The sequence below is a fragment of the Acinonyx jubatus genome, chromosome X, assembly GCF_027475565.1.
Source record: "Acinonyx jubatus isolate Ajub_Pintada_27869175 chromosome X, VMU_Ajub_asm_v1.0, whole genome shotgun sequence".
Lineage (NCBI taxonomy): Eukaryota > Metazoa > Chordata > Mammalia > Carnivora > Felidae > Acinonyx > Acinonyx jubatus.
The window spans coordinates 45,575,269-46,151,984 of NC_069389.1; the positions used below are offsets into that span (position 1 = coordinate 45,575,269).

General features: G+C 39.2%; 5 protein-coding genes, 2 long non-coding RNA genes, 1 other non-coding gene and 2 pseudogenes across 16 annotated transcripts; 5 read left to right on the top strand and 5 right to left on the bottom strand.

Moving 5' to 3' along the window:
- Window positions 1-2,013: 2,013 nt before the first annotated feature.
- Window positions 2,014-96,151, bottom strand: PHF8 (PHD finger protein 8). Of its 4 annotated transcripts, none has more exons than XM_015083414.3 (22): window positions 96,010-96,151; window positions 94,767-94,956; window positions 74,909-74,994; window positions 74,425-74,533; window positions 68,779-68,939; window positions 67,789-67,930; window positions 66,184-66,370; window positions 63,526-63,688; window positions 55,872-55,959; window positions 55,398-55,504; window positions 54,012-54,103; window positions 51,454-51,543; window positions 49,302-49,604; window positions 48,438-48,541; window positions 43,697-43,875; window positions 43,320-43,405; window positions 42,491-42,624; window positions 41,576-41,889; window positions 16,555-16,650; window positions 10,284-10,393; window positions 5,572-5,908; window positions 2,014-4,639 (listed from the first exon to the last, which is right to left on the bottom strand). In XM_015083414.3, the coding sequence occupies exons 2-22, from the start codon at window positions 94,862-94,864 to the stop codon at window positions 4,551-4,553; spliced, it is 3,075 nt and encodes a 1,024-aa protein (XP_014938900.2). In that variant the 5' UTR covers window positions 94,865-94,956; window positions 96,010-96,151; the 3' UTR covers window positions 2,014-4,550. The 4 variants fall into 4 exon arrangements, with proteins under 4 accessions (XP_014938900.2, XP_014938899.2, XP_014938901.2 ...); XM_015083413.3 differs by having other exon boundaries at window positions 95,888-96,030; XM_015083415.3 differs by lacking the exon at window positions 49,302-49,604 and having other exon boundaries at window positions 95,888-96,030.
- A 2,534-nt stretch (window positions 96,152-98,685) lies between these two features.
- Window positions 98,686-98,794, top strand: LOC113597435 (U6 spliceosomal RNA). Its single transcript, XR_003418204.1, has one exon. It is a non-coding gene; the product is annotated as a U6 spliceosomal RNA (small nuclear RNA).
- Window positions 98,795-130,666: 31,872 nt separating this feature from the next.
- Window positions 130,667-246,023, bottom strand: FAM120C (family with sequence similarity 120C). 2 transcript variants are annotated; one of them, XM_027053535.2, is made up of 16 exons: window positions 244,992-246,023; window positions 212,519-212,765; window positions 211,106-211,188; window positions 203,005-203,133; window positions 192,263-192,365; window positions 191,620-191,696; window positions 190,908-191,188; window positions 189,704-189,977; window positions 188,884-189,055; window positions 172,981-173,230; window positions 143,137-143,251; window positions 141,087-141,296; window positions 139,725-139,926; window positions 137,458-137,596; window positions 137,195-137,252; window positions 130,667-135,529 (listed from the first exon to the last, which is right to left on the bottom strand). In XM_027053535.2, exons 1-16 carry the CDS (start codon window positions 245,670-245,672, stop codon window positions 135,275-135,277), a joined length of 3,276 nt encoding a protein of 1,091 aa, XP_026909336.2. In that variant the 5' UTR covers window positions 245,673-246,023; the 3' UTR covers window positions 130,667-135,274. The 2 variants fall into 2 exon arrangements, 1 of the variants encoding a protein (XP_026909336.2); XR_008290119.1 differs by lacking the exons at window positions 130,667-135,529; window positions 137,195-137,252; window positions 137,458-137,596; ... (9 more) ...; window positions 203,005-203,133; window positions 211,106-211,188 and adding an exon at window positions 232,154-237,010 and having other exon boundaries at window positions 212,628-212,765.
- On the bottom strand, window positions 151,767-157,210 carry LOC113597432 (beta-galactoside alpha-2,6-sialyltransferase 1-like; annotated as a pseudogene).
- On the top strand, window positions 245,580-249,880 carry LOC128311600 (uncharacterized). The gene is made up of 2 exons (XR_008290121.1): window positions 245,580-245,713; window positions 249,699-249,880. It is a non-coding gene; the product is annotated as an uncharacterized LOC128311600 (long non-coding RNA).
- A 4,568-nt stretch (window positions 249,881-254,448) lies between these two features.
- WNK3 (WNK lysine deficient protein kinase 3) lies at window positions 254,449-430,454 on the bottom strand. Of its 4 annotated transcripts, none has more exons than XM_053202356.1 (23): window positions 430,363-430,454; window positions 405,968-406,623; window positions 386,655-386,827; window positions 385,668-385,888; window positions 384,590-384,747; window positions 381,318-381,406; window positions 377,179-377,398; window positions 369,780-370,074; window positions 368,753-368,946; window positions 368,506-368,655; window positions 326,790-326,854; window positions 311,239-311,386; window positions 293,399-293,515; window positions 292,000-292,155; window positions 291,867-291,918; window positions 290,493-290,627; window positions 289,196-290,139; window positions 284,067-284,157; window positions 283,394-283,524; window positions 282,234-282,856; window positions 279,110-279,321; window positions 262,728-262,930; window positions 254,449-258,931 (listed from the first exon to the last, which is right to left on the bottom strand). In XM_053202356.1, the coding sequence occupies exons 2-23, from the start codon at window positions 406,502-406,504 to the stop codon at window positions 258,602-258,604; spliced, it is 5,244 nt and encodes a 1,747-aa protein (XP_053058331.1). In that variant the 5' UTR covers window positions 406,505-406,623; window positions 430,363-430,454; the 3' UTR covers window positions 254,449-258,601. The 4 variants fall into 4 exon arrangements, with proteins under 4 accessions (XP_053058331.1, XP_053058333.1, XP_053058330.1 ...); XM_053202358.1 differs by lacking the exon at window positions 430,363-430,454 and adding an exon at window positions 430,233-430,308; XM_053202355.1 differs by lacking the exon at window positions 430,363-430,454 and adding an exon at window positions 429,645-429,902.
- Window positions 430,455-438,417: 7,963 nt separating this feature from the next.
- LOC128311507 (uncharacterized) lies at window positions 438,418-441,371 on the top strand. The gene is made up of 2 exons (XR_008289954.1): window positions 438,418-438,597; window positions 441,175-441,371. It is a non-coding gene; the product is annotated as an uncharacterized LOC128311507 (long non-coding RNA).
- Window positions 441,372-517,753: 76,382 nt separating this feature from the next.
- On the top strand, window positions 517,754-518,414 carry LOC106969669 (peptidyl-prolyl cis-trans isomerase A-like; annotated as a pseudogene).
- A 4,845-nt stretch (window positions 518,415-523,259) lies between these two features.
- On the top strand, window positions 523,260-534,357 carry TSR2 (TSR2 ribosome maturation factor). Its single transcript, XM_027053544.2, has 5 exons — window positions 523,260-523,415; window positions 523,578-523,668; window positions 526,411-526,502; window positions 527,055-527,225; window positions 527,446-534,357. The coding sequence occupies exons 1-5, from the start codon at window positions 523,332-523,334 to the stop codon at window positions 527,578-527,580; spliced, it is 573 nt and encodes a 190-aa protein (XP_026909345.1). The 5' UTR covers window positions 523,260-523,331; the 3' UTR covers window positions 527,581-534,357.
- Window positions 528,448-570,186, bottom strand: FGD1 (FYVE, RhoGEF and PH domain containing 1). 2 transcript variants are annotated; one of them, XM_027053542.2, is made up of 18 exons: window positions 569,105-570,184; window positions 551,937-552,110; window positions 551,451-551,628; window positions 550,886-551,324; window positions 549,501-549,590; window positions 548,657-548,805; window positions 547,208-547,364; window positions 546,964-547,102; window positions 537,743-537,801; window positions 537,460-537,606; window positions 537,012-537,104; window positions 536,769-536,848; window positions 532,582-532,612; window positions 531,974-532,075; window positions 531,479-531,604; window positions 531,140-531,301; window positions 529,919-530,062; window positions 528,448-529,374 (listed from the first exon to the last, which is right to left on the bottom strand). In XM_027053542.2, the coding sequence occupies exons 1-18, from the start codon at window positions 569,409-569,411 to the stop codon at window positions 529,069-529,071; spliced, it is 2,883 nt and encodes a 960-aa protein (XP_026909343.1). In that variant the 5' UTR covers window positions 569,412-570,184; the 3' UTR covers window positions 528,448-529,068. The 2 variants fall into 2 exon arrangements, with proteins under 2 accessions (XP_026909343.1, XP_026909344.1); XM_027053543.2 differs by lacking the exon at window positions 529,919-530,062 and having other exon boundaries at window positions 569,105-570,186.
- Window positions 570,187-576,716: the final 6,530 nt, after the last annotated feature.

Genomic DNA, 576,716 nt, shown 5'->3' on the forward strand with positions numbered 1-576,716 from the left:
CATCTCTGGTGCCCTTCTGATCTACTCAGTTTAGTGGAGGGCAAGTGCCATTTCAGTCAACTTGACATGAACAGGGTCCTGATGGAAAGGGAAGGGCCTGTGTACCTGAGGCAGGGAACACAACATGAACAAGCAGAATTGGGGATCTGTACTCAGGACAGGTCAGGTCTAAGAAGATTCGGCTTGGGAATCAACAGCATCCAGAAAGTTTGGGGGTGACCATACTTCTAGAGGGCTTCATAGTTGAAATAATTCCATCTAGACAATGTAGAAACTGAGATCCAGACAAGCAATCTCCCCCAAATTATTTGGTCATTGAGAAGGCAGGTTCTTAGTGACAAGTCCTGTGTACTTTTCCACTCCATAGAGGAAAAACTGAAGTTGGGTGCTTGTTTTTCTCCTAATTTTTCGACAGGATCCTCTCATCTTCTGGCACCTCCTGTCTGGATGAGAGGTAAGGTAACCAAGACTCTAGCTTATCCTTAAGCTGATGACAAAGAGAACCCAACCCACCATTCCTGAAAAGGCTCTGAAATCCCTCCCCTCTTTCCTATTGCATTTCTACCACAAGACACAGTTCCCCATGCCCCAGACAAGAACCTTTCCTCCCTAGATCCTAATACCAACATTCAGATTGAAAGAGCTAGAGGAGGCTATCCAGCCAGTAGACGCCAAACACAGAGTCACCCCAGACGCACAGTAGCAGAATCTCTAGGACGAAGAAATTCTCTGGGGCACCTGGGTGGCTCAGTTGGTTAAGCATCCAACTTCAGCTTAGGTTATGATTCCTCGACTCATGGGTTCGAGCCCCGCATCAGGTTGTGTGCTGTCAGCTCAGAACCTAGAGCCTGCTTCAAATTCTGTGTCTCCATTTCTCTCTGCCCCTCCCCTGCTTGCAGTCTGTCTCTGTCTCTCTCTCTCAAAAATAAACATTAAAAAGAAAGAAATTCTCATTGGGTCCAAAGTCCTTTTACAATGACTCTCAGACAGGAAGCAGCCTGCCCTGGGTCACAGAGTCAGGGTGGTCGTAGATTTGGAACTGATGCTCCTGACATTATCCCTTGGGCTCTCTTCAAGACACAATTCCCAATGCTGCATTTTGCACACAACAGGTGCTCAATAAACATCTGTTGGGTCATTGATGTGCAAAAGATTTTCTAACATGGTGAGGGGAAAGAACATGAGTTTTGGAGTTAGGCAGATCCTGCTGTGGAAGACCACTGGCAAATTTCAATCTCCTTCACTGTAAACAGGACTAACAACTATCTCCCAACGTTGTCAGTGAGCATTAAATGAGATATCCTAAGTAAAACCCCTAGCCCAATGCCTGGCACAGAAAAGGCACTTAATAAATTGTAGTGGTTATCAGTGAGAGGTGGTACTGTGATAAGAACACAGACTATGGAACCAGGCTGGCCCCACAACTTAAGATGTTTGATGCTAGAAGGTTTCTTCGCCTCTGTTTTCTGATCAGTAGGATGAGGACATCAGTGAGGATTAAATGAATCAATATACATAGAACACTAAGAGAAGTGTCTAGCACAAGGAAATGATCATGATGTGTTAGCTCTAATAATTCTATCTTATCCCTTGCACTGGACCTAAACACAGTATTCAAGTTCAGCCTGGAGGAGCATGTCAGATAAAGAGTGAGGGAAGAAAAACAAAACACCAAAATTCCATATTCAAAGACAATACAGGTGTAACCACTAAGAACAGCCCATGGAAGATATGGAAAGCCTTCCCAACAAACTTGTCAGGCCACTTTGAATTGTTGCCTCTTTCTTTTCTGCTCACTGTACTTCTGGTTATGTTTCTAATGTGTCAATTGTGTCTCTCATGAAAGCTGGGATTCTGTCCCCTCCCCACCTCAGGTGTAAGGTTGGGCACCAAGGAAGTGCTGAGTTCACAAAAGGGAGAGAAAGAGAAAATGTAAAGAGAAGGTGACACTCCTGGACCCACCGCACCACCCACCACCACCACTACCACCACAAAAGAATGCCAAGCAAAGCATTTGCCAAGATAAATCACTTTTATCTATATAGGAAAGGGAGGATCTAAAAAAAATATAAATTACATTAGTAACACAACATAAGAAAAAAACAGGGGAAAAAACAACAGAGAAGTCTGTATGATGCTATTCTAACCTGTTTATAAAAAGGCCCTGCATCAGAAATTCACAATCCTACCCACTTCTAAAAATATATTTAGACATGTACAGAAGCGGTGGGCTTGTTTTTAAATTGTTTGCTTTTCTGTAAAAATATATTAAAGGTGAATAGAAATCCTCTCTCCCTGCCCCCTATCCAACCTCCAGCTCTGTGCTAGGGACTGGATACCAGAGGTTAACTCTCACCATGTTCTACACCTTAGTTACTACCACTCCAACCCCTCCCCAACTCACTTCACTTAGAACCTGAAACATTTAAAAAAAAAAAAGAAAAGAAAAAGCACACTAGTCTCTTTGGAAAAGCATAACTCTGAGGGTAAACTTGCTTTTCATTTAAAACACAAAACAACATACAGGAGACTCTGAGAGCCCAACTAAACTAAATGGAAACCCAGTCAAATGGAAGTTGGGTTTCAGCTCCACAGAAACTTCTAACAAAGAAACAGAGGGGAAAGAGGCCTGGAACCAGGGGGATTTGCTAGCAATTAGCTGCCTTTGAAATATCAAGGGGGGAGGGTGTGAATGGGCAGAAGGGCTGGGGTCCTGGTCTTTGTTACAGCAGTCAGGCAGGGCCTAGTCAGGCAGTTGCCTACACAGGGACACAAACTGTTCCTCCTTCCCTCCCCTCACTACCCTCTGCTGCCTTGAAATCCCCAAGAAGAGCAAAGCTGGGTGGAAATAGAGGGGAGGGGAGTGGGGACCTCACGTTCTGGGGGGGGGGGGGAGGTAGCCAGGCTTTTTGCCTTTGGTGTGACTAGATGGAGGACTGCATGGCCCCTGGAGTCCCCAAAATTAAAAAAAGGAATGGGGTTAAGGGGCCCCTGATTCCAAATGAGGAGAGTAGATGTGGGGCTGTAGAGAAAAGAAAGAAAGTGGAGACACAAAAACAACAAGGGCAGCCTCACATACTCCCATAGCCTGCAATGGTAGCTATTAAATTGCCCAGAAGCACTGGGCAAACTGGGGTGAGGTCAAAGTGGGGAGTAGAGGACAAGGATGCACTCCACTTGGGCAGTACCAAAATGGAGGGAGTGGGGCATTATCCATCCAGTCCAGGTTGCCAGAGAGGCGGGACAAACTGAGGTGGAGGGAGACAGTGGAGGAGGAGGGGTTGGGCACTGTCTGGACAATAGAGACATCCACAAAGGGAAGACAGGGAGGGGAGGATCAGATGATCTGCTCCTTTACAGATGGGCATCTCCTCTCCCAGGTTCAGGCTCTCGAATAGCCCATCTGTACTCTGCTTGAGCATTGACCTGATGTCTGGGAGCACAAAGGCCCAGAAGCGAAGATGTGAGTTCTGAGGTGTTCTTTAGACCAAGACTTAGGTGGGGAAAGGAGGGAGGCTCCTGATGGAGAACCCAGAGGTGAGCTGTCCTGTCACATCCTTTCCAGAAGGTCCAGGCTGTGCTCTGTGGTACAGGTGAAGAGAGCAGGCTGTACATAGGGCCAGAGTTATCTGCTTCAGTGGTAGGAACTTTCAGACTGTTGGAAGATCACCTGTTGGGGCCCAGCTATAGCCACATGGATAATGTTCTGCAGGACCTCAAAATCCAGGCAAATCCCTGAAGCTCACCCTGGGACAGGGGACCTCATTGGTAGCCACCCAAAAGTAGCTTCCTCCAATGGGCTACAAAGTCATGGTCAAAGGCTTGGGTGTTGGTCCTCTCCCCACCTTTAGACATGACAGAAATCTCTCTTCTTCCCAAAGATGAATGAAGTCAGCCCACAGCCTTTCTAGTCCACCTCTGGAAATGGCCCCTACTGGGGCAATAAGAAGACTCCAGGCCCTCTTCTTTATTTTCATGATGCATTTGGCAAGAGGGGAAAGAGGCTAGACCCTTCTCCCAGGAACGAATCTGGAATGGGATATGTCCACTTGGCTGGGGGGCAGAAGGGGAAGAACATATGGGCAAAGGTGGACAGGCTTCTGCAGACAGGGCTGGAGTTGTGGGAAGTGTTGAGCACTGGGAACTCCATAATCAGGGAAATAGCAAGGGGCCCAGGCTCACTTTGTTTCTCTTCATCCTGCCTCCTAGCTCTAAGTGGGGATGCGAGTATAGGGCAGATAAGGCTGGTAAAAAAGAAACAGGCTGAAGCAGCAGAAGAAGGTTCTGGTCAGCCAGAAACCTCTCCCATTTACCTGCTAGTCAGAGGTATGGAGAAGGAAGGCAGGATGCTCTAGTGGAAGTAGAAAAGGGAGTTAGGGGAGTTGGTGAAGGGGCCCTTTGGGGAGTCCGTGCCTTTGGTCAGTTCCAAGAAAGCAGGACAATGCGCCTCAGCACCTTGTCCGGGGCAGATAGGATCCAGGAGTGCCCCGAGAGTTGACGATGGAGAAGGCAATGGGCGTGAAGGGGAGAGGGGCAGGACACTAGGGGGCTCACAGAAGTAGTTTGCCATTTCTGTGGATTTTCAGGATACGGCCAAGTCTCTGCTTTGCTGTGGCCAGGCCCTTTTTAGGACGCTTTCCTGTGGGGAAAAGAGAGGTAAGTAAAGGCTATGGCAAGGGCTTCAGCAACAACTCCAGCACCATCTATATTTGTTCTACCCCCCTCCTCTGTTCCTTTGCCCACAGAGTGTCCCCATTCTTCTACTGGCTCCAGGCACATCTTGGGCAAGAGGCCCTTCTTAACTACTTCCATCATGCCTTGGCGCTTCCTCCTATGACCTCCTGCAGCAGCTATCTACTCCCTGATTAGCCTGTCTGATTCCTTTTCCTCATTGATTTATTTGGTCCCAATCATTTTCCTTCCTAAATTCTGCAGGGATGTGGTAATGCCTCCCTGTCCTCTTATCCTGACCATGGAGACTGGACAAGTGCCTGGTTAGTGATTATAGCTCAGTGTCCTGGAAGGTGGCATTCCCACGGCCTTGTTTCATTAGCAACCCTCATCTTCATCATCCAATGCCACACTGACTTCACCACCCTTGAGCTGCATACTCTAGGGACTGGGCTTTGAAGGCCAAAGTGAGGAAAAAGAGAGCTTGAGTCATGCCCCCCATTGCCTCTTCCTCTCTCTCCCCACATCAAATCACTTCCCATGTCCACTGTGACCTCCTCCATATTTGATCAATTTATCTTCTCCCTCTTCATTCCCTCTGCTATAGCCCCAGCTTCTCTTCACTGCAGCCTGAAACCTGTGTATATGTCTCCTCCCTAGACTTCTCACCCACTGCCCACCCTCCACTCTGGTCATCAGAAGGCTCTTTCTAAACCCACATCTGAAATGCCCCTGTTTAACATCAGTTAACGTCCCTTCATTGCCTAAGAGATCAAATACAAGCGCCTTAGGTTGACCATCAGTATCCCTCCCAGGTATTCTCATCTACCAGGGTACTTAGGGTTTGGAGCTGGTGACCCTAAGATCCTACTCAGTTCTGCAACCATATGGCAGCTGTACCTTGTCCTGCTTGATTGCTCTGGGAGCCAACTGAAGGGCGCCGCTGGGTCAAGAAGACGCCAGGGGCCATGGGTGTGGTGCTGCGGTTTGCCTGGGCCATACCAAAGGCATTGGGACGAGCAGTATATTCGTGGTCAGCAAGACTTCCTGAGAGGGCCTCTTGTTTAGGCTCAGGAGGAGGCAAGGGCGAGGAGGAGGTGAGAAGCTGGGGTGCAGTCGCCAGAGTTGGGGCTGGCGCTGCCATGCTGAGATTGGACTCTTGAGGTTGAGGCTGTTCTACCTCCTTCAACAAAGGCTTCTTCTTGATGTATTTCTTCTTCTGGGCCTTCTGCAGCTCCTGAAATATAAGCCAAGTGGGAGGGGAAAATTCAGGAGTGGAGAAGAGAGAATTGCCCAAAAAGGAAACTAGACACTGGTAGATGTGGTTCTACAACTCTCCCCACCCCAAGTCTAGTCTGGATGTTATGTATACAAAACACAGAGACCTCCCATCACCTGAGGTCATCTCTTTGGTACCATCCACCCTTAAGTTATCACTGCCACTAACCAGTACAGTGGTAACAGAAGGGTAAATGAGTTCAGAGACTTGGGTTTTGGTCCTAGCATTGCCATTTATGAGGTGGACTATGGATACTTCTAATAAGAATAGCTACATTTATGTCGGCACCTAAGGCCCTTTATATAGTTGACCCTTGAACAACGTAAGGGTTAGGGTAGTACTAACCTCCCATGCAGGCGAAAATCCATTTTGACTCCCCAAAAACTTAACTACTAATAGCCTACTGTTGACTGGAAGCCTTACTGATAACATAAATAGTCGATTAACATATATTTTGTATGTTATACATATTATATACTGTATCTTTTGTTTTTTAATATAATTTATTGTCAAATTGGTTTCCATACAACACCCAGTGCTCATCCTAACAAGTGCCCTCCTCAATGCCCATCACCCACCTTCCCCTCTCCCCTATCCACCCTCAGTTTGTTCTCTGTATGTAAGAGTCTCTTATGGTTTGCCTCCCTCCCTCTCTGTTTGTAACTTTTTTTCCCTTTCCCCTCCCCCATGGTCTTCTGTTAAGTTTCTCAAGATCCACATAGGAGTGAAAACATATGCTCTCTGTCTTTCTCTGACTGACTTACAATAAAGGCAGAGAAAAGAAAATATCAGGAAAATCCTAAGGAAGAGAAAATACATTTACAGTACTACACTAAAAAAAAAAAAAAAATCTACGTATAAGTGGACCTGTGCAGTTCAAACCTGTGTTGTGCAAGGGCCAACAGTCTGCTTAACTTCATTTAATCCTCAGAGTAGCCCTGAGAAGGAAAACCCCTCAGTTTATAGAAGAGAAAACTGAGGTGCAGGGATATTAAGTAGTTTGAGCCCAAAGCCTCACAGGTGAAGAACTGCTAGGTCCAGGATTCAGCCAGGTCTATCTGAATACCCACCCTGTACACTTCTCAAAAAGGAACTCTGAGAGTGAAAGAGGAGTAGCTTTGGAATAAAATAAAATTTTTAAAAAAACAAAGAAAAACAAAAACCAAAAAAACCCCAAACAAACAAACAAAAACTGGGGCTCAAATATAGGCTTGTGCTCTCTGAGTGGGATGACCTCATCAAGTTACTAACCTTTGTGAATCTCAATCGCCTCATCTGTAAAATGGGCCAAATAAATGTTTTTCAGGGTTGTCAGAGAGATTAAATAAAATAATGATGTAAAAACACTTAGCACATAGTAGGTACTCAGCAAGTGGTGAACTATTGCTCTATCTTCATATCTTACAAGGTTTCTCTTATTTTTGCTGGTCTTTTAATAGAGGACTTGGCAATCCTCCAGGCCACTAGGTCTTAAAACCTCAATTCTGGATGGGAGAGATGAATAAGAAGTTATGGCACTTCTCCCAACATCTTGAATTTCATCCATCCATTGCTCTATGGAGCTACTATCCACTGTGTAGTGGGTACCTGTAGAGTGGGCATCTGGAGCCCTGAGAACCTGGAAAGGTGGTGCTAAGAGCATGTGAACGACTTCACCTTCTGAAATGCTACACAGCCTCACAGACCAACTCAGTGATTACATTTCTTTGCCTTGGCAGCACGGGCCTACTCCTGCCAGGCTGTGGCTACAATAGGAATTTCTGGGGGATAAGAATAATAATATTAGTAATACAGGCCAGGTACTGTTCTACAATTTAACTCATTTAATACTCAGAAGAAGTATGAGAAGAAAGAATTAAAATCACATTTTGAGAAGAAACTGTGGCACAGAGAGATTAAGTCATTTTCCCAAGGTTATAGGACCAATATGTGACCAAGCTGGGATTCAGACCTAAGCCACTGGGCTTCAGAATCACTTTTCTCAGCCATACTGCTATTCCACCCATACCAGAAACTGCATTTCTGCCCCCATGTCTCTCATCTGAATCCAGAGATTATCTATTCACACCTAGATCAAATAGCTGAAATTTTTCTACCTTTGCTGCCAATCTCCTCATGTAATTCATCCAGATGAATTACAGAAGACTAGAGTGTTTTATGACAGAATCACTTACACTTGCCAATTTCCTTGCTCAGAAGCCTGTTAGCAGGTCTTCACCCAAGTTCAAACTTCCCAGTCTGACATTCATGGTCTTCTACAGTCTGGCCATTCATCCCTATCCAACCCATAATGATTACACTGAGAAGCTAACACGTCTATAGTACTTACTCTGTGACAAGTGCCATGCTCTGAGCTTTTCCATATATTACCTCATCTAATCCTCAAAGTTTATGAGGAAACTGAGGCATAGAGAAATTAAGTAACTTGCTAAAGTGATAGAGTGAAGATTCAAAGTCAGGCAGGCTAGTTCTACAATCCATTTTTTAATCTGAATTTATCTTACCCTATTCCCTATGAAGCCTCCAATCCAGGAAAGATCTACTCATTTATTTATTCATCCATCCATTCATTCACCCAACACTGACTAAACACATGTTTAGTATAGTGGGGATACCAAATTAAATTAGATATATCCCCACCCTTCAGGCACTTACAGTTTAATAAGGAACACAGAAAAGCACACTTATGACTGTTAAGAGAGAATGCTACAGAAGCACAGAAGACTAACTGTAATAAATTGGTGGTAGGTGGTATGAAGGTGTGTTAGGTAAGGCATCCGAAAGGGATAATTCCCAGTGGACAGAGGAACAACCTGTGCAAAGGCAGAGGCATGAGACACTGTGATACACGCTAAGTGAACTTCAAGTATCATGGTACAGTAGTATAGCTGGTGTGAAGGGCATGTATGAGGGGCTGGTAGGAGGTTAGGGAGGAGAGGTGACCAGAGAACAAATTAAGAGGGCCTTGTGTGCTTTGCTAAGCATTTCCCTTCTCCTGGAATGCCTTTCTGTTCCTTCCAAAAGCTCAGCCTGCAAAACGCCTCCCAGATTCAAATCCTCTTCTTTCAAGTCATCCCTCATCAACCGAAACAGAAGTGAGCTCCTTAGAAGGCACTAAAAATAGTTTTCACAGCTTTAATTAATGTATCTGTTTATTTAAAGCAGTAGAACACTCCCCTCCCCCACTTTTTTTCCAGATTACATCTAACATGGCACTAGGATATATATAACAGAGGGAAGTTCTGGTCAGAGATGGCCTACCTGCCCTGCTTGGTCTCTGCTAACTCCCAACAACAGCCTCTGAGACATTTCTAAGCAACTCGAGCACTCCATATAACAGCATATTTAAAACATCGTTCTATTAAATTTTATTGAGATAGGGTATGATTATTAAATTCTATAAACATTTAACTATTTTATTGAAATAGCAAGTAACATGAAATTTGAAGTTAGAGGATATGAGTTTGAATCTTGTCTCCTCTATTTACTGGCTGTATTATCCTGGACTAGTCACTTAAAGAGAGCCTCATTTTCTTCACCTGTAAAATGATGAAAATATCACCTATTGAACAGGGCTACTGGGCAGATTACATGAGACGTTGTACATGGAAGCCCCTAACATAAAAGCAGATACCCAACAAATGCTCTAAGCAATAGTGTGTGGCATGAAGAGTCAAGAAGATGTTGATAAGGAGAGAACCAGAAAATTCAACTCCAACTGTTCCCAGGGTTGCTGAGCGCAGTATACACATTAGAGAACTTTGTAAACTGTAACCTGCTAGGAGGTCAATTTAATTCTAGTGAAGTGACCCTTTAGGACAAAAACTAGTGGGTGAAGTTTTCTTGGGCAGCAGGGGCTGAAGATTAAGGCAATAATATTTGGCACAGAGGACAAGGAAAGCCTCTCCCCCAAAATCAAAATCCAATACTGGTTGGGTGGCAGAGAACTTGAGTACACTCAGCTAGTAACCTCCTCGGGGTTCCATCTGATGGCAAATGCTCTCATTCAAGGACAGCCCTGGTCCTTCCCACCTAACAGGTTTTTACACACCTAGAAAGGCAAGTGAATCAACAAGAGCTTTTCTCTGGCCCCCTATTTCCTTTCATCCTAAATCATGTCAACTGTGTGATCTGTGGAAGTAGCTTGTCATCGAGTTGGGCTGTGAAGGATATAGGAGGAGCCTAGGATAACGCCATATATAAAGATCAAAGGCTACCCACCCACTCCCCGATGAGACAACAGTGGGAACCTATCAGCCTGAAGGTCTCAGTTTTAAGGCTCTAAGGAAACTGGGGTCAGTAGCAAGGCCACTGCCTAGATGTCAGCACCTACCTGCTGGGCTAGTTTTGCAGCTGCTGCAGCCAAGCCCGTCTCAATGGAAGCTACCCGGGTCCCCTCACGGACAGGACGGTCCTGCTTTGGTAGAGTTGGGGTCACACGGGCTGCAGAGGAAACAGGATGAAAACATTTATCTGAATGTCAACCATATTCCCTACCTCTGAGCCTCCCCAAAAGTGGTCTCACTGGTCCCCCTGCTTATAGCTTTTTAGAAAGTTAGATTTTGTTTCCCATCAGGGAAGAAGCTAATTTACAAATGCTCAAAGAACACAATGCACACACTGATTACAGGGTAAAAGTTAACTTCCCTGAATTGGCATTTAAGGTTGTCCATGGTCTGCTCCTGGCCTACTTACCTCCTCAACCTTATTTCTACATCCATATTCTCAGCTTCTCTAAACAGAATGGCTTATTATACCTCCAGAATAAGTACAGCTCATCCTCTCTCCCTGTGCCTTCATCCTCACCATCCATACTGCCTAGAGTACCCTCTTCCCTTTGTCCCCCACTTCAAAACCTGCCTATCCTTCAAAGGCAAGCTGAAATCAACTTTCTATACAAAACCTCTAGGACCTCTCTGGCTCACACCGACTTCTCCCTCTCCTGAACTTACAATACATACAAGTCACTCAATATATATTATGTACCATCTTGTCTCATTCCCTAACATTGATGTGCTGCTGTGTGTGTTATGTGGTCAACCAAACAGGCTATGAATTCCTGAAGAAGACTGTCTTCTTGTATAACCTTTTTATAGTGCCATAAGAATCTTGAAATCAAAAAATACTTATCCCACATTTTACATAGGAAGTATACTTCAGGATAACCAAATGGCCCCAGATGATGAAGGCGAACTCTTCTTTATAGAAGAATGCCAGCTAATAAATGGAATGACAGAATTAGAAAATCACAGGTTTGCAAGGCCTAATAAAACAATTGATTCTAGGGCACTGGATATTCACACAGTACCTAAGTATTACCTCACATACTACTTGTAGTCTCAAGAAGGAAAAAAACTAGCTTTATGACAGTAAGATCCTATCACCCCCTTAACTAAGCATATTTTTTTATTAAAAAAATCTTTTTTAATGTTTATTTATTTTGAGGGAGAGAGAGAGACAGAATATGAGCAGGGGAGGGTCAGAGAGAGAGGGAGACACAGAATCCGAAGAGGGCTCCAGGCTCCAACCTGTCAGCACAGCGCCTGATGCGGGGCTCGAACCCACAAACTGCAAGATCATGACCTGAGCTGAAGATGGACACTTAACTGACTGAGCCACCCAGGCGCCCCCCCCCCCTTAGGTAAGCATTAACCTGATTGTTACTAATAGTGAGACAGCTGACTTCATGTGCCTCCTGATACAGTGCAATATGAAATTCACAGCATCACCTGGGAAGTAGTTTTGCCAAAGACCTAAAATCAAGTAAGTGGTTCATATTACTTCCAGTTTTTAGGAAATGAAGAGATAAGACAACAAGTTAAATGACAACATGAGAAAACAATCAGACATTCTACAAGATAACTGGCCTGTTTCATTAAAAAGACAATGTCACAAGGAAACAAACAAATCTAGAAGGTGGGATGTGTTACAATTACACTAGCTTTTACAATAATCAACAGCATAAAACAAAAAAGGGGGAATGCTCTAGGTTAAGAAAGACTCAAAAGGTATGACAGCCAAATACTTTGTGAACTGTTAGATCCTGATTTAAACAAATCCACTGTAAAAATACCTTTTTTGGTTAGACAATTGAGGAAAATTGATTATGGACTTAGTATTAGATCATGGATAGGAATTATCACATTATTAATTTTGTTATGTATGATAATAGGATTATGGTTATATGAGAAAATGTATTTTTTTAGAGATGCTTATTAAAGTACATTGGAAGTGAGGAATGACACAATATTTAGGATCTGCTTCAAAGCACTGACAATTTTGATAAAAAGAAAATAGATGAATCAAACATAGCAAAATCTTGGTAACTGTTGATTCTTAGTGGTGGGTGTATGGGAATTTATTGTACTATTCTATTTTTAATTAAAGAAAAAAGTCAGTGTCAAAGGAAAAAAAAGAGGTGGTGGTGGCTATTGACCTAGATTTAAAGATTCCTTGGTTAGCTATTATTATTATAAAAAAAGACTTTCCGTATAAGCAGTATGCAGATTACAGAATAAGCAATTCAAAAGGCTGAAGTCCTCTCTTTATAAAGGTAACATTTGTTTAAAAATGATGTGAAGCAAATGTAGCAAAAATGTTAATGTGCAATTTTGGTTATAGATTCTTGGATATATTTTATATTGTTCTCTATAGTTTTGTTATGTGTGGTGGTTTTAAAACAAGGCCTCAAATTCTTTGACATTGTTCTATTGATAGGTGAGGTCTTATGTTTCCTCCCATTGAATTTCAGCAGGCTTATTTGTAGCCTATAGAATGTGGTGAAGGTAACACTGCCTGACTTCCCAGGCTAAGTCAGAAAAGGCAATTTCAGTTTCTGCATTGCTTGCTAGAACACACACTTTGAGCCCTGAGCAGGCATGGAAGAAGTTCGATTGCCTTGAGGCCACCAGGCAATGAGGAAGCTAGTCACATGGAGAGGCCACATGTTGGCACTATGCTTGGCAGTTCTAGTCCTTGAGTCTTCCCAGCCTAGGCACCAGATATGAAAGTTAGTGACACCTCAGATGATTCAAACTCTTGGCCATCAAGAAACCCCCTCAGCTTTCTAATTTTCCCAGATAAGGCCCCATACTATATGGAGTAGAGACAAGCTACCCTTACTGTACCCTTTCCAAATGCCTGACCTGTATAATACATGAGAAAGTTCTTGTTTTAAGCTGGAAAAAAAAAACCCTCCTTCAGTGAACCTGGATTTTGAGGAAAAAATACTATAAAAGACATTTTGTGGGGCACAGTGGAGAAAATTTAATGATGGACTGGGTATTAGACGATCTTAAGGAATTATTAACTGTTAAGTACAACAAAGGTAGTATGGTTACGTAGGAGGGTGTCCTTAGGCGATACTGAAGTATTAAGGGGTAAAATATCATGTTATGGCTGCACACTACTTTGAAGTGGCTCAGCAAAAGCTAGAAGATAAATGAATAAAGCAAATACAGCAAAATATACTGAGAATATAGGTGTTTGTGTACTATCTTTCTACATTTATGTATGTTTGAAATCTGTCATCATAAAAAATTTTAAATGACTGAGACTAAGAGATTATAACAATCCAATGAAATGTTTAGTCCTTGAAAACATCCTGATTTGAATACACAAATTATAAGATACTTTTGGTACAACGGGGGGGGGGGGGGGATATTTGAATAAGCATTTGGTATTAAATGACATTAGAAAATAAATGTTATTTGACTTAGGTGTCATAAAATGGTACCATGGCTATAGAAGAAAATGTCATTTTCATAGCAAAGCACACTGAACTATTTGGTATGTCATGATGGATGGCAATAGCAAGAATGACAAAGTTAAGGACTTCCAAAAACACACTCCTGAATTAAGACAATGAAAAACTGGTAAAAATTGTCAGAAAAAAACTTTTTCAGAACTCTGGATAATTAGCTAAAGGCTTACAGCAACCCTCTAGTGAATTCTAGTAGGGAAGTAAAGACTGTGAAACGGGTGAGAAGGATACTTTTTATTGTATATCCACATGTACTTTTTGCCCTCCTGGAGTTTATACAATTATTATTATATTTTAATGTTTATTTATTTATTTTTGAGAGAGCACACAAGTGGGGAAGGGGCAAGGTGTGGGGGAGACAGATGATCTGAAGCAGGCTCTGTGCTGATAGAAGAGAGCCCGATGCAGGGCTTGAACTCATGAACCGTTGAGATCATGACCTGAGCCGAAGTCAGACACTTAACTGACTGAGCCACCCAAATGCCTGCCCTTTTGGGCGTCGTCGGAGATCCATCGTCGGTAAATAATCAGAGACACCAACACATATACAGATGTTCACCTCAAATATTACTAATTGTGAAAATGTGGCAATAGGCTAAATGCCTCACGTTAAAGAGAAGTTAGGTAAACAAGGTATATCCACAGAATAGAATATTTTGTAGCCATTAAAATACTTATAAAGAATGGCGTAAGGACATGCGTATGAAATAGTATTGATTTAAAAGGCCAGGTATATTTACTGGTTTTCAACTTTTACAGTCAACCGCTAGTTACTATAGAGTATTTATCACAAGAAAATGTAAATGCTAACAACCTTGACAATGTAAACAAAAATGTGTAGTTCATGAGAAGTGGGAAGCAGGAAGGAGTACTAATGTCTGTATCTTAGAAAGTGGATAATCAAGACAGACTGACAGAAGCTGAGAGACAGAGAAATAGAGACTAAGTTGGTACATCAAGAAATGGTGGTATAAATAAACCCTATTATCTTGAATTTTGGAGGTAACAACCAGAAAAAAAAAAACTATGAGGTTGCTTCTCAGGCACAGGATTGGAAGTGGGGAAAGCAGGGGCAAAGACTACTGCATTTCATCCTAAACTCCTCTGTACTATTTGCTACCAAATATACACATTAATTTGATTAAAAGGCAAAAAAAAGCTTAAAGCAGGATATAAGCTTGTCTCTACACAGTGTAATTTTAACCATAAAAAGAAATACATAGGAAAAACAGACTTGAAAGAAACGTGTCAAAACACTAACACAGTGGTTGCTTCCGGGTAACTGGATCATGGGTGGTTTCTTCTTTACACTTTCCTCTATTTTCCATATTTTCCCACTTTTCTATTTTGCTAATCAGCCAGAAACTATATGAAAAAATACAATCAGAAAATAGGACTTAAAAAAGAAAAAAGTAACATTTGCTGACTGGCTCACTAAGAGAACACTTCCTAGGATTACTCTGCCACCCTTGTCCCCCAACCCCAAGCCAACAGCAGAAAGGCCAAATAAGGATGGGTGGGGCCAACAGGATCTTTATTTCCTGGGGAACCATGGGTAACTGAGATGCCAGCACCCTCTGTGAAAGACTGCTGCAGTAATGGCTTTCAATTTGCTCTCATCTCCCTGTAGCATAGGATTCTGCAGCTGTCTCTCTCTCTCTCCTCTCTCTTGAGATGTAATGTATTTCTCCAACCCTGGAATTGAGGCTTGACTATGTACCTTGCTTTGGCCAGTGGGACAATTGAAAACATGACACAGGCTGAGGCTTGAAAAGTGCTGGTAAGCTGGGGCTTTCCTTCTCTTACTACTGGACATGCTTCTGCTATCCTGTGGAAAAGCTCAGGCTGGCTCCCTGGTAGACCAGGAGAGACCACAGGGAGAGAGGCCCTAGCCACCCCAAATTAGGTCAAGACCCCTGAGGAAGATCTTTTTAGACCATCCAGCCCCAGCCAAGCCAGTCCAGATTAGGACAATAGCTTAGCCAACCTACAGAATCATGAGAAATGATCAGCCATTATTGTTCTGAGCTGCTAAGTTTTGGGTAGTTTAATAAGCAGCAAAAGCTAACTGACACAACCTCCACTGTGAAAACCACCGAACCAATGAGATGAATAAAATTACCCTCTAAATTCCATGTTCAACTCAATGACCATTCTTTTTTCCTTCCTCAGAGCTGGCCTCTCAGCCAGTATAGGTGACAGTCTAAGGAGTCTTGGGCCTTGTGGAGTTAGGCAGTCAGCAGAATTTCCTTCATTTGACAACATTATTTATTACCAAAGGTCTGGGATGACAGTAGCAGAATGTTCTCAGAAGTCTGAGACTGCTTGTTGGAATATGCTCAAGATCTTTTTTTGGAAGTTTATTTATTTATAATGAAAGAGAAAGTGTGCACAAGAGCATGAGTGGGGGAGGGGCAGAGAGAGGGAGAGAGAGAGAATCCCAAGCAGGCTCTGCACTGTCAGCACAGAACCCTATGTGGGTCTGGAAATCACAAACCTCGAGATTGTGACCTGTGCCAAAGTCAAAGTTGAATGCTTAACCAACTGAGCCACCCAGGTGTCCCTCAAGGTATTCTTTTCACTTCAAGCCATATAATATCAGAAGCAACATGGTTCGTTACCTCTGGCTATGCTGAGCTGAGTGCATGAAATGTGTCTTATCGATCATTTTTACTCCAGCCCCTAACATGGTACCTGGCACACAGGTGGTAATCAACAAATGTTTACTGAATAAACAAATGAATGACTGAATCATGTCTCCTTATGTTAAATATCCCAACTACCCCCAGCCTATTTTCCCCAAACCATACCTACAGAGTTTAAGGACAGAATACTGGATCACCTTTAGGACTCCATGGAGCATCATCTGAATTTTTCTTTTTCTTGGGTCGAGATTTCAAAGCAGGGTCATCATCATCAGACTCCAGGGAAGGATAAACTGCAGTGAAAGGGAAAAGCAGGGTAAACTGAGATTTCGTCCAGAAGGGTAAAGACAGATGGATACCTACATTTCAGCTCCTCCCACTCCTACCAGTAGCCCCTTTACTTAATTCATATACAAAGGCAGGAACCCCTGAATGTGCCACATATTTTTCATGTCTTTCTACCTTTGTACTTTTGCTGCAAATGTCCTTCTCCAAGCATCACCTAATTCTGATTCACTCTCAACATCCATTTAGTGAGCAACCTCATGAGTTACTTTACTGACCCTGCAAAATTCAGCTCCAGATTCACTACCTAAAGAAGCCTTCCTTGTTCTCCCAGTCTGATTGAAATGCTTCCTCAACTCTCCAGAGCATCCTGGGTATACCTCTACTGGAGTTACTTGTTATACAGCATTTAAGAATTGATAAGTAAATAGGTCACCCCTGATTTACCCTGAGGACAGGGATATGTATTATTTGATTTCAAACCAAGGGAGCCTAACAATGCAGAGTGGGCAATCAATAAGTGTTGGCTGAAATGGAAAAAGAAATGCTATGCACATTATTTACAGAAAGGGAATAAAAAGACCATCTGGGCTGAGTGGCAACTGAACTGGCAACAAGATTACTGGAAATGAATTATCTGAATGACAAAACACACATATACAAGTATCTCATCCTATACACATACATACAAACATCCAGTTTTATCATACTCTCCTCAAAAACCACATGTGACACCTATAGGATTTAATGGGAAAATGGTCTAGATAGATCCTACTGAAGTCAACTCTGTTACTACTGCTGCTAAACCTAAAAGAGAAGCAAAGTGAGAGTGAAACTTCTTCCTAATGATCCTACTCCCACTTCTTCTAATGACCAGCTTCAAATTTCTCTGGAATTCTACTTCATCAGAGGAATCCAGTCTTGTACTTCCTTCTAGTGGGACCTCTTTTTTTTGTAACTACATGAGATCATGGATGTTAACTAAGTATACTGTGGTAATTATTTCACAATATATGTAAGCCAAGTCTGAATACTGTATATGGTATACTTTATACAATTCTGTATGTCAATTATTTCTTAATAAAACTTAAAAAAAAGAAAAAAACGATTTTTTAAAAAATTGTGTGAAAGAGAAAATTAAATTCATTTAAGACTTAATGACAAAAATATATTTTCTAGTTCCTAAAAAAGGAAAGCTGATATAATACACACATTAATAAAATGAAAAGACATGATCATCTCAGTTGATGCAGGAAAAGAATGTGACAAAACCCAACACCCATTCAAGATAAAAAACACTCAGATAAAAGGGCACTTCCTCAATACAGTAACAGACATTTATGAAAACCCACAACTGCTCTCTCCCCGGTATCTCACCGCTGCGTCAGTGCAGTTAGGCATCAGCAAATTAATGAGAGGAGAGAGGAGGCCCCTGCTCTTGGGCACCCGCAGGAACTTACTCCAGCTCCAGACACACCGTAAACACTTTCATCTAACAGAAGATAAGCTGTGAAGTCGGATTTCTGAACCACAAGACACTTGTGTAAAAACTGCATTCCATGCCAGGCCTGAAATGTTCCAAAGCTCAGTTCGCTATCAGCATCCCAGGTGGTGCAATTAATAAAGAGCTAGCGTGAGGCCACTGGCACAAACAAGGCAGCTACTTAGAACCTGAACTTTCTATTTGTTCCATTCCTTGGGTAGATAACGCCTGTTAATTACTCTGGAGGTTTTGTTAGAACATTCTATCTGGTCTCACTGGATCAAGCTCTCCTCTCCAGATCGCCCTATATGGGGAACAGAAAATAATCCTCGTTTCAATGTATTTTCTTTTAGAAATTATTTTGGCGAGGAGAGAGGGAAGATGGCGGCGTAGGAGGACGCTGGGCTCACCGCGCGTCCTGCTGATCACATAGATTCCACCTACACCTGCCTAAATAACCCAGAAAACCGCCAGAGAATTAGCAGAATGGAGTCTCCGGAGCCAAGCGCAGACGAGAGGCCCACGGAAGAGGGGCCCCTCCTGAAGTGGATCACCTAAGGAGAAGCGAGCTAAGCCTGCCCCTCCTGCCCCCGTGCACCTTGCCTACCCACCCCAGCTAATACGCCAGATCCCAGCATCACAAGCCTGGCAGTGTGCAAGTAGCCCAGACGGGCCACGCCACCCCACAGTGAATCCCGCCCCTAGGAGAGGGGAAGAGAAGGCACACACCAGTCTGACTGTGGCCCCAGCAGTGGGCTGGAGGCAGACATCACGTCGGGCTGCGGCCCTGCCCACCAACTCCAGTTATACACCACAGCACAGGGGAAGTGCCCTGCAGGTCCTCACCACTCCAGGGACTATCCAAAATGACCAAGCGGAAGAATTCCCCTCAGAAGAATCTCCAGGAAATAACAACAGCTAATGAACTGATCAAAAAGGATTTAAATAATATAACAGAAAGTGAATTTAGAATAATAGTCATAAAATTAATTGCTGGGCTTGAAAACAGTATAGAGGACAGCAGAGAATCTCTTGCTACAGAGATCAAGGGACTAAGGAACAGTCACGAGGAGCTGAAAAGCACTTTAAACGAAATGCAAAACAAAATGGAAACGACGACAGCTCGGATTGAAGAGGCAGAGGAGAGAATAGGTGAACTAGAAGATAAAGTTATGGAAAAAAGAGGAAGCTGAGAGAAAGAGAGATAAAAAAATCCAGGAGTATGAGGGGAAAATTAGAGAACTAAGTGATACACTAAAAAGAAATAATATACGCATAATTGGTATCCCAGAGGAGGAAGAGAGAGGGAAAGGTGCTGAAGGGGTATTGAAGAAATTATAGCTGAGAACTTCCCTGAACTGGGGAAGGAAAAAGGTATTGAAATCCAAGAGGCACAGAGAACTCCCTTCAGACGTAACTTGAATCGATCTTCTGCACGACATATCATAGTAAAACTGGCAAAATACAAGGATAAAGAGAAAATTCTGAAAGCAGCAAGGGGTAAACGTGCCCTCACATATAAAGGGAGACCTATAAGACTCGTGACTGATCTCTCTTTTGAAACTTGGCAAGCCAGAAAGAATTGGCACGAGATCTTCAGTGTGCTAAACAGAAAAAATATGCAGCCGAGAATCCTTTATCCAGCAAGTCTGTCATTTAGAATAGAAGGAGAGATAAAGGTCTTCCCAAACAAACAAAAACTGAAGGAATTTGTCACCGCTAAACCAGCCCTACAAGAGATCCTAAGGGGGACCCTGTGAGACAAAGTACCAGAGACATCACTACAAGCATAAAACATACAGACATCACAATGACTCTAAACCCGTATCTTTCTATAATAACACTGAATGTAAACGGATTAAATGCGCCAACCAAAAGACAAAGGGTATCAGAATGGATAAAAAAACAAGACCCATCTATTTGCTGTCTACAAGAGACTCATTTTAGACCTGAGGACACCTTTAGATTGAGAGTGAGGGGATGGAGAACTATTTATCATGCTACTGGAAGCCAAAAGAAAGCTGGAGTAGCCATACTTATATCAGACAAACTAGACTTTAAATTAAAGGCTGTAACAAGAGATGAAGAAGGGCATTATATAATAATCACAGGCTCTATCCATCAGGAAGAGCTAACAATTATAAATGTCTATGCGCCAAATACCAGAGCCCCAAATATATAAAACAATTACTCATAAACATAAGCAACCTTATTGATAAGAATGTGGTAATTGCAGGGGACTTTAACACCCCACTTACAGAAATGGATAGATCATCTAGACACATGGTCAATAAAGAAACGAGGGCCCTGAATGATACATTGGATCAGATGGACTTGACAGATATATTTAGAACTCTGCATCCCAAAGCAACAGAATATACTTTCTTCTCGAGTGCACATGGAACATTCTCCAAGATAGATCATATACTGGGTCACAAAACAGCCCTTCATAAGTTTACAAGAATTGAAATTATACCATGCATACTTTCAGACCACAATGCTATGAAGCTTGAAATCAACCACAGGAAAAAGTCTGGAAAACCTCCAAAAGCATGGAGGTTAAAGAACAGCCTACTAACGAATGAGTGGGTCAACCAGGCAATTAGAGAAGAAATTAAAAAATATATGGAAACAAATGAAAATGAAAATACAACAATCCAAACGCTTTGGGACGCAGTGAAGGCAGTCCTGAGAGGAAAATACATTGCAATCCAGGCCTATCTCAACAAACAAGAAAAATCCCAAATACAAAATCTAACAGCACACCTAAAGGAAATAGAAGCAGAACAGCAAAGGCAGCCTAAACCCAGCAGAAGAAGAGAAATAATAAAGATCAGAGCAGAAATAAACAATATAGAATCTAAAAAAACTGTAGAGCAGATCAATGAAACCAAGAGTTGGTTTTTTGAAAAAATAAACAAAATTGACAAACCTCGAGCCAGGCTTCTCAAAAAGAAAAGGGAGATGACCCAAATAGATAAAATCATGAAGGAAAATGGAATTATTACAACCAATCCCTCAGAGATACAAACAATTATCAGGGAATACTATGAAAACTTATATGCCAACAAACTGGACAACCTGGAAGAAATGGACAAATTCCTAAACACCCACACTCTTCCAAAACTCAATCAGGAGGAAAGAGAAAGCTTGAACAGACCCATAACCAGCGAAGAAATTGAATCGGTTATCAAAAATCTCCCAACAAATAAGAGTCCAGGACCAGATGGCTTCCCAGGGGAGTTCTACCAGACGTTAAAAGCAGAGATAATACCTATCCTTCTCAAGCTATTCCAAGAAATAGAAAGGGAAGGAAAACTTCCAGACTCATTCTATGAAGCCAGTATTACTTTGATTCCTAAACCAGCCAGAGACCCAGTAAAAAAAGAGAACTACAGGCCAATATCCCTGATGAATATGGATGCAAAAATTCTCAATAAGATACTAGCAAATCGAATTCAACGGCATATAAAAAGAGTTATTCACCATGACCAAGTGGGATTCATTCCTGGGATGCAGGGCTGGTTCAACATTTGCAAATCAATCAACGTGATACATCACATTAACAAAAAAAAAAGAGAAGAACCATATGATCCTGTCAATCGATGCAAAAAAGGCCTTTGACAAAATCCAGCACCCTTTCTTAATAAAAACCCTTGAGAAACTCAGGATAGAAGGAACAAACTTAAAGATCATAAAAGCCATTTATGAAAAGCCCACAGCTAACATCATCCTCAATGGGGAAAAACTGAGAGCTTTTTCCCTGAGATCAGGAACACGACAGTGATGCCCACTCTCACCGCTGTTGTTTAACATAGTGTTCGAAGTGCTAGCATCAGCAATCAGACAACAAAAGGAAATCAAACGCATGAAAATTGGCAAAGATGAAGTCAAGCTTTCGCTTTTTGCAGATGACATGATATTATACATGGAAAATCCGATAGACTCCACCAAAAGTCTGCTAGAACTGATACATGAACTCAGCAAAGTTGCAGGATACAAAATCAATGTACAGAAATCAGTTGCATTCTTATACACTAACAATGAAGCAACAGAAAGACAAATAAAGAAACTGATCCCATTCACAATTGCACCAAGAAGCATAAAATACCAGGAATAAATCTAACCAAAGATGTAAAAGATCTGTATGCTGAAAACTATAGAAAACTTACGAAGGTAATTGAAGAAGATTTAAAGAAATGGAAAGACATTCCCTGCTCATGGATTGGAGGAATAAATATTGTCAAAATGTCAATACTACCCAAAGCTATCTACACATTCAATGCAATCCCAATCAAAATTGCACCAGCATTCTTCTCGAAACTAGAACAAGCAATCCTAAAATTCATATGGAACCACAAAAGGCCCCGAATAGCCAAAGGAATTTTGAAGAAGACCAAAGCAGGAGGCATCACAATCCCAGACTTTAGCCTCCACTACAAAGCTGTAATCCTCAAGACAGCATGGTATTGGCACAAAAACAGACACATAGACCAATGGAATAGAATAGAAACCCCAGAACTAGACCCACAAACGTATGGCCAACTCATCTTTGACAAAGCAGGAAAGAGCATCCAATGGAAAAAAGACAGCCTCTTTAACAAATGGTGCTGGGAGAACTGGACAGCAACATGCAGAAGGTTGAAACTAGACCACTTTCTCACACCATTCACAAAAATAAACTCAAAATGGATAAAGGACCTGAATGTGAGACAGGAAACCATCAAAACCTTAGAGGAGAAAGCAGGAAAAGACCTCTCTGACCTCAGCCGTAGCAATCTCTACTCGACACATCCCCAAAGGCAAGGGAATTAAAAGCAAAAGTGAATTACTGGGACCTTATGAAGATAAAAAGCTTCTGCACAGAAAAGGAAACAACCAACAAAACTAAAAGGCAACCAACGGAATGGGAAAAGATATTTGCAAATGACATATCGGAAAAAGGGCTAGTATCCAAAATCTATAAAGAGCTCACCAAACTCCACACCCGAAAAACAAAGAACCCAGTGAAGAAATGGGCACAAAACATGAATAGACACTACTCTAAGGAAGACATCCGGATGGCCAACAGGCACATGAAAAGATGTTCAACGTCGCTCCTTATCAGAGAAATACAAATCAAAACCACACTCAGATATCACCTCACGCCAGTCAGAGTGGCCAAAATGAACAAATCAGGAGACTACAGATGCTGGAGAGGATGTGGAGAAACGGGAACCTTCTTGCACTGTTGGTGGGAATGCAAATTGGTGCAGCCGCTCTGGAAAGCAGTGTGGAGGTTCCTCAAAAAATTAAAAATAGACCTACCCTATGACCCAGCAATAGCACTGCTAGGAATTTATCCAAGGGATACAGGAGTACTGATGCATAGGGGCACTTGTACCCCAATGTTTATAGCAGCACTCTCAACAATAGCCAAATTATGGAAAGAGCCTAAATGTCCATCAAGTAATGAATGGATAAAGAAATTGTGGTTTATATACACAATGGAATACTACGTGGCAATGAGAAAAAATGAAATATGGCCTTTTGTAGCAACGTGGATGGACCTGGAGAGTGTGATGCTAAGTGAAATAAGCCATACAGAGAAAGACAGATACCATATGGTTTCACTCTTATGTGGATCCTGAGAAACTTAACAGAAACCCATGGGGGAGGGGAAGGAAAAAAAAAAAGAAGAGGTTAGAGTGGGAGAGAGCCAAAGCATAAGAGACTGTTAAAAACTGAGAACAAACTGAGGGTTGATGGGGGGTGGGAGGGAGGGGAGGGTGGGTGATGGGTATTGAGGAGGGCACCTTTTGGGATGAGCACTGGGTGTTGTATGGAAACCAATTTGACAATAAATTTCATATATTAAAAAAAAAAAAAGAAAACCCACAACTAACATCAGACTCAAAAGTGAAAGGCTAAAACTTTTCCCTGAAGATGAAGAATGAGACAATTATGCCCACTTTCACCACTATTATTCAACATTGTACTAGAAGTTCTATCCAGAACAATTAGGCAAGAAAAAGAAACAAAAGGCATCAAATTGGAAACGAAGAAATAAAACTCTATTTGCAGATGACTTTATGCTATGTACAGAAAAATCTTAAAGAATCTTCAAAAATCTATTAGAGCTAATAATAGAAATCAGTAAAGTTTAAGGATCATGAGAGCTAATAACAGAAATCAGTAAAGTTTAAGGATTATGAGATCAATGTAAAAATCAGTTGTGTTTCTAGAACAACAATATGTAAAGAAAATTAAGAGAACAATTCCATGTACAATAGCATCAAAAAGAATAAAGCAAATAAGAATAAATTTTAATCAAGGAGGTATGAGACTTATATACTGAAAACTATAAAACATTACTGAAAGAAATTAAAGAAGACCTAAATAAATGGAAAACCAGCCCATGTTCATAGATTGGAGTTCTTAATATTGTTAAGATGGCAATAATATCCAAAGCATTCTACAAATTCAATGCAATTCCTATCAAAATACTGATGGCATTTTTTTGCAGAAATGGAAAAGTTGATCCTAAAATTCCAATGGAATTGCAAGGTACCTGGAATTGCCAAAACAATCTTGAAAAAGAATAGAATGATGGAATAAAATTGAGAGTCCAGAAAGAAACCCCAACATCTATAGTCAATTGAATTTGTGACAAGGGTTCCAAGAACATTCTATGGGGACAAGACAGTCTCTTTAAAAGTGAGTGTTATACAAAGAAACATAGTAAAAAACTCATTGATAAATGAAAATCACATATTAAAAATTATTCAAATAATCCAAATGAGGGAAGGAAATGAGAAAGAAAAACAAAAAGAGAAAACAAATATAAATGACACAATAAAATCGTAAGCCTTCATCTGAACATATCATTAGTTACATTAAACATAAATGGTCTAAAAATAGATAATCAATAAGGATTTTTAAAAACACCATAGAACTCAAGTAAATGGTTACAAAAAACTCACTTTAAATGAAATCATATAGGTAAGAAATAAAAGAATAGAACAGTAACTTAAATTTCCCCTGAAAAATACCTACCATTGTGTGCATTTTTAATTTGTTGAAATGCCATTGTTTCTTAGTTTATTCAGTACTACATCTGAAATCTGTATGTTTCTGTGTGTAAATCTAACCCATTATTTCTGACTGTGCTAACATTTACCACCCATGACTTCTCCTTTCCCCAAAGGATGGCATCAAGGCCCCCTATAGGAATATTAGCATACCTGTCTCCTGATGGATTTGTGGAGACATTCTCTGGGCTACATGTTCCACAGTAAGATTTCATGATTAATATTCTTGCCACCAGACTGCACCAGTATGGTCCTGCTATATCCCTGTAAGCACTGAAGTCAGAATTCTAAATTACACTAAGTGATTATGTGGTTGCATCCATTTGCATTTTTCTGCAGATAAGTGAGGTGTACAGCGGTTTCCTGACCTCCAATGAATGAGTCAGTTCAATCTTAGAAGCTTATTTTCCTTTCTTTTTTTCAAACAGTGAATACAGGTTTCCTCTTGGTTCAGTTTAGAGAAATGAGGCCTCATCTTATTCTAAATTATTTCAGTGAATAGCAGTGAGAACAGATTCAAGTTTTTTTTTCTCTTAATTCTGTATGGATGTGAATCAAATATCACTTGGGAACCAAAGATAAAGGATACAGGCTGAGTTCTGGGTCATGGTAAAAATAAATGAATCAATGAATAAATGAATGAATACATAAATAAAAAGGAAGAAAGGAAGAAAATGATATAACATACCATTAATTAAAGAAAGCTGGATTAACTATATTATCAGACAAAGTAACTTCAGATCAAGAAAAATTACCTGGAACATAAAGGGAACTAACATAATGACAAGAGGTTGAACTCAATAAGAAGGCATAACAATCTTAAATGTAGATGCACCTAACAGCAGAGCTTCCAAGTACATGAAGTAGAAACTTATGGAACTAAAAAGGGATATAGACAAATCCTTAATTATAATTGGGAGACTTCAACACTTCTCTCTCAGTAATTGATACAAGTACACAGAAAATCAGCAAAGATATAGAACATTATCATCAATCAGCTTGACCTAATTGAAACTTTTAGAACACTCAACCCAACAATAGTTGAATATACATTATTATCAAGTTCACAGTGCAAAATTATCAACATAGACTAAATCCTGAGTAATAAAAAAAATCATAGTAAATATTAAATAAAACCAAAAGTAGGTCTTTTGAAAAGATCCATTAACTGATAAAATGCCAGCAAGAATGACAAAGGAAAAAGGACAAGACACAAATTACTAATATCAAGAATAAAAAGGGAGATACTAAAGACATCACAGACATTAAAAGGATACTAGGAGAATACTACAAACAATTCTGTTTGTAGTATTAATACTATTACTACTAGTAATAATACCTACTAAGGAAAATAAAACCATAGTTAAAACTTGAAAAAGAAGTCTCTAGGCACAGATGGTTTCATTTATAAATTCAACTAAACACTTGAAAAAAGAAAAAAAAAACCACTAATTCTACACAACCAGTTCCACAAAATAGAAGAGAAGGGAATATTTCCCAGCTCATTGTTTGAGGCCAGCATTGCCCTTATACCAAAACTGAAGTCAGAGAGTAAAAAAAAACTTACAGACCAGTATCAATCATAAACATAGACACAAAAATCCTCAGTGAAATTCTAGTAATTGAATCGGGTAATATATAAAAAGATTAATATACCATGATCAAGTAAGGTCTATACTGTAATTTTAAGTCTGGTTCAATATTTGAAAATCAATCAATGTAACCTACCATATTAATAGACAAAAGAAGAAAAACCACATGATCATATCCATTGACAGAACAAAAACACTGTGCAAAATTCAATACCCACTCATAAATAAACTCTCAGAAAAACAGGAATAGAAATGAACTTCCTTAACCTGACAACCTATGGCTAATATTATAATAGTGAAAAGACTGAGTGTTTTCCCCCTTACATTGGAAACAAGGTAAGGTTGTTCACTCACCATACAGTGCTTCAAGTTCTAGCCAAAACAAAAAGGCAAGAAGAAATAAAAGACTTACAGATTAGAACGAAATGAATTAAGACTGTCTATATTTGCACATGACATAATCATCTATACAAAAAATCCCAAGAATATATTTTTGAAACTCCTAGAATAAATTAATATACCAATATTGCAGGATACAAGGTCAATACACCAAAATCATATTTATGCATACTAGCATTTAACAATTGGAAACCAAAAGTTAAAAAAGGTACCATTCATAATATCTCCAAAAATACAGAACTTTGGGATAAATCTAACAAAACATGTACAGGATCTGTATGTAAAATCTATAAAACACCGATGAAAGATATTTTAAAAAGATTAAATACAGAGGAATATACCATATACATAGATTAGAAGATTCAATATATCTAAGATGCCAATTGTCTCACAGTCATTGTAGAAATAGTTTGGTGATTTCTCAAAGACTTAAACATAGAATTAGCATATGACCTAGCAATTCTACTCCTAGGTATATGCTCAGGACAAATGAAAACATAACATATCCACACAGAAACATAGACGCAAATGTCTATAGCAGCATTATTCATAATAGCCAAAAGATGGAAATAACCCAAATGCCCATTAGCAGATGAACAGATAAACAAATTGTGGCATATCCATACAATGAAATACTGTTCATCCATAAAAAGGAACAAAATACTGATATATTCTACAACTTAGATGAACCTTGAAAACATTATGCTAAACAAAATAAGCCAGACACAAAAGGTCAAATATTACATTATTACTTTATATGAAATATCTATAATGGGCAAGAAAGAAATCAGACAGAAAGCAGATTAGTGATTACCAGGAGATGAGTGTTACCAGCAGGGTAACAATCATTTAATGGATATGGGGAGTTTTTCTGAGGTGATGAAAATGTTTTGGAAACAGAGAGAGGCACTGGTTTCATAACACTGTAAATGCACTAAATGCCACTGAATTGTACAATTTAAAATGGTTAAATTACATGTTTTGTGAATTTTACCTCAATGAAAAATAAAGATGCTAATTTTCACCAAACTGATCTATACATTTAAATACAATTCCAATCAAAATTCCAGAAGAAATGTTTGTGGCTTCAGATAAACTAATTCTAAAATTTACATGGAAGGGCAAAACTGAACTCATAGTAGGGCTATAGTAATCAAGACAATAAAGTACTGGCAAAGGCACAGATACATAGATCAGTGCAAAAGAATGAAACAATTCAGAAACAGACCCACACAAATTTGGCCATTTGACGTTTTACAAAGGTGTAAACGCAAGTCAATGGTGAAAAGTCTATTAAACAAATGGTGGTGTTGTGACAACTGGACATCCATATGCCAAAAAAGGGGCGGGAACCTCAACCTAAACATGCCTTATGTAAAACTTCAGTCAGAATAGATCATGGATAGAAATGTAAAACCATAACATTTTTAGATGAAAAGAGACAACTGTTATGACCTGAGTTTACATAAAGAATTGCTAAAGGAGACATCAAAAGCATAATCATTAAAAGATAAAATTGAATGGCACCTGGGTGGTTCAGTTGGTTGAGTGTCCGACTCTTGATTTCAGCTTAGGTCATGATCCCAGGGTTGTGGGATCGAGTCCCATGTCAGGCTCCATGCTTAGCATGGAGCCTGCCTAAGATTTTCTCTCTCTCTCTCTCTCTCTCTCTCTCTCTCTCTCTCTCTCTCCCCCTCCCTCCGCCCCTCTCCTTCACTTGTAGTCTCTAAAAAATAAATAAATAAAATTGAGACACTGGACTTTTCTAGAAAATGTAAGTGCTTACTTTAAGAAAGAAAGTGTTAAGAATGAAAGACAAGCTATAGACTAGGAGAAAATATATCTGATAAGAGACTTGAACTCAGACTATAAAGAAATTTCAAAGCTCAACACTTAAGAAATAAAAAGCACAACTAAAAAAAGGAGCAAATGTTGGAAGATGGAGGAGTAGGAGGATCCTGATCTTGCTTGTCCTACAGACTTACCAAGGTAACAGCCACATCAGTGCAACTGACACTGAAAATGACCAAAGGCTGGTAGAACAGACATTACACAGTTAATTGTAAACAGGAGGCCACATCAAAAGGGTAGGAGGGATGGAGATGAGACTAATCACAAACAGAAGGGACACTACAAGCACAAAGAAGTGAGAAGATCAGACCCCACCCCAGGCACAGAGGACCCACACTGGAAAGACGAGTTTCTGTAACATTTGGCTTTGAAAAAGAAGTGGGGCTTCACTTTGAGAGTTTTTACACTCAGCAGGGCTTACCTCCAGGTACTTTAAAAACCAGTGGGCTTAGATCCTGGGAAGAGCTATATTATATTCTAGAGAATTGGGGGGCAATAGAAAACTGGGACCCAGCCCTTCAAGGGCCAGTAAAACAAATAACTTGGCCAAGATACAGCACGGAAGCAGCAGTTTGAAAAGCACCTGGGATATACTGAAGATTTATTTACTAATCTCAGAACTTGCACTAGAGGAGCAGGAATTTTTAGGAGACCTCTCCAAGAACAAAACTGTTGGTAGGCATCATTTCTCTTTCCCTGTCCCCAGTGTGGATAGCAGGTCACTTGTGGGAACCAGTGTAAACACTGTCTACCTATCTTGCTAGCACCATGTGCCCTTCCCCCTTCCTCTCCTGCCAATCGGTCCATCCAACCTACCCCACTGAAGAGAGAGGTCTCCCTCCAAAGCTACTCTTGTCCCAATATGCTCTGCAAGGAACCCCAGCAGAGAAAAGCACCAGTCCAAAGTGACTACTGTCTGGGAGAGAAGGGAAGATAACCATACACACCAGTATGCCCTCAGTCCCAGTGCCCGAACCTTATAACTGGCAGCACAGAGATAGTGCCCTGCCCATCAGTCCTAGACTGGGGGCAGGCATCTTGTCCAACTGTCAGCTCCACCGATCAATGAAAGCCTCTGGGAGTACAATATAGAGACTGCCCTGTAGGTCAATGTGACTACAGCCCCAGGAGATGAGCTGAGGGCAGGCAAGTGTGTAACTACTGACACCACCCAACTTATAAGCCCATGGCAAACCCAGACAGGCCCTTTAACAGCACAGGGACCAAATCCTGCCCTGTGTGCCCAAAGTAGGCAGAGTAGGTCATTACAACCAAGTGGACTGAAGGTATATGTGGCTCAGTTACAATAGTAGAGGCACACCCACCCACAAAAGAGACACCTCTAACTTGTCTGGTTCTGGTGAACAGGGGACATTGTGCTAAAGGGCACCACAGGACCACTTCTTCATAAGGTCACTACTTTCAAGATCAGGAATTGTAGCCTAATTTCCTAATAGACAGAAACAAAGACAGAGTCAGACAAAATGAGGAGACAGAGGAATATGTATGAAATCAAAGAACAGGACAAAACCACAACAAAACAGCTAAATTAAATGAAGTAATATGCCTGTTAAGAGAATTCAAAGTAATGGTCATAAAAATACTCACTGGACTTGAGAAAAGAATGAAGGATCTCAGTGAGACCTTTAACAAAGAGCCAGAAAATATAAAAAAGACCCAGTCAGGTGCCAATAACTCAATAACTGAAATAAAAATATACTAGAAGGAATCAATAGCAGATTAGAGGAGGAAGAATAATGGATCAGCAATCTGGAAGACGGTAATGGAAAGCAACCAAGCTGGGCAGCAAAAAGAAAAAAAATGAGAATTGGTTAAGGAACTCAGTAACATTATCAAGTACAATAACATTCACATTATAAGGATCACAGAATCAGAAGAAAAGAGAGAGAGAAGGGAGCAGAAAATTTACTTGAAGAAATAATAGCTGAAAACTTTCCTAATCTGAGGTAGGAAACAGATATCCTGATCCTGGAAGCACAGAGAGTACCCAACAAAATTATCCCAAGGAGGACCACAGCAAAACACATGATAATTAAAATGGCAAAAAGCAGTGATAAAGAGAGAATTTTAAAAGTAGCAAGAGAAAATGAAACCATTACATACAAGAGAAACCCTGTAAGGTTATCAGCTAATTTCTCTGCAGAAACTTGTCAGGCCAGAAGGGAGTGGCATCATATATTCAAAGTGCTGAAAGGAAAAAACCTGCAACCAAGAATATGCAAACCCACCAAGGACATCATTCAGAACAGAAAGACAGATAAAGAATTTCCCAGACAAAAGAAAAAAGTTAAAGGAGTTCATCACCAATAAACCAGCCCTGCAAGAAATGTTAAAGGGAATTATTTGAGTGGAAAGAGAAGGCCTTAATCACAAGTAAGAAAATAATGGGAAAAAATTTCACAGGTAAATGCAAACACATAATAAAAGTAGTACATAAATCACTTATCAAATCAGTATGAAGGTTAAAGCACAAAGACAGTAAAATCAATTATATCTATAAAATCAGTCAAGAGGGGCGCCTGGGTGGCTCAGTCGGTTAAGCGGCCGACTTCAGCTCAGGTCATGATCTCGCAGTCCGTGAGTTCGAGCCCCGCGTCGGGCTCTGTGCTGACAGCTCAGAGCCTGAAGCCTGTTTCGGATTCTGTGTCTCCCTCTCTCTGACCCTCCCCCGTTCATGCTCTGTCTCTGTCTCAAAAATAAATAAACGTTAAAAAAAATTTTTAAAAAAATCAGTCAAGGGATTCACAAAAGAAAAGGATGTAAAGTATGATGTTATATACATAAAACATGGGGAGTGGTAAAAATTTAATGTTTTAAGTGGGTACCAACTTAAGCGACCATCAACTTAATATAGACTGCTATAGGCATAAGATGTTATTATGAACCTAATGATAACCACAAATCAAAAACTTGTAATACATACACAAAAAATAAAGAGAAAGGAATCTAAGCATATCACGCAAAAATGCAATTAAACTACAAGGGAAGAGAGCAAAAGAACTACAGAAATAACTGAAAAACAAATAACAATGGCAATAAGTACATACCCTCCAATAATTACTTTAAATGTAAATGGACTAAATGATCCAATCAAAAGACACAGGGTGGTTGAATGGAGAAAAGACCAAGACCCATCTATAAGAGGCTCACTTCAGACCTAAGATATATGCAGACTGAAAGTGAAAGGATGGAAAAACATTTACCATGCAAATGGAAGCAAAAAGAAACCTGGGTAGCAATACTGATGTCAAACAAAATAGACTTCATTTTTATAAGTTTACTTATTTATTTTGAGAGTGAGAGAGTGCAAGAGTATGAGCAGGGGAGGGGCAGAGAGAGAGGGAGAGAGGATCCCAAGCAGGCTCCGTGATGTCAGTGCAGAGCCCGATGCAGGGCTTGATCCCATGAACTATGAGATCATGACCTGAGCTGAGATCAAGAGTTGGACACTTAACTGACTGAGCCACTCAAGCACCCCTGATATCAAACAAAATAAACTTTAAAACAAAGACTGCAACAAGAGACAAGGAAGGACTAATGATAAAGTGAACAATCCAACAAAAGGATAGAACAATTGTAAATATTTAGGCGCCCAACATGGAATCACCTAAATACATAAAACAACTATTAACAAAGTAAGGATCTGCAGTAAGGATCAATGCAAGGATCATTCAGAAAGAAAATCAACAAGGAAACAATGGCTTTGAATGACACATTGGACCAGATGGCCCTAATAGATATATTCAGAATATTTCAACTAAAAAGAGAATACTCATTCTTTTTAAGTGCACATGGAGCCGTCTTCAGAATAGAACACCTGTAAAGCCATGAAACAAGTCTCAATAAATTTAAAAAGACTGAAATCGTATGATGTATCTTTTCTGACTACAACAGTATGAAACTAGAAGTCAACCACAAGACTAACTCTGGAAAAAGCACAAATACATGGAGGCTAAATAACATGCTACTCAACAGTGAATGGATCAACCAAGAAATCAAAGAGGAAATTTTAAAAACACATGGAAACAAATGAAAATGAAAACACAATTGTCCAAAATAACTGGAATGCAGCAAAAGGTGTTCTAAAAGGGAAGATTACAGCAATACAGGCCTACTTAAACAAACAAGAAAAATCTCAAATATACATCCTAACCCTACACCTGAAGGAGATAGAAAAAGAACAAAGCTAAGCTGAGTAGAAGGAAAGACATAATAATGAGTAGAGCAGAAATAAATAAAATGGAGACCAAACAATAGAACACATCAATGAAACAAAGAACTGGTTCTTTGAAAATATAAACAAAATGGATAAACCTTTAGCCAGACTCATCAAGAAAAAGAGAGAACTCAAAATCAGAATGAAGGAGGAGAAATAACAACCACACCACAGGAATACAAAAGATTATAAGAGAATACTCTAAACACTTATATGCCAACAAATTGGACAACTGAGAAAAAATGGATAAATTCCTAGAAACATATAACCTTACACAACCGAATCATGAAGAAATACAAAAATATGAACTGACCAATTACTAGCAATGAAATTGAATCAACAATCAAAAAACTTGCAGCAAACAGAACTCCAAGACCTTCACAGGTGAATTCTAGGCTTCACAGGTGAATTTTACCAAACACTTACAGAAGTATTAATACCCACCTATTCTTCTCAAATTATTCCAAAAAAAAAAAAAAAAAACAAAAAAACAGAAGAGGAAGGAAAGCTTCCAAATTCATCCTGCAAGGCCACCATCACTCTGATACCAAAACCAGATAAACACACTAAAAAAAGAAAACTACAGGCCAGTATCTCTGATGAACACAGATGCAAAAATCCTCAACAAAATAGTAGCAAACTAAATCCAACAATACATTTAAAAAATTATTCACCACGCTCAAGTGGGATTTATTCCCAAAATGCAAGGGTGGTTCAATATTCACAAATCAATCAATGTGATACATCATATCAATAAGAGAAAGATTAAAAACCATTTCAATAGATGTAGAAAAAGCACTTGACCAGGTACAACATCTATTCATGATATAAATTCTTAACAAAGTAGGTTTAGAGGGAACATATACTTCAACATAATAAAGGTCATATACGAAAAACCCACAGAGAACATCCTACTTGATGGAGAAAACTGAGAGCTTTTCCCCTAAGATCAGGAACAAGACAAGGATGTCTACTCTCACCACTTTTGTTCAACATAGTACTGGAAGTCCTAGCCACAGCAGTCAGACAAGAAAAAGAAATAAAGGGTATCCAAATTGGTCAGGAAAAGTAAAACTCTCACTATTTGCAGATGACATAATAAAACCCTAAAGATATCACCAAAAATTCACTAGAACTGATAAATAAATTCAGTAAAGTTGTAGGATACAAAATTATATATAGAAACCTGTTGCATTTCTATATACTAAAAATGAAGTAGCAGAAAGAAAAACTAAGGAAATAATTCCAGTTACAACTCCACCAAAAATAACAAAATACCTAGGAATGAACTTATTTAAGAAAGTGAAAGACCTGTACTTTGAAAAACTATAAAATGCTGATGAGAGAAACTGAAGAGAACACAAACAAATAGAAAGATATTCTATGCTCATGGATTGGAAGAACAAATATTGTTAAAATGTCCATACCACCCAAAGCAATCTACAGATTTAATGCAATCCCTTTCAAAATGCCAACATTTTTTCACAGCACTAGAACAAATAACACTAAAATTTGTATCGACCCACAAAAGACCCTGAATAGTCAAAGCAATCTTAAGAAAGAAGAACAAAGCTGGAAGTTATCACAATCCCAAATTTCAAAATATGCTACAAAGCTGCAGTAGTAATCAAAACAGTATGGTACCGGCACAAAAACAGACACATGGATCAATCAAACAGAATAGAGAGGCCAGAAATAAGCCCATACCTATATGGTCAATTAATCCACAACAAAGGAGGCAAGAAGATACAATGGAGAAAAGACAGTCTCTTCATTAAATGGTGACAGGAAAACAGGACAGCTACATGCAAAATAATGAAACTGGACCACTTTCTTAGACCATACATAAAAATATACTCAAAATGGATTAAGGACCTAAATGTGTGACCTGAAATCATAAAACTCCTAGAAAGTAAACATATGCAATAATCTTGACAATGGACATAGAAACATTTTTCTAGCTATGTGTCCTTGGGCAAGGGAAACAAAAGCAAAATTAAAGTATTTGGACTACACCAAAACACAATGCTTTTGCAGAGCAAAGGAAGCCATCCACAAAACAAAAAGGCAGCCTACGGAATAGGAGAAAATATTTGCAAATGATATATTCAATAAGGGATTAATATCCAAAAAATACAAAAACTTAAACAACTCAACACCAAAAAAAGCAAATAAATACTCTGATTTAAACATGGGCAGAGAACCTGAACAGACGTTTTTCCAAAGACAACCTACAGATGGCCAACACATGGAAAAAATGCTCAACATCAACAATCATCCTGGAAATGCAAATCAAAACCACAATGAGATATCACTTTATATCTGTCAGAATGGCTAAAAATCAAAGACAAGAAATAACAACCATTGGGCAGGATGTGGAGAAAACAGAACTCTTGTGTACTGTTGGTGGGAATGCATATTGATGTGGCCACTGTGGAAAACAATATGAAGGTTCCTCAAAAAAATTAAAAATAGAATTACCATATGATCCAGTAATGTCACAATGTCACTACTGGGTATTTACGCAAAGAAAATAAAAACACTAATTTGAAAAGATATATGCACCTCTATGTTTATTGCAGCATTATTTATAATAGCCATGATATAGAAGCAACTCAACCACAGATAAGCCCATCCACAGATCAATGAATAAAGAAAATGTGGTATTACACACACACACACACACACACACACACACACTGAACTATTACTCAGCCATAGAATTCTAAGAATGAGATCCTGCCATTTACAACAGTGTGGAGGAACCTACAGAGTATAATGCTAAGTGAAATAAGTCAGAGAAAGACAAATACAACATGATTTCACTCATATGTGGAATTTAAGAAACAAAATGAAGGAACAAACAGAAAAGGAGACAAACAAAAAACTAGAATCTTTATAGAGAACAAACTGGTGGTTGCCAGGGCAGGTGGTTATGGGGAATGGGTGAAATAGATAAAGGGGATTAAGAGAACACCTATCTTGATGAGCAGTGAGTCACATACAGAACTGCTGAATCTTTATATTATATACCTGGAATTAATATAACACTCTATGTTAATTATACCTCTAAAAAAATATAGGCAAGTAATTCAAAGCGTCTATTTAAAGACATCTCAAAAGAGAGATGCATGAATGGTCAATAGATACATCATTAGACATTAGAAAACCCATTAAATGACATATCACTATACACTTATTAGGATGGCTAAAATAAATACAATGACAATACCAAGTGCTGAAAAGTATGTGGAGCAATTGGAACTCTCATACATTATTGGCAGGAATGTAAAGTGGCACAACCACTCTGGGAAACACCTTGGCCATTTCTTATCCACTGCCCATACAGTCCAGGAATCCCATTCTAAGGCATTTACCCTAGAGAAATGAAGACTCATGTTCACACAAAAGCCTGCACATGAATGTTCACAGCAGCTCATCCAAAGTATAAACAACCCAAATGTCCTTCAACGGGTGAATGGATAAAGAAACTGTGGTTTACAATGGACGAGAGCAGTAAAAAGGAAACATCTATTGATACAAAAAACATCTATACTGAATAATAGATGCTAATCTGAAAATATTATATACTGTGTAACTCCACTTACATGACACTCTGGCAAAGGCCAAAACCACAGGGATGGAGATGAAATCGGTGGTTGCTAGGCGTTAGGGTAGAGGGAGAGCACGGTTACCAAGGGACAACATAAGGGAGTGTGAGGAGGTTCTGTATGCTCATTATGGTGGTGGTTACAAGAATCTAAACATGTTATAGCAGCAAAGCCAATTTTACTTCATGCTGATTTGAAAAATAAAATTTAAAAAACCCTTTATCAAAAGGGAAAAGAGATTGAAAAGAAAGGAACAGAGCTTTCAACTTGAGGTGTTGTGCAAAGAGCATTAAGAAAAAGGACTAAAATAAAACCAGAAATTAATAGTAAACAAACAAGATGATTAGTAGTCAAATGAACTAAATAAACAAACTACTGTTAAACACCATGATCAAGTACAGCCAATCCCAAGAAGGAAATGTCAACTCAAAATCAGTAATTCTATTAACATATATTACAATTAACAAATTAACAGAGAAAAACTATGCACTTATAATCAAAAGATGCCAAAAAAACCATTTGCCAAAACCTAATTGTTTGATTAAAACAAACAAACAAAAACCTCTCAAACTAGAGATCGATACTCCCCCCTGAACTTCATGAACACCGCCTATCAGAGACCTACAGAGAGCCCTATGTATCAAGTGGAGAAATACTGGCAGCATTACCTTTAAAGTCAGAAACAATACAAGGATGCCCCCTATCACTGTTACTATTCAACAGTGTGATAAAACTAGAAAAATCTAGAGCTATCGAACACTAGAAAGAAAAGGGATATTATGAGCTAAATTGTGTCCTGCCCCCCCAATTTCATATGTTGAATTCCTAACCCCTAGTACCTCAGAATATGTCTATATTTGGAGATAAGGCTTTCAAAGAGATAATTCAGTTAAAATGAGGCCACTAGGGTGGGCCCTGATCCAATATGTGTCCTTTTAAGAAGAGATTAGGATATACATAGAGACATCAGGGGCCTATGTTCACAAAGGGAAGATCAGGTGAGGAAGCAGTAAGAGGGAGATCATCTGCAAGCCAAGGAGAGGCCTCAGGGGAACCTAACACTGCTAGTACTTTGATTTTGGACTTCCAGCCTCCAGAACCATGAGAAAATAAATGTCTGTTGTTTAAGCCATATAGTCTGTGGCATTTTGTTATAGCAGCTCTAGCAGACTAAGATAGGGGACACAGATTATCTACCTCAAGAGCCCAAGACCATTAACTGAAACAACTAATAAGAGCATAGTAAGGTAATCCAATACAGGATCAAAATAGAAAAATCAATTATTTTCCTGCATACTAGCAACAGCCAAATGGAAAATGTAATAGATGAAAAGATGCCACTTTCAATAGGAACCAAACTTTAAAACACCTAGTAAATAAACTGAACAGATATACAAGAAAACCCACATGAATAGAGAGATAGACCATGTTTGAAGACAGAAGGACGAGATGGCCTGTTTTGTGACTGCTCATGTCCAAATGACGTCAAAGTCATCCAGAAATTACACTGGTTCCAAAGCAATTTTCTTTGGCATGTTATTTTTAACCAATCAGGGATGAATTTTCTCACAATTACAGAGAAAGCCCTAGCAATATATGAATACCTACAGACAGAAGCTGAAAATCCTGCAATAGTGCCTCCCACTAGAGGAAGAGAAAATGGTGCCTTTGTTTCCTACAAAATGAAGCTCCGGTGGGAGGAGGATAGCTAAGAAAGCAGATGAGGAAGTTGTGAAGACATTTGCCCTATGTTTAAAAAAGACAAAAAGACTGCTGAAGACTAGGCCCTGAATCAGATTTTAATTTGATGAAGCTGGTATCTATCTTAAGCAAATGCCCTCAAGAACCCACATCTGGAAGGAAAAAGCCTGAGCCCAGGGTTTAAGGCTACAAAGAAACCACTGATTCTGATGCTGGGTGCAAATGCCAATGCCTTGCTAACTGGGCAAGGATTATTATTAGGACTGTCATTATTTGGGTGTTTTGCCGTCAAAGCCACAGAGACTTTGAGGGGTGTGCTCTTAACCCTCTTTTTCTTGTAAGCCCTATTATTTTTAGTGTACACATTTTCAGGACAAGAAGTTTTTCAAGAATACATACATCCCATTAGAGCAGAAAGGCCTCTCTGATGGAAGATGTCAGTCTCCATAAATTTATCTACAAATGCATGAAATCCTAATTTAAAAAATCCTAATATAATTTTCCATGTAATTTGACAAGCCGATTCTAAATCCATCTGGAATAGAAAAAACTCAATAATGGCCTGGAAATTCAGGAAAAATAAGAACAAGTAGATCAGTATCTCCTTATTAAACTGCCTTTCTCGTGTTGCTGGGTAAAGCAGGGAACAAAAGGAAGTAGTTAGGCCAGGGGCAGATGTCTTAGCTGTAGGCTGATTCGACTGTCTGCTGAAGGTATGGTGGGTGGCCAGGGGAACTTGGAAGGCCCCTAAGACCAATCACAGCTCCACTCAGAGATGATGGGCTTGCTGAGCATTTGTGCTCTCTTTGGGTCCAAAGCAAGTTCTGCAGAGGGGATCTGTCCTACCAGACACAAGGCCCATTGTAACTAACCTATGTGGTATTACAAAAGGAATGGACAAATTTTATAGAACAGAAAATATTAATAATATCTAACACTTATCATGTGCTGGGCAATGTTCTGAGTGCTTTATGTAGATTAATTCATTTAATCCTCACAACAATCTATGAGGTAGGTACTATTAGAGAAGCACAGAGAGGTTAACTAGTTTGTCCAATGTCATATAGCTATTAAAGGTCAGAACTGGAAATAGAGTAGAAAAACAAATCCACATACACATGGGAATTTAGTTTATGACAAAAGCGGAACTTCAAACCAGGGGGATAATGATGAACCAGTCAATAAATGGTGTCAGAGCAAATAACTATCCATATGGGAAAAAATTACATTTACATTCTTACCTCCCACAATTCATAAAACTTAATTCCAGAGAAAGAGATACAATTTTGACTTCTACACACGCTTTAGGTAAAAATATAAGAAAGTTTTCTTATACGAGACATAAAATACAAAAAAAAAATCGATAAAGATGACTATGTAAAAACTGAAATCTTCGACATGCTAAAAGATACCATAAATAAAATACAAGCAACAGACTAAAAGAAAACATTTTGCAACATTTCCAGAATATAAATAAAAAAAAAACACTCTAGGGGTGGCCTGGGTGGCTCAGTTGGTTGAGCGCCCGACTTCGGCCCAGGTCATGATCCCACGCTTCATGGGTTCGAGCCCCACAATGGGCTCTGTGCTGACAGCTCAGAGCCTGAAGCTTGCTTCAGATTCTGTGCCTCCCTCTCTCTCTGCCCCCCACCCCCCGCACTCTGTCTCCCAAAATAAATAAACATTAAAAAAAATTATTTTAAAAAAACACTCTAACAAATCTAGAATATATAAAGAACTCCTACATAGCAATAAAAAAATCAACATCCTAATAGAAAAATGGGGGAAAGAATGAATCAATTCACAGAAAATAAATTTAAAAAGAGCCAATAAGCATATAAAACAAACTGAAACACAATTTCTTTTGCTATCAGATTTGCAAAAAATTAAGAAGACTGATGATATCCACAGCTGGTAAGGCTGTGGGGAAACATGTATGTCTCATACACTGCTCATATACTGGCCCTTTTGGAGGGGAAATTTGGCACTATTAACATTTATTTTATACATACCTTTCAATCCAGCAGGTCTAGCTACCCTATAGAAATGTTAGCTGGCACATGCACACCAAGAGTTATTTACAAGCATTTTCAATGCAGCATTGTTAGTCAAACTAAAAAATCAGAAACAACCTAAATGTTAATCAGAAGGCAATGGTTAAACAGATGGTGGCACATCTATGCTATAGGCTACTATGCAACAGGTAGATCTCAATGTTATTGATCAAGCAGATAGATCTCCATGTGATATCAGTGATATCGAAAGATATCCAAGCAAGTTGTAGAACCATGTATACTACACAAAACCCTATCTATTTATGTCCACATGTGGTTGTAAGTGCAAGAAAATGAAAGGTATACATCAACTAATAGCACAGGTTACCTTCAAGTAACCTTCCTCAGAGGAGGAAGAGTATTAGTCAAAGGGGTCTTTTGCTTTCTCAGTCTTGTTTGAATTTTGACCAATGAGAATTTAAAAAAACCAACATTAAAACCCACATTAAAGTCAACTGCACTATATAAAAAAAGTGCTTTATATACTGTAGTACTTAATAAATCTTAACTTAAAAAAAGGTCATCTCTTAAATGTAAAAAGCCCGCTGAAAGGTCATTATATACCTTTGCAAGGGATGAACCAAACAGAGAAGTGGAAGTGATGGAGGTAAAACAGGCAAGAAGGGAAAAAAGAATTACCAGCAAAGGAGGTTAGACAATTTTAAAAATGGATGATAGCTAATTATAATGGCTACCATTTTTTGATGGTCTTCCATGAGCAAGACAATGTGCCAGGTGCTCTGGAAAAACACCATCTCTAATTCTTGAATCAACCTGTAGGTATTTCCATTTTACAGATTAAGAAAACATGGCTCAAAGAAGGCAAGCATCAGGCTTAAGGCAAGGTCTTTGCTCACTACTGTCCCAGGTTATCCTGGATTGGGACTGGGTTTGAGACTGGGACTAGGGGGAGCGCTTCTGGCCTGGACCCTTACTATACTCTGCATCCTTGAAGCATGCTCCCAAGCTGTCCTGTTCATCCAGACTGGCATTCTCTTCCTCCTCCTCGCTCTCGGTTCTCCAGTATGCTGGACGCTTGATGGGCCGCTTCCCTGGGGTGCGCTGGGAAGCAGGACTGCTAGACACTGTGCCCAGCCCACTGCTGGAGCTCCCACTGCTTCGGTCCTGGCCCCCAGTCCACCAGGCCTGCAGGCTGGAGGTAGCTGGTGAGGACGATGAGGACTGCAGGTTGGCCATGCACAGCATGCCTTGGATGGCCTCCTGAGTGCTGGGAGAGGCAGGGGCCTCGCTGCAAGGGACAGGAGAAATGCTGAGGGAGTTTCTGTAGTTGTCAGAGGAAAATAGTCATCAGAACAGTCAGGGAGAAGGGACAATAGTGGGGCTTAGGGTGGGAGGAAGGAGAGAACAATTCCAGATGAGAAACCAGAAATCAAGCCAATGGACCAAGACAGTATATCAAAGACTGTCTTCACATCAAGGCCAGTCCTTCTTGCCTCAAGTCTTTCCGCAGACAGCAGGACGGTGGCAAAAAGAGGGGTGCACCTCCCTCACTGTTCGCCCATGCTGAATTCTTTCATTTTTTAAACAAGGCCCAGAAAAGGCCCAGTTTTCCTTCCATGCCCCTTCCAGTCCCTCTTCCAAGTCCCAAAAAACCCCAAATTGATCCCTTTTGAAGTCTATATATACATCCACTTTCTGTCAGATCTTAAGTTCCCCAGGACAGATTTCATGTCTGTTTTAGTCTCTCAGCCTGAATGCCTTTGCTAATTCTTTGTCCCTTTAAATATCTTGATAAATATCTGCTGATTGGCTGATCTAGTCTTTTGGGTGGGGGTGGGAGGGTGTGGCGTCTGATCGCCTGGAAAGGGGAGATCAAAGACAGTACTCACGTGAGGGCAGCATAGTCAGGTCCCCCCACCTGCCTGCTGGCCTTGAGCAGATCAAGAATTCCACCAGCACCACTCCCATTCCCAAGCTTGCCTTCGACCCCTTCTACCATGTCCTCATCTGTTGTATAGTCCTCCTGTTGGGGAAAGAGGATATCACCTCAGCTGCTGAGGGTTGGTCTAGTTAGGCCCCAATACAGTGTTGACATTTTCACTCCGGATACTAGTAGCTTCTAAGCACCAAGTATTTTAATCTTCACAGCATCTTGGTGAGGTAGGTATTGTTAACTCCCATTTTACAGATAAGGAAGCTAAGGCTCAGTAAATAATTTGTGTAACGTCATAATCAGATATTCCAAATCAGATACTCTTTCTGCTACATTGCAGTGCCTTTTCTTCTATCCGGCATTAAAGGATTTTTTTAATGTTTGTTTGTTTGTTTGGAAACACAGAAAGTGTGAGTGGGGGAGGGGCAGAGAGAGATGGAGAGGGAGAAATCCCAAGCAGGCTCCATGCTGTCAGTGCAGAGCCTGACGTAGGGCTCTATCTCACAAACGGTGAGATCATGACCTGAGCCAAAATCAAGAGTTGGAAGCCTAACCGAGTGAGCCAGCTAGGCACTCCACTGCATTAAAGGATTTTTAAAATATGTCAACTAAATTATGATCTCCCAGTTATATGCTTAGCTGTACTTAGCACACAATCTTTCACTTAATAAATATTTTAGGAATTGAATGCATAGGGTATCTTTTTACCTCCAACTAGAATGACAATCTGTCTTCTGTCTCTGTAACCAGAATGGCAGAAGACTAGACACAGAGCAGGCTCCTACCTCAATGTCAAACTCAACTTCTCCTGGTTCCCGAACTCGGTTGGGGTCAGAGCAAGGCTTTGCACGGGGCAACTTTCGAGGAAATTCTAGAAAATAATGAAATGCATTTATCATGAAGCTAAGATAAGCATCTGAGCCAAACACCCGGGGGAAAAGTAAGACTATAATTTTCCTAAAAGTAATGACCACAGAAAACTAATTGAGGGAGGTTTGGACTGGTTTATATATAAATCTCTAGAGCAGAGAATACATGGAGGCCTAAAGAGCTTGTAAATCAGAATGTCAAAAAGCTCAGGCCTAAGGCCTCTGGTCTATCAAGGGTACCAGAAACAAATGTGAAATGGGCAGGGAAGGAACAAGAAAGAATAGGTACCCACTTGGTCTTATTATCAAGGTTGCCTTCTCCTTTCCCAATCTCTCGTCAATTTGCAGTTCATCATCTGAATCCAAGTCAAATTCATCCTCCATCACCTGTTCCACCACCAGCCTAGCCTTATCTGCTTTCTTTGTGAGCTTGGCTCGCCGAGACTTAGATAAGCTCTTTACCCTCTTGGCACTAAAAAGGAAGAGAAGGAGAGCATAAAAAGTCACATTCAATATCCTTAAGAAGGCAAGCCCCACCCCCCAAACTGGTCTACAGATTCAATGCAATCTCTATTAAAATCCAGCTAATTTCTTTTGCATAAATTAATAAGCTGATACTAAAATGTATATAGGCATACAAAGGACTTAACATGGGCAAATGAATTTTGAAAAAGAACAAAGTTGGAGGACTTTTACTACTTGGTTTCAAAATTTACTATAAAACAACAATAATCAAGGTAGTGTGATATGAGCATAAGGACAGACATATACAACAGTGGAACAGAGCTGTGAGTCTAAAACTAACCCTTAAATTTATGGTCAGTTACATTCTGCCAAAGGTGCCAAGGCAATTCAGTGGGAGAAGGGATGGTCTTTTCAACAAATGGTGCTAAGATAACTGGGTATCACATGCAAATAAATGAATGTGGATTCTTACCTCACATCATATACAAAAATTAACTCAAAATGGATCCTGGAGATAAATGTAAAGCTAAAACTATAAAACTTCTAGAAATAAATACAGGAAAATATCTTTATGACCTGGGATTAGGTAAAAATCAACACATTTGTGCTTCAAAAGATACCATTAAGAAAGTGAAAAGATAAGCCATAGACTGGGAGGAAATATTTACAAGTCATTTATTTGGGAAAGGATTTGTATCCAGAATATTTAAATAACTTTTAGAACTCAATAATAAGACAAGCAAGCCAATTTAATAATGAGCAAAAGATCTGAATAGACATTTCTCTAAAGATGATATACAAATGCCCAATAATCACACAAAAAGATGCTTAGTATCAGTAGTTATTGGGAAAATGCAAATCAAAACCACAATGAGATACCACTTAATATCCATTAGAATGGCTATAATAAAAAAGACAGACAATAACAATGTTAGCCAAGTATACTTCTGGTGGGAACATAAAGTAGTACACACACTTCAGAATAAATTTTGGCAGTTTCTTAAAGAGTTAAACATAACGTTACCATATGACCCAAAATTTTACTAAGTGAGAAATGAAAACATATGCCCATACAAAAACTTGTACACAAATGCTCATCACACCATTATTCATAATGGTCAAAAAGTGGAATCACTCCAAATGACTGTCAGCTAGTTAATGGATAAACAAAATATGGTATATCCATAGAATGGTATACTATTCAGCAGTAGAAAGGAACCAATTAATGATACATACTACATCATGGATGAACCTCAAAAACAAGTGAAAGAAGCCAGACATAGAAGACCACATATTATATTTTTCCATTTATATGAAATGTCTAGAAAAGACAAATCTACAGAGACAGAAAGTAGATTAGTGGTTGCTTGGGCTTGGAGAAGAGAACCAAAGGACTAAGTATGAGTGAGCATGAGGCATCTTTTCGGGGTGATAGAAATGTTCTAAAATTGAACTGTGGTGATAGTTGCACATTCTTTAAATTTACTAAAAGTCATTTAATTGTATACTTAAAGCAGGTATGGTATATAAATTATACCTCAAAAAAAGCTATTAAAAATACATAAAGGGGCACCTGGGTGGCTCAGTCAGTTGAGCATAGGACTTTATTTCGACTCAGGTCGTGATCTCATGCTTTGTGAGTTCGAGCCGTACACTTGGGTCTGTGCTGACGGTGCAGACCCTGCTTGGGATGCTCTCTCTCCCTCTCTCTCTGCCCCTCCCCTGCTTACACTTGCGCTCTGTCTCTCTCAAAACAAACAAACTTTATATGTATATATACACATACTTCCTATATACATATATGTATATATATATACTTCCTATATATGTGTATATATAGATGTATGCATATATATATATATATATATATATATATATATAGGAAATGGAAAAAATTAAAAATTTAAAAATGGCTTAAACAATCCTGTTACATATGGCAAACAATATTAACCAGTAAAAACTGTTGAAATAAACCATATAGTTAAAGAGAAACCAGTTTTTGGTAAATCAGTAAACTTGATACATTCAGCAGCCATTTGGTGAACTGGCTTTCTTTCAGTAAATTGGCTGACATTAAATTGACCTGTTTCCTACTCCACAGGGTTTTAGGAGGATTAAATGAGCTAATGAAGAGCCCAACACAAGGCAAGTGCCCAATGGTAGTTAATCTTATAATTACGTTCTCTGGGCCTCAGTTTCCATATTAATAAAATGGGGATAACAACACTTCAAGGTTGTTGTGAGGACTAAATAATGTACTAAACAGCTAAAATAAAATCTGATGCAAAGCAGAAGCTCAATAAATGGCAGCTATTTATACCCTGGATCTTTTATTAACTTTTAATTGTGAAAAATGTGTAACATATACAAAAATATAAAAGTATAAAAAACTCTCATGTACCTTACATTCAGCTAAGTTTCAGCAATTATCAATAACCAGTCTTGTTTCGTCTATAACTCGGATTATTCTGGAGAAAAGCCCAGCCATAATATCATATTGTCTGTAAATATTTCTGTACCTTGTCTCTTTAGGTTGACTTAACAGCAGTCTCTGGCAGCTGCAGGAGGTGACAGAAGCAACATAAAAAGAGACTGGTGGGGAAGGGGAAAATGTCTCATTGTATTCTCAACAGCCATTATAGGTTGGATCCTTAGGATTCTCAATTTTTTACTACCCAGGAGATCGACCATGGACAAAGACAATGCTCAACAGTCTATTATTATTTAGTAACTAGATTCTCAAACCCTAAGAACAGCTCTGCTGCTTTCAGAATCTGCCCTGCTCTCACATTCCCTTTTCACTGATTTCTCAGCTAAGTGGGATCTGAAGGCCTTTTCCTACAAAAAGGCTATGAAGGTATCCTTGATGCTTGTATTCCTCTACTGTTCATACTTTACTTGGCTCTTGACTCTTCCCGTCTGGTGTTCTGAGTGTCCAGACGATCACTCTTACGGTCTTCTTCTGCCTCTGCCTATGTGTTTCAGGGTTTCTGATGATCTACTTAGCTTCTGGCTATACCCACACCATCATCACTATCACCACCACCATCACCTTTAATCTTCATCATTTTATTTATAAGAGCTACCATTTATTAAGCATTTACTATGTGTCAGGCCCTGTGATAGGCACTTTACATACATAATCTCATTTAGTCCTCCAACAACCTGAGGGGAAGCTTTACCTATAGAAGAGATATAATGAGGACACTAAGGTGCAGGGTTAATTAACTTGTTAAAATCACACAGTGAATTTGTGTCAGAGCTGGGATTCAAACTTGGACCTGCCTGATTCCCAAGCCCGTGCTTTTTGCTGTGAATGCTTTTATTTTATTCTTTTAGAAAATGCTCTGTTAAAAATTATTTTAGGAAAAGTAATACATGCTCATTGTACACAATTCAAATGCTACTGAAGTAAAAATTTACTCTCCTGGCTCCCTTCTCCTACTTTCCAGAGAGAACTAGTATTACAAGTTTGATGTGACAAGTATAAAATATACGATGAATATACTTATTTGCATGAATGTGTACAATTATCTCTAGAAGAAAATCATTGACACTGGTTGTCCACAGGGAAGGGAACTGGGGAACAGGGAGGGGCAGGAACAAAATTTTTCACTAAGTATTCTTCTGTACTTTTTCAATTTTAAACTGCATAAATTAAATTTTAAACCTCTTCAAAAAAAGTTAAATTAAAAATGAAGGAAGGGGCACTGGGTGATTCAGTCGGTTGAGTATCCGACTTCAGCTCAGGTAATGATCTCATGGTTTGTAAGTTCAAGCCCCACATTGGGCTTGTTTGTGTCAGCACGGAGCCCACTTCAGATCCTCTGTCCTCCTCTCAAAAATAAACAAACACTTAATAAAAATAAAGAAATATGTATGCCACTTTTCTACACAAGCATACACACACACACACACACGTGTACACACACACCATTTTTAAAAATTAAAATGGAACTATTACTATATATTATTTTGTAACCTGATTTTTTTCGCTTAAGAATATATCTTGGATATTTTCCCATGTCAATAGATATTTAACTCTTTTTTAATTCAATTCTTTTTAATAGCTACATGCTATTCCACTCTATAGATGTGCCATAATTCATTTAACCAATGCTTACTGATGAACATGTTCCTAATTACTACTACAAACAATGATGCGGTGAACACTGAACATTTCTCTTTACGTACCTGTGCAAATATTTCTGCAAAATTCCTAAAAATCTAATTGCAAAAGGTATATAAAAAAATGAATGTTCTTAACCAGTATGCTATACTTCCTTATTCCTGCCAGTGGTTCTGACCCACTGACTTGCTGAAATTTTTAGAACTTGTATACAAGATTTTTCTCAAACTGCCAATTAGATTCCAGGCCTCTCCCCTAACACAACCATAGTTCTCTGAACTAAGCAATGATATCTCATAATATCTGGGTCCTTCCCCAAGTACAGTAAGCCCCCCCCCCCCACCCATGTTCCAGCCCCAGGTCCTAATTCCATGCCTTGTCTCAGTGACATGTTGCAACTGACAGCCCCAGTATCTCTGTGTTCCTTCTTCCCACCTCACCTGCCATTAGACATCAACAGGGCCAGCGGGCCCTCATTCCCATCAAGGTCCAAGTCTGGCGAGTCATCATCTGAGTCATTCAGGCAGGTACCAGTGATGTTGAACTGCAGAAGGAGGAGGCTCAGTTGTCACCTGTCTGGGACTCCCATGTGAATCACGATGACCAGTTCCTTCCGGTTTCACTGGTTGAGTTCACTGTTAAAATCACCTGAACCAAGGCCTTCTGCTACACTGTCTCCCACCCCCACCCCAAATGATTCCAGGAACAGGAGGTTGACAATGAATGGCTACCCCAGGGGAAACCTATCAATCTTGTAAACCGTGTTCTCTAAAAAGAGGGGAGAGGATCTTCACATGCCCATGGAGAACACCACAATCTTGAAGCAAGGTAGAGCCCCAGAGAAGGGCTTTTCTTAAGGACCTGTTCAAGACTCCAACATGACACTCATATACCATGTTCTTAAATGTCATTCCCAACCAGCATTTCAAGATTCAGCTCAAGTGTCATTTTTTGAGAGAAGAGCTCCTGATCATAGCTTATGCCCACATAAAATCATCCACCCCTCTGTGTCTCAGGGTCCCCCACACACCCCTGATTATGGCATCCACAATACCTCATTGCACTCATTCGTTTTTATGCCTGCCGTTCTCACTAGCCTGTCAGCCTCTTGAAGGTTACATTCACAGCACCTATCACAGTGCCCAGCACAGACAAGGTCTCAATAAATGCCTGTTATATGAGTGGGACTGGTAGCCAAACACCAGGGGTCCTAAGGGAGGTGGGAAGAGAGGACAATCCTTTTGATACCCTGCTCTTCCAAGGGACCCAAAAGGGCTGGGCTGAACCCATGGGCCAGCACCCACCTTTGCTTTCTGGGAAGAGCCTGTCTTCAGTGCCTGATGATTGTATGTATCCATGAGATTATAGCTCAATTGGCCAGCAGGCCCCAAGGCTGAGCTCTCCTTGCCCTTTCGCTCTGCCTTCTTGAAGAGTTCCTTGGGCTTCAGGCCTTTCTTCTTTGAACCACTTTTGGAGGGCAGTGACAGCCTGGACATGGATACTGAAGTGGAATGGACTGGCCTGGTTAAGGGAATGGAGCCAGCTGGGAAGATCCTCTGCAGCCCAAAGATATTGCTCGTCTTCCCAACGTTCTGTTGGAAGATATCCTACAAGAGTGTTAGTACACGAGGGGGTTAGAGCTTACTCAAGAGTTCTCTCTATGCTAAGAGCAGAGGACTGTTCATGGCACCGGCACTACTGCCATGGAAGTGGCTTACGGATGCTCCACATCTAGATGCACACCCTAGTTTTTTTCACAATGTGTCATCAAGAATTTACGGGGTGGCATATCTTTACCCAGCCATTGACAAGTAAGGAGAAGACGAGCAGAGAAAAAGCCCAGCACTACTGTCAAAATTGGAGAGAAAAGACTCCAAATGCAGCTGGCATGAGACAGAAAATACTTGAGTACTAAACTATGGTTCCAATTCTAAGGACTGCAGGATTTGAGAGGAGAGAGGTTCTAGTCCTGATTCTGCTACTAGCTAGCTCTGTGACCACAGGTAAGTGATCTGAACACTCTGAGGCTGTTTGCTTGGCTGTAAAATTAAAGGATCAGACTGGAAAGGTGGTTTTAAAAGATGATCTGTGGCTCCTTTGAACTTCTTGGGAGGAGCCCTGAAGACTGGAAGTAGGTAGAAGGCAAACAAGAGGAACATGTGTAATTCTAAGCCTCTTGTTTTTATCTTATTCACTGCAGCTATGCTTTGATTCAGCTTCCATGTAGGATCTCATTTGAAAAAAAAAGGTTCCACTGCTTTAAAACATTTGAAAGCCAATGGACCAGACATGATCCATCTCTAAGTCCTTTTCTAACAAGCTCAAAATTTTGTATATACAAAATTGGTTTAAGTGCAAAGAGCTGGAGAAAAGGTAGGCCTTGTAACTAAACTCTGAAGGACTGTGACAGATGGGAATGCAGGAAAATGGGGTAGGAGGTGGACAGTGTAAGCTATGGTGTAGGCAGTGAAACATGCTGTAAGCGGTGAGGCTAGAAAGCCCAACTTCCCAGTAGCTCACGCTGACCACCCTTTAGCATGGATTTGAGTGCCTATATCCTGAGTGCTAAATGGAAAGTTGACAGCTTCTGAGCTAAAGGAAAGTTTAAACTTCCCTAAGTCCAATTCTCCTCTGGTGCCTCTGCTACTTCACCAGCCCACACTGAGTTCTCTCTTTGCTGCAAAGTCTATTAATAACAATGGCTCACATTTATTGAGTACTTACTCTGCCAGGCACTGTTCGAGGGGCTCTACATACATTAGCTCTTAATCCTAACAAAACTCTGAAAAGGTGGTGTTATTCTCCCTTTACAGATAAGGATACTAAGGCTCTGAAAGGCTTGCAAGTGACAGAGCAGGAACCAGAACCCAAGTTTCTCTGAGTCTCTTACCATCTACACCTTACTGCCTTGTGGTATAAGCACCTGTTGAAACATGGCTTTGTAATCATGTTTAACATGGAAGAGCTGTCATTTTGTAGAATGCAGAGACTGAGTCAAAATATTAGTAACAACAACTACTACTATGAACTCCACCATCCACTACTACTGTGACCCACCATCAGAATTTATTGAATACCTATTATGTGCCAAGTACTATACTTAGTGCTCAACATATATTACCTTATGTAACCCTTTTAACAAACTCCTGAGTAGGTATAATTATCCCCACTTTAGAAACAAGGAAACTGAGGCTCACGCAGTAAACTTCGCCCAGAGTCCTCTACAGGATTCCAAGTTCTTTGTGGGAAGACACTGAATTACGTATTCTAAGCACCTAGCCTAATGTGAGAGACACTCAAGGCACATAATTATTATTTAAATGAATGAATAAACAGAATCTTTGGTGGGGTTTTTCCAACCCTTCCCCTGAGCTCTCAAGCCAACTGAAGAAGCCTGACCTGCCACTTGAGCCTTGAGCCCTTCCCAAACGCCTCCCCTGCTCCCCTGCTTCTTACTTCCACCAGGCGGATCTCCCTAGCCAGATCTTTAATGAGCTGTACGGTCCGTACTGTCTCCGGAATCTCATCCTCGTGGTCTGGCAGAGCCTGTCAAACAAAAGGCATAAGGAATAGACCCACACATAAACAGACAACTGATTTTTGACAAAGGTACCAAGGTAATTCAATGGATAAGGGTAGTTACTCTAACAAATGGTACTGGACCAATTGGATACCCATATGCAAAAAAAAGAACCTCAATCCACATCTTGCACCACACACTCACACACAGGCACACAAACTCAAATTGGATCATAGACTGAAATGTAAAATCTAAAACTATAACCCCTTTAGAAGAAAACAGAGGAGAAAATCTTTGTGACCTTGGGTTAAACGAAGATTTCTGAGGACACAAAAAGCATGAACCATAAAAGAAAAACAACTGATAAATTGGACTTCATAAAAAATAAAATCTTCTCTTCCGAAACCACTATTAAGACAAACCAGAGACTGTGAGGCAGTATTTGCAAAACCTGTATCTGATAAAGGGCAGTGTCAAGAGGTGTGAGGAACTCAATGGTGGGCTTGGGCCATAGCCCTCAAAAAGTCCAGAATCCCTGGGGAGAACGTGGCCTCTTTACTTGTGAGGACAGAGCTCAGTGCTGAGCAGCTACAGGCCCATGGCTAGCTCAACAGCAACCAAGGCTAAGACCTCTTGGTTGTCTCTCTTTTAATTTGTTTGTAATCTTTTTGAATCCTCAAGATTTACATCTTTATGTAGACAGATCTCCCAAGTTTCTCCCTTGTGATTTCTTCTACCAGTTTTCACTTCACTTCTGTATCCAGAGGACTGATAAAAACTCCTCAGCATTACCTTCTTACTTCCCATGGTTTGAATCTTCTTTTTTCCTTGACTCTTTTAATCCATCTTTATTTTGGTGGTTGGGCAGGGGTGGGGTCCGAGAACCCATATGATCCAGCTGGATAAATTTAATAGCTCCCTCCACCCAGCCCAAGGGCTCTGGAAAGGTCAGGGAGTGAGTACCTCCCATGGAAGTCATCTTCACTTCACAAAAGACTTATTCCATAAGAATGGGCTCCTCAGATCTGTGTCCTACTCTCCTCCAGCTCCCTTTGGCTGTGCTATTTGGGGCCAACCTGGCTCAGGGCCTGAGTGCTTAAGACTCTTCCCGCCCTCCCTCCCTTTTGTTATTCCTGGGACAGAGTCACTCCAAAGTTCACCTCGTGGAGGGGGGAAGGGGAAGGTCTGAAATGAAACCCAAGGCAGCCACACCTGAGGGATGTGGAGAAACAGAACAGTAGGCTAAGGCCCAGGTGTAGGTGAGTCCAGGGACGAAGAGAAGGCCCAAGACATGAAGTCCAAGGATATCTGAGGGGAAGGTTGGCAACAGGAAATGGAGACATTGTACAAGTTAAGCCTATAATGGCTGAAGATCTCCATATGCAGGGGGAAAAGTCTATAAAGAATATCAAAAGCATGAGAATACTGATATTTCTCTTTCTTTGTATTTCTTAAAATTGTTTTTTTAAGTCAACATTTTGAGTAGGTAATCCATTTACAGATTTCAAAAATCAAATAATATAAAGAGATATACTGAAAAGTCTCAACATACATTTGTCCATGCCATCAGTCCCATTAGCCCGCACCCACAGGTAACCACTTTTCTTCTACATCCCTCCAGATTGTGTCTTCAGGCAAATACAAGCACATATAAATGTAATTCTTGTCCCCCCTCCCCACTTTTAACACATAAAGAAGCACATTATATACATGATTCTACATCTTTACTTGACAAATTCTGGAGATCTTTCCAGATCAGTACAGAGAAAACTTCCTTATTCTCTTTTATAGCTGTTTAGTATTCAATTGGATAGATGGACATTGGTGTATTTCTACAAAGCCATTTTGGCAGTATGCAGTAAGAGCCTTACGTTTTTTTCATATACTTTGAGCCAAAAATTGCTCTTCTTGGAATCTATCCTGAAGCAACAATCAAGAGATGAGGGAAAAAGGCTGATGCAAACAGATAGTCACTGCATGATTTTTCAATAACTACCCCCCCAATAAAGCAACAATAAACAAGCAGTTAGGTAAGGATGGTATATCCCTGCAAAAGAATATCATGTAACTATTAAATGTTCGTGGAGAACTTTGAGGACACAGGAAATTAACATAAGCTAACAAATTCAGATACAAAATTGTATGTATAGTGATAGCAATCATATTTCTTAAATGCATATAAAAAAGACCAGAAGAAAATACACCCACAGATTAATGTTAATTCCCTCTGAGTGCTAAAATTACAGGTGATGTTTTTCCTTCCTTACACTCTTCTGTATTTTTTCTAATTCTCTAGAGTAAGCCTGTATCACTTTTTATAATCAGAAAGAAAGGTTTAAAAATGTAATCCAAAAAGTCCTAACCCAGTCCTCCATTCTAACCCCAGAAGGCCACAAGCCTCCCTGGTCTCATCCACCACCCCAAAGCATCTACCCAAAGCCAGTCTCTGTGGAGGCCACAACTATAAAGGAGGTAGAGAAATAAGTATATTTACTTCTTTCTTTGTCCAGGCTCTAAAGGCCAAGTTCAGAGCTTTGCCACCATGGACCAGGTAGGATGCTGGGTGCCTCCTATTCTCTCGCAAACCTAAAGGGCGAAGGAGGAAGGCAGAGGGTCAATAAAGCCATGTGGGGAAGCAAAGGAACTGTTTCTTTTTTCAGGCAATCAGAGAAAATACTCAGGGTTCTAGGCATGACTCCAGATCTCAGTTCTTACAATAGTGTTCATTTAATGAGTACCTACTACATGCTGGGCGTTTAACATCTACTATCTAATTTAATCTTTATACCCACCTACTACCCAAGCATCATTATCTTCACTTTACTATCCAGGAAACTGAGGCTCAGAGAAGCAAAGAGACTTAACCAAGGGCACATACCTAGTAACTGCCAAAGCTAAGACTGAAGCCATGTCTATCTGAATCTGAGGCCTATGTTCCTTCTACCACACTGGAAGTGTGCTCTGCCTCTTGGGTTTCAAAATGCAAACACTCAGGAGAACCATGATTGCAACCTCCACAGACATGAAGGGCCATTAATAAATGCCCTTATCCCTGAGTCACTCCAAGAGGAGGTTATGACAAATAGCCAGCTTTACGGTCAATACAGAATTTTCTACTGAACTGAGCTATTCAGAACAGGTAACAAGTGGCTAATCACTGAGCCTCTGATTGAACACTTAAGTGCAGTCTGTCTAGGTGGCAGATTAAGGGCCTGAAGTAGTAGGTAGAAGACTGTATTCATTGGCCTTTGAGATTCTTTGTAAATCTAAAATACTGATTGCTCATGGCCAAGTTACCTTGAAGAATCTCAGGTCTGAGCAAGGTTGCTGCTCCATTTCAAAGCAGAAAAGAAGAAACCCAGCAGTTTGGCTTACCACCTGGTCTGATACCAACACAATGATGCCAGCATGGTCAGGACTGGCCTTGTCCTCATCTCATGGGAAGCACATTCAGGAAACTCTGAGACTGTCCAGTTTGAGTTTCTTACTTTAATTAGCAGGGGATAGGGATAATTTCACTGTAATTCAATTTTCTCAGCCACCTTTGCTAAATAAAGTTAAAATACATGCTTTACCATACATTATACTTAATAAAAAAAAAGTCAATCTCAAAAGATCACACACTATATGATTCCATGTTTACAGCATTCTTGACAAAATTATAGAGATGGGAAACATATCAGTGGTTTCCAGAAAGTATGGATAGTGCAAGGGGAAAGAATGGGTGAGACTATAAAGAAGTAACACTAGGGAGTTCTCTGTGGTGATGGAACGAACACACACACACACACACACACACACACACACACACATACACACACACACACACTTACACTTGGGGAAGCAGGGCAAAAGGGACAGCTGGGAAAGGGATCCATACCTCGAAAGATGTCCAGGATGTGCTTTCCCACGTACCAACAGATGGTCTCAAAGTTAGGAAACTTGAAGAGGTCTGCTGTGCTCAGCCGCTTCTCAATCTCATAGGCTCTAGAGGAAGCAGGCACAATAATAGCAATGATAATAAGGATCCTGTTACTGAGTACCTACTGTGTATCAGGTATTGTTCTGAATGTTTTGTATCCATTATCTCTAATCCTCACAACTACCCTGTAAGATCCAACTTTGTGGGTTAGGAAACTTGAGCTCAAATGTTATGTGACTTACCCAAAGTCACAAAACTACTAAGTAAGGAAGGGGTATTCATTCTCACACTGATCATTATCAGGAACCAGTATCTATTCCATTCTCATCATCTTGCCTCCTTCTATGCTGCACTTCTCACTATAGGGGAGAACTCAAGGACTCTAGCAGGTGGGAATGGCCAACTCAGGATCACAATAGCTTCAGTACTCACTTGAGCTGCATTTCGATGTTAAGGCTGTGTAAGAAGTTCCCTCCAAAGGCAAGGCAGTCCACGGGAGTCAGCACAGCATGGATCCATCCTGCAGTGTAACATGGCAAAATCATAGCTGGCAGAGGACCTTACTTCCTCTGGACATCACTGCCCACTCAGCTCAAACATAACTCCTTAGAGCAGCCAGCCAGCAGTGACTCAGAAAGTTCTAGTTCCTCCACTCTTCCAACACCCATTCTGCCACCATTATAACCCTAAACTGGACCACCTTTTGGGGTTAATAAACTCTTTCGACTTTCCTCCTCTCAACCTCAAGTCTCTTTGATGCCTCACCCATCTTCTCTCCCATATCTTAGAAGGGCATTACCTCCTTGCCAAGTCTATCCCTTCTAACTCTACTCCAGGTAAAACAAAGAGCTTTTGTGTTGAAGAAACCTGGGTTCAAAGTCTGCCATCTTCTAGCTAAATATCTATTTCACAAGGTGGTTGTGTACAGTGTGCACCTAGATGGAACTCAATTATTCTCCTTGCCCTTAACCCTACACTGCCTTCTGGGAAGTTCTAATTCTACTCTTAAATATCTCTCATATTCATCTTCCTTTCCCGGTCCATCCATCCTATCAAAGCCTTGGTTCAGATCCCTTATTACCTGTCACCTAGGCTATTTGCAACAGCCTCTAAACTGGCTCCTCTACACCAGCGGTTCTCATGGTATGGTCCAGGGAATCCTGAAGCTCCCTGATACTCCTTCAGAGCATATGCAAGGTCAAAACTATGCTCATAATACTAAGATGTTGTCTTTTTCACCCTCATTCCCTCACAGGTGTAGAGTGGAGTTTTCCAGAGGGTAAGTGACATGACATCACAACACCGAGAAGCAGATTTAAGTATCAGTCATTTTCTATTAATCTAAACATCAAAAAGATTTTTAAAAAGGTAGATGTCACTCTTCTCACTGCATTTTTGGTTTGAAAATAGCTATTTTTCATAAAAATTATTAATCATGCTAACATGTAATGAGTTTATTTCTCAATGAATTAATAAACAAATATTTTTAAATTTTCTCAGTTTTAATTTATAATATGGTAAATATTGATGACTATAATCCACATAAATAGAAGCCCTTTGGGGTTCTCAGTAATACTAAAGAGTATAAAGGGGTCCTAAGTGCAAAGTGTTTGTAAACCACTGCTCTGTGCTAATCTCAATCTCTGAAGTCCATCCTCCACATCTCAACCCTAAGTGATATATCTAAAATACAAATCTGCTCATGTCATCCCCTGCTCAAAACTCTTCAATAAAATGTACATCCACAGGAGAATAGATAAATTGCCATATACTAATACAATAGAATATTGAAAAGTAAGTTGAGTGAACAACTACATGTATCAGCATGAATCTCATAATCATAATGTCCACAGGAAAAAGTTGGGAAGAACTGTCTAATATGATTCCATCTACATAACATCCAAAAACATGTAAAACAATACTAGATATTGGTTTGGTGAGCTATACCTATACAATAAAGGAATAGAAATAATCACCAACTTCAGAACAATGGCTAGCTCAGAGAGGGAAAAATGGGAATGAAGTGAGGAGAGGTATACAGGGGGCTTCAAATATAATTGCAACGTTTTATGTTTTTAGTTGGGTTACAAACACATAAATGTTTATTACATTATTCTTTATATCTTTTGCTACATAAACAAATAAACTTACTGTGATCCCCCAGCCACCTCTTGGGTAAGTTCAGTCCGCCTACCTTCTCAGCTTCACCTGTTTCCAGCCTTTGATCTTTAGGCTCCAGTATCCATAAACTACTTCACATAGCCTTGCTTTGCTTATGCCTTTCCCTATGTCTGAGAGGCCTTTTCTGCCTTTCTCCTCTTGGTCACTCCTACATTTATCTGCCAGGTGTTACTCTTCTGAGAATATTTTCACAAACCTCCAGCTAGACTAAGTGTTCTTTTCCATGCTCCCAAAACTTCTGGTGAATGCCTCCATTGTGGCTATTAGAACATTATACTGAAATGAGCCTGGGTGGCTCAGTCGGTTAAGCATCCAACTCTTGATTTTGGCTCAGGTCATGATCTCACGGTTTATGAGACTGAGCCCTGTGTTGGGCTCCATGCTGTCAGAGTAGAGTCTGCTTGGGATCCTTTCTCTCTCCCTCTCTCTGCCCTTCCCCTGCTCATGCTTTCTCTCTCTCTCAAAATAAATAAACTTAAAAAAAAATCTAGAACATTATACTGAAATGATCTATCAATCTTTTGTCCCTAGCACCTAGACCAATGCAGGGGCATTCAGTAGACCTGCAATGCTTATGGAACTAAGTAGATTACACCCAGTTTGTGTGACTTTATACCAATAAGCAATTAATCCAACTCAAATCTCTGGTAGACAAATTCAATTCATCAAATAGTTATTAAGTGCCCAGCATAGAAAAGGTATTATGTGAGACCCTATTAGGCAAAGGATTCAAAGATGAATAAATGGATGAATAAGTGCCTGGGCTCAGAAACCTATAAAAGAGAAAAGCAGATGGGTATGAGGGGAGGTAATTTTGCCTCACAATCTGTGAAACATTCTATAAAACCAATGTAATCAAATCAATATGATATTGACATATGAATAGACAAATCTGTGCAACAAAAAATCCAGAATTATACAATACATAACATTAGACAAAGATATTAGAGCTGTATGACAATTTTAAAGCAGTGATCATAAGAATGTTTCAATGAACAATTATAAACATGCTTGAAACAAAAAAAAACAGAAAGAGAAAATATAAGAAACAAATGTAAATTTCAGAACTGAAAAATACTATATCTGAAATAATGAACACAGATGGACTCAACAGAAGAATAAAAACAATGAAGAAATAGAAAGTACTCAATATTAACAAAAGAGGAAATAGACTGAAAAAAATAAACTCGGGGATCTGTGGACTACAGCAAAATATATACAGCATTCAGATAATCAGAGACCCAAAGAAAAGAAGTGAGAGTGTGGGGATGAAAAATCATTCAAAGAAATAACAACTAAAAATTTCTTCACTAATATGACAGAAACATAGACCTACACATTCAGGAAGCTCAGTCAACACAAACAGTATAAACCCAAAGAAATACATGCCAAGACACATTATAGTCAAACTGCTGAAAACTAAAGAAAAAAGAAATTACAAGTAGCAAGAAATGACACATGTAAGGGAAAAAACAATTTGAATGAGAGCCGAAATTTCATCAGAAGCTATGGAGGCAAGAAGGAAGCAGCACAACATTCTTCCAAGTGCTGAAAGAACTATCAATCCAGCAAAAATATCCATTAGGAATAAAAGGGAAATCAAGACATTTACAGATGAAGGAGAACTAAGAAAATCTACTGACAGCAGGCCTACCCTAAAACTCTAAACAGAGAAGAAATGATAAAAGAAGAATCTTGAAACACCAGGAAGGAAGAAAGAACAACCAAAGAGTAAAAATACAGGCAAACAGGTACGCCTGGGTGGTTCAGTCGGTTAAGCGTCCGACTTCGGCTCAGGTCAGGATCTCGTGGTTCGTGGGTTTGAGCCCTGCATTGAGTTCTTTGTGCTGACAGCTCAGAGCCTGGAGCCTGCTTCAAATTCTGTGTCTCCCTCTCTCTCTGCCCCTCCCCTGCTTGCTCTCTCTTTCTCTGTCTCTCAAAAATAAATAAACATTAAAAAAAAATACAGGTAAATACAATAGACTTTCCTTCTCTTGGGTGTTAGAAGTTATGTTTGACAGTGAAACAAAAATTGAAACACTGTATGATATGGTTCTCAATGTATGAAGAAATATTTAAGACAAATACATTATAAATGGGAAGGGTAAAGGGATGTGAATAGAGGTAAGGTTTCAACCTTCCCCTCAAACTGGTAAAATGTTAATTAAAATGTCAATACCAGACTGTGATATGATGTATATATCTATTATACATATAAATTAAACAAGAGCAACTACTAAAAACCTATACAAACCACAGGCTAAAAATTCATATGGAAATACAAGGGCCCTGAATAGCCATAATAATCTTGAAAAAGAAAAACAAAGTTGGAAGACTGACACTTTCTGATTTTAAAACTTACTAGAAATATATGGTAATTGAAATAGTGTGATACTGTTATAAGGACAGACCTATAGACCAATGGAATAGAATTCAAAGTGCAAAAATAAACAAATACATCTGTGGTTAATTGATTTTCGACAAAGGTGTCAAGACAATTCATTAGGGAAAGAATGGTCTTTTCAAATGGTTCTGGGACAAATGAACAGCCACATGAAAAAGAATGATATTGGACCCTTACCTCACATCATATATAGAAGTTGACTTGAAATGGATAAAAGACCTAAATGTAATAATTAAAACTATAAAGCTCTTAGAACACAGGTGTAAATCTTCATGACCTTAAACTATGAATTAGGCAATGGTCTCTTAGATACGACACCGAAAACACAAGCAAATAAAGAATAAAGTAGATAAACTGGACTTTTGTTCTTTCTAGGACACTATAATGAAACTGAAAAGACAACCCCCAGAGAGAAAATATTTTTAAATTACATATCAGATAAGGTACAATATCCAAAATATGTATTAAAAAAAACTCTTACAACACAACAAAAAGACAAATTACCTAATCAAAAATTGGGCAAAAGTTCCGAATAGATTCTATTCCATAAAAAGATACACAAATGTCTAATAAGCACATGAAAAAATGTTTGACATCAACAATCATTAGGGAAATACAAATTAAAATCTCAGTGAGGGGTGCCTGGGTGGCTCTGTCGGTTAAGCATCCGACTTTGGCTCAGGTCATGATCTTACAGTTTGTGGGTTCAAGCCCTGCATCGGGGTCTGTGCTGACAGCTGAGTCTGGACCCTGCTTCAGATTCTGTGTCTCCCTGTCTCTCTGCCCCTCCCCTGCTCACGCTCTGTCTCACTTTCTCAAAAATAAACATTAAAAAAATAAAAAATAAAATAAAATCTCAATGAGATACCACTTCACATGCACTAGGATGGCTATAATCGCAAAGACAGACAAGAACAAGTGTTGAGGAGGATGTGGAAAAATTGAGACCCTTATAAACTGCTAGTGGGAATGTAAAATGGTGTTAGGTACTTTAGAGAACAGTTTGGTAATTCCTCAAGAAGTTAAAACAGAGCTAACATATGACTCAGCAATTCCTTTCTTAGGTATGCACCCAAGAGAACTGAAAATATACATTAACACAAAACTTTGCACATGATCATTCATAGCAGCATTATTCATTATAGTCAAAAAGTGGGGGCGCCTGGGTAGCTCAGTCAGTTAAGCGTCCAACTCTTGGTTTCGGCTCAGGTCATTATCTTATAGTTTGTGGGAGTGAGCCCCACATCGGGTCCTGTGCTGAAAGCATGGAGCGTGCTTGGGATTTATCTTTCCCTCTCTCTCTGACTCTCCCCAGCTTGCACTCTCTCTTGCTCTCTCTCAAAAAATAAACATAAATTAAAAAAAAAAACACTTAAAACAACACAAACGCCTATAAGATGATGAAAGGATAAACAATATGTGGTATATCCATGCAGTAGAATATTGTTCAGCCATTTAAAGACCAAGTACTGACAAATGCTATAACTTGGATGAACCCTGAAAATATTTTGCAGAGTAAAAAAGCCAGACACAAAGGACCACATATTGAACAGTTCCATTTGTATGAAATAGAAGAGGCAAATCCATATACAAAGAATGGACAAAAGTGGGTTGACAGGGGTGAGAGGAGGAGTGGAAGGAATGGGGAGTAACTGTTAATGAGTACAGGATTTCTTTTTGAAGTGATGAAAATTTTCTGGTATTACATACTGGTGATGGCTGCACGACATTGTGGATATATTTTTTAAACTTAACTGCACTCTTTAACATGGTAAGTTTTATGGTGTGTGTTATACACCAATTTTTTTGAAAAGTACACTTAACTAAATGAAAATGAAAACTGAACATATCAAAATATATGACACAGCTAAATCAGTGCTGAAGGGGAAACTTACAGCACCAAATGCTTACATTACAAAAGAAGTAAAGTCTGAAATCAATAATCTAAGCTCTTGTCTCAAGACTGGAAGGAGCAAAATAAACCCACAGCAAGCAGAAGGAAGGAAAAACAAAGATAAAAGCAGAAATCAATGAAGCTGAAAACATAAACAGAAAAAAATCAATTGAGACAGAAAGTGTTTCTTTAAAAAGTCTGAAAAATTGACAAACCTCCATCAGATTGACACAGAATAAGAAAGGCCCAAAAAACTAATACCAGGAATGAAACCAAGGATATCAGGGTGCCTGGGTGGCTCCGTCAGTTGAGCATCTTACTCTTGGTTTCAGCTCAGGTCATGATTTCACAGTAGTGGGATCAAGCCCCAAGGTGGACTCTGTGCTGGCAGCTCAGAGCCTGCTTGGGATATTCTCTCTCTCTCTCTCTCTCTCTCTCTCTCTCCCCTCTCCCTGTTCTCTCTCCAAAATGAATAAATAAACATAAAAAAATTAAAAAAAAAAGAAACAGAGGATATCACTAGAGACTTGGAAGACATCAAAAGGATAATAAGAAAATACAATCAACAACTCTGCATACATAAATTTGGCAACTTAGATAAAATGGACCAATTCCTTGAAAAGCACAAACTACCATAGCTCACCCAATATGAAACAGATAATTTGAATAACCTACTAAAGTTTAAGGAAATTGAATGTTAATTAAAAACTTCCCCACAAAAGAAATCTCCAGGTCCATGTGACTGCACTAGAGAATTCTACCAAAGGTTTGAGAAAACTTAACATTAATTCTGAAATCAAAGAATGAAGTTTAAGAAATCAAGGAAGGAGCACCTGAAGTGGCTCAGTCGGTTATGCGTCTGACTTTGGCTCAGGTCTTAATCTCACAGTTCGTGAGTTTGAGCCCTGTGTCAGGCTCTGTGCTGACAGCTCAGAGCCTGGAGCCTGCTTTGGATTCTGTGTCTCCCTCTCTTTCTGCCCCTCCCCTGCTTGCATTCTGTCTCTCTCAAAAAGAAATAAACATTAAAAAACTAAAAGAAAAGAAATCAAGGAGGATCTAAATAAATGGAAAGACATACTGGGTTCATCAAAGACTCAACATGGTAAAGATGTCAACTTCCCCAAATTGAGACAACTGGGGGCACTTTTTCAAAACATACACTCAGATCCCACCCCAGACCTAAAAATCCATAATGCTAGGGGTAAAGCCTAGGCATGTATTGTTTGGGGGGTGGGGGAAGCCCCACCCCCACCCCAGGTAATTCTGATTTATAGACTGCAATGCCAGCCTCCCAGTCACTATTCCTAGAGCCATAGGGCTGAGAGACCTATTCTCTACCTGTCCACCAAGTTGGCATAGCCCAGTGCAAGAGGTCCATCAACCTCTTCCTGTACCTTCCCACCTGCAATCTCCCCAAGTAACTATGCTGCCTACTAGCCATCACATGCATTTTCTTAAGGTCCAATTCTGAGTCATCAGCTGATATGAGAAGGGTTTTCCCACATAATCGGATCAATATATTATAGGAAGGATCTACCTCTGGTACCACAACCTCCCTTTCTCTTCCAGCCCTCCTGAAACCCTCCCAGAGGGGGCCCAGGGAAGACCTGTAGGAATGAAAAGTGTCTGTCCTTGCTTCACGGAACATTTATAGCACTTGTCCACCTGGTCCCCAAAAAACATCTCATTCTGGTTAGAGGAGCTGCTCCAGCACTCAAAGAGAGTCAGATTGGCATTTGTTGGGCGGATCAGGTAGAAGATCTTCTCACCCTGAAACAAAACAGGTTTAGGTGCCAAAAATATCAACAATTTCCATAAAAATCCTCCAGAGGGTCTCCAAAAGGATATTTTCTCTCCCATGCTCCAAGACCACATAATATGACAGATTCTCCCCCAAACCCATCCAGTAATCATTTTTATGTGGATTTGGAAAACTTCAAAAGCTCCTTTTGTACTTTGTGCTTTTGAGCCTCTGTAAGATTGACAAAAAATGATTTGGAAAGGGCATTCCAAACAAAATTGTTCAACTTAGGACAAATATACACCAAAAGCTTCTACTTTAGATACAAAGTCAAATGAAAAATGGCCTCTATAGATGAGTAGATCAATATTACTAGCCGTAGGAGAATTTAAGGCCACATTACTGATGAGAAAATTGAATTTGCCTTTAAATGCCATTTACAGAGAGTGTTCCTTCTCACACCTGCAATCAAAGCTAATAAAAGTTTAAAAGTTCAGTAATTGCCCAAGGACTTCTAAAAGATTATATGTTAGGCGATTATCTGTTGGAAAAACATTTTATTTCCTAATTATGTTTTGCCTAGACAATCACCAGATTATTTGGTTGAAAAGAAATAAAAGCCCACCAGCACAAAAATATCCTCAACCTACAGCTGATTAGTTTAACCAATATTTCCTGATAATAAATTTCAATGTAGAAGAGCAATAACACTAGAAATTATCTATTGCACAATTGGAGAAATTTCATTCAGATCTGTAGATTAGGTAACAGTATCCTATCAATATTGATTTTCTGATTTTGATAACTATACTGCAGTTATATACGAGAATGCCCTTATTTTCAAGAAATATGCACTGAATTATAAGATAAAGGGACACATGTCTGCAACTACTCTCAAATGTTTCAGAAAATATATATATATATATATATAACTATTTTATCATGTTTGCTTTATAGAATGAATATAATAAAATGTAACATTTGGGGAATCTAAGTGAAGGGCACACAGGCATTCTTCCTACCATTTTTGCAATTTTTCTATAAAAAAGGAATTATTGGGGCACCTGGGTGGGTCAGTCGGTTAAGCATCCGACGACTTCGGCTCAGGTCATGATCTTGCGGTCTGTGAGTTCGAGCCCCGCGTCAGGCTCTGTGCTGACCGCTCAGAGCCTGGAGCCTGTTTCAGATTCTGTGTCTCCCTCTCTCTCTGACCCTCCCCCGTTCATGCTCTGTCTCTCTCTGTCTCAAAAATAAATAAACGTTAAAAAAAATTAAAAAAAAAAAAAAGGAATTATTTTAAAATGAAAAAGTTAAATCTAACATTTGCATAGCAGTGATTTACATGCTCCAATTTCATGATAAACCAGTGGAAACAACTAGTTTAGGATTTGTGATCATTTGGACAAGAGCCATATCCAAGTCTTCTGCTCTTTCCTTGGCATTTCTGATAAGAAAAATAAATAGTATGATGGTGGAAAAGAATCAAAATTACTTAAGAAATTTGTTTTCCAGGGGCGCCTGGGTGGCTCAGTCAGTTAAGCATCTGACTTCAGCTCAGGTCATGAACTCACGGTTCATGAGTTTAAGCCCTGGGTTGGGCTCCGTGCTGACAGCCTGGAGCCTACTTCGGATACTGTGTCTCCCTCTCTCTCTGTTCGTCTCCCACTTGCTCTCTTGTCTGTCTCTGTCTCTGTCTCTCTCTCTCCCAAAAATAAATAAAGATTAAAAAAAAATTGTTTTCCAGACTTTAAAAATCCTTCATAGTCACTGATAATCAATACGCTAATTACAAAATTGAAACAATCACTAAAAGGGAAACTACCCATAGGAAGGCTAACATTAAAAAAAAAAACCTGTCATGGGCACCTGGGTGGCTCAATTGGTTAAGTGTCCAACTCTTAGTTTCAGCTCAGGTCACGATCTCACGGTTCGTGAGATCAAGCCCCACATCAGGCTCTGTGCTGACAGTGCAAAGCCTGCTTGGGATTCTCTATCTCTCTGACCCTCCCCTACTTGCTGCACATGGTCTCTCTCTCAAAATAAATAAATACACATTAAAAAAAAAACTTGTTATATATATGCTCTATCTTGGTGGTGGCAGTCATGCAACTACATACAATGTCAAAACTCATCAAACTATACATTTAGAACAGATTCATTTTATGGTGTATAAATTATACCTCAATAAGGACGGGGGATGGGAAGTTTCTCATGTTACCAAGAATCTGAAGTAAATATGAACATTTCCATACATAGTCATAGGAGTATAGATTGGTTCAATTAACAGCCAGAAAACCTTAGGCATCTGCTGTTATTCAAAAAAATGTTAAGCATCAAAACTGTAGAGACAGTTTATATGGCATATCCACTTAGTGCCCAACCCTGATAGAGTAGTTATATGGAAATGTCACCCAAACAGAATCTGGGAGGCAGGTAGACCTCAGCAGCCTCTTCTGTGCTGCCACGTGAAACAAAGAGGGCGGCCCAAGGCCAGGCTGCCTCTAGAGGCCACATTCATTCCTACCTTGAGCACATGGTACCAGACCGAGGTGCCACCAAAGTCAATGTGAAAGTCTGTATAGCTATCCCGCACACTCATGAGGCAGTACTTTTGCACATTGGGCCTCTCAAATATACACTCCTCTGGCCACAAGTTCTCCACCCACGAGAGCTTCCGAACAATCTTGGGAGTCTCCACAAGGTTAGAAAGCCTAGCAAGGAAGGGGTGGAGAACAGACGTCAGCTGATTGGGAATTAAAGATTAAAGCCTGAATAAAATGCTCCCCATCCCAGTGAGAGTCAAATAAGAGAAAGAAGTCCTTTCCACAGGATCCCCAAGGGCACATAGGATACTTATTTCTAGAAGTCTGGTCAGCATCCTCATTCCACTCAGCTCTAGAAGTCCCAAGTCCCAGCTCCACAGCATTCCCCAGTCAAAGGAGGTCATTTCCTCCACAAAATGCTCATAATTCCCTTCACCCAGGTCCACTCACTTGGCACGGAGTCAATAACAGTTATTGTACTGTCCCCATGTCTTAATGTCTTCTTTATGAGGAACCATTAGAGAAACCTTTCAAGGGCTCAGTTTCAGGTAGTGTTTCTCCCCAGCATCTGGTTGTTTTTATCTTACCTAAAACCACAAACCTTATGATATTGCACTCCTTCCTTGTCCTTACTTTCAGGAAATTGACTGAAAACGCTACAGTCCTTCTCTAACAACTATCCAGACACTCATACACGCATTTTGTGTGCAGATTACCCACCAGATGCATCCTATTTCTCCACTTTTATTTTCCTTTTGTGCCAGTTTTGTCTGTTCTTTCCTCTCTGTATCTCTGTAAGCTACCTCAAATAGCCTTTCAAGATGAAGTGAGATACAAACAAACACAGCTTTAAAAAAAAAACCCTCAGGTTGTTAACTCTGATGTTAATACCAACAGCAAGGATTTTAATATTGTATAGTTATTTAAAATGTTGCCATTGATGGAAACTGGTTGAAGAATACACAGGACACTCTGTACAGATTTTTGCAACTTCCTGTAAATCTATAATTATGTCAAAATTAAAAGTTAAAAAAGTACATAATCAGACAATAAGTTTTCTAAGTGCAAAAAGATATGTTACAATTTGGGAAATTTCCCGCATTTCTGAGCACAGAGAAGACTACATGTATCTACTGAGTGCATGAGTCCAGATAGAATCATTTAAAGGTTATAAAAAGCTCTTTTTTCTTTTATATCTAAGTAACCTTACCCTTAGAGAAACTACTTGGGGGTAATTCAGTAAATCTATTTCCAGGGACAGAGGACCTATACTGGGAATTAAATAGTGACCGTACCACAATCTAAATACCAAAAAAAAAAAAAAAAGTCTAAGAAAGCTGTCCTGGGTCTTGGAGACAAAAATTAATTAAAATAGCTAGTGTATAATCTATCCAATGTTAGAAACTGTAGAAGAGAAATACAATTTGGTTGTTATAATGGGAACAGCTACCCTAGAAAGTATAAACCAGCTCATCATCCCAAAGGAAGAAACTACCAAGAGGAAGGGAAAAAGGAACACTTATACTCAGTATATCACAAGTTCCAGGGACTTTGTTAGGTTTTTTACTTACCCCTGCTCCTCCTACCTGGTATCAGAGAATTCCAAACTAATGACATTGAGGACTTTCTCCCTCTTCCCACTATAATAGTATTTCACAAAATCACCAAGCTTCATCTTGCAGTCAGCCTGGCGGGTCACATCAATAACATCAATCTCTTTGTCAGAACCTAGAATAAAAAGATAGATTCTGCACCAAGTGGTCTAAGGGACCGGGGAAGCCTCCCTCCCCCCTTCACCTGTACCTAGAATGGACTGACACTCAAAACTTCTCACCACACACACTGTATTTGTATGTATGTATGTATGTAGGAATCCCTCACGCTCTCCTTACACCAATGTGCTGGGTCCAGGCCTATTAGAGTAACACAACTGCCTGACATACAGTCTCACTCATGATACAATCCACATGCCTGGGCCTATTCCCTCACTTCTCTTCCTAGCCCCGAAATTTAATGCCCAGAAGACAAATGGCACATGAGGGCAAAAATCAGAGGCTTTCTTATCTCAAAAGAAGGGAGACTCCTGGGGCGCCTGGGTGGCTCAGTCGGTTAAGGGTCTGACTTCAGCTCAGGTCACAATCTCGCAGTCAGTGAGTTCGAGCCCCGCGTCGGGCTCTGGGCTGATGGCTCGGAGCCTGGAGCCTGCTTCCGATTCTGTGTCTCCCTCTCTCTCTGCCCCTCCCCATTCATGCTCTGTCTCTCTCTGTCTCAAAAATAAATAAAAAGGTTTAAAAAAATTTAAAAAAAAAAAAAGAAGGGAGACTCCCATGATCCCTGGAATTCCCCTGGTAAAAAAAAAAAGTGGGGCTCAGCCTGGGGGCTCGGGGCCTATTAAGGAGGAAAAGAAAACCAAGATTTTGGTTCTAGTTTTGCCAAAGACTGACTCCGGGCAAAGCACTTTACCTCATATTCCCAAGATGGCTAGAAAAGAAATACAAAGGTAGACTGGAAGCAAAGGGTCACTGGTCTTGATGGGAGTGAATGATGTCACAGTTAGGATAGTTCATCTTTCTTACCAACATAGTGTTCCACGTCCCTCACAGTGAATGATGGTGAAGGCAGCGTCATCCCCAATCCATCCTTCTTCAAGACTAGGATGGGCACACTGAAGCTATTCTCCTCCAAGAATTCCACAGTCAGCTGACTTCCAGTGGGCTTCAGAATCACTTCATCTGAGCTGTGGGCCACATGAGAGAAAGCCTGAGCCCCAGAGGCACTGACACTAAAGGCTTCACTTGATGCTGCCATTCACCCAAGGGGTGGGGCCTTCCTGAGCAGACCTTAATGTGGACTGTAAACTAATGACATATACCTCATGTGCCAGGGAAGAAATGACTTATCCAAGGTAAGAAACCAGGTCACTGGCAGAGGTGGGGAGCTAACCCAAGGATATCTTGTTAATAGCATACTCTTCTCTGAATGGCAAAAGAAGAAATCAGTCAATAACCTGCCCAGAAAGAAAAGATGTATCTGCAATTTTAGTTAATTTACTCTAACCCAGAGCAGGGACACCCATTTAAAACACTGGCAAATAAAAAAAGACTGATTTGCAAATGACATATCCAATAAAGGGTTAGTATCCAAAATACATAAAGAACTTACACACTCAACACACACACAAAAAAATGCAAGTAATCCAATTTAAAAATGGGCAGAAGACATGAACAGACACTTCTCCAAAGAGGGCATACACACGGCCAATAGACACATGAAAAGATGTTCAACGTCACTCATCACCAGGGAAATGCAAATCCAAACTACAATGAGATATCACCTCATACCCGTCAGAATGGCTGAAATCAAAAACACAAGAAACAACAAGTGTTGGCGAGGATGTGGGCAAACTGGAACCCTCATGTACTGTTGGCGGGAATGCAAAGTGGTGCAGCCACTGTGAAAAACGGTATGGAGGTTCCTCAAAAAAATAAAAACAGAACTACCATATGATCTAGTAATCACACTACTGGGTACTTACCCAAAGAATATGAAAACACTAATTTGAAAGGATAATATGTACCCCTATTTTATTGCAGCATTATTTACAATAGTCAAATTATGGAAGCAACCTAAATGTCCATCAATTGATGAATGGATAAAGAAGATGTGTGTGTGTGTGTGTATACACACACACACACATACATATATATAATATATATATATACATATATATAATATAATATATAATATATACACATACATACATATAATGGCATATATATACATTGGAATATTATTCAGCCATAAAAAAGAATGAAATCTTACCATTTGCAACAACATGGACAGAGCTACAGAGTATAATGCTAAGTGAAGTAAGTTAGTCAGAAAAAGACAAATACCAGATGATTTTACTTATATGTGGACTTTAAGAAACCAAACAAAGGAAAAATAAAGAGACAAATCAAAAAACAGATTCTTAACTACAGAGAATAAACATGGTTATCAGAGGGGAAGTAAGTGGGGGGAATGGGGGAAATAGGTGAAGGGGGTTTAAGAGCACACTTATCTTGAAGACCACTGAGTAATGTATACAATTGGTGAATCACTATACTGTACACCTGAAACTAACAGAACACTGTATGTTAACTATACTGGAATTAACATAAATAAAAAATAAAAAATAAAAGACCGATTAAAAAAACAATTTTTACAACCAATTTCTCAACACATGTATGTAATTAACTAGAAAACAGGAGTTTTTATTTTTTTAAATCATGTTGGAGGAAGATGGACTATTTGACCAAGTTGTGTTGGCACAAGCAATTGGAAAAATATTAAGCTCAATGTCTATCTTTCTCTTTACATAATTCTAGATAGATCAACATTTAAATTGAAAAAAAAAATGAAGCCATCTGTATGTCTTCTTTGGAAAAATGTTCATGTCTTCTGTCCATTTCTTAACTGGATTATTTATTTTGGGGGTGTTGAGTTTGATAAGTTCTTTATAGATTTTGGATGCTAATCCTTTATCAGATACATCATTTGCAAATATCTTCTCCCATTCCACAGGCTGCCTTTTAGTTTTGTTCATTTTTCCAAAGAAGACATATAGGTGGCTAATAGACACATGAAAAGATGCTCAATATAACTCATCATCAGGGAGATACAAATCAAAACCAAATGAGATACCACCTCACACCTGTCAGAATGGCTAAATAGAAACAGGAAACAACAGATGTTGGTGAGGATTTAGAGAAAGGGGAACCGTCTTACACTGTTGGGGGGAATGCAAACTGGTGCAGCTACTCTGGAAAACAGTATGGAGGTTCCTTAAAAAAATAAAAAATAGAACTACCCTATGACCCAGCAATTGCACTACTAGCTATTTACCCAAAATACACAAAAATATTGATTCGAAGGGGTATATGCACCCCGATGTTTATAGCAGCATTATCACCAATAGCCAAACTATGGAAAAAGCTCAAAAGTCTATCGACTGATGAATCAATAAAGAGGATGTGGTGTATATATACAATATACAAATATTACTCGGCCATCAAAAAAAAAATGAAATCTTGGGGTGCCTAGGTGGCTCAGTCAGTTAAGCATCCTACTCTTGATTTTGGCTCAGGTCATGATCTCACAGATCTCAAGATTGAGCACCACATTGGACTCTGTGTTGACAGTGCAGAGCCTGCTTGAGATTCTCTCTCTCTCTCTCTCTCTCTCTCTCTCTCTCTCAATCTCTCTCTCTCTCTCCCTTCCTCCCTCCTTCTCTTCTTCCTCCTCCCCTGCTCACACGCATGAGTGATCTCTTTCTTTCTCAAAATATATAAAATTAAAAAAAAAAAAGAAGGGGCGCCTGGGTGGCTCAGTCGGTTGAGGGCCAAACTTCAGCTCAGGTCATGATCTCACAGTTCATGGGTTCCAGCCCCACATCAGGCTCTGTGCTGACCACTTACTCAGAGTCTGGAGCCTGCTTTGGATTCTGTGTCTCCTTCTCTCTCTGCCCCTCCCCCGCTCATGCTTTGTCTGTTTCTCAAAAATAAATAAATGTAAAAACAAAAATTAAAAAAAAAAGGAATGAAATCTTGTCATTTGCAATGATGCAGATGAAGCTAGAGTGTATTATGCTAAGCAAAGTAGTCAGAGAAAGATAAATAACATATGATTCCATTTATATGTGGAATTTAAGAAACTAAACAGATGAACATATGGAAAGGAAGGGGGAAAAAAAGAGAGGGAAGCAATCCATAAGAGACCCTTAACTATAGAAAACTGAGGGTTGAAGGAGAGAGGTGCATGTGGGATGTGGGTGGGGGGTGGGGTAAATGGGTGATGGATATTAAGGAGGGGCACTTGTGATGAGCACTGAGTGTTATATATAAGTGATAAATCACTAAATTTTAACCTTAACCTTAAACCAATTTTACCATATGTTAACTAACTAGAATTTAAATAAAAACTTGAAAAAATGAAGCCATATAGTAGAAAAAATATGGGAGAGACAAGGCCCACTAGTCATTAAAAATAGCAATAAATAAATTTAACTACATAAAAATTAAAATTTCCTACAAGGAAATATAGGGGTGAATATACCTTTTTGAATTCATGTTTTCATGTTCTTTGGGTAAATACCCAGTAGTAGAATTACTGGATCATAAAAAATTTCCATCTTTAATTATTTGAGGAACCTCCATACTGTTTTCCACAATGGCTACACGAGTTTGCATTCCCACCAACAGCGTACAAGGGTTCCTTTTTCTCTACATCCTCTGTAACACCTGTCATTTCTTGTCTTTCTTATTCTCACCATTCTGACAGTTATAAGGTGATAATCTCATTATTTAATGTAGCCTTATTTACAATATCTAATATACAGAAGCAACCCAAATGTCCCTGCATAGATGGATACAAAAGATGTGGTATATATATATATGATGGAATATTACTGAATGGATACAGAAGATGTGGTATATATATACAATGGAATATTTCTTGGCCATAAAAAGAATCAGATCTTGCCATCTGCAACAACATGGATGGTCCTAGAGAGTATAATACTAAGTGAAATAAGTCAGATATAAAAAGACAAATATCATATGATTTTACTCATATGTGGATCATGAGAACTAAGTAATGGATAGAATTGCTAAATCATTATATTATATAGCTGAAACTAATATAATACTGTATGTTAATTATACTTCATCAAATAAATGCTTAAATAAAATTTTCTGTAAGAAAATCTATTATAAATCAGTAAAAAATGGGCAGTAACCCAATAGAAAAATTGTCAAATAAGCAGAAAATAAACAGAGAAATAAAGATGACTTACAAAGGCACAAAAATATGTGCCTTCTTCATAACTAGATGCAAGTGGAAACATTTCATATTTTATCTTATCGGAAAGGCAAAGAGTTTGATAATAAACAGTGTTGGCCAGGATATAGGGAAACAGCCATCCTCACACACTATCTAGTGGGAATAAGAAATGGTACAGTCACTTTGGAAACAAGTTGGCAACATTTAAAAACATTTTTAAAGCAGATAATCATTAGTCTTACAATTTCACTTTTAGTTAGTAAATCTACACATATACTTAATCCACATATGCAAAAAAGTACAAAGACATTCACTGCATCATTTTTTTCTAACAGCAAAATACTAGAATCAATTTAAGTGTACATCAATAGAGGATTGGTTAAATAAATAAATAAATATCCATACAATGGAATACTAAACATCCATGAAAAAGAATGAAAACCACCAGTATGTGCTGGTATGGACTGAGCTCCAAGATATATAATTTAGGTTTAAAAAAAAGCAAGATGAAGAACACTGAGTGTATTTATGCTTTTTTTAGAAAAGTAGGTTACACACACACACACACACACACACACATTTATATAAGTAAAACCTATTTCTGGAAGAATGTACAAGAAACTTGTTGACTAAAGAAGGGATCTGAGGGGTCTGGGACAGAAAGGAGACTCACTGCCTCTGAACAAACAAATCAAAAGATATTAAGGTGAAGAAACACATAATTCTAAGTAACATTTCAATTACAAGAAAGCTGAAAATGGTTGCATGAATTAAAAACCAAGCAAAAGTGAGTGCTTTATTCATTACTTTTTCTAATTCATTATTTTTGTGTAAAGAACTTCTTTTTAATAAGCTCATTTTAATATTTTTAAAAGGTAAAAATAAACCACCTGGCTGGCTCAGTCAGTAGAGCATGTGACTCTTAATCTCAGGGTTGTGAGTTCAAGCCCCAAGTTGGGCACAGAGTTTAATTTTAAAATAAAAATTAAACAATTTTAAAAAACACATTAAAAGGGAGAAAACTTTTTTTATTTGAAAGAAATACGTGACCGAACATATTTTTTTTTATTTTTAAAAAGAGTTTCCTCTTGTCTACAATGAGAATTAAACTTTTTGATCTTTAGACTCCTAGTTGAAGCATTCCTTGGGTGCATGCAAATATCCTCTAACAGGTGAAAACTGCCTCCCAATCTAACAAAAGTTTTTACAAGTGGACCTTAATGTACTCCGCATGTAGGATGAAACTCTAACAATGTTTCTTAGAAAAATGACTAAAACAGAAGATTCCTCCCAGAGGGAACATTCCTAAATGGGGGAGGCATCTAATGAGACAGCCAGTGGCAAAGTTGGGAAGAAACGAATCCTAGCCTCCCAGAGCCCTGGCATTCACCAACCCTCACCTGTCAAAGGTCCTACTCCGGAGCTCTCTAATGAATGTAGGACTTCCGGTCTTCACTGGCTTCCCCTTGTGTGTATCATGCCCTTTCGAAGATACACGGCGTTTTTTCACTAAGCCAGAGAAAGACACAAGACTGAGTCAGAATGGCCATGAGCTATGTAGGGTTCCAAGAGCAAAGGCCTCAGCAGATCCTGCTTCTCTTCCAGTCTAACAACCCCTTGGAGCACCTGAAGTCAACGAGGCCCTCACATACTCAGGAAAAGTTCCTGGTGAGGTTGGTGCTTCCTCTGGGAATTCCCTAGGAAGAGAGGGAGGTAAAGCTCTGCAATTCTGCCCTCTCACTGGGGCAGCTGCTAACCTGCTGGGCCTACACAGGCTTTTGCTATTTCCCAAGCGCTCAGACAAAGGCAATCTTCCTTTTAAGCTTCCTTCGTTTTGTCTCACCTCTGGACCACTTTCTCTTGAAAACTCCAAGATGTACTTACTAATGGAGGGCCCATGTAAGACTTCACAGTTGGGGCAGTGGTAGAGGTCAATGTCAGCAGCTTTCTCTTCTTCAACGCCAACACAACTAGAAAAGAGAAAAACAGCCAACGTTTATGGGAATTTTATTTTTCGTAAGGTCTAGAACTGTGCTGTCCAGTATACATAGCTATTTACATTTAAATTAATTCAATAAAATTTTAAATGCTGTCCCTGCATCATCTAGCTACATTTCAAATGCTCAGTAGCCACATGTGGCTAGAGGTTACCGTACTTGGCAGATTATCAAACACTTTCACCAATGCAAAAAGTTATATTGGACCACACTGGTCTACAACAATTATGACAGAGCTAAAAATGTACAGACAGCAAAGCTTCATTAAGACTCAGAATGGGGGTGCGCCTGGGTGGCTCAGTCGGTTAAGCATCCAACATCAGCTCAGGTCATGATCTCACGGTTCGTGAGTCTGAGCTCCACATCGGGTTCTGTGCTGACAGCTCAGAGACTGGAGCCTGCTCCAGATTCTGTATCTCCTCTCTCTGCCCCTCTTCAGCTCACACTGTCTCTCTCTCAAAAATAAATAAACATTTAAAACATTTAAAAAAAAGACTTAGAATGGTAAAAGCTAGAAGAGATTCTAAAACAGTGCTGTTCAACAGAAATATAATGTGAGCCAGATATATAAGTTTAAATGTTCTAATAATCACATTAAAAAGGTAAAAAGAGGGGTGCCTGGGTGGCTCAGTCAGTTGAGTGTCCCAACTCTTAATTTTGGCTCAGGTCATGATCCCAGAGTCATGGGATGAAGCCCCATGTCGGGCTCCACACTGAATATGGAGCCTGCTTACGATTCTATCTCTCTCCCTCCTTCTGCCCTTCTCCCCTGCTTGTGCACACTCACTCTCTCTAAAATTAAAAAAAAAGTAAAAAGAAACAGGTGAAATTAATTTTAAAATTTAATTTAACCAATATATCTAAAATATTCTGACTTCAACATATAATCAAAACTTTAAACTTTACTGAACTATTTTACTTGATTAAATGAAAAGGACTGAAAAGAGTATAGTCAACAGTGGTTCTGAGTGAAGGATTACAGGTCATTTTTCTCTTATTTGTATTTTCTAATGCTCTACAATGAACATATGTTACTTATTTCATAATGTAATGTATAAAAAAGTTCATTTAATTTTGAAAATTTGAGTTTAAGTTTATGTGAGATGTTCATCTCACAAAAGTAAATCCTTCCTCACCAAAGTCATTAGCAGCCCTCCTAATAACTTCTGGCTAAGATTAAACTCCTAAAATCCTTGGTCAGCCACACACAGCAGGGAGCATAAAAATAGGGCAGAACTCCAACTTTTTCCTCCAAGATCATGCTCACAAACTGACTTCTTGGGATCAGGACCCCACCCCTGTCCCAACTGCTAACTGCTAATCCTGTGTCTGTAAATCTGCTGCATATCAATAAATTGGGGATATCACCATCAACTTGGTGGAGTTTTTCTAAGGGCTCAGATAATGTATTTAAAGTACTTGGCACACACTCTGGAAAACAGTATGGAGGTTCCTCAAAAAATTAAAACCAGAGGGGCGGCTGGGTGGTTCAGTTGGTAAAGTGTCCGACTTGAGCTCAGGTCATGATCTCATGGCTCATGAGTTCAGGTCCCCCGTCGGACTCTGTGCTAATAGCTCAGAGCCTGGAGCCTGCTTTGGATTCTGTGTCTCCTTCCCTCTCTGCCCTTCTCCCACTCATGTTCTGTCTCTGTCTCTCAAAAATGAATACACATTGAAAAAAATTTTTTTATTAAAAATAGAACTACCCTATGACCCAGTAATTGCACTACTAGGAATTTATCCAAAAGATACAAACATGCTGATAGAAAGGGTGCATGCACCCCAATGGCTATAGCCGCATTATCAACAATACCCAAACTATGGAAAGAGCCCAAATGTCCATCAACTGATGAATGGATTAAGAAGATGTGGTATATATATACAATGAACTACTACTCAATGATCAAAAAGAATAAAATCTTGCCACTAAGTGAAATAGCCAGAGAAAGACAGATATATGATTTCACTCATATGTGGAATTTGAGAAGCTTAACAGGTGAACATAGGGGAAGGGAAGGAAAAATAATGAGGGAAGCAAACCATAAGAGACTCTTAAATACAGAGAACTGAGGGTTGATGGGGGTAGAGGGGTGGGGGTATGGGTTAAATGGATAATGGGCATTAAGGAGGGCACTTGTTGGGATGAGCACATATTACACATATGTGATGAATCACTGGGTTTTACTCCTGAAGCCAAGACTACGCTGTATCTTAACTAACTTGAGAATAAAAAATAATAAATAAATAAAATAATAAAGTGCTTAGCACAGTGAGCACAGAGAAGCACATCTCACCCTTCACCTGCCTAAACTTTCTTTAAATATATTCCCCAGACCTTGTAGCATTAACTCACTTTGTCAGACCACATGCTTTCTCTGTCTCACACCCGTTAGCCTTGGACACTGCTCAAGAAGGAACCACTAGTCATCCCTCTCTCCTGAACTTTCATCCCATATAGCTATGTACTTTCTCCACCCCCAAACATCCACTGGTCATCAACATTCCTAACTTTTCTCTTGTATCCCCAAGCAACCCCATTTCTTGGTAAACAAACCCATCTAATTCATAACCCCTTCAACAAACCCCTTCTTCACCTTCCTGGCTTACTGACCACAGCTTCTCCTAGGAGAAGCCATCTTCTCTATACAAGTGCCAGTCAGTGTGATCCACAGACTAATGCTCATATGTGAACTGTTCACCACAGGTCTGTAATAAGTACAAAAAGTCAGCATGAGCATCCACAAACTTTTATGACAATTTGGCTGAGTAATTTTATGTCTGTTGAATCTAACAATAAGAAATTGGGGCTTATATTTTGTACAGCTTTTTTGGTTCATCCATTTTTCTAGTAATTCATTTTTTATTGTACCAAATAATTGTGTCCATTATTGTTTGGAAATTTTAAAAAACAGACAAACCCGGTCCTTCGCCACAGAACATCTAAGAAGCACTGTGCTAGAACCCCAATCAGGCAGAAGTTATGCATTCTACCAGACCCTTATGTAACTCAGGGCTGTGTTGGAAGCAGACATTCCCCTCACTCTCCAGTGAGAGATCATCTCTCCTCTACCCCTGTGTATGATCTCTTACTCCTTTTTAAAAAAATGTTTGAGAGAGAGAGCATGAGCGAGTGGGGGAGGAGCAGAGAAGGAGAGAGAGGATCCCAAGCAGGCTCCGCACTGTCAGCACAGAGCCTGATGAGGGGCTCAAACCCATGAACCATGAGATCATGACCTGAGCTGAAATCAAGAGTCAGATGCTTAACCAGCTGAGCCACCCAGGTGCCCCAGATCTCTTACTCCTTTGAGCTTCATATCATCTAGACATGCCTCTTTCCACTCCTCTTCACTGTCAGCTCCTCAGCTCCCCAATATACCCCTTTCACTCATTTAAGAACCTGTTCACAGATTCTTCTCCATCCCAAGTCCTGCCAACATCCCACATGATGTTAGTACTGATGCAGAGGCCCAACACACTGGCCTCTTAGCTCTTTGACCTCCTTATCTTCAGAGGCTGGTGTCTCCACTTCCCTTTCAGCTATCAAATCTCATGGTCATCATCCAGCCCTTGTCAATACTTGCAATAGCTCCACATCTAGAATATGAAATTCATACAGCGTACTTGTGACCACAAATATAATCATCCAGCTCTTATTCATTACACTTGTTCTTTGCTCTCAAAATCCCTTGAGCCTACTTTTCACCTCTTCATCTATTCTTAACTTCACCCTTCTTCCCCATCTAGCTTAGATTCCAGCATTCCTCCCTTCAGCCATCCTCCAACAGATATCCTCAACTCCCTTGCCCCACTGCCTTTCCATCACTCCCACGTGCACATTCCAACCCTGGCTCAATCCAACTATGTTAACACTGGACCTTTGGACATGGCTGGAGAAAAATCACCCACTGGATCAGCACCACAATAAATTCACACTGTCCAAAATATCTGAGTCACAGCATAGTCAACACAATATTGAATGAAAAGAACAAAGTTGGAAGACTGATGCTACCTGATTTCAGGACTCACTATAAAGCTACAGTAATCAAGACAGTGTGGTATAGATGAAAGATAGACAAACAGATCAATAAAACAGAATGGAGAGCCCAGAAGTAGACCTACATAAGTATGGTCAACTAATCTTTGACAAAGAGCAAAGGTAGTACAATGGGGCAAAAAGATAGTCTTTTCAACAAATGGTACTGAAACTGGACATCCACATGCAAGTGAATGAATCTTGACACAGAACTTGTACACTTCACAAAAATGGAACTCAAAATGGATCACAGACCTAAATGTAAAATGCAAAAGTACAACACTCCTAGAATATAACACAGGATAAAAATCTAAATGAGCTTGGGCATAGCAATAATTATTTTTAGATGTAATACCAAAGGCATGATCCATGAAAAAAGGAATTGATAAAATAGACTTCATTAAAATTAAAAATATGATCTTTGAAAGATACTGTCAAGAGAAAAACAAGACAAGCCAAAGACTGGGAGTAAACAACTGCATAAATACATATTTGATAAAGGATGCTATCTAAAATATACAAAGAACTCTTAAAAATTAGCAATAAAACAAACCTGATTTAAAAATGGGCAAAAGATCTCTACAGAAACCTCACCGAAGAATATATGCAGATGGAAAATAAGCATATAAAAAGGTGCTCCACATCATATGTTAGGAAAATTAAAACTATGAGATACCACTATACATCATCTATCAGAATAGCCAAAATTCAGAACACTGACAACACTAAATGCTAATGAGGAGGTAGAGCAAAAGGAACTCTCATTCACTGCTGGTGGGAATACAAAATGGTACAGCCATTTTGGAAGACAGTTTGGCAATTTCTTAAAAAACTGAACATACTCTTAACATACAATCCATCAATCATGCTCCTTGGCATTTACTCAAAGGAACTGAACAAAAACCTACACATGGATGTTTATAGCATCTTTTTTCATAAATGCCAAAATTTGGAAGCAATTATGATGTCCTTCAATAGGTGAATGGATAAACTGTGGTATATCCAAACAATGAAATGTTTATTCAGCACTAAAAAGAAAGGAGCTATCAAGCCAGGAAAAGGCATGGAGGAAACCTGAACACATATTATGAAGTGAAAGAAGCCAATCTGAAAAGGCTATGCATTACAGATTCCAACTATATGACATTATGGGAAGGGCAAAACCATGGGGACAGTAAAAACTGATTGCCAGAGGTTATCGGGGAGAGAGAGAAAAATCGGTAGAGCACAGAGAATTTTTAAAGGCAGTGAAACTATTCTGCATGATACTAAAATGCTATAATGGTGAATGCATGTCATTATACATTTGTCCAAACCCAGAGAATGTACAACACCAACAGTAAACACTGTTGTAAACTATGGACTTTGGGTGATAATCATGTGTCAGTGTAGGTTTGTCAATGGTAATGTACCACTCTGGTGAGGAATGCTGATAATGGGAGAGGCTACACATGTGGGGGCAGGAGGAATATGGGAAATATCTGTATCTTCCTCTCAATTTGACTGTGAACTTTAAACTACTCTAAAAAATAAAGTCTATTGAAAAAATATCTGGGTCATGTTTCCTCAGAATCCTCCTATATTTCCCTGCTCAATTCTCTCTCCCATCATTCACAGTGGTTATATCAAATCCATGGTCCCATTACCTCCCTCCTCTTTCAGAAAATGACCCTGCCTACTTCTTAGACAAGATGAAGTAATCAGATGGGAACTATCTCAACTTTCCACACCAAATCTACCTCCTTCTGTACCCATCCTTTCCTCTGGTTACAATGAAAGAAATATCCTTCAATCTTTTCAAAGTTGGCTTTTCCACCCAGGTTCCCATCTTTTTTTAATCTTCTCAATCAATTATCCCTTCTTTCTTCAGTATCTTCAACCTCTTCCTCCCTCCCTTCCGTCTCCTTCACAATAGCATTTAAACAATTAAAAAAGATAAGACCCTCCCTCCTGTCTGCCCCTCTGCCACTTCACAGCCAAATATCTTCTTTATATGCAGGTTGATACTGACTTATTTGAATAGTTATCAGTTAGTAATGGCACAAAACTCAAAAGGTACAAAACTGTATACACTAAAAAGTCTACCTACTTCTTGCCACCTGGTATTATCCAGAGATGTTCTATCAGAGCCAAACTTTATAAGAGGAATTTTCTAGAGTTGTTATGTATACTTTCTTACCCTGCTGCAGTCTGATTTTAGTCCCCACCTTCTTTAAAACAGAGCTCATCAATGTTCTGACTTCCTTATTGATACATGCAATAAGTACTCCTCTCCTTTATCTCACTTGATCTCTTAGCAGTATTAGCACACAGTGCTGACCCTCTGCTCTCTCCCCACTTGACAAGTTCTCTACCCTTGACTTCTATAACACTCCATTTGCCTGATGTCCATTTTTCAGTTAACATTATTGAGGGGAGCCTGGATGGCTCAGTCAGTTAAACGTCCAACTTCAGCTCAGGTCATGACCTCGCAGTTTGTGAGTTCAAGCCCTGCCTCGGGCTCTGTGCTGATAGCTCAGAGCCTGAAGCCTGCTTCAGATTGTCTCCCTTCCTCTGCCCCTCCCCCACTCATACTCTGTCTCTCTCAAAAATAAATACACATTAAAAATTTTTTAAAACCCATTACTGAGCATCTTCCAGGCCCTGGTCCAACTGCTAGGGAGGTAAGGACATAGAGCAAAGCATACAGAAATCCCTGCCCTCCTGGAGCTGATACCATTGTAGTGGCAGAAGCAAACAAGAAACAAAATAAATCCAGGGTGCCTGGGTGGCTCAGTCGGTTAAGCGTCCGACTTTGGCTCAGGTCATGATCTCATGGTTTGTGGGTTCGAGCCCCACGTCGGGCTCTGTGCTGACAGCTCAGAGCCTGGAGCCTGCTTCAGATTCTGTGTCTCTCCATCGCTTGGCCCCTCCCCTGCTCACGCTTTGTGTCTCTCTCTCAATAATAAATAAACGTAAAAAAAAATTTTTTTAAAGAAACAAAATAAATCCACGTAATCAGTGAGATACATTGTATAATAGTGAGAAGAACCAAGTAGAAAAATAAAGCAGGAAGGGGAATATATGTGCATGTGTGTACACACACACACACACACACACAGTGGGGTAAGGGGATAGCAATGGTATTGAAATTTTAGTTAAGGAAGCCAATAGGTACTGAAATCTTACATACGAACTCACTGACAAAATGACTTTTGAATAAGGACCTGAAGGGAGTAAGGAAGCAAGCCATATGGATATGAGGGAAGAGCATCCCAAGTAGAGAGAATAGCAAGTACAAAAGCTCTGTGGTAGTAGTGTGCCCAGATTACTGAAGCAACAGAGGAGGACAGTATTCTGGAATAGAGAGAGTAAGGGGGACAGTAATAGGTCAGAAAGGTAATGGGCTCACATAGTAGGGTCTCATAGGCCATCGTAAAGGATGTTGGCTTTTCCTGAGTGAAGAACTGGGTGAAATCCATAGGAGAATTGTAAGCAGGGATGTGATGTGATCTTAATTATGTCTCTGGCTGCTCCTTCTGTCTCCCAATGCACCCTTTTTGTCCTGTCCACTCCTTAAATGTTGATGCTTCCTAGGCCTTCTTCTCTCCTCATTTTCCCTTGTCGATCTCACTCCCAGGGCTCAATGTGCCCCTTATGCACCTATGACGGCAAGCTAGATCTCTCTGCTGAGTTTCAGACCCCTCCCTAGAAATGCTTCCTGGTTCTTCTACTGGATAGACTCTTTACATGTTTCAAATTTCACATGTCCAAATTCAATTTCTCCCTCGGCCTGCCCCCCCCAACATACTCCCTCTCTTGGCAAGTGGCACCATAACCTCAGACTGCCTGAGTTTATATCCTAGCTGTAACTGCCACTTATTAGTATGGGAACTTGAGCATGTTACCTCTGTGCCTCAGTTTCCTCATCCCTAAGGTGGGGATAAAAATTGTATGTACATCACAAAGTTGTTATCAAAAATAAATGAGTTAATCCATAGAAGGTGTTTACAACACTGCTTCATACACAGAAAGTGCTCTGTATCATTCAAGCTATCATGTCCTAGCAATTCTGTCTCTTGATTAGCTATCAGTTGTGCCCTTCTGTCATCCTTATTGCCCCTGCCCTAATCCAGGCCCCTGTTATCTCCAGCTAGGATTACTGTCCTGCCCTCCAACTGGGCTCCTGGCCTCTACTCTGTCTTCACCCAACTGGCCCTCCACACTACAGTCAAAGGGACCACTTTTAAAAACACCAATTTGAGGGGCGCCTGGGGTGGCTCAGTAGGTTAAGCATCTGACTCTTGATTTCAGCTCAGGTCATGATCTCACGGTTCGTGAGTTCAAGCCCCGCTGATAGCGCAGAGCCTGCTTGGGATTCTCTCTCCCTTTCTCTCTGCCCCTCCCCCTGCTTGTGCGTGTGTGCGTATGTGTGTGAGCACATGCACCTGTGCTCTCTCTCAAAATAAATAAATAAATAAATAAATAATCTTTTTAAAAACCCACCCATTTGATCTTGTCAACCCTTGCTCAAAACCCCTCACAGCCTTCCTATTTTTCTTACGTTTAAAGTATAAACTTACCATGGTCTACAAGCCTTGCCTCTCTGGCCTCAACTCTGGCTTCTCACGTGCAGCGTCAGCTACATAATTTATAAGGCCTGGTGCAAATGAAAATCAGGAGCCTCTTGTTCATAACACAGAGGAAAAAAAATCTATTTTCCTTTCTTCCACAGTCTCTCAACTTGTCATAGGCCTTTTTATTTGTTATTTATTGTCATGCTCCCTGGGCATGAGGATACTCAAAGGGGAAGTACAGGCCACACCCTGTGACTCAGTGCACAGGATGCATGCACTCAACGCTGACTCTCTTGCACCTGCATCCAGACCTGGTGCCCCAGGCAACCAACTGAGAACCTGTTCAGGGAGTAGGGAGGCAGTAGGAGGTAGGACCACATGTGAGCTAAAGCTCTAAGTCCCTAAGAAACAATCCATTGTCCCACTGGATTTCACATGCAAAACATAAATTTCACATACAAACAGGTAAAATTATTAAGAATTTCAAAACAACCACAAAACATTAAACCTCAAGCATGGTGTCCCCTTCCAAATATGAGGCTCTGTGTGACTGGTCACACACCCATGACGTCAGCCCTGCTCTGAAAAGCCAGCTGGGTCTGACTTTGCCTCAGGTCACGATATCACGAGTTGTGAGTTCGAGCCTGGAGCCATGTCAGGCTCTGTGCTGACAGCTCAGAGCCTGGAACCTGCTTTTGATTCTGTGTCTCCCTCTCTCTCTGCCCCTCCCCCCTCTCAAAAATAAACAAACATGAAAAAAAAATTGAAAAGCCAGCTGGACTCTCAATGCCATGCTCTTTCAGTTCTATGGGTCTCATCACACATGGCTCCCTGTGCCTAAAACATTCCTGCTCTTCCTCTTCCCTGCTGCCATGGCACTCCCCCCGAAACACTATCCCTATTTTGGCACTCGTCACGTGGACTTACAACTGCTCATTCACTTGCTACCTGCCCCACTACATTTGACAGCATCGATCTCATTCACCAGAAGTCCTCACCTTATCCATCTCCCAGTCTTGTTTTATTTATTCTTCAACTCAATTCAACAAACATTCATTGGGCTAGATAATTCCTCACATCAGGAAGACAGACGGATGAAAATCAGACTTGTGGCTGCACTGTCTCAATAATTATCACTGAGACCAAGGGTCCTAGATGCTAATTTGCTTCCTTAGTGAAGAGGCAAATTATCACAGCACCAGGTCTCAAGATTAAGATGAATTATCCCCAACATGTACCACAGAGCCTGGTACATGGTAGACACTCAACCAATATTTGTTAATAAAGTAAATGCATAAACTTAATAAATATTGATTGAGAACAGCCACTGCCCTCATGGAGTAGACATTCTAGAGGGAGAGATGGACAAGTGGTGCCAGGGATTTCATAAGTGGTAAAAAGTAAATAGATCAGGTTAAGGGGATGAGGAGAAAACAACCAAATTTGAAGCCTGCATAAAAGGAACTGAGGAGAAAACTGAGCTATGAGTTATATGTATATTATCACATTTATTCTCCACAACTAAGCAGGGCATTCTGTACAGTATTCACAGGCAGTATAGCACAGAGGTAAAAGTACAGCCTTGGGAGCCAAACTGCCTGGGTTTGAATCACCTCTGCCACTTACTGGATGTGTGAACTTAGAGAAGAAAGCAACCTGACTAGGGACAATAGGACCTGAAGTAGTGGGTGTCAACAGAGACTAAGAGACCTGGACTTCCACTCCTACCTGTCAGTAACTAAGGGGTACCCTCTTCCCCTGCCACTAAAATTGCAGTGTCTAAAGAGGCCTGCAAGGGGCACCTGGGTGGCTCAGTCGGTTAAGTGTCCGACTTCAGCTTAGGTCACGATCTCGCGGTCTGTGAGTTTGAGCCCCACGTTGGGCTCTGGGATGGCTCAGAGCCTGGAGCCTGCTTCGGGTTCTGTGTCTCCCTCTCTCTCTGCCCCTCCCCTGTTCATGCTCTCTCTGTCTCAAAAATAAATAAACGTTAAAAAAAAAATTAAAAAAAAAGAGGTCTGCAAAAACAGAAGATGTAATAATACCCGAATCTCCTAACATCATACCCAAAATATCCAGGATATAATGAAAATAATCACTTATTATATCAAGAACAAGGAAAATCACAACTTGAATGAGCAAAGGAAATCAATAATCTCAACACTGAGATGACACAGATGTTGGAATTACCTGACAAGGATTTTTAAAGGAGTAATCATAAAAATGCTTCAAGGAACAATTACAAACATGCCTGAAACAGATGAATAGACAGAAAACGTCAGCAAAAAATAAAGAACTTCCGCAAAGTAGAAGATACAGAAAAGAATCAATGGCACTTTTAGAATGGAACGCTACGATAAGTTTAATGAAAATTCATTGGATGGGCTCAACAGCAAAATGGAGACAAGAGGAAAAAAACAGTAAACCTGAAGACAGAATAGAAATTATCCAATTTTGAACAGAAAGAAAATAGACTGAACTATGAACAACTCTACACCAATAAATTGGACAATCTACAAGAAATGGATAAATTCTTAAAAATATCCAATCTACCAAGACTGAATTGGGAAAAAATAGAAGTCTGAACAAATTACTAGTAAGGAGACTGAATCAACAATAACAAAATTCCCAGTTAAGAAAAGCCCAGGACTAGAGGGCTTCACTAGTGAGTTGTACCCAAATATTTAAAGAAGAATTAATTTCAATTCTTCTCAAACTCTCCAAAAATATCAAAGAAGAGGGAAGACTCTCAAACTCATTTTATGAGGCCAGCATTATCCTGATACCAAAACCAGACGAAGACACTAAAAGATACTACAAGAAAAGAAAACTACAGGCTAATATCCCTAATGAATATAGATGCAAAAATCTCAATAAAACACTAGCAAAATGAATTCAGCAATATATTAAAATAAGCATTTACCATGATCAAGTGGGATTTATCCTTAGGATGCAAGAATGTTTCAGTATAAGCAAATCAATAAAAGTGATACATCACATTAATAGAATGGAAGAAAAAAACCATGTGATCATCTCAAAAAGCACAGAAAAAGTATCTGATAAAATTCAACATTTGTTCATGATAAAAACTCTCAAAAAATGGGTTATAGAAGAAAACGTGCCAAAAATGGGTTATAGAAGAAAACGTGCCTTAACATAATAAAGGCCATATATGTCAAGCCCACAGTTGACATCATATTCAATGGTGAAAGGTTTAAAACTTTTCCTCTAAGATCGGGAACAAGACAAGGGTGCCCATTGTCACCACTCCTATTCAACACAGTACTAGAAATCCCAGCCAGGGCAATCAGGCAAGAAAAAGAAATAAAAGGCATAAAAATTACAAAGGAAGATGTAAAATTGTCTCTCTCTGCAGATGACATAATATAGAAAATTGTAAAGACTCCACCAAGAAACTCAGATCTAATTAATGAATTAGGTAAAGTTGCAGGATACAAAATTAATATACAAAAATCAGTAGCATTTCTACATACTAAAACAAATTATCTAAAAAGAAACAAAAAAATCAGCCCACTTACAATAGCATCAAAAACTATAAAGTACTTAGGAATAAAAATAACCAAGAAGGTGAAAAATCTCTACACTGAGAACTATATCAATGAAAGAAACTGAAGACACAAATAAATGGAAAGATAACCTGTGTTCATAGACTGGAAAAATATCATTAAAAAAGTCCATACAAGGAATCCTTGTACACTGCTGGTGGGATTTTAAATTGGTACAGCCACTGTGGAAAAAAATGGAGGTTCTTCAAAAATTTAAATGAACTCCCATATGATGTAACAATTCCACTTCTAGGTAAATATCAAAGGAAAACAAAATCACTATGTTGCAGAAATATTTGCACCCCCATGTTCAGTGCATCATGATTTACAATAACCAAGTCATGGAACAAACCTAAGTGTCTACCAAAAGATGAATGGACAAAGAAAATGTCACACACACACACACACACACACACACACACACACACACACTGGAACACTATTTCATTAAGCCATAAAAAAAGGAAATCCTACGATTTGCAACAACATGGTCAAACCCTGAGGGCATTACATTATATAAGTCAGTCAGAAAAAGATAACATATGCTTGTATGTGGAATCTAAACAAAACAAAATAAACCACAAACTCATAGTAAAAGAGATAAGATTTGTGGTTACCAGAAGCAGGGGGGACTGGGGATGAGTGAATTGGAGAAAGTTGTCAAAAGGTACAAACTTCCAGTTATAAGATAACTAAGTACTAGGGATATAATGTACAATATGATGACTATAGTTAACACTGCTGTATTGTAAATCTTATTAAAGTTGCTTAGAGAGTAAATCCTAAAAGTTCTCATCACAAGAGAAAAAAACCTCTTTCCTTTCTTCTGGGAGGTATTTATATGGAGTGATGGATATTAACTAAACTTACCGTGGTAATCATTTCACAATATATATGTCAAGTAATTATACTCTACACCTTAAAAATCATATAGTACTGTATGTCAATTATACCTCAATAAAATTGAAAGAAAAATAGATTAAAAAATTATGAACAGAGCTTAAACAACCTATTAAGACCAAAACCAAAGACAGGGGTGCCAGAGTGGCTCAGTCAGTTACATGTCCTGACTTCAGCTCAGGTCAAGTTCTCGTGGTCTGGAGTTTGAGCCCCGTGTCAGGCTCTGTGCTGACAGCTCAGAGCCTGGAGCCTGCTTCAGATTCTGTGTCTCCCACGCTCTCTGCCCCTCCCCCACTCATGCTGTTTCTCTCTCTCCAAAATGAATAAATGCTTTAAAAAATTTTAAATAAAAAAAGACAACTAAAACCAAAGACAATCTGAAATATTTCTACACTGAAAAACAGCATAATCAAATTCCTGAACACAAAAGACAAAGGAAAAATCTTTAAAGCAGTGATAAAGAAATGGCACATTACCTAAAGGAGAACACCAATTCAAATGACCAAGGATCTCTCATCAGAAACAATGGAGGCCACAGGGGAAGTAGCACAATAGTTTTCAAGTGCTGAAGGAAAAGAACTAAAAACCCAGGATCTAATATCTAATGAAAAGACCTTCGGGAATCCAAGAGAAATCAAGACATTCTCATATGAAGGAAAACTAAGCGTATTTGTTGCCAGTAGAACTATCCTAGAAAAATGGCTAAATGAAGCTCTCTAAAAAGAAAGGAAATGGGGCACCTGGGTGGCTCAGTTGGTTAAACCTCCAACTTAGGCTCAGGTCATGATCTCATGGTTTGGGAGTTCCAGCCCCATTTCAGGCTCTGTGCTGACAGCTCAGAACCTGAGCCTGCTTCAGATTCTGTGTCTCCCTCTCTCTGCCCCTTCCCTGCTCTCACTCTCTCTCTCTCTCTCTCTCTCTCTCTCTCTCTCTCTCAAAAATAAACATTAAAAAAGTAAAAAATTTAAAAAGAAAGGAAATGATAAAAGGAATCTTTGGGAAGATCAGGAAGACAGAACAAGGGAAGGAGTAAATACCTGGGTAACTACAATATGCTTTCCTTCTCCTCTTGAGTTTTCTAAATCATGTTTGACAGTTGAAACAAAAATTATAACACTGTCTGATGTATTTCTCAAATGTATATAGACAAAATAATTTAAGATAATTATGTTATAAACAGGGTAGCATAAAGGAATTTAAAGGGAAGTAAGGTTTCTTCTACTCTTCACTCAAACTGGTAAAATGTCAATACTGGTTGATGGTAATAAGTTATGTAAGTATTATGTTAATACTTAGAGCAAGCATTAAAAAAGCTATACAAAGCTATATATATCTATATTCAAAAACACAATGTATAAGCCAAAGTGGAATTCTAGAAAAGGTATAAGTAACCCACAGGGGGGTAGGATAAAGAAAACAAAGAACAGAGGAAACAAACAGAAAATAAAACAAAACAAAAATGACAGACTTAAGCCCTAAGCTATCAATAACTACATTAAGCAGAAATGGTCTAAATATACCAAAAGGAGATAAATATAATACCGAACTATATGCTGTCTACAAGAAACTCACCTTATATACAATGATAGAAGCTGAAAGTAAAGGGATGAAAAGGATATACCGTGCAAGTTTAATCCAAAGAAAGTGGAGTGGCTACATTGATATGACATAAAGTAGACTTGCATGTAAAAAAATTATCAGAGACAGAGAAGCACATCACATAATGATAAAAGGTCAATCCACTGAGATGTAGCAATCCTAAATGCATATGTATCAAACAACAAAGCTGCAAAATGTGAAGCAATAAATGATAGAACTGAAAGGAAACAGGCAAATCAACACTTGTAGCTGGACACTTCAATATGTCCTTCTCAACAACTGACTGAACTAGTTAGAAAATCAGCCAAGGACAGAGAAGAATTCAGGAAACACCATCAACCAACAGAAGTAAAGCAACATTTATATAAAAAAGTAACTCGGGGCGCCTGGGTGGCTCAGTCGGTTAAGCGGCCGACTTCAGCTCAGGTCATGATCTCGCGGTCTGTGAGTTCGAGCCCCGCGTCGGGCTCTGGGCTGACAGCTCAGAGCCTGGACCCTGTTTCAGATTCTGTGTCTCCCTCTCTCTGACCCTCCCCCATTCATGCTCTGTCTCTCTCTGTCTCAAAAATAAATAAACGTTAAAAAAAAGTTTTAAAAATAAAAATTTTTTAAAAAATAAAAAAATAACTCAACCCAACAATAGCAGGATTATTTTCATGTGACCATGGAACATTTATCAAGACAGACCATATCCTTGGCCATAAAACAAACCTCAATATATTTAAAGAAATTGCAATCATACAGAGTATATTCTCTGACCACCATGGAACCAATAAGAAATTAGTAGCTGAATGGTAACAGGAAAATCTACAAACACTTGGAAACTAAACAACACACTGCTATGCAATTCTTAGGTCAAACATGAAGTCTCTAAGGAAATTAAAAATTACATTGAACTACATGAAAAGGAAAACATACCAAAATTTGTGGGACATAGCTAAATTGATAATACTAAATGCTTACATTAGAAAACAGGTAAAGACTTAAATCAATAACCTAAGCTCCCACCTCAAGAAATTAGGTAAAAAAATAAACCCAAAACAGGAGGAAGGAAATAATAAAGGCAGAAATCCAGATTGAAAACAGAAAGACAATAGAGAAAGTCAATGAAACAAAAAGTTTATTCTTTGAAAAGATCGATAAAACTGACAAACGTCTATCAAGTTTGAGAAATAAAGAGAATTTTTCAGTATCAGGGATGAAATATCATCACAGAGCCAGCCTACAGATATCAAAAGGGTAATAATATTTTGAACAATTCTACACACTTAAATTTGACAACCTGGATGAAATGTATCAATTCCTTGGAAAGCATAAACTACCACAATACATCTGGTATTAAATAGATAACTTTCATTGTCCTAAAACTATTAAATAAATTTAATCCATAATTTTAAAAACAAAAAAAGATTAAAGATAATTAAGCAAAGTATTTAGTATAGTGACAGGCACATTAGCTAGTACTCAATAAACAAAGGCCATTATCATTTTATTTAAATCATTACAACCACTCCTGGGGAAACTGAAGCTTCACAGAGTTGAAATCCTTTGCTAAAGAGTCAGAATTCGAACCCAATTCTGAAGCCAGTGCCATTTCCTCTAGAGTTTTGAGTCCACACCTCAGCCACGCCCCTCCCCTTGGAGATGTGCCAACCAGCACTTCCTTTATAGATAGGAAAACTGCAAAGCGGTGAGGTTTTGCCAAAGCCCCAGAAGTCAATAAATGCTCACAAACTAATTCTTCACCAGTGTACAATTATTCTCAAAAATTAGGGTGCATCAGAATCTTTCGTTTTGTTAAATAGAGATTGCTGGGTCCCAGCCCAAGAATTCACATTTTTAAAAAATTCCCAGTTAATGAACCATACTTTGAGAACAAAATGTTAGCACACCCATCCCCCAAACCAGAAGCTGTCACACTCCACAGATAGGGAAGGAATTGAGACAGAATAATGCTCTAAATCAATGGTTCTGAGGGTGGCCCCCCACTCACCTACTAAATCAGAAACCCTGCAAATGGGGCCTACCTATCTTGTCTTTTAATAGGTCTTTCAAGTGATTCTGATGCATGCTAAAGTTTGAGAACCATTGTTCTACAAATCAAAGTGATTTGCAAAAACCCAGCCCTTCACAGGAGAAAAAAAGTTAATACCAACTTTTTTCCACTTTTGAGAACTTGGACTCTGGAACCAGATAATTCTAAGTTCAAATCCAGACTTAGAAAGTAATTCCATGAATTCTAGATTCTCAGCAGCAAAATGGAATAGTCATCTTCCAGGAAGTAACTTGGCATTATTAATCCCTAACTGGACTTGAAGCAGTCTAGCCTATGGAAATCATCAGAGATGTGAACAGATTTATATCACCTATAAGGCATCTGTGGGCTTAAATGTTGTGAGCAACCATGAAAAGTCCACAATATTTAATTTTCAATTGTGCTTAAGTACAATCTTATATGGAGCACTGTGAGCCTGGTGTGTGTGCATGTGCACACAATGCATGGGTTAAGCAAGAGCAGCCCACCAGGACCTGATTCTTAGATGACTTCCTTGTTTTCTGCTAGCCCATAGAGAGAGGAATGAGAAGAGATAAAAACGTGGTCTCTTTCATAGAAAAAAAATAAGGCAATTAACCTGTGTCAGGGTCTTCGTAGAAACCCATGATTCACCACAGAAATGTAATTAAGGAGGAGCCTATCCCTTATTTGTAATTTTGCAATTACATTTGTAAATTTGCAATTCATAATGGCCTCAGTGGTGTTCTTTATAAATGTCAACAAGAACACTGTGCAACAATGTGCACCATATTTCTCTTTTTGTTTTGACCAGCAACTTGTATCAAAATGAAAAACATTTCCAGAACTCCCAAAGTTTCCCTCATAACATAATATTATAAAAAAGTAGAAATGATGTTAAGTATCCAACCACAGAAGAAATGACCAAGTAATTGATGACACATAGATATATGGTGGGATATCAGAAATGAGATTTACATGAGTATTTGACAACCTGGTAAAATACTCACAGAATATTAAATAGGAATAAAAGTCAGGCTACAAATGGTATTTATAATACAATCCCATGTTATAAAAATATAGGTTTATATCCTAAGTCAAAAGACAGGAGATAATGCAACAAAACATTTAACAGTGGATTATGCTGGACAGCAGATTCATAGATGATTTTTATTTCCTTATTATTTTTGTCTTTTCTACAATGAGCATGTCTCACACATATAATCAGGAAAAAACTTAAAACATTATTTAAAAAAGAAATACCTAACTTTTAATTGGGTGTGGATTGAAATAATTTATTCAAAGTCCCTGTCATGGGGCCTGGCATATAGTAAGCACTCAGAAAGCATTTGTTCCAGTTTTCTGTTCCTAGACTACGGAGTTAGAGTCTCTATACTGTGGGCAGTTCACTTTCCAGGTTTGAATCTACACACTTCTCACATAATCCAAAGCAAAGGCCACAGGCAATAGCTTATTTTAAGAAGGCCCATTCATTCATTCATTCATTCAAAAATTCACTCAGTATATCTATTACATGTTCAGCACTAAACTAGGTTCTGGGGATACTAAAAATGAAAAGATGACATCTCTGCCCTCAAATAACTCTGGCTAATGAGTGACACAGGTTTATTAACAACTATGATATGATGAAATAATTACTTTCAATAAGGATGTACACAAAGTACAATGGGAACCAGGAGGAAGGAGGCCTTTTACAGAGGAGGTATGCCATGACCTATAAAAGGGAGGACATTAGTAGGAATTGCATGCACAAAGAAAAAGAGGGATAAAGGAGTATAAAATTTTCCCAGAACTATAAGTAGTTCAGTCTTGCTGGGACATAAAGAACCAGGAGGAGTGGCGGGAAATGAGACTGAACAAGTAGATCACAAAAGGTCTTGTCTGTCACACAAAGGAGACTGAATTTTATTCTGTAGGGGAACCACCAAAAGAATTTTAAACAGAGGAGTGACTTGATCAGCACTAGCAAAGATACCAGGAATCCTGAAAATCATCTTAATCCCGCTTATTTCCAGAGGAAAGAAAAAGGCCCCACCCTCTAGGTCTGTCCTCTCTTAAGTGAAATCACATGAAGCAGTAAAAAGACCTCTGCACCTGGCACACAATAAATAATAAAGATCAGCTGAACATGAATTTGAAGGCGCTGCAAGGGGCCATCCCTGCTGAGAGCAGAATTTTAGCATAGCAGTACCAGCACCTTCAGTTTGGCTGGGACAATAGGAGCTCATTCAGAAGGGACTACTGACAACTGAAAATTGTAGAATCTAACATACTGTACTCCAGTGCAAAAATTCCTCTCATGGTTTTCTTTCCATAACTGGGCCTTAAGTCCCAACAATGAGAGAACATCAGTTTCTTCCCACACACTAACTTCTCTGGAATCCTGGGTGACAGATGCTTCTGTGCACACATGGTTAACTGGAGGAAATTCATTAGTGGTTTCGCTCCTGCTGTTTTACCCAATACCTCTTCTGCTTAATTCAATTTAGTTGGATGGTTCTGCAGATAAATACTGAAGAAATAAAGTACTATTGCATTTCTGCCTCCACCTGCTGAATGCATGCAAAACGCTTTAAATCATCAGGACAGATGTATTAGATATATTTTATAGGCGAAGACCATGAGGTTCAGAGAGGCAAAGCAACTTGCCAAAGGACACTCTGATAGTAAGTTGAAAGGCACAATTGAAATCCATGTTTGTTTCAATTATTTCAAAAATACAGCACTGTCTCCCAAGAAGCCAGAATCTGAGGCAAAACACAATTGCCAGCATACAAAAATGATACATTCTTTGTGGCTGGAAAGAGAACACTTCCTAAAATAAAAAAGGGGGCAAAGAAGAAACACACATGGGATAGAAAAAAAGAGGAGACACCAGAGGTCATTGTGAGCTACGCCCTGGTCTTGAAAGGAAGGATGAAAAAACATGGGTCTGGGAGGTGGGTTGGAGCTAATTCTTGGCCAGAGAAGGGGGAAAAGTTTCTGAGCAGGAACCTAAAACAGGACTGAGAAAGGAGCGTGCAAGTGAGCACCTGTCCAGTCTGGACTGCCCTCCTTACCTGCCATGAAACCAGTCCTGGCACATGTCACACTCGATCATGAAGCGGGTCACATCGTAAGGCAGCCGGCAGAGGCAATACACTGGTACCGAGGCCATCTTCGCCCGGCCTTGGAGCGCTCTGCGGCGGGCCAGGTTCGTAGCGTCAAGAGAAGCAGGAGGCAGCAGCGCGCGTCCTTTCTGGACGATAGCTGGGCACAAACAACACTTTTTACCGAGTGAATCAGGTCCCCCAGGGTACCAACCCTCAGTTCACAAATGGGCAGTTAGTGCTGCCGGGATGCAACACAGCTGGTGTGGCTGTAGGGGGCAATCGGAGAAAAGTCCACCGGCCACCAGAATGTTTTTAACAAATAAAGGAAGGCATTTGGCCGTCGAGGTTTCTCCCCCGCCCCCCAGCTCCATCGGCCCCCTGAGTCAGTGATAACTTCTTTCCGGGTTTCAGGGAAATATCTGACGCCTTTTCAGGAAGCTTCTTTAATCCCTTACTGAACCCTCTCCTTGCTAGCAACCTTGCTTCCCAGGGCTCTCTTTATTATGACGCAAACCAGAGCCAAAATAAATAGGCTGGGGTACCTTAGAAAAAGCCCTTTCTCTCACTCCCCAAATAGGGGCAACTAGAGAGAGATGAGGGATCCCTGGAAGTCGCCTCAGATTACTTGAGAATCACCTCGATGCCTTCAGGAACAAGGCAGACAAGACTAGGCGCCCAACTCAAACCACAGTTCTGGGGTCGTGCTGAGAGTTGAAATGGTCTTCTTCACTTTCAAAATCATTCCATCCCCAACCAGTCAGTAGTCTCATCACCCCAACAAATTAAATAAATCTCAATTCTAGAAAAGATCAGATCGTCCTCTACTTCGAAGACGACAGGGCTCCGAGTTGCACTCCCAAAACTAAAAAGGATCTCCTCTAAACCCCTGAAACTCACTAGAATTTCTTCACACTCCCGCAACTAAGCAAGGATCTCACCCGCCCCCCCCCCTCCGGCTCGGGAACGGACAGGCATCTCCTCACAGCCCCCTCAGAGTGACGAGGACTCCCCTGTCCCCCCAAACTGACAGAGAGCTCATCACAGATCTCAAGACTGACAGGAATATTCTTGCAGCCCCCGAAACTTACGAGATCTCTTCACGCCGCCCAAAATGACAGGAACCTCCTCACGCCCCAAACCTGACAAGAATGGCTTTTGCCCTGAGCCCTACAGGGACCTCCTCATCTGCAAAGCTACAGGGATCGCTCACACTAGCGGAGTTCTGTTCCACCGACGCGCCAGCTGCCGGGCTTGCTCCGAAGCGCCTCAGCACCTAGCTCAGCGGAGGATCGGCAAGCAGTTCCGGCCCCACCGGCGGCGCGCGCCGAATTCTGGGATCGTCACGGCAACGCTGCGAATCTTGCTAGCCTTCCCCCAGAACCACCCGCTGGGTTTGCGCGGCCCTGGGCGCCCGGCGGTGCTTCAGGGCGGCTTTCTCCACGGTTTTGCCCCGGGCCCGGTCGTTAGGGCCTACTGGAGCCCGCAGCTCGGGCCTAGTCCGGCGGCCGCCCGAGGAGCGGGCAAACGGCGTCGTCCCTGAGCCGGCTGGAGATCGCTGCGAGCAAAGCAAGAGAAATGAGAATAACCGGCGGCCAGGTCGGAGGAAAAACTGCCGGAAAAGTCGCCGGGAGAAACCCGGTGACGATGGTAGGCAATTCGAAGTAGTCAATAAAGTTTATTCAAAACAAGGAGGAAGTTGAAGCGGAGAGGGGAGGAGAAATATGGGGTAAACAGCTACCATGTTGAGAGTGGCGGCGCCGCCGCGGGGAGGCTACCAGACCGCCATCTTATGAGGGCTGGGCACGCGAGGTAACCGCGGCAGAGGCGGGGAAGGGAGGCCAGCGGCTCCCGCGTGACGCCAGCAGAGGCGGGGCGCCACCTTGAGAAAGGGTGACGGGATTCGGCTACCTTTGGACCCGCTCTTTTCTTCTAGGTACCCAATCAAGGCTGAGGACCTTAAGCCACCATCTTAGGCGAGGCAGTCGCTTGGCTCCATTTTGAGTGGGGCCAGAGCCTTCCAAGCCTTCCTCCTCCTCCTCCGGGCCAACAGGGAGTTAAGCACCCTCCTTCCTCCTCCCCCCCGCCCCCCTCCCCTCCCCCTCCCCCTCCCCTCACACACCCACCCCCCTCCATCCCCCCCCCCCCACACACACACAATCACTGTCCCTCCACCCCTCCTCTCCTACTTCCTCCTCCTCCTCCGCAGCCTTCTCGTCCTATGAGAGGAGGTGAACTCAGTGACTGCAAACTGCAAAGCTAATGGATCGCGGCGGGGGCGGGCTTCGGCCAGGATAGAGATGGAGTACTCACAGTAGCTCCCGTTTGCCGAGCACATTCTGTGGCTGGTCTCTTTTGCACGGTCTCCGAATCGTTTATTCTTCACCCTGCAAGGAAAGCTCTGTTCAAGTGAAGACATGGGTTTAGGGAAGCCAAGTGGCTTCAGTTTCAGAGCTGGGAAGTTGAACTTTGCACCCTCTACTACCCCCTCTCCCCGCCCCGAGTTGTGTCTTGTCGGTCCCTCAGTCAGTCCCTTAGTCCTAGTCCCTCCGTAAAGCTTTTGTGTACTTCCCAGCTCCCTCTGAACTCTCTCTTCTTTGACCCCACTATTTCAGTTCAGTTTGGTTCAGATACTGTGCCATGATTTTTATGCACAAGTCCCAGTGTTTTCTGACTAGCCTGAGGGTGGGTGGGAGAAGAGGTTGAATGAATGGAACTCCACAGACATAGAAGGTGGCGCTGGTGTTCTCTGACATTCTAGAATATTCTCTAGGAATCCTCTTACTATTTCATTTTTTAAAGGGCACCACCACTTTAAACAAGAAAATGTGTGTATGCACATCAATTTCCTAAGTGATGGTGGCTTAGGCCATGGGGATACCATGATGAAGAGGGACTCAAGTGGGGAAATTGCCAGCCAGTGCAAGAGACAAACATGCAAACGAACAATTGGGATTGCAAGGTCCAGTAAGCATATATCTACCTCTTGCAAAGTGCAAAATAAAGTCATGAAAGTGCCTCAGAAGCAACTTGGTGCTGTCAAGGAAGGTTTCAGGGAGACCTGAAGGCTATATAAGAGTTTACTGAAGGATCAACATGTAAAAATGCATGGAGGCACACAGAAAAACATTTACAAAAAGAAGCTAAATGTTATATTTTATCCTGTAAACAATAACAAACCACTAAAGGTTTTTGAGTAAAAGCAACTCAAAAGTCACATTTGCATCTGAGCCAGGGGAAAATTCAGGATTAGTGGGACCTGAAGCTTATACAGTTTGTGAGGTAGGTCTTTAAGAAAAGAATAGAGGGGTGCCTGGGTGGCGTGTCGGTTGGGCGTCCGACTTTGGCTCAGATCATGATCTCACCATTTGTGAGTTTGAGCCCTGCATAGGGCTCTATGCTGACATCTCAGAGCCTGGAACCTGCTTCGGATTCTGTGTCTCATTCTGTCTCTCCTCTCCCCCATTTGTGCTCAGTCTCTCTCTGTCTCTCAAAGATAAATAAATGTAAAAAAAATTTTTTTAAGAAAAGAATATGGGCTTGTGAATACAAAATTAGGCTCAAAGGTAGAGTATTTCTAGAAGCTATTCCTACACCTGGGTAATAACTATAAAGAAGAGATACAAACCATATATGAATGTCTCACTAAAATGAAACTAAATGTATCCCCCTTCAATCAACTTCCACTCAGCTGGATCTCAAAAATGTCTGAAGCAGCTCCAACACCACCTAATACAAGAGAAAATGTGACTAGGGAAACTAGTGGAAGGGGACAGTGGTTTTAATGAATTGTGTTTTAAATATATTATGCAAACTTTATAAAAACATATGACCATGTGACCATATGACAGGTGACATGCCCTGCAGCTAAAGCTTTCTTAGCTTGGGGGGGGGCTGATTTTGGCCACACATATAATAAAATTGGAAAGACACAGATAAGATTAACATGGCCCCTGCACAAAGATGACATACAGTGTTGTGAAGCCTTACATAATAAAAAGAAAAAAAAGGGAAGACAGGAGGGAGGAGGCTGTTGCATTAGTAATGAAACAAAGATGAGGTCTGAATCAGGATAGCTGCAACATAGGTAGAAAAGGATTAAATAAGTGGGATATTTTGGATGTTGAATAGGCAAGGCTTGGGAACTCATGGAAAATAGGTGAATGAGTGAAGGGAGTGTGAGTTCATTTCTGGGTTGGGTGTCAAGAGTGGATGATGGTGCCATTGACTGAACTGGAGTGCACGGAAGGAAAAGCAGGTTTGGTGGGGAAGAAGAGACTAAGTTCAGTTTGGAGCACATTGAGTTAAAGTGTGTTTGGAACATTAATTCACTCACCCAGAAATTCTTTCTTGGGCATCTAGTATGCTCCAGGCACCATATTAGGTGCTGAGGATGTAGTGGTAACCCAGGTAAGATCCTGACCTTCATGGAGCTGCCATTCTACTGGGGGGATCAGTCAATAATCAAACAAATACAGTTTCATTCATGTATTTATATTTACCAGGCAGTGTTCTAAGCATTGGGGACTCAGGGCAAACAAAACAGACAAGTTCCCTGCCTTCCTGTGATTCACATTCCAGCTAGGGAAACAAGCAACAAAATGAGTCAAATAAAGAAGAATCTCGGTGAGTGCTATGAGTTGCAGTGAGTGCTATGAGAAAAATAAAACAAGTTATGAGATAGAGAAAGATCTGGATAGAAGTTAGTCTGTTTTAAATAGTCAAGGCCTCTTGTAGAAGGTGGTGTTTAATCTGAGACCTGAATAATATGAAGTAACCAGGGGCAGGGCAGAAAGAATAAAACGTGCAAAAGTCCTGGGGCACCTGGGTGGCTCAGTTGGTTAAGCGTCCAACTTTGGCTCAGGTCATGATCTCGTGGTTCGTGAGCTTGAGCTCCGCATCAGGCTCTCTGCTGACAGCCTGCTTTGGATTCTGTGTCTCCCTCTCTCTCTGCCCCTCCCCCACTCACACTGTCTCTCTCTCTCTCCTTCAAAAATAAATAAACATTAAACAAAAATTGTTTTAAAAAGTGCAAAAGTCCTAATGTGGTGGGGTAGGGGGCAGTTCAGGGCATTCCGTCAAAAACACTTCCTAAATATTTATTATGGACTGGACTGGATATAGGTGGTGATTGGGGTAGGGTCTCCAGTCATAAATAAAAGAGACCCTGTGTTTACCCTTAAGGAGTATACAGTCTAATGAGGGAGTCAGGTTTCAATGAACAACACAAGGCTGAAAAAAGTCAAACCCTAAGTGCTGCCTACAGGTATCAGCAACATGTGTGGGAACAAAGAGCTATAATGAATTCAAACATTTTCATTTGGTATGTTGCAAAAACCTTCACAGGAGGTGGCATTTGACCCATGTATAGTAGTACTCATCCCTGAAAGTTCTTCCCTAGTGTGCTTGGGAGGTGGGATGGAGATGCTAAAGATAATGGGAAAGGCAAAGCTGATGGAGGTGAATCTGACACACATTTTGCTGACAAAGGAGCTCTTGGCACTGCTATGGATAGGAGGAAGCTGGCTGCTGCCCTAGAGATGTGTGCTCTGGTTATGTCCATCATAGCATCAGTGCAAGATGTGAACTGGCTACCATAGAAGGAGGCTGCTCTGGAAACTTTCCTCCCCTACCCCCACCTCCACTTAATGGTTATAAACATTTCCTTTTAATTACAGAAACAATAGTAAATGAATTCCCATTGTAAACATGCAAACAGGCTGAAGATACCACCACTCAATCTCTGTTTACTTCCTTAAGGGGAACCTCAATGGCCTCTTTTCCAATTCATCTCTCTGCATATAATATGTACATATGAGATGAAAAGTGATGAGGGCTAAAGTGGACTATAAAGTAAATGAGAAAGAAGGAGGGAAGTGGGAAAAAAATTGCATGAGGAAGAACAGGTTTGCTCCAAAACAGATTGGGAAGTACAAGGACAGTGAAAACAAAAGAAAAATAATAACACATAACATTATCTGAGGATTTACTATGTGTTAAGCACTATTCTAGGCTCTTTACATGCATGCATTAACTCAGTCCTTAAAGCAACATTATGAGGGAAGTACTAGTACTATCCCCATATTAAGTGTAAGGAGTACAGGCATACCTTGAAAATATTGCAGGTTAAGTTCCAGAACACTGCAATAAAGTGAATATCACAACTGAAATTTTTGGTTTCCCAGTGCATATAAAAGTTATGTTTACACTATATTATAGTCTATTACGTTTGCAATAGCATTATGTATAAAAAAAACAACAGAGATACCTCAATTTAAAAATACTTTAGGGATGCCTCGGTGGCTCAGCTGGTTAAGCGTCCGACTTCAGCTCAGGTCATGATCTCACAGTCCATGAGTTCGTGTCGGGCTCTGTGCTGACAGCTGGGAGCCTGGAGCCTGCTTTGGATTCTGGGTCTCCGTCTCTCTCTGCCCCTCCCCTGCTCATGCTCTGTCTCTCTCTGTCTCAAAAATAAATAAAAACATTTAAAAAAATTTAAAAATAAATAAAAATACTTTATTGTTGGTGCCTCTGACTGGCTCAATTGGTAGATCATGAGACTCTTGATCTTGGGGTCATGAGTTCAAGCCCCACATTGGGCGTAGAGCTGAATTAAAAAAATTACTTTGTTGCTAAAAATTGCTAACAATCATCTGAGCTTTCAACAAATTATAATATTTTTGATGGTGGAAAGTTTTGCTTCAATGTTGATGGCTGCTGGCTGATCAGGGTGGTAGATGCTGAAGGCTGGGGTGGTGGTAGCAATATCTTAAAATAAGGCAACAATGAAGTTTGTCACATTGACTCTTCCTTTCAGGAATGATTTCTCTGTAGTATATGGTGCCATTCAATAGCATTTTACTCACAGTAAAACTTCTTTCAAAAGTGGAGTCAATCCCAGGGCACCTGGGTTGTTCTGTCCAACTCTTGGTTTCAGCTCAGGTCATGATCATGGTTCATGAGTTCAAGCCCCACGTCAGGCTTTGTGCTGACAGCGTGGAGCCTGTTTGGGATTCTCTCTCTCTTTCACTCTCTCTCTTTCTCTCCCGCTTTCTCTCTCTCTCTCCCCCTTTCTCCCCCCCACCCCTCCCACACTCTAAATAAATAAATGAAGTGGAGTCAATCCCTCAAACCCTGCCATTGCATATCAACTATGTTTATGTAATATTCTAAACTCTTTGTTGTCATTGCAACAATCTTCACAGTATCTTCACCAGGAGTAGATTCCATCTCAGGAAACTACTTTCTTTGCTCATCCATAAGAGGGAACTCCTCACCCGTTAATTTTATCATGAGATCACAGCAATTCAGTCACATCTTCAGGCTCCACTCCCAATTCTAATTCTCTTGCTGTTTCTACCACATCTGTAAGTACTTCCTCTGCTGAAGTCTTAAACACCTCAAAATCAAAAGTCATCCATGATGTTTGTTTTTAAATAGTGTGCATTTTATTTAAAACCAACCAAGCACTAATAAAAATATATCACTGCAGCTGTGATTCCACATCAAACCTTAACAGTAAGAACTAGGCATTTAATTCATTCTTCACATCATGTGCTGGGCCTGGCAGAGGACACCCACCTCCACTAGAGCCTTAGAGGAAGAATGAGACCCCTGGTGGACGGGGCTCAGGTAGCAGGCACCCTGCCCGTCTCTGAGCTTGTGAAGGGAAGGGGCCATGGTGTGTAGCTCTGGTTGCCTGCTCTGCACTCCTCCTGGGCCACTGAAGTGGACCCTGATCAGCAACTCCTTAGTGGCAGTGAATGGAGGGGAAGGGGTGGAGAACCATCTGAAGCTGTGCAGACCAGATGAGTCCTCCTTTCTCCTTCAGTGTCTCTAAAATCCCCACAGAGGATTTGATGGCCATTGCAGGGTTCTACTTGCAGGCACAAGCCTATGAAGCAGTCACCTTTTCTTTGGCTATAGAGGAATCAAGATTCTGAGAGGGAAAATTCTTTTCTTGGAATCAACTTCTTCTAAACTCTTGTTAATGTTGATATGTTGACTTCTTCCCATGAATCATGAATGTTCTTTTTTTTTAACATTTATTTTTGAGAGGGGGGACAGAGGACCCAAAGCAGGCACTGTGCTGACAGCAGTGAGCCTGATGCAGGGCTTAGAGTCACAAACTGCAGTATCAGTGAAGTCAGACACTGAGCTGAAGTCAGACACTTAACCAACTGAGCCACCCAGGTGCCCCCATGAATGTTCTTAATGGCATTTAGAATAGTGAATCCTTTCTGGAAGGTTTTTTAATTTTTTTTAATGTTTATTTATTTTTGAGAGAGAGACAGACACAGAGAGCATGAGTGGGGAGGGACAAAAAGGGAAACACAAAATCAGAAGCAGGCTCCAGGCTCTGAGCTGTCATCACAGAGCCCAATGCAGGGCCCAAACCCACGAACAGTGAGACTATGAGCTGAGTCAAAGTCCGACACTCAACCGACTGAGCCACCCAGGTGCCCCTGGAAGGTTTTTTATTTACTTTTCCCAGATCTATCAAAGGAATCACACTTACAGTTATACTGTTAGGAAATGTATTTCTTAATGATATGAAAGTTGAAATTAGTCCTTGATTCATGGGCTACAGAATGGATGTTGTGTAGCAAGCATGAAAACAACATTAATCTTGTACATCTCTATCAGAAATCTTGGGTGACCAGGTGCATTGTCAGTGAGCAGTCATATTTGGAAAGAAATCTTTTTTCTGAGCAGTAGGTTTCCATAGTGGGCTTAAAATATTCAGTAAACCATGCATACAGATGTATTGTCATGCAGACTTTGTTCCATTTATAGAGCACAGACAGAGTAGATTTAGCATAATTACTTTTTTTTTAAGTAAAACCTATGCCCAATGTGGGGCTAAAACTCATGAACCTGAGATCAAGAGTCACATGCTTTACCAAATGCACCAGCCAGGCACCCCATTAAGGGCCCTAGGATTTTAAGAATGGTAGATGAGCATTGGCTTCAGCTTAAAGTCACCAGCTGCATTTGCCCCTAGCAAGAGTCAGTTTGTCCTTTGAAGCTTTGAAGCCAGGTATTGATTTCTCCTCTCTAGCTATGAAAGTCCTAGAGGGCATCTTCTTCCACTAGAAGGCCATTTTGTCTACATTGTGAATCTGTTGTTTAGTGTAGCCTCCTTCATGAACTATCTTAGCTATATCTTCTGGATAACTTGCTGCAGCTTCTACATCAGCACCTGCTGCTTCACCTTGCACTTTTATGTTATTGAGATGTCTTCTTTCCTTAAACATCATGAACCAATATCTGCTAGCTTCCAACTTTTCTTCTGCAGCTTTCTCACCTTTCTTAGCCTTCACACAATTGAGGAGAGGTAAGGCCTTGCTCTGGATTAGGCTTTGGCTTAAGGGAATGTTGTAGCTGGTTTGATCTTCTATCCAGACCACTAAACTTCCTCCATATCAGCAATAAGGCTGTTTTGCTTTCTTATCATTTGTGTGTCCACTGGAGTAGTGTTATGCCCAGAATTCGTGATCCCCAAAGACCACCAGGGAGCCGAGTCTGATGCAAAAGCAAAAGAGCCTTTATTCGAGCTAGCTCAAGCTCAATCCCCTACCTGCACCAACGCAGCGGTGAGATACCGGGGAGAGAGAGTTTCAAAAGCACAAAGGTTTTATTGGGGTCTAGGGGCAGTTGGTGAGGTAATGGCTGTGGCCTCGGCCGATTGGCTGGGGAAGGGTCGGAGTCCTGTTACGCAGGTCGCTGGGCGTGTTTTGATCGGGAAGTTTGAACGGGTGAGTGGGAGGTTACTCAAGGGGAGGAGGCGTGGTCAAGGAGGAGGACACAGAACAAGATGGAGTCGGCCGGTGTAGGTCCGCCCTTCCAGTAGCACTTATAATTTACTTCAAAAACTTTTCCTTTGCATTTACAACTTGACTGTTTGGTGCTAGAGGCCTAGCTTTTGGCCTCTCTCAGCTTTTAACCTGTCTTCCTCACTACACTGAATCCTTTTTAGTCTTTGATTTGAAGTGAAAGACATGTAACTCTTCTTTTCACTTGAACACCTAGAGGACATTGTAGGTTATTAACTAACCTAATATCAGTATTGTTGTGTCTCAGGGGATAGGAAGGTATGTGCAAGAGTGAGAGAGATGGGGAATGGCTAGAGGGTGGAGCAAATAGAGCACACAATATTTATCAATTAAATTTTCTGTCTTATATGGGCACAGTTCATGGTGCCCCAAAACACTAACAACAGTAACATCAAAGATCACTAATAAGAAATCACCATAACAAATATAATAATAATGAAAAGTTTGAAGTATTGTAAAAATTACCAAAATATGACACAGAGACACAAAGTGAGTAAATGATGTTGGAAAAAAAGGTGCAAATAGATTTGCTTGATGCAGGTTGCTACAAACTTTCAATTTGTGAAAAAAAAGGAAAAAACAAGTAAACAAAACAAAACCCTACTATCTGCAAAACACAATAAGAAGAAGTATGCCTGCACCGAGACTTTAAATCACTTGCTCAAGGTCATATAGCTGGTATGTATCCAAGCTGGGGTTCCTGGTAGTACAAGTCCAGAGCCTAGCTTCTTCACCACTCCATTATTCCACTAGTATAGATTTTTTTTTTACATTTTATTTATTTTTTTTGAGAGAGACAGAGCACAAGTGGGGGAGGGACAGAGAGAGAGAGAGAGACACAGAATCTGAAACAGGCTCTGAGCTGTCAGCACAGAGCCCGACACGGGGCTCAAACTCACAAACCGTGAGATCATGACCTGAGCCGAGGTCAGACACTCAACCGACTGAGCCAGTCAGGTGCCCCTCCACTAGTATAGATTTAACAGCAACTGGTGTTTCTAAATTAGAATCAATGTAAGGGGGGAAGGTAATCAACCATTCTTTGCATATTGAATCACAGAAGCAAAAATAGGGTTTACACTCACTTGGAATAAAAACTAGCAGGATGGTCCCTCTGGTGCCAAACTGGGTAGCTAAGAATACCAACCCATTTCTCCAGGGCTTACTTTAAGAATGTGCCTATTAAAAAAAAAAAAAAAAGAATGTGCTACCTGTGGGGAACTCTGCTCCCAGAAAGGGCTTCAGGCTTGGTTTAATGCTCTACTGTCACCCTCTTGACATTCTTCACATAAGACAAAGGATAAGAACCATATGATATTTCAATAGATGCAAATAAAGCATTTGACAAAGTACAACATCCATTAACATTAAAAACCCTCAACAAAGCAGGTTTAGAGGGAACAAATTCAGTAAAGTTGTAAGATACAAAATCAATGTACATAAACATATTGGATTTCTACACACCAATAATGAAGAAGCAGAAAGAGAAATTAAGAAAACAATTCCATTTACAATTGCACCAATAATAATAATAACCAAAGACGTGCAAGACCTGTATTCTGAAAAGGATAGAACACTGATGAAAGAAATTGAAGATGACACAAATGGAAAGACATTCCGTGATCATAGATTGGAAGAACAAACATTGTTAACATGTCTATACCAACCAAAGCAATCTACACATATAATGCAATCAAAATACCAATAGCCTTTTTCAGAGAACTAGAACAAACCTAAAAATTTGCAGGGAACCACTAGAGACCCTGAATAGCCAAAGCAATCTTGAAAAAGAAAAGCAAAGCTGGAGGCATCGTATTTCTGGACTCCAAGTTATATTAAAAGCTATAGTAATCAAAACAGTATGGCACTGGCACAAAAATAACACAGAGATCAATGGAACAGAATAGAAAACCCAGAAATGAACCCACACCTATATGGTCAATTAATCTTCAACAAAGCAGGAAAGAATATCCAAAGGGGAAAAGAATGTCTCTTCAACAAAAGGTGTTGGGAAAACTGGACCACTTTCTTACACCATACACAAAAATAAATTCAAAATGGATTAAAGACCTGTTTGTGAGACCTGAAACCAGAAAAATCATAGAAGAGAACACAGGCAGTAACTTCTTCGATATTGGCTGTAGCAAATTCTTCCTAGATATGTCCCTCCAGGTAAGGGAAATAAAAGCAAAATAAACTATTGGGACTACCTCAAAACAAAAAACTTCTGCACAGTGAAGGAAACAATTAACAAAAGTAAAAAGCAACCTACAGAATGGGAGAACATATTTGCCAATGACATATCTGATAAAGGGTTAGTATCCAAAATATATAAAGAATTTATAAAACTCAACACTCCAAAAATGAATAATTAAGAAATAGGCAAAAGACATGAATATCTATTTTTCCAAACAAGATATACAGATGGCCAACAGAGACATGAAAGGATGATCAACATCACTCACCATCAGGGAAATGCAAATGAAAACTACAAGATAAAACTTCATACCTGTCAGAATAGCTGTCAGAATCAGCAACACAAGAAACAAGTGTTGGCCAAATGTGGAGAAAGAGTAACTCTCTTGCACTGTTAGTGGGAATGCAAACTGGTGCAGCCACTCTGAAAACAGTATGGAGGTTCCTCAAAATGTTAAAAATAGAACTACCCTACAATTCAGCAATTGCACTATTAGGTATTTACTCAAAGATTACAAAAATATGAATCTGAAGGGATAGATGAACCCTGATGTTTATAGCAGCATTCTCTACAGTACCCAAAGTAGGGAAATAGCCAAAATGTCTATTGACTGAAAATGGGTATATATATATATATATATATATATATATATATATATATATATATGTAAATGGGTATACACACACACAACACACACACATACACTAGATTATTACTCAGCCACAAAAATGAATGAAATCTTGCCTTTTGCAATGACATGGATGCAGCTGGAGAGTATTATACTAAGTGAAATAAGTAAGTTAGAGAAAGACAAATACCATATGATTTCACTCATATGTGGAATTTAAGAAACAAAACAAACGAGCAAAGAGTAAAAAAAAGAGAGAGAGAGCAAACCAAGAAACAGACTCTTAACTATAGAAAATAAACTGATGGTTACCAGAAGGGAGGTGGGTAGAGGGATGGCTGAAGTAGGTGATGGGGATTAAGGAGTGCACTTGTTGTGATGAGCACCAGTGATGCACGGAATTGTTGAACACCTGAAACTAATATTACATTGTATGTTAACTAACTGTAATTTAAATTAAAACTTTAAAAAAAGAATTTTTTTCTGTCTTGCTTTTCTGCAAATTCAATTATTTTTTTAACTTTTATTATTATTTTTTTAATTTACATCCAAATTAGTTATCATATAGTGCAACAATGATTTCAGGAGTAGATTCCTTAGTGCCCCTTACCCATTTAGCCCATGCCCCCTCCCACAACCCCTCCCGTAACCCTCAGTTTGTTCTCCATATTTATGAGTCTCTTCTGTTTTGTCCCCCTCCCTGTTTTTATATTATTTTTGTTTCCCTTCCCTTATGTTCATCTGTTTTGTCTCTTAAAGTCCTCATATGAGTGAAGTCATATGATTTTTGTCTTCCTCTGGCTGACTCATTTCACTTAGCATAATACCCTCCAGTTCCATCCATGTAGTTGCAAATGGCAAGATTTCATTCTTTTTGATTGCTGAGTAATACTCCATTGTATAAATATACCACATCTTCTTTATCCATTCATCCATTGATGGACATTTGGGCCCTTTCCATACTTTGACTATTATTGATAGTGCTGCTATAAACATGGGGGTGCATGTGTCCCTTCGAAACAGCACACCTGTATCCTGTGGATAAATGCCTAGTAGTGCAATTGCTGGGTCATAGGGTAGTTCTATTTTTAGTTTTTTGAGGAACCTCCATACTATTTTCCAGAGTGGCTGCACCAGTTTGCATTCCCACCAACAATGCAAAAGAGATCCTCTTTCTCCGTATCCTCACCAACATCTGTTGTTGCTTGAGTTGTTAATGTTAGCCATTCTGACACGTGTGAGGTGGTATCTCATTGTGGTTTTGATTTGTATTTCCCTGATGATGAGTGATGTTGAGCATTTTTTCATGTGTCAGTTGGACATCTAGATGTCTTCTTTGGAGAAGGCTTTTCTGTCATTTGCCCATTTCTTCACTGGATTATTTGGTCATTCATGTCTTTTTCCCATTTCTTCACTGGATTATTTGGTTTTTTTTGGGTGTTGAGTTTGATAAGTTCTTTATAGATTTTGGATACTACCCTTTATCTGATATGTCGTTTGCAAATATCTTCTCCCATTCTGTCGGTTGCCTTTTAGTTTTGCTGATTGTTTCCTTTGCTGTGCAGGAGCTTTTTATTTTGATGAGGTCCCAGTAGTTCATTTTTGCTTTTGTTTCCATTGCCTCTGGAGACGTGTTGAGTAAGAAGTTGCTGCAGCCAAGATGAAAGAGGGTTTTGCCTGCTTTCTCCTCGAGGATTTTGATGGCTTCCTGTCTTACATTGAGGTCTTTCATCCATTTTGAGTTTATTTTTGTGTATGGTGTAAGAAAGTGGTCCAGGTTCATTCTTTTGCATGTCGCTGTCCACTTTTCCCAGCACCACTTGCTGAAGAGACTGTCTTTACTCCATTGGATAGTCTTTCCTGCTTTGTCAAGGATTAGTTGGCCATACGTTTGTGGGTCCGTTTCTGGGTTCTCTATTCTCTATTCATTGATCTGAGTGTCTGTTCTTGTGCCAGTATCATACTGTCTTGGTGATTACAGTTTGTAATACAGCTTGAAGTCCTGGATTGTGATGCCTCCTGCTTTGGTTTTCTTTTTCAAGATTGCATTGGCTATTTGGGGTCTTTTCTGGTTCCATACAAATTTTAGGATTATTTGTTCTAGCTCTGTGAAGGATGTAGGTGTTATTTTGATAGGGATTGCATTGAATATGTAGATTGCTTTGGATAGTATCAACATTTTAACAATATTTGTTCTTCGTATCCAGGAGCATGGAATCTTTTTCCATTTTTTTGTGTCTTCTTTAATTTCTTTTGTAAGCTTTCTATAGTTTTCAGTGTATAGATTTTTCACCTCTTTGGTTAGATTTATTCCTAGGTATTTTATGGTTTTTGGTGCTACTGTAAATGGGATCAATTCCTTGATTTCTCTTTCTGTGGCTTCATTGTTGGTGTATAGGAATGCAACCGATTTCTGTGCATTGATTTTATATCCTGCAACTTTGCTGAATTCGTGAATCAATTCTAGCAGTTTTTTGGTGGAATCTTTTGGGTTTTCCGTATAGAGTATCATGTCATCTGTGAAGAGTGAAAGTTTGACCTCCTGCTGGCCAATTTGGATGCCTTTTATTTCTTTGTGTTGTCGGATTGCAGAGGCTAAGACTTCCAATACTATGTTGATTAACAGTGGTAAGAGTGGACATCCCTGTCTCGTTCCTGACCTTAGGGGGAAAGCTGTCAGTTTTTCCCCATTGAGGATGATATTAGCGTTGGGTTGTTCATATATGGCTTTTATGATCTCGAGGTATGCTCCTTCTCTCCCTACTTTCTTGAGGGTTTTTATCAAGAAAGGATGCTGTATTTTGTCAAATGCTTTCTCTGCATCTCTTGAGAGGATCATATGGTTCTTGTCCTTTCTTTGATTGATGTGATGAATCACGTTAATTGTTTTGCAGATATTGAACCAGCCCTGCATCCCAGGTATAAATCCCAGTTGGTCAGGGTGAATAATTTTTTTAATGTATTGTTGGATCTGGTTGGCTAATATCTTGTTGAGTATTTTTGCATCCATGTTCATCAGGGAATTGGTCTATAGTTCTCCTTTTTAGTGGGGTCTATGTCTGGTTTTGGAATCAAGGTAATGCTGGCTTCATAGAAAGAGTTTGGAGGTTTTCCTTCCATTTCTATTTTTTGGAACAGTTTCAAGAGAATAGGTGTTAACTCTTCTTTAAATGTTTGGTAGAATTCCCCTGGAAAGCCATCTGGCCCTGGACTCTTGTTTTTTGGGAGATTTTTCCTGGAAAGCCATTTGGCCTTGGACTTTTGTTTTTTGGGAGATTGATTATTAATTTGATTTCCTTACTGGTTATGGGTCTGTTCAAATTTTCTATTTCTTCCTCTTTCAGTTTTGGTAGTGCATATGTTTCTAGGAATTTTTCCATTTCTTCCAGATTGCCCATTTTATTGGCATATAATTGCTCATAATATTCTCTTATTATTGTTTTTATTTCTGCTATGTTGGTTGTGATCTCTCCTCTTTTCTTCTTGATTTTATTTATTTGGGTCCTTTCCTTTTTCTTTTTGATCAAACTGGCTAGTGGTTTATCAATTATGTTAATTCTTTCAAAGAACCAGCTTCTGGTTTCATTCATCTGTTCTACTGTTGTTTTTTGTTTCAATAGCATTAATTTCTGCTCTAATCTTATGAATTAATTATTTTCTGCCTTGCTTTTCTGCAAATTCAATTATTTAGTCATCAAAATTTATATTTTTAGGAACTTCATTTTCTTTTAAAAATTTTTTTTAATTTTAAGATAGTTTACACACAATGTTACATTAGTTTCAGGTGTACAACATAGTGATTCAGCTTCTCCATACATTATGCTATGCTTACCACCAGTGGATCTACCATCTGTTGCCATACAACACTATTACAGAATCATTGGCTATATTCACTATGCTGTGCCTTTATTACCATGACTTATTCATTCTATAACTGGAAGCCTGTACCTTCCATTCCTCTATACCCATTTTGCCTATCCCTTCATCTGCCTCCCCTCTGGAAACCATCAATTTGTTCCCTGTAGTTATATGTTTGATTATGTTTTTTGTTGTTGTTGTTTATTCATTCATTTTGTTTTTTAGAATTAGAAATTTTATTTTCAACCAATATGATGGAAAGCACCATCATTCACAATATTGCAAATAGTATTTGATAACTTTTCATTTTGAAAGGGGGCTTTGTGTTGGTGCAACTGTTACTGGGACTTTTTTGTAGGCTGTGACAGCATTGGGATGGATTTCTGATAAGTTATTTCAAAATACAAATGTTAATGCACCTAGAGCTGATGATTCTTGTGGAACAATTTTTCTAAAAAATGATCTCTTCATACAAAGCACTTTTGTGTTAGTCTGAATCTAATTTTAAATACAAATTTGTACAATGGCATTTGATGTTTCCTTTGACATTTCCTGTAACTTGTGGAGGTCTGCTATAGACTGAAAGCTTACGTCAGAGTAATATGTTCAAATCCTAACCCCCAGTGTGATAGTATTAGGAGGTGGTGTCTTTAATAAGTGATTAGGTCTTGAGGGAAGAGCCCTCATGAATAAGATTAGTGTTCTTATAAAAGAGACCCCAAAGAGCTCCTTCACCCCTTCCACTACACAGCAATAAGATGGCCATCAAATGAACCAGAAAGTGGGCTCTCACCAGACACTGAATCTGCCAAACCCTTGATCTTGGAATTCCTAGCCTCCAGAAATAAAGTTTTGCTATAGCAGCCTAAACAGACTAAGACAGAGTCATACAAATGGAAAATGGTTTGACAATTTATTTATAATTCAAAATGCCTGTTTATGTATTCTACCACTGTATCTTCAATTACAACGAAAATACTTTAAAAGTGTTAATAATTGTCATTAATAATTGGCTCATCGGAAGCTTTCATCAAATGTGTCTAATGTGATGATCTTTAAATTTCCTTTCCATTTTTATGCCTGTGGTTATTTGCTTTGCAATGTTGCAGCAGTTTTCAAAAGCAGAGATTCTAAACTCTTCAAAGAATTCTAACCGCCCCCCCCCCCGATGTACTTTACTGCAATATGAATGGGTACACTTTTATTTTGTAATAATTTACTGAACAAGTTTACAGCCCGGGCACCAGCAGTTCCTGTCCCAGTGCTCAAACCAGAGTTAATATCTGTGCAGATGCTGCAGCGACAGGCTCTGCTGACAGAAGGGCAAGATTGCCTCCCACCATGGGTCCCATCACTGCCTCTATGCAGAAGCCATCCTCAGGCATATGGCCCCTCCACCACCACTGCTTCTGCTGCTGCTGCCACCATTGTCAATGGCCCAATGTCTCCCCTCTGGGCTGGTGCCCCAGACTGCCCTAGATGTGCTTGTGCATGGCAGGCAGTGTGACCAACTGCTCAGCATGCACACAACCTACCAGGCCCCACGTGCTATGCACATTGCCATCCACTGTATCTCTACTGCTCATGTGTACAGTCCATTGTCACATTGTACTACAATTACAAGACACTAGTTCAAAGATAAAATAATTAAGAATGTCAAGACAGGGGCACCTGGGTGACTCAGTCAGTTAAGCGTCCAACTCTTGATTTCGGCTCAGGTCATGATCTCATGGTTTGTGAATTTGAGCCCAATGTCAGGCGACATTCTGAGTGCAGACCCTGCTTGGGATTTTCTCTCTCTCCCTCTCCCAGTCCCTCCCCCACTTGTGCTTGCTCTCTCTTTCTCAAAATAAATAAATAAACTTAAAAAATATGGAACCACCCTTGCAACCTAGGAATAAATCAAGGTGATTGTGGTAAATGATTTTTTAATGTATTGATGGATTTGGCTTGTTAGTTTTTTGTTGAGGATTTTTGCATCTACGTTCATCAGAAATACTGGCCTATAGTTCTCTTTTCTATTGGTGTCTTTATCTGGTTTTGGTATCAGGTAATGCTGGCCTCAAAGAATGAATTTGGAAGTTTTCCTTCCTTTTCTATTTTTTTAGGGGGAAATAGTTTAAGAAGAATAGGTATTAACTCTTCTTTAAGTGGTTGGTAGAATTCACCTTTGAAGGCATCTGGTCCTGGGATTTTATTTGTTTAGAGCATTTTAAAATTACTAATTAAATTTCTTTGCTGGTTATAGATCTGTTCAAGTTTTCTATTCTTGTTCCAGTTTTGGTGATATATATGCTTTTAGGAAGTTGTCCATTTCTTCTAGGTTGTCCAATATGTTGGCATATAGTTTTTCATAATATTCTCTTATAATTGTTTGTATATCTGTGCTGTTGGTTGTTATTTTTCCTCTCTCATTTGTGATTTTATTTGATTCCCTTCTATTTTTTTCTTGATAAATCTGGCTAGAGGTTTATTAATTTTATTGATATTTTCAAAGAACCAGCTCCTGGTTTCATTGATCAGTTCTATTGTTTTTTACTTTCTACATCATTTATTTCTGATTTGATCTTTATTATTGCCTTACTTCTCCTGGTTTTAGGGTTTGTTTCTTGTACTATTTCTAGCTCATTTAGGTGTAAGGTTAGGTTGTTTATTTGGGATTTTTTGTACTTCCTGAGGTAGGCCTATATTGCTCTAAACTTCTGTCTTAGAACCTCCTTCCTGGATTCCAAAGGTTTTAGACCGTTGTGTTTTCTTTTTCATTTGTTTCCATGTTTTAAAATTTCCTCTTTGATTTCCTAGTTGAGTGATTCATTGTGTAGTAGCATGTTATTTAACCTCCATTATTTGTGGTCTTTCCAGATTTTTTCTTGTGGTTGACTTCTAATTTCATAGCATTGTGGTCGAAAAAGATGCATGGTATGACTTTGATCTTATTGAATTTGTTAAGGCTTGTTTTGTGGGCTAATATGTAATCTATTCTGTTGAATGTTCCATAGGTACTAGAAAAGAATGTGTATTCTGCTGTTTTAGGATGGAATGTGCTGAATACATCTGTTAAATCCATCTGTTCCTCTGTGTCATTCAAAGCTACTGTTTCCTTGTTGATTTTCTGTTGAGATGATCTATCCATTGATGTAAGTGGGAATATTAAGGTCCCTTAGTATTATTGTATTATTATTGATGAGTTCCTTTATGTTTGTTCTTAGCTGTTTTATGTATTTGGGCACATCTATGTTGGTTGCATAAATATTTATAATTGTTATATCTTCTTGTTGGATTGTCCCCTTTATTTTTTTAAAATAATTTTTTAATGTTTAGTCATTTTTGAGGGGGGAGGGGCAGAGAGAGAGGGAGACAGAGAATCTGAAGCAGGCTCTGCACTGTCAGCACAAAGCCTGACCTGGGGCTCGAACCTATGAACCATGAGATCATGACCTGAGCTGAAGTTGGACACTCAACAGACTGAGCCATCCAGGTGCCCCTGACCCCTTTATCTTTATGTGTGTCCTTCTTTGTCTCTTGTTATAGTCTTTGGTTTAAAGTCTATTTTGTCCCATATAAATATTGCTACCCCAGCTTTCTTTTGATGTTTGCATGATAGATTTTTCTCCATCCCTTCACTTTCAATCTGTAGATGTCTTTAGGTCTAAACTAAATCTTTTGAAGGCACATATAGATGGGCCTTGTTTTTTTTTAATTATTTTATTTTATTTTTAAATGTTTATGTATTTTAAAAATTATTTTATGTGTTTTTATGTGTTTGTGTTTTTTAAATTATTTTATTTTATTTTATTTTTAAATGTTTATGTATTTATTTTGAGAGAGAGTGAGAGAGAGTGTGCACACTCACACTAGCAGGGGAGGGGCAGAGAGGAGAGAGAGAATTCCAAGCAGGCTCCATACTGTCAGTGCAGAGCCTGATGTGGGGCTCAGTCTCATGACTGTGAGATCATGACCTGAGCTGAAATCAAGAGTTGGACACTTAACCTACTGAGCCACCAAGGTGCCCCTTTATTTTATTTTTTTTAATGTTTATTTGTTTTGAGAGAAAGAGAGAGTGTGCCAGTGAGGGAGGAGCAGAGAACGGGAGACAGAGAATCCCAGGCAGGCTCTGAACTGTCAGTGCAAAGTCTAGTGCAGGGCTCGAATGCATGAACCATGAGATCATGACCTGAGCTGAAATCAAGAGTCAGATGCTTAACCAAGCCACCCAGATGCCCCAGGTCTTGTTTTTTAAAATCCATTCTGTCCCCTGTGTCTTTTGATTAGAATATTTAGCCCATTTACATTCACTGTAATTATTGACAGATATGTATTTATTGTCATTTTATTATTTGTTTTGTGATTGTTTCTGAAGATTTTCTCTGATCCTTTCTTGTATTTCTCTCTTTCATGGTTTGCTGATTTTATTTATATATTTGGATTTATTTATCTTTATTCTTTGCATATTTATTAGTGGTTTTTGACATGTGGTTCGCATTAGGTTTGTATATAGCCTCTTCTGTGTATACCAGTCTGTATTAAGTTGATGATCATTTAGGTTTGAACCCATTATTACTCCTCTCCTCTGCATGTTTTATATCTCACATCCTTTTATTTTGTGAATTTCTGGGCTAATTTTTTATAGGATTATTAATTTTTACTGCTTTTGTTTCCTACTTTGAAGTGTCACTTTTGGTATCTCTTTTCCGCTCAAAGAGCCCCCTTTATTATTTTTTGCAGGACTGGTTTTTTGGTCATGAACTCCTTTAGTTTTTATTTGTCTGGGAAACTCTTTATCTCTCCTTCTATTCTGAATAATAGCATTGCTGCATAGAGTATTCTTGGCTGCAGATTTTTCCCATTCAGCACCTTGTACCTATCATGCCACGCCCTTCTGACTTGCAAAATTTCTGCTGAAAAATCCCCTGCTAGCCTTATGGGATTTTCCTTATATGTAATGGTCTTCTTTTGTCTTGCTGCTTTTAATTTTTTTTCTTTATAACTATATTTTACAAATTTAATTACAATATGTCTTGGTATGGATCTGCTTTCATTGACTTTGATGGGGGTTCTCTCTGTGCCTCCTGGATCTGGATGTCTGTTTCCTTCCCCAGATTAGGGAAATTTTCAGCTATTATTTCCTCAAATAAATTTTCTGCCCCTCTTTCTCTCTCTTCTCTGGGGATTCCTAGAATACAAATGTTATTACATTTGATAGAGTCACTGAGTTCCTTAAGTCTATTCTCATGCTGCGCAATGTATTTTTCTCTTTTGTTCAACTTGGTTTCCATTATTCTGTCTTCAGCATCAGTAATTCGTTCCTCTGCTTCTTCCATCCTGCTGTTCATTCCATCTAGCATGCTTCTCATTTGGTTTATTGAGCCCTCTACCACTGCTATTTTATTCCTTATCTCTGTGTTAAGGGTCTTACTGATGTCTTCTACTCTTTTCTCAAGTCCACTGAGTCCTCGTGACCATTACTTTAAATTCTCTATCAGGCATGTTACTTATACCTGTTTGACTTAGATCTCTGACCTTGGCTTTGTCCTGTTCTTTCATTTGGGATAAATTTTTCTGTCTTTTCATTTTGTTTAAGTCTATGTGCCTGTTTCTGTGTGTTAGGAAAGTCATCTACATCTCTTGTTCTTCAGAGTAATGGCCTTATGAATAAGAGGCTCTGTAGTGCCCTGCCCTGTGGTGTACCCTGTTCCCCAGGACCTGGCACTTCCAGGAGCATCTCCAATCTATGCTGCATGTACTCTGCTCTTGTGTCCTAGTCACTTTATCCTTCAGACAAGTCCTCTGCAGAAGTTCTGTTTGCCTGTTGTGGGCAGTGTTTGGTCCCTGGCCTGAATGTTGTGCCTTTTAACCAGGTGTACTTTGGTCTATTTGTGAAATGAGACTTGTTGCCACCACTGTAGGAACTGAGGCTCCAGTAGACTCCTATGTTAGAAGACATGGTGTGAGCAAGGGTTGGGCCTGTCTTCTCATGGAGGAGGCCCACCATGCTGGGACTGAGGCAAGTGTGCCTGAGAAGGGCAGTTCCACTGGAGTGTGGGGTGGTGGGGCTTAGTGTAAGCAAGTTAGGTAGTAAGTGTTAGCACTGCAATGGTTCCTGAAGCGGCTCTGTGCTTATACTGAGGGGTAAGGGAGGGGAATGGTGCTGGCCAGTTCCTTTGTTCCTGAAAGGATCTCTTCATAAATGCTGTCTGTATGGGATGTGATCTGAGGTTAACAGATAACCTCCCCACTATGTGCCCCAGGTGCTCTTCAGATCTCTTTCCATGCTGTATGTCTACAGATTGTTTGCCTGCCTTCTACCAACAAGCAGGGCAATGCCCTCCAGGCTGTATTCCAGCCAAGACTGCTGACATTTAAAACTCCAGGCTTTAAGCCCCACTGGTTGCCAGAACTCATGAAATTAGGCCCCTCTTGCTTTCCAGGCCAATTGCTATGGGGGTTCGTTTTCCCTGTGTGCTCCTACATGTCTCTCACCCTTCTCTGCAATGTATCTCACACTTCTCCATGACCATGGCTCCCTCCCCAACCTGGTAGCCACAATTTGTTACTCTCCCAAACTGGGTCTCCACATGTCCTACCTTCTTTGATATGACCTCTTCTCTCCCTTTAGTTGTGGAGTTTGTTCTGCCAGTCGTCAGGTTAATTTCTGGTGTACTTAGGATGATTTGATAGTTTTGTAGTTGTAAATGGGACAAGTAGAGCCTAGGGTCCTCCTACTCTGCTGCCATCTTCCAACTACATTCCTATTATGTTTTATAAGTAAAATATTTTTTAGTGTTTATTTATTTTTCAGAGATATATATAGAGAGACAGAGTATGAGCAGGGAAGGGACAGAGAGAGAGGGAGGCACAGAATCTGAAGCAGGCTCCAGGCTCTGAGGTCTCAGCACAGAGCCCGACGTGGGGCTCGAAGTCACAAACCCTTCATGCCCTGAGCTGAAGTCAGCCACTTAACTAAAATATTTTTTAATGTTTATTTATTTTTGAGAGAGAGAGAGAGAGAGACAGAGACAGAGTGTGAGATGGGGAGGGACATAGTGAGAGGGAGACACAGAATATGAAGCAAGCTCCAGGCTCTGAGCTGTCAACACAGAACCCGATGCAGGGCTCAAACTCATGGACTGCATGATCTGAGCCGAAGTTGGATGCTCAACCAACTAAGCTACCCAGGCACCCCTGTAAGTAAAATATTTTTAAAGGAACAAACTTTTAGTATCTTTAATTGCACTTCCCACCTCTCCCCGGATTTTTAAACAAGGAGCCCTCCATTTTCATTTTGCATTGAGCCCCACAAACCATGTAGCAGCCTGGTTGAATGGTAATTATAAGGTGAATTGAGGGTATTGTAGCCATTCAAACAGTCTTACTGCTCTAACCAAACTCCTTTCCACTGGGGGTTGTGGTGGCAGTGGGTAGAGACAGAATAACAATACAAATACATGGAGGTTAGTGTGGATATTTATCATTTTCACATGAATAGGATCATACTGTCCATATTATTTGGCCAGTTGCTTTCTTCACTTGGCGATATATCTTGGAAATCTTTCTACCAAAACCAAAATCAACCTTGTTTTCTTTCTGGAATTCTTACTCAGGGAATTCCATAACTCAGCTGGGTCTTGATTTATTTCTCTACTCCTCTGATGGATATTTTAAGTGGTTTCATTTTTCACTAATACAGAGCTGCAGCAAACATACCAGTAGGGGCCTCCTGTGCTCAGGCATGTTTCTTTAGGTGGCCACTCAAAAGTAGGTTGCTGGGACGTGGGGTATGGGTATTTTCAATTTTAATACATACTGTCATGTTGCATTATGCCAATTTTCATTCTCATCAGGAGTATATCTTCATATTTCCTAAGACTCTGACCTTTAAATTGTTTACCAATCCAATGGATGAAAAAAATGGTAACTCATGTTTGTTTGTTAAATTTTTTTTTAACGTTTATTTATTTTTGAGACAGGGAGAGACAGAGCATGAACAGGGGAGGGTCAGAGAGAGGGAGGCACAGAATATGAAGCAGGCTCCAGGCTCTGAGCCGTCAGCACAGAACCTAACGCGGGGCTAGAACTCACGGACCGCAAGATCGTGACCTGAGCCGAAGTCGGCCGCCTAACCGACTGAGCCACCCAGGCGCCCCTGTTTGTTTTAAATTCTTATTATCTCATCACTAATGAAGTTGAACATCTTTTCATATGTTTATTGGCCCATCCTTTGTGAATTGTTTATAAGCTTTGTTTAGTTTTTCTTACAGGGTTGTCCTTTTTCTATATATATTGAGTTGTAGGAGTCATTTCTAGTTCTGGATATTAACCCGTTGTCTATTATGCATGTTGCTGATATTCTCCCATAGTATGTAACATGTTTATGGTTTATGTTATCATACAGAAGTTTTAAGTGTTTGTATAGTGATTTGATATATTTATATCAACCTTTCTCTTCTATGGCTTTTCTGTTGTGTTTATTGTTAGAAGGCCTTTCTTATCCAAGGCAACAGCCATCTTCTCTTTTTCTCATTCTGTTATAGTGCTTTCCATTTAGGTCTTTAATCTACCTTAAACTCATTTCCTTCTCAAAACCTTTGCACTTTTGCTGTCTAGAACTCTCTTCCCCCAGATCTTCCTATGGCTGACACCTTCAGCACTTCATTCAAATATTGCTTCTTCCAAAAGGCCTTCCCTGACTACCTTAACTAAACTGACCACCCACTCTCCATTAAGGTGTTCTATAGTTCATTACCTTGATTTATTTTCTTTATAGGTCACCTCTCTCTGAAGTTATCTGATTTGTTTATTTGTTGTATCTCCTTAGATTGTAAACTTGATGAGAGTAGGGATTTTTGTCTTGTTCCCAGCTTCTAGAATACTTTTAGAGTTTATTCTAGTGAATTTGATATGCTATAGGGATAACTAAAATTTTTTCCCAAAAAGATAGCTGATTGTTTCAACACTAAAAGTCCCCTTTTAAAAGGAGTATTATTTCAGTCATCCTGTTTTTATACTCCTACTAAATACTGAGTGAGTCAAGAATAGTTATGATTATTAGTCCAGTGGTTCTCAACCCCGGTGGTATATTAGAATCACACTTAAATATTTTTTAAAATTTAGGTATAGAGTGTGTATTAGTTTTCTAGGGCTACCATAACAAAGTATCACAAACTGGGTATCTTAAACAGAAATTTATTGTGTCACAGTTCTAGAGGTGAGAAGTCCAGAATTAAGGTATTGGCAGGCCATGCTTTCTCTGAAAGCCCTAGCAGAGCATCTTTCCTGTCTTTCTAGCTTCTGGTGGTTGCAATCCTTGACATTCCTTGGCTTGTAGATGTATCAAACTGCCTCCATCATCACATAGTGTTCTCCCTGTGTGTCTGAATTTCCCTTCTTATACAGACACCAATCATTGGATTAAGAACCACCCTACTACAGTAGGACCTCATTTTAACATGATTACATCCACAAAGACTGTATTTCCAAATAAGGTTACAATCACAGGTTCTGGGTGGATGTGAATCTTGGGGGCATACTATTCAACCCATTACAGAGTGTCACATTTTAAAAATATGCTTCATTAAGTCTAGAGTGGAGGTCCAATATCTTTAATTTTTAAAAGCTTCACAGACTTGACAAATGTCAGTGTTCACCTGGAAAGGCAAACATGAGAGATCAACTAGAACGTTTCTTAAAAAAATAAAAAAGGAAGTGCTAGAAAACTAGTTCTGTAAGATATTAAAAATACTAAAAAATAAAATGATTAATACAGTTTAGCACAATAAATGAATTAGATCAATGGAACAAACAGATTCCATAAGTAGACCCAAATATCTAAAGGAATTTAGTTTATGATAAATGTGACAATTGAAGTCAGTGGGGAAAAAAAGGGCTTATTCCATAAATGGTGTTCAGATAACTGGTTATTTGGTGTTGGGGTGAGGGAGGGAGTATCCTTACTTATTCCTTGTACCAAAATACAATTTTAGATGGGTAAGAAGTGGAAAAGGAAAAAAAGTCAAAACATAATTCCAGAAGAAAAGATGAATGTACTTATATGTACTTAGGAATAGGGAATGCCCTTTTAAAGCAGAATCCCAAACGCAGGTGCTAATAAAGGAAAATACTGATGAATTTGTGTGCATAAAGGTTAAAAGCTTTGTGAGACAAAAAAAATACCATAAACAAATTCAAAAGATCAAAAAGGGAGAAGTTGTTTGCAACACATATGACACAGGGCTAGTTTCTTTACAATGAATTCAGAAAAAAATATGAAAAAGGCAAAACCCAATAGTAAAATGAGCTAATGAATAAGAAAATAATTTATAGAGAAAGACATACACATCAGTGAAGATTCGAAAAGGTCTTCAAGGGTGCCTGGGTGGCTTAGTCAGTTAAGTGTCCAACTTTGGCTCAGGTCACGACCTCGCAGTTTGTGAGTTCAAGCCCCACACTGGGCTCTGTGCTGACAGCTCAGAGCCTGGAGCCTGCTTCATATCCTGCGTCTCCCCCTCTCTCTGCCCCTCCCATGCTCATGCTCTGTCTCTCTCTCTCTCTCAATAATAAAAAAATGTTAAAAAATTTTTTTAAAAGATGTTCAATCTCATCCATCAGATATATAGGAAATATATTTATGTATTATATAAGATATATAAATAAAACACAATAAAACTCCATCTTCACCTATCATATTGAAGTGTTTAAAGTTTGATTATATGCAGAGCAAGAGAAGATATGAGGAAATAGATATACACTGCTGGTGAGACCATAAATTGGTGCAACTTTTTGCAGGTACGATTTGGCAATATTTATCAAAATAGAACATGCACATATTCTTTGAATGTGGTGGACTTTGCTAGAGCATTCCCAGTAATCATTCCCCACTTTTTCCTTCTTACCAATGCATAGGTTTTTATTTGTGTATCTATTCTTCCCACTCATAGTCCATGTATTTTGGGGTAAACTGATTCTACTAGTTATTCTGGCCACAGACATTATTAGTTCAGGGGAAGGTTTGTGACATAAGCAAGCCAATTAGGGTGCATCTTGGGAGTCCTGTTCACTTGAAAGGCTGGATCAGAAGTTTTTGCCAAACTTAAAAGTTGAGACTCAGCCTCCATTGCCACTGATAGCCATCTCATGGTTGGCCTTGCCTACAGCAAAGGTTCTCAGCCTTTAGTGTGCATCAGAATCACCTAGTTTGTTACAACACAGATTGTTGATCTCTACCCCCAGAGTTTCAAATTCTGTAGATCTGAGGTAGGGACCAAGAATTTCCTTTTGTAAGAAGTTTCTAGATGCTGCTGATGCTGCTGGTCCAGCGACTGCACTTAAAAATCCACTTGCATAAAGGAGAACTGCAGAACATAGAGACTGAAAGAAACTGGGTAGCTCTGTTTCACCCTACTGCTGAGTTGTGTTTTTTTTTTTTTAGTTGTAACCAAAAGCATCCTAATCAATATACCTCGTAATCTTGCCACTAAAAATTTACCCTATGGATATCCTTGCTGAAGTTAACCAAAATATATGTTCATAGATGATCATTGCAACATTGCTTGTAATAGCTAACTGGAAGCAATCAAAGCACATATTAATAGGGAACTAATCTATCTGATAGAATCATCCATCTAATGGAATACTATATGGTATTAAAAATTATGAAAATATATGCTCATAAAGAAATATCTCTAAGATATATTAAATAAAAAAATCATGATGACTAAGAGTAATTTATACTTTTTAAACAAAAGAATAAACATTTATTTGCAGGTATATGATTAATTACTTCCTGGAAAGTTAATTCTGATTAAGAATGGCTATATTTGAGGAGAGGGGTTGTGATTGAGGTGGTGCTAGAGGTTTTTCAGTCTTCACTTTGCACGTTTGTATTGTTTTAATTAACTTGAGGTAAATTTTCCTTTTTTGGAAAAGGAAATGCCATTTGGAGTTATCTGGGCAGAGCACAGGTCAATTTTAGTTTCTATGTAATTCTGTATTGAAAAAACAACTAAAAAATGTTATATTCTTCTTTAAAAGATTAAATCATGAAAAGATAAATGGAAAATTGAAGACTTCTTAGGTATTCAGCCAGGCTTGAGTGCCACTAACATGGTGCATAGGTTATAAACTGGGGAGGACCTATACCTATCCAAATTGAGACTCAACTAGAGAGTTGTTTATTGTACCCTAATATGCTTATGAATCACCTAGGGATCTTGTTAAAATGCAGATTCTAATTTTTTTAACACATTTATTTTTGAGACAGAGAGAGAGCACGAGCCGGGGGGTGGGCAGAGAGAGTGGGAGACAGAGAATCTGAAGCAGGCTCCAGGCTCTGAGCTGTCAGCACAGAGCCTGACACAGGGCTCAAACTCACAAACTGTGAGATCATGACCCAAGCTGAAGTTGAATGCTCAACCGACTTAAGCCACCCAGGTGCCTCTAAAATGCAGATTCTAATTGAGTAGATCTAAGGTGGGGTCCAATATTCTGCAGTTCTTTTTTTTTTTTTAATTGTTAAATGTTTATTTTTGAGAGAGAGAGAAAGAGTGTGAGCGAAGGAGGGGCAGAGAGACAGGGAGACATGGAATCTGAAGCAGGCTGCAGACCTGAGCTCTCAGTGCAGAGCTGGATGTGGGGCTCTAACTCACAAACTGTGAGATCATGACCTGAGCCAAAGTTGGATGCTTAACTGACTGAACTACCCAGGTGCCCCCCCCCTTAAAAAAATGTTCGCTTATTTTTGAGTGAGAGAGAGAGTGACCGTGAGTGCAGGAGGGGCTGAGAAAGAGAGGGAGACACAGAATCCAAAACAAGCTCCAGGCTCTGAGCTATCAGCACAGAGCCCGATGCCCAACACAGGGCTTGAACTCATGAATGGCAAGATCGTAACTTGAGCTGAAGTTGGACACTTAACTGACTGAGCCACCGAGTTCCCCCTATTCTGCAGTTCTAGTAGGTCCCAAGTGGCGTTAATATTGCTGGACCACTGATCAAACTTTGATAGCAAGAAAAAAAGAAGTGAAGAGGAAGAAGAAATAGGAAGTGTGGGAGGGGGCGATTAAGATGGAAAGGAAGGGACAGATATAAGATACTACAGTAGAATGGACATATTGGATGAGGAGAGTTTGGGATCATGTTTTTGGCCTGGATGACATTAACCAGAGATAGAGGAATCAAGCTGGAGATAGGAGGAGGTATAGGAAACAATGGAGGAGTGGTAGCAAGACTTCACATTTAAACATATTGAGTTATACTTTTTCTGGGAGAGTATTATATGGACTTGTTCATCAGACCATTTGAACACTGCATCTCCTCAGCAGAGTTCAGTTACAGGTAGATTTGGAAGTCAGCTATTTAAAGGTAAGAGTTGAGGCCATGGGATGGGATAAATCTCACCAAGGAGAAAGAATAGTGAGAAGATGGCTGAGAACAGAAACTCTGAGAAATGCTGATCTTTTTTAAAAAAAAAAATTTTTATGTTTATTTATTTTTGGAAGAGAGAGAGAATGAGTACAAGTGGGATTAGGCAGAAAGAGACTGAAACACAGAATCCAAAGCAGGTTCCAGGCTCTGAGGTGTTAGCACAGAGCCCAGTGCGGGGATCAAACACACGAATTGTGAGATCATGATCTGAGCCAAAGTCAGCCACTTAACTGACTGAGCCACCCAGGTGCCTCTGAGAATTGCTGATCTTAAGACAGGCTAAGGAAGGAAATGAAGTAGAGAGGCAGTACAGCAGTACAGAAGACTAAATATTCTGAAGGGCCCTCCTACTACCAGAACAATTTGATCCTGCATAAAACATAATTTTTATTGTATTGCTGGATATGTGAGTTAGCAACTGCTGCATAATAAACCATCCCAAAACTAAGGGGCTTGAAACCAAACCATTTATGCATTGGCTATATAGCTCTGCTGTTTGGGACCAGGCTTGGCTGATATTGGCTGGGCTCATGTGCCTGTGGCCTTTTGGTGGGTTGGCTGGAGGTTGACAGGTCTAGGGTGGTCTTGTCTGGTATAGCTGGACAACTGGGTCTCACCCTCCAGAAGGCTAGCCCAGGCTTGTTCACATGGTAGTTCCAGGGGTTCAAGAGAGTGAGCAGAAGCATGCAAGCCTTCTTGAGGCCTAGGCTTGGAACTGGCACAATTATCACTTCTGCAACAGTCTGTTGACTGAAACAAAATACTAATCCAGATTTGAAGGGTGGAGAAACAGATGCCATCTGTTAATGGGAGGAGCTGTAGAAGGTGTAGATACAAGAAGTTGTGAACAATTGTGGCTATTTTTGCAATCAATTTATCATGCTGGACTTACTAGAAGTAAAAGGAGTCTTTAAAGAACAAGCAAACAAACAAATCTATGACAACAAAGTTAACAAACCCCAGTAATCTGGCTGGGGAGAGCAGGGCACTTGAGGAAACTTCCAAAAATGGAACAGAGGTATATCCTTGGAAAACTGAGGAATTATTACTGGATTAAACAAGGAAAGGGTGCTAGGTATCCAAGAATCTAGCCTTTTTTCTCAGAAAATTATAGAAATACTTTAAATTGACAATGAATAGTCTTGGTCTTTCTGGTCCTAGACTAGTATGCATATGTGTCAACTTTTAGGAGTTTGAGCTTGGACTCAAAACCAGTATGTCTTCTAAATGTACTGTTTTCACATCCACTGGCTTGTTTTATTCTCACAACTATCTGTAAGGGAGGCAAGGCAGGTATTATTCCCACTTAATACTACTTTTTAAAATATTTTTTTCCACAAAATAATATCTTTTTCATTATCTTATAAAGGTGAACATTTGTAAACCTTAGGTCCCAGCAGGAGCCATGTGCAAAAGTATTCACAGCAACATTAATGGAAACCCATATTTCCACTGGACAGAGAATAACTAGATAAATTGTGGTGTATCCATAAAGTGGAATACTATATAGAAGTGAAAAAAAATACACTACAACTAATGCAACAACACATTTGAGTCAGAGAAATCAAGTTGAGTGAGCAAAGGAAGTTGTAGAAGACTACATAATAATTACATGTTTATTTTTTTAAGTTTATTTATTGAGGGACAGAGAGAGAGAATGCGAGTGGGGAAGTGGCAGGGAGAGAGAGAGAGAATCCCAAGCAGGCTCTGCACTGGCAGTGCAGAGCCCGATGTGGGGCTCAAACTCACGGACCTCAAGATTATGACCTGAGCCGGAACCAAGAGTCAGACAACCGACTGAGCCACCCAGGCGCCCCTACATTTTAATAAAATTAAAAAGCAAGTAAAACCTAACAATATGTTGTTCAGAGATAATTACTTATGCAATAAACATATTTAAAAAGAAAAAGGGAGCACCTGGGTGGCTCAGTTGGTGAAGCATATGACTCTTGGTTTTGGCTCAGCTCATGATCTTGAGGTTTCCTAAGTTCGAGCTCCACGTTGCTCTCTGCACTGGCAGTGCAGGGTCTGCTTGGGATTCTCTCTCTCTCTCTTCCTCTCTCCCTGCCCCTCTCCCACTCATGCTGTCTCTGTCTCTCTGGAAAGAAAGAAACTTAGAAAAAAACAAGGGAATGAAAACAAAACTTGAGATACCAGTTACCTTTGGGGGAAGATAGGGAGATGGAATATTCCTTAGGTTGGGCAGTGGGCTCGAGTGTTCATTTTATTATCTAATCTCATAATGTATGTTACATATAGCCTTTTGTATTTATCAAATATTACATGATTTTTTTCAAAGTAGTCACAAAAGAAAGAGAGAGATGTTAAGGGAAGCCAGAGAGTTTTAGAAAATAGGTTCGGTTCCAGTGTCAATTACTATGGAAGTTCTCAATAAGATGAGGCCTGTATGAACACCCTGGGCTTGGTGACTGGGAGCACAATGGTCACCTCTGGAAGCAGCCACATTCAAATGGGAAGGACTGGCACCCAATTACAGGCTAGGAAGGAATGTGTTATGAGGAAGTCAGGAATTGGAAGCATAAAGTCTTCATCTATTACCATCTCCCGGCAAACCCACAATGATAGCTAACATTTATCAAGGCTATATTATATGCCAGGCACTTTACATATGCTATGTCACTTAATCCTCACAACCACTCCCACAAGGTGGGCTAGGGGAGCAAAGCTCAAATGCTTGTGTTACCAACAGATTATATTCACTACAGCCGCATGCAGAGAATCCCTAGGACATGAATGGGAACGAATGCTTCACTAGTTCATTCCAAATTTTAGATATAATGACTCAAGTGGTTAGATAATGGCAACCAGCCAAAATGTGATGAATCAGTTCTGCCCAGAAATGGGTCATTTGTCTCTGTGGTGCTTTTATTGCAACTCACCAAACTTACCTCTCCCTTGTTCCAGGCACATAGAATTGTACTTTTCCACTTCTATGAAAGTAGGTGAAAACATGTGACTTGCTTTGGGCATTGAAAAGAGAGAAGAGATGTGTGCCACCTTAAGCTCTAAGAGTCAGTATGCGTTTTGGTCACATGGTCACAGGGGAAGCCCTGACCCAGTAATGGGACTTGTGAGTCTGAGTTCCCAAGTGGCTATAGATGAAGAGTTCCCCTGCCAATGCATGCTGGAAATATATGAGCAAGAAGTATACCTCTGTTATGTTATTGAGATTTTGGGGTTATTGCAGAAAAACCTAGCTTATCCTGACTGATACACTCCCCTTTTCTAGAGTTAGAGATTATTAATGTAGAAGGACCGAATAATGAAATGAGAATGTATACATATGTGTAAAACAAACTGCCCAGACCTCTCTCAGGCATAGGTCACTTTCTGTAATCTGTTCCTAATAAATGACCACAGAATTCTCATATTTCTCACACACAAAAGACTAGTTGTAGAAGATGTAAATAGAGGGCAACATTCTAGGCTCACATTATTCCTAATACTTGTGATTTTAGAAGATACATTTTGTCACTTCTCCCTCCAATCCATGAAAAAGCACAACTGGCCCTGCTCAGATCATATACCCATCCCACTGGGGAAGGGGAAGCCACGTGACTGACCATCAACCCACCTCTACCCCAAGACAGGGAGGAGCACTACCCCAAAGGGAAGACCTGGGTTTAACTGCCAGAAAGAAGGAATGCTGGGCAGGCTGAAACAAAGTTATCTACTTAGTCAAAACAAACTTAGATTTAGAACCCTGGTTTTATTGCTCATTAGCTGTGTGTGAACAAACCTGGACACCATTGAATCTGCCCACATATGAAGTGGGGATAGTACTTTGCAGACTGGTTTGAGGACTATAAATAATGTACAAGAGTCTAGTACTACACCTGGTACCCAATAGGTCCTCAATAAATGGTAACTTAAATTTTTTTTTATTATTTTGAGAGAGAGAGAGAGAGAGAGACAGAATGCGAGTGGGGGAGGGGCAGAGAGAGAGGGAAGCACAGAATCTGAAGCAGGCTCCAGGCTCTGAGCTGTCAGCACAGAGACTGATGTGGGGCTCAAACCCATGAACCATGAGGTCATGACCTTAGCTGAAGTTGGGCACTTAACTGAGCCACCCAGGTGCCCCAATAAATGGTAACTTTTAAAAGCCAAATGGTAAAGATTTCTTTTAATTTTTTGAGTCCCAACACCCAAAGATCAAAGGCTAGGAAAAGGAATCTGTAGCCATAATGAATCCAATATGAAACAAAGTATGTTACAAATAATAGAGTTTTCATTTAAGGGTAACGTGTTTACAAGTTTCAGTAAGCCTTTAATGCTCACCTTTAGACTCAGCTATTTCCTTTTGTAATCTGTACACACAAGGCACAGAGCAGTGAGGGAGGCCAAGCCCAGCTAGTGTCACTCTGTGGAAGCAGTAAGGTAACAAGAATGCCCACGAGTCCTGGCTTCAGACTGCTCCAAGCATCCCTCTATTGCTCAAAGGTGACTCAGAGCTCAGGGTTTTTTTTTAGCCTCACAACACATTTAAATGAATACCATTCAGTGCTGAACCTTCATACTCAAACTTTTTTTTGTGTTTTTGCCATCAACATATCCTGCCTTAGAAATCTACAATCTGCTTTATACCTGGGAATATGTTCAAAGGTGTTTTAGCTGCCCTTGGTTTAGTCATCAAACATTTACTAAGTGCATGCTGGGTGGTTGGTGCCAAGAAGACAGAGATGGTCAAGTTTAATCAAGGGGCATAGATGTGCCCCTTCGTCTGTCTTCAGGTGAGACAGATATAGGGACTGGGTGTGATGAATCTGTACAGGGATCCCTAATCAGGGATCAGGAAAAGAATCACAAGGATATGAGCTGAATCTTGGGGGGGTAAAGTTGAGAATGCACCAGAGACGAGGGGAGACAGGCATTCTAGGCAATGGTACAAGCAAATGAGAAGAAATGGATATTAATAGCTGCACAGGATGCACTTTAATGTTGCTGAAGTGGGTTGGGTGTTGTAGGAAATGAGGCTAGAGAAGTGGTCAGGGGCAAGATCATGAAGGGACCATGGAGGTGGGGGTACAGCATGTTAGAAGGACAGATTACTCTGGAAGCTGTACACATGGTGGATCAAATCGGTGGTTCTTCGTCTCTTGAGTCATAGCCTTCTTTAAGAACCCGAAAAAAAAGTATAGGCCCTCTCACCGGGGAAAGGCACATACACTTAAACACAAAATGTTGCTTAAAAATTGCCTGGTTAGGAGTAAGGCCGGGGAGCAGATGTAACAATTCAGGTGAGACATGAAGAAGCCTGAACTGAATCACAGCAACTGGGACAAAAGAGAGACAGATAGATGTGAGAAACAGAACAATGGTTGAGTGTTACCAACAGATCTTGTCATGAGTTGGCTTTTAGAAATGAGGCTAGGATAACTCCCAGGTTGGTTTGTGATTTAGACAATTGAGTAGAAGGTAGCATCACTCATGGAGAGGAGCAGGCTTCAGAAGAGAGGATGTGTTCAGTTTGGGAAAAGTCAAAAGTGCCTTTAGAACATCCAAATAAAGAAGTTCAGGGGCGCTTGGGTGGCGCAGTCGGTTAAGCGTCCAACTTCAGCCAGGTCACGATCTCGCGGTCCGTGAGTTCGAGCCCCGCGTCAGGCTCTGGGCTGATGGCTCAGAGCCTGGAGCCTGTTTCTGATTCTGTGTCTCCCTCTCTCTCTGCCCCTCCTCCGTTCATGCTCTGTCTCTCTCTGTCCCAAAAATAAATAAACGTAGAAAAAAAAAAAGTTCAGCTGGAAGCTATATATGCCCTTCCTTTTGTGATTCTTATACTGGCTCCATTGCGTGCTCTCTTTAATTACAAGTAGGCTCCCAACTCTCTGTGTAACACTTCTGAATTGAGACAAGCATATCCCCCACTTGCAGAAAGGGATCCAGATGGGGGAAGAAAGTAAACTGCACACACCCAAAATTATTTCAGTTTTTTTACTAAAAGAATAGACTTTTATTAAGCACTGTAAGTTTCTTTCCATCAGCATTAACAGAACAACAGACCAATTTCCATCACAGAAGAACTCCTGAGACATTTTCATTCCTTTCTGAAACACTTCCAGAAACTCCTGCAGGTTCCCCTAAGAAGCATCCATTCAAACTTACATTAATAAACTATGGAGCTTTTGTGGTGAGGTGGGCCAAAATGGCAGGGAATTTGGAATCTGGGAATGGGAAAGAGAAATACATATTATCCATCCACTAAATACACTGTCAAGAGCACAGGAGAAGAGATATTAACACAGGAAAAAACAATGGAAGAATTTACTTTTGTCAATAACATCATTTATCAGGGAGCACTAAAAATCATTGACTCCTTGCAGTTAAAGTTTCTTTAACCTAGTATGTTATTCTAAAAATAGAAGAGAATAGAATAAAATAAAAGGAGGGGAGGTGTCTTCTGGGAAGTAACTAAAATGAAGTCATCAGATTTGGCAGGGTTATGAAAGATTAATAAAATCTGAAATATTTAATTTGCTTCATTTACATGAAGATTCACTAGTCATTAGTTACTACCAACACGGACAAAAGAGCATCTAAAAAGTACAAGGGCAATGTCAAAAGCTGAAATGGGCACCCTAGCACAGGGGGTATTTTACTTTGCTTTTAACTTGGAAAAGATGATTTTGTAAAAAAAAAAAAAAATGAATGTATCTTCTTAGAACATCAAAATGACCTCTGACAATATTGAGGGTAATTAGCAGTAATAAGGGAATAAGTGCACTGAGCTCTACCTGCCCCAGCAGACTACTGCAGTAAGCCAAGGGAAAGAAAGTGGAAAGTCAAATTAAAGATGCCAAAGTCACAAGAGGGAGAATAATAGAGAGTGACATACAATGGAACAGTGAAAACTTACCCCCTGCCCTCAAACCCCAAGCATATTTAGGAAATATGCATTAGGAAGTGAACAAGTAACAATGATTAAACCTTAGTAGAATTACACTAGCTACTTTAAACTGTGGTCTACTTGTGTTGTCATTTCAAAGGAAGTGGGGGTCTTAGAGACTGAAAGGGTAGCACTGACATGCCCATACAAGCCTCCTAAGGTTCCAATGGACTGGATCACTATAACCAAACAGTTACTTCCACATTCTTCCTACCCTACGTAAGCATTCCTCCCCCCACCCCCCCCCCACCCCCACCTTAACCACCCTCCCTAATGCCTTGTCTGGCTGTTTTTCTTAGTGATCAAAAAAAGTTCATGTGACTTGGCCAATGATGCCAGAAAATCAAGATGGAGACAAAAATCAAATGTCACTGGCCAAACCAAGTGCCATTTTTGGGCTTTAAAGTCTACCTGAAGTCCTCCTGGCTCAGAATGAAAATGATGCAAGTGAGCAAAAGTTTGTCAGGCCTGGTTCAGGCCAGACTGGCCACTGAATAAGGGTGGGAATTTTAGGCTGACCCCAAGACAGGCCAGCAGAAATCAAGATGCCAAGTCCTTGGGAGTCAGTGGCTATATACAACCAGGGTTGCTTTTGCTTGTGGCCCTACAAGGTCAAGGGGTTGTTTCTGGGGGTTCCTATATGACTTTGTTCAAGAGAGGCACACACATCATAGTCAGAAATGGAGCCTCAAGTAAAGGATGACAGTCTCTTCAAATGGTACTAGCAGCAAAGATCAGACCCACCTTCCCCAATTTGTCCTCAGGTAAGAAAAAGTTCATCTTCCAGTACTGAACCTTAGCCTTTCTGGCTTCAAAACTGTAGATTTTGGTAGATAAATTAAAATACAGGAATATGGCCCTTTATGGTTCTTTATTATGACCTTCCAAACCCAAAATGCTGAATCCAAATAAAAATCAAGGTTGGAAGTGAGCCACTTATTTCACCCTTGGCCAGGTTAGGAGAAAGCAGAGGGGTGTGAAAGGGAGAAAAGCAAGCCTTTTGGCAAACTGGAATCACCCCTGTCAAAGCAGCAATTTTACTTCTCACAGTGAATGCCTACAAAATAAATTTTCTTAAGGCTGTGAGAGTTAACAATACTGTCACTTGATTGTGTTGAATAGATTCAAGATGCATAGAAATGGCAACTGAAGAAAATACCTTTCCATATAACTCCAAGTACTTCCTATTAGAAAATGGTGTCTATATATTTAATTTAACTCAGCTCAGTAATTCTGGTTATTTTTAGAGATTCAAAGGATCCCTCCCTCTTTGGCTCCAGAAAGAAATTTCCAAGCTGTCTAAGTTCAGTACCGAATCCTTCTCTTGCTGGACATAGAAATCCTAACCTTCAAGATTTTTGTGACAGTCTGAGCAGGCCCAAGAGAAGGGGGGGGGGACCAAATTAAAGGAGCAAATTCCAAAGAGGAGGCTTTTGTACACTTTGTTTCTGGTTATATCTTGCTAGGTGTTCACTTTTGTCATCTTGCTTTGGTTTATGTAAGAAGTGTCTGGGCAGGGGGAGAGACATTCTAAGGGCTCCCTCCCCCTACAAGTTGTAGGTTCTCTTAAACTGGGCTAGACTAGGATTAAACAGTCTGAGACTGTTTTCAATCTCTCATGATGCGCTCATTGTAAGTGGGCAGTAAGCAAACAGACTTTTGGTTGTCTGGAAAATAATCGCCAAGGACTTACTGTGGGTTAAGGTGCATGGGGTTTTTCAAAAAGAGAGAAATCCTGCTAGTCAGTTGAATTCCTGTAGACATTACTTCTTGGGCAAGAGTATCACAAAGCCCAAAAGGAGATGTGTGAGGCTGAAAGCCTCAATTCCTGAATGAAGACACAATGCTAATCTGTTGTAAGCCATGTTCCCATCCCTCATACTTAAGCTGCTGAGGAGGGAAACTGGAAATGCAAGGTTGCCTCAAGAGTATCTCTGGCAGGGAAGAACAGCTTTTTTGTCCTGGGCAGATTCTGGCCTCATCAGGGGCTGGGAACCTTTACAGAGTACCCCCAAAGGCCTGGGCCAGAGTCCTCTGAAGTCTTCCTTGCAAAGCAAATGAAAAGATCCAGTAGTCAAAATGTCAATGAACAAATAAAACAATCTAGGCATGTAAAACCAAATTGTCGATTTCCTCACACTTCCCTACCCCATCTTTCCAATGCTAGTTCTCTCTCCTTCAGGGATTCATGGCAATTAATTCTAGCCTGAGGTCGGTTTGACCCAGAAGCTCCAGATGAGATTTCCTGCAAATTAACTGCAAGCCCTGGTAATCACCTCCCATCCCCCTTCTCTCTCTGAACTAGGCTGCTCTAGCAGAAGGAAATGCCCAAATATTCCCCACCCCCTTCCAACCTTCTTGTTCACTATATGGGATGTGAGGACTCCGTTCAAGATTAAACTTGTGACAACCCAACTGTTTGTTGTTCTGAACGGGCAATCTCTGGAAAGTATTTTTTTGTCTGCTTTAGAGAAGCCCATCTTCTCATAACCGATGGGCTGTGACTCAGTAAGGATTTTAAAGTGTGGTCTTTTGAAACCCACCACTCCATAGCAGTGGAAGCATTTCTGGGAAATTCAGCAAATCTTCTGGGACATCACCATGTATGTAGGTACGTGTGCACGCACACACATACACACACACACACACACATATATTTATATATATAAAATATGTATAGATAAATAGATCTGTCTCTTTATATAAAGGGTATGTGTATGCATATAGATACACACATTCATATATACATACACCCACACGCCCATACCCAAACACACACACGCACACACACGCACACACCATCTTTTGAGTTCCTTTTCGTACTCAGTTTCATTACATTGATTCCCACCCTTTCAGGGTGTGGGCAGCAGGGAGTGGGTGAACTGCACCACATCTTCTATTTTACAAACAATGCATTAGTTCAGAGGCAGGAAAAATCTGCCCGTACTTTTCTGACTCACTTGAATCCCCCAGTACAAAGGCCATTGGTAGTTTTTTTTTTTAAAGTGTATAAAATAAAAAATAAAATAAAATAAAATAAAATAACCAATACTATTTCACTTCCCTGAAAACATTTACCTATCTGATTGTCAGGCCAGAGTTAGAGGCGGTTGTATAAAATCCTGGGTTAGGTGAATGGGGGGAAAGAACGAGAGGAAGGCAGACACTGATTATATACCAAGGTCTCACGAATTCATAGAGAAAAAAGCAAGGTAGGAAGCCACAGACAGCAGTCCCTGCCATCCCACAAGTTTTGTAAAGAGTAACATGATGAAGACTCAGAAAACCAAAGCTGGAGCTTTTCTATAGGGCCTTACATGATGACACCAGATTTCTGACAGACACTGCCTTACTACACTCCCAGGGGAGGCAAAGAGACTACTGGCATTACATATTCTACTTAAGAATAGGACCTAGTCCTGTTGCCATTCATCTTTTACCAGAGCTTTCCCAGAAGCAGACCACGAAGTCTGGAGGTCAGAAAAAGACAGGGAAAGGGAAAAGATGAATACAATAGGATGTCCCAACAAAATCTTGGATAAATCTAGGGTAAGCATTTATGTCTTCCTCTAACTTGGGCCTACAATCAGAAAGGTAAAGGTTTTCCTCTCTTCCTGATCTGCTGAAGCCATCTTCTGCTCATTATTCCTCCTTCTGTTGTGCCACAGTTCCTAGCTTTTGCTCTCGTAAGCAGCTCTTCTCCCCATTCTTCACGGGGAAGTAGCGGTTACCATTAGTACACACGTTGCTGTCTCTGGATAAGGCACACTGTGATGGAGCTGGAAGATGATGATCACTCTTCTCTTCCTTGATCAATGTGCCATTGTTTCCATTTACCTGTGAGTGGGACCGACCCTGATGAGGCTCTAGGGATTTGGAAACTCCATCTGAAGTGCTCTGTCAAAAACAGATATATTCAGTTGAAATGGTAATCCCAGACTGACAGTTCCCAAGCATGTTCGTAAGCTAGCTTGCAGAAGCTGCTTCAGTTCTTCAAAAACATCAGAAAGCCCAAAGCCTGTAAACACCTAGTAAAGTGTGCTCTGATAACTGTCCTGAGAACTTAGGGTGACCACAGATGGATTTGACTGAAACTCAGTGGCTGAGACAACAACATAACGACATAGACATCATTTATAAAGGTTTACAATGTATTTTTCTAATACTAGTCAGAACCCTAAATGGTAGATATTATGCACCATTTACAGATGAGGGAGCTGAGGCTCAGAAAGATTAAAGTACATTGCTCAAGGACACTCAGATAGAATGAAGTAGGGGGCACCAGGGTGGCTCAGTTGGTTAAGTGTCCAACCCTTGATTTGGACTCAGGTCATGATCTCATGGTTCGTGAGATGGACAGCACCACTGTCCAGGGATGATGCTTTAGCTAAAAACAAAGTCAACATGAGAACTTCCTTGGACAGGCTACCTCTGGAGTAGATAACAGTATCCCCAGTAATCTTAGCAATGAGAAACTTATGATCATCCACAATCCCTTCTTTTCCCTTAGTTTCTTCATGTGTAAAAAAAATAATAATAACAGTACCTATTTTTTACATCCCTATAAGGATTCAATGAGACACTCCATGTAAAGCACTTAGAATGTGATGTGCCTGGCACACTATAAGAACTCAATAAATGCTAGCTAATATTATTGTTTTGATTCCATGTCCCCAAGCAAACTTCTGATATCATGGCTTCCCTTACAGCTTACACTTACATGAAGAAAGCTCTGGTAGAAATGGTTAAGAGCATATGCATTAGAGTCAGCCAGACCTAAGTCTGAGTCTTGTCTCTAACAATTAGAGTTGTTATACTGTAGTAGAATCAGGACAATCAGGACAGGGCAGGATTTTGGAATCGTCAGCTCAGGCTGGAATGGCAACTTGGATGTTGACTTGATGGATAATTTTGGGCAAGATGTTTCATCCCTCTGAGCCTCAGTTTCCTCTGTTTAAAATGGAGAATCCTGTGGTGCCTGGGTTGCTCAGCTGGTTAACTGTCCAACTCTTGATATGGGCTCAGGTCATGATATTTGGGGAGAGGGGTATGTCTAATGAACATCAGTGGAAACTGTTATAGTTCACGGTGTACATTAGAGGACAGTTTAAGACCATTTTGAGCCATCAGGAATAAGCAAAATGGCAACAACTCCTTCTTTCTCATATTCAGCAAAGGCCAAAGTCCAATTTTCTAAGCATCTCTGGTAGGAAGCCCTCAGAAAACCCTGAGAAGCTGGCAATCCCACTGTTAACTTCACTTTGGCCCCTTTTCTGGCTGCATGTAGCACATACTATGCTAGGTACAGGTGTTCAGGACACAGTACCTGGTTTCTATCCTGTGGCTTCACTCAGGGAGAAAGATGACACTCTGCAGCACTGTGGGAACACTGTGGGCAGTTAACACTCACTAACTCACAGCTAGAGAGCGAGGGAATGAAATCAAATGCTGGGAGTAGCTAGGAAAACTCACAGTTTTCTTGCCTGATCTGATCATTTGCAAGTTAGCTGAAAAGACAAGATGTATCAAACAGAAGGTAGATAATCTCAGAACGGTGCTTACTTGTTTATTTCCTTTTTTGTGTCCTTTGGATCCTCTACCAGTCTGTTCTTTTCCATGCCTGTAGAAAGTGAGGGGAAAAGTGATCCTGAGGAATATATAAAGCCCACATTTTCACTTAATTAATCACCTCCTCTAGGAAGTTTGACCCTCTTATGGAAAGTTAGTCAATGCCTCTTACCTTAATGGAAGTATTCAATAGGTGGACATTTTCCCAATAGCACCTTGATTAACACTAGCTCATACCAACCTATTGGAATACATACCCTTTTCCTGGCCCACCAACCGAGACCACTTGCATGCCAAAAGAGCCTCGGCCCCTGGAGGACCTGCTGCCAGCCCACTGGCCCACAACCATCCCAGCAATCTCCAGTTTTCCTCCTTGAGGAGGGATTGGATGGAGACCTGGAGAGATAGGAAGAAGGAAGTAATGAATGCTAAGTGCAAGGTAGGATAAGAAGTGGAAACAAAGATCCTACAGCCCACCTACTCTGCTTATTTCCATTTCTCTATGATAAACACTCTGTCATAACAACAAAGGTTCATGGTGGAAACAAATTTAGGGACAGGGGGTTGAAGCTCTGTACACATCCACTTTATTTTTTTTAAATGTTTGTTTGTTTGTTTGTTTATAGAGCAAGTGCGTGCACAAATGGGGAAGGGGCAGAGAGAAAGGGAGAGACAGAATCCCAAGCAGGCTCTGCACTGTCAGCGCAGAGTCCAATGCAGGGCTTGAGCTCATGAACTGTGAGATCATGGCCTGAGCTGAAATCAAGAGTAGGATGCTTAACAGGTTGAGCCACCCAGGTGCCCTGTGTATATATCTACTTTAGCAAGTGGGGTATGGACAATTCATTTTTTTGCTACAGGGCCTGGCACATAGTAGCTATTCAATAGTTGCTGAAAGAATGAATGTCCTAAAATCTAGTTATTAGAAAATTATAAGCCAAATGCCACTTCTATTTTCCTTTCTTTTTTCTTTGCATTAAAGTTTAGTTGACACATAATGTTACATTAGTTTCAGGTGTACAACCTAGTGCTTCGACAACTCTGTAGTTATGCTGTGCTCACCACAGTACAGCTACCATCTGTCACCATTCAATGCTATTACAATACCATTGACCTTATTCCCTATGCCGTGCCTTTCATTCCTGTAACTTACTCATTCCATAACTCATTCCACTCTCCTTCACCCATTTTGCCCATCCCCTCAACGTTCCTCCCGTAAGGCAACCATAAGTTCCTTCTCTGTTTATGGGTCTGGATTCTGCTTTTTGTTTATTCATTTGGACCAAAACCACTTTTCTTTTTAAGCTTTTATTCAAATTTCAGTTAGTTAATATTAAAGTGGGCCTAAACCATTTTTGATTCAAATATGTATCACTACACAATGGAGGATCAGCCAAACCAGCAAACTGAACTGAAAATAATGAAACTAAACTGAAAGTAATCTATAATTAATAAGCAAGAATAGCAACAGTTGAAAACCAGAACCAAATCAAGACAAGATAGCATATCTCTTTAAAACAGGAAATTCCAACTCAGTCTGTATGAGCTCACAAGCACAGTAGAGCTTTGTAATTTGGCATAAAAGGAAGCCTTCATAGAATCCACAGTTCTAGTAAACCTTTAATTTTAGTTTATGGGAAAAAAGCAAATGTTAATAACCCTCTACTCATTTAGCCAGTTGTCAGTAAAGAGCCCTTCATTCATATAACAGTGTCTAAGGTACCAGGGTACTAGCCAGTTCTAAGAGGGCTAGAAAGACTTGCCTTTGGGGATCTTACTGTGGCCTTTGAGGAGGCAGAAGGCTCTTCATGAACCACCAGTAACTGGAGACTAGGCATCACTGGGAGCTGGGACAATGGCAAGGATCTCCTGAGAACTTAGCCTTAATTAAAGCTGTCTTCTGAGACACAATAAAATCAACATGCAAAGAATGGGAACAAAGATCTGTAAAGTCAGCTTCAAGGAATGGACTGAATGGCTGGCTCCCTGGTTTGTAAAACTTGATCATTACCTGACTGAACAGAGCAAACATCCACATTGCTCGTCCAAGTAGAGCCTTGAACTAAATATGCATACTGAATTTTATGACCCTAGATAAACTTCCAGCTTTATTTTTTTTAAGTAGGTTTCACGCCCAGGGTGGAGCCCAACACAGGGCTTGAACTCACGACCCTGAGATCAAGACCTGAGCTAAGAATCAGACACTTAACAGATTGAGCCCCCCAAGAACCTCCCCAGCTTTATTATTTTTAAAATGATGAACAGTGGACAACAAATACCTTGAACCATAGCAATGACATTCCCACCTGATCACAGAACCTTGATACTTCATGTCAAAATGTCCCTATTAAAAAATCCTGTTTCACCAAGGTTGTTTGAGTTATTAGGATCAGTATCTTTGTTTCAGGCACAGTATTGGGCCTGATATATATGAAACTGCTGATTCTGTGACTGGTACTAACTACCAGATGGGTTATTATGAAATAGATTGAGGATGACAAATACATCACTCATAGGTACTGACCTGTGAATCCCCGGCTCCTTCCTTGAGGGGGAGGTGGCATTGAGCCCATGGCTCGGGAATAAAGTGAAACAGGGTAGAGAGGGGGCACCATGGGAGGCACAAAAGTAGGTGACGGAAGTAGAGCGGAAGGTGGTGGATGGTTCATGTTGACTCCTTCAAGGATACTCTGTCTCATCTTTTCCACTTTGGTTGCCAGATCAGCCTTCAAATGAAGAACAGAATTAATAACAGCAGCTGCCATTTTTTTTAACGTCTTTGTTTCAGGCACAGTATTGGGCACTCTAGGGACAGTCTCACAAATCTATTCCCATTAAGAGAACTGAGGCCTGGAGTTAAATGGCTCAAGGAGTCATACTCAGGGAAACCTGTCTGGCACCAAAGACTCACTTTTTGCATGACACCAAACTACCACACTAGCTCTGACCGAGGCCTTGTGAGGCACATTGACTAGGTCAAGGGAGACAAATATAACAATAAGTATTTACTGATGGTCTGTCACATGACCAGAAATAGGTTAGGTTATTTTTTAAGGTGGATAGAACAGAGTTAGGTGAAAGAATAAAACCTGACATGCACAAAGTTTTTTAACCTTCTCCCCCATACCCAAGATCAGAGACCATGACCTCTGTCCAGGAGAAGCCCATGCCTCTAGTCCAGAGATCAGCAAACCTGTTCTGAAAAGGGCCAGATAGGATTTGTAGGCCGTATATTCTCTGTCACAACTATACAACTCTGCTGTTGTGGTGGGAAAGCAGTCATAAGCAATATGTAAATGAATGGATGTGGCTGTGTTCCAATAAAACCTTATTGGAATAAAAATTTCAAGGTTTTCAGTTTTGAGGTATTTTGCCACCCCCTGCTCTAGTCCCTCAGCTCATTCCCCCCAAGTGGATAAAGGAGTAAGTAAGGGTTCCTTTCCCTGTCTTTCCTAAGGTTTCATTGTAAAGAATCACCTGCTTCTACTCTGTCATCTACTTTACTATTCTCTTCTAGTTCCAAACATAGTTCCTTTACAAAGGTTATCACCATTTGCAGAAGTGACTTACAGTTTTTGCAAATAAGGGAAATGAAATCCTAAGAATTGCAGGAAAGCCCTATTCCATGGGAAGGAAATACTCAGATAAGAAAACAATAGGAAAATTTGGTGTTCATAAAAAACACTTTCCAACGTATGGTTTTATAACATGGACATATCAGACTCTGGGCCTTTGGGATTATCCTTGACCCAGTTAAGTTAATGTCACACATTCCCCTACTTCTGCTACCTCCCTCTCCAATGTCTCTGTTCCTTTCCACCCTCTGCCCATTCATCCCCACAGTGGATCAGAGATGGCTCTTAGCAGCTGCCCGACATAAAGGTACCTGGCCATCACAGAGCTCAACCAGGGATACTCGCTCTCGGCCTGCTTTAATCAACTTGCTCTGGAACAGCTTGCCATCAAAGTAAATCCAGGGGCAGCAGTGCTCCCACGGGACTGGCTGGCCACAGGCATCATTGGCAAACAGAGCTGTGTCGACCCCACTCATGAAGAGGGCAGCAAGCTGGATCCCTCGGGCATCCAGTTTCTCAATCTGAAACCACCACAGAGTAAAAACTACTATTAAAAACTTTTACTGGTTACATCTACTCTTGTTCCTGTTATTCTGATTATTCAAATTAAACTTGAGTGTAGTGCCTCTTAATATAGACATTTGAGTGCACAAGCAGCTTCTATCCATGTCACTCCCTGACACAGTTTGAAAGATACTCATTACAGTTTGAAAGATACTCATTACAAAAAAAAAAGACATCAGCTTTAAAACTTCAAAAAGGCACCAACCATTTTGTTTTTACCTGTCAAGTTAGAAAAAATTTAAAAATCCAAAGAGAAAAAGAACACCCAGTGCTGATAAGGATGAAATAAATGGGCACATTCATATAAAGCTGATGAAAAATGTACATTACAATTAAGCAGTATGTGAATAACCCTGAAAAATATTCACATTTCTTGACTCAGTAATTCTACTTTCATGAATCTATTCTAAGGAAGTAGAGCTATGAATAAAACTCTATGCATAAAGATTTTAATTGTAATGTTACATCTAATAGGGGAAAACTAGAAACCAAATGGCCAACATTATAATAATTAGCTGATACATGCATATAATAAATTTCTTAAACTTTTTTAAGACATAGAAAATATGTGCTATGTTAAGTTTAAAAACACAATATATAATCACATACACAATACCTCAACTGTGTAGAAAATGTTTATATTTATTATCTCAAGTTGGCATGGTAGATGGCTTCAACAGGTAAAGGAGAAATACTTGCAAGTCCCCTCCTACATGTGATCTGGAGACAGTAACTGCCCTAGGGCCAAGCAATATTATACTTACTGTAAGGAGGAACCAACACTGTTTTTCTTAGACTGTTTTTGTCTTTCCCTTAGTTAACCTCACTTAAAGGAAGATTCTGTTAGCTTTATTGGGCTAGATCTTTTCCACGTTTATCCTAGGGCCTCAAAAAACCATGGCCACTGAAGTCAGGAGAGGGGTGTTCTGCATTAATAGCTAGTATTATTGGATTCTGTGTACTTAAGATATGCAAGACACTGTTCTAGGTGTTTTGCATGGATTATTTACTTTATTTAATATCCCTACAAGTAAGGAAACTGAAGCAAGAGAGGTTAAGCAACCTGCCTCAGATCACACAGCTAGGATGCAATGAAGCCGAGATTCAAACCCAAGGCAGACTGGCTTCAGAGCCTACCTTTTAAACCACTGTATTCTGGGGCCCCTGGGTGGCTCAGTTGGATAAACGTCCGACTTCGGCTCAGGTCATGATCTCACAGTTTGTGGTTCGAGCCCCGTGTCGGGCTCTGTGCTGATAGCTCAGAGCCTGGAGCCTGCTTCGGAATCTGTGTCTCCCTCTCTCTCTGCCCCTCCCCTGCTCGAGCTCTGTCTCTGTCTCAAAAATAAATAAACTTGAAAAAAAATTAAGCTACTATGTTCTACTGCATTCAGTTAGATGGTGGATTTGCTTTCTTCCTTATGTTCTTCTAGACTTCTCTCTAACATCCAATAAATATTACTAAAAAGGCAGGCATTTACTCAGAGACAAACTCAGGACACAAGGAAGAATCCCCTGTAGTGTATCTTGCAAGTGTCAGAAACCTTACCATAGTTTGTGGCCACAACTTATTTGTAATGTATAATATCCATCTTTTCTGTCCATTCTCACCTATCAGTATGGGAGCAGTGGTGCAGGTACCTCTTGGTTTTATTAATAAACATACATGATTGGCTGAAGTAAATCAAACATTTGTCTGTAGAACTTACTCTTCTCCTGAGCACCAGGGGAAAAAAAAGACCAAAAGGAAAGCATTGAGCTCATAAAAGAAAGATTTTAAGTTAGGTTAAATCAAATCACCTTGAGTTCTTGAAGTTGATCTGGCTCATAAAGCTGGGTAGATACTGCCTGTGCAAGGAAAGTGTCTAGCTCATGGCGATGCAGGATTCGGCCACCAGGCCACTGAACCATGTATCTAGAAAATAAAAGCATAATTATTAAGGTAAAAAAGCTCATTTATTCCTTTCACAAACACTTATTAAGCTAAGAACCTATCACAGGCCAGGTTTTGACAATTTCAGTAGAATAAAGTTAAAGCATCTTCGCCTTTGGTTATTGCGGTCTAGGTGGTAGAGGAGACAGGCATGTGCCTCAACAATGACAGGAGAGTGTGATAAGTACCAAGATAGAAGAATGTACAGGGTGCTATAAGTGCACAGGAGAGGGCTAGGCTAAAGGAGTGAGGGAGGGTATCCTGAAAAAATAGCAGGAGCTGGGTTTCAAAGGGCCTGAAGAAATTAGTAAAAAAAAAAAAAAAAAAAAAAAGCGGGGAAGGATGTTCTAGTTGAGGGAACAGTATACGTGAAGGCATAGAGGTGTGGAGTTCAGTATGATATAGTAGGTTCCATAACTCAAAAAGATATCTGCACCCCCATGTTCACTACAGCAGCATTTACAATAGTTAAGACATGGAAACTACCTAAGTGTCCACTGATGGATGAGTGGATAAAGCAGTTGTGGTATATATACAAATACAACGAATATTATTCAACCATAAAAAATGAGGAAGTCCTATCATTTGCAGTAATATGGAGGAACGTGGAGACATCATGCTAAGTGAAATAAGTCAGACAGAGAACGACAAATACTGCGTGATCTCACTTATAAGTAGAATCTTAAAAAAACAACTCATAGAAAAAGAGATCAGAGTTGTAGTTACCAGAGGTGGGAGGGTGGCAGAAGGGGAGGGGGAATTGGAGGAAGGTAGTCAAGAGGTATAAACTTCCAGTTATAAGATAAATGAGTACTGGAGATAATGTACATGACTGTAGTTAGCACTGCTATGTGGTCTATAGAAAAGTTAAGAGAGTAGATTCTAAGAATTCTCATCATAAGGAGAAAGTTTTTCTTTTTCTTTATACCTGTATGAAATGATGGATGTTAACTAAACATTGTGGCAATCATTTCACAATACATGTAAATGAAACCATCATGCTGTATGCCTTAAACTTATACAGTGATGTATATCAATTTTTCTCAATAAAACTAAAAAAAAGGTCAGATTATTAAGTGTCTCAAAAACAGTATTAAGGAATTTGGACTTTCATTCTGAAAATATAAGAAGATACTTAGGGATTATCAGCAGGACAGTGATATTGACTGGCTCATAGGGTAAGAGAGAAGAGGCATGTATGCCAGTTGGGAGGCAACTGCAGCAATCTGTGCCTGAAGAGGTATGAACAAAGGCACTGGCTCAGGGGTTGGAGAGGGCCAGGGGACAAAGACAAGAGCTACTGAGTAGATATATCCATAGGAATTGGTCATGCATGTTATGGGAAGGGGGTAAAGAAAAAGGAAGAGCCTAAGATTCCTAGAATTCTGACTTGAGCAGATGGCTAGATGATAGGGCCATTCCTCAAGATAAGAAATCCATTAATTAAAATAAATAAGTACTCATTGATGAGTATTTGACTTGAATTTCATGAACTGAATATGTCTTACCATTCTAGGCACCAAGATGCAGAAAGAGGAAGAAAGATGAAAAAAATACATCAGTACAAAGTCTATGTCCTTAGCTCCCTGAAAGACCCACAAGACAATGATCATTCATAATTATTGGAGCTGTGTGAGACTTCAGAAAGCTGGCCCTTAAAGCAAGGGATGGTCTTTTCTGAGTGGCACGTGGAATGAATCTGTAGGGACTCTGATCCAGTTACTACTACCAGGAGGCTGTATGATGCCCTGGAAAGAACCTGGCTTTGAATCTCTAACCTGCTGTTTCCTCACCTGGAAAGATCACAACAGCACAGGCAGCCCTACTGCCATTACTCTTTCTTCAAGCCCAGCTGTCATTTCTCTCAACTCCAGGATGTTTCTGGGCCTGCAGAACATGCCAACAAGCCCTGTTGCTTCTTTACAAACTAAGTTCTAGGGGTGCCTGGGTGGCTCAGGTCGTGATCTCAGGCTCATGAGTTCAAGCCCCACATTGGGCTCTCTGCTGTCTGTGGGCAGAGCCCGCTTCAGATCATCTGTCCTGCACTGACCACCCCCCCTTTCGCCTCTTGTGTGCATGTGCACTCTCTCCCTCAAAAAACAAAAACAAAAACAAAAACAAAAAACACTTAAAACAAACAAACAAACAAACAAAGTTCTAAATGACTGACCTTTCCAGGAGGTATCTTTCTGGGCCACACAGAAAGAACAGTTTATACCCTCCTCCCTGCCCACACATTCTCCATGTGGAAAATTTATTCATACTTTATAATCTATTTTATACTTTTTGATGCTGTATTATAAAATGCACAATTCAGAGTTTATATCTTCTATCCATATAAAATATTTTCCTTTGCCCTCAATGTTTTTTTGCCTTGGGGACTATATTATTTATTAATAATGCTTCTTTCTTGTGATTTATACTTCCTTGATTGATTTACCTTTGCCCATTCTTTTATTTTTAATCTTTCCATCTTATTTTGTTGGCAAAATATGAAGCAAAAATAAACAAAAATGAACTGAAATGCAATTATAGTAGAAGAATTTAGCATACTACCATTAAGCTATGACATGTAAAATGTGCCTTAGATACATTTAAAATCACAGAAGACTTGAAAAATACAATAAATAAGGTTCAAATGCTTGACTGAAAACATATTCAAGAACCCATGTGAGTTCCAATGAGATCTAGGACCTTGTTTGGCCTCATCTATTGTCTTGTTTCTTATTAATATTTATTATAAACTATCTAGCATAGTACATGGCCTAGAGTACATATCAGTAAATATTTATTAGGGGACTGACTGAATGCATCAACCAGGTCATGGAAAAAATCCCCCAAACCAAGAAAAAAACTCAACAAAAATCTTCCAAAGCTGAATTGTACCAGTCACATCCTGATTACTATGAGAGAAAAACTGACTTAAAGGAGCTCCTAAAGGAGTCAAGTGTGGAAGACAGGCAGGATCACTGAAAGACTAATAAAATGAGAAGGATGTGACTTTACAAGTTGAATAGGTTGTTTTGGGTGCTCTAAGGAAACAGTGACTAAATTCACCTGGGAGATTCAGAGAAGGCCTCACAGAGGGGAGAACATTTAATTTCCTAGGGATGTGAGATTTTTGGTTGGTTTGGATTATACTCATTAATGTTAACTTGCAATTTTTCATGTTTCTCTAACCTTAGTGTGGTGCATGGCAGAATGGATGCTCAAAAAATGTTTGCTGAACAAATGAGGCTATGGCAGGATATTCCAAAGGAAATGCTAGCTCCATCTTTTGGCCAACACTGTTATTCAACCAGCCTCGAATGAATTACGTGAAAGAGAGGACAGTGTCCAAAGAGTCAGAGGCTCATTAATGAGATAGCAGGAAATAGTAATTATTAAATCAACCAATATTTAGTAATGCTCATCATGTGTTATTTTTTAAATTATATGATTCCATTGGGGATTAATTTTGTACAACCACAGGAGTACTAATTTCCCATGGAAGTTCCTCAATCTCAATTACAAGACAGCTTTATTACTATTAGTAGTATTTACATTATTATATATACTACACACAAGCATTATATATATACATATATATGTATATATGTATACATATATATATATATATATATTACAGTATATGCAGCAAACTATAAGTTACTCATAGGAACAACATTTACTAAATGCCTCTTGTATTCTAGACACCCTGACATAAACTTTATATACATAGAACACGGTAGCAAAGAATACAGACTTGGGAGCCTGACATACTGGGTTCCAATCTAGGTCCTACTACTTTTCTTTTTTTTTTTTTTAATGTTTATGTATTTATTGAGAGAAAGAGAGAGAGAATGAGTGGGGAAGGGGCAAAGAGAGGGAGATAGAGAATTCCAAGTAGACTTCCCACGGCCAGTGTAGAGGCCAATGTAAGGCTTGATCTCGTGAACCATGAGATCATGACCTGAGCTGAAACCAAGAGTTGGACACTCAACAGACTGAGCCACCCAGGTGCCCCTCTACTATTTTTCTATGTGACTCTGGGCAAACACTTTAGTGTCTAGGGGCTTTAGTTCCCTCCCTCATCTCTAAAATGGGGCTAATTTTACCTACCTCTCAAAAGGTTATAATAGGTAAAAGAGAAAATGCATGTAAAAACACCTAACCTAGTGCCTGTCATAGTAGCACTCTTGGTTACCATTGTAACTGAGACAATTATGGTCGAATTCTTCTTTTACTATTTGGTGAAGCCCCCATATCATATATTAAATTCTCATATGTACAAAGATCTGTTTCTACTTATTTATTCTATATTTATTTCTCATGCCAGTACAATGCTAGTCTACGTTTTAAATATGTTTTTTTTTGTTGAGTTTAATTTTCTTTTTTTTTTTAATATATGAAATTTATTGTCAAATTGGTTTCCATACAACACCCAGTGCTCATCCCAAAAGATGCCCTCTTCAATACCCATCACCCACCCTGCCCTCCTTCCCACCCCCCATCAACCCTCAGTTTGTTCTCAGTTTTTAAGAGTCTCTTATGCTTTGGCTCTCTCCCACTCTAACTTAAATATGTTTTAAAATATGGTAGTCTCTGCTTTTATCCACTTCTTTTAATTTTAAAATAAAATTTATGATTTCATTCTTACTTCAAAAGCTCAAGTTCATTATCATTAAGAAAATGTAAAAAATGCAACAGAAAAGTATAAAGAAAACAAAAGATAAAAACTGAAGTGATTTTTACTCTTACCATTCAGATATTACCACTGTTATGTTTGTTATGATTTTGGCTTTTTTCTTCCTAACCTCTCAAATCTCAATTTTCTCTATTACATTATATATGTATTATATATTGTATATAATGTATATATCTAATAATATACCTAATAATAGTATAGTACAGTATAATATATTAGTATATACATCTAATAATATATCTAATAATATCACTAATTGTATATATTATTTATATAATATATATACTTTTATATATTATAAATATATAATATATATACTTTTTTCACTCATTATACTATGAGAATGCCTCATTCATTAAATACTTTTCAAAAACATTTTTGTTTCATTTTCTTAAATTTTTTTTTTCATTTGAGTATAGTTGACACAATGTTACATTAGTTTCAGGTATACAACTCAGTGACTTAAGTTTATACATTACGTTCTGCTCACAAGTGTAGCTAACATCTGCCATCATACAAAGCTATGTTTTAATGTTTATTTGAGAGAGAGAGAGAGAGAGAGAGAGAGAGAGAGAGAGAGAGAGAGAATCTGAAGCAGGCTCCAGGCTCTGAGTTGTCAGCACAGAACTCATGAACTGTGAGATCATGACCTGAGCTGAAGTTGGACGCTTAACTGACTGACCCACCCAGGTGCTCCAACACTACTCAATTTTTTTTAACGTTTATTTACTTTTGAGAGACAGAGTGTGAGCAGGGGGTCGGGCAGAAAGAGAGGGAGACACAGAATCTGAAGCAAGCTCCAGGCTCTGAGCTGTCAGCACAGAGCCCAACACGGGGCTTGAACTCACAAACTGTGAGATCATGACCTGAGCTGAAGTCGGATCCTTAAACAACTGAGCCACCCAGGCGCCCCGACAGTACTCAATTTTTAAAATAAATACTTTATTTTGCAAAAATTTTACATATACAGAAACTTATTCTAATTTTTTTCTTGAGGTATAATTTACATACCATAAAATTCATCCATTGTTAAGTATAGAATTTAATATTTAGTACATTTACAGAGTTGTGCAACTATCATCACAATTGAGTTTTAGAATATTTTCATTGCCCCAGAACGATCCCTTGTGCTCACATGTAGTCACTCCTCATTCCCACCCTGAAGGCAACCACTTATCTACTTCTATCTCCATAGATTTGCCTTGCTGGACATTTCATACAAATGGAATTTCGTGGTCTTTTGTAATTTGCTTCTTTCCTTAGCATAGTTTTTATTTTAATTCAACTTTTAAGATTGATATTGTTGTAGATTCACATGCAGTTGTAAGGAGTAAAACAGAGGGATCCCTCGAACATTTTACCTAGTTCTCCTAATGGTATTATCTTGCAAAATATAATACAACATCACAGCCAGGATACTGACACTGACCCAGTCAAGATAAAAAACAGTTCCATCACCACAAGGATCCCTCATATTGTCTTTTATAACCACACTCACCCTCTTCCCAATCCATGTTCCTAACTCCTGGAAGTCACTAATCTGTTCTCCATTTCCATAATTCTGTCATTTCAACAATGTCACATAGCATGTAATATTTTGGGACTGGCTTTTTTAACTTAGCATAATTCCCTTAAGATTCATCCAACTTATTGTGTGTTATCTAAAGTTTGTTGCTTTTTATTGGTCAGTAGAATTCCATGGTATGTATGTGCAATACTTGAACAATTCATCTGTTGAAAGACATCGGGGTTGTTTCTAATTTGGGAGTATTAAGAATAAAGATGCTATAAACATTAATGTACAGGTTTCTGTGGGTATATAAAATTTCATTTCTTTGCGATAAATGCCCAAGAGTGCAATTTCTGGGTTGTATAGTTATTTTTAAAGAAACTGACGAATTGGGGATGTCTGGGCGGCTCAGTCAATTAAGCATCTGACTCTTGATCTCAGCTCAGGTCTTGATCTCAGGGTTTTGAGTTCAAGCCCTGCATTGGACCTTCTTAAAAAAAACCTGACAAATTGTTTTCCAAAGTGGATGTAGCATTTTACATTTCCAAAACCACCATTTGAATGATCCAGTTTCTCCACATACCCCCAGCATGTGGTATTATCATTACTTCTTATATTAGCCATTCTGATAGCTGTGTAATGATATCTCACTGTGGTTTTAATTTGCATTTCCCTAATGGCTAATGATACTGAACATATTTTCATGTGTTTATTTTATTTGCTATGGTATATCCTCTTTGGAGAAATGTCTATTCATGTATTTTGCCCACATTCTAATTTCATCCTCTTCACATGGGCTTTCTTTCAACTGATAAAAGTATTTTTTTAAATGCCATTTATTGAAAAATTTTACATAATCTTTGGGTAATTCAGAATTAGATTAGGCATGTTTCAGAAGCTTCTGAGATTGAGGTCTCCAAACCAATGTGAATAGCTTATGTGATTGGTGGAAGGATTGGGGAACCTCATGATATAGGATGCATAGATGGCTACCGATGAAGACAGAATCCCTTATGGACAGGGACTTTCCTGTAGCACTCAGTCATCATTTTTAAGTTATCTGTCACAAATATTAAACATCTCACCAGACCAACAATAATATCCCTATCGTATTTGCAATTTATTAGTTTCCGTATAGAGAGAACATGGAATTAAAAGTTCTGTAGACCTAGAATCACACTTAATCTGATCCCTCATATTAATAATAATTAAAAGCTAGCATTTCAGTGTCCACACGAATGCCTATCTCTTGCTGATGGAATGCCACCTTCCTCTCACTCACTGTTTGTGATTCAAAGATTGCAGTGAGTGCATCAATCAGAGCATAAAACAAGCCGGAGAGGTGCCTGGCTGGCTCAGTCAGTAGAGCACGCAACTCTTGATCTCAGGGTTGTGAGTTTAAGCCCCATATTGAGTGTAGAGATTACTTTTTATAAAAAGCAAGCCAGGAATTCATGGTCCCAGAGAGGTGGAAGAGATTCGCTCCACATAGCAGTAAGTGGCCCAAGTGCTCCACCAGTTCCCAAGCAGAATCAGGCAGGAGCTGCATGCAGGGAGGAGGTAGAGGAGAGGCATGTTCTTCACCCTCTACTACCTCAGATGTTTTCCCGGGTGTTCCAGGCAGGGGAGTTGTTGTCTCCCAATAGGATGGTTAATTCCTTGAGGACAGGACCCCCTCTCTGGCCTCCCTCAAAGCAATTTCCTCCCCAGGTATGAGCACAGAGCAGATCCTTAGTGAAGGAAGGACGGAAGGAAGGAAACCACAATGTACAGAGCACCTGCTATGTGCCAGGTACAGAACCAGGAAAACTGTTTCATGTAACCCTCACGACAGTCCTGAGGTAGGCTCATCACCTCTGTTTTACAGATGTGGAAACAGTCTCAGGAGAATATGCCCATGGTGCCACAGCTAGTAAACAGGATCATCGATTTGAAAACCCAGGGCTTCTCCCTTCAGAGCTCTTTCTACTGCTTATATAAGCCAAGGATTTGGCAGCAAGTGAGCACTCCAGCTCCCAGACGGCTGGTCTAGAGCTCACGTTTAAGAGGCCCTTAAGCACATGAGGCCAGGAGTCCAGAATCCTGGGTCTAGGAGCCCTGGCTCTACAGCATTACTTTTTTTTAAATTTATTTTATTTTATTTTATTTTATTTTATTTTATTTTATTTTATTTATTTTTTAATATATGAAATTTATTGTCAAATTGGTTTCCATACAACACCCAGTGCTCATCCCAAAAGATGCCCTCCTCAATACCCATCATCCACCCTCCCCTCTCTCCCACCCCCCATCACCCCTCAGTTTGTTCTCAGTTTTTAAGAGTCTCTTATGCTTTGGCTCTCTCCCACTCTAACCTCTTTTTTTTTTTCCTTCCTCTCCCCCATGGGTTCCTGTTAAGTTTCTCAGGATCCACATAACAGTGAACACATATGGTATCTGTCTTTCTCTGTATGGCTTATTTCACTTAGCATCACACTCTCCAGTTCCATCTACGTTGCTACAAAGGGCCGTATTTCTTTCTTTCTCATTGCCACGTAGTACTCCATTGTCTATAGCATTACTTTGTGACCACGAGTGAGTCCTTTACGTTCTTTGCACTGGGGGCCAGACCAGTCCAATGTGGTGCTCCACTCAGGGAGGGGGTAGCAAAACTACCCGGAAGCATGTTTGCAGACCATGGTAGTAAGAATTGTCTGGAGACTGACGTTGCTCCCTTGCTGGAGGGGTGCAGGGCATGGTGGTCTAATAAGGAGTTATGATCTCTAAGGGTCTGAGTTCTGAGAGTGATTTTAAATTCTGAGGAACCACATCCCCACTCCAGAGGGACATTCCACAACAGGCCCATGAAGGTCAAAGAAACTGTCGGGTCAGGATACTTTTAAAGTAGAAAACACCTGAAAGTAATTAGAGAAAGGGGAAAAAAACTACTACTTTAAAGGGGAAAAACAAGATGGCAGTCAGGAGGGCATGGGATGGGCATTAACAAGGAAGCAGTGGACATGGTGTGCAAACCCAGCTGCAGGGTAGGGTCAGGCTAGGCTGAGCCTGGACAAATCAGGCTTTTGGCATCTGTCTTGCCTAGTGTCTGCCATGGGGCTGCACTTGCTGCCTCACACAGGGGTAGTGGTTTCCTCAAAAAATAATCTGAGCCTTTAAGTTCAGGCAGACCTTAGAGAATAAATACAGGCAATAAAGACAGAAAGAAAATCATAATTCAAGTGACTCAAAATCTGCCTGACATGTTTCTCCTCTTCCTCTAAAATCTCCTCCACAGCCCCAGCTCTGTGATACCCTCTCCGACCCACAGACACAGCAAGTATGTGGCCCCTCCCAAGTGTGCAGGCAGACAGAATGGCAAGTCAGCCTTTCCATACATCCCCCATACACTGAGCAGACCGAATCCCCCTGTCTCTCTCCCACTGAACTGTGAGGAACTGGAGGATTGAGACTGTGCCTTTGTGTCCTTCTAATCTCTATATGGAAATGGCTGTGGGTTCATCAACATCCTTTGCCTATAAGCACCCAGGCTAAGAACACACCAAACCTGCTAGAGTGATAGGCACACCACCTCTCCCAGGGACATGGACCTTGGGGGCAACTTTGTTCTGGAGGAATCAAGCATGTTTCCTATGTCCCAGGCCACTTGCTGGCCCCCCAGAGCCACCCTATACCAGGGCACAATCATAATTTGGGAGAATTTCTCTAACACATGAAATCAATGTCTAGTTACAGATTTCAAGCAATAGAGAGAGCTGGTTTGTGAGAATAGCACCATTCCAGTGCTATTGGGATGCCCTGGTGGGAAAAGTGGATCTTGCATTCACCAGTGTGTGGAAAAGAATGCTAGATATGTGTACATGTGTGTGGTAGGAGGATTTGGGCTCACACGCCTCTGCAGCTACATGGCAGGCTGGACCTGGCTTCTTGCCACTGGGCTCCTGCATCCTGGGGCTTTTGCTGACAAAAGTCCCATAGTGCAGGCTGGGATCATTCAGGAATGTGGTCTGCCCAGGCTTGGTGGAGAAAAGCAAGGGGACCTGACCAGGGAACTAATGCTCAGTAGCAAATTGTCCAGAAGCCAGGCACTGTAGCTTTCCCAAGCAGGTTAATGTCCTCGTCTGTGCCCTGGTTGAGGTACTTCACCAAATTCTTCTCAAAGAGGAGCAGGTGGTAGGTGCTCATTGTGCAGATGCTGCCAAAAAACTTCTGGTAGTAGTAGCACAGGTCGGTCTGTGCTTGGACAGGAAGAACTCGTAAATAACCACCTGGTCACACAATATCATGATGATGATGATGCCAAGCATCCCAGAGGATGGGGGATTTGGCTGAATCTCTGCTGGGGAGACTTCTGAATGACGTCCCACAGCTCCCAAAGCATCTCGGGCTAGAGGTTGTAAAAGGGCTGATCAGGATGCAGCTTGCCAACAGCTCTTACAGTTCCCAAAGAAGCTGTAGTTAGGGCTCTGGTACCACTGTGGTATATCTGAATGGTAAACAGATGGGTCTCACACAATTCGGATTCCCTCACTGTATAAACTGTCTGTGAGGAAGTGCCTTCAGTGGTGACCAACTGAGAGTTCATCAGGCAAATGGTGGTTTTCGTGCCCACATCTTGTTGGAAATGGGCTGTGGGCACCCCACTAAACCCCAGGACTGCATCATGATCTCTATTTCTTGGCCCATCTGGGAGGACTTCAGAGATCCTGCTGATGAGACAACAGCATACCTGCCCCACAGCCCAGCCTTGGTCCCAATGTTCTCCTTGGGCAGAAAACCCTCCCATCCGGAGAGGCTAAAGGGAAAATCTGTGGCCTCTACTATGGATACATTCACATGGTCCCAGAGGTGGCAGCGCAGGGCCTCTGCACTGAACTTGGCCCCCCTGCCTTGGCCTCTTATAAGATACTTTGTACTTCTTAAGGTTCAGATAATTTCTCCAGATTTTCTGAAGACTGGTGATAAGGTTTTTGGAAGAGCTGTTCTTGTTCCACACTTGGAAGGAGGCCTCTGGCTTGGCCTTAGCTGGGTCCTGGGGACTGCTGAGAGCCTGGTTGCTGCTTGAAGTCACAGACTGTTTCTCCAGACTTCTCAACATCTGGAATCCTTTGGTTTGCAATTTAAGGGAATCATAGTTACTCTCTTTCTTCTCCTGCCACACACAGATGACCACAAATAGGAGAAAGGCCAGCACACAGCAGCTGAACTATTTCTTCAAGTTGGCGTGAATCATAATGAGAGGCGTTCAAGGCAGCCACTCTGTTCTGAGCAGGAAAACAAGACTGCTTTTCGCTAATCCCCCTGGGGTTGCAGGCATTCAAGTCCTCAGGAACTGGCACTATTCTACATAGGAGGAATGTTTGCCTTATCGGACCTGGAGGCCAAGGCTCATTTTTCTCAGCATGATCAAAAAATATCTTTAAGTTTCCAGGGTCAAGGTCAGTGCCTGTAGCTCAGCTTCATGTGCCAAATAAGCAAACATTGTCTTCTTACAAAGAAGGTGCTCCATAGCCCAGGAGTAGGGGCCTACATCCAGCCTGGGATCAAAGCCTTCATGGATGAGGAAGCCCTCAGTGCTGGGACACAGGCCTGGCACCAGGGCTTGGGCATGCTCAAGGAGGCCAGTTCATTTCAGCTAGGCTCCATGACTTTACTGTTTCTCCCTGGGCTGTTCACTGTGGAACGCTGTACAAGCTACTCTACCCCGCTTGCTGAGCGCTCGACCACCCAGGCTGCAGCTGCTCCCTGTTATTAGCACCAGGTGGCTTCCTGAGCCGGCCCTATCTCCCAACTCCCCTCCCGCAGGTGCTGGCCAACTCCGTGCCCTGTGGCCACAGGGGAGCCTAGCAACTGGAAGCCTGGTGCCTGGCACTGAGTCCTGGCAGGAGGGTCTACTGGGGAGGAGTGGGGGATTGGGGCTGAGGGGTGGACGGGACAGTGAAGGAAGGTAGAAGAGAGCCTCAACTGGCAAAAGTTTTTAGTTCTAAGGAGGTCCAATTCATTAATTTTTCCTTCTATGAACTGTGCTTTTGGTTATAAGTCTAAAAAGTCTGCCTAACTCTAGTTCCTGAAGACTTTGTATTTTTTCTAAAACTTATATAATTTTATGTTTATATTTTAAGTCTATGATCTATTTTGAGTTAATTTTTGTATAAGGTGTGAGGTTTAGATCAAGGAGGTTTTGCTTTTGTTTTGTTTTTGGCTTACGGTGTCCCATTGCTCCACTACCATTTGTTGAAAGGCTATCCTTTGTCAACTGAATTGTTTCTGCTCCTCTGTCAACAACCAGTTGACTGTTTTTGTGTGGCTCTGTTTCTGGGTTCTTTATTTTCTTCCATTAACCAATGTGTTTATACCTTAGCAAATACCGCCACTGTCTTGATTACTTTAGCTATATACTAGGCCTCAATATTGGGTAGAGTGATTCCTACACTTTTTTCTTCTTTATCAAGATTGTTTTAGCTACTGTAAGACCTGTGCCTTTCAATATAAATTTTAGAATAAGTTCATCTATGTCCACAAAAAAAAATCTTGCATTAAAAAAAAATCTTTCTTCCTACAGAAATTACATTAAACCTATAGGTCAATGTGAGGAGAAACGACAGCTTTACTATGGTAAGTCTTCCAGTCCATGAACTTTCCTTCTTTGATTTCTTTCACTACCATATAGCATAATGATTTTACATGCTCTGGCATGTATCAGTAATTTGTTGGATTTTACTGCTGAGTGATATTTCACTGATGGATATACCTCTAGTTTATCCATCTACCAGTTGACGGATATTTGAGTTATTTCCACTTTTTAACTATTATGAATAATGCTTCTATGAACATTCATGTCCAAGTCTTTGTGTGGATATATGTTTTTGATGCTTTTGGGTAGGTATGTAGCAGTGAAATAAATGAGTCTTAATGATACATTTATGTTTAACCTTTTAAGAAAATGCCAAACTAATCTCCAAAGTAACTAACCATTTTAGTTCCCACCAGCAATTTAGGAGGGAATTCCAATTTCTCCACAGCTTGACCTACATATGTTATTGTCTACCTTTTTTCAATCATTCTTAGTGGAGTGATATTTCATCGTGGTTTAAATTTGCATTTCCCTAATGATTACTCAACTTGAAAATCTTTTCATGTGCTTATGTTCCAATCTTATATCTTCTATGGCAAAATGTCTATTCACATCTTTTAGTCATTTTTAGAGAGTGATTTTTTTTAAGTAGGTTCCACACCCAATGTGGGCTTGAACCCACGACCCTGAGATCAAGAGTTGCATGTTTGGGACACCTGGGTGGCTCAGTCAGTTGAACATCTGGCTCTTGATCTTGGCTGGGGTTGTGACCTCATGGTTCATGGGATCAAGCCTCTCATTGGGCTCTGTGCTGACAGCACAGGGCCTGCTTGAGATGATCTCTCTCCCTCTCTCCCTGCCCCTCCCCTACTCACTCTCTCTCTCAAAATAAATAAATATTAAAAAAAAAAAGAGTTGGATGTTCTACCAACTGAACCAGCCAGGTGTCCCTCTTTCACTCATTTTTAAATTGGTTGTTGGTTTTGTTACAAGTTGCAAGAGTTCTTTATACATTCTGGATACAAGTCCTTTATCAGATATATGATTTATAAATATTTCCTGTGGCTTGTCTTTCAGTTTCTTAATGGTGGCTTTTGAAGTGCAAATTTGGTATTTTGATGAAATCCATTTTTTTAAGTGCATTGTGCTTTAGCTGTTGTATCTATAAAATCTTCACCTAACCCCAATTCATAAAAATTTTCTCATGTTTCCTTTTGTAAGTTTTATAATTTTAAACATTACATTTTTATCTATTATCCATTTTGAGTAATTTTTGTGTATAAAGGATTTAAATTCATCATTTTTATCAGGTCAGGCCAAATTGGTTGACAGTGTTGCTCAAGTCTTCCATATTTTTGCTGATTTTCTGTCTAGCTGTTCTGGCCATTACTGAGAGTAGGGTATTGAATACTTCAACTGTTACTGTTGAAGTATATTTTGTTCTTAAGTTTTATCGTTTTATGCTTCATGCACTTTGTTAGGAGTACATATGTTTATAATTTGTTAGGGCATTGTTAGGAGTACATATGTCTATAATTGGCATATCTTCACAATGAATTGACCCTTTAACACTACAAAACATTCTTTTTTATGTAATAACATTACTTGTCTTAAAGTCTATTTTGTCTGATATTATTATAGCCATTACAATTCTCATATGGCTACTGTTTGCATTGTAGATTTTTTCTATTATTTTCTTTTGGATCTATTTGAGTCTTTGAATCTAAAGCATATCTCTGGTACACAATTCATGCTTTTTACCCAATCTGACAATCTCTGCCTTTTGATTGTTCAATTCATTTACATTTGATGTAGTTATGTTTAGATGTTTCATACCTTTTTTATTTTTTGCTTTTTCCTCTTTTACTCTTCTATTGTGTTAAACAGATGTTCTCCAATGTAGCATTTTAATTTTTTTAACTATATTTTTGGTAATTTTCATAGTGGTTGCTCTGTGGATTGCAATGTACATCTTAATCGACACACTACTTCAAATTAATACTAAATAATTCCAGTAGAATGTAGAGAGATTGCTCCAATATATTTCTCTTCTTTCCTCCCTCCATTGTAATATTGTCACATATATTATACCTTCATTCTAACACCAACACACAATTTCATAATTTTTGCTTTACGCAGTGGTCTTTTAAATCAGTTAAGTGAGGGGTGCCTAGCTGGCTCAGTCCATGGAGCATGTGATTCTTAATCTTGGGGTTGTGAGTTCAAGCCCCATGTTGGGTACAGCAATTAGTTAAAAGTAAAATCTTAAAAAAAAATAAATCAGTTAAAGGAAGAAATGAGAAAAAACATACTTATGCCACTTTTTATATTACCTATGTAATTACCTTTACAGGTGGTCATTAATTTATCTATTTGGTGTCATTTCCTTTCAATCTGAAGGACATCTTTCATTTTTTAATTTTTTTATGATATATATTTATGTATTGCTCTAAATTTTAATTCCAGCATAGTTAATATACAGTGTTAAATTATGTTTCAGGTGGTGGCACCTGGGTGGCTCAGTCAGTTAAGTATCAGACTTTGGCTCAGGTGGTGATCTCACAGTTCGTGGGTTACAGCCCTGCACTGGGCTCTGTGATGACAGCTCAGAGCCTGAAGCCTGCTTTGTATTCTCTGTCTCCCTCTCTCTCAAAAATAAGTAAACATAAAAAAAATTACAAAAAGAAGTTAGTTTCAGGTGTACAATATAGTGATTTAACAATTCTATTTACTATTTGCTATCACTGCTCATCAAGATAAGTGTACTCTTAATCCCCTTCACCTTTTTCACCCACCCCCCCACCCACCTCCCCTCTGGTAACCATCTGTTCTAAGAGTCTGTTTGGGGGTATGTTTCTTTTTATTTGTTTCTCAAATTCTACATGAGTGAAATCACATGGTATTTGTCTTTCTCTGACGGACATCTTTTGTTTGGCATTATGCTCTCTAGCTCCATCCATGTCATTGTATTTTTGATTTGCATTTTCCTAATGATCCGTGATGGTGGGCATCTTTTATGTGCTTTCTGCTTAATTGCATATCTTCTTTGGAGAAATGTCTGTTCAAATCTTCTGCTCATTTAAAAAATTAAAGTATTTTTCTTTTATTGTTTAGCTGTAAGAATTCTTTATATATTCTGGATAATATATCCTTATTGGATATATGATTTGCAAATATTCTGTGGATGGTATTTTCACTTTCTTCACAGCATTGTCTCCAGAACACCAGCTTGAAGTTTTGATCTAGTCCAGTTAATCTTTTTGGCACTTACACTTTTGGCATCATATCTAAGAAACCATTGCCTAACCTGAGGTCATGAATATTTATACCTGTTATCTTTAAGGGTTTTACAATTTGAGCTCTTATATTTAGGTCTGTGATAATACATTTTGAGTTAATTTTTACATATGATGTGAGGTAGAGATCCTAATTCATAATTTTGCATGTGGATATCCAGTATCACAGAACTCTTTGCTGAAAAGCCTATCTCTCCCCATTGAATTGTCCTGGTACTGTTGTCAAAATTAAATCTACCACAAGTGGAAAAGTTTATTTCTGGACATTCAACTGTACTCCATTAATTTTTATGTCTATCCTTATGCCAGTAAACCACTGTCTTGACTACTGTAGTTTTGTAATAAATTTTGAAATAGGGAAGCGTGAATCTACAACTTTGTTCTTTTTTTCAAAATTGTTTTGGTTACTGTGAGTTCCTTGAATTTACATTTTTTTAGTGTCAACTTGTTAATTTCTGCAAAGAAGAGATCTGGGATTTTGGATTATGTTGAATATGTAGACCAATTTGGGGAGTATTGTCATCTTAAGAATCTTTTGTCTTCATAAACATGAATGAGGGATATCTTTCCACTTATTTAATTCTTCTTTAACTGTAGTTTTCAGTGTATAATTCTTGTACTTCTTTTGTTAAATTTATACCTAAGCACTTTATTCCTTTTGATGTTATTATAAAAGGAGTTGTTTTCTTTTATATTTTGAATATTGATTAGTAGTGTATTAGTATATAATTAATATTTTTATATTGATCTTATATCCTGTGACTTTGCTGAACTCATTTATTAGTTCTTTCTTTGCACTTTTCAAAAGTTGTGGTAAAATACACATAACACAAAAGTTACCATCTTAAGCATGTGTAAGCATACAGTTTGGTAGTATTAAATACATTCAAATTGTTGTATAACCATCACCATCGTTCATCCCCATAACTCTTTTCATCTCGTAAAACTGAAATGCTATACCTGGTAAACAATAACTCCCTCATTATCCACCCCCCACCCCTGGCAGCTACCATTTTATTTTTTGTCTTTATGATTTTGAATACCTAAGTACCTCATACAGTGGAATCATACAATATTTATCTTTTTGTGACTGGCTTATTTCACTTAGGATAATGTCCTCAAGGTTCACCTGTGTGGTAGCATATTCCAAGATATCCTTCTTTTTGAAGGTTGAGTAATATTTCATTGTATGTATATATCATAATTTGCATATCCATTCATCAGGTGATGGACACTTGGGTTGCTTCCACCTTTGAGCATTGTGAATAATGCTATGAACATGGGGGAGCAGGGAGGTCCCTGCTTTAAATTCTTTTGGGTATATACCCAGAAGTGAAATTGCTGTATCATATGGCATTTATATTTTTATTTTGTTGAGGAACTGTCATATTGTTTTCCAAAGTGGCTATACCATTTTATATTCCTACAAACAATGCACGAGGATTCCAATTTCTCCACATCCTTGGCAATACCTGTTATTTTCTGGATTTTTTTTGACAGTAACTATCCTAATGGGCATGGGTTAGTATCTCATTGTAGTTTTGCTTTACATTTCCCAAATGATTAGTGATGTTGAGCATCTTTTCATGTACTTATTTGCCATTTGTACACCTCTGGGGAAAAAATGTCTATTCAAATCCTTTGACCATTTTGGAATCAAGTTGTTTTTCTCCTGTTGAGTTTTAGAACTTTTCTATATAGTCTGGATGTTAATCACTTATCAGATACATGATTTGCAAATATTTTTTTCCATTCTGTGGGTTGCCTTTTTACTATGTAAACAGTGTATTTTGACACATACATTTAAAAATTTTTCATGAAGTCCAATTTATTTATTTTTTTCTTTTGTTTTATCTTTGGTGTCCTACCCATGAAATCCTTGCCAAATCCAATGTTGTGAAGCTTTTGTCCTATTTTCTTCTAAGAGTTTCATTGTTTTGGGTCTTATGTTTAGGTTCTTGATCCACTTTGAGTTAATTCGTGTATGTGGTGTTAGGTGAGTGTCCAACTTCAGTCTTTTGCTTGTGGATATCCAGTTTTCCTGGCATCATTTATTGAAAAGTCTGTCCTGTCCTCATTGAATGATCTTGGCACCCTTGTCAAAAATCATTTGACCATATATATGTGAGAATTTATTTCTAGGTTCTCTATTCTATTCCATTGGTCTATACATCTATCTTTATGCCAATACCATAATGTTTTGATTACTGTAGTTTTGTAGCAAGTTTTGAAATTAGGAAGTGTGAGTCCTTCAGTTTTTTCTTTTTCAAGATTGTTTTGGCTATTTGGGGTCCTTCGAGATTCCATATGAATTTTAGGATGGGTTTTTCTATTTCTGCCAAAAATGTCATTGGGATTTTGGAAGGGATTGCATTCAATCTATAGATAATTTTGGGTAGTATCGACATTTTAACTATATTAAGTCTTCCCACCCATGTACACGAGATGTGCTTCCATTTATTTATGTCTTCTTCAATTTCTTTAGCAACACTTTGTATTCATTGTACAAGTCTTTCACCAACCTGTTGAAGTTAATCCCTAAGTATTTTCTTCTTTTTGATGTTATTATAAATGGAATTGGTTTTGTAATTTCCTTTTCAGACTGTTCAATGTTCATGTAATAGAAAAGCAACTGGGACGCCTGGGTGGCTCAGCCAGTTAAGTGTCCGACTTTGGCTCAGGTCATGATCTCATGGTCCAGTGCTGACAGTTCTGAGCCTGGAGCCTGCTTTGGATTCTGTGTCTCCCTCTCTCTCTGCCCCTTTCCTGCTCACACTCTATCTCTCTCTCTCACTCTCCAAAATAAATAAACATTTTAAAAAAAGGAAAAGCAACTGATTTTTGTGTGTTGACTTTGTATCCCTGATACTTTGCTGAATTCATTTATTAGTTCTAATAGCAATTTTGTGGAGTGTTTAGGCCTTTATACATACAAGATCATATATTGTACATCCTTGTTATCTTCTGTATAGTTGTATCCTCTTTTGAAAGTTGAGTATTGAAATCTCTTATTATTACTGTTGAATTGTCTGTTTTTCCCTTCATTTCTATTAATTCTCACTTCATATATTTTTGGGCCCTTTTGTTAAGTGCATATATTTATAATTGTTATAGCTCCCTGATGAACTGACCATTTTATGATTATAAAATGTTCTTCTTTTTCCAGTAACACTTTATTGTCTTAATATGTATTTTGTCTGGTGTTATTACAGCCACTCCAGCAATCTTATGGTTGTTGTTTGTATGTATATATTTTCCCATCCTTTTACTTTCCATCTATTTGTATGTTTGAATCTAAAGCTTGTTTCCTGTGGACAGCATATAGCTGGCTTTTGTTTCTTATTTAATCTGATAATCTCTGCCTTTTGATTGGATTTTAATCCAATTGTATTTAATTCACTCAAATTTAATGTTATTAACTTAATGTTTAGATTTGTATTTGCCATTTTGCTTTGTATATGTCTCATGTGTTATTTGATACTTTATTCCTTCTTTATTGTCTTCTTTCTTTTAAGTGGATATTTTCTAGTGTAAAATTTTAATTTAATAATTTTTAAATTACATTTTTGAGTTCTTTTCTCTAGGGCTTCTAATATACATCTTAACAGTATCTGCTTCAGACATACAATAACTTCATTCCAGTATAATTATCAAAACTTTAATTTTATAATCTAGGTCCATTCCCTCCCCTCTTTTTTTGTGGTATTATTGCTCTACATGTTACATCTATACAAACTCAAGAATACACTGTCATAATTATTACTTTATATAATCTTATTTCTTTTAAAAGAGTTGAAAGAAGAGGGGTATCTGGGTGGCTCAGTTGGTTAAGCATCCGACTTCAGCTCAGGTCATGATCTCACAGTTTGAGTCCCAAGTCCAGCTCTGCACTAATAGCTCAGAGCCTGGAGCCTGCTTCAGGATCTGTGTCTCCCTCTCTCTCTGCCCCTCCCCCACTGTGTTTACTCTCTCTCAAAAATAAACACTAAAAATAAATAAATAAATAAATAAATAAATAAATAAATAAATAAATGTAAATAAAAGCATTGAAAGAAGAAAGGAGTACATATTTATAGTTTTGCCGTATTAACCTAATTATTTCTAGTTCTCTTGTGGATTTACCATCTGGTGTCATTTTTTACTCCAATGCATCTTTGTTTCCATACACTTTCTTTTTGCTGATATCATCAAATATATTTCTGTTATAGGCTCAACAATACAATTATATACATATTGTTTGATGCAATTACTTTAAGATTATTTATTTACTTTGAGAGACAGAGAAAGAGCAAGCTGGGGAGGGGCAGAGAGAGGGAGAGAGAGAACCCTAAACAGGCTCTGCATTGTCAGTGCAGAGCCCAATATGGGGCTCGAACTCACAAGTCACGAGATCATGATCTGAGTGTAAATCCAGAGTTGGACGCTTAACCAACTGAGCCATCCAGGTGCCCCTGATGCAATTACTTATTTTTTAAATGTTTATTTATTTTTGAGAGAGAGACAGAGTGTGAGTTGGGGAAGGGCAGAAAGAGAGAGGGAGACACAGAATCTGAAGCAGGCTCTGAGCTGTCAGCACAGAGCCTGATGTGGGGCTCAAACTCATGAGCTGTGAGATCATGACCTGAGCTGAAGTTGGATGCTTAACTGACTGAGCCACCCAAGTGCCCCTACTTTTTAAATAAGAGGAAAAAAAAAGAACAATGAAATTATTCTGTCTTTTGTATTTACCTACATAATTATCTTCATCAGTATTGTTTTTTTAAATATCTGAATACTGCCTGTTGTTATTTGCTTTCAGCCTGTAGAGCTTCTTTTAGTATATCCTATAAGGGAAGTCTGCTAGCAACACATTCTCTCAGTTTATTTTTGAATGTTTTTATTTCAGTTTCATGTTTGAAACATAGTTTTACTGGATATAAAGTTGACAGCTGAGGGTTTTATATTTAAGCACTTTGAATTATGTTGTCTCACTGCTTTCTGGTCTCCATTGTTTCTGACAATGGTTGTTTGTGGTTCCTTTGCCTGTGATTGGTCATTTTTTCCTTACAGTATTCAAGATGCTCTTGTTGTCTTTGATTTTCACCATTTTGATTATGATCTAGTGTGGTTCTTTTTTGGGTTCATCTCAGATGTATAAAATAATGTTTTTGTCAAATTTGGAGAATTTTCAGCCATTTTTTTCAAATATTTTTATTTCCCCCTCCTACTAGTACTCCCATTATGTGAATGTTGGTGCATTTAATGGTGTCACTCATTTCTCTGAGGCTCTGTTCAGTTTGCTTCATTCTTTTATCTCTATGTTCTTCAGACCACATAATCTGTATTAATCTGTTTTCAACTTGGCTGCTTCTTTCTTCTGCCAACTCAAGTGTACTGTTAATCCTCTTTAGTAAACTTTTCATTTTGGCTTATTTTACTTTTCAACTTCAGAATATCCATATGGTTCTTTTTGATACTTACTCTTTATTGATATTCTCTATCTGAGGAGACACTGTCATCATGTCTTGTTTTAATTCTTTTTTTTTAAACGTTTATTTATTATTGAGAGACACAGCGTGAACGGGGCGGGGGCCGGGGGGGGCGCAGAGAGAGAGGGAGACACAGAATTGGAAGCAGGCTCCAGGCTCTGAGCTGTCAGCACAGAGCCTGATGTGGGGCTTGAATCCACAAACCGCAAGATCATTACCTGAGCCAAAGTCGGACGCTTAACCAGGCACGTGATTGTTTTCATTCTTTATGCATGGTTTCACTTAGTTCTTTGAACATTTAAAAAAAATTTTTAATAAAATTTTTGTTGGAAATTGGATATTTTAGATAATAAATTGTAACAATGCTAGATACTGACCCTACCCTTCAGCCCAGGGTTTGATGTTTGCCTGGTTGTTCTCTTGTTTTTATTTTTTTAGTGACTTGACTGCATTAATTCTGTGAGTTCTATTTCTGAAATATGTAGGATGCAGCCTCTGATGTCTCTACTGAGAGTTTTCCCCTTGTTTTTCTTTTAGCTTGGCAACCTAGATGTTACTCCTGGGTCAGCTTAAGCCACTAATTGGTCAAAGGTTATGCTTAAGTCTTCTTAGCCAGTTAGATTTTTACCTTTTACTGTTGAATATATGTGTGTGGAATAAGGCTGCTATCATAGTTCAGGAAATTTACACATTTTTGCCCCACATTCAGTGAGGGATAATTAGTTTGGAGGTTCCTTCTTAGGGTATTGCTGAGAAAGCATAGCTTTGGGTATTCACAATCTTCCAGTCTGGAATGATGAGTTTTATTTTAGTTTTAAATCTGGCTTCCTAGGAGTTGCCTCTGGGTCAGAGAAGCTTATTGTTCAGCTGATGCTTGGTCAGAGGTGGTATTTCTATTGCTTGTGCCAGTGAGGCATCTGTCCTGTATTGATGGTCTCTGGGTGGTTTGGGGAATGCTCTGAAGTCTGTCCCATGTCCTGTTCTGGTTCCTCCTGAGTGGGTGCCATCTAGGATATGCACACACCTTTCCTGATCTCCAGAGTTTACTGTAATCCTAGGAGGGTTCTTCTTGTCTTTCTCCAAGAGGGAAAAAAACCCTCTTAGGGTTTCTTTCTCTTGTTTTCTCTATAAAACTTCTGGATGCCCTGGTGTTCTGCTCATATCATGGAACTACCAGCCTCCTCTAAACTACTCATCATCAAGATACCTATGTTCTTGACATGCTGTTAGGCATGGAATTTTCCATGCTCTGCTCCAAATAAAAACAGTCCCTTTGGGTAGGTGTGGAGCTCCTCATTCTTATGCCTAGATTCTTCTGGCTACCCTGAGTGGGGGGTTGGTGGGTGATCCTCTTTACCATGCCTACCTGGACATAGGGCTGGAGTTGATGAGAAATGGTAATATTATCTTTCCCAGGCGAAACCATAACCCAAGAAGAAGAGCTGGGAGGAGAAGGAGCCCTTTTCTTCTTGGCTATATATGCCTAAGGGTTAAATGATTAAAAAAAATAGTTTTCACAAGTTGTAATTTTGCCGGAAAGAGGGTTTGTCTACCTCCTTACTCTGTCCTTCTGGAAGTCCCACCATTTGTGTTCCTTTTTTATTTTTCCTTGAGATAAAATACACATAATATTTACCACTTTAATAATTTTTCAGTGTACATTTGCAGTGGCATTAAGCACATTAAGGACATTTACACCATTACCACCATCCATATGCATAACTTTTTATTCTTCCCAACTTGAAACTCATATCCACTAAACACACCCTATTCCCCCAACTGCAGACCCCTGGAAATCACCATTTTACTTTCTATTTCTGAATCTGACTACTCTAAGTACCTCATATAAGTTGAATCACACCATATTTGTTTTTATTGACTGGTTTAGTTCACTTAAGTATAATGTCTTCAAGGTTCAGCCATGTTGTAGCATGTGTCAGAATTTCCTTCTTAAGGCTGAATAATATTCCATTTTATGTATATATGACATTTTATCAATGCATCCATCAGTGTAAATGGGTTGCTTCTACCTTTTGATTATTGTTAATCTTCTTCTGATTCCTTTGTGATACATTGTTTTTCTCATGCTTCTTTCAAGACTGTGTTTGTCTTTTAACAGTGTCTAAGTGTGGATCTTTTTTTTTTTAATGTTTATTTATTTTTGAGACAGAGACAGAGACAGAGCATGAACGGGGTAGGGTCAGAGAGAGAGGGAGACACAGAATCCGAAGCAGGCTCCAGGCTCTGAGCTGTCAGCACAGAGCCCGACGCGGGGCTCGAACTCACGGACCGTGAGGTCATGACCTGAGCTGAAGTCGGACGCTTAACTGACGGAGCCACCCAGGCGCCCCTAAGTGTGGATCATTGAGTTGACATTTGGAGTTTTTGAACTTGGATGTGTAGGTTTATGTTTTTCATCAAATTTGGGAGGTTTTCAATTCTTATTTCCTCACATATTTTTTTAACCATCCCCCTTTCTCTTGGGTCACCTATTAGGCATATGTTGCTATGTCTGATATCCTATAGGTCTCTTTTCATTTTTACATTCTGTTCTTCAGATTGGGTAATCTCTATTTATCTGCCTTCGAATTCACTGATCTTTTTCTTCTCTCAGTTCAAAACTGCTATTCAGCCCTTTCCTTCAAGTTAATTTTTCATTTCAACTATTGTATTTTTCAGTTCCAGAATATCTATTTGGTTTCTTTTTGAATTTCTATCTCTTCATTGCTATTCTCAATTTGATAGTCACTGTTATCAACATTTTTTATTTATATAAATTCAAATTCAAGTTAGTTAACATACCGTGTAGTACTGGTTTCAGGAGTAGAACCCTTTAATTCTTTAAATATGGTTTTCTTTAGTTCTTTGAATGTATTTATTATAGGTGATTAAAAGTCCTTACTTACTATGTCCTACAGCCATATTCCCTTCAAGACCATTTCTATTGAGTGCTTTTTGCTTGTGTATTAGCCACACATTATTATTTCTTTGCAAATCTTACAATTTTTTTGGACAGTGGACGGTTTCAATAATATATTGTAGCAACTCTCTCCAAGAATTGTTGTTGCTGGTGCTTTGTTTGTTTAGTGACATGTCTAGACTAATTTTGGAGAGCCTGTCCCTCCTTCAGTGGGTGGCTTGATATCCCTGCTTAGATTTTTGTTTTTATTTTTAACTCTTTATTTCATTTTTAAGCCTAATTTTCTAGGCATCTCTCTTGGATCAGCATAGCTTATTGATCAGCCAACGATTAGTCAAAGGTTGTGCAGAAACATCTTGAGCCAATAAAGCTTCCATTTTTGCCAAGGGGATCTAAGTGTAGATTGCGGCATGCATTAAAATTTTAGGCAGTTATAAGTTGCGCTTTGATTTTTACCTTGTGCAAGTCTCATGTTCAGCCTAGGAGGCATATATAATTGGGACTTTCTCCCAGTTTCTTTTGAGTGTGTATATAAGCCCTATGCATGTACATCTTAGATCTCCAGGAATATAAAGCAGTTTATCAAAGCCCTTTATGATTGTCTTGTTGCCCACATCTCCCAAATTTTTAGCATGGTGTATGGCAGTCACTGGAAACAGAGGTGCTGGCCTTCCCTGATATTGCTATTGTTTTTGATACTGCCCTGGACTTGAAGCTTCTTTATTTATTTTTCATTAAAAAAATTCCTTTCTTGTCTCAAGATCAGTTAAATCATTGCTTAGTTTTTATTCTATGTTTTATCTTTTTTCCTTTACATTTATCGCTATAATAAATCCATCTGGAATTTAGTAGAGGCGAGGCCCTAACTTGATGTTTTCTCTCCAAATACCAATACAATTTTCTCAACAATTATTTAAAACTTCATCTATTCCTCATTGATTTGTGAAGCTTCCTTTACCATATTTTAAGTTATCATGTTAAGTTATCACGTGTCTAGGATCTTAATCTGCTCTAAAACAATAACCTGTCAATTTTTATGCCAGTAACAATTCATTTTAGTGTAAGCTTCTAAAACATTTTTCTTTGTTTGAGCCAAGATTGCTCTTGTTTTTCAATCCCAAGCTATTCTTATCCATTTGCTTTTCCGAATAAACTTCGGAATTATTCTGTCAAGCGAACAAAAACAAGTCTTTACTCTTTACATATCAGGATGGCACTTGGTTAACTCCAATGCCCTATTAGAGCTGATAACAAACACACTGCTTCCTAATAGAATTAAATTATTTCTCAGAAAAGATTCCTCAATGTTACACAAGGTCTAGAAGGATGACCTTGTCAAATTTCAGGTTCTACTTCTGTTCTATTTCTCAGCTAAACTGAGAAGTTTAGATTTTATGTTAATCTTTAAGATTATTTTCCTGCCATTTTGTCTTTTAAAGAGCATAGGAATCGGGAGTTGGAGAGACTTGGGTTCCAACTCTTGCACTACCCATTACTAGCTATGTAACCTTTGCACAAGTCACTTCTCTTTGAGCCTTTGTTCCCTCAACTATAAATGGAGGTAAATAATATTTAGTTTTTAGCACTATTATGAAGATTAGTAGCACTGAACAGAAAGGGCTGACTTAGCACACTGCCAGGTACATAACATGTAATATTATAGAACCTGTTCTTGATGATTTTATGAACACTGATTATTGCCTTGTGCTTTACTAATGATCTTATATGGGTTACTGATTTATACAGGGCAGTTTCCCCCTACACTAAATGGGTTCTTAGGTCTTTTTAAAAGTAATCTTTATATCTTTTCCTCTGCTTTTAGGCAGCTTTTAAGCTATTACTTTTCATTACTGTCATTGAGGCTGGTTCTAAGAATAGGTCCTACTCCTTGTCTCATGTCCCTTATAATTTGCCACTTCTGATCTGCCGTACACTAGGAAATCAGATAGCCAAATTGTCAGAAATGTGTATATATTAAGAATAAGTAGGTTGAGCAGGAAGCTAGGGGGTTCTTTTCAGGGAAAGCATATGGAACCTTTTAGACCATTACAGCCTTGTCTTGTGATAGCTATTATAGCTATTCATAAGCCATTGTTATTTTCATGTCCCTGGAGGTGTTCCCAAAAAAACCTAGAGAATCAAATACATGGAAAAATGAGCTAGTACTGTACTTCTGAGAATAAAAGTAAACAAAACATGTAATTCCAGAGTTAATATGGACAATGCAGGGCTGTGGCCCAAGAACATTTTAGAAGTTAGGAGGAATGAATCCTGTCATTATTCCTATTGGTAAGACTTACATCACCAATTTTAATCTCAAGGCAGTTAGAAAATTAACAAATATGAAGCATCTATTATGTGATAGGGCCTCCACATTTATTACCTCAATCCTCAAATAGCTTTGAGAAATAAGGATTATTATACCCATTTATGTTGAGGGAATGGATATTCTAAAGGTTAAAGTGACTTATCCAAACTGAAAAGCTGCAGAGCCAGAATTCAAACTAAAGTCTGTCCAATTTCAAAGCTCAATGCTTTATAATCCTCTGATGCCTTGTAGAGACTGACTTCTCTGTACATAAATTTACTTCCTATATATCAGCAAATAAACAATCAGAAAGTGTAACAGAAAACAGAATTGTCATCCATAATCACAACAATATATATCAAGTACAGAACTTTAAAACACAGAAGACCTCTATGGAAACAAATTAACTCTACTAAGACATAAAGGAAGAGACCTAAATAAAGGGATGGGTAAACTATGATCTTTGGATGGGAACCCTTAACATGATAAAGATGTCAACTGTCCCCAAATTAATCTATAAATTGAATTTATTGACAAAAATATACACCAAAAAACCCAACCAGATAGTGTGGAAACTGGACTAATTCTAAATTACATGTATTAGAATAAAGATCACGTGATTCAGAAATAATTAGTACATGTCTGAAACAAGAAAGCACAGAGTAGAGATTTGTCCTATCTGATATTAAGGCAAATTAAAAACCTATCATAATTGAAACAATGTGATCCTGGCCAGAGTTCAAATAGACAATGGAAAAAAATGAGTTCAGGAATGGACTAATGCATATATAGAAACATGGTACACAAGAAAGGTGGTAATATACATCAGTGGGGAAAGAAAAGATCATTTAATAAATGGAGTTGGGAAAACTAGCTTATTATGTAAAGAAAATAAAATCAGATCCTTGCCTACAGCATATATAGAATAGATACCTACTATAATTAAAGACCTGACATGGAAGGCAACGTTATAAAACTATTAAAAATGTAGAAAAGTATTGGGGTGCCTGGGTGGCTCAGTTGGTTAACCATCTGACTTCAGCTTAGGTCTGATCTCACTGTTCGTGAGTTTGAGTTTTGCATTGGGCTCTGTGCTGACAGCTCAGAGCCTGGAGCCTGCCTTCAGATTCTTGTCTCCCTCTCTCTCTGACCCTCCCCCACTCACACTCTGTGTCTCTTTCAAAAATAAACAAACATTAAAAAATGTAGAAAACTATCTTTATGACCCAGGGGTAGGGAAGAATTTATTAAATAAGATCCCAAAAGCATACACCACAAGGGTACAATTTGAAAAGTGTTTGACAAAACCAAAATTAAATATTTCTTGGTGAGGGATGAAGTACATGATATCTGCAATTTACTTGAAAATGCACTGAAAATGCTGGATAAATGGATGACTAGAGAAGGACAGATGGCCGCTTATATAGGATAAAGCAAGTTTAGTAAAATATTAATTATAGAATCTGAGTGGTGGGCTTATGAGTGTTCATCACACTATTCTTCCAACTGTTCTGTGTGTGTGAAGTTATAGCAATAAAAATATTGGTGAAAAGGAAATACTTTTGTTCAACAAAGACATTGTATATAGTTTTGAAAAACTGTGACTGGAAAATATATTTGATATACACACAGATATAGAAATGATATTTGCTATATATGTATATGTATACACACACACATTTGACAAGAAACTTCTGTAATTGGCAAGAAAAAGACAAGTAACCTAAAAGAAAATTTGCAAGGTAAATAAATAGGCACTTCAGAGAATGAGAAAACAAGTAGTTAATCTGTATAAAATAGAAGCTCACCTCATCTGTATTCAAATAAATGCAAATTAAAATCAAAGATACTACTTGAAGCCCACTGGACTAGCAAAAGTTAAGAAGTTATATGATATCAGTACTGGCAATACTATGAAGAATAGAAGCCCTTATGTGTTGTTCACAGGACTAGATTAGTATGAATACGATCTAGAGCAACATGGCAATATTGGGTGAAAAACCTATATGCATATTTTATAGGATCCAGGAATTCTACTCCTGAGTATATACTTCAGATAAACTGGTACAGGAACATAAAGAAACAAAGACTTCTATGAAGAGATTTCCTGTAGCACTGTTTATAATACCCAAGAACTAGAAATCAATAAATAAAATACTGTGACATTACTATATGAAGGAACATAATCCAGCAGTTATGAGGAATGAACCATGTAGGAGTATGGATGGATATCAAAAATAACACTGAGTAGAAAAAAAAGAAATAGAATGATATGTACAGCACAATATCTTTCATGTTGAAAAAAAAGGAAAAAAAATCGGGGCACCTGGGTGGCTCAGTCGGTTAAGTGCCCAACTTTTGATTTCAGCTCAGGTTATGATCTCCTGGTTTGTGAGTTCGAGCACCGCATCGGGCTTTGCACTGACAACACGGAACCTCCCTGGGATTCTGTCTCCCTCTCTCTCTGCCCCTCCCCTGCTTGCTCTCTCTCTCTCTCTCTCTCTCAAAATAAATAAAAATAAAAAATAAACTTTTAACAAAAAGAAAAAATCTACATATACAAACAACACTATAGACTATGCATGGATACACATATGTCTAAATAAATACATGGCAAATGGCATGGAAGGACACACACCAAATACCCAAGAGTGGGTGAATGTGGGAAGAGAAGAGAAGTGAATAAGATCATGAATAAAGACTGAAGGAGACAAAAGCCAAATATAAAACCAAATATAAAAGTTCATGCAGGTCATGAATGAACTGATGATGACAGAGGATCATGAACTGAAGAAACTATCATGGCAATCAATTTCAGCGTTTCTGAATTCTAAGCTGAACTTCAAACGATAACCTCCCCATCCCCAAACACCATAAAAACACATGCTTAAAGAAAATGTGACAAAAGTAAAAGAGAACTAAACCGGTCACTTCCCTGTCCCATGGCTTACCGGAGTACGCAGCACATGAGCAGCAGATGGGTTGGGACATTAGCTGGATTGAGCATACTGGGGGTATCTGACTTCATACAGGCCAGGAAGGCCCGCATCCTTCTGTTCTTGTCCTCCACTGCTTTGCCGAGCCAGAGCTTCTTGAGATTTGGGCAAGTCCATTCCCGAAACGTCAGTGCAGACACCAGCTCGGGGGTTTGAGGTGACTTCCCTTTATAGGCAGACCACTCTTTGAGGATCACTGAAGGAACTAGAAAACAGAAATTGAGGAAAAACAGGCTCTAGCAAATTCCTGAGCATTTCTGTAAAATTTCTGGCCGCAAGTGACAGGATCTGTCCCATTTCAACATCTTTTTATTTTTTGTCATTAGAATTTTTATTGTTATCAGTAGGAACAGCACTTAATAGATGTTTGATATGTGTTAGGTACTTTACATATGAATGTAAATGTCATTTACTTCTCAAAACTCAGAACTCTAATCCCGAGAGAGAAGTATTGTAATTACATTATCATAAAACACAGTGCTCTTTTTTCATTGAAAAAATAAAGGCTCAAAGTCACACAGTTAATTATGTTGAAACCCATTTAAGTAAATGTACTAGGCTAGGCAAGGAAAGAAGTCCAAGGAGGAATTACATAAATATCTGGCTTCATAACAGATTGTGGGATACTCTAAAGGACTTTAAAGAATTTCAAAAAATTCTCAAAAAAATATCTTTTAGATTTTTGAAGGTTTAACAGACAAGGAAAACATGACTTCTGTCTACTTCTAGTATACTTCAGGCTCTTAAGCTATGGCCTGTTTTACTGAAGACATCCAGCATTTACTCAATTACCCAAGCTAGAAACCTGGAAGTCATCCCAGAGTCCACACTATCCTTTACCTGCTTCACATCTGGATATTGCCAAGGTCCTGCTGATTCTATTACCTTATCATCCTTTTTTATCTGTCCCCTTGTCTTCATCACAACAAATAGTACAGAGGTTCAGATCTCATCATCTTTCACCTGACAACAATTCTGGAGACTTGTCCCTGCCTTCATTCTGTCTAGTCTACCTCATACGCATGCTCCACCACCATGAGAGTGCTCTTCTTAAAAAACTTAATTTGAAATATAGATTCACAGGGAGTTGCAAAGATAGTAGAGAGAGGTCCTATGTACCCTTTACCCAGTTTCCCCCAAAGATTGTATCTAAAACAATTATAATATCAAAGCTAAGAAGCTGACACTGGTATAATTGTGTGGATAGTTCTAGGTCACATGTAGTTTTGTGCAACCACCACTGCAATCAAGATGCAGAAGTATTCAGGGCGCCTGAGTGGCTCAGTAGGTTAAGATACAGAACTATTCAATTACCACAAAGATCTCCCTTATGCTACCCCTTTTATGGTCACACCCAACACCCTCCAGCACCATCTCTAATCCCTGGCAACTACTAATCTGTTCTCCATCCCTACAATTTTGTCAATTTGAGAATGTTAAATAAATGGACTCCTATAGTATGCAGCCTTTTGAGATTGGCATTTGCACTTGGCATAATGCTTTTGGGATCCATCCATGTTGTTGCATGTATCAATACGTTTTTTGTTTTTTGTTTTTTTACCAAGTAGTATTTCATGGTATGGATGTACCACAGTTTCACCATTCACCTTTTGAAGGACATCTGGGTTCTTCCAGTTTGTGGCTATTATGAATGAAGCTGCTATGAATATTTGTGTATAAGTTCCTGCATGAAAATAAATCTTCCTTTCTCTGAGATAAATGCCCAAAAGTATAAGTGCTAGGTTGCATTGTAAGTCTATTTTAAGTTTTGAAAGGAAATGGCCAAATTACTTTCTAGAGTGGTGGTACCATCTTATATTCCTACCAACAGTTTATGGGTGATCCAGTTTCTCCACATCCAATCCAAATGAATAAAATTATTAATTTTAGCCATTGTGATAAGTATGTAGTTATATATAATGGTGGCTTTAATTTGCAATTCTTTTTTAAAAATTTTATTAGTGTTTATTTATTTTTGAGAGAGAGACAGAGACAGAACGTGAGTGGGGGAAGGGCAGACAGAAAGAGAGAGAGGGAGATGCAGAATCCGAAGCAGGCTCCAGGCTCTGAGCTGTCAGCAGCATAGATCCCAACGTAGGACTTGAACCCACAAGCCGTGAGATCATAACCTGAGCCAAAGTCAGATGCTTAAACCACGGAGCCACCCAGGCACCCCCTTAATTTGTAATTCTTTAATGGCTAATGATGTTGAACATCCTTTCATGTCTTTATTTGCCATGTATATCTTCTTCAGTGAAATGTCAGCATTCTTTTGCTGATCTTCTAATTGGACAATTTTCATAATGCTCAATTGGGCAGTTTTCATAATGCTCAGTTTTGAGAGTTCTTTGTATATTTTAGATAGTAGTCTAGATATGTGGTATTTGTTCACTTACTGATGTCCAATTGATCTAGTACCATTTGTTAAAATGAAGTACTTCTGCAGCTTTGTCAAAAATCAGTTGGCTGTACTTGTATGGGACTATTTCTGGGTTCCCTATTCTGTTCCACTAATCTATGTGTCTATACCACTACCAACACCACACAGTCTTAATTATTGTAGCTACATGGTAAGTTTTGTAATCAAGGTAGAGTGATTCCTCCCAACTTATTTCCTTTCAAAAAATGTTTTAGATATTCTAATTCCTAAGTCTTTCCATATAAATGTTAAGCATCCAACTCTTGATGTCGGCTCAGGTCATGATCTCACAGTTTGTAGGTTTGAGCCCCACACTGGGCTCTGTGTGGACAGTGCTGAGCCTGCTTGGGATTCTCTCTCTCTCCCTCTGTCTGCCTCTCCCCTGCTTGCACTGTCCCTCTCTCAAAATAAATAAACTTAAAAAAATAATCTTCTATATATCTACAGAGAATCCTGCTGGGATTTGGATAGGAATTGTGTTAAACCTGTATATCAATTTGGGGAGAATTGACATTTTTACTATGTTGAATCTTCCAATTCAAGGAGATCTATGTCTCTCCATTTATGTAGGTCTTCACCAATTTCGTTCATCAGCATTTTATAATTTTCAGCATACAGATCTTGAACATCTTTTGTTAAATTTATACCTAAGTACTCCATTTGTTGGAGGAGTTATAAATGGTATTGTATTTATTTCAGTGCCCCATATTGATTGTTAGTGTATAGAAATAGAATTCATTTTAGTATGTTTATTGTATATCCTACAACCTTGATGAATTCACTCATTAGTTCTAGCAGTTTTGTTGTCAATTGGGATTTTCTACATAAGCTATGTCATCTACAATTAGGGACAGTTTTATTTTTTCCTTTCTGATCTGTATGCCTTCTATTTCGTTTTCTTGCCTTCTTGTGCTGGCTAGAACTTCCAGTACTATGCTGAAGAGCTGCAGTAGGGCATAACTAGACTTGCTCCTAATTTTAGGAGAAAAACATTTAATCTTTCACCATTAAGTGTAATGTTGGCTGAAGGGTTTTTGTAGATGTTTTTTTATCAAGTTATAGGCATTCACCTCTACTCCTAGTTTTTTGGGGAGTTTTTTTTTCATGAATGGTTGTTGAATTTTGTTAAATATTTTTCTGCATCCATTGAGATGACCATATTATTTTTCTTCTTTATCCTGTTTGTATGGTGGATTACATAGACTGATTTTTCAAATATTGAACTAGTTTTGCAAAATAGAACATACCCTACCAAATTACTATGGTGTGTAATTCTTTTTATATATTGCTGAATTCTATTGACTAATACCTTGTTAAGAACTTTTACATCTATATTGACAAAGGATATTGATGTGAAGTATTATTTTTATGTACTGTCTTTATCTGATTGTAGTATCATGGTAATACTGGCTTTGTAGAATGATTTGGGAAGTGTTCTCTCCTATTTTCTGAAAAAGATGGTGTAGAATTGATGGTAATTCTTTTTAATTTAATTTAAATATTTATTGTCCACAATAAGTGCCTGATTGTGCAAAGCACTGCTGGAAATAAAAAGATTTATGAGACAGTCTCTATCTACTCTTTTTTAAAAAAAATAATTATCAAGGGGTGCCTGGATGGCTCAGTTGGTACAGCATCCAACTCTCGATATTGGGGTCATGAGTTCAATCCCCATGTTGGCTGTAGAAATTACATTAACAAAATTAGGGGTGCCTGGGTGGCTCAATAGGTTGAGAGTCTGATTTCGGCTCAGGTCATGATCTCACAGTTCATGAGTTCAAGCCTGTCGTTGGGCTCTGCACTGACAGCTCACAGCCTGGAGCTTGCTTCAGATTCTGTGTTTCCCTCTCTCTGCCCTTCCCATGCTCATGCTCTGTCTGTCTGTCTCTCTCTCTCAAAAATAAATAAAAATTAAAAAATAATATAAAATTTTATTATTGAAATATAATTGACATACAATGTTCTATTAGTTTCAAGTATACAACATAGTGATTTGACAGTTAAGTATTTGTTAAAAATATGGTAGAATTCTCTAGTGAAACTAATTCAGTCAGATTTCTTTTTTGGGAAATTTTAAATTAAATTTTATTAATATTTACAGGGCTATTCAAATTATCTATTTCATATCAGGTGTGTTTTGGTAGTTTGTAATTTTGAGAATTGATCCATTTTGTTTAAGTTGTCAAATTTATGTGTAGAGTTGTTTACAGTATTCCCATATAATCCTTTTGATGTCTGTAGGCACTGTGGTGTTATCTCCTGCCTCATTCTTGATATTAGTAATTTGTGTATTCTCTATTTTCCTTATTGTGGTCTTGCTAGAATTTCATCAATTTCATTGTTTTTTTCAAAGAATCAAGTTTTTGTTTCACTGATTTTTCTGTTATTTTTCTGTTTCCAATTCCACTGACCTTTGCTCTTTATTATTTCTTCATTTTAGTTTGCTGTAGGTTTAGCTTTCTCCTCTTCTTGTTTCTTGAGGTGAAAATTCAGAGGACAGATTAGAAATTTATCCCTTTTTCTAATTTGAGCATTTAGGACTATAAATTTCCTTTTCAGAAATTTAGCTCCATACCACAGATTTTAATATGCTGTATTTTTATTTTCATTTAGTTCCACGTCTTTCCTTCTTTCCCTTAAGACTGGCTATTTGGGAGCACCTGGGTGGCTCAGTTGGTTAAGTGTCCGACTTCAGCTCAGGTCATGGCCTCACGGTTTGTGAGTTCGAGCCCTGCATTGGGCTTTCCTTGGAGCCTGGAGCCTGCTTCGGATTCTGTGTCTCCCTCTCTCTCTGCCCCTCCCCCGCTTGTGCACGCTCTCTCTCTCTCTCTCTCTCTCAAGAATAAATAAAACACTAAAAAAAGATTTTAAAAAAAGTTTTGCTATTTGACCCAAGGTTTGGATAAAAGTGCTTTGTTATCTTCCAAGTATTTCTAGATTTTCCTGTTATCTTTCTGTTGTTGATTTCTAATTTGATTTCATAGTGGTCTGAGAATATACCCTGTATAGTTTTAATTCTTTAAAATTTATTCAGGTTTGTTTTATGGCCCAGGATATGATCCATCTTGGTATATATTCTGTGGGCATGGAAAAGAACATGCATTTTGCTCTTGCTGCATGTTATATTAAGAATCAATTGATGGTTGTTGAGTTCTATATTACTGATGATTTTCTGTCTAGTTGTTCTATTCATTATTGAAAGGGGAGTTGAAGTCTCTAATTATAATTGGGGATTTGCCTTTTTTTCATTTAAGTTTTCTCAGTTGTTGCATCACATATTTTGTGGCTCTGTTTGGTGATACACATTTAGGATTGCTAGTCTTCTTGGTATATTGACCCTCTTACCAGTATATCATGTGCCTCTCTTTCCCTGGCAATTTGCTTTGCTCTGAAGTCCATTTTATGTGGTATTAATACAGCCCTTCCTGATTTCTTTTCATTAATGTTTTCATGATATATAATTTTCCATCCTTCTACTTTCAACATACCTCTATCATTTATATTTGAAGTGAATTTTTTTGTAGACAACATATAATTGGGTAATGATTTTTATCCAATGGGTCAATGTCTGTATTTTAATTTGTGTAATTAGAACACTTAAATTTAATGTAATTATTGATATGTTAGAGCTTAAGTCTATCATTTGTTTTGTTTGTTCTCTCCATTTTCCTATCTCTGCTTTCTTTTTCTCCCTTTTCTATAGGTTACATGTCCTTATTTTAGAATTTCATGTTGATTTATCTATAGTGTTTTTGAGTGTTTCTCTGTGTACAGCTTTTCCAGTGCATTTTCTAGGCACTGCATTATTTACACCTAACTCACCAAAGTCTACTGGTGTTGACATTTTACTGGTTCAAGTGAAGTATAAAAACCTGACCTGTTATGTCCCTTTAACCTTCCCCACTTACAATTGTCTTAAATATTTTCTCTACAGACATTGAGAACCACATTAAGCAGTGATAGTCTTGCTTTAACTGTGAAAACTCAAGAAAAGCAAAGACGACTGTATTTATCTACATTTTTGTTCTTTCCATTGTATTTCCTTCCTGATGTTACAAGAATCCTTCTATTTCTAACTGTCTATTTTAATTCCAGTTACTTAACATACAGTGTTATTTTAGTTTCAGGTGTACAATATAATGATTCAACACTTCCATACATCACCCTGTGCTCATCACAAGTGCACTCTTTAATTTCCATCCCCATCTCCCCAACTTCCTCCCCTCTGGTAACCATGAGTTTATTTATCCCCTGTAGTGAAAAGTCTGTTTCTTGCTTGGACTATGTCTCTCTTTCAATTTTTTCCCTTGTTTGTTTTGTTCTTTAAATTCCACATGAGTGAAACCATATGGTATTTGTCGTTCTCTGACTTATTTTGCTTAGCATTATACTCTTTAGCTTCATTGGTATCATTGCAAATGGCAATATTTCATTACTTTTTAGGGCTGAATAATATTCCAATATATAATCCAATGCAATATTAAACACACACACACACACACACACACACACACACACAAACATACACACCACATCTTCATCCATTCACTGATTGTTGGACACTTGGGCTGCTTCCATAAAATGGCTATAATAAATAATGCTGCTATAAACAAAAGGGTACATGTATCCCTTTGAATTAGTGTTTCTGTATCATTTGGGTAAATGTCCATTAATGAGATTGCTGGATTGTAAAGGAGTTCTAGTCTTAAATTTCTGAGGAACCTCCTCCACACTGCCTGCCACAGTGGCTGCATGAGTTTGCATTCCCATCAATGGTGCAAGAGGGTTCATCTTTCTCCACATTCTTGACAATACCTATTGTTTCCTGTGTTGTTGATTTTGGCCATTCTGACAGGTGTGAAGTAACATCTCATTGTAATTTTGATTTGCATTCCCCTGATGAGCATCTTTTCATGTGTCTATTGGCCATGTGGATGTCTTCTTTGGAGAAATGTCTGTTCATGTCTTCTGCCCATTTAATAACTGGGTTATTTGTTTTTTGGGTGTTGAGTTTTGTAAGTTCTTCATATACTTTAGATACTAGCCCTTTATGAAATATATCATTTGCAAATATCTTCTCCCATTCTGGAGGTTGCCTTTTAGTTTTCTTGATTGTTTCCTTTGCTGTGCAGAAGCTTTTTATGTAGATGTAATCCTAATAGTTTTTGTTTTTGTTTCCCTTGCCTCGGGTGACATATCTAGAAAAAAGTTGCTACGACTAGTGTGAAAGAAGTTACTGCATGTGTACTCTTCTAAGATTTTTATGATTTTGGGTCTCACATTTAGGTCTTTAATCTATTTCGAACTTATTTTTGTGTATAAGTAAGTGGTCCAGTTTCATTCTTTTGAATGGTGCTGCCCAATTTTCCCAGTAGCATTTGTTGAAGAGACTTTTTCCACTGTATATTGTTTCTGCTTTGGTGAAGATTAATTGACCATATAATTGTGGGTTTATTTCTGAATTTTGTATTCTATTCCATTGATCTATGTGTCTATTTTTGTGTCAGTACTATGCTTTTTGATTTACTACAGCTTTGTAATATAACTTGAAGTTTGGAATTGTGATGCCTCCAGCTTTGCTTTTCTTATTGAAGGTTGCTTTGGCTATTCAGGGTCTTTGGTGGTTCCATACAGATTTTAGGATTGTTTATTCTAGCTATGTGAAAAATGCTGTTGGTATTTTGATAGGGATTGCATTAAATGTGTAGATTGCTTTAGGTAGTAAAGACATTTTAACAATATTTGTTCCTCTAATCCAGGAGCATGGAATGTCTTTCCATTTCTGTATGACATTTTCAATTTCTTCCATCAGTATTTTATAGTTTTCAGAGGACAGTTCTTTCACCTCTTTGGTTAGGCTTATTCCTAACCAAATCTTATTATTTTGGGTACAATTGTAAATAAGATTATTTTCTTAATTTCTCTTTTTGCTGCTTCATTATTGGTGTATAGAAATGCAACAGATTTCTGTACATTGATTTTGATTCCTGTGATTTTACTGAATTTCTTTATCAGTTCTAGCAGTTTTTGGTGGAGCCTTTAGGGTTTTCTATATATAGTATCACGTCCTCTGCAAACAGTGAGAGTTTTACATCTTCCTTACTGATGTGGATTCTTTTTATTTCTTTTTGTTGTCTGATTGCTGTGGCTAGACCATCCAGTACTATGTTGAATAAAAGTGGTAAGAGTGGACATCCTTTGTCTTGTTGCTGACCTTAGAGGAAAAGCTCTTAGTTCTTCCCCATTAAGGATGATGTTAACTGTAGGTTTTTCATAGATGGCCTTTATCATGTTCAGGTATGTTTTCTCTAACTCTATTTTGTTGAGGGTTTTTATCATAAATGGATCCTGTACCCTGTCAAATGCTTTCTCTGCATCTATTTAAATGATCATATGGTTATCCTTTTAATGATGTATCACATTGATTGATTTGTGAATATTAAACCACTCCTTGCAACACAGATATAAATCCCATTGATCATGGTGAATGATTTCTTTGAATGTGTTGTTGGATTTGGTATGCTAGTATTTGTTGAGGATTTTTATGTCTATATTCATAAGAGATATTGGCCTGTAGTTCTCTTTTCTAGTGGTGTCTTTAACTGGTTTTGGTATCAGGGTAATACTGGGCTCATAGAATGTATTTGAAAGTTTCCTTTTCTATTTTCTGGAATAGTTCAAAAAGTATAGGCATTAACTATTCTCTTTCTTTCTTTCTTTCTTACTTGCTTGCTTGCTTTCTTTCTCTCATAGTGAGCACATGAGTGGGGCAGGGGCAAAGGGAGAGGAAGAGGGAGAATCCCAGCACAGAGCCCAATGTGGGGCTTGATCTGACAACTGTGAGATCATGACCTGAGCTGAAATCAAGAGTCAGACACTTAATGGACTGAGCCACCCAGGTGCTCCTAACTATTCTTTAAATGTTTGGTAGAATTTGCCTGTGAACCCATATGGTCCTGGACTTTTGTTTGTTGGGGGAATTTTTGATTACTGACTCAATTTTCTTTCTGGTTATCGATCTATTCAAATTTTCTATTTCTTCCTGTTTTTGTTTTGGTAGTTTATATGTTTCTGAGAATTTATCCATTTCTTCTAGTTGTCCAATTTGTTGGCATATAGTTTTTCATAATATTCTCTCATAATTGTTCATATTTCTGTGTTTTTGGTTGTTATTTCTCCTCTCTCGTTTGTAATTTTATTTATTTAAGACCTTTCTCTTTTTTCTGGGTAAGTCTGGCTAGAGGTTTATCAATTTTATTGATCTTTTCAAAGAACCAGCTCCTGGCTTCACTCACCTGCTCTAGTATTATTTTTCTGGTTTCTATATCATTTACTACTGCTCTAATCTTTATTATTTCTTTCTTTCTGGAGTTTTAGGTTTTGTTTGTTCTTCTTTTTCTAGATCCTTTAGGTGTAAGGTTAGGTTGTTTATCTGATATTTTTCTTGTTTCTTGATGTAGGCCTGTATTGCTATAAACTTCCCTCTTAAGTACCACTTTTGCTGCATCCCGAACTTTTGGATTATCGTGCTTTCATTTTCACTTGTTTCCATGTACTTTTTAAATTCTTCTTTTATCTCCTGGCTGACCTATTCATTGTTTAGTAGCATGTTATTTAACCTCCATGTATTTGTGGTCTTTCCAGATGTTTTCTTGTGGTTGACTTCTACTTTCATAGCATTGTGGTCAGAAAGTACGCAAAGTATGACTTTGATCTTGAATTTTTTGAGATTTTATTGTGGCCTAATATGTGATCTATTATGGAGAATGTTCCTTGCATACTTGAAAAGAAAGTGTATTCTGCTATTTTAGTATGGAATGTTTTGAATGGATCTTTTAATTTCATCTGTTCTAGTGTGATTCAAAATCATTGTTTCCTTGGTGATGTTCTGTTTAGATCATTTCTCCACTGGCATAATTGGGGTGTTAAAGTCCCATACTATCATTGTATTATTCCGAATTAGTTCCTTTATGTATTTAGGTGCTCCTGTCTTTGGTTGCACAAATATTTACAATTGTTATATCTTTTTGTTGGATTGTCCTCTTTATTATTATATAGTGTCTTCCTTTTTCCCTTGTTACAGTCTTTCTTTTAAAGTCTGTTTTGTCCGGTAGAAGTATTGTTACCCTGGCTTTGTTTTGACATCTATTTGCATGATAGATGTTTCTCCACCCTCTCTCACTTTCTATGTGTGGGTGTCTTTAGGTCTAAAATGGGTTTCTTTGAGGGTTGCCTGGGTGGCTCAGTCGGTTAAGCATCCAACTTCGGCTCAGGTCATGATCCCCCAGTCTGTGGGTTTGAGCCCCACGTCGGGCTCTGTGCTGATAGCTCAGAGCCTGGAGCCTGCTTCAGATTCTTTGTCTCCCTCTCTCTACCCCTCCCCCACTTGTGCTCTGTCTCTGTCTCTCAAAAATGAATAAATGTAAAAAAATTTTTAAATGGGTCTCTTGTAGGCAGCATATAGATGGGTTTTGTTTTTTATCCACTCTGCTAACCTATGTTTTTTTCTTTTCAAGTTTTTATTTAAATACTAGTTAAAATATATGGTAAAATTGGTTTCAGGTGTAGAATTTAGTGATTCATGACTTATATATAACATCCAGTGCTCATCACAACAACTGCTCTCCTTAACACCCATCACCCATTTAGCCCACTCTCCCACCCACCTCCCTACCACCCTATGTCTTTTGATTGGAGCATTTAATCCATTTACATTCAAAGTAATTATTGATAGGTATGTATTTATTGCCATTTTATTACGTTTTCTGGTTGTTTCTGAAGATGTTCTCTGATCCTTTCCTGTCTTTGTCTCTTTCACGTTTTGCTGATTTAGTGCTGTATTTGGATTTCTTTCTCTTTATTCTTTGTATATTTATTAGTGGTTTTTCATATATGGTTACCATTAGGTTTGTATATAACCTCTTCTGCATATAGCAGTCTATATTAAGTTGATGGTCATTTATGTTTGAACCATTTTCTCCCTCCTCACTTTTATGTATATGTTATTATATTGCATATCATTTTTTTGAGTTCCTTATTTTTTACAGAAAAATTCATTTTTACTGCTTTTGTGTTTCCTACCTCTATACTGTCACTTTTGGTATCTTCTTTTTACTCATAATATGCCTTTTCATATTTCTTGCAGAGTTGGTTTAGTGGTCACAAACTCCTTTAGTTTTGTGTGTCTGTAAAACTCTATTTCTCCTTGTATTCTGAATGAAAACCTTGCCGGATAGAGTATTCTTGGCTACTGATTTTTCCCAGTCAGCACTTTGAATATATCATGCCACTTCCTTTTGGCTTTCTAAATTTTTATTGAAAAATTATGGGTTTTCCCTTGTAAGTTAATGACTTCTTTGGTCTTGCTATTTTTAGATTTTTTATCACTATATTTTATAAATTTAATTACAATATGTCTTGGTATTGGTGTGGTTTTCTTGATTTTGTTGGAGGTTCTCTATGCCTCCTCAATCTGAATATCTCTTTCCGCAGATTAGGGAAGTTTTCAGCTATTATTCAAATAAATTTTCTGACCACCTTTCTCTTTCTTCTTCTTCTAAGACTCCTATAATACAAATGTTAGTACATTTAATGGAGTCAATGAGTTCCCCAAGTCTATTCTCATTTTGCATAATTCTTTTCTCTCTCCTTTGTTCAGCTTGATTACTTTCCATTACTCTGTCTTCTAGGTTACTAATTTGTTCCTCTGCTTCTCCCATCCTGCTGTTCATTCCATCAAGTGTGTTTCTCATCTCATTTATTGTGCCCTTTATCGTTGTTATGTCATTCCTTATCTCTGTGTGAAGTGTCACACTCATGTCTTCCACTCTTTTCTCAAGTCCAGTGAGTAACCTTATGATCATTGCTTTAATTTCTTTATCTGGCATGTTACTTATATCTGTTTTGCTTAGATCTATGGCTGTGGACTTATCATTTCTTTCATTTGGGATAAATTTGTTTCTTCATTTTGTCTGCCTCTCTGTATCAATTTCTCTGTGTTAAGAAAGGCAGTTGCGTCTTCTGTTCTTGAAAATAGTGAATTTATGAAGATTCAGTCCTGGAGTGCCCTGTGGTGGAGGTCCCCTGTTCACAGAATCTGGTACTTTAGGACAGTATCCTAGGTATGTTGCTTATGCCCTGCTGTTGTGTCTGAGTCACTTTTCCTTTCCATGTAGTCGTCTGCACTGACTCTCTGCCTGTTGTGGGCTGTACTTGCTCCCTGTGGTGTTAGTGGGACCCAAGCAGGCCAGCCTGGAGTGGGGGGGGGGGCATGCCCACCAGAGAATGGGAGCAGGGAGACAGTATTAGCAAAATGTGTGCTGGGTCAGATTTCTTTAAGTGCTGCAGTGGCTAGGGGTTGTGCCCTGGGCAACCACACATACAATAGCAGCCAGGAGTGCATGGTGGACATGGTGCAATATGGTGCCTATGGACGCTTGGCTGGGCAGACACACAAAGGTGACTGGGGGCACGTGGCTTAGGAACACACAAGTGTGCCTGGGGCCACGCAGCTAAGCACTGCATGGCAGACATGCCTGGTGCTCGGTGGCAGCTGTGCACCTGGTGGCTGGGTGGGGCACCTACTCAGCTTTAATAAAATCTGCCCTGAGCCCAGGGCTGAGGCCAGCAGGCCTGGAGTGGGCAAGTCCTTGCACTGCTAGTGGGTTAGGTACCAAATGTCTGTGCAGTCCTGCCTCCAGCAGGTGTCTCTGTGCTTATGCTGGGAGGTAGGGGAGGAAAGTGGCACCTGCCAGCTCCCTCATTTCTGAAGTCTCCCAACATGCTCAGAAATAAATATGAACATATCTGTCTCCTATTTGCCTCTAGAGCTGTGTAAACTGCTGTTTTTATGTTGCCTCTCCACCCAGCCTGCTGTTTCCTTAAGGGCAGCAACCCGACTGTCACTCACCCTCTCAGTTGGCTCAGTGTTGACTCAGGAGACTTGTAGTACTTTTTTAAAGTTTATTTATTTATTTTGAGAGAGAGAGAGAGCGAGAGCAGGGGAGGGGCAGAGAGAGAGGGAGAGAGAGAATCCCAAGCAGGCTCCGCACTGTCAGTGAAGAGCCCAATGCAGGGCTCAAACTCAGGAACTGCAAGATCATGACCTGAGCTGAAATCAAGAATTGGAGGCTCAATGGACTGAGCCACCCAGGTGCCCCAGTAAACAGATTTTTGAAGCTCCAGCTTCCAAGTCCCATAGATTTTACAAACTCACGGAATTCTGCTCCTCTGTTTCTTAAAGCCAAAAGCAATGGGGATTATTTTTTTCCTGTGGAAATTCCCTGGTGTGAAGGTCCTCTGTCCTCTCTGTGCATGCAGCTCCCTCCCTTCGGTGGGCAGCCTCACTCCACCTTTCTGACCTTCCTAATCTTTCAAATGCAGCTTCTTCTCTATATTTAGTTGTGGAGTTTGTTCTGCTGGTCTTTAGATCACTCTCCAATTTATTAACTTGGATGCGGATGGTATCTAGTTGAAACGTGGGATGGAGTGAGCTCTGGGTCCTCCTATTCTGCCATGTTCCCAAGCTCCTCCCAATATTTCTCCTTTTATCATTGCCTTTTTGTACAGATGGATACCGTTAGCCATCCTTTTACAGTAGCGCTACTTGTGAAAAATTATCCTAGTTTTCCTTCATCTGAGAATGTGTTGATGTCCCCTACATTCCTGGAGGATGTTTTTGTTTGATATAGAATTCTGAACTGACATTTCTTTTCTTTCAGCCCTAGAAAGTGTTGTGCTACTTTCTCCTGGAATTTGGGTTCTGATGAGAGATCAGCTGTCATATTATTTTGCCCCTATAGGTAAAGCAGTCTGCTTTCAATAATTTTTGTCTTTAGCTTTCAAAGGTTTCACCATGATAGATCTTAGCAAGGATTTCTTTGGGTTTATACTGTGGATAATTCACTCAGCTTCCTGACTCTGTGGGCTGATTCTATTTTTCCCAAATTTGATAATATTTCAGCCATTATTTATTTGAATCCTCCTGCAGCCCCACCCTCTTTCTTCTGTCTTTCGGGAACTCTGATGATACAAATATTAGACCTTTTGTTCTAGTTTTACTGGTCGCTGTTCATTTTTTTTCAGTGTATTTTCTATTATTCAGATTGGGTAATTTCTATTGTTCTATCTCCAAATTCACTATTTCTTCTATTGTCTCCAATTTGCTGTTTAACTCAACTATTAAGTATTTTGTTATTGTATTTTTTAGTTCTTAATTTCCATTTCTTCTTTATATCTCCTATTTCTTTGCTAAGACTTTCTGATTTTAATTTGTATCAAACATATTCAGAATTGTTTGTCAAAGCATTTTTACAATGGCTGCTTTGAAATCCCTGCTAGGTAACTGAAACATCTGTGTTATCTCAATGTAGGCATCTATTGATTTTCTTTCTTTGGTTATTTTGAGATTGAAGTTTGAAATCTTTCTGTTTCTTAGTATGAAGAGGGATTTTCCATTGAAACCTGGACATTTGGGGTATTATATTAAAAGACTCTGGGTCTTATTTTAATTTTGTGTTTTAGCAGGTCTTTTCTGACATCACTCTGTTGAGTGAAGGGGGATGCTTTCTCATCACTGCCAAGTGGGAGTGAAAGTCCTGGCTCCACATTCAGCTCCTCCTCTTGCTTGTTGCAGTCTGACAAGAGTAGACGTCTAGGCTCTTCATCCAGTCTTTGCTACTAGGGGTGATGGTTGGCTGCAGTTTTTCTGTGGTGTTTGGCTAGAGCAGATTAGTTATTACCTAAAAATTTTCTGTTTGCTAGGTTGTTTCTTTTGGGTCCTTTGACTAGAGAGAGAAGGCATTTCTTGGGGCTTTTACTGGTCTGTACCTGTTGGTGTTTCTGGGCTGCCAGCTGGTCCCACACCTAGTCTAAGATATATGCAGCAATAAGAAAACCCAGGGAACTCACCACTGCATTATTCCTTGGATCCCGAAGTCCTTAGCCAGTCTGACTTCTTCTCTTTACCTTCTAGAATGTCTTGTACTTGTTATATATATAATATCCTGGGCTTTTAGGTGTATTTAGCAGGAGGAATAAGGACAGTATATGTACTCTATCTTCCCAGAAGCAGAAATCTAGAGGGTTCTTTTGAACACACTAATTTGACCATGTCACTCTGCAGCTTAAAACACCTCAATGGCTCCAACTCTACAGGATCAAATCCAAAACAAAACCTTACTGAGGAGGAGAAACCATGTCAGATACACCTCTACATTCCCAAAGTCCAGCATGGTTTTAATAAGTAGTAGCTACTCTGAATGCTTAATGATTAAAGAACTGAGGCTTAAGTTAATGCATTTGCCATACTAATATGTATTCTGGCGAATTATGCATTTTCTCAAAGACTGCTCCATTGTCACAGGTATGATGTGCTTGCACAGATGTTTTTGTTCCACACCAAACTTTGAGAGAACTGTTGAAGTTAAAACAATACTTACCTTCCACAGGTAGCCGCCGCCGTATAGCTAGGCGTTCCATTTTCCGTTGTGTTTCTGCCAGACTGAAAAGGACCCCATATACGTACTGACGAGCTGACCGGAACAGGAGAGCAGCTGGAGGCAGCTCCATGTTACACTCATCTTCAATACATACGGGGATCTTAATCTCACCCTAATAAGAAAATGGTCCAGGGGAAAGAACATAATGAGTTACCTCAAGGTTTGGAATTGAGCTGAGAAGAATCAGTCATGAACTACAGCCTCTATAGCCTAGCTACTAAATTTGCTACTTGTATTTAACAGAGTTTCAGACTAAAAGGCCTAGATAACCATAGCCAGCATAAAAGCTACGGTTTTTAGAGTCTGTGCTATGACTGACTATAGCTGAATAAATGGGTTAAGTCCATCTTGGACATTTTGTTGGGGGATGGACTTGTATAGTAAGACTGGAGGAAGGGAACAAAGCTCTGAAGAAATAGAGGAAGAGGTAAAGAACAAGGGCATAAAGCCTCTTCTTAGATTGTGCCCAGCCCTAGACCAACATGGTGCATTATCTTCTTTCTGCGGTGTTTGGCTAGAGCAGATTATATTATTTTACAATTATAGTTATCTTCTTGAGGCCTCATTTATTGGAAAGTCCCATCTACTGCTGGTCTCACCTCATCTGGGGCCCGTAATGTAAAGAGGAGCCCCAGCATATTTGGTCTCCTTTTATCTCCCTTCAGATACCAATTAGAATGTTCTCTGGTAACTTATGGCTCTAGGAAGTGTGAAGTACAGTGGTAAAAGCAGGGAGGTAGGTGCTGATGTGCTTTATTACCTTAGTGAGAACATGGTAGATATATGGATACATAAGACCCCTTCGATGTCTGTGTTCAGCAACCCGCAAGACTTCTGGAGCTACTGGAGGTAAGGGTGGAATGGTGATGTCCATGTGGTTCCTTGTAGACATAGACAGCAGGGATGGGATGTGGGGCTCGCCATCACCCAGGCTGGCATCTGAAACTCCAGCATCGATGGGCTGTACCCAGGACCCTCTGTCACCATTTGGATCATCCCATCCAGGCTGCTGCTGAAGTGTTTCCATGATACGACTAAAAATTTAGGAAGACCGTGTAGAAGAAAGGAGGTTGATAAAGATATTCCAATTCAAGATGTCTGTCTGATCCCAAGGAATCTTACAAACCCTCTGGAAGTCAAGACACTGGGTTAGTATTGGACCTGATACCTTTCAGCTACACCTTGTAAGATGCCATGCCTTGAGTCAGCTTACGTTCTAAGAAACTAATTACAACTGAAATCTCAGAGCAGCTCTATTTTCCCCAGAATAATCTGCTTGGAGAAATAATCTAAGAACAAATAAGCTAGTACAAAACACCACTGTTTTAATCCTCAGAACCCTGTCTTAATATAACTGCCTACTCAACTATTCTAATACTTCAACTCTATAAATTCTTTTCACTTATTTTTTACATTTGATCTACAGCCCTCAAAAATTGAGAAATGACAGCCATGAAATGTAGCACACTCATACCTAGGGCTTCCCTAACCAGCTGCTATGCTTCCTTTTACTTCAGTCGCTTGGGTATCTGAAAATTACCACCTGTACAGAGTCAAAATGAGTATGAAGTAGCCAAGCATAGAGTTTTTCTACTTCACTTAAGAAGAAACAGCCACAGGGGCGCCTGGGTGGCTCAGTCAGTTAAGTGTCTAACTTCGGCTCAGGTCATGATCTCATGGTTTGAGAGTTTGAGCCCTGCATTGGGCTCTGTGATGAAAGCTCAGAGCCTGGAGCCTGCTTTGGATTCTGTGTCTCCCTTTCTCTCTGCCCTCTGCTGCTCACGCTCTGTCTCTCTGTCTCTGTCTCTCTCAAAAAATAAATAAACATTAAAAAAAAGAGCAAAGAGCCACAGAGAAAATCAAGGAACATATACTCCTCCACACTCCAACCCAGGTTACCAGCAAAAAGAGAAATACAGATGCTTCAGAAGTCTGTTCCCTTGGGTACCTATTCAGACACTTACTCAGAGCTGGCTCCATTTGGTTCATCACCATCAGAGGAAGAGGAGTGAGAAGAGTCTGGTCCCAAAGGAGGTGAAGCTTTGGAAGTCAGGTAATTGGGAAACTGGGATGCAGAGGAGTCATAAGAGACAGCCCAATTGGCAAAGGGGCTGTCCTGCAGCATGGGATCCTCAGAAAAAGGATGGGATTCCCCCAAAGCATGGGAAGAGAAGAGAAGAGAGGAGTTGGGCCCCGTTGGGAATGGTGGTGGATATTTCATTTTCTGGGGCACATGGTGAGAAAACTAAAGAATAAAACAGATAGAAAAGCTATTTAACATTTGAACTGGCTCCAAAATAGCTCCCTCAGAAGTTGTGACACAGTGGATAATGCCAGAAGCGGGAATTATTGGGATACAAAGAAACTACTGAGAATAATAAGAAATTATTCTAACAGTGATATATGGACAGAATACTCCAGAGGCAGGACAATGGCCCAACCATGTCTCCTAGAACCATTCTCTGACATTAGCTAATCTACCTTCACATCATCCTATTGGTTAGTGATTTGGATGTTTTCTTTGCATAGTCTGTTGAGAACATGACATAGGTATATACAGCCTTGATATTCTGATAACACTGAATTACCTTAACTCTTTAACTCAGAGTATAAAAATCAGGAAGCAACCTGAGTCTAATGATAACAAATGGTCTTGGGCCTCTTGAAAGATATTACCATTGGCTTTCCAGCAGAGATAGTGCCCATCTGATTTCGTGGAAGGGGAGGATTTCCAAGCCGATTATTCCGAAAACCTGAAGCCAAGAGAAAGGGCCATACTTTAATCAATCCTAATAATTCTACTATATTATATTCCGCTAACCCCATATTGCTTGAAAAATTATTATTAATAAGTTATAATTTATTGAACAGCAGCTATGTGCCATGCCAAGAAACTTAAAGAAATTATTTCATCTAAAAAACCCCCCATAAAATAGGTATCATGAGCTGTATTTCATACATGCAAATGTGACTAGTTAAGATCACACAGCTATTAAGCAGCAGAGGTAGAATTCAAACTCAGGCTGAAACCAAAGACAGGGCTATTTTATATACACCAGGCCATACTGGAGGTTAGTGCCGGAAGAAGCCCAAGCTAAGGAAATAGCATTAGACCCCATCTGCAAATTTGAGAAATCAGTGTCCTGCCTCATGTCACCACTCTTATTACATGGAAGTCAAGAGGAGAGTGCCCACCAAACAAGAATGACTTCTATAAGAGTGTAATACAAACAAGTCATTCCACTCTGGCCCTGGAATTCCCAGGAGGGACTCAGTTTCCCCTTTGGATACAGCAGCTAGCATCAGATAGAAGCCTTACCTAGAAAGGAGGAGGGACCCACTGGCAGTGAAGAGAGTTTGGTTGTGACTGAATAGTACTCAACTGCTTTCTTGAATCTCTCTATTTTATCTTCTGTCCTAGACTGGATGTTAGAACATTAGATGTTCAGGAAAAGAAAGAACATGAGAGTGTCATTTTCATGCAATTTATAATCAGAAAGTCAAAACAGTAGCAGAAATAAATGTTTTAAGAAACCCAAGAGAGCAGGGGTGCCTGGGTGGCTCAGTCAGTTAAGCGTCGATTCTTGATATCTTGATTTCACAGTTGTAGGATGGAGCCCTGTGTTGGGGTTGCTCAGCATGGAGCCTGCTTGGGATTCTCTCTCTCTCTCTCTCTCTCTCTCTCTCTCTTGCCCCTCCCCTGCTCATTCTCTTTCAAAAATAAATAAATGAACATTAAAAAATAAGAGAAAACCAAGAGAGCAATTTTTCATGTTGCAGAAAAGATTAGGTAGGGAGAGAGCATTATAGAATGCAAAATCCGCGGGGTGCCTGGGTGGCTCAATCAGTTGAATGTCTGACTTCAACTCAGGTCATGATCTTGTGGTTGGTGAGTTCAAGCCCCACATGGAGCTCTGTGCTGACAGCTCAGAGCCTGAAGCCTGCTTCGGATTCTGTGTCTCCATCTCTCTCTGCCCCTCCCCCACTCTGCGTTCTGTTTCTCTCTCTCAAAAAATGAACATTAAAAAAAATTTTAAAAAAGAATGCAACATCTCGAATACTTAAAAAAATTAAGCTTAAAAACAAATACATTTTGTGCTATTCTAAAATGGTCACATGACCATTAGAAAAAAATAGGTGAGGATGGGGAAAAAATTACATAGTACTGCCACCCAAAGACATTTTGCTCTGTTTTCTTCCAGTATTTTATTTTATTTTGATTATTTTTATTTCATTTTATTTTAAAGATTTTTTTTTATAATTTAAATTTTAGTTAGTTAACACACAGTACAATATTGGTTTCAGGAATAGAATTCAGTGATTTCTCAATTACATACAACACCCAGTACGCATTGCAACAAGTGTTGTCCTTAGTAACCATCACCCATATAGCCCATCTCCTACCCACCTCCCTCTGTCAACCCATAGTTTGTTCTCTATCATTAAGAGTCTCTTGTGGTTTGCTTCCCTCTCTTCTCTTTTTTTCCTCCCCTTCTCATATGTTCATCTGTTTTGTTTCTTAAATTCGACATATGAGTGAAATCATACGGTATTTGTCTTTCTTTGATTGACTTATTTCACTTAGCATAACACATTCTAGCTCCATTCATGTGTTTGTAAATGGCAAGACTTCATTCTTTTTGATGGCTGAGTAATATTATCAGTCGATGGAAATTTAGGCTCTCTCCATAGTTTGGCTATTGTTGATAAGGCTTCTTCCAGTATTTTAAAATAAACTTTTTGTTAACATATTATTGGTCTATTTTAATACACAATTTTCTATACTTGATAATATACGATTTCATATTGTTCTTTATAATTTTGAATGACTGTATATTTTATCATTATAAATGTGTCATAAATTATGTAACTACTTCCCTAATACCTGACATTTAGGTTATTTCTCACATTTGGCTTTTTTTTTTTTTAATTAAAAAAAAAAATTTTTTTTTTAACGTTTATTTATTTTTGAGACAGAGAGAGACAGAGCATGAACGGGGGAGGGTCAGAGAGAGAGGGAGACACAGAATCTGAAACAGGCTCCAGGCTCTGAGCTGTCAGCACAGAGCCCGACGTGGGGCTTGAACTCACGGACCGTGAGATCATGACCTGAGCCGAAGTCAGACGCTTAACCGACGGAGCCACCCAGGCGCCCCTCTCACATTTGGCTTTTATAAGTTATGCAGCAAAGAACATACATGTACAGATCAATTTTTTCTGGATTTCTGATTATGTCCTTCGGAAAATGTCCCCAAAGTAGAATTATTGTTCAAAAGGTATGAACACTAATGTAAAAAGCACTTAAACATATACAAAAACCACAATGTGTCATCACTATATATCCACCAGAATGGTTAAAATTAAAGATTATAAACACCAAGCACTGGCAAAGATATGGAATAACTTGAATTCCAGTACATTGCTGGTGGGAGTGTATATTGGTACAGTCTGGAAAACAGTTTGGCAATATCTTATTAAGTTAAACATATATTTACCATATGGCACAGCTATCCTACTCCCAAGTATTTACCCAGGAGAAATGAGTACATATGTCCACCAAATGATATGAACAAGAATGCTAACAACAGCTTTATTTATAAAAGCCCCAAACTCAGGGTGCCTGGGTGGTTCAGTTGGCTAAGCTTCTAACTCTTGATTTTGGCTCAGGTCATGATCTTATGGTTTGTGAGTTCGAGTCCTGCATAGGGCTCTGTGCTGGCAGTGTGGAGCCTGCTTGGGATTCTCTCTCTCTCCCTCTTTCTCTCTCTGCCTCTCCCTTGCTTGTGTTCTCTCTCTCTCTCAAAATTAATAATAATAAACAAAAGTATTTTTTAAAAAAGATCCCCAAACTCAATTAACTCAAATGTATACCAACAGAAGAATGGATAAATGGATATATTCATACAATGGAAACCTATACACTGACAAAAAGAACAAAGTACTGATACATGCAACAGTATAGATAAATCTCAAACACTTTATGCTGAGTGAAAGAAGAGAGACAAAAAGGAGAATATATAAAGTTCAAGTAGAAGCAAAACTAATCTATGGCAATAGAAGTAAACATACTATTTATCTCTGAAGGGTTGAGGCTGACTGAGAAGGAGCTTTTCTGTTTTTTAATTTTTTTTAACGTTTATTTATTTTTTGAGACAGAGAGAGACAGAGCATGAACGGGGAGGGTCAGAGAGAGGGAGACACAGAATCTGAAACAGGCTCCAGGCTCCGAGCTGTCAGCATAGAGCCCGACACGGGGCTCAAACTCACGGACCACGAGATCATGACCTGAGCTGAGGTCGGCCGCTTAAGCGACTGAGCCACCCAGGCGCCCCTGTTTTTTAATTTTTAACGTTTATTTATTGAGAGAGAGAGAGAGAGAGAGAGAGAGAGAGAGCGCAAGCAGGGGAGGGACAGAGAGAGAGAGGGAGACACGGAATCCGAAGCAGGCTCCAGGCTCTGAGGTGTCAGCACAGAGCCTGACACGGGGCTCAAACCCACAGACTGCAAGATCATGACCTGAGGTGAAGTTGGACGCTTAACCTACTGAGCCACCCAGGTGTCCCGAACTTTTCTTTATCAAACCTTTTCCAACAAAATTTTAAAGTCCTCTTGAATTTAATTTTGTGACCTTCATGTTTCATCAAATGGAATATAAACTATTAAAGCCATTTCTAACTTATCATTATAAATAATTCTTTGATAAGCATATTTTTACATAAGTTTCTTGGGTTATTTCACAGGGCATATTCTTTTCTTTTTATTTTTTATCTTATTCGTTATTATTTTTTAAAATATAATTTATTGTCAAATTGGCTAACATACAGTGTGTACAGTGCGTGCTTGATTTTCAGGGTAGACTCCCATGGTTCATCGCTTACATACAACACCCAGTGCTCATCTCAACAAGTGCCCTCCTCAATGCTCATAGGGCATATTCTTAGAAGTGGAATTACTAGGTCGAAGGATATGGTCATTTTCATAGACTCTTGACACATGATACTAAATCTCTTTCCAAAACAGATGTCTCACGTTATACTCTCATCATCAATGCATGAGATTGCCCAAGTCACCACATAGCTCCAGGGTTTTACATTCTCTACAGAAAAATCATCTCCTAATTGCAACAAACATTTCTTATAGAAATACATAGAGAATATATATTAAAACATACAATCCAAAAAAGGAAAATTGAAAACATTTATAATCTTCTCTCTCAGAATTTGTAATTGTTAACATTCTAGGATCTATATAGCATTCCAGATCTCTTTACTTGCATGTATGTAGGCACACAAACACAGAAATCAAGATCTTTAGGGGAGCCTGGGTGGCTCAGTCAGTTGAGTGTCTGACTCTTGGTTTTGGCTCAGGTCATGATCCTGGGATCAAGCCCAGTGTTGGGCTTTGCAGTGAGCGTGGAGCCTGCTTAAGATTCTCTGTCTCTCTCTCTGTGTCTCTCTCCCTCCCTCCCTCTGCTCTTCTCCCACTTGCTTGTACTCTCTCTCTCTCTCTCTCTCTCTCTCTCTCTCTCTCAAAATATCTATCTATCTATCTATCTATCTATCTATCTATCTATCTATCTCCAGGTCCTCCAGCCTTGCTTAGAAATAAAATCGTTTGGCTTTCTCAAAAAACTGTAGACTTAGTACAATTGTTTGAAAAAGGGTTCCAAATCTAAACAATATCTGCAAATTACTGACTTATAGAATGAAATATATTTGGTTGAATAGTGTTCTGCTTTATCAAGGTTCCATTAGTTATGTATTCACTATTATTTCCATATTATATTTAATTACACACATAACAATCTCCTAAAAAGATACAAGCCATACACAGTCTTCCTTAATATCTATAGCTCTATACTCACTTCCCTCCCCAGAAGTGACCAGTGTTATCAGTTTGGTATATGTCCTATCATAACTTTTGCTGTGTTTATACAGACACATGTATGTACACCAATATGGTTTTGTTTTTTTCATACATACAGAATCATATTATACTGTCTTTCAACTCACTTTCTGCATTTAACTTGCAAACTATTCAACATCAATGAGTATAGATCTTATGACCTAATCCCCTGAAGTACCAAATTACATATACTTCCCTCAGTGTACCACTGCTCTGTGCCCTGACAAACATTTATTCTTTCTTGAAAGGGCACCACTTCTATGAAAACTCTCTTTCTATGACACATTTATTGTGGTTTGTTATACTTATTTATTTGCTTCTGCTCCCATTTAACCTAAAGTTCTGTGAGAACAGAGAATGGTTTATTTACATTTATATCTTAGTGCCTAGCATGGGACCTTGCCTGTGGAAGTTCATTCAGTATTTACTACATGATCATATTTAATAAAGTCTTATCCTTTTCTTTTATAGATCCCCAGAGGCCATAGGTAGCAGAGTAGAATCCCATCCCTTTGATGCTATTACCTAGCAGTTTCTGTATGTTTGTTTAGAAGAGCTCTCATAATTCTACAATTGCTAAAAATGATTATATGAAATTTTATGAAAATTATATAACAATAATGAAAATCGGTTTAAGACATAATGTTAAGTGAAAAAAGCAGACACTTTTTACACTGAGATGACTACCACATCAAAACATACATACAAAAGGAATGTTTATAGGAAACACTATAAAACATTTAGGGTGGAATTAATAGCAAAACCTCTAAAAATTTTTTGTTCTTATTGTTTAGTGAAAAAGTGGATCCTTGAATAGTCATTATCCAGGTTCCAAACATTATGAAGCTATAAAGGGAAGTAAAAGTTATCACATTAAAAATATTCACCACTCAACTGAAAACTTATAAAATTTTTCCTCTGTCAACATACAATGGAATATTATTTGGTTTTAAAAAGGAAAAAAATTCTGGAACATGCTACAACATGGATGAACCTTGAGGACATTATGCTAAGTAAAATAAGTCAGTCACAAAAAGACAAATACTGTATAATTCCATTTAGATGAAGTACCTAAAGTGGTCAAAATCATAGAGAAAAAAAGTAGAATTGTGGTTGCCAAGGGCTGGAGGGGAGGGGAAAATGAGAAGTTATCATTTAATGGGTATAGAGTTTTGGGGCGACTGGGTGGCTCAGTCGGTTAAGTGTCTGACCTTGACTCGGGTCATGATCTCACAGTTTGTGAGTTGGAGCCCCACACCGGGCTCTCTGCTGTCAGTGAAGATCCTGATTTAGATCCTCTGTCCCCCACTCTCTCTGCCCCTCCCCTGCTGGTTCTCTCTCTCAAAATAAATAAATAAACTTAAAAAAATTATGGCCATTATTTCTTTAAAAAATGGGTAAAGAGTTTCAGTTTTACATGATGAGAAGAGTTATGGAGATGGATGATAGTGATGGTTATACAACATTATGAATGTATTTAATACAAATGGCCTGTACACTTAAAATTATTAAGATGGTAGATTTCATGTTATGTATATTTTACCACAATAAAAAAAGGAATTTTAATTTATTCTCCATCTAAACAGTATCCCCTACTTAATACTAGCCTCTCTCCCTACCCCACTATGTCAATTTCTTTCTTTGTGGGTCAGTCTCTTCCTAATTGTCTGATGCCAGCAGCTGAAAGTACAATGCAAATCAACAAAGTGAATGAACAAAATCTGTCATAAAGGTCAGGATTTCCTTAAGTCAAAGAAAATGATGGAGGACTGCACACATCATGCTAGAAGTCATGGACAAATAAGTATCACTACAGTTAGTGTTCAATAATGGTGGAAGAACGAATTATGAAAGATGATGGCAGGAAAGGCACTTGAAAAAACAATGATTTGAATATCAAAAGAAACTAGACCCTTAGGGAAAATAAATCCCAAGTATATTTTTTAATGAAAACCAGCCCTTTTTATATTATGCTAGAAAGTTAGATGCAAAGTAATGGATGCTAGATTGTGCTATCATGTAATTGGTTAGGAAAATTTATGCTCCCCAAAATGAAGCAATGATTTCATGCTTTGTCCACCTAAAAAAAATCTACAGGGAGATTTCCATTCTGGATAAGATAGAGTAAGCACACTCTACCGTATTTCCACTGAAGGTAGTTATAAAACCTAGGAGCAGCTATTTGAAGACTCTGAAAAGTAAACACTAGCAGGGGGATTGGGGAAGAAGACCAGAATTCAAAGTACACATCACTGGCAAATTCTACCAAATAATTAAAGAAGAAAAACCAGGGGTGCCTGGGTGGCTCAGTTGGTTAAGCATCCTACTTCAAGTGAAGTTCAAGCTCCACATCAGGCTCTGTGCTGGCAGCTCAGGGCCTGGAGACTGCTTCAGATTCTCTGTCTCTCTCTCACTGCCCGTTCCCCATTTGTGCGTTTTCTCTCTCTCTCTCTCTCTCTCTCTCTCTCTCTCTCCCTCCCTCTCTCAGAAATAATAAATGAATAAACTTAAAAAAAAGAAAAAACAATTCTACACAATCTCTTCCAAAAAAAAAAAAAAAAGAACACTTGCTAACTCATTTTGAGTCCAGTAGTACCCTGATATCAAAACCAGAGAAAGACAGCACAAAAAACTACAGGCCAATATTCCTCATGAAAATAAATGTAAAACTTTTCATTGAAATACTACTAATTCAGATCCAATAATATAAAAAAAATATAATATACCTTGACCACATCCTGGGAATGCAAGGATGGTTCAATATTCAAAAAGCTCATGATCTTATCAGCAGATGCAAAAAATTACATTTGACAAAATATACCATCCTTTAATGATAAAAACTCTCAGTAAACTAGAAAGAGAAGAGAACTTCCTGATAATGTGCATCTACAAAACCTACAGCTAATATAATACTTAATGCTGACTGTTTTTCCCAAAGATCGGGAATAAGATATATCCTCTATTATCACTACAATTCAACATCATTTGGAAATCCTAGACAGTGTATTAAGTCAAGAAAAAAAGACACAGACTACAAAAGAAATAGAACTGTCCTTATTTAGAGACAATATGATCACCTACACAGAAAATACCAAAAAACTACCAAAAAAATTCCTCGTGAGTTTAGAAAGGTTGCAGAATACAGGGTTAACACCCAAAAATCAATCATATTTCTATATGCTAGCAATGAACAAAATAATATCCTTTATAATAGGTGCCTCAAATATAAAATAAATAAATATTTTAAAAAATGTATGGGACTTGTATACTGAAAGGTATAAAATGTTGATAAATCAAAGATGAACTAAATAAAAGGAGAGAGATATCATATTACTGGATTTCAAAACTCACAAATTCATCTATATGGTTGACCTTTGAACAACACAGATTTGAGCTGGGTGAGTCCACTTATATGTGAATTTTTTTTTATTTTAGAGAGAGAGAGCACAAGTGGGGGTGAGGGGCAGAGGAAGAGAGAGAATCTTAAGCAGCCTCCATGCTCAGTGCAGAGTCCATGTGGGTCAACCCCATGACCCTGGGATTATGGCTTGACCTGAAATCAAGAGTCAGATGCTCAACCGACTGAGCCACCCAGGTGCCCTTATATGTGAATATTTTTGATAAATACAATACAGTATTTTAAATGTATTTTCTCTTCCTTATAATTTTCTTAACATTTTCTTTTCTCTATCTTACTTTATTATAAGAATATAGTATATAATACATATAACATACAAAATATGTGTTAATCAACTGTTTATGTTATCAGTAATGCATCCAGTCAAAAGCAGGCTATTAGTAGTTAAGTTTATGGGGAATCAAAAGTTATACATGGATTTTTTACTGCATGGGGGGGGGGTCAGTACCCTTAACCCACATGTTGTTAAAGGGTCAACTGTATATTTAATATAAGGAATTCCCATTAAAATCCCAGCAGTATTATTGTTTGTAGATATAGAAAAGATTATTCTAAAATTAATTTGGGCAGACAAAAGGAACTAGAATAGACAAAATAATTTTGAAAAACAATAAAATTGGAAGGATCACTACCTAATTTTGTCTTACACAAAGCTACAGTATTCAAGACAGAGTGCTATTTGCAAAAAGATAGACACATGGGTCAAGTGAACAGAACAGAGTCTAGAAATAGACCCACACAAATAGCAATTCAATGGAGAAAAGCCAGTCTTTTCAACAAACTGTATTGAAACAACTGGATATCCATATGCAAAAACAAACCAAAACACCTCACCTTTTATACAAAAATGAATTGTAAATAATGATTTGTTCTAAATGTAAAATTTTAAACTATATAATTTTTATAAGAAAAAAGGATAATATTGTCATGCCTGAAGTTAGGCCATGAATTTTTAGACATGATACCAAAAGCATGATCCATAAAAGATAAAAATTAAAAACTTTTGCTTTGCAAAAGACACTGTTAAAGGGAGGTAAAGATAAACTACAGACTAGGATAAAATATTTGCAAACCAGATATCTGACAAAGGACTTTAAGCAAGAATATATAAAGAACTCGCAGAAATCAACAGTGAGTAAATAAACAACTCAAGTAAAAATGGGCAAAAGACTGTTCATGAACAGACTATTCACCAAAGAAGACATATGGATGGCAACTAAGCACAAGAAAAAAATTTTATCATTAGTCATTTGAGGAATGCAAATTAAAATTATGAAGAGCTGCCACTACACACCTATTAGAATGCTTATAAAAAATACTGATTAGTAACAAGTGCTAGTGAGGAATGGAACAGCCACACTGGAAAATGGTTTGGCGGGGTCTTATAAAGCGAAAGTTAAACATACACTTACCATATGACCCAGAAATCCCACTCCTTGGTATTTACACCAGGGAGATAAAACTTATGTTCATTAGAGAAAAATCTGTACATAAATGTTTATAGCAACTGTATTCGAACTACCAAAAATTGGAAACAACTCAAATATCTTTTAGAGGTGAATGAATAAATACACTGTGGCATACCCATACAATGTATACCACTTAGCAATAAAAAGCAAGAATTATTGATAGATGCAACATGAAACAATGTAGAAGAATCTCAAGGCATTATGTTGAATGAAAAATACTATTCTCAAAGGATTAAATACTATGTGATTCCATTAATATGTTATCCTCTAAAAGATATAACTGTAGTGACAAACAATAGACTGGTAGTTGCCAGGAGTTAGGGATAAGTTTGGGTGTGATTACAAAGTGACAGCATGAGAGATTTTTGGGGGTGGCTCAACTGTTCTGATCCTAATTGTGATGGTGGTTACATAAATCATGTGCTAAAAATTCAGAGAACTATATACACACACATATAAAAGTCAGTTTTACTTTATGTTAATTTTTAAAAGTTTATTTATTTTTTGAGACGGAGTGTGCACAAACACAAATGGGGGAGGGGCAGAGAGAGAGGGAGAGAGAGAATCCCAAGCAGACTCCGCACTGTCAGCACAGAGCCTGATGTGGAGCTCGAACTCATGAACAATGAGATCATGACCTGAGCCAAAATCAAGAGTTGAACACTTAACTGACTGAGCCACACAGGTGCCCACTTTATGTTAACTTTAAAAATAAACTGAAAAACCCATTGTGCAAGTCTAAATTAAATTATTGAAAACAAAACTGACTTATTTTCCTAACTTTTAGCTTCATTTCACAAGACAAATTCCCCACTAGAGTCTTTTTCTCACTATTAACAATGAAATACTGATTTTTGTTTTATGTGGACCTACTTTAAGTAGTCTTTTTCATGACCCATTAACCTCAACTAAGCAAGACCTTCTTTATATCAAGGTATACATTGAAACACAAAAAGGGTAGAAGCACATATTCTAGAGTGATAACTATATCAAGTTGTTTCTGGGTAATGAGATTTTAAGTGTTTTTATTTTCTAGATTTTCCAGAGTAAGCTTTTTTATCTTGATAGTGGGGAAAAAGGCAAAGAACTCTTTCATTCCAGACCTAGTAATGTTTTCAAAGGAAACTTTGGGGTTCCAGTCTGTAAGCATGGAGAAAACAAGCAGCTAGGTGGAGAGAAGGTAGGTAGCACAGAAAAAAAAATCAAATCTGCTGGTGGTACTAGTGAAGGTAAGAAAACCGGCAACTCTCAGGAAGAAGTCTAGCTCACCTGAGACTGTTTGAAAACATCCTTCCCAACCACATCCAGATTTGAAGGGTCTTTAATGGAGCTAACATACTCAGAAACAGCCTTGATCACCACATCACAGGGAGGAAGAACCAGCTGATGAGCTCGGACCTAGAAGAGATAAGATAAGCAAGGTACACTGAGGTTGATGATGATCACTAAGAGAAAGAGTGATGTAGGGGTAAGCCAGAAAATTCAAATTCAGTAAATCCACTTAGAGATAGTTAAAATCTTTTCCTTAAAAATAGTTTCCTCCAGGGGCGCCTGGGTGGCTCAGTCAGTTGAACGGCCGACTCTTGGTTTCAACTCAGGTCATGATCTCACGGTTCATGAGTTTGAGCCCCACGTGGGGCTCTGCGCTGGCAGTGCAGAGCCTGCTTGGGATTCTCTGTCTCCCCCTCTCTCCGCTCCTCTCTCTCTCCCTCAAAAATAAGTAAATAAACATTAAAAAATAGTTTTCCTCACAATTCTCAACATAGAACACTTGGGGGAAAAAACCCAAAAAAGTATAAAGAAAGATAACGTCATATCATTTATAATCCTACTACAGAGATAACCACTAGTTGAGGACACTGCCATAATCAGTTTTCTTTCATAATACCATTTGGCAGCTTTCAGTTTTTTAAATAATTTTTAACGTTTATTTATTTTTGAGAGAAAGAGAGAGAGAGAGAGAGCACACATGAATGGAAAAGGGCAGAGAGACAGGGAGACACAGAATCCAAATCAGGCTCCAGGCTCTGAGCTGTCAGCACAGAGCTTGAGGCGGGGCTCAAATGCGTGAATGGTTAGATCACAGTCAGATGTGGTCAGGAGCCGAAGTCAGACACTTAATGGACTGAGCCACCCAGGCGCCCCTGGCTGCTTCGAATTCTTTGCAAGTATAGGTAAGGTTTTAATTTGTGGGCCATATTTGGATCCCGATTTGAACTAACTACAAAAAAAAGCCTTTTTGAAACGATCAAGATGATCCTAAAATGGACTGGATGTTAACTTATCATTAATTTTGTTAAAAGTAATAATGGCATTGTGCTTATGTATGAAAATGTTTGAGATGCATATAGAAGAATTTGGGAGTAAAATGACTTGAGGTCCAGAATTTATTTAAAACAATTTTTTTCAACGTTTTTATTTATTTTTGGGACAGAGAGAGACAGAGCATGAACGGGGGAGGGGCAGAGAGAGAGGGAGACACAGAATCGGAAACAGGCTCCAGGCTCTGAGCCATCAGCCCAGAGCCCGATGCGGGGCTCGAACTCACGGACCGCGAGATCGTGACCTGGCTGAAGTCGGACGCTTAACCGACTGCGCCACCCAGGCGCCCCCAGAATTTATGTTAAACTACATTAGCAACAGCAATGATAATAATAATAATAAAACTCCAGCAAGTGTGGCTACATCTTCATAACTGTAGGAGCTAGAAGATGTTCAATAGTGACTCACTATATTATTATTTTATCTACATTTGTGATGCTTGAAAAAATTTAAATACAGGTTTTCTTTAATGCTATGATAAAATGTAGGTATGATTTTTGTTCACGTTCTAATTATTTAATTATAAGCTTCCTAAACTGGTAATTAGTCAAAGGGTATAAACTTTTTTTTTATTGTCAAGTTAGCTCGCATGCAGTGTAGTCTTGGCTTCAGGAGTAGATTCCCATGATTCATCACTTAACATACAACATCCAGTGCTCATCCCAACAAGTGCCGTCCTCAATGCCCATCTCCCATACTCCACCCCCTAAATCCCTACCCCCAGCAACCCTCAGTTTGTTCTCTGTATTTAAGAGACTTTTATGGTTTGCCTCCCTCTGTTTGTAACTTATTTTTCCTTCCCTTCCCCTACGGTCATCTGTTAAATTTCTCAAATTCCACAATATGATATCTTTCTCTGACTGACTTATTTCGCTTAGCATAATACCCTCCAGTTCCATCCACGTTGTTGCAAATTGCCAGATTTCATTCTTTTCACTGCCAAGTAGTATTCCATTGTGTATATATACCACATCTTCTTTATCCATTCATCAGTTGATGGACATTTGGGCTCTTTCCATAATTTGGCTATTGTCAATAGTGCTGCTATAAACATTGAGGTGCATGTGCCCCTTCGAATCAGCACTCCTGTATCCTTTGGATAAATTCCTAGTAGTGCTATTGCTCAGTTGTAGGGTAATTCTATTTTTAATTTTTTGAGAAACCTCCACACTGTTTTCCAGAGCAGCTGCACCAGTTTGCATTCCCATCAACAATGCAAGAGGGTTCCCTTTTCTCCACATCCTTTTCAATATCTGTTGCTTCCTGAGTTGTTAATTTTAGCCACTCTGACCTGTGTGAGGTGGTATCTCAATGTGGTTTTGATTTGTATTTCTCTGATGATGAGTGATGTTGAGCATCTTTTCATGTGTCTGTTGGCCATCCAGATGTCTTCTTTGGAAAAGTGTCTATTCACACCTTCTACCCATTTCTTCACTGGATTATTTGTTTTTTGGGTGTTGAGTTTGGTAAGTACTTTATAGATTTTGGATAATGACCCTTATCTGATATGTCATTTGCAAATATCTTCTCCCATTCTGTTGGCTGCCTTTTAGTTTTGTTGATTGTCTCCTTTGCTGTGCAGAACCATTTTACCTTGATGAGGTCCCACTATTCATTTTTACTTTTGTTTCCCTTGCCTTCGGACACATGTTACTATAGTGATTCACTACATTATTATTTTATCTACTTTTGTGATGCTTGAAAAAATTTTAAATACAGGTTTTCTTTAATGTGATAAAATGTAGGTATGATTTGTTGTTCACATTCCAATTATTAAATTACAAGTTTCCTAAAATGGTAGTTACTCAGTCAAAGGGTATAAACTTTTTAAAGGCTTTTTATATAAAATTGTTTGGGCAAAAAGCTGTACCATTCATTCCTTCAACAAATATTTACTTCCTACTGTGTACTAACTAGGCACTGTCATAGGCACCAAGAACACAGCAGTGAATAAGATAAATATTGCTGCCCTTATGGAAGATTAAATTCTAGGGTAAGTGTGTCAGAATATCTTACAGAATAAATAAGTAAAATGCATACTATGTTATATACATATAACTTACCTACAGGTAAGTTACCATATAACTTACCTACAGGTAAGTGCTGGAGAAAATATAAGCAGAAGATGGGCATGGGAATGCAAGTGTGTCTGTGTGTGTGTGTGTGTGTGTGTGTGTGCACGCGCGTACAACCATGCAATGTTAAATAAGATGGTCAGGAAAGGCCTCACTGAGAAAATGCCATTTGAGAAAACCTGTAACGGTGAGGACATAGTTATGTGGGAGGAAAAAGAATTCCAAGTGGAGAAAATAATAAATACAAAGGTTCTACAAGCAAAAGAAAAGAGAAGATGACATCAGAGCTGTAACAGAGGCCAGTCAGTACAAGACTTTGTAGGCCATGGTAAAGATTGAGTGAGTGACGTGGACAGCCACTGGAGGATTTTGAATTAGAGAAGTGACTGATCTGAATAAGGTTTTAAAAGGATCACTCTGGCTGTTATATTGAGAATAGATTTGGGAGAGGGGAGAGTGCAAACAGAAAACCAACAGTTAATAAGCTGTTATAATAATCCAGGCAAGAAATAATGGTGAATTGACCAGGGTAGTAGCAATGAAAATGGTGAGAAGTGGACATATATAGAAGGGAGAACTGATGGTATTTGCTTACAGAGGAAATGCAGGGTGTAAGAAAGAGAGAAAGAAATCTGAGATGACTCTATGGTTTTTAGCCTGAGCAACTAGAAGGATGAGATTGTCATTAATGAAAATGTGGAAGGTTCTCGGAGGAACAGATTTAGGGGAAAGATCATGAGTTTCCACTTGGATATATGACCCTGAGGTGTTTAGTAGGCTGTTAGATATTACGATTTGGAGTTCAAGAGGCATGTTAAAACTAGAGACATAGAGGGGTGCCCGGGTGGCTCAGTTGGTTAAGCATCTGACTCTTGATTTCGATTCAGGTCATGATTTCAGGGTTGTGCGATGGAGACCTGCATCATCCTGAATCCATGCTCAGCATGGAACCTACTTAGGATTCTCTCTCCCTCTCCTTCTGCCTCTCTCCCACTCATGCACGTGCTCTCCCTCCATCTCTCTCTCAAAAAAAATTTAAAAAACTAGAGACATATATTTAAGAGTCATCAATGGACAGATGATACTTAAAGTCATGATATTGTATGAGATCAACCATTAAGGCAGAAAGTATAGGTAGAACTAAGAGAAGGGACCAAGGATAGAATTCTGGGTCACTCCAAAGATAAGAAAAGAAGAAAAAGAAGTAGCAAAGGAAACAGGAGCAGCCAGTGAAATAGGAAGGAAACTAGAAGAGAGTGGTGTCCTTAAAGCTAAGTGAAGAACACGTTCTAAGGAAGAGGAAGCGAGCAAATGGGTCAAATGCTGCTGATTGGTCAAATATGATGAACACTGAAAGCTGGCCATTAGATTATTAACATCGAGGTTTATTAACACCTTGAGCTCATCAAGAGCCATTTCTGCAAAGCAGATTGAGAGAGAGTAGGGAAAAGGAATAATAAACACCTCAAGTATAGACGACTCTATAGGAGGCTTTGCGATAAGGGAAGAAGAAATATGGGCTAGAGGAGAAGAAGAAATATGGAATAGTAGCTTGAGTGGAGGAAGTAAGGTCAAGAGCAGAATTTGCTTTATTTTTTAAGATGGATGCATGCTTATATATGGGACGGGAAAAATTCAATGAAGACAGAAAAATTGATGCAGGAGAAAGAGGGAAGACTTGCAAAAGGGATGACCTTAAGTTAGTAAGAGGGGATGCGATTTGGCATGTATGTAGAGAGGTTGGCCTTAGATGGGAACAAGGACAGGTCATCCACGGTTAACACAAGGCAGGCAGAACAAGTGGGCACACAGATGCACGTGGGTGAGAAGATGAAAGGGTAGGAGCTGGTGGAAATTCTGTTCCAAATGCTTACATTTTGTCAGTGAAATACGTAGCCAGATCATGAGCTGAGGGAGCAAGGAGGAGGGAGTATTAGAGGCATTAGGAGAGAGGAAAAGGTATGAACGAGCAGAGTGAAAGAACTAGAGAAAAGTAATATATTCAGCAACTTAAACTACCACCAGAAGTGTATAAGAGTATTACTCTCAACATAGCCTCAAAAGGAGTAGGTACACTAATTTTTCAATATTTGCCAAACTATTAGGTTAAAAAAATAATTTCATTTGCATGACTGATCACTAGTGAGATTTGACATCTATCTAGTCATAGTACTGGCCACTGTATTTCTTCTTTTGTGAGTTGTCTGCTTCAGTCTTTTGCTCATTATTTCATTTACTGGGGTATTAGTATTTGACTTCATAGATCTGTATGAATCCTGAAAATATTAAAGGTATTCTCTTCAACAAATGATGTTGAGAAAACTGGACAATTACATGAAAAAAAATGAAAATAGTCCACTTTTTTACACCATACACAAAAATAAATTCAAAATGGATTAAAGGCTTAAATGTGAGACCTGAAGCCCTAAAAATCCTTGAAGAGAGCATAAGCAGTAATTTCTCTGACATCAGCCATACCAACATTTTTCTAGACATGTCTCATGAGGCAAGGGAAATAAAAGCAAAAATAAATTATTGGGACTACATCAAAATAAAAAGCCTCTGCACAGAAAAGGAAATAATCCACAAAACTAAAAGATAACCTACTGAATAGGAGAAGATATCTGCAAATGACACATATGAAAAAGGGTTAGTATCCAAATATATAAAGAACTTTAACTCAACACCCCAAAAAACAAATAATCCAATTAAAAAGTAGGCAAAAGACATGAACAGATATTTCTCCAAAGAAGACATACACATTGCCAACAGACACATGAAAACATGTTCAACATCACTTATCATCAGGGAATTGCAAATCAAAACTAACAATGAGATATCACCTCACACCTGTCAGGATGGCTAAAATCGAAAACACAAGAAACAACAAGTGTTAGCGAGGATGTGGAGAAAAAGGAACATTCATGAACTGTTCGTGGGAATGCAAAGTGGTGCAGCCACTGTGGAAAACAGTATGGAGTTTCCTCAGAAAGTTAAAAATAGAACAACCTCATAATCCAGTAATTGCACTACTGGGTATTTACACAAATACAAAAACACTAATTCAAAGGGATACATGCACCCCCATGTTTATGGCAGCATTATTTACAATAGTCAAGATATGGAAGTGGCCTGGGGCACCTGGGTGTCTTGGTTGAGCATCTCACTTCAGCTCAGATCATGATCTCGTGGTTCATGGGTTCAAGCCCCATGTTGGGCTCTGTGCTGGGAGCCTGGAGCCTGCTTCAGATTCTGTGTCTCCCTCTCTCTGCCCCTCCCCACTCACGCTTTGTTTCTCTCTCTCTTCCAAAAATAAATAAACATTAAAAATTTTTTTAATAAAAAAAAAGATATGGAAGTAGCCCAAGGGTCCACTGACAGATGAATGGATAAAGAAGAAATAGCATAAGAGGAGTTAAGATGGCAGCCAAATAGGGGGACCCTGGGCTTTCCTCCTCCCTCAAACAGAGCTGTACTGAGGTTACATTACTTGGAATACCCAGGAAATCGATCTGTGGACTGACCGAAGGAACTCCACAGTTGGAGGGAGACAGCATGGCAGGTGTGAAGTATGTGGAAGTGAACTGGGGAAGAGGAAAATTGTGGTGCTGCAGAGGGGAGGAAACCCTTTCCATGGAGAGACAAAAGGGAGAGAAAGACACATGGGTTGAGAAGGTGTAGGATCAAGTTACAACAAGAGGAAAACCTCTCTGGATCATGGTCTTGGGGGCGAGAAGTACTGAGTGTCCCAGTTTTTTCTTAAACAGCATTTGGAGCTCAAACTCCGGTTTTGGAAGTGCGTGACTTTCTCTGGAGCGGAGCTATGGCACACATTCCTGGGGAGGAGGGAGCTAGCTCTGGAGTGCATAGCCTAGTGTAGGAATCTCTGGGGCACACTGGGAGAGAACAGTCCCCTTCCTGGAGTACTTTTGGAAAAGGGTTTATTGCCTCCCCAAGGACAAAACACCATGCAGGTGCCAGCAAAAGGCCTTTTTCATCATCATGGGACAGAGGCACACCCAGAGGGAATACAACCTTTGCTGGTTTTAGCAGTGCTACACCATAGATTCTACACACTGTGCAGGTGTGGGATTTTTTCTCAGGGAGAGAGGAAGGAAGGAAAAATAAGATACAGAGAAGGTAGCAAACCATAAGAGACTCTTAAATACAGAAAACAAACTGAGGGTTGCTGGAGGGGAGGTGGGGGGTGGGATGGGCTAAATGGGTGGTGAGCATTAAGGAGGGCACTCGTTGGGATGAGCACTGGGTGTCATATGTAAGTTATGCATCACTGGGTTCTACTCCTGAAACCAATACTACACTGTGTGTTAACTAACTTGAATTTAAATAAATAAATTTTAAAAAAGAAGAATTAGTGTGTGTGTGTGTGTGTGTGTGCGTGCGTGTGTGTGTGTGTATACATGTTATTCACCCATAAAAAGAACAAAATCTTGCCATTTGCAACAACATGGGTGGATCTAGAGAATATAATGCTAAGTGAAATAATTCAGTCAGACAAAGACAAACAGCATATAATTTCACTCATGTGTGGAATTTGAAAAAGAAAACAAATGATCAAAGGGGAAAAAAAGATAGAGATAAGCCAAGAAACAGATTCGTAACTATATAGAGGACAAACTCTGTAAGTGGGTGGTGGTGGGGTTGATAAGTGAAATAAGTGATGGGGTTTAAGGAATGCACTTGTTGTGAAGAGTACTGGGTGATGAATGGAATTGTTGAATCATTATATGGTATACCTGAGAATAATCTAACACTGTATTATTAACTACACTGGAATTAAGATAAAAAGTTAATAAAAAAAGATTTTAAGGATTTGATCATAATTATAATTTTTTGTAAGTATTTGAAATATTTTAAGCCTAATGAAAGGCAATTATTCTATCAAAACTCCGATGAAAAAAACCTAATGTCCCCTAGGCATGAATGTATAGGTAAGAAAGGGGGCACTTTACCTTAAGTGATGCAAGGGGATGTTCTGGTCCCAAGAGGCTCCAGTGAAAAGCAGCCAGGTCCTCATCTGGGAGAATGTGGTTACCTATAAAGTACATTTGTCATTTACTGACAGTACAAATGTATTCATAGAACTTCCAGGCTATGAAAGGGCCTCTGGGTAAGAAAATAATAAAATAATTCACATAGTTGTAGATTTTCAATGTAATGTCTATAGTAGCTATGTTTTGATTACCCACTATGTATCTCATGCATTATATGTATCATCCTTATAATAACCATGCCAGTAGTATTATTATCCCTATTTTACAGATAAGGTAACTGAGGTTCAGACAAGTTTGGTGACTTAGCACAAAGTAGCATTAAGTTTGGTGACTTAATAAATGCCCACACCAGGATAAGAAGAGGACTTCAAAGCACATGCTATTATCTATTACCTAATCATTCTACTTTTTATAATAGCAGCCACAATTACTGACTGCCTAGTAAGTGCTGGGTGTTTTATATATCTCATTTCACTTAATATTGTCAGTAACACAATGAAATATACTATTCTATTTCACAGATAAGGAAATTGAAACCAGGCAGGTGTAACTTCAGTAATTTGCCATAGGCCTAATTCTAAAAATTGTGATGGCTCTGTTATATGAACCAAACTCAAATCCACTGGGATCATAAGCAGAGGTTACACCTGAGACAACATATTAACCATCATGCTGTCAGTACATGGAAAACCAACTCAAAACATAATCACCTGTCTGTAATTTACTTTTAAATGCATTTTTGAAAGATAAATTGATGGATGACTAGACTGGACTGATATATATGATAAAGCAAATATAGGAAAATGTTAATCGCAGGAATACTGGTGGCAGATATAGGATTTTCACTACCAAATTCTTTCAATTTTGATGTATGTTTGGAAATTTTCATAATAAAATGTTAGCACAACAGAAAAAGAAAAACATATACAGCAGTTTATGTTCTTGATCTAAATTGAGACACAGATTCAGAGGGGAAAGGTGCTAGAGCCAAAAAAAAAAAAAAAGTAAATTGAGGTAGAGGGAAAGAAATGCTCATGCTCTGAATGGGGAACCAAAGCTATCTAAGACTAATAAAACATTTGGCCTAAGACAGTGCTCTGCATAAAATAATAATGGAATATAACAAAAAAGTTTTTAGAAAAATTGAAATATTTTCTGGAATATCCTATATTAAATTCATAAGACAAAGATGCTGAGTTTCTAGTAAGAAGCCCAAAAGACTGCTGGGTTTTCCCCAGCATAGTGTTTTGTCAGGCGGACTTTAAAAAAGATAAATTCAATAGTGACAGGCTAAATTGCTCTGGTCTTCGTGTCTTAGCATTGGAAGAGGAAACTTTACCAATCACTGGAGTCTTTTCTTTGGATACCTACCTAGCAGTGCAGCAAATATAGGAAAATTCATCCGTTTCAGGCCCAGCTGCTTGGCTACTTCCTGCATCAGGAACTGATTGGTAGTGAGATTCTTCCCATTCCAGCTCAGCTTCAGAGCATGGGAACTGTAGTAAGAGGGAATATTGTAGAGGGCATACTCGGAATCATGGGCAAGAAGGCCATGGAAGCCATTTTCCCTGAAAAAAGCCACCACTTCCAAATGGTGGTCTTCAAGGCTCTGAAAGACCTAGGAGGGAAGGAGAGAAGAACATATCATGCAACAGAAACCGATATATTTGGTTAGAAGTCCAGGTTAGCAACTATATTTTATAGTTTGTTGAAATTTAAGATCACAAATGGTTGAACACAATACTCTTCAAAAAAAGTCTTTCTCATCTTTGAACTTGATTATTCTTACTATAAACAAAGACATCACCATGCATGTATCCATTTAAATGCCCAGTCCTTTCATGAAACTGTCGTGTGAGGCTCTTCAAAAGAATACTGAAATTAGGGAGCCTGGGTGGCTCCGTAGGTTAAGTGTTTGACTCTTGGTTTTGGCACAGGTCATGGTCTGACAGGTTCATGAGTTCGAGCCCTACATCGGGCTCTGTGCTGACAGTGTGGAGCCTGCTTGGGATTCTCTGTCTCCCTCTCTCTCTCTGCCCCACCAGCACGTGCTCTCTCTCTCTCTCTCTCAAAATAAATAAATTGAAAAAAAAGAATACTGAAATTAACATGGTATATATTACTTAAGTTTTCACCTTAAACAATAACAGAAGATATCTTTGTTAGAAATAAAACTATTATGTATTGCTCAGCACCTTTGAAATGCCACATATACTTTACATACATTATCTCATTGTCAGAACAACCATGGTTGTTCTGAGCAAGGTAGATATGGATAAAAAAAACTTACATGTGGAAATAGATACAGAGAGGTTAAATAACATATAGTAAGAATCTGATTCTAAGTTCATCTAACTCCTTTTAAAAAAATTTCTTGCTTGCTTTTTTTTAGAACCACCTTAAACCACAGAGCACCCAAACAGGGCATTTCCAGCAGGTAGAGGTCAGAATCTTCACCCCATTTTAGAAATGAGAAAACTAAAACTATGAGAGGTTCTCTCCCCTCAAAGCTGCATAATGAATAAGTGTACACAGGATTCAAACCCGAGCTGTTCTGACTCGAGAATACATACTTTCCGTTGTACCAGGCTTCTTCCTGGAAAGCACTATTTTTTATATAATAGACTGTTAAGTGGTCTTCCTGTGCATGCCTCTATCACTGCACTTAGAGCATACTGAAATAATCTGCATACTGGTTCTACCACACTAACTTCCTTGACTGCAGAGACTTTATTTATCTCTTGATTTTGGGCTCCAAGATAATGCTTGGAGCATGATATGAATAAAAGTAGCTAACAGATACTGAACACGTACTATGTGCTAAGCAATGTTGCAAGTACTCTGCACACATTAATTCATTTAATAATCTTATAAGGCTATAACTGTTGTTATCATTCCCATTTTTACATTGCTATTCCTAAGGCCACATAGCTGGAAGGAACAAAGCTTGGATTTTGGCTTTAGAGCCTGTGGACCTATATATTTTTGTTGAACTCAACGGACCTAGTTTTTTTTTTCATTTAAATTATAAAAGAATGGTAGTTTTCTGGAGTCTGACAGGAATTTTAGTGCATTAAGTTTCTCCCAGGATATGGAGAGTCTAGTCACAGTAGATAGTTATGTCACACATTAAGTCCACAGGGGGAGGGACACTGATAAGCAGATAGCAAAGTAATTTCTGCATATGTTTGATATCCAAACAAAGGAACCAAAAATCCTTACTTTGTACTGCCATATTTACACCTAGAGTTATGATAAACTCCAATTGGGTCAGGATAGGAGTACAGTTTTATGCTGTCCCCCTGGTGATAGTTTTTTTCAGCATATCTCTTATACAAGTCACTTATTGAGCATTTGTCTCTACTGGGCATAAGTGTGAAACCTTCCCTCTCATCATCACAATCAGACAATGTGAGCGTTATAAGCCCCATCTTACAGATGAGGAAACTGAGGCTCAGAGAAAGGAGATGCCATGCTCAGGGCCACAGAGCATTCCAAATGTCCATCAACAGAGGTGTCTGAGTGGCTCAGGTTGAGTGTCCAACTCTTGATTCCGTCTCAGGTCATGATCTCACAGTTCGTGGGTTTGAGTCTCACGTCTGGCTCTGTGCTGACAGCTCAGAGCCTGCGTGGGATTCTCTGTCTCGGTCTCTCTCTCAAAAATAAAGAAACATTAAAAAACAAAAACAAATGTCCATCATCAGAAAAATGGTTAAGCAAAATGTGATATATCCACACAAGGGAATATTATTTAGCTATAAAAAGGAATGAAGTACTGATTCATTCTACAACATAAATGAACCTTAAGACCACTATAGAGTGCAAGAAGCCAGACACAAAGGCCAGATATTATATGATTCCTTTTTATATTAATATTCCATAACAGGAAAATCCATAGAGATGGAAAAACAGATTAGTGGTTGCCAGGGACCGGGGAAAAGGGAAATGAAGAATGAGTGCTAGAGGGTACTGGGTTCACTTTTGGGGTGATAAAAATGTTCTGGAATTAGTGGTCACAGTTGTACACAACTGTGAATACAACTGAATTGTACATAAAAAATTGTAAATTTTATGCCATTATGTGAATTATTTCCCAATTTTTTTATCCCAATTAAAAAAAATGGAACTAGAATTCAAATTCAGCTCTGGGATCCTGGGAAGATGGCAGCGTAGGAGGACGCTGGGCTCACTGTTCGTCCTGCTGATCACTTAGATTCCACCTACACCTGCCTAAATAACCCAGAAAACTGCCAGAAGACTAGCAGAATGGAGTCTCTGGAGCCAAGCCCAGACGAGAGGCCCACGGAAGAGGGTAGGAAGGGCGGCGAGGGGGTGCACGCTACACGGGCTGGTGGGAGGGAACCGGTGCAGAGGGGCGTCCCACCGGCCAGAGCCCCCGAGTCTGGCTTGCAAAAGCAGAGGGGCTGGACGGAGTGTGTTCTGACAGCAAGCGGGACTTGACATCTGGAAGGTTATGAGCTAACAGCTCTGCTCGGAGAACGGGAGGGTTGGAGGACAACGGGAGGGAGAGTTGTTGAGCCCTGGACGACAGAGCTCAGCTTGGCGGGGAACAAAGGCGCTCGCCTGTGCCATCTCCCTCGGCCATCCCCCAGCCAAAATGCCAAAGGGAACCAGTTCCTGCCAGGGAACTTGCTTGCACCGTGCAAACACCCAACGCTGTGCTTCTGCGGATCCATCCCTCCGGTGGGTCTGACTCCCTCCCGGTGCCACAGGGCCCCTCCTGAAGCGGATCTCTGAAGGAAAAGCAAGCTGAGGCTGCCCCTTCTGCCCCTGTGCACCTGGCCAATCCACCCCAGCTAATACGCCAGATCCCCAGCACCACAAGCCTGTCAGTGTGCAAGTAGCTCAGATGGGCCATGCCACTCCACAGTGAATCCCGCCCCTAGGAGAGGGGAAGAGAAGGCACACACCAGTCTGACTGTGGCCCCAGCGGTGGGCTGGGGGGAGACATCGGGTCGGACGGCGGCCCCGCCCACCAACGCAAGTTATTCAAGACAGCACAGGGGAAGTGCCCCGCAGTCCCGGACCACTCCAGGGACTATCCAAAATGACGAAACAGAAGAATTCCACTCAGAAAAACGTCCAGGAAATAACAACAGCTAACGAACTGATCAAAAAGGATTTAAACAATATAACAAAAAGTGAATATAGAATAATAGTCATAAAATTAATTGCTGGGCTTGAAAACAGTATAAAGGACAGCAGAGAATCTCTTGCTACAGAGATCAAGGGACTAAGGAACAGCCAGGAGGAGCTAAAAAATGCTATAAATGAGCTGCAAAATAAAATGGAGACAACTACGGCTCGGATTGAAGAGGCAGAGGAGAGAATAGGTGAACTAGAAGATAAAATTATGGAAAAAGAAGAAGCTGAGAAAAAGAGAGATAAAAAAATCCAGGAGTATGAGGGGAATATTAGAGAACTAAGTGATGCACTAAAGAGAAATAATATATGCATAATTGGTATTGCAGAGGAGGAAGAGAGAGGGAAAGGTGCTGAAGGTGTACTTGAAGAAATAATAGCTGAGAACTTCCCGGATCTGGGGAAGGAAAAAGGCATTGAAATCCAAGAGGCACAGAGAACTCCCTTCAGACGTAACTTGAATCCACCTTCTGCATGACATATCATAGTGAAACTGGCAAAATACAAGGATTAAGAGAAAATTCTGAAAGCAGCTAGAGATAAACGTGCTCTGACATATAAAGGGAGACCTATAAGACTCGTGACCGATCTCTCTACTGAAATTTGGCAGGCCAGAAAGGAATGGCAAGAAATCTTCAATGTGATGAACAGAAAAAAATATGCAGCCGAGAATCCTTTATCCAGCAAGTCTGTCATTTAGAATAGAAGGAGAGATAAAGGTCTTCCCAAACAAACATAAACTGAAGGAATTCGTCGCCACTAAACCAGCCCTACAAGAGATCCTAAGGGGAATCCTGTGAGACAAAGTACCAGAGACATCGCTACAAGCATGAAAGCTATGGACAACACAATGACTCTAAACCCATATCTTTCTATAATAGCACTGAAAGTAAATGGACTAAATGCGCCAACCAAAAGACATAGGGTGTCAGAATGGATAAAAAAACAAGACCCATCTATTTGCTGTCTACAAGAGACTCATTTTAGACCTGAGGACACCTTCAGATTGAAAGTGAGGGGATGGAGAACTATTTATCATGCCACTGGAAGTCAAAAGAAAGCTGGAGTAGCCATACTTATATCAGACAAACTAGACTTTAAATTAAAGGCTGTAACAAGAGATGAAGAAGGGCATTATATAATAATCACAGGGTCTATCCATCAGGAAGAGCTAACAATTATAAATGTCTATGCACCAAATCCAGGAGCCCCCAAATATATAAAAGAATTACTCACAAACATAAGCAACCTTATTGATAAGAATGTGGCAATTGCAGTGGACTTTAACACCCCAGTTACAACAGTGGATAGATCATCTGGACACACGGTCAATAAAGAAACAAGGGCCCTGAATGATACATTGGATCACATGGACTTGACAGATATATTTAGAACTCTGCATCCCAAAGCAACAGAATATACTTTCTTCTCGAGTGCACATGGAACATTCTCCAAGATAGATCACATACTGGGTCACAAAACAGCCCTTCATAAGTATACAAGAATTGAGATCATACCATGCATACTTTCAGACCACAATGCTATGAAGCTTGAAATCAACCACAGGAAAAAGTCTGGAAAACCTCCAAAAGCATCGAGGTTAAAGAACACCCTACTAAAGAATGAATGGGTCAACCAGGCAATTAGAGAAGAAATTAAAAAATACATGGAAACAAATGAAAATGAAAATACAAAAATCCAAACGCTTTGGGATGCAGCGAAGGCAGTCCTGAGAGGAAAATACATTGCAATGCAGGCCTATCTCAAGAAACAAGAAAAATCCAAAATACAAAATCTAACAGCACACCTAAAGGAAATAGAAGCAGAACAGCAAAGACAGCCTAAATCCAGCAGAAGAAGAGAAATAATAAAGAGCAGAGCAGAAATAAACAATATAGAATCTAAAAAAACTGTAGAGCAGATCAACGAAACGAAGAGTTGGTTTTTTGAAAAAATAAACAAAATTGATAAACCTCTAGCCAGGCTCTCAAAAAGAAAAGGGAGATGACCCAAATAGATAAAATCATGAATGAAAATGGAATTCTTACGACCAAAGCCTCAGAGATACAAGCAATTATCAGGGAATACTATGAAAAATTATATGCCAACAAATTGGACAACCTGGAAGAAATGGACAAATTCCTAAGCACCCACACTTTTCCAAAACTCAATCAGGAGGAAATAGAAAGCTTGAACAGACCCATAACCAGCGAAGAAATTGAATCGGTTATCAAAAATCTCCCAACAAATAAGAGTCCAGGACCAGATGGCTTCCCAGGGGAGTTCTACTAGACGTTTAAAGCAGAGATAATACCTATCCTTCTCAAGCTATTCCAAGAAATAGAAAGGGAAGGAAAACTTCCAGACTCATTCTATGAAGCCAGTATTACTTTGATTCCTAAACCAGACAGAGACCCAGTAAAAAAAGAGAACTACAGGCCAATATCCCTGATGAATATGGATGCAAAAATTCTCAAGAAGATACTAGCAAATAGAATTCAACAGCATATAAAAAGAATTATTAACCATGATCAAGTGGGATGCATTCCTGGGATGCGGGGCTGGTTCAACATTCGCAAATCAATCAACGTGATACATCACATTAAGAAAAAAAAGAGAAGAACCATATGATCCTGTCAATCGATGCAGAAAAGACCTTTGACAAAATCCAGCACCCTTTCTTAATAAAAACCTTGAGAAAGTCGGGATAGAAGGAACATACTTAAAGATCATAAAAGCCATTTATGAAAAGCCCACTGCTAAAATCATCCTCAACGGGGAAAAACTGAGAGCTTTTTCCCTGAGATCAGGAACACGACAGGGATGCCCACTCTCACCGCTGTTGTTTAACATAGTGTTGGAAGTGCTAGCATCAGCAATCAGACAACAAAAGGAAATCAAAGGCATCAAAATTGGCCAAGATGAAGCCAAGCTTTCGCTTTTTGCAGATGACATGATATTATACATGGAAAACCCGATAGACTCCACCAAAAGTCTGCTAGAACTGATCCATGAATTCAGCAAAGTTGCAGGATACAAAATCAATGTACAGAAATCAGTTGCATTCTTATACACTAACAAAGAAGCAACAGAAAGACAAATAAAGAACCTGAACCCATTCACAATTGCACCAAGAAGCATAAAATACCTAGGAATAAATCTAACCAAAGATGTAAAATATCTGTATGCTGAGAACTATAGAAAACTTATGAAGGTAATTGAAGAAGATTTAAGGAAATGGAAAGACATTCCGTGCTCATGGATTGGAAGAATAAATATTGTCAAAATGTCAATACTACCCAAAGCTATCTACACATTCAATGCAATCCCAATCAAAATTGCACCAGCATTGTTCTCGAAACTAGAGCAAGCAATCCTAAAATTCATATGGAACCACAAAAGGCCCCGAATAGCCAAAGGAATTTTGAAGAAGAAGACCAAAGCAGGAGGCATCACAATCCCAGACTTTAGCCTCTACTACAAAGCTGTCATCATCAAGACAGCATGGTATTGGCACAAAAACAGACACATAGACCAATGGAATAGAATAGAAACCCCAGAACTAGACCCACAAACGTATGGCCAACTCATCTATGACAAAGCAGGAAAGAACATCCAATGGAAAAAAGTCTCTTTAACCAATGGTGCTGGGAGAACTGGACAGCAACATGCAGAAGGTTGAAACTAGACCACTTTCTCACACCATTCACAAAAATAAACTCAAAATGGATAAAGGACCTGAATGTGAGACAGGAGACCAACAAAACCCTAGAGGAGAAAGCAGGAAAAGACCTCTCTGACCTCAGCGATAGCAATTTCTTACTTGACACATCCCCAAAGGCAAGGGAATTAAAAGCAAAAGCGAATTACTGGGACCTTATGAAGATAAAAAGCTTCTGCACAGCAAAGGAAACAACCAACAAAACTAAAAGGCAACCAACGGAATGGGAAAAGATATTTGCAAATGACATATCGGACAAAGGGCTAGTGTCCAAAATCTATAAAGAGCTCACCAAACTCCACACCCGAAAAACAAAGAACCCAGTGAAGAAATGGGCAGAAAACATGAATAGACACTTCTCTAAAGAAGACATCCGGATGGCCAACAGGCACATGAAAAGATGTTCAACGTCGCTCCTTATCAGGGAAATACAAATCAAAACCACACTCAGATATCACCTCACGCCAGTCAGAGTGGCCAAAATGAACACATCAGGAGACTATAGATGCTGGAGAGGATGTGGAGAAACGGGAACCCTCTTGCACTGTTGGTGGGAATGCAAATTGGTGCAGCCGCTCTGGAAAGCAGTGTGGAGGTTCTTCAGAAAATTAAAAATAGACCTACCCTATGACCCAGCAATAGCACTGCTAGGAATGTACCCAAGGGATACAGGAGTACTGATGCATAGGGGCACTTTACCCCAATGTTTATAGCAGCACTCTCAACAATAGCCAAATTATGGAAAGAGCCTAAATGTCCATCCACTGATGAATGGATAAAGAAATTGTGGTTTATATACACAATGGAATACTACGTGGCAATGAGAAAAAATGAAATATGGCCTTTTGTAGCAACGTGGATGGAACTGGAGAGTGTGATGCTAAGTGAAATAAGCCATACAGAGAAAGACAGATACCATATGGTTTCACTCTTATGTGGATCCTGAGAAACTTAACAGAAACCCATGGGGGAGGGGAAGGAAAAAAAAAAGAAGAGGTTAGAGTGGGAGAGAGCCAAAGCATAAGAGACTGTTAAAAACTGAGAACAAACTGAGGGTTGATGGGGGGTGGGAGGGAGGGGAGGGTGGGTGATGGGTATTGAGGAGGGCACCTTTTGGGATGAGCACTGGGTGTTACATGGAAACCATTTTGACAATAAATTTCATATCTTAAAAAAATAAAAAAAATAAAAAAATAAAAAAAAATAAAAAAACTGTAGAGCAGATCAATGAAACGAAGAGTTGGTTTTTTGAAAAAATAAACAAAATTGATAAACCTCTAGCCAGGCTCTCAAAAAGAAAAGGGAGATGACCCAAATAGATAAAATCATGAATGAAAATGGAATTCTTACAACCACTCCCTCAGAAATACAAGCAATTATCAGGGAATACTATGAAAAATTATATGCAAACAAACTGGACAATTTGGAAGAAATGGACAAATTCCTAAACTCCCACATGCTTCCAAAACTCAATCAGGAGGAAATAGAAAGCTTGAACAGACCCATAACTAGCGAAGAAATGGAATTAGTCAGCAAAAATCTCCCAACAAATAAGAGTCCAGGACCAGATGGCTTCCCAGGGGAGTTCTACTAGACGTTTAAAGCAGAGATAATACCTATCCTTCTCAAGCTACTCCAAGAAATAGAAAGGGAAGGAAAACTTCCAGACTCATTCTATGAAGCCAGGATTACTTTGATTCCTAAAGCAGACAGAGACCCAGTAAAAAAAGAGAACTACAGGCCAATATCCCTGATGAATATGGATGCAAAAATTCTCAAGAAGATACTAGCAAATAGAATTCAACAGCATATAAAAAGAATTATTCACCATGATCAAGTGGGATTGGTTCCTGGGATGCAGGGCTGGTTCAACATTTGCAAATCAATCAATGTGATACATCACATTAATAAAAGAAAAGATAAGAAGCATATGATCCTGTCAATTGATGCAGAAAAGGCATTTGACAAAATTCAGCAACTTTCTTAATAAAAACTCTCGAGAAAGTCGGGATAGAAGGAACATACTTAAAGATCATAAAATCCATTTATGAAAAGCCCACAGCTAACATCATCCTCAATGGAGAAAAACTGAGAGCTTTTTCCCTGAGATCAGGAACACGACAGGGATGTCCACTCTCACCTCTGTTGTTTAACATAGTGTTGGAAGTTCTAGCATCAGCAATCAGACAACAAAAGGAAATCAAAGGCATCAAAATTGGCAAAGATGAAGTGAAGCTTTCACTTTCTGCAGATGACATGATATTATACATGGAAAATCCGATAGACTCCACCAGAAGTCTGCTAGAACTGATCCATGAATTTAGCAAAGTTTCAGGATACAAAATCAATGTACAGAAATCAGTTGCATTCTTATACACTAATAACGAAGCAACAGAAAGACAAAGAAACTGATCCCATTCACATTTGCACCAAGAAGCACAAAATACCTAGCAATAAACCTAACCAAAGATGCAAAAGATCTGTATGTTGAAAACTAGAGAAAGCTTATGAAGGAAATTGAAGAAGATATAAAGAAATGGAAAAACATTCCGTGCTCATGGATTGGAAGAATAAATATTGTCAAAATGTCAATACTAACCAAAGCTATCTACATATTCCATGTAATCCCAATCAAAATTGCACCAGCATTCTTCTCGAAACTAGAACAAGCAATCCTAAAATTCATATGGAACCACAAAAGGCCCCAAATAGCCAAAGTAATTTTGAAGAAGAACACCAAAGCAGGAGGTATCACAATCCCAGACTTTAGCCTCTACTACAAAGCTGTAGTCATCAAGACAGCATGATATTGGCACAAAAACAGACACATAGACCAATGGAATAGAATAGAAACCCCAGAAGGAGACCCACAAACGTATGGCCAACTCATCTTTGACAAAGCAGGAAAGAACATCCAATGGAAAAAAGACAGTCTCTTTAACCAATGGTGCTGGGAGAACTGGGCAGCAACATGCAGAAGATTGAAACTAGACCACTTTCTCACACCATTCACAAAAATAAACTCAAAATGGATAAAGGACCTGAATGTGAGACAGGAAAACATTAAAACCCTAGAGGAGAAAGCAGGAAAAGACCTCTCTGACCTCAGCCATAGCAATTTCTTACTTGACATATCCCCAAAGGCAAGGGAATTAAAAGCAAAAATGAATTACTGGGACCTTATGAAGATAAAAAGCTTCTGCACAGCAAAGGAAACAACCCACAAAACTAAAAGGCAACCAATGGAATGGGAAAAGATATTTGCTAATGACATATCGGACAAAGGGCTACTGTCCAAAATCTATAAAGAGCTCACCAAACTCCACACCCGAAAAACAAAGAACCCAGTGAAGAAATGGGCAGAAAACATGAATAGACACTTCCCTAAAGAAGACATCCGGATGGCCAACAGGCACATGAAAAGATGCTCAACGTCGCTCCTCATCAGGGAAATACAAATCAAAACCACACTCAGATATCACCTCACGCCAGTAAGCGTGGCCGAAATGAACAAATCAGGAGACTATAGATGCTGGAGAGGATGTGGAGAAACGGGAACCCTCTTGCACTGTTGGTGGGAATGCAAATTGGTGCAGCCGCTCTGGAAAGCAGTGTGGAGGTTCCTCAGAAAATTAAAAATAGACCTACCCTATGACCCAGCAATAGCACTGCTAGGAATGTACCCAAGGGATACAGGAGTACTGATGCATAGGGGCACTTGTACCCCAATGTTTATAGCAGCACTCAACAATAGCCAAATTATGGAAAGAGCCTAAATGTCCATCCACTGATGAATGGATAAAGAAATTGTGGTTTACATACAGAATGGAATACTATGTGGCAATGAGAAAGAATGAAATATGGCCTTTTGTAGCAACGTAGATGGAACTGGAGAGTGTGATGCTAAGTGAAATAAGTCATACAGAGAAAGATACCATATGTTTTCACTCTTATGTGGATCCTGGGAAACTTAACAGAAACCCATGGGGGAGGGGAAGGAAAAAAAAAAGAGGTTAGAGTGGAAGAGAGCCAAAGCATAAGAGACTCTTAAAAACTGAGAACAAACTGAGGGTTGATGGGGATTGGGAGGGAGGGGAGGGTGGGTGATGGGTATTGAGGAGGGCAGCTTTTGAGATGAGCACTGGGTGTTGTATGGAAACCAATTTGGCAATAAACTTCATATATTGAAGAAAAAAAAATTCAGCTCTGTCCACAATGCCCATGCTTCCAAACTCTCCCTTTTAAAACTTTTTATTATGGAAAAATTTAAACATACAAAGGTAAAGAAAATACCATAATAAACCCCTATGATACCATTATCCTGTTTCAGCTATTATCCATGTTAAGTCATTCTTGTTTCATCTACTGTGCCCTGCTTTTGTTCTGCCAATTTTAAATACACTTTTTAAATTGTGACTAAAAAACCACATAACATAAAATTTACCAACTTAACAAGTTTTACGTGTATAGTTCAGTAGTGTTGTTTACTCACATTGTTGTGAAACAGACCTCCAGGACTTTTTAATCCTGCAAATCTGAAACTCTATACCCATTAAACAACAACTGTCTGTTTCCGCCTCTCCCCCAGCTTCTGGCAACCACCATCCTACTTTCTGTTTCAATTAATTTGACTAGATACCTCATATAAGTGGAACTATACAGTATTTATCTTTTTATGACTGACATTTCATTTAACAATGTTCTCAAGGTTCATTCACTTTGTAGCATGTGACAGGATTTCCTTACTTTTTAAGGCTAAAATAATATTCCATTGTATGTACATACTACATTTTGTTCATCTGTTCATCACTGAATGGACATATGGGTTGCTTCCACTTCTTGGCTATTGTGAATAGTGCTGCTATAAACATAGATGTGCAAATCTCTCTTCAAGATCCTGTTTTCAGTTCTTTTGGATAAATACTCAGAAGTACAATTGCTTAATCATATGGTAGTTTTATTTTTAATTTTTTGAAAGAAACTCCATACTGTTTTCCATAGAGGTTGTGCCATTTTATATTCCCACCAACAGTGTACAAGGGTTCTAACTTCTCCACAACCTCACCAACTCCTGGTTCTTTTCTTTTGTTTCCTTTTATAGTAGCCATCGTAATGGGTATGAGGTGATATCTCACTGTGGTTTTCATTTGCATTCTCTGATAGTTATGTTGAGCATCTTTTCATATGATTATTGGTCATTTCTGGCATACTTTCAAGCAAATTGCAGATATCAAATCACCAATAAATAGTTCATTCCTTATATGTAACAGATAAATACTTTTAAAATAATACTAGTATTTCACCAAAGTTAACAAGTTTCTTAATACCATAATATCCAGTAGCTACTCTGTTTTCCAAGATTGTCTTAAAAATGTTTATTGACATTTGGTTTGTTCGAATAAGGATCCAACAAGGGTCCACATGCTGCATTTGGATGATACAGCTTCTACATATCTTGTAACAGTTGCCCTTGACTTTATTAAATGCTATTTAATTGTTACAAAATCCATAACTCACTTTTTAAATTACACAGTTAATATGGATTAGTCAACAGATGGTGTTGGTATAACTGGACATTTATTTGAGAACAATTAGATCCATTCCTCATACTTCAACTGGGATAACTATAAAAATAATAGAAGACTCCATGTGGAATTTTTAAAAATAATTTTAGAGTTTACATATAATAATTTCGAAGTTTACATATAAGAGAAAAACCAGTAACAGTAAAGAGGAAGATCAACCTTCTTGACTAAATAAAACATTTATGTTTAGGAAAAGCCAATGTAAGTAAACTCAAAGGACAAATGACAAATTGCAAAAAAAAACCACAAACGACAAAAAATTGCAACTCATAGTATAGAGGGCTAATTCCTCTAACAGAAAATTTTTAAAAAGCCTAACAACACAAGAAAACAGTTCACAAAAAAGGAACCACAAGTAGATTGTAAGCATATAAAAAGATGATAAAACTCATTTGTGATAAGTAAAAATTAAAACAATGCTGAAAGAGGGTTTTTCAACCTAGAAGATTACCAAATACTACACTGGTAAGGGAAACAGGCACTCGCAAATATTGAAAGTAGGTGTGTAAATGATACAATGTCTTTGGAGAAAAATCTGGCAAGATCTGTCAGAACTACAAATGAACATACCTTTTGACCTGGTAATTTTGTTTCTACACATTCATCTTTTAGATATGTAAAGCACTTGGAACAACACTGCAAGTGCTTGTATAAGCAAGAGCATTGCAACTGTACAAGTATTCATTGTAGCATTATTATAATAGCTAAAAACTGGAAAAATCTAATTGCCCATCAATAAGGGACTATCCATATATTATAACATATGTGTAAAATGGAACACGGTGGGACCATAAAAAATTAACTCTATGTACTCACATGGAAAACTCAGCATGATACAATAAATAAAAAAAGCAAAGTACAAATTTAGTATGCAACCATTTAAAAAAATGTTTATTTATTTTGAGAGAGAGTGCATGCAAGCAGGGGAGGAGCAGAGAGAGGGAGAGAGAGAATCCCAAGCAGGCTCCGCACTCTCAACACACAGCCCGAGGCGGGGATCAATCTCACAAATTGTGAGATCACGACCTGAGCTGAAATCAAGAGTCGGACGCCAAACTAACTGAGCCACCCAGGCACGCACACACGCACGCGCGCGCACACACACACACACACACACACACACACACACAGAAAGAGAGAGAGAGAGAGAGTATTTTTAAAAAATGTTTTTTGAGAGAGAGCGAATGTGAGCAGGGGAAGGGCAGAGAGAGAGCGGGACAGAGAAGTGGGCTCTGCTGACAGCAGTGTGCCTGATGTGGGGCTCGAACTCACAAACTGTGAGATCATGCCCTGAGCCGAAGTTGGAAGCTAAACTAACTGAGCCACCGGGTGCCTGGAGAGAGAGTGTTAAGCAGGTTCCACACCCAGCGAGGAACTCAGTGCAGGGCTCCATCTCACAACCCTGAGATCATGACATGAACTGAAGTCTAGTCGGATGCTTAACCAACTGAGCAATCTAGGTGTCCCAGTATGCTCCCATATTTTAAAAGGTATATTTGTGGGGGTGCCTGGGTTGCTCAGCCAGTTAAGCATCCTTTTGATTTCACCCAGTTCCTGGGTTTGGGCCATGTATCAGGCTGTGCTGACAGAACAGAACCTGCTTGGGATTCTATCTCCCTCTCTCTCTCTGCCCCTGTCCCACTTGCTCTCTAACTCTCTCAAAATAAATAAAAATTAAATTAAATTAAAGGTCTGTTTGTGGTGTGTGTGCACTAAGTGGTTATAAGTATTTGCTTTTATATGCATAATAACTTTGGAAGAATACACAACTAACTGATAACATTGGTCAACTCTGGAGAAAAGAATCTAGTGGCTAGGGACAGAGGTGGGAGATTTTTCTTTTATCATATATCCTTTTGTACCTTTTGAATTTTTATATCATGAATTGCAACATTTAATTCAAAAGGTAAATTACAACTGAATAAAAGCAGAACATACTCCAGGTAAAAATAAAATCAGGAATACAGGAAGGTATATGGTGAAAAGTAATACAGGCATGCCTCAGATATTGCAGGTTCAGTTCTAGAACACTGCGATAAAGTATCTCAATAAGGTAAGTAAAATGAGGGTTTTTTGTTTCCCAGTGCATATAAAGGTTATGTTTATACCCTACTGTACTCTATTAAGTGTGCAATAGCATTATGTCTAAAAAAGTACATACCTTAATTTAAAAATACTTTATTGCTCAAAAATGCTAACAATCATCTGAGCTTTCAGTAAGTCATAATCTTTTTGGTGGTAGAGGGTTTTGCCTCATTGTTGATGGCTGCTGGCTGATCAGGGTGGTAGATGCTGAAGGCTGGGGTGGCCGTGGCAATCTCTTAAAATAAGGCAACAATGAAGTTTGTGTCATCGATTCTTCCTTTCAGGAAGGATTATTCTGTGGCATGTGGTGCCATTCAATAGCATTTTACCTACAGCAAAACTTCTTTCAAAAGTGGAGTCAGTTGGGGCGCCTGGGTGGCTCAGTGGGTTGAGCGTCCAACTTCAGCTTAGTTCATGCTTTCAAGGTTCGTGTGCTTGAGCCCTGCAGCAGGCTGTGTTGAACAGCACGGAGCCTGCTTCAGATTCTGTCTCCCTCTCTCTCTCTCTCTCAAAAAAAAATAAATATTAAAATTTTTTTAAAAAGTGAAATCAATCCCTCAACCCCTACCACTGCATATCAACTAAGTTTATGCAATATTCTAAACTCTTTGTTGTCATTGCAACAATCTTCATAGCATCTTCACCAGTAGATTCCATCTTGTGAAACTACTTTCTTTGTTCATCCATAAAAGTGAACTCCTCACCCATTAATTTTAGCATAAGATAGCAGCAATTCAGTCACATCTTCAGGCTCCACTTCAAATTCTAGTTCTTTTGCTATTTCTACCATATCTGCAAGTATTTCCTCTGTTGGTCTTGAACACCTCAGTCACCCATGTGGACCAGAATCAATTTCTTCTAAACTCTCATTAATGTTGATATTTTGACTTCTTCCCATTAATCATGAATGCTCTTAATGACATCTAGAATACTGAATTCTTTCCAGAGGTTTTCAGTGTATTCTGCCCAGATCCATCAGAGAAAACACTATCTATGTCAGCTATAGCCCTATAAAATTTCTTAAGTTACAAGACTTGAAAATTGAAATCATACTTCTTGATTCATGGGCTATAGAATGGATGCTGTGTTAGAAAGCATGAAAATAACATTAGTCTTGTGTACATCTCCATCAGAGCTCTTGGGTAACCAGGTGCACTGTCAACAGTCATATTTTGAAAGGTTTCTTTTTATGAGCAGTAGGTCTCAACTATGGGCTTAAAATACTCAGTAAACCTTGTTGTGAATACATGTGCTGTCATCCAGGCTTTGTTTTTCTATTTATAGATCATAGGCAGAGTATATTTAGCATAATTCTTAAGGGTCCACAGATTTTCAGAATGATAAATGAGCACTGGATTCACCTTAAAGTCACTAGCTGCCTCTGCCCCTAGCAAGTCAGCCTGTCCTTTGAATATTTGAAGCCAGGCATTGACTTCTCCTATCTATGAAAGTCCTAGAGGGCATCTTCTTCCTTTTTTAAAATTTTTATTATTTATTTTTTTAATGTTTATTTATTTTTGAAAGAGAGAGAGAGAGAGAGAGAGAGACAGGAGTGTGAGTTGGGGAAGGGGCAGAGAGAGAGAAAGAGAGAGGGAGACACAGAATCTGAAGCAGGCTCCAGACTCTAAGCTGTCAGCACAGAGCCTGACGTAGGGCTCAAACTCAGAAACCATGAGATCATGACCTGATCCAAAGTCGGATGCTTAACCGACTGAGCCACCCAGACACCCCAGGACATCTTCTTCCAATAGACGGCTATTTCACCTACATGGAAAATCTGTTTAGCGTAGCCACCTTCATGAACTATTTTATCTTTTGGATGACTTGCTGCAGCTTCTACATCAGCACTTGTTGCTTTACCATGCACTTTTATGTTCTGGAGATGGATTCTTTCCTTAAACCTCACAAACCAGCCTCTGCTAGCTTCAAACTTTTCTTCTGCAGCTTCCTGGAACTAAAGAGAGTTAGGGCCTTGCTCTGGATTAGGCTTTGGCTTAAGGGGATGTTGTAGCTGGTTTGATCCAGACCACTCAAATTTACTTCATAACAGCAATAAGGCTGTTTCACTTATCATTTATGTGTTCACTAGAGTACCGTTTTTAAACAAGCTTATTTATTTTTGAGAGAGAGGGTGAGCAAGGGAGGGGCAGAGAGAGAGAGGGAGAGAGAGAATACCAAGCAGGCTCCCCACTGTCAGTGAAGGGCCCGACATGGGGCTCCAACTCAGAACCCTGAGATCATGACCTGAGCCGAAATCAATAGAGGCTTAACCGACTGAGCCACCTAGGTGCCCCACTAGAGTAGCATTTTAAATTTCCTTCAAAAACTTTTCCTTTGCTTTCACAACTTGACTACCTTTTTGGCACGAGAGGCTTAGCTTTTGGCCTATCTCAGCTTTCGATATGCCTTCCTCACTAAGCTTAATCATTTCTAGCCTCTGATTTAAAGTGACAGACATGTGGGGCGCCTGGGTGGCTGTTGGTTGAGTGACCAACCTCGGCTCAGGTCATGATCTCACGGTTTGTGGGTTTGAGCTCTGCATCGGGCTCTGGGTTGAGAGCATGGAGCCTGCTTGAGATTCTGTCTCTTCCTCTCTCTCTGCACCTCCCCTGCTCATGCACTCACCTGCTCTCTCTCAAAAATAAACATTAAAAATTTTTTTAAAAAATAAAGTGAGAGATGTGCACCTCTTCCTTCCACTTGAACACCTGAGGCCATTGTAGGGTTATTAATTGGCCTAATTTTAATACTCTTATGTCTCAGGTAATAGGGAAACCTGAACTGTTGGTCAGTAGAACAGTCAGAACACACACATTTATTAAATTCACCATCTTGTATTGATGATGTTTGTGGTGCCCCAAAACAATGAAAAAGAGTAACATCCCAAAGATCTCTGATCACATATCATTGTAACAAATATAGTAAAGTTTGAAATATTGTGGGAATTACCAAAATGTGATAGAGAAACAGGAAGTGAGCAAATATGGTTGGAAAAATGGTACTGATAGATTTGCTTGATGCAGGGTTGTCATAAATCTCCAATTTGTAAAGAATGCAGTATCTGTGAAATGCAATAAAGCAAAATACAATAAAATGAGGTTATGCCTGCAGACCTTTTACCTCCATTCCCTGAAGGTAATTCCCATTCCAGGCCTCTCGACTCTGAGGAGTATGATGAAGTAGGTCTAGCGCTAGCCTAGAAATATATATATATATTTTTTGAGGTACGACTGACATACAAAAAGCTGTACATAATTAATGTATACACCTTGAGGTCAGAGATAAGAATCATCACTGGCATCAGTCTATGCCATAAACATGTCTATAACCTCCAAAAGTTTCCTCCTGCCCTCTTTATTTTTTGTGATAAAAGCACTTAACATAAGTTAAGCAAAGTTTTATGTACACAAATCAGTATTGTTAATTATAGGCACTATGCTGTTCAGATCTCTAGGACCCATTTGTCTTGTATAACCAAAACTTTGTACCCTTTGACTAATACTTCCCCAATATTCCCTCCTGACAGTCCCTGGCCACCACCATTCTACTCACTGCTTCTATTAGTGACAATTTTAGACTCCTTATTAAATGGTATTTGTCTTTTTGTGTCTGGCTTATTTCATTCAGCATAATGTCCTCTGATTCATCTATGTTGTCCCAAATGGAAGGATTTCCTTCTTTTTTAAGGCTGAATAATACTCTATTGTATGTATATGCCATATTTTCTTTACTCTTTCATCCAACAATAGACACTGAGGTTGCTTTCAAGAACCCCAGATGATTGTCATGATGAGGTAAGTTTAAGAAACAGTGCTCTCTAGTTAGATTGTTATTTTTTAGCAAAATATCATCTAGAGTGACTGATGGCAATTAAATCCTGATCAGGGCAAGGAAGAAGGCTTCTAGCCACAACACCCTTCAGAATAGCTGAGTACCCTGGCTCCATTTCCACATGTATGATGAATGCTACCATCTGTAAGCAGAAGGACTTTCAGTTCCTGGCTCAAACGGATCCAGTTCAGTTGTTAACTTTGTAATTTTTCAGGAGACTGAAATGATTTAGGTGAGCTTTAAACAATAACATACCCAAGTAACTAATCAAGAAAGAAGCACATTTGGCCTTTAAAGAAAGTAAGAGTTGAGATTCTCAACAAATGCCTCTAGCTTTTAATTGCTAGCTCACTGTTCAATACAACAAATATGAATTGGGGCCTTCTAAGTGCCAGGAGGCAGAAAGCACAGAGTAAGACACTTAATACATTAAGAAGTTATAATCATAGGGTGCCATGGAAACATAGACCAAAGGCACCTGACCAGTCAATGGGGCAATGATTTCTAGAGGAAGCAACACTTATTTATAAAACTCAGGGGGAAACAGCTCTCTGAAAAAAGTTTAATGTCTCATTTCCAATAGCAAGTAGTCTAAAGAAGTGGCTTTCAAATTGTGCTTACCAAACCAGTATTTGGGTAGATGGAGAATTGGACAAAACCACCAGACAGGAAAGGTACTCCTGCTTTTTCTTCAACCTGAGCTCATATTCTCCATTTTATCTTTAAAAAAAATTTTAAGGTTTATTAATTTTTGAGACACAGAGAGATAGAGCACAAGTGGGGGAGGGGCAGAGAGCAAGGGAGACACAGAATCTGAAGCAGGCTCCAGGTTCCCAGCTGTCAGCACAGAGCCCAACATGAGGCTCAAAACCACGGACTGCGAGACCATAAGATCATGAACTGAGCCAAAGTCAGATGCTTAACCAACTGAGCCACTCAGGCACCCCTCCATTTTATCTCTCATACTTTGGTTCTTTCAGAAATAATTTACTGAAAAACACTTGCTATTAGAAACAACTAGAAGTATTTATCACTAGAATGTGAGCGCCATGAAGGCCATGATTTCTTGGTACATTTTGACTTTCAACCAGTGTTTACTGGACCAGGCACAGATACGTGCCAGACATTCATCTAGGTGTGGAAATACCGTAGTGACCAAGAGGCCCAAATTCCTGTCCTCATGGAGGTGACATTCTAGTGATTACTATTTCATGATAGGCACCAGGCTAAATAATTTAAGATGTATTTCACTTATCTTTCTAAATCTGTGAAATGAGTATCTTTAATCCCCCTCCCTCCTTTTTTCGAATGTTTTATTTATTTTTGAGAGAGAGCATGAGTGCGGGAGGTACAGAGAGAGGGGGACAGATAATCTGAAGTGGGCTCCACGCTGACAGCAGAGAACCTGATGCAAGGCTTAAACTTACAAACCACGAGATCATGACCTGAGCTGAAGATGGATGCTCAACCAACTAAGCCACCCAGGCGACCCCCCTCTTTCTCAATAGAAAAATTTAAATAACTTGCCCCAAATCATACAGCCAGCCACATGGCAGAACTTGGACTTGAACCTAGTTAGGTCTATCTGCAAAATAATGCTCTTTCCATCGAACATGTTTATCAAATAAAGGCTACTGGAAAACTGAATATTCACTAACTTCAGATCAATTCATAAAGTAATACAATAATCACAGGGCCATAAAGAATAAATAGATTGTGAGCTTGTTAGTTGCTGTGATTTTATTATATCCATCTGGCTGTCTAGAAGCCTGCCTGGACCACAGAAAGAGCTTAATACAGAAGCAACACCACTTTCTGACCTCTGTGATACTTGACTTCCTCCAATTCATCCCAAATTCTCTTGAATTGCTAGCCTCATTCCCCACATAGTGTTAAATCCAAACTGGTATCTGACTCAGGCTGAGCTCTGTAGTCCACCTTTCCCTCTGTTCTCAATTCCAAAGCAAAAAGAAATCAGAGATGACGAGGAAGCATAAGAAAAGCCAATGGGAGGGGTGGATTATGTATAAGTCTGCTTTAGCAATAGAAATATGGACAGTTTATATTTCAGCTGCAAGGCCTCTGTGCCTCAAAGTCTAACTGAGCTGTCAGCACAGAGCCCGATGCGGGGCTCGAACTCATGAACCACGAGATCATGACCTGAGCCGAAGCCGGACACTCAACTGACTGAGCCACCCAGGTGCCCCTAATTTCTTTTAAACTACACCACACTGTCAGTGTTAATGATATAAACATACAAGATACTGGAGTTTACATCTTAAAATTCAAAGGTAATAACACAAGTTAAAAATAGAAAAAAGTTAATCATTACATCTGTGTGTGTGATTTTTCTCCTTTAACTTAGAACAGGAGGTCTGATGCCAAGTGTGCCAGGAGGTCAATGTTAGGTTTTGTATTTTTGTGTTGGGGTGTGCAGTAAAGAATTTAGCTTTGGGTCCTTGGGAATGATTAATTTTATCCCATCTTGTAATAGAAAACAGCTGTTTAGAAAGGTAGGAGTTTCCAAACACAGACATTTTGCACACTGTTTTTTATATTTAGGGTAATGACCCCCAAGATATTTGTAGAATTCTGGTATTCCAATGACACCATGCTTCATTTTCAATACCATAAAACAGTAATTCGTTATCTCCATTGTAGCTCTTCTTTTACACCATAAACATTGAGGAAGGCTAACTGGACAATATTAGTTCCTTTTCTGAAAATATAATGCCAGAGAACCTTTCCTGGAATGCAACAGACAACTTCACAATTTTGGGAATGTAGTTCAGGCCATCACTTTCATTTCTTGGAAACCAATTTCAGCAAAGTCAGCCAGTTTATCACCTGCCAAATGAGTTTCCCAAAGGCGTAATTTTGCTAGAAACGAGCAAATACAACCATACATTTGTGAAGGTATTTTTGAATAAACCTGCTTTTATTCAGAGTGCCTCTCTAGATGAGTTGCAATGTCAACCAAACAGGTCAAGTATTCTATTTCAATCTTTGCTGGTGCACTGAATGCTCTTTGGATGCCAGAAGTCCCTTTTTTTAGTATCTTCAGTACCACGCCTCAGCCAAGGCAATCAGTCTACATATAATAGGGCAGATTTCCATAACGTGCATCTAATAATTCAAAGTATTCAGCTTTGGTGTAAGCCACATTATTAATCACTAGTTCCTAACATGATTCATTTTGAACATTTTTGCATAATAATTGAATCCTAAGGAGTGACATAATTAAAATCTTTAAGTCCTTATAAAGTGTTTCTGCTTCAAATTTAAATATTCTGAGTCCAAGAGTAACACTATGGCAGAAGCACCTTCTGTAGTCATAATTTTGACCAACCTATACCAAAAATTTCATGACTTTCCTTAACACACAAAATCCAGGTATTTGTGAATGTACCTGTCATAGGCTCCAAGTCCCAAAGAATTAGATTCCATCAAAATTCTTAACACATGAATTATATCTAGGTGCAATTTTTCTCAAACTTTAGGGTGCATCAGAATCAGCTAGAAGACTCGTTAAAACAGATTGACAAACCCCACCTCCAGCTTCTGATATGGTAGGTCTGGACTAGGGTCTGCGAATCTGCATTTCTAACAAGTTTCCAGGTGATACAGTACTGTTGGTCAGGAACCATACTGTGAGAACTACTGGCTAGGCACAGTGAAGTGTACAGCTATATGGGGAGTGCTTATATCTATGTAGCCAACTGAGATCTAAAACTTCACAAATAACTTACTGTCCCCAAAATGTTCAGCCACCAATGTTTAACATCCTGAGAAACAGTATTTCGTACCTTTACAAATGCTTGTTCATTATGTAATTTCTGCTGTATTCAACAGACATTTTCTTAAACTACCACCGACAAGATTTTCAAGCCCTGGCAATGCTTTCATTTACTATATAAATGCATTTCATAACAGTGTCACCTACTCTGTCTGTATTCCAAAACACAGCCTATTGAAATTCCAAGCCCTATTAAAAGTTTTGTTTCAGCACTCTTCATTTTTATACACTGGTCATATTTCCTACAATGGTTTATTTTAAAATGGTGTCTTAAATTGCAGTATTTCAACAGACATATTTTATTTAGATATAGAGGAATACTCATCACTTTCACCAAGAAATAGGTTCTCTCTGATTTTCCTTTAAATATGTGATCTTCTTCAGATGATTATTGCCAGCTTTTTGATTTAAGAGAGAGAGTGAATATCTAAAACTGGTATTTGAGATACAAATGGAAGCCTTACAAATGGTAGACAACACCTCAAGCTCCATGACTGCTTTTTGCCTTAGGGCATAAAATGTATGGAGACTTAAGTACTTCAGTGTATTCTTTGTGCCATAACAGTGCCCAGAAGATGGACTAGCCTCCTCGTACAGTTCTGGTTCAGGTGCTTTGGCTGTGCTAAGAATTGTTCAATAGACCAAATTTAAGCCTTACATAGTGACCTGATATGAAGACCTTTCTGCTGAAACTGACCTCTTTACAGATATGCCTATCAGCAAATTGGCAAAAGGAAGTTTCCCAAAGACAAAAGATACCTCGGTTAAAAATTTTAAGCATATTTTAGTATTTTTAAATTTTCATTAGTTATGTAACAACTGTTCATTCTTCCAACCAGTGCTTTCTGCACACTTGCCATGTGCCCAAATACTGTGTGAGTAGATGCAAAGATCAAGTCGCCTACATATAACAGATAATCACAATATATTATGGTACAAGCCAATGGAAATATATAGAGTACTATGGAAACACAGGAGAGACTGAAATTAATATGAACTAACACGTATGTAGTAGGTTTCACATATATTATAGCTGGTAATTCTCTCGACTGTCCTGGGAAACATGGTATCACTTTCTTATCCACTTCATAAACGAAGATTCTCAAAATGAAATAATAAATTACCCAAGATCCCACTAGTGACTTGAATGCAAGTCTTTGGACTTCAATTCATTTGGTCTTTTCACTATAGCACAACAATCTCTTGTCACTGAATTAAAAAAATTATCTTTAAATACATGACCTTCTTGTGTGATTTTGTCACTTTTCATAGATGTGGGTGCAAGAAATATTTCATGCTTATCAAAACTACTATTAAAAAGTACAACAATCAATGATGTTTTCATTACCTATTTCTGTGTAACAAATTACCCCAAAAACTTAGTGGCTTAAAAAAAAAATTTATTATCTCATAGTATCTGTGGGCATGGCTTAACTGGGTCCTCTGGCTCAGGGTCTCTCACAGGCTGCAATCAGAGTATTAGCCAAGGCTGCAGTCATCTCAAGGCTCAACTGGGAAGGATCCATTTCCAAGTTCACTCACTTGGCTGTTGACAGGATTCAGTTCCTTGTGGGTTGTTGGATTGAGGGCCTCAGTTCCTCACTGGCTGTTAGTTGGGAGGTTGCCCTCAGTTTCTTGTCATGTGGGCCTCTCCATAGGGCAGCTCACAGTATGGCAGCTTGCTTCATCAGAGTGATCAAGCAAGAAGAGCCAGAGAGAGAGAGACAGAGAGAGAGCGCAAACAAGATGGAAGTCATAGTTTTTTAATAACCTAATCTTGAAAGTGACATCTCATCACTTTGTTGTAGTCTGTTCATTAGAAACAAGTCACTAGGTCCAGCCCATAAACAAGGGATGGGGGGAGATTACACAAGAGTGTGAATACCAGTAGGTGGGAATCATTGGGAGCCATTGATATAAGATGGCTATCATGAATGGCAAGAGGTACTTGGTCACTGTGTCAGGAAGATACCATGGAATCATAGAGATTCCAATAAATTAAGACCATGTGGCTCAGCAAAAGGGGGCAATCGGTGTTGCCAAAGGGTCTGATAGTTCAAGAGTGGTTGGAAAGTCAGAATTTTTTGTAACATTTCACAATTTTTTAAATGCTGGCAAGAAATCCATATTTTTCAAAAAAGAAATGTGTTCATATAATGCAAGTTAAATGATAGAGGGAAATGAAACATCATTCAACTAGATGATGCCTTAATATTCAGTCCAAACCCGCTATTTGATTTCAGATTCTGGTAAACACTACTGATCAAAACACTGCTGATCAATAAAGATCAATGGAGTTCTTTAAAAAAATGTATAGGCCTACTGGCTGCCAGTTTGCCATCCTTGCCATAATCTTTGTAATTTCCTTTATGGTAAAAGAGTAAGGGTTTTGGTGTCTGGTATGCAAATCGTGGTTCTGCCACTTCCATTGACTATGTCCTTGGGCCTATGACAAGGGCCAGAGAAATGATCCTCTGGGCTCATATTGTTAGTATTTTCATACTTGTCTCACCTAACAAGGTCCTGGAGAGACAGAGTATCCTCCTGACCTCAACACTCCCTTAACTCACATCCCTACTTCATTTTCCTCCACAGCACTTACTATACCACCTAAAATATTATATATATTTTGTTTTTTTATCTTATTGTCTGTCCTCCCCACTAGAATGTAAACTTCATAAGATCAGAAAACTGTCTTGTTCACTACTTTATCTTCATAATCTTGAACTGTGCCTGGCACACAGGACTCGTGCAATAAATATTTATTGAATGAATGAATTCCATTGTTCATAGTACTTAGCATGGGGTCTGGCACAAAGAAGATGCTCAAAAAATGTTACTTGAACTGAAAACCATTCACTGTCCTGAGAAGACAAATAGGATGAAATGAGGCCAGAGAATGGCAGGCAGAACACGAAGGACTCTGCAGGCCACCATCCTAAGCTTAAAGCATGAGAGTGAAATGATCTAGGTCCAACATACATGGCACCAAAGATATTCTGTTCAAAGTAATAGTAGCTGGCATTTATATAGGATTTACTATGTGCCATGTAATGTTATAAGCACCTTACTTGCATTAAATCGTTTAAGACTCACCACAAAATGTGTGATACAGGTATTATTACTACCCCTCATTTTCCAGATGAGGAAACGGAGGCACAGAGAGGTTAACTTGCCTAAGTTTACCTATCTAGTAGGGAGAAAAACAAGGATTTAAGCCCAGACAGTCTGGTTCCAAGTTCTGTTGTCTTAGCCATTATGCTCCACAAGCTAAATATAAGAAAAATATTCTGGAAAAGGTTTAGTTTGAAATGCAACTATGCTATTTTGCAATATGTTAAAGATGAAGGATTTTGGTCTCAAATATATTTAGGCTTGTATCTTGGCTCAACCGTTTTCTAGCAGTGCAAACTTATGCTGATTCTGTTTTTATTTTAGCCATTAAAAAAAAAAGGACATTAATATATATCCTGAGAGGTGGTTGTGAGGATGAAATGACATAATGAATCTATGTAAGGTACCCAGCCCATGTGGTAGCTATTGTTACTACCACCAAGAAGGAATGTATTCTATAAATGTATTGCTAAGTAGCTACCAAACTTACTTTTACTTAACAGAGTTTTTCAATTCCACTTGGAATTTAAGTTGATTTACAGGGAATTAATATGTAACATTATAAAACACTGGTTCTAAATTCTTCCTCATCTGACCCTTAAAGCTCTCTATAGTCAATCAACCAACCAATCTCTCTCTCACAACAACCATTATTGTATACAATGTGTCCAGCCCTAAAAGCAAATCCCTGCCCTCTTGGAATTCAATTAAAAGAGAATTATATACAAACTTCTAGTTATAAAATAAATACGCTCTGGGGATGTAATGTACAGCATGGGAAAAAAGAGAATTAAATGTGATATAAAAATACTATGAAAGAGAAAAAATGAGAGGTAATTCAAGAGCATTCGGGTAGCACATCATCAACCTTGGCTGGGAAAGAGTCATATTATTTTTGATCAATATGTAGGAATATGCTATGCAAGGGTGAGAGCGACATAAGAAAAGCACTATGTAAGAACACACTGTATACCCAGGAAACTAAAAAGTTCAGAATGGTTGGGACATTCCGAATGGTTGGACCAGGTGTGGGTAAACACCAAGTAAGGCTGGAGAGAGTTTGGGATCAGACTGTGAAAGGCATTGTCCGCCAGGCTGAGAAGTCTGGACTTGGAAGGGTAGGTAAAAAGTAGCTAGTGTTTATCTTTGGGCACACAATGAACTCGGCTTTGGTTTTCAGGATGATATCCCTGACAGTAAAGTAGAAGACGGGCTCTTGTCCAGAAAGTGGTAAAGGAAAAAGTTAAGGCTATTTTCATGGTTCAGATAAGAAATGATGGCAGCCTAAACTAAGGCAATGGGGGTGGAAGTGGCTGGACTCAGGAGACATTTTTGAGGTATAGAGGTGACAGTAACCAAGTGGATATGGGAGGTGACAGGAGAGTGAAGAATTAAGGACTCCATCTTTTCTGGCTTGAAATAGATAAAAGACAAGGTTCAAAGGAAAAGAGAACACTGAAAATAGAACAAGTTTTGGGGGAAAATAATGAGCTCCATCTTGAATATTTTTTTAATTTAAGTGACCTGTAAGACATTGAGTAGCAGAGCTGAAAAGATACTTTGAAAGCTCATGAGAGAGGTTGGGGGTAGAGAAAGAGCTATAAGAATCATCAGAATATAGTTAATATTTAAAGCCATGATAATGGAGAAGATTGCTCAGGAAGTGAATATAGGAGAATATGGCTAGGACAGAAGTCTTGAGAACACTGAAGCTTAAGGAAGCATGCAGACGAGGAGGAATAACTTAGGAAAGGAGAAAGAACTAGAGACATATAAAGAGAATCAGAAGTGAGCAGCATTATGAAATTCAAGGAAGGAAATTTAAAGAAAGGATAGCTCAATAGTGAAAATTACCTCAAAAAGGACCAAGAAAGGGTAACAGTGGAAATGGATGCGGCAGCTTCAGAATGGTGACATTAGATATCAAGTGGCAATAGGTTAGGGAATGGGAATTAATACAGTCTTCTTTGTTCATGAATAATGGTTAAAAGGGAAGAACAGGGATAAAGATAATGGCTTAAGGGAATTACAAAGTAAAGGCAAGGTTTTTGTTGTTTGAAGATTATTTGTTTATGCTGTAAGTGAAAGAAACCAGAGAGAGAGAGAGACACACACACACACACACACAGAGAGAGAGAGAGAGAGGGAGAGAGAGAGAGAGAGAGAGAGAGAGAGACTGAAAAGGCAGAAAAGAAAGATTGCTAGGACTCACTCACTTCACACTTAGCTTACACATGTGCTTTATATTGGTAGTATTTGTGCATTTAGCAATGCTGGCATAGAGTGCTTAACAAATTGATTTATTATTATTTTTCTTCATGTATTTATTCATATTATCTGGCCAATAAAAGTACACAATCTTACACAAGAAGATACAAAAAGAAGTGGATAGGGGCGGCTGGGTGGCTCAGTTGGTTAAGCGTCTGACTTCAGCTCAGGTCATGATCTCATAGTTGGGGAGTTTGAGCCCCATGTCGGGCTCTGTGCTGTCAGTTCAGAGCTGGAGCCTGCTTCAGATTCTGTGTCTCCCTCTCTCTCTGCCCCTCCCTTGCTCACTCTCGCTTGCTCGCTCTCTCTCTCTCTCTCAAAAATACACATTAAAAAAAATTCTTTTTAAAAAGAAGGAAATAGTGTAGTGGAACTGTGGAAAGGGACTTTGAGCAATACAGACCCAGAACAGGGATTTTTATCCAGCACCTAATAGTGTCCAGACCAAAGAAATAGGAAGAATACTGGGCATTCTTGCAAGCTTGTGAGGAATAAATGAGGTATTTAAAAAGCACTTTATGTACAACTTGGTGCTCAGGAAGTAATAATAATTATTATAATAATTTTTCCTACCACTAGAGCACCTAGGAGTGGCACTGAGGGTATAAGTAAATAACCCGGAAGCATAGCAGTCATTGCTATACTGCATTTTAGAGAATGAAAGCATAAAATGGTATCAGCTCTTGGTCAGACTTTTCAAAACTTTGATCGCTCATGTACTACCAACATGATATCTGCCACATCCAAGTATTGTAACTTAATACTTTTCTTTAAATCAACTCATTTTTCTTTAATTGGTCCCATTCTAAAGAATTATAGCTGTGAAGTGGTGGGTTTTATGTGTCATCTTTTTTTAACCGTTAAAGTATTCATCCCCATAACCACCCCACATCATTTCCCAAACCACATTCTAAAACTGCTTTTGGCTGCTCTACTTTTGAGACCCAGGCTAGCAATTGGTCATTTTACTTCATTTTAATGCTATTGACGATTACACTTACAAAGGTTTGCAGGACATAGCAATGAAACCAACCAAATGACAAAATTCATACCAATAATCTTTTCATGGGCAGTCTTAAGTTACCTAACGTTAACCAGACAACCCAGCAATTTATCTTTTATTTAATACCTGCACAAACGGAAATAAGATTAGGAATAAAGACTCATTTTGTAGCTTAGTCTGAAGAACAAAACCAAGAAGAGAAATACAGTAGTGGGTTTTGTTCTGAAGCACTAGCATTTCAGTCAAAAGAAGTGGTAAGCATGCAGATCATCCGAGTGAAAATCTGCTATCTTCAAAACAGTGGAACACTCCTCTATAAAAGCAAATCACAGCTGTTTACCTCAGCTATTAACCAGTATCTTTTAAGTGTGTACTATAAACCAGGAAGCTCTCCATCACTCCAACAACAAAGATCACCAACCAAAATCAGGAAAGAGAACTTTGTTCACTGGTAACGAAAATAAATAATTTCTTTACATATGTGATTTTGCAGTCAGTCTTAAATTCACTATATTAAGAGCCACACTACACACTTTTTAGGTTACTCATACAATCCACTCTCTTAGAATTACTGACCTACCTATTCATTCAGGAAAAAAATGTGTCCTAAACCCAAAATAAACAAGATATTATGGAGAATATGAAAAGATCAAAGAGTGTTTACAATGTAGCATAGGGAATAAGATTTATATATTCCCCAAATGGTAGTTCTCAGGACTGAAGAGGACTGCTGGGAATTTTTTCCCCAATATTTTATTATGAAAAACTTCAAACATTTGGCAAAGTTGAAATTTTACAGTGAGTAAATACCCACCGCTGAGATTCTACCATTTTCTCCACACTTGCTTTATCACATATCAATCCATCTTATTGTGTAAACTGCTGGGATTTTAAAAATGAGACTATGTGTGATGGAGAATTTTGGTAAGCCATATTAAGTTTGCTTCTCAAAACTTTTGACTGCTGGGGGTGCATGAACAAAAAAAGTTTGGAAACCACAAATCCATACTCCGTGTTTAATTCTCCTGCCAACCTCTAATCCAAATCCATTCAGATCTCATGGCTAGCCATTTTAGGTTTCCACACCCTTGTCCACCACCTTGCTTATCCTTTCCAGCCCTCTCCAAGGCTCAGCACCAATCTGTGAAGCCTCCCCCAACTTTCAAACCCTCACCCAGAATTAACTATGCCCCCTGTAGGGGCCATATTTTTCATCATTTGCGATTAGCTAACAGTATCTGCAACTCGGTTTTGTCTTTCACTAAACTGACCTTCTTAAGTACAGGGATTTTCTTTTTTTTTTTTTACCTCTGAATCCTCAGCAACAGGCATAGTACCTAGCCTACAGCAAGCACTCAATAAATGAATATAAACGAATGACCCAGACCTGTCTTTACCAAATAGCCAGGGAACATTTTGAGTATGGGAATGATCTAATCACATTGGCACTCTAGAAAGATTCATCTTAGAGCACCGTTGTTAAGAGCATGGGCTCTGGAGCCAGACTGCCTGGGCATGGATCCCAGAACCTCAGCTCTGCCATTAATAGCTGGGTGACTTTGGGCAAGTTTCTAAACCTCCTGTGCCTCAGTTTCCTCATTTGGAAAACAGGGATGATACTGCTTCACAGGTTATTGTGAGAATCAAATAAAATAATTTTGTTGTTAAAGCACATAGATTAACACCTGACACCTACTAAGCATTCCATTAGTCATTGTTGCCAGCAACCAGGTTAATGACAATGAGGTAAAAAGTCCTTAAAGCTTGGGTGGCAGCAATGAAAACAAAGTGGAAAGAATCATCATGAATGAAGAATTTACTGAAATATGGTCAGGAAGGCAAGCAAATGAATGTCTATTATTTTTTTCTACTATATATGTTTAAGATAGCTCATGACTGGATTTTCTTATTATTAAAAACAGCTATAATCTATCCAGCCCAGGCACAGATTTGATGTGCACAAGGCGTTCTAGCATGACTGAACTATGGCCACAAACTCATTGACCACTGCAAGCTTTCAGTCTCTCAATGAGATTTTTTTTCCTCCTCATTACTCCACCCAGGACCATTTCTTTATCATTCTCAAAATTCACTGTCCTGTCTTTTAACTGTGAGCACATACCCAAGAGCCTCGGATGGGAATAGGGTTTGAGATTTTGTCCTACCCAACCCTGTACTTTTTCTTCTTCCTGCCCACCTCCTTTACTTCCCAAACCTTGCTATTCCCTACACGTAAGAACTTGAAACCTAAGAGTATGGGAAAGTATCAGAGCAGCAGGAGTGGTGCCAAGAACTGGGGAGGCTGCCAAGCTGTTCCCCAGGCCCCATAAACAGTAACCAACTACACGCAGAGATTGGACTTAACTGCCCATGGGGCCTAACATGCTTGATATTCCTTTTGCTCCTCATTCTTTCTCCTACTTAAAGCAGCCTCCTCCCAAACCCATAACCCATTCAAATCCAACCCATCCCTGAAGAACTAAATGAGATCCAACTTTTTTGAGGAAGCCTCCCCTTACAATAGTAGCCCACAGATATCCCCCAACACACACACAACAGATACTGTACTTACAATCTGTACCATGAAGCATAATCACATACACACTTATACCATTAAATAAATCTTCCATGCTTACATATTTGATTTTCCAAGGGTAGGACCCCCATGTCTCACATGTCCCTTAAACCCCTTACTCTCAGTGGTCTAATAATTGTTGAACAGTGACTGAGTCAGTGGGTTTTTAAATTTTTTGTTTAGGCTAAAGCAGGAGGAAACAGAAGCATATGCAAATGAAAAAGACTGAATGGACACATGGGTAAAAAAAAAAATCTCAATGGGTCAAATGGGGGGAAAGTTGTAGACGAAAGGTATTCATGTAACATTTGTTTAACTGATTTGCTGCAAGGTTGGAAAAGAGACATACGGAAGAGAGATGCCAACTGGAAAGGGCATTTCAGCTTGAGGCAGAAGACAGGAGAAAGATGGGGCTACAAAAGAAATTCGGCTAAAACCCAGAGACGGGTCACTGGATAAGTGAAAGTAAAGAGAGTTATTGGGGTGACACAGGTAGAGATGTACTTCTGTTGGTCAGCGAATCGGTAGGGGGTGGTATGAAGGGGAAGGTGGATGGATAAAATGACAGTGGATAATTAGGCAAGTAGGTTAGCTGATTAGGCGGTGAGTGGGTAGATGGGTGGCAGATTAGTGGGTGGTTAGGTGTTTAGCTGGGAGGGTATAGGTGTGGGGCATATTATTTAAGATCCGGCCCCTCCCTCACCTTGACCCGGAAGCGGATGAGTGCTAGCCTCACGCAGTGGCTCAGGCAGGCCGGTGGCAGGAACCAGGCCCGTGGAGGAGGGGTGCCCTTGTTGCCCACGTGTCCCACGATCAGTTGCGCTGTCTGCCGCTCGGCCTGGCACCGACGGCCCCACTCGGCCAGCCGGTCCTTTCCCAGGCCCCCGGGAAACATGACCACCAGCTCCAGGCCGTCGCCGCCGGGATAGGCACAAGCCTGGCATAGCGCTGACAAGTAGCCCAGCATGGCGTTCCATTGGCCACCACACACCCAATCCGTCTGGTAGCCACCATAAAGCCGCGGAAGCGCCGAGCCCGCGTCCACAAGCACCCGGGCCCCGGGCAGCGGAGGGGGCGGCGGGTGCAGCCCAGGGTGCGCCTGGCCGTGGTGGTGGAAGTGGTGAGCGGGGTGATGGTGCCGAGTCGGCCCCGCGCCCCCGGAGTAGGCACCCAAGGCAGCGGGCGGGAGTGGCGGTTGCAGAGGCGCAGAGCCCCTGGCGGTGCGTGGAGCCCCGGGAGCTAGCGCTGCCGGAGGAGGCAGCTGGCGATGCTGGTGCTGTTGCTGCTGGCGCGAGACCGTGCGCGCGAGTTTGAGGAGGTCCACGGGCACCACGGCCCCGGGACAGCGCTTCTCCAGGAACTCTTGGAAGCCCTGGACGCCCATGCTTGGTCGGTGGGCAGACGAGACGGCGGCTGCGCGAGCAGGTTAGGTGGCGATCTGGGCGCGAAGCTGGGGACGGACGCGTGCGCACTCCGCGGGGGGCGAGGGGGCGGGAAAAGGATTCCCGAGGGGAGGGGTGAGCGGGCGAGGGGATGAGGGCGGGGTGGGGAGGAGACCAACAGATTGGATTTGGGTGAGGAGGAGGAGTGAGGCCGGCCGGATTTAGGAAAGGCTGAGAGGATAAAAACGATGATGGACTCTAGTCACTTCCCCTCCCCCCACCCCGGCCGCGCTTCACCGCTTCAAAAGGGGTGAAGGCTCTCCCTTCCACCGCCGGGAGCCATATTGCCTCGTTTTCTCTATGGTACTCGCTTTCTAGACGGGGGAGGGGGAGCAGGGCGGGGCGGGGCGGGGCGGAGGGGCATCCTGGGAGTTGTAGTCTTCTCTACGGCCTCAGGATGCAGTCTAGGAACAAGATTTACCACCCCTTTCTGCCCTTGAGCTCACAGGATCCGAAGTGGTGGGGTGTGATATGTGTTTAGGATTTGCACTACAACTCCTGGCGTCCGCCTAGTTGCTTCAGGCTATTTACCGCCTTTTCCAGGAAAAGGAGTTTGGGGAGAAGTGATGCATCATGGGAAAGGAAGTAGAATGGATTAATTGAATTCAGCTGAAGTATGTTAAAATTCTCCAGGAGGGAGAATTTTTTTTTTTTTGCTGGGGCGTGGTGGGGGAATAATATGCGTAGCTTTTAATGAATGAGATGGGACACATGAAATTTAAAAGCGATAACCGACATTTCTGTAGTAATCCACTTAACTTTTAACTACCATAATTCTTCAAAGCATTGTTGGCCCCAATTTATGAGTGGTGAAATTGACATTATTTGCCGGACGCAGTGCAGAAACAAAATGAAATTGAGTATCCCTTTTCTTCAAAATCTCTTTGGTGTGGGAAATAAGTACCAATACAAATTAAACTTCAAGTTGTATCTTTCCAGTACTCACTGAGCTACAGTGTTGTATAGTTAGGACCTTTGTTTCTAAACCTCATTGTGAATCAGTCTGTCAGGAAGCTTTTGCAAAATAACTGCAAGGGCTACAATTCCGGACGGACAGAATCATAATCTTTTGAAAAAAATAGATTTTCAGTTGATTTTTGATGTAGCACCAGTCTTCTGGCTGGCCTCTAGGGCCCACTCTCTTAGCAGGAGGAGGGCAGAAAACATGTTTTGTAATAGTAGCCAGATCTGCCTTGGAACATGAGAGATGGGAGATCATGGCAGGCAGAGTTAGAATGCAAAAGTGCAGAGCCCAAGAGTAGTAAAGATGAATGAAGTTGGAGAACAGTCTATTAGGATGCAAAAGCTGTAAAAGCTTCAAGCTCCATAAAGGAATTTATCATAAAAGAATAGTGGAGATAGAACAAGACAGATTTGCAAAGAATAAATAAATGGTGAAGCAGTGCATATAGGGAACTCTTGAAAATGACCAGTGAAAGTAAAGAACAGTAGCTTGAATGGATGAAAGATGGAAAGAATAGAGGTTTTCTAGTACAGTGAACACCTGTTGGATCGTCTGCTTAGCCCTCCTTTTCTGGGAAATGACTCTCCTCCCATTGACAGAGTTACAGCAAAAACTGTCATGTTCTTATAACCGTAGCTCAGTGGGTCACAGGTGGACAAATAATCCAAGCTGGGTCCATCAGACTCTCATTCCCTAGAAAGCTGGAATTGAACCACAGAGATCAGTTTTTCCTAAGCATAAAACTTGGAAGCTGTCAGCAATTTTCCCACCACAGGGACAGAGGTATAAGATACTGATTTACAGAAAGAGAAGAAAAATGCAGATTCTCAGCACAGAGATGAGACATAGTCTTCACTGTGTTTAAGTTCCAGGTTATCATTCCTGAAACATTTCTAGTCCTTGGTTTCTGTGAGGCAACCCCATATACTTATTATTACTACTTTTACAAAGTAGTTAGAAACTACTTATGACCAAAAACAAAGTTCAAGACCTGATATGAGAAATAGAGTATGGCAATTTACAGACCCTAAAATACGAAATTGGCAGAGATTGGAGATATCCCACATCATTAATGGAAGTTGGCATTCTGTGTTATCTGGCAGCAAAGCAGTTGCTTACTGCTCTCGGGGCTCAAAACAGAGCATGGGCTTTGCTGAATTAACAGTGGTAGAACTCTGTCTCATGTCAAATGTTTCAGTGGTTCAAGTGGTTAGGAAATTGGCACTTAGGTAATTGGAATGAGGTTATCTGTGTAAGCCTCTATAGATTCCTTGTTCTCCAAATCCCCCAAATGTGATGAGGTCTCCTTCTGTAAATGGATTTAGCTGGAATCAAAGAGAGGGTAGGCATAACATTCCCAGAGCAGATCAGAAAAGAGAGGCTTTACAGCCTTGAACACAGCCTATTATTTCCTACCTAAGCTCTGAACTGAAGATCTTGAGTGGAATGCTAGGGAGAATGAGCCAAGTCGTTAGGTAGAGTGCTAAGAAATAGAAACTGCAACAGGATGAGCCAGATTATTCCCTTTAGTAGATCTGAAGATTCAAAGAGCATAATTTGACAAGATTCTTGGACTGATTAGCATTCAGAGTCCCCTCAAATGAAATCCACAGGCAGTCAAATTAGGTTCTGAGGAAGTTTTATCACGAGAAAATCGTATCTAGTGAATAGGGACCGGAGTCAGAACAGCGATTTTCAAAGTTTGGTCCCTGGACTGGCGCATCAGCATCACCTACAAACTGTTAGAAATTCTCAGGCCTCACCTCAGACCTCCAGAATCAGAAACCATGAGTGGGGCCAGCAATATTCGTTTTAAGTAATGTCAAAGATAAACAAAACTCGACATTAGTTAAAGCAGTGAAAACATTTTATTCAGTAACTACTGCCAGTAGGGGAAAAAAACTGAGCTCTGTTCCCACTTGCACAGAGGTGACTAGGTGTTTTAAAGAGAGGATGAGGGAAGAAAGAGAAGGAGGGCACAAGGACTCAAGTAGAGTGAGGGAAGTGAAAAATTACAAAAAGTGGGTGATAGTGTAAAAGGGAGTAGGCCAGCTCGGTCTGCTAGCTGGCAGTTGTTGAACTTAGGATGCTATCCTCCTACAGACTGGGGGGGAGGTAAAGGCCCTAGCCTTCCTGATGATTACATTTCAAAGGAGTGGCTCTCAGGTACTTAAGAAATATCTGAGTTGTAGGAGATACATATACATCTCAAGGGGACAGGGGAAGAACTCACAAGGCTCTAAAAGGGAGGTCAGGGGCCTATCTTTAAGTGTTGGCTAGAACAAACTATAAATTCTTTTGATAGCCCTAAGCTTTCCAGATGGGAAATGGGTCATCTCAGAGACTAGCCTTAGGCTGCCAGAAGCCATACTAAAGTTTGGTCAAGTCTCTTGGTGCAGGTGTTTGAAGGGAGAGTCCATGTCAGGAAAGTTTTTGCCGGTCTCACTCCAGGTAATTCTAATTCACTCTCAAGTTTGAGAATCGCTGCTCTTCTAGAGTATGCCCTAGGCCCAAGTACAGACTGGTTAAGTGAGAAGGTAAATTGACTCCCATAAATTTTTCTATGCCTGTAATTTATTCCTTTATTCCTATCCAGGTGCACTTCGGTGCCTACTTGGTCCTGGTGGCTGATAATGGTGTGCCCTTCTTTCCTAAAGGGGAATTTTGATTGTGGTTAATCTGTTTCTCTATTTCTCATGTTAGATTTATTGTTAGTAGTTAAGTTTATTAAAGGTTTCAGGATCAAGAGGACTTACGTTTAGCTTGTCGCTGAAGTAGACGAGGAAGGGGCAGGTCTATGCCATGCTATTGCTTCCGGATGCAGAAGTTGCATCTGACTTGCAGTTGTCCGTGGATTATGTTAGGTATGGGCATTTGGGAATTGTAGATATGGGGAAGATGGCATATGTGTTGATGGACCATGAAGAAGAGAAGTATAAGTAAACATCTGTTGTTTTGTCTTCCCATCACCCCTTTTCTTCCACCTTCTCTGCCTTATCCTCAGGGCTGCAGCAGGAGCCATCCTTCATGTACCTTCATAGAGAATTTGGGATTGAGCTGGAGGAGAGATGAAAAATCCTGGCTGCATTCAAGCATCTGATGTATTTGTTCCTAAGGCCCATCTGCATTATCCCTGGGTTTTGTGAGACACTACCATCTTTATAATAAATTCCTCTTTTTGCTTAAGCTTGTTCACATCAGATTTCTATTACTTGTACACAAGAGTCTTAACATAATACAGTTGAAACTTTATGCTGGATTGGCCAAAGAGGGTAGAGATAACATAGGCCAAAGCCCTGAAAGTTGAAGCCCTGAGAGGGGACAATAGATGTCACAGAATAGTAGTTGAAGTGCGTGCTTTGGAGCCAAGATCTGGGTTCCAATACCAGTTCAACTCCTTATTAGCTATCTGACTTTAACAAGTTACTTAGCCTCTTAATCCCTTACTGTATCTGTGAAATAGGGATTCGTTAATTTATTCGACAGATTTGGCACCTACTACATGCCTGGAATAAAGCTGGGCACTGGGGAAAAAGCAGTTTTTGACAGGGAGCTTAGAAGTGAGATGGTAACGATACTTACCTCAGAAGCTTGTGAGGATTGTGAAGATTAAATGATGTAAAGTGCTTAGCACAATAACTGGCACAGTAAGTTCCTAATAAATGTTCACTTGTGTCATGAAGGGTGGAGAGAAACATAAAGAGGTTGCACGGAGAGTTGACAGTGTACTCAATCTTCTGACATGTTCCACTTAAGTAGCAACTAGCTGTTCAGTTTCTGCAAGGGGCCCACTTAGCTTTCTCTACTGCCCAAATCCTTGGGGCCTGTTTGAGAGGCTATAGGTTCATATGGTTATAGAAAGTAGTTCATTAGAAGGTCTAATGAGGCTGCCATATTTCTTGCTTTTCTTGAACCAATAACTGGCTAATAGCAAGTAGGGAAGTCATTTGATTAATAAAGGAGATGATGACAATGGTCCTCAACCTTAATTACATTACTGTGTGTATGTAATGATACTGGTTATAGGGATGGGACACAGACACATTTTTTATTTTCACTTGTGGTAAAATACATACAACAGAATTTACCATCTTAACCATTTTCAAGTGTGCAGTTCAGTAGTGTTAAGTATATTCACATTGTTGTGCTTTACATAGCTCTAAATAGCTTCCCAGGTGATTTTAATATGCAGTCAGGGCTGAGAACCTCTGAGCTGGAATGTAGAACCCTTACAAATACTGCTTAAATTCTTTTTTTTTTTAATTTTTTTTAACGTTTATTTGTTTTTGAGACACAGAGAGACAGAGCATGAACGGGGGAGGGTCAGAGAGAGAGACACAGAATCTGAAACAGGCTCCAGGCTCTGGGCTGTCAGCACAGAGCCCGACACGGGGCTCGAACTCATGGACCGCGAGATCATGACCTGAGCTGAAGTCGGAAGCTTAACCGACCGAGCCACCCAGGCGCCCCAATACTGCTTAAATTCTTGAGGCTGTTTCCTTATTTGTAACGTGCATGTGAGCTAGTCCTTTCCATTTCTTTATCACAAGGTCCTGCTCCTATTTGGACCATTACTTATGCTGTACATCTTCATTTCTGTCTTGAGCTTCCTTTGTAAGACCCCACCTTCTTTTCCCCAACTACTACTAGTTCAGCTCTTTCTAAACTCTTTAGTCACAGAAAATTCTACCATCTCATTCTTTTTTTAAAACTTTTTTTAAAGTTTATTTATCTATTTTGAGAGAGACAGAGACAGTACACTGGGGCAAGGGCAGCTAGGGAGGGAGAGAAAGAATCCCAAGCAGGCTCTGTGCTGCCAGCACAGAGCCTGATGTGGGGCCCAAACCCACAAAGATCATGACCTGAGCTGAAATCAAGAATTGGACACTTAACCAACTGAGCCACCCAGGTGGCTCTCTACCATTTCATGTATCTAGTGGTGTACATTTTAAATGGGTTTTATATTGTCTTATGCCCCAACTGAAACACTTTCACTCTGAACCTCACTCTGTCACATTATCCAACACCTTTTGGGCCAATACCTAATCTCCTCCACCAACAGACCTCACATTGACTCACAAGTTGGGTCCAATTTTGTCACCTGTTTCCTCTTCTGTTAACATAGCGAATATGTAACGTCCCTTGAGTAGTTGTTACTATCATTTGAAGAAGCCTACTGTGTACCGGATATAATGCTAAGCTCTTTATATGCTTTTTCATTTAGTCTGGAAACAACCCCAACTGAGACAGCTATCCTTTTTACAGATAAGAAAATTGAAGCAGAAAAGTTAAGCAGTTTTCCCAAGTTCACAAAGCTAGAATAAAAACCCAGGTCTGCTGGGCTCTAAAAAGTAACTGTATTAACTGTAATAAGAATCAGGGCCCATTTCCAAACCAGCCTGGTTTCCCCAGTACAATTTTACTGTGGAAGTCACCAGAAGTATGTCACAGTGAATACAATTAAAAAATTTAGGGACAGGGGTCGCTGCTTTTATATATCCTATTTAATATTCACAACCACCTCATTTTATAAATGAGAAAGTAGAAGTTTGAGAGATCTGCAAATCAAAACCCATGCTTGTTCCACTATGTACCTTAGGTCCTTCCTTTAGCAATCACCTAACATAGAATGCCTCAGAGTTACCGGGTCAATAAGTAAAGGTAATAGATTTTTTAAAATCCTCATCTAATTTTGGATAATTTTGATAAGCCTCTAACTCTTCCTCCAGGGCTGTTTGCATAAACATATGCAGTTTCTCAAGTCACTGTAGTGTGATAAATGAGAGATGTGGGAGGGAAATTTCAAAACGTACTTTTTGCTAAAGGTGTTTTGTTGAAACAATGTCAATATGAAAGGAAAACTCAAGTTTGTGCAAAGGGCACATTTTGAATCCTTTATGAAACAAGCACTGGAGGGGCGCCTGGGTGGCTTAGTTGGTTGGGCTACCGACTTCGGCTCAGGTCATGATCTCAGTTCGTGGTTCGAGCCCCGTGCCGGGCTTGTGCTGACGGCTCAGAGCCTGGAGCCTGCTTCAGATTCTGTGTCTCCCCCTCTGTCTCTGCCCCTCCCCTGCTCACACTCTGTGTCTGTCTCTCAATAATAAATAAACGTTAAAAAATTAAAAAGAAACAAGCACTGGATATAACCTCATGAAAGATATATAAGAAAAGAGTACATACTAATCCTGATAATAGATGAAAACTTATTGCAAATGTATTTGCATTATTTTTCATACAGTATATCTGAGAGTTGTATGGCTTGGAGTTTTTCCCATGAGCTTGGGAGTCAGACAGACCTGGGTTTGGGTACAGGCTTCACCATTTCCTAGCTATGTTACCATGGAAAATTCTTTAATCTCTCTGATCCATAAATTTTCTCTGTAAAGTGGAGATAATAACAGACTTAGTTTATAGGATTGTTTTGTGAAATAAAAATACCACAGGTAAAAGCCTAGATAACACAACAAGTATTAAGAAAGTCATAGTGACTGTTACAATTATGGCTCATTGAGAAGGGTGGAGAAGAGGTGCAGCCAAAATTTCCTGGGGCTATAAATCAAGAGGTAATACACGGCTTGGTTAATTTGTTCAGTCAGCATAATCTATAGGACTAAATTTTTTAAATCTGCTAAATTACACTGGATAAATGAAGAACCAGTTTAAGCCAGGTGATTGCAATGACTATGAAAGCATTTTAATAAGATAACATATTCATTTTATAACACAGCCTTTATTTTCTGTTTCAAAACAAAATTTCCAAGAAACAAAATACTTACAATGGCTGGGTACAAATGAAATAAAAATCACAGTTTCAAAGAACCAAAATCAGACAACTGCTTAAAGGCAGATCACTTGGTTTACCAAAAACAATCCCCCCCCAAAAGCAAAACAAAACAAAAAGTTAATGTCAAGAAGGATTAAAATTAAAATTAAGTTTAACAACATACTATATAATGCTACATTCCCCAGTTAAGAAAGGAGAGTTCACATATACAACTAAATGTTAAGTGTAGAGAAGTGGCTGAAATTCTGCATACTTCATAGTAAATTATGCATGAAAGTTTATTAATTGCATAAACTTCCTGAGTGGCTCCCATGCTGCACTAGGTCTACATGCTTAATATTCATATCAAACAAATTACAGCTTTAAGTGATTGAGCATGACAGACCTTGAACAACTGCACTTTCCGATCAGTCACTATTTTCTGCTGAGGGTACGTTCTGGACCACAAACCTCAATCTGAAATCTTAATTTATAGTGAAAAGAAATGTAACTTAAAAAAAAAACCTGGAAGGATGACAAGCACGCATTTAGGGGTTTATTTTACACTGGCACATTTTTTTCTCAAAAGCCCAGTTTCTCTCTTCCCTTCTTGCTTGACTTTTAGCCTTTTTGAGGTGGTTTTTAACTAAAAGAAAACCTTCCATGATGGAAGCTGTTAGTTTGTACACTCCTCCAACTATCTCAGTTGAAAATAACTTGAGTGTAACCTAGCCACTACCCCAGGCCCCTGCCTATCTTGGCTATCAGGGACCCCGACCAATGTTTGTGTTCATCCTTCACATACAAAGACTATTTCCATGGTGATCTGAAAGCATTTGGCTCCATAAAAATGTGATAGTAATTTCAAAGGATTTTACCAAGTTTGAGTGTTAACAATTTTACCAACTGGATTGGATTAAAACAAAATCTGAATCCCAGAAATTACATTTATCAAATCAATGGCCTTTTCTACAACCCACCCCCTTTTCTGGTTCATCTTCAAAGTGGGGGGGGGGATAAAAAAAAGTCTACAATAAACAACAGAATGAAAAAATGAACAACCTATTCTTAAAAAAATGGCCTGCACACCACCTCAAATCTCAAGTTTTTCTGAACCAAACAGAAGATTAAATAACTGAATCGCAAACTGATGCCAAATATACTTCAGGAATATATATAGCCTGAAATACAGCATTTGCTAAGATTAAATATGCTGTAGTGTTACACACCGTAAACATGTGAAACAAGGAACATGTGGCTTACAAACATTAGCTGAGTTTCTGGAAAAACAAAAAATGCATCATTCAGAAAAGACCACAAAGAAAGTCAATGCCTCCAATAAACTTTAGAGATCAGATAAACAGTTACCACCAACTACAATTCAACTAAAAGCATACAGCCATTTTAACAAAATGCCACTGCAAATACCTAGGAATATGCTAATATGCTGAATGACAGGCCACTGCTGTAGGATTTATCAACTATTTCACTGCGGTAGTTAAAGCAATTTCAACCCATAGCCCTTTAGGCACACAAGACAAGAAGTGCATCTTTAATAAAAGATGCTAAGTTACAGGCACTGGACTGTCTAATTTAGTACTTTCTTACTATTTATTTTACAATGGACTCCTACAACTAAGTCCTACATTGCCACCAGCTGGGTGTACTTCTCTGCTCTCCATCCCCAAATCCCCAAAGTTTATTCTGCAGAGGCACATGGCTCTCATCACTTAAACACAGATTGGTGGCAGAGTGATGGTCCCACTCATCTCAAACTCATGGTTAGCACTGGGACAAGGAGGCAGGCCAGATTTGGAACCTGAAAGAATACTGAGAATCAAGGCAAAAAAGCAAGTTTCACAGGCAGTGTTTACTTGTACACCCCCAAACAGCACTGAAAACGAGGTAGATAAACAAAAGTAATTGGACTGTAATTAAATCTGGAGTTCTAAAATGATACATCCCATCATACTGCACATAACACCACACTCAATCCAAAAATCACAGCAGAAAAGTGCCTTTTAAACTTTCACAGATAATTTTGCTGTCAAACCATTAGAATTCATGCTTGATATAAAATTGGCAAGAAAAGGATGAAAAACAAAATGGATATTTGTTATATTACAGCAAATTACCTTAAATAGAGATTCAAGACTGCTACAAATATACATAGGGTTATTTTCATTAGATTTACACCAATACTGGTTTCATATTCTTATGATGTTAACACACAACTTCACAAACATAGCAGCATGTACTTCATGATGAAATGCTCACATTGCCACATATGGAGATACAGTACTATTCATCAGACTTGTACTTGGAGAAGTAAACATGGTGGTTGGACATACAGACTATCCCCCAAATAAACTTTACAAGCAGGATTGTTTAGTACAACCTTTTTCTCTTCTACAAAAAGGAAAATGAAAAGGATAGGTTTGTGTGGTTTTTTGGAAATGGGTAGAAGGCCCTTGTTATATAGTAGGCATTTTGTTAAGTAAGAAGGGAATTTCTGAGCTTCACCTCAAGAGTTAATTATTTCTGGGGAGGAAAATTACCTCAGCAAGGATGAAAACAGCACTATTATATGAGTTAGCAAAATTATGAAATAATGCAAAACCCCTAGGTAAAAAACTAGCCAATATTTACAGTCAAAGTGACTATCATCTGAATCAAACATTTAAGTAATGGGGAAAAAACCCACAGTGGTGTGAATAACACTGTTTTCTTCATTTCTGCACAAACTCACTTTTTTCTGTATTTTTAAACTTATACATGTTACGTATACATAATGTATACATAACATATGTTAACCCAACTACTGCAGTCAGCATGGAGACAGCAGTACACTATTCACCATCTTCAAACTTTAGAAGACTACTTTTCTTTCCAGCAAAAAATCTGAAAAGATTCTAAATATTACAAGGCACTGCAAAAGTCTGCAGGCAAATGAGTGATGAATTATACATAAAACAGAGGTGGTGGCAAAATGTGGGACATCTGATGCAGAGCAGCCATTAATAAATGTAATTGTGCATGTCATCCATGGAGGTTTTTTCATCCTGGGGTGCACTGTTTAAAAGGATTACAACTGGAGAAGAAGGGATCTTAAAACCTGCAGGATTTTCACTTTATAGGTTGTAAGTCTCAATGTGATTACACAAGCCAACTCTTATAATGAAACACGAGCAGTTTTAAAGAATTATGGATTTTAGGTGCATTGTTTTTGTACACATGGAAAACACTGCAATGCAAGCATTTGCATTACACTAATGTCCTAAAATCACTGCAACTTGCAAACCAATACTGTAGAAGAAATTTGAAGAATCTGTACATAAGATTTAGAAAGACTCACCCAAACCAGAGTATGTTTTCATTTATGAAAAGAAACTGTGGCTCTTATCAACAGCAATTCTGAAAATGCTGCTTTAGACACCCCAAATGATAGTGACAGAACCTTCATGATGGTTAGTGTGATCCTCAGGTAAGCAATATCAGACACATTTTTTGAAAAGGGTACTGAATGTCATAAAGTAGACTATGCAAAAAACAAACAAACAAGCAAACAAAACAAGAAACTACACCTATTAAGTTTTCCTTACCTGCCAAGCTCATGGGGTAAAAATTTTAGAGGAACTTGGAGGAAAATCTTTTAACAGAAATGTTGGGTGATAATTTGGAATGTTTACCAGTAGACAGAACTCATTATCAGGTAAATGTGTACTAGAAATGACCTTGAAATTTTCAGAGTGGAAAGTAAGTATTTTAAATGTGTATATGTAGTAGTTGATAAATACCATTTAAGAATTCTGTTTGGGTTTCACAGACTGAGCATTAGGTAAGTCTGTGACCAGCGTTTTAAGATTATTATAGTTAACCTTCCTGAAATCCAAAAGTGTCCATTTTTACATTGCCTCACCTCCTCCTAAAACTGGATAAAACCCAGTAAAGTGCAACTTGACAGTGATCTCTCTCAGATTCTAAAGAGGCTGCCAAATCATCTAAGATCTAAAATCATTTAGGATGCTATATATACTAATAAGAAATTATAGCAACTAAAAAAAATGGTAATAAAAAAAAAAGCTAAGGGCAACTTAAATAGTGTCCTTTGAGGGTCTACTATCTCACTGCAGGACAGTGTATACCCCACATCTTAGAACCCTGTAAAGCCAGTGTTTCATGTGTAAGTCTCAAAACGTACAACCTGCTGGGTCAAGTACATTTTACTTCAGAAGAATGGATCAATAGAGGTGTAACTTGAATTCTCTTTGTTAGGAATACAAAGATTCCCCCCAAATGAGATTCGTATCAGCTGCAATATATCCCTTGCAAAAGAATGCAAGCCAAATCAATGCCTCTCAGATGCTCAAAAACAATGTAGTGTGCACATGAGAAACAAGGAGATAGCTACTTTGAATTACTATTGAAATCCGAAAGTAGCTACAGTATCTGCAGAATCAAGGAACTGTTACAGTTCTGTTTTTTCCTTTCTCTCCGCCTCACTTAAAACAAGGCTTTACTCCTACTGCTGTGACGACGGGAAGAAAATCACATTAAAAAGGGCTCATGGTCTATACTGGTTGACAAAGTTATTCTAATTTTATATACCAAAACATTTCCTGCAGCAAGTTACCCTGCCTTCTGTGAAAGGTAAACCTAAGATAAACATGTGAAGAATCCCATAAGACTCCGGCTGTTGGAGGGTCTCACTTCGTCCACGTTTGGGGAGTTTCAATTTAAATAGTTTTTATACATTTTAAAGTATCATCCAGCTGCAGATAGCAGCAGTAAAAAATGGGGGCTTCTCAGCAATTCATGGAAAGTGTCCTGGAAATGTTAATGCTCAAGCTGAGCTTATTAAAGCATTCTGAACGGTATTTTTAAAAAATCAAGTATCAAAGAGGATAGGATTTGAAGTGAAAAAACATTTCTGTGTGCAGTGCTCTATGTACAAACTGCACAGTTCTATAGAATGATGAGCTATATAAAATACCACAATGAAACAAACAAAAAAAAATACAGTGGAAGGTGAACTCAAACGAGGGAAAATATGGCAGAACCCAAGAAGAAGAATGTTTAGTATCTTAGGTATCATGAAAATAATTCTGAAAAAATTCTCCCTTTTCTTCATCATCTACTCTGATTCATTTGGGACCAGGCGGGATGGCAGATGGATTCTGCACTGATGAAGCTGGAAATGCCTGTAAATTCATTCCCGGCTGGAATGGTCCCCCAGATTGAGTCGGAATTACTACAGACTGTTGTGGTGTTCCTGAAATTCCTACCCATTGTACTGGGTATCCTGGCCCCCCCACAGCATTATACTGACAGACATGGGGGATTCCATATGATGATAATGTCCCAGGAAATGAAGGGAGTGAGAGTCCTTGTGGCAAGGAGGTTGGGACAGCTCCACGGATTTGGGACAGAGAAGAAATCCATGTTGATGTGTAGCCCATGGTAGATGGAGTATTCTAACGAAAACAAAAATAAAAACAAAAGATCAGTTTATTTGGTAGATGCTTTTACCCATCTATATTCTTTCCTATTCTTTTTGGCTTACTACTCCCATTATTACTATGAGTGGCTACCATTTTTGGAGCACCTTTCTGTGTGCCAAGCATAGTTGCATACCTTATTTCATTTCCTCTTCATTACTGACCTGCAAGGTAGGCATTTTCAGATATGGAAACCAAAGCTAAAAATTGGTAACACCAAATATCACTAAGTAACTTAATAGTGAGGTGAGGATTAACTCCAGTGAATAGAGTTAGCACTCTGTTTACTATTTAGTGTCGTCTCCTTTCTTTATGCTAGCACTACTCTTCATAATTTTACTTCTTTCTGCCAGCCCCATGAATTCTCTCATGCAGAACCACAGACCATAGCCCAACTTACTACAGAATTCTTTGGAGACAGAGGAGCATGACTATGTGTGGCCCAGGAGAAAGAACCTGGCACACAGAGTAGATGCTCAATAAATGTCACCTCCCTACCCACTCCTACTCATTGCGTTAAAGTCTAACATTTCTGTTGCATTTTGGGAAGTTTTTGGCAGTATTCTGAAAATATATTCCTGCCTGACCTTATCATGTCCTACTACGATTATGCATGTGTATAGAGATTACTGAAATCTTATACACATGGTAATAATAAGTCTAATGGAAGTAAATAATTCTCACTTAAAGGAGAGTTTGGTATCAGTCGCTAATGCTAAGTTCCTCTAAATCAAAAAGTCAAGCCTAAACCCTTTTAAATAAACTTTCAAACTAAAGTTGGAATAAAGGCTTTGCCAGACTCAAGAATGAATGACCGTATCTCCTGAGGTAAAAATACATTTATTTAAAGTTCAGTAATCCCTTCTTCATATCAGTGTTTTTGTCCTGTTAAAGTAAAATTAAATGTAATACTTCTGAGTCAAAAGAGCACATAAATTCTACTCCTGATATCATTATTATAATATATGTTAAATTGGATTTAAATTATATAAATATATATAAATTATATAAATATATAAATATTTAAAACACAAAAGAGCATATATAATATGACTTCATTTTTATAAAGTCATTTCTATGTATCCATATACAGACATAGAAAGAAATCTGAAATGGTGTTTATCTAAAGTTAGTGACAATTACTTCTAGGTATTGGGATTTGAAGGTGGTATTTTAGAATTCATACTTTTCTGCATTGATTAAATTCTATAATGAACATTATTTTACAAACAGTAGTGTGATTTTTATTTTTAAAAAAGACCAGTGGAGAGGACCTAACCTTATCTTGCATATTTCAAAGGCATCTGAGATTCAAATGACCTATGGTCTTTCCTCTACCAAAACACACTGCCTACTCATGTTCTGCATCTTGGTGATTGGTAGCCTGGAATGATAGCCAGTAATGCCAGCCAGAAACCTAGTCTTGATACCTTCCCTCTGCCATACATCCATTCCATCACTAAATCTCATCCATTTTATCTCTTAAACATTTCTTGGAATCTGTTCATTTTTCTTCATCTCAATTTCTCTTTAACTGTACTACTGTGACTAACTCTTAATTGGTCTATCAATTTCTACCCTTACCTCCAATAATCCTTTCTTCTGGCTTCAAGTCAGAGTGATCTTTTCAAAAAGCAAATCTGATGTGAACCCTAGGGCTTCAATGGCTATCCATCTTTCTTAAAATAAAGACAAAGGTCTTTATCATCACCACTTTTAAGACCCTCCCAACCTCCTTAGATTCACTGTGCACCAATTCTTGTCTGCTGTCTTCACTTCAGCAAAATTGGCCTACTTTCAGTGGCCTCATGATCCCTTTATCAATACAGGGCTTTTGCATATGCTGTTCTTTCCACTTGGAATCAGATTACCTCCCTTTTTTCACCTAGTTAACACCTACTCATCCTTCAGATCTCTGTTCAATCATCACCTTCTCAGGGAATCTTTCCTTGACTTCCCTTTACTAGACCAACTCTCTTATTATATGATATCCTATATTATATAAGTCTGTTCATGTCTAACTGTCCCACTAGAGTGTAAGTTCCATGAGATAGGGCACATACTTGTTTTTGCTCATCAAACCCAGTGCCTAGTAGAGGGCTTGGCACAAAGTAAAGGGCCTGACATAATTGTGACAAAATTTTCTAATAAGGCCACAGACCAGTAACAAGCAAGAACATTAGATAATGAGATGTGCTTTCCACACAAACATGTAATCAGCTGAACTTAAAATACAAAAATAGTTATCTAGGCATCTTAGAGGTGTTACCTCATTTAATTCTCACAGTGATGTTGTAAGGCAGGTAGGTATTATCTCTGTTTTGAAGACATGAAAACTGAGGCACAGATGACTTGCCTATAGTCATGTAACTAGTAAGTGACTGAGCTGACACTGGAACCCAATTCTGTCTGCTTAGAGACCTCTATCACTTTTGTTCATACTGCCATTTTCTACTCACTCTCCCTCCAAAAATCCTCCATTATACTGCAATAAACCACCCTCCTACTAGTCAACAAAAGCCTCCATTCACACAGTACTCAGAGGCTCTCTCACTGGCAGCACAAATGCATTTACGCCTTGAAGTTTGCCTCTAAAGGCTTCCAGTTTTTACAATGGTGATACTATCTGTATATAAATCGGTGCCAGGAGTAAGATAAGTACACAGAGTCCCCACGCAGAAATAGTGCTTACTAGTTTGGGAAATCTAGGCTTTTGAAATTTTTATTCAACATTAACACTAAATGTATTTTCAGACTTTCTTTACCAAATTATATGCAATGACTACATACACACACATACATGTACACAAACACAACACACACACACACACACATATACACAAATATACATCTTGCAATTATGAGGGTTCAGATTCTAAGCCTTGATTCACATTTTGATAGATTAACTAATTTTGAAAAAGTGATACTTTAAAAGTTCAAACAGAGAAGTAAAATGTAAAATGAGGCTCAAATTCCACCATCCAGTATATTGTTAATGGCTTCTCCTAGTTCTGTGTATATATATAAATATCTAATGCACATAATTTTAAACAAATACTGTATATACTGTTCTAAAGCCTGCCTTCTTCCCACTCCAGAATGCATTGCGGACATCCTTCTATATCTCAACTGCATGTACATCTGACTAAGGCCATATGCAATTACTAGGAATCTCATCCATAAACTTAAGATGCCTTTTATAATATTCTAGCTTAAAGAGCTTTAAAATTATTTTTTCAAACTGAACAAATAAGATCACTTAATAGTTCTGAGAATATTGATATACAACATATGATAGCTTTCCCTCAAAACTCAAACTCTTCTTGTACCACAGGACTGAATTCACCCTCATTCCAGATGCTTTCTTTTTTGATACTTGATGGTTATATTTTTAGGTATAAGAGTCTAAAGCATGGGACAGCAAGCTACAGCCTACCACTTCTTTTTGTAAATCAAGTTTTATTGGAACAAAGCCCTGTGCATTCATTTATATTTTATCTATGGTTGCTTTTGCCCGATGACAGAGTTGACTAGTTGCAACCACATGGCTTGAAAGTACTTACTAACTGGCTCCTTCCCAGAAAAAAATGTGCTGACCCCTAGTCTAAAAGATAATTTTCTCAAAGACAAAATGAATCTAGACAAGGATAAAAGTCGCTATGTTGTCAAGTCACACCATTCTCTAATAGTGACTTTAAAAATAGACCTAAGGAAATCAATTTTTATGATTTTAGTTCTTAGAAATAAAGAGGAACGTGCCAAAACCACTTACTTCATATACTTTGTTCCAGTTTTCTGTCTCTAGTTTGTGTTGACTCTGTTTGAGTTGGTTTAAACTTGGCTTAATAAGAGAATTTCCAACTGTTTCCTTTGTCCAGTCATCCACCAGTTTATGTAAGTCATCTGTGAACATGCCTTTTTTACTAGCTGGAGATTGCTGGCATGATGCTACATTACTCTCCACACAGAGCGGATCTAGAAGAAATAACAGGAAAACCATAAAAAATAATTAAAACTGATACTTTTCTTTGAGTAATAATGCAGTTGGTAGAACCTCACATATGGGCTACAGATAAGGTAACCAGACATTCAAGTTTATCTGGGACAGTCCTGGAGTAATTATTAACAGTATGTATGCCTTTCACTCTCGAAAGTTTCCTCTTGTTGGATGGGAAATTATATGGTCACCTTGGTATAAAGTCAAATAAGCTACAAGTTATAAGTCAAATATAAAAACATTAGTATCAATTATAATCTTTACATCAGTTTTCCTCGGATAGATACTTAAAAGAGATAAAAAATAAACATGGAGGAGAGAGGCTTGAAGATGGCGGCGTAGGAGGACGCTGGGCTCACCGCGTCCTGCTGATCACTTAGATTCCACCCACATCTGCTTAAATAACCCAGAAAACCGTCAGAAGACTAGCAGAACCTGGAGCCAAGCGTAGACAAGAGGCCCACGGAAGAGCATGGGTCTGCCTCCCTCCCGGTGCTGCAGGGCCCCTGCCGTAGCGGACCACCAAAGGCAAAGCAAGCTGAGCCTGCCGCTCCTGCCCCTGTGCACCTTGCGGATCCACCCTGGCTAATACACCAGATCCCATCGAAGCAGCACCACAAGCCTGGCAATGTCCCAGTAGCCCAGACAGGGGCCACACCACTCCACAGGGAGTCCTGCCCCTGGGAGAGGGGAAGATAAGCTACACACCAGTCTGACTGTGGCCCCAGCGGTAGGCTGGGGGCAGACATCAGGTCTGACTGTGGCCCCGCCTACCAACACAAGTTACTTCAGACAGCACAGGGGAAGAGCCCTGCAGTTCCCTGCCACTCCAGGGACTATCCAAACAAATTTTCTCCTCAAAAGAAACTCCAGTAAGTAGTGAAAGCTAACGAATTGATCAAAAACAATTTAAGCAATATAACAGAGCATGAATTTAAAATAAGTCATAAAATTAATCACTGGGCTTGAAAAAACTATAGAGGACAGCAGAGAATCTATTGCTACAGAGATCAAGGGACTAAGAAACATTCATGAGAAGCTAAAAAATGCTATAAATGAGGTGCAAAATAAAATGGAGGCGAACACAGCCCAGATTGAAGAGGCAGAGAAGAGAATAGGTGATTTAGAAGATAAAATTATGGAAAAAGAGGAAGCTGAGAAAAAGAGATAAAAAAATCCAGGAGTATGAGGGGAGAACTAGAGAATTAAATGATGCAATGAAATGTAATAATATACGTATAATAGGGATTCCAGAGGAGGAAGAGAGAAAGGGGCTGAAGGTGTACTTGAAAAAATCATAGCTAAGAACTTCCCTGAAATGGGGAAGGAAAAAGGCATTGAAATCCAAGAGGCACAGAGAACTCCCTTCAGATGTAACTTGAATCGATCTTCTGCACGACATATCATAGTGAAACTGGCAAAATACAAGGATAAAGAGAATTCTGAAAGCAGCTAAGGATAAACATGCTCTAACATATAAAGGGAGACCGATAAGACTAGTGATGGATCTATCTACTGAAACTTGGCAGGCCAGAAAGGAATGGCAGGAAATCTTCAATGTGACAAACAGAAAAAATATGCAGCCGAGAATCCTTTACCAGGCATGTCTGTCATTTAGAATAGAAGGAGAGATAAAGGTCTTCCCAAACAAACAAAAACTGAAGGAATTCATCACCACTAAACCAGCACTACAAGAGATCCTAAGGGGGATTCTGTGCGTGAAATGTTGCAAGTACCACAAAGTACCAGAGACATCACTACAACCATGAAACCTACAGACATCACAATGACTCTAAACCTGTATCTTTCAATAATAACATTGAATGTAAATGGACAAAATGCTCCAACCAAAAGACACAGGGTATCAGAATTGATAAAAAAACAAACAAACAAACAAGACCCATCTATTTGCTGTCTACAAGAGACTCATTTTAGACCTGAGGACACCTTCAGATTGAAAGTGAGGGGATGGAGAACTATCTATCATGTTACTGGAAGTCAAAAGAAAGCTGGAGTAGCCATACTTATATTAGACAAACTAGACTTTAAATTGAAGGCTGTAACAAGAGATGAAGAAGGGCATTATATCATAATTACAGGGTCTATGCATCAGGAAGAGCTAACAATTATAAATGTCTATGAGCCAAATATGGGAGCCCCCAAATATATAAAACAATTAGTCACAAACATAAGCAACCTTACTGATAAGACTGTAGTAATTGCAGGGGACTTTAATACTCTACTTACAACAATGGATGGATCATCTAGACACAGGATCAATAAAGAAAAAAGGGCCCTGAATGATACATTGGATCAGATGGACTTGACACATATATTTAGAACTCTGCATCCCAAAGCAACAGAATATACTTTCATCTCAAGTGCACATGGAACATTCTCAAAGATAGGTCACATACTGGGTCACAAACCAGCCCTTCATAAGTATACAAGAATTGAGATCATACCATGCATACTTTCAGACCACAATGCTATGAAGCTTGAAATAAACTACAGGAAAAAGTCTGGAAAACCTCCAAAAGCATGGAGGTTAAAGAACACCCTAGTAAATGAATGGATCAACCAGGCAATTCAAGAAGAAATTAAAGAATTATGGAAACAAATGAAAATGAAAATACAACAGTCCACACGTTTTGGGATGCAGCAAAAGCAGTCCTGAGAGGAAAATACATTGCAATGCAGGCCTATCTCAAGAAACAAGAAAAATCCCAAATATAAAAGCTAACAGCACACCTAAAGGAAATAGAAGCAGAACAGCAAAGACACCCCAAACCCAGCAGAAGAAGACAAATAATAAAGATCAGGGCAGAAATAAACAATGTAGAATCTAAAAAACAACTGTAGAGTAGATCAATGAAGCCAAAAGTTGGTTTTTTGAAAAAATAAACAAATATAATAAACCACTAGCCAGGCTTCTCAAAAAGAAAAGGGAGAGGACACAAATAGATAAAATCGTGAATGAAAATGGAATTATTATAATCAATCCATCATAAATACAAGCAATTATCAGGGAATACTATGAAAAATTATATGCCAACAAACTGGACAACCTGGAAGAAATGGACAAATTCCTAAACACCCACACACTTCCAAAACTCAAACAGGAAGAAATAGAAAGCTTGAACAGACCCTTAATCAGCGAAGAAATTGAATCAGTCATCAAAAATCTCCCAACAAATAAGAGTCCAGGACCAGATGGCTTCCCAGGGGAATTCTACCAGACATTTAAAGCAGAGATAATACCTATCTTTCTCAAGCTATTCCAAAAAATAGAAAGGGAAGGAAAACTTCCAGACTTATTCTATGAAGCCAGCATTACTTTGATTCCTAAACCAGACAGAGACCCAGTAAAAAAAGAGAACTACAGGCCTATATCCCTGATGAATATGGATGCAAAAATTCTCAATAAGATACTAGCAAATCGAATTCAACAGCTTATAAAAAGAATTATTCACCATGATCAAGTGGGATTCATTCCTGGGATGCAGGGCTGATTCAACATTTGCAAATCAATCAATGTGATACATCACGTTAATAAAAGAAAAGAACCATATGATCCTGTCAATAGATGCAGAAAAAGCATTTGACAAAATTCAGCATTCTTTCTTAATAAAAACCCTTGAGAAAGTTGGGATTGAAGGAACATACTTAAATATCATAAAAGCCATTTATGAAAAGCCCACAGCTAATATCATCCTCAATGGGGTAAATGAGCTTTCTCCCTGAGATCAGGAACATGAAAGGGATGTCCACTCTCACCGCTGTTGTTTAACATAGTGTTGGAAGTTCTAGCATCAGCAATCAGACAACAAAAGGAAATCAAAGGCATCAAAATTGGCAAAGAAGAAATCAAGCTTTCACTTTTTGCAGATGACATGATATTATACATGGAAAATCCGACAGACTCCACCCAAAGTCTGCTAGAACTGATCCATGAATTCAGCAAAGTCGCAGGATACAAAATCAATGTACAGAAATCAGTTGCATTCTTATACACTAATAATGAAGCAACAGGAAGACAAAGAAAAAAACTGATCCCATTCACAATTGCACCAAGAAGCACAAAATACCTAGCAATAAACCTAACCAAAGATGCAAAAGATCTGTATGTTGAAAACTAGAGAAAGCTTATGAAGGAAATTGAAGAAAATATAAAGAAATTGAAAAACATTCTGTGCTCATGGATTGGAAGAATAAATATTGTTAAAATGTCAATATTACCCAAAGCTATCTACACATTCAATGCAATCCCAATCAAAATTGCACCAGTATTCTTCTCAAAGCTAGAACAAGCAATGCTAAAATTTGTATGGAACCACAAAAGGCCCTGAATAGCCAAAGTAATTTTGAAGAGGACCAAAGCAGGAGGCATCACAATCCCAGACTTTAGCCTCTACTACAAAGCTGTAATTATCAAGACAGCATGGTATTGCAAAAAAAGCAGACACATAGACCAATGGAACAGAACAGAAACCCCAGAACTAGACCCACAAAAGTATGGCCAACTAATCTTTGACAAAGCAGGAAAGAGTATCCAATGGAAAAAAGACAGTCTCTTTAACATATGGTGCTGGGAGAAATGGACAGCCACATGTAGAAGGATGAAACTAGACCACTTTGTTACACCATTCACAAAAATAAACTCAAAATGTATAAAGGACCTGAATGTGAGACAGGAAACCATCAAAACCCTAGAGGAGAAAGTAGGAAAAAAACCTCTCTGACCTCAGCCACAGCAATTTCTTACTTGATACATCCCCAAAGGCAAGGGAATTAAAAGCAAAAATGAACTATTGGGACCTCATGAAGATAAAAAGCTTCTGCACAGCAAAGGAAACAATGCACAAAACTAAAAGGCAACCAACGGAATGAGAAAAGATATTTGCTAATGACATATCAGACAAAGGGCTAGGGTCCAAAATCTATAAAGAGCTCACCAAACTCCACACCTGAAAAACAAAGAACCCAGTGAAGAAATGGGCAGAAAACATGAATAGACACTTCTCTAAAGAAGACATCCAGATGGCCAACAGGCACATGAAAAGATGCTCAACGTCACTCCTCATCAGGGAAATATAAATCAAAACCACAACCAGATATCACCTCACACCAGTCAGAGTGGCTAAAATGAATGAATCAGGAGACTATAGATGCTGGAGAGGATGTGGAGAAACGGGAACCCTCTTGCACTGTTGGTGGGAATGCAAACTGGTGTAGCCGCTCTGGAAAGCAGTGTGGAGGTTCCTCAAAAAAGTAAAAATAGATCTACCCTATGACCCAGCAATAGCACTGCTAGGAATTTACCCAAGGGATACAGAACTGCTGATGCATAGGGGCACTTGTACCCCAATGTTTATAGCAGCACTCTCAACAATACCCGAATTATGGAAAGAGCCTCAATGTCCATCGACTGACAAATGGATAAAGAAATTGTGGTTTATATACACAATGGAATACTACGTGGCAATGAGAAAGAATGAAATATGGCCTTTTGTAGCAACACGGATGGAACTGGACAGTGTGATGCTAAGTGAAATAAGTCATACAGAGAAAGACAGATACCATATGTTTTCACTCTTATGTGGATCCTGAGAAACTTAACAGAAGACAATGGGGAAGAAAGGAAAAAAAAAAGAGGTTAGAGAGGGAGAGAGCCAAAGCATAAGAGACTCTTAAAAACAGAACAAACTGAGGGTTGATGGGGGGTGGGAGGGAGGGGAGGGTGGGTGATGGGTATTGAGGAGGGCACCTTTTGGGATGAGCACTGGGTGTTATATGGAAACCAATTTGACAATAAATTTCATATTTAAAAAACATAGAATGTTAAAAGGGAAAATGACCTTAGAAGCCTAATCCAAACCACTTGTTTTATAATGGGCAAATGAAGCCCAGACAAAGTACAGTGATCTTGCAATTTATAACCAGCTGAATCAGGCCTGGAACACTTTAAGCATAGACAAGGATGCTCTCTGTTGTCAATATAGCATACTGACTTTCAACAAGCATCAGAAAACTAGAATCTCATTTAATTTTTTTTACCAATATTTTTGTTTGTTAATGATAAACAAATGGCAGAAACAAGAATGGAAATGGTATGTGAGCCTCATCAATTCTGGAGCATAAGATGTCCAAATAAATGAAACAAATCAATTACAGATACCTCTGTCAGCGAAAAGCTTCCTAATATGAACATCACACTATGTCTTTAAATTATTTAGTACTATTGTACACATTTGCTAAATCATTTTCATAGGAAAAATTCATAAAGTACCAATTCCTGTGATTTACAAGCCAAAACTTACAGAGTGGGTTTAAAATGAATTTTAGGAAATAGAAGTGTGAAATTTAGGCACAAAAACATGTTCAGGGATTTTATTAAATAAGCATATGAAAATTTCTTGTATATTTGCTATAGTACTTTAATCATGAAAAAATATGGAAATGGCAGAAGATAATGCAAGAAGCCTCCATATTAACACTTTCAAAGTAATTTTCTTTATCATTTTTGAAACTTATAACAGTCCTATGATATAGGATCAGCAAGTATCATTCTATTTTTTGGATGAGAAGAATGGGATCCATAAGTTGAGGCTATATGCTGGGGCTAGAAATCAGGTATCCTGACAGGGCAGTGTGCCTTCCATTGCACCATACAACCCATAGAATACACTGAGAAATGAATGGGGAAATTGCTTAGTAAGGAATAACATGATAATCTCAATGATTTCTTATACAAAATCTGTTATTCTCTATGAACTCTGCACTACTGAAAGCTTAAATTCAAGGAGATTAAATATTAAATGAAAACATATTAATGAAAACTGCTTAAGAAGAGTTTAATGAGTTGGGCCATATTTGCATATACAAAAGAGTTTTAAAAAATCATGTATACTAAATTTTGGGCAACATGAGGTACCAAAATGACATACCAATTTTCTGGAATTACCTCCTTTTCTAAGACTTCAAACCCAAAGACAACAAGTCAGCCTATAATAAAGATATTTTTCCCTGTTATCCCTCTGCACATTCATTTGATTCTCTGTCAATTCCAGTGACGGAATAAATAGCACAACAATACTGGGGAAGCCTTTGGAGCTGAAGCCTTTTTAGATTGTCTTCTTACCCTGGAAAAATGGAAGCAGATAGGAGTAAAATGGAGAAGACTGCCAGAAACATATATACATTAGTGCCTGCATTTTTGCCCTCCCAGCTTCTCTTAAGGAGTATTTTTGTGCCCTTCTGTTTCTGAAAAAAATTTGTTGCATAGAGCTAAGTTTGAATGTCATTCATTTAAGAACATTTCTGTACTAAGGGAAAGCCCAATGTCAGGATTCTTGTGTACAACTCTGATCTTGAACACTCAATTAGTGGTAATGATGGCTGCTGCACTAGTGGCACAACAGCCAACAAGTAAAAAATGATTAACAAACCAAACAGGTATTTATTTATTTATTTTAAATGTTTATTCATTTTTGAGAGAGAGAGAGAGAGAGAGAGAGAGAGAGAGAATGTGAGCAGGGGAGGGGCAGAGAGAGAGGGAGACACAGAACCCGAAGCAGGCTCCAGGCTCTGAGCTGTCAGCACAGAGCCCAATGTGGAGCTCTAACCCACGAACCATAAGATCATGACCTGAGCCAAAACTGGACACTTAACTGACTGACCCATCCAGGCGCCCCCAAACAGGTTTTTAAATGAAATAGGAAGTAAGGGCAAGATTCCTAAATAGGCAACATAAAGATATACACACACATACATTCCAAAAATTATCAAGAATAAAAAAATGTTATTTGAATGTTATCCAATGCCTAACTATGCTTTACACACAAAAGGACATTTATTGATTTCATTTCAGTGTATCATATCATACTATGAAAGACCACATTAATTTTTAAAATATTTATTCTTGAGAGAGAGAGAAGAGAAGAGAAGAGAAGAGAAGAGAAGAGAAGAGAAGAGAGTATGAGTGGGGGAGGGGAAGAGAGAGAGAGGGAGACAGAATCTGAAACAGGCTCCAGGCTCTGAGCTACTAGCACAGAGCCCAATGCGGGGCTCAGATTCATGAACCGTGAGATCACGACCTAAGCTGAAGTTGGACGCTTAACCAACTGAGCCACCCAGGTGTCCCTAAAAGACCATTGAATTTAAATTTCAGAAACTAGAAAATACCTACATGAAAAGAAGTTCTGTACAAATAAATGTTTTAGCATTTATAAAAAAAATATTAACATTACTTATTAACATTACTTAATAACTTCAAAGCTTATCTTTAATATTCATTTCCTACTGATGAAATGAATAAAACCAGAGTATGGTCCTTGGTGCTCTTGTTTTGTATTTTCCCAAGGTGATGCTTCCATTCACATAGTTTTAGTGATCACCCAACTGTAAATGTTTCCATCTCTTATCTCAAACCTTGACCCCTCTTCAATCCAATTTAAAAACTAACTCCCAAATGTGCTTTTCCAAATGGATGTCAAGTTATTCAATTCAACAGATCTAGAATCAAACCTATCATGGCCTTGGCATAACAGTTCATGTAAATTTCTGTGAAAGGTATTACATTTTCTCTGAACCACTCAGACTCAGAACCTTTGGATCTCCCCCTAAACATATATGTATCCAGTTTATCACCACATCATGGTAATTCATCCTATACAAGATCTTTTGTCTATTTTCACTTCCACAGTTCTCTAAGCTCTTAATCACCTCATACGTGGAATGCTATGATTACAGTGATCTAAATGGACTTGCTCCCTAGCTCTAGCCAATATACTCTTCACATTGCCACCAGATTAGTATCAGTTAAATGCTGTTTTCAGCATTTCACTCCTCTGCTCAAAAAACCCAGCCCCTCCTACTTTAATGGCTTCTTAATACTAACAACAGTGGGTATTTAACTTGTTTAGGTGGTGAAATTTTTGGTGGTAGTCATCGTTGTCTCTGCAGAACAAATATATTATGTTTTTCATTATCCTTAAACAAATATAACATCTCATTTATTAAGCTTAAATATATAATTATGTGTTAGATCAGATATATGCTATCAAAGTGTAGCACAGACAAGGTATGGCAGTTGCCAAAAGTTGTTTTTTTAAAGTATGTAAGAAAACCTTCTAATGTAAACCCTCCATTTCACCCAACTGTTATATTCTCTTTCTTGCAAATAAATCTTGCATTTTATCACTTGCATGTCTTTATATCACGCAATTCTACCTATTGACAATTCTCTTCCCACTACACTTGACCAATTTTAATCTTGTCCATTTATCCTTCAAGACCAACTCAAATACTATATCCCACATGTAGCAGTCTCAGACCACTATCACCCTCTATGATCTTCCATTGCCTCTCCTCAACCCACTGCCGACACGCTTTCTAGTATTGGCAGGCAATGCAGAATAACAGTGAAGAACCAAGGTTTTGAGGTCAAACAGATTTGGATTCCCTCTGTTATGAACTGAGGTTTTAGGAAAGTTGTTTAATCTAACGAACTTTTCTTCTTGCCAAAAGAGACAGACATTAATTTCTACCTACCTTACAGTTGTTTTGAGGATTGAGATTATATAATGCAATTATGTTTCAGGGTTCCCAAGACTACTCACAGATTCAGTGATTCAGTTGAAGGTCTCACAGGACTCAGCATATAGTTGTATTCACAGCTAAGTTTATTACAGTGAAAAGATGCATGATAGAATCAACAAGGGAAAAGACACAGGAATGTAGAGAAATTACTGCACAGACTTCCTTATGCTCTCTTCCTATTATAAGGGGGCACACTTGAGCATGCTTTTTTTCTCTTAGCAATGAAAAATACAGCATGCCAAAGACATGAGAACTGAAATAACAGACAACTGCCAAAGACTGAGACGGACCACTGTGAGACCTACATGTGTGCCACAGAGGCAATGCAACTGAACTGACATTGGAACAAGAGACCACAGAAGATAGGCTAGAACTCAAGGAAAAAAATAACTGGGTCAATCACTTTATATAAAAAAAATCTACATTCTAGATAGGATATTTAAAAGACACCAGAGTCTCATAACAGAATACTCAAAATGTCCAAAATAAAATCAAACATGATTTGGCATACACAGAACCAGGACAATTCCAACTCACATGGGAAAAGATAATCAACAGATACTATTCAGGATGATACAGATGTTGGAATTATCTAACAAAGGCTTTTAATTTTTTTCTATTTGTTTATTTTGGGAAGAGAGAGAGAGCAAGCAGGGGAAGGCCAGAGAGAGAGAGAGAAAGAGAGAGAGAGAGGGAGAGAGAGAGAGGAGGAGGGGGACAGAGAATCCTAAAGCAGGCTCTGTGCTGACAGCAGTGAGCAAACCCAATGCGAGGCTTGAACTCACAAACCATGAGATCAGGACCTGAACAGAAGTTGGATGCTCAACAGACTGAGGCACCCAGGCGCCCCTCTAACAGACTTTTTAAAGCTGCAATGATAAAAATGCTCAAATAGCTCAAATCACAAAAACTGTTGAAACTAAGCAAAGTAGAAAGCCTCAGTAAAGAAATAGATAAAGAGGAGAACATACAGGAAATTTTAGAACCAAAAAATAAAATAATCAAAAAACAAAAACTCTCCTTGGATGGCAATAGCAAAAGGAAGATGACAGAAGACATTTCAATTTTAAGAGAGAAATAAGATTGAAAAACAAGCATGAACAGAAACTAAGGGACCTATGGGACAACAGCAAAACATCAAAAATTTATATCATCAGAGTCCCAGAAGCAAAGTGAAAAAAAGAGGTGATAAGAAAAAAGATATTTGAAGACATATAAACTGAAATTTGTTAATTTTGGCAAAAGACATAAACCTACAACATATTCAAGAAGCTCAGTGAACCCCAAACAGGATAAAACACAAAGAAACTCCTGTCTAAACACATTATAATTGCTAAAACTGAAACTGAAAAAGTGCTGAAAAATAAGAAGGGAAAAATTCTTAAAGCAACCAGAGGAACACAATACATTTCATACAGGAAAACAATGATCCAAATATCTATAGATTTCTCATCATAAATCATGGAAGCCAAAAGTAAGTGGCACAGTATTTTTTAAATGCTAAAAGACAGAACTGTCAACTCAGAATTCTATATGCAATAAAAATATCCTTCAGGAATTAAGGTGAAAAAAGACATTCTCAGATAAAAAAAAAAATTAAGAGTATTAGTCACCAGCAGACCTGTTCTAACTAAAGGAAATTCTTCGAACAGAGGGAGATTATAGTAGTGGGAAACATGAAAGAGTAGGAATGAAGGGAGACCAACAAAATGGTAGATAAGAGAATAAGTACATTCTTCTTTAGAATTCTGAAACTCAAGCAAAACTGAATTATAACACTGTGTGATGGAGTTTACCATATATGTAGATGTAGTACATAAGACAATTGTAAAGAAGGAAGAGACCTTTATGGATATAAGGTTTCTACATTCCTTTGGACAAATCCACAATTACAGTTGGAGTCTCTTACACTCTTCTCTCAGTAAACAATAGAAGTAGTGGACAGCAAATGAGCAAGGATACAGAATAATCGAACAATACCTAATTCAAACATCTAGATCTGACATTTAGAGAACACTCTACTCAAAAACAGGGTTATACATTATTTTCAATTGCACATAAAACATTCACCAAAATAGACCATATCCTGGGTCATAAAACCAACCTTAAGAAATTAAGAGGAATCAAAATGATTGGAAATATATTTTCTGGTCATAATGAAAGTAAAGTACAAATGAGTAACAAAGGGATAACAATAAAATCTCAAAACACTTGGAAACTAAACATCATATTACCAAAATAAACTATGGAACAAAAAGGAACTCTCAAGGCAAATCAAAAAAATTTGGAACTGAAAAAAATAACCCAAAATACAACATCGAAACCTAGGGAATGCTAGAGAACAAAGAGTAAACCTCACTGTGTGCAAATTATTAAAAAATCATTTAGGAGGTCAGAGGATTGCAGAATGTGACAAAAGACTCTAATCATTACAATGTATAAAGGAACCTACCATAATGGAGTAGAGAAATAAGTGCTGACCTACATAACTTTGGAAATGAGTGACACCTACAATGTCAAAGGCAAACGAAACTGCACACCAGCACTGTATTGTAGTTGATACATGTGTTTCCCACTGGGGTATAAGTTCGCAATTCTGAAACCACGATACCTTATACTGGAATTGAAGAATTAAGTAAATGGATGGAGGATGGTGGGAGCCAGGTTTCTCACTTTTGGAGTGGGAGGTTACAGACAAACAAGGAGAGAAGGCTATAATGATCCATGTGGTAATGGATTCAACTTAGAGATAGCAATATGAATGCATGTTTACCTTACTATGGATACAGATGTTTACATATGGAAATATTCATAGATATGGATATATGTCAGTTAGTATGCATACATGTATTTCCTTATCTGTCAGCAAAGAAAACTTAAAAGCAATGATACCACAGTAGCAATTATAATGGATACCAGGCACCCAGATCTTGGTTTCTAGTCTATTCTCCAATAAAAGGAATTACAATTCCTTTTGGAAATGGTGGCTTTTAAGACTGGTGCAGGAAATATACAAAATTAGCCTCTTCTGGTGCCAGTAAACAAAGAAGCCTTCAAAAACAAAATTCTACAAAATAACTGACTAGTACTCCTCAAAACTTTCAGAGTCATCAAAAACAAGGAAGTTCTGAGAACCTGTTAGAACCAAGAAAAGCCTAAGGGGGCATGAACATTAAATATAACATAATATCCTGGATAGGATCTTGGGACAGAAGAAAGATAAGGTCAAAATTAAGGAGATCAGAGTAAAATATGGACTATAGTTAATGATAATGTATCAAGATTGGTTTATTAGTTGTGACAAGTGTACCATACTAATGTAAGATGTTAGTAATTGGGGAAACTGGGTGTGGGGTACTCTCAGTACTATCTTAGGAAACTACTCTCTGTACTATCTTAATAATTTTTCTGCAAATCTAAAACTTCCCCCCACGAATAAAGCTTAATTTTAAAAAATCATAGTAGATGTAGCCAAAGTGGTACTTTTAGGAAAGTTTATAGCATTAAATGCTTGTATTAAAAAAATGAAAGAGGTCTCACACATCAATGATCTTAGCTTCCATTTAAAGAAACTAGAGAAAGGGCAAAATAAAAACAAAGCATGTGTAAAAGGAAGAAAATAATGAAGAGCAGAAATCAATGAAATTTAAAACAGGAAAACAATAGAAAAAAACAATAAAAGCAAACACTGGATATCTTTGAAAAGATCAATAAAATTGATAAACCTCTGTCAAGACTGACAAAGAAAAAAAAGGGAAGATACAAACTACAAATACCAGAAATAGGTGATGTCACTACAGGTTCCCAAGACATTAAAAAGATAATAATAAACAATTATAAATGAAACAGCGGACCTACGCCGGCCGACTGCATCTTGCTCTGTGTCCTCCACCTTGACCACGCCTTTTGAGTTCCCTTAAAAGTACCATCCCCAGAGCACAGTCATCTGAACTTGCAACAACCCAGAAAAATCTCTATTCTTAGAGTGTGGTAGATATTTGGTTTCACTTAGAGCTCAGGTCAGCCCAGGCAGGCTGGGTCTGGGGAGTGGGGAGGGTAAGGAGCTACCTCCAGGGCATTAGTGAAACAATAGGAAAGCACTGGCAACAACTCAGATGCAGTGATTCAGTTGGGGCAAACAAGAATCTGGCCTAGAATTAAAAAAGAATTCTAGGGCAATTAGATGACCATAGGAAACTTTTAAAACCTCTGGCATATTCCTGGGAATATAAATGTCTGGCAAGCCAGGAAAGACCTAAGAAAGGAAAAAGTACCAATCACTCAATTCTGGCTGCACTTCAGTTCCTGGACAAGCAGGAAAGAAATTCAAAAGTTTTCTTGTAAAGTAAAGCTAGAAAGTGCGCCTTCCCACAGAGATTCCCTTGGCAAAAATATCCAGATGAGTCACTTAATGAAATCTTCTGGCCAATCATTGGCTCACCACTAAATGTACTGACCCAGGTATGAACCTTAGCATGCCAGGCTTAAAAATAAAAACAAAGTTTTTAAATTCATTTTATTTATTTTTAAGTTTACTTATTTATTCTGAGAAGAGAGCACGCAGAAGCAGGGGAGGGGCAGAGAGAGAAGGAGGTAGAAAATCCCAAGCAGGCTCTGAGCAATCAGCACAGAGTCAGATGTGGGGCTCAACCTCACAAACCCTGAGATCATGAACTAAACTGAAATCAAGAGTCAGATGCTTAACCAACTGAGCCACCCAGGCACCCCAAAACAAAATTAAAAAAAATTTAAAAAAAAAAATTTTTTTTAACGTTTATTTATTTTTGAGACAGAGAGAGACAGAGCATGAACAGGGGAGGGGCAGAGAGAGAGGGAGACACGGAATCTGAAATGGGTTCCAGGCTCTGAGCTGTCAGCACAGAGCCCGATGCGGGGCTCGAACCCACGGACCGTGAGATCATGACCTGAGCCGAAGTCGGACGCTTAACCGACTGAGCCACCCAGGCGCCCCCCAAAAAATTTTTTTAATGTTTATTTATTTTTGAGAGAGAGACAGAGTGTGAGCGGGGGAAGGGCAGAGAGAGAGGGAGACACAGAATCTGAAGCAGGCTCCAGGCTCTGAGCTGTCAGCACAGAGCCTGATGTGGGGCTCGAACTTGCAAATGTGAGATCGTGACCTCAGTTGGATGCTTAACTGACTGAGGCACCCAGGTGCCCCCCAAAACAAATTTTTTTTAAGTTGCAAAGAACTCAATGGCCTGCACTGCAGGGAATATAGAGTAGTGTTGGAAAATCACTAAACGAATAACCAATACCAAGAAAATACCAGAACAATAATAAACAAAATACAACAGACCTTGGTGGGGAAGAGGGTGGAAGAATCTGATACTAGAGCTGTTACAATATATTACCTATAGTGTCCAGTTTTTATCACAAAATTAAGAGACATGCAAAGAAATAGGAACATATGCCACATATACAGACAAAAAAAGTCAACAAAAACATCCTGAAGGGGGCCTAGATTTTGGTCTTAGTAGACAAAGCCTGTATTCAAATTTAAGGAAACTATGCCTAAAAATTTAAAGGAAAGTATGATAACAATGTCTCAAATCAAATAGAGAATATCAATAGAGATAGAAATTATTTCAAAAAACAAATTCTGGAGTTTAAAAGTACAATAAGTGAAATAAAAAATTCACTAGAGTGGCTCAACAACAGATATGGGAGGGCAAAATAAAGAATCAGCCAACAAGAAGATCAATTAATGGAGAAATCCACTCTGGAGAAAAGAAGGAAAAAAAGAGTAAAATAAAATAAATAGAGCCTTAGTCACCTGTGGAATACTATTGTTGCAGGATTTTTTTTACCTCACTACCTGGAGTTTGTTGTCTCCCTGCTTCTTCGAAGAATGAAGAGGTAGACACAAAATGAGCAGCAGGCAAAAGTTGTGGTTTATATACACAGTGGAATACTACATGGCAACGAGAAAGAATGAAATATGGCCTTTTGTAGCAACGTGGATGGAACTGGAGAGTGTTCTGCTAAGTGAAATAAGTATACAGAGAAAGACAGATACCATATGTTTTCACTCTTATGTGGATCCTGAGAAACTTAACAGAAGACCATGGGGGAGGGGAAGAAAAAAAAAGAGGTTAGAGAGGGAGGGAGCCAGAACATAAGAGACTCTTAAAAACTGAGAACAAACTGAGGGTTGATGGGGAGTGGGAGGGAGGGGAGGGTGGGTGATGGGTATTGAAGAGGGCACCTGTTGGGATGAGCACTGGGTGTTGTATGGAAACCAATTTGACAATAAATTTCATATGTAAAAAAAAAAAGAAAAGAAATTGGGCTTCCAGGTGTTTGTTTCCCAAATAAAAACATAAAACACACTCACATGCTCTCCAGAATCTATCATCTATCCTCACCATTATTTCATAAAAGAATACTTAATACCAAAAAGGTAGAAAAGAATCTCAGGATAATGTGCACTTCTTTAGAGCATATTAGCTTAATAAGAAATAAACTTTATATCATTATATTTCTAATTTTGCTGATCTTTCACCAGTTTTTTAAAACCACTTTCAGGACCGCTTTACCTGTGGCAACTGCGACATTGTCCACATGTGTCCAGGACTGGGGGCGGCTGCGAAGTTTGCTTTTGAAAGATCTTGGTCTACGTGGTGATGATGGTGGCAGAGGAGCCTCTGATGATTGGATTTTGCTATCTTTAATTGCCCGAAGGCGTTCATAGAGCTCTTGCAGCTCCTTATTCTGCTGGGTTTGAAGATTTACCACCTCCTGAATGTGTCTAAATGAAAATAATGCAGAAAGCATTTTAATAGCACTGACACCATACAGATAAGCCAAAAAACTCTATGCAATACAAGTAAAGTTTAATAAGGAATTTAGATTAAGAATGTAAAAATAAAGAATATTCACAGTTTTAGGATGGGATATGCTTTCCTAAGCACAATATTAATCAGACATTAAGAAAAAATTAAACAAACTGGAGTGCCTACGTGGCCACTTGGTTAAGCGTCTGACTCCTGATTTTGGCTCAGGTCATCTCATGGTTCATGAGATCCATCCCTGTCTCTGGCTCTGTGTTGATGGGGGTAGGGACTGCTTGGGATTCTCTCTCTCCCTCCCTCTCTGCCATTCCCCTACTCTCTTGGGTGCTCTCTCTCTCTCTCTTAAAATAAATTTAAAAATCTGTGAAATGATTTTAATAAAATGAAAAAAGTAAACAAATTGACAAGAAAAAATTTCTAAAACTTCAATATAGTGAAAGACAATAAAACAAAATTTAAAGTCACACAGTATTAGTAATATTAACCTTTTCTTTATTATATGTTGCAAATATAAACAAGAAAATATTTTCAACATATAGTAAAAGATTCATAGAATACACAAATAGTTCCTAAAACTCAGTAAGAGAAAAAAAAAGAAACGTAATAGAAAAAAGGGGAAAGAATATGAGAAGGTGACTCCAAGGAAGAGGAAATACAAGTAGCCAATAAATATGAGATGATGTACAACTTCACTTTTAACTAGGAGAATAAAATTATTTTTTAAGAAAAATTTTTAAATTCATCTGATTGGAATAAAAGAAAAAGGATCAATAATATCCAGTCCAATGTTGGGGCACCTGGGTGGCTCAGTTGGTTGAGTGTCCAACTTTGGCTCAGGTAATGATCTCATGGTTCAGGAGTTTGAACCCTGCGTTGGGTTCTGTGCTGACAGCTCGGAGCCTGGATGGAGCCTGCTTTGGATTCTGTGTCTCCCTCTCTCTCTGCCTCTCCTGCACTCATGCTCTGTCTGTCTATCTGTCTCTCTCTGTCTCTCTCTCAAAAATAAATAAACATTCAAAAAAATATCCAGTCCAATGTTGCTAAGAAATGGGAAGACAGATGGGGCACTTGGGTGGCTCAGTTGGTTAAGAAGTGGGAAGACAGGCTCTCATATATTTTTTAAAGTAATCTCTACACCCAACCTTGGGGCTTGAACTCATGATCATGACTGAGCTAGCAAGGCGCCCCACTTTCATATATTTTTGTTTGGTGTATAAAATGATACAGCTACCTTGGACAACAATTTTAGCAGTATCTATCAATTTCATGTGCACATACCTTTTAACCCAGAAATTCTATTTTTGGGTATCTATCCTACAAAAAATACTCACATAATTATGTAAAAATGTAAGGATGTTTACTTTGCGTACTTCAACATTATTTTTCATTTTTTAACATTTCAAGTTTTTATTTAAATTGCTTACATAAGAAAAACATGGAATAAAACTGAAATGTCCATTAATGAGGGATTAAATAAACTTTGGCTATTCTAATGTATGGAACAAAGACTATTTGTGCAAACGTGTGTATACAAACACACACACACACACGTGCACAATGTTAAGTAAAAAAATTTAGAACAACATATATTACCCCACTTTTATAAAAAGAAAAAAGTATGTATTTGTAAATGCATAGAAAAATTACAGGTCAGGCATACCAAACAGTTCACAGTGGTTGCCTCTGAGAAATGAGATCAGGGCACGAGAAGTACGAGATTGTTTTGTGTGCTTTATTACTGTTGTGATATTATGATTTATATTAACATCTTTATCCCTGTTCCTGGCACCTATTTCTGAAAACTCTTGTAATTTCCTAAGCTACAAAGAGCAGTGGGAGAATCTTTCGTTTTAATATTTGGTCTGTTTTCCTCAAATAGCTCCAGTTCCTAAAATAGCTCCAGAGTGATAAAGGTGAAAGGAATCTTATTTATCACAAGCCCCTTGGAATCACACCTGAGTTTATATTAATGACCTTACTTTTAAAAAGCCCCTAAGGATGGAGACTGCTTGCCAGGAGAACCAACTCAGTGATTACAGTGGGACTTTCAGCTCCCCCCACTCCACCTCCGGGGAGTGGACAGAAGCTACAGACTGAATTTATTAGTCACCAGCGGCCAATGATTTCATCAATTGTGCCTACCATAATGAAGCTTCCAGAAAAATCCCTGAACTATAGGGTTTGGAGAGTTTCTAGGTTGGTAAACACATGAAGGTGCTAGGAGAGTGTCACTCCCAAGAGGGTATGGAAGCTCCATGCCCCTTCCCCTACACCTTGCCATCTGACTATTCCTCAGTTGTGTCCTTTTATAATAAATTGATAATCTAGGAAGTAAACTGTTCTCCTGAGTTCTGTAAGCCACTCTAGTAAATTAACTGAACCCAATGAAGGGTTTCTGGGAGCCTTTGATTTATAACAAACAGGTTGGTCAGAAGCATAGGTAACACCGCCTGGACTTACGATTGGCATCTGTGGGACTGAGACCTTAACCTGGGAGATCTGATGGTATCTTTGCAGTTCTCAATCATCAACAATTTTCAGTCATTAAAATGTCACCAATTGTAAATTAGCTATCTGTCAAACACTTTGTTCTATAAAACTTGGGGCACTCAGATTTGTGACAAACGAGCAACAATCCCGGGGTGCCTGGGTGGCTCAATCGGTTGGGTGTCCGACTTCGGCTCAGGTCATGATATCACAGCTCCTGAGTTTGAGCCCTATGTCGGGCCCTGTGCTAACAGCTCAGAGCCTGGAGCCTGCTTTGGATTCTGTGTCTCCCTCTCTCTCTGCTCCTCCCCCATTCATGCTCTGTTTCTCTCAAAAATAAACGTCAAAAAAAATTTTTTTTAAAAAGAGAAACAATCCTTACTTTTCTCGTAATCTTTGAAGCTCCACCTTCAAATCCTCATCCTCTATTTCTGAGTCATCATCACTGCTCATTGGAGAAGATGGTGAATAGAAGAGTGAGCTCTGTGTTTGAGCAAAGGCTTTTTCTTTACGGAGTGGTAAGCACTGATCACTCACTGGAGCAGTCTTTGCCACTGACCTCCCTCTGCCAGCAAGAGTGGCTGAAAATTCACTATCAGAGCTAGGATGTTTCCCAGCAGTAAATGTCTCTCTCTCTTTAAGCAATAGTTCAAATCCAGAATGCATACTACTTCCCATGGCTGAGTTTTCTTCCAGTTCCTTTTCTGGGGTCATCAAAGATACATCAGTCTCACAAGCTGTGTTGAAATATGAGTAGTTGTCACCTTGTTTGGCAATTCTTTTATCTTCTTTAAAGGTTTCATGATGAGCTCGTAACTTCTGAGAAAAAAGTGAAGTTTGTGGATTGCACATGGAAGTTTCCATTTTCACTAACTGAGACTTGGCTATTTCAGTAAAGGCTAGAACTTCTTCACTAGAATGGGTTGTCATTTTATTGAATGCTGGTATGTGTTCTATTCCAAAAGATGTCACTTTCACTGACTGCTGCTGAGGAACTGTAATCACCTGAGATACAAAAAAAGGCAAAAATGGCTGGTTCTATCTAACCAAAGAGTAAACCCACAAAGAAATTCAATATCAAAATATGGTACAGACAAGTGGATGGTGTGCTGTGATGTATACCTATCAATAATACACAAATTTAAAAGCCACTTTTAGAATTCCCATATTCAAAGTCTTTCAAGTGGGTCCCTTGGGTAAAGAAAATTGGCTTCATATTGCTCAAACAAAATTCCACAATTAAAAAAAATTCCATAATTCAAGTTGCTGAGATTCTAAAGGATAAGAAATTAGATTTATTAAAAAGATGACCCAATCACCCCCCACCAAAATGATGACTCATTTCTGTGCTCTTTTCCAGCTACAAAAATCCCCATTTCTTTAGACTCACGTTTATTGGAAGGCTACAAAAGGTAAGGGGATGTGTATTAAATATGACATTAATCTACACTGAAAATAAGTATCATCTACATACCAAGATCTTCAATACTATTACCTTTTACAATGCCCTTGTAGATAAAGATTCAACCAAAGAACACAAACCTGGAACCGACCCCGCTGAAATGATCCACTCATCACTTTGCATCTACTCAAAGCCTCAGTATCAGCTGTGGACTCTCCTGTCAGAGGAATGGGATCAGGAGCAACTGCTGATCTCATATCTTCTGTTTCCACTGTAAGTTTTGCAAAATTGTAAGCAGAAAAGAGAAAATTGTTTATTAAGACTAAATTTGTTTACATTACCAAAAATGAAGAAAAGTAGAAAAGCTTAAACCCTGCTAGATAATTAAAAAGTGTTAATGTAATAAGCAACATTGTAGAAGTCCCTAACTCAAAATCAGACATATGATTTATCCCGAGACTTAGTATCTACGTGAAATGAATAACTGTAAAACCAAATTAGTTACAAAAGTAAAAATAAAATGGCAATGACATTAATGGGACATGTCACATACATGGGCTACGTGGAAAAAGTGGTAAGATCTGTATATGAACAAACAAAGAAACAAAAAAAAACAGAAGTAAATGAAAAGTGATGTTACCTAGTCTATGTCCCTGACTGTAAGCACACTACCTTGACGGACTTTTGATCTCTTGAAAAAGCTGGTTGACTGCCGTAGCCTGTATGCCCAGCTTTTTAATTTGCGAGTCCAGGATTTCTTGCTAATAGGATTTTTGAGACTAGGACAAGTAAAGCTTAGGCCAAAATATCCACCTCCTGTCTGCAGATGAATGGCTCCACCACTTGACACAGCAGCAGGATAGGTCTCTGGATCCCCTGGAAGTGAAGCATCTGGAGACATCTCCTAATGGAGACAAAAAGAGAAAAACCAAAATGGTAATAATTTAGACATGGTGAATCAGTTGCTTATACTATTAGAGTTTCTTGCACTGACTAATCAGTAATCAAAAATAGAATGCTATGTATACTTGCATTAATAGCATTTATTCATCACGATGAATCTGAAGTATTCAACTTATAGGAATTAATCCTCCCCTTTCTTTAAAAATATTAGACTTAAGATAAGTAAAAGAGCAGAATATAAATCTTCCAGCCTCGGATATTTTTTATTATAACAACTTTGAAAACTGAAAATTAAAATTGTTTCCTTCACATGCTTCATTTACTAAAAAAGGTTACCGAAACCCTATGCTTTTAAAAGGAAACTTTTCATTTATGCTCATATTATTCAACAGAGTTAAAGATGCCTAATACACATGAAAACATAGAAAAACAAGATATCTAGGCATTTATATTTATAGAGAAATATTACCAAGTCAAATTTCTTAACTTTATGTAAGCACACAGAATCTTACAATAGGCCTCAAAAGTATTTCAAATTCTTGATAGAAATATTATTAACATCAGGCCATAGCTGGCTATAAAATCAGTCTCCTCTTGTCCTCCCATCCCTCCCAACAAAATGCCAGAATTAACTGTTGTATTCTAAATGAGTACTTTAAAAATAAATCCTCTATAATAATTAATATAAAAAATGCACAACCACAAATACTTTGGAAAATATGGAAATGGTCTCTACTAATCTAGAAAATCAAATGAGTACTTAAAAAGTTCAAATAATGGGATTCAGCATTTGTTTGCAAGAAGGATGGCCTAAGTGGCACTAAGTACACTGGAGTCTTAAATCAGCATTATTGACACTTAGGGCATGTCAACAGTTATTAAAATTCTGATCAATCAGTTCTTATTTTCCAAAGTCCCATTTTGGACTAGTAATAATGCTACTTTCTTGAAGAGAAAAGAAAAAAACCTCTCAATAATATTATAATTTAGAAAATGTTGCACTGGTCCTACTTCAATTACAGAAAAATTTTAATAAGTAATAACTGAATCAAGATGGTAAGTTAAATACAAGTTCTAGCCTACATTACAAATCCAAATTCATAGATACAACAGAAAAAAAAGATACAGACACATACATATATGACTAAAGGAGGAAAAGCAGCCCATAACACATGCAGGAACTGTTTCAAAATGCTGCAAACTTGGATGGCAGATACAGACAGTAAGAGAGAGCACTAGCCAACCTAAAGGAAGAGTGGTTGACTAGAATGCTTACAAAGCTATACCCAATCTGTCTCCTTTATGCCTCCTAAACATCATCTCATAACACTCTCCTACTTACTGGACTTCTTTTGGTTCCTTGAACAGGTCTCCACCTGTGAATGTCACCATCACACACAAGTTCTTCCCTGACGACCTTGTAATAAAGTAATCCCCTACTTGTTCTATTATAACCTTTTATTTGTTTAGGGTTTGTCTTCCACTACTAGAATTTGAGGCCCACAAAAAAGAGATCTTGACTTACTGAATGGGAGAAAACTGGTTGGGGTACTAAAGAAAGAACAGCCAGGAAGTTCTCTTTCCCTCCTGACCTCCAAAGCAAGCAAAAGGGAGAGGCATCTGCTCCCAAATAAGAGTGAGAGGCAAATGTTTGTGGCCATGAGAAAGATCAGCAATGGAGAAAGGAGACAACATCCAAGAGGAAGGGGAAGCCCTTCTACCTGTGAAGACTATTAGGCCACCTTCCAGGCAGCATTTAGAGAAAAGCTGTAATATCCAGAGCCAAGAAGCCTGTCCCATGCCTTTCCCACAATTACTGGAGGAAGGCTACAGCAATTATATATAGCATTTAGAGAGACAAACAAGGAATCTTACATAGGGAAAAGAAAATATGAGTACACAACTAAGAATCACCAAACACTTACAGGAAATCAATACTATAAAACACTAGGGGTGCCTGGCTGGCTCAGTTGGTTAGAATGTGTGACTCTTGATCTTGGGGTTGTGAGTTTAGGCCCCACAATGGGTGTGGAGACTACTTAAAAAAATAAATAAAAAGTTAAAAAACAGGGGCGCATGGGTGGCTCAGTCGGCTGAGCGTCCAACTTCGGCTCAGGTCATGATCCCACGAGTTTGAGCCCCACGTCGGGCTCTGTGCTGACAGCTCAGAGCCTGGTGCCTGTTTTGGATTCTGTGTCTCCCTCTCTCTCTGCCCCTCCCCTGCTCATGCTCTGCCTCTCCCTCTCTCTCAAAAATAAATACACATAAAAAATTTTTTAAAAAAAGTTTAAAAACCCACTAAATTCAATAAACAGAAGAATAGCCAAGGAAATAGCATTAATAACATAGAATAAGACTGTAATACCTCCAGAAAGATGTGTGAATATACTACAACCATAAGAAAAAGAATGAACTACAGTTATTGGAAATTAAAATATAATCCTTGACATAAAAAAATACCTGAATAAAAGTCTGGAAACAGCATAAAAATTGAGAAATTCTCCAAGTACAAAAAACAAAAGGACAAAGAGATGGAAAACATGCAATGAAAAGTTAATGGATAAGAAAAACAGGAAATGAAGAAATAAAACTATTTTTTCACAGATGATATGATCTTATATATTATACAGAAAATCCTAAATAATACACACATTCAGCGAAATTGAAGGTAGAACATCAACACTTAAAAATTAGTTGTATTTCTGGGGCACCTGGGGGCTCAGTCAGTTAAACGTCTGACTCTTGGTTTCGACTCAGGTCATGATCTCATGGTTTGTGAGTTCGAGCCCTGCATCAGACTCTGCACACTGACAGCTGCAGAACCTGTGTATGATTCTCCCTCTCCCTTTCTCTCTGCCCCTCCCCCACTCGCTCGCGCGCGCTCTCTCTCTCTCTCTCTCTCTCTCTCTCAAAATAAGTAAATAAATTAATTAAAAATTAGTATTTCTATACACTAGCAATGAAAAATCTGAAAAGGAAATTAAGAAAACAATTCCATTTAGAAATAACAACAAAGAGAATAACTGGTGCTGGAACAACTGGATAGTCACATGCAAAAGAATGAAGTTGAACCCCTATTCCACACCATATACAAAAATTAACTCAAAATGATCCTACCACGTATACTTAATTAATCAAGGGTGAAGCAAAATAAAGTCATTTTTGGACACTAAAAAACAAAAAAACAAACAAATTAGTCATCCATGCAACATATTTAAAGATATTACTCATAGAAGCATTTCAAAGGGGAAAAAAAAGGAATTCTAGGACACCAGAAACAGTAGCAGGTAAATTTGATCCAGATGTAGCAATGGACACTTAAAACAAAAGATTTCATTTGACTTTAACACTTCAGTATCTTTTGAGGATCAAAGTTTAAAATTATTAAATTATATTTCATTTTTTATGGTTCTAATCATATTACATGATCATAGGCTAACACATATAATCATAACATAAATGCTGTTTATTGATCTTCAATTCTTCGAATCAACCTACAGGCAAAGCACAACCAAGTGTTACAGAAAAAAAATGTACATGTTATAAACTTTGCTCATGTTAAAAATACAAGTAAATAAAAATCGGGAAGTGTATGGGAAAGAAGAGGAAAGGGAAAATATTGTAATTTCCTCACCCTTCATAGCAGTGAGTTAACAGGTATTGTTGAAAATTATTAAATAAAAAAATAGATAAGTATATTATTTACACGTTATTAATGGCAATGACCTCAAGAATTAAAACCAGGACCTTAACAGTGTTTGGGGAAGGAAATGGAGCATAAGGAGGTGTTAACATAAATTACTTTTAATTTTCCCTCCTTCTGAACTGATTTCTTATTTATATATTAATTGCATATTTTAAAATTACTAATTTACAAAAATATGAACATTTGTTATATCTATTCAATGGAATATTATGCTATTGTTTAAAAAAATGTGAGATGGAACTCTGTGTGCCAACACAGATAAATGTTCATAACTGAAAAATAATTCTGAACATCACATGAATATAAACATATAACATATATCTATATCTTTGTAAATATAAAACAGAGGAGTAAAATTATATAAATATTTGCAAGTTAATTAAAACCATGTCTGTAAAGATTCATTAACAGCTATGTCTATAGGTTTGGAAGTAGGATGGATTTTACTTTATATACACACATATACTACTTATATAATAATAATAAAGAGATACAGTGGTAAAGATTTAGAAATATATTTATGATATACTGTAAAATGAAAAGATAAATTTGCAGACAAATATGCATATAGCACAATCCTATTTTTGTGAATGAAAAGTTATAGGTATGTAACTAATCTGTGTAAGCTTAAGTCAAGAAGGTTAAGTATCAAATAGTGGATAAATACCAGATAGTCACTACCTCTGTGATGTGATTCTTCCTATGTTACATAACTTAAAAAAATGCCATATGATTTCATTTATATGTGGAATTTAAGAAACAAAACAAACAAACATAGAGGGGAAAAAAGAGGAAGAAAAAAAAGAAAGACTCTTAACTACAGAGAACTGACGGTTACCAGAAGGGAGGTCAGTGCGGGGGGAGGGGGGGATGGTAAAATAGGTGGTGGGAATTAAAGAGTGCACTTGTCATGATGAGCACTGGGTGTTGTATGGGAGTGTTGAATCACTATACTGTACACCTGAACTAATGTTACACTGTATGTTAACTAACTGAAATTTAAATAAAAACTTAAAAAAATAAATAAAAGTCAGCTCTTCCTACACACTAAAACAATCTATAAATCAGTCCTGTTCTGTCACCAATACAAAAAAAGTCATTGCTTGCAAGTTCCTAGCTAATTCACCAGAGGGCTCTCTCACCAAAGATACTTCCGCCGTCTCTATGGAGACATCCTTGGCACCTGTAGCCTAAGTCATGGCCTTCCTAAATACCTGTGACCTCAGAATCTTGTGACATAGATAGATTAATTTCAAAGGACAGAACTTTAGAAAAGAAGGAATTTCTTTAAAAGAATAAGGATAAGAAATTGATTAGAAAGAATAATACTTACATGTAAACATATTTCGCTGGGTATAGAAGTTATCACATTCAGGTCCCTTTTGAACACTGATATGTTAGCAGGCTGACTCACAGCCACATTGGACAGAATCTTAGAGCCTGTCTGCTGAAAATTAGGGGACTGTGCAGGACTATCTTGAATTCCACTGTGACTGATGCCTATGACTTCTGGCACTGGACATGAGAGCGTATCTTCAGCAGAGGAAGAAAATGGAGAGTCTATGCTTTGGGTATCCTTCTGACTCTCAGGATAGATGCTAGATATGCTATGCTCCTGATAGAGCAAGTTTCTTAATTTTTCATCCAGAGTTTTAATTCGGTTGTCTGCAAACTCCATTTTTGGAGGTCTTTCCCCATCTGATTCCAGGACAGTAGAGGGTAGAAGGGTAGTCAGTTCAAGGCCAGGGGTCTGAGTGGGAATGACCATCTTAGGAGAACTTGCTTCAGTGTTCACTGTGGTTTCTCCTTCTTGGGAAATCAACTCTGCATCCATAGTTGGTTGCTGCACTGCTAAGGATTGAGGCTTTTGATCAGACATAAATGCCAGAGTTGTAAGAGAGTTACCAGCAATCTGAGTTGACTCGCCAGGAGGGACCATAAGTACATCAGCCTGACTGGCAGCTTGGTGACATGGATATGCAGGTAGAAATATGCCTGCTTGGTTGGTGAGTCCCTCACATTCAACTGGAACTGCACGAACTGAAGTAGCAGTATGAGTTGAACTACTAGCAACTGATGCCATTATCTGCCTGTCATCTTCCACTTGATAAAATACAGCTTGCTGCTTAGTGTCTACACTGGCATATTCAGAAATCTTACCATCAACTACATCCTTGAGTTCTGATTTGGAGGCAAAAAGTACACGCTGGCAGGGATTATTTTCTAGAGTGAGCAGTGTATCCTGTGATATTTCCTTATTACTTGTGGTTCTTGGACCTAGAACAATAACAAAGAATAGCTAGGCACATATTAATAAATACAAAGCATGGACTAGTACTCAAACTCAAAGACAAGAGGAGCAAGGGACAAACAAGAACCTGTGTGAATAAGTGTTATAAATAAGATTCAAAATACACAGAATTCAACCTGCCAAGCGAAAAAAAATCTTTATTTTTTCATAAATATTATATTTTAAAATGGCTTAAGTTACACCTTAACAATAGCATCTTCAAAAATGCTTATGAAAATTCTCATAAGAATGAAATACCCATGAAAACAAGTTAAAGATATGGTATAAATTTTGTATCCCCACCTTCCAAGTCTGGATGAAGTTGACAGATAACACTTACCAGAAAGTAGAGGTAACCCAGGAACTGTAGACATGGACTGCTGAAGAGGAGGAGACTGAGCCTCACGGTTTCTTATTGTTTGATTGATACAGAATCGCCACCGACCAACTGGAGATGACTGAGGAGCAGATTCATCTGTAGAAAGAATTTGCAAAAATTAATAGGCTAAGCAATTGTCAACATGTTTACCCTATTGATTAAGGAAACCAGGTTAAAACACCAATTTATCTTGTATCTCCATTTCCAATAGCACTAGGATTTGCCAGTACAATGCTGGCAAATACTCTAAACAACTGAGCACAAGATATCTTTAGGGAAGGATTTTAGAATCTATGAAACAAACACTGTATCAATAGCAATAAAAGCAGGGCACAATTTTGGGGAGAAAATGGAAAACATTTTCTCCAGCTGTTCTGATCCTGATTATGATGATGCTTATGCAAATCTACAAGCATTAACATTTACAGAACCATACCCCAAAAGAAAAAAAATCAATTTTACTGTATGATGACTTAAAAACAAAGTCCCTACACCTTTACTCCTACTTTGTAAACTTATTTAAATAAGTAATTCTTTTTTAAACTTTAATCTACTTTATCAGTTAGAAATCTGCTCAAATTCCTCCTAACAAGGAAAAGAACATAGAGGAGAACCCTGGCATCCTAACACAAAGTAAATTTCAGGGTAATTGTATCTGATTTCATGACTCCCACACCACCTGTTGCTTCTTCATGTTGTTATAATTCCTTCACAGGTCCTCATTTGTCTATGGCTCTTCGCCCCCTCCCAGATACTCTAAATATAACCATGACCAGAGCTGAAAAGAATGGAGAGATAAAGTCATCAGAAAAGAAAACAGAAGACCCCATTTTTAGTCCCTGGAAGTTGATCTAGTATCTGATTTACAAAAACTTATCAGTGATCAGAGCAGGTAGAAGCATAATATTAGTGGAAGGAAATCAAGATATAAATGACTATATTAAAAAATGAGGCAAACTTAGAACATAGGGATATCAGTTAAGAAAGGTTCTGTCCATCTCACATCAGTGGTTAAAAAAAAAAAAAACTTACCAGTTGACTTCAAACAGTAAAGCCGTTAAAGGTCATCAGTACTGTGACTGCTTTTCTGGTAACATACCATGCAGCAACTCGGAAATAAACTAATTTGATAAAGAACCAAAACTTGAAGGAAACCTACAGAATGGTTTTACTTCTTACATCCGGGCTAAAAAGTCCTTTTAAAGTGTGGGAAAACCTACATTAACAATTTATTAATTTCCTTTATTGGCAAACATCTTTCCCAACGAAGTTGCATAAACTTTCCAAATATCTTGCTTCAAAAGCCACATGGTAAATTTTATTAAATATACTTACTGCTGGTCTGAGTGGATGCAGAATTTATCTGTACTTGTTCAGATGATCCTGTCTGAATTAAAAATGAATAGATAAATAAAGAAGTTCCTGATACATATCTGAGAAGACCTATTTGCTAAATAATTGTTCTTACTTGGCTACTGTTGGATTCCACAATTAAAGAGTCAGTTCCAATGGCTCTATCTATAGCAGAGTGGGCATGAAGGATCTCCTGGGCCTGACCTACAATAGCCCTCAATTCTTCTACAAATTTTTCTTTCTCGCTTTCCAGCACAAAGTTATCTTCAACCTGTCCAAAAGTAAAAATAAATCTATTAAATTTAGTTTCTTCAAAATTATAATATTGTATCCACAGTAACTATCTTAAAGAAAAATGAATTAAAATTAACTATTTAGATACAAATGCCACAACAGAATTAAAAAACAACCAGCACTAAAGGACCACACAGTACATTAAATTATTCTATTTGGAGACCATTGATGTTTGTCAGATTGATACTACCTACCAGAGAAGAACACAGCATTTAAAAAAATATCTTGCATTCTATAAATTATCATTTCAGGAACACAACTGAGGCAATGTTTATGTTTAAAACTAGGATGTCCAAACCCATAAGTTTTTAAATCACAAATCACAAAATGAAACATCTCTAATGATGATAAAGCATGGCCTGGAGACAGTTCATAAAATATGATGTTAAACAAGAGGCAGAAATGACAACGTTAACTTTTAATATGTTTAATTATGGGGGTGCCTAGGTGGCTCAGTTGGTTAAGCATCCAACTTCGGCTTAGGTCATGATCTCACAGTTTGTGGGTTCAAGCCCAGCATTGGGCTCTGTGCTGACAGCTCAGAGCCTGGAACCTTCCTCAGATTCTGTGTCTCCCTCTATCTCTGCCTGTTCCCTGCTCACATTCTCTCTCTCAAAAAAATAAATAAACGTCAAAAGAATTTAAACAAAACGTTTAATTCTGTTTCTACAAGAATACATATCTGAAGAAAATTGGCAGAAACAAAAGCATTATGTACTCTTCCCGCCACCCTTACCTATCCCCATGAAAATAGGGCAAAACTACTAACTTAAGCCTAACAATTCAAAAAAAAGTACGAAAACTAAATGAAATGATGAACATTACTTGACATCTATATGTAAGATGGTATATCAGTAGCTACTACATTAGAATTACCTGGAGCATTTCATAAACTACTGATGCTTAGGCCTTAACTCCAAAGATTCTGATTTAATTAGGGACCGAGGCAATGGATTTGTTTTTAAAAGCTCTTAAGGTGGTAAGAACCACTGACCTAGATAATGTCTTAATAAAACACTCTCATATTTTAGAGATAAGTATAATAAAATGAAAGAAGGTACAGTGACTTACTCTTGATCATAAGAAGTTTATCTTTGTGCAAATTTTAAAAACTAATGGTACCCTAAAAAAAGATTGCTCTGAATAAATGAGGGGAAAGGATGAGAGGAAAAAAGAGATGGAATGCCAGATGGAAGGTAATCTGGTTTCATTGTACTTACCATATAATCTGCAATGTCTTCTGGTGCGTCACCATCAGCATCAAACTTGAAGGTGACCATCTTGTTGTTGTGTGTCTCCAACTGACACTCCACCATGTTGTCTCCAGATGTTGACACCTGGGCACAAACATTTCACCAATTTAAGAGTCAGTTATTATCTTCTATTTGCAAATGGACAAAGGAACGTCTAGATGAGTTAACACACAATATATGGAAAAATAGTTTAAATTGTTGAGATTCTAAGGTTTTTTTTCCCTGTTGAAACACTGCCTTAACACCCATTCTATGACAAATAAAAGACTTAAATTAGCAAAATGTTAGAACTGTGATCCTGTGGAAAAGAAAAATTTAACTTTTATGAAAACACAAAGTCTGAAGAGTCACTGTATTTTGCCAAAATGCAAAGTTTATTTAGTCCTTCATTTCCAAAACTCTCTTAATCACACAAATTAGCACGTTAAGCAATAGAAAACACACTGCTAATGGAAATGTATACTGGTCCAACCTTTTTGGATGGCAATCTAGCAACGTGAATTTTAAAAATTGTTAAATCTTCATATATTTTCACTACTTTTATTGACTTAATTTAAATTGAAGTAAAATTAACAGTTATATTGGATTCAGGTGTACAACATACTGGTTTAACAATTCCACGCATTACTCAGTGCTTACCATGGTAAATGTAGTCACCATCTGTCACAAGACAACGTTATTACACTCTCATTGACTTTAGTCCCTTTGCTGTACATCATCCCTTACAACAACCTCTCCTCTGCCAACCATTTTTGTTCTCTGAATTTTTTTAAGTTTATTTATTTATTTTGAGAGAGAAAGAGAGAGAGAGAGAGCATATGGAAAGGGGGAAGGGGCAGAGAGAGACAGGGAGAGAGAGAGAATCCCAAGCAGGCTCCACACCACCAGTGCAGAGCCCGATGCGGGGCTTGAACTCACGAACTGCAAGATCATGACCTGAGCCAACATCAGATGCTTAACCCACTGAGCCACCCAGGCTCCCCTGTTCTCTCAGTTTAAGAGTTCAGTTTTCTGCTTGTCACTTTTTTACCTATTAATTCTACTTCTAGCAATGAATCATTAAAAAAAAACAGGGATCTTAAAAAAAAACAGGGATCTTTATATAGATCTGTGTTCAAGAGTGTTTGCTACAGAGAAAGAGACATGCACAGACATACAGACAAAAGGAGAGAGAAAGACAAAAAGAGAAGAAACAGACTGGCAGACAGAGATAGACTGATAGAAACAATTTAAATGAAGAATAACAGAAGTGATTATTAAAATATGTTATCTCTATACAAGGGACTATCTAAGGCAACAATTTAAAATATTATGTTACCGGGGCACCTGAGTGGCTCAGTGAGTTGAGCATCCAACTCTTGATTTCAGGTCAGGTCATAATCCCAGGGTCAATGGATCAAGCCCTACATTAGGCTCCAAGCTGAGCAAGAGCCAATTTAAAATTCTCTCTTTCCCTCTGCCCCTCTCTCCTGCTCACTTGCTCGCTCTCTCTCTCTCTCTCTCACTGTAAAATAAGAAAAATATTTTAAATATTATGCTACTGAAAAATTACAAAGCAACACAGGAAAATGCGCATGATATATTAAGTTTTTAAAAATGGAGAATATGGGGCACCTGGGTGGCTCAGTCAGTTAAGCATCCAACTCTTGATTTTGGCTCAGATCATGATCTCATGGTTTGTGGGACTGAGCCCTGCAATGGGTTTTGCACTGACAGCCCTGAGTCTACTTGGGATTCTCTCTCTCAACTTGTCTCTCTCTCTCTCTCTCTCTCTCTCTCTCCCATAAATAAATAAATAAATAAATAAATATATAAATAAATAAGAATATGACTTCTCAAACTATTGCAAAAAATAGAAAAGGAAGGAAAACTTCCAAATTCATTCTGTGAAACCAGCATTACAAAACCAGATAAAGACATACAAAAAAAGTACTATAAGCCAAAATCACTGATGAACATAGATGCAAAAGTACTCAACAAAATACCACCAAACTGAATCCAATAACACATTAAAAAAAATCATTCACCACGATCAAGTGGAATTTTTCCTGGGATGCAAGGGTGGCTCAATATTTGCAAATATATCACTGTGATACATACATCAACATGAGAAACGATAAGAACCATATGATCATTTCAATAGATGCAAAAAAGCATATGACAAAGCACAACATCCTTTCATGATATAAATCCTCAAGAAACTAGGTTGAGAGGGAACGTACCTCAACATAATAAAGGCCATATATGAAAAATCCACAGATAACGTAATGTTCAATGGTGAAAACTGAAAACATTCCCCCTTAAGGTCAGGAAAAAGTCAAGGATGTCTACTCTCACCACTTTTATTCAACATAGTACTGGAAATCCTAGCCTCAGCCATTAGACACAAAAAGAAATAAAAGGGATCCAAATTGGCAAGAAACAAGTAACCTTTTGCAATTTGAAAATGACATGACACTCTATGTGAAAAACCACCAAAAAACTACTAAAACTAATAAATGAATTTACAAAGGTTGCAGGATACAAAATCAATGTATAGAAATCAGTTGCATTTCGGGGCGCCTGGGTGGCTCAAATGTTTAAGCATCTGACTTCAGCTCAAGTCATGATCTCATGGCTTGTGAGTTTGAGGCCCCCGTTGGGCTATGTGCTGGCAGCTCAGAGCCTGGAGCCTGATTTGAATTCTGTGTCTCCCTCTCTCTCTCTGCCTTTCCCACTCGTGCTCTGTCTCTGTCCCTCCCTCTCAAAGAAATTGAAGACAATACAAACAAATGGAAAGATATTCCATGCTCAAGAATTTGAAGAACATATATTGTTAAAATGACCATATAACCCAAAGCAATCTACAGATTTAATGTAAACCTCACCAAAACATTTTTTTTTACCGAACTAGAAAAAAATATCCTAAAATTTGTATGCAACCACAAAGGACCCAGATTTGCCAAAACAATCTTCAAAAAGAAAAATAAAGCTATATGTATGACAATTCCAGACTTAAAGTTATACCACAAAGCTATCATAATCAAAAGAGTATGGTACTGGCACAAAAACAGACACACAGATCAACAGAACAGGACTAAAGCCCAGAAATAAACCCACAATTACATGGTAATTTAATCTTCAACAAAAGAGACAAGAACACACAATTGGAAAAGGCTCCTTGAAAATTAGTGTTGGTAAAACTGGAGAGCTACATGCAAAAGAATGGAACTAGACCACTTTTGTACACTATACACAAAAATAAATGCAAAATGGATGAAAGAACTAAATGTGAGACTTGAAACCATTAAAGTCCTACAAGGGAACACAGGCAGTAATTTCTCTGACATTGGATATACCAATATTGTTCTAGATATGTCTACCAAAGCAAGGGAAATATAAGCAGAAATGAACTATTGGGACTACATCAAACTAAAATGTTTCTGTACAACAAAGGAAACGATCAACAAAACTAAAAAACAATGTACTGAATGGGAGAAGATATTTACAAATGACCTATCCAATAAAAGGTTAGTATCCAAAATATATAAAGAATCAACAATAGCCAAACTATGGACAGAGCGCAAATGTCCATCGACTAATGAATGGATAATGAATGCATAAAGAACATATGGTGTATACATGCATGGGCGCACGCACGCACGCGTACACACACACACACACACACACACACACTGGAATATTACTCATAAATCAAAAAGAATGAAATCTTGCCATATGCAACAATGTGGATGGAGCTAGATGTATAATGCTAAGCGAAATAAGTCACTCAGAGAAGGACAAATACCATACAATTTCATTTATATGTGAGATTTAAGAAACAAAAAGGATGAACATATGGCAAGGGGGGAAAGAGAAGAGAGGGAAAAAACCACAAGAGACTCTTAATTCTAGAAAACAGACTATGGGTTGATGAAGGGAGGGGAGTGGGAGATGAGCTAGATGGGTGATGGGTACTAAGGAGGGCACTTGTGATCACCGTTTATATTTTAATATGAAATTTATTGTCAAATTGGTTTCCATACAACACCCAGTGCTCATCCCAACAGGTGCCCTCCTCAATGCACATCACCCACTTTCCCCTCCCTCCCACCCCCATCAACCCTCAGTTTATTCTCAGTTTTTAAGAGTCTCTTATGGTTTGCCTCCTTACCTCACTGTACCTTTTTCTTCCCACTTCCCCTGCCCCATGGTCTTCTGTTAAGTTTCTCAGGATCCACATAAGTGTGAAAACATATGGTATCTGTCTTTCTCTGCATGACTTATTTCACTTAGCATGACACTCTCCAGTTCCATCCATGCTGCTAAAAAAGGCCATATTTCATTCTTTCTCATTGCCAAGTAGTATTCCATTGTATATATAAACCACAACTTCTTTACCCATTCATTAGTTGATGGACATTTAGGTTCTTTCCATAATTTGGCTATTGTTGAAACTGCTGCTATAAACCTCGGGGTACAAGTGCCCCTATGCATCAGCACTCCTGTATCCCTTGGATAATTACCTAGTAGTGCAACTGCTGGGTGGTAGGGTAGTTCTATTTTTAATTTCTTGAGGAACCTCCACATTGTTTTCCAGAGTGGCTGCACCAGTTTGCATTCCCACGAACAGGGCAATAGGGTTCCTGTTTCTCCACATCCTCTCCAGCATCTATAGTCTCCTGATTTGTTCATTTTAGCCACTCAGGTTGGCGTGAGGTGATATCTGAGTGTGGTTTTGATTTGTATTTCCCTGACGAGGAGTGATGTTGAGCATCTTTTTATGTGCCTGTTGGCCATCTGGATGTCTTCTTTAGAGAAGTGTCTATTCATGTTTTCTGCCCATTTCTTCACTGGGTTATTTGATTTTTGGGTGTGGAGTTTGGTGAGCTCTTTACAGATTTTGGATACTAGCTCTGTATGTGATATGTCATTTGCAAATATTTTTTCCCATTCTGTTGGTTGCCTTTTAGTTTTGTTGACTGTTTCCTTTGCAGTGAAGAAGCATTTTATCTTCATGAGGTCCCAATAGTTCATTTTTGCTTTTAATTCCCTTGTCTTTGGGGATGTGTCAAGTATGAAATTGCTGTGGCTGAGGTCAGAGAGGTTTTTTCCTGCTTTCTCCTCTAGGGTTTTGATGGTTTCCTGTCTCACATTCAGGTCCTTTATACATTTTGAGTTTATTTTTGTGAATGGTGTAAGAGAGTGGTCTAGTTTCATCCTTCTGCATGTTGCTGTCCAGTTCTCCCAGCACCATTGGTTAAAGCGACTTTTTTCCATCGGATATTCTTTCCTGCTTTGTCAAACATTAGTTGGCCATACTTTAGTGGGCCCAATTCTGGAGTCTCTATTCTACTACATTGGTCTCTGTGTCTGTTTTTGTGCCAATACCATGCTGTCTTGATAATTACAGCTTTGTAGTAGAGGGTAAAGTCTGGGATTGTGATGCCTCCTGCTTTGGTCTTCTTCAATATTACTCTGGCTATTCGGGGCCTTTTGTGGTTCCATACAAATTTTAGGATTGCTTGTTCTAGCTTCGAGAACAATGCTGGTGCAATTTTGATTGGGATTGCATTGAATGTGTGGATAGCTTTGGTTAGTATTGACATTTTAACAATATTTATTCTTCCAATCCATGAGCACAGAATGTTTTTCCATTTCTTTATATCTTCTTCAATTTCCTTCCTAAGCTTTCAATAGTTTTCAGCATACAGATCTTTTGCATCTTTGGTTAGGTTTATTCCTAGGTATTTTATGCTTCTTGGTGCAACTGTGAATGCGATCAGTTTCTTTGTCTTTCTGTTGCTTCGTTATTAGTGTATAAGAATGCAGCTGATTTCTGTACATTAATTTTGCATCCTGTGACTTTGCAAAATTCATGTATCAGTTCTAGCAGACTTTTGGTGGAGTCTATCAGGTTTTCCTAGTATAATATCATTTCATCTGCAAAGAGTGAAAGCTTGATTTCATCTTTGCCCATTTTGATGCCTTTGATTTCCTTTTGTTGTCTGATTGCTGATGCTAGAACTTCCAACACTATGTGAAACAACAGCGGTGAGAGTGGACATCCTGTCGTGCTCCTGATCTCAGGGGGAAAGCTCTCAGTTTTTCCCCACTGAGGATGATATTAGCTGTGGTCTTTTCATAAATGGCTTTTATGATGTTTAACTATGTTCCTTCTATCCCGAGTTTCTTGACGGATTAAGAAAGGATGCTGAATTGTGTCAAATGCTTTTTCTGCATCTATTGACAGGATCATATGGTTCTTTTCTTTTGTTAATGTGATGTATCACATTGATTGATTTGTGAATATTGAACCAGCCCTGAAGCCCAGGAATGAATCCCACTTGATCATGGTGAATAATTCTTTTTATATGCTGTTGGATTTGATTTGCTAGTACCTTATTGAGAATTTTTGCATCCATATTCATCAGGGACATTGGCCTGTAGTTCTCTTTTTTTTTGCTGGGTCTCTGTCTGGTTTAGGAATCAAAGTAATGCTGGCTTCACAGAATGAGTCTGGAATTTTTCCTTCCCTTTCTATTTTTTGGAACAGCTTGAGAAAGAAAGGTATTATCTCTGCTTTAAATGTCTGGTAGAATTCCCCTGGGAAGCCATCTGGTTCTGGACTCTTATTTGCTGGGAGATTTTTGATAACTGATTCAATTTCCTCACTGGTTATGGGTCTGTTCAAATTTTCTATTTCGTCCTGTTTGAGTTTTGGAAGTGTGTGGGTGCTTAGGAATTTGTCCATGTCTTCCAGGTTGTCTAGTTTGTTGGCATATAATTTTTCATGGTATTCCCTGAAAACTGCTTGTATTTCTGACGATTGATTGTAATAATTCCATTTTCATTTATGATTTTATCTATTTGGGCCATCTCCCTTTTCTTTTTGAGAAGCCTGGCTAGCGGTTTATCAATTTTGTTTATTTTTCCAAAAAAACAACTCTTGGATTCATTGATCTGCTCTAATCTTTTTTTAGATTCTATACTAAATAAATACTGCTTATTTCTGGGCTGATCTTTATTATTTATCTTCTGCTGACTTTGGGGTGTCTTTGCTGTTCTGCTTCTATTTCCTTTAGGTGTGCTGTTAGCTTTTGTATTTGGGATTTTTCTTGTTTCTTGAGATAGGCCTGCATTGCAATGTAGTTTCCTCTCAGGACTGCTTTCGCTGCATCCCAAAACGTGTGGATTGTTGTATTTTCATTTTCATTTGTTTCCATAATTCTTTAATTTCTTCTCGAATTACCTGGTTGATACATTCATTCTTTACTATGGTGTTCTTTAACCTCCATGCTTTTGGAGGTTTCCCAGACGTTTTCCTGTGCTTGATTTCAAGCTTCATAGCATTGTGGTCTGAAAGTATGCATGGTATGATCTCAATTCTTGTATACTTACAAAGGGCTGGTTTGTGACCCAGTATGTGATTGAACTTGGAGAATGTTCCATGTGCACTCAAGAAGAAAGTATATTCTGTTGCTTTGGGATGCAGAGTTCTAAATATATCTGTCAAGTCCATCTGATCCAATGTATCATTCAGGGCCCTTGTTTCTTGATTTATTCTCTGTCTAGATGTTCTATCCATTGCTGTAAGTGGAGTTAAAGTCCCCTGAAATTACCACATTCTTATCAATAAGTTTGCTTATGTTTGTGATTAACTGTTATACATATTTGGGGGCTCTCGTATTCGGTGCATAGACATTTATTATTCTTAGCTCTTCCTGATGGATAGACCCTGTAATTATGATATAATGCCCTTCTTCATCTCCTGTTACAACCTTTAATTTAAAGTCTAGTTTGCCTGGTATAAGTATGGCTACTCCACCTTTCTTTTGATTTCCTGTTGCATGATAGATAGTTCTCCATCCCCTCACTTTCAATCTGAAGGTGTCCTCGGGTCTAAAATGAGTCTCTTGGACCCAGTAAAAAAAGAGAACTACAGGCCAATATCCCTGATGAATATGGATGCAAAAATTCTCAATAAGATACTAGCAAATAGAATTCAACAGCATATAAAAAGAATTATTCACCATGAACAAGTGGGATGCATTCCTGGGATGCAGGGCTGGTTCAACATTCACAAATCAATCAACGTGATACATCACATTAACAAAAAAAAAGAGAAGAACGATATGATCCTGTCAATCGATGCAGAAAAGGCCTTTGACAAAATCCAGAACCTTTTCTTAATAAAAACCCTTGAGAAAGTCGGGATAGAAGGAACATACTTACACATCATAAAAGCCATTTATGAAAAGCCCACAGCTAACATAATCCTCAATGGGGAAAAACTGAGAGCTTTTACCCTGAGATCAGGAACATGACAGGGATGCCCACTCTCACCGCTGTTGTTTAACATAGTGTTGGAAGTGCTAGCATCAGCAATCAGAAAACAAAAGGAAATCAAAGGCATCAAAATTGGCAAAGATGAAGTCAAGCTTTCGCTTTTTGCAGATGACATGATATTATATATGGAAAATCCGATAGACTCCACCAAAAGTCTGCTAGAACTGATACATGAATTCAGCAAAGTTGCAGGATACAAAATCAATGTACAGAAATCAGTTGCATTCTTATACACTAATAACGAAGCAACAGAAAGACAAATAAAGAAACTGATCCCATTCACAATTGCACCAAGAAGTATAAAATACCTAGGAATAAATCTAACCAAAGATGTAAAAGATCTGTATGCTGAAAACTATAGAAAGCTTATGAAGGTAGTTGAAGAAGATATAAAGAAATGGAAAGACATTCCCTGCTCATGGATTGGAAGAATAAATATTGTCAAAATGTCAATACTACCCAAAGCTATCTATACATTCAATGCAATCCCAATCAAAATTGCACCAGCATTGTTCTCGAAACTAGAGCAAGCAATCCTAAAATTCATATGGAACCACAAAAGGCCCCGAATAGTCAAAGTAATTTTGAAGAAGAAGACCAAAGCAGGAGGCATCACAATCCCAGACTTTAGCCTCTACTACAAAGCTGTCATCATCAAGACAGCATGGTATTGGCACAAAAACAGACACAGAGACCAATGGAATAGAATAGAAACCCTAGAACTAGACCCACAAACATATGGCCAACTAATCTTTGACAAAGCAGGAAAGAAGATCCAATGGAAAAAAGACAGTCTCTTTAACCAATGGTGCTGGGAGAACTGGACAGCAACATGCAGAAGGTTGAAACTAGACCACTTTCTCACACCATTCACAAAAATAAATTCAAAGTGGGTAAAGGACCTGAATGTGAGACAGGAAACCATCAAAACCTTAGAGGAGAAAGCAGGAAAAGACCTCTCTGACCTCAGCCGTAGCAATCTCTTACTCGACACATCCCCAAAGACAAGGGAATTAAAAGCAAAAGTGAATTACTGGGACCTTATGAAGATAAAAAGCTTCTGCACAGCAAAGGAAACAACCAACAAAACTAAAAGGCAACCAACGGAATGGGAAAAGATATTTGCAAATGACATATCAGACAAAGGGCTAATATCCAAAATCTATAAAGAGCTCACCAAACTCCACACCCGAAAAACAAATAATCCAGTGAAGAAATGGGCAGAAAACATGAATCAACACTTCTCTAAAGAAGACATCCGGATGGCCAACAGGCACATGAAAAGATGTTCAACGTCGCTCCTCATCAGGGAAATACAAATCAAAACCACACTCAGATATCACCTCACGCCAGTGAGAGTGGCCAAAATGAACACATCAGGAGACTATAGATGCTGGCGAGGATGTGGAGAAACGGGAACCCTCTTGCACTGTTGGTGGGAATGCAAATTGGTGCAGTCGCTCTGGAAAGCAGTGTGGAGGTTCCTCAGAAAATTAAAAATAGACCTACCCTATGACCCAGCAATAGCACTGCTAGGAATTTACCCAAGGGATACAGGAGTACTGATGCATAGGGGCACTTGTACCCCAATGTTTATAGCAGCACTCTCAACAATAGCCAAATTATGGAAAGAGCCTAAATGTCCATCAACTGACGAATGGATAAAGAAATTGTGGTTTATATACACAATGGAATACTACGTGGCAATGAGAAAGGATGAAATATGGCCTTTTGTAGCAACGTGGATGGAACTGGAGAGTGTGATGCTAAGTGAAATAAGCCATACAGAGAAAGACAGATACCATATGGTTTCACTCTTATGTGGATCTTGAGAAACTTAACAGAAACCCATGGGGGAGGGGAAGGGAAAAAAAAAAGAGGTTAGAGTGGGAGAGAGCCAAAGCATAAGAGACTGTTAAAAACTGAGAACAAACTGAGTGTTAATGGGGGGTGGGAGGGAGGGGAGGGTGGGTGATGGGTATTGAGGAGGGCACCTTTTGGGCGAGCACTGGGTGTTGTATGGAAACCAATTTGACAATAAATTTCATATATTGAAAATAAATAAATAAATAAAATGAGTGTGTTGTAGACAGCAAATGCATGGGTCTTGTGTTTTTATCCATTCTGATACTCTATGCCTTTTGGTTGCAGCATTTAGTCCATTTGCATTCAATGTTATTATAGAAATATATGGTTTTAGAGTCATTGTGATGTCTACAGGTTCCATGCTTGTAGTGATGTCTCTGGCACTTTGTGGTCTTTGCAACATTTCACTCACAGAGTTCCCCTGAGGATCTCTTGTAGGGCTGGTTTAGTGGTGATGAATTCCTTCAGTTTTTGTTTGTTAGGGAAAATCTTTATCTCTCCTTCTATTCTGAATGACAGCCTTGCTGGATAAAGGATTCTTGGCTGCATATTTTTTCTGTTCATTACACTGAAGATTTCCTGCCATTTCTTTTTGGCCTGCCAAGTTTCAGTAGATAGGTCTGCTACTACCCTTATGTGTCTACCTTTGTATGTTGTGGCCAATTTATCCCTAGCTGCTTTCAGAATTCTCTCTTTATCCTTGTATTTTGCCAGTTTCACTATGATATGTCATGTAGAAGATCGTTTCATGTTATATCTGAAGGGAGTTCTCTGTGTCTCTTGGATTTCAATGCCTATTTCCTTCCCCAGATCAGGGAAGTTCTCAGCTATGATTTGTTCAAGTACACCTTCAGCCCCTTTCTCTCTCTCTTCTTCTTCTGGAATTCCTATGATGTGGATATTGTTCCATTTGATTGCATCACTTAGTTCTCTAATTCTCCCCTCATACTCCTGGATTTTTTTATCTCTCTTTTTCTCAGCTTCTTCTTTTCCCATAATTTCATCTTCTAATTTACCTATCTCTCCTCTGCCTCTTCAATCCGTGCTGTGGCCACCTCCATTTTATTTTGCACCTCATTTATAGCATTTTTTACCACCTCATGACTCTTTTACAGTCCCTTGATCTCTGTAGCAATAGATTCTGTTGTCCTCTATGCTTTTTTCAAGCCCAGCGATTAATTTTATGACTATTATTCTAAATTCTTGTTCTGTTATATTGCTTAAATAGGTTTTGATCAATTCATTAGGTGTTGCTACTTCCTGGAATTTTTTTGAGGAGAATTCTTCCGTTTCATAATAATTTGGGTAGTTTTCTATCCTTTGTTCGTTTTAATTTGTTTAATGTTTTTATTTTTGAAACAGAGAGAGACAGAGCATGAGCAGGGGAGGAGCAGAGACAGAGGGAGACACAGAATCCGAAGCAGGCTCCAGGCTCTGAGCTGTCAGCACAGAGCCTGATGCGGGCCCAAACTCATGGACTGTGAGATCATGACCTGAGCCAAAGCGGACACCCAACCGACCGATCCACCCAGGCGTCCCAAGTCCTTTATGCGTTTTAAAAGCTTGTGTGCTCTGCACCTGCAAACACTGCTATATTAAAGAAGCGTTATACACTGTCCAGGGCCTGACCCATCAGGAGGTGTTTAATCAGGGATTGTTACTTGCTCTCTGTTGTTGTGACTTTGGTTATTTAATTACCCTACTCGTAGTAATATTTTGTACCCTCCACCAGATTTGTTCTTTGGAGTAGCCCTGTAAGGAAAACAGACAGACAAACAGGAGACAAAAACATGCAAACACACTAGCAAATAACACAAACAAATAAACAAAAACAAAAACCTAACGGCTAAAAACTAAAACCCAAAAACACAGACTACAAGGAAAGAAGAGGTTGGTGGAGGTGCTGTGGGAAGAGCACATCCAAAGAGAAATGACAATAGTGGGGTGGGGGATAAAGGTTGATTGGGCAGTTGATTAGTCAGAGAGACTAAAAGGCTTAATCCAGAGAGAAAGGAAAATAAAGAAGGAGGTGGGGAAAATGAAACGAAGATAAAATTACCCATAAAGAGAAACTATATGGCTTGATTATTCCAGAGAGAGAGAAAGGAGTGTAAAGAAGGACGTAAAGAAGAACATGCATCAAGACAATGCATTAAATATGCCTGGTCAGACAGACCAAAAACCAGAGTAACCAGCCAAGGGGAGGGAAGAGATAAGGAGGAGAAATGGCAGGGGAGGGGGGGGCGGCGGCAGTCGAAGGCAGGTTCTGTACTATCATGGAGCCCTCCAGGAAGGGAACCGCTTTCTCAAGCTGCAGACTGAGCCTGTGACCTACAATCGCACCCAGGCGTGGCTCTCCTCCTCCCCAGCTGTGGGAACAGGGAGCTGGCCCCAGTCCGAAGAAAGCCCCGCAGTTAGAGATTGGATCCCTCTCAGTCTCAGTCCGAGGTCTTTCTCGAGCACTGGGTTTTGTATGTAAGTAATCAATCACAAAATTCCATTCCTGAAACCAATACTGCACTGAATGTTAACTAAAATTTAAATATAAAAAAATTTAAAAACATCAATATATACATAAATCATTATGTTGTACACCTTTAACGTTTATAATGTTATATGTCAATTATATCTCATAAAACTTAAAAAAATAAAAATTAAAAAAAAAACAAAATATATGAAAAACTTCTAAAACTCAACACAAAAATATAAGCCCATTACAGAATGGTCAGAAGAGAGTCAGAGCTTGGGAAGATGGTGGAGTAGGAGGATGCAGAGCTCAACCCTTCCTACATTTTCAACTAGATATCATCCACACCCAAGTCAATAAACTGGAGAGTGATCCAAAGACAGACAAAACAAACTCCACAACTAGAGATGAAGCTGCATTTGAAAAGTTAAGAAGGTCAGAGGCCAAAGAGGCTGCCCACAATAGGAATAAAGTTATGTGCATAAACAGAGCAGAGAAACTGACCCTCACACCAGGGAGTTCACAGGAGGAATACTGATCCCCATAAAGTTTGGCTCTAAGAACCAGAGGGGCAGGGGCACCTGGGTGGCAAAGTCTGTTGAGCACCGGACTCTCAATTTCAGCTCAGGTTATAATCCCAGAGGCATGGGATCAAGGCATGCAACAGGCTCCACATTGAGCACAGAGTCTGCTTAAGATATTCTCTCTCTCTCTCCATCTGCCCTGTTCGCGTTCTCTCTCTTAAAAAACCACACACACACACACACACACACACACACACACACACACACAAGAGGGACTACATTCTATGAGTTTGTAAAACCAGTGGGGCTTACAACCTGGAGCTTTATAGGTCAGCTGACTCAGCACTGGGTAAGCCAGGTAGGTGAATGACAGGTGGGTTGCCACCCTTAAAAAGACAGCAAACTGCAGAGAGGCAACATAAAAATGGCAGCTTATACAAAGCCGGGGGAAACAGGAGTCAGATCTGTTCATACTGATTTTGGACTGTATTGGGGACTTTTCCTAAAATGAGGGAGCTGGCACATGCCAGTTTTGTCCCCTGCCCATAGCATAAGCACAGAGACACCTGCAGAAGGCGAGACTGCACAGACGCTTGCTACCTAACCCACCAGCAGTATTCCACACCCGTGAGTTCTGCTGAGGATTGCCTACTCCAAGCCTGCAAGCCTTGGCCCTATACTCAGGGCAAATTATGTTAAAGACACACAGGTACCCTGCCTAGCAACAGGTGCACAGCTGCCAAAGGGCAACAGGCATGTCAGCAGCACCATATCCAGCTATGCACACCTACCACCCTCGTGTATCCTGCCCAACTGCGATCCCCAGCCACCATCGCACATTGAGCCCAAACTCATGACCTGGCCTCGATGGCACATAGTCCCCAGGGGTTGTGGGAGGGGGGAAGGGCTAAATGGGTAAGGGGCATTAAGGAATCTAGTGAAATCATTGCTTCACTATATACTAACTAGTTTGGATGTAAATTTTAAAAAATAAAAAATAAAGTTAAAAAAATAAAAATTAAAAAAAAAAGTACGGGGAAACAAATGAAAATGAAAACACAATGATCCAAAACCTCTGGGATGTAGCAAAAGCGGTTCTAAGAGGGAATTTACAACAATACAGGTCTACCTCAAGAAGGAAGGAATATCTCAAATAAACAACCTGACCATGCACCTAAAGGAGGTAGAAAAAGTACAACAGTCAAAACCTAAAACCAGAAGAAAAATGGAAATAACAAAGATGGGATTAGAAATAAAAGATATAGAAACTAAAAACAAAACATAGCAAAGCAAAACAAAACAAAACAAAACAAAACAAACAATAGAACAGATCAATGACACCAGGAGCTGGTTCTTTGAAAAAAATTATAAAATTGTTAAACCTCTAGTCAGACTTGTCAAGAAAAAAGAGAAAGGGCTCAAATAAATAAAATCACAAATGAGAAAAGAGAAATAACAACCAACATCAAACATATAATCATAAGAGAATACTATGAAAAACTATATGCCAACAAATTGGATAATCTAGAAGAAATGGATAAATTCCTAGAAACATATAAACTACCAAAACTGAAACAGAAGGAAATAGAAAATTTGAACAGAGACAACCAGCAAAGAAATTGAGTCAGTAATCAAAAAATTCCCAACAAACAAAAGTTAGGGACCAGATGGCTTCACAGGTGAATTTTAACAAAATTTAAAGAAGAGTTAATACCTATTCTTCTCAAACTATTCCAAAAAAATAGAAAAGGAAGCAAAACTTCCAAATCCACTCTATGAGGCCAGCATTACTCTGATACAAAATCCAGATAAAGACACCACTCAGAAAGAGAACTACAGGCCAATATCCCTGATGAACATAGATGCAAATAATCAATTTTGAAAAGGAAAAGCAAAGTTGAAGACATCACAATTCTGGATTTCAAGTTATACTCCCAAGCTATAGTAATCAAACAGTATGGTACAAGCACAAAGAGACACAAAAACCAATGAAAAGAAATAGAAGATGCAGAATAAACCCACAACTTCAGGGTTAATTAATCTTTGACAAAGCAGGAAACAATATGCAATGGTAAAAGGACAGTCCATTCAACAAACGGTGTTGGAAAAACTGGACAGCAACATGCAAAAGAATGAAATTCCACCTCTTTCTTATACCATACACATAAATAAGTTCAAAATGGATTAAAGATCTGAATGTGAGACCTGAAACTGTAAAATTCCTAGAAGAGAACACAGGCATTAACTTCTTTGAAATCAGCAGTAGCAAATTCTTTCTATTTATATCTCCTGAGGAAAAGGAAACAAAAGCAAAAATGATCTACTGGGATGACATCAAAATAAAAAGCTTCTGCACATCAAAGGAAACAACTAAAAAAACTAAAAGGCAGGGCGCCTGGGTGGCTTGGTCGGTTAAGCGTCCGACTTCGGCTCAGGTCATGATCTCACGGTCCGTGAGTTCAAGCCCCGCGTCGGGCTCTGTGCTGGCAGCTTGGAGCCTGGAGCCTGTTTCGGATTCTGTGTCTCCCTCTCTCTCTCTGCCCCTCCCCTGTTCATGCTCTGTCTCTCTCTGTCTCAAAAATAAATAAACATTAAAAAAAAAATTAAAAAAAAAACAAACTAAAAGGCAACCTATGGAATGGGAGAAGATACTTGCAAATTGCATATCCAATAAAGGGCTAGTATGCAAAATATATAAAGAATTTATAAAACTCAACATACAAAAACAAATAATCGAATTAAAAAGTTGTCAGAAGACTTAAACAGACATTTCTCCAGAGAAGATACTCAGGCCAAAAGACACATGAAAATGCTCATCATCACTTATCATCATGGCATTGCAATCAAAACTATAATGAGATATCACCTCACACCTGTCACAATGACTAAAATCAACAACACAAGTAACAACAGGTGTTTATGAGGATGTGTAGAAAAGGGAACCCTCATGCACTGTTGCTGAAAATGCAAACTGGTATAGCCATTGTGGAAGACAGTATGGAGGTTCCTCAAAATGTTAAAAACAAAACTACCCTATGATTCAGTAATCACACTACTAGGTGTTTACATTAAGGATACATAAACACTAATTCAAAGGGATACATGCACCCCTATGTTAATAGCAGCATTTACAGTAGCCAAGATATGGAAGCAGTACAAATGTCCATCGATTGATGAACGGATAAAGAAGATATGGGGTGCCTGGGTGGCTCAGTTGGTTAAGCATCTGACTTTGGCTTAGGTCATGATCTCACAGTTCATGAGTTTGAACCTCTGTGCTGACAGCAGAGAGCCCACTTTGGATCCTCTGTCCCTGTCTCTCCACCCCTCCCCCAATCATGTACATGTACTCTCTCTCTTAAAAATAAACATTAAAAAAATTTTTTAAACAGATATGGTTGGGGTGCCTGGGTGCCTCAGTCAGTTGAGTGTCCGACTTCAGCTCAGGTCATGATCTTGCAGTCTGTGGGTTCGAGCCCCGCATTGGGCTCTGTGCTAACAGCTCAGACCCTGGAGCCTGCTTCAGATTCTGTGTCTTCCCCTCTCGCTGCCCCTCCTCCCTCTCATGCTCTGTCTCTGTCTCTTTGTCTCACAAATAAATAAACATTAAAAAAAAATTGAAAGATATGGTATATACATACAAAGTAGGTTACTCAGACATAAAAAAGAATGAAATCTTGTCATTTGCAACAAAATGGATGTAGTTCAACAATATAATGCTAAGTGCAATAAGTCAGTCAGAGAAAGACAAATACCATAAGATTTTACTCATATATAGGATTTAAGAAACAAAACAAATAAGCGGAAGATTAAAATAAAAGAGAGAAGGAGAGAGAGACACTCAAGAAACAGACTCCTAACTATAGAGAACAAACTGATGATCACCAGAGGGCATGTGCATGGGGGATGGATAAAATAAGTGATGGGTATTAAAGAGTACACTTATGATGAGCACTAAGTGATATATATGATTTTTGAGTAACTATATTGTACAACTGAAACTAATATAACATTGTATGTTAACTATACTAGAATTAAAATTAAAAACTTAATGAAATTAAAATATATGTGTGTTCAGCAAAAAAAAAGGAAGAATATGAAATTATACAATGGTTTAAGCATCCATCCAAGATGTATATACCAATTAGTTAGAAATATCAGCTTTAAAGTTTGGATTCCAATCAGACTATCAATTGCTAGTTCAATGACCATAGGCAAATTGCTTTACCCCTCTAATCTTCAATATCTTCATTTGTAAACATGAGTATGCTAACACCTATCATACAGGTTTACTGAAGGATTAAATGATAAAACAAAGGCATAACATTTAAGGTATCTACCAAGAAAGAAAACATTTGCTACTATTACTAGTACTATTACAACCTTAATAATGTAAAATACTATACATACATATAGAAAAAAGATGAAAAAAGTGAATTTCATTTTCTTCCTTGTATTTGGCCTATACTTCCTAATACATAATATTGTTATCAGAAAAAATTTTAATGAGAGAAACATTAGCGCTTCACATGCTTTATACTCACCTCTTAAGAAACATGGACCCTCTCTGTCAACACAGACCTCTACACACACTCTTAAGCAAATAATATTTACACACTGACCTGAAGCACAGTAAGTTGGAATTTAGTCCCCTTCTCTGGTCGAGGACAGGAAGCTCTTCTTTGTTTGCTCCGATCTTGTTTGCCATTTCCATATAGGTTATCAGGAGTATTGATGTTTTCCTTCACAGCTGCCACATCTTGATTCAGACTAGTTATTTAAAAAAAAAAAAAAAGGAACTCCTATTCAATTTCTCAGAGCAAACACTATGCCATAATTCTCAAAGCCCAATATTTAACCCAAATCAGAATTATCATCAGAAATTCTATGATAGCTAGAATAATTCCATTCTCATGGCAAAATTCTAGACAACTTCCAATTATAAAATAATACATTATGAATTTAGGGAAAATAAATAAGAAATATGTGAGAATATACAAATAGCAAATTGTACACCCATTTAAGGGTGAATTTAATAGTATGTGAATTATATCTCAATAAAGATGTTTTTAAAAATTATGAAACACTGAGATAATATGTATTTATTTGGCAATCACCTGACACTAGTGGGAATGAAAGAAAAACACTGTCAGTGATGGACCTCTGTGGAACCTTTTATCAGAGGATTCTCTTGATCAGCTTTATCTTGTTTGTTTTTTGGGTATATTATTAATTTGTTCAAATAAAACTTCTAAAAACCAATTTTCACTCAAAATATACCTGTTTATGTGAAAAAAATCAATAGGGTATATATAGATAGACCAAGTGAGGAAGAAAGGAATAGGGCAAGAGAAAGAACAAAAAATGAAAATCCAATGAAGAAAATGTACTAGTGGGTTGTTGGAAGATAGCAGTGGAGTAGGAGTACTCTAAGCTCACCTTGTCCCACAAATACAACCAGGTAACTATCAAATATTCCTAAATACACCAGAAAATGACCTGAAGACTGGCAGAGCATACTACACAACTAAAGGTAGAAAAGAGGCCACATGGAAGAAGGTAAAAAGTGCAGAGATGTGGTTGGGGAGTCAAATGGACCATAACCATGGGAGTGGAGAGAATGCACTGGTTGTAGAGAAGGGTGAGACAGACTAACACGCAGGGGAGTGCTTGGGGGAAACAAATTCCATACAATTGGCTTGTAAAGCAAGAGGGGCCAAATTTCATGACTGCTGGCAACTAGAGGGGCATAAAGTCTGGAGTTTTAAAGGTCACTGGGCTTGGCTAGGATACAGCATGGAGGGCATTATGTTGCTCTTGCAGAGAAGGCAGGCAAACAACCTGTGGGTACACAGCACAGAAACAGTGATATGAAAAGTACCTGGCACATACAGTGGAGAGGGTTATTTGTTTATTTTGGACCACATCCAAGAGAGGCAGTGTTCACGGAGAGAAATCTTCAGGAAGAAAATAACAAGACAGTGCCATTTCTCTCCACTGACCCTAAGCATAAGCACAGGGACACCTATAGGAACCAACACAACACCAACACTCGCTTACACCAAGCCCTGTCCCCCATATTCCAGTGGAACCACTCTTCTCATTTTCCACTGATGCCTTAGCAGTCCCCTCCTCTAGAAAACTGGCCCCAAACCCTGCTCACACCACACCTTCCCACTCAGGAGTTTTGAGGAGCCTCAGTTACAGCAGCAGTGGCAACAGGTCTCATTTCACAAACAGACCAGAGCACACCTAAGTTAAAACGTGCCACATTCAGTCCAGGGACCAGACATTCCTTGTAATAGGCAAACAAAGCCTCTATAGACGACTGACCTAAAGGCTACAGCAGCAAAGACAAAACATAAGAGCACATGCAGAACACACTGGAGACACTCCAGGAAGCACCAGGCCTAGGGAAACAGGGGACACTACATGGCAGGGCACTACAGGATCTCTTCATCATAAGATCATTACCCTGAGGAACAGAACATGTAGCTTATTTCCTAACACAGACAAATGGACACAGAAATGTAGGTAAAATGAAAAGACAGAGAAATTTATCCCAAATTAAAGAACAGTACAAGGCCATGGCCAGAGATCTAAGCAAAACAGAAATAAGTAACATGCCCAATAGAGAATTTAAAGTAATGATCACAAAGATACTCACTGGACTTGAGAAAAGAGTGGAAGACATCAGTGAGACCCTTAACACAGAGATAAGGAATAAAATAGCATTGATAAAGGGCTCAATAAACCAAATGAGAAGCATGCTAGATGGAATGAACAGCAGGATGGAAGAAGCAGAGGAACAACTCAGTGACCTAGAAGACAGAATAATGGAAAGTAATCAAGTTGAACAAGAGAGAAAAGAACTATGAAAAATGAAAACAGACTTAGGGAACACAGTGACTCCACCAAATGTAATAATATTCATATTATAGGAGTCCTAGAAGAAGGAAGACAAAAGAGGGTACAAAATTTACTTGAAAAAATAATAGCTGAAAACTTCCCTGATCTGGGGACGGTAACAGACATCCAGATCCAGGAGGCACAGGGAACTCCCATCAAAATTAACAAAAGGAGGTCAACACCAAGATATATTGTAATTAAACTGGCAAAATATAGTGATAAAGAAAAAAATTTTAAAGCAGCAAGGCAAAAGAAGATACCCAAAAGGCTAGAAACCCAAAAAGGCTAGCAGGGGATTTTTCAGCAGAAACTTTGCAAGCCAAAAGTGAGTAGCCTTATATATTCAAACTGCTGAATGGGAAAAATCTGTAGCTAAGAATACTCTATTCAGCAAGGCTATCAATCAGAATAGAAGGAGAGATAAAGAGCTTCCTAGGCAAATAAAAACTAAAGGAGTTCATGACCAAAAAAACAACCCTGTAAGAAATATTTAAGGGGACTCTTTGAGTGGAAAGGAGAGACCAAAAGTGACAGTATAAAAGTAGGAAACAAAACGAGTAAAAAATAATATTTCTGTCAAAAATCAGACAAGGCATTCACAAAATAAAAGGAAAATGTGTCAAATATGTAAATGTGTCAAATATGTAAATACGGGAAATATGATAAAATATACCTAAAATGTCGGCAGGAAAGAAGTAAAGAATGGTTCTAATTTTAAATGATGATAAAATTAATATAGACAGCTATATGCTTAAGAGGTTATATACAAACCTAATGTTAACCATGTATCAAAAATCATTAATAAGTATGTAAAGAACAAAGAGAAAAAATCCAAATATATCAATAAGGAAAATCATCAATGATCAGAGAAAATGATCAGAGAAAATCTTCAGAAACCACAAAACAAATAATAAAATGAGAATACATTATCAATAATTACTTTGAATATAAATGGACTAAATGCTCCAATCAAAAGACATCGGCAGCACATCTACTAAAAGACATAGGAGAACAGAATGGAAAGAAAGCAAGACAAATCTATATGTGGCTTATAAGAGACGCATTTTAGACCTAAAGACACAAGCAGAATGAAAATGAGGGGTGGAGAAATGTCTATCATAAAAATGGATGTCAACAGAAAGATGAGGAGCAATACTTATATCAGAGAAAATAGACTTTAAAACAAAGACAGTAACAAAAAACAAAGAAGGACACTATATAATCATAAAGGGGATATCCAACAAGAAGTTGTAACAATTCTTAATAACTAGGACACCCATCTTACAAGCAACAAAAGACATAAAACAGTTAATAACAAACATAAAAATCAATAATAATACAATAATAGTTGGGTACTTTAACACCCAACTTACATCAGTGGACAGATCATTTAAACAAAACATCAACAAGAAAACAATGGTTTTGAATGCCACACTGGAACAGCTGGATTTAACAGATACATTCAGAACATTCTATCCCAAACAGCAGAATACATGTTCTTTTAAAGTGCACATGAAACATTCTCCAGAATAGATCACATATTAGATCTCAAAACAAGTCTCACGAAATTGAAGAAGATTTAAGTCATACCATGCATATTTTCAGGCCACAATGCTACAAAACTAGAAGTCAACCACAGGAAAAAAAAATCTGTAAAGATCACAAATACATGCAGGTTAAATAACATGCTACTAAACAATGAATGGCTCAACCAGAAAATCAAGGAAGAAATAATAGCACATGGAAACAAATGAAAATGAAAACACAAGGTTCCAAAACCTCTGGGATGGAGCAAAAGCAGTTCTAAGAGGGAAGTTCAAGGCAATTCAGGCCTACCTCAAGAAGCAAAAAAAAAAAAAAAAACAAAAAAACAAAACAAACAAACAAAAAAAAACAAACCTCAAATAAATCACCTAACCTTACACTCAGTTTCTCTGACAGAAAAAGTACAACAAACAAAACCTAAAACCAGCAGAAGGAATGAAATAATAAATATTAGAGCAGAAATAAGTGATATAGAAACTAAAGAAACAATAGAACAAATCAATGAAATGAGGAACTGGTTCTTTGAAAAAAATTAATAAAATTGGTAGACCTCTAGTTAGACTTACCAAAAAAAAAGGAGAAAGGACCCAAATTGACAAAATCACAAATAAGGGAGGATAAATAACAGCCAACACTATAGAAATATGAACAATTATAAGAGTGTATTATGAAAATCTATATGCCATCAAACTGGACAATCTAGAAAACATGGATAAATTCATAGAAACATATAAACTCTCCAAATTGAAACATGAAGAAATAGAAAATCTTAGCAGATGGATAACCAGCAAAGGAATGGAATCAGTAATCAAACTCCCAACAAACAAACGTCCAGGACCAGATGGCTTCACAGGCAAATTCTACCAAACATTTAAAGAAGAGTTAATACTTACTCTTCTCAAACTATGCCAAAAAATAGCAAAGGAAATAAAACTTCCAAATTCATTCTATGAAGCCAGCATTACCCTGATACTAAAACCAGATAAAGACACCATAGAAAAGAGAACCACAGGCCAATATCCCTTATTCCTGCTGAATATACATGCAAAAGTCCTCAACAAAATACTAGCACACTGAATCCAACAATACATTAAAAACATCATCCACCACAATCAAGTGGGACTTATTCCAGGGTTTCAAGAGTGACTCAATATTGGCAAATCACTCAATGTATTACATCATATCAATAAGAGAAAAGATAAGAACCATATGATCATTTCAATAGATGCAGAAAAAAAGCATTTGACAAAGTACAACATCAATTCTTGACAAAAACCCTCAACAAAATAGGTTTAGAGGAAACATATCTCAACATAATAGAGGCCATCTACATAAATCCCACAGGCAACATCATACTTAATGGGGAAGAACTGAGATTTTCCTCTAAGGTCAGAAACAAGACAAAGATGTATACTCTTACCACTTTTATTCAACATAGTACTGGAAGTCTTAGCCACAGAAATCAGACAACAACAACAAAAAAATAAAAAGGCATCCAAATTGATAGGAAGAAGTAAAACTTTCACTATTGCAGATGACATGATACAAAATATAGAAAACCCAAAAGACTCCACCACAAAACTACTGTAACTGATGAAGAAATGCAGTAAGGTCACAGGATACAAAATCAATATACAGAAATCTGTTGCATTTCTGTACACCAATAATGTAACAGCAGAAAGAGAAATTAAGAAAGCAATCCCATTTACAATTGTACCAAAAATAATAAAATACTTAGGAATAAACCTAACCAAAAAGGTGAAAGATCTGTACTCTGAAAACTATAAAACACTGATGAAAGAAATCCAAGATGATACAATGAAATGGAAAGACATTCCATGCTGAGGAATTAGAAGAATAAATATTGTTAAAATGTCTATACTGCCCAAAGTAATCTACATATTCATTGCAATACCTAACAAAATACCAACATGTTTTTTCACAGAACCAGAATAAATGATCCTAAAATTTGTATGAAACCACAAAAGACCCTGAAAAGCCAAAGCAATGTTGAAAAAGAAAAGTAAAGCTGGAGGCATCACAATTCCAGACTTCAAGTTATATTACAAACCTGTAGTAATCAAAACAGTACAAAAATAGACACATAGATCAATAAGACAGAACAGAATTCCAGAAACAACCCACAACTATAGGTCAATGAATCTTCGACAAAGCAGGGAAGAATGTTCAATGGGAAAAGAATGTCTCTTCAACAAATGGTGTTGGGAAAACTGGACAACATGCAAAACAATGAAACTGGATCACTTTCTTACACCATATGTAAGAATAAATTCAAAATGAATTAAAGACCTAAACATGAGACATGAACCCATAAAAATCCTAGAAAAGATCACAGGCAGTATGTTCTTTGACACAGGCTGTAGCGACTTCTTTCTAGGATGTCTCCTGAGGCAACAGAAACAAAAGTAAAAATGAACTATTAGAACTACATCAAAATGAAAAGCTTCTGCATAGCCAAGGAAATAGTCAACAAAACCGATAGACAACCTACTGAATGGGATAAGGCATTTGCAAATGACATATTCAATAAAGGGTTAGTACTAAAAATATATAAAGAACTTACAAAACTCTACACCACAAAGACAAATAATCCCAATTTAAAAATGGGCAGAAGGAATGACCAAACATTTCTCCAAAGAAGACATTCAGATGGACGACAGACATATGAAGAGACGTTCAATATCACTTATCATCAGAGAAATGTTACCAAAGCTACAATAAGATATCTCACACCTGCCAGAATGCTTAAAATCAACAACAGAAGAATCAACAAGTGTTGGTGAGCATGTGGAGAAAAAGGAACCCTACTGCACTTTTGGTGAGAATAAAAACTGTTGCAGCCACTGTGGAAAACATTATGGAGGTTCCTCAAAAAGTTAAAAATAGAACTACCCTATGATCCAGCAATTACATTAAATGGGGATTTACCCAAGGAATACAAAAACACTAATTCAAAGGGATACATGCATACTAATGTTTATTGCAGTATTATTTATAATAGCCAAATTATGGAAGCAGTCTAAGTGTCCATTGATTGATGAAAGGATAAAAAAGAGGTGGTGTATATATATACAATGGAGTACTATTCAGCCATAAAAATGAATGAAATCATGCTATTTGCAATGACATGGTGGAGCCAGAGAGTATAATGCTATGCAAAATAAGTTAGAGAAAGACAAATACCATATAATTCCACTCATATGTGGAACTGAAGAAAAACAAATGAGCAAAGGGAAAAAAATTTAGAGAGGAGAGAGAGACAAATGAAGAAACAGACTCCTAATTATAAAGAACAAAGTGAGTATCACCAGACTGGAAGAGGGTGAGGGGAATAGGTTAAATAGGTAATGGGGATTAAGGAGTACACTTGTCATAATGAGCACTGTGAATCATTTGAAGTTGTTGAATCACTATGTTGTACAACTAAAATAAAACGTTGAATGTTAAAAAAATGAAAAAAACACATATTTAAAGGAAAAAGGGAAATATGGTATATACATGTTTACACATACCCATGTGTGTACATACACACAGACACACACACACACACACACACACACACACAGGAATACTATTTGGCCATAAAAATGTATGGAGTCTTGCTATTTGTAACAACATAAATGGACCCTGAGGACACTATTTTCCTCACTATATTTCTCATGCTAAGTGAAATAAGTCAGAAAGAGAAAGACAAATATCATATGATCTTAGTTATATGTGGAATTAAAAGAAAAAAAAACAAGCAGACTCATATATACAGAACAGATTAATGATTAACCATTGCCAGAGGTTGTCAGACATGCGAAATTGGGTTGGGCAGAATGGGTGAAGGCAGTCAAAAGATATAAACTTCCAGTTATAAAATAAGTAATTCCTGGGATGTCATGTACATCATGGTGACTACAGTTATTAATATTGTATTATATATTTCAAAGTTGCTAACAGATTAAAGTTCTCATCATAAGAAAAGAAATTCTGTTACTCTGTATGGTGATAGATGTTCACTACACTTACTGTGGTGATCATTTTGCAATATATACAAATATCAAATCATTATGTTGTATACTTGAAACTAATATAAGTTTGTATGTCAGTTATACCTCAATAAAACAAGTACATAATAAAACACTACAATTCTAGTAAAAAAAATAAAAATGAATGATGTCAAAATGGTTCAATGTGATTAATTCTAACCGGTTATATTTTGCAGGTTCACATCAATATGAAAGGGCAGCTTTCAGTTTATTTGTGTCAGGGCATGTTTCAGCATTTTCTTTAATAAGCTTGAAGATATTTCAATAAATAGAAAAATTCCAATAAAGACGTTTGAAAATTAAATGAGAAGATCTGTTAGCAGCAAAAACATATCTTTTGAATTAATTTTTAGGTACTTTCTCTTAGAAGCTACTTATGATATATTCATATAAAGATACAAAAGAAAATATAAAACTCCTAAAATTTTTCCTATGTCCACGTGAAAAACATTTGCATAAACACGAGTGGTAGAGGAAGATACATTAATACTGCTCTTAGTTTTTTAATATACAAAGAAATAACAGTAACAAATTACACCTTCAAAGGATAAAAGGGAGGGGTGCCTGGGTGGCTCAGTCAGTTGAGTGTCAGACTTTGGATCAGGTCACGATCTCACAGTTTATGAGTTCAAGCCCCGTGTCAGGCTCTGTGCTGACAGCTCAGAGCCTGGAGCCTGCTTCGGATTCTGTGTCTCCCTCTCTCTCTGCCCCTCCTCCACTTGCACTCTGTCACTCTCTCTCTCTCTCAAAAATAAACATTAATTTAAAAATAAAGATAAAAGGGACATAATTCTAGTCAATGGGGCTATATCATTCATATTTCAAAGTAATCTTAAAACACCAGGTGAGGTTTTGGGACAAGATGGCAGAAATTAAATTCTCTCTGTTCTTCCTCTTAAGTATAACTAAATAATGTGGAAATAATAGAGTGCACAATCAGTTGGGTACTGAAGGATGAAAATTTGAAGGTGGACTAACTAGGGACTCCCAGGACTTGTGGAAAAACAAATCAGTTTGGCATCTCCCAATTCCCCACCCAGTGACAACACAGTCCAGGCTCAGCATCTCCTGACTCAAAGGCAAAAGGCTCAAAGGCAAAGGCAGCACAAGCCCAGTAATGTCCTGACCCCCAACCGAGCAGAAGGCAGTTCAGGTGGGCTTTTTCCTCCCCTGGTAACACTGGTGGGAGTTCCACTAGTAGCATGTGGCCTGGAGTTCTGGCCCAGGTCAGCAGCAGTGGGGCCCAGTGCTGTCAGATGAACCAAGCAGACCTAACTAGTACTACAAGGACTCTGAAAACTAAATTGTCATTAGAACCACAGCCCACAAAAGTAGACCAGGACCAATGCATCTAAATAGGGTAATTGCCTGCTAAAATAGAATAATGTATTTAAATAGGATCCAGAGTCTCCCAAAATATATCCAAAATGTCCAGAAGACAAATGAAAATTCCTTGTCATACTAAAAGCCAGGAAAATCATAATCTGAATGTAAAAATACAATCAAGAGATGCCAACAACAGGCTGAATTAGATATTGGAATTATCTGCCAGGGATTTTAAAGCAGCCATCACCAAAATGCTTCAATGAACAATTACAAATAACCTTGAAGCAAGTGCAGAAACAGAAAATCTCACAGAAAAATATAAGATATTGGGGCGCCTGGGTGGCTCAGTCGGTTAAGTGTCCATCTTCTGCTCAGGTCATGATCTCACAGTTTGTGAGTTAGAGCCCCGCATCAGGCTGTCAGCGCAGAGCCTGCTTTGGATCCTCTGTCCCCTTCTCTCTCTTCCCCTCCCCTGCTCATTCTCTCTCTCTCTCCCAAAAATAAACAAACATTAAAAATTTTTTTAATAGAAAAATAGAAGATATTAAAAGAGTTAAGTGGAATTCCTAAAAATAAAGCACAAAGGAAGTGACATCACCTAGATGGCAACATAGGTTGTTTCCGACTTGGCTCACAAAAGCAACTAATAACTATTCAAGAACAATATACCACTGAAAGAATCCTAGAACAAGGGGGTGAAGCTGAGGCAACCTTCTGCACCACAGAGACCACATCAGACTGGATTAAAAGGGTAAGAGAAGTGGCTATACATTGGTCATGTTGCACCTCCCCGAGACCAGCACATGTGAAGAGTTCTCTCCTGAGCCTCCAGCACATCCAGTGGGAAAACAGAACCTGGGGAGAAAACAAGCCCTCCCTCAGCATTGTGGGTTGCTTTATCAGAGCCCCTATTTTGATCTTGCACCACAGGTATTGCAGGGGAATCTGCAGGGCTCCACCACTGGGAATCCAAGTGTGACAGGGAAAGAGGGAGGGGCTTTCAAAGGACAGCACACGGATCTTGGCAGACCAAATTCATACTTGCAGTGCTCAAGCAGTAATCCCAAACAATGGTTTTGCTCATCTGTAGAACCAAGTCGGGGATATATTCTGACTAGTAAGATATCATTGTGGTTTTATGTGCATTACCCTAGTGACTAGTGATGTTGAACATCTTTTCATATACTTGTTGGCCTGTTGTATATCTTGTTTAGAGAAATGTCTATTCAGGTCCTTTGTGCACTTTTTAATTGGGTTATTGATTTTATTGTTAGTGAGTTGTAGGAGTTCTTTATATATTCTGGATATTAACCCATTATCAGATATATAGTTTACAAATATTTTTCCCATTCCATAGGTATTCTTTTAACTTTGTTGATGGTTTCTTTTGTTGTGAAGTCTTTTAGTTTATGTAGTCCCACTTGTTTATTTTTTATTTTGTTGCTCATGTTTTAGGTGTCATATCCAGAAAATCACTACCAAGACCCATGTCTAGGAGCTTTATTCCTGTGTTTTCTTCTAGGAGTTTCATGGCTTCACGTCTTACATTTAAGTCTTTAATCCATTTCAAGTTAACTTTTGTGAGTGGTATAAGATATGGATCCAGTTTCATTCTTTTACCTGTGTATATCCAATTACCCCAGCCCCATTTCTTTTCTCCATTGAGTATTCTTGGCTCCCTTGTGACATAATAGTTGACCTGTATATGCTTGGGTTTATTTCTGGGCTCCTGATTGTGCTCCATTGGTCTATTTGTCTGCTTTTATGCCACTATGATACTGTTTTGATGACTATAACTTTATAGTATAGCTTGAAATCACGAAGTGTGATGCCTCCTGCTTTGTTTTTTCTTTCTTAGGATTTATTTGGCTATTTAGGGTCTTTTCTGCTTCCATATATATTTTAGGAGTGATTTTTCTTCCTCTATGATAAATGCCACTGAAATCTTTACAGGGATTGCATTGAATCTATAAATGGCTTTCAGTAGTACTGACATTTTAACAATACTCACTCTGCTAAGCCATAAACACAGAAGACCTTTTTATTTACTTGTGATTTCTTTGATTTCTTTCACCCATGTCTTGTAGTTTTCAGAGTAGAAATCTCCCCCCTCTTTAAATTTAACACTTAAGTACTTTGTTGTTTTGGATGCTACTGTAAATGGGATTGATACCTTTTATCTCTTTCTTTGCCTGATTTCTCTAGCTAGGACTTTTAGTGTATTGTTGAATAAGAGTGGTGAGAATGGGTACCCTTGTCTTGTTCCTAATATTAGAAGAAAAGCTTTCAACCTTTCATCACTAAGTAAGATGTTAGCTGTGGATTTGTCTTACATGGCCTTTATTATATTGAAATGTGTTCCTTCTAGGTCTAATTTCTTAAGAGTTTTTACTATGATTATTTATGTCAGATGAGTTTTCTGTATCTACTGAGATGATCATATGATTCTTCTCTTTCATTCTATTAATATGATCATATGATTAATTTCTTTCAATCCAATCATTGATTGATTTGCATTTGTTGAACCATCCTTGCATCCCAGAGATACATCTCACTTGATTATAGTATATGATCCTTTTAATGTGCTGTTGCACTCAGTATGCTAGTATATTACTGAGAGTTTTTACATCTATATTAATCAGGGAATAGGCTTATCATTTTAATTTCTAGTAGTATCCTTTTCTGGTTTGGGTATCTGGATAATGCCAGTGGGGCTTGAACTCATGAACCACAAGATCATGACCTGCGCCAAAATCAAGAGTCTGATGCTAAATCTACCGAGACATCCAGGCAACCCCCTTAATGCAAATATTGTTTCTTTTCTTTTTGTCCTCTAACTTCCATCGGCTTTCTTCACTCTGCTTCACTCTTTTTTAATTTTTGCTACTCTGCTTAATTTCTAATGTCTTATTTACAAGTCACTAATTCTTTCTTCTGCGTGGTTTAGTTTACTTTAGAAACTCTCTGTGGAATTCTTCAGTTACATTGTATTTTTCACCACTAGGATTTCTGGATTTTTTTAAAAAAATTTTTAATGTTTATTTATTTTTGAGAGAGAGAGAGAGAGAGAGAGAGCGAGAGAGAGCAGGGGAGGGGCCGAGAGAGATGGAGACACAGAATCCGAAGCAGGCTCCAGGGTCTGAGCTGTCAGCACAGAGCCCGATGCAGGGCTCAAACTCACAAACTGTGAGCTGAAGTCAGTCACTCAACCAACTGAGCCACCCAGGCACCCCTGTATTTTTTTTTTTGATGGTTACTATTTCCTTGTCAAACTTCTCACTCTGTTCATGGATTTTTTTCCCCTAATTTTATTTAGTTGTCTGGTCCGTGTTTTCTTACAGTTCCTGAAATTTCCTTAAATTGTGAATTCTTTGTCAGTTTAAAGATCTCCATTTCCTGGGGTGCTTGGGTGGCTCAGTCAGTTGAGTGTCCAACTTCGGCTCAGGTCATAATCTCACGGTCAGTGAGTTCAAGCCCCGTGTCAGGCTCTGTGCTGACAGCTCAGAGCCTGGAACCTGCTTTGGATTCTGTCTCCCCCTGTCTCTGCCCCTCCCTCATTTAAGCTCTGTTCTCTCTGTCTCTCAAAAATGAATAAACGTTTAAAAAATTTTTTTAAAATGATCTCCATTTACTTAGTGTCAGTTATTGAAGGTTTATTAGTTTTCCTTAGTTGTTTCATATTTACCTGATTTTTGTAATCCTTAATTCCTTACATTGGTATCTGCACAATTGAGTAATTGGGCTCCTCTTCCAGAGTTCACAGGTTTCCTTTGGCAGAGGCAGTTCTTCACCAGTCAGCTCTGTTTGGATATGTCTGCTAGTAATGTCTTTGTGCAGGGGGCCTGCTATTATGGTCCATTTTGGGGAAGGCAACTGTTCGAGTTCTGAGGACAGGGAAGGGAGGTATGCCAATGGCTGAAAACAGTTGGATCAGACTTTTGGCTTGGTTCCCTATCCAAGTGAGGTTGCAGGATGGGCTCCATAGTTTCCTGGATTCTATGGTCAGGTTTACTAGATGGTCAGGACTGCAGATCTGAATTAGCATGCCTGACCTGGCAGGGCAGCAGGATGGGAACTGTGGTCTGTGTAGCTCATTGTTTAGGGACTCAAATTCAGCCAGAGTGTGCACTGAATTCCCTGGTCAGGCAAGGCCACCAATTTTGCTCTGCAGAGAGGGGAAGCCAGAGGCTATGTTCCCTGTTCAAACGCCATAGGGCTGTTGAATGGCCTATGCAGCTACTGATGTGCTCTAGTTAGATTCTCTGGTGGGACAGGCTGAAGACTTTATTCAACAATGAGTAGGGGTACAGATCAGATTCTCTGCCTGGACACAGGGGAAGAAGCAGCTCTAAAGTTGATAAAACTCTTTGTTCTAACTCACAAGCCTACCCACACCCCAAGTTCCCTGAACAAACAGAGCTCTTGGCCGTGTTCTGCAAACTATTGGCTCTATTTGCCTGCCTCTTGGCTCAACTGCTGCTGGACCATATAGTTCCTAGTAGTTGTTGCCACCCTTCTGGTCAGATGGGGTCAGAAGACTTTCCACAGATGGTGGGGCTATGTTTTAGTTCCCTTACCTGGGTGGGAGGAAGAGAGGCCCCTCCAGGCTACTATCAACTTCCCAAACAGATTCTCTGGTTGGGAGGGACTGGGAACTACCCTCAGCCTTGGCTATGAATCAATCCCCTTTCCCATGCATAGCACAGGAATGTTTTACACTCAGTACTGGCTTTATTCTGGGGGCAATCAACTTTTCCCACTCGCCTCTTGGGTCAAGTGCCACAGGGCCCCACAGCTTCCAGAAGTTGTTGCTAGACCTTCTGTTCCAATGGGGCTGGAAAACACTTTCCACAATGGGTGGTGCTGTGATTCAGCTACTTGCCTGGGTGTGGGCAAAGTGAGCTCTAGAAATATTGCCTTACACCTGTTAGAACAGCCATCATCAAAAAGACAAGATAAAAAATGCTGGCAAGGATGTGGAGAAAAGAGAACTGTTGTGCAGTTAGTGGGGTTGTAAACTGGTACAGCCACTATGAAAAACAGCATGGAAGATCATCAAAAAATTAAAAAAAATGGAACTAGTATATGATTCAGCAATTTGACTTTGGGGAATATATCCCCCAAAAACAAAAACACTAACTCCAAAAGATAATCTGCACCCCTGTGTTCATAGCATTATTTACAATAGCCAAGACACAGAACATGGAAACAACCTAACTGTCCAGATGGATGAATATATAAAGAAATTGTGGTGTACACACACACACCCACACACACACACACACAAGAATATTATTCAGCCATAAAAAGGGGAAATCCTACCATTTGCAACAATATCAATGGACTCTGAAGGCATTAAGCTAAGTGAAATAAGTCAGAGAGAGAGATAAATGCTATATAATCTCATAAGTGGAATCTAAAAATAACCAAAAACCAAAATACAACAAAAAAAAATCCACATAAATTCACAGAAAAAGAGATCAGAGGTTTCCAGAGGCAGAGGGTGAGAGGAGGGGAAATTGGAAGTTGGTAGTCAAAAGGTACAAATGTCCAGTTATAAAATAAATAAGTACTGGGGGTGTAATGTACAATATGATGACTATCGTTAACACTGTTGTGTGATATATAGAAAAGCTGTTAAGAAAGGAAATCCTGTGAGTTCTCACCACAATGAGAAAATTTTTTCCCTTCTTTCTTTTTTTCTTTTTATTGTATTTATATGAGATGGATGTTATTTGAACCTACTACGGTAACCATTTCATAACGTAAATGTAAATTAAACCAGCATGGTGTATCCCTTAAACTTATACAGTCAGGTATGCCCACTATTTCTCCATAAAACTGGAACAAAAGTACAATCATAGAAATAAAAACCTCATTGAATTAGCACAATAGCAGAATGAATAGGACAAAGGAAAAAAATCAGTGAACCTGAAGCGAGATCAATAAAAATTATCTAATCTGAACAATATAGAGAAAATATTAATTTACAACTACCAAATAATAACACAATTATATACCTGGTTGTAATTTATTTCTTTAGATTAGCTGGAATTTTACTCTATATTATACTATTCCATTTTTCTTTTTTTTTAACCCTTATAAGCTTTTCTTAAGAACAGAATATTATAATAATGAGAACAAGAAAACACAGTCACTAAATTAACAATCCATATGATCATTAACATAAAAAAGTAAAAATAATACCTACTATTTTTATTGAACATACAAATATAAGAACACAGAAGCTTCTTGAATCAAGATACTCTACACACCTATTGAGTGCAAATACTTCAAAATACTCATTGTTTTCATGGTATTAATTTGAAGATACTCACCTTCTAACTAAATCTGGTTTTAGAAGAGTTGCTTGTTGTTCAACTCCAACTGCCTGGGATATAGGCTGTAAATAGTACAGAAATAAAACTTGTTATAACAGCAGGCTTCAAGCTAAAAATGCAATCTGCTATTATTTCAAAAAACATGGTTTTTACATTTCATATTTTAGTTAACTCACAAACTAGGTAGAATGTCCACATTATGGAATGTTTGATGCTATTACCAAAGACAAAGAAAAATAAAATGTAGCAGTATTCATATTCATTAAGATTTTCCATTAAAAAAGATAGCATTCTTTTATATACCTTTGTTTGTGTTATTTTTCAATGGAGAACATCAACACTCAGCTTCCAGGCCTGATGGGAAAACCAGTACTAAAAGGGAGAGTTGCTGCCATTTCACAAATAGATGAATAAATGAATCAAACTTTCACTTATTGCATGTTCTGGCTCTTTCTCACTCTCTTTACACTAAACTGCTGACAACTATCCCTTTGAGGTGTTAGTATCAGCAGCTGCAATACTGGCTTCTAGGAGAAAAGCTTAAGTCCTCTAAGAAGGAAAATGCCAACCATGTTGGAAAAAAAATTTTAAACATTTATCTAATCCATCCTATGTACTGCCACTGGTGATAGCCCAGTGACCTTAAAACGCAAATCTACCAAAACTGATGTCTGCCCTACCAAGTTTAAACCCTCTATGATGGTTCCCTATAAATAAGGTTAAGTTCCTTTGGATGGCAAAGTCCTCAGTGAACTGGTCCCTGCCACATTCTCTAGACTCCTCTACTTGAAGCCACACTGAACTGTAGCTCCTTTGAATGAGTTGGGCTCTTCCATATGCTGTGACTCTACTCATGTTCCTTCATCTTCCTAGTCTATATTTCAACTCCTCCTCAGTCCTGTCCATTCTATGGATGGAACTCCTTTATATAAGAAGCTTCTATCACAGTAGGTTCCAGATAGTCCAGCAAAATCGCTTTGGGTACTCTTTAAAAAACATGTGCCTGGATGGCTCAGTCAATTAAGCGTCAGACTTCGGCTCAGGTAATGATCTCACGATTCATGAGTTCAAGCCCCACATTGGGTTCTCTACTGTCAGCACTGAGCCTGCTTTGGATCCTCTGTCTCCTTCTCTCTCTGCCCCTCCCCTGATCACTCTCTCTTTCTCTCAAAAATAAACATTAAGAAATATTTTAAAAATAAACAACATATACCTTATCTCATATCTTGTTTTCTAAACAATAAGGGATGAAGGTTTCCTAGAGAAATGACCGATTCCAACATTGGGGCAAAGAAAGTACAAGATGAAGCTGGATCATCTTGTTATGCCAAAAAATAAAGAACTGCTCAAAGAATGATGGGAACATATCAAAAATATATAGGAGTCAGCTTGAAGGGGTTCCCACTGTCCAAATATGGGACGATTTGGACATCAAAATAAATAATGATAGTAACCAGAATATAACCCATTCAATAAAATAAAAATACACGAGTTCATACTGATACAAAGTCTTTGCAGCACAAGGCAACTAATAAACACAAGGAATGATGAAATCATAAAATCATCAATGGATGATAAAACAGGTGGGTAAAAGTTACATAGATTCAGAATATCTCCCCACAGATTACTGATTAATTATAAAAGCAACAAAAAGGGTCACTTTATACTACAAAACCATACAGCATATAGCAAGCGTCATTTTATACTAGAAAACTATACAGTATATAGCAGGCCCCATCTTAAATAAGGAATCAGATTTAACCTCAGCAATAGTGGGACAAACTAACATCACATACCTCCTAATATGATATGATGTGCAAAGAACACATTGCTTATATAGTATTCCTGACAAAAATGCATCATCTCAATCTGAACAAGAGGAAATTTCAAACAAACTCAAATTGAAGGACATTCTACAAAATAACCAATCTTTAGTCTTCAAAACAATATCAATGTTATAAAAGACAAAGAAAAGCTGAGGAACTGTTCTAGATTAAAGGAGACAAGAGAGACAACACAACTAAAGGCAATGCATGATCTTCAATTAGATTTTAAATCAAGGGAGCAAAATTGCCTACATGGACATTAATTGGACAATTGGTGAAATTTTAATGTGGACAATGGTTTAAGTAATAATAATATATTTATATTAAATTCCTTGAATTTTGTCATTGTATTGTGGTTAAAAAAATGTCCTTATTCTTATACTGAAATATTTAGGAGTAAAAGGGCATTATATCTGCAACTAGTTCTCCCATGCTTCACAGGGAAAATCATGTGTGCATAAATGGATAGATGGATGGACGAATGGATGGACAGAATGACCAACCAAATAATATATCGATGGACCGTCATCCAGCAATGCCTTTTATCATGTCCCTCTTTATCATATATGTTTAATGTCTGACTCCAAGGACTCTGCTATCTTTGTATTCTCAGTTCCTCTTACCACTTACCACAGTGTCTGCCACATTTTAGGCTTCGAATAATGTTTTAAGGCAGAAAGAAATAAGAAAGAAAACACTGACATAAGAAGAAAGGCTGTGCCATAAAAATGTTCATGATCCATTATTACGAATCCTGGACACAAATCCTAAGGAAATAATACAAAGGAAGAAAAAAGTACATAGTATAAAGTTTGTTTCATAGTAAATATTCAATAAATGATAGATACCCCTGTGTTTTTATTGTGCTATTATACATAATAAAAATTGGCAGCAAATTAGTTGCTCAGGAATAGGGGAAGAGTTAGGTAAATATGAATATTTATTGTACTATTGTGTGGCCAATAAATACTAGAATTGTGAAAGCCAAGTAAAGGCAGGGAAAATCACTTACTAATGAATGAAAAAAAGTAGAAAACAAAACTGTATATGTAAATACAACCACTTACACATGTGTCAAAAGCCGGGAATACTATAACAAATATAATCACTGCCATGTCAAGGAAATAGCATTCTAGTGATTTTTCCCAATCTTACTACTTTTTATGATGTTACTACATACATTTTATAATTTAAAACTTTCAGAGGATATCAAATACTAAGCATACAGGAAAATAGGTATTTTCATAAACCACTGGTGGGACTGTAAACTGGTTAGTCCTTTTTGAAAAGTAATTTGACAATCAATGCATAAGTCTTACAAACATGTAGCAATTACATTTCTAGAAATTTGCCCAATAATTAAAAATGTATACAAAGGAAATAATTAAGAGTAGACAGCATGATTTAGCTACAAGAATGTTCCTCACAACACAGAATATAATTGCAAAGAGCAAAAAATTTAGACACTTGTTTCCTTTATTTGCTCCATTAAATAAATAATTGTATTTTACATGTTATCAGTGACAGATATATGGGCTATCTTATAAGTGAGAAAAAATTATAAAAGTATGTATACTATAGTTACATTAAAATTACATGTATGTTTAAGCATATAAAATGGTCTGGAAGAATATATGACAAGGTGTTAAGCTTATCTATATTCATTTTGCTTTGGTAATAAGAAAAAAATAAATTCAACTTTTTACAGATTTATCAACCCTCAAATCTGGTAAACACAGGGCAGGTTCCCATTACTTCAATGCACAACATTATGGTCATTTTAGACAAAAGTAAAAATGGACATTTAATTAAATCTGAAAGACATCTAAAAAAATAGCCCAGCATCTATTTGTATATATTAGTTTTGAAACTCCTCAAAATATTATGAGAGAACTTGATTTGAAGCTATCATATGAAAAGACAGATGAACCGACTATTAGCCATGATTCTGAGGACACAAAGTAGCATTAATAATCCTGTTAATAATTAACATGTGGTTATAAAATATCATCCCAGATTGCTGTCACAGTAACTATGTCTTGTTTCTCTTTACTTAATCCATACTCTTTGCCTCTAGATTTATGTATCAAGGCACCATGTCAGTGTTCCATCTTGCTGGGTGTCAATATAATTCTTTTAAAATTTCTTTAATACAACCATTTAAGTTGGATACATTTTGTCGGATCTTGTGTGTACAAAAAAGAATTCTCATTGCCAAAGTATTTGCTTTTAGTGTTTTTAAACAGTAATTACGTTAAAGAGCTAAATATCTAACCTATAATTAGAAGCTAATCTAATTTGTCCAGGAAAAAACCTCAGTATGGGTTGACTGACTAGGTTGGAGGAGGAAAAGGAAGTCAAGAAATGGTACTTTGTGCTTATTTCTCAACTAACGCCCACCTTAAAATCCAATGAAAGACAGGCACCAATCCCCTTTCCTAATGAGACTTTGATAATTTTGATGTCTGAGACCTTGATAATTTGCTAGCAAAATTCAATAATACTGAAGTACATCTGGACACATGCAGAATGAGGACAAGGCCAAAATGAAAAGCAAAGCTAGGCGTGGATTCCATGAGCCATACCATGCTCTCCTCTCTATTTTGACATTTAGAACACTTTCTTACACTTGTTTCTAGGTCTTTCTCACCTGGGATGCTGTGAGCTATTTGAGGGAAAGACCATATCTCTAAAATTTATCACAATATTCCCAGCACCTAACCAACACCTGAAATAGGAATAGATGCTCACTCAGTAATTGTCTTTCACTATTATAATATTCTCATTGCTTTTATTTTTATTATAGCAACAAACCAATCAATATTAAGCATTTATTAAGTGCTAAGCACTTAATATACATTATTTAAACTTACTTAAACCCTTATGACAACTCTGAGTAAGTATTGCTATCTTCATTTTACAAATGAGCAAGCTGAGGCTGTAAGTGATAGAAGCAAAAATTGAGTCAGTAAAAGGAAATTAATGAATAGATAAATAACTCCAGACAGTACTGAGGAGCAGAGACCCCTTGTGCATACCACAGAGGCTTTTCTGTTAAATTTCGTTAGTTCCTAATCCTTTCTCCTTAACTTACTTTGTCATTATTTGCCCTCCTCCCACCAGTGATTCTCAGCCCTGGATGCAGTTTATAATCTCAAGGAAAGGAGAAGAGGAGGAGAGAAAGGGAGGAGGGGAGACAGAAAAAGAAAAAGAAAACAAAAAACAAGAAAAGAAACATCTAAAAATTTCATAAACTATCTTGTTGTATTATCAATGCTACAAAACATGTATCTCCTATGAAGTGCTTTTTATTTTTTAATAACTGCTATTTACTAAGCACTTACTACATGCCAGGCACTTCTTACATATATCTCATCTAAACCTAATGAGCCTGCAAGATAGGCATTTTTTCTGATATGATGAAAATTTTACATCATACAGAGAAGTTGAATAATTGTTCAGTGAAAACCCATGTATCTACCACTCACAGTCTATAGCATTTTAGTATAATTGCATATCACATGTATATCCATCAATCCATCTTATTTTTTACATTTCAAAGTTGCAAATCAAGACAAGCATTTTAAAATGTCATTTTACAAATGAAAACAATCAGAGCTAAAAAAAATACTTTTCCTCAAATCATACAGTAAATAATTCGAGACACTGTTCAAACTCAGGCCTAACTCAAGATACAAACTGGTTCAAGCCTATATTTATGATGCATATACCTCTTTAACAGTGAAATTTTTGTCTAATTAAAAAATTATCACTGTGTATGTCCACTTCCATATTTTTATACTTAAAAAGAATGCTTTATCTATAAAGTCATTGTTTATCCAAGCCGAATTCCTGGCCAAGCCAAGATTCCAAGTAATGAAATTTACCATAAAAAAATAAATGATCTAGGGCACCTGGGTGGCTCAGTCGGTTAAACATCAGACTTTGGCTCAGGTCATGATCTCAGGGTTCATGAGTTCGAGCCCTGTGTCGGGCTCTGTGCTGGGAGCTCAGAGCCTAGAGCCTGCTTCGGATTCTGTGTCTCCCTCTCTCTCTGCCCCTCCCCACTTGTGGTCTCTCTCTCTCTCTCTCTCTCTCTCTCTCTCTCTCAATCTCTCTCAAAAATAAACAAACATGAAAAAAAGAAAGAAATGATCCACAGGATATTTCCATGGACAAACTCACATCAAGACACAGAGGCTATTAAACAGGCAAGGAAAAAAAGATGAAAACATACCGGCACCACAAAAACTGACAAACGAGTGATAGAAACTAGGAGGAAGTTTTATTAATTATAAGGCAGGTAGAACTAGATTAAAGAAAAAAATTTACCTAGGCTTCACTCCAGGGCCTCCCTAGAGAGCACCTCATGAAAGGGAAACTAACTGAAAGTAGACTTATACTTCATACTTTCCCTGTATTATGTGCTGTTCAGTTGAGTTATCAAGGGTCTGTACCAACCAGTAAATTGATCAGGCACTGCTCTTGTTGCAGCCCTCCAAGTTTCTACAGCTATTTGGAGACAGAAACTAACCCTGTTTAAAAAAAAAACAAAACTGAAAGGAGTGAGAATGCATATTGGAGATAAAAAGGAGAGGACTAACTGAACCATTTAGCATTCTGAGAGGTAGAGTCCCTACAAGTAAAACCAAATCAGCAAGGATGCAGAAAGGAAAAATTTTGGTAGGTATACATGTTGAAGACTGCAGTCTTTACCATATTTGATTATTACAAGCATTAGAAAACACACTATGGGGGTAAAAGTAAACCATACCTTATTAGCGAACTATAGATCAATGCCTGTTAATAAACAGTGTACATACCCTTGTCCTTAAACTGTAGATCTGTGAAATGACTTAATCACCATTCAAAAAGACAACAGAAGTCAAAGAAAATCTACATGAAGTCAGAGAGTTGGGCAGGGGAGGCCAGATCCTATAGGGCTTTCATGCCATTAAGTATTGGTATTTTTACTATGAGTGATATGGGCAGTAGAAGGTTTTGGGTAGGGTTTTGAGACATGATACGACTTGCATTTTGAGAAACTTAACAAAGGACCATGGGGGAGGGGAAGGAAAAAAAAAGTTAGAGAGGGAGGGAGACAAACCATAAGAGACTCTTAAAAACTGAGAATAAACTGAAGGTTGATGGGGGGTGGGAGGGAGGGGAGGATGGGTGATGGGCATTGAGGAGGGCACCTGTTGGGATGAGCACTGGGTGTTGTATGGAAACCAATTTGACAATAAATTTCATATTTAAAAAAATAAATAAATAAAAGGATCATTCTGCTTCTTAGAATGAGAAAAGGGTTATAAAGGAGCAAAGGCAGAAGGAAGGACAACAATTAGGCTACTGTAATCATTCAAGTAAGAGAGATTAGACCATCATGATAATGATGGAAGTGAGAAGTAGTCAGGTTGTAGATATATTTTAAAGGAAAAGCCAAAAGACTTTCTGATGATTTCAAGTGACATATGAGAAAAAGAGAAGAGTAAAAGATAACCACAAATATATGGCTTGAGTAACAAGAAAGAGTTTCCATTTGCTGAGATGGGGACAACTGTGGAAAGAACAGCCTTAGGGCAGTGGTCAGAGGGGAGTATAAAAAAAGTGTTTGACTTTGGACACATTGAATTTGAAATGCCCATTGTATAATCAAATAGAGATGTTGGATGTATACTGAAAGAAGCATGGCAAAAACAAACAAAAACAAAAAATTCTTTCCTAGAACACAAAGTCAAAAGTAAAGTGGGCTGGAAGTATCCATACAAAACACACACACACACACACATATTCTGGTCTGTCTGCTGAGAACCCTGGAAACTATAACCCCCAAGTAACACAAAACACAGCGAACATCCATATTTTGGTTTCTAAATTATATTGCCCACTGAAAGGAATTAGGGCTCCATGGAAAAATGACTGATTCCAGAGGAGGGGCAGGGAAAGTACAAAATGAGCCTGAAATACCATGCCATGCCAGAAAATAAAGAAGTACTCAAAAGAATAACAAGAACATGTTGGGGCACCTGGGTGGCTCAGTTGGTTAGGTGATCGACTTTGGCTCAGGTCATGAATACACAGTTCGTGAGTTCAAGCCCCGCATCTGGCTCTCTGCTGTTAGCAGACAGCCGGGAGCTTGCTTTGGATTCTGTGTGTGTGTGTGTCTCTCTCTCTCTGCCCCTCCTCCCCACCCTCAAAAATAAACATTAAATTTTTTTTTTTTTAAAAAGAATAACAAGGACATGTCAAAAGGACACCACATCTACCTTGAATGGGTGCGTATTAACCAAATCTGGGGTACTTTAACCATCAAAATAAATAATGATAATATTATATCACAACTTAGTAAATAATATAAGGCCCCATAAGTACACACTTACACAAATAAATAAATAAATGAGAAGGGACAACTAATAAAGAGGAATGATGAAATTAGAATATCAATAGATACATAAACTAGTGGGTGAAAATTTTGATGATGAAAGGGATACTTACATAGTCTCAAAACAGCTCCCTATAAATAACTCATAAATTATAAAGGGGAAAATGGCAACTTTATAGTGGAGAAGCCTGGCAGGCCCTGCTTGAACCATGTAATAAAAGTTAATATCACGAATTTTGGGACAAACTGGCATGGCTCCTAATATAGAGATGTCACTTACATGGTATTCTTGCCAAAAATCTATGATTTGAATCTAATCATGAGAAAACTTCAAATAAACATAAACTGAAGGATATTCTACAAAAAACTGGCCTGTGCTTTTCAACACTGTCAAGAAAAAGAAAGGCTAAAGAAATGTTCAATATTAAAGCAGACTAAAGAAAAAGACAACTACCCTCCCCACCAAAATTTGACTAGGCACTTCACAAAAGATATTTGAATGTCTAAGAATTACATGAGAAAGTGTACAACATTGTTACTTATCAGAGAAATGCAAGTGAAAAGCACAATATATACTACATCACATCTACCAGAATGGCTAAAATTTAACATACAGGTAATGCTAAGTGGTGATAAGGATGTAAAATAACTGGAACATTCATACATTGCTGGTAGGAATATATTTTTTAATGTTTATTTATTTTTGAAAGAGAGAGAGAGAGAACTACCAGGGGAGGGGCAGAGAGAGAGGGGACAGCGGATCTGAAGCAGGCACTGCGCTGACAGCAGAGAGCCCAATGCAGGGCTCAAACTCATGAACCATGAGATCATGACCTGAGCCGAAGCTGGATGCTTAACTGACTGAACCACCTAGGCACCCGGGTAGGAATGTATTTTGACATAACTACTTGGAAAACTGTGTAGCATTATTTAGCATAGTTAAATATACTTTTATCCTGTGACCCAGCAATCCCACACCTACATATAGTCACAAGAGAAATGAGTGCATGTGTCCAACAATAAAACATACAGGAACATTCACGGCTGTTTATTTTTAAGAGTCAAAAAGGAGAACCAATCTTAATGTACATCAACAGAAGAATTGATAACTGAACTATGGCATAATGTATAATAGTACAACTCAAAGCACAAAAAACAAACTAATGATACATGCAACAACGTGGGTGGATCTTAGTGAATCTTCTAGGGGGCTGAAAATGTACTCAATCTTCATTTGCATTTAGTGGGGGAATAGATACGTGAAAATTCTTCAATTAGGGTATGTTAGATTTAGATTAGGGTACTTTAATGTATATATGCTTAATATACTTTAATAAAAATAAGAAATCTTTGGGGGACCTAGGTGGCTCAGTCAGTTAAGCATCTGACTTCAGCTCAGGTCATGATCTTGCGGTTTGTGGGTTTGGGCCCCACGTCAGGCTCCGTGCTGACAGCTCAGAGCCTAGAGCCTGCTTCAGATTCTGTGTCTCCTTCTCTCTCTGCCCTTCCCCTGCTATCTCTCTCTCTCTCAAAAATAAATAAACATTAAAAAAATAGTTAAAAAAAGAAGAAATCTTTTTAAAAGCTGGTATGATCCAATTCTGATAAAATACTAAAAAATATTTTGTATATGTGTTTGTATGGAAAAATGTCTATAAAACTACAAAGGTTCATTTCTGAGAGGTGAGATAACCAGTAATTTTAACTTTATACTTTGCTGTAATTTCTAAAAAGTATAAGAAGAAAAGTTATTTTCAAAAAGCTATTTTCAGAAGTAAAACTTTCACTATTGACAAATGACATGTTATACACAGAAAACCCTAAAACTCTACCAAAATTGCTAGAACTGATAAATGAATTCAGTAAAATCACAGGATACAAAATCAATGTGCAGAAATCTGTTGCATTTGTATACACTAATAATGAAGCAGCAAAAAGAGAAATCAAGAAAACAACCACATTTACAACTGCACCAAAAATAATGATACCTAGGAATAAACCTAATCAGAAGTAAAGACCTGTACTCTGAAAACTGTAAAACACTGATGACAGAAATTGAAGAGGACAGAAAGAAATGGAGATATCCCGTGGTCATGGATTGGAAGAAAAATATTATTAAAATTCCTAAACTACCCAAAGCAATCTATGTATTTAATGCAATCTCTATCGAAATACCACTAGCATTTTTCACAGAACTAGAACAAAATACCCTAAAATTTATATGGAATCACAAAAGACCACAAATAGCCAAAGTAATTTTGAAAAAGGAAAGCAAAGCTGGAGGTATCACAATTCTAGACTTCAAGTTATATTACAAAGCTGTAGTAATGAAAACAGTATGGTACTGGCACAAAAACAGACACATAGATCAATGGAACAGAATAGAAAACCCAGAAATAAACCCACAGCTATATGATCAGTTAATCTTCAACAATAGCAGTAAAGAATCCAATGGGAAAGAGCCTCTTCAACAAATGGTGTTGGAAAAACTGGACAGCTACATGCAAAAGAATGAAACTGGACCACTTTCTTTCACCATGCATAAAAATAAGCTTGAAATAGATTAAAGACCTATATATGAGACCTGAAACCATAAATATCCTAGAAAAGAGCACAGACAGCAATGTCTCCGACATTGGCTCTAGCAACCTTTTTCTAGATATGTCTCCTGAGGCAAGGGAAACAAAAGCAGAAATAAATTATTGGGACTTCATCAAAATAAAAAGCTTCTGTACAGCAAAGGAAACAATCAACAAAACTGAAAGGCAACCTATGTAATAGGAGAAGATATTTGCAAATGATGTATCCAATAAAGGGTCAATATCCAAAATATATAAAGAACTTATACAACTCAACACCCAGAAAACAAATAATCCAATTTAAAAATGGGAATAAGATTCTCAGGATCCACATAAGAGTGAAAACATATGGTATCTATCTTTCTCTGTATGACTTATTTCACTTAGCAGAACACTCTCCAGTTCCATCCATGTTGCTACAAATGTTTTCACTCTTATGTGGATCCTGAGAAACTTAACAGAAGACCATGGGGGAGGGGAAGAAAAAAAAAGGTTAGAGAGGGAGGGAGCCAAAACATAAGAGACTCTTAAAAACTGAGAACAAACTGAGGGTTGATGGGGGGGTGGGAGGGAGGGGAGGGTGGGTGATAGGTATTGAGGAGGGCACCTGTTGGGATGAGCACTGGGTGTTGTGTGGAAACCAATTTGACAATAAATTTCATATTAAAAAAATAAAAATAAATAAAACTTGCCAAAATAAAAATAAATAAATAAAATAAATAACTAAAAATGGGCATAAGAAATAAACAGGTATTTCTCCAAAGAAGACATCCCAGATAACCAAGAGACACAAGAAAAAATGCTCAACATCACTTATCATAAGGGAAATACAAATCAAAATTACAGTATCACCTCACACCTGTCACAATGGCTAAAATAAAAAATGCAAGAAACAACAAGTATTGGTGAGGAGGTGGAGAAAAAGAAACTCACTTTCACTGTTGGTGGTAATGCAAACTGGTGTAGCCACTGTGGAAAACAGTATGGAGATTCTTCAAAAAGCTAAAAATAGCACTACCCATAACCCAGTAATCACACTACTGGGTATTAATCCAAAATATACAAAAACACTAATTCAAAGGGATACATGCACCTCTATGTTTATAGCAGCATTATTTACAATAGCTAAATCATGGAAACAGCCCAAGTGTCTGTCAACTAATGAACGGACAAAGAATATACGGTATATATATGCAGCAGAATATTATTCAGCCAGAAAAATGAATGAAATCTTGACATCTGAGAGTATAATGCTAAGTGAAACAATTAAGTCAGAGATAGACAAATACCATAAGATTTCTCTCATATGTAGAATCTGACAGACAAAACAAATGAGCAAAGGAAAGAAGACAAATCAAGAAATAGACTCTTGGGGCACCTGTGTGGTAAAGCTTTACAGTTGGTAAAGCATCTGACTCTTGATTTTGGCTTGGGTCATGATCTCACGGTTCAGGAGTTCAAAAGCCCCATATCTGACTCTGTGCTAATGGTGTAGAGCCTGCTTGGGATTCTCTCTCTGCCTCTCTCTGCCTCTTCCCCACTTGTGAGCATGATCTCTCTCTCAAAATAAACACTAAGAAAAAAAGAAACAGACTCTTAACTATAGAGAAAAAAACTGATGGTTTACCAGAAAGGAGATAGGTGGGGAGATGGGTTAAATGGGTGATGGGTATTAAGGAAGGCGCTTCTTGTGATAAGCACTGAGTGTTGTATGTAAGTGATGAATCACTAAATCCTACATCTGAAACTAATATTGCGCTATGTTAACTAACTGGAATTTAAATAAAAACTTGAAAAAAAAACTGGTGTTGCATACCAAAACCAGTATCAGTATTAAGTCCAAATTGTTAAAACTATGTTTCAAAACTGAATGCACAGTTAAAAAACTGAGAATGCTAACATGTATATTATGATAAAATAAATATACTTCATCATTGCTATCCCCACTAAAGAACAGTTTGCCTTTCCCTCACATAACTTTATTAGTAATCCACAGATAATCAGTCTTTTAGCTCATTCCACCAACTTCCCAAATTGCAGATTTCAACTGTGCTTCTGTTTTAGAGATTGGCTCCTTCCTGAAGAATGAGAGCTACCTGAAAGGTTCCCATCCTGTCAATATCCTCAATATTCCAACTAATTTATACTGCAAAACGGAGAAGGCCAAATAATGTCCCTGTAAATCAATCCAAATGACTAATGTCCTTATCATTACCAGCTTCTACATTCCGAAGACATCCTAAGCAATATGTGTCTTTTGAGAACATTTTTTGACAACATTCAGTAAATGCACCGACTGTTTAGACCAATTTTCCTTCAGTTAGAATAAAGTAATTTCACATAAATAAAATATTGCGCTAACTAGCATTTTTACATAAATGGTCTAATATCCTAGATCCAGAATCTCTCTCTCTAGAGAAACCAGACTAACATTACTTCTCAATTTTTATACATTTTCATTTAATGGAATTAACTACTTTATAGAGGAAGTTAGAATGAAGAATAAATGAGATGACACTGCTTGATACATTGTAGGTCCTCAATGTCAGTTCCCTAACTGTAAGATTTTCTCCTTTCGAATGCCTTGGAAACTGGTCTCAATATATTAAAACTGTCTTTACCAACAGATATCTTATATTTTCACTCATATGTGGATCTTGAGAAACTTAACATAAGACCATGGGGGAAGGGAAAGGGAAAAATAGCTACAAACAGAGAGGGAGGGAGGCAAACCATAAGAGACTCTTAAATACAGAGAACAAACAGAGGATTGATGGGGGGGGTGGGTGAGAGGGTAAAATGGGTGATGCGCATTGCAGAGGGCATTTGTTGGGATGAGCACTGGGTGTTGTATGTAACGCGATGAACCACAGGAGTCTACTCCAAAAACCAAGAGCACACTTTACACACTGTACTTTAGCCAATTTGACAATAAATTATATTTTTTAAAAAACTGTCTTTATCAGAATAAACTTACTGTTTTTTTAATGTTTGTTTATTTTTGACAGACAGATAGACTTAGACACACACACACACACACGCACAGGAACACACAGAGCACAAGTGGGGGAGGGGCAGACAGAGAGGGAGACACAGAATATGAAGCAGGCTCTAGACTCTGAGCTGTCAGTACAGCCAATGAAGGACTTGAACTCATGAGCCATGAGATCATGACCTGAGCTGAAGTCGGATGTTTAACCGACTAAGCCACCCAGGCGCCCCATAAACCTACTGCTTTAATCATATTCACACACACTAGACCCATGGATATTTCTGAACAAAGTGAATATGGTGAATGTTTTGCCAACTAACAACAGCATTATACCCATCAGTCCATTCTTCAGATAGTTTCTGTACTGTCTTGAAAGGACTAGAAAAACAGAAATGTAACCAGAGACAAAGTAAACATCTCAAAGGCACTAATATCTTCAGTAACTATCTTTTTGGGTCTTAAACATACTATAGTTAGAATTAAAATCACCAAGAATAAAGTGTAAAGACATTACTTTCCTGATTTAAGAAACTGGAGCTGAAAATTATGATTTCACTGAGATCAGCTATGAAGCAGTAATAAAATAGGAAATGTCAGTCAGAACCACAATTTCCAGAGTAATCTTACAAATGTACACATCAGATATGCTAATATGTAGATTTATCTGTGAAAAAATTATATATAGAAACATTTTATTGACTCCTGATGCACTCAAAATCTAAAATCTGGCCAATCCTGTCACTGCTTCTAACAATACCAACAAAAACCTGAAAGACACTCCTCATCCTAGTAGTCAATGCTAAACGTTTGCAACAACAAAAATCACTAAGTTACCTTTCCTTATGTTAATCCACATTATTCATACAGAAAAAAAATTCTAGGAGACTGAATCAATATGGTAACAGTGATCATATACATTCATTCTATTACTCTAGAAAGCAAGATGATGGTTTAAAAAACTGGAATAAAGTTATAACATCCTAGAAAAATTAAAAACGAGTGCCATCCACAGACCATAAATGGTGGAGAATCTCCAAATGAATAGAAAACAATAGTTCACATCCACAGGGAAACAAAATCATTGGAAACCAAAGCTTCAAACATATATGGAACATATATGGAGAAAACTACCACAAAGTTAGGAGTGATTTGGGAAGCACCAAACCTACTCACAGTAGATACCAGAAGCATGAAGTGGCCTTGGGGAATTTATCTGAGAGATTCAATGGGAAGGTAAAGAAGGAGCAACTGGGCACTCCTATCCACCTCCAAATCCCTGTTGTGCTAAGAGGTAAGTAGCAATGGAGATTGGCTAAAAATTCAAGAGGGAGCTGGGTTAGAAAATCAGGATCACCAAACCTCTCAGAAACACCAAAGGTAGAAAAAGAGAAGCACCAAAATAAAAAAAAAATCTTTAGAACAATTAACTTCAGGTAGATACTTAATGCTGCCTGGAAGTGTTACTACTACTCATTTTACCATTCTCTTAGAAAACTTATTTATACCTTCTCCTCTCTCCTCAAACTTTTTTTTTTATTTAAAAAAATTTTTTTTCAACGTTTTTTATTTATTTTTGGGACAGAGAGAGACAGAGCATGAACGGGGGAGGGGCAGAGAGAGAGGGAGACACAGAATCGGAAGCAGGCTCCAGGCTCTGAGCCATCAGCCCAGAGCCCGACGTGGGGCTCGAACTCACGGAATGGGAGATGGTGACCTGAGCTGAAGTCGGACGCTTAACCGACTGCGCCACCCAGGCGCCCCTCTCCTTAAACTTTTAATACACACTCTCTCTCCCAAACTCATGCTCGGATGATGACCATACTTCTATTTCACTGAGAAAATAAAAAAGAAACAAGAAAAGAATTACTGTAAACTCCTACTACCACATCTACTCACCTAATATCATTTGTGCCCACACTCTCTACCTTCACGCATATTATTATGGACAACCTGTCTGGGCTCCTATGCTAAGGCCAACTCTTCTATTTAGAGATTAAATAGAAGATCTCTATTAAACTTCATAGATTAATGAAACTATGATTCATAGTTAGAAGTTAGAATGAACTTCATCTCCTCTCACCTTCTCCAGAACATCACTCCAGTAATTCTCCATTCTCTTTCTTATTATCACCAATTTTTCCCTCACTTTGAAACTGTTCCTCTTATGAGATTGTATCCCCATTAAGACAAACCCTCTCAACCAGAACTCATTGAGATATGACCAATTGTGAAGTTGGGGCAAAGAAGAATAGAATACGCTTGTTGTGAAAAGGTAAGTTCAAAGAATGATGGGGACATGTCAAAAGTTTAAAGAAACAAGTTTGAAGAGGAACCCACTAGCCTAATCTGAGATAGTTGGTGCATCTAAATAAATAATGATACTTGTGAGTTATAAACCATAGAACAAAATAAAAATACTTTTATATATTTAAATCAATCAATCAATAAATGGGGAAAACAGAAAGCTTTAAACCAAATAATAAATACAGAATTTGAAAACCATTATCTGGCAATCATCATAGTAATAATCATCATAGGCAATAATGGCTGCCAAAACTGTGGGTAAAGGTTTTATGATAAACATAGACTCAAAGTAACTCCTCACATATTACTTAATTATAAATTAAAAAATAATAACTTTTCAGTGGTAAAATCTGGTAGACAGAACCTTAACCTACTAATCAAAATTAATTTCACCAGTAATAAAACAACGGACACCATGTGCCTCCTGATATAATACACTAAAAAGGACTCAAAAATCGCCTTTATATTATTCCTGCCACAAATGCATAACCTGAATCTAATCATGTGGAAACATAAGACCAACCCATTTTGAATACTAATCTATAAAATAGCTGGTCTACACTCATCAAAATCATCAAGGTCATAAAAGACCAAGAAAGACTAAAACAATTGTTCCAAATTAGAAGAAACTATTAAAGTAGAGTGACAATAACATACAAACAATTATTCTAGATTGTATTCTGAACCAGAATGTTTTCTCCTCTGCTGTTATTAAGAGGAGTCATATATTTAGAAGAAATCTTCTTTGGAGAACAGTTAAAAATGAAGAATCTGAGAAACTTCTGGAACATCCATTATATATCCCACTCATGTCCAGCTAACTACAAAAGATCTCACTAATAGTACAGGCATTCATTAGATGTGGGATGAGGCATTGTTAACCTAGAAGTCACAAAGTTTACACACTTTAATTGAAGAAGCCTAAATCAGCTACCAATGCCGATCAACTAGACCTTCATTTTAAATATAAAGCAAAAGCCAAAAAAAAAAAAAAAGACTAAACATGGGAGGAGATTTAGCAACCATAAAATTAATAACATATATTCTATCCCAAAGGAATGAGTCAGGAACATGGAAATAAGCAAATTAATGGGAAAAACTCACATGCACATCAATGGGAGAAAAGGAAAATGAAGAAAGTAGAGCTACATATGTGAACATGGGTAAATCTCATAATAATCTCATAATCCATATTGAATTTAAAAAAAATACAGAAGAATACATATGCTAGGGTACTATTCAAATGAAGTTTTAAATCTTGCAAAAAAATACAGGTATATCCAGAGGATGGTAAATATGGTAATTTTTTCATTTCTAGAGTATTTGTTATATAGGTGTTCTTAATATCCTTGCATATATCATAAAGATTTCATTGTAAATATTTTAACTCAAGAATACAGGTTAACTAATAAAAAATTTAGCAGCATTCAATCCTGTTCTACAAGGGGTTCTTATACATACCAATTATGTAATCCTTAATATAAATGAATGTGTATGCTTTTATTTTATTTTTTTAAATTTTTTTTTTTACATTTATTTCTTTTGAGAAACAGAGTGAGACAAAGCGTGAGCAGGGGAGGGGCAGAGACAGAAGGAGACACAGAATCTGAAGCAGGCTCCAGGCTCTGAGCAAGCAGTCAGCACAGAGCCCAACGCGGGGCTTGAACCCACAAACTGTGAGATCATGACCTGAGCTGAAGTCGGACGCTCAACCGACTGAGCCACCCAGGCGCCCCAGAGTGTGTCTGCTTTTAAAAACAGAAACACTATCGGTAGTCTCATCGGTTCGGGTCAAGTTTGCCACCAAATGAATTTTGGCAACAAATATAGGAAAATCCTTTCAGTATCCAGAAACTTTTAGGATTAAGGAATTAGGACTCACAATAAGAAGAAATGGAGAAGTTAAGATGGTGGAGAAGGAGGGGGACACTGGGCTATCCTTGTCCCTCAAACACAGCTGTATTGAGGTCAGATTACTGGGAACACCCAGGAAATCGATCTGCGGACTGGCACAAGGATCTCCACAGTTGTAGAGAGACAGCTTGGCAGGTGCTAGGTGTGTGGATGTGAACTGGGGGAGAGAAAAACAGAGGGCAGGGAGAGCCACAGAGGGGAGGGAAACCTTTCGATGGAGACAAAAGGGAGAGAAATAGAGAGGGGTTGAGAAAGTGTGGCATTGAGTTAGCACAAGAGAAAAACCACTCTAGACCACAGAATGGGAAGCAGAAAGTATTGAGTGTCCCAGTTCTTTTTTGCAAACAGCTTTTAGAGCTCAAACTCTGAGGTTGTGGAGACTTTCTCCGAGTGGAGCTGTGACATGCTCCTGGGGAGGAGGGAGGTGGTCCCAGAGTACATAGCAAGGTGTAGAGATCTCTGGGGTGTACTGGGAGAGAAAAGTCCCATTCTTGGAGTACTTTTTGAAGAGGGTTTATTGTCTCCCCAAGGACAAATGACTTTGTAGGTGCCAGCCAAGGCCTTTCATCAGCAGGGCAGAGGGCTCTAATCCAGACGAGGGGAGTAGATGTGCACCATGCCATCCTTTAAAACTTTGGGTTTTTTTTAATTTGTTTTATTTTTTATTTTTTAAAATTTATATCCAAATTAGTTAGCATACAGTGCAACAATGATTTCAGGAGTAGATTCCTTAGTGCCCCTTACCCATTTAGCCCATACCCCCCCCCACAACCCCTCCTGTAACCCTCAGTTTGTTCTTCATATTTATGAGTCTCTTCTGTTTTGTCCCCCTCGCTGTTTTTACACTATTGTTTCCCTTCCCTTATGTTTATCTGTTTTGTCTCTTAAAGTCCTCATGAGTGAAGTCATATGATTTTTGTCTTTCTCTGACTTACTAATTTCATTTAGCATAATACCCTCCAGTTCCATCCATGTCATTGCAAATGACAAGATTGCATTCTTTTTGATTGCCAAGTAATACTCCATTGTGTACGTGTGTGTGCGTGTGTGTATATATAATATATAATATTTGTGTATATATAATATATAATATTTATATATAATTAATATATAAATTATATATATAAATAAATATATATATTATAATATTTATATATATAATATTTATATATATATAAATACACCACATTTTCTTTATCCATTCATCCATCAACAGACATTTGGGCTCTTTCCATACTTTGGCTATTGTTGATAGTGCTGCTATAAACATGGGGGTACATGTGTCCCTTTGAAACAGCACACCTGTATCCCTTGGATAAATGCCTAGTAGTGCAATTGCTGGGTTGTAGGGTAGTTCTATTTGTAGTTTTTTGAGGAACCTCCATACTGTTTTCCAGAGTGGCTGCACCAGCTTGCATTCCCATAACTTTGGGTTTTGAATCCCAGCAGCATGCCAAAGAAAAAACGCAGCTATATTACAAAGCTATAATCATCAAGCTGTATTACAAAGCTGTACAGTACAAACAGTACAGTACTGGCACAAAACCAGAAACATAGATCAATGGAACAGAATACAGAACCCAGAAATAGACCCACAAATATGTGGCCAACTTGTCTTTGACAAAGCAAGAAAGAGTATCCAATGGAAAAATGGACAGTTTCTTCAGTTTCTAATGGTGCTGGGAAAACTCAACAGTGACATGCAGAAGAATGAAACTAGACCACTTTCTTACATCATGCACAAAAATAAATTCAAAATGTATGAAAGATCTAAATATGAGACAGGAAACCATCAAAATCCTATAGGAGAAAAGAGGCAGGAACCTCTTTGATCTCGGCGGGAGCAACTTCTTTCTAGACATGTCTCGAAGGCAAAGGAGATAAAAGTAAAAATGAACTATTGGAACCTCAGCAAGATACAAAGCATCTGCCCATCAAAGGAACCAATCAGCAAAACTAAAAGGCAACCGACAGAATGGAAGAAGATATTTACAGATGACATTGGATAAAAGGTCAGTACCCAAAATCTATAAAGAACTTACCAAACTCAATACCCAAAAAACAAATAATCCACTGAAGAAATTTGCAGAAGACATGAATAGACATTTTTCCAGAGCAGACACATGAAAAGATGCTCAACGTCACTCACCATCAGAGAAATACAAATGAAAACTACAATGAGATACCATTTCACATCTGTGTAGAATGGCTAAAAATAACAATTCAGGAAACAACAGATGTTGGTGAGGATGAGGAGAAAGGGGAACCCTCTTCTACTGCTGGTGGGAATGCAAACTGGTGCAGCCACTCTGGAAAACAGTATGGAAATTCCTCAAAAAATTAAAAATAGAGCTCCGCTGTGACCCAGCAATTGCACTACTATTTATCCAAAAGATACAAAAATGCTGATTTGAAGGGGCACATGCACCCCACTCTTTATAGCAGCACTATCAACAGTAGCCAAATTATGGAAAGAGCCCAAATGTCCATCACCTGATAAATGGATAAAGAAGATGTGTTGTGTATAATTGCAGTGGCATATTACTCGGTTATCAAAAAGAATGAAATCTTGCAATTTGCAACAACATGGATGGAACTGGAATGTATTATGCTAAACAAAATAAGTCAGTCAGAGAAAGACAAATGTATGATTTAACTCATGTGAAATTTAAGAAACACAACCGATGAACATAGAGGAAGGGAAGGAAAAATAAGAGAAACATAGAAAGGGAGGCAAACCATAAGAGACTCTTAAATACAGAAAACAAACTAGGGGTTGCTGGAGGGGAGGTGGGTGGTGGAATGGGCTAAACAGGCGACGGGCATTAAGGAGGACACTTGTTGATATGAGCACTGCGTGTTGTATATAAGTGATGAATCACTGGGTTCTTCTACTGAAACCAATACTACACTGTATGTTAACTAATAAACAAATTTATATAAACAAATTTAAATAAACAAATTTTTTTAAAAAAAGAAGAAATGGAGAAATCCATAATTATAGTTGGATACTTCAACGCTTTTTCTCAGAAAGTGAAAGAATTGGACAAAAAAATAAAGGATATAGAGAATTTTAATATTATAATTAAGAAGCATAATGTAATAAATATAGACAAAACTTGGAATACACATCCCGGAATGGAAAATATAAATCTTTAGCACACAGAGAAAAAAAAAAGAAATATCAAATTCCAATAAGTAGACAGTGTGGTCTGACTACAATGCCATAAATACATATATTAACAATAAAAATGTATCCAATTCAAAATTAACAATCATTTAAAACAAGTTTTATCTAAGAGTAAATCAAAGAAAAATCTTTAATTTCTTACAAATAAAGTTGTTAAAAACACTAGAGTATTGGTATAAGAATAGATAAAAGTCAAAGGAACAAAGAGAATTGAGAAATGAGTCAAGAATGTATAGTAATTTCAGATATGATAAAGATCATTTCAGATCAGTGTGGAAATGACAAACAGTTGGGATAATGATAAATATGTTGGGACAGATATATATTCATTTTGAAAAAACACAACTAGTCCACAGATATCTATGCATTTTGAAAAAACACAGATAGTCCACAAAAAAACTCAAAATCAAAATGGAATATAGAAGGGCACCTGGGTGGCCCAGTCGGTTAAGTGTCTGACTTAGGCTCAGGTCATGATCTCGCGGTTTGTGAGTTCAAGCCTTGCATTGGGCTCTGTGCTGACAGCTCAGAGCCCAGAGTCTGCTTCAGATTCTGTGTCTCCCTCTCTCTCTGCCTCTCCTCTGCTCATGTTTGTTCGTTCGTTCTCTCTCTCTCTGTATTCCTCCCTTTCTCTCTCTCAAAAGTAAATAAAAACATTTAAAAAATTCAAAATGGGACATAGAGCTAAACAAAGAAAAAATTTTAGAGTATTAGAAGAAAATATAGAAGAATATTTTACGCTGAGCCTTCCTAAGCAAGCTGCAAAATCCAAAAGGAAAAAAAAGTGGTGAATAGATTTGATCTTATAAAAAATAAAAGCTTCTGGGTGACAAAGGACACTATAAGCAAATTAGGACACACTGAAAGAAAGTAATTGCAATATATTTAACAAAGAATTAGCATTAGAACATATAAAGAAATCAAAGAGAAAAAGAGAAAGTTCTCAAATAGGCAAATAACATTTGCAAGCAAAAAAATGAATATTCAATAAACAAATGAAGAAGTAAACTATGGTGTAGCTATATAAGGGAACAGTATTCAACAATAAAAAGTAACCAACTAGTGATTCACATAACAACTGGAATGGATCTCAAGTCACTTTCAAAAGGTTACACATTGTATAGTTTCATTGATACGATAGTCTCCAAAGGAGAAAATGATCTTGATGGGGAACAGATTAGTGATTGCCAGGGGTTAGAGGTGGAAGAGGGTATGATTATAAATGGATAGCTCAAAGGAGTTTTTCTGAGTGAAGGAACTGTTCTACATTCTGATTGTGGAGATTGCTACACAAATCTATACATGAAATAAATTTACAGAACTACAGATACACACAAAATAAATGAGTCATGTGATAACTGTCAAAATCCAAATAAGGTTTTTTGTTTAATTAATAGTATCATACACTGTCAATTTCCTGGTTTTGATGATTGCACTATGGTTATATAAGATGTTAATATTGGGGAAAGCTGAGTGAAGGGGGACACAGGAACTCTCTGTACTATTTTGGCAAACACTATGTGAATCTAAAATCATTTCAAAATAAAAAGTTAAAAATAAACTTATGAAGACATGCTCATCATCTCTAGTAATCAAGGAAATATAAATTAAAACAATATGTTCTTTTTACTCATCAGTCTAGCAAAAAAAAATCTGATATTATCAAATATTGACAGATTGTACCACTGGCTGCTGAGAATTTAAATTGGTCTAGTCCCTTGGAAAAGCAATTTGGCAATATGTATTAATATGAAAAATGTATAGGACCTATAGTCTAGTAATTCTGTCCCAGTGTCTATTCTAGTATGATCTACTTTGTTCACTATAATATTAGTTAAAATAGTGAAAAACTGGGGGCGCCTCGGTGGCTCAATCGGTTAAGCGTCCATCTCTTGACTTCAGCTCAGGTCATGATCTCACAGTTGTGAGATCAAGCCCCACATTGGGCCCCACATTGGGCCCACGTTGGGCTCCATGCTGGGTATGGAGCCTGCTTAAGATTCTCTCTCTCCCTCCCTCCCTCCCTCCCTCCCTCCTTCCCTCTCTCTCATTCTCACACTTTCTCTCTCTCTCAGGGTACCTGGGTGGCTCAGTCAGTTGGGCATCTGACTCTTGATTTTGTCTCAGGTCATGATCTCACAGTTCATGAGTTCAAGCCTCATGCTGGGATTCTCTTTAACCTTTCTCTCTGCCCCTCCCTCCTTCTCACACATAGGCGCGATCTCTCTCTTTCTCTCTCTCTCAAAATAAATAAACTTTAAAAAAAGATTCTCTCTCCACCTCTGCCCCTTCCCTTCTCTCTAAATAAATAAATAAGGGTGCCTGGGTGGCTCAGCTGGTTAAGTGTCTGACTTTGGCTCAGGTCATGATCTCATGGTTCATGGGTTTGAGCCCTGCATTGGGCTCTGTGCTGACAGCTTAGAGCCTGGAGCCTGCTTCAGATTCTGTGTATCCCTCTCTCTCTGCCCCTCCCCTGCTCACACTCTGTCTCTCTCTCTCAAAAATAAATAAATATTAAAAATAAACAAATAAATATAAAATAAAAATAAATTTTTAAAACATAGTGAAAAACTGGAAAGAGCCAAAATGTTCATCAGCAGGAGGAACAGCTAAACAAACTTCAGTGTAGTCTTACTAATGAATACTATGGAGCAATTAAATAAAAATTAAATGAAATCCAGTATACCTATATGTAATAATAAAGATATATTTCCAAGACACATAATTAAGTTAAAAAAGTACAAAGTGACATATACAGTAGGATCTCTTTTATGTGCTTAAAGACCAAACCAGAAAACAATGTTGTGTACGGTCTAAGTGTACATATCTATATATGTAACTACACTGAAAAAGATCTGAAAGAATATACACCAATCTGACAACGGAAGGAACAACGATATGGGTAGATCAAATGAGGCTTCTCTGTATTGTTTTAAATTTTTACCAAAAGTATACATTGGCATATTACTCATATAATTAAAGTAACTGGATGGGGCGCCTGGGTGGCGCAGTCGGTTAAGCGTCCGACTTCAGCCAGGTCACGATCTCGTGGTCCGTGAGTTCGAGCCCCGCGTCAGGCTCTGGGCTGATGGCTCGGAGCCTGGAGCCTGTTTCCGATTCTGTGTCTCCCTCTCTCTCTGCCCCTCCCCCGTTCATGCTCTGTCTCTCTCCCAAAAATAAATAAACGTTGAAAAAAAATTAAAAAAAAAAATAAAGTAACTGGAAAAAGATTTTTAAAAAAGAAAAAATAATGCAAATATTGTGGTAGAAAAGCAAAGTGATATCGAAACATACTGAGCAGGGATGCAACTGCATATAAAATGCTGAGGTTTAATATTTCTCTTCAAGAGCTTGAAAATGAAACCATCTAAATGGATACTTGATTAGACCACAATGTCAAATGAAATCAATCTTAACCACTGGAAGTACTAATTCACTACTACTACACATCACACTAGAGGAAGTAAGAAATGCTGACCTTAGCAATAAATAATTATCAGAATAAGTGGTTTTCCATATTATTTGATAATATGATCAAAACCACAATTGGAACATCTGAATTCATGATTCACTTCCTGTCTCTTATGTCCCTAGTCCATTTCTAAATGGGAAAATAAAATGGACAAATAAGAACAGATATTAGGTCACCCACCAAACACAAGTTCATTATCAATTTGGAAGTCCTGATTAGGCAACAAGAATGATAAATATTAACAAAGAACACTTCTGTCACTGAGAACAGGATGATAGAGATATCTATAGACATTGTTATTTATTAATTTATTCAACAGACATGCAACAAGCAACTATTTTTATCAATCATTATGCTAGGTGCTAGGAATACAGAGGTAAATAGTGTACAGATCTCTATGCAAAAAATCTTCAGTTTTATTGGAGAGACAGACACAAAATGTAAGCATAGCTTGCTATTTGACCAGACTGAAGATCTCTCTTTCCTCTACCTTGGCAGTAAAATAACCCATATATCAGAAATTCATACCATCCCTTCAACTTTCTAGGGTTTACTGACAGGACTACAGTGATTACCTCACGTAAGTGCTATTTTGCAATGACAAAACTTTGGAAAGTAAGGTTCTACTTCTAATACCCTCCCCCACCCTGGGAAGTTACCAATGAAAGTGCTGGACAAATTTAAAACAAAACACTGCCTGAGACCAAGCAAAAGCAGGTAGAAACTGGTAGGAAGGTGACAGTAGGAAAAAAGGAAGAATAGTGGATGAGTTTGCCATTTTTATGGCTTTTCATCTGAGAGTAATCCCTATAGTAGATAAAAATCAGAAGAAAACACCAACATTCTTACAAGATTGAAGAAACAGAGGAAAGAGTCGGGTAGTACAGAGCCTTCCAGACCCAGAAGCTCCTGTGCTCCACCACACAGCAGGAAAAGTTCCAGACTAGGTGTCTCCTGACACTTCACCTAAAGGCAGAAGGCAACCCACATCATTATGTCCTCACCTCTGTCCAGTGGCAGAGAGCCATGATGACCCCTTAACTCCTGACCAGCAATAAACAGTAACCAGGTAAATGCTTCCATATTCTAGTGGCACTAGGCAAGATCGAGTATGAAGGGTACCAGCATCAGGTGGCCAGATAAGAGGCCAGGGGATATGCTTTCCATCCTTCGGCCCAGCATCTACCACTCCTGAAATCTACACTTGGCAGCCCAGAAAAACCCTTTCCACTACTGCAGGTAGCACCAATAGGGGCCCAGTGAGGGCTCAACAAGAGCCAGAAGACCAAGCAGACCAGAACAGTATTACAAGAGCTCAAGAAACTAAATTATCTTTGGAACTATGGCCCACAAAAGAAGGATAGAGTCTACAGGCTAAACTCAATAGTCCAAGTGCCTGCTAAAATAGAAGATTTAAATATGACCAAGAGTCTCCAATCATAATACTAAAAATATCCAATATACAACAAAAAAAATCACTTGTCACATGAAAAGAAAAATCACAACTCAAATGGGAAAATGCAATCAACTCACATCAATACCAAGATGAATCAGATGCTGGAATTATCTTACAAGGATTTTACAGCAGCTGTCAGAAAAAAATCCTCAGTAAGTAATTACAATTTCTCTGGAAACAAATGAAAAAATAGAAAACCTGAGGAAAAAAATAGAACTTATATGAACTATATAGAAATTATAGAAATAAAAAAAACTAACTGAATGGGCTAATTAACAGCATGCAAATGACAGAAAACAGAATAAGTGAACTTGAATACAGATTAATTAGAATTTACTCAGTTTGAATAAAAGGGATAAGAAACTGAAAGAAATTAACAGGGCCTCTAAACCTATGGAACACAATAAAAAAAAAAAAGACTGAAAATTCATGTAATTGGAGCCTTGGCAGGAAACAAGAAAGAACATGTAGCAGAAAATAATATTCAAAGAAATAACAGTTGAAAACCTCCCATATTTGGCCAAAGACATAAAACAAATGCATGAAGCTGAGTGAATTTCAAAGAAGATAAACCCAAAGAAATCCATGCCAAGATACATCATAATTAAACTTGTAAAAACTAAATTTTAAGAGCAACTAGGAAGTAATGACACATTACATTAGTGGAACATCAACTTGAATGACAGCATATTTCTCACCTAAACATATGGAAGCCAAAAGGAGGGGCATAACATTTTTCAAATGCTGGAAGAAAATAATTGTTAACCGTGAATTCTACATCCAGCAAAATATACCTTCAGAAATGAAAGAGAAAAAAAGATATTCTCAGACTAAACAAAACTAGAACTTTTTGCTAGTAGGTCTGTAAACATATAACATCTATTGTGGTACTTAACATATGAGGATACACTTGAGACAATTATGTTTTATTTTTATTTATTTTTAATTTTTTAATATTTATTTATTTTTGAGAGACAGAGCGTGAGCAGGGGAGGGAGGGAGGGAGAGAGGGGGAAAGAGAGAGAGAGAGAGAGAGAGAGAGAGAGAGAGAGACAGAATCTGAAGCAGGCTCAGGCTCTGAGCTGTTAGCGCAAAGCCGGACACGTGGCTTGAACTCATGAACTGTGAGATTATGACCTTAGCTGAAGTTGGACGTTCAACCAACTGAGCCCCCCAGGCGCTCTGAAACAATTATATTTAAAATGTTTTTAGTGTTTATTTACTTTTGATAGAGAGAGAGAGAGACAGAGTGCGAGCAGGGGAGGGGCAGAGAGAGAGGGAGACACAGAATCCGAAGCAGGCTCCAGGCCCTGAGCTGTCAGCATAGAACCCAATGTGGGGCTCAGACTAATGAGCCAAGCTGTGAGATAATGACCTGAGCCAAAGTTGGACACCTAACCAACTGAGCCACCCAAGCGCCCCAAGACAATTATATTTTAAAAGTAGGAAGGGTAAGGAGACCTAAATGGAAGTAAGGTTTCAATACTCAACCTGAAGTGGTAAAATGTCCATACTAGAAGAGTGTATTAGTTACATATACAGAGAGTAATACCTAGAGCAACCACTAAAAAACTATACAGCACAATACATGCAAACAGTATAAATAAAACAAGGAATCCTGAAAAAATCTGCAAGTAACTTACAGGAAGACAAGAACAGAGAAACAGAGGAAGGAGAAACATGGGAAAGAAACAAAAAGCAAATACTAAAATGTCAAACTTAAGTCCTAAGATATCAATAATTATTTTGAGTGTAAATGGTCTAAATATACCAAATGAAAGGAAAACATGGGCAGAGTGGGTAAAAAAACAACAACAAAAAAACCCCCAACCCAGCTGGATGCTTTCTACTAGAAATTCACTTTAAACACAATAAGACAAGTAGGTTGAAAGTAGAAAGAAGGAGAAAGATATACCATGCTAACATTAATCAAAAGAAAGCAGGAGTGGATATGTAGTATCAGATAAAGTATACTTCAGAGAAAAGAAAATTAGTAGGGATGAAGAGGGATATAATATAATGATAAAAAGATCAATCCAACAAGCAGACCTAGCCATCCTAAATGTGATTGCATGGAACAAGAGACCTTCAAAACAAATGGGAAAAAATCAGCTAAAAAGAGACATATATAAATCTACGATTATAAACTTCAGCATCTTCTCTCAGCAATTGATACAATCTCCAGACAGAAAATTACAAAGATATAGAAAAATGGCAGACTAATATCTCTCATGAACTTAAGATTCAAAAATCCTGCATGAAATATTAGTAAATTAAATCCAACAATACACACAAAGAATTATACATTATGACCAAATGGGTTTATTCCAAGGATGCAATGCTGTTTCAACATTTGAAATCAATGTAATCCACAACACCAATAGGTAAAAAAAAATCATAAAATTATATTAACACAGAAAAGGAATTTTTCTCAGTGACTCAGAAATAGCTGCTAGGTACTACCTCAACTTGATAAAGAGCATATAGGAAAAATCTATAGCTTACATCATACCTAATCGTGAAAGACTTAATGTTTTCCTCTAAGCTTAGAAACAAGGTACGTTCATTCTCATCACTCTTATTCAACACAGTATTTGAAATGCTAATCAGCACAACAAAAGGAAAATAAGAACTAAATGGCATACAGAGTAGAAAGAGAATGGCATATAGAGTAGAAAGAGATTAAATGGTCTACATTTTGGAGATTACATGATTGTCTACATAAAAAAAAATCACAAGTATTCTACCCAAAAAACTCTTCTAAAAATAATTAAGTTCAGCAAAGTCATAGGATACAAGACACACACACCCCCTCCCACACACACCAATTGCATTTCTATGTACAATGGACATGTGAAACTGAAATGAAAAACAATACCATTTGTAATCTCTTCAAAGAAAATTACTTAATACTTAAATTTAATAAAAGATGTTCAGTATATGTATGCTGAAAATTACAAAGTGCTAATGAAAACAATCAAAGAAGACTTAAATATATGGAGAGACACTGCATTCATGAGTAGTGGAAGACTCAATACGGTAAACATGTCAATTCTCCCCACATTTATATATAGGATTAATGCAATTACTATCAAAATCCTGACAAGATTTGCTATAGATATAGACAAGATTATTCTAAACTTTATATGGAAAGTTAGAAGTCCTATAATAGCTAGATAATGACTAAAATAATCTTTAAAAAAAGAAGGCAGGGGGAGAAAACACTTTACTCAATGTTAGTCTTTCTGTATAGCAACAGTAATCAAGACCTATGTAATTAACAGGGAGACAGAGACATAAATGGATTTAACAAAATAGAGAACCCAGAAAAAGACCCACACAAATATGCCCAACTGATTTTAGACAAAGGTATAAAAAGTAATTCAATGGAAGAAGGGTAGTCTTCTCAACAAATCACACTAGAGCAATTGTACATCTATAGGTAGAAGAAAAGAAAGAAAAAGAAAAATCCGGAACTTAACCTCACACCTTATACAAAAATTAACAAAATAACATAGATCACCTAGATCATAAGTGAAAACCATAAATTAAAAAACAAATAGGGGCACCTGGGTGGCTCAGTTAAGTGTCCAAACTTGATTCTGGCTCAGGTCATGATCTCACAGTTTATGAGATCAAGCCCCGTGTTAGGCTCTACACTGACAGTGTGGAGCCTGCTTGGGATTCTCTCTCTCTTCCTCTATCTCTACCTGTCCCCTTCTTCTCTCTCAAAATAAATGAATAAACTTAAACAAACAAACAAAAACAAGAGAATAACTCCAGGGTCTAAGACTAGGCAAAAAGTTAGATTTAACACCAAAGACACAATCAATACAAAAAATAAATAAATAAATTGAAAAATTGGACCTCATCAAAGTTTAAATTTGTTCTCTTAATTTCTTGAAAAATGTTTGTTTATATAAGGCAAAAGTTATAAGATTGCATTGTATGGCTTATGATACATGTAGGTATAATATATATGTATACACACACACACACACACACACACACACACACACACACACACACACATATATATATCAATGATAGCTTAAAGCCTAGAGGGAATAAATGGTTACATGGTTCTTATATTTTATATAATACACTATTAAATAAAATATTAAAGCCATGTAGAAACTGAAGAATTAAGAATGTAAATTAAAATCACTTGAGAAACCACAAAAAAAAAAACACTGAAAAGGGACACAAGAAACTTTTGGGGTTTGGTGAAATGTTAAGCATCTTGATTGTAGCATATATCTATCAAGTCATTGAATTGTATGCTATAAATATATGCAGTTTATTGTTCATAAATTATACCTGAATAAAGTTGTTTAAAAGTGGAAACATCCATAGCTAACATTACACTTAATGGTGAAAGATTCAAATCTTTCCCACTAAGATCAGGAATCATACAAGGATGTCCTCTCTCACTACTTCTATTCCACATGGCACTGGAAGTTCTAGAAAGAGCAATCAGGAAGAAAAAGAAATAAAAGGCTTTCAAATTAAAAAAGGAAAAATTACAAAAGCACAAAGCAACCAAAGAAAACATAAATTGGATTTATCAAATTAAAAAGTTTTAAGCTGCAAAGCACAGTATCAAGAAAGTGAAAAGAGAACACACCGAATGGGAGAAAATACTGGCAAGTTGCAAATCTGATAAGGGTCCAGCATCCAGAATATAGAAAGAACACTTAAAACTCAACAATTAAAAGACAAAAAGAACCTTAATTTAAAAATGGGCAAAGGACTGGAGCGCCTGAGTGGCTCAGTTGGTTGAGCGTCCGACTTTGGCTCAGGTCATGATCTCATGGTTTGTGAGTTCGAGCCCTGCGTTGGGCTCCGTGCTGACAGCTCAGAGCCTGGAGGCTGCTTCAGATTCTGTGTCTCCCTCTGTCTGCCCGTCCACCACTTGCACTCTGTCTCTCGCATTGTCTCAAAAATAAATAAACATTAAAAAATATTTTTTTAAATGGGCAAAGGACTTGAATAGATATTTCTCCAAAGAAGAAAAAAGAAGATACACAAAGAGTCCACAAGCATTTGAAAAGATTCTCAACATCATTAGCCTTTAAGGAAATGCAAACCACTTCACATCCGTTAAGATGCTACAATCAAAAAGACAAATAACAAGTGTTGGGAAGGATGTGAAGAAATTGAAATCCTTATACCTTGCTGGTAGGAATGTAAAATGGTACACATGCTTTGGAAAATTTGGCAGTTCCCCAATAAGTTAAACATGGAGTTACCATATGGCTCAGCAATTTCACTCCTGAGTATATTACCAGAGAAATGAATGTTCACACAAAAACTTGTACACAAATGCTCATAGTAGCATTATTCACAACAAAAAAGTAAAAACAACCCAAATGTCCAACAACTGATGGAGGCGTAAACAAAATATGTCTATACAATGGAATATTATTTGGCTGTAAGAAGGAATGAAATACTGATGCATGCTACCCCATGGATAAACCCTGAAAACATTATCATAAGTGAAAGAAGCCAGACCCATAAAGGCATATATAGCATGATTCCATTTATATGAAATGTCTAGAATAAGCAACTAAATAGATATTGGATAAGTGAATGGCAGGGGCAGGGGAAGTGGGGGTAAAGAATAATGACTGCTAATAGATAGGGCGTTTCTTTTAGGGTGACAAGAATATCCTGGAATTAGTTAGCGGTGATGGTTGCACAACCTTGTGAATACACTAAAAATCATAGAATTGTACACTTTAAAAGGGTGAATTTTATGGTGTATGAATTATATCTCAATAAAAGAATGCCTAGATAAATAAAGTTGATAGAAATTGCTAAAACATAGGAAGAGTATTTAGCTAAAAAAAATAGTAAAATTAAAACTGGATTCTAAAAAAAAATTTTTTTTTAACCCAAAGAAGTTTGGCCAGGAGAAATAAAAAAAAAACAGAGGGGTAAAGAGAAAAAATAGTAAAATGGTATATGTAAATTTAGCCATATTAGTCATATGTCATATCACCATTTCAACAGATGCAGAAAAAAAGCATTTGACAAAATTCAACATCCACTCAGGATAAAATATTTTTAGTGAATTGAGAATATAGAGAAATTCTTCATCTGATAAAGGTCATCTAGAAAACCCTACATCTAACAGCATACTTAGTGGTGAAATATCAAGCACTTTTTTCCTTACATCAGGGAACAAGGAAAAATGTCCAGTATCTTTTTTGCTATTTAACATTGTACTAGAGATTGAGGCCAGTGCAATAAGGCAAAAACAGAAATAAAAAACATAAAGATTAGAAGGGAAGACATAAAACTGTCTGCATTTGATTATCTACATTGAAAATCTCAAGGAATCAATGAAAGAACAAGAACTAATAAATTGAACTTCATAAAGACACAGAGTACAAGGACAAAAAAACATTTTTTTTAAATATGAAATTTATTGTCAAATTGGTTTCCATACAACACCCAGTGCTCATCCCAAAAGGTGAAAAAAACAATTTTACTTTATATAAAAATGGCAAACAATTGGAAAATGTAATTTAAAAAGTAATTCCATTTTTAGTATCATCAAAACATAAATTAGGAATAAGTTTATCCAAAGGTGAGTTCCCACTACCACCACACACATACAAATGATGTGCCACAATCCCCATACTACAAAACATTGTCGAGAAATGATAGAAGATATAAATAAATGAAGAAATATGCCATTTTCCTGGGTTGGAAGATTCAATATTGTTATGTCATATCTCCTCAAATTGATCTACAGATCTGAAACAATCCCTACTAAAATTCCACCATTTTTTGGTAGAAATTGTCCATCTAATTCTAAGATTTATATGGAAATGCAAAGGACCTGGAATATCCAAAGAAATCTTGAAAATGCAAACAAAGTAGAAAGAATTGTATTATCTAACTTCAAGATATATTATAAATCAACAGTAATCATGACAGTGTGGTGCTGGCAAATGGATGGACAACTAGATCAATGCAACAGGATACATTGCCCAGAAACAGATTCATATTTATAAGTTTATTTTACTTTGGACAAGATGCTAAACAATCCAATGGGAAAACAAAATCTTTTCAACAGCTTAAACAGTGGGTTATTCATATGGGGAAAAGAAAGAACTTTGATCTCCTACTTCACACCACTCATAAAATTAATGTAGGATGGACTACAGACCTCAACATAAAACCTAAAACCATAAAACAGGGAGTATTTTTGTGACTTGGGTGTAGGCAAAGGTTTCTGAGGCCACAGAAAAAAGTAACCACAACAGAAAATTCTGATGAATTAGACTTCATCAAGATTAAATACTCTGTTTCGTCAACTTCATCAAGACTAAATACTCTGTTTCGTCAAATGAAATCATTACAAAAATTAATGAGCAATCCACCAATTGGAGAATAGATCTGTAAAACATATACTTGCTAAAAGACTAGTATTATCCAGAATATATAAGAACTTGTACAAGCCAACAATGTAAGGCAAACTACAATGGGCAAAGTAAAATGGGCAAATGCCTTGAACAGACACTTCACAAAGAAAAATACACAAAGGCCAATAAATACATGAAAAGGTGCTCAACAACACAGTCATCACGGAAATGCAAATTAAAACTACAAGATACCACTACACACCCACCAGAATAGCTAAAATTAGTGTTAGTGAGGGTGTGACACTCATATATTGCTGATGTTACTGTAAAATAGTGCCAATCTGGAAAAAAGGTAAACAAATACCTATCCCATGGCCCAGCAATTCTACTCCTAGGTATTATTCAGGAGAAATAAAAACATATGTTAACAAAAAGACTTATACAAGAATATTCACAGCAGTTTTATTATTAATAACACCAAACTAGAAACCACTCAGGTACTCATGAATAGTAAAATGGACAGATTTGGTATATTCATACAATAGAATATTACTCTGCAGTAAAAAGAAATTATTGATACACACAATATGGATCAATCTCAAAAATCTACTGAGAGAAGCCTTCTACAAGAGTACACACTGTATGATTTCAATTATATGAAGATCTAGAACAGGATAAACTAAGGTGAAAAAACTCAACAACAGTCAACTCTGGTGGGGTGTGGGGAGTATTGACTGGGAAGAGTCATGAGGGAGCTTTCTGAAGTAATGGCAGTATTCTGTATTGGGTGGACAAGCTACAGCCTGCAGGCCAAAGCTGGCACACAATCTATTTGTGAATAGTTATATTGAAACACAGCCATGTCCATTTTTTTTATATATTGTCTATGGCCATTTTCATGCATGTAATAGCAGAGTTGAGTCGCTGTAACAGAGACTCTATAGCCCACAACGACTAAAATAGTTACTACCTATACCTTTACAGAAAATGTTTGCCAACACCTGGTCTATATTTTGATAATTGGTTGCGTAACACAAGTGTAAGCATTTGTCAAATCTCATTGAATTATAATCTACGCATTTTACTGCATACAAATATAAACTAAAAAAATTAATGCTCAGTTCTAGCCAATGATATGAATGCTGAAGTATTTATGAAGTATACTGATGTCAACAACTTTAATTTTGAAATGTGCCAGAAAAACGAGATGGATTGATAAGTGAATAAAGGGATGGATATGTAATTGAGCAAATACAACAGAAGTTAGCTATAGAATCTAGTTGGTAGGTTATATGGATGTTCACTTTATGATTTTTCAACTTTTATGTTATCTTTGAAATTTTTCTTAATAAAATGTTGAGGAATTTTTTTTTTAATTAGGTAAGGAAAGTATACAGCACACACCTACAGAAACAAATATTCCATTCCAAAATACTTCATGAAGAACTTTATTCTAAAGAAATAACCCCAGGAGCTCCTGGGTGGCTCAGTCGGTTAAGCGTCTGACTTCGGCTCAGGTCATGATCTCGTAGTTTGTGGGTTCGAGTCTCGCATCGGGCTCTGTGCTGACAGTTCAGAGCCTGGACCCTGCTTTGGATTCTGTGTTTCCCTCTCTCTCTGCTCCTACCCTGTTCACGCTCTCTTTCTCTCTCAAAATAAATAAACATTAAAAGAATTTTTTTAAAGAAATAACCCCAGAATAGCATGCTTTGTCTGAAGAACCATCAACTGCAAAGATCTTTATTAATCCTTGATTGTTTCTGTTAGGAGTCAGCTTGAACACACTGGAATTCACTATAATTTATACCCTTGAGGAAGAGGGAATTTTATAAAAATACACAGTACTTGAGATAATAGCTGTTTGGAATACTAATATATCATCAATAGAAAATTCCTACAGGACAGTACACCTTTTATCTAAGGACCTCAAGGCATTTTATTAGCCAAACTCAATAAATTCAGAGTCTTCAGAGTTATCTAAAGCAGAACAAAACAGCCACACACACACATACACACACAAAAACAAGAAAATACTAGACTGTCAATTTCTTTCTATAAATAATTCAATCAATCCCCTGAGTTAACTAAATCTCAATGAAGTCATCATGTCCGTCTTCTCCAATTCTGGCAGGGAGGATACTATCTTACAAAGAGGCTGGCTGGTGGGTGTAATGATTAAGGGCACAGCCTTTGCAGCCAAATAGTTTGGGTTCAAATCCTGACCTTCCTGTAACCTCTGTGAACCTCAGTTTCCTCACCTATAAAACAGGAGTAATGGTAGCTACAATTCATACAGTTGTGAGAATAGTACTTGTAAAATCATTAAGACAGTATTTGGCACCTGGGAATCACTTAATAGTGTCCATTACTATCATCTCATAAAGGCAAATGCTGTGTTATAAATGTAGAGTAATAAGATAATCACTGGCTCCTAACATTTTAGAATTAACTGGCCTCCTTGCTGTTCTTCAAACATGCCAGACACTCTCCTTCTCCAGGGCCTTTCACTGCTTATTCCCTCTGCCTCAAATGTGCACTGTGGGCTACATCACCTCCTTCAAATGTTTGCTCAAATGTCAATGAGGCCTACCCTGATCACTACCTTATTTAAAATTACAACCCACTTTCCTCCTTACCCTGCTCCACATTTCCCCCAGTCTCCTGGGACCATATTATAAATTTACCTTTTATTAAGGTTATTAACAGAGTCTCTCTGCATTAGGAAACAAAAGTCAATGCCAGAAGGGATTTTTGTGTTTTATTCACTGATACATCGCAAGTAGGTGCTCAAATATTTTTTTTTTGCTATCATCATCTGGTTTAACCCCTCCAACTTTAGAGATGAGGAAACCCCAGAGACTTGAGTCAAGCCCACCCACTGAATAAGGAAAAGACCCAGGAATGGGGACTGCGACTCCCCGTACAATGCCATTTCTACCTAGCTCACTATCTCCCTGACCCTTGAACATCACAGAAAAATCACAGTCATCTATATTTTTCCTCCAGGAGGATTTACCTTTGGAATTTCTTGGCTTTGCAAATGCTGCTGTGTCTATAACATAGAAATGCTCTAAAAGACAGTGGAAGCCTGCACTGGAATACTAAGTGTTGATGAGCAGAAGAAGGTGGCTGATTTGAAAGAAATACCCCAGAGCTTTGACAGAGGGTCTGCTGTTGTAATTGTGTTTCTGCTGACCAAAAAACAAGTGTTGAGCCAGAAGATGTTGCCACTGTGGCTGGACAGCAGACTGCTGCTGAATGCATGCTGGCTGGTGCTACACTAGGGTTTTCTTCAGGGGAAATGTTTGCTAATGCTGAAGCACTTGAGTCTGCTTTAAGGGCTGCATTATGTATTTTTCCATTGCCACTGGTTGCAAGTTTTCTTGCAAAGGAGATATAATCCGTACTGTATCCATACCTTCAACATACCTGGTAATGTCTGAACTTGGTTAGGTGCCTGTGAATGAGGTAAACGCTGCTGGAAAGCAGCGTGGTGGCTACCCAAAGACTGCTGTTGATTTACAAGACCTTCTTTAGTAGACAACTGATGGCTTTTCTGTGCTTCTCTATAAGATGAATGAGTCATGTGCAGATGCTGAATGAAAACTGAATGAGAAACCTGGCTTGGTGTTAGATATGATCGTGAAAACTGTGTAGATAAAGTGGGGGGGGGGTGGATCTGGGCCTGTGAGGAGGCCTGTTGAATGAAGGACATCTGCGCAGGATGCTGAAGTTGTCCTTCCATGGCCCTCTGACATGTAATGCTAATTGAGTGGGTTTTTAGCTGCTGGTGTCTAAAACCAACATCTGCTTGTGATGCAGCTGCTGAGTACTGGACATTAAGATTAATGTTAAAAACGTCTTTTGCTCCAACTTTGAAGAATTACCACCTTAGGGTTGTGTTAAATAGATTTGTTCATCAGAAGTCTGTACTACATAAGGTGGTACGGAGTGTAACTTCTGATCTGCAGCATTTGCAATATGTATGTGCTTGTTATCGGTAGGGTTTACTGTGTATACTTGCTGAGTTATGTAGGTTGCCTGTTCAGTTGTCTAGATGGTGTAAGCAGTTTGTGCTGAATAATGGGCATGCTCAAGTGGCAGTGCCCAGTAAGCAAACTGTTCTATAGATTGCACAGAGTAAGCTGCTTGGATCATATATGCTGGCTGGTCTGGAAAAGCTGACAAAACCTGAGGTTGCACTGGAAAAGCAGGATGCCCTTAGGCTGGAGCCAAATAAGAGGCCTGTACCACAGGCAGGAATGGATAAGAAGTCTGCACAGAATGAGTTGACTGTGAGCCTGGTGGTTGTACAGTACAAAGAAGATATTCTGGGGCTGGCAGTGAATAAACACACTGTGCTGTAGCCTGGATTGGGTAAATTGGCTATGATGGCTAAAAAGCTTGTTCTGGGGATGTATCACAAATGGCAGCTGCCCAGGAGCCTTCAATGGGAAGGATGGCAGTTCTGCAGGTGGCCCTGGAAAAGTGTGTTGAATGGAGTAAGAGGGTCATTGCAGGGACTGAATCACACTTTTAATATCACCTTTTCACTGCTGCTGACTTGCATGAGCTTCAGACACTCTCAGAATACAATCCCACTGCACAATTTTTTGTAGTGATGCCATAATCTTAGGTTGTAAAATTAATGGCTGCTGCTGACTAGAGGCTTGGAAACAAGGTTTCTTCAAATACACAGTCTGGCTTTGTGGCACTGAAGAACCTAGAGTCTCCTAGACTCCTGATGTACTACGGGGTATGGGTGGGGTACTAAATATATCTTTTGTGAAGGCTAATTGGCCCCTGAATAACCCCCAGTGGAATTAGAAGGGAGCTGAACTGTACCAGCAGCCTTCTGTGCACTGCTCATGTATTGTGCAGAATTATTTGACAAAGCTTGAGAACAGTTAACCAATAATAAACTAGAATTCTGGGGGTGCCTGGGTGATTCAGTTGGTTAAGCATCCGACTCTTGATTTCAGCTCAGGTCATGATCTCAGAGTTGTGAGATTGAGCCCCACATCGGGCTCCATACTGGGCATGGAACCTGCTTGGGATTCTCTCTCTCCCCACCCTTTCTTTCTCTCTCCCTCTGCCCGCCCCCCCCCACATGCATGTGCTCTCTATCTCTCTCAAAAAAAAAAAAACAAAGAAAGTAAGAAAAGAAGTTAGAAGTCATTAGAATCTGGTGATTTGGTTAATTCTTGATTTCCATTTCTAGGGCCAGGCTCAAGTTGAAGACCAATTTTGGATGCTGGAAATCATTCGTGAAGCAGACAATGTCTGAGGAGAAACTGCAGAAAAGACTGGTTGTGGAACTCCAGTAACTGACAAGTCTAAAGTCATATGTTGGGCTGAAGTTTGTCCATCTGTTCCAAAGTTCAGCTGCAGTTCCTGGTTGTGGTGCAAGGAAAATTCAAATTATAAATGCATATGCCATGCCCATTTTAATGGGACTCTCCCAGACAAAATGATAGATAAAATAATGCTATGTTCTAAAAAGTTCAGTAAGCTATCAAAAAGGTACTGGTATTAGTCCTATAAAAATCTTTAATACCACGAGTAAATACTAGTTGAATACACTAAGGGATTGAGACCAGTCCTAATAATATACTGCTCATGGCTTCTCATTTATTGCACTTGTTATATAACTCATTCAAGCCCTGGCAGAGATTCAGAGTAACTGAATCTAACACCTTCACACACTAGACACTGGAAGTTACAAGAAAAAGCTCAAAAGGATTTCAATATCATAGCTAAAATGAACACAGAAGATCTCCAAAGAGGAGAGAGAGTTGGCTGAATAAATATAGGTTGGATGCAATAATTCCTAGAACTTGAACCACCACATTCATAAAAAGACACCAACAAAGTGCTTGCTTATGTGGCTTCTATATATGGGGGGGAGTCTAAAAAATAGCATGTATGTGATATACAGATGTATATAAACAAAATTATATATGTATAATAGGAAAAAAGACAAATCTAGAGGCTCTATCGACAAATATAAACAAAAAGTTGTCTCTAGCTGGAGAAATAACAGGTGATTTTCATGGTCATCTTTATAACTTCATAGGCTTTATTTTTAAATAGGTAAATAATACTCTTACACTAATTTTTGAAACTTAAAAAATTTTTGGAGCACATTTTAAAATACACATATCTGCATACTTATGTGGTTGAACCTAAGATAATTTAAGCATCCTTTCAACACACTTGGCATGAAAGTCTAAGAAAGAGGCATATCAAACCACAAGAGCTCAATTATGAATATGTACCATGTTATCACCAAACACTAGCCAAATACAATGCACTGTCAGCTCTATCAGATTAAATTTACCCCCAGCAGGTTTTAAATACATCAGGCATTTGTCAAGTATGTGTATGCTTTCTCCTACAAGACTGTGAACTCCTTAAGGGTATGGACCATATTTTATTTTATCTTACATACATAGAAATGGTAGTCATTAAAAACTGTTTGATGAACTGTGACTTACTATATATCAATCTCTTAAAAGAAACAGATGCACCAGCTGCTAACTGAATCATATACAGAGAATGCCTAGGAGCTCAGACCATCTCATTCCCAAAGACAAAAGGCACACGTAGGAGTTGGTGAGGTTGAGAAAAGAAAATGCAGTGATGGAAAAAAAAAAAAAAAAAAAAAAGGTGAACCATGTGTCCAGAGTTCATAACCTAGGGAACCAGAATAGTCAATATATGAACTCTTACAAACACTGTTTACTCCTTGTCAGAAATGAATAATGCTAAGTTTGAGAGTCAAAAAGACACACTTATTTCTCCTACAGAAATAAACATGAATCAAAAAAAAGCCAAGATCTAATAAACTGTCAGTATCCAAAATACATAAACATCTTATACAACTCAACACGAAAACACACAAATAATCCAATTGAAAATGGGGAGAAGACATGAACAGACATTTCTCCAAAGAAGACATACGGATGGCCAACAGACACATGAAAAGATGATTAACATCACTCATCATCAGGGAAATGCAAATCAAAACTACAATGAGATATCACCTCATACCTGTCAGAATGGCTAAAACCAAAAACACATGAAACAAGTGTTGGCAAGGATGTGGAGAAAAAGGAACCCCCTTGCACTGTTGATGAGGATACAAACTGGTGCAGCCACTCTGGAAAACAATATGGAGCTTCCTCAAAAAATTAAAAATAGGACTATCATATGATCCAGCAATTCCAGTACTGGGTATTTCCCCCCTAAAGATTACAAAAACACTAATTCAAAAAGATATATGCACTCTGATGTTTATAGCGAAACTAATTACAACAGCAAAATTATGGAAGCAACCCAAGTGTCCATCAATAGATGAATGGATAAAGATGTAGTGTGTGTGTGTGTGTGTGTGTGTGTGTGTGTGTGTGTGTGTGTATAAACACAATGGAATATTATTTGGCCATAATAAAGAATGAAATCTTGCTGTTTACAACAACATGGATGGATCTAGAGGGTATAATACTAAGTGATACAAGTCAGTCAGAGATAGACAAATACCATATGATTTCACTCATATGTGGAATTAAAGAAATGACATAAACAAACAAAGAAAAAAAGAGACAAACTAAGAAAACAGACTCTTAATTACAGAGAACAAACCTTTCTGGTTACCAGAAGGCAGGTGGGGGTGGGGGGGGATGGGTGAAATAGATGAAGGGTATTAAAGAGTTCACTTGTCGTGATGAGCACAGGGTGATGCATGGAAGTGTGGGATCACTATATTGTATGCCTGAAATTAATATCACACTGTATGTTTAACTATACTGGAATTAAAAATTTTCGAAAAGCCAAGAATTTAGATAAAGTGCCAAAGATTTTGTCTATAAAATATTATTTCTAATTGACTACAAAAGACATCCCTCCACATTCAAACCAGGCTAGAAAAGTCCAATACAAAGAACAAACCATCATCACCAAGAGAAAGAGATCTGATTTATAAATAAATTTGTTTATCGATATATGGTGTCCTCAGTGTCTTTGCCAATAATATAATCAGTGTCTCAAGATTCTAGTTTCACAATGTTAGGCACATCCTCAGGCATAAACAACTTTTAACTTTCAGTGAGTTTTATTTAACTATATTGAATTCATGAAAGAGAGCCTTTGAAAGGGAGGAAATCTAGGCAGTGTTAAATACATTTAACAGAATACAGAACCTCTAAAATACACCTTACCTTTACCTGTGAGACCGTCTGGACAGTTAATGGGGAAACCTGGGGTTGTGAGACAACTGGAGGTCCAAGGACATGTACAGGCAAAACAGTGGACTGACCTTGAACCAAAGGCAAAATGTGGGGCTGAGACAGCTTTGGCTGCTGTTGCAGCTGTTAAATAAGAAAAAAAATATGTTAAAGATAAACTCTCCCATTTACAGTAAATATATGGATTATATATATGTAAAAATGTAACAGTTCACTTTACCCCTGAAATCTGCTGGTAATGTCCTACTCGCTGCTGGGATGGATAAATCATCCCTGGAACATTTATTTCAGCCTGTGGGATGTTGGAAACCACTTGAGAACCCATATTCTGGTCTGAGGAATAGGCCACACTGGGATGACTTGAAGTATCTGAGTGTATAGCAGATCCAGCTCCTGCCTCAGACAAATTGTCACCTATGACAAAGAAAAGAAGCAACAGGTAGAAGGAAAAACTTGAAGCACAAGGTCTAAATGACATGGGAAATAATAAGTGTTTTATATTTTCTTTTACTCTGACAACCCAAGACAACTTGAAATAAAATATGCACACTATACAATTAACCAAAAACCATCATGTAAACTCTCCATGCTGACATTGTAGTAGAACTAAAATTTTCTTAGTAAAGCAAACCTAAAAACAAAGACTCACATAAAAATCAACTCCATTTGCTGGCCATTTCATGTAAATCCCTAACTAATCTATACTTACCATTAGGATTTCAGTAAAATCTAAGGGTCATTTTATTCTCATTCTCTTAGACCCTGGCTAGAAAATACTATCTTTACAGAACAATTGGTTATTACTATGAAAACACTAAAAAAAGAAAAGAAAATACTATGTCCTTCTAGAGAAGAGAATGTATTATAGCAGAAAAATTAAAGGAACTACAATAATTTTATACTTGAGTCTAAAAACAAAGGATCTTAAAGTCTAGAAAATTCCTCCTTAAAAAATAAATTTTCCCTTTAGTTCCAAATATTCTTTATTTAAGGATTTACATTAGACCTTTAAAAATGGTAAAAATATTATAGCTCTTATTCAATTAGCACTTTGGACAAGTCATGTAACAAAACAGTTTCTTAATTTTAAAATAAGATAACTAGGCTGGCTTGTCTATTTCAGGGAGTTTGTAAAAGGACTGATGAAATGATGGATAATAGAATTCTTTGAAAAGCACAAAAGTACTATTTCAAGATAAGGGAACACAATCACACGTTTGTTTACTTTTATAAATTAGGACTACTACCTGTAACAGAGGAGCAGTGCTGCTGTGGTTTTCTTTGTAGAAACTGTTGTCGAACATGCTGATCAACTTCAGTTTCTTCACATTCAGCCCCCGTGTGCTGAGCAGGAGCAGGGGACAAAGTTGTATTCTGATGCTGAGGGAGTACATTCCCCACAGACTTGCACTGGGAATCCCTGCGTTCTTCCAAACAGCCAGCTGGTTTCTTCTCCCTTGTCTTCTTTATCAGGGTGACCCGGTCTCTAATGGACTTAGCAACAGCTTTGGAATCACTTTCATGGAAGAATCCTGACTTGACCTACAAACAAAACATAATAAGCAAACTACATCTTTAACATTTAAGATTTTTAACTTTTTTTTTTTTACCAGCAGAGTTATTTTGCACTCCCAAATTGCAAATGCCATTAAATAACAGCTAATTTGTTTACATATTCTTTTTGTTTCAATTCAATATAATTGACATAGTTTCAGGTGTATATCATAGTAATTAAATAATTTTTTATACAGGGGTGCCTGGGTGGATTAGTCGGTTGAGCATCTGACTTGGCTCAGGTCATGATCTCACAGTTTCGTGGGTTCGAGCCCTACATCAGGCTCTGTGCTGACAGCTCAGAGCCTGGAGCCTGCTTCAGATTTTGTGTCTCACTCTCTCTCTGCCCGTCCGCACCCCCCCTCAAAAATGAATAAACATTAAAAAAATTTTAAATAATTTTTTATACAACTTTATGTTGAGAGGTAGACAGGGAGACAGAGTGCATGTGAGCAGGGGAAGGGCAGAGAGAGAGGGACAGAGGGAGAATCCCAAGCAAGCTCCACACTGTCAGTGCAGAGCCTGACATAGGGCTCAAACTCATGAACCTGTGAGATCATGAACTGAGCCGAAACCAAGAGTGGAACACTTCACTAACTGAGCCACCCAGGCGCCCCTCAATATTTTCGATGTACATCTAGGTTCTTTCTTTTTAATGTTTATTTATTTTTGAGAGAGAGAGAGAGAGAAACACGGAGCGTGAGCAGGAGAGTGGGAGAGAGACTGAGGAAGACACAGAATCAGAAGCAGGCTCCAGGCTGTCAGCATAGAGCCCGACACGGAGCTTGAACTCACAAACTGTGAGATCATGACCTGAGCTGAAGTCAGACACCCAACCGAATGAGCTACCCAGGCCCACCTTCTATGTTCTTTCTTAGACATACATAAATGTAGAGCCTTTAATAAGCATAAGAAAAATACCACTACCAAGTATTGTTAAAAGAATTGTGGCTTTAACCAAAACAAATAACTTGATGTTTCAGTACATGCAGTCTTATTACAGTTAATTTATGACTGTCATTAAGGTTTGTGAAAGATTAAAAGGTTTCTTATTCAACAACATTAAGTGCCTACAATGTGCCCAGTACTGGACTCCAGAGACATTGAAGTTATTACACTGGTCGTTTGTCCTGTATGAGCACAAAATCTGGTGGTAAGATGGTACATATTTAACTTAAAGTAAGGTAGAAAGCTTTAAGCTGCTATAAAAGCCCTAAAGGGAAAAGAGAAGAAAGCATCACAGAGGAAGGTAAACTCTGACTTGAATTAAAACAAACAAACAAAAAAGGAACTTGCTGGCTATTAAGGGAGGTGGAGATGAAGTTTAGAGATCCACACTCCAGGCAAAGGTAAATCTGCTCACAGCAAAGTACTACATCTTACCAGGTGTTAGAAGTGTGAGAGAAGTTAAGGGCTTGCTGTCTGAGAAGAGCGGGGCTGAGGAGCAGAAAGATGACTTGAGGAGGTGGCATGGCATATCATTCTCAGTCCTACAATCTGTTTTTTAAAGTATGCCTTGTGGGTCTGAAGACTCAGGAAAATTTCGTGGTAGTTGAAAGATGATTAAAATGTTAGATGGAATCCATATATTTAATTTCACTCCCTCCAAAAGCTCTAAAAAAATCCCCATACTAAATGGATTTTTAAGTTATAAACCCACAAGAACAGGGAGAATAAGAGTAAAACAACAGCAACAACATTTTGGACACTCCAGAATGTGGAAAACAGATTAAGTGACCTAGAAGACCTGAAAATGGTGAACTAAAACAGATTAAGTGACCTAGAAGACCTGAAAATGATGAACTAGGGAAAGCAGAGAATCATTATCATTTATACTGAAAAATATTCACAAGGCACAGGAACTGGCAATACCTGTTCTGGCACTGGTGTGAGAAGCACTTAAATATTTGGATCCCTGTGCCCCTTCTTCCATTCCACACCTTTGGGTGATTGATTCTCCCCTCCCCAAGAAGCCTGGAGTTTTGTTCTCTAGAGAGGGTAAAAGAGAGGATCTCTGGACTATAGAACACCAGGCACAGTTGACGGTAAAGCTACCATGTAGAAAGTAAGATTAAATGACAATATGCACACTGAATGCCATATGCAGAAACCCTCAGCCCTTTCCCCCACTTGGCTACCAAAATACCAGTAACCAGCCCCTACCCTTCAGGAAGGACACTGAAAGATGATTCTCTGGGGGAATCTGACCAATTCAAGAATACAGACCTACAAATATTGATGTCAGAGATTCCTTAATTAAAGGCCCACCGTAGAGGTGAACATTAACAAGTCTGATACAAGCAATCACATCATCCAATGGGCTTCTAAGTTTCCGTAGAACACAAATTATGGCCCCTCAAAGATGTCCCATCCTAATCCTCAAACCTATGAATATGAGGAGAGATCAGTCCCATTATTTTGCTATGAACAGGTGACCTTAAAATAGGGACATTATCTGGGTGAGCCTTTCACCAGCTGGTGACTAAGGATTCAACATGTCATTGCTGCCTTTGACGATGGAGTGAGGACACAGGAAGGGACTAAAAAACAGCCTCTAGGAGTGGAAAGTGACCACCACCTAACAGCCAGCAAGGAAACGGGGGCCTCTGTCTTACAACTATATAGAATTGAATTCTGCCAAAAACTCATAAGCAGATATGCCCACAGTACCTCCAGATAAGAACCCTGGCTGCTAACACCTTAATTTCAGCCTGTGAGATCCTAAGCAGAGACTACAGTGAAGCCCACTAGGACTTTTGACCTCCAGAACTGAATTAATAAATGGGTGTTGCTTTAAGTCACTAAATTCGTGGTAATTTGTTACACAGCAACAGAAAACATATATAGTCTCCTATAGTCTATTAATCATGAGCAGTGAGTCAAGAATTACCAGAAATATGAGAAAAGCCTCTAACAAGAAGACAGTATAAAACCAACAAAGGTAAAACAGCAATTTGGAGAAAAGAGACTACACAGGTAGAAAAACGTCAGAAACACTTTTTTTACAAATGTTACAGAGAGGTGCGATAATATTGCCTCAACAAAACAAAGAACAAGATGTTTACTCTAAGGAAGGAACAGACCAAAAAATGAATAGGAACTCTTAAAATTAAAACCATGATAACAGAAATGAAAAACTCGATGGGTTAGAAAATAAAGTTGATAATATCTGCCAGAAAGGAGAATAAAAGGACAATAAAGGTGGAAAATAGAAAAGAAAGAACAGTGGAGAATTAGTCCAAAAGGTCCAATATCCAAATGCTAATAGTTCCAGAAAGAAAAAAATGGGGAGAAATGATCAATAAAATACTTCAAGAAACTTCCCAGAAACTAAAGGATATGAGTTGACAGATTGGAAAGGTCCACTGAGAACCAACAAAGTAGATGAAAATAGACTCAAATCAAGACACATCACTTTATTTTAAAGTCTAGATTGTCTGATATAAGTATGGCTACTCCAGTTTTCTTTTGTTGACCATTAGCATGATAGATGGCTTTCCATCCCCTCGAGATCACAAAAACCATATATGAACGACCCAATACTAATATCATCCTCAATGCGGAAAAACTGGGAGCTTTCCCCCTAAGGTCAGGAACAAGACAGGGATGTCTATCTACTCTCGCCACTGTTATTCAACACAGCATTGGAAGTCTTAGCCTCTGCAATCAGACAACACAAAGAAATAAAAGGCATCCAAATCAGCCAGGAGGAGGTCAAACTCTCACTCTTCACAGATGACATGATACTCTATACGGAAAAGCCAAAAGATTCCACCAAAAAACTGCTAGAATTGATTCATGAATTCAGGCTAGCTACAAGATATAAAATCAATGCACAGAAATCGGTTGCATTCCTATACACCAACAATGAACTGACAGAAAGAGAAATCAAGGAATCGATCCCATTTACAGTTGCACCAAAAACCATAAGATACCTAGGAATAAATCAACCAAAGAGGTGAAAAATCTATACACTGAAAACTATAGAAAGCTTATGAAAGAAATTGAAGAAGACACAAAGAAATGGAAAAAGATTCCATGCTCCTGGATAGGAAGAACAAGTATTGTTAAAATGTCGATACTACCCAAAGAAATCTACATATTCAATGCAATCCCTATCAAAATAACACCAGCATTCTTCACAGAGCTAGAACAAATAATCCTAAAATTTGTATGGAGCCAGAAAAGACCCCGAATAGCCAAAGCAATCTTGAAAAAGAAAACCAAAGCAGGAGGCATCACAATCCCAGAGTTCAAGCTATACTACAAAGCTGTAACCATCAAGACAGTATGGTACTGGCACAAGAACAGACACTCAGATCAATGGAACAGAATAGAGAACCCAGAAATGGACCCACAAACATATGGCCAACCAATCTTTGACAAAGCAGGAAAGAATATCCAATGGAATAAAGACAGTCTCTTCAGCAAGTGGTGCTGGGAAAACTGGACAGCGACATGCAGAAGAATGAACCTGGACCACTTTCTTACACCATCCCCAAAAATAAACTCAAAATGGATGAAAGACCTCAATGTAAGACAGGAAGCCATCCAAATCCTCAAGAAGAAAGCAGGCAAAAACCTCTTTGATCTTGCTCGCAGCAACTTCTTACTCAACACGTCGCCGGAGGCAAGGGAAACAAAAGCAAAAATGAACTACTGGGACCTCATCAACATAAAAATCTTCTGCACAGCGAAGGAAACAATCAGCAAAACTAAAAGGCAACTGAAAGAATGGAAGAAGATATTTGCAAATGACATATCAGATAAAGGGTTAGTATACAAAATCTATAAAGAACTTATCAAACTCAACACCCAAAAAACAAATAATCCAGGGAACAAATGGGCAAAAGACATGAATAGACACTTCTCCAAAGAAAACATCCATATGGCCAACCGACACATGAAAAAATGCTCAACATTACTCATCAGGGAAATACAAATCAAAACCACAATGAGATACCACCTTACACCTGTCAGAATGGCTAACATTAACAATTCAGGCAACAACAGATGTTGGCAAGGATGTGGAGAAAGAGGATCTCTTTTGCATTGTTGGTGGGAATGCAAGCTAGTGCAGCCACTCTGAAAAACAGTATGGAGGTTCCTCAAAAAACTAAAAATAGAACTACCCTACAACCCAGCAATTGCACTAGGAGGCATTTAGCCAAGGGATACAGGTGTGCTTTTCGAAGGGACACATGCACCCCCATGTTTATAGCAGCACTATCAATAATAGCCAAAGTATGGAAAGAGCCCAAATGTCCATCGATGGATGAATGGATAAAGATGTGGTATATATATACAATGGAGTATTACTCAGCAATCAAAAAGAATGAAATCTTGCCATTTGCAACAACGTGGATGGAACTGGAGGGTGTTATGCTAAGTGAAATTAGTCAGTCACAGAAAAACAAAAATCATATGACTTCACTCATATGAGGACTATAAGAGACAAAACAGATGAACATAAGGGAAGGGAAACAAAAATAATATAAAACCAGGGAGCGGGACAAAACAGAAGAGACTCATAAATATGGAGAACAAACTAAGGGTTACTGGAGGGGTTGTGAGAAGGGGGATGGGCTAAATGGGTAAGGGCAATTAAGGAATCTACTTCTGAAATTATTGTTTCACTATATGCTAACTAATTTGGATGTAAATTTTTAAAAAATAAAAATAAAATTAAAAAAAGACATATCACTGAAATTTTAGAATACTGAAAAAAGAAATAGAAACTATTACAAACTTCCAGAGAGCAAAAAATGGATCACATGCAAAAGATTCTGAAAACAGAACAACTTTATACTTCTCAATATTAATATTGAAATCTACAAAAGCATGGAACAATGAGTCTAAAATTTTTTTAAATGCAACCTAAAATGCCATAGCCAGCCAATCAATTAAATATGAATATAGAATAAAAATATTTTCATACATGCAAATCCCAAAGAATTTACCTCTCATACCCTTTCTTTAAGAAGCAGGCAGAGGAAGTGTGCCACTAAAACAATAGGGTAAGCCAAGAAAAAGACATGAGATTTAGGAAACATGAAACCCAACAGAGAGAAAGAGGAGTCTATAAAGATAGTAAAGAGAAATATCAGAATAATAGTTGTGCACCAGATGTCCAAGGCAATCATTCCAGATCAAAACAGTATGACTATAAAAATAGACACGTTAAAGGCTATCATCTCCAAGATCCCCACTGTCAATGTTTCATCCCTCTTTTTAACCCAAGGACAGGATGTCCAGATTAACCTGGCTCAGACTATCTGTACTTGGCTAATCTGACCATGTGCTGTCAAAGCTCCTGTATGCCTTCCCTCCAAGCACTGTAGCAGCCTGGATCTGGTGTGGACGCACATTCAACCCCACAGAAGTTCTCTGTTGTCATCTGCTCTGTGGGGAGAGGGATCATGAGGAGATTAGAAGTAGAGAAGTCAGAGAGGCCCACGCCCCATCAAACCATATTGTAACCACACAACTAATTTCTGGTCCATACAACAGCCCACTGGTGACCTGACTAGTGAGCCATGTGTGTATTTCCCTAAATTTAATCATGACCTCACCTGTTGACTTCCCCTCTTGTAAATGCTTAGGGAAACTGAAGGCAGACTATGACTGAGAGACTATTCAGTTGGCTATCCTGGCCATCTTCACCTAATAGTAACTTCAGTAATCACCTAGGTGTGGGCTTGCCACTCAGGTTTCTAAAACAAAACAATTTATTACTTAGATAAACTATAATGAAAAACAAAGGAAGGAATAAGTAACACAAAAGCCAGGGTAGATATTACCTGTAGTGATTAGGGAAGGGAATACAACTGGGAGGGGCATACAGGTGGCTTCAAAGGTATCAGTTGTGTTCTATTTCTTAATAAAAGTAGCATTTTATTATTCTTTATACTCTACATACAAATTTAATATACTCTTCTATAAAGATACATTTCACAATAAAATAATTTAAATAAAGAAAATGAGAAAACGAGAGGAAAGAAAGCAATAAGGAGAAAGGAATCAATCAACCCTGATACTATAAAGGGCAGCATTGGTTGGGGGGTGTGGAGAATAGTGGTAGGATTCACTTACCATTTCATATGCTACTTCCTCAGATGTATCCGTTTCTAAATTGAAACTGAATTCAATAGCTTCATTGTCTTTGTGTTTGCCTTTCAATTTTTTAGGGTCTTCAACCCAGAGTCTTAAAGCCAGGGACAAATTAGAGCAGTCATCTTCCTCTGCTAACTCCACCCTCAGTCCTGTATCCTCAGCAAAAAATGCGTGGTTTAATAGGTCCCTGATAGACAACCTAATAAATAAAATACATATCTCATTATCAATTTTTCCAATCACAAACAAGATATAGAACCCTTAATTAGTAAATATTAATTACATCAAAATAACAATCTTATTTTAAAACTTCTATTAATTAAACCATTACCCTGCTTTGTTAAAAACCAAATCTTATATCCAACTCATTATTACCAAGAATGCAAAGAAATCCCACCTAACATACACTTAAAGTCACCTTAATTAAAGATTGTTATCAACAACACATCTAGATACTGTATGCCTAGAGAACTGAAGCAGTGCTATAATATATGTTGGGTAGAGTGACTAGTTTCCCTAAGCCACTGGCTTAAGTTACTAAAACTCAAACAATAGACTGTCAGCAAAAGCAACTAAAAACTTCCAGATATATTAATTCTAAAGTAAACCATAAATTCAAACTATTTTACAAATGTTATAAATAGAAGTCGTTGACTCCATTAACAATAGTCAAGTTAGTGTACTTTACTCTTTAGAGAATGCCATGAATGATACTAATTTAGTTCTGCAAAGTCCCATGGTTTTCTTAAAATATGTAAGTCTAGTATTTTAGGCCAAAGTATACATGCAGTGGATGTGCCTCTAACCTAGTATTAGGAATTAACCATCTCTGAAGAGGAAAAAAAGGACAGGGGTTCAAAAGATTCTTTTACAAGCTCAGGACAGTTAATTTCCTTTGCTTTCACCAATTTCTAAAACAGATATGTAATATCTAATGTATCTATATTACAGGTCAGAGAGAACTAAAACCAATGTCTATGTAGAAAACCTCTCACACTACTTAAAACAGATAAAGTACATTAATAGCATGGTATCCTGTAACTTGAGGATTTTCAACCCTTCTGATCATTTTACTGATTGAGACAAATACGTAACTAAGAGAGCGTTATAAAAAGAGTAAGCTTCCTCATACTAATTAGTTTTAAGGCTAAGGTAAGATGTGTTTAAGAAGGCACAACCAAGTTAAAGCCCTCTGCCTCTCAATGAAAAATTTCCCTAGGTATTTTTACTAAGGAATAATTACAGCAATAGCACCAAAAGACACCATTAAATACTTATTACTCTGATAGGTATTTTATATGCATTATCTTTTTAATCACCAAAGTAAGACCTGTTTTGAGGAACAGTTAAGTAACTTACTCAAGATCACACTGGCTAAGTATGAATCCACATTTGAATCTTGGTCTGATGTAGAAGCTTATGCTCTTTCTAATACACTAATATGCTATGAATCCTTCTGAATATTCCAATGTTCTCTGATAACAGTTCACAATGAAAATGCTGTAAAAGCAATAATCAGAATCCAAACTAAAATGTCTACTTCAACATCATACAACTGACCCTTGAACACTATGGGGGGGTAGGGTGCGAACCTCAGTTGAAAATCTGTGTCTAACTCTTAACTCCCCCAAAACTTAACTATTAATAGTTAATTATTAATAGTTCTATTGACCAGAAGCCTTACCAATAACATACAGTTGATTAACATGTATTTTGCATATGTATTATATACTGTATTTTTACAATAAACTAAAGAAAACATTATTAAGAAAACCATAAGGAAGAGAAAACACATTTACAGTACTGTACTGTTTGTTGTTCAAGGGTCAACTGTATTTTCAGTCTCACTTTAAAAAAAGTATGCCTGGGGCGCCTGGGTGGCGCAGTCGGTTAAGCATCCGACTTCAACCAGGTCACGATCTCGCGGTCCGTGAGTTCGAGCCCCGCGTCAGGCTCTGGGCTGATGGCTCAGAGCCTGGAGCCTGTTTCCGATTCTATGTCTCCCTGTCTCTCTGCCCCTCCCCCGTTCATGCTCTGTCTCTCTCTGTCCCAAAAATAAATAAACGTTGAAAAAAAAATTAAAAAAAAAAAAGTATGCCTAAACTCTTACAACTTAAAAATGGCCACAACAAAAACATTAACAACCTAACTTTAAAAAGGGCAAAGGACTTGAACAGACACTCCTCCAAAGAAGATATACAAATGGCCAATAGCCACATGAAAATAACCACGTGAAAAGATACTCAACATCATTAGTCATTAGGAAAATGCAAATCCAAACCACAATGAGATACCAATTCGTAACCATTAGGATAGCTATTATCAAAAAATGGAAAATAACGAGTATTGGTGAGGATGTTGAAAAACCGGAACCTTCATATGTTAGTGGAAGGAAAACAAAATGGTGCAGTCACTGTGAAAAAAAACTGGTGGTTATCCAAAGAATTAAACAGTATTACCATACAATCCAGTAATTACACTCCTAGGTATATAATGAAGAGAACTGAAAACAGGGATTCAAGCAAATACTTATTCACCAATATCCATGCAACACTATTCATCATAACCAAAAGGTAGAAATAACCCAAGTGTCCATCAACAGACTAATGGATACACAAAATGGGCATGTATGTGTTTCTTCCTTAAAAAGGACATTCTGATACAGGCTGCAACATGGATCAACCTTGAAAACACTATGCTAAGTTAAATAACCAGCCACAAAAAGACAAATTATTGTATGATTTCACTTACATGAGGTACCTAGAATAAACAATTCATAGAGACAAAAGTAGAATAAATGTTACTAGGTGTTGAGGGGAAAAGGAATGGAGAGGTACTATGTAATAGGTACAGAGTTTCTGTTTGGGTGATGAAAAGGTTCTGTAAATACAAAGCTGTGTGGTTGTATACAACAATGTGAATATACTTAATGCCACTGAATTGTATACTTAAAAATGATTAAAATGGTCAATCTTAAGTTATGCATATTTTATCATAATTAAAATATATAACTACCTAGATATAGCCTGTTGGTACAAACACCAATGTTTTATAATAAAGCTATAATTAAACAGGTTTTACCTTAGTGGCTTTATATATTCTCAGATATACAACACTGAACTTAGAAAACTAATAAAAACGGGGGACAGTCAATAAAATGTGGGTGAAAATAACTTCTATAAAAGACCTATCACCTTCATTAATCATAACCAATAAGGAGGTAAAAAATCAAAAATTTAACCTACTGATTTAACTCGGCAACTGTCCTAAGCTCAAATTAATGGGAAATATAAGCTAAAACTAAAGGGATGCGTCCATAAAAAAAAAATTGATACAAATAAATCTAGAATACTACTTCTTTAATTTTTTTTTTTTTGAGAGATGGAACATTAGCGGGGAAGGAGCAGAGAGCAAGAGACACAAAATCCGAAGCAGGCTCCAGGCTCCGAGCTATCAGCACAGAGCCCAAAGCGGGGCTCAAACCCACAAACTGTGAAATCATGACCTGAGCCACAGTCAGATGCTTAACCAACTGAGCCACCCAGGCGCCCATCTAGAATACTACTTCTTGAAAAAAATAGCCCTATCCACTTTACCATTATCATGACCCAAGGATATATGGTCTATAAATAAAAAACATCCAGTGAGTTGATGGTCAATTTTTTTAAGCTATCATAAAAAATCATTTAAGTACTTACCTGAAGGTAACACAGCAGAAGCTCTCTACCATCAACTGTTAGAAACAAATTAACCTGGGGGCCCAACCATTTGAGTACTTACCTGAAGGTGACACTGCAGAAACTCTCTACTATCAACTGTTAGAAACAAGTTAAACTGGGGGGCTCAAATGACTGTTAAACTGATGGCTGAAGGTGATGAAAATTTGCCACAACACACACAAACAAAACACAAATTTCAGTTCAAGAAAAATTGAGCACATGATATCAAAGTCCAAAATGGCAAGCAACATGCACTGATATACTTCACTCAATACAGTACGGTTTGTGTTCTACTCAAAAGTAATACTCAGTATTATTCAAAAGTTAGAAAATGACCCAGTCCAAGATAAGAGTTTAATGTATCTATCAGTTATGTCATTTTGCTACATTTGTACCCACCTTTCTGATTTGTTTTGACGAATACACCCTTCAATGATTTCTTTCACTTCAGGATCAGTGACTTTATTGAAACTGGCTGGCTTTATGCCCTGAGAAAAGAAAAATGGTTTCTAGTCACAAAATAAGCAATGGAAAGCCTAAGTCAACAGGATGCTTATTAAAATAATAAATTTTGACCACTAAACTAAAATATTCAAGCTTTAAATAAGGTAAATATATACATACAGTTTAACAATTTTTTGACAAAGATTTTGTCATAGTTCTAATAGTCTACAAATAACAGTGGAGACTTGTAAACAATCTAAATTTCCAACAACAGAGGTGATGTTACATAAATTATGTGATACATATATGCTCATGTTATCCAAAAACTAAAAATGTTCTTCAAGTATTTAATAACAGAAAATTCTCATATTGAAACATTAAGTATGGAAAAAATTGGATCTCAAAATGTACATACAAGTATAACCCCAATTAACAAACTATAATAAACGAGTCTTCCAGAAGAGCTAGAAGCAATGGACACTCAATATATTATGTATGTATAGGGGCGCCTGGGTGGCTCAGTCAGTTAAGCATCTGACTTTGGCTCAGGTCATGATCTCATAATTTGTGGGTTTGAGCCCCGCACCGGGCTCTGTGCTGACAGCTCAGAGCTTGGAGCCTACTTCACATTCTGTGTCTCCCTCTCTCTCTCTGCCCCTCCCCAACTCATGCTCTGTGCCTCTCTCTCAAAAATAAACATTAAAAAAATATATATGTATTATGCAAAATATATATACACACATATATAAACTTTTGAGAAATCTGTATTATTTTTATCATTAAGCAATACTAAAATATTGAGAGAACCTCAAGCTAATCAACAGGTTCTAGGAATGCATTAACAAATTAGTAAGGTCTAGACAATTCAAAATGTTTCTGTAACAATGTTAGCTGCCTGAATATGCTTATTTTACATTCTATTACTCTTAAATTATGAGTTTTAGATTTCAGAAAATAATCATTACAGTCATTTAATAGAAAACTCCAAATTAATCTAGAAGGAGAAAAAGATATGATAGAATAATTGTCATGGAATAAGGCAATCTAAAACCTAGTTCTGGGTCTGTCACACTACTTCACAGGATGCAGAATCAGAAAGCCCAGTATCATATACTAGATAAACCTGGTGAGATTAGGAGTTAATTTGGATCTCAAACTCAAGAAACTTTAATACAGATGGAAATGTGAATTGTGATATGGCATTTTTGTGATTTTAATATGAAATAATAAAATCACCATTCAGAAAATGGTGTTACATCATTCTACTTATACAAAAACTCCTCTTTGACCTTTCCACTGATCTCTTACCTCTTCCGCAGTCCTGGGTAATTATTGCCTTTCTCTGCTCCTAGGTGAAATTAATTGGAAAGCTGCAACTTACAACACCAAGTACAAATTCTTTTCTATTTGTGGCCATACAATGTATGGACTCAGACTAAAAAGACATTCTAGCCTTATCTCTTCTCTCAGCTCTTTGTTGCAGAAATCTTCAAACATACTCAAAGGTAGAATAGTATAAGAAGCCCCATGTAACCACCACCAGCTTCAACAAGCAACATTTTGTCAACCTTGTTTCAGCTATCTACCCCCATACCTTTTTTATCCTAAAATATTTTAAAGCAAATCCTAGGCATCATGTCATTTCACTCAGAAAGTCTCCAGTTTATACCTCTAACAGATATCATGTCACCATCCCACCTAAAATAATTACCAATAATTCCTTAACATTATCTAAAACCCAGTCCACACTCAAATTTTCCAAATTGTCTAAATGATGTCTTCTTATAGTTGGTTTGTTCAAATCAGGATCCAAACAAGGTCCTCACAGTACATGTATGGTGCATTAGACCTGGCTCATACCATCTCACAAGACGCAGCTATTACATTGTCAAGAAATCTGTGAGTTGATTATTAAACACAGTCATTTACAAAACTTATATAATCTTACAATTAAATAAATTATATCAACAGCCAAGGAAATAAATACTGATAACACTACTCGTAATTATTTTACTACATTTACTATTATTTATGCTCTTGAGGTTGTTTATTATATCTGTATGGTAGAAATACCATATGATGAGTGCCACTGTGTATACTGTTCCCGACCCCGCATTCAGTGAGGTCACAGTGGTGACTTGAAATCAGTCATGGTGAGAATATTTAACACCAAGGAAATCAGAGAATGCTAGAAATCAGTGCTTTTTCTTTTTCAGAGAATCGGTTGTTAAACATTTAGTTCACTTAAAGTAGCTCACCACTACTTTAAGTCTCTTGTACTCTTTAACAGTCCCTCCCCTTTTTACTTTCATGAAATTGATTTGTTGGAGAAACTAGGTCATTTGTCCTATGGAATAGCCCACATTCTAGATACTGGCTTTATTTCTTGTCTCCCTAAACATGTATCTCTAGAGTCAGACAGATTTGAGGTCAAAATCCACCACTATTAGTAGCTGTGTGAACTTGGGCAAGTCACAATCTCTGATTCTCAGCCTTATCATTCGTAAACTGAAGATAGCACCATCTTGTAGGGTTATAATATGAAGGTATGTAGTATACAGCATGCATTTAAAAATGGTACCTATTAGTATTAGTTACTTGAAACACTCTAACAATCTCTTTCACAGCCTATTCTACAGCCACCCAAGTAGATATGAAATAGACCTATTTTGAACAATCCTAAGACTTTGCTTCTACCTTACATCCCTTACTATACTCTTATTTTTATAGCTATTTGTGAATTTAAAAATGCAAGCTCTTTATGGGTAGCAAATACTTCTTATTCATCTTTACATTCCTTGAAATTTCTAATGCAAAAAATTACCTATAACAGGGAATCAAATGCTGTAGCTGTTGAACAATATTTTGAATGCTCTTTAATAATTAGGCTTTTAGAACTAGAAACCTTCAAAACCATTTAGTCAAACTTCATTATCAGCTTTGAAAAAATATTATCCACCCAATAAATCTAAAAATTATTTACAAACAAATGGATATAGATATATCTATACATTTACCCAAAGGTACTAATACAGAGCATTTTATGTGACCCCAATAAAGTACAGGCATACAGCATAAATATAAAGCTTGTTTCATTACAATTATGTTAAATTTAGCACTGTTATACAGCACTAAACTAAAACCAAAATTAGTTTTAAGCTGACTTTACCAACTTCAACATAAAACATGACAATCTAAGAAGTAAAAAAGAATAAAGTTATACCTACGCTAGTTACTTTACGGTATATTTGAGCTGCATTCTGGCACTCAGAATAAGGGTATTCAGAAGTAGCCATTTCCAGCATACACATTCCAAAAGCATAGACATCTACAGATTCATCGTAGTGCTCTTCATACATTTCTGGGGCCATAAACTCAGGAGTCCCTACAAAATAACACCACATCCACATTTTTATTAAAAAGAAAAATTTATCCACCAAGATCACATTCCCTTTTCCATATGGATTACCTGGGTTAATTTCTGCTCCCTAAACCAAATTTATAAATAAAACATTTGCAGGAATACTTGCTATATCTATACAAAGTACGTCAAGAATTTCCATAACTTTCCATACTGGTAAAGTACAATTTGTAATGCTCAAGATAATGATTACTAAAATCTGTTTTTATTTCTAATCCTTTATTTACAAATTTTTCTGAATTAAATTAGTAAATCTTCTTTCTTAAGTCTTTGGAACCTTTTAATATGTCCCACAAAAGAAATACACTAGGATGTGTCTGAAATAAGTCAATATATAATAGATATTTAAAAGCAAATTTGGGACACCTGTGGCTCAGTCTTAAGTGTCCTACTCCTGATTTTGGCTCAGGTCATGATTTCACAGTTCTTGAGATTGAGCCCCATATGTCAAGCTCTGTACTAACAGCACAGAGCCTACTTGGGATTCTCTCTCTCCCCCTCTCTCTCTGCTCCCCCCCCCCCATGCTCTTTCTCTCAAAATAAATAAACATTTATAAATAAATAAATAAAGTAAAACCAAATTCACATTCTAGGCCAGGGGTCAGCAAACTTCTCTGTGAAGGACCAGACAGTAAAGATTTCAGGCTTTGCAGTCTATATGGTCTGTGTCACAACTACTCAACTCAGTCACTGTAGTGCAAAAGCAGCTATAGACAATACATAAATGAGGGAGTGTAGTTGTGTTCCAATAAAACTTTTATTTATAAAAATAAGCAATGGAGCCAGATTTGGTTCATGGCCATAGTTTGCTGATCCCAATTCTAGACATACACAATTAAAAAATCTCTCTTTACCCTAACAATAAACTATAAAATGTTAATCACCAATGACACTCTTAGCAAATGATGTTCGCATTAAGGTGGCTAGTCCTAGATCACCAATCTTCACAGATCCAGTGGGTCCCGTGATGAAAATATTGTCACACTTCAGATCCCGGTGAATAATGGGAGGAGTCCTAGTGTGCAAGAACTGCAATCCCTTTAAAATTTGCCTGCACCAACTCCTTAAGACCTTTGGTTTCATGACTTTAAATCGTTTTAAGTACCTACACAAAGGAAAAAAAAGACCACATATAAACAAACATATCTAGCTTATTATATGAGCACTATTAGGGTAAATCATGTAAGTTAGCTGGTATTGTATGTACTATGATTGTCAGCACTGAATTGTCCTCTATTGTCTGTTATAGAAAAAAAAATTAAATCTAGGCTTCATTCTTAGAGAAGACATCCTACCAAGTCTATCATTTTTTAGCTTTTTAAATTCAAAACAAGAATCATTCTAATCAGAGTGACCTCTTGTGGAAGGGCAGCAAAATTTTAAAAAGAAAATCCTTCTCTACTTTCCAATAACTATTTCTATAAAGTCACCAGGGGGGTTAACTATGTAAAATTTTAGTGCAAAGATGCTAGGAAACAGAAAAAGTATATCCCATATTTAATAATTATAAATAAGTGATTGTACCATCAAATGAAAAACTGCAGTCAGAAATAAAACAATAAATTATAATTATATAGTACTGTTCACTAGATATGTGAACCTGGCCACACTCCCCCAATCTTTCATTATTTTTACAAAATGACATTATTTGTAATTCTTAAACTCTATGCTATCCCACAAATATTCATTTCTCAATACTGTATATTCTAACAAATTTAACATCCTAAATTTTTCAACCTGCCCTGACACATAGTTGCCAGTCAAACACTACATATTCTTTAATCAAGTACTGCAATTTTACAAACAATTTTTATGACTCTTGAAAATTATTTCCAAATAAAACTTCATTAGCACTATCAGGGTCAACTTACGTTTTTAAGGTTCCTGATGTCATAAGTTCAGTCACCAATACAATACATTTCTTTCCCTTTAATATAGACTCCCAGGAATCATAAAATCGAACTATATTGGGATGTTGGAGACCTTTTAACATCTCTGCTTCTTCCTTGAACCTTTGCTGCTCAGCTTTGGTTAATTTCCGGTCCTGAAATGGAGTAGCAAGTTCCAAATAGAGTCTAGAAATTCTCATGGACATTTCTAACACCACTTAAATGTGTGCTTTGTTCTGTTGTTTTCATTTATATATGTATTTTTATCTGTCAATTTTTTTCTCAGGACTTATATAATCATTGATAAATTTTATTAGGTAGTTACTTTCATTCCTCCCATTCAACAATGCAGCAGCTGTTATATTTCATAACTATGCTATAAACCTACCTGCAAAATAAATCAATATGCTAAGAAACAATACCTCATATGATAACTAAACTTTCCGTGATCATTTCACAATATACACATATATCAAATCATTATGTTGTACATTTTAAATATCTACTTGTTATATATCAATTATATCTCAATAAAACTGGAAAAAGAAAAATAATATATCAAAATGAAAAAAAGTAATAAAACAAACAGGAAGTTTCCCTAAGAAATCCCTGAATTTCCACATCTATAGGATCTATATAATGTCAGGACAGGAATAATCAAAATGTTAGACATGTAGACATCTATTCTGGTTAAATATCTGAACTGCCAACATATTTCTAGAAAGAAATACAAGGTTACCAACCAGTAAAATACCTTCAAACAGGAATTAGACCTCTAATCTGCTATATTAAATGCTAAAAGTCAAAGGAGCAATGTTTATAGAATTCTGAGGGAGGACTGTAACCCTAAAACTCTGAACCCAGAAAAATAACCAATCAAATTTATAAGGGAAAAACAGACATTTTTAAGAAAATAAGGACCCAAAGTACATCATTCCATACACCCCTTCTGAAAATATTATTCAAAGAATTTCAAAAAAAATATGGCCAAATAAAATCATTAGAAAAGGACTGTGTGGCATACAATAAATAGTAATAAATTGCCAATAATGCTTACTTAGGGTAAAGGCTAAGTAATAGTGGTTAATGTAGTTGGTAAAATGGAATGAATTTTCTAAACAATAATTAAAATAGAAGATATATAATGCAAAAAGAAAGCCTGGAATTAAAACTCCAGATGATCACTGAATGTTGTATGTAATAAGTGAGGAATCAGTAAATTCTACACCTGAAACTAATTTACACTGTATGTTAGCTGGAATTTAAATAAAAATGTGAGACTACAAAAATTTTAATTTAATTTAAAAAATTCTAACAAAAAAAAGGAAGAATAAAAGCAATTTTTGTCTTCTGCAAGAGGGAGCAGAAGAAGAAGGAGTGGCAGAACTATTTTTAAGTTTTGATTTTAACAGAGAAATAATCAAGTATCCTCGTTAAAAATTTAGGTATGATTTCCATTTCAAGATGATTGACAACATATTAAATTAAATTAAATTAAATCCCTTCTCTTCCTAAATTCCACCAAAATGGCAAAAGAAATATATAAACAAATCCATAATAGCATTGGAAATAAGAGGAGGGTTCAAACCAAAGATTTTTTTAAAGATAAAATACATACATTGATAGACTATATTTTTATGAAACTCAAGAGAGTAGGAAAAAAAGGAAAAAGAGTAGAAGAAATATTAACTTGATAAACATGAAAGAGTATCATTAGAGAGGTTTCTTTTGCTTAGCAAAAATAAACTACTGGGACTTCCTGAATATAAAAACTTCTTCACAGCAAAGGAAACAATCAACACAACTAAAAGGCAACCTACAGAATGGGAGAAGAAGTCTGCAAATGACATATCTGAGAAAGGGTTACTATCCGAAAAATATAAATAATGTATACAACTTAACACCCCTCAAAAACAAATAATCCAGTTAAGAAAATGGGCAGAAGATATGAATAGGCATTCTTCTGAAGAAGACATACAGATGGCTAACAGACACATGAATAGATGCTCAACATCACTGATCATCAGGGAAATACAAAACTAATGATATATAACCTCACACCTGTCAGAATGGCTAACATCAACACAGGAAACAACAGGTGCTGGCAAGGATGTGGAGAAAGGGGAACCTTCTTATACTGTTGGTGGAAACGCAAACTGGTATAGGCACTCTGGAAAACAGTATAGAGGTTCTTCAAAAAGTTAAAAATAGAACTACCCTATGATCCAGCAATTGCACTACTAGGTATTTACACAAAAAATACAAAAATACTAATTCAAAGGGATACATGCATCCCGATGTTTATAGTAGCATTATCTATAGTAGTCAAATTATGGAAACAGCCCAAGTGTCCATCAACTGATGAATGGATAAAGAAGATGTGTCTTTGCATCCTTGCAAAGACAAGGATGGACCTAAAGAGTATTATGCTAAGTGAAATAAGTCAGTCAGAGAAGACAAACACCATATGATTTCACTCATATGTGGAAGTTAAAAACAAATGAACAAATGGGAAAAGAAAGAGAGAGGCAAACCAAGAAACAGACTCCTAACCATAGGGAACAAACAGAGCAGAGAGAGAAGGAGACAAGAGGATCTCAAGTGGGCTCTATAGTGACAGCAGAGGGCCTGATTCAGGGCTCGAACTCAGAACTGTGAGATCATGATCTGAACCAAAGTTGGATGCTTAACCAACTGAGACACCCAGGCGCCCCCCATAAGTTCTTTATAGATTCTGCATACAAGTCCTTTATCACATATGTGATTTGAAAATACTCTCTGCCACTCTCTGGATTACCTTCTCATTCTCTTAATAGTGTCTTTCATAAGAGCAAAATATTTTAATTTTGTTGAAGTCCAATTTATTGATTTTTCTACTTTCATGGATCATGTGTTCATTGTTACATCCAAGAACTCTTTGCCTATATTTGAAATGTTTCACACTAAAATGTTGGGATAATTTTGTTGACAAAGTTGTACATCATGTTCTCTTCTACTTTGACTCTTTTCCAGAGCATGTCACTTCTTCTCGCATGTATTTTTGCACTCTTTATTTTTCTTCATCAGGTTCATTAATCATTTTTTCAGAAAGTCAAAATGAGTAAAATTTATTTATCGTATTTTTATGTTTGCAAGTTTTTATTAATTTCAGTTATCTTTATTAATTCCCTCTTCTTTTATTTTGCTTTTCCTTTGCTATTATTTCCCTAATGTCTCAAGAGTACTACATCCCTTCTAGTTATTATTCATTAATAATGAAGACATTTTAGGTGATAAATTTTCTTCTGGGAATAGCTTTTGCAATGATCCACAAGTTTCACCATAATGTCCTCTATTTTATAGCGTTCTAGGTAGTTTATAATTTCAGTTTTGATTTTCTCCTCAATCCAAAATTTGTCTAGAAATGTGATTTCTGATTTCCAATTAAGAATCTTTTAGTTATTTGTTTCATTATTTCTAATTTTACTGAGTAATGCAGAATATAAAACATATTTTCTTTAACTTAATATTTTCTAAGGGCCACATATTTGACCAACTTTTTTAGAGGCTTCAGACTGTATTAATGTATATTCTCTCTTTGAAGGATATAAAGTACTATATATCCATCAAATGAAGTCTGTGGATTATACTATCTATTTATTCACTTTTTGTCTACTCGATCTGTCCTATTTTGAAATAATAGGACCTGGAATTTCCTACTATAACCATATGTTTACCCATTTTCCTTGAATCTATTACAGATTCTTAGTTTAAATTACTAGCCAAATTATTTTTGGTGCCTACAGGTCTTTGATATATCTTCTTAAACTGTGAAGTAAATAATTTCATAAAATCCTGTTCAATGTTTTTACTTTCTTCCTTCTGTGATACATTAATATTGCCACTCCTCTTTTCTCTTTCTTGTGCATATGTTTATCTTAACCTTTCTTTATCACTGTTTCAAGTATATTTTTAGCAAACAACACATGTGGGTTTTGTCTTTTAACCCCATCTGGGAGGCTGAGTCCACAGACTTCATTTGATGGATATATAGTACTTTTTGATTTTGACAGGGACTGCATTGTATTTGCCAATCTCCTTTGGCATTGACACTTAACGATATTAAGCCTTCTAGCCATTAAATTCCATTTATTTATGTCTTCTTTAAATTTAGCAATGTTTTGGGGGCGCCTGGGTGGCTCCGTCGGTTAAGCGTCTGACTTCGGCTCAGGTCATGATCTCACAGTTTGTGAGTTCGAGCCCCGCATCGGGCTCTGTGCTGACAGCTCGGAGCCTGGAGCCTGCTTGGATTATGTGTCTCCCTCTCTCTCTGACCCTCCCCCCGTTCATGCTCTGTCTCTGTCTCAAAAATAAATTAAAAAAATTAAAAATAAATAAATAAATAAATAAATTTAGCAATGTTTTGGGGCACCTGGCTGGCTCAGTCGGTTAAATGTCCGACTTCAGCTCAGATCATGATCTCATGGTTCGTGAGTTCCAGCCCTGGGTCAGGCTCTGTGCTGCCAGCTCAGAGCCTGGAGCCTGCTTCAAATCCTGTGTCTCCCTCTCTCTCTTCCCCTCCCTCACTCATGCTCTCTGTCTCTCAAAAATAAATAAAAACATTTAAAAAAATTAAAAAATAAATTTAGCAATGTTTTGTAGTTTTCAGTGTTACAAGTCTTTCACCCCTTTAATTAAATTTCTTCCTACATATTTTGTTCTTTTTGATGCTATTATAAATGGAATTGTTTTCTTAATTTCCTTTTTGGGTTATTAATTTCAGTACAGAAACACAACTGATTTTTGAGTGTTGGTTTTGTATCCTACAACTTTGCTGAATTAGTTTATTAGTGTTTGATTTTCAGTGCTATGAAAAAGAAGCTAACAAGTTGTAAAAATGAAAAAAATGTGATCTAAGTCAACAGGAATAAAGGAAACAAAAAGTAAAATATATAAAGAACCTAAAATAAAATGGAAGTAGTAAAATTAAGTATATCATGTGCTAAATCAAATATGTTCATAATGCATGATATACAATGCAGTCCCTATCAAAATCCCAATGACATTATCTGCATAAATTTTAAAAAATCCTAAAATTCATGTGGAATCTCAAAGACCTCAAATTCCCAAAATAATCTTGAAAAAGAAAAAAGTTGGAGTTCCTGATTTAAAAAACTTACTATAAAACTACAGTAATCAAAACAGTGTGATACCGGCATAAAGGCAGACAAAAAGATCAATGAGACTACAGAGCCAGGAATAATCCCTTGCATATATGGTCAAATAAATGATTTTCAACAATGATGCCAAGATCAATCAATGGGAAAAGGACAGTCTCTTCAACAAATGGTTGAGCAAACTGGGTATCTGCATGCAAAAAACGTAAAGTTGGACTCTTAGCTTACACCATATACAAAAATTAACTCAAAATGTATCAAAGACCTAAACATAAGAGCTAAAAATTAAAAAAAAAAAAAAAAAACTTCTAGAAGAAAAAATAGAGGAAAGCTTCATGATATTGGGTGCAACAATAAATTTTTGGATATGACACCAAAAGGATAGAGATAAGAAAAATTAGATAAATTGGACTTAGTCAAAATTTAAAACTTTTGTACATCAAAGTACTATTAAAAGAATGAAAAGACAATCCACAGTATAGGAGAAAACATTTGCAATTCATATATCTGATGAGGGATTAATATTCAGATCATATAAAGAACTCTGACAACTCAACAACCATAAACACAACAACCAAAAAAACAAACAACCCAATTTAAAAATTGGTAAAGGACTTGAATAGTTATTTCTCCAAAGAATGAAATATAAATTGATAGTAAGCACTTGAAAAGAGGCTCAACGTCACTAGTCACTAGGGAAATGGAAATCAAAACCAGAATGAGATAGCACTTCACATCTATTAGGATGGCTATGTTTCATGAATTTATTTTGACAGAGAGAGAGAGAGAGAGAGAGAGAGAGAGAGAGAGAGGAGGGGCAGAGAAAAGGAGAGAATCCCTAGCAGGCTCTGCGCTGTCAGCACTGAGACCAACCGATGCTATTTTAAAAAAACAAACCAAACAAAACAAAAAACAGAAAATAACAAAGAGTTGGCAAAGATGTAGAAAAACTGGAACCCTTGTACATTGCTAGCAGGAATGTAAAATGCTACAGCCACTGTGAAAATAGTATGGCAGTTTCTGAAAAATTAAACATAGAATTACCATGTGATCCAGCAAATCCACTTCTAGATATATACCAAAAAGAATTAAAAGCAGGGACTTAAACAGATATTTACACACTAATATTTATGACAGCATTATTCATCATAGTCAGAAGAAACAACAGAAATGTACATCAATGGATAAACGGATAAAACAAATGTAGTATATACATACAATGGAATGTATGCCTTAAATGCCTTAAAAAGGAATAAAACTTTAATATATGCTACAACATGGATGAAACTTGAAAAGGTTATGCTAAGTAGAATAACCCAGACACAAAAAGGCAAATATTGTAGGATTCCACTTTTAGAAGGTACCTAGAATAGGCAAATTCATAGAGACAGAAAGTACAATAGTGGTTACCAGGGGCTAGGAGAGTGGGGAAAGGGGAATTATTGATTAATGGGTATAGAGCTTCAGTTTGGGATGTTTAAAAGTTCTGGAGATGGGAGGTGGTAATGGTTGTAAAACAATGTTAATATAGTTAATGCCACTGAATTGTGCACTTAAAATGGGTAAAATGGTAAATTTTATTTTTATTTTATTTTTATTGTTATTTTTTTTTTCAACGTTTATTTATTTTTGGGACAGAGAGAGACAGAGCATGAACGGGGGAGGGGCAGAGAGAGAGAGGGAGACACAGAATCGGAAACAGGCTCCAGGCTCTGAGCCATCAGCCCAGAGCCTGACGCGGGGCTCGAACTCACGGACCGTGAGATCGTGACCTGGCTGAAGTTGGACGCTTAACCGACTGCGCCACCCAGGCGCCCCTAAAATGGTAAATTTTAATGTTATGTACATTGTGCCACAACAAAAAAATATTTTAAAAAAGAGGTAAGGAATTAATATGTTGTCTTTCTCTATCTGACTTATCTCACTTAGCATAATGCCTTCCAGATCCATCCATGTTGTCACAAAGGCAGGATTTCCTGCTTTCTTGTGGCTAAATAATATTCCATTGCATATATCTAAATAATATTCCATTGTGTGTATATATGCATCACATCTTCTTTATGCATTCATCTGCTGACAGACACTTAAGATGTTTCCATATCTTGGCTATTATGAACAATGCTGCAATGAAAATGGGTGTGTAGATATCTGAGACACAAGCAGTGTGTCATATCACTTATATGTGGAATCTAAAAAATGAATTTGTAAAAACAGTAGAATAGCAGTTATCAGGGGGTGGGTGGTACAGAGGGAATTTGGGATATATTAAGGATATAAATGTACAACTAGTAAATAAGTAAGCTGTGAAGATCTAATATACGATATTCTGATTATAGCCAACAATATTATAAACTTCAAAGTTGCTAACAGACTAAATCTTAACTGCTTTCAACACAAAAAAGAAATGATAAATATGTGACATGACAAAAAGTGTTAGCTAATGCTACTGTAGCAATCACATTGCAATATATAAATGTATCAAGCCAACACAGTTATACACTTTAAACTTATGCAATGTTATATAAAGAAAATGCTAAAAGAGTTACGGAACTCAAAGAACAAGAACAAAAGATACTACACTTAGAAGAGACCTGGAAGGAGCACCTGGGTGGCTCAGTCAGTTAAGCGTCTGACTTCAGCTCAGGTCACAATCTCAAAGTTCATGAGTTCAAGCCCCACCCCCATTGGGTTCCATGCTGCAGCTCAGAGCCTGGAGCCTGCTTCAGATTCTGGGTCTCCCTCTCTCTCTGCCCCTCCCCTGTTTGCACACTCTTTCTCTCAAAAATAAACATTTTAAAAAAAGAAGACCTGGACATAAATGTTTATGCTTTTCTAACTTAAGATGACTAATTAAGTCCTAAATTAGCTGGAAGTCATCCACTTGGGATAGATCAGCAGATCTATTCTGAAGAATAATGAATAAAATTTGATGCCTTGATTAAATTAGTAGAATACAAGTCATTCATGTTCCAAACTAAACTACTCCATCTTATCCTCTGATCTTAGGAATCAAAAGTAGTCAGCATTAAGAGTAAAGAACTTTACAAAATTACAACTGCTGTCCCAGATGTATTGCTGGAGGTAAAGTCCACTGAAAAGGTATAGCCAAGATCTTCCAAGGTCCACTTATAATTCAGTGAGTGGAAAGTAAACCTGCCAAACTAGCACCAAATCCAGAGAACAGCTTTCAGCTACTACAGTAATCTTCCTTTAAACACACACTGACACACACACACAATACTGTATTATGATAACCACTTTAATACGGTAACTTTCACACATCACCAACGAGAGTTCTTATACAAAAAAAGAAATGATGAAACACAAAAGGCAAATCAGAAAGCAGTGATAGCTAATGGAGTTGATACAGAAGTCAGGAAAATTATATAAAAATGATCCCTAAATCTTACTGTCTCTAGGTAAGGTGACCAAAAAAGTATCAAGTACCAATTTTTCAATATTATTAAATTATATAACTGGATATAATAGAAGTCAAATACATGGAGCACCTGGGTGGCTCAGCCGGTTAAACGTCCAACTTCAGCTCAGGTCATGATCTCATAGTTTGTAAGTTTGAGCCCCGTGTTGGGGTCTGGGCTGACAGCTCAGAGCCTGGAGCCTGCTTCAGATTCTGTGTCTCCCTCTTTCTCTGCCCCTCCCCTGCTTGCTCTCTGTCTCTCTCTCAAAGATAAACATTAAAAAATAATAATAATAATAATAAAAGAAGTCAAATACAAATTTACCAAATTGACTTCAACTACTCCACACTACTTTAAAAAGAAATACTGTCTTGGGAGTGCCTGTGTGGCTCAGTCAGTTGAGTGTCCAGCTCTTCATTTCAGCTCAGGTCATGACATCACAGTTTCGTGGGTTCGAGCCCCGCCATCAGGCTCTGCAATGGCAGTGAAGAGCCTGCTTGGGACTCTCTCTCCATTTCTCTCTGCCCCTCTCCAATTTGTACTCTCTCTCAAAATAAACTTTAAAAAAATTTTAAAAAAAGAAATACTATCTTTTTGTGAATGTTAACTAAGCACTTAATCTATCATAATATATGGAATGCTAACAACATATACAAAATCTTTCCTGAGATAAGGCATAGTACCAACATGACTAACATGCATATGTATTTATTCAAGATAAGAAGCATTTCATTCTAAAGAAGACATACAGATGGCCAACAGACATGTGAAAAGATGTTCAACATCACTGACGGTCAGGGAAATTCAAATCAAAACTACAATGAGATATCACCTCCCACTTGTCAGAATGGCTAAAATCAACAACAAAGTCAATAACAGGTGTTGGTGAGGATGTGCAGAAAGGAGAACTCTCTTGCACTGTTGGTGGGAATGCAAACTGCTGCAGCCACTGCAGCAAACAGTGTGGAGGTTCCTCAAAAAGTTAAAAATAGAACTACCCTACGACCCACTAATTGCACTACTAGGCATTTACCCAAAGGATACAAATATACTAATTCAAAGGGATACATGCACCCTGATGTTTACAGTGGCATCTACAGTAGCCAAGTTATGGAAACAGCCCAAGTGTCCATCAACTAATGGATATGTATACACACACACACACACACATATATATACATGGCATCTTCTTTATCCATTCGTCAATGTGGGCTGTACACACACACACACACACATATATATACATGGCATCTTCTTTATCCATTCGTCAATGTGGGCTGTACACACACACACACACACACACACACACACTACATATAATGGAATATAATTCAGCCATTAAAAAGAAAGGTATTTTGCCATTTGCAATGACATGGATGGAGCTAGAGAGTATAATGCTAAGTGAAATAAGTCGGCCAGCGAAAGACAAATACTATATGATTTCACTCATATGTGGAATTTAAGATACAAAACAAACGAACAAAGGGAAAAGAAGAGACAGAAAGGCAAATCAAGAAACAGACTCCTGACTATGGAGAACTGATAGCTACCAGAGGGAAGGTATGTGGGGAATGGCTGAAGTAGATGATGGGAATTAAGGAGTGCACTTATGATGAGCACCAGATGTTGTATGGAATTGATGAATCACTATACTGTACACCTGAAACTAATATTACACTGTATGTTAACTGATTTTTCTTTTTCTTTTCTTTTTTTTATTTGAGAGAGAGAGCATGCATGAGCAGGGAAGCGGGGGGGGGGGCATCGAGAGAGAGAGAGAGAGAGAGAGAGAGAGAGAGAGAGAGAGAGAAAATCTCAAACAGGCTCCATGCTGTGTGGGGCTCTATTCCAACAACCATAAGATCATGACCTGAGCCGAAACCAAGAGTTGAATGTTTAACCAACTGAGCCACACAGGCGCCCCTCTTTGTTTTACTTAAACTTTAGTTAGTTAACATACAGTGCAATACTGGTTTTTCTTCTTCTTTTTGTATGTTAACTAACTGGAATTTAAATAAAAACTATTAAAAAATAAAAACAACAAAACAAAGAAGTATTTCATTTCCAAAAGGTCAACTATGGCCTTATCAGCTATGTCTCTTAATGCAAACATCAACAATGAACTACATAACCAGGTCAGAGGCTATGTGGCTCTGTTTCTGCAAATGTGAAGGAAGAAATCATCAACAATGTTATAAAAGCTGTATTATAACTTGTTCAAGTATTATAACAAGTTCAATGAAGGCTTCAAAATGGTGTTTAACTTACAAAGCAGTCTATCAATAAATATTCTGGATAAATATGAGGTCGCTCAGTATTTTATCACTATCATTTACTGAACACTCAAACACGTACCACATGTTTTATAATAATTATCTCTGATCCTCAACATTTTTTTTCTCAAGCTGAGCAGTAGATACCCAGTTTCCATCATGTTATTCATCGTCCTTTGCATATCAGAAATATTAATTCTAATTCTTTTTTGAAAAGTAAAAAGCTAAGTTTCCAAATTGTTAAGTTGTTTATCTTGCCCAAGGTACCCAACTGGCACAGACAACAATGGAACCCAGGTCTGCCATATTCTGAATCCTGAGCACTTTCTAGTTCATTGCTTTGCCTCTCATCAACAGTATTCACAGCAACGATTTCAGATACCTCATTCACAAACCACTTTCCTTGGAGAGATGGTATAGAGTCTCAGAACTAAAAGATAACAATAATCTGTAAATGGTAACATCAAAGTACTAATAAAAAAATCAGCATGTAACAGTCAGAGTCTGGCCATTAATTAGCATGTTAAAGCTCTTAGCAACAGTATCAATTCCTTTAAAAATAGTGCTCATCCATGGTAGTCAAGATAGCGCATGGGAAGGTGAATGAACCAAATACAGAACCAGGTTCACTTGTCTACCAGTACTGTTGAACAAAGAGGATGTCCTCATTCAGACAGGACCTGAGCATACAGTTCATTTACTTGGTCTATGGTCGTGGCAGAAGAACACACACAGGAACATCTAGTTCCTTTGTTCTGACTCTATTCTTGCCAAGCCACTTTCTCATTATAATTTAGTGTCCCCTGTATCTAGCCCACAGACCAAACAGAACATTTGACCTACCAACTGTATTCTTCATTCTAAATTAATAAACTTGTGTCCTAGATTTAGGCTTTTGAATTAGTGCAAGTTAGTCTCCCCAACATGTCTAAGCATCTCTGGACACAGACAAAAGACGAGGGCCAGACACTGAACCAAGGCAACCCAGCCATTAAACTGTTCCTCAGAGGCCCCAAGCCAGGGTGTGTCCTTAAACGACACTATTAAGTATCCATTGAGCCTTAGTAGTTTAATTTGAAGAACCTTAAACAGGGTCCATTTAAGAAATTGTTCTAAAATGATTAAAACAAAAGATGAGAGGGAAATCATCTATATAAATGTTTCTTATATACCACTGATGAATACAAATGACTGTTCTACCCCTTTGGGCAAGTTACTGAATGTACCTAAACCTCAGTTCTACCATCTGAAAACTAATCATCTCTATCGCATAGAACTATTGCAAAGACTAAATAAAATATTCAAATTAAGTACCTATCCAGGTACTTATACAGTGCACAATTAACATTAATTTTGAAAAATGGAAAGTGTATGATGTCATTATTAATAATTTAAAATATACTAAAGTTCCTCAATGACAAATTCCCCAATTGTTGGGTTTTTAGAAACTTAACGGTCATACTTAGGAAGAAACCACATAAAACTAAGAGTTAATTCCAATTAATAACTGTGGAAGGAATGTGGCAAGTAGAAAATCACCATTAGAATACCACAGTAATACTTATTACAGGCAAGATATACACCAATTGTTGCCAAAACAATTGGACAAAGTTTAAGGAGAAACAGATACTTGCATAGTCTCAAAGTATCTCCTCGCAAGGTATGTATTAATCTACAAAGGGAAATTTATTAATTTTACAGTACAGAAAATCTATTAGAAACCACCTTAACCAAGTGATCAGGTTATCATTACCAGTAATCCACACCAACATCATGTACCCTCTGCTATGATGCACTGAGAAGGTTGTATCACCTCTCTGGTATTCTTCTCAAAATTCATAACCTAAATCTAATAATGAGAAAACATGACAAACCCCAATGAAGAGACATTCTATAAAAAAACTGAGCCATACTCTAAAAGTTCATGATCAAGGGCACCTGGGTGGCTCAGCGGGTTAAGCGACTGACTCTTAACTTCAGCTCAGGTCATGATCTCACAATTAGTTCAAGCCCCGTGTTGGGATCTGTGCTCACATTGTAAAGCCTGCTTCAGATCCTCTATCTCCCTCTTTCTGGCCCTCTCTCTCTCTCTCAAAAATAAATAAACATTAAAAATTTTTTTAAGTTTAAGATCATAAAAAACATGACTGAAGAACTGTCACAGACTGGAAGAGACTAAGAGGATGTAGCACCTAAATGCAATGTGGGACCCTAAATCGATCACCACATTGATAAAGCACATCAGTGGGAAAACTGGCAAAATCCAAATAAATTCTGTACTTCAGTCAATAGTACTATACTAATTTTAATTTCTTAAGTTTTGATCAATTTTCTCTGGTTAAGATATTAACATAAGGGGAAAGTGAGTGAAGGGCATACAGGAACTTTCTATGCTATCTTTCACATTCTTCAGTTAGTAGCAAATTATCTCAAAATAAAAAGTTAAAAAAAGAAAACTAAGTAGTAAAGGAATGGTATCCCTGTTGCTCCCAACCCTACCATTTCCTTCAAACAAACCTATATTTAACAGACCTTTGATCTTTTCACTAATTCCAATTTCCAAGATTTCTTATTACTGAGTATAAATTCTGTCTACTGTAAGTTTTATGAAAATAGGGCCTGTGTCTGCTTTTTCTCCCCAGTATGACCCTAGCACTTAGCACAGTTCTGACACATTGTAGAACTGAATATTTGTTGAATGAATGAACAAATGAATGAATGGCAGCTGTGTGTATTGTATTCATTTCTTATTTTGGTTTTAATAAATTGCCACAAATTTAGTGGTTTAAAACAACACAAATTTATTACCTTCCACTTACGGAGATCAGATGTCCAAAATGAGTCTCACTGGACTGAAATCAAGGTAATTGGCAAGGATGTGTTCCTTCTGCATGCTCTAAGGAAGAATGTTTCCTTGTCTTTTCTAGCTTTTAAAGGTTGCCCACATTCCTTGGTTCATTGCCCACTGCCATCAATTGCCTCACTCCAACCTCTGCTTCCATTGTCAGAGCTCCTTTGGACTATGACAATCCTTCCCCTCTAAGGATCTTTGTGATTTCCTTTGGCCCACCCAGATAATGTAGGATGATCTACCCACCACAAAATCTTTAATTGCATCTATAAACTCCTGTTTGCAATTTAAGGTAAAATATTCATAAATTCCAGGGATTAGGACATGGACATCTTTGTAGTGCAATTATTCAGACTACTAGATGTATCAATTTATTTTATCTATCAAACAGATAGTTAGCTCAAAACTAACTCTGAACTAACTGGGAAAATAAATGTTATTTCCCAAACCAAGTCTGTCTCCTTCTACTCTCACACTTTGTCATTTTATGAAAATACCTGCCTTTGGTTTATACTTGATAAAGTTACATGACTAGTTTTTAAACAAAAAGACAAGCACATATATATTTAAGCAACAAGCTTTATCCTTCCTCCCTTCAATGTAATCTTCTTTATCCATGAGAATATTACACTTTGAGAGCTAGGTCAGAAGAGAGTGAGGGAATCAAACTGAGTAACACTATTTTGGGTATGTTATATACGTAATGGAGCATTTTTGTGTGTGGCTCAAACAGAATCTGGAAACATTTCCAAGAGAGCCAAAACAAAATATTTTGAGAGCAAAAGTATCCCAGAGTGAATACTTTGGGACTACAATATTTATTCAAAAATAGAAATTATAGCATTTATTTTTTTATTCTTTATTTTTTTGGAAGTTCAGCTGTTTTCATATTATTATCTAATTCTAATTTTACAATTAAATGTTGGGCTGGTATTGAAAAATACACTTTTCCCCAAAGTGCTTTTAGATGATAAATGAAAATAAAATGGAAACAAGTTTCCCCACAATTTTGATGGGTGTAGAAATACGGATTTTTAAACTGCTACTTCCATTGCACTGCTCTGAATACATTCACTACTATAATGAAAGAGCATTAGAATGCTCACTTAACAGGTCAACTTGCTACAGTCAACTGTGTCTTTTTTTAAAAATCTATCTTAAACCAATTTGACAACAAATTTCATATTTAAAAAAATCTTTCTTTTCAGTGCCATTTTTGGTTCAGCTCAGAGACTATAGGTAGACTTGTTAGTGCTCTATTTGTTAGATGCTACTTAAAAGAGGCCCATTAGGAGATAGAGAGTATAATGCTAAGTGAAATAACTCCGAGAAAGACAAATACTATATGATTTCACTCATAGTGTCAGATTTAAGAAAACAAAACAAACAAGCAAAGGGAAAAAAAGAAGAGAGTGGTGAGAGGAAAATCAAGAAACAGACACTAACTATACAAAACAAACTGATGGTTATTACCAGATGGGAGGTGGGTAGGGGGATGAGTTAAATAGATGAGAGGGATTTAGGAGTGCACTTGTCCTGATGAGCACTGGGTGATGTATGGAATTATATACCTGAAACTAACATAACACTGTATGTTAACCATATTGGGATTAAAATTTAAAATTTTTTTAGGTTAAAATAGAAAAGGAGGCCCATTTAATTACCCTGAGAAGCACACAATCACATATGTGACCCTACAGTGAAGCTTATTACAAGAACAGTCAAATACATTTTAGAAAGTCAAATAAAAAAATGTCCCTCCATTTGGAAAATAGCCCCATTATGTGCAAACTCAGTTCCATCAATAAAACAAATGACAAATACACTAGTGGACGTGTTTTTCCAAATTATAGTAAAGAAAAAGCTGGTTATGTTTCCACGTGTAAAAGGGGAGTGCTGTTGATTCTCAAGTTGTTAGAAGAGGAAAATACTACAAATTCTTGTGACTGACTCCTTCTAAGAGTAACTAAACAGGCCTTTCAGTAGCATCTGACCAGGTCTTTCAACATCATGAACTAAAATAAACAGTCTTCCTAACAGCACTTATGACTGATAGCCTCACTCACAGTAAATTACCAATTTATCAGAATTTACCAAGTTCTTCACAAAGAACAATAGGTCAGCCTTTCCACTGATGTATAAATCAAGTTACCAAAACCATAAACTATGACAAACTGTTAAAATGCAGATGTTTATGGCCAAATCCTAAATCTGACCTATGTCTTCAAAGGGTTTATTTTTAACATCCTCAAAGTCAAATATCAGCAGTAAAATCTATCTTTTCTGGTTCTTTGCACTGCCATAAGGTCAATGTATTCTAAACAAATGGATTTGGTGCTTTTAGCAACTGTTACATAAGGCTCAAATATCCACAGTGGGGGGAAATGCCATCAAGAGAAAAAGGTATAAAAAGATTTTGTTAAGCTGTGATTTTCAAATCAAACATGCAAAAAATTAAACAAACAAAAAAAGAACTGCCTAATTTCAGGGAAGAAGATTTAAGCAACAGGTGGTATGAATGCAATAAAATATAAATATTTTAATGATGTTAGCAAAAAATACATATCAAATTGATAACAAAAGTATGGAAATACTTTATATACTACACACACACATATATATAAACAAAGGTTGGAAAAGAATTTGGAATACTTTAAACACTTAAACTATTCAATGGGATGTTTTTCTATAAAACTGTTTAATTATAATATAAAGAAAACTGGAAAAAAATGAGAAATTCTACATTAAAAACTGCATAGTACTCATAAGTTAGTTTTTATTAATTCCAAATAAGCAGAAAATGAAGTGATGTCTAAAAACTACCAATTAAGTCCACTAATTCTGACATTCCTTTCAGAATACAAAATTGCAATTGTTCTTGGTGTAAATTAAAATGTATTTTAGGGGCACTTGGGTAGCTCAGTTGGTTAATCATCTGACTTTGTTTGGCTCAGGTCATGATCTTGCAGTTTGTGGGTTCACGCCCTGCGTTGGGCTCTCTGCTATCAACACAGAGCCTGCTTTAGATCCTCTGTCCCTGCCTCTCTCTGCCCCTCCCCCAACTCACATACACATGTGCACACATGCTTTCTCTCTCTCTCTCTCTCTCTCAAAAATAATCATTAAAAAATGTATTTTATATATTTACATTTGCTCCACAGGAGAGATTCCCAAATCTGGCTATGTATCCAATCAACTGGGGAACTTTCAAAAAATAAGTCTCACAGGCCCATCTCTTAGAGATTTTGATTTGGAAAGTCTGCAGCAAATATCAGGAATCAGTATGTATGATACAATACAAAGCTCAAGTTGGTGTATTAAAGGAATTCCTCCTCTGATTCAGCTAGCTCTTGGACTGGTCCCTTATTTCAGTGCTTTTCAAACACTACTATACATACCAATCACCTTGCAGATGCCACTAAGAAGCAGATTCTGATTCAGTAGGTCTGAGACCTAGGAACCTGCAGTTCAAACAAACTCCCAGATGATGTCCACGCTGCTGCTCCAGGGACCACGTTTTGAGTAGTAAGACCTTATGGACTCTCTTAGTCTTTCCACAGGTGAATGATAGAAGGCACTCCCCTAAGCAGTCCCTGTCACTAGAGTATTTTAAGTTTTACCTAAACATCCTTTAACATAGCTAGAGTATACAATTTGCAAAATACTTAACATATCTTTACTATGTATTCTACTAACAAGTGAATGGAAATTATTTCCTCCATTTACAGAGTATCACTCAAAGATCAATGTTACCAATGTCACAATGCAGAAATGAAATTAAAATGTACATATTTTCATTATATATACAAGTATGTTGATCACAACTGTGGTTATAATAGTGAAAAACTGGAGAAAATTCTAGAGGTCCAACAACAGATTACTGATTAAATAACTTATAAAGGGTGACTATTAAAAATAATGATGTATGGGGCACCTGGGTGGCTTTTCCAGTTGAGTGTCCGACTCTTGATTTAGGCTCAGGTCATGATCTCATGGTTCGTGGGTTCAAGTCCCGCATCAGGCTCCACGCTGACAGCACTGGAACACGCTTGGGATTCTCTGCCCCTCTCTCTCTGCCCCTCCCCCCATGCATGTGCATTCTTTCTCTGACAAATAAAACTTTTTAAAAAATAATGATGTAAACTCACAATTGCTGGTAATGAAAAGATGTTCATCATAAGTAAAAAGAAAAGGTTTTGTAAAACCTTAAAGATCCTACTGTTTGGGGAAAAAATAGTCATATATTATACATTTTTGCAAAAAATAAAAAAAAAAGAGTCCAGAAATATCTATACTGTGTAAAGCATCCTCAAAATACTGGAATTTCAGGTGATTTTGATATTTATTTTCTCATATTACTTAATATTTCCACTGTGTCACAGACCTTATAAAATTCTGAAAGGGGTACAAGGGGGTGAGAAGAAAGCCAAGCAAACCCACACATGCACCCACCTTTGAAGAACTACTAGAATGGCTTGACTGCTAGGTAACTTACACCCTAGAGTCAAGGGACTTCCTACATTCAAAACACTTTGTAAGCTTGTTAAAATTGAAGTCTTGCATCCCATCCCAGACTTACTGAATCTGAATCTCTGACACCATGCTCTGGAATCTGCATATAAAGCAAACACTAATTCTGACAGACAGTAAAGTTAGGAAATGGTAACCTACAGCAAATTCAGAATGGGTGAGATCACAACACATATGTACACATCCACATGCACAGAAACCACTGGAATTTAAAAAACAAAAACCTGTACTTAGCAACTTGCTTTATTCAATCTTAATTTTAAGCATCTCATGTGAACACTGACATTTCCCATGGGCTGACTGAGGTCACAAAGGTTTTCCTTATATTTGAACTACATCTCTCTGAAACTATTCTTATTATAACCCCTTCTAGCACTTCATTAGTTAAAAGTACCTCACAAACATTTATTATGGAACCAAATATCTAGGTAATTCAACTATTCTGTTGTTCTCATTTCTCCTTTCTAAACACATTCCAGTTGACTAACCTCAGTAGGTTCTGGTTATTATTCCTTCCAGAGATCCTCTTTGAGGTAAATTTAAAGGTATTGAGCAAGTTTATATTAATAGAAGCCCTCAAAGAATCAAGCATAACATTGTTCTGAAAAACACCATATGAACCCCTAAAAATTTGTTGAAATAAAAAGAGAAAAGGTAGGAATTGCATTAAATATATCCTTGACATATCACACTCCTAAATATTTAGTATAACAATCAACTAACTTATAAGGCATACATTTACTAAAAGTTTTCAAAATGAGACCTCAAGAGTTTGGGGGAAATTTCCCAAGGTTAATAAATTAAGAACATTTTCCCAAAGAAGGCATTGATAGGCTTTTCCCCCCTTTAAAACAGAAGGGAAAACAACAGAAGGGAAAAGACCAAGAGGAAAAAAGGCTTCCAGGAGCTCCTAAGAGGATCTAGGGAAAGAGCATCATTTCAGGGAGGTGGGGAACAAGCCTTTCAATTTTTTTTTAATCCATGATACATATTAATCCTGGATCATTCAGAAGGCCAGGCCTGCTAAAACTGGAATTTATTAAAACCAAAAAGATTATATACCCACCTGCAGCTCACACCAAGCAACCTCAACCCATGTTTCAGTGTCCAATCCTTTATATACTGTTTTAAATGCTCCTCTTCCCAGCTCAATGTCAAATTTCAGGAACCTGCCACTAGGAGAAGTAGCTACAGCCTTCATTTCTGCTTCTTCTTCCATTTCCTTTTCATTTTTCTCCTTCAAACAATCTTTTGAGGACTCTGAAGTTGCCTTTGAACACTGTTCATATTTAACTTCTTGTCCACCTCCCAGCACATTTGTAGGAAGCTTTTCTACTCTTGGAATATTTGTTGCAGTCTTCATTCTCTCATCTTTGGAGGAAGATTCAGCAACTTTATCATCTTCCATCATCTCAACACTCTTTCGGAAGAACCTCTTCCTTTCTGTAGTTTCCCCAGTAGCAGAGAAAGTACTGTTTTTTTCTTTTAGTCTAGCTTCCACTGTCAAAGTTGCTGCAACCTGAGGAGCTCTGTCTTCCAATGAAACTCCATCAGGTTTCTCAGAATCTTCTGTGCTAGCTGGCTCTCCTGAATCAGTAGCCATTGTAATTGAGGTTAGCACTAAAATTTTTCCTGTTCCACTCTTTAGTCCAGTTACATCTCAGGTATCAGGATTATCAGAAAGGACTTCCGCTTATGTGGTCATTATGTTTCCATAGCAACCTGAAGGGGGGGAAGGATATTTTAAAATCACCCCACAAAGGAAATCATTAAGGAGAAAACAAGTCACCTGATTGTTTAATCCCTTTTTTCTTAATAAGAAGTTTGTTCTTTTTCTGTCCAATCTTAGCAACCAGCACACTCCAGGGACTGTGTCTTATCTTGTTTACCACTGTAGTCCTCAATGCCTAGCAGACTACTTGGCATATAGCTCAATAAGTCTTCATACTGCATGAATGTTGGTTAGGAACTTAGTTCTCAGCACCATCTATCAATCAATCATATTTAAAACAAGTATCCAAACCTTTAGCTACAAGGTAACACACAATAAGTAAAATAAGCACATAATTTCTCAGTAAGTGGTTTTTATCTAAAATTCTGAAATTAATCCAATAGTAGTATTTTTTATTGTGGTAAAATATGGTTAATATCAAATTTACCATTTAGCCATTTTTAAGTGTACAATTCAGTGGCATTAAGTACATTCACAACAGTGTACAACCATTACCAGTATCTATTTCTAGAACTTTTTCATCATTGCAAACTGAAATTCTATATCCATTAAAACTGCTCATCCTCCCAGCCTCTGGTAATCTCTATTCTCCTTTATGTCCCTATGAACTTGCTTATTCTAGGTATTTCATATAAGTGGAATTATACAATATTTGTCCTTTTGTGTCTGGCTTATTTTACTTTATATAATGTTTAAGGTTCATTCATGTTGTAGCATGTATCAGAATTCCATTGCTTTTTTTAAATTTTTTTTTTCAACATTTATTTATTTTTGGGACAGAGAGAGACAGAGCATGAACGGGGAAGGGGTAGAGAGAGAGGGAGACACAGAATTGGAAACAGGCTCCAGGCTCTGAGCCATCAGCCCAGAGCCTGATGCGGGGCTCGAACTCACGGACTGTGACATCGTGACCTGGCTGAAGTCGGACGCTTAACCGACTGTGCCACCCAGGCGCCCCTCCATTCCTTTTTTTTTAGTGTTTATTTATTTTTAGAGAGAGAGAGAGTGAGACAGAGTGCAAGCAGGGAAGGAGCAGAGGAAGAGGGAGAGACAGAATCGGAAGCAGGCTCCAGGCTCCAAGCTGTCAGCACAGAGCCCAATGTGGGGCTCAAACTCACTAACTGTGAGATCATGACCCGAGCCAAAGTTGGCCGCTTAGCCGACTGAGCCACCCAGGCACCCAATAATTTCATCCCTTTTTAAGACTCAACAATATTCCGTTGTTTTTATATACCACATTTTGCTTCTCCATTTATCTGGCCAATGGATTGGGTTGTTCTACCTTTTGACTGTTGTCAATCATGCTGTTAAGAACATCTAACAGTAGTCCTGAAAAATGTAAATACTTGTTTATGAGCTTACATTCAGATATAAACAGAAAGAAACTGCTGTCAAATATTAACATGCTATACCAAAAAAATGGCATGAAAGACTTAAAAATATGCATCCTCTGAACCACTTATGGGAACTTGCCTTAGCAAATAGTCAAGAATCTGGGCAAAGGTTTAACATTCATTAAAACACTTAAAATTTGGAAAAACTCTCCTAAACACAAGCCTAACAGAGGTTTAGTTAAATATCAAAATGAGATATGACACAGCATTAAAAACGCTGTAGCTTTTAGTGAGATGAAAAACCATTCCTGGGCGCCTAGGTGGCTCAGTCAACTAAGCGTGAACTCTTAATTTTGGCTCAGGTCATAACGTCACAGTCGTGAGACTGAGAGCTGTGTCGGTCTCCATGCTGGGCATACAGCCTGCTTAAGATTCCCCCTCTCGCTCTTCCTCTGCCTCTCTCCTGCTCGCACGTGTGCATGCTCTCTCTCAAAAAAAATAAAATAAAAAAGACATTCTCTATATTTTATATGGTTAAATGAAAAAATATATACAACAAGCTTCCATACACACATACATAACTCTGGTGGAATAATGAATTTTCTTTCTGCTTTCTTGTATTTTCTAAAACTTTCCATAAGGAACATGTGGAAATATGTGGAACACATAAGGAAAAAAAGTGTTTCAAATGAATGGTCAAACCACCAATAAGAAAATTCTTCCTGGGGCACCTGGGTGGCTCAGTCGGTTAAGTAAGTGTCTGATCTCGAGTCATGATCTCACGGTTCGTGAGTTCGGCCCCCCGCGTGGGGCTATGTGCTGAGTGTGGAGCCTGCTTGGAATTCTGTGTCTCCCTCTCTCTCTCTGCCCATGCCCCACTTGTGCTCTATCTCTCTCTGACTCTCAAAAATGAATAAACATTAAAAAAAATAAAAAATAATAATAAAAGAAAATTCTTCTCTTCTCACCACAAACACGTATCACGAAGTTAAGCCTATATGCCTATTACATTGCGTGCCTTAGAAGGCACAATTTGTCAGGTCAAACCAAAAATACACAGAAATATCAAATGTGAAAAACTGAAGAAAAACAAACCTGAACTAAAACAAAATGAGGAGAAACACCCTAAATTGTTCTACACATTTAACACAATTCCTATCAAAATCCCAGATGGTTTCTTTGCAGAAATTAACCAGCTTATCGTAAAATTCACATAGAACTTCAAGGGACCCAGAATAGCCAAAACCAAAATAATCTTGAAAAAAGGACAAAGTTGGAGGACACACCCTTACCAATTTTAAAACCTACTACAAAGCTATAGTATTAAGACAGTGTGGTACTGGCATAAGGATAGATGTATAGATAAATGGAGTAAAAATAAACAGCAGAAAAAAATATATTCATAGTCAATTGATTTTCAACAAGGGTGCCAAGAAAATTCAAGAGAGAAAGAACAGTCTTTTCAACAAATGATGCTGGGACTACTAGATATCTACATGCAAAAACCGGAAGTCAGACAATCTAAGTAAGGTTTCCTGGAAAAGGTACCCAAACTGAGTCTTGAAGAGAGAAAATTAGCTGATCCAAGCAGAGGTAAGATCACAAGCAAAGTCAAGAAACAGTATGGAGTAAGTGCATATGAGTGGTACCATGAATAGTTTACTCACATATTAGAAGTGGGCAGATGAGGACAGAAAGGAAAACAGTCACCAAGGATTTCTATGCCATACAATGTAAAACACGGAGACCAGTTAGAGAGCTACTGCAATAATCCAGGAAAGAGATGCTGAGGTTTGAATGAAAACAGTGACAAGAGGAACAGATTCAAGATACATTAAGGAAATGCTAAATACAAGATTTACCATCTAAATGAACATGATTGTGAGGCAAGAGTCTATAAAAACTCCCAGAAACTTGCCTGTCAGGTGACAGTACTAGGACATAACTGTTAATACCAGAGCTAAGGAGTGATCTGTGAGGTTACACTTCCAAATCAATATACTTTGAAAATCATCTAATAAGACTAGCATTACCTGCAAGTGAGAAAAAGTAACTAACAATGACTCACTTAGGTAGAGATTTTTTTTAACTTATTCTGACATAATTTTAGACTTGGAAAAAAACCTGCAATCATATACAAAGAATCCAGTATACCCTTCACTCACATTCCCCAAATGTTAACATTTTAGGTGGGATATTCTTAAGTAATAATAATATTATTCACTTCACTTAACTTAAAGGTCACTTATCCAGAAACCTCAAGAGCAGAGATCCATAAGTGAGATAAAAGGACTTCCAAACAGACAAAAATAGGCAAAATTAGATAATTTAAGTTAGAAAAAGCCTTCCAAAAATTTTAACTCCATAACCTCTTTTTAAAAATTACGGGTACCTGGGTGGCTCAGTCAGTTAAGTGTCTGACTCTTCATTTTGGCTTCGGTCATGATCTTACGGTTGTGAGATCAAGCCCCACGTTAGACTCCATGCTAAACGTAGAGCCTGCTTAAGATTCTCTCTCTTTCTTTCTCTCTCTCTCTCTCTCTCCCCCCCCCCTCGCTCCCTCCCTCCACCCCTCCCTTGCTCATGTGCTCTCTCTCTTGAAAACAAATAAATATTACTCAGAACCCTAATATAAAAATAGAGGGACAAGTAGTGCTGCTCTGGCATGATAATTCTAACATGTTTGGCCACCTGGTTTCCCAAACTATAAGGTTAAGAAGCAACAAATAAGAGGAATGGGGAAATGAGTGTTCCCCCAGTCTTCTAAATTCTAAAAACCAACCTAAGACAAAATTGTTCCTAGAGATAAACAGGGACATTTGTAAATATAAAAAGATTAATTCATCAGAATACTATAACAATTATGAACATATACACATCTAACAGCAGAGCTCCAAAATAAAATACACTCACAAAACTAGAAGGAAACAATTCAATAATAGTAGATTTTAATACCCCATTCTCAGTGATGGAGAAAACAAGCAGATGGAAAACCAAAAAGAAGCTGGAAAACTTGGCCAATACTACCAACCAACTTGACCTAACTGCCATCTACAGAACACTCCCAGTAAGAGCAAAATATACATTCTTTTAAAAGTACACATGGAAAAGTCTCCAGAGCAAATAATATACTATACAATAAATCTCAGTAAATTTAAAGGAACTGAAATCAAACAAAGTATGCTCTCCTACCACAAAAGAATTAAATTAGAAATGAACAGAGGGGCACCTGAATGGCTCAGTCGATTAAGTATCCAACCCTTTATTTTGGCTTGGGTCATGGTCTCACAGTTCATGACTTTGAAACCCACTTCGGGCTCTGTGCTGACAGTGAAAAGCCTGCTTGGGATTCTCTTTCCTTCTCTCTCTCTCTCTCTCTCTGTCCCTCCCCAGCTTGTGCTTACTCTCTTTCTCTCTCAAAATAAATAAATAAACAACAAAAAAAGGAATGAACAACAGAATAAGGATAGCTCTATATAATTGATCCTTGAAACACATGGGTTTGAACTGTGCAGGTTCACTTATACATGAATATTTTACAGTACAGTACTGTGAATTTGCTTTCTCTTCTTTATGATTTTCTTAACATTTTTTCTGTAGCTTATTTTATTGTAAGAATACAGTATATGATACATATAACATACACAATATGTGTTAAGAAACTGTTTGTTATTGGTAAAGCTTTGGTATACTGTTACTAGTAAGTTTCTAGAGAGTCAAAAGATATGCAGATTTTCAACTGCACAGGGGTTGGTGCCCCTAACCCCCACATTGCTCAAGGGTCAACTGTAGGTCAATGTAATAGATTTGAGAGTCTAGAAGTAAACCTTAACATTTATGGTCAACTGATTTTCAAAAAGGTGACCAACCAAAAGTAACAAAAGTAACAAAGGTTAACAAAAAAGTAACAAAGGTTACTTTCAACAAACCTTTCAACAAAAGGGGCAGGGGCAACTGGATATATCTACACACAAAAGAGTAAAGTTGGGCCCCTACCTCATACCATACAAAAAAATGAACTCAAAGTGGATCAGAGACTAAATGTAAGAGCTAAAACAGTAAGTTCTTAGGAAAAAAAATACTGGAGTGATTTTTATTGATTCTGGGTTAAGCAATGATTTCCCAAATACAACAACAAAAATTCAAGTGATACTCTCAACAATAGCCAAATTGTGGAAAGAGCCTAAATGTCCATCCACTGATGAATGGATAAAGAAATTGTGGTTTATATACACAATGGAGTACTACGTGGCAATGAGAAAGAATGAAATATGGCCTTTTGTAGCAACGTGGATGGAACTGGAGAGTGTGATGCTAAGTGAAATAAGCCATACAGAGAAAGACAGATACCATATGGTTTCACTCTTATGTGGATCTTGAGAAACTTAACAGAAACCCATGGGGGAGGGGAAGGAAAAAAAAAAGGTTAGAGTGGGAGAGAGCCAAAACATAAGAGACTGTTAAAAACTGAGAACAAACTGAGGGTTGATGGGGGGTGGGAGGGAGGGGAGGGTGGGTGATGGGTATTGAGGAGGGCACCTTTTGGGATGAGCACTGGGTGCTGTATGGAAACCAATTCGACAATAAACTTCATATATTGAAAAAAAAATACAAGTGATAAAAGAGAAAACTGAGAAGATGGATCTCATCAAAATTTAAAACTTTTATGCTTCAAAAGATGCCACCAAGAAGGTGAAAAGCAAAGAGACTAACAGAAAATATGTACAAATCTGATAAGGGACTGATAGAATATATAATAAATTCTTACAACTCAATAATGAAAAGATAAATAATCCAATGGGCTTGATATCTGAATAGACATTTCTCTAAATAAGATATACAAATAGCCAATAAACACATGAAAAGATGTTCCACATCATGATTCATTAGAGAAATGCAACTCAAAACCACAATGAAATACTACTTTATACCTGTGAAGATGGCTACAATAAAAAAGAAGACAGGGCGCCTGGGTGGCTCAGTCAGTTAAGTGTCCAACTCTTGATTTCGACTCAGGTCATGATCTCACTATCATGAGATCAAGCCCCGAGTTAGGCTGCGTGCTGGGCATGGAGCCTGCTTACGATTCTCTCTCTCTCTCTCTCTCTCTCTCTCTGCCCCTCCCCTGCTTACACATGTGCTCTCTCTCTAAAAAAAAAAAAAGAGTAACAAGTGTTAGTAAGGATGTAGAGAAAATAGACTCATATATTGCTGGTGGGAATGTAAAATGATGCAGCTGCTTCAGAACACAGTCTAGCAGTTCCTCAAATTAAGTATAGAATAACTAGATGATACCATCTTCCCCAGAGAAATGAAAACATATGTCCACACAAAACTTCTACACAAGTGTCCATAGCAGCACTATTCACATTAGCCAAAGGTGGAAACAATACAAATGTCTGTCAACTGATGGATAAACAAAATGTGTTATATCCATGCAATGGAATATTATTTGGCAATGCACAGTAATGAGCTATGGATACATGCTATAATAAGGATAAACCTTTAAAACATTATGCTAAATGAAAGAAGCCAGAGGAAAAGACCACACACTGTATGCTTTCATTTATACGAAGAGTCTAAAATACGCAAATCTATAGAGACAGGAAATAGATTAGTTTTCACTTGGGGCTGAGGTATATAGGAACAGGACTGACTGCAAACTGGCACAAGGGATCTTTAGGGCGTGATGTTAATGTTCTAAAATTAGATTGTAATCAAGGTTACATAATTCTATAAATTTACTAAAAATAATTTACATATATATTGGTGAATTTTATGGTATGTTAATTATATCTCCATAAAATATGATGTCTCCCTTAAGAATCTTAAAATATTTTGACTAAAATCAAAGCCATTGTAAGATCAAATATGCCTTTGTAAAATTATACTTTCTACCTTCCCTTCATCCCCCTCCATTCTGTCTATTCTCCTTATTTCATCCTGGTCTCCAGGGCTGAGAATCACTGTTCTGAAGTGAAAAGACCTGACATCGATAAATAATAAACAACAAATAAGAAACACAAACACGGGGTGCCTGGGTGGCTCAGTCAATTGAGTGTCTGACTCTTGGTTTCGGCTCAGGTCATGATCTCACAGTTCATAGGATCAAGCCCCAAGTCAGGCTCCAAGCTGTCAGCTTGAGATTCTCTCTTCTTCTCTTTCTACACCTCCCCTCTCTCAAAATAAATAAACATAAAAAAATTATTTATATAGGGGTGCCTGGGTGGCTCAGTCGGTTGGGTGGCTGACTACAGCTCAGGTCATGATCTCATGGTCTGTGAGTTTGAGACTTGCACTGGTCTCTGTGCTGACAACTCAGAGCCTGGAGCCTGCTTCCGATTCTGTGTCTCCCTCTCTCTCTGCCCCTTCCCTGCTTTCTCTCTGTCTCTCTCTCTCTCAAAAATAATAAACATTAAAAAATTTTTTTAATTATTTATATAAACACAGTAAATAAGGAATATAAATCTTTAAAACTAGGCCAAGAACTTCACTAAGCATAGAATATCTAAGGCCTTTTCATTATGGATCATTAATGGATCGTTATGGATCCACTACCTTCTTGACCATAAAACAGTTTCAGAGCACAGGCTTTGGAGAGGAAGAAACCTGGAATCAAATCTTGGTTTTGCCTCTCATTCCTCAAAGGAGATATGGGGCCAATTACTTCAACTCATTCATTCTTGATTTCATTTGTGAAATCTCATAGGACTGATATGAAAATAAGATGAAAATATACACATAAACTACTTAGCACAGTGCCTGGCACAATATAATAATCAATAAATAGAAGCTTTTATTTTCTATATCTTAAAAACCTCTAGGGGCAGCACTATAATAAACCACTATTCAACAATACTCTAAAAAACATTAAATGATTTTCAGTAGACTCACTTAGTAAAGCTGATAATGATACATTCTTTTAAAGCTTTCCAGTAATAAGACTTGTTAGCATTGATTCAGTGACCAGGATAGTATCTCTTCTACATTCAGCAATGCAGAAACACACCTCAGTGAAATACTCCACAAAAATCAGACCTCAAACCAAAAGTCTCTTGCTGAATTTAACATCTATATATCATAGCCTTTACATGACCATTTTTTCCTTCATAAAATAGTAATAAACTAGGAATATGTATAAAGATAACTGCAAAAGCACCTCTATAGAGATTAAAACTATAGGGAAAATCTCACAAAGTTTACCTTACATCTACTCCTTTAACCTGCTTGATATATAATCCTGGAGCATTTGAGTTAAAAGTTTGAAATAATTTTCTACCACAGCTTACTATAGTTCTATCCATGAGAAATTCAGCATAAAATCAGTACTTTGTCAATCAATGGCTCAAGAATTTCAACTTTTGGAACCAGCAATTGAAAGAATACATATAAAGTCAACCTACTGAATGGGAGAAAATATTTGCAAATGCCATATCTGATAAGGGTTGGTATCCAAAATATATAAATAACTCTTACAATTCATCACACAAAAACAATCCAATTAAAAATTGGCAGAGGACCTGAACAGACATTTTTCCAAAGAAGACAAAGAGATGGCCAGCAGACACATGAAAAGATGCTCAACATGGGGTGCCTGGCTGGCTCAGTCAGTAGAGCATGCAACTCTTGATCTCAGGGTCATGAATTTGAGCCCCACACTGGGTGTAGAGTTTATTTTTTTTAAAAAAAGAAACTCTTCCCCTCCCCCATGGACTTCTGTTAAGTTTCTCAGGATCCACATAAGAGTCAAAACAGAGGCGAAGAAAAAAAAAGAGGTTAGAGAGGGAGGGAGCCAAATCATAAGAGACTCTTAAAAACTGAGAACAAAATGAGGGTTGATGGGGGGTGGGAGGAAGGGGAGGGTGGGTGATGGGTATTGAGGAGGGCACTTTTTGGGATGAGCACTGAGTGTTGTATGGAAACCAATTTGACAATACATTTCATATTTAAAAATAAATAAATAAATCCATTTAAAAAAAAGAAACTCAATATTACTAATGATCAGGGAAATGCAAATGAAAACCACAGTATCACCTCACACCTGTCAGAATGGCTAGTATCAAAAAGAGAAGAAATGAGAAGTGTCGATAAGGATGTGGAGCAAAGGCAACACTAGCACAGAATGTAAACTGGTGCAGCAAGTCTGGAAAACAGTATGGAGGTTCCTCACAAAACTAAAAGTAGAAGTATCACATGATCCAGTGCTTCCACTACTGGGTATTTACCTAAAGAAAATAAAAACACTAAACCACAAAGATACATGCTAACCTAGGTTTACTGCATTATTTATAAAAGCCCAGATGCAGAAGCAACCTAAATGTCCATCACTAGAAGAACGGATAAAGAAGATGTGGTATGTATATACACACAATGAAATATTAGCCATAAGAAAGAATGAGATCATGCCATTCATGATAACATGAATGGACCAAGAGGGTATTCTGCTAGGTGAAATAAGTCAGACAGAGAAAGACAAATAGCATATGATTTCACTCATGTATGGAATCTAAAAAACAAAACTAATGAGTAAATAAACAGCAAAGGTAAACAGACTCATAAATACAGAGAACAAACTTGTGGTGGCCACAAGGGGGGGGGGTGAGGGGATAGACAAAATAGGGAAAGCAATTAAGAGCTACAAACTTCCAGTTATAAAATAAGGAAGCCAAATAGATGAAAAGTACAGCATAGGGAATATAGTCAATTATATTGTAATAACTTTGTATGGTGACATACGGTAACTGTACTTATTGTGGTGAGCACTGAATAATGCATAGAATTGTCAAATTACTATGTAGTACACCTAAAACGAATACAATGTTGTATGCCATGTATACTTCAATAAAAATCTTTAAATAAATAGTCAAAATTATAAATTTCCCATTAACAGTCCTCTCTCTCTCATATATGTACATTCATGTCAATAAACATTTACCAAGTGCCAAGCACTGTCAAGGTCTGGGGATAAAAGAAAAAAAGTCAGTCCTTGTCCTCAAGGGACCTACAGTTTAGTCAAGTTTAAGATATACTACTGTGGACTTCTGGTTCACTAAGGTGAACTGAACACTTCTATCTCTTGTACTTTCCAAGACCCTGGGAAAGTGATAGTATAAAAGTACAAAAGTATAAGTCATAAGTCAAGAACACAAATGGAAAATGGCATAGCAAATACAAGATTTCAACAATTTCTGACAGAGAACACATAGGAAAGAACTGGCTTGCGAGTAACATAAATCAAAGGATGCTACAACCTAAAATACATAACAGAAAGGGTTCCAACCCAGGAGGGAGAAAGCTTGCAAGACCAAACCCCAGAGATAAGCGATCCCATAAAGCACCATAGTTAAGAAAGAAAGAAAGAAAGAAAGAAAGAAAGAAAGAAAGAAAGAAAGAAAGAAGGCTGAAAACAGGGATTAGCTGAAGGTCTGAATTATGACACAATTGATGAGCTCTCCTCCCCATTCCACCAAAGACAAAAATCCTTGCATGCAGAATATCAAATTCAACAAACCAGGATGAACAAGAGAACCCCAGAGCAAAGCCCTTTGCCCTCCTGCATCTGGGCTCTCCAAGTATAATAGCCAGCTGTCCACCCACTCACCCCAAAATAAAGCCTACCAGTTGACAACCCTGACTCAGTACAACAGAACTCCCAGTCAGCCCTTCTACTAGCTCATTCTTAAATACGAACAGAATCAGGAGACAGCCATTTGGAGAAAACCTGTAACACATAAAAGAAAGATCAAGAAAAACAAAAATGTTCTTTGAGGAGTTGAAATAATTCAAGAAACCATTTTTAATTTTTAAAAATATAGTCCTAAGATTCAAAAAATCAAAGATGTATATAATTAACAGATTCCCTCCCAACCCATTTAGCTCCCACCATTGCCCTAACAGGTAACCCATTCATTAGATTCTTATGTAGCCCTCCAGAGTTTCTTTAGGCAAATAATCAAGTATAAATAAGGAGCACCTGGGTGGCTCAGTTGGTTGAACAACCAACTCCTGCTTTTGGCTCAGGTCATGATCTCGTGGTCATGGGATCAAGACCCAAGTCAGGCTCTGCGCTGACAGCACAGAGCCTGCCTGGGATTCTCTCTCCCTCTCTCTCTGCCTGTTCCCTGCTCATGCTCATTCTCTTTCTCTCTCATTCTCACAATAAATAAATGAACATTTAAAAAAAGTAGCATAGTATATACCAAACTTTTGTTTAGAGTCACAATAACTTGATATTTTTTCCCTGTCACCACTTAGAGGTTCCTCATTCTTATTTTTTAAAACCTATGTGGTATATAGTATTCAATTATTTGCTGTTATGTGTTATGACAGATAACGTTGCATATTTTGCATATATCTATATATATACATATATGTATGTGGGGGGTGTGTATATTTATGTATTCCCTGAAATGAGATTGTTGGATCAAAAGAAATTTACATACTTAACTTTTATTGAAATATGCTAATATATCCAGAATAATAAATGTGTATCTTTACATAATGCTGCCAAACTACCTTCCATGGGCATTGTACCAATTTAAACTCCCACTTGCAATGTGTGAAAGTGTCCTTTACCCCATAGCCTTGACAACAAAAAGGTGTTATCAAATGTTTTGATTTTTTAACACTCCTATAGATTTAAAAAAGGAATCTCAGTGTGGTTTTAATTAGCATTTATCTTATAAGTGAGGTTAAGCATCTTTCACGTAAACAATAATTAAAGTCATGAATAAGCCAAGAATTCTTATTATCAGTTACCTTTAAGGAAATAAAATAAGACATATGAATATTGGAAAGCAGGAGACAAAACCAAAACTTGCAGGCTATATGATTATCCAGAAAATCCAAGCAAATCAATTAAAAAACTATAATAAGAACAAGACAGCGTAACAGAAAGACCAAAGATGAAATCAATAAGCAGAAATCAATAGCTTTGCTATATATCAGCAATAATCAGATAGAAAATGTAATTTAAAAAACAACTATTCTGGAGGTGGGCAGCACTAGGAAGGGGAGGGAAGGGCTGGGTGCCTTGAAGAAGGGCAGCTCACTGAGATTTTACACACACACACACACACACACACACACACACACACACACACAATCCTGTACATAACAGCAACAAAGCCATAACATATTCATCTAGGAATAAGCTCAAGAAGAAATTTGCAATACTATATAAAGAAAACTAATACAATACAGCTATGGTCAGCTAAATAATGTAGTTTCAGCAGTGATAGCATAAAAAATGTTGTCAAAACAACTGGCTATCTATATGGGGGGGGGGGGAGGGAGAGATGTTACAGCCCTACTTAAAAACCAGTCACAAAAATAAATTCCAGGTAGGTTAAAGAGCTAAATGTAAAAGCAAAACTATGTAACTATTAAAAGAAAAATATGGTTGAAGATATTTCTAACTTGAAAAAAGGCTTTCATTAAAAAAAAAAACTAGATGCAAAGACCATTAATAAAAAAGCTAACACATTTGGCCATCTGACCATGAACAAGGTTAAAAGATAAGCAACAGATTGGGAGCAAACATTTGCAACACGTATAGCAAAGCATTACTATCCAGAATATATAAAGAACTAAAAAAAATCAGTAAGAAATACAAATGGCCAATACATGGATGGTAGGATGGTTCAAACTCTTTAGTAAGCAGGGACATGCAAATTCAAATAATATCATTTTTTTGTCCATCAGATGAGCCCCCCAAAAATGTGTTAATATTACATTTGAGAAGTGTATGAGACATTCAGCACTTCATAAACTCTTGGCAGATAAACTGGAATAGCTTTTTCATTTGACTAATTCCAAGTATCTATTTATAAATCTTTAAGTAGGCTCCATACCCAGCATGGAACTCGAACTCATGACCCTGAGATCAAGAGTCGCAACCTCTACCAACTGAGCGAGCCAGGCACCCCAACAAATTCCACGTATCTTAACGCATACTTGTCATTAGCAATTCCACTTTTTAGTATCTACCTGAGAAATATTCTTGTACGCATACAAATATGTATGCACTAGGACTTTTACTGAAGCATTGTTTGGAATAGCAAAAAAACTGAAAAGAACTTAAATATACACCTATAAGAGAATGGTGAAATAGCAGTGGTACATGTGTAATAATACACATCTGTTTAAATGAGAGATGGATACATACTGATATATAAAAATCTCCTACATATACATACTATTAGGTGAAAAAAACAAGTTATAGTACAACATATACATCTTTATATCATTTATGTGAAAAAAATCCACAAAACCTTTTGTTTCTAAATGTACTCATGTATGTTTAAATGCCTATAAAAAAGACCGGAAAGATATGCTCTTAACTTACCCTACAGGTTAAAGAAGCAAGTAGTATTAAACACTATGTATTCATTAAAAAGAATGAAGTGACGTGTAAATACTGACATGAAAAGAACCCTAAGTCATATTCTTTGGGAAAAGAGCAAATCATAAAATATATTTTTTTATTTGTATACGCACATATGAAAAAGGACTGTACAAGTTCACAGTCAACTCCTTTTCTCCAAAGATTTTGTTTTTATTATTTTTAAGTAATCTCTACGCCCAATGTGGGGCTTGAACTTACAACCCCAAGATCAAGAGTTGCAAGCTCCACCAACTGAGCCAGCCAGGTGCCCCCCACCCAGTCAACTTTTAACAATGGATACCCACTGGGGGGCAGGAAATTGCAAAAAAGTGGACCTTAAGGCTTTAGTGGACCTCTATGTTATTTTAATCCTTTAAGGCAGAATTGTCTATTGTCTATCAGAATTGTCTATACAAAAGAACCAGTTAAGGATATTATCACTTCTCAAAATAACTGAAGGAAGGAGAAAACAAATAAGGTATGTACTACATAAATCCAAATAAATTCATCAATCAATCCTTATTGAATGCTTTGTGCCAAGCACTGTAAGCCCCTTCATGCATTTTCTCATGTAATCATCACCAGAATCTTGAGGCAGATAATATCTTTATTCCCATTTTACAAATGAAGAAACTAGGCTTTAAAAATTAACTTGACTAAAATCACACAGCTAGCGAAAATCAGGGATAGAATTCAATCCAGGCATTGAATTCCTAAGTCCATTCTTTACTCATAACATGACGCCACATATGACTTAGAGCCACATGTGTAACACTATATCCCTGAATTACACAGATACATACAATGCATAACCACATTATAGTCCTCAGGAGTTTATAACACTAAAACTATCTTCTTACTCACTTCCATCATCCAGTTTTGCTTTAGAAAGATCATTTCCTCAATTAAAGATGCCCATTTTGTGTGAAAAACTTTCTGGGTCCAAATTAGAAAAGCGGTTGAAATCATCTCCATCTTCTTTCATTATCAAAAATAAACAATTTATCTTTATTGGGGCGCCTGACTTTATCAATCACCTATCCTAATTAAAATTGTATTCTGTCTAACCCTTTATAACAATGGTGGCAAAACTACATACAGGGGCACCTGGGTGGCTCAGTCAGTTAAGCATCCCATTTCGGCTCAGGTCATGATCTCACGGTTTGTGGTTCGAGCCCCGCGTTGGGCTCTGTGCTGACAGCTTACAGCCTGGAACCTGCTTCGGATTCTGTGTCTCCCTTTCTCTCTGCCCACCCTCCACCACCAGCTCACACTCTATCTTCCTCTCTCAAAAATAAATAAACATTAAAAAAACAAATAAAATAAAAAACTACATGCAGCCCTCAAGCCAAACCCATCTCACTTCACTGCCATATTTTGTGCAGCAGGTGAGCTAAGAAAGATTTTTATATTTTTAAATGGTTGGGAAAAAAATCAAAAGAATAGTATTTCATGACACAAAAATTATTTAAAATTCATATTTCCGTGTTCATAAATAGTTTTATTGGAACACAGTCACACTCATTCATTTATATATTGCCTATGGCTGCTACAACAGCAGAGTTGAGATGTTGCAACAGACTTCATGGCCCACAAAGCTTAAAATATTTAGTCTGGTCCTTTACAGAAAAAGTTATCAAACCTTGCTTTATAGTTTTCATAAGAAAGTTATCTACTTTACTGAATTACTCCTAACAACAAGTCTGAGAGCTATTTGGTATTACCCTGAATTCTGAAAATTAGGAAGGCTCAGAAAAGTTTTAGCATCTTTCCCAAGTCAGAAAGCTAGTAGGTGAAGGGGAGAATTCTGGAAACCCAGTTTTCTAACTCCAAATCCAATATACTGTTTACCACAATACCACTTTCTAAGAACCCAACCCCTCCTGATTAATCAATGAGTTTAGATCTTTGGCGCTAAAATTTACCAGGTGGTTAGAGACATAAAAGGTTTAATTTGGTAGGAAATCATTTCTCAGTTGAGAAACTCTGACTCCAAAAATATTTTAATAGACTACAATGCATTTCATATGTATATGTATGTCATATAATTTACAAAGCATATTTTCTCATTTAATGAGCCAAAAAACCTCTGCAAAATAGGTAGGGCTTTTGTTTTGTTTAGTAACACATGAAGTAATCATGCTTAGACTTACACAAGATCATACTGAGGGCAAGACCAGAACCCAAGCTGACTCCTACTCCAGTGACATTTTCACTTGGGAACACTGTTTCTTCTCGTAAGGAACGTATTTGGGTTTTCTCCCCCCCCTTAGAAACAAAAGCAGTAGCTCAGACATTTAAAATATTAAGAAACCTATAGTGTTTAAAAGGGATAAATAAACAATTCAACAAAATAACAATTAACAAAAGAGATACTCAGAATTGTTGGTCTCTTAACATTCAGATCTCTGTTCAAAGTCACCTCCTCAAAGAAGACTTCCAAACTAACCACCTGAGCTAAAGAGGCTCCTCTCTAACATCCCAGCACCCTTTAAAATTTGTTTCTTGAGGTACTTGGCTGGCTCAGTCAGTGGAACATGCAACTCTTGATCTTGGGGTTGGGGATTTGAGCCCCACATTGGGGTAGGGATTATTTAAAAATAAAACTTTTTTTAAAAAGTTCTTCTCAGCATTTATTTTCTGATAGATCTGTTGACCATCTGTTGTCTTCCACTGTAATGTAACTTCAAAGAGGACAGGGTCATTGCCTGATTTACTTCCTTTTCATCTATTCCCCCAACATATCAACCCTGCACACTGGAAGAACACAATAAATATTTGTTGAATGAATGGTAGAACTTTACAAACATACTGGGTAAGTCATACTACAAAATTCATTTGGGCTAACAGCTTCAGAGTGAGTTAAAAGTGCATCTGAAAGGTTCCTTAGCAAATGAACTGCGTATCTTCAAGGGTTTTGTCTCTTGCTAGAAACCTTCAAATGATAGCTCTGAATGGAAATGTGACAGTCGCCCATCAGGATAAAAATTATTCTCCGGGCAGCATTGGAAATAAAAGAACTGAACTAGTCTTGGAGTTGATCAAACCAATTCCCCATTCTTGTATTAAAACACATCCCCTAGTGTTTAAAACAATTCAAAATAACATCCCTATTTTAATTATACTTGACTTGAGGCTGAGATTTACCAACCAAACGTGCTATGCTAAGTTTTAATTCTCATTTTTACAAGCAACTAAACTAAAATAATCTTGCGTTATTCCTAAATGAAAAGGACAAGTACAGGTGATGATAGCCTAAGCTACAAATAAAAAGTCTCCAAAAAGTACTGACTGATATGTGCTTTGGTCAAGAAGCTGGCCCACAATCAGAATCTATGTAACACATAGATATGACTGCTTTTAGGATAAATCCCATGCCAATTTCTGGTTAATTATAAACCAAATCTGCTTTTTTCCTACTTTTAAGATTTCACCCTATACAAACAATCTGAAAACAAAAATACTACTCTTTATAAAAAAGGAAAACAACACTTTAACATAAGAGTGTCTAGTTAGCCATATTGAAGTTTCCTGATCATGCAAGTCTCATTGCCTCATAAAGAGCTTTAGAATATTCCCACTCTTCAAATATAAGGCATGACCTTCAAAAATGCATTTAGTAACATTTCTCCTCCACAAATGCTCAAAAAGTAATCAGATATCGCCAAAAAATAGCTTCATTTAAATACATGTACAGTATTGTATATTATGTACTTTATTGAAGTATAGTTGACACACAATGTTACATTAGTTTCAGGCATACAACATAGTGACTCAACAAGTCTATACATTATGCTATGCTCCCACAAGTGTAGCTACCATCTGTCACCATACAACAATATTACAATACCATTAATTATATTCCCTATGGTGTACCTTTTATCCCTATGACTTATTCCTTCCATAACTGGAAGCCTGTACCTCCCACCCCCTTATCTATTTTATAATTTAAAAAAAACTTCAAGATAATCCATATGCAAAAGAATAGAGCTGGACCCTTACCTTATACCATATACAAAAATTAACTCAAAATGGATCAAAGGCCTCAATATTAAAGCTAAAACAATAAAACTCTTCAAAGAAAAAATAGGGGTTAAAAATCTTCATCATTGTGGATTCGGCAATGGTTTCTTAAATATAACACTGAAATCATAAGAAACAAAAAAAAACTGGATTTCGTCAAATTTCAAAACTTTTGTGCATCAAAAGACACTATCAACAAAGCAAAAGGCAACTGAGAATGGAAGAAAATATTTGCAAATCATAATCTGATCAGGGTCTAGTAACTAGAATATATATACATATATATATTTAATTTTTTTAATGTTTATTTCTGAGACAGACAGAGTGGGAGAGGGACAGAGAGAGAGAGGGAGACACAGAATCAGAAGCAGGCTCCAGGCTCTGAGCTGTCAGCACAAGGCCCGATGCAGAGCTCCAACTCACAAACCGTGAGGTCATGACCTGAGCTGAAGTCAGACGCTCAACCGACTGAGCCACCCAGGCGCCCCTAGAATATATTTTTAAAAAACTCTTACAAGTCAACAATAAAAAAATTATAAAATGGGCAAATAGATATTTCTCCAAAGATGAAATTCAATAGCCAATGAGCACATTAAAAGATGCTATCGGGCGCCTGGGTGGCGCAGTCGGTTAAGCGTCCGACTTCAGCCAGGTCACGATCTTGTGGTCCGTGAGTTCGAGCCCCGTGTCAGGTTCTGGGCTGATGGCTCGGAGCCTGGAGCCTGTTTCCGATTCTGTGTCTCCCTCTCTCTCTGCCCCTCCCCCGTTCATGCTCTGTCTCTCTCTGTCCCAAAAATAAATAAACGTTGAAAAAAAAATTTTTTTTTAAATAAATAAAAAAAATAAAAGATGCTATCATTGCATAGGGGCACTTGTACCCCAATGTTTATAGCAGCACTCTCAACAATAGCCAAATTATGGAACGAGCCGAAATGTCCATCAACTGATGAATGGATAAAAAAATTGTGGTTTATATACACAATGGAGAACTACGTGGCAATGAGAAAGAATGAAATACGGCCCTTTATAACAACATGGATGGAACTGGAGAGTGCGATGCTAAGTGAAATAAGCCATACAGAGGAAGACAGATACCATATGGTTTCACTCTTATGTGGATCCTGAGAAACTTAACAGAAACCCATGGGGGAGGGGAAGGAAAAAAAAAGAGGTTAGAGTGGAAGAGAGCCAAAGCATAAGAGACTCTTAAAAACTGAGAACAAACTGAGGGTTGATGGGGGGTGGGAAGGAGGGGAGGGTGGGTGATGGGTATTGAGGAGGGCACCTTTTGGGATGAGCACTGGGTGTTGTATGGAAACCAATTTGACAATAAACTTCATATATTGAAAAAAAAAGATGCTATCATTAGTCATTAGAGAAAGGCAAATTAAAACCACAATGAGATCCCATTTCACACCCACTTAGGATGGCCATAAAGCACACAAACAAAAAAATCCAGAAAGTAACAAATGTTGGTAAGGATGTGAAGAGATTAGAACCCTTATACATTACTGGTGGAAATGTAAAATAGTGCAGCCACTGTGGAAAAGTTTGGTGGTTCCTCAACAAGTTAAACAGAATTACTACATGACCCAATAATTCTACTTCTAGGTACATACCCCAAAGAATTGAAAACAGTTGTTCAAGTACTTATACACAAATATTCATACCAGCATTACTCACAAAAGCCAAAAGGTAGAAAGATACCAAATGTCTACGAACCGATGAACAGATTAACAAAATGTAGTATATTCATACAATGGAATATTATTCAACCATAAAAAGGAATGAAATATAGGGGCACCTGGCTGGCTCAGTTGGAAGAGCATGCAACTCTTGAACTTGGGGCTGTGAGTTCAAGACGCAAGATGGGTGTAGAGACTACTAAAAAAAAATAAACTTAAAAAAAAGGAATGAAAGACTGATACATGCCACAACATTAGTGAACCTCAAAAACATGCAAAGTGAAAGAAGCCAGACACAAAAGGTCATATATTGCATAACTTCATTTATATGAAATACCCAGAATAGCAAATCCATAGAGAGGGCAGATTCGTGGTTGCCAGGGGCTGGGAGGAAAGGAGAATGGGAAGTGACTGTTTAATGGGTACAGAGTTTCCTTTTGGGGTGATGAAAATGTTTTGGAACAAGATATGCAACATCATGAAGGTACTTGACATTGAATTGTACATTCTAAAATGGCACATTTTATGTTATGTGAATTTTATCACAATACAAAGTTACCAGGTTAAAACACAGAAAACAATGTTACTTCATTTCTGTTAATGAAAAAAAAGATACATCCCTGAAGAAAAGAGCATTAAAGGCTTACTACTGCAGTAAGTTAACCTCAACATTTTCTAAACTGAATATCTTATGATAAGCTCTACCTAAACAATTTAAAATGGCATCAAATTCTCCTTTTGAAGTTTTGGGTATTTCTGAATAAATGCTTTTATAGATGTCCTTTACAATCATCAAATATCTCCTAACAGTACCATAAATTTTATGATCTCAAACAAAAAAATGGAAAAGACCCACCTCTCTGAAAGTATTCTGGATTTTAGGCAAGAGACATAAACAAGTATATCTGCAAATAGAACTGGTCTACTTATACTAAGATGGGATGCTGAGAAAGGAAGGGTTTTTTTCTTACACACAATCCCCACCCCACAGACATATACACAAAAATTTAGGCCTTCTATTAATTTTAAGTAAATTATCTGACTAGAAATCTTATAGTAATATAACAATTCTCATTTCTTTATTTCTGACTACTCTGGTTCTACGCAACCACTGGCTTTATCATTTACTGGCTAAGTCAATGGACACCTTAATGAAAAATTTGTGTACTTTATGGAAGAAAGTTAAAGTCCAAATTACAGAAATTTAACTCCTATAAAATAATTATATCAACAAATGTAGACTTGTGATATGAAGATCAATGCTGGTGTAGAAGTCAGAACTCCAGGGTCCACCACTTACTTACCAGGACAGGTCTTATCTTTCTGTGCTTTCTCTCTTATGTATAAAAAGGCAAATAATGTTCCTGCTTGCCTACCAACAGAAGTACAGTAATAAAAATATGTACAAGGTGTGATGGGACCACTAAAGAAGGGCACCGAATGCAGTTTGGTGGAGGATGCTGGGAAAAGAAAAGAAGGGGGGGGGAGCATGAAAGGCTTTCAGAAATAGCTAATGACTGAAGTTAGTCTAAAAAGAATGAGTTCAAAATTCAAAGGGAAGGGGAGAGAGAGCATTCCAGGTTGGGGAGGGGGTTTGGGGCAGGGGCATCAGAAGCGAAGGCAGAGAGATGAACACCAAAAATCTGTTTATGTTATTTTCCTTGTTAAATAGTCAAGGGCTCCTAATTCTGCAGGGTAATCCTTCACCCTAGCCTCAATCTAAGATTCCAACCTTATCGCATTCCACTCCCCAGCCTCAATACTTGAAAGATCTTCCACTCCAGGAACATCTAGTTCAAAACTGGGAGGCTACCTTGCCTGCCAAAGTTGGTGTAACATTCCCAGGCTCTCATGGTGCTTTTATACTTCTATTCTACTGCTTACTACACTAAGTATTCATCTTAGTCTAAGAGAATACGAACATAGTATTAACTTTTGTATTTAAACTCTGGGTAGCCAAAACAAGGATTACACTCCTTCCAACATCAAAGCAGAATAAAAGAAAAAAGTCATGAGAATGTTCTCCAATTTGCAACTTTTCCAAGATAATAAATATATGTCAGCAAAGTTTGTAACAAATAACCATGAAAAGTTAAAAATCCATAAACTATTAATCTTGACCCAGAATAGAATGAGACCATCACAAAGCATCCCTACCAGAAGATAAGTAATGCATTCCGAGAACAAAATGTCCTTAGTAATCTGCTATAATTTAAACGCACACCAACAAGCAAGTGCCAATTTTCAAACAAAATAAATTCTGAATGACAAAAAAAATCACGTATATATATTTTAGCATTCAAAACCAGTTTTAGTGCATCTTAGCTATCCTTCAATGCAAGGTATCCCTCCTTTAGGCTGCTGACTTCAACGATTTTTAAATTCATCAGTCTAAAGGTTAAAGATTGTCTAGAAGACACCTGGTGCTCTGTGTCATATACTGCGACCTCTTCAAAAGTTACCTTGGTAGTACAACTTACTATAAATGAAAAAGGTAACAATGCCTCCCCAAATTGGATGCAATCACTACTATACAGAAGTGTATAGTAAGTGAGTAAGCCTTTTCACAACTTTAAGGCTATTTATTCATGTAATTGCTTCAATCAAAGGTAACGCTTAAGAAGGAATAGCTATACCACTCGCATCTGTTTTGAGGGTTCAATTTCATTTTAACAGGGTCTATCAACTCCCAAGATAGGGAGATACACACGTGCTGGATTTCCACCCACAGCCCACTCCATAAATGTTTCACCACTCTTAACTAGTCAAACAAAACCTCTTTCCAGTACACTGAAGCCACCTCACCACTTTTACCCGAAAGCCATCATACCATCTCCTCCCCATTCGCAACCGTCAGTCACCCATTCCCAAATAACACCTCTCAATCTCTTGAACCTAACCCACTTACACAATCAGACAGCAATATCCCTCTCCACGATCTCCCACCCCAATGCCCACTGAAACTCAACTTCCCACACCCGAAGCGATCTTCTCTTTCAGCAGCCTCAATATCACCTAAATGATCACTCAGTCCTTTGTCAACCATCTCCCAGGGCCCCCTCACGTATCCTCCTCACCTTCCCGATCCCCTAGTCTTCCACCAACTCCCAAAGTTGCCACCCCCCAACAAAAACAGAAAAAAAGACAAAAGCGCACCTTAACCCCAAACCTGCCCTTCTCCACTTTCCCCCTTAGAATTTTCCTCTCCGCCTGTTCGCTCACACGGACTACAGCTCCGAGAACCCCGAAGACCCAAGCCCGGCCTCGTCCCATACCTCTTGGCGACGGCATTAACCCTACCTCAGTCAAGCCGCCCCCCACTAGGGCGCTTACTCCTAACAGACTCCTGGCCGCCGCTGCCTCCCTCCATTCATCCCTAGCCCATTCATCTCTCAACCCAATCCCAGACACGCCCCCCGGCCTCCTCCCTCTCTCCCAGAGCCTTGGCCGGCCCGGGACCCTCACCAGATTAGAAGCTCTCACGGACAGAGACTCGGACTCTTTTCGCTGCTCCCTCGCCCTCTTTCAAGCCTCCGCTCGCCCCTCGACGAGCCACACCATAGAACACACACATATACACACACCGCCTCCTCCTCTATCGCCTCCTCCGATGCTTCTTACTCCCCTCCTCGATGTCTCGAGCTCCGCTCCGCGTTGTGTGCGCGTGCGCGCGCGACAGTCTCCCGCGAGCCCACCGGGCCAGCTACTGCCGGTAGGTAAAGAGCGGGCGGGGTTAGGGGAGCAGGGTACGAGCCCAAGCTCGCGCTCGCCCGGGAGCAGAGCAGGCGCACGCGTACTCCACCCAGGGAATTCTGGAGAGAAGAGAGGGGTAGTGGGGGGCGGGGAAGGGAGGGGAGGGAAGGAGAGGGGGGGAGGGGCGGAGAAAGACGACGGAGCAGCCCCAACTCCGAACAGCCCCCATCGCAGCGAGGTGCCCAGTGGCTAGCCAACTAGAGCGTGCGCACTCCTCCCCCGCCCTCTTCAACGCAGTGGGAGAGAGGGATGCGCGTCGAGCAGGAGAAAAGCTTCTCTCCTTTCCAAAAAGAAAATCTCAGTGAGGAGACACGCGTGACACCCCCTGTGTGTTCAAAAGATCTCTCTCCATGGCTTCTTTACCCACCTCCCCTCCAAAAAAGAAAAGTCCAAGCACACACTACTTCCCAGCCACCCACCATCCACTCTGTTATCCGCAAGCCTCTAAATGCAGCAGCTCTGCGGAGATGTGATACCCGCCGGCACCTTTTCACCCACCACCCCTAACTCCCTTTTTTCAACTCCCAGCTTTTCTCGCGAGACCCATACCTGCCGGCTTCGGGATTAGAAATCGAAGCACAGATTTACAAATACCGGTTTCCCGGTTACGTTGCGAGGGCAACGGCCACGGCATTTTCCCCCCCCCATCCCCACCCCCACCCCTCAGGACCGCAGTGCGCGCGCGCGGGGGCTGGGCAACAACGAAAGTGGGGATGGGAAAGGGAAGCTATGAAACGGATTTTTGACGGCATGTAACCGCTAGGCCTGGGCACGTGCCTTGCGCCTCGCAGGCAGGTGCGGTGTACCCTGGGAATTGTAGTTTTTGTTTCCATCTCCAGTCCCATTCGCACCCTCCGCCTTACTTAGGCCTCTGGCCTGGAGGGAAATTACCGACGCCATTTTGCTGGGAACAATGGCCTTCGGCCTAGGCTGTAGCGGGTGGGGGAGGGAGCAATGTTTTAAGGGTTCGGTTACCCTCCCCTGGCCCCTCGGTGCCATAGCAACCCCTTCAGAAGCCAGCCCCGCCCCCTCTCTGTCCTGCTGGCTCCTAGACTGCACGCATGCGAAAAGGCCACCTCCCATAAAGCTGGCTCTCACCGTCTCCCACCGTTCACTTCCTAGATCCTCTAGTTGGTGGTGAATGCTACCTCCTTCAAGCTTTCACTACACGTTAACTTTGGCGCAGCGGCTTTATTTAACAACTGTTTCCTGCATTGTATCAGGCACTGTACAGAATTGTTTCTGTCATTCTTGCATGAATAATCCTGGCTCCACAGAGGAGGAAACTGAGGCCCAAGAGGGGAAAGTGGATATGACTTGCTCAAATTCACACAACTATGTATGGAGGAGCCAGAACTTGAACCCAGGTGTTCTTCCTCCAAAGCCCATGCATTTTTCAATCCCCCAGGCTGCATCTGGTATCTGAGCCACTGAATGAAAGCTCCTAAAGGGCAGGATTTCTTTCAAATGCCCCTCAAGTCTTAGAAAGATGCCTTGAGGGTAGGAGGCTGTGTGGAAAATGCCAGTCTAATATTATCAACTTCCCAGCCTCAGGACCCTATCACTGAGTTATATCAATTTCCTCTCTCCACGTTTTCTTTTTCTTTTCCTACTATAGGTCTCAGAACCTCAGCCTTTTCAGCTCTTTAAAAAACCATCAATAAATTTATCTATGAGGTTTCCAGAGTCCAAATGGAGTGGAATGGTGGGAGGCCATGCAGCCCTGTTTGTTGTCTCTACATCTTTGCTCTTGAAGGTCACTTATTAATGCCAGGATTGCCAGAACGTGTAAGGAAACCAGACTATGCCCTTAATAAATTCAAATCCCCATATTCACTTTTGACAATGGAAAGAGACTTTAAAGGAATGAAATTCAGTGCTAGGAGGTCCAACTATTCCACCTGTGGAGATCTTCCTGGCTAAATTTGGAAGAGCAAGGTGTAATTTCTTCAAATAGTGCCACCACTCTACCTTAAAGACCTCTGCATTCCAAATTAGCAATAGAATGGATGGAGTCTTGTAAACTCCTTTCCTCACGGTCCCTGAAGATAGTCTCTTTTCCCTGTTGGAATTGTTGAGTACTGTGGGGAAAACAGGAAACATAGCCAAGTAACCACCAAAGGGCTGTTTCAAAGGTTACCAAGCTATTACAAGTCTTTGTATCTCCTGACTTCCCCTGAGATGCTAACTAGAAAACTTGTGGCACCGTTTTTTTTAATTGAACCACAATTTTTATTTCTCAATGTCACCCTGCTCCCACCACTACACACATCCACCTTTAGGAAAATCAACAGGTACCTTCCTCAGTTGTGATCTGCATCTATTCTTTTGTCTCTGAGCCCAATGATGTAATCAGTACAGAACAATACCTGGAAATGTTAGCCCTTCAACTTGCTCAGATATGAACCCTTCTGAGAAGTCCCTCTTTGACAGCAAAGATTTGCTAAATAACTATAAAATAGTGTGACTTTTACGAACCTGAGAAATTAGAAAATCAGTCTGTTCCCCATTCAAGCAAGGCTCTTCTCAATTTAGATCTTTTATTGACACGCATGCTCTTCTATTTGAAGCAACCTGTCCATAACTCAGAACAAATGCCACTATAGGCATAAAGAAGAATGGGAAATTATAGCTAGTCAACAATGTATGACAGGGAACATTCCTATTTAACCCACTGGTTTCCACTGACTCTCAAATAGCATTTGTGATGTTTCTACTCATCAAATAGAAAATTTAACTTAAAAATATTAACTACTTGTCATTAGCCTCCTGCCTCTATCCCTTCACTCAGTTTTTTAAAAATGTTTATTTATTTTGAGAGAGAGAGAAAGAGTGCAAGTGGGGGAGGGGGAGAGAGATAGGGACAGGGAGAATCCCAAGCAGGCTCCTCGCTGTCAGTGCAGAGCCCAGGGTGGAGCTCGAACTCATGAACTGTGGGATCATGACCTGAGCTGAAATTAAGAATCAGACACTTGGCTGACTGAGCCACAGAGGTGCCCCACCAGTTTCATTTTTTTACAGCATTTATGACTCCCCCCAAAATATTATATGTATATGATTTGATAACTTGCTTATTATATGTCTCTCTTTTACTGGAATGTAAATTCCATGAAATTATAAACTTAATGTGTTTTGTAATGCTATTAAATTCCTTATACATTCTAGGCAGGCAATAAATATTGAATTAGTTAAGTAATTAAAAAAAATATTAACCACTTGTAATTTGGCTTTACATTATTCCAGGAAAAAATTCTTCCAGTGATGTAGTTCATCTTATGTAAAGGCTCTGGTGCCGTGAAATTACAAAAGGTTTCACTGGGACCATTTTTAGACCCTGGCATCCTGCAGGGGTGGGGGTGGGAGGTTAGTTACATGACCCTACTAGCTGTTGCTCTCCTCCCTATAACAAAGAAGTTAACTCCTTCAGTTAACAAAATGGAACTGAAATGAACCTCAAAGTTAACAGTTAGCTGACTGCTACAACTATAGGTAAAGTTGTGACTGTTTCTGAAACTCAGTTTCTGACCTGGAGCCCTCCTTTTACCGGGTTATTGGGAAAGCAATAGAAGTCATTCTTGATTTTCTTTTCTCTCATCCCAGGCGTTGTCATAGTTTAGGGATTTTATGTAGTACTCAGGCATGGGGGTAGAGAGTGGGAGTGGGGTAAAGTCATATGCTTCCAGGTCCTTATATCCTGTCAATTACTGCTCAGCCCTCTGCCCACATGGGTCCTTTCAGGTGCTATAGTTTTCTCCAATGTCTCTGCCATACTTGGGGCATAGAACTCATTGCCAAGTTTGTCTGTTGGTCCATCTACCTAGACATTCTACAAAGCCCTTCCTCTCTTGAGTCTTCTAGCCAACCAAATGTTGCTCCTGGCAGTACATGCTGGTTGACCTCCCACAGAGCTCTCTTTGCTCACCTCCTACCCCACCCCCAAGCACCAAGGAGAGGGGAGTGAGGAAAAGAAGAATCTTTTTTTAGGCTTATGCAAATCTTTCTTCCTTCTAGTTTTCTAGCCCAGATACTTTGTCTTTGTCCCTGCACATTAATCCCCCTTCCCTAGGGCTTCCACTTTTGGAACACAGAAGCTAGAGAGACTGGCAGAGTATTTGTTTTCCTGCCTTGCCACCTCCCTCCCCTGAGATATGCCATAAAACTGACTACTTTTTTGGTGGGGGAAGGATAGAGTAAATGGGGGAAAATACAGGAAAGAAAACATCCATTAATATCTCAAAAATATTGCAGCCACATTCTTTCTCACATTAAATCTTAGCAACTGGAGCAAAGAAAATTTACTTCTCATCCAGATGCCCCCTGATCAAGATAGTAATTCCCAGGACTTGGATACCTGGGTGATCTTTTCTTTGGTACTGGGGAATTTCTTACCTGAATCATCTAGGATCTGTTAATGTCCTCCCAGGAGGTTCTCCTTCCTTCCAGCAAAAGTTGAGTGTCCCCTGAGTAAGAATAAACATTACCTAGCCAAGAAATGAGCAGCTACCTTCAGTTTAGTAACTGACTTAGAAATACTCCACCTTTCAGATTAGATAGTACAATTTCTAGAGCCTTACTATGGAGTCTGATCTCCTCTTCCTGGACACAGTCTTTTTCTCCATGTCATATAGCTGGTAGAGGGTAAGGTAAATGCCTTTGCCTTGACAACTTAGCCTAAAAAAGAGTAAGCCTGCATCACTTCTCCTAAAACTTGCTAAGTATCTGGAATCTTAATTCTTCTGCAAAATCTCCATGTGGACAGGATACAGAGCCTGAGTTGGAGGTGTTGGAACAACTCTTTCCCTCTCCAGAAGTAGATCAATTATTTTAGAAATGTACAGTCTAACATAGTATATGCTTCTGGGAATCAGAGAATTCAGTCTCCTGAGCTAACTATCAAGGCTGCATTGCCTGCCTGCCTTTCTTTCCTTCCTCTCTCCTCTCCCTTCAACTTCCCTTCCACTGACCCCTCTGTATCTGTTCCAACATTCTGTAAGTCTTTCAAAATCCTTGTAAGTCTTGTTACAAATCCTTCATGTACCAGGAATGAATCGGAGTCTATCACTAAAGTTACTACTACTACTACTACTACTACTACTACTACTACTACTAAATAACATTTACTATGTGCTTTATACAAACCCATTAAATCCTGTGGGGTAAGCGCCATTATTAAAACCATTTTTTAAATTGTTAATCCAAATCACAAAGAGGTTAAATACCTTGCCAGGGTAACACACCAAGATTTGAACCCAGTTAGTTTAGTTCAGAGTCCGTTGCTCTCAATCTTTTTGTTGTACCTTTGTTGTACCTTTCTATGATTCCATTTAACTTTAGTCTCCAAGCTCCCTTTTCTATGAGGCTGGTAAAATAACCTCATTTTTTTTTTTTTTGTGATAGAGCACACACATGAGTGGGGAAAAGGGGCAAAGGGAGAGAGAGAATCCCAAGCTCCACTCAGCATGGAGCCTGACACAGGGCTTGATTCCACAACTTTGTGATCATGACCAGAGCTGAAATCAAGAGTTGGATGCTCAACCCACTGAGCCACCCAGGCACCCCACCTCAATTCTTTTTTATTTTCATTTCATTTATTTATTTTTCATCATGATAAGTGTACTTTTTAATCCCCATCTCCTACTTCCCCCACCCGTCCATCCACCTCCCCTCTGGTAACCATCAGTTTCTTCTCTATAGTTAAGAGTCTGTATCTTAGCTTGTCTCTCTCTTTTTTTTTCTTTACTCATTTCTTTTGTTTCTTAAATGCCACATACAAATGAGATCATATGGTATTTGTCTTTCTCTGACTTACTTCGCTTAGCATTATACTCTCTAGCTCTATCCATGTTGTTGCAAATGGCAAGCAACATTTTATTCTTTTTCGTGGCTGAGTAATATTCCATCACACACACACACACACACACACACACACACACACACACACCACATCTTTATCCATTTATCAATTGATGGACACCACTTGGGCTGCTTCCAAGGTTTGGCTATTGTAAATAATGCTGCAATAAACATAGGGATGCATGTATCCCTTTGAATTAGTATTTTTGATTTGTATTTTGTGTTTTTGTATTTGAATTAATATTTTGTATTTTGTATTTTACTGTATAGCCAGTAGTGTGATTCCTGGATCATAGGATAGTTCAATTTTTAATATTTTGAGGGTCTTCCATACTGTTTTTTTCCACAGTGGCTGCACCAATTTGCATTTCCAGTACAAGAGGTTCCTTTTCCTCCATGTCCTTGCCAGCACTTGTTGTTTCTTGTGTTTTTGATTTTTGCCATTCTGACAGGTGTGAGGTAATATCTCGTTGTAGTTTTGATTTGCATTTCTCTGATGAGTGATGTTGATCATCTTTTCATGTGTCTGTTGGCCATTTGTCTGAAGACAAAGTATGTCTTCTTTGGAGAAATGTCTGTTCATATCTTCTGCCCATTTTAAATTAGGTTATTTGTTTTTTAGGTATTGAGTTGTATCAGTTCTTTATATATTTTGGGTACTAACCCTTTATCAGATATGTCATTTACAAATATCTTCTCCCATTCAGTACATTGGCTTTTAGTTTTGTTGATTATTTCCTTTGCTATACAACTTAACCTCAATTCTTTTTTTTTATTTTTTTTAACGTTTACTTACTTTTGAGACAGAGAGAGACAGAGCATGAATGGGGGAGGGTCAGAGAGAGGGAGACACAGAATCCAAAACAGGCTCTGAGCTGTCAGCACAGAGCCCGACGCGGGGCTGGAACTCACGGACCGCGAGATCATGACCTGAGCCGAAGTCAGCTGCTTAACCGACTGAGCCACCCAGGTGCCCCAACCTCAATTCTTCTTAACATTCCTCCACCCTAGGCTCATGCCACAATTCTGGGCTATTACACGGTGCTAAGGCCTGGAAGCAGAAGTCCATTAAGTCCTTGGCCATCAAGCAACACAGCTTAACAGTCAGAGGTCCATTGGCCCTACCCAGTGTTCCTTTATGGTCCAGCAGGTCCTTGTTGCATTAGGATCCTGCCAGTGGCTTGGGAATTTTTGTTAAGGCTGCCTAGAACACCCCTCGTTTTCTCAGGTGTTTCTGTCTATCCAGAGATGGTGCCAGGATTCCGGACATAGGTCCCCTCTACCAAAGACCCATGGGTCTCCCTGATAGCATTACATTATCCCCAGCCCTAGGGTACAGGGAGTGCTAGAATCTCTCTCTAAGCTGGGTAAAATCCTTCTTCCTTCATATTTTCTGGCTAAGACACTTTGCATTTGCCCCTAATCCTCTTCCCCTAAGGACTTGGGCTCTTGAAACACAAAAACAAAAAGATTGGCAAGTGAAACATGCTTTTTATCCTGCTGCATTCCCTTCTCTTGAGGCAATAAAACCTGGGTAGGGGGGTAAAGGGGTGGGAGAGGAAGATACAGAAATTAAAAGCAGTAACTACAGAAAACATCAAAATACCTATTTCAGGTATGTCATTTGCATATATCTTCTCCATTCACTAGGTTGAATTTTAGTTTTCTTGATTGTTTCCATCAATGTGCAGAAGCTTTTTATTTTCATAGGGTCCCAATAGTTCATTTTTGCTTTTGTTTCCCTTGCCTCAGGAGGCATATCTAGAAAGTAGTTGCTAGAACCAGTGTCAAAGACATTACTGCCTGTGTTCTCTTCTAGGATTTTTATGGTTTCAGGTCTCACATTTAAGTCTTTAATCCATTTTGAATTCATTTTCGTGTATGGTGTAAGAAATTAATCCAGTTTCCTTCTTTTACATGTTGCTGTCCAGTTTTCCAAACACCATTTGTTGAAGAGGCTGTATTTTTTCCCATTGGATTTTTTCCTGCTTTTGTTGAAGATTAGCTGACCACATAGCTGTGGGTTTATTTCTGGGTTTTCTATTCTGTTCCATTGATCTATGCATCTATTTTTGTGCCAGTACCATACTGTTTTCATTACTACCGCTTTGTAATATAACTTGAAGTCTGGAATTGTGATGCCTCCAGTTTTGTTTTTCTTCTTCAAGATTACTATGGCTATTCAAGGTCGTTCATGGTTCCATACAAATTTTAGTATTATTCTAATTCTGTGAAAAATGCTTTTGATATTTTGATAGGGATTGCATTAAATGTGTAGATTACTTTGGGTAGTATAGACATTTTAACAATATTTGTTCTTCCAATCCATGCACATGGAAAGTTTTTCCATTTTTTAATGTCCTCTTCAATTACTTTCATCATTGTTTTATAGTTTTCACAGTACAGGTCTTTCACCTCTTTAGTTAGGTTTATTCCTAGGTATCTTATTATTTTGGGGGAACAATTGTAAATGGGTTAGTATCCAAAATATATAAAGAATTTATAAAACTCAACACCCAAAACCAAATAATCCAATAACAAATGCTCAGAGTTTGGGGCACCTGGGTGGCTCAGTCAGTTAAGCATCTGACTTCGGCTCAGGTCATGATCTCATGATTTGTGGGTTCAAGCCCTGCATCAGGCTCTGTGCTGACAGCTCAGAGCCTGAGCCTGCTTAGGATTCTGTGTCTCCCTCTCTCTCTGTTCCTCCCCTGCTCACGCTTTGTCTTTTTCTGTCTCTCAAAAGAAAAAATGGGCAGAAGACATGAACAGACATTTCTCCAAAGAAGACATCCAGATGGTCAACAGACACATGAAAAGATGTTCATCATCACGTGCCATCAGGAAAATACAAATCAAAACTACAATGAGATATCACCTCACACCTGTCAGAATGGCTAAAATCAACAACACAGGAAACAACAGATGTTGGTGAGTATGTGGATAAAGGGGAACCCTCTTATACTGTTGCTGGGAATGCAAACTGGTGCAGCCACTATGGAAAACAATGTGGAGGTTCCTCAAAAAGTTAAAAATAGAACTACCCTATGACCCAGCAATTGCACTACTAGGTATTTACCCAAAGTATACAAAAAAAAATACAGATTTGAAGGGGCACATGCACCCTGATGTTTATAGCAGCCCTGTCAACAATAGGAGAGAGCCCAAGTGTCCATCGACTGATTAATGGATAAAGAAGATGTGGTGTATATATACAATGGAATATTACTCAGCCATCAAAAAGAACGAAATCTTGCCATTTGCAATGACGTGGATGGAGCTAGAGTGTATTATGCTAAGTGAAATAAGTCAGAGAAAGACAAGTACCTTATTATTTCACTCAAATGTGGAATTTAAGAAACAAAACAAATGAGCAAAGAGGAAAAAAGAGAGAGAGAGACAAATCAAGAAACAGATTCTTAATTATAGGGAACAAACTGATGGTTACCATAGGGGTTGGGGGGTGGGGAGATAGGTTAAATAGGTGATGGGGATTAAAGAGTGCAATAGTCATGATAAGCACTGAGTGATGTAGTGTTGAATAGTGTTGAATCACTATGTTGTACACTTGAAACTAATATAACACTGTACATTAACTGGAATTAAAATAAAAACTTAAAAAATTTTAAAAATAAAAATAAGGTATCTGGTTCATTTCTGTGCAAAAGGGATAGTTTATGTAATAAACAGTGCTTTCAAAATTGGTCATCCAACTAGAAAAAAAAAAGTCCCTACCTTATGCCATATACAAAAATAAATCCCAGATGAATGTAATTTTCTTGCTTCCATCCATCACTGATAAAAGTGGGACTCATTACTATCTTTTTTGAAAGTTATCTGAAGAATCTAATAAAATTAAAAATGTACAGTATCAGTTCAGAATGGTTTGGGCTGCAAGTGACAGGAAATCTGACTGATAATGGGTTAAACAAATAGAGGTTTGTTTTTATCACATATCAAGAAATGTGGAGGGACACAGATGCTAACACTGGATCAACTACTCAACAAGGTCTCAGGAATCTAGGCATTTTTTCCTGTCCTTCTAATCCACCGTGTTTGACATGTTGACTTTTTGTCCCTAGGCTTGCTACTTCATACTTGTAAGATGGGCTGCTGAATCTAGATATCACAACTGCATTCAAAGGTAGAAAAGGAAAATGATGGTGGCCAGGGAAACAAGGGACATGCCACTCTCCTTTTTTGAAGGAAGGCAGTTTTTCCCAGACATCCCCCAGCAAGCTTACCCATATATTTCCTTTGCCATAACTGAATCACGTGTCACATATAGACCAGGGAGTAGGACCACCTTCCTTGAGATCAGGGTTCTCTGCCTAATACCTTAACAAAATTAGCATTCTGTTAGCAGGAAAGAAATGGGAAAATACCAGCTAATTGTGTCTGCTCCATACACTTAACCCCTTGATCAAACTGTTCAGAGTCTATCCTACAGAAATAAAAGCACCAAGAAAACTGCATGCCTGTCAATAGAAGAATGGTTAAATAAATTGTGTTATATCCAAACCAAAGCTATTAAAAACCATGAGTTATACTTATTCCTGTTGACCTGGAGAAAATTGTGAAATAATTCACACCATAGTTTTAATAACAATTAATTATTTTGGGAGTTTGTACATTTAGGGGTGGTTAGCATATGTTACTTCTATAGCAAAAGTTTTACCTAGCTGAATTGTAAATGGCATAATAAAGTCTTTTACCATAATTTCTTGAGAGAAAATTGTATTTGATTTGTACAATTTTACACCATGCATGCTTTTTCAAGAAGGCATATGCCTCCTTGCATATGCCAAAGAGTCCTTATAATTACCTTGGTAAGCTATTTCTGTTAAGAATGCTGGTTAATGGTATAGTTAAGAAAGAGTATTGGCCTGAGGATCAGGAAACCTGAGCAAAATAATTATAATAATGCTGCTACTTGGGAAAAAGTGAAGCACACAAATATAGTCCCCAATTATGGACAGAGAATACAGAGGAAGAGATAAGGCATAAACAAGTGAAAATGAAAACAATAATTGCTACAGGATACTGAAGAACAAATTAACGTGCATATTTTTATAATAAGTGCCATATGCAGTCAAACATTCATTCATTCATTTATTCATTCATAGGGTTTTAGTGCATAAGCTAAGATGTCAGACCTTGCCTAGGTAGCTGTCTCTGCATTCCCCCTTTCTCAGAATTGTTGTCTGAAACTTATTTCTCATTTGGTTTCCTATTTTTGGTAACTGATCTCCTGCCTTATTATCATCTACATAATCTGCCCTGTGCATTGGGCCTGGGGCCTAGCCTTGCTCTCCCCTGTCCCCCTCCTTCCCAGAGACTGGTCCTGATACCTGTCCTGGGAATGGCTAAGTTTGTGCCTCTTGCTGCCTGATTTCCACTATGCTACTTACATGGATCTGAATTGCACCAGCCTCCTTGCCAATCTCTCAGCCTATGATCCAGTACCACCAATCTATCTCTCCCATCAGCCATCTTTCTAACCCACAGGTCCATCCATATCATTTACCTGCTTAAAACCCTTCAATGGGTTTCCAGCCATGACAGAATAACAGGGACCAGATTTACCCTCTGTTTAAAACAACTGAAAAAAAACACAGACAAATATATGGGGAAAAAAATGTCTTCAGACATTGGACATCAAGCAGTACAGAGAAGTAAACCCTGAGAGATGGAAAACAAATGAGGTAAGTTCTACAACTGCCCTGCCTGACCCCTGAAGAGAGTTTTCAGGCCACAGTTCAGGGAGAGGGGATTCAAATGGAGGTTGGTGTTTTCCCTAAGTTGAGGCAGTAGACCTGAGGATTCAGGGAAGCCAGGATGGCTGGAATTCATACAGCAAAATGCCAGAGAGGGAAGAGCTGCATGGAGAGTAGAGAGCTACACAGAGGAAGAGCTCTAGAGACCCATAGAAAGTTCCTCTAGAATCTTCAGCTGAATACTGGTTAGCACAAGTATGTGAAGAAATTATCCAAGGCTGTGGAAAGAATCACCTGCAAGGAGCAGGGAGAAAAATTCCTGGAGCTCATGTAGAGCTAGGATCATTCATATTTCCAATGGTCAGAATGGAGAAAACGTAAAACATATGGAACATCAGGAAAAGTACTCAAGGGCATATTGCTTCAGTAGTAAGGCAAGATTAGCCCTATACTAAAGACTACTCCGGTTTCATAAACTGTGCTTGAAAGTAAGCCTCAAAAGGATAAAATCATTTCCAAGTAATTTATCTATGTCCTATAATAAAGGTCAAAATCATTTAAAGGAATAAAAAACAAAATCCAGAGCACAACATGGTAAAATTCACAGTGTCTGGGGTCCAATGAAAAAGTATCATGCCTGAAAAAAATCATGCATATACAATCACAGAAAAATGCAACAAATAAGGATAAAAATCAATATAAAGAGACCCAGAAATACACAAATGATAAAATTAATTAAAAATGACATTGAGGCATCTGGCTGGCTCAGTCAGTAGAGCATGTGACTCTTGATCTTGAGGTGAGTTCAAACCTCATGTTGGGTGTAGAGATTATTTAAAATAAAATCTTTATTAAAAAATGACATTAAGGCACCTATTATAAATATATTCTATATGTTGAAGAAGGTAAAGAGTGGGCATGTTAAGTAGAAAATGGAAGATATATTTTTAAGGACCCAAATTCAACTTCTAGAGATGAAAAGTACATTGTCTGAGATGAAAAATACAGTGGATGGGAATAGTAACCTTTTTATTTTCCAACAAATATTTGCTGAGGTCCATAAAAAAGATCTTGAAAGTAGAATACTTTCAAGTGTAAGGCTTACTTGTGAAGGAAGCTTCTGTTCTCAAAGATTATATTGTTTCCAACAAGAAGTCTGCTATCATCCTTATCATTGCTATGTACATAAAGTATCTTTTTTTTCAATATATGAAGTTTATTGTCAAGTTGGTTTCCATACAACACCCAGTGCTCATCCCAAAATGTGCCCTCCTCAATACCCATCACCCACCCTCCCCTCCCTCCCGCCCCCCATCAGCCCTCAGTTTGTTCTCAGTTTTTAAGAGTCACTTATGCTTTGGCTCTCTTCCACTCTAACCTCTTTTTTTTTTCCTTTCCCTACCCCATGGGTTTCTGTTAAGTTTCTCAGGATCCACATAAGAGTGAAACCATATGGTATCTGTCTTTCTCTGTATGGCTTATTTCACTTAGCATAACACTCTCCAGTTCCCTCCATGTTGCTACAAAGGGCCATATTTCATTCTTTCTCATTACCACGTAGTACTCCATTGTGTATATAAACCACAATTTCTTTATCCATTCATCAGTTGATGGACATTTCGGCTCTTTCCATAATTTGGCTATTGTTGAGAGTGCTGCTATAAACATTGGGATACAAGTGCTCCTATGCATCAGTACTCCTGTATCCCTTGGGTAAATTCCTAGCAGTGCTATTGCTGGGTCATAGGGTAGGTCTATTTTTAATTTTCTGAGGAACCTCCACACTGCTTTCCAGAGTGGCTGCACCAATTTGCATTCCCACCAACAGTGCAAGAGGGTTCCCGTTTCTCCACATCCTCTCCAGCATCTATAGTCTCCTGATGTGTTCATTTTGGCCACTCTGACTGGCATGAGGTGATATCTGAGTGTGGTTTTATTTGTATTTCCCTGATGAGGAGCGACGTTGAGCATCTTTTCATGCGCCTGTTGGCCATCTGCATGTCTTCTTTAGAGAAGTGTCTATTCATGTTTTCTGCCCATTTCTTCACTGGATTATTTGTTTTTCGGGTGTGGAGTTTGGTGAGCTCTTTATAGATTTTGGATACTAGCCCTTTGTCCAATATGTCATTTGCAAATATCTTTTCCCATTCCGTTGGTTGCCTTTTAGTTTTGTTGGTTGTTTCCTTTGCTGTGCAGAAGCTTTTTATGTTCATGATGTCCCAGTAGTTTATTTTTGCTTTTAATTCCCTTGCCTTTGGGGATGTGTTGAGTAAGAGATTGCTACGGCTGAGGTCAGAGAGGTCTTTTCCTGCTTTCTCTTCTAGAGTTTTGATGGTTTCCTGCCTCACATTCAGGTCCTTTATCCATTTTGAGTTTATTTTTGTGAATGGTGTGAGAAAGTGGTCTAGTTTCAATCTTCTGCATGTTGCTGTCCAGTTCTCCCAGCACCATTTGTTAAAGAGACTGTCTTTTTTCCATTGGATATTCTTTCCTGCTTTGTCAAAGATTAGCTGGCCGTACGTTTGTGGGTCTAGTTCTGGGGTTTCTATTCTATTCCATTGGTCTATGTGTCTGTTTTTGTGCCAATACCATGCTGTCTTGAGGATTACAGCTTTGTAGTAGAGGCTAAAGTCTGGGATTGTGATGCCTCCTGCTTTGGTCTTCTTCTTCAAAATTCCTTTGGCTATTCGGGGCCTTTTGTGGTTCCATATGAATTTTAGGATTGCTTGTTCTAGTTTCAAGAAGAATGCTGGTGCAATTTTGATTGGGATTGCATTGAATGTGTAGATAGCTTTGGGTAGTATTGACATTTTGACAATATTTATTCTTCCAATCCATGAGCAGGGAATGTTTTTCCATTTCTTTATATCTTCTTCAATTTCCTTCATCAGCTTTCTATAGTTTTCAGCATACAGATCTTTTACATCTTTGGTTAGGTTTATTCCTAGGTATTTTATGCTTCTTGGTGCAATTGTGAATGGGATCAGTTTCTTTATTTGTCTTCCTGTTGCTTCATTATTAGTGTATAAGAATGCAACTGATTTCTGTACATTGATTTTGTATCCTGCAACTTTGCTAAATTCATGTATCAGTTCTAGCAGACTTCTGGTGGAGTCTATCGGATTTTCCATGTATAATATCATGTCATCTGCAAAAAGTGAAAGCTTAACTTCATCTTTGCCAATTTTGATGCCTTTGATTTCCTTTTGTTGTCTGATTGCTGATGCTAGAACTTCCAACACTATGTTAAACAATAGCGGTGAGAGGGGGCACCCCTGTCGTGTTCCTGATCTCAGGGAAAAAGCTCTCAGTTTTTCCCCATTGAGGATGATGTTAGCTGTGGGCTTTTCATAAATGGCTTTTATGATGTTTAAGTATGTTCCTTCTATCCCGACTTTCTCAAGGGTTTTTATTAAGAAAGGATGCTGAATTTTGTCAAAGGCCTTTTCTGCATCGATTGACAGGATCATATGGTTCTTATCTTTTCTTTTATTAATGTGATGTATCACACTGATTGATTTGTGAATGTTGAACCAGCCCTGCATCCCAGGAATGAATCCCACTTGATCATGGTGAGTAATTCTTTTTATATGCTGTTGAATTCGATTTGCTAGTATCTTATTGAGAATTTTTGCATCCATATTCATCAGGGATATTGGCCTGTCGTTCTCTTTTTTTACTGGGTCTCTGTCTGGTTTAGGAATCAAAGTAATACTGCTTCATAGAATGAGTCTGGAAGTTTTCCTTCCCTTTCTATTTTTTTGAATAGCTTGATAAAGTATCTTTTTAAAAACAAGTTGCTTTAAGATTTTCTTTGACATTGGACATTGCAGAAGAAAATATCAATGAACCTGAAAACATATTAGAAACTAAAGTTAAAAACACATAGAAAATAGATTGAAGAAAATGAACAAAGCATTAGCAAGCTGTGAGACAACTTCAAGAGGGCTTAATATACATGTAATTGGAGTCTCAGAAAGGGGGGAGTGACAGAAAAAATATTTCAAGAGCCATTGGCTAATATTTTCCTAATTTGTTGAAAATTAGAAAACCACAGATCCAAGAAACTAAAAACAAAAACAAAAATAAAAAACCCAAGCAGAAGAAACATGCAGAAAACTGCAGTAAGGCATGTCAATAATGAAATTTGTTAAAACCAATGATGAAGAGAAAATCTTAAAGCATCTTGCTTTAAGAAAAGATACTTTATGTACAGAACAGTGATAAGGTTCATAGCAGACTTCTTGGTGGAAACACTATAATCTCTTGGAACAGAAACTCCTTTCACAAGTAAGCCTTACACTTGAAAGCATTCTATGTTAAAGAATTGTATTATCTCTTCTATGGACCTCAGCAAATATTTGTTGAAAAATAATGAATTCATTTATTTATTACATTCATTACTGTAATATTCTGTGCTCAACTTATGTAAGAACCCAGAACAAAATAGGCCATGTACCGGCACTTGAGTTTACAATTCAATCAGCACCCCCCCAAAAATAGTTCTGTGGTTTTATAATCTTTTTCAACAAATTTTGAAAAAATTTGGCCATTAGTTCTTCAAACATTTTTGGCTTTAATGTTGGGAAGAAGGACTTGTTGATAATGACTTTCAAAGGATTAAGCAGTAATCAGGGAATTTTCCAGGTTGATTTTGAGGTATCTTCAACTCTTTTAACAATTTTGTTCAAAGGACGTTGAACACCAGTCTTCTTTTTCCATTTGAAAGCTCTGCACATGGTAAATTGTGCCATAATCCATAAGTCTGTGTAGCTGTGAATTTCTGTGATTCTAGAAGCCCATATATATCAGTAATCTATACTGATTATCACTCTAAAATCTAAAAAAACTTCTCCATTTCCTTCATCATTACACTGTACCTTTTTGACTCAACTTCCAATGACGCATTTCCCATCATCTGTACATATTCTTTTATCTTGTTCTTTTCCTTCACAACTGAACGCCCTTTGACCAGCTGCTCTAATGTGTTTGTCTCAGGTCATTGCTTTTGACGTGTTTAATGTTATTAGCCTTTGTCTATATTGTAGTATTAGACCTTTCACTTTTTGGCTTTCCATTTGTATTTTTATAAAATAATAAGATAAAATATAATAAAATATTTGATCACTGTGCAAAATCTGCTCTACCAAGGCGTCTTCATTGTAAGAACTGGAGGGTTGGATGGCAGGAAATAGCTTGAAATGTTTGTTGTCTGATTGATCCTAGTTCAAATTCAGTCAAAGAAGATAGTTTGAGTATGTTAATATATATGACTGTGTAGATGTTACAAAAGTCAAATGTAAAAACTGAAAACCTGTGAAATCAAATAACGTTAATACAAAGCAGACAGTAATGTGTGCTATAAAAATATATCCAACTTAGAATTGCTGGGGAGTTATGGGGATCAGGTAGAGGAAACACTGATGTGGGCCTTAAAAGGTTAGTAACATTTTGGGGCACCTGGGTGACTCAGTTGGTTGAGTGTACAACTCAGGTCATGATCTCATGCTTCTAGCAGTGCAGAGCCTGCTTCAATCCTGTCTCCCTCCTTCTCTCTGCCCCTTCCCCCTCAAAATAAATAAACATTAAAAAAAAAGGGAAATTAGTAAGATTTAGACAGGCCAGGATGGTGGAAAAGGACATTCTAGCTGGAAGCAAAGGCTTGGATATTGGGAGTTTGAAACTTTCTTGGGTTCATGGAAGTGTTCAAGTTTTCCTTATTCCCACCTATTCCAAAATGGAGATCTTGCAATAAGGTTCAAGTACACATAATTGAATCATTATTCTAGGGGTGTAGCTTAATGTGATAAGAACTGAGAGATTAAAAGCTGTTGCTATGGTATCTCTACTTTGGCATATCTCTATCTTGACGTTCACTTTGTTTGGACATCTTTCTCTAGTTAACCTGTTGGATTGTGCCTTTTTTCCTGTGCAGGTGGTGGAATAGAAATGTTCATCCCTAGACCATTATCCTTTACTGAGCAGGCTAAGAGGAAACTTCAATAGAGTCTAAAAGATTGAAGGCCTGGTGGGAGTAGGCATGTTCTGCTCTAAGCCCCCTAAGCCAAGGTTTCTAAGCTTCAGTAGTATTGACATTCCTCTTTTGGGGGAGCTGTTCTGTACATTGTAGAATGTTTAGTAGCATCTTTGGCCATTACCAAGTATATGTCAGTAGTACCTCCCCCTGACACACTTGTGACCACCAAAAAAAATGTTTCCAGGCATTGCCAAATGTCCTCTGGGCATGTTTGGGGGAGGGTACAAAGCTACCCCTGGTTGAGAATCACTACTTCAAGTCTTATGAAAAGGTTTTCTAGGGGCGCCTGGCTGGCTTAGTCAGTAGAGCATGTGACTGTTGATCTTGGGGTCGTGAGTTCAAACCCCACAGTGGGTGTAGAGATTACTTTTTAAAAAAAGGTTTCTATGTCTTCTACTGCCCATAGTCTTGGTAGTAAGAATAAGAGGAACAGAACCAAGAGTATGAGCCCAGAGGGAAAGGGACCAAGGAGGTTAATTGGCCAGTGTGTAGTTTAGACCTTAAACTGGAAAGACTCATCCCTTTTAGATTCCTTATGACTCATACATGCTCTAGTTCCTCTTATTGGAGTAAGGCCTGGGAATCTTCCTGATCCTATATTGCTAGTTTCTTCTCATAGAGCGCAATTAACATATAACATGGCTCAGTCACCTGTGGTTGATTGATATAGACACACGTGATGTGATGATGCCAATATCTCTGCTTACTATCTGAGGAATGGAAGTAGATGCCTCTCAATAACCTGTGGAGGTTTGGAGGTTGGGGAGAGATTATGGAAAGGGGCCTAATGATCACTCATTGGCCACTTTGTAGATCTTGGCATCTGGCACAGAGTAGGGAAGACCAGGGAAGCCCTAAGCTTCATCTCAGCAAGAGCTAAACCTCTCCTCTACTTGAGAATTTCTTCCCAAAGCCAAACAAAACAAAACAGCAGTGCAAGACAGGCCAGGACACGGCAACAGAATTAGGAATTTGGGCCCCCAGCAGACACCAGTGTGAAATTCTTCTGACTGAAAAAAATTAGAGAGATAAGATGCTTTGGATATATTTGGGGCTTTAATTTCTCTTTGGGAAGAAAGTATCATTTGCTTATTGAAAGGACTAGATATTATTAAATTATATGGGGCATTGTATAGGTTATTGTAGTTACTTGATACATATTGTGAAATCCAATATGTAAAGCTAGGTTGGATAGGAGATTCACTATTTTCTTTTTTTTAATGTTCATTTATTTTTGAGAGGGGGGAGGGGCAGAGAGAGAGGGAGACTGAGGATCTGAAGCAGGCTCTGAGGTGAGAGTGGAGAGCCCAGTGTGGGGCTTGAACTCACAAACTGAGATCATGACCTGAGCCAAAATTAAGAGTCCCATACCCAACCAACTGAACGACCCAGGAGCACCAGGAGGTTCATTGTTTTCAGTTGCCTTATTCTCCATATTTACTTCTTACAGAGCCTTCCCATTGCTCCACTGAGTGGGCAATGTGCCTCATGGTATATGTATGATTTTGCAGCTTGTATGTTAAACCCAACATTGTTTTTCAGATTTATTCAAGTTGATTCATGTAGATCTAGTTCCATTGTATGTTATATTCCATTGTATGAATAAATCACAGTTGATCTATCCATTCCTTTACTGAGGGACAGGTGAGTTGGTTCCACTTTTTTGCTATTACATCCAGTGCTGCAGTAAACATCCTTGCACATGTCTACCTATATTCATATTTGAGATTTTTCTGTAAGGTAAATACCTAGAATTGGATTGCTGGGTAACATAGGATATTCATCTTTGATTTTTCTCCAATATTTTACTATGAAAATTTCTAAATATACAGAAAAGTTGAAAAATTGTACAGTGAATTTACATGTACCCACCACCTAAATTCTATAATTAATATTTTACTATATTTATCATACATTAACTATCCATATACCCATTCCTCTAATAATCTATCAATCCATCTTATTTTTTGGATGCATTTCAAAGTTACAGACATGATATCAGAACAATTCATTCCTAAATATTTCAGCACACACATCATTAAATACAGTTGAATATTTGGTTTTGTTTTGTTTCTTTTGACATAAAAATTGACTTTTAATAAAATGCACATGTAATTAAATACAATTTTAAGTGATAATATAACTAATTTTGACAAATGAACATACTTGCATTGTTGAAACCCCTAACAAGGCACACAACATTAGCATCAACCAGGAAAGTTCCTTCACACCTCTTCCCAAACAATTACTCCCACCACAGGTAACCACTGTTCTGCTTTTTTCCACCATAGATTTGCAGTTTTGCTTATTATAGAATTTTATATAATTTAAATGATGCACTATGAATTCTTTTGTCTAAACTTTCCTTTACTCAAGCCTTTTTACTACTGAGTGTATACTATTGTAAGAATGCATCATAGTTTGTTTATCCATTCTCTTATCAACAGATGCCTAAGCTGTTTCCAGTGTGGGGCTGTTATGAACAAAGATGCTGTGGTAGGCAACTTCTAAATGGTCCCAAATGGATGCAGTAAAGTTGTTCTAAGAGAGAAGTTTATAGCAATATAGTCCTAACTCAAGAAGCAAGAAAAATCCCAAATAAACAACCTAACTTTACATGTAAAGGAACTAGAAAAAGAAGAACAAACAAAACCCAAAACCAGGAGAAGGAAGGAAATAATAAAGATTAGAGCAGAAATAAAATATAGCCTAAAAAAGCAATAGCACAGATCAATGAAACTAGGAGCTGGCGCTTTGAAAAGATCAACAAAATTGATTTGCCTTTAGCCAGACTCATCAAAAGAGAGGGGAGGGGGGACTCAAATAAACAAAATAAGAAATGAAATAGTAGAAATAACAATGAGAACTACAGAAATACAAAGGATCATAAGAGAATATTATAAAAATTATATGCCAACAAATTGGACAACCTAGAAGAAATAGATATATTCCTAAAAACATATAACCTCCCAAAACTGAATCAAGAAGAATTAGAAAATTTGAATAGACCTATTAGCAGCAATAAAACTGAATCAGTGATCAAAAAACTCCCAACAAACAAAATTGCAGGGCCAGATGGCTTCGCAGGGAAATTCTCTCAAAATTTATTTATTTATTTATTTACTTACTTATTTATTTATTTTTATTTTTTATTAATATATGAAATTTATTGTCAAATTGGTTTCCATACAACACCCAGTGCTCATCCCAAACATTAATTTATTTTTAATGTTTATTTGTTTTTGAGAGAGAGAGAGAGAGTATGAGCAGGGAAGGTGCAGAGAGAAAGGGACAGAGGATCCGAAGTGTGCTCCAAGCTGACAGCAGAAAGCCCAATGCGGGGCTCAAATTCATGAACCACGAGATCAAGACCTGAGACAGGAGATCTTGACCTGAACAGAAGTCAGACTCTCAACCGACTAAGCCACTAAGGCACCCCTGAGTGTTTAAATCAAACATTTAAAAAAGAGTTAATACCTATTCTTCTTAAATTATTCCAAAAAATAGAAGAAGGAAAACTTCTAAATTTGTTCTACGAGTCCAGAAAAACCAGATAAAGACACCTCAAGAAAAAAGAACTACGGGCCAACATCCCTAATGAACACAGATAGAAAAATTCTCAACAAAATACTAGCAAACCAAATCCAACAATATATTTTAAAAATCATTCACCACAATAAAGTGGAATTTATTACTGGGATGCAGGAGTTGGTTCAATATTTGCAAATCCATCAACATGACACATCACATCAGTAAGACAAAAGATAAAAACCATATGATCAATTTAATAGATGCAGATAAAGAATTTGACTAAGTACAGTATCCGTTCATGATAAAAAAAAACCCTCAACAAAGTAGGTTTGGAGGAAACATACCTCAATATAATAAAGGCCATATATGAAAAACCCACAGAGAACATCATACTTAATGGGGAAACACTGAGAGCTTTTCCTCTACAGTGAGGAACAAGACAGGGATGTCCACTCTCACCAAATTTTTCTTTTCTTTTCTTTTCTTTCCTTTCCTTTTCTTTTCTTTTCTTTTCTTTTCTTTTCTTTTCTTTTCTCTTCATTCATTTTCTTATTTATTTTATTTTATTTTCTATATATTTATTTATTTAATTTACATCCAAGTTAGTTAGCTTATAGTGCAACAATGATTTCAGGGGTAGATTCCTTAATGCCCCTTATCCATTTAGCCCATCCCCACTCCCACAACCCCTCCAGTAACCCTCTGTTTGTTTTCCATATTTAAGAGTCTCTTCTGTTTTGTCCCCTTCCCTGTTTTTATATTATTTTTGCTTCCCTTCCCTGTGTTCATCTGTTCTGTGTCTTAAAGTCTTCACATGAGTGAAGTCGTATGATATTTGTCTTTCTCTGACTAATTTCGCTTAGCACAATACCCTCTAGTTCCATCCACATAGTTGTAAATGGCAAGATTTCATTATTTTTGATTGCTGAGTAATACTCCACTGTATATATACCACAACTTCTTTATCCATTCATCCATCGATGAACATTTGGGCTCTTTCCATACTTTGGCTATTGTTGATAGTGCTGCTATAAACATGGGGGTGCATGTGCCGCTTTGAAACAGCATACCTGCATCCCTTGGATAAATACCTCATAGTGCAATTGCTGGGTCATAGGGTAGTTCTATTTTCAATTTCTTGAGGAGCCTCCATACTGTTCCCGAGTGGCTGCACAAGTTTGCATTCCCACCAGCAATGCAAAAGAGATCCTCTTTCTCCCCATCCTCTCCAACATCTGTTGTTGCCTGAGTTGTTAATGTTAGCCATTCTGACAGATTTGAGGTGTTATCTCATTGTGGTTTTGATTTGTATTTCCCTGATGAGTAATGTTGAGCATTTTTTCATGTGTCGGTTGGCCATATGGATGTTTTCTTTGGAGAAATGTCTATTCACATCTGTTGCCCATTTCTTCCCTGGATTATTTGTTTTTTGGGTGTTAGTTTGATAAGTTCTTTATAGATTTTGGATACTAACCCTTTATCTGATATGTTGTTTGCAAATATATTCTCCCATTCTTTCGCTTGCCTTTTAGTTTTGCCAATTATATCCTTTGCTGTGCAGAAGTTTTTTATTTTGATGAGGTCCCAGTAGTTCACTTTTGCTTTTGTTTCCCTAGCCTCCAGAGACGTGTTGAGTAAGAAGTTGCTGTGGCCAAGATCAAAGAGGTTTTGCCTGCTTTCTCCTTGAGGATTTTGGTGACTTCCTGTCTTACATTGAGGTCTTTCATCTGTTTTGAGTATATTTTTGTGTATGGTGTAAGAAAGTGGTCCAGGTTCATTCTTCTGCATGTCGCTGTCCAGTTTTCCCAGCACCACTTGCTGAAGAGACTGTCTTTATTCCATTGGATAGTCTTTCCTGCTTTGTCAAAGATTAGTTGGCCATATGTTTCTGGGTCCATTTCTGAGTTCTCTATTCTGTTCCATTGATCTGAGTGCCTGTTCTTGTGCCAGTACCATACTGTCTTGATGGTTACAGCTTTGTAGTATAGCTTGAACTCTGGGATTGTGATGCCTCCTGCTTTGGTTTTCTTTATCAAGATTGCTTTGGCTATTCGGGATCTTTTCTGGTTCCACACAAATTTTAGGATTGTTTGTTCTAGCTCTGTGAAAATGCTGGTGTTACTTTGATAGGGATTGCATTGAATATGTAGATTTCTTTGGGTAGTATCGACATTTTAACAATATTTGTTCTTCCTATCCAGGAGCATGGAATTTTTTTCCATTTTTTTGTGTCTTCTTTAATTTTTTTCATAAGCGTTCTATAGTTTTCAGTGTATTCAGTGTATTCAGTATTTCAGTGTATTCAGTGTATTCAGTGTATTTCAGTATTTCAGTGTATTCAGATTTTCACCTCCTTGGTTAGATTTATTCCTAGGTATTTTATGGTTTTTGGTGCAATTGTAAATGGGATTGATTCCTTGATTTCTCTTTCTGTTGCTTCATTGTTGGTGTTAGGAATGCAACCAATTTCTGTACATTGATTTTATATCCTGCAACTTTGCTGAATTCATGGATCAGTTCTAGCAGTTTTTTGGTGGAATCTTGTGAGTTTTCCATATAAAGTATCATGTCATCTGTGAAGAGTGAAATTTTGACATCCTCCTGGCTGATTTGGATGGCTTTCATTTATTTGTGTTGTCTGATTGCTGAGGCTAAGACTTCCAATACTATGTTGAATAACAGTGGTGACAGTGGACACCCCTGTCTTGTTTCTGACCTTAGGGGGAAAGCTCTCAGTTTTTCCCCATTGAGGATGATATTAGTGTTGGGTCTTTCATATATGGCTTTTATGATCTCAAGGTATGGCCCTTCTATCCCTACTTTCTTGAGGGTTTTTATCAAGAGAGGATGCTGTGTTTTGTCAAATGCTTTCTCTGCATCTATTGAGAGAATCATGTGGTTCTTGTCCTTTCCTTTATTGATGTGATGAATCATGTTAATTGTTTTTGCAGATATTGAACCAGATCTGCATCCTAGGTATAAATCCCACTTGGTTGTGGTGAATAATCATTTTAATGTATTGTTGGATCCAGTTGGATAATATCTTATTGAGGATTTTTGCATCCATGTTCATCAGGGAAATTGGTCTATAATTCTCCTTTTTAGTGCAGTCTTTGTCTGGTTTTGGAATCAAGGTAATGCTGGCTTCATAGAAAGAGTTTGGAAGTTTTCCTTCCATTTCTATTTTTTGGAACAGCTTTCAAGAGAATAGGTGTTAACTCTTTCTTAAATGTTTGGTAGAATTCCCCTGGAAAACCATCTGGCCCTGGACTCTCGTTTTTTGGGAGATTTTTGAGTACTAATTTGATTTCTTTACTGGTTATGGGACCACTTTTCTTAACATAGTACTGGAAGTCCTAGCCTCAGAAATCAGACAACAAAAAGAAATAAAAGTCATAGAAATTGGCAAGGAAGAAGTCAAACTTTCACTCTTTGTGGACTACATGATAGTGAAAAGTATAGAAAGCTTATGAAAGAAATTGAAGAAGTCACAAAGAAATGGGAAAACATTCTATGCTCATGGATTGGAAGAACAAATATTGTCAAAATGTCGATACTACCCAAAGAAATCTACACATTCAATGCAATCCTTATCAAAATAATAACAGCATTTTTCATAGAACTAGAGCAAACAACCCTAAAATTTGTATGAAACCACAAAAGACCCCAAATAGCCAAAGCAATCTTGAGAAAAGCAAAGCTGGAGGTATCACAACTTCAGATTTCAAGATACACTATAAAGCTGTAGTAATCAAAAGAGTATGATACTGGCACAAAAATAGACACATAAATTAATCAAAGACAATAGAGCCCAGAAATACACCCATGATTATATGGCCAATTAATCTTCAACAAAGGAGGCAAGAATATGAAGTGGGAAAAAGACAGTCTCTGCAACAAATCATACTGGGAAAACTGGAAAGCGACATGCTAAAGAATGAATCTGGACCACTTTCTTACACCATACGCAAAAATAAACTCAATGTCAGATCTGAAACCATATAAATCTTAGAACAGAGCACAGACAATAATTTCTCTGACATCTGCCATACAAAACTTTTTCTAGATATGTCTCCTAATGCAAAGGAAACAAAAGCAAAAATTTGTGCCAATAGTCAGTTAAGCATCTGACTCTTGATTTTGCCTCAAGTCATGATCTGGCAGTTCATGGGATCAAGCCCTGTGTCGGGCTCCACACTGACAGCATGGAACCTGCTTGGATTCTCTCTCCTCTCTCTCTGCCTCTCTCCCCACTTGTTCTCTCTCTCTCTCTCTTTCTCTCTCAAAAATAAATACATAAACATTAAAAAATAAACTATTGGTACTACACCCAAATAAAAGTCTTCTGCACAGCAAAGGAAGCTGTCAACAAAACTAAAAGACAACCGACTGAATGGGAGAAGATATTTCCAAATGATATATCTGATAAAGAGTTAATATCCAAAATATGTAAAAAACTTCTACAACTCAACCCCCCCCAACTAAATAATCCAATTAAAAAATGGGTGGAACACTTGAACAGACATTTCTCCAGAGAAGACATGCAGATGGCCAACAGACACATGAAAAGATGATCAGCATCACTTATTATCAGGGAAATGCAAATCAAAACCACAGTGAGATGTCACCTCACACCTGTCAGAATGGCTAACGCCAAAAACACAAGAAACAAACGTGGCCAAGAATGTGGAGAAAAATGAAACTTTGTATACTTTTGGTGGCAACACAAATTGGTGCAATCACTGTGGAAAACAGTTTGGAGTTTCCTCAGAAAAATAAAAAATAGAAATACCATACATCCAGTAATTTCCCTACTGGGCATTTACCCAAAGAGTATGAAAAGAGTAATTGGAAAAGATACACACACACTTATGTTTATTGCAGCATCATTTACAATAGACAAAATTATGGAAGCAGTCCGTCTACAGATAAACAGATAAACAAGAAGTGGTATATATACACAATGGAACAGTATTCAGCCATAAAAATGAATGAAATCTTGCTATTTTCAGCAACACGGATAGATCTAGAGGGTAAAACTAAGCAAAATAAGTCAGTCAGAGAAAGGCGAAACTATATAATTTCACTCAAATATGGAATTTAAGAAACAAAGGGGAAAAAAGACACAAACCAAGAAAAAGACTCTTTGAAAAAAATTTTAAAATATTTATTTATTTTTGAGAGAGAGAGAGGGAGAGCACAAACAGGAGAGGGGCAGAGAGAGGGGTGGGGGGAACAGAGTATCCGAAGCAGGCTCTGCGTTGACAGCAGCGAGCCTGATGCAGGGTTCATACTCACAAACCTTGAGATCATGACCTGAGCCAAAGTGGAAAACTCAACTCACTGAGCCACTCAGGTGCCCCAGAAACACTCTTAACTGTAGAGAACAAGCTGATGGTTACCAGAGGGGAGGGGATGGGGATGGGTGAAATATGTGGAAGAGATTAAGAAGTACACTTATCATGATGAACACTGAGTAATATATAGAATTGTTGAATCACTATATTGTACACCTGAAACTAATATAACACTGCATATTAATTATACTGGGGTTAACATTTTCAAAGTTTAATAATGAAAAATAATAAAACTAAAAAAATAAAATGGCCCCAAATTATCCCTGCCTCCTGCTTTGCCTGACCTTTTGTAATCTGTTCCCTTTAATTGAGCTTTCAGATGAGAGCACAGCCCCAGATGATGCATTGATTGCACCCCTGAGACCTTGAGGCAGAGGTATTCAACTAAGCCACGCCTGAAACTACAGAGACTATTAGATAATATTTGTTGTTTTAAGCCACCAAATTTTGAGGTAATTTGTCACGTAGCAATAGATAATACAGTGGCTATGAACATTTTTGTAAAAGTCTTTTTGTGAACATGTTCTTGATTTCTCTTGGACATTGATGTTTAATTTTACTAGGTATTTCTGAATTAATGGTTGCACTGATTAATACTGCAACCATTAATGTCTGAGTTCCTTTTTCTTCACATTTTTACCAATATTTGACATTACCAGACCTAATTAACTTCTCAAAATTTAATTAAGTTTTGTGAATGTGATGGTTGTGAAATATTAGCAGTATGATTGCATAGATGTGGGAATATGTCCCATTCCTTTCACTCTGCATGACTCTACTTTTCATTTTATGATTACATGTAAGATTTACCATGTTTTCATATATGTATTGGTTCTTTTGTGGTTCATTCTGCATAAATTGTCTTCATATGATTTTCTTACTTTTTAATTGAGTTATTTATCTTTTTTATTTATAGAAGTTATTTACATATAATGGATATTAATCTTTTGCTGCTATATTTATGGCAATTTGTCTTCTCCCAATTTGTGGCTTAAATTTTCATATAATTATCTCTCTATTCATCCATGATCCATCCATCTTCTATATATACTTCTTGGTGTTTGAATACATCTTACAAAGAGACCTCACCAATTACTAACTCTGGTTATACCTGGGTGGTAGGATTTGGGGGTACCTGTTGATGGTTTCTTTGTTCTTTTTTCTGTTGCTGAATTTTTCTATAAAAGGCATACATGATTTTTTTGTAAAAGCAATAAAGTTTGGCATCACCTGTTAGTTGAAGGTGTGAATTGAGAATCTGGAGAAGAAAAAAAAGAAAAGAATATGACTGCAATTTGCTTGGAGGATGGGTGAGTTTGGGCATCAAGTGAAGTTGGGCAAGTAGGTTCCAATGAATCGCTGTCCCTCACTTCCAGCTGAGGTAGGTATGGAGTAAGTTTCCCAATGTATGACAACCTACCGTATTTAATGAAAAGCTACATATGTTCTCAGATTACTTCATTCAGTTCCAGTAAAAGGACCTATAGAAGAAATTTTGGTAAGTCTTCTCTGTTCCAGGTAAGGCTGCATAGGGATATAGCCAGGAAAAGTGGAAGGGCAGTGCTTAAAAAGGTTTAAAATGACATTGGTTATTTTGGTGAACCACACTTCAGAGTCTGGTCCTCAGACTTGCAGGTGCAATGTGGCTGGATAAATTTTAGGTGAAAGTTTTTTAGGTAAATTTTTATTGAGCTTTGCATGTATATAGAAAAATGCACAAATCTTGGGGGTAGAGTTTAATGAATTCTCATAAAGAGAACACAACTGTGTAACCAGCATGCAGATCTCAGAATAGTACCTGGCCAGCCCCCCAGAAGCCCTCTTCATATGCCCTCCCAGTCACTATTCCTCTCAAAGATAACCACTCTTCTGATTTGTAACACCAAGGATTAATTTTGCCTCATTTAAAAATTTATATAAATTGAATCATCCAACATGTACTCTTATGTCAATTTTTTATACTTAATATTGGGTTGGTGAGATTCTTCCATATTTCATGTAGAAATAGTTTATTCATTTTCATTTCTGTATGTTATTCCCTTGTATGAATATACTACACTTTATCCATATTACTGTTGATGAGTATTTGGGTAGTTTCCATTTGGGGCTATCATAAGCAGTGCCTCCATAAAACATTCTTAGATATGTCTATTGATAAACATATGTATTTATTTCTTTTGGGTGTGTGTCTAAGTGGAATTGATACAATTGTTTAGCTTTAGTAGTTACTGCCAATTTTCCAAAGTGGTTGTACCATTTTATGTTTCCCATCAAGATATTCCAAGTCTTTGCTAACATTTGGTATTATCAGACATTCCCACTTTAGCCATACCGGTAGATATGGAGTGGAATTGCAACATGATTCTAATTTACATTTTCATGATTATTTAGGAAGTTGAACAATTTTTTTAAATGTTTATTTTTGAGGGGAAGAGGTGTAGGGAGAGAGGGGGATAGAGGATCCAAAGCAGGTCTGTGCTGACAGCAAAGAGCCCAAAATTGTGTTTGAACTCATGAACCATGAGATCATGACTTGAGCCAAAGTTGGATACTTATCCCACTGAGCCATCTAGGCACCCCAACAATTTTTCATATTTATTGGCCATTAGGATATCTTCTCTTGTGAAGTACTGGATTTAAGTAATTTTTCACGTGGATTGTCTGCACTTTTCTTACTGATTCATAGGACTTTGTTACATATTCTTAACAGAAATCCTTTGTTTGATATATGTATTTCAGATATCTTCTTCCTTTTTTTTCCTTTCCTTTTCACTCTCTTAACAGTGTATTTTGGTTAAGAGTCCAATTTTAAGGAGTCCAATTTTTTCCCTCTATAGTTAGCGCTTTTTGAGTCCTATTTTTAAAACTTTTGCTTATCTCCAGATAATATTTTGAAGTGTTAGAGGTCTTGTATTTCACCCATTCCTTCTCTACCTTTCTGGCGAATAGCAGACTCTGTGCTTCTTTACCTTCTAGGAAGTGTATAGCTGAACTAAAAGCAGGTTAGCTTGCAAGATATTTGAGCTTTCTTTTTGAAAAGCCAAAACAAATAGGAAAATTGGGTTTGAGGGAGAATGGGACTTCCATCAGATTAAAAAGAAATGTCCCTTGGGCTGTGGGGCAGGAAGGTGGGAGAAGTCAGCTGGCACCTGGACCTTACTTTCCATGGCCTCCTGGTGAGGCCCCAGAAAGGAATGTCTGCTTTAATAAACTTGAGGGACAGGAATGCAAGGCCTGGTGTTACAAATATTATAATGATTTCTGTGTCCTAAGGCAAGCACAGAAGCCACAGAGAGACTGCCAATCTGAAGATGGCAAGTGGACAATGTCCCTCAGTAATAACCTTGTGAGGACAAATGATCCTCCTCAAAACCTACTCAAGATTTGCTATTGGATAAGACCCCAGAACCAGTTCGGAAAACCCCAAGAATGTAACTGAGACTCGCTCCCCTCTAGCACCAATAGAAATAGCTCTATCTACTTATGTGGCAGTTTCTGAAGTTTGAGATTGATTTGAGAAGGGAGAGCATTAAAACTATTTAAAGAGGTAGACAGAACATGGATGGAAGTTACTTGATGTGAACTGCAGGTGAAAGTATAATCTTCTTAATAAATTCCTGTTTTAGCCAGCATAGCTTCCTAAATGATCTAGGATTAAAATAATAACATGGTTTAAAATGGAAAATTTTTTTTCTCTTTCCCTGAATTGTATTCCTTTTCTTGATCCTCTTAGGAGCCCACCAAACTTTTCTTTCTGTATTTTTCCTTTCCATTTGAAAAATGAACTGTGTTGCTTTCTTTAGATATAAAAATATGCTCTTAATTTTCAATAATAAAAAATAAAAATACTACTAATTTGTTTTTTAAAATGTTTTAAATGAAGTAATATTTGATGCATTTAAAAGAATATTTGTAACTTATGTCTAAGTTATAAAGGTTAATAATAAAATAAACACCCATGAATCTACCACCCAACCTAAAAACTAGAAATAACCAATAACTTGCATTTATCTGAATGTTTTGCTCTATCCCACACCCTTCTCTCTGCATAACTAACCACTACTGTGAATTTTATATTTACCTTTTAAAAAGTTCTATTACCTATGTATATATTCATAATCAATATATTGCTTAATGTTTTCTTATTTTTAACTCTATAAACATATCATGCTTTCCATGGTCTTCTGCATCTTGCTCTTTTCACTCAATATTATGTTTCTAAGATTCATTCATTTTGTTATATATAGATGTAGTTCATTCATTTCCCAAAATATATAATATTCCATTATATACATGTATCACAATTTATTTTTTTCTCAATGGGTATTTGAATTGTTTCCATGTTTTCACTATTGCCAATAGTGTTGCTGTGAACATGTTTCATGGGGCAATCATGAAAGACTTTTTCCAGGGCTATACCTAAGATTTAAATATCTAGATTTTGGGGTACCTGAATGGTTCAGTCGGTTAAGCGTCTGACTTCAGCTCAGGTCATGATCTCATAGCTCGTGAGTTTGAGCCCCACGTCAGGCTCTGTGCTGACAGCTCAGAGCCTGGAGCCTGCTTTAGATTCTGTGTCTCCCTCTGTCTGCCCCTTGGCCCCTTGGCCGCTTGCACTCTGTCTCTTGCATTGTCTCAAAACTAAACAAACATTAAAAATTTTAAATATCTAGATTGTAGAATATGGGTATGCTCAGCTTTATTAGGTAATACCAAAATGTTACTGAAGTGGTTGTCCCAGTTTATGTTCCAACCAGTAGTCCCCTATTAGTTTACATTGGCAGACTTCTTTTTTATTAATGTTTTTTTTTATTTTTTATTTTTAATTAATGTTTATTTATTTTATTTATTTAATTATTATTTATTAATGTTTATTTATTTATTTATTTTGAGACAGAGACAGTGAGAGTGGGGAGGCAGAGAGAGAGAGGGAGGGAGGGAGAGAGAATCCCAGCATAGAGGCAATGCCCAAACCCATGAACTGTGTGATTATGACCTGAGCTGAAACCAAGTCAAAATCTTAACAGATTGAGCCACCCAGGTGTCCCACATTGACAGACTTCTTAACTTTGGCAATCTAATGAGAATGATACCTTACTGAGGTCTTAATTTGCCTTGTTCTGATTATTAATGAGGTTGAGTGTCCTTTCATATGCTTAGTTGACATTCCTATTTCTCACTCTGTGAATTACCTATCTTTGTCTTTTGCCCACTTGTCTATTGAGTCATTTTTTTCTATTTTGATCTGTGAAAGTTATTGATTTATATTCTGGTTATCAGTCAAGCATGTGTATTTCAAATATTCTCTCCACAATTCTTTGTAGTACAAAGTTATAGCCTTGTAGTTTCTCACTTTAATAGCATGTTTTTTGATGAACCAAAATTTTTAATTTTAATGTGGTATATCTTAGCTACTTATCAATATGTAATAAATTACCTCAAAACTTAGCAGCTTAAAACAACAAACCTGCATTTCATATTTTCTGTGGGTCAGGAATTTGAACATGGTTTAACCTCTAGCTCAAGGTGTATCCTGAAGTTGCAGTCAAGCTGTTGGTTGAGTTTTGGTCTCAACTGAAGGCTTGAAGGGGAAGGAGTTAAGATGGCAGAGTAGTAAGGGGACTCTGGGCTTGTCTCATCCCCCGAACACAGATCAACATCAAACCATTTTCAACATCTAGGAAATTGATCTGAGGATTAATAGAACAATCTGCATAATTTGAGTGAGAGAATGGCACAGCTTCTCTTAACAAGCAGTCCAAAATACACCTAGGACCTAGATTCCTTTATTAAATTTTTAGAAATTTTTAATTTTTATTTCATTCTATTATTATTGTTGTTTTTGCTTCCTGCAAAATGACAAGATAGAGAAATTCACCTCAAAATAAGGAATAGAAAAAATGATGGCCAGGATTTAATCAAGGCAGACATCAGTAAGATGTCTAAACTAGAATTTAAAACAATATTTATAAGGATACTATCTGAGCTTGAAAAAAGCATAGAAGACACCAAAGAATCCCTTTCTGCAGAACTAAAAGAAGTAAAATCTAGTCATGCCGAAATTTAAAATGCTGTAACCAAGATGCAAAACCAAATGGAGATCATAAAAACGAGGATGGATTAGGAGAGGCAGAGGAGTGAATTGGTGATATAGAAGATAAAATTATGGAAAACAATGAAGCTGAAAAGAAGAGGGAAACAAAGGTCGTGATCATGAAGACAGACTTAGGGAACTCAATAATTTATTAAAACATAACTTTCATATCACAGGAGTCCCAGAAGTTGAAGAAAGAAAAAAGGGCCAGAAGGTTTATGTGAGCAAATTATAAATGAAACCTTCCTTAATCTGGGGAAGGGCACAAACATCAAAATCCAAGAAGCTCAGAAAACCCCCATTAAATTCAACAAGGAAATAATTATGAAAGCAGAAAGGGAAAAACATCCTTAGTCTACAAGGGAAGACAGATCAGGTTCACAGATCTGTCCACAGAAACTTGGCAGGCCAGAAATGAGTTGCAAGATATATTCAACATGCTGAATTGGAAAAATATGCAGCCAAGAATACTCTATCCAGCATGGCTGTCATTCAAAATAGAAGGAGGGATAAAGAGTTTTCCAGATGAACAAAAACTAAAGGAGTTTGTGACCACTAAAACATACCTATGAGAAATTTTGAGGGGGGCCCTTTGAATGGAAAAAAAAGACCAAAAGCAACAAAGACTAGAAATGACCACAGAGTATCACCAGAAACATCAACACAATGACACTAAATTCATATCTTTCAATAATCACTCTGAATGTAAATGGACTAAATGCTCCAATCAAAAGACAGGTATCAGAATGGATAAAAAAAACCCAAGATCCATCTATATACTGCCTACAAGGGGCTCATTTTAGACCTAAAGACACATGCAGATTGAAAGTGAGGGGATGGAGAACCATCTATCATGCTAATGGATAGTCAGGGTAGCCATACTTATATCAAACTAGATTTTAAAACAAAGACCATAACAAGAGATGAAGAAGGGCATTATATCATAATTAAGGGGTCTACCCACCAAGAAGATCTAACAATTGTAAATATTTATGCCCCAAATTTGAAAGAACCCAAATATATAAATCAATTAATCACAAACAAAAATAAACTCATTGATAATAATACAATAAAAGTAGGGGACTTCATACCCCACTTACAACAATGGACAGATCATGTAAGCAGAAAATCAACAAGGAAACAACGGCTTTGAATGATACACTGGATCGGATGAACTTAGCAGAAATATTCAGAACATTCATTCTAAAGCAGCAGAATACACATTCTTCTCGAGCACACATGGAACATTCTGCAGAATCAATCACTTACTGGGTCACAAATCAGCCCTCAACAAGTACACAAAGATTGAGATCATGCGATGTACATTTTCAGATCACAATGCTATGAAACTTGAAGTCAACCACAAGAAAACATTTGGAAAGCCCTCAAATACATGGAGGTTAAAGAACATCCTACTAATGAATGAATAGGTTAACCAGTCAGTTAAGGAAGAAATAAAAAATATATAGAAGCAAATGAAAATGAAAACATGACATTTGGGATGCAGCAAAGGCAGCCCTAAGAGAGAAGTATGTTGCAATTGAAGCCTATCTCAGGAAGCAAAGGAGATCCCAAATATACAATCTACCCTTAGAGCTAAAGAAGCTAGAAAAGGAACAGCAAATAAAGCTTACAACTAGCAGAAGAAGGGAAATAATAAAGATTAGAGCAGAAAGAAATGTTATAGCAATAAGAACAACAACAAAAAACCCAATAAAATATATCAACAAAATTAAGAACTGGTTCTTTGAAAGAATTAGCAAAATTGATAAACCCTTAGGCAGACTTCTCAAAAAGAAGAGAGAGGACCCATATAGATAAAATCATGAATGAAAGAGGACAGATCACAACCAACACCACAGAAACACAATTATAAGAGACTATGAAAAATTGTATAGCAACAAACTGGGCAATCTGGAAGAAATGTACAAATTCCTAGAAACTCACACATTACCAAAATTGAAACAGGAGGAAATAGAAACTTTGAACAGATCCATAACCAGCAAAGGAATTGAATCAGTTATCAAAAGTCTCCCAACAAACCAGAGTCCCGAGCCAGATGGCTTCCTAGGGGAATTCTACCAGACATTTAAAGAAGAGTTAATATGTATTCTTTTCAAACTGTTCCAAAAAATAGAAATAGAAGGAAAACTTTCATACTCATTCTAAAAAGCCAGCATTACCTTGATTCCAAAACCAGACAAAGACCCCACTAAAATGGAAAATTACAGGGCAATATCCCTGATTAACATGGATGCAAAAATTCTCAATAAGATATTAGCAAATCACATTCAACATTACATTAAAAGAATTATTCACCATGATCAAGTGGGATTTATTCCTGGGCTGCTGGGCTGGTTCAATATTTGCAAATCAGTCAACATGATACACCACATTAATAAAAGAAAGGATAAGAAACATATGATCCTCTCAATAGATGCAGAAAAAGCATTTGACAAAATACAGCATCCATTCTTGATAAAAAACCCTCAACAAAGTAGGGATTGATGGAACATACCTCAATATCATAAAGGCCATATACAAAAGACCCATAGCTAATATCATCCTCAGTGGGGAAGAACAGAAAACCTTTCCCCTATGGTCAGAAACAAGACAAGGATGTCCACTTCTCCATTACTATTTAACATAGTACTGTAAGTCTTAGCCCCAGCAATCAGACAACAAAAAGAAATAAAAGGCATCCAAATCAGTAAGAAAGAATTCAAACTTTTACTGTTTGCAGACAACATGATACTCTACTTGGAAAACCCAAAATATTCCACCAAAAAATTGCTAGAACTAATACATGAATTAACCAAGTCATAGGGTATAAAATCAATGTGCAGAAATCTGTGGCATCTCTATACACCAATAATGAAACAACAGAAAAATAAATCTAGGAATTGATCCCATTTTCAATTTCACCAAAAACAATAAGATACCTAGGAATAAACTTAACTAAAGAGGCAAAAGATCTATACTCTGAAAACTATAAAACACTTATGAAAGGAATTGAAGAGGACGCAAATAAATGGAAAAGCATTCCATGCTCATGGACTGGAAGAACAAACATTGTTAAAATATTTATACTACCCAAAACAATCTACATATTTAATGCAATCCCTATCAAAATACCACCAACATTTTTTTCAGAACTAGAACAAACAACCCTAAAATTTGCATGGAACCACATAAGACCCTGAATAGGCAAAGCAATCTTAAAAAAGAAAACTAAATGAGGCATCAAGATTCAGGATTTCAAGCTTATTACAAAGCTGTAGTCATCAAGACAGTACGGTATTGAAGGCTTCACTGATGGTGGACCCACTCCCAAACTCACTTATGTGGTTGTTAATGAACCTTGGTGTCTTAACCAAGGTTATAGGTGCCTCTCCATAGAACTTTCTCATGACATGGCAACTGGCTTCTCTCATGGTGAGCAATCCAAAAGGTAGAGTGAGTGAGAGAGGGACTACCCAAGATAGAAACCACAGTCGTTATGATCTAATCTCAGAAGTGAGCAATTTAGTATGCCTGGTCCACTCCCCAAAATAGGAATTACACAAGAGTGTGAAAACCAGGAGGAGGAGATCACTGGGACCATGTCAGAGGCTGCCTACCACACACTCAAAATGTATCAATTTTATTCTATATTGTTAATGTTTTTGTGTATTATATAAGAAATACTTCAATACCCCAAAGTAAAAATACATCCTCCAATATTTTTTTCTAAAGGTTTTGAAGTTGTCAATGCCCTCTAGCCAAAAACCACCTAAAATTTAACAAGCTGAATTTATTACTCATTGCAGTGAGGAAGACCACACACCATGAGGAATCCAGGGGTGTCTCAGTAAGATAGGGTTAGAAAAAAAACCTTTTATTGGAATTGAACTTTGGTTGAGTGATTTCCAGGAGGGCCTAAGAAAGTGGGAGTTTGTTCTAAATAGGATGCCAACAGAATGTGGAAGGGGGCGATTCTATGATTAGGTATCTCAATAAATTTTATCTATAGGGAGGGGAAAATAGCCTAAGGCTAAAGTTATATTTGGTAAAGAAGTAGAAGTCACTCATTTTGGCCAAGAGGTGGGGTACTTGGTACTTTGTGAGTGGCACAGTGTTTAGACAAAATTATGAAATGACCTTGTTTTGTCTCAATTTATTATGGTCTCAGAGTAACCTTGTCTGAGGTTGGTATTCTGTGTTTATGTCTAAATAGGAGAATAACATGACATAGCTGAGTGCCAAACCAGCTTCTGAATGTCTATGGCTGCTCTTTTTTTCTTTCTCAAAATTTTGCCTTTATTTTTAAGTGTCTAATAAGGCTGGGGTTGGATTTTGTATATGGTATAGTATTAGCCTCCAAGTTCAGTTTTTTCTCATGCATAACCAATTGTTTTATTATCATTTATTGCCAAATCTCTGGTCTTCAGCTCCCTGTTTGAGAGCTTTAGTAAATGTTTTTATAAATTGTTTTACTAACACTTGAGAGTATGATATCATACTGATATATTCAGTGTGATGTGTATTTACTTTTTCTCTTTCTTTTTAAACAAACTTGGGGGGAGTTCATGTGTTCTTTTTCAGTGCAGGAAATGTTTTATTTGATTCTTTGAAGACCTCTATTGATATAAACTCCATGTGCCTTTGAGTTGATTTCAAAGAGGATCTCTGGAAGAAATAATCACCAAGACCTACTACTGAGGTTAGTTAACTGGAATGTGTTTAAAAAGGAGAAATGCAAGCAACAAGAGAATGATCGAATCACTTAGATATTTGGTTCCATAATAGATGTTAACATGGTACTTTTCACTAATGAAGGGCTAAATAGGGACAGAACATCACAGAGGGGGTGATAATAAAAATAGGTTTTTTTAAAGAATAGTTTTAGACAGTTATAGGTCAAATATAAGGAAAACCTTTGTGACCCCAATCGGCTCATTGGCAGTATTCAGCGTTCTCACAAGATGCTTAAAATTAAGATTGAGGGCCACCTGGTTGGCTTAGTTGGTAGAGCATGCAACTCTTGATTGGGTCATAAGTTCAAGCCCCACATTGGGCCTAAAGCTTACTAAAAAAATAGAATTGAATTGAAATCCTATTAAAATCCTTTAAAGCCAATAGCTCAATACAAGCTGGTTGTTGTTTTTAACAAATATAAAGAGACCTTAGAAATGAGGTAAAAACTGGGGCCCAGAGAAGTATAGTAACTTAGGTGCATTATTTGCTAAACCTGAATCTAAACCTTGAGTAGTACAATATTGTATTATTGTGGTCTACCATTTATGGATCACTTACTATGTGCTTAGTGCTTCACTTATAGTACTGTGGTTAATCCTCATAGGGGAGGATTCACAGGCCCTGTGAAAATTAAATAGTCTTATTATCATCATTGTTTTACTAATCAACGAAGAGAGGCTCAGAGAGATGGAGTGCTTGCCCAAGGTCACACAGCTGGTAACTGGCAGGAACTAGAATCAAATCTAGGTGGTTTCCCTCCAAAGCCTATACTCTTAATCACAGAGCATTGTGGCTACCTTAATGATAGAAAAAGCAGCACTTTTGAGTCAAAATAACAGAGTTCAAATTCTGATTCTTCTACTCCATAGTTATGTCACTCTGGTCTAATTACTTGCCCTCTCTGAGCCTCAATTTTCTCACCTGTGAAATGAGAATCATACTTAACCATGGTTGGTTGCTGTGAAATGCCTGGTTAGTCTGTGTAGGCACTTGAAATCATGTTCATTCTGATTGTTTTCTTTCTTCCCTCTGTATTACAGCTCGGTCCTCCTTTCATTGGACCCTGCTTCCTTCTCCTTGATATAACATTAAACTCAGCATCTAATGTGACCTCATTTTTGGCCCTTCAAATTCTAGTGGTTTCTGTGCGTATGAATGTGTGTGTATAAAATACCATGATTTCACCCATTTTGAATTTGATTAAGTTGCCATTCAGATAGGTTGGAACTTATTCTAGGTCCCTGAATTTCTAGAAATATTTTGTTTTAATTTGTTTATTTTTAAGTAAATTATTCATGGTCCCTCATCTGTGGCAGAAATAGGACTGGATATAGCCTGTATTCCAGGATCCCAATCCAGAGATCTCTCTGAAAGCTAAAATCAGGTCTACCATTTCTTTAGCACTTATTAGGAGCCAGCCTAATCTATGTCACACAGATTAATTTTTATATATCTCACAACAACCTATCTTCACTTTACAAATGAGGAAACTGAGGCACAGAGAAGGGAAGTTATTTGCCCAAGGTCACACTACCAGCAGATGGCTAAAACAGAACTAGAACCAGGAAGTCTAACCCTAAAGTCTATCTTAATCTGTATGGCATTATACACTGTCTCCCAAGAAGAAACAAAGATCTTGATTAATGTTCACTGACCTCAGATGGTGCCAGGTGAGACTGTAGAGCTTTTGTTGTATGCTTTTCTCTTCTCAACTCATTGTAAGTGGGTGGTGGTCCCTACTCCTTTAGTAAAATTGTCCTTGGCAAGGTTACAAGTGAACTCTAGGTTGCCAACTGCATTCAGTACTTCTTTATCCTCATTTTATTCAAAAAACTTCCAAATGTTATGAACTGAATGTTTGTGTTCCCTCAAAATTCATATGTTGAAATCCTAACCCCCAATATTATGACATTAGGATGTGGGATTTTCGGAAGATGATTAAGTCATGAGGGTGAAGCCCTCATGAATGAGATTGGTGCCCTCATAAAAGAGGCCCCAGAGAAATTTCTTGCCCCCTCCACCGTGTAAGGATAAGTGGAGAAAATGGCCATGTGCAACCTGGAAGAGGGTTCTCACCAGAACCCAACCATGTTGGCACCCTGATCGTGGATTTCTATCCCCAAAACTGAGAAATAAATTTCTATTGTTTATAAACCATGCAGTCTATGGTATTCTATTTTAGCAGCCCAAACTGACTATGACACCAACATTCAACAGAGTTAGTAATTTCATTCTTAAAATACTTTTTTTTTCTCTTAGGCTTAATAGCACTGAAACCTCATAGTGTTCCTTTTATCTCACTGGCTGCTCCTTCACATTGTCTAATGCTGGCTGACTTCAGTGTTTTTCCCTCAGACTCCAAACTTTGGAGTATTTAGCACTCAGTCTTCAGATATTTCCCCAATCTCATCCAGTTCCTGCACTTTAACCACCATCCACTTATATACTAATTATTCCCAAATAAACAACTGTATCCTGAGCTCCATAATTGTATATTCAACTGCCTACTTGAACTTTCCACTAGGGTGTCTCATAGGCTTCTCTAATTTAGCATGCCCAAAATAAAATCTTGATCTTCTCACCACCACATACCTGCTCCTCCTGCAGTCTTCCTCATCCTGGTTAATGGTGACTTCATCTTTTCATGTGCTTAGACTAAAACCCTAGAAGTAATCCTTGATATCTCCTTTTTCCTCTCAGTCTACATGAAATCCATCAAGTCCTCTCAGCCCCATCTCTAAAATGTATCCTAAATCTGTCCACTCCTCACCATCCACAGTGAGAAATCTTAGGAATCACTGATAAGAAAAATAGGAAAAGAAAGAGCATTTGTATTTTCCCTAATCAGAAGACAGCACATTTTTTGTTTTGTTTTGTTTTTTTGAGGACAGCACATTTTTTGTTTTGTTTTGTTTTTTTGAGGACAGCACATTTTTTTTTGCACCCATGGCAAATGAGTCAGTGGTGGGGAGTGAAAAGCATCATAGTGACAACTGCCATTAATCAGAATTGAAGTCCACAGTGTGATAGGCTCAATATTTGCTTCTTTATTTACTTATTCAGAGGAAGATTTTAAAAACTCCTCAAGAGCATCACACACGTTGCCTCCTTTTTTTAAAAAATTTTTAACGTTTATTTATTTTTGAGACAGGGAGGGACAGAGCATGAACGGAGGAGGGTCAGAGAGAGAGGGAGACACAGAATCTGAAACAGGCTCCAGGCTCTGAGCTGTCAGCACAGAGCCCGACGTGGGGCTCGAACTCAGAGACCGCGAGATCATGACCTGAGCCGAAGTCAGACTCTTAACTGACTAAGCCACACAGGCGCCCCGCCTACTTTTTTTTTTTTTTTTTAATTTTAGAGAGAAAGAGGGAGAGGGAGCAAGCACAAGTGGAGGAGAGGGGCAGAGGGAGAGGGAGAGAGAAAGAAAGAGAGAGAGAGAGAGAAAAGAGAGAGAGAGAGAGAAGAGGAGGGGCAGAAAGATGGAGATGAAAATCAAGCAGTCTCTGTGCTGTCAGTGCTGAGCCCAGTGCAGGGCTCGATGTCATGAACTGTGAGATCATAACAGCCAAAATCAAGAATTAGATGCTTAATCAACTGAGCCACCCAGGTGCCCCAAAGCCTGCAGTTTTAAAAGTGGGCTTGGCAGGGATAGAGCCTAGAGGGCACTGAATTATTCCTGGAAAGAAGGCAGGCAAACATCCCAGGGGCAGACAGTAAGGAAACAGCAATCTGAAAAGCACCTGGGGCACATAGTGGGGAGACTATTTGCTATTCTCAGAACCCATCCCTGGAAGGCAGTGTTCAAGGAGACACTTCTCCAGGAACAAAGAAGGTGCCTGTCACCATTTCCCTCCTACACGCCTCAGCATAAACACAGAGTCACCAGGGTTAAACAGCTTAGTGCAGACACTGGCTACCTAACTTGCTTACAACAAACCCTATCCCTCTGCCCTCTGAGGAGACTGCCCTTCTCAATCACACTTGCCTCAGTCCCGGTGAGTTGGACACTTCCTCCAGAAGACCAGCACAAACCCCTGTCCCCACGTCTCCAAAAAGGACAGTTTTACAGGTTCTCTGTTCTACTGGAGGTGGTGACAGGTCTTCTTTCACAAGCAGACCAGAGCACACCTAGTTAAAACTCACAACATTCAGGACAGGGATCAAACACTGCCCACAGCACGCAGGGACAGCCTCTGCAGATGACTGGCCTGAAGGACAGAGCAGACAAAACACAACAGCAGAGCGCATGCAGCACACACTGAAGACACTCACTGAAGTGCTAGGCCCTGGGCACTACATAATCTTTTCTTCATAATGCCATTACTTTCAGGAGCAGGAAACATAAATGGCTTTTCTAACACAGAGAAGATGGCACAGACTTAGACAAAATGCCAAGACAGAGGAATTTATTCCAAAAAAAAGAACAAGATAAGGCCACAGTCAGAAATATAAGCAAAACAAATATAAACAACATTCATAATGAATAATTTAAAGTGACTGTCATAAGGATACACACTGGGCTTGAGAAAAGAATATAAGACATCAGTGAGACCTGCACACAGAGAATACAATGAAAAATTATATGCCAACAAACTGGACAACCTGGAAGAAATGAACAAATTCCTAAGCACCCACACACTTCCAAAACTCAAACAGGAAGAAATAGAAAACTTAAACAGACCCTTAACCAGTGAGGAAATTAAATCTGTTATCAAAAACCTCCCAACAAATGAGAGTCCGGGACCAGATGGCTTCCCTGGGGAATTCTACCAGACATTTAAAGCAGAGATAATACCTATCCTTCTCAAGCTGTTCCAAAACATAGAAAGGGAAGGAAAACTTCCAGACTCATTCTATGAAGCCAGTATTACTTTGATTCCTAAAGCAGACAGAGACCCAGTAAAAAAAGAGAACTACAGGCCAATATCCCTGATGAATGTGGATACAAAAATTCTCAATAAGATACTAGGAAATCGAATCCAACAGCATACAAAAAGAATTATTCACCATGATCAAGTGGGATTCATTCCTGGGATGCAGGGCTGGTTCAACATTCACAAATAAATCAATGTGATACATCACATTAATAAAAGAAAAGATAAGAGCCATATGATCCTGTCAATCGATGCAGAAAAAGCATTTGACAAAATTCAGCATCCTTTCTTAATAAAAACCCTCGAGAAAGTCGGGATAGAAGGAACATACTTAAACATCAAAAACTCGTTTATCAAAAATGCACAGCTAATATCATCCTCAATGGGGAAAAATTGAGAGCTTTCCCCTTGAGATCAGGAACACGACAGGGACGTCCACTCTCACCGCTATTGTTTAACATAGTGTTGGAAGTTCTAGCATCAGCAATCAGACAACAAAAGGAAATCAAAGACATCTAAATTGGCAAAGGTGAAGTCAAGCTTTCACTTTTTGCAGATGACATGATATTATACATAGAAAATCCGATAGACTCCACCAAAAGTCTGCTAGAACTGATCCATGAATTCAGCAAAGTCACAGGATACAAAATCAATGTACAGAAATCAGTTGCATTCTTATACACTAATAATGAAGCAACAGGAAGACAAATAAAGAAACTGATCCCATTCACAATTGCACCATGAAGCATAAAATACCTAGGAATAAACCTAACCAAAGATGTAAAAGATCTGTATGCTGAAAACTATAGAAAGTTTATGAAGGAGATTGAAGAAGATACAAAGAAATGGAAAAACATTCCATGCTCATGGATTGGAAGAATAAATATTGTTAAAATGTCAATACTACCTAAAGCAATCTATACATTCAATGCAATCCCAATCAAAATTGTACCAGCATTGTTCTCGAAGCTAGAACAAGCAATCCTAAAATTTGTATGGAACCACAAAAGGCCCTGAATAGCCAAAGTAATTTTGAAGAAGACCAAAGCAGGAGGCATCACAATCCCAGACTTTAGCCTCTACTACAAAGCTGTAATCATCAAGACAGCATGGTATTGGCACAAAAACAGACACATAGACCAATGGAATAGAATAGAAACCCCAGAATTAGACCCACAAAAGTATGGCCAACTACTCTTTGACAAAGCAGGAAAGAAGATCCAATGGAAAAAAGACAGTCTCTTTAGCAAATGGTGCTGGGAGAACTTGACAGCAACATGCAGAAGGATGAAACTAGACCACTCTCTTACACCATTCACAAAAACAAACTCAATATGGATAAAGGACCTGAATGTGAGACAGGAAACCATCAAAACCCTAGAGGAGAAAGCAGGAAAAAAACCTCTCTGACCTCAGCCACAGCAATTTCTTCCTTGACACATCCCTAAAGGCAAGGGAATTAAAAGCAAAAATGAACTTTTGGGACCTCATGAAGATAAAAAGCTTCTGCACTGCAAAGGAAACAATCGACAAAACTAAAAGGCAACCAACGGAATGGGAAAAGATATTTGCAAATGACATATCGGACAAAGGGCTAGTATCCAAAATTTATAAAGAGCTCACCAAACTCCACACCCGAAAAACAAATAACCCAGTGAAGAAATGGGCAGAAAACATGAGTAGACACTTCTCTAAAGAAGACATCCAGATGGCCAACAGGCACATGAAAAGATGCTCAACGTCGCTCCTCATCAGGGAAATACAAATCAAAACCACACTCAGATACCACCTCTGGCCAGAGTGGCTAAAATGAACAAATCAGGAGACTCTAGATGCTGGCGAGGATGTAGAGAAACGGGAAACCTCTTGCATTGTTTGTGGGAATGCAAACTGGTGCAGCCACTCTGGGAAACAGTGTGGAAGTTCCTCAAAAAATTAAATATAGACCAACCCTATAACCCAGCAATATCACTGCTAGGAATTTACCCAAGGGATACAGGAGTACTGATGCATAGGGTCAATTGTACCCCAGTGTTTATAGCAGCACTCTCAACAATAGCCAAATTATGGAAAGAGCCTAAATGTCCATCAACTGATGAATGGATAAAGAAATTGTGGTTTATATACACAATGGAGTACTACGTGGCAATGAGAAAGAATGAAATATGGCCTATGTACCAACGTGGATGGACCTGGACAGTGTTATGCTAAGTGAAATAAGTCATACAGAGAAAGGCAGATACCATATGTTTTCACTCTTGTGGAAAGGGGAAAGAAAAACAATATTAGAGAGGGAGGGAGCCAAAACATAAGAGACTCTTAAAGACTGAGAACAAACTGAGGGTTGATGGTGGATGGGGGGGGATAGGTGATGGGTATTGAGGAGGGCGCCTGTGGGGATGAGCACTGGGTGTTGTATGGAAACCAATCTGACAATAAATTTCATGTTAAAAAATAAAAATAAAAAAGTACATAGAAACAAATGAAAAAGAAAACGCAATAGTCCAAGACTTTTGAAATAAAGGAAAAGTGGTCCTAAGAGGGGAATATATAGCAATTTAGGCCTATCACAACAAGGAAGAAATATCGGGGCACCTGGGTGGCTCAGTTGGTTGGGTGACTGACTTCGGCTCAGATCATGATCTCGCAGTTTTTGAGTTTGAGCCCTGCGTCGGGCTCTGTGCTGACACCTCAGAGCCTGGAGCCTGTTTCGGATTCTACCTCTCTCTACCCCTCCCCTGCTCACGTTCTGTGTCTCTCTGTCTCTCAATAATAAATAAACGTTAAAAAAATTTAAGAAGCAAGAAAAATCTCAATAAAGCCAACCTAACCTTACACCTAAAGGAGCTAGAAAAAGAACAACAAATGAAGCCAGCATAAAGAAGTGAATAATAAATATTAGAGCAGAAATTAATGATCCAGAAACTGAAAAAACAGTAGAACAGATCTATGAAATGAGAAGCTGGTTCATTAAAAATTTTAACAAAATTGATAACCCTCTACCCAGAATTATCAAAAAGAAAAGAGAAAGAATCCACATAAATAAAATCACAAATGAGAGAGGAGAAATAACAACCAACACCATAGAAATGGAAACAATTAGAAGAGAATATTATGAAAAACTATATACCAACAAATTGGACAACCTGGAAGAAATGGATACATTCCTAGAAACATATAAATTACCAAAACTGAAAGAGGGAGAAATAAAAAACCTGAACATACCTAACCAGCAAATAAATTGAATCAGTAGTCAAGAAATTCCCAACAAACAGAAGTCCAGGGCCTGATAGCTTCACAGATGAATTCAACCAAACATTTAAAGAAGAGTTAATACCTATTGTTCTCAAACGATTCCAAAAAAATATAAAATGAAGGGAAAGTTCCAGATTCATTCCAAAAGGCCAGCATTACCCTGATACCAAAACCAGATAAAGACACCATTAAAAAGGAGAAGTATAGGCCAACATCCCTGATGAGGATGGATGCAAAAATTCTCAACAAAATACTAGAAAACTGAATCCAACAATATATTTAAAAATTATTCACCACCACAAAGTGGGATTTATTCCTGGGTTGCAAGAGTGGCTCAATATTTGCAAATAAATCAACACAATATGTCACATTAATAAAAGAAAGGACACGTACCATATGATCATTTTGATAGATACAGAAAAATCATTTGACAAAGTACAACATTCATTCATGATAAAACCCCTTAACAAAGTAGGTTTAGAGGAAACATATTTCAATATAATAAAGGCTATATATTAAAAATCCCCAGGGAACATCTTACTCAATGCAGAAACACTGAGAGCTTTTCCTCTACAGTCAGGAAAAAGACAGGGATATCCACTCTCACCACTTTTATTTAATATAGTACTAGAAGTTCTAGCCTCAGCAATCAGACAACACAAAGAAATAAAAACATCCAAATTGATAAGGAAGAAGTAAACCTTTAACTATTTGAAGATGACATGATACTATATGCAGAAAACACTAAAGACTCCACCAAAAAACTGCTAAAACTGATAAACGAATTCAGTAAATTCATAGGATACAATATCAAAGTACAGAAACCTGTTGCATTTCTATACACCAATAATGAAGCAGCAGGAAGAGAAATTCAGTAATCAATCCCACGTACAATTGCACCAAAAACAATAAGATCCTTAGGAATAAACCTAGCCAAACAGGTAAAATATCTGTACTCTGAAAACTATAAACCACTGATGAAAGAAATTTAAGAGGAAACAAAGAAATGGAAAGACGTTCAATGCTCATAAATTGGATAGATTGGAAGAACAAATATTGTTAAAATGTCTATACTACCCAAAGCACTCTATACATTTCATGCAATACCTATCAGAATACCAACAGCACAGGGGCGCCTGGGTGGCTCAGTTGGTTAAGCATCTGACTCTTGATTTTGGCTCAGGTCATGATCTCACACTTTGTGACCAAGGCCCATGTCAGGCTCTTTGCTGACAGCATAGATCTCTTGAGATTCTCTCCCCCTCTCTGTCTCTGCTCCTCCTCTACTTGTGCTCATGAGAGTGCACACTCTTTCTCTCAAGATAAATAAGCAAACATTGAAAAAGAATACTAACAGCACTTTTCACAGAATCAGAATATACAATCTTAAAGTTTGTGTGGAACCACAAAAGACCTCGAATAGCCAAAGCCATCTTAAAAAAGAAAAGCAAAGTTGGAAGCATCACAATTTCAAACTTCATATTATTATTAGAAAGCTGTAGTAATCGAAAGAATATGGCACTGGCACAAAAGTAGACACAGAGATCAATGGAACAGAATAGAAAACCCAGAAATGAACCCACAACTATATGGTCAATTAATCTTCAACAAAGTGGGGAAGAATATCCAATGGGAAAAATATAGCCTCTTCAACAAATGGTGCTGGGAAAACTGGACAGCAACATGCAAAAGAAGGAAACTGGACTACTCTTTTACACCATATGCAAAAATAAATTCAAAATGGATTCATGATTGGGGTGCTTGGGTGGCTTGGTCAGTTGAGCATCCGACTTCAGCTCAGGTCATGATCTCATGGCTTGTGAGTTTGAGCCCCACATCGGGTTCTGTGCTGACTGTGGGGCCTGCTTGGGATTCTCTCTCTCTCCCCCTCTATGCCCTTCCCCCCAAAATAAACAAACAAACAAATAAATAAATAAATAAACAAACTAACTAAAAAATGTATTAATGACCTAAATGGGAAACATGAAACCATAAACATCCTAGAAAAGAACACAAGCAGTAATTTGTTTGACATAGGCCCTAGCAACTTCTTTCTAGATACACCTCCTGAGACAAGGGAAACAAAAGCAAAAATAAACTATTGGGACTACATGAGAGTAAAAAGCTTCTTCACCACAAAGGAAACAGTCAACAAAACTGAAAGGCAACCTATGGAATGGGAGAAGATATTTGCAAATGACATCTAATAAAGGAGTAATATCCAATATATATAAAGAGCTTATAAAACTCAACGTCCAAAAAACTAATAATCCAATTTAAAAAAGGGAGAGGACATGAATAGACAGTTTTCCAAAGAAGAAATACAATGGCCAACAGACACATGAAAAGATGCTCAACATCACTTATCATCAGGGCAATGCAAATCAAAATTACAATGAAATATCACTTCGCAGATATCACTGTCAGAATGGCTAAAATCAACAATACAAGATAGAATATGGGGAGCTTGGGTGGTTCCCTCGGTTGAGCATCTGACTTCAGCTCAGGTCATGATCTTGTGGTTCATAAGTTGAGCCCCACATTGGGCTCACTGCTGTCAGTGCAGAGCCCGCTTCAGATCTTCTGTCCCCTTTATCTCTACCCCTACCCCTACTCACACTCTCTCTCAAAAATTAAATAAACATTAAAAAGAAGAAACAGCAAGTGTTAGCAATGATGTGGAGAAAGGTGAACCCTCTTGCACTGTTGGTGGGAATGCAAACTGATGCGGCCCTCTGGAAAACAGTATAGGGGTACTTCATTGAAAATAGAACTGCCCTACAATCCAGTGATTACACTACTAGGTATTTACCCAAATAAAACAAAAATACTAATTCAAAGGGATACATGCACCCCAATGTTTATAGCAGCATTATCTTCAATAGCCACATTACTGAAATAGCCTAAGTGTCCATCAATTGATGAATGGATAAAGAAGATGTGGTATATATACAATGGAATATAACTCAGCCACAAAACAGAATGAAATCTTGCCACTTGCAATGACATGAATGGAGTCAGTGTGTATTATGATAAGTGAACTATATCAGTCATAGAAAGACAAATACCATATGATTTCACTCATATATGGAATTTAAGAAACAAAACAAATAAGCAAAGGGACAAAAAAGAGAGAGGAAAATGGAGAAAAAGACCCTTAACTACAGAGCACAAACTGATGGTCACTAGAATGGAGGTGGGTGAGGGCATGGGTGAAATAAGTGATGGGGATTAAGGAGTGCACTTGTTGTGATGAGCACTGGGTATTGTATGGAATTGTTGAATCATTATACTGTACACCTGAAACTAATATTACGCTGTATGGTAACTGGAATTTAAATTAAAACTTAAAATAATTACTATTTTCAAATAATTATATCTTTCATTTGTTATGCAAAAAATAAGACCAGTTCTTGGTGGTAGGTGGAGGAAAAGAAAAAGAAAATAAATCAAAATTGTGAAATTAAAACAAATAAAGGGTTGCCTGGGTGACTTGGTTGAGTGGCCAACTTGATTTCAGCCCAAGTCATGATACCAGTGTCGTGGGCTCCGTGCTGGGCATAGAGCTTGCTTGAAATTCTCTCTCTCCCCTCCTGCCCCTCTCACCTGCTTGTGTGCCTTTCACTCTAAAATTAAAAAAAATAAATAAATTTAAAACAAGTATTAAAAATCTTCTAATTCTACTCAAAGTAATTTAAACCCATGATATGTGAAAATAATTATAGGGGAATCTGGGTGGCTCAGTCAGTTAAGGATCCAACTCTTGATTTTGGCTCAGGTCACAATCTCCCAGTTTGTGAGATAAAGCCCTGCACTGGGCTCTGTGCTGACAGTGTGAAGCCTGCTTGGAGTTCTCTCTCTCTTTCTCTCTCTGCCCCTCCACTGCTTGTACTCTTTCTCCATCTTAAAATAAATAAATAAACATAAAAAATAATGATAATCATTACCCAGTGGAATTTATTCCAGCTATGCAAGTCTGGTTCAACATTAGAAAATCAATTAGTATATTTTATTGTATAAACAAGTAAAGAAAAAAGTCATATGATCATATCAATTGGCATAGAAAAAGCATTTGACAATATCTAATGCCCACTTATGAGAAAATCCTAACTAAATTAGGACTAAATCAGAATTCTCAACTTGATAAAAAGTACCTACAGGGGCATTTGGCTGGCTCAGTCAGCATTGCATGTGACTTTTGATCGTAGGGTCATGAGTTTGAACCCCACATTAGGGAATAGATTATACTTAAAATTAAAAAAATATTTAAAAGAGCACCTACAAAAAACCCCTCTATTTTATAGATGACATAATTTCCTATTTAGAAAACCACAAAATATCTACAAAAACCCCTCCAAACTATAACTAATAAGTGAGTTCAGCAAGGTTGCAAGATATAAGAGCAACACACGAAAATAGTCACATTTCTATTTACTAAAGATAATCATGCAGAAATGAAGATTAAAAATACAATACCACTTACAGACATTCCAAAGATTTCAAGACCCATGACCTTTGTTTGGTTCACTGAATTATGTAAGAATCTCACACGGGGGCACCTGGATGGCTCAGTCAGTTAAGTATCCAAATTTTGGTTTTAGCTCAGGTCATGATCTAACAGCTCATAAGATGGAGCCCTGCATTGGGCTCTGGAATGAGAATGCAGAGCCTGCTTTGGATTCTTTCTCTCTCCCTCTCTCTCTCTGCCCCACTCCCTCCCCCCTCCCTCAAAATATGTAAACTTAAAAAAACCTCACACCATCTCTGGACCTAAGGAAAATGCACATCAACCATATTGTTAATGTATTTAATTGCATTGAGAATAGCAAATAAAATTAATCTTTGCAAATAATTGTTTCTTACTTTCATTTATCAAGCAAAAAAATAAGGGTCAGTTCTTGGGGAAAGGGGTCTATAAAAGAAGAAGGAAATTATATAGCTACAGTAACCAACACTGTGTGGTATTGACAGAGGGATATATATAGATCAATGGAACAAAGTAGAGAACCCAGAAATAGAGCCACACAAATATGCCCAACTGATTTTTGACAAAGGAAAAAAATAAATTCAATGGAGGAATGATTGTCTTTCAACAAATAGTGTTGGAGCAAATAGACATCCATATTCAAAAATATGAACCTTGACTTAAACATCACATCTTATTTGATAATGAGCTGAAGATAGATCACAGATTTAAGCATAAAACATTAAACTATAGCAGTTTTTGTAAAAATAGGAGAAAATCTTTGGCATCTACAGTTAACCAGAGTTCTTAGACTTGAGACCAAAAGCACAATCCACAAAAGAATAATTTGATAAATTAGAACCACCAGAATTAAATTTTTTTTGCTCTGCGAAACTATCTGTTAAGAATATGAAAAGACAGGGGTGCCTGGATGGCTCAGCCAGAAAAGTATGTGATTCTTGATCTCGAGGTAGTAAGTTCAAGCTTCACATTGGGTGTAGAGATTACTTAAACAAACAAACAAATTTAAAAATAATATGAAAAGAAAATACAGAGACTGGAAGAAAATACTTGTCATCTACATATTTAGCAAAGGACTGTTATGTAGAATACAATAAGGAACTCTCCAAACTGAAATGGGGAGGCATTTCACTTAAGAGCATATAGAGATGGCAAAGAAGCATGTGAAAAGATGCTCAACATCAGTAGGCATTAGGGGAATACAAATTAAAACCACAATGAGATTTCACTGCATACCCATTAGAATGTTTAAAATTAAAACAGTGATAATACCAAATGCTGGTGAGGATCAGAGAAGCTGGACCACTCATACTCCTGGTGCAAATGTGAAATGGTATAACCACCCTGGAAAAGAGTTTGTAGTTTTTTCAAAGAAACTAAATATGCAGTTACCATATGACCCATTAATTGCACTTCTGGGCCTTTATCCCAGAGGAATGAAAACTTATGTTCACACATGTACCTGAATGTTCATATCAATCTTATTTGTAATAGTCAAAAAGTAGAATCAACCCAGATGTCCTTCACCATGTCAGTGATTACGTTCACTGTGGGATATCCATATTGCTAAATATTATTCAGCAATGAAAAGGAATGAACTATTACTATAAACTCTAGTCATAGCAATCAGACAAGAAAAAGTAATAAGACACATCCAGATTTGTAAAGAAGTCAAACTGTCACTATTTGCAGATGACATAATATTATACATAGAAAACCTTAAAAACTCCACCAAAAAACTACTAGAACTGATAAATGAATTCAGTAAAGTTTCAGGATACAAAATTGATACTCAGATATCGGTACTGTTTCTATACACTAATAATGAAGAATCAGAAAGAGAGATTAAGAAAATGATTCTATTTACAATTGCATCAAAAAGAATAAGATACCTAGGAATAAACTCAACCAAGGAGGTGAAAGACTCATATTCTGAAAACTATAAAACATTGATGAAAGAAATTGAAGATGACACAAACAAATGGAAAGATATCCCATGCTCATGGATTTGAAGAACAAATATTATTAATTTCCATACTACCCAAAGCAATCTGCAGTTTCAATGCAATCCCAATTATCAAAATACCAACAGCATTTTTCACAAATCTAGAACAAATACTAAAATTTGTAAAGAATCACAAAAGATCCCGAATTGCCAAAGCAATCTTGATAAAGAAAAGCAAAGGTGGAAGGTATAACAATTCCATATTTCAAGATATACTACTACAAAGCTGTACTAATCAAAAAAGTATTGTACTGGCACAAAAGTAGACACATAGATCAATAGAACAGAATAGAGAACCCAGAAATGAACTCATGCCTATATGGTTAACTAAACTACAACAAAGGATGCAAGAATATACAATGGGCAAAAGATAGTCTCTTCAATAAATGGTGGGGTGCGATGGGGGGCACCTGGGTGGCTCAGTTGGTTAAGCATCCAACTTCGGCTCAGGCCATGATCTCACAGTTCATAAGTTTGAGCCCTGCATTGGGCTTTGTGCTGACAGCTTAAAGCCTGGAGCCCCTTCAGATTCTGTGTCTCCCTCTCTCTCTGACCTTCCCCTGCTAGCTCTCTCTCTCTCTAAAAAATAAATAAACACTTAAAAAAAACAATGGGTATTGATTTTTGCCTAATGATTCTTTGGCATCTCTGAAAATGATGATATGAAAACTGGATAGCTACATGCAAAAGAATGAAACTGGACTACTTTCTTACACTATACACAAATGTAAGCTCAAAATGGAGTAAGGACCTCAATGTGAGACCTGAAACCATAAAAATCCATAAGAGAACATAGGCAGTAATTTCCTTGACATCAGCTGTGGCATCATTTTTCTGGATATGTCTCCTAAGGCAAGGAAAACAGAAGCGAAAATAAACTATGGACTACACCAAAATAAAAAGCTTTTGCACAGCAAAAGAAACTGTCAATAAAAGGAAAAGTCGACCTACCTAATGGAAGAAGATATTTGCAAATGATATATCCGATAAGGGATTAATATCCAAAATATATAAAGAATTTACACAGCTCAAAAAGTGAAACAATCTGGTTAAAAAATGGACAGAAGACTTGATTAAACTTTTTTTTTTAAAAGAAGACACACAGATGGTCAAAAGACACATGAAAAGATGCTCATCACTAATCATCAGGGAAATGTAAATCAAACTCACAGTGAGATATCCTTTCACACCTGTCAGAATGGCTAAAAATCAAAGGATGTGGAGAAAAAGGAACTTTCATACAATGTTGGTGGGAATGCAAATTGGTACAGCCATCGTGGAAAACAGTATGGAATTTCCTCAAAAATTTAAAAATAGAAATACCAAATGATCCAATATTTCCACTCCTGGATATTTACTGAAAGAAAATGAAAACACTAATGCAAATTATATGTGAACTCCTTTGTTTATAGCAGCATTATTTGCAATAGCCAAGATATGGAAGCAACCTAAGTGTCTATCAATAGAGGAATGGATAAAGAAGATGTGGTACAGTGTGTGTGTGTGTGTGTGTGTGTGTGTGTGTATCAGATAGAGAGAGAGATATGGAATATTATGCAGCCATAAAAAACATAAAAAATGATGAGATTGTGCCATTAGAGACATGGATGGACCTAGAGGGTATGACGCTAAGTGAAATAAGTCATATTGAAAAAGACAAATACCATATGATTTCACTCATATGTGAAATCTGAAAAAGAAAATGAATAAATAAATAAACAAACAAAAAGTAGAATCAGACCTATAAATACAGAGAACAAACTGATGGTTCCCAGAGGGGAAAGGGTGAATGATGGGCAAAATGGTTGAAGGGGTATGGGAGATACAGGCTTCCAATTATGGACTAAATAAGTCACGGGAATAAAAGGCATAGCATAGGGAATCTACTCAACAATATTGTAATAGCATTGTATGGTGACAGATGGTGGCTACACTTGAGCATAGTGTAACATATAAAGAAGTTGAATCACTCTGTTGTACACCTGAAACTAATGTAACATTGTGAGTCAACTATATTCAAATAAGAAATTTCTTAAAAAGAAAAAGGTTGAAGTATTTATACATACAACAATTTGGATTAATCTGTAGGGAATTACAGTGAGTAAAAAAAGTCAATCCACAAAGGCTACATACTGTATGATTTGATCAACATAACATTTTTGAAATGATGACATTTTATAATTGGAGGACAGATTAGTTGTTGCCAAGGTGGGGTTGGGGAGGGGAAGAGTTGGGAGGTGGAGGTGGCTATAAAACAACATGAGGTAATGGAACTGTTTTGTATCTTGACTGTGGTGGTAGACACAGGAACCTATACAAGTAATAAGATTGTATAGAATTTAATACACATACACACACACAACTATTAGCAAAACAGAAAATCTGAATGAAATCAGTGGATAATATTGATCTCAACATTATGGGTATGACGTTATACTATAGTTTTGCAAAATGTTACCATTGGGAGAAACTAGGTAAAGTGTAAGAGGGATCTCTCTGTATTATTTCTTACAACTTCATATGAATCCACAATTATATAAAAACATTTTCCAGTTAAATAAAAGTTTAAAGGAAATTTATTAAGAATGCTGCTGCTATGTGTCAAGAATTATGGAGTGATTATAGCAATCAATTCTGTTTTTTTGTAAAACCAAGAAGAAAAAACATAAGCCTAGCTACATATGTAACACACAGTTTAGGGCTTCCACAGCTCACCTTGCCATTTGAGAATGCTATATGAAGAAAAAGAAACTTCTCTAAGCCCTTTTGGTTAAATTTGGGTTGCATCACCTCCTGTGTTTTTCAGGTAAATGAAGTCTGGACAACTGATCCTTTTTACATCAGCAACAAAATGACTGCAACTCAATGTTTTAATTGTTAAAGCTATCTGGAAAAAAGTCCTTTTTAAAAACACTTAGGCAACACTACCAGTTGACTGCAGACTTTTGTATTCAGAAGTCAACAGGACATTGTTACTCTCAACTCTAGCCTATAAGTACTCATCAGCACTAGAAAGTTAGAGGGATTACGTATCTAATATATACAAGACTGTTCTAAGACTAAGGAAGTGGCCTGGTTCTTCTTGAAAGCCCAAACTAACTGTAGACTTCAAAAAGTGATGTAGGTAGTAGATATTAAAAATTAAAAGGGTCTTCTTAATAGGTCAAAGTAATTTGAAAAAGAAGAACAAATTTGGAAGACTCACACTTCTTGATTTCAAAACGTTAATAACTAAAACAATGTGGTAATGGCATAAGGATAGACATATACAGATCAATGAAATAGAATTTAGAGTCCATAAATAAACTCATAGGTGTAAATTCAACTGATTTTCAACAGTTACCAAGACCTTTCAATAGGGTAAGAACAGTTTTTGTTTTCGTTTTTGTTTTAACAGATGGTGCTGGGAGAACTGGATATTTCTACGCAAAAAGAATGAAGTTGCACCATTACTTCACACCATATACAAAAATGAACTGAAAATGGATCAAAGACATATAAAAATGAATATAAGAAGTCAAACTATGAAACTCTGTGAAGAAAACATAGGTGTAAATCTTCATAATCTTGGATGTGGCAATGGTTTCTTAAATATAATACCAAAGTCACAAGAAACTAAAGAAAAAATTGATAAATTAGATTTAATCAAAATTTAGAATTTCTGTGCATCAAAGGACATTATCAAAAAGGTGAAAATAAAACTCCCAGAATGGGAGAATATATTTGCATTTTATATATCTGAAAAGGGACTAGTATTCAGAATATGTAACAAATTCCTGTAGCTCAACAACAAAAAGACAAATAACTAAAAATGGGCAAAGGACTTAAATAGACATTTATCCAAAGATATACCAATGCAAATCAAAACCACAGTAAGATACTACTCTACTTCACACCTCCCAGGGTGGCTATAATAATAATAATAATACACAAATTAATAAGCGTTGGTGAGGAAATGGAGAAATTAGAACTCCCATACATTTCTGGTGGCAATGTAGAATGACGCAGCCACTGTGGACAGTTTGGAGGTTGCTCAACAAGTTAAATATAAAATTACCACATAAGTGGGGAGAGACCAAGATGGTGGAGCTGCATGGAAGTTCTCAGATTCTCCCATCCCTGAAATGCAGCTAGATCAGCACCAAACCATTTTGTACACCTAGAAAACTGATCTGAGGATTAACACAACACTCTTCATAACTTGAGCCATAGAACTAGGCAGGTACACAGTGCAGAGAGGCCACAGAGGGTAGGGAGCTGTTTTTGCAGACAGTGGACAGAGGAAGGAGGAAGAGTGCAGGAAAATCAGTCCCCCCAAAAGTGGCTGGAGAGGGAAAGAGTGGAAACACCTACAGGTGACGGAACAAGAAATGGAGAAAGGAGAAAGGAAAGGGTTTCAATACCATTAGGACTCTATAAACAGGGGACAGCAGAGTTGGAAATTCTGCAACTCAATACCTAGCAGTGCTCTGGGTGGGAAGAGCAAATCCCCAGGAGCAGGCAGTGAGGTCTGAGGGGTCTGAGGGCCACATGGGGTGAAGCGGTTCCCCTGCTAGGAGGGCATTTGGTAGAGGCCATATGTCCTCCCCACAAGCAAAGGTCCTAGTGGACCCTGGAAACCAGCCAGGTTTGCTGGTATTGGAACAAAGACACCAGGGTGTGGTGCAACCTAGCACTATCTGTGTTGTGTTTTGCCATAATCTCTGAGCCTGTGCTGCTATGGGATCACAGGCACCTTTTCTGGGGCAAGCGGGCACCCTGCCACAATCTCTGAATCTCTGCAACACTGTGACCACAAGAACGTTCTGGGGGTGGGGGCAAGTTGACACCTGGCCATTGCTGGGCGAGACCCTCCCCCAGAGGGTTGGAGAGGGTCGAAGCCACAGGGATCTCAGAAGTGAGGGGTTTGGAAACACAGCCTCATATGAGATATAATTCAGGAGGGAGGTGCCGCCTGGCAGGTTGACAGCTTAGACAGGGACAGTGTAGAAGCAAAGAGTGGACAGAAGCTGGAAACAAAGGAGGAGTACTTGATTATTGTTTGGTGAAAGTGCAGAGTTCCATTGCCAGAAACTGGGAAGCTGCGTGAAGCCATTTTCACCTCTCCCACTTATGTGCATACATGTGCAAGCGTGCCACACCTATCCACCCCAGTAAGCTTAGCAGGTCCACCTGGTGGAGAATGGAGCTGTTACACCAAGCCCTGCCCAACTGCACCAACCAAGCTCAGTCCCTAGAGGACCACCACAAATCTCTACGACTGCTTAGTGTATGGAATGTAAAGTGCTTCATAGTTAGACTTATAGGGGAAACTAGATGTAATTTCATTTGGATTTCATTCTGCTCACTCACCCATCTATTCATTTTTTTCTTTTTTTCTTTTCTTTTCTTATTCTTGTATACAGAAAGAGAAATTTATTTTTATTTTTAGTATTTAAAAAAACTTTTAAAAATCTTTTACTATATTTTTTATTTTTTTGTAAATTTTTATTCTATTTTCCTTTCTTCATTTCATTTTATTCTATTTTACTATATACATTTTTCTTAATTTTTAAACTTTTTCTTACTTTTTTCTTTTTTCCCCCTTTTTTCTCTGTTCTATCAAGCTTCCTTCAACAACCAGATCAAAAAATACCAAGGATATAGCTTTCTGTATTTGACTTTTTGTGTTATTTTTTAATTTTAATTTTTTAATTTTATTAATTCTTTTGCTTCCTCCTAAATGACAAAGCAAAGAAATTCACCCCAAAAGAAAGAACAGGAAGAAATGACAGCCAGGGACTTAATCAATACAGATATAAACAAGATGTCTGAAATAGAATTTAGAATCACAATAATAAAAATACTAGCTGGGGTTGAAAAAAAAACATAGAATCCCTTTCTACAGAGATAAAAGAAGTAAAATATAGTCAGGCTGATATTAAAAATGCTATAACTGAGATGCAATCTAGAATGGATGCTATGATGGCAAGGATGGATAAAGCAGAGCAGTGAATCAGTGATATAGAAGACAAAATTATGAAGAATAATGAATCAGGAAAAAAGTGGGAAACTAAGGCAAAAGACCATGATATAAGAATTAGATAACTCAGTGACTCATTAAAAAGGAATAACATCCAAATCATAGGAGTCCCAAAAGATGAAGAGAGAGAAAAAGGGGTAGAAGGTTTATGTGAGCAAATCATAGTGGTAAACTTTCCTAACCCAGGGAAAGACACGGACATCAAAATCCAAGAAGCACAGAGAACTTAGATTCAACAAAAACCGACCATCAACAAGGCACATCATAGTCAAATTCACAAAATACACAGACAAGGAAAGAATTATGAAAGTAGCAAGGGAAAAAAACTCCTTTACCTACAAGGGGAGACAGATCAGGTTCATAGGAGACCTATCCACAGACACTTGGCAGGCCAGAAAGGAGTGGCAGGATATATTCAATGTGCTGTATCAGAAAAATATGCAGCCAAGAATTCTTTGTCCAGCAAGACTGTCATTCAAAATAGAAGGAGAGGTAAATAGTTTCCCAGACAAACAAAAACTAAAGGAGTTTGTGACCACTAAACCAGACCTGAAAAAAATGTTAAAGGAGACTCTGGAGGGAGAAAAGATGAAACAAAATAAAAAAAGACCAAAAGCAACAAAGACAAAAAGGACCAGAGAACACCACAAGAAACTTCAACTCTACAGGCAACACAATGACAAAAAATCCATATCTTTCAGTACTCACTCTAAATGTAAAAGGACTGGGGCACCTGGGTGGCTCAGTCAGTTGAGCACCCAACTTTGGCTCAGGTCATGATCTCACTGTTCTTGAGTTCAAGCCCCGTGTTGGGCTCTGTGCTGACAACTAAGAGCTTGGAGCCTGTTTCAGACTCTGTCTTCCTCTCTGTCTCTGCCCCTTCACCACTCATGCTCTGTCTCTCTCTCTCTCTCAAAAATAAATAAACATTAAAAAATTTTAAATGTCAGTGGACTAAATGCTCCAATCAAAAGATGTAGGGTAACAAAATGGATAAGAAAACAAGACCCATCTATACGCTGTTTACGAGAGACCCATTTTAGACCTAAAGACACTTTCATATTGAAAGTAACAGGATGGATAACCATCCGTTATGCTAATGGTCGTCAAAAGAAAGCTGGAGTAGCCATACTTATATCAGATTTAAATCTAAATTTAAAAAGAAAGACAGTAATAAGAGATGAAGAAGGGCATCATATCATAATTAAGGGGTCTATCCACCCAGCTCTAACGATTGTAAACATTTTTGCCCCCACGTGAAAACACCAAGATATATAAATCAATTAATCACAAACATAAAGAAACTCATTGATACTAATACCATAATAGTAGGGGACTTCAACACCCCACTTACAACAATGAGCGGATCACCTAAGCAGAAAATCAGCAAGGAAACGATGGTTTTGAATGACACACTGGACCAGAAGGACTTAACAGATATATTCAGAACATTTCATCCTAAAGCAGCAGAATGTACATTCTTCTCCAGTTCACATGGAACATTCTCTAGAGCAGATCACATACTGGGACACAAATCAGCCCTCAACAAGTACAAAATGATCAAGATCGTACCGTGCATATTTTCAGACCACAACACTATGAAACTTGAAATTAACCACAAGAAAAAATTTGAAAACACAACGAATACTTGGAGATTAAAGAACATCCTACTGGGGTGCCTGGGTGGCTCAGTCAGTTGAGCATCTGACTTTGGCTCGGGTCATGGTCTTGCAGTTCATGGGTTTGAGCCTCGTGTCGGGCTCTGTGCTGACAGTTCAGAGCCTGCAGCCTGCTTTGGATTCTGTGTCTCCCTCTCTCTCTGCCCCTCCCCCCTCTCTCTTCCTCTCTCAAAAAAAAATTAAATAAAAAAAAGAACATCCTACTAAAGAATGAATGGGTTAACCAAGAAGTTAAAGACAAAATTAAATGGTACATGGAAGCTAATGAAAATGATAATATGACAGCCCAAAATTTCTGGGACACAGGAAAGGCAGTCATGAGAGAGAAGTATATAGCAATCCAGGCCTTCCTAATGAAAGAAGAAAGGTCTCACATACACAACTTATCCTTACACCTTAAAGAGCTGGTAAAAGAATAGCAAATAAACCCAAAACCAGCAGAAGACAGGAAATAATAAAGATTACAGAATAAATCAACACTATAGAAATAAAACAAACAAACAGTAGAACAGATCAATGAAACCAGGAGCTGGTTCTTTGAGAGAATTATCAAAATTGGTAAACCCCTAGCCAGTTTGATCAAAAAGAAAAAGGAAAGGACCCAAATAAAAAAATCAAGAAGAGATCACAACCAACACTGCAGAAATAAAAACAATAATAACAGAATATTATGAGCAATTATATACCAATAAATTGGGCAATCTGGAAGAAATGGACAAATTCCTAGAAACATATAAACTACCAAAACTGAACCAGGAAGAAATAGAAAATTTGAACATCCCCATAACCAGTAAGTAATCAAAATTAGTAATCAAAAATCTCCCAAGAAAACAAGAGTCCAGGGCCAGGATGGCTTTCCAGGGGAATTCTATCAAACATTTAAAGAAGAGTTAATACCTATTATTTTGAAGCTGTTCCAGAACACAGAAATAGAAGGAAAACTTCCAAACTCATTCTATGAGGCCTGTGTTACCTTGATTCCAAAACTGGACAAAGACCCCACTAAAAAGAAATACAGGCCAATTTTCCTGAAGAACATGGATGCAAAAATCCTCAACAAGATACTAGCCAACTGGATCCAACAATACATTAAAAAAAGTATTCACCACAACCAAGTGGGATTTACACCTGGGATACAGGACTGGTTCAATATCTGCAAATCAATCAATGTGATACATCACATTAATAAAAGAAAGGACAAGAACCACATGATCCTCTCAAAAGAGGCAGAGAAAGCATTTGACAAAATACAACATCCTTTCTTGATAAAAAAAAACCTCAAGAAAGGATAGACAGATCATACCTCAAGATCATAAAAGTCATATATGAAAGACCCACCGCTAATATCCTCAATGGGGAAAAACTGAGAACTTTCCCCCTAAAGTCAGGAAGAAGACAAGGATGTCCACTCTTGCCACTGTTATTCAGCATAGTATTGGAAAGTATGAAAAGAGCCCAAATGTCCATCAACTGATGAATTTATTAAGAAGATGTGGTATATATATATATATATATATATATATATATATATATAATGAAGTATTACTCAATAATCAGAAAGAATGAAATCTTGCCATTTGCAACAATGTGGAGGGAACTAGAGTGCATTACGCTAAGTGAAATTAGTCAGAGGAAAACAAATATCATATGACTTCACTCATATGTGGAATGCAAGATACAAAACAATGTACATAAGGGAAAGAAAGCAAAAATAATATAAAAACAAGGAGTAGGACAAAACGTAAGAGACTCTTAAATACAGAGAGCAACCTGAGAGTTGCTGGAGGGGTTATGGGTGGGGGGGGGGATGGGCTAAATGGGCAAGGGACATTAGGGAGGACACTCGTTGGGATGATCACTGGATATTATATGTAGGCGATGAATCACTGGATTCTACTCCTGAAATCATTTTTGCACTATATGCTAACTAACTTGGATGTAAATTAAAAAAAAAAAAAAGAATTACCACATAAGCCAGAAACTTTACACCTAGATATATACCCAAAAGAAATGAAAATTGGTTTTCAAACAAATCCTCATACATGAATATTTAGAGCAACACTATTCACAAGTGCCAAAAGGTGGAAACACCCCAAATGATGAGTAGATAAACAAAAAGTAGTACATCCATACAATGGAAAGTTATTCAGCCACTAAAAAGAAGTGAAGTACTGATACATGCCATAACATGAATGAACCTTGAAAACATTATCCTCAGTGAAAGAAGCCAGATGCAAAAGGCCACCTATTGCATGATTCTGAAACTTCTATAGAAAGGGAAACAAGGATGGAAATTAAGATGGACACACTAATGGTTCAGAAAGGCTTGACTTTAAACTGAATAAATTTTTCTCTTCCTCATTCTTGAAGCTTCCTTCTCCCCTTCACTTTTTTTTCTGTTGAATCCTTTGTTCCAGGAGATCAGTATCAATATTGATAACTTGCTGACCTCCATGTATATTTTAGTAAAGAGACTCTTGATGGCTGACGGACAGCACTAATCATGACACCACATTGAAGACATGACAAAACCAGCTGGCAGCACATACCAGATTCCTACTGAAACTGTCCAGGTCCGGTATTTTCCTATAAAACTCCTCAGCCTTTTACCTCTGGTGGTTCTGCAGTTTTGAAGGCATTAGACTCCTGTAGCCTCCTTTGCCTGGCAAAGTACTAAAACTCTTGTTCCTCTTTACCCCCAAACTCTGTCTTCGTGTTATATTTTGGCTCCAGAGAACAGAGGTTGGTTTTCGATAACAATTCCATTTATATGAAATATTAAAGAATAGGTGAATTCATAGAGACAGAAAGTATATTTGTGGTTTCAATGGCTAGGAGAAGGGGAGATAAAGAGTGGCTGATTAATGGACATGGGGTTTCTGTTTGGGGCAATGAAAACGTTCTGGAAATAGATACTGGTGATGGTTGTACTTAATGCCACTGAATTGTGCACTTTAAAATGGTCCAGGGGCATCTACGTGGCTAAGTTGGTTTAGGGTCTCATTCATGATCTCATTGTTTGTGGGATCATGCCCTGTGTCGGGCTCCAAGCTGACAGCAGCCTCTCTCTGCCACTCCTGTCCCCTCTTTCAAAATAAACAAATAAATAATCAAATAAAATGGTCAAAATAGGGGCAGCTGGGTGGTTTAGTCGGTTGATTGTCCGACTCTTGGTTTCTGCTCAGGTCATGATCTCACGGTTCGTGGGTTTGAGCCCTGCATTGGGCTCTGCACTGAGTGTAGAACCTACTTGGGATTCTCTTTCCCTTTCTCTCTGCCCCTCTCCTGCTTGTCATCCCTTGCTCTCTCTCACAATATAAATCTCTGTCTATCAAATCTCTCTCTGTCTCTCAAAATAAGTAAACTTTAAAAATAAAAATTAAATTAAGAAATATTTAAAATAGTCAAAATGGTAAATTTTATGTTATGGGTACTTTACCACTATACAAAATGAAGAAAAGAAAGAAAACAAGAAAGAGATCTTGCCAAAACAGCTAAATTAAATATTATTGTCCTCTAAGCTACAATACAAGATGCACTGTGATATACCAAATAGGGTAAGGAATTGTCCAGAAACCTGTGAGATCTGCAGAGATGGTAAGTTGATAACATAAGCAAGTCTCAATAATGTAAATATGGGAGATATTGGGATGAAGATGGGACAACCCTTCCCCACTTTAAAAAACAAACAAAAAAACCTAAAAACACTCACATATGTGCCAGAAACTCTTCTAAGCCCTTTACTAAATTAAACTCAGGTATCCTTATAAACATCTTATGCAGATGAAGCTATTATTATCTCCACGTGGTACCATGTCTGGATTGATGATGAGGTCACTAACTGTGGAGTATGACCACATTGGTTTTCTATTGCTGTGTAACAAATTACCATAAGTCTAGTGGCTTAAAACAACACAAACGCTTATTATCTCCCAGTTTCTGTGAGTCAAGGGTCTCTGCATAGTTAAGCTGAGTTCTCTGCATCAGAGTCTCACCAGGCTGCACTACAGGTACTAGTTTCTTCAGAACCAGCAAGGGAGAGTCTCTCTGACTCCAGTCTTCTTAGACGGAGTCATGTATAACATAATGTTATCATGGGAGTGACAACCCCATTCCTTTTGCCATGTTCTATTGGTTAGAAGCAAGTTACAAGTTCTGCCTGTACAAATGCATGAACATCAGGAGGTGGGAATCTTTGGGCTCATCCTAGGATCTATCTGCCACATGATTGAGTAAATCAATCTAATTCTGGGACTCAGAAAGACAGCATTTAAAACAATTTTAAAAGACCTTCACAATTTTTTGAAAGAAAAGAAAAATTCCCCAGAAGATATTCATCTTCATCTTGGTGGCAGAAGGATTCTGTAGGCCTCTTGCTTCCTTGACCAGTTTTGACACTTGCTCTGGCATGGCTTTACATTTCCTGCCAAGATGGCCATAGTAGTCAGTACCATTAAGGACTTCACCACCTCCTTCCACTTCCTCATGGCAATTGTCCAGCGATTGCTTTAGACTGAGCCTCCTACTTCATTGCCTAAAAACATGACAGTTGTTGTTTTTTGGGCTATCCAGTTTCATACTTTCCACTGTGTGTAGTCTTGGCAGGAGGGGAATTCCCAACACCTGCTCCCTACTACTGGCTCCCATTACAAAAGCCAATGGGGCCAGATCCTTTTTTTGCCTCCCTCTGGTATAGACACCAGGTGGGCACTTGACCCAAATTTGGCTGTCTTTTAAGATTTGGAATTTTGAGTGAGTGATGCAATGATGGAGGAAACTTTGAAAGTGAGAGCATTTGCTGCAATTCCAATGATGTCACAAATCTTTTTTTTAATGGTGTATGTATGTATGTATGTATGTATGTATGTAATCTCTACAACCAACATGGGGCTCAAACTCATGATCCCAAGATCAAGAGTCGCATATTCTTCCAACTGAGCCAGCCGGGCACCCCTGTCACAAGCCTTTTTTTGTTCCCACTCCTCAGGATCAATAATCAAAGAAACATATGCTCTGGGTACTAATTTGGATCCTATAGAACTGAGGATATGCTGTCTGTGATGAGGAGTCAGTGATGTGGATAGCTGGAGGAAAAGGATTCCAGGCAGAGAGAAAAGAAAGTACAAAGATTCTGATATGAGGTGGGCTTCATGTGTTTAAAAAAATAGAAAGAAGTCCAGTGTGGTTGGGATAGAGTGATGAGGGGGAGAGAGGTAAGAGTTAAGACTACAGGGGCGCCAGGGTGGCTCAGGTGGTTAAGTGGCCGACTTTGGCTCAGGTCATGACCTCCCAGTCTGTGAGTTCAAGCCCCTCATTGGGCTCTGTGCTGACAGCTCAGAGCCTGGAGCCTGCTTCAGATTCTTTGTCTTCCTCTCTCTCTGCCCCTCCCCTGCTCACACTCTGTCTCTCTCTTAAAAATAAACAAACATTAAAAATTTTTAAAAAATTAAAAAAATTAAAAACTTTAAAAAAAGAGAGTTAAAACTATAAAGATATTGGGAGGTGAGATCATGTAGGGGCTTGTAGATCACTGCAAGGACTTAGGTTTTGACTCAGAGTGATGTAAAAGCCATGGGAGGATTCTGAACAGAGGTGGGATGTGATTAATTTGGGTTTTCACAGGACCCCTTTGGCTGCTGTGAGAATAGGTTGAAGGAAGCAAGGATGAAAGCAATAACAAGGTTGCTGTTTAGGTGCTATTTGCCTATCAATGTGTGACTTTGTAAAAGGTGTCACCTCCAGGTGGACATAGCCTTATGGTACTTGTCTTGGAAAAAAGGGCCTTTGTCTAAAGAGAAATGTGCCCCTTCTTCTTGCAGGTGCAGCCCCACAGCAGGGTGCATGATTTAGCACCAAAATATAGGCTGGATATCAGCTCCTACTGGGCCCCTCAACCAGATGCCCTTGTGCAGTGCACAAACTGTACAATTGCTTACAACCCTCATCAAAGAGACTGGTAGGAGGTTGTTGCAGCAATCCAGTGAGAGATGGTGAAGGCATGGTTCAGGGTGGAAGCTGGGTAGATGGGGGGAAATACACAAGGATATGCTGAGGAAATCCTTAGCCCTGGGTCCCAGCCTTAGCCCTTGGAAGAATGAAGTGTTATTGTTATTCTAAGAGCAGCTCTAAGGTCTACCAAACATATGTGCCCAGGCTCATTCCAGCCCTGAATAACTACCCCAAGGGAAGGTTAGGGGTGGTTACTGGGAGAGTTCTCTCCCCATGGAAAGAAGAATAACAGCCCCCAAGAAGAATAACAGCCAACAGGCTGCCCTCCCAAAGGAGTTCAGGAGCAGTTGTACATTTGTGCAAATTGTGAGAAATGAGGATATTAATCCCTACTTAATGTTATAAAGTTGTTGTAAGGATCACATGTGTGTTTGTAGCAGCAAGACTGGGTCTGGTACTTAGTAGGCACTCAGAAGACCCAGGCCCTAGTCCTAGTTCCTCCACAGACACACGGAGGTATCTTAGACCAATCCCTACCCCTTTTTGAGACTCAGTTTCTTTATATGTACAATGGATGTAATATTTCCTGTACAGAAAAAGTTGATGGAGCAGATAGAATGAAACTCTGGATGTGAGGAAAGCTCTTAGAAAGGTGGTGATGAGGTAACTGGTGACATCATGATATTGTAGCCTTTCTTTCTCTCCTCACTGTCCCACTTGTCCAGTCCTCATCCCTTCGCCAAAACTTCTGAAAAAGCCTTCAGCTAGTTACTTCACCTTTGGTCTCCTTGCTGCCTGATCTAGTTTTCCTGTATCTCAGCACTAGGTATGTCTGCCCTTGTTCCAAAACCTGCATTGGATCCCTAAAGTACACAAGATTTATACAGAGAGGTGACAGCTAGGTGCCCTGCAAGGACTCAGATGTGGCAGACATGAGATTACCCTAAGAAAATTTAGTGGAGTGATACTCATAAAAAAATGGTGATCATTCCCTCAGAGAGGTTAGAGGAGCTAGTTCCAGCCACTTTTCTTTATTCCTTCTTGGCTGCCTTTATTTCTGTCTCTCCTTCCCATTGTCTTTCTTTGACTTTTTCTCCTTCTTGAGCCCCCCCCCCTCGCCACCGTGTTGCTCTTCCTCTTCTCTGTGATGCAAATTTCTGTTTTCCTGTTTCTTTGTCGCTCTCTTCTCCTTCCCTTCAATAGGTTGGTCTTTGGGTCAATCTAAGTCTCCACCCACCCCTCAGCAATTTCTCTTATATGATGCCCCACCCCCTCTCTACCCTCCTTCCTCCTCCCAGGTTTAAGAATGGTCAAACTTCAAGGCTTTGGAGCTTCCACAGCTGTTCTAAGCCACCAGGGCCTCCCACCTCCCAGTCCTGATTATTCAGACTGACCCTCAGGAGGGTAGATGGGGAGGACTAGCAGGAAAAAGGGGCTGTTGTTACACTTGTAACTTATAACTTGTCTTTTTTTGCCATTCATTTTGGAGGGGAAATGTGAAACAAATGTGGAATTTAAACTCTCTTTTGTCTTGCCTCAGATGCACTTAATGATGGTCAGAGTTTGGTTTGACTTTCCAGGAAAAAATAATCCTGTAAGAAACCACATCATTGAAACCCTAGGTTTGCCTGGACCACAGCATCTGATAAAGCAATGAAAACAGAAAAGGCTTTTAGAACCAATTTAACCCACATACAAATGTAATTCTAAGGAAGAATCAATAGTCTAGTGGATCATTTTTCCTGCGACTCCTTGGAGAAGTTTAAAGAGACTTTCAATCAATGGTGTGGATAGTGAATAAAATGTCCTTTTTGAAATAAATCGAGTTGAATTAAAGATGAAGATTAAGTAAACAATAGCCAAGGTGGTGCTTGATCTTGGCAAACATTTTAAGGTGCCTCTCCAGTGGCTGCTGTTTAGGGAACACCAATCTAATGAAATCAATATATAACGGGAGGCAGCCAACTCCCTATGCAAATTCATCATATGAACACATCTGAAGGAAAAATGGTTCCATGGACAACCACACCTGGCCTTGAAAAGAAGAGATGCAGAAATTGGAAGAGTGTGTCCAATGGACAGTAGTCCTGTCTAGGGAAGACAGATGTTGGGATATTGCTTGTTGATTTGTGACTGCCCAGATGCACTTCTTCTCCTTCCTTTGCTGTCTTTGGGAAATTCTCTCTGACCAACTGTAGCAGGCCCTGTCAGTTACCCCCTTCTTCCAGTCTGTCAGGGTCCTGTTTTGGTTCCAGGGCCTACTTTTCCCCTGTGTGACTCAGGACTAAATCCTGATTGATTTAAGCCAGTGGTTCTGAAAGTGTGGTCTGGGAATCCTGGGGGGATCCTCAAGATCTTTTCATACTGCAAGGCCAAACTCTTTCCATGATGTTCTTTTCCTTTTTCACTCTCATTACTTTACAAGTATATGATGGAGTTTTCTAGAGGTTATGTGACATATCATGGTATCATCACTCTGACAGTGAATAGAATGTGTCTTTGTGTATTCTTATATTTTCTAGAATTTTCTATGGCTTACCACAAATATATGTGCTTTTACAGATTAACTCCATTTATTCTCAGTACTTCTACTGTGTTGTTACTAGCTATCTTCAGTTGTACCTGCTATAATCTCTGCAACCTTACTATCATCCAATACACCATTACTTTTATTTTTAAAATTTTTTAGCATATGCTTTTTTTTCTTATTTTAGTTTATTTATTGTTTTTAGTAATCTCTACACCCAGTGTGGGGCTCAAATTCATGACCCCAATATCAAGAGTCACATGTTCTTCTGACTGAGCCAGCCAGGCACTCCTCATTTCTTTTAAATCTCAAAGTCTTTCTTGCATCTATATGGAAACACACAAGAAGTTAGTACATTTTGTTGTTTTGGTTTGTAATCAATGTTTTAAGTTTCTCAGTCTTAATCTTTAATATTATAAAAATTGGCAACTACTGCTCATATAAACAAAAGTTTTTTAAATTTTATTTTAGAGAGAGAGGGGCAGAGGGAGAGAGAGGGGGCAGAGGAAGAGAGAGAGAGAGAGAGAGAGAGAGAGAGAGAGAGAGAATCTCAAGCAGGCTCCTTGTTCAGTGGGGAGCCTGACATAGAGCTCGATCTCACAACTGTGAGATCATGACCTGAGCCAAAATCAAGAGTCAGAGGCTAAATTGACTGAACCACCCAGGTACCCCTGGTGCCCTCAAAATTTTTTTGAGGTCCTCAATAATTTTTAAGGTGTAAAGATGCTCTGAAGCCAAGAACCTAGAGAACTGTTGGTTTATGCCAATCATAAGGTTCCAATTCCTCTTTCCAGAAATTGGTTAAAGAAGAAGAATGTGGGGTGCCTTCTGTCTCAGTCAGTGGAGCATGCAACTGTTGGTCTCAGGGTCATGGGTTCGAGCCCCATGTTGGGTGTAGAGATTACTTAAAAATAAAATCCTGGAGCACCTGGGTGGCTCAGTTGGTTAAGCGTCCAACTTTGGCTCAGGTCATAATCTCGAATTTGTGGTTCACAAATTCGAGCCCTGTGTCAGGCTCTGTGCTGACAGCTCAGAGCCCCTCCCCTGCTTGTGCTCTGTCTCTCTCTGTCTCTCAAAAATTAAAAAAATAAAAAAATAAAATCTTAAAACAGGGCAACTGGATGGCTCTGTCAGTTAAGCATCCAGCTCTTGATTTTGGCTCAGGTCATGATCTTGTGGTTTTTTGAGTTCAAGCCATGCATTGGGCTCTGCATGCTGACCATGTAGAGCCTGTTTGGGATTCTGTGTGTGTGTCTCTCTCTGCCCCATCCCTTGTTTGTGCTCTCTCTGTATCTCTCAAAATAAAAAAATAAACTTTAAAAAAAAAGTTTAATATAAAATCATAAAAAAAGGAGAATGTGATACTGTCCTGACTCATAGGACATAAAGGGAGTTCCTCTGTGGGGTGGTATTATAGGAAAGGTTTCCTTGATCTGGAAAGGAAACACATGAAGAAGCAATCATTTCATGGTTTGTCTTTTAATACTGTCCTATCTGGGAGTGATGCTGACACTCAGCAGCCAGCAAGGCAATGTAGCCTCTAAGAACAAAGTCAACATACTGAGTTTCACATAATGGTGAAGTGGAAAGGACTGGGTCCTTGAGGTACTGAATTAACCAACCCAGAAGACTCCCTCACTCACCTTAGGACTTCTTGTTTTGTGAAATAATACATTACCTCTTTTATCCCTAGTGTGTTGAGGGGAGTGGGCTTATAAACTAAGCATAGCCAACCAAATGCTATCTGAATCATGAGCAAAGAATACAAGGATGGAGGGAAGAGTATGAAGTTGTTCACTCCCCATAGCATTCTTGCAGCTCCCGCTCCACTTCTCAGCCTGGTCTTCCAGTAAAGCATAGATTCTACAAGTGCAGACATGGTTTCTATTGTTCACAACCAACAACCTCAACAGAGATGCAGGGTCAGAGACAGAAATATACCAATCACTAAGAGGTACTCCGTGTTTCATTTTGTTTAATCAGGCAAATATCACTCAAGACTCTTCATCTCTCTTAGCGCTGGTTCTCAATCAGGCAGCCACTCCATAAATTAATTAAATGGCATCTATTTTGTGGAGTTATTGAGTGTATTGTTTGCTTGTGTCACTCAGCTCTGAGTTGGATCAGCTCTGTGTGTTCCTTCAAAGTCAGATTTCTAGACCCACATAGCTTAGGTTCATAGGCCCTGGATTATAGAAGCTGAGGAGTTTGAACCAGCAATGAGTAGGTCATTCATTCAGTCAGCAAATGTTTACTGAATATGTAACTGTTCTTGGAGTGGGATACAGCAGTAAACAAAATAGACACACTCCTTGTTATTGTGGAGCTGCTATTCTAGTTGGGGACACAGACATTAAACAAACAATTGTATAAATATTTAACTGCAATCAACATAAGGAAGGGAAAGTACAGGGTGCCTTAAGAATGTGCAGTTTGGGGTCAAGCTGGTCTGTAGTGTCAGGAAACATTTGCCTTGAGAAAGGGACATTTGACCTTAGGCAAAAGAGTAGGGGAAGTGCTCCAGGCAGAGAGAAACACATCTTGTCAAAGTCCATAGGTGGTATATTATGGGAACAGAAAGAAACTCCTGCTTGCTTGGGGCACAAAGTGAGGGGGACAAAGAGGCCAAATGAGCGGCAGAAGCCAAAAGTGACTTTGTAGGCCAGCCCCCCCTTCCTCCTCCTCCTCCTCCTCCTCCTCCTCCTTCTTCTTCTTCTTCTTCTTCTTCTTCTTCTTCTTCTTCTTCTTCTTCTTTAGAGAGAGGGAGAGAGAGAGAGAGAGAACACAAGTGGGAAAGAGGGGCAGAGGGAGAGAGAGAATCCTAGGCAGGCTCTGCACTGTCAGCCTGGAGCCTAACACAGAGCTTCATCTCACGACGCTGCGATCATGACCTGAGCTGGAATCAAGAGTCTGATGCTTAACTGACTGAGCCGCCCAGGCACCCCTTTAAAAAATTTTTTTTTAATGTTTAGTATTTTTGAGAGAGAGAGAGAGAGAGAGAGAGAGAGAGAGAGAGAGAGAGACAGAGCACGGGCAGGGGAGGGGCAGAGAGAGAGGGAGACGCAGAATCTGAAACAGGCTCCAGGCTCAGAGCTGTCACCACAGAGCCCAATGCGGGGCTTGAATTCAGGAATTTAGGTAAGATCATGACCTAGGCTAAAGTCGGACGCCTAGCTGAGCCCCCCAGGTGCCCCCCATTTTAACCATTTTCAAGTGTATTAAAGTGTATTAAGTGGCATTAAATACATTCACATTGTTGTGCAACCAACACCATCAACCATCTCTACAATTCTTTTCCTCTTGCAAAACTGAAAGTCTGTACTCATTAAACAGTAACTTCTCATTTTCCTCCTCTCTCCAGTCCTGAGCAACCACCATTCTACTTTTTGTCTCTATGAATTTGCCTCTTCTCAGCACCTCATAGAAGAGGAATCATACAGCATATGTCTTTTTGCAACTGCCTTATTTCACTTAGCATAATGTCCGCAAGGTTCATCCATGTTGTAGCATGTACCAGAATTTCCTTGGGTCAGCCCTTCTCAAACTGTAATTCTGCTGCTCTTTGGACCCACTTTGATTAGCAAGGTTGTAGCCCATACTAAAAATCTCAGGAAACAATCCTGAAATCTTAATCTTTGTGCTTTTCTTTTTTTACCTAACATTTCCTAACTTTTCTACCAGGAGACAAGAGCATCCATGTTTATATTGGTTTCCTAGGTCTATCATAACAAAATAAAATATACTGAATGGCTTAAAACAACAAATATTTATCCTTACAGCTCAGGAGGCCTGAAGTTCAAAATCAGTGTATTGGCAGTGTTAGCTCCTTCAGGAGGCTCTGAGGGAGAATCTGATCCATGTCTCTCTCCTAGTGTCTGGTGGTTGCTGGCATTGCTTGGTATTCCTTGGTTCATAGATCCATCACTCCAATCTCTGTCCCTATCTACAGTCTTCTTTCTGTATTTCTGTCTTCTGGGTCTCTGTGCCCAAAATTCCCTTTTCTAATAAGGCCACCAATCATTGGATTTAGGGCCCACCTTAATTCAGTATGACCACATCTTAACTTGATTACATCTACAAAGACAATATTCCAAATAAGGTCATATTCGTAGGTTCTGAGGGGACATAATTTTGTGGGGAGGATACCATTCAATGCAGTACATTATCACCTATAAGAGAATTTGGAATTAGAATTGTTAGAGAAGAAACATAGAGAAAAATAAGTAGATAGTGCTCAGTTTTTTGTTTTGTTTTGCTCTTAAATTAAACTTTTGTGCAAAGTTAATGCACTTCGACTCTGTGCAAAAAAGAAATCCTTGATTAGAGCAGAACATATTATAATAAAGATTGGAAAGAAGAGAGGAAAATAGAGGCCATCTTGTGGTGGTGCTCTCTTCCAACCAGATACCAAGTACTACTTGAGAGTCACTTAATCTGGTATGGGGGAGAAAAGAGTAGTGGCAGTGACCTTAGAGGAGGTTAAGAGCCCTAAGAAGAAAGGATTGAATGGGGGAGGGACCATGAAGAGAAGCAGACACAAGGTGAAAACAGTGCCAAGAACTGTTGGTGGCAGCTATGGGAAGCCCTAGAGAAAAGGATTGCTCCTGGTGTATGTAGCAACGGGAGTGACTATGGCACTTAGCAGGGTGTGCAAAGTATCAGAAGGGCCCAGAATAAGTAGGAAATCTGGCCAGGATAAATGAGATTCTTCCAAGAATCTTCAGAGATATCAGATGAGATGCTGGAATTTCCAAGTGTCTAGGATTTCAGCCATTTTATGAGAACTAGACCATATCAGGGTATACTTTTTGAGTACATCTAGGCAGAAGGCATTTAGATGACTTTCGTATTTGACCAATATCAATGCCTTGTCTTGAAGCCCCACAACACTGAAAGCCCATCACATTAATTCATTCAACAAATGTTGTTGAGCACCTACCATATGCTAGGTTCTGGGGATGCGGGGATAAATAAGACAGGCAAAATCTCTGCCCTTCTCAGTGTTTTCTAACTGAGAAGAGAGACACTGAACTAATAATTCATAAAAACATATGTGGACTGTATGAATAGCTTTACAACTCTTTTTTAATGTTAAATTTATTTATTTAAATTCAAGTTGGTTAATATACAGTGTAGTATTGGTTTCAGGAGTAGAACCCAGTGATTCATCAGTTACATATAACACCCAGTGCTCATCCCAACAAGTTCCCTCCTTAATGGCCATCACCCATTTAGCCCATCCCCCCACCCACCAGCTTTACAACTCTTGACGTATAAGGAGAGTCATATCTTTTGTATTTCTCCAAAATAAATGAAAACAGTCTTGAGCCTTCATGGGCCAGGTTAGCAAAAAGTTTAATACCACCCTCTTTGGCTCTTTTCTTCCTCTATTTTAATCCAGGAGGGTAAGTCAACAAAGGACTAGACCATAGTGCACAAAGGATGTTGGCCTGATGTCTATGCCTCAGGAGAGAAAAACCTCCACTGCCATGCATGTATTGTGCCTCACTGCCACAATGTATCACTACTGAACACCAGTCTGTTTCCATCTGGCACTGCTGGTCTACTCCAGAGCAAAGCATTGCTGATTCCACCTTCCAGCACAGGTCAGCATAGTCCTTCAAATATTCCACAAATTGTAACTCTTAAGTGATTAGTGTTTCCAGGCATACACTTAACTCTTCTCAGAGACCTCACTGCCTCAGAGGCACTGGGTTCAGACTGAAACAGGTACTTACCCATCACAGACTCTTCTTTCCATTTCCTAGGGATTTATCCCAGGAGTTGTGAGGCTTTCCTTTTCAAACCCCTGAATTCTCTTTCTTGGGAAAAATAACTTCATTGCCTCCAAGAAGAAACAAGATCTAATGAACACACAAAGCTTTGTTAACCTTTCCTGGGGGGAAATACCTTCCAAACCTCACCCTCCCAAAGAAGACCAAGGGTGAAGTGGATATTTATTTGGTTCTTGGCTACCCAGTATTTGTTACCCATTCTTCTGGTAATAGCACATTGATTTGGGAAACTTAAATTATTACTTCCCCCACTGGATATAGTCTGGCAGGAATGTCAACCATAGTATATGACCTCCTCTGGTCAAGAGATGGGCAGATGACCCAAACTAGACCAGCTGGATCTTGAATGGGGATGGCTTCTCTCAACTCTAATATGCATGTAAATCACTTAGGAATCTTGTTACAGTGCAAATTCTGAGTCAGTGGGGTCTGAAATCCTGCATTTCTAAAAAACTCCCAGATTATGCCAACAGATCACTCTGAGATCACTCTAAACAGAGCGGACAAACAGCTGGAGTACCTTCATCCAGATGCAGCAAACCTTAAAAGACTATCAGTATAGAGCTCTTCTTTCCAGAGGAAAGAAGGAGAGGGAGAAGGAGAGTGGGAAGGAAGGAAGTAGGGAGAGAGAGTGAGAGCAATTTCCTTTCAACAAGCGACTGGGTCAAAGTACCATTGTCTCTACCTAATAGCCAGCACCTAGTTTTCAGCCTTTATGTGCTGCTGATGTCATCGAAGACATTCTATTTTGTGAGCCCTTTTGTAAGACTACAAAGACTCTTAGGCATCTTCAAGGTGGTAGGAAGTTTCTTTGTCCAGCAACAACTGGAAAAAAACTTGGGAAACTATGTGCATAGATACTTGACTGTTCATCTAGTTTTGCTGCTTTGGTGCACATCATTAAGATTCTTTGCATTGATGTCAAAGTCTCCATTAATAAGTATTCTGGTTCATTACGTTGCTGGAAGGCCATGTTCCAAAGATTTGGCATTACAAAATGTAGTGCTTATTAAAGGAAGGGTATGTGACAGGAGGGAGATATGGTTAGGAGAGATCTGAGCTTGATGTCCCAACTCACTGTTCTCACAATTCAGATACACAACTACAAGATAAAGTACAAGTTTTTCAGTGTGTACCCAAGAGAGTGCTACCAGCTGATAAGGACAATTCAGTAAGTTCCTCCTTAAAAAAATAAATAAAAATAAAGACAGACTTCACTTCTCCATTAGGGTTAATCTTTGAATAAAACATTCAAATGAAGCCCTGGTTCCCCGAGATGGAATGAATACCTAAGGACATAGGCATTATTGTGGATGAGGCCCAGCAGCTGGGAATTCTAGGAACTGTTTAGCTCGGGTTTCTCCATGGCAAGGTAATAAGACACTCTTATGTGCTTTCCATCTGGGGCCATATTTGGTACAGAGCAGATTCCATAGTGGAGGAAGCAAAAATATGGGTGAGTTTTGCTTCTCTGCACTGTTCTCACAATCCATGGTTCCAGCTTGCCTGATATTTTGCCCAAATGAGTTTGTTTCGAAGGCTCCAGGAATTTTCTGACAGTCAATGGTATTATTATGTTTACTCAAATTTTGGTTTACAGTAGGCTTATTATTCCATATCACATAGTAATTTATTAGAGTTGACCCATAAAGAGCAAAACTTGAATCTGTAGGAATTCGTTCATTAGTATTCAGAATGCTCTTTGAGGGTCTCCCCTCAAAATCATTCTTGTAAGGTTGGCAGAAGGCCAGCTCAACTTCATCTCCCCACTTATAAATGTGGGTTTTGATTAGGATTCTTTGGCTGCAAGTAGCAGAAAGTAAGAGAAATTTAGAGGATTGAAAGGAAGGCTAGACAAACAGAAGCCCTTCAGCTAGCAAGGGAACTTGATAATAGCAGAAAATTATTAACAGGTTCTCTTAGGTACCACTCCTGGAAGAAATGAATGAACGCCAATCATTTTTTCCATCTTTGCATTGCCGGATACAAAGCTCTGTCATCCCAATACAACAATAAGCAAGGGATATGAACAGACCATTCACAGAAAAGGAAATATGGTACAAGAATGAGTGTGAGAGTAGATTGTGAGAGACACTAGATGACCAGAGGTGGTCCCTGCCTACAGAGGGTCACATACGCTTTCAGTCTGTGTGCTCCCTAGGGCAAGGCTCAGATTCCACTCCCCTTTCAGGGCTCCCTATCTAATGCTTTGCATAGAATAGTCCTTTTAATCATCACAACAGCCCTTAATATAAGTATAATTATGTCTTATTTGTCTAATGAGGAAACTGAGGCTCAGAGAAGGGAGGTGGCTGGCTTTAGGCTGTCTAGCCAGGAGGTGGAAGAAAAGGCTGCCTCATAGGGTCATTTCCCCTATACATGCTGCCTTGGATGCTGTATATGATTGTGTAGTTTATGCACTTATACAAGTACCCAATCTAGAGGATAAGTGGGGCTGGGCTCAAATCTAACTTGTGATCCATTCAACAAGGCAGCTACCCCTTTGTGAATCCGTGCCTATCCAGTGGAAGGGGCTCATTTTCCTAATTTGTCCAGCCAGGGGAATGTGTTTTTCACTACATTCAGAGAATGGCACTGTATGGGCTAGCAGCAGCCTTACTTGCTACATCTCCCTGAGGTGGGTTGTGGAGAGGATGGGCAGGGGTGGCTGGGAAGGATGAGACAACATAGGATAAGAGGCTATTAGCTTGAGAGAGGCTGAGGGAAACAAAATGAAATCTTGCAGTAGGTACTCAGGAGAGATTATATATGGAAGATATATACGGAAAAGATTTTATACGGAAAAGGACAAGTTAGGGACATATCCTCTCCCTAGGAATTTACTCAGGCCTATGTGAGCTTGTTGGTTGAATCTAGGGGCTTGATTTAGGGAGGACAGATCTATGGGGCTCTGTCTTAAGATCTCAGTTTGAGGGCTTCATTTTGGGGGTCTCAGTTTATGAGGCTCTCCTGGATGACTGGGTACTAGATATAGATGACCCATCCACCATACTGACCAATCACTTCTCTGACCTCCTCATTTCCAACATTCTTCTCCAGCCACCTTGGCCTCCCACTTTCATGGTCATAGCCTAGCCCCTATCCTCAACAAAAATGGAACCTTCTCCCCAAATTTCAAGTTCAAACATACCACCCTCTAATCATAATTTCTTGGTCCTCTAGCTGATTTAATTTCATACCTATCCCACATAAGCATTCTTCCCCATGATCTCTAGCCCCTGGTATCATGCCTTTTATAATCTCCTTCCCTGGAGTATGAGCAGAACTCATGACTTACTTCTAACCAATAGATTATGGCAAAGGTGATGGGAGATATCTCTATCTATCTATCTGTCTAGGTTCATCTTGCTAGCTCCTGGCCTTGAAGAGGCAAGCTGCTATGTTGTGAACTGCCTATGTAGAAGGCCATATGGCAGGGAACTTGGGAAAGACCCTAGGATCTGAGGACCTCGCTTCTATAACCACAAAGAACTGAGTTCTGCCAACAACTACGTACGATTGGAAGAGAATATGAAATAATATGTGGCTTCATATGAGACCTGGCCAACATCTTGATTGCAGCCTGTGAGAACCTGAACAGAGAGAACCCAGATAAGATATGCCTAGACTTCTCACACATGGAAACTGTGACATAATAATTGTGTTGTTTTAAGTTGCAAAATTTGTGGTAATTTGTTATGTAGCAATAGAAAACTTATACACTCAGTTTAGAGTTAATTGTCCATCATTATTATCACGCCCTTGCAAACAGCCTTACTCTTTTAGCCCTTATGGCCAACAGACCCTAAAGCAACTCCCAGTAATTCCCACTACCTGGTTTTCATGCCCTGTGTAATTTCCTCTCTTTGAGTGTAAGCAGAATCTGTGACTTGCTTCTAGCCAATAGAATACGACAAAAGTGATGGGATGGCACTCCCATAAGACTGCATCTGACCAGATTAGAATTAGAGATACTCTTATTAGCTTTGAAGAAGTAAGCTGCCTTGTTGTGAAAGGGCCTATAAGGAGGATCATGTGGCAAGGAACTTGGGTTCTAGCAGCTGAGAACTATCCCTGCCTGAAAGCTAGCAAGAAAATGAGAACCTCAGTCTTATAACTTCAAGAAGATAAATTCTTCCAATAGCCTGAGGTGGCCTGGAAGCAGATATTTTCCCTAGTCAAGCCTCTGATGAGACTGCATATCTAGTTGACATCTGTATTGCAGCCTGATGAAACCCTAAAGGAGAAGACCCAGCTAATTTGTTCCCAGATTTCTGATACATAGAAATTGTGAGATAGTAAATGCATTTTGTTTTAAGCCTTTGACTTTGTGGTGATTTGTTCTGTAGCATAGAAAACTCATACAGCCCCTCCCTCCCATATTTATACTGACCTGGCCAAACACAACCCAGGTTAGTCACAATGCCCCACCTACTCTACATCTGTATCTGAACAGCTGAATGTTATTAGAGAAAACCAAAAAACACACAAGTCACTTGATTTCAGTCTAAGTCATTGATTTCAGACCTCAAATGGGCATTGATAGCATAGCAATCTTGCTATGCTCACTTCTCCATTCTCAGAGATTACTATTTCATACCTTCTCAGCTCCTCCCAAACCTCCCACGTCCCAGTCTCCTCACCTTCAACTGTTAGCTTCATATCACCCTCTATTAAGAAGATAGCTACGGGGAGCCTGGGTGGCTCAGTCGGTTAAGTGCAAGGTCCTGTGCCTGAGTCTGGGTTTGGGGAAATGGTCCAGAGTCCTCACAATTAAAACCTCAGGAAATTATCCCATTTTGCTTTTTATTTTAAAATTTAACTATTTGAGGCACCTCTGGGTGGCTCAATTGGTGAAGCGTCCGGCTTGGCTCAGGTCATGATCTCACAGTTCATGAGTTCAAGCCCTTCATCAGGTTCTGTGCTGACAGCTCAGAGCCTGGAGCCTGCTTTGGATTCGATGTCTCCCTCTCTCTCTGCCCCTCCCCCACTCACACTCTGTCTCTTTCTCTCAAAAATAAATAAATGTTAAAAAAAAAAAAAGAAGGAGCAGGGGCGCCTGGGTGGCTCAGTCGTTTAAGAGTCCGACTTCGACTCAGGTCATGATCCTGCCGTCCGTAAGTTGGAACCCCGCGTGGGGCTCTGTGCTGACAGCTCAGAGCCTGGAGCCTGCTTTGATTTCTGTGTCTCCCTCTCTCTCTGCCCCTCCCCTGCTTGTGCTGTCTCTCTCTCTCTCTCTCTCTCTTTCTCTCAAAAGTAAATAAACGTTAAAAAATGTTTGTTTTTTTAAAAATTTTTTTAATTTATTTTTGAAGGAGAGAGAGACAGAGCGTGAGCAGAGGAGGAGCAGAGAGAGAGGGAGACACAGAATTCAAAGCAGGCTCCAGGCTCTATGCTGTCAGCACAGAGCCCAACGCGGGGCTCAAACTCACGAACCGTGAGATCATGACCCGAGCCAAAGTCGGACGTTCAACCGACTGAGCCACCCAGGCGCCCCTGTTTGTTTGTTTGTTTGTTTGTTTGTTTGTTTTTTAAAGAAGATAGCTGCACTCGGGGTGCCTGGATAGTCCAACTCTTGATATCAACCCAGGTCATGATCTCACAGTTTGAGTTCAAGCCCTCCATCGGGTTTCACTCTGTGCAGAACCTGCTTGGGATTCTCTCTCTCTTTCTGCTCCACCTATGCTTGAGTGTATGCACCCACACTCTCTCTCTCTCTCTCTCAAGAATAAATTTAAATGCATTCAAATGGAAATTCCCTTATCTCACCACTAGATCTATAATCCTCTCTGTACCCAACGTTTTTTTCTTCAGACTTGTCACTCGGAGGAGCTATTCCTCTTCTTATAAAAGACCAATCCCTCCACATCTGCTTTACACTTCTCTCACCTACTCAAGATCTTTACTTCTTCAGTTACTCCCATCTCTCCTGTATCACCGGTTTCTCCTCTTTGAGGCCATTCCCATCAGCACATGCATATGCTCTGCTATCTACCATCTTTAAGAGTCCCCCTTGAATTCCATGAGTGCCTCCTGCTACTGCCTATTTCTCTCTTCGACAGCAAAACTTCTCAAGACATGGGTTACACATTGCTGTCCCCGCTTCATGTTCCATTCACTTTTCAACTAACTCCAGTCTAGTTTGGTAGCACTCCATGAAACCTGCTCTGGTCAAAGCCACCAAAGTCTTCATGTCATCAAATCCAACAGACGAGTACTTGTCTTTGCTCATCCTAATTGTCCTCTCAGTAGCATCTGACATGGTCAACCAGTTCTTCCTTCTTGAAACATGTTTATTTCTTCTCATCCTTCTTTACTGGCTTCTAAATGTTGACATTCTAGGATTGTAGACCCATTGCCTCCTTGCTATCTCCACTTGAATATCTACTAGACACCTCGAATTAACATGTCTAAAACATAAATCTTGATATTTCCCCCAAGTCTGTTCCACCCACCACCTTCCCTTATCTCAGTACAACTACCAGTTACTAAATTAGAAAATGGAGGTGTGCCTAGGTTGCTCAGTTGGTTGAATGTCCCACTCTTAATCTCAGCTCAGGACTTGACCTCAGGGTCATGAGTTCAAGCCCCGTATTGGGCCCCATGCTGGACACAAAGCCTACTTAAAAAAGAAATAAATAAATTAGAAAACTGTGAATCATGCCTTTCCCTCACCTCCTCCATGCTCAATAGTACTTATGGAGTACTATTGGTTTTATCTCTAAAACTTGTCTTGAATTTGTCCACATCTGTCTCCACTATCACTAACCTACACCAAAACACCATTGTCTCTTATCTGAACTATCGTAATAGCTTCCTTGTGGTCTCTCTGCTTCTACTTCTGCCTCTATAATTCATTCTCCACACAGTAGCCAGAGTAGTCTTCCAAAAAAAGTAAATCATATCATTTCATCCTCCTGCGTGGAAAATTTTCCATTGTGTTTCAAATAAAAGTTAAACTTCTTGCCATGGATTAACAAGGCCCTTGCTAGTATCACACACTTTACCTCCTGTACCTCTTTTCCTCTCATACTAAGTTCCATTATCCTTCCCTCTTTTTTTGGCACTGTCTTCTTCTGGCCTTCTATCTCCTCCTTATAATTTAAATGTTACATCCTCAGGATGCCTGGGTGGCTCAGTTGTTAAGCATCTGACTTTGGCTCAGGTCGTAACCTCATGGTTTAAGAGTTGGAGTCTTACATCTGGTGAGCTTGAGCCCTGAATCAGGTGAGCTTGAGCCCTGCTTTGGGTGAGCCCCACTTCTCTCTTTCTACCCCCCCCCCGCCCCTCACTCACTTGCACCCTCTCCCTCTCTCAAAACAAAAAGTTACATCCTCAGAAGTGTTTTTCCTGACCACTGTATTGAAAACTGTTTCTCCTTCCCCTGTTATCCTACTCAAATGTAAGCTCTGTGAGAGCAGAGCGCCTTTGTCTTGTTAGCTCGGGGCTTAGTGCAGTGCATGGCACATATTCAGCACTCAATGAATATTTGGTGAATGAATGAATGGATGAATGAGGCAGTTTCCCTGAGGACTTAAGTGCAATGTACTTCAATGTGAGGACTGAGATTAGCATGAAAGACAAAATATACTGCACAATTAGGTTATTGCAATAGAAAGACTGTACACTAATGGAAAATGTCTTAAAGGAGAGGAAGGGAGACTGAGATTATGGATATGGAGGCAAGTGGACAAGGGTGGATAGTTTAGGAGTCTTATGAGGTAATGAGGAAGAATAGGGACAGGCCTTTGAGTCATTGAGGAAAGGGGGAGCTGAGGTTTGTTTGTTTTGAGAGAAAGAGGGCACAAGTGAGTGAGGGGCAGAGAGAGAGAGAGAGAGAGAGAGAGAAGCAGGGCTCACCTGAAGCGGTGCTTGTGCTCGCCTGATGTGGGGCTCGAACTCACCAACTGTGAGATCAAGACCTGAGCTGAAGCCAGATGCTTAGCGACTGAGCCACCCAGGCACCCACTGGAGATGAGTCTTATCACAGAATATATGGGAGCAGGGAAGACCTTGGTAATTAGCCCTTTCTCAGAGCACAAAAGTGTGGGGGATTTTTTAACCATGGCTACTTTCCAGGAACACAAGACTCAGATAAGTTTCAATGTTGTCACTGGTTATCTCAGGTTTAGTACAGGAGCTTGATCTATTTCAGTCTGTGGAATCAAATGCAGCCTACCCTAGGCACTCACTCTGAAGGCCTATATTTGGGTTCAATCTGAACAACTTGAGTGGACCACCTAGGGCCATCATTGGAAGTAAGTGATTCTGGAGTCTTAGCCCGAGGGTCTCAATCTTGGGATCTCAGTTTGGCAGATCAGCTTCAGGGAGATTTATCTGGGAATTCTACTCTGGTGAACTCAGTTTGGAGGCTCCAATTAGGGAATTCTGTCTACGAGGCTCAGTGAAGGGGCTCACTCTGGATGTAACAGGCTATATTCAATCCAGTGTTTCATTCTGAGGTTGGTAAGGAGTTTCATTTGGCGGGGGGCTCAGAGTGTGGCCCCAGTATGGGGATCTGAAACTTTGTTCTGCAAACTATCTCTTGTACACAATCTGGGAAAATTCTTCAGGGAGCTCAGGCAGGATATTCGTTCTGGAGACATCATTTTGGGGGTTTGGTCTAGAAACTGGACCACCTACCTTATGGTTGCCTGTCTAAGGGCTAAGGCACTTCTAGGTTAGTACTGGGGATCAGTCTCACTGTACTGGTCAGTCAGGAGCTCTGTTTGGATCACTCACTGTTGGATATGCATCAGGATTTGGGCTTAGAGTTCTGAGTCATTGTAGATCAGAATTTAGCCTAACCAAGAAGGCTCAGCTGACATCAGATGTGATTGCATATAACAGAAAACCAACAAATAATGATGGTTTAAACAAGATAGAAGCCTTTATTTCTCTCATGTAAAAACAGTCCCAAGGAACTTCCCCTCTCTTTTATTTAAATCTTATTAGCCAAAGCTTATATCACATGGCCATCAGTTGCAAGGGATACTGGGAAATGCAGTCTTTTAGCTGGATTTATGTCCACCCAGCTAAAGATATGGGTTCCATTCCAAAGTAGAAAAAAGAAAATGTAAATTGGAATGTGAAGCTAGCAGCCTTGCTGCACAGGTGTCTCAACCTGAGATTCTCAGTCTGAGCCCCTGAGTCTGTGAATACCATTTTGAGTACTCATTCTGGGGGTATGAATTTAGGGTCTGAGAGATTCTGGGGAATCAGTTTCATGATGGAAGTTGGGGACCTTGGTATAGAGGCTTATTCTAAGGGATTCAGTTCAATTTCTGAGTCTGTGACCAGCCTGGTAGAGTCAGTCTACAGGTGCCCATTCTTGGTCTTCCATTTATAGAAGGTTCAGTCTGGGGTGCTCAGACTAGAGGATCATTCTAGTATTTCAATGTGAATGTTCAGTCTGGGAGCCTGATTCCTGGTATTCTACCTATGGGCTCAGTGCAGCATCTGTCTGAATCTCTGAATTGCTAGTCTGGTGCTTCATTCTGGGTCTTGGGTTTGTGAGCCTGGCTTTTGGAGGCTCAGTCTAAGGGAACTAGCTCAATTTGGGGGATTACCCTTTACTAATCACTTTTGGGATTCAGTGTGGGGTCCTCAGTCTGAATTGTCAGGGATACCCTGACTCTGGATCCCTGTCTGGAGATCCATTTTTGGCATATGTCTTAGGAGCTCAGACTTTGGGAGCTTAGTCTGAGGGCTCAGTGTGGGAACTTCCTCAGTGGAGTCAATTAAATGGATAATCTAGGAGCTCATTCTGTGGCACTTAGGCTAGGGGCTCAGTCTTAGAAGCTAATTCTGCAAACATAAACCTACGGTTTTGAGAGTGGAAGTTCAATCTGGTAGCCTCTGGAGTCCACCTGGATTGCTGCCTCTTCCATACAAGTCTAAGGATTCAGACTTGGGTGTTATAGCAAATACTCGGCATCCAGGAAGAGACAAGCCACATGCACTTGGTGAATCAGAAAAGACTGTTTATTGTGCACTGGTGCTAACCCAGTGTAGTCACCTCCAAAGGCTGAGCCCCAAACCTTGGCATCAGCCTCCTTTTATGGCTGGGATGGTAGGGGGTTGAGAGACAAAAGAAAATGGGAGGAGGCCCTTATCAGTGGTGCTATCGGGGCAGTTGGTGGACACAGGAGGCAAACAAGATTACAGAAGCAAAAGTATGCAAGGGGAATATCCAGCCTTGGGCATCTGACTGGCCCCCTTTATCTTATTTTTACTAGCGTTTCTTCTCAGTGTATTAGTTTGAGGCTGAGACCTTGTTAGCTCATCTGCGAACACCATGGCTCCTGATCTCAATCTGTAGGCTCATTCTGTAAATGGAAGTAGAGGATCTCAGGTGTTGGCAGCTCAGTCTGGACCACATAGTCTCATGCCCAGGAGCCTGTGTTAGTCCTGAGAGGCAGACACCAAGATGGAATTAAGTGAGCAAGATTTTATCAGGGGAGACACCCATGAGAGAAAATGGGGTAGGTACCATGGAAGGTTGACAGAGCCATCAGAACACAATGTAGTCTGATCCAAATAAGGATAGAAGGAGGGAAGGTTGAGCAGAAGTGTTCTAGACTGCTGTGCAATGCAAGGAAGGTTTGGCAAGGCTGTCTGGGATTCCTGAACCAAAGTCATCAAAGTATCTCTGCCATACTCAGGCTGGGAGTAGCTTGTGGGAAGCATGGTCTTTGCAGAAACATAGTAATAGACTTTAGAACACAGCAGCTGGGGCACTTGCTTGGTTATCCTCCTGGAAGTCTAAAAAGCCTATAAGATGCATACTGGTGGTTCTCTCTGGGGATTCCCTCTAGGGCTCATTTTGGGCATGTTATTTGGGAGCTCAGACATTCAGGTTTTCATTCTGAAGGAACCTGTTTCAGAATATGGGCTCAGTTTGTACTTACAGTTGAGGAGATGTATTTGTGGCCTCAGCATGTGAGGGATCCTTCAAGGAACTCAGCTTTGGACTACTTCCAAGATATTGTCCCTATCCTCCTTTAAGGAGTTAAATTTGGAGTCTTGGTCCCATGACTCTGCCTAGAGGTTCATTATGGGGACATGACTTGAGGGTTTCAGCATTGACAGTTCACTCTTGAAACACTTCAGGATTCAATATGAAACCCTGATTTTTGGTCTAATGTATGACCGAGCCTCTCACCAAGTAATTGCCTGGCTCAAGGTTCAGTCTGGGTAGCTGGGCCTGGCTTGCTCTGGAAGCATAACATTTTGGGAATTTAGTCTGGGATATTTTAGCCTGAGGAGTCAAGCCTAGAGGATTTCAATGTGATGACCTCACCTGGGAATCTCTGCCCGGTGGGCTCTCTCTTGGAATTCCAGGCTGGATTCTAGTCTGAAAATTTCCATCTGGAAGTACCTGCTGCATTTAGACACTAGATGTTCAGTTTGGTGGATCAATCTGTGTTTTAATCTTGGAGTTCAGTTTGAGGTCTCATGTTGGGGATTGAGTTTAGGCTTAGGTTTTGGGAGTTCAGTCTTCAACATGTCAATCTGGTCCTCTTCATCTGAAAGCTTAAACTAGTCTGAAATGTTCGCTCTAGAATAGGGTCTAGACTAGGAGTAGGCCAAGTGTCATGCATAGAATTTGAGTGTGTATTTATTTATTTATTTTTTATTGGGCAATTTTTTTTCAATATATGAAGTTTATTGTCAAATTGGTTTCCATACAACCCCCAGTGCTCATCCCAAAAGGTGCCCTCCTCAATACCCATCACCCACCCTCCCCTCCCTCCCACCCCCCATCAACCCTCAGTTTGTTCTCAGTTTTTAAGAGTCTCTTATGCTTTGGCTCTCTTCCACTCTAACCTCTTTTTTTTTTCCTTTCCCTCCCCCATGGGTTTCTGTTAAGTTTCTCAGGATCCACATAAGAGTGAAACCATATGGTATCTGTCTTTCTCTGTATGGCTTATTTCACTTAGCATCACGCTCTCCAGTTCCATCCATGTTGCTACAAAGGGCCATATTTCATTCTTTCTCATTGCCACGTAGTACTCCATTGTGTATATAAACCACAATTTCTTTATCCATTCATCAGTTGATGGACATTTCGGCTCTTTCCATAATTTGGCTATTGTTGAGAGTGCTGCTATAAACATTGGGATACAAGTGCTCCTATGCATCAGTACTCCTGTATCCCTTGGGTAAATTCCTAGCAGTGCTATTGCTGGGTCATAGGGTAGGTCTATTTTTAATTTTCTGAGGAACCTCCACACTGTTTTCCAGAGTGGCTGCACTAATTTGCATTCCCAACAGTGCAAGAGGGTTCCCGTTTCTCCACATCCTCTCCAGCATCTATAGTCTCCTGATTTGTTCATTTTGGCCATTGAGTGTGTATTTAGATGTGAAAAAATACATCTTATTTTCAGTAACTTCCAATGAAATTAGGCATTTATTTCAATAATAAATGTAAGGTAGTATCTTATTGTGGTTTTGATTTGTATTTCTCTGATGATGAGTGATGTTGAGCATCTTTTCATGAGTCTGTCAGAATGGCTAAAATTAACAGCTCAGGAAACAGCAGATGTTGTCAAGAATGCAGAGAAAGGGGAACCCTTTTGCACTGTTGGTGGAATGCATACTGGTGCAGCCACTCTGGAAAACAGTATGGAGTTTCCTCAAAAAATTAAAACTAGAACTATCCTATGACCTTGGAATTGCACTACTAGGTATTTATCCAAAAGTTGCAAAAATGCCGATTCAAAAGGGCACATTCACCCCAATGTTTACAGCAGCACTATTGAAAATAGTCAAATTATTGGGAAAGAGCCCAAATGTCCATCAACTGATGAATGGACAAAGAAAATGCAATATATATATATATATATATATATATATATATATATACACATACATACACAATGGAATATTACTCAGCGATCAAAAGGAATGAAATCTTGCCATTTGCAGCAGTGTGGATGGAACTAGAGTGTGTTATGCTAAGCGAAATAAGTCAGAGAAAGACAAATATCATGATTTCACTCATATGTGGAATTTAAGAAACACAACAGATGACATAGGGGAAAGGAAGGAAAAATAAGAAAAACAGAGAGAGAGGAAAACCATAAGAGAATCTTAAATACAGAGAACAAATGGAGGGTTGCTGGGGGGATGTTGGGATTAAGGAGGACACTTGTTAGGATGAGCACTGAGTGTTATATGTAAGCGATGAATCACTGGGTTCTACTTCTGAAACCAATACTACACTGGATGTTAACTATTTGAATTTAAATTAAAAAAATAATAAATGTAGGCACCCAAGCACAGTGGTATTAGCAGTACCTGCGACTTTGTCACCAATAGACAGATATTTTTCATGGCAGATCTCTTAAAATATTGTTTACAATCATCATTAATTTGAAATCACAGTAGTCATTCAATCTGCTAACCTGCTAGTAGAGGATAGTATTTAATGTATTAATAAAGAAATATGTATATTACAATTAGTTTTTGTAATGTTTTGATAACTATATTTTAATATAATTAGTTTCCTTTATAATCCTAGATTTTATTTTATGCATTTAAAAACATTAATCTGGGAAAGGATATATTGACTTCACCAGATTGTCAGATGGGCTCCAGGCACAGAAAAAGTGATCTGTCACTTATTATACTCAATTTTGGACTTCAGTATCAAGGCTAAATCTCAGGGTTCATTTAGAGGTCTTGGTTTGTTGGACTCCAGACTGGGGTTCCAAATGTGGGGATTTCTAGAAGACCTACTGTGATATTGTCATTTTTTATAAGAAATATATATTTGGTCCTTGACCCTGTTCCTGGCACAGAACTCCTAAAATCTTTGTAATTTCCTAAGTGATTAGAATGGTAAAAGGTATCTTTTGCTATGTTAGTGAGGTGACTTTTGGAAAGCCCCTAGGTAACAAAGGATGGGGGCTGGTTGTCTGTAGAGCCAAACCTGCGATTGGAAGGTTCTGACTTTCAATCCACCCCTTGACCTCCTGGGAGGGGAGAGGGGCTGGAGGTTGTGTTCAATCACCAATGGTATTGCAGACGCTGCTGCTTCCCCAGAGATACCTACACCACCCATCCATTGTCAACCCCACCATGTTCTTTGACATTGTCATGGATGGTGCGCCCTTGGGCCCTGTCTCCTTCAGGGTAAGGGACCTGGAAACCAAGACGTGACATAAAGCTGTTTTAACAGATGGGAGCTGTTTGTAGACAAAGTTCCAAAGACAGCAGAACACTTTCATGCTCTGAGCACTGGGGAGAAAATATTTGGTTATAAAGCTTCCTGCTTTTACAGGATTATTCCAGGATTTATGTGCCAGGGTAGCAACTTCACACACCATAATGACACTGGTGGCAAGTCTATCTATGGGGAGAAATTTGATGATGAGAATTTCATCCTGAATCATACAGGTCCTGGCACCTTGTCCATGGCAAATGTTGGACCCAACATGAACGGTTCCTAGTTTTCATCTGCATGGCCAAGACTGACTGGCTGGATGGCAAGCATGTGGTCTTTGGCAAGGTGAAAGAGGGCATGAATATTCTAGAGCCATGGAGCACTTGGGGTCCAGGAATGGCAAGACCAGCAAGAAGATCACCATTGCTGACTGTGGACAAATCTAATAAATTTGACCTGTGTTTTATCTTAACTACCAAACCATTCCTTTTATAGCTCAGGAGAGCACACTTTCACGCCCATCTGCTCGAAATATCCTATAACCTTTGTGCTCTTACTGTAGCTCTATGGGTTCCATATTCGCCTTACTCCCCTCCAAGTCTAGCTGGATTGCAGAGTTAAGTTTATGATTATGAAATAAAAACTAAACAACAAAAAATCACCAATTTCCAATGATCTAATCAATCATGCTTATGTAATGAAGCCTCCATTAAAAACCCTGTTGGAGAGCTTCTGGGTTGATGATCACATGGAGATTCACAGACAGCATAGAAGCTCCTTGCTCCTTCCCACACACCTTGCACTATGCAACTCTTCAATCTGGCTGTTCCTGAATTATATCCTTTTATAACAAACTGATAATCTAAACTTAAAAAAAATATTTTATTTTATTATTTTATTTTATTATTATTATTTTTAAAAATATTTATTTATTTTTGGGAGAGCAGAGAGCGGGGGAGGGACAGAGAGATCGGGAGACACAGAATCCAAAGCAGGCTCCAGGGTCTGAGCTGTCAGCGCAGAACCCAATGTGGGGCTGGAACTCACAGTGAGATCATGACCTGAGCTGAAGTTGGATGATCAACTGACTGAGCCACCCAGGCACCCCTATTTTATTATTTTTGAGAGAGAGAAAGAGAGAGAGAGAGAGCGTGCGTGAGTGAACAAGGGGCAGAGAGAGAGAGAAAATTCCACGAGGGGCAGAGAGAGAAGGAGAGAGAGGGAGAGAGAATCTTGAAGTGGGGCTCGCGTTCACTTGAAGTGGGGCTTGAGCTCACCTGATGTGGGGCTCAAACTCACGAACTGTGGGACCATGACCTGAGCTGAAATTGGACCTTTAACCGACTGAGCCACCCAGGTGCCCAAATCTAAACTTTTTGTAAAGGTTATTTATTTATTTACTTTTAAGTAATATTTACACCCAGTGTGGGGCTCCAACTCATGACCCCGAGATCAAGAGTTGCATGCTCTTTGGACTGAGACAGCCAGGTGTCCCTAAACTGATAATCTAGTAAGTAAAATGTTCCTCTGAGTTCTGTGAGCTGCTCTAGCAAAGTAATTGAACCTGAGGAGGGGGTTGTACCCTCCTGTATAAAGCCATTTGGTCAGAAGTACTGGTGACAATCTGGACTTGTGATTGGCATAGGACATGGCGGGGGCAGTTTTGTAAGACTGAACCCTTAACCTGTGGGATCAGAGGGTATTTCCAGGTAGGTAGTATAAGAAGTGAGTTGAATTGGAGGACACACAGCTGATGTCAGAGAATTGCTTGGTGGTGTGGGAAAAACCCCCACAACATACAGGAAGTGATGACCAGAATCTTAACTACTCTCTCCATGTACAGTTGAGGCCTTAGACCCTGGAAACTCATGCAGAGGTGCTTAATCTCAGTATCTTCATTTGGGCTTCTTTGAACTCAGTTTAAGTTGTTGAATCTGTTGGAATGAGTTTCTGTAGCTCCATAGGAGCTTTCACCTCCTGAAGTTATCAGTTTGGGAATGCTCGTGGTTATCATTACACATCATGTTGTTTCCTGCCTCTGTGTCTTTGTATATACATTCTTTCCTCAGCATGAAAGTCTCCTTCTTCTTCTCCTCCTCCCCCTCCTCCTCCTCCTCTTTCTTCTTCTTCTTCTTCTTCTTCTTCTTCTTCTTCTTCTTCTTCCTCCTCCTCCTCCTCCTCCTCCTCCTCCTCCTCCTCCTTTGGTAACACATTCCACAATCTCATGCACACAAATACTGCACCACCTGACAAAATTCCATTTAAACTCTTAAGAATTAGCTCAAGCATCATCTCTGACAGCTTGATCCCTGAAGCTGGGTCAGGGGCCCCCTCTGCTGGACTCTCATGAGCCTCTGTGCTCCCTTCTCTAACATTGCAGAGATGGATTTATCATAGAACTAACAAAACTTAAGCCTCAGCATCCCATACTTCGACAGGTCACTTCTGAGTCTCTGGTTATTGAGCATTGTCAATTTGAGGAGATTTGAAGATTTATCACTACACAAGAACAGTTAAAATATCCTGAAATTTTACAGCTCACATGTAAAAGAAACTAGATAGAGGTTTCTATCTGACAACAATGTGAAAATTTACATTACTAATAAGTTGTGAAGTTGAAACTTTTCCAAACTACCAATAACAAATTTTTTTTCATCAACTGAATGACATTGAATTCAACTGAATTTTTTGTTTTTTCTCTAGAAAATGTTATTATAAAATAAATCATATTTATTTAGAAGAGGATATCAAGGAGCCTGTAGTGAAAGACAATTAGTGTAGAGGTGAATCAGACAATTATTAAACTTTTTTTCATCTTTTTGGATTTGAGGGTGTTTATGGTATTTGTCAGTTTTAAAGTTTTTTTTTGCGATTTGGGGGCACCTGGATGATTCAATCAGTTGAGCATCCAGCTCTTGATTTTGGCTCAGGTCATGATCCCAGGGTTGTGGGAGTGTGGAGCCTGTTTGGGATTCTCTCTCTCTCTTTCTTTCTCTCTCTCTTTCTCTCTCTCTCTCCTCCCTCATCTCTCTAAAAAATAGTGTAATTTGCAAAATTTGTGGTTTCTTTTATAATACAAAGCAATGCCTTCATACCTAATTTGTACTATTTCTCTTAAAGATTTTGTGAAATTCTATCTGCTACAGGCCCTTCAAAACCTAGATTAACCCAGAGTACTGATCATTATCTGGGGTCCTTGGTCAGTCTTGCACGACAGACTGTAAACTCCTTAGGCATCTGATCAAACCCCATATCTCAGTAGCAGTCAGCACAGGGCCAGGCACAGAAGTGTCATTGCTGTTTGTTTACATGGTCTAGTCCAAAGTTTGCAACCCTTACTGTGAGAGGGAATCATCTATACTACTTTCTTTTTTTAAGTTTATTTATTTTGAGAGAGACAGAGATAGTGTGAGTGGAAGAGGGGCAGAGAGAGAGAGAGGGAGAGAGAGAGAATCCCAAGAAGGCTCCACGCTGTCAGCGCAGAGCCTGATGTGGGGCTCGAACTCATGAAACTGTGAGAGCATGACATGAGCTGAAACCAAGAATTGGATGCTCAACTGATTGAGCCACCCAGGTGCCCCTATACTACTTCTCTAAAAACAGCTTTATTGAGATATTATTTATATATCATAAGTTTCACCCATTTAAAGTGTAAAATTCAATGGCTTTTTAGTATATTTACAGCATTGTGCAACTGTATTAGTTTGCTAGGGCCGCCATAATGAAATACCAGAGACTGATGGCTTTAACAACAAAAATTTATTTTCTCAAAATTCTAGTTCAAGATGTCAGCAGATTTGGTTTCTTCTGAGGCCTTTGTCTTTGGCTTGCAGATATCTACCTTCTGTGTTCACATAGTCATCTCTCTGTGCATCTTTGTCTCCCTCTATGCCCTAATTTCCTCTTCTTTTTAAAAAAATTTTAGATGTTTATTTATTTTTGAGAGACAGAGAGAGACAGAGTGCAAGTGGAGGAGGAGCAGAGAGAGAGGGAGACACAGAATCCAAAGCAGGCTCCAGGCTCCAAGCTGTCAGCTGTCAGCTGTCAGCTGTCTCTCTTTAGTCAATCTACCTAAACATTTGTCAATTTTGTTGATCTTTTCAAATGACTGACTTTTGTTTCACTGATTTTCTCTATTGTTTTTCTATTTTCGATTCCATGTGTCTTCTGTCCAGTCTTTGTTATTTCCTTCCTTCTGCTTGCTTTGGGATTACTTCTTTTTCCAGTTTCCTAAGATGAAAAGTTAGGTTATTAACTTGAATTTTTTTAAGATTTATTTATTTATTTTGAGAGAGAGAGAGAGAGAGCATGAGCAGGGGATGGGCAGCCAGAGGGGGAGAGAGAGAGAATCTCAAGCAGTCTCCGCGCCAGCAGCACAGAGCCCGATGTGCGGCTGGATCCCACTAACTGTAGATCATTATCTCAGCTGAAATCAGGAGTTGGACACTTAACCAACTGAGCCACCCAGGTGCCCCATTGAGATCTTTTTTTTTAAGTTTACTTATTAATTTTGAGAGAGAGATAGAGAGAGAGAGAAAGTGAGCACAGGGGAGGGGGAGAGAGAGGGAGGGAGAGAGAGAATCCCAAGCAGTCTCCATGCTTTCAGTGCAGAGCCTGATGTGGGGCTCTTGAACTCATGAACCATGAGATCATGACCTGAATCAAAATCAAGAGCTGCTTGCTTAACTGACTGAGTCACCCAGGCCCCTAGATCCTTCTTTTATAATATTGGTGTCTATAGCTATAAAATTCCCTTTAAGCATTGCTTTAGCTGCATTTAATAAATTTTGGTGTGCTGTGTTCTTGTTTTCATTCATTTCAAGATGTTTTCTAATTTCCCTCATAATTTTTTTCTTTGACCCATTTGTTATTTAGAAGTGTGTTAATCTCCACCTATTTGTGAATTTCACAAATTTCTTCGTTACTTATTTCTAATTTCACTCCATTGTGGTGGGAGGACAAACTTTGCATGATTTCAATCCTTTTAAGTCTATTGAGGCCTGCTTTATGACTTAGCATATGGTGTGTCCTCGAGAATGTTCCATGTGCACTTCTGAAAAATGCATATTCTGCTGTTGTTGAGTGTTTTTTTGTTTTGTTTTGTTTTACACAGATTTCAAGGCTATGCTCTCTGAGGTTGATTCCTCTGTACCAAGGCCTGCAATCCGTATCTTTAAAAAGTTCCCCACGTCTTTCAAGAACCCATGGCCCTTCTCGTCCTCCACGCCTGGCTTCCTATGATTTATTACATATGAGTAACTGCAGTGGTGTCATCCATTGTTCTGAAAGCCTTTTCTATTGCTCTGGTCTTGCTGCCAAGTCAGCGAAAGGCAAATCTGCGTTCTCCGACTCGGCTTTCAGCTCCTTCGGACTGGGCCCTACTGCGCAGCGATTGGGCCTTCTGGGTATCACGTGGTCTGAAGCCTGATGATGGCCGGAGCGGGGGAAGATTCTCGCGCACTTTTCGGGGCTGGCGTCCGCGCGGCGCTGGAGGCCTGGCCGGCTTTGCAGGTATGTGGGGCCGTGGCTGGGATAAAGTTTAGGGTCTGGGGCAGAACAAGAGTTGGCTGGACAGTGCGCCTGAGGCTCCACTGGGCCGCATAAGCGGCCAGCCCTACGCCACCCCAGGCCGGCTTCCAGGTTGACATAGTGGGCTTGGGCCTGTGTTCGCAGATCGCCGTGGAGAATGGCTTCGGGGGCGTGCACAGCCAGGAGAAGGCCGAGTGGCTGGGGGGTGCAGTGGTGGAGTACTTCTTCCGCAACGGTGAGTGAATGTGAGCCGCTGCGACCTGTTTGTGGGGGGCGTGGGGAGGAGGAGGCGGGTCCTGGAGAGGCCGCATCACTTCCTCTTGAACAGTTGTGGGATGGTACCAAAGGTCGAGGTGGATTGAATACAGGCTTTGGAGACAGAATCTTGAGTTGAGATGCCTTATGGGCTGTGCCGTTGACCCGTGGTATCACTCTGGACAAGTTGTTTTACTTGAGACTCAGTTTCCTAATTCCTAAAATGAGTATAAAAGTATCCACCCCAGCGCTATCCAATAAAAATACAGTGTGAATCACATGTCATTTAAGATTTTCCGGCAGCCACTGTAACAAAGTGAAAAGAAGCAGATGAAGTTAATGTTACTGAATTCTATATATCCGAAATATTTCAACGTGTCATCAGCATAAAACATTATTAATGAGGTATTTTACATCCCCTTTTAGTATTAAGTTTTCAAAATCTGGTAGGTATTTTACACTTTTAGCACATCTCAACTTGGCCTACCCACATTTCAAGTGCTCAGTAGGTATATTTGGTTATTTGGACAGCAAAGATCTACCTTTGATGGGTCTTGAATTGAAGGTCATGTAAAAATAAGGGACTCTGTAGAGGGCCTTTTGCACATTAGGATTTTTACAAAATTCTTTATTCAGGTTTTTCATCTTGGAGATGACATCAGGCAGAGTCCTCTCAAGAAAGTTTACCATCTAGTAATGGATCCATTTAAGTAAACAGGCATTTATACACAGGGTGATGTTCTAATAAAGAGGAGCTCAGGGTGCTTGGGTAGCATGAGACTGAGGAGGAGGCTTTTTTTGGAGATTGTTAGGGGAGGTAGTGATTGGGCTGAGTCTTAAAGGGATGAACCGGAGTTAACTAGTTGGGGGAGGCAAAGAGAGCAACACACAAATAAGTCTGTGGTATGAGAAGATTATATATTTGGGAAGTGGCAGGGAGCTCAGTATTAGAGTAAGAGTGTGTGTGCACTTGTGGGTATAAGAAGGGGCGGAGTGGTAGAGAATGAAGCAAGGGGGTTGGGCGGCCCCAGGGAAAGGATAAGTAAGACGTGGAAGACCCTACATTCCTTTGGTTTTGTGTGTTAGGCCAGTGTTTGCCAGAATGCATGCTATGGAAGAATAGTTCCATTACATGTTCAGTGAAGAAAAAGCTTTTCCAGTCAAATTATGTGAGAAAAGCTCTTTTCTTCAGCTCCTCTTTAGGAGTTACAATAATCATTAATGTAATAAAGGCTTGGATAAAGATAAGAACCACAAAAAAAAGCTTGTTTACCTTATTTCCCCGTTAGCTTTCTATGGGTAGCTTTCTTTAAAAACCAGCAGGACAGTCACTTCTCAGAAGCAGGATATGAAACACTGAAGTAGGTGATAAAAATTCATGGGAAGTTTCTAAGGTGAGTAATAGGATTTGTTGGCTGGAAAGTTCAGAAAATAATCAGTGTGGAGCATGGACTAGAGAGGGAAAGACTGATGAGAAGGTTATTTCTGTCTAGAAAATGATGAGGTCTGAGCCAGGGCAGGGGCAATAGTAATGGAAAAGAAGGGGTGGATTAGGGCCTTGGAGATTGTTTGAGTGTGGAGAGGGAGAGAAAAGGAGGCAGGTTTCTGGTTTGAGTCGCTGGGTGGATTAGGTGCCTTTCATGGAATAGAGGAACCTTGGAGGATGAGAAGTAGGTTTGGAGGGTAAGGTGATGAGTCTGGCTTTGGATATGGAGGGCCTGAGGCATCTGTAAAACAAGTAGAGAGAAAGCTTGGGGGATATTAGATTAGAGTGGTAGGAAAAGTCAAGGGAGTGAATGAACTCTGCCAGAGGAAAGAGAGAGTGAGGAGCTTTGTGGAAGACTCTTGAATAGTTCTCTAATTCCGAAAAAGAAGAGCATGGGCTCCAAAGGTAACTGAAGCCTAGAGGGGAGGGATTAGCCAAAATCACCCAGTAGGATGTTGATGTGAAGGCTGTGATGATTTCATCATTGGAAGTACTTAACATCCATTTCCTCTTACTATCCCCTTGGTCTGTGGCCCTCACTGTCAGTGGAACCACAGTTGTGAAGGCTCTCTATATTTTGAAAACTTCAGCCCTTGAGTGATGGAAATTAACATGTATTATCGGTCTCCCATATGCTAGGCATTATTTAGGTGACTCCTCATAACACACCTCTAAGAAGGCCACTATTTGCCCCACTTTGTAGATGAGAAGACAGAGGTACAGAGACAAGTAACTTGCTTAAGATCACAGAGAGGAGGCCTGTTAAAATAGGTCAGATGAAAGAGGGTCAGTGTGGTTGGGATGCTGTTTGGTAGGACGCAGGAGTTTGGAAATTAGGTATTTATATTTAGTGTTTGTTTTTAAATTTTTTTAGTGTTTATTTTTAAGAGACAGAGAGAGAGAGAGCATGAGCAGGGGAGGAGCAGAGGGAGAGGGAGACACAGAATCCAAAGCAGGCTCCAGGCTCTGAGCTGTCAGCACAGAGCCCAACGAGGGGCTCAAACTCAACAGACCTGATATCATGACCTGAGCCGAAGTTGGACCAACTGAGCCACCCAGGTGCCCCTGGTGGTTTTAAATCATGTTAAAACTTGGAGTACAGAGCACTTCAGTGAATAAAAGTCTCACTGTTTGGACCTTTACCCACCAATCAGATATGGACCTAAGAAGTAGGTATTGAATAGTAGTGGGCAGGAGTGATTGATTCAGTTGGCTGGTCTTTCCTTTCCTACTCAGCTGACTTGGAGCTAGATGAGGTGGAAGACTTCCTCGGGGAGCTCATGACGAACGAATTTGATACCGTTGTGGAGGATGGGAGTCTGCCCCAGGTGAGCATATCATGGACACAACTACCATTTTCCTACCTGGTCTTTCTTCTCCCTGTTTTTAGGCCAAGACTCTTGGCTCTAACCAATACTTTCTGGAGTCCTGAAGAACCTTCTGTGACTCCCTTTTGCCTAAAGGAAAAAGTCTAGTCTTTCAGGTCTTTCCAAACACTGCCCCTTCTCTTTTATTTCTCTCCATACATCATTCTCATCCAGGTCTGTTCTTCACCCCCATCCCAAGGGCAAGTCAGGCCAGATATATTTCCACCCCTTCATTACTGCCCATCAATTCCTGCTGGGATGGACTTCCCTTTTACCTCTCCCATCTTTCAAACCCAGTTCTAGTATCTTCCTTGCTAGAAAGCCTTCCTTCCATTATTCAGGCCCTTACCTGAGCCCTTCATATATGGTTCCTTCATTAGTGAACTCCTGGGGGAAGAATGCCCTGTTCTTTTCTGGAAAATTCCAAGCCCCTCCCTACTCTTGCTGCAAACACGGGCTGGTTGTATTGTAGGTTCTTTAAAAATCCAAGCTGATTGAATGTTTTCTTGGTAGGTGAGCCAGCAGCTACAGACCATGTTCCACCACTTCCAGAGGGGTGATGGGGCTGCTCTGAAGGAGATGGCCTCCCACATCACCCAAAGAAAGTGCAAGGTCAGAGCCACTGCAGTTACAACAGCCAGAGTGACGGATGAGGATGACGCGGACAGCGTGGAGGAGATGGAGGTGAAGGGGGTGCCCTTTGGGTTGGGAGATGTGATGTCTAGTTTTCTGGGAAATCAGTTAGTTTCACAGGAAAATGATGGGGGTGGGGTTGTATTATCCAGAGAGGCCAGGGAACTTTCCTAAGGTCACACAGCCAATCCTGGCAAAGCTGGGAGAGCCTGGGTCTCCAGTGGCCACAGCCAGGAGGTGTATTTAGCTCTCTCCTATATTTCTCCTCCAGGTCACAGCTATGAATGATGGGGCAGCTACAGATGGGGTTTGCCTCCAGCCTGAATCCTCTGGTCCAGACTCCCAGACTATTAAAGAAGAGGATATAGTGGAGGATGGCTGGACCATTGTCCGGAGAAAGAAATGAGTAGGGCTGGAAATGGTTTGGGCCCTTGCTTGCTAGTTGTTTTGACACTTGTTTGTAGGGGTTTGGGGGAGGGTTGTGGACTTCTGGACTGGTTGCCCCATCTCCACCCTCTCCCAGTTCCCCTGTCCAGTTTCCTCTAGTGGAAGAAGAGCTTTAGGGTCCTTGCTCTTGAGGTAGTGGGACCTGGTTCATCACACTCCCTTGGGCCTTAAGTTACTGGCTGCACGATGAGGCCTGGTTTGCTAGCACATTCTTGGGTACAGTCAGTATGAAGAGGGAGGGATGAGTGGGTGTGGGTGTTACTGGAGGAGAAACTAAATACTGGTTGACAATAGCCAGGTGGATTTGTGAAGGAGAGGACCAGTACTCCTGCTGGGTCAGGAGTGGTGAGATAAATGTGCAGACCAGAAGCGAGATGAGGTAAAGACGTGAACGAAAATAGCTATGGTACTTCTCCCTCTTTTCCCTCTGTTCCCCACCCCCATAACACAGAACAATTCTGTACCCCTGCCCAGAAATTGGAACCTCCCAGGAGCACTCCCTTCCTGCAGCCCAGCCTCCAGCCCTGGGTTCCTTCAGGAAGTCTAAGATTTGGGGTAGGTGGTGAGTTTGGGGGACCTGGGCTTTGTTTTCTGTCTCCTCCAGCCTCTTTCCATACTCTTCTCCAAGTCCAGAGATGAGGCTTAAAACCTCAATAAATAGTACCTTATTGTTTAATCTGTGGCTTGACCTGTGAATAGCCTTGGAATCAGCCTTATAGGAGCTGGGCCTCAAAGCTCAGCAAGGGAGAGGTTTCTGGGCCCACCCTAGCAGCCTGTTACTTTGAACAAACAGTTGGACAAATGGAGCACAGCAGCACTCTGAAAGTTTCCGTAAGCCCGAAATAAACTGTATTTTTTTAAAAAAACAAAACAAAGAGTATCCATTGTTCTCCCCCCATTCCCGTCCTGCCCTGTGGCCCTGCCATGGGTCTGGACGATAAAATACTGGGTAGCCTTGGGGCCGGGTAGAAGCTGTAAGCCATGGGAAAGGCAGGAGGGGTCTTGTCACCACCCCATGTAACATATGTGTGAAGATACTAGCTGAGGGGGCATGGGTGGGCCAGGGCCGTGGGGTCAGTGGCAGAGCTGGCACTTGAATCCAGATCTCCTGCCTCCAGTGCTTTGGGGGGAATTGGGTGGAGGCAGGATCTGTAGGGTGTTGAGGGGATGAGGGAAAAACGGCGTAATTCAAGGGGGTCTAGCAACAGCTCCCACCCTCCCTGGGGACAGGGATTTAAAAAAAATTAACATCACTGTAGGAATTATTTTTTAAAAGCCCATGTTTTGTGAAAAGAATTAAAAAACCCAAGACCCAGCACTGGGGATTGAAAGTGCCCATGATGGGAGTTCAAGTATTGACTGAGCTGGGAGGGAGGGGCCTGGGGCCCCCAACTGGACATGGGCAGTTAGAGTGTGGGGGAGGGGGCCCCAGTTCCCCCCAAACCCTCTAGGTCTTGTCTCGGGTCTGGGGAGCTTCAGAGGGTTCAGCAGTGGCTCCTGAAGCTGCCACCGGTGCCTCCTCCATCTCCTTGTCCTCAGACAGTGTGGGCCCTGGGCAGAACGTGTCCCCACGGCCTGCCCGACCAAGCACTGCCATCCAGCGCTGCTGCAGCTCCTCTGTCTCAGGGCTGAAGTACCAGCTCAGGTGGCTCTGGGTGATCTTGAAGACGTGCCTTCGGTCAGGCCGCTCCCCTGCCTCAGGAGGCCCCACCTCAAAGCCAATGAGGGGCAAGCTGCGCTGGGCTTTCACATCCTAGGGAACAGGACAGAGCTGAGATCACCTTGGGGCTGGGCTTCTCACTAGTTTTGTATCTGCTGAACCCCTCTTTTCCTTCCCCTGCTCAGGAACCTTCCATGGCTCCAATGACAGCAACAGAAAAATGTCAACTGAGGCTAGCATGCAGGCTGGATCAAATACCTGTTTCCTCCCACAACCAAAACCAGCTGGGGTAGTCTCTTTGGCATATACCAGATAATGTTTGCAGGCCTTCATCTAGACTATTGCCTCCATCTGCATGTTCTTCCCCATTCCAAACTGGACCTAGAAGTGCCTAGCCTCCACTCTGACTTCCTCCAGGAAGCTAGCCTCGCCACTCACCCCACTTTTCCCTACACATGTTGGCCCACAATTGCTCCTTGTCTCTAGTTGGTCTTTTTCTCACAAGGGTAGGGGTTCTGATTTTCCCTTAGGCTCACCCAATCCCCCAAGGCCAAGGAGAGGTCAAGGACTGAAGGGGAAGAGAAGCATCCTGGTTTTGCCAGGTGGCTGAAAGGACCTGAAGGAATAGGATGCACACCTGAGGGGCTCCATAGATGTACAGCACCAAGGGTTCGTTCTCAGGGACCACGAACCATGCCTTGTGCCAGCCTTTCCCACCTTTCTCCATGTAGTGTAGGAAGCTGCAGATGACGCTGTTCTCCGCAGCCACTGAGGCCTGTTTCTGTGGCCAGAGACATGGGGGACATCAGTGTTGATAGAAGGCCTGGACTGGCTCCTCATGGCTTTGACACCCCCTCAGCATAGGGACTGATAAAGCTGAAGCTCAGATGGCAGGAGTGTTTTGCCCAGTGCCCCCCACCCCCAGTGAGTTAGAATCGAGATGGAAAGCCAGGCCTTGTCTGCTGAACTCCCACCATGGCTGCTGCCTTTTAACAGTTGGTGGGAGGGAGGGAGGGAGGGGTGTACAACTCAGCAGGGGCACTAAATGCCAGTCAGGCATTCCTTCTTCCCTCGGTTCATTTATTTCTCAAGTCATTTACGCATTTTCACCTCACCTTTTTTTTTCATCTTTCATCATACATTCATTCCTCACATTTAACAAGAGGCAACTTAGCATTGTGGTGAAGGGGACTGGGGAACTGGGTAAGGCAGTCTGGCTCAGGATCCCAGCTCTAGATGAAAATGTATCGACTTGGAAGGAGAGCATATAGGCATGTTGTAAGGATTGAGTTAATGCAAAGTGCTTGGAATAGTGCCTAGCATAGAGTAAGCATTCTTTAAGTGTTAAATACCTCAATTTGGTTAAAAAACAAAACCAAAAATGTGTGTATGTGCATGCTACAGCATAACTATTAACAATGGTAATCCAGTGGGTAGAAGGAATATGGTGTTTTTATTATTTTGTTTATATTGTCTAATTTTCTTCAGTGCACATGTTCTACTTTATAATAAGAAAAGGTAATTTGTTCATTGAAAAACCATCCTAGCTCTGCCACTCACTGGCTGTGTAACTTGGGCAAATAACTCCCTGGGCCTCGGTTTCCTCATTTGCAACACATGGACAGTAATAGCATGGATAGATTGGTTGCTGTGAGGATTAAATATTTATAGCACTTAAATAAAAGTTTTTCATTCATTCTTGCACTCATTTTACTCACTCCAAGCCTGTGTCACTTGCTTAGTGGATGCATGAGGCACCCTGGCATTTCAGAGATGCCTAGGCATCAGTCACACTGGGTGGGTGACTGGAGCCCATGTGGTCCAGTGTGGGGGTGTTAGTCAGGGACCTGGCTCTTACCTCCAGGATGGACCTCCGGCGCTGGGGTGTATGCTGGCTGCAGGCTGGGCTGCTCCCAGGAACCCCATGCAAGGCCACGTAGCAGTCAGTGCACACACGGTTGGAGCGGTTGTTGTCATAGATGAGACGGGCCCGGAACTCGGAGCACTTCCCACAAACCACCTGGGGTGGCAAGTGGGCAAAAACAGCCTGGTTCCCGCAGGTCTTTCCCTTCAGTGTACCAACTCCCACAGTGGACTCATAGCCTCCCCTAACTTGGAAGGTAACCCACTCAGAAGTGGGCCTTTGGACTGTCAGCCTGTCCCCTCCCTAGCTCTGCCCCTGTCTGCCAAAACTCACATGCCCGCAGGCCTTGCAGTGGTGCCTGCGTTTGGTGATGGAATTGAAGGGCTCCTGGCAGCGCATGCACATGGTGACTTCCTTTTCCCGGATGGGTGTAGGTGCCCGCTTCCCAAGATCCACGTTCTGGAGAGAGGGCCAGGTCCCAGGTCAGACACGACTACTCCCCAGCCCAGTCCAGCCAGCCCCTGCCCACTGCCCCAAGGCTTGGATCATCATTGGAGGCAGCAGATACATTCAGAAGACCTGCCTATGAATCCTTGCTTTGCCCCTACCTTACTGTGCTACTGAAGACAAGTCATTTTTACTTTCTGGGCCTAGGTTTTCCCAACGATTTCTCTGTGGCCATACCAACAGAAGATTGTACTTCCGAGGTCATGTACTGCCTCTCTGGTCTTTACTCTCTGGGAAGGGGCAAGGATCATTTCAAGATAAAGTGGGAACTTGGAGGCCTGGAAGGGGTCCCAGTGCAGGGGAAGGGTTGGGGACTCTTACTGGAGAGTTAGGGGGTGTGTCTTCATCTTCCCTGTTTGTTGAGTTCAACAGTTTGAAGGTCTCCAGCGTCTGTTCATGCTTCAAAAGAGTGGAGTTGATGGCCTGTGAAGGAGGTTGTAAAAAATAAGAGGTCAGGTCACCTCACAACCCACGCATTTCCACCCTCACCTTCCTATGACAGCCTGAAATCAGAAAAGTTGGCTTCTAGGTCTACCTCTACCCCTTGCTAGGCACATGACCTTGAGCAAGCCTCAACCCAAATCCAAGTCTCTGTTCTTATATTTATGAAATGGGGGAGGCGATCAGTGGTTGAAAAACCTCAGAAGGTCTTCCCGGCCACTGTCTTGGCTTAAGATTTTACAGGGCTTAACTCCTTGGGGTTATACCCTCAGCGGAGCCAGCTTTCTAAAGGAAGAATTTGTGAGTTTACATTTAACCTTTGGACCTCAGTTTGCCTATCTGTAAAACTGGGATGGTAAAATTTGTTGGAAAGCAGGTGTCTAGGCCCATTCTGGTCTGACATGAGTTTTAGGGGAGAATCCTCCAACCCCAAGGAGACCTATTAATATTCCTCCAGCCCCCTACCACAAAGCTTTCTTGGATGTTACCTGGACCCAGTCTTTCTTCTCCTCCTCAGTCCTTGGGGGGAGAAAAGAAAAATGTTGGGTTAGGCAGGCCAACCAAAACCAACTGGAGTGGTAACAAGCAAGTTATTTTGGCGTCAGGCAGACCTGGGTTTGAACCTCTGGTCCTTAACTTTTTGTGTGACCTTAGGCGAGTCATATAGCCTGAGTTTATTTGTTCAACAGTTAACTAATACTTTCCAGACTCTGTGCTAGGAACCTGGGGCTTAGAGAGGACCATACCCTCAAGGAGCTCATGGTCTAGGAGGGGAGATAGGGACGGTACAGGGGGATCAGTACTGTGACAGAGTGAAAATAGGGCTGAGAAGCCCAGAAGAAGAGACCTGCCCCAGCCTGCAATTTGGGTGGGGGCTGTTAAGGAAGGTTTCTTCAAGGAGGTGCTGGGCCTCAGAGGATTAAGGGTGAGGTGTGTGTAACAGTATGGAACATATAAGAAAGCATAAATAGCTCCCTGTTGCTGGAATGACAAGTGTGAGAAAGGAAGGCAATTTGTTTTTCTTTAATCCATTTTCTTTTCCATTTTATGTGGAGATAATTATCAGTCTGGGTTCTCAGCAGTAACTGAGGTGACATGTTAAGTGCCCAGCACAATCCTTGGTCCACTAGCTGCTCAATCAGTGTGAGTTACCCCTTTCTTTCACCTTCCATTCCCACTTTTCCTGTCTGTCCTATAGTCTCCAAGGCTGCTGCTGTGGTGCAGTCCCATAAACTGCTCACTAGGCATAGGACCTGGTTTCTTGGCTGTGTCCTGCCTGGCGTCTTCTAATCCCCTTCCACATGTACACTCCAGACATCAAAAGTACTTTTCTAATATGAAAGTCTGGCTACATCTTTAAAACCACTTCATGAAAAATTAAGGATATGAGTTAATATTTAGCTACAAGAATGTCCATTGCAATGCTATTTATTGTGAAAAATTGGAAGCAGCCTAAGTGTCCAACAACAGGGGATCAGATAAAATAAATGATGGTACATCATTACTGTCAGACAACATAAGTGGTGTAGAAAGCTGTTTATAATATGTTAAGTGAAAACAACATATGTAAAATACACATAGCATTCCATGTTTATTTAAAAACATGACATGAGTGTTTACATTTGTCACAACACACTGATGGCATGCACTTAAGACCTGTGCATTTCACTGTATGAAAATCTGTCCTTAAGAGAAGGAAAGGACATTAAACAAATATTGGACTCTAGTTAATAATATGCATGCCAGGCGGGCCTGGGTGGCTCAGTCGGTTAAGTGTCTGACTTCAGCTCAGGTCATGATCTCACAGTTTGTGAGTTCGAGCCCCATGTCGGGCTCTGTGCTGATAGCTCAGAGCCTGGACCCTGCTTCGGATTCTGTCTCTCCCTCTCTCTGCAACCCTCCCCCCCCCCCACCCACTCATGCTCTGTCTCTCTCTCAAAAATGAACATAAAAGAAAATAATATGCACACCAAAGTCTTCAGGGGTGAGGTGTAGTGATGTCTGTAACTTCATTTGAAATGCATGTAAAAAAAATCAGACGGATTGGTGGATGGATAAGAGGATAGATTAGTGGGGCGCCTGGGTGGCTCAGTGGGTTAAGCATCTGACTTTGGCTTAGGTCATGATCTCGCAGTTCATGGGTTCGAGCCCCGTGTCGGGCTCTGTGCTGACAGCTCAGAGCCTGGAGCCTGCTTCGGATTCTGTGTGTGTGTGTGTCTCTCTCTCTGTTCCTCCCCCGTTCATACTCTGTCTGTCTGTCTCTCTCTCAAAAATAAATAAAGCTTAAAAAAATTAAAAATAAAGAGGATAGATTAGTGATAAAATATATGTAGCACAATGTTAACACTTGTAGAATCTATATGGTGGGTTTACAGTTGTTCACTGTATAATTCTTTAAACTTTTCTGTATTTTTGGAATATTTTCATAATAAAATATAGAAAGAAAGCATTGTGTGTTTGTGTGTGTACACATACACATACACACATACGTGCAAATAGAGGAAAGGCCTGTGGTGAAGTATATCATGTCTGTAATTTACTTTAAAATGGTTCAGCAAAGGATTTATATGGCAAAATGTCAATAGTTGTTGACTCTTAAGTCAGTGGTTCCAAACCCAGGTGCACTCATTAAACCACCAAGGGAGCTTTTAAAACTTCTCATGTTCAGGGGCTACCCCCAAATTAAATCAGACTTGAGGGTGGGTCTCAGACATCAGTATTTTTTTTAAGATGTTATTTTTAAGTAATCTCTATATCCAATGTGAGGGTCAAACCTATAACCCCAAGATCAAGAGTCACATGCTTTATTAAGTCAGCAAAGCACCCCTCAGGCATCAGTATTTTTTAAAAGCTCCCCAGCTGATTCCTGTGTTTTCATGGTTGAGCACCAGTTGTCTAAATGGTAGGCATATGGGTGTTTGTTGTATTTCTACTTTTCTGGATATTTGAAATTTTCATTAAAAATTTTTTTAAGTTCATTTTTTTTATTTTGAGAGAGATAGAGAATGCAAGCTGGGGAGGGGCAGAGAGAGAATCCCAAGCAGGCTCCACACTGCCAGCACAGAGCCCAATGTGGGGATCGAACTCATGAAACTGAGTTCATGACCTCAGCTAAAACCAAGAGTCAGACGCTTAACTGACTGAGCCATCCAAGCGTCCCTCATTAAAAAAAAAAAAAAAATTTCTTTAGGGGTAGTACAAGCAATTACAAAGCAAACCCTCCATGCCTGCCTTTTGCCACCTAGGAAACCCTACACTGCTTAGTGCTCCTTTCTGGCCCCAGCATCTCTGCAGCAACCTCCCTCCCAACCTCCCAGCAGAAGACATGTCTGAGTCATGTGGCTTGTCACTCAGGCTATGCTGAGCCCTCTGCTGGTTGTACCAATGATTGGCTTAGTTCCTACCAATGATTGGCCAGCTTCCTGGCCTCAGGCTTCTGGATGCTCTCTCAGTCTCCCAGAGCTTCAAAGCCAACACCCATGTCTCATCTTCCAGGAGGATGCCCTCCAGCCATACTCATCTCTCTTTCCTGACTCCATGCAGTCCCAGCAATAAGGGTTCTGACTCTCATTTCTCACTTCCTTGCAGCCTGTCAGAAACAGGTCTTCTATCCATATGCATCCATTCTCTGGCCCTGACCTTGACCTCGATAGTCTATCACTTGGGCCCTCAGAAGGCAGCATGAACTCTATTTCCAGCTCTGTTCCTTTGTAGCTATGAGATCTTGGGAAAGGTACATAACTCTTCTGTGCCTCGGTTTGCTCATCTGTGAAATGGGGTTGATGGCAACAGTAGCTACTTCAAGGGTTGTTTTAAGGATTCAGCTAGTCAATTTAAACATAAATTGTCTAAGTTAAAATTAAAACACTGCATAGCATAAGAGCAAGTCTTCACTAAATGTGAGCTATTATTATAATCAAGTAGAGGACGGATATGAAATCCCCTTTGTTAAATGGCTGGGCATTATTTTTAAATGTTATTTTAAAAAGTTTTATTTTAGAAAATTTCAAGCATACAAAAAAGGATAGCACAAGTTCACTAAATGTATGCCTACTATATAAATGCAAATTTAGAAAATCTTTTGCTATATTTACTTCATATATATATATATATATTCACATATAGTTATATATGTATGTGTATATGTGTGTATATGCATATATGTATGTATTTGGGGTTGATAAATCATTTAAAAATAAATTATAGATATCATGATACTAAATCCTCAGCATGCATCACCAAAAATCAAGGCCATTCTCCTATATAACCACTATACCATTATCACACCTGAAAAAGTAATAATTACTCAACAGCTATTGTTCAGTTTACATTTAGATTTTCCCTATTGTCTTGCAAATGTCTTTTAGGGTTTTTCTCAAATTAGGCTCCTACCATGGACCAAGCATTGCATTTGGTTGTTATTTCTCTTAAATATCTGAATCTATAATAAACTGTGTTGTTATTATTCCTATTTGGATTAATATCTCATTGTTCCCTCTCCTCTAACAAAACCCACCAAAAGAGCAAGCCTGCATCTTGGGGGAAAGGTGCCCATCCTTCCTCTGAAACCGTCTCTTCCTTGGTTGGAGTTGGGAGGTGGGTAGCCTGGCATTAGGGTACATTGCTTCATATCTGAAGGGAAAGAGGGGGCTGGAGGGAAGGTAAGGGCAAGTACCTAGCCTGGAGCTCCAGGGAGCGCTGCTTTCCTGACACCAGGAAGGTCCGAGGCAGATTGAGGTTGGAGCTTTCCTTTAGCTGAATGGAGGGAGAAAGAGGCTTTGTGAGTACTAAGCTCCACAGGGCCCTTACCCTCTGCACACATGCACACAAAGACTCAGGGTCAAAGTCAGAATGACTTCATTCCTCCCAGCACCAAGGCCCCACTCCAGGTCACCATCTCCCACCTCCTGGTGCTCACCTCCATGCCATCTACATCAATGCGTGCCCGCACGCTAAACTTCTGGCCAAGGAGCCGCAGCCTGGGCACGCAGTAAAGGAGGCGGTCGTTGAACTAGGAAGGAAAAGTTTTGGGATGTAAGTGTGGGGGACCCAGGAGAGGTGTGGCCCAGCTCCCTACCCTTATAGGACTCCTGAAGCTTTATTGCTGGGGACTCAAGGCAATAGATGGAGAAAGCACAGCCCAGATTGGGCACAAGGGTCACAAGGAAAGAGCCTAGGCATGGGAGTCACTTCCTAGTTGGGTGACCTTGGGCAAGTCACTTCTAAGTCTTAGTTACATCACCTGTAAAAAATTCCAAGGGTAGATAGTGAAGATACAATGAAAAATAGAGGACAGAATGGCTCCAGGAAGTACAGACTTGAGTGAGTACCAAGTCAATGTGTGCAAGCCCACACCTGGCACTTACTAGTATGAGGTATCGGTCTTGAGTGGTCCCATTCTTTGCTGACAGCTTAAGGATATGGCCTTCTTTTATGAGCTCTTTGGTGGGGCTGACAATGTCTTCCTCACCCCCTAGCAGCTCATATACCTTCAGCAGCTTGTGCATTCGCTCCTGGCAGGAGACAGTAAGCAAAAGGCAGGGTTGGAGTGCTGGCCTTCCCTTACATGTCCACAAGTCACAAGTCCCCCGGACAGAGACACCACAGGTGGGTGGCCAAGGAAGGACAGGGGCTAGAAGAGCCACTCACCATTTTGCGGATGGCAGCGTTAGAGTGCTCTGCTGCTGTGGCTATCAGCTCCAGAGATTCTGTGGGCAGAGTGGGAGGTCAAATGGGAGACTAGCAGAGAAGAGGCTCTTGGGGGTTTCTTTGCTCCCTGAATACCTCCTCCTGGCCTGACCACATCCTTCCCATCCCAGAAAGCACCAGCCTCAAAGAGGTCTATAGCAACATCACTTAAAATCAGAAAATGCCACAATAGCAGAATCACAGTGCATGGAATAACTGGCAGTGAATAAAATGAAAGCTTAACAGGATTATTTTTGCCATTAAAAATAACAACAATAATAATTACATATGTAACTGGAAAGAAACATATCCATGTTAAACAAATTGTCTCTGGATGGTGGGACTATGGGTGGTTTTATTGTGTTCTTTAGATTTTTCTGTTTTTCCATATTTTTGACAAAGAACATGTACTACTTTTATAACCAGGAAAAAGTCATATAAAGAAAGAAAATGATGAGCCTACTCTTTGTCTCAATAATTCAGATTATAGGAATCTCTACCAAGAAAATACACATTCTAATCAACAAAACTGATAACCCCCTAGCCAGACTCCTCAAAAAGAAGGGGAAAGGACTCAAATAAACAAAATCACAAATGAGAGAGGAGAAATAACAACCAACACCACAGAAATACAAACAATTATAAGAGAATATAATGAAAAACTATATGTCAACAATTTGGACAACCTAGAAGAAATGGATAAATTCCCAGAAACATATAACTTACCAAAAATGAAGGAGGAAGATATAGAAGATATGAACAGACTGATTATTAGCAAGGAAATTGAATTGGTAATCAAAAAGCTCCCAACAAACAAAAGTGCAGGACCATAATGGCTTCATAGGCAAATTCTACCAAACATTTAAAGAAGAGCTAATATCTAGTCTTAAACTATTCCAAAAAAAATTGAAGAGGAAGGAAAACTTACAAATTCATTCTATGAGGCCAGCATTACCCTGGTACCAAAACCAGATAAAGACACCACAAAAAACCAGAACTACAGGCCAATGTCTCTGTTGAACATAGATGCAAAACTCCTCAACAAAATACTAGCAAAATGAACCAAAAATACATTAAAAGAATCATTCACCACAGTCAAGTGGATTTATTTCCGGGATGCAAGGGTGGATCAATATTTGCAAATCAATCAACGTGGTACATTACAGTAACAGGAAACAGGATAAAAAACATCTGATCACTTAAATAGATGCAGAAGAAAAACATTTGACAAAGTACAACATCCATTCTTTTAAAAAAAATTTAATGTTTATTTTTGAGAGAGGGTGTGCACGCTCGAGTGGGGGAGGGGAAGAGAGAGGGAGATACAGAATCTGAAGCAGGCACCAGGCTCTGGGCTGTCAGCACAGAGCCCAACATGGGGCTCGAACTCACAAACCATGAGATCATGACCTGAGCCGAGGTTAGACGTTTAATTGAGCCACCCAGGTGCCCCCAATATTCATTCTTGATTAAAAACCCTCAACAAAGTAGGTTTAGAGGGAACATTACTCAACATAATGAAGACCATCTATGAAAAACCCACAGTAAACATCATACTCCATAAGGAAAAACTGAGAGTGTTTCCCCTAAGATCAGGAACAAGACAAGGATGCCCACTCTCTTCACTTCTACTCAACATAGTACTGAAGTCCTAGCCACAACAATCATACAACAGAAAGAAATAAAAGGCATTAAAATTGGTAAGGAAGCAATAAACTTTTCACCATTTGCAGATAACATGATACTACATCTAGAAAATGCTAAAGACTCCACCAAAAAAGTACTAGAACTGACAAATCAATAAAGCCACAGGATACAAAATCAATGTATAGAAATCTGTTGTATTTCTATATACTAATAATGAAGAAGCAGAAAGAGAAATTAAGAAAACAATTCCATTTACAATTGCACCAAAAATAATAAAGTACCTAAGAATAAACTTAACCAAAGAAGTGAAAGACCTGTACTCTGAAAACTTTTATAGTATTTTATACACTGATGAAAGAAAGTGAACACAACACAAATAAATGGAAAGACATTCCATGCTCATGAATTGGAAGAACAAATATTGTTTAAATGGCTATACTACCCAAAGCAATCTGTACATTTAATGCAATCCCTATCAAAATACCACCAGCATTTCTCAGAGTTAGAACAAACAATTCTAAATATGTATGGCACCACAAAAGACCCCAAATAGCTAAAGCAATCTTGAAAAAGAAAAACAAAATGGAGGTATCACAATTCCAGACTTCAAATTATATGACCAACCTGTAGTAATCAAAACAATATGGTACTGGCACAAAAATAGACACATAGATCAATGGAACAGAATAGAAAACCCAAAATAAATCCACAATTAAATGGTCAGTTAATCTTTGACCAAAGCAGGAAAGAATATGCAATCGGAAAAAGACAGTCTCTTCAACAAATGGTGTTGGGAAAACTGAACAGCCACATGCAAAAGAATGAAACTGGACAATTTTCTTACACCATACACAAGAATAAGTTCAAAATGGAGTAAAGACTTAATGGGAGACCTGAAACCGTAAAAATCCTGGAAGAGAGCATAGGAAGTAATTTCTCTGACATTGGCCATAGCAACTTCTTACTAGATATGTCTCCTGAGGTAAGGGAAGCAAAAACAAAAATAAACTATTGGGACTACATCAAAACAAAAAGCTTCTACACAGCAAAGGAAACAATCAACAAAACTAAAATACAATTTACTGAATGAAAGAAGATATTTGCAAATTACATCTTTGTAAAAGGGTTAGTATCTAAAATATATAAAGAACTGATACAACTCAATACCTCAAAACCAAATGATCTAATTAAAAAATGGGCAGAAGACATGAACAGACATTTCTCCAAAGAAGACATAAAGATGGCCAATAAACATATGAAAAGATGCTGAAATCACTGATCATCAAGGAAATGCAAATTAAAACCACAATGAGATACCACCTCACACTTTTCCAGAATGACTAAAATCAAAACACAAGAAATTGGTGAGGAGGTAGGAAAAAATAACCCTTGTGCACTGTTGGTGGAAATGCAAACTGGTGCAGCTATTGTGGAAAACAATATGGAGGTTCCTCAAAAAGTTAAAAATAGAACTACCCTATGATCCAGTAAGTGCACTACTAGGTGCTTACCCAAAAAATACAAAAACACCAATTCAAAGGGATACATGCATGCCAATGTTTATAGCAGCATTATTTACAATAGCCAAATTATGAAGGTGGCCCAAGTGTCCATTAATAAATGAATCGATAAAGATGTGGTATTTATATATAATGGAATATTATTCATCCATAAAAAAGAATGAAATCTTGCCATTTGCAATGACATAGATGGAGGTAGAGGGTGTAATACTAAATGAAATAAGTGAAGCAGAGAAAGACAAATATCTTATGATTTCACTCATATGTGGAATTTAAGTAACAAAACAAATAAGCAGAGGGAAAAAATAAGAGAGAGACAAATCAAGAAACAGACTTCTAATGATATAGAACAAACTGATGGTTACTTTAGGGTGAGGGATGGGTTATATAGGTAATCAGGATTAAGGAGTGCACTTGTTTTGATGAGTACTTGTTTTGAGTGATGTATAAAATTGCTGAATCACTATATTGTACACCTGAAATTAATATAACACTGTATGTTAACTATACTAGAATTAAAATAAAAATTCAATAAAAAATACATGTTCTATGTACAAATACACTTTCATTGCAGTGATTTTTACAACAGTGTCAACCGGAAAGAAAAATGTCCAACTGTAGGGGTTCAGTTAAATAAATTTATGTGCATTCATATAGTGGAATACTAAACAACCTTTACAAATAATGCTTATAATTTGTCAAATGCTCAGGATATTTTAAGAAAAGGATAACAACTTGTATATACTGTGTGATCTTGATTTTGCAAAATATATGTGTATAAAAAACACCAGGAAGAATATATTTCAAAATGTTCATCATGCTTATTCCCTGGGGGCTTTTATCACAGGTGATCTTTTTCCCTACCTTTTTTGTCTTTCCTATAATTTCCATATTTCCTACAGTGACCAGGAATCATCAGGAAAAAAAAAAAAACTTGGAATAAGTCCCTACACATCCCCATACAGTAACGAATCCTACTAGTGCTTGAGGGCCTGCGATAGCTGTATTGCACTCCACTCTTGTCTGTATGGTGCTGGATTTTCCCACTAAAATATACCTGTGATGGAGGAGTACACGTGCATCTGAAGAGGCAAACCAAGTCTTGGTTTTCTAGGAAGCTCTCCCTCCATGACCAAGTCTTGGTGCTCAAGATCCGTAGCCCTTGTCAGGCCTTTCAGGAGTCTCTCATCTCCAACCCCTCTTCCACCCTGGCTGCCAGAGGGTCTTTCTGACATACAGCTTGTTGTCACTCTTCTGCTTAAATCTGTCAATGGCTCCCCTATATTTGCAGGGTAAAGACCCAGCCATTTAGCCTGGCATTGAAAGCCCTGGAGATCTTACTTCTGCTGACCTCTCCAACTTTCTCCACTTGCACCTCCCTAAACATGTCCTGTCTTGCCACTCAGTCTTCTGGATTCAGCTTGCCTCCTCCAGTAAACCCGCTCTGAGTTCCCAGGCTGGGTTGGGACCCTGTCTGGCTTCCCACATTCCTCTTTGCTCCCCTCTGTCCTACTAGTCACACTGCATATTCATAATGCATTTACAAATCTTCATCCCTTAGTAGACTAGGAGCTTCCAAGGATGGGGCCAGAGTCCTTCCACTCTCTCCAGGCCTTCCCAACAGATGCTTTGCATAAATTAGCTCCTTTCAATCCCCACAACAACTCTGTAAGATAGGTGTGATTGTGCCCTGTTTGTCCAAAATGAGGAAACAGAGAGAAGAGGTGGTGGCCTTAGGTTGTCTACCTGGGAAGCAGCTGAGTTGACATCAGAGCTGGAGCTGCTCTGCCATCTGCCCTTTCTCCCACACATTCTGCATCTCCCCCACCCCAGGGCAGGGAGCATGTCGGGTGGAAGAAGTAGGAGGTACCCAGGGAAGGGAGAATAAGACTCTGGCAAGCTGTGGGCATACAAGCTTAGACCTGCGCAGGCCATTGGGCTAAGACTAGAGGCTTTGGTATCAGGAACTCGGTCTGGAGATGTCTTATATGGAGTCCAAACTGACATTTCCAGGGGTCCAGTGTGTGTAGGCTCTGTCTGGGGGTTCAGTGTGGGGATGTCAGCCTAGGATTTCATTTGGGGGGTCCAAGTCTAGGGAGTGCAGTTTGGGGAGCTCAGTGTAGGGGCTTGGTCTGGAAGCTATGGTGGGGCTTTGGCAGTCTGGGTTTGGAGTTCAGTCTTGGGCTCAGGGTAGGCAGCCCAGGCCAGCAGTTTCAGTTGGCCTGATTTGAGAAACCCAGTCTAGGGTCCAGATTCCAGAGTTCAGTCTGGGAAGCAGAAAGTGGGGGAGTCAGTCTAGGGAACCAGAGATATGATTCATTGGGGCTTAGACCTTGAGGCACTTTCTGGGGCTCTACCTGGGGATTTTAGTCTGAGGGGTAAAAAGTTAGGAGGTTAGCTTAAGATCTTGGCCCGGGTAACTTAGTGAGCATATCTTAGACTGGCTTTCAGAGATTTTCATTTTGAGTGGCTCCAGAAAACTGGACTGGGAAGTTCTTTCAGTGTGTGTGTGGGTTCATCTTTGGGCTTAGTTTGGGGAGCTCAGTTGGGCTCAAGCTCTGAGGTTCATTCTGGGGGCTCATATAGGGTTGAAATTGGTACAAAACAGGAACCTAAGTTAGGTGAACTTGATCTGGGGCTGACTTTATGGGCATTCAGTATGGAAGGCATCAGTCAGGGCATTCAGTAATAAAAACTGCCAACATTTATTGAGACTTTGCCATGTGCTAAGCACTGTGCTAACAGCTTTACCTGGATTATCTCATTTATCCTCAAAACAACTCTATGAGAGAGGTATCATTATCATCCTCCTTCTACACATGAGAAAATTGAGGCTGAGCAGCTTGCCCAGAGACACATAGTTGGTAAAAAGAGGTCTATCTGGTGCCCAGTTTAGGAAGATTACACTGGCAACTCATTTGGGGGTTCAGTCCAGGGAGATCATTTGGGGAATTTCAGTTTGGAAATGTCATGCTAGGGATCCAGTGTGGAAATAAAGTCTCAGAACTCAGTCCTGGAAGCTCAATGTGGATATGTGATTCTGTAGAATTCATGGGCTCTGAGTGGAGAAATGAGACAGGAGGCTTCTTCTGGGGATCCCGCTGGAAGGTTATAAAGTGTGGAGACTCAGTGTGCCAGTGAGGTGTCCTTCTTGGGTCTCAGTAGGGGGCCCAGTCTGGAGACTTCATTCTGAAGGACTCAGCCTGGGAATCTCAATCTGTGAATCCAAGGCTGGGATGTAGAAAATGGGGGGCTGTCTGGGAGGAGTCAGTCTGGGAATTGAGACTGGGGAAGATCAGACTTGGAGCATGGGTCACATAATTTGGGGGAAAATCTAGCATTAATCTAAGGGCTCAGTGAAGGGGATAGAAAATAGGGGTCTTCAGTCTGGGGGATTTGGGTTAGGGAGAACACAATCTGGAGTTTCTGTTTAGAGCTGAGACTGGGCAGCTATTAAGCTCGGGGTTCCCTCTGGAGTTCACACTGGGGAACTGTAGAAATGCAGTCTGAGGGCTTGGTGGTCTTAGTCTGTGGCATGGATCAGTCTCTGACAAAAGAGTCTGTCTTTTGGGCTCAGGACAGAGGGACAGTAAATCGGGGATAAATATAGGGTGTCTCAGTCTGAGGGACAGTAAATAGGGGATTAATATAGGGTGCTAAGTTTGGCAATACCTGTTTATAGAATGGTGGCCCAGGAAGATCAGACTGGGAAGTTCTTCCCACAGGGGGAATCTCCCTGTGGGATCTCAGGTTGAGAGCTCTGACTGGGAACTTGCTCTCAGAGCTCAAGGTGGGGAGAACATTCTGGAGGCCCAGAACTTAGTTTGGGGAAACCAGGGTGGGGTTATATAACTGGGACCTCATACTGGATTCAGCCTGAGAGCTCAGGTTAGAGATGTCAGTCCATGGAACTACTCCCAGGGAATCAGTCTAGAAGGCTTTTTCTAGAGGTTCAGGTTATGTATCCCATTCCTGGCACTTCAGAGGGGCTCTCATTTGGGGAGAGGATTGAGGCACTTAGTCTGCAGATGTTTGTAGCATTTGGCTGTCAAACTTCCTAGGGTTCTAGCTCTTTCTAGAGGTCCAGGCTTGGTAGCAAAGTGTCCTGTCTGGTGGGATGGAGGGGGCTCAGTTTGGGAAGCAGGCACAGCAGTGGACAAAACTGTCTGCCCCTGACTCTTGGAGTTTCCAGGACCCCACACTTTCCTAACTTTACTCCTACCTTTAGGGCTGCTCCTTCTTAAGTCCTTTGCTGATTCCACCTCCCTCAGCTTTGTCCTTGGCCCCCATTTCTTCACTGTTTACATTCACTCTCTTGGTGATTGTGGCCAACCTCACAGCTTTGAATACTGTCTATGAGCCAGTGACATCCAAATCTCTCTTCCTGGGATTTGAGACTCATCTAACTGCCTAACTGGCAGCTCACTTTGAACATGCCCAAAATCGACCTCCTAAGCTCATCTTGAGAACCATCACCACTAACCAAAAATCTGCAAGTAATTTTTGACTCTTTCTCCCAAGCCTCACACCCATTACACCCTAGTTCTTTTGGTCCTGCTTCCAAATATAACATCCTGGATCCAACCATTTCTCACTGCTTTCACTGTTACTATCCTCATCCAAGCACTTTTCTCACTTAGATTATTACAAAGGCTTTATATTGGTCTCTCAGCTCCCTCTCTTGCTTCCCAAGTGATCCTGATCAAAATCTTCTCATGGCTAATCACTACACTCAGAATAAAATCCACCTCCTTATCCTGGCCTGTAAAGTCTCCAACCCTACTTCTACCATTCTACCCTCACTTGTCATGTTCAGGTCACACTGGCCCTCCTGCTTGTCCAGACATATGCAAGCTACTGCCCTCTTGCCCCTAGGAACTCGGCACCTGCTGTTGCTTCTGCCTGGAATATGCTCCTCCACAATCCACACATGGCTCCCTTCTTCTTGTCATTCAGGTATGACTCAAATATCTTCTATTCAGAGAAGCCACCCAAACTAAAGTAAGCCCCAAAGTCCCTATCATATCACCCTCTTAATCTCTGAATTACATTTAGCACCTTCTAATGTCCTCTTGTTTATTTGTCACTTCTGTTTATTGTCTATTTGCTGTCTTGTTCACTTCTGTATCCCCTGTGCCCATGACATGCACAGAACCAAGGTGTTCAGTAAGTAGCTGCTATATTAATGAAGGAAAGAAAGGAAATAATAGTCTGGGGAGAGAAAGTTGGGGAGATTCTGGGGATCACTCTTAGAGGTATGACCCTGGGGGGGGGGGTGGGCCTCATACTGGAGGAATCAGAATGAAATACTTTTCTAGTAGTTCAGTGTGTGAGGACTCAGTCTGAAGAGGGAGTATCTCAGCCTAGAGATCCAAATCTTGGAGGTAGAAAATATAGGGTTCAGTCTGGGGTGCTTAGTTCTGAAGAGGTGATTCTGTAGGGCTCTGATCAGACTTGGGAGGTTCTTTTGGGAGGTTCATTCTAGGTAGCGGCTGGTGACAGAGTAGAGCTCTAAATGTAGAGGATGGAAAGTCAGGATGGAAAGACAAATCTCTTCGTGGGGAGCTCAGCTGTGGAGATTCAGTAAAGAGGGCTTGGCTTGAGGGATCAGTCTGGGCTCCTGGCCTCGTAGCTCAGTCCCTGGGGGTTCAGACTCAGTTTCATTTTCGACTTGGCACAACTTCATTTCAGCATGAGTCTAGGGGTCAGCCTTGGGGTCTTGGCCTAGAAAACAGATGGCTTCCTCTAGGGGATCATTCTGGGCATGCTTTTCAAACTTTGGGGCTCCAGTTGGGGACTTTAGACTGGGGGACTCCTGAATGTTCTGTCTGGGTACTTAGGGAAAGATCTTGACCTGCAGGTTCATCCTGCGGTCTTACTCCAGAGCCTCGATGTGGGCCTTTCAGTTCGGAGAACCTGCTCTGGGATCTCAATTATGTGGCAATGGAAGGCTGACCCTGTGAGTTAAGTTTTGGGGGATGGGGTAGGGGGCAGGGCCCAGATGTGTGCACTCACTTTGGGCGTCCTTGCTGTCCGGGGAGCCATGGGGCAGCTTTAACAGATAGTCCTTGAGAAGCAGCTCATAGCGGGGAATGCGCTGCACAGGTTCCAGCATGTGGTGCTGCAATGTCAGGTTGCCACAGGCTTCCTCCTTCTGTGACAGGCAGAAGCAGAGGGACTCAGGCCTGGCAACAGACCTGTCACTGGGTCCCTGCAGACCTTTCCTCCCCAGTCTGCCCTATCCAGCTTCACTGCTTACCTGGACCTCGTGGATGATTACTTTAAACTGGGTGGAGCGCTCTGTCCAGGTGTTGACCAGCTCCACAGCCCGGTCAAAGTTCTTCACATACTCGCCATACATCTTGAGGAAGGGTGCCAGCTTCTGTAGGATGTCTCCGATGCGCGGGTAGCGGTCCCTGGGGTGGAAGCAGGGGCTGACATGGTCCTGCTGATCCTTGTCCCCCAGAATTCTCCCAGGGTTCTAGGTCTCTAGCCACAGGCAAGCTACTGTCATCTCATTCCTGGAAATCTACTTCTTAGCCAGTCTGCTCCTCTGGAATTGCTGCTTATGTTATAGGCCAGTTAGGCCAAAAGGCTCAGCTTGACCTGAGACATTGGCCCGGGCTACCACCTACCTCAACTCTGCCCTTTGCAAGTACCAGGAATAATATATTCTGGAATACCTGCCCGTACCTCACTGCAAGGGTCACTTCATACACTTATTACTGATTCTGTGCCCAGCCTTATGCTGGGTGATTCTGAAGACACAAATGAGTCATACTTAGCCAAGCCCTGACAGGGCCACTGTCTGATAGGTGAGGCAAAGTGAACAGGCCTAGTCATACTCTTCAGGAGTCACAGTCTGCTGAGGGACCTGGTCTTAGCCCTCACTGGTCACAGTCTCCTGGGGAATACACAAGAACCAGGTCTGGTCTATCCCTCAGGGGTAAAAGTCAGTTGGGGAGATGTAGGAACTGGCTTCCTTCCAGCCCTCCATGGTACAGTCTGGTGAGGGGGACACACTTTATCCTGTGGGTGTGGGGAACATGGAGATGATTTTTAAAAGGAAGTAACATGGTCTGATTGTTCAGGAAGACCATTATGGCAGGTAGACTCTAAAGGATGGATTGAAAGAGGAGATCCTGGTGGCTAGGAGACTGCCTATAAACTCTGCCCTTCTATCTCAGGACTCAGCTCAGGAATCACCTCTTCCTTGAATCCTTCTCTAACCCCAGACTAGGTTTGGTCCATTTGTCTGGATTCCTACAGCCTCCCATTCTCAGCTCTATCTTAGGTCTGATAAAAAACAACAGCTCATGTTGAGCGCTTATTATATACAGGATTCTGTTCTAAGCTCTCGACACGTGTCAACTCATTTAAATCCTTAAAACAACCCTATAAGGTAGGCTGTTATTATCCTCATTACATAGATGAGGAAACTGAACCACAATAATTTAAGAAACTTGCTTAATATCACAGAGCTAGCAAGTGGCAGAGCTGCAATTTGAACCCAGGCAATGTGGCTCCTAACCTCATACTCTTAAGGGCTGTGCTGTTACAATTTTCTGAGTCCTGGTCTATGTTTCATATTAGATTGGGAGGGCATAGAGGGAAGAACTTTGGTCTTATTCTCTTTGTGAAAGGCGGTAAGAGGAGAGGACAGGCAGGAGGAAAGGAAGGCAGACAGCCTAGATCTGGGGCCCCTCACCATTCCTCCATGCGCTTCTCTAGCTCAGGCAGCAGGAACTGCTGGTGGAAGCAATAGATGGAGCAGATGTTAGAGAAGATGCCATGGACAACATCAGCAGGGAAGGAACTGCGGTTCCGAGCTTCTTCCAGTAGCCGGGCACAGAACACCTGTGGGGCAGGCAGGAGTGTTCAGCGCAGCTGGGCCTGAGGCTTGGCTGGGGAAGGGGCAGTTTGTAGGTGAGGGCAGTGTTTGTGGGAAGCTCTGTGGAGCTTTGGGATCTGCATTGGTTTTGAGACTGAGGAGAGAGGGAATGGAGCTAGGCTTATATGTGGGGTTGGATTTCCGGTTATCAAGGTTAGGACCTGGAAGTAGGCACTGGGACAATGAGAAGTCAGGAGCAGGGTCAAGAATTAGGTTCAGGGTCAGATCCATTCATTTAACATATATTTGTGAATTCCTACTGTGTGCCAGGCACTGTTGTAGTGGCTGGTATAACATAGTGAGTAAAGCAAGCAAAAGTTCCTACCCTTAGGGATACTAGTGGATTTGGGGTCAGGAATACGGCCAGAATTAGAATGAAGTTCAGGGTCTGGTTTACAGCTGGGGTAAATTCAGGATCTAGGTCAGAGTTGCAGTCAGGGCTGATGTACCCACCCAAAGTTAGCAATGAGGGTTGGTACAAAGATTAAGTTTGGAGTCATAATAAAAATTGACTTCAGAGACAGGGTGGGGGTCAAGGTCAGAAAGGGGTCTTACCAACTCTAGATTGGTAATGGTAGGGTTGAGCTCAGGCCCTATTACTTCCTCCTTGGTACCCACCTACCAGGTCCTGGGGCCCTGGGATCCCTGAGGGGCCATTCACCTGATCCAGGAGATGGAGCCTGGAAACGTAGGCCTTCTCAGTTTGCAGGAGCTCATTGGCAATGTGGAACACCTTCTGCTGCACGGTCAACTGGAAAGGAGAAGAGGCAACCACTCATTTATCATCCTGTGCCCTAACCTTCACCCTCAGAATTCTCTGAAGAGCTCAAATGCTACTCTAAGCCCAGTGCTACCCTGGGATAATCCCAACCTGCATCTCTAGACCCATAGCCTCCCAACTTCATCCCTGACTCCCCAGTGTACCATAAAGGCCACTCCTCAATTCTGGTGATATGCACTCTCTCACTCGGCCACTCATGCACCCAGTCATCTGCTCTCTTTATCCATTTAGAATAGTGCAGTGGTTAATTATGTGGGCCAGGAAGTCAGACTTCCTGGGTTCAGATCCTACCTCTGTCATTCATTAGCTTGCATAAGTTGTGTAACTGCTCAGTATCTAAGTCTTCTCATCTACATACACTGATAGTAATAGGACTTAAGTTCATTTGCAATTGAGATAATTTAATGATTTAATATAAGTAAAACATAGAAGACCACAAATTAAGTAGTCTATACATGTTATTTATTCACTCACTCAGTTCACTGTCAGCAAAGGCTTGCTGAGTCCCTGGAATGTGAAGAAAACATGAAAGTACCAGAATGTATAAAACTCATTGCCTGTTGGCCCAGTTTCCAATCCATTGGACACATACTTGCTGAGTCCCTGGCCTCAGGCCCTATATTTGCGCTGGCTTCTGGTGAAGAAGTTGTTCTGGCTACAACCTAACTTAAGTGCAAGGATGCCTCTGAAAGCAGCCTTAGGCTGCGGGGGCACAGAAACAATTTCCTGCTGCCAAGAGCCTTCATTGCCACAGCCCCAGGTCGTTTGGACAGGAGGGGCTCTAGCTCTTGTGCCCCTCTGGAGGCCAGCTTCCAGGAAGTCTCTGGATATGAGAGACTTTCCATTTTACAAATAAGGAAACTGAGGCTTGTGGTAGGGGAGTGGAGATTTGCCCAATGTCACATAGCTACTGAGTCTTAGGATTTTCCAGCTGGAACAGGACTGTAAGGATCCCCAACCAGGATGCTCATCTTCAAGATGGAAAAACTGAGGTCCAGCTAGTAGTTCTCTGATAAAGGTAGAACAATTTTCTTGGTAGTCATTTGGAACTGTGCATGGTCATGTTGGTAGTTACAGTGAAGGACTGGGGGGATGAAATATGGGTTTGCTACCGATATTTAGTACCAGGAAACCAGGGAAGCCGAACATTCTAAGTGGAAACAATGCTGTTTTGAGAAATAATGAGCTGGGGAAGAACCAAGTGTAAAAGCCAGGCTCCTGGTTTTTCCACACAGTCCTGCCATTTGGTGAGCATGGGTCAGTACCTCCACAGACTCCTGTCTCTCCATTGGGGGCACTGGGATTTCTCTGTCCTTCTCATCCTCCTCCTCGTCGTCCTCCTCTTCCAGGTCACTATCAACCTCCTGGGAGCCGGGCCGGTGGGGGTCAGCCAAAGCAACAGGGACACTGGCTAGGGCAGAGGGCCCAGGACACAGACTATGGCTCGGGGGCCCATCATCACTGACGAAGCAGGTCTCCTCACTGTTGGATGGCGAGCTGATGCTGTCAATGCCGCTGTCCCGGTTGGGCACCTTCTCGCCATCCCGGGGCCCAGGAGCCAGCAGGAACAGGCAGCGGGAGGCCTCGCTCTCAGGAAGCTGGGGCACTGGTGGCTGTGGGAGTGGCTGTGGCAACATGGCTGGCTCTGTGGGACCTGGGCTGGGGCCAGGGGCTGGCCTATCCGAGGCGACAATCACAGGCTCTCTGAGGTGGGTGGTGGACACACATGGAGGCAGGGTATGAGCTTGGCTGAGAGTCCTGTCTTAAAGCTGTCCTTCTTGTCCCAGGCCCACCCTCACCCCCACAGGGTCCTCCAGGGATCAGACTCACCTTTCAAATTTTTCAATCAGTGAGGATACCGCCGCAGAACTTGGACTGGCCTCCACCCTAGGGGCCAGGCCCTTTGCCACTCGGGGGTCTGCAGGCAGAGGGCGTGATGGTGGAGGGGGAATGGGCTCAGGTGGGGGGGGCATCCGGGGCATCTGCAGGTAGCTGGGCTTTGGGGGGACTGGAGAAATTGACAGGGAAAAGAGAGAGGGGAGATCCCAATGAGCTGAGTTTGGAGGTGGCTGTCATAGTCAGGCCACAAGGCCCTCCACAAACTCCTAGTCTGCACCTTTGCCCAAGGTAGGTACAGAGCAGGCCTGAGGCAAGATGCCAGTATGTATGCATTAGCCCCAGGCTACAGCCCTTGGCTCCTAGACCATGATGCTTCCTATCCTTCTAACAAGCCCTTTCCTCTGACACTGGCCAACCTTTCCCTTCCATTGTCTCCTCCCCCGGGCCATTTCTCTGCCCCTCTCTGGAACCACTTACCTTGTGGCTTTGGGCCTGGTGTCCGCTTCAGTGGTGAGGGACGCTGAGTGGGGGTTTCAGTAGGGGGGCCAGGGTCTGAGCGAAGCCGCTGGGGACCTTCTGGATGAGGTTCAAGGCTCTGCCCAGGGTCAAGGGACAAACTTTTAACCAGGATACGGTTTCCTTGGTGCAGCCCTGCAGAAAAGGAGAACCTGGGTGTGAAGCGATTGATGTTATCCCAAAGGAGCCGGGGACTTGTATGTCTTAGCAGGTATTGGGGTATTGGGTTTCCCTGAGCCCCTTTCCTGGGCACACTGTCTTTCTGGGAAGCCCCTACCACAGCCCTCAGATGGGGATCCAGACCCAGGGCTGTGGCTGGCTGTTTTCATCAATAGACAAGAGTTCTTTGTGATCCGTACATTGATTCCTTGTATGTTAGCAGGCATTATTACTAGGGAGTTTAACCAGGCTAGGGGTGGGTACGAGCACCCTACAATTTGTGTATGTGTTTTCAGCCCTTGTTTATATAGCCACAGTAAGTATGCTGAGCTAAACTGTTCTTCACCCTTTTTCTTAAGGTCCTGAGAATATCTGGATTTCCTTGTCTACAATTTTATACATCTGAGCATGCTATGACAAAATTGTATTTCATGAGCAAAAGTTTTGCTTCTTAAAATCCCAGCCTCTCACTAATCTGTACTACCCTCTTCTGCTTCCACACACATGCACAACCACACACACAGAACCCAGCATTCAGGTCACAGGAACAGCTTTAAAACAGTGGGCAACAAATTCAGAAAAAGGGAGGTCTTTTTTGTACTTTCCCTCTTCCCTCACTGTGGACTCCCTAAATCCACCTCTGTCTTTGGCCCTAGGGAAGATGATGGTTACTTTTGGGAGGGAAGATTCCACCTGGGAGACAATGAGGGACCATCCAGGATGACATGTCCCAAGGGAAGGAGTATGGGGCTCAGGTGGGCCTGGCTAGTCAGGGAGTTATAGAGGGTCTCATATGACAGAGAATTCAGTGTGGGGGTGGAGTGGGGGGGCTGGGCAGAGCATAGAGGGCAAGCCCCTGTGGCAGGCTGAGGAGACAGGTGACCATCCTGTGGACAGAGAAAGCCATGAAAGGCCACAGTGTAGGAAAGGGTGCCGGCAAACAGGTGTGAGGACAAGAGAGTGAGTGGCAGTCAAGAGCTCCCACCCACACACAGTGTTGGTTTTGCTGTGCCACAGCGACATAGCCTCTCACAGCCACAGGGTCTCTTATCCTGTGTTATATAGTCTCACAAATCACCAGTCACAAAAAGGTCTACTCAATTACAGAGACACACGGTGTTATTGAGACTGTTTCATACAACTGTTGGGTCTAAAAGCCTGGTCACACACAGTCACAAAGACCCACAGTCACAACCTCACATATTATCACACAGCGCCACAGTATCATGTACACCCAGCAAACACAGTCATGCACGGTCACAAAGAAAATCACACAGTGGCAAGCCTCTCATTTTATACAGTTTCATACAATAATTTCCCAACCACTTACCATCATATATACTCCTCAAATATGGTTACACTGAGTCACAAAGATATACAGTGTAATTTATACTGTGTCTCACAATTGCAGGACCACAGAGTGTGACACATGCCATAATATGGTGTCACAGGTTCACACAGTCATCAAGACTATAGCCATGCAGGGTTATTATACCATGTTAGATACTGCCTCACACAATGGGATAACATCACAAAGTCACACACCACCATGTACCCAGAAACACAGATACACAATCACAGACATGTGCCCTAATTTACTATGTCATACTCATGAAACAAACATGTCCATGGTGTCTTTGAGTCTTAGGGGCTCAGGCATATATAAACACCTGAAATTTGGTCTAAGACTACTGGTCTAAGTGGTCATGGTGTTACACGTACCCTCTGCTGCAAAAACATACAGCTATAACATTCAGAGACAACCTACAGGGTCACATGGGCAAAAGGAGCCACAGGAATTTTGGGTATCCCAGTCCTGGAAGGAAGGAATAGCCCAAACTATAGTGTTCCAGCAGCTTCCCTGGGCCCTGGGCCCTACTCTGGCCACAGGCTAGCAAGGTAGGCCCCAGGGGACTCCAGCCATTGTCACCTCACAATCCTGAAGGAACATGGTGCCCCAGGCCCCTGGCCAAGCCCCACTCTTCCACCCAGTACCTTGCCTTGGGTGCAGTGTCCTCACTTCCTTTCTCACTTGAACAGGCAGGGCCCTGACTGGGAGGGAGGAGGTGCTCCTCTCAGCTCAGCTGGGCAGTGTACCCTGCCCTGTTCAGCACATCCTGGCCTGGTCCTGCCCTGCCAACCCCCCTGGGCGTGGGGTTGAAGAGGATGAATCACTTGGAGGACGGCACATGAGGAAACACAGTTCGAGAGACAAATGGCCAGAGAAAGTGAGAGACAGGGTAGCTGAAAGGGCCAGAGATCTAGCAAGCAAAGCCAGGCACCCCATTGTGCAGAGACATCCCCCCTCAAAGACACACATAGGTTCCAGGGTTTCAGGTGCCCCTTGTTTGCCTCCTCAGGGCTCCACCTGGCCCTGTCTCCACACCTGAAAGCAGGCAGGCCTCCAGAGGTGAGCTCTCCCTACCCAGTCTGTACAGAGCAGCTGGGGGCCCTCTGGCTGGGCTTCTCTCTCTTTGCTCCACTGCTTGTCCTGGTGGTAGGGTAACTATACCATTCTTTGTGGCCGTGCTCTGGCCCATTCTCTAATCCCTTCTCATCCACCTCACCTGGGAGCCCACCAATGGACCTGCCTCTCCTTTCTTTCTGCCTCCTTGTAAGCAGCCCTGCAGAATGGGAGGCTGGATAAAATTCAAATATTCTGGGACACTCTGGATTCCTAGGAGAGAGAGACAGGGACTGTGAGCTCAGTTTCTAAGTAGATGAAGGCAGAGAGACAGGCAACGACTTGTCCAAGGTCACATAGCAAGTCAATGGCAGAGTTTCAGCAGACTGGTCCTGAGTTGGACTCCTTTCTTAATCTTGCTCTCCAAGGGAAGCTGGAAAAGAGGGGAAGTAGGAGGGGCAGGGGTATACCCCAGTGCTTCAGAAAGTTGTGAGCTGCAGTGTGGCTAGTGAGCACAATATCTCTACACCCACCTGTAGGGAGATGACAGTGGGGTTCCAGTTCAGGAGCCAAGGCCCGGCCAAGAACCAGCTGAAGCTCCACTGAAGGAAGAAGGTTCAAGATCCCTCCCTCTCCCATTTCAGTGCTCCTCATTCCTGTCCCTCTGCCTACATTTCCCTGTCTCCTCCTATGTTTTCCCTCAATGGTCCCCTTGTCCCATCTTGCTCCCTCCAAGTGGGTAGATGGACCTCCAGCTCAGGTCATGCCACTTACCTGCACAAGAACCTTCTGTGACTTCCCACTGCCCATGGGGAAAATAGGAACTTCTCAGCTAGGCCTCCATGGCACTTCACAACCCTATTGAACTCTCTGGCTTCTCTAGGCTTAGTTCAGTTCCCTGAATATTTCTGAGCCCTGCTCTGAGCCCAAGTAGATGCAGTGCTGAGGGATGTGAAAAATCCCATCTCTGTCCCTGGGGAGCTCCCAAGGGATGCCTTCTCCTTTCCTGGATACCAAAGCCCTTCCCACTGTCCCATCCCATCCCCACCTGGCTAGATCCTGCATTGGTTTTCTCCAGCCCATTTTTTATAGTTGACAATCCACAGCATTGTCTCTCTCTCACACACACACACTTACACCTACACATCTGACAAAGTCCTCCACCAGAACTGCCTCCTCTACCACTGGGTTTACCAGAGTCCTGAGTGCCCATTAGAGCAGAGGCCACAAAGCCTCCCCACCCCACCCCCTGCAGAAAGTCATACCACCAAACCTTATAATACTTTGTGAAAATGTACCCAGTAGACATATTGACAATGCACAGCCCTCGAGGACCTAGTGAGAGCTGCAGAGTTGTTCACATGTCCACATGCAATGTGCTTGGTGCATTGTGCTCACACACAATCATTGCTGCCATTCTGGCATCTCTTGTCACTGACCAGAAGCACACCCTGGGCACCCCAGGAGTTCAGGGCACTGTCCCAGCTCTGCTGTGGGGGTGTGCAGTCCCAACAGGCCCTCAGCAGGCCAAAAGGTAATCTTGATCTTAACCCTCAGGGAGCTCCCAATCTCAAAGACAAGAGAGTCTCATTCAGGAAAAGCTAAGGTAGAGCTTAGGAAGTACAAGGGGGGTCAGCATGTTAGGACTGGGGAATCTCAGGGGAGGGAAAGGCCAGGGACAGGGTGACCAGATAAAATACACAATGCCCAGTTAAATTTGAATTTCAGATGAACAATGAATAATTTCTTAGTATAAGCATGTCTCATGAATACTTATACTAAAAATTTATTATGCTATACTAAAAACTTATTTGTTGTATATCTGAAATTCAAATCTACCCATACTTTATTTGAGCAAATTTTAGCAACCTTAGTCAAGGAAGGCTTAGAGTGAATGAGGCAGAGCAAGGCCTCTGAGGTGGCACCTGGCAACCAGGGCCCCCTAGTCTCTTGTCCATTTAAGCCTCAGGCAAGTTGTGGGCTCTACCCAATTTCCCTGCAATAGGCACCTGAATGCTCATGACAGCGACATTATTTCTGGGATAACCTTTAATCTGGTCTTATTTATTAAAAAACAAGGTCAATCATTTAAAACCCATGGTATGTGACTATTCCAAAGAGGGGTGGCATGACAGCGTGCACTGACTAGACTGTGTGGGTGGAGGTGTTGTGGCACCTTAATTAGGAAGAGCTGGTTTAGAAGTCATACAGACAGACCCTGGTTAAATCCCAACATCCCCACTTACTAGTTGCGTGACCATGGGCAAGCCTCTCTATCTATCTGAACCTAGTTTACTTATCTGGATAATTGGATAGTAATCACAGCCCCTGGTTTGGGGGAGTCCATGAAACAAAGAGGGAAAGAGCATATTGCCCCCACTCACACAGCAATGTGAGTTAAACTTGAAAGCCAACAGAACTGCACATCCACAAAGACACAAAACTATGCACACAGATACATAAAACCACAGGCCACAGGCTGCAACCCAACACAAAGCTGTTGATACACCAAGAAACATGAGCAAACCCAGCCAGAGATGGACACAGAATCCAGCCCCGCTCTCCTTGACAGCTCCTCAGATCAGGGCAGGATTCCTAGGACAGGTGGCATGGCAAAGAAAGACAATGGTACCCCATCCCCCAATTCAAATTCAATTCAAATTCAATTGAAAATACAAATCATACAAAACTGTAAAATAAGTGTTAAGAAGTATAATAGAGTTTTGAATTTTTCCATGACAATTTATTGTCATCGAAATAACAAAATCATTGTTGGTGGGAATGCAAGCTGGTGCAGACACTCTGGAAAACAGTATGGAGGTTCCTCAAAAAATTAAAAATAGAACTACCCTACAACCCAGCAATTGCACTACTAGGCATTTATCCAAGGGATACAGGTATGCTGCTTCAAAGGGACACATGCACCCCAATGTTTATAGTAGCTCTATCAACAATAGCCAAAGTATGGAAAGAGCCCAAATGTCCATCGATGGATGAACGGATAAAGAAGATGTGGTACATATACACAATGGAGTATTACTCAGCAATCAAAAAGAATGAAATCTTGCCATTTGCAACTACGTGCATGGAACTGGAGGGTATTATGCTAAGTGAAATTAGAGAAAGATAAATATCATATGACTTCACCCATATGAAGACTACAAGAGACAAAACAGATGAACATAAGGAAAGGGAACAAAAATACTATAAAAACAGGGAGGGGGGACAAAGTATAAGAGACTCATAAATATGGAGAACAAACAGAGGGTTATTGGAGGGGGTGTGGAAGGGGGAATGGGCTAAATTGGTAAGGGGCTAAATTGGTTAAGGAATCTACTGAAATCATTGTTGCAGTATGTGCTAACTAATTTGGATGTGAATTAAAAATAAATAGAATTTAAAAATAAATAAATAAATAAATAAATAAATAAATAAATAAATAAATAATGTAAAACACTTACTCATAATGTAAAACATATATGCCGGCATTAAAAAGATATTGAATTAAATAAACAATTTTGTTTGCTAAAAAAAAAAAAGAAAAGAAAAAAGAAATAAAAATCATTCCAAAAATTGTTTTTGGTTGCTGCATGCCCCTACTTGGCAGGTGCCCTGAGCACATGCTTTGGGGCTCCTGGCAGAACAAGTCTACTCTCTAGCTGTTTGCAGATAAGAGCTCCTCCATTTGCCCACTTCCACTGGAATGACCCTGCTTCTCCCTCACCTCTTTCTGGTAATTTCCGCTGCTAGCATGCCCCTTCCCTGGACAGCAACACCCCCTTTCCCACCTCCTAGCTGTAGCCTTGGCTCAATCTCAAGTCAGCTAATAGGGCCTCAGACTGGACCTCAGCTATTAACTCCATGGTGACCTGGGTAGTTGCTTTACAGCTCTGGACCCCAATTTCCCCATCTGCAAAATGGGGGAGAATATGTGTGTGTTCCTCATTTTGAGGACCTGGTGAGATGCTAGAGTGGACAGAAGCTGGCCCCAGCACTCAGGCCTCCTGACCTTTACTGCATGCTTCTCCCTACAGCCCCCAGATCTCAGCCTCTCCAGGCTAAGAGGTAGGCCCCAGGGACAGTTGGAATTCCTGGCAGTGGGGTGGGGTAGGGTGGGGTGGGGTGGGGTGGAGAAAGGGACCAGAGGGAGTGGAGAAGAAAGAACAACAGCAAATAAGAAAGTGCCTTTTGGAATGCCAGCTCTGTTGGTGGGGAAGGGGGAGTCCCTCACTTTGAGAAAAAAGCAGGGGATAAAGGCATAGCTGCCCCATGTCCTTCCACCTTGGCCTTGAATGTGAGGTTCAGTCCAGCTGCCCTACACCTTTTTGGCCAGACTGACCCAGGCCTTGCTTGGTCTGGCAGATGATCTCCATGAAAGTTCAAACACAAAGTTCTGTCAAGTGTGAGAAGGGCACTGGGAGCTATCTACAAGAACCCTGTGGGTAGTTCTGAAGGTTCCTTTCCTGAAGTGAACTGGTCTTCTGAACATAAGGACTCTGCAGAAAAACAGAGGCACCTTCTGCAGAGTGAAGGCACTTTTGGAAAGTGGGAGCCATTCTGGCAAATAAGGAGTTTTCTTCCTGCAAAGTAGAGAAACTTTCTATAAAAGGGAGGTCTCTTTGATACAAAGAATGCCCCTTCTGTAAAGGTAAGCAACTTCTCCATAGTGGAGGAGACTTCTTCAAAATGGAGGGACATTCTAAAATGCGAGGAGAGTTCTATAGACCTTTTTGTAAAATGGATGACCTGTCTGTAAATGAAGGACTCTTTGCCAAACAGAAGACTCTTCTGTAACATGGAGCAAGTCTCTTATAAAGTGAGGCCCCTTCTGTAAAGTGAAGGATGTTTCTGTAAAGTGTGGACCCTCATGGAAAGTGAACGCCTTTCTGTAAAATAGAACAGTATAAGACATTATGGAATGATAAGGACTGGAGTAAACTGGAGAGCACATGCATCCCCTGAAGTAGGGACAGTAGTTCCTCCCTTCTATCTAATTGTCACTTTGCAGTAACAGGGCCCTGTACTTTCAGATCTTCCAATATTTCAAGGAACCAGAAATCTAAACTTTTATGTGAAACCCCCTAGTCTTGAAAACAGTGAGTAGGCCAAGCAAAATTTGTAAGTCAAATTCAACTTGTGGGGCACCACTTTCTGATATCTGAAGTAGATGGTCCTTAAGGCCCCTTACACTTCTGCTGTTTACCTCCTGCCCTGACATGCTCTGGCTCTTGGGTGGCACCCTTGAAGGTCCCTTATTACACCCTCTGCTAGGGCCCAATCTCTTCTGGGCCTGACCAGGCTCAGGGAGCTAGCTCATGCAATACTTGTTGGCAGTTCCCTGAACTGGATTCTGCCTTTTGTTCTGCCTGGTCCAGTTCACACTTTGCCCTGTGCAAGGTGCCTGGAGAAGAGAGCAGGGGATTGCAAGAACTTTCAGAACTCTCTGGAACTCAAGGTATTCACTTTTTAGTGGAAGATATAAAGTATGGGGATTCAAGTGTTTGTTAAGCACCTACTCTGGGCTAGGCATTGTGTTGATGCTTTCCTGTAAGGGATCCTTCTAACAACCCTGTGTACTATTAGCTCCATTTTATAGGCACAAAAACTGAGATGCAGAGAAGCAAAATAACTTGTCTGAGGATACACAGTGAGAACTGGGACTGGATCCCAAGCATGTCTGTGTCCAGAGTCACAGAGCACATCCTCAGTCATTGTTTGCTGAATTGGGAAAGAAATCACATTTGAAGGGATGAGTGGGGATGACTTTCTAAAGGAGGTGGTTTTCAAGTTCAACCATCCAGAAAGGGGTGTAGGTTTTAGGTGGAATGGGCACAGTCCTACAGGCAAAGGAAGAAAAGTGAGCAATGGTGTCAATACTAGGGGTAGGGAGGTGAAGAGTATGTTTGAGGGCACAATGAACAGTCCTGGGTTAGTAAAAACATTCCGGAACAGGAGCAAGCAGCAGGAAGGGCCAAAAGACTAGCAGTCACCACCCCCCTCCACTGCCAGACACATACCAACCACAACCACAACCAAGATATAGACTCATAGGGGCCATACAGAGACAGACATTGGCACAGAAACACACACACACACACACACACAGACAAGATCTACAAACAGAAACTCACATGCAGAAACATCTAGAAACTCCCAGGGGCTGACAGAAACAAGGTGACACACAAGCAAGCAAATAGGAACATACAACAAATACAGACCCAAAGACACACATAGACACACAGATATATACAGACACACTCAAACGTATACATAGACATACAGAAATAAGAACATTAAGATATACACAAAACAGACCCTTGGGGATAAAGACAGCCAGGCAGCCAGGCACATGTGCATGCATGGCATGCACACACACACACACACACACACACACACACACACACACACCACACAACACACAGTCACATGGGAGCACAGGCAGCCCATCCCTCTTGCAGTTGCTGGATTGCTGTAAGGGCCTGGCCTTCTCCCAGTGTCTCTGGACCTGAGGCCAGAGAAGGATGGGGATGGTTGCTCCACCCCCAGGGGGGGCTGGGGACTTCAGAGGACAGGAAGGGAAGGGAGTGGAGCTGCAGCTGGGAGCACTGGGGGCAGTAATTACCCAGCTCTGGGGCTGCCACGCTGGCTGGATTTCCCTTCCTGTGAGGACAGAGCCACTAGGGAATGGCCCCTCTGACCCCTGCTGTGTGTGACCCCAGGGACCCAACATCCACCCATTTCCCTTCCACTCTCACCAGAAGCCTGGTCAAATTTGAGAGTTAGTAACACAGAAAGATTATGAGAGAAAAAGGCAGAGAGAGACAGAGACACTGGGACAAAGACAAGGAAGAACAAGACAGGAAAACTACAGAGAGCTGGACAGCTAGAGAGGGAAACTGTAAAACCAAAGCAAGTCAGAAGGGAGACAGAGACAGTGAGGGCTGCAGGCTCAGAGACGCAAGGGGGCAGAAACAAAAAGGGTGGGCCAGGGCCAGGGCCATTTGTTGAACATGGCTATAATGTGTCATGCTGAGAGCTGCGGGTTTTCTTTACCTGTGGCGTTTAATTCTTATGACAACACTCAGAGGTGGGCATAATAACCCCATTTTACAGATGAGAAAATTGAGGCACAGAGAGGTGAAGTGACTCACCCAAGGTCACACAAAGCTAGGAAGTGGCAGAGCTGCGTCTGGGGGGCTCTCACCACTGCCTGACTGTACCAGGGATTCAGGACCCAAACAGAGATCCCTGAAGGAATTCTCCAGAGAACAGAGCAGTCAGTAAGGCCTGGAGCCTGGAGCCCCTAGGCGATGCACACAGTAAGAAAGACCTAAACCTTCCCTGCCCCACTTCCTGCCGCCCCTGGGGCTGTGTCAACACCTGGAATGCATTAGTCTGGGAGGCCCCGCCTAGGGAAACTGGGAAGGAGCTGGGGAAGGGGGTGAGCAGGGAAGGTGAAGGTGAAGGCAAAGGTAGTGGTGTGGGCAGCTGCTGCGCACCTAACCGGCCCAAACGGAAGGGCTTCTTTGCCAGCTGCAGCTCCCAGGGGCCAACCCTGCCAGTCCTGCCTTTCCCACCGCCTTCCCTCTGTGACTTAACCCTTTCCATGCATGGGCTACAGGAAAGCGCCACAGAGGGCTAACAGCTGCCAGCACCGGGAAGAGCCTTCCATTCCCTCTGGGCCTCAGCCACACACCTATGCCCCTCACCCTCCTGACCTTAACTCTGGGGCCCAGGTGGGCACAGCTGATGCCTGCTGGGTACTGCCACCTCAATGCCCCATCTCCTGTCTTCAGGCTCCTCAGACTCAGTGCATCCCAAACCACACCCAGGCCCTAGTGGTTCCTCCTCCTGCCTTCCCCATCCCAACAGTGTTACATCCATCCACAAAGTTCCCCAAGCCAGAGGCTAGGCTTTCTCCTGGTCTCCTCCCTTTCCCTTAACTCACACAAGCAGGCAGACCCTAAGCCTTAGCAGACTCAACTTTCTTAGCTTTAGAGTCCATAAGCTTTTTCCCACTCTACCTTCCTAACTGGTTTCCCTCCACCCTCTCTACAAGATATTCTCCACACCACAACTATCTTATGAAAACAGTCTGCTTCAATTCCTGCAGCCTTGTGAAGGGTTCCCTTTGCCTCCCATATGAACTCCAACCTCCAGAGCTTGGGGACAAGTAAGGCCCAGCTCAAGAACACTTCCCTACCCCCACCCTCCAGCCACAATGGCCTCTTGTCTGTTCCTCGAAAGTGCTCTCTTCCGCCTGGGGCTTTGGCACATGTTGTTCCCATGGCCTGAACGGCTTTTCCGGCTTTTCCGCTTTGCCTTACCTCTGGACTCCTATTTATCCTTGGAGTCTCAACTCAAGTGCCCTCTTTTCCCTGCTTACCCCCCTCCTTATATGTTCGGCTGCATCTATGCTTGGAATTACTTGTTATGTAGATCTTCCCTGCTAGAAAGAAGCTCTATGAGCACAAGGATTGTGCCTGTCTTGTTGTACACCAAGCACCTTGCACAGGGCCAAGCACATAGTAGGTCCTCAATAGACATTTGTTGAATAAAGAAATGCCCTTCTTCCTCCCCTTTTACTTTACCTTATCTGCCAAGTATTTATTACCACGTATTTATTGATGCCATATTATTTGCCAGACAAATGTGATGACCAGGTCCCAGTGTTATAAATGGGGAAACTAAGGCCCTGGGAGGGGTAAGGAAAGCTACGGGCACAGTGAACTAATGGCAGAGCCAGGAGAGCTGAGACTCCTTCAGCTACTGCCCTGCATCCTTGTCTTCAGCTGTGTGTGTGTGTTTTGAGGCACCTTTTGGAGATGTGATGCCTTCCAGGCCCAAGGAACTGGGTATTAGAGCCCAGAGAGGCTGGACTCACTGCTCCAACATATCTGCATTCTCCAGAGGGGGAAACATAACTCTGCATGGCTGGCCAATGGCAGACAGTGCTTCCTGCCCTCATTCCAGACAGGTCCTAGCCCCACCCAGCCAGGATCTGGCCAGCTCCACATCTGCCTAAGGCATTTAGCTAACTGGCCCCCAGAAAGTCCTGGTTGGAATCTGTCTGGGACACAGCTGCCACTCTCCCTTGAGGAAGCAGGTAGCTCCAGCCGGGCCCTCCCACAGGGACAGAGGCACCTGAAAGGGCCAAGGAAGGGCGTGCCAACCATCTGCAACCTGGGAACTGCAATTCTTTTAGTCCTGTCAGGGAAGTCCTTTTCCCAGCTATCCAGAGTCTTTATATTTTGTTGTGTTTGTTTGGAAGGCCTCAGCTGACTGAACCAAATCTGGGTCTTTTCCCAGACATTCCCCTGGAATCCTAAACTGCTGCTCTTCAAAAATCCCCAGCAGAGCCCACCACCCCTCCTGTCATGAGCCCCCTCTTGTTTCCATAAGCGACCTCCTTCTATGGCCTCACAGGATGCCTTCAAAATGGAGAACATGGAGGGAGCCACAAGAATTTACTTTACGAATGTTTCATTTGCTTTTAAGGAGTATTCCCTGAGTTCTTTGCAACAGCAAATACCCTGGGTATATGTGAAATGGGCCTCAGCTTTATGCAAATGTGCTTTAAAAACTGCTCTCCCTCCCCAAGGCATTTCTAAGGCAACATTTGGTCAGGTAATGAATGATCCAACTGGGTGTGGATCATAGATAGTGGATCACTATCTATGTCTTTCAGGGATGGGACTGGCCCCAGAACCCCACACACTTTTCCCCATGAGCTGCTTTGTGATCCATGGTATGCATTGGTGGTGGGAATTCCCAAACATATATTGCCAAGACCTCTCTCTTCTGAGCTTTCCAACCCTCCATCCAAATGTCTGCTGGCCACTTCCACCTGGATGTCCCCCAAAGCCTTTCAAACTCAGTATCTTCCGTCAAACCTGCTCCTTCTCTTGCATGTAGATGGCCTCCCCACCATCCATTGGGCCACTGTAGTTGGTTTCAGACAAGAACACACAAACTCATCCTGGACTTTTCTTTCTTCCTTGGCCTCTACATCCAAGCCACCACCAAGGCCTGTTCATGTTAGCACCTAAATATCTCTCTGATCTTATTGTCTTTACCTGCCACCACTCTAAACCAAACTATAATTGCCTGTCACTGGGATGACTGCCTATCATCTCTGCTCCCATTCTTGTGCCCCTACCATCCACTCTCCACAAGTAGCTATGGGGATCTCTCAAACACCTACATCTGAGCACATCATTCCTCTGCTTAATAAACCCTTCAATGGTTCCCCTTTGCCCTAGGATAAAGTCCCTTTCCCAGGCATATCCCTTACTCCTCTCAACACCAGTCCCAGTTCCCAGGATGCCCCATGTTTCAGTGCCTTTGCTCCTACTGAAATTCTTACCTTAACTGCCCTTCATGTTCCTCTTAGCTCTACAAACCTTGCTGACACTCCCTAGAGCTCTTCCTTTGGGCCAGGCCCTGTGATGGGTACTTCTGATGCCTGTTTCCTCTGCCTAGAGTCCCAAAACTGCAACTGCTTTCCAGCTTGAAGTGCCAGATGGCAGCTATTCATGAGAGCTAAGCATAGATGGTAAACTGAGGCAGCTGGTATTTGTGTGTATGTGAGTAAGGGGCTGACTCCCTTTAGCTTAGATCCCATGCCTTCCTTTGGGGTTGGGAGAGAGGGAGGTAGGCCCACATAGGGTCCTGAGGAGAGGGCCTTAGAGGGGAGGCCAATGCATTCTCCAGGCCTTAATCAGGCTGACTCACTGTAGGACCATGAGTAAACTGCCTCTCTGAGCCTCTACTACCTCTACTAAAAATCAGTTCCCACTCTAGACTGTGCATCAGAATCACCTGGGGAATTTTAAATAGATTCCTGGATTGCAACCCCAAGATTCTGGGGCTCTGAGGTGGAGTCTGGGAATCAGTTATTTTTTCAAAGTCAATAAGGGATTCTGATTTTCACCCAGTTTGGGAAACCCAGAACCAGATGGTGTCTAGGGCCCTTTCCAGCTCCAATTCTAACTCTTGGAGTCTCTGATGATGCCCTAGGCTCCAAATTAGAAGAAGCCAGCCTTCTTTCTGCCCCTCTCAATTGGCTTAGTTCTTTACTACCCATGAAAAGACTCTTATATCAAGTGCAACTGTTTTGACTGAGACACAGGCCCCAAGCTACTCCCCACATAGCATCTGGAAGGATATTCCAGGCTTCAAATCTAGAATAGGGTAGGGTTTCCCCCAAATCTCTATGAGCACACCTACAGCTGGAAACTCTCTCAAAACCCTCTCTGGTATCTCACTGGGTTATCTCAGTAACCCAATTAGGCCTTAGGTTTTATCAACCTGGAAAATGGGTATAAAAACGATCGCCCCTTTCCCTACCAATAATCAGGGTAACTAAAAGAGAAAGCACTTTGAAGTAATTGAAGGTTTTTCACATGGATAAGATGTGACTATAGTTGACCCTTGAACAGCACGGTATGAACTGCACAGGTTCACTTACACATGGATTTTTTTTTATAAATACAATACAGTCCCATAAATGTATTTCTTCTTCTTTATGATTTTCTTAATAACATTTTCTTTCCTCTAGCTTACTTTAAGCATGCAGTATATAATACATATACAAAAAGATGTGGGAATTGACTGTTTATGTTATTGGTAAGGATTCTGGTCAAAAGTAGGCTATTAATAGTTATGTTTTTGGGGAGTCAAAAGTTATACATAGATGTTTGGCTGTGCAAGTAGGGGCATGGGGCTTGGTGCCCCTAACCCCCACATTGTTCAAGAGTCAGTTGTATTATTTTAAAAAGCACCACCCTCCCCCGATTGTCCACTGGCCCCTAAGGATAGTGATTCAATAAAGGCCTCAGCAGTCTGAGGGAGGAAGTCGGCAGGCACACAGAAATCTTAACATGTGGACTAAAATGTTTCAACCCTTTAATTGAGAGGACTCTCTCTCTCTCTCTCTCTCTCACACACACACACACACACACACACACACACTGCAACCACCAACCCTGCGCTTCTTGGGCCAATTATAGGCGAGTCCTGTAGAGAGAGAAGCAAGTCACTTGTGCCTACCCCTGGGCAGGCTGGGCAGTGGGGGAGGCGGGCCTCTCACACCCCATGCTGCTGTGAATCACATGGCCCAGCGCCTGCTTTGCCAGGGCCTGAGTAATATCTCCGCCTCCTCTTCAGAAGGTTTTTCTCTCTTTTTTTAAATTTTATTTTATTCTGCAAGCTTCTCACCAGTATCTCATAGACTCCTCATGGCATTCTCTAGATGAGGAAATTGAGGCTCAGATAAGGGAACTCACTCAGTGTCACACAGTGAGTCAGCTAGGAATGGTTGGATGGGAAGTCAGGTCTTTCCCTGACACTTTTTATCATGTAGTATATTAAAAAAAGACACCTACACAGGCAGGGACTTCACTGGGAAAAAGGATCCTGGAAACTTTTTTGCTCTTTTGGGCAGGAGGGGAATAGTTCAGGATGGGTATTGTGATTGGTAATTAGTAAGGATTGGTGGAGTGGGAAGGCAACTCAGAATCACCACCATGTATCAATCAGAGGTTATTGACCAAGGGTCTAGACACTGCCCAGCTACTGACTCCCAGACCAAGAGCATCTAGAGGGCAGGAATTCAGTTGTCCTTCTCTAAGCCTATAGTTACTGAGGGCTTATTATGCGCTCCCTTCATGTCTGTTCAGGCATTTGTTCAACAAGGATTTATTAAGCACCTACTGTGTGTTAGGCACTGCACTAGTCACTGGGGATACAACAGTGAACAAAACAGATACAATCCCCTTGCCCTCACAGAACTCACATTCTAGTGGAGGAAGATGGGCCATAAACAAGTAGACACAATAAGATAATTTCAGACTGTACTAAGTGCAAGGATGGAAGCACACAGGCAACTGTGATGGAGACTCACAAGTGTTCCCCCCCCCACACACACAAAGTGGTCAGGGAAGGTCTCTTGGAGGAGGTGACATCTGAGCTGAGACCTGAAAGATGAGGAACAAGCCAGATGGAGAGCAGGGGGAAGAGCTGCCAGGCAGAGGGAAAAGAAGATGCAAAGACCCTGAGGTGGGAGTCCTTCTGGCATGTTTCGAGATCTGAAAGGAGGTGCTACAGTAAAGTGGGTGAGTAGCCTGCTCCATACAGCATCTGTCAAGGGGTGTTTGGAAAGCCAGCAGGAGCAACATGCAGGACAGGGTGTTAAAGGCCTCTTATCAGTTGGATATCTCCAGCCCACGAAGAGGAAGCCCCTGGAAACTCTCAGAGGTTCCATAACTAGCCCAAGGTCACAACACAGTAAGGGGCACGTCTTTCCAGTGCTTTATGCTTCACTACTGCTAATTGTGCTGGGCCATAGTCCCAGAGACCTATGGAGCCTGGGATATGAGCCCTGGGGGGTCCCAGAGGCTCAGCAGCTCTGTCAGTGTTGCCCAGTGGAAGGCAGACTAGAAATAACACTGCTCTTTCTCTGTGGCTCCTGGGCTCAGGTCCACATGGGGATGTCCCCAGATGGGGGAAGCCATGCTGGACTCATTGGACACTCAGGTCTGTGCAGTTCAGAGGCCTCTCCAGGCAACAGCCTATGGCCCCAGCCTCACCTAGAGCTGCTCCACCTCTGCAAATCCAAGTTCAAGCATCCTGGTTTCTCTTCACAACCATCCTTGAAGCCCTGCAGCTCTACAGCTCTGCTACAACTGGCTTCTGCTCCCACCCCTTCTGCTGTCTCCTTACCTAGCAACCCTTCCAGCCCTCCCCTCCAGGTTGACCCCCAAGGCCCACCTCTTTCACCTCTCTCTCTCATCAGCACCTTCTACTCCCTCCTTCCCTTGTCCTCCCGCCACACACACCTTGGCAAAACCCCAACCTTGGATCAATCCACCATCCCTCTTTTTTTTTCCACTCATACTCCAGAGCTGCTGAGCTGAACAGTACAGGAGAAAATCACATAAGCAGAAGGCTTGGCATTTACTTTCATGGTCTCCAACCTCAGTTTGGGGAAAGAGAAAGACCACAGACTTTGTACTCAAATATATCTGGTTTTGAATCCTGGCTCCATACTAGCTGTGGGACCTTGGGCAAGTTACTCAACTTCTCTGGGCTTCAGTTTCCTACCCTACAAAATGATACCTACTTCACAGGAGGCTCCTGAAGATGAAATGAGAATCCATGTAAAGCACGCAGCCCAGTGCTTGGCACAATGTAAGCGCTTGGCAAATGGGAGACTCCTCTCCTATTCCCCCAAACAAACACTGTTCCCCCAACCAAATTCCTCTTACTCCCTTGCAATCCTGCCCGTTTTTCTTGGGAGTGCTCCCTCTCCCATTAGTCTCAGCGGATAGAAGATAAGGGGGTGGGAAGGGTTGAGGGGGCAAGGGGACAGAGAGAGAAGACCGCGGGCAGAGGTTGAAAGGACTGGACGGAAGAGGAGCGAGGGAAGGGGGTGGGGGTTGAGAAGACTCGAAGGGCCAGGGTGAGCGGGTCGGCCCCGAGGTGGGGCTTAGAGGGCCCGAGAACAAGAACCCACTTCCAGTACCAGGCCCGTGGCCCGGGCTCCCATGCTCTCTCGATCACTCACCAGGCCGGGGCTGTGAACCCTCTAGGTGGTAGGAGAAGCGTAGGGCCCTGTGGTGCTGTGGACTGGGGCCGCAGGGTAAGACCCGGGGGCCTGGAACAGCGCCCAGGCTGGCGTCCGATGGTCCGGCAAATTGGGGATCCAGGGGGCCGCCGAGAGCCGAGCCTGCGCCCCTAAGCACCGGCAGTCCGGGCTCAGAGGCTCCAGGGTCCGTGTCGGCAGTGACCAGAGGAGCGGCGCCGGGGAGGTTCGTGGTTGGATGTTCGGGCTCCGAAGGCCCGGCACCCCCCGGGGCTCGGTGGCCATGCATGGTCCGGGCCTGGGCGCGGGGCCCGGGCTCCCCGCTTGGCTCCAGCTCCTGGGGCGGAGGCGCAGGCGGAGGAGGCCGGGCGCCGGGCGAAGCGGCGGCCTCAGGCTCGGGGGGCGGGGCTGCGGGCTCAGCCCCACTGCGGAGACTTAAGCCCCCGGCCCCGGCCCGGGCCAGCAGCCTTGGCAGCAGTGGCAGTACCAGCAGCAGCAGCAGCCACCGCTGCTGCCGTGCCAGGCATCTCCGGCCCGGGCCCCGCGCGGGGATTGGGCTCGGCGAGGCCGGGGGCCCGCTGAGGAGCGCTTGTCTATGCGGCTGCAGCTGGGTGAGGGTCGGTGGGCTGCGCTCGGCGCGGGCTCTCTTGTAAGAGGCAAGCCACTTCCGTGGCCCCGGGGCGAGCGGTCGGTCTGTTTAGAGTGCAGGGTCTCTTTCTCCCCGAATGGGAATCGATCTGGGCTCTTCTGACTGGTCGGAAAGGGTTCTTCCTCCCGCCGCAGCGGAGGCTGGGGGGCGGAGGGGAAGGGAAGGGAGGGCAGGACGGGGGAGGGAGGGAGGAGAGGACGGCGGTGGCGGGGGGCGCGCGTGTGCGTCGCGCGCTTAGGCTGCGGGGCTCGCCCTCAGCCAATCCCTCCGGACGAAGCTTCAGCCGCGGGGGCAGGGTAACAGCTTCGGCCTAGGTCTCCGCGGCGGCCGGCAGGAAGGAGCCGTAGAAGGGGGGTGGGGAGGCGGGACCCGTGGCTGAGGCAGCCGCCGCCACAGCGGCGCTGGGACCCAGTTACCCGGGCCCCGCCCCCTCGCCCGGGATTTGCTCTTGGGCACGCCCCCTCACTCCAACCCGCCTCACTTCTCTCGGTGACCGCCCTCAAAGGCCCTCCTTCTCCCCCTTAAAAATTTCCCTCAGCCTTCATTCCCTATACCCCAACCTTCAGTCCCACATAGGCAAGTCTCTGAGCTCAAGCCCCAAATCTGCCTTTCTGTCCCTCTCTCAGGTCATCTTCTCTCTGCTCATCCTTCAATCTCTTTTCCAGAAACCTTTCCACAGGTTCCAGAGTCTCCCTAGTGCTTGGCTCATAGAGGACTTGTCTTTGATACACTTCTCTCCGCTCAAACTAGACCTTATGGTCCTTTACTTCGCCACTCTCCCGCCAATAACTTCAGTTCTCAGGATTATTGCATCCGCTTGGCAACATCCCAACCTTGGATCAGCCCAACTGTCCGCCTTTTCCATGCCTGTGCAAAGGCCGCTAAACACTGCTGGAGAAAAGTATTCAGGCTCACAGATTTGTGCCACTATAAACTCATGGTCTTCAGCTTCTACCACGCCCTCAGTACTGACCCACAACCCTACTGTGTTCCGAGGCTGTTCTCTCTCCCACCTCCACAGCAGCCCTTTCAAACCTCTCTTCTCAAACCACCAACTTCTCTATCTGCTCCTAAGCCTTAGCAGATGACCTCCACCTCCTACTTTACAGAATAAACAGAGGTCACTGAAAGGAAGTTCTTGACTTCTTGCTACCAAACCTACAGAGTCCGTGCTCCTTCCCTTCATCATCTAACCATACTCAGGTCTCTTCCATCTGAAAACAAGTAAACAATTACTGAAAGGTCTCCCTCTCCAACCACCACCCTCTCTTCTCCGCTCTATAAACTCCTCAGAAGAGTTGCCTACACTTAACTGTCTCAGTTTTCCCACTTCCCACTTATCTTTCAACCCACTCCAATTTGCCTCCACTACTTGCCTAATACTGCTCTCATCAAAGTCTGCCACAGCCTATGTCACAAAATCTAATAGAATTTTTTCAAAGGCTATCCTACTTGACTTCTTCTTAGTATTTGGCACTTGTGACCACTCCCTCCTCCTTAAGCCACTTCCATGATACCACACTCTCATTTTTCTCCTGCTGCCTTGGTTAAATTCCTTTACTTTCCAGGCTCCTCTTTGTCCAACCCTTAAATGTTGGTGTTCCTTAGGGATTTGGCCTGAGCTCTCGTCTTCTCTATCTGTGTTCTTTTCTTCAATTATTACATTCACTCCCATGGCTTCAATTATCATCTCTTTGCTGATGACTCCCAAAGTGACACCTCTTGAGGTCCAGCGAGTTCTGACCCATGCATTCAACTGGTTATTAGACAGCTCTACCTGACTACTCCAGAAATACCTAAAACCTTTTCATCACCTCAAGTCATCCTCCTCCCAACCTGTTTGTCCTTCTTTGTACATCACTTTTGTGAATGACCCCAGTCAAAGCAGAAGCCTGAGTTACACCCCTGACTCTTCTCTCTCCTCCACCCCCATGTAATCACCAGATCTTGTCATTTTTACCTCCCGAATATCTCCCAAATTTATTTATGTAGTCTCTTCACTTCTCCTGATACGACCCTAGTGTCAGCCAGCACCACATCTAACCTGAAATACTGTCACAGTCTCCCTGTTTCAGTTTTGTTCCCTGGAATCCCTTCTCTACACTGTAGGCAGTATGATCTCTTGAAAAAGTAAATCAACTCATATCACTCTCATGCTTAGAACCCTTTGATGAGCCCCCACTGGCTCAAAAGGAAACCTACCTTCTTCAACAGGGAAGTAAGCTGGGCCCTTGATGATTTGTTTGGCCACTGCCAGCCTCTCAGACTTCATTCTTGGGTCTAAGTTTAAAAGTCTTAGACCATTCCTTAGTGTCTCTAGCCTCTGAGTCTTTGTATATGCTGTTGCCTCTGTGTGAAACTCTCCACATTTCCCTAATTCCACTTCATTTGTTCTTCAGATCTCTGCTTATTTGATGAATATCTTTTGGAGCATACACCATGGGCCAGGCACCTTGTGAGGCACTAGCTATGCAGTAGTGAATGAGACAGACATGAACAAGGCCATGAGTTTATGGTCTGGTGCTGGAAAGGACAGGAGGTAAACAAACACATAATTATAACACATAAACACACACATAATTACAAATTGTGATAAGCTTATATAAAGAAATAGAACAGGGTGATAGGAAGGAGAAAAATGGGTGGGGACAATTTAGTCTGAGGGGGTCAGGCAAGACCTGATATTTAAGCTGAGATGTGAAGGGGTGGGAGTTAGCAGATGATGAGTGGAGGCAAAAGTGTTTCATACAGAGGACAGAGCAAGTGGGAAGGCCCTAGGCAGAAGGGGAAATGGTATACTTAGGAACTGCAGGAAGGCCAGTGTGGCTGGAGCATAGTGAGCTGAGAGTAAGAGGAGTGGGATATGTACTCAAAGAAGTAGGCAGGAGCCAAATTATGTAGGGCTTTATAGGACATGGGAAGGAGAAAGGATCTTATTTCTATGAGCAGTGGAAAGGTATTGAAGCAGTACTTTTAAATGTATGTCAAATTGCAGAAGGTACTGAAATCAATTTGAGAAAAGAATAGAAAATATCAATGTATGATAGAATTGTGTAGGAGGGTAAGTTTGTTTCATGAAATTTGGTTTCAGTTTGTGTCATATTAAATGGATCATGATAAAATAGTATCTCTTTTGTAGATAATTCACATCTCCCAAATGCTGAAATACACTACATTGAAAGGTTTTTAATTTGGGATTGACATGGTATAATTAAAAAAAAAGTGCTTTGGCTTCTGTGGATTGGATTGGAAGTGGGAAAGATTAGAAGTGTACTGCAGTCAGAGATAATGGTAAGTAGACTAAAGTGGTGGCTGTGGAGATGGAGAGATGTAGACAGATTTGAGAGATATTTAGAACTGAAAGGGGTTGGTATGGTGGCTTGGGGTGGGAGGGAGAGGGAGGCATCAAAAATGCATCCTAGGGATCTGACATGGGCTAGGTCATTCACTGTGATGAAGAAGACAGAAAGAACAGGTTTTCAGAGGGAAGATCAAGGGTTCAATTCTATACTTCCTTAAGATAATCAAGTGGAGAAGTTAAAGCAGGTAATGGTATATACATCCCAGGGAAGAGGTCTGGGTTTCAGATATAAATGAGGGTTGTGAGTATAGAGATGGCATTAAAAGTCATGAAAGAAGAGGTCAGTCTGAAACAGAGCAAAGAGAAAGGAAGAGGATCCTTGACTGAGCTCCAAGGAACTCCAATGATAGAAATTGGGTGAAGGAGCAGGAGGTGGCAAAGATACTGAGAAAGAGGTAAAAGAGATAGGGACATAACTAGGGTTGTGTTGAGATTTTTAAAAAGAGTACTGAGAAGTCAACTGAGATAAGGATTGAAAAGGGCCCATTGGATATGGCAACATGGATACTGGTAGTGACCTTGATAGTAGTTTTGGTGCAGTGGTAGGGGTGAACACCAGAATGAATGAAGAGGGAATGGATACACCATTGGTAGGAATGTAAATTGATACAACTACTCTAGAAAAAGTTGGACATTTTTTAGTAAAGCTGAATGATGCACATACTCTATGATCCAGCCTTTTAAGGTGCATATCCTAGAGCAGTGGTTCTCACAGTGTGGTCTGGATTAAACTGGGGGCAGAAGCGGGGGGGCAGGGAGCCAAAACAATAATACTAGTAAGGTGTTATTTACTTCTTTTACCCCCATTCTCTCAAGAATGTAAAATGGAGTTTTCTAGATATCAAACAGATTGAACACAGAAGCAGATATGAGAATCCAGCTGCCTTCTATTAAGCAATACAGTAAAGAGATTTGCAAAATTTTAAAACAATGCCACTCTTCTCACTGAATTATTCTTTGTTTTGGAAAATACTTATTCTTCATAAAATATTTATTTAAATATGATGTAATTATTGTTATTTTAAAAGTAAATACTTAAGCTTTTGCAGTTTTAATTTCTAATGCAACAAGTATCAATTGATATAACCCACATTTATGAAAACTCTTTGGGGGTCTTACAGTGATTTTTAAGAATATAAAGGAAGTTCTGAGTTAAAAAAAATAGTTTGGGGATTGCTCCCCTAGAGAAATCCTTGTACATGTGCACTGGGAGACACTACAAGAATATTCACCGAAGACTGTTTCTTTTTTAAAATTTTTTTTAACATTTATTCATTTTTGAGAGTGAGAGAGACAGAGCATGAGCAAGGGAGGGGCAGAGAGAGAGGAAGACACAGAATCCGAAGCAGGCTCCAGGCTCCAAGCTGTCTGCACAGGGCCTGACACAGTGTTCGAACTCACAGACCACAAGATCATGACCTGAGCCGAAGTCGGACGGTCAACCAACTGAGCCACCCAGGTGCCCCACTGAAGACTGTTTCTAACAGCAAGAAATGGAAACAAGAGTATGGGTGAATAAATTCAGACATATTTATATGATGTAATAGTATAAAGAAAAAATGAATGAACTCTAGCTACATGTATCAACATGATGAAACTCAGAAAACCTAATGCTGATTCAAAAAAAGTTATAGGAGAATATGTTTATATAAAGTGGAAAAACATGAAAAATTACACAGTATTTGGATACAGTCATATGTTATAAAACTACACAAAAAAAGCAAAGAATGAAAAATGAAAATTCAGCACAGTGGTTACCTCAGGGAGGGGAAAGAGATGTGACTGGGGCGTGTTACCCAGGGGGTTTTGTCATTTGTAAATGATCTGGTTTTGAAGCTAGGTGATGGGTACACAGATATTTATTATTTATTCAAACAGTTCATATATGTATATTCTAAAGTATATAAAGTATATCATGAAAAATAAATAAAATTCATTTAACAAACAGGAATAATTGTGTAGAGTGCTGTTGAGAGTGTAAATTATTACAGGACCCTCCATGAAATCTGAGGGAACAGAACACCTTTCTCACCCCTATTGAAGTGGACCTGGGTGTGTAGGCAATTCCACTGAGAAGCTTGGCTGTGAAGGGGAATAGAGACCAGAGAGATAAGATGATGGTAGAAGGAGGGTTAAAGAATTATTTTTTTAAGTTTATCAGTTTATTTTGAAAGAGAGAGAGAGAAAGACAGAGAGAGAGAGAGAGAGAGAGAGAGAGAGAGAGCACAAGCAGGGGAAGGGCAGAGAGAGAGGGAGAGAGAGAAACCCAAGCAGAGCCTGATCTGGGGCTTGAACCCATGAGCCATGAGATCATGACCTGAGCTTAATCCAGAGTTGGATGCTTAAACAACTAAGCCCCCCCAACGCCCTGAAAGCATGATTTCTTTAAAGATGGGAGATACTAGACTAGCTCGTTTGTTGCTGGGAATGATCCAGTAGAGGGGGAGAGGACAAAGATGCAGAAGAGAAAGAGAAAGGAGGGATTGGGATCTGGGGCACTGAGCCTCCAAGAAGAGGAGGGTCTTCAGGCCCCTCATTGTAACTGGTAGGAATGAGACAGAGCTGAACACAGTTAATGGGAGGTTTAGAGATTCGGTGGTGAGAAGATGAGGGCCCAGTAACCATTCCTGATGTCTGATGGCTTCTATTTTGTCACTGAAGCATGAGGTAGGGTCATTTCTTACAGAAATAATAAAAATATTAGGCTTTCTTAATAGCGTGGTTGATAGAAATTTGTGTTTTAGAAAAGTTTCAGCTTCACAATAATGTACATTTTTAGGACTTGTCAAGTTTGGGAAAACTTCTGTTTAGTTTCTTTCATATATAAGCTGTAAGATGTTAGGGCATTTCAATTTTCTTGCAAAGTAACAAATCCTCATTACTCTTTGATTTTTCACTGATGGTTAAACAGAGCCTTAGAAGGGACCTGTGCAAATAAGGGATCCTGAACCTTTACTGACTTCTGTATATATCTGCCTCTGGCCTCTTTGAACTATCCCCTCTTCCAGGAAGCATTCTCTGATTATCTCAGGCTGGGGTCTGCCACAGTTTATTAGTGACACTCATAGGACTTTTTTTCCAGTCTCTCTGAGCTAGCCAGGCCAACCTTTTTCACTGGATGGAGGGAGCTCGAGAGGGTAAGGAGTCGGACATGCTAACCTTGGCTCAGCAGGCTTCCATCAGTGTCAGTAAGGCTTCACTGAAGCAGTGTGGTATAATGGTCAAATGTGTAGACCTTGGAGCCAGACAGACTAGAATTTGCACCTCAAGTTCATGGTCAGGAAAAGATTCACCTTAATCCTTGGTTCAAGAAATACTTTTGCCATTGGTACAGGCTGGGGCTTCACTCCTAGTTCCTCTGTGTGACCTTGGGCAAGTTACTCATCACTCTGAGTCTCAGTTTCTCCATCTGTAAACTGGGAATGATGATAATAATACCTACCACATCAGAGTTGTAAAGATTCAATGGCAAAATCCATGCAAAGCATACACAGTTCCCAGGACCTAATATTTAACAAACAGTAGTCCTCCACATGATTGGGAATATATTGTAGATAGAGGATACAGTAGTGAATAATGAAGGC

Bases quoted from the DNA above. Each gene is read 5' to 3' on its own strand.
- PHF8 (XM_015083414.3), bottom strand. From the start codon at position 94,864: ATGGCCTCGGTACCAGTGTATTGCCTCTGCCGGCTGCCTTACGATGTG. The intron at 74,534-74,908 runs GTAAGTACATCT...TCTCTGGCTTAG, and splicing joins CTTACATGGGCCCTCCATTA to TGAAAAAACGCCGTGTATCT. The intron at 48,542-49,301 runs GTGGGTGCTGGC...CTCCTTCTGCAG, and splicing joins GCTCTTCCCAGAAAGCAAAG to TTCAACATCACTGGTACCTG.
- FAM120C (XM_027053535.2), bottom strand. From the start codon at position 245,672: ATGGGCGTCCAGGGCTTCCAAGAGTTCCTGGAGAAGCGCTGTCCCGGG. The intron at 191,697-192,262 runs GTAAGGCTTCTA...TCTTGGCTTCAG, and splicing joins GGGTCCCTCCTCCTTTCTAG to GTTTTCGGAATAATCGGCTT. The intron at 135,530-137,194 runs GTAAGCACCGTT...TGTTTTTGACAG, and splicing joins ACAAAAAAGGAAATAAACAA to AGCACTTCAGATGGAGTTTC.
- FGD1 (XM_027053542.2), bottom strand. From the start codon at position 569,411: ATGCATGGCCACCGAGCCCCGGGGGGTGCCGGGCCTTCGGAGCCCGAA. The intron at 537,607-537,742 runs GTGAGTGGCTCT...GTCTCCTGCCAG, and splicing joins ACGCTGCCATCCGCAAAATG to GAGCGAATGCACAAGCTGCT. The intron at 536,849-537,011 runs GTGAGCACCAGG...CCCTCCATTCAG, and splicing joins TTGATGTAGATGGCATGGAG to CTAAAGGAAAGCTCCAACCT.
- TSR2 (XM_027053544.2), top strand. From the start codon at position 523,332: ATGATGGCCGGAGCGGGGGAAGATTCTCGCGCACTTTTCGGGGCTGGC. The intron at 523,669-526,410 runs GTGAGTGAATGT...TTTCCTACTCAG, and splicing joins GGAGTACTTCTTCCGCAACG to CTGACTTGGAGCTAGATGAG. The intron at 527,226-527,445 runs GTGAAGGGGGTG...TTTCTCCTCCAG, and splicing joins ACAGCGTGGAGGAGATGGAG to GTCACAGCTATGAATGATGG.
- WNK3 (XM_053202356.1), bottom strand. From the start codon at position 406,504: ATGGCTACTGATTCAGGAGAGCCAGCTAGCACAGAAGATTCTGAGAAA. The intron at 370,075-377,178 runs GTAAGTGAATCC...TTTTGTTTGTAG, and splicing joins AGGAAGTAGCATATGAAATG to GTCAAGTCAGGATTCTTCCA. The intron at 284,158-289,195 runs GTAAGTATTATT...TGTCTCCATTAG, and splicing joins CCAGCGAAATATGTTTACAT to GAGATGTCTCCAGATGCTTC.